This window comes from Mustela putorius, unplaced genomic scaffold, assembly GCF_011764305.1.
Source record: "Mustela putorius furo isolate JIRA1106 unplaced genomic scaffold, ASM1176430v1.1 tig00537248_pilon_pilon_pilon, whole genome shotgun sequence".
NCBI lineage: Eukaryota > Metazoa > Chordata > Mammalia > Carnivora > Mustelidae > Mustela > Mustela putorius.
Genome location: NW_025422387.1, coordinates 6221012 through 6701705, shown reverse-complemented (window position 1 = coordinate 6701705; position 480694 = coordinate 6221012). Strand labels below are relative to the sequence as shown.

The window sequence follows — 480694 nt, the reverse complement described above, 5'->3', positions numbered from 1 at the left end:
TGTGCTGAGACCAAACGAAAGGTAGGTGCTAAGTGATTATTGGTGGATGGTGACTCCAAAGCACACTGTTGTTACGCGAGCCTTGGTTCTGTCACCTTCATGCTGGCTTGATCTAAGTCTCAGTTTCCTCATCTGCAAAATGGGGATGAGAATAATACCTACTGCACAGAGTATTTGTGAAGATTGAATGAAAACATCTGTGTAGCACAGGACACTTGATCAATGATGCTTATGATGAGCTAAACCTGTTCTCGGGTCCCCCCCTTTACACTGAGGGGTAGGGGACTACGAACACCTGAGAATGCGACCCTTCCCTATCTACACTACAAGATGCATCAGAATGTTAGCTACAATACAGCCCCAAAGAACTGGTGACAGGTACTCGAACAGACACTTGTATTTGAATGCCCATTCCGTGTTCACAGAGGCAAAAGGTAGAAACAACCCAGATGTCCATCAGTGGATGAATGGACAACCAAGATGTGATCTATCCTCAACCATAAAAAGGAAATACTGCCATATGATAAAACATGGATGGGCTTCCAAATAATATGCGGAGTGAGGGGCGCCTGGTTGGCTTGGTTGGAGGAACATGCGACTTTTGATCTCGGGGTTGTGAGTTCGAACCCCGGGTTGGACATAGAGATCACTTAAATAAATAAGCTTTAAAAAAGACAAATTCACATGGAATTAAAAAACAAAAAGAAAACAAAACAAAACCCCCTTCCACACACAGAAAAACCCCAATGTGCTGAGTAAAGGAAGCCCCGTACAGAAGGTCCCATAGTGTATAATTCCATTTCCGTGAAATATGCAGAAGGGGTAATTCCACAGAGACAAAACACAGATCGCTGTTTGTTCTGGGTCAGGGGAGGGGGGGTTGAGGATGGGGAGTTCCTGGTTCTAAGTATGGGGTTTCCTTTTATGGGGATGAAAAGGTTTTGGAACTAGGAAGCTGTGGGGGTAGTGCAACATTGTGAATGTGGTAAATGGCACGGAATTGTTCTCTTTAAAAGGATTAATTTTATATTATGTGAATTTCACCTCAATTAAAAAAAAATGTGACCAAAAAAGGGTTAGGTAGAGGACTAAGGTTTGGAGATGTGTCTCCCTTATTCCTCCAGTCCCCCACAGGCTGGTCTTTACCCCAAAATGGGCTGCTGGAGCCTGGTCTCCTACCCCTGGCCAGTCACTCCTCACCTGCAGATCACCCAGGGTGGCTCTGAGACCCCAGGGACCATGCTAGTGGCCACCTGAGCCCCTGGCCAGCCTTTAGGTGACTGAGCATGGCTTCAAAGTGAGCCAAAGCAACCATGGGAAGGTTGTCCAGCAGCAGCTCTATGCTCAAGGATGGCCACCAGGCAATCAGGTCCTTTCTGGGGAGAAAATGGAGCCACAGGGCAGGTGCATATTTGAGGGCAGAGATGACTGGTGTGAGGAGGCTGCAGTGTCCTCTGTGCACTGTCTGGGGCTGAGCTACGGTAGCACCTTGGCCTTGACTTAGTCCTGAGCCCAGAGCAGGACTTTGCCGTCAGCTGCCTGGGACGCTTCCGGACTCTGCCACATGTGCTGGCTGTGTGACCTTGGGCAAGTTACTTCACCTCTCTGAGGCAGCAGGAGCTACGGGACCAAGGAGAGAAGGAGCAGAGAGGAGGCGAGGAGAGAGGGAAATATTCAGCAATACTCTTGGAAACAGAAGTAGGAAGCTGAGGGCATGCACAGAGAGCAGCTGAGCCCCACATTTCCATTTTCCCCAAGCTGGGCTCTCTTCTGTTTTGGGGTGATTGCCCATGACTGGTGGCCATCAGGGTGGCCTGGCTTCCCCTTGCTATGGCAGCAGCACCTGGTTTTCTAGGTAGCCTCAGATCAAGATGTTCTCTGGGGCTGACCTTCCCATCCCTGCTCCAATGACTGGTTCAAGGATGTGCAGGGACCTGTGAGAATCAATTTCGGACTCAGGCAGAACAGCAAGAAAGTGTCCTATTCCACTTGAAAATTTGAGAGCTGGGAAGACATAAGCTTGGAGCTTCTGGAGGGCCACTGTGTCTCAGAATGAATACACTCAGAGCAAAGCAACACTTGGAGATGGAGACACTGAGAACTACTGATGTACTCAGCTAGATCCAGCCATACCTGAAATGCTGTTACTCTTAGACTTCTCAACCAGGTGTGTCAGTTGGTTGGCTCTCATTGGCTGAAGCCCTGTTTGTGGGCAGGCTTTTGGTCACTTAGCAACGGAGAGACTCCCACCCAAGAACAACAGTGGTGCCTCCCAGGAACCATCCCCCATAGAAGGTCCCTTATGGGTTTCTCATGGCTGAAATAGGAGATGAGGACATGGTCTTGGGGTTGGGAGTAAGGAGTAGCAGGTGCCGGGCAGGCTGAGAGAAGCTGGGATGCCATGGGGGGCAGGAAAATACTCCCCTCATCAGGCTGAGATCTTCTGAGCTCCTACTATGTGCCGGACACTGGGGATCCAAAGGTGGACCCTACAGACACCGCAGTCTGTTCTCGTGCTCGGAAACAGATCATTGGTAAGTGACCTCTTAAATAAATGGACAGTAACAAGTTGGCAAGGACCTCAAAGTTCATTGAATTCTTCCAACAACCCTTATCTCTGTTTTCCAGGTGAGGAAACTGAAGCCCAGAGAAGGGAAGGTGACTTCCCTTAAGTCACGTAGCTACTCAGATTCCAAGCCAGGATTCAAACCCAGGTCTGGCATCACAGCTTTTAAGTTCTTGTTAATTTTTAAAAAATCTGTTACTTATTATTTACTTTTAGTTTCAAAGATTTTATTTACTTGAGAGAGAGCACAAGCAGGGGGAGCAGCAGAGGCAGAGGGAGAAGCAGGCTCCCCACTGGGCAGGACGTGGGGCTCGATCCCAGGACTCTTGGATCATGACCTGAGCCGAAGGCAGACGCTTAACTGACTGAGCCACCCAGATGCCCCTGGTTTTTTTATGTTTTCTATTTCTCAAAGGTGTGAACTGCCAACAAAACTTGTGAACAAAAGGTGGTAACACCCCACAGTTACGGAGGATTTACTACCTGCCAACCCTGTTCTGCGGGCTTTTTATTTGTTTTATTTTATTTTAAATTTTATTTTATTTTTAAATTTCCTTAATTTTTAATTTTTTTTTTATTTTTTAAGACTTATTTATTTATTTGACAGACAAAGATCACAAGTAGGCAGAGGAGCAGGCAGAGAGAGAGGCAGAAGCAGGCTCCCTGCTGAGCAGAGAGCCCAATGCGGGGCTTGATCCCAGGACACTGGGATCATGACCTGAACCGAAGGCAGAGGCTTTAACCCACTGAGCCACCCAGGCGCCTTAGGGCTTTTTATTCTTAACCAGATGGGGCAGCAAGATTTAGACTCAAAGTGGGACTGCCTGGATTTGAACTCATTTTGCTCGCTGCATGAGTCCAGGCCATTTCATCTTGGTTTGTTTATCTGTAAAATGAGGATGGAAAAATCACTCCTACTTCTCAGCGTTGTCCTGACAAGTAAAACACACAGCACAGCTCAGTGAACATGAGCCATTTTTCCTGAACCCCCTCCTAACACCTTATGAGACATGGGGGGTGAGGGTAGGAACGGGATGACATGATGCTGTTATTTCTTCTGTTTTACAGATGAGGAAACCAAGGCACAGAGAGGTTTAGTGACCTCCAGCTGGAGGTCACACAGCTTGAAAATGGAAGAGTGGGGATCGGAACTCACTTATACACATTAAGCCCATTAATTTTGTTGGCAAAATTAAGGTGCAGCTCAGGAACCAGGCCAATCTAGCCTAGGAGGAAGAAAAACAAATCACACTTCATATACAGACTAAAGGCAGCCATTCTGTTGTTCTGGGAATGGGAGTGGCTTGTGTCAAGGGAAGGGATTAGTGATTTGCAGGTTTTGCTAGTGCAGGGTCGGAATAAGGGGAATAGCGTTTCTTTGGACTTGAGGTGGAGCCAGCTGCATGGTTAGGCTGTGATATCCAACAGGTCTGGGTAGTAATGCCAGCTCTGCCCCTTCCTGTGTGACCACAGGCGTGTTACTCACCTTCTCTGAGCCTTGCAGATTCTATGTGAGGGACTGGGGAGAAAGAGCTTGGCAGATCAGCAGTACACCTTGCAGGGGGCTGCCTGGCTGGCTCAGTCGGCAGAGCAGGTGACCAGATCTCAGGATCACGAGTGTGCCAAAAGAGCGTCCTTTTAACTAACTAGCTAAGGAGCTGGAGACACTGGGAGGAGGCTTAAGTCCTTGGGAGAAAGAATTCAGTAATTTGGGGGTCAGTGGCAAGGCGAGGCCTTAAGGAGTGGGGAGAGGCCCCGGAAGGGCAGGAGGGGACAAGGAGAGGAGCTGGCAGTGCTATGGAATGAGCTGGCAAGACCTTCCAGGTCTCTGTGCTTTCAGCAAAATTTCGCTCATACCCAGGACGCGGCTTCAGGCCGCTGGCGCGGACACCAGAGGAGGGGCCCTTGAAGTCAGGGACTCTGGCCCTTCCGGTCACTCCCCTTGCCCCATGTGCCTCCCAGCCTGCCGTGTGCCAGGCCCGCGAGTTGTGGTGGAGGACAATTTCAGTTCCTTCTTGGGGTTGGCAGGTCCTGCCCACTGCTGGGGTGGGGTGGCCGCTGTGGAAGGAAACTCTGCCTCAGACGCCAGCTTGGAGCGGGTCTTCCCCTGCTCGTGGCTAAGACAAGGCGCGGGGGCGGTGAGAACTGGAAGTGAGATGGCAGGTCCTGTGGGCACCTTCCCAGGAGGACTGGCTCAGGCCCTGAGTCATGGGCCAGTCACCCAGCCCCGACTATGTGCCCAAAGCTGTGCCAGGCGTGGGGACGCAGGTGCGAGAAAAGCAAACTCCCTGCCCTCGTGGACCTACCATCTAACGGGGGCTGGGGTAGTGACAGGTTCGGCACAGAGTCCTCAGCCCCAAGTACACGGCCTACAGTTGGTTTCTCCTGCGTTTTTTTCTGCCCCCCCCCCCCATCGCATGTGCCCTCTGGCCTCCTGGCGAGTTCCTCCTCATCTCGCCTTCTGAGAAAAGCCCCCGGGGCTCGTCATCTCCTCTCCGCTCTCTTCTTGCTCTTTCTTCTCCAGCCACACTGGCCTCCTTACTATGTTTCTTGCCTCTGAGGCTTTGCATTTGCTGTTCCCTCTGCCAAGAATGCTTTTCCCTCTGGATAGCCGCATGGTTTGTGTCCTTATTTCCTTCAGGCCTTTCCTGAAAAGCGCCTTCTCTGGGAGGTCTTCCTGGCCCCTCCTAGCGACCCAGGAGGGCAAGCTCATTATCACTCACACTTCTTATGTTCTTCCCCTGCTTTATTTCTCTCCTTGACTCCTAACTTCATCTATTGTGCTGTGTAAATGTTGCTTCCTTTTCACCCCCCTCTAATAAGAGAGGGGAGGAGCACTTGTCTTTTTTTCTTTCTTTTTTTTAAACATTGTATTGAAGGGGGCACCTGGCTGGTTTAGTCGGTACAGTGTGAGACTCTTAAGATTTTATTTATTTATTTGACAGACGGAGATCACAAGTAGGCAGAGCAGCAGGCAGAGAGAGAGAGAGAGGCAGAAGCAGGCTTCCCACTGAGCAGAGAGCCCAATGCAGGGCTTGATCCCAGGACCCTGAGATCATGACCTGAGCTGAAGGCAGAGGCTTAACCCACTGAGCCACCCAGGTGCCCCAAGACTCTTGGTCTTGTGCTTGTGAGTTGGAACCCCACGTTGGGTGTACAGCTTATTTTAAATATACCCACCCCTAATTTATTGAGGAGAAATTCACATGGCATAAAATTGACCATTTAATTTATTCTTATTTATTTATTTACTTATTTTTAAAGATTTTATTTATTTATTTGACAGAGAGAAATCACAAGTAGATGGAGAGGCAGGCAGAGAGAGAGAGAGGGAAGCAGGCTCCCTGCTGAGCAGAAAGCCCGACGCAGGACTCGATCCCAGGACCCTGAGATCATGACCTGAGCCGAAGGCAGCGGCTTAACCCACTGAGCCACCCAGGCACCCCTCTTATTTATTTATTTTTTAAAGTTTTTTGCCGGGGAGGGGCAGAAGAAGAGGGAGAGAGAGAGTCCCAGCAGACTCTCTGCTCAGCGCTAAGAAGAGCTCTATGCAGGGCCCAATCTCACAACCCTGAAATCACAACCTGAGCAGAAACTAAGAGTCGGACACTTAACCAACAGTACCACCAGGTGCCCCCTAGACATTTAATTTTTAAGTAATCTCTATACCCAACCTGGGGCTCGAACTTACAACCCCAAGATCAAGGGTCAGGCGACCTACCAACTGAGTCAGCCAGGAGCCCCAGAACTCTATTCCTTAATTATGGCTGAGTAATATTCCATTTAATGGATGCACCGTATTTTATTTATCCATTCATCCGTTGATGGACACTTGGACACTTGGGTTGCTTCCAACTTTTGGTTATTGGGAATATTGCTGCTATGAGCAGGCATGTACTTATTTTTACCTTGTATCTCGATAAATGCTGGTGGAAAGAATGACTGGAGGAAACAAAGAATGACTTGGAGGAAACCAAGGCACTGGACTCAGTGGGGTGGGGCTGGGAAGAGGGGATGGCTGGGTGAGGACTTGAAGGGGGAGCCTGGAAATGGGCCACATGTGCAAAGGCCCTGAGCACGGTGCGTTGCTGGAGCAGAAGGAAGCCAGGTGGCTGAAGCTGAGGGAGTGGGGATAGGACACCAGGCATGAGAAGCATGAGAAGCTGGAGGGGTGGGCAGAGGACCAGTAGGACAAGTAGGACCTTGTCACTCACAGGGTGGAGGTGGACGTGCTTCTGAGGCAGTGGAGAGCCACGGAAAGGCTCTGAGTAAGACAGTGCCGTGCCTTGGTTTGCCTTAAGTTTTACTAGGATTCCCTCAGAGGAAGATGGATGCACCAGGTGCCGGGGTCGGAGGGGCAGCCGGGAGACGGGAGAGGAGGCCATAGCAGCTGTCCTGGTGAGAGCTGAGAGTTGATGGTGGCCTGGGATGGGGAAGTGGTGGCGAGGATGGAGAAGTGACAGACTCAGATACGGTTCGGAGGTAAAATCATCAGGACTGGTAACCGCAGCCACAACTCAGTTCTGGTTCTCAAATTCCCCTTTCCAGGCCGTCTCAATCACAGCCTCTTCTCCAGCCCTCCCCAGTCCCCAGCCACAAAGCTGCTCAGCCATTCATAGCCGCCAAAGGCTGGAATGACAGAATATCCTCAACAGATGAAAGAATAAACAAAATGTAGCATACCCGTACGGTGAGATACGACTTGGCCACAAAGAAAGGAAGTACTGATAAATGCTGTAAGGCTCATGGACATTGAAAACACTATGCTAAGTGAAAGAAGTAAGGCACAAAAGGCCCTATACTATGATTCCACTTACATGAAATATCCAGCATCGATAAATCCACAGCAACAGAAAGTAGAGGCAACCTACTGAATGTGAGAAGATATTCCCAAATGATATATCCAATAAGGGGTTAATATGCAAAATATATAAAGATCTCATGCGACCTAACACCTCAAAACCAAATAATCCAATTAAAATAAGCAGAAGATATAAATTGACATGTTCCCAAGGAAGACATCCAGATGGCCAATAGACCTATGAAGAGATGCTCCACATCACTCATCCTCAGGGAAATGAAAATTAAAACCACAACGGGATAGCACCTCACTCCCATTGGAATAGCCAGAATTAAAACAACCACAACCACAACCAGAAATAACATATGTTGCTGAGGACGTGGAGGAAAAGGGACTCTCCTGATGGTGGAAATGTAAGTTGGTGCAACCACTGCGGAAAACAGTGTGGAGATGCCTCAGAAAATTAAAAATAGTAACACAGTATGGTTCAGTCATCCCACTCCTGGGTATTTATCCAAAGAAAATAAAAACACTAATTTGGAAAGCTATATGAAATCCTGTGTTTAATGCAGCATTACTTATAACAGCCAAGATATGGAAGCAGTCCGTGTCCACCCACAGATGAATGGATAAAGATGTGGGGGAGATACACAAAATGGAATATTAGTCAGCCATAAAAAAGACTGAAATCTTGCCATTTGCAACAACATGGACGACCGAGAGGGTATAGTGCTATGTGAAATAAGCCAGACAGACAAAGACTATCTTCATACAATTGTACTTACATGTGGAATCTAAAAAACAAAAATGAACAAACAAATAACAACAACAACAACAACCAGAAACAGACCCATCAATACAGTGAACAAACTGGGAGTTGCCCTTGGGGAGGGAGGTGGAGATGGGCAAAAGGGGTGAAGGGGAGTGGAAGACACAGGCTTCCGGTTGTGGAAGAGAAGTCACAGGCATGAAAAGGACAGCACAGGGAGGACCATCAATACTGTAATAGCGTTGCACGGTGACAGATGGCCGCTGCGCTTGCGGTGAACAGAGCGTAAGTACATTGTTGAATCACTATATTGTATACCTGAAACTAATGTAGCATTGTGTGTCAAGTACACTTCCATGAAAAAAAAAAAAAAGTAGACTGGGTGTTGCCAGGGGCTGGAGAGAGAAGAGAAAGGGCAGTGACTGCTAAAGGTTGTGGGGTTTTCCTTTGGAGTCACAGGAACGTTCTGAAACTAGATAGTGTTGGTGATTAAACATCATGAATGTATGAAATGTCACTGAATTGTTTCTTTTCTTTTGTGCTGGTGACTTTTCTTAAAGAAGTATTTATTTATTTATTTATTTATTTATTTATGAGCAAGAGAGAGAGAGAGATTGAAAGCATGCATGCCAGGAGGCAGAGACAAAGAATGTGAAGGGGACTCCGTACTCAGCAGGCAGCCTTATGTGGGGCTCGATCCCACGACCCTGAGATCATGACCTGAACCGAAACTAACAGTACGACCCTTAACCAACTGAGCCACCTAGGCGCAGTGTTGATGACTTTTCTTTTTTTTTTTAAGATTTTATTTATTTATTTGACAGACAGAGATCACAAGTAGGCTGAGAAGCAGAGAGAGAGAGAGAGAGGAGGAAGCCGGCTCCCTGCCAAGCAGAGAGCCCGATGCAGGGCTCGATCCCAGGACCCCGGGATCATGACCTGAGCCGAAGGCAGAGGCTTTAACCCACTGAGCCACCCAGGCGCCCCACGTTGGTGACTATTTTTAAAGCTCAAAGCTCTACCTTTTTTCTTTTCTTTCTTTATTTTTAGCTTTATGGAGGTATAATGGACAAATTAAAAGTAAGACATTTAAAGTGTACATTGTGATGACTTGATACATATATATAAACATTGTGAAGATTCCTCTTCCCTAGTTAACACATCATCAATGTGTTTTAGCGTTTCTTTCTTTTTTTTTTTTTAAAGACTTTATTTATTTATTTAACAGAGATCACAAGTAGGCTAAGAGGCAGGCAGAGAGAGAGAGAGAGGAGGAAGCAGGCTCCCTGCTCAGCAGGGAGTGGGGCTCAATCCCAGGACCCTGGGATCATGACCTGAGCTCCATGTGTGAAGGGGCCCCTAGCGTTTCTTTCTTTCTTTTTTTTTCTTCTTTCGATGAGAACATTTAAGCTCTACTCTCTTAGCAAATTTAAATTATACAAACTGTGTTATCAACTGGTCACCGTGCTATATATGTATGTACACACACATACACACACACACACACACACATGCATTTAAAGATTTTATTTATTTGTCAGAGAAAGAAAGAGCACAAGCGGAGGAGTGGCAGGCAAGGGAGAAACAGGCTCCCTGCTGAGCAAAGAGCACAATGTGGGACTCAATCCCATGACCTCGGGATCATGACCTGAGCCAAAGGCAGATGCTTAACAGACTGAGCCACCCAGGTGTCCCTCACCATGCTATATATTATGTTTACTTTAAAATGGTTTATTTTGAGGGCACCTGGCTGGCTTGGCTCAGTTGGTGGAGCATGCAACTCTGGATCTCAGGGTTGTAAGTTCAAGCCCCATGTTGGGTGTAGATATTATGCAAAAAAAAAAAAAAACATTTTTAAATAAATAAAATGATTAATTTTTTGTTACGTGAATTTCACCTCAATGAAAATTACAATAAACATTGAGGAATTTTTTTAAAAAAAGATGCCAGGTGGTTGCTTTCTGCCTCTTTCACCCATGGAAAACCCCAACTGCAGCATGAGGGGCTCTAAGAACCAAGGTTCACAGACTTCTGGGAAAATTTCCCCACATCAAGACCCAGAAATCTTTGTGCCTGGCATTTTCCTAATCTGGTGAGTGTTTACAGTTGCGGAAATTCGGGCTAGGCTTTCCTGGCTGAAGAATTATGGCAGCATCCGGTATAGGTGGATTCAGGGGTTCAGTCACTATCAGATGCATTTAGGTATCTGTCTCGCTCCATGTTGTGGGTCTTGGTCCTACTTTTCCAGTGCTGGCTTCACTATCAGGTAAGCCCTAGAATTCAACTGCTCTTCTCCACCCACCCCTGCTTTTGCTTTGCTCTAAGCGACAAACCATCACTTGCTTAGACTAATATAATAGGATCCTCCTTGGTATCCTGCCTCTACCCTTCTTCTTGTAGTTCATCCTCCTCACACTAGCCAGGACCATGTTGAACCAAGACAGACCATGTTTCTCTCCTGTTCTCAAAACCCTCCCATGGCTCCCCATTCTTCTCAGAGTAAAAGTAAAATCTTATGATCCACAAGGCTCTAAGCCACCTGGTTCAACCAATACTTTCTGACCTCATTTCCAATGATTATTTCACTGGCCTGCTTGGCTGCAGCCCCACTGGGCCTGTTCCCTGTTCTCTAAACATGCTTGGGATGGTCCAACCTCAGGACCTTTGCATGTGCTGTTTCCTCTGCCTGGAACAATTTTCTCCCGGACATCTACATGGCTCTCTCCCTCACGTCATTCAGGTCTCTACTCCTTAGAGAGACTTTCTCTGAGCACCTTGTCTGAAGTTTCACTCACATTCTTTCTACCTCACCATGGCTGACTGTCTTCCTAGCACAGATCACTTCCAGAACTCAGTTGTTGACTGATTAAGGAACAGCACCTGAAACATAGTAGGTGCTTAGTAAGAGGCTGTAGAACGAATACATGATCCTGGTCTGTCCTGGTCCTCTCTTGTCCTCAGGCCAGGACCGGACAATGACTGAGTCCTGGAGGGTGGCAGCAAGAGCCAGAAATTTAAAAAAGGTCCAGGAGGTAGAACAATGGTATTTTGGGTGGAATAAAAAGAACAGCAGTTCCTGTTTGCTGAAAGCACCTACTGTGTGCCATGAACTTTATATTCACTGTCTTTACAGACGAGGAATCAGAGACTTAGAGACCTGAACTGACTTCTCAAGGGCCCACAGCAATCAAACGGCTCTGTGGGACCCGAACCCCATGCCCGCCCAACTCCAGGACTTTCCCTCTTCACTGGGACAAGGGGTAGGGTTGCCAGGCACCCTGTTTATATAATACAGTTCTCGACTGACTTTGTCAAAACGCCCGAAATGTGCTGTATTCAGATTTTTTGTTTTTTGTTTTAATAAATTACAAATTTTTAGCAGCGTTGTTTTTCAAATTTGGCTAGGAGCTAAAATTTCTAAATCTGGCGACGCTAGTCAGGGAAGAGCTCCGACTCCAGGCCTAGGGCTGCAGGACCTGGTCTCGCCCACGACCCCAGATGATTTTTCCCCTGCAAATCCGCCGTCGGTCCTTACCCCTAGAAGGGCGCGGTCTCCCGGGCCTAGGCCTCTTTCCTGGGATAGGGCGCTGGGGGTTGGGAATTAGGCGCGGTCCCTTTAAGAGCGGTTTCAGGAGCCGGCCTGCGGAGGCGTGGCGAACCCAGGGGCGTGCCGAGTCGGGGCAGGCCAATCCGGGGGCCGGACGAAGGCGGGGCGGTCCCGGTGTGGGTGGGTTGCGAAGGGTTAAAGGGGCGCGCCCGGGGGGTCGTGGACCGTCCGGCTGCTCCCGCCTCCTTCCGCCCGAGTGGCGCTCTCCCGCGGCTGCGCCAGCCCCGCCACCCAGGAGACAAAGCGCCACCGCTGCCGCCGCCACCCAGCGGGTCCCGGGCCATGGCCGGGCCGCCCCGGGGCCCCGCGCCTCCCGTCCCGCCGCTGCCGCCACCTCCCTAGGCTGCACGGCGAGGTAAGGCCGGCCTGGCGAGGGGGGACCTGCGGGTGGCCCTGCGAGGGGACGAGACCGGGCTCGGGCCGCCGTGGGCCTCGGGATCCCCGGCTGTCTGGGAGACCTCTGCTGGAGAGAGCTGCCCATCTGCGATAACACGCCACTGGTAATTTACCCTCTGGGGACCCCGGCTGCCGGCCGAGCTTGGCCGCCGACCCCCGCCCCATAGGGGACCTCCACTCGTGGTGGAGCTCTGGTTCCCACGTTCGGCGGTGAACCACCTCATCTGGGCTCTGGCTGTCCTTTAAGGAGCACACCAGACACAAAGAAAGGAGCAGAGAACAGCCAGGAGCAGTGCCAGACCTGGAGAAGCAGCCTCTGCAATGGGCAGTGGGGCTGCTTCGGGCCTGGGCTGGGGCCCTGGGCTCTCTGTGGCCCTTGGTCTTGGAGAGGCCCTCTTCTTCGGGGTTCTCAGCACGTTTTTCTGTCTGTATCTGCCACACCCTCTCCCCCATTTCCACGATTGGGGACACTTGTGCAGCTGGATTCAATCTCAACACCTGCGGTCTGGCTTCTTGAATTGAATGCCAAATGTCATGCCTCAGTTTCCCCAGAGTCCTGGATTCTGGGCCAGCTGTGTCCCTGGAGACCTTGAACTAACTAATTTGCCTTTTGGACAGCTTCTTGGCAGAGTGCTCACTGCCTGGTAAACATTTTGCCGAATGACTTCTTGGGATTTATTCAATCCTTCCCAAAGGGATAGAGATTAATATTCTCACTTTATGATGAGGCTGACCCTGATGCCCAGCGGCAGTGCTTTTGGTTCCTTTCCCAGAGTTTGCCAGTGGGTTTTCCTCTTTCTAGTCCATGCAACCCACTCTGCAGCGAGTTTGGCAGATGGGAAACAGGTTAGGAAAGGTGAAATGAAATGTTTTAGATGGAGGAGAGAACTTGGCCCTGGGACCAGAGAGAGGCCAGGCTCCCTCTAGCTTCCTGCTTGGCCAAAGGCTGTTGAATCAACAGTAGTACCCGGAGTGGACTCTGAACTTGGAAAACAGCATGAGAGTGAGGAGATAAGTGAGTGACCAGGCCCTCCCAGGAGCTGGAGGTTGCATGCCTTCTGTTTCCTGCCCTCTTTTCTCTTTTTTTTTTTCCTGGGCTGGAGGAGGCAAGAGTCATGGGCAGAGTGGGGTTCTGTGCTGGGCCGAGATCGTGGGCCAGGCTGGCCCCATTTGGGCAGCAGCAGGGGGACAGCTGCTGAGCCATGAGGGAAACTGCTCTTCCTTGGGTCTTAATGGGGTGGGGACATCTCAGGATCAGCCCCTTTGTGCTGGTTGCCTGGAGCATGTGACTCTGGGCACAGCACTGTGCCTTTGGACAAGTTACTTAACCTCTCTGTCTCCATTCTCCACATCTATGAATGTGGGTTGGGATGTAGAGAGATTTCAGAAGATAATTGTCTGATTCATTCCACAGGTATCTGACCATCAACTACATGCCAGGCGCTGGAATTCAGGCAGGAAACCCCTGCCCTCCCAGAGCAGGCAGAGATGACTCAGGTAATTTTAGGTTGGGGTGCAGGGGAGTGACTGGGGGTGTGTGTCTCTTGCGTACAGGGTGCTCAGGGACTGCTTCCCTGATGGTCATGCTGACACTGAAGGAAGAGAAGTCAGCCATGTGAAAACAGAGGGCCATTCCAGGCAGAGGGAACAGCCAGGGCAAAGGCTGGTGTGTCTGGGGAACAGCAAGGAGCCTCGGGTGGCTGGAGCTGAAGGAGCAAGGGGGAGAGAGGGAGGGGAAGGCATTTGGAAGCCACGGGTAGGACTGAATTTAATACTGGGACAAGCAGGGAGTCATGGGAGTGTTTAGAGTAGAGGAGGGGCGTGGTTGGACTTTTCTTAACAGGATCCCTCGGTGGGGAATGGATTGAAGTGGGGCCCGGGGAGGGGCCAAGGAGGGAGTTTGGCTCTTACCCTGAAGAGGATAGGGAAGGGGCAAGGGTGGAGGCAGGGAGACAACCAGGAAGCTGCGGCAGCTGTGAGGTAAGTGAGGATAGGGATGGAGGACAGGGAAGGGGTCAAGGGCAGAGATATTAGACCAGTGATTTGGAAGAGGTTGAGATGGGGGGGGCATCACCTGGGCTTGATCAGTGCACAGTGGGGGTGAGGGGGCGGGGCAGAATGCTGAGGGGAGCATTTGGTGAGGCCAAGAAGAGTATCAACACTACCACTGCTGAGGGTGTACTGTGTGTCCAGCACCAGGCTCGGCACCTTCTACAGAGTCACTGTCACATCGCAACACCCTGATGTAGGTGCCGTCATGATCCCATCTTACAGATGTGGAAAAGGAGGCCCAGAGAAGCTTAAAGGTTGCCCGGCTCACACGACCCGAACACTACAGAGCTGACATTTGAACCCAGAGAAGAGCAAGCCAGCACCAGACCGGGCAGAGGGCAGGGAGGCAGGCGCTGGCCTGAGAGGTAGGAGGGCGATGGGGCAAGTAGGGTGGGTGGTTCTTGTGTGAAATGGAGCCAGGGTCTGCATGGAGTTGTTGGGGTGTGAGGAAGGATGCATGAGTCCTGTTTTGCAGAGAGGAACTGAGGCTTAGAGCAGGGCAGCCTGTGTCTACAGTCACTCAGCTCAGGTAGGCAGAGCAGGGATTACATGCCCTGAGCCTTCCGGGCCTCTGTCTGACCTTGGTCCCACTGCTAGGTCAAGACAGGCTGATCGCTACTAAATCACAGCTCGTGTTGTCTCTTCCAGGAAGCCTTCCCTGACTGCTCAGGCAAGTTAGATGACGTGGATTCAGTTGGGAGCAGTCGTTCCGCTGCTCTGGGTCAGGTTGCCTGGCTTGGCAGATGCTCCCAAGAGAGTCACCAGCCGTACCTCATTCCTCCAGCCCCTGAGTAAGGCACCACCCAGGCTGGGGAATAAATGTTAATTGAGTACCTTCTGCAATCCAGGGATTTTACATGCTTTGCCTCTTGAAAAATACAGCTACTGTCCTGTGCAGAGTAGGGCTGTGAATCCCAAACAAACTGTCCATGAAATACTCCAAGGGAAGGTATGGGTATGTTGGGGGCCCAGGTTCCACCTCCCAGTTAATCCCGTCTGGCCAGTGTTGCCCCCATCATGTACTCTTTGGGGGAAAGTGGATAAAAATCACTGGCCAAATGTATAGAGTTGGAGTCCTCTGCTTTAAGGGGATATTAGGTGCGCTCTGCATCCCTTTCCTATAAGTGAGGGCCAAGCCCTGGGCCTTTTATCTGGGTCACTTCATAACAGTGTTTTCTGCCTCTTCCCTTCCCCCTCGGCTCTGGCCTCACCAGCCTCCTGGCTGTTTCTCCAGCATAGTAGCAGGTTCCTACCTCAGGGCCTTTGCACTTGCTCTTCCCTCTGCTTGGTATGTCTCTGGGGCTCCTTCCCTCACCTCTTCAAGTCTTTGCTCAGATGTTACCTTCCCAGTATAGCCTTTCCTGACTCCCACGAAAGTCAAACATTCCTTTGGTCCCTAACACCCTTGGCCCCTTCCCTGTATTTTATTTTCTATAGCACTGAAGACCACCTGGCAGACGTACCTTTACCTGTTTGTTAATGGTCTGCCCTCTTCCCCTGCCACTAGCACGTCAATGCCACCAGGGCAGTGGCCCTCTCTCGTTTATGGCTGTACTCCTCGTGCCTGGAACAGTCCTCGGCACATAGAAGGTCCTTAACAAATCTGATGAGTGAAGTTTGATGAATGAAGGCCCTACAGCCTTCCAAAATAAGTTCTGTTCATATCCCCATTCCAGGGATAGGCAAATCAAAGCCAGTTGTAAAAGCGGTGCTGGGACCTGGAAGGGACCACAAAGAGACAGCCGGCCTGGTTTCTGGGGAGCTGAAAACCTCTGGGCCTGAGATGAGGCCTGGGTTTGAATTTCAGTTCCGCCCAACCTGCTTTGTAACTAGCTCTCTGTCTTTGTCAAATAGGGGTGGTGCGAGCCCTACCAGCGGGGGTTTGCTGCGAGATGAAATGAGTTAATACATACAAAATGCTTGGCCTGCGGGAATTACGCTCCACCTTACCTTGGGGAGACTTCGGGGGCTAGTTAGCCCTGCATTTGGGCCCTGGCTCTGATCCTGAAGAGCTGCGTGAGCGTGGCCAGGCCGCTTCTGCTCCAGGAGCCTCAGTTTCCTCAGCTGTGCGGGGGTGGGGAGGCGTTGAGGGCCGCGGGTGGCCAAGGGTGGCAGTAAGGTCACAGCGAGGCGCGGTGCGGGGAGGGACCTGGTGGCCGTGGCAGTCACGGTGGGCTGTCCTGGGGAGCAGGGACAGGCCCCTGCGTGGCCGCCATGAAGCTGAACGAGCGCAGCCTGGCCTTCTACGCCACGTGCGACGCGCCGGTGGACAACGCGGGCTTCCTGTACAAGAAGGGCGGCCGGCATGCGGCCTACCACCGCCGCTGGTTCGTGCTGCGCGGCAACATGCTCTTCTACTTCGAGGACCCGGCCAGCCGCGAGCCGGTGGGCGTCATCATCCTGGAGGGCTGCACGGTGGAGCTGGTGGAGGCCGCCGAGGAGTTCGCCTTCGCTGTGCGCTTCGCCGGGGCCCGGGCGCGCACCTACGTGCTGGCCGCCGAGAGCCAGGCCGCCATGGAGGGCTGGGTGAAGGCGCTGTCGCGGGCCAGCTTCGACTACCTGCGGCTCGTGGTGCGCGAGCTGGAGCAGCAGCTGGCCGCCATGCGGGCGGGGGACTGTCCGCCGCCGCCGCGCCGGCCGCGCACGCTCCCGCCCAAGGAGAACGGCTGCGCCGTGTGGAGCGCGGAGCCCCCGGCCGCCAGCCCCGCCCCCAACCCCGCCCCCAGCTCCGCCCCCAGCTCCGCGGGCGCCTCGGCTGCGGGCTCCCGGCCCGGCCCCGCGCCGCCGCCCCTCCCTCCCCGGCGGCGGGCCTCGGCGCCCAACGGGCCCCTCTGCGCAGGCTCCTTCGCTCGGCTGCACGAGCTGTACGGGCAGGAGGTCAGGGCGCTGAGGAGCCAGTGGCTCAGGAGCCGGGCCCAACCCTGACGTCACCCCTGGGGTGGGGGAGCTGGTTCCAGCTGGACCCCAGCCCCAGGCCTCAGTTCTGACAGGCCCTGCCCTGGGAGACCAGGGTGGAGGGGGGTTCCTGAGGGAAGTCAGGGTGGCCTCCTTTCCGCGACCCGGCTTCGAGGGGTGCTTTAGGACTGTGGGACTCAAAGGGAGCCCTGTGCCTTCCTCTAGGGAGCCTCCGGGGCCTCGCTGAGCCTCAAGAAGCTGGAGTCCTGGTATCCAGGGAACTCTGGCCCCAAGCCGGCCGGAGTCACCCAGCAAAGGCCTGTTGCTGTTAATAGGCCCCCACTGGGGTGACTGGGACCACGTGAGGATCTGGGGCCTGAAAGGCAATGCCAACTCAGCCCTGGTCCTGGCCGCTGGGACTGGCCCTGGACATGGACAGAGAGAAGCCTTGGCCTGGCGGCACCACACCTGGGTCTGACCTTTTGCTCCAGGGCCTGGCTCCAGGCCACCTTCCTGACTCCCCAGGCAGGTGCAGAAGGCTGCGCAGGCACGGGTTTTCATGCGCGACCGGTGCCCTGAGATGGCCTGCTCCCGAGGCAGGACTTTGCCCTGGGACTCAGCCAGGCCTTGAGAAGGTACTGCTAGCACAGCAGCGGCCCTCTGGTTTGGGCCATGCGTGTGTCCCTGTGGGGGTTCTCACATGCCTTCCCAACACTCCTTAACCACATACTTCAGTCTCCTTCAGAAGTGGGTTTTCTGCCCCAGCCGGGCTGGGCCCTCTCAGGAGCTCCCCTGACCTTGTCCAGCCCTGAGCTGGGCAGGTGTGGCCTGAGCTGACTTTCTAGCCGGGTTCCCCAGGGATGGGTGGCCAGGAGCTGACTCACCACCCAGAAAGGGCCTGGGTGCTGATCTGGTACTGCAAAGAAACAGCTGCCACGCTGTGTTTAGCTTCTGGAAGCCCCTCACTCCACAGTCCCCGCCCACCTCCACCCCCAATATTCTGATGGGGAGACCAGGTCTTGCTTTGCCTCGAGGCTGACTGCTGTTTTACGTACTCACCACAGTGGCCATTCTTCTTCCAGGGAGAATCTTGGGGGGCTGGGACACCCCTGGCCCTCAAGCTGGGTTTTGTTTACAGTCCTCAGTGCCCCACACTGGGGACCACCTGAGGACACATATGACCCAACCTGTATTTCCCCAGAGGATCCCTCTTGGTGACAGTGGGGCTTGGTCCTGAGGCCCCTTCCTGCTGTCTTTGAAGACCCTGGGGCTTGGGGAAGAATGGGGGGGGTGTCTGTGTCTGCAGTCACCAGCTCACTGCTGGCTCAGTTGACTGGGGCTTCAGTTTTAATTTAATTTTTAATACTTTAGGGTGTTTTCCCCCCAGCAACAGAGCCTGGTGTTTTCACTGCTTTTGTTTCTTGTTCGCTCGTGGGAGGGGGTGAGGTGCCCCAGCTCTGGGCTGGCTGAGGGTCGGCGGCGGGCAGTTGGCACGGCTCCCAGGGATCAGGATCAGGAGCCTGGGCTGGAGACCATCACCTCAAGAATCTCACCTGGTTTTCTACCTTCTTCCCAGTCTCTACACGTCCTGTTCCGTTGACAGGTGCCTCTGGGGTGTTCCTACGCTTCCCATGCCCCTCCTTTCCAAGTCCCCAGTGGAGGGGGTAGGGATGGCTGCTGTTGTCTATAGGCTCTGGGTCTCCAGGGATGTTAAGATCTGCCCAGAGCCCAGGTACTGGCCAGACCCAGCTGGTGGGGTCAGGTGTCAGCCCCCATCCTGGTACAGGTTTACAAGCTCTGTAAAGGTACAGTGCCTACCATTGCTCCCCTTTATCACCCCACCCCCACAAAAAAGCACAAGATGGGGTCAGGCTGCCTCTGGAGTTGGGTGGGGACAGAGATATCTGGCAGCCTGGGAGGGGCATGTAAAGGCTAAAATAAAAAAAAAAAAAACTGGTCAAAAAAATGGCTGATTGTCTCATTTTTCCCCATCAAAATCCTTCATTGCAGAGCAGACCCTACAGGAGAAATGACTTACAGGAGAAATGACTTGCAGATGCGAGTGCCCATGGCTGATGTTCTGCCGGGCACATTCTCAACATCTTACAGCAGATAACAGCTCCGTTTTACAGATGAGGGAACTGAGACTTGAGTTGAGAAAGCTAAGTTCACACAGCTGTAAAAGTGTCAGAGTAGGGACATAAACACCTAGAATCCTGTGGAAGAAGGGCAGAGCCTTCCAGAGGAATATGGTGGGGGAGGGGGGGTGGAGTTGCAAAGTTCCTTTTCAGAGGGGAGAGGAAGGAGGGGGAAAGGTGAAGACTTAAAAGTTAACTGTGGCCTAGGGCTTGACAGTTGGGAAGGACGTCATGGATGGCCGATGGAAGAGTCAAAACCTGCCTCTTCTCACAAATCAGTTCGTGGTGGCTGCCTAGGGCCCTGGAAGAGATTTCTGACATCAATGCTGGATCAGAGAGAAAGAGCCTGTGATGAGTGATGTCTTCTGTGATGGATGGATGGTGGTGCTCAAACAAGACTCCTCGAGCTTGTTTGCTGGGCTGCTGGGGGATTCACAGATGGGAAGGGGCTGGCCCAAGGTGGTCCTAATGTGGTTTCAGAACTTGAGTCACGTGTCTCCCTTGCCAGCCTGGAAAAACCGTGCACACTCAGGAAAATGTGGCTTAGGATGAGCAACCTACCATCCTCCGTCCTCTGAATAAGTTCATGAATAAGAAATGAAAATGATCAGGGTCAGGGAATCATGCCACCCTGAGCACCGAGGATGTGCTGAGTAATTACTCCCACCTCTCCCGGGACCACAGCTGACATGGGAGCCAGGGAAGTGGTTCCCCACACAGGCTGAGTCAGGGCGCTCCCTGTGGTGTTTGTGACCACAGTCTCTGCAGGGCCTGGGCTGTAGGATGGGGGAAGTCGCAGGAGAGAGACAGCCCCAAGAGGGAGGGTCACAGGGGTGTCCTCACATGCCAGGCTTTTGAGGGCTGGAATGTTTTCTTGCAACCCGCTGAAAGGGGAAGGGGAGACAAGTCGGTCCATACCAGAGCGTTGGACATCTACCTGCTAGTATGTCAGTGTTTCCGCCAGACCGAGGGGGGATGTTTGGGGCATGTGTCTAAGGGGTGAGTAAAACATCCCCGAAGCAGGACAAAGTAGAGGAAATTGTCCTCACCAGTCTTTTGGGGGATATTGTATATATTCAGAGGGATATTCTGAGAAGCCACTTGGGGTAGGGGTGAGAACCTCAAGGACGGCAACCAGGCCAAAAGCTATGGGCTGGCTGCCCACATCCATCTACCCTAAATGGTTAATTGTGCTGCTCCCTCTTGACTTTCAGGGATCAGCTAGACTTTAGCTGCTAAAGAATGGCTGTGTGACTGAATTTCAGCCAATGAGATGTGAGTAGAAGGGTCTTCTGGCTTCTAAAAAGAGATACAATGAAGAGCTCTTCATTGCTCTCTGGGGATAGGTTACATCTGATGCCTGGAGCTGTGGCAGCCATCTTGTGATCATGAGTAGGCCACGCTAAGGAAAATCTGCCCTGTTGGGTTGTACATATTTGAAGATATCCTTGAACTGACAAATCAGTGGACCAGAAGCCTGCCCTACTCCTGGACATCTAGTAATTTGAGGTATTAAATGTTCTTGTTTAAAGGTTTGAATGGACTTTTATTTTTTTTTTTTTCTTCAGCCAGAGGCTTCCTAACAGGTAAGTTTGAATGAATGTAGCTGTTCCCTCTAAGGAGCATGGCTCTAGGTGACTAAGTATCGGGCTGTTCTCAGCTCAGTGGGGAGAAGGTTAGTGCTGGGTGGTATTTTCTGGGACATCCATCTCCTCTTCGGAGCAAACAAATACTGAAAGAATAGCACTGTACTTATACGTTCTAAGAGGAGCTGTTTTGTCCCAACTGCCCACTCCTCCCCACCCATCCCCAGACACCTTAAACTTGGTTATTGAAAAGTTCCTACTACTTGTCCCAATTTCTGAATTCGCGGCATCTAAAATGAAACTCTTCAAGAGTAGAAAAATGATAAACTCCTTAATTAAGCCCAACTCCAAATTTGCATTTCCTGATGAAGACTTTTTAAAAGGTGGGTCCCATGAACTGTTTTTTCACTTAGGGTTTCAAGACGGTTGCCTGCTCCTGACAGAGGGGTCAGAGCTGGCTTGGTCTGATCACACTTTTGGGGCCACAGCCATGGCTGTTCTTACCAGGAGGGGTTTGGGAAGCACTTGCAGGCTGAGTGCCACTGCACTCCCTTCATTGTTCGGGGGAACTGTTGTTGTTGTTTCTCCGGTTGTGGGGCCGAGATCCAGGGCAGTGCACCCAGGCCTTCCAGAAGGTGCGGATCAGCTCTGCTGTTGGTGTGCACCCACCCAGGGCTTGGCACTGAGATGCCAATCGCTGCCTCCCGTGCCCCGTGAGCTCACGTGATTCTTCTCTCCCCAACTATGGTCACCAGGCAGCAGTTGGTCTCAGACGCAGGCTGAGCCAGGCAGGGTCCTGGGAACTTTGAATTTGGAGGAACAGACTCAGGTGTGAGGGGGCCTGAGAGAGAGACCATCTGGTACCCCAAAGCCTGGCTGAACCTCCTGCCTCTGGATTTCACAGGGTCTTCTCCTGATCTTCCCAAGAAACCGTGCGCACATCTCTAAGAGGATCCATATTGCTCTCAACCCAGCCGTTCCCGATGATGCCAAGACACCCAGCGGATGTTTGTTTCACACACCCATGCTCTCCTGTTGCACCAGCATCTGGGGCCTGGCACACCCAGTGGGGCCAACAAAAAATCAGCTCTTCCTCCCATCTGCTGATACCTGTGATGTCCTAGTCACCTCGGGGTAGCCATGGTTTAAGAATGCAGGTTCCTGGGCCCTGGCTCCCAGAAATCTGGGTCAGGAGGTTGGAGGCAGGGCCCAGGAAGCTGCATTTTGAGTAGGAAACAGGGATTTTTAGGGCCACAGTGTAGGAAATGCTCATTTAATCTTCGAAGAAAACTTCTAAGGTGGTGTGGTAGCCAGACCCCATGATGGGCCCCGATGAGCCATGCCTCCTGGTGTCCGTACCTTTGTGTTGTCCCCTCTCGCACTGAGTCATGGCAGGCCTGTGTGCCAAGGGAATACCGTGGGAGTGACAGTAGGACTTACAAGTCTGGGAAGACACCGCAGGCTCTGCCTTGCTCCCTCTTGGCTGGCGTGCTGTGGGGACACTCAAGCAGCCCTGACAGAGGAACGGAAGCCCTCAGCCAACAAGCCAGCCCCAGCCTGCCAGTCATGGAGGGCGCCATCTTGGGATCAGATTCTCCCGCCCCAGACCGCAGCCCCGGTGGTTGGCAGCTTCCTGGTACCCTCGTGAGGGATCCAGGACCCAGAACCACCCGGTTACACCACTCCTAAATTCCTGACTCAACAGAGACTGAGAGGTAAACATTTACCGTTTTAAGCCACTAAGTTTTGGCATTGTTGTGTGGTAAGAGACAGCAAACACAAGTAGATGCTATTATGATCTGGTCCTATTTACAGATAAGGAAACTGAGTCTCATTGAAGGACCCTAGATTACCTGATAGTGGAGAGTCAAACCCAGGCTAGGCTAAGTCCAAAACCAGTGCTTTTAACAACACCCTGAGGGCCTGGAGAAGGTCATGAAACCCGTGCTTATTCCTTCATTGTGGCAGATGGGAACCCGACCTGGGGTGAGGAGTCACCTTGGCTAAGGTCACTCAAGGTGCTGTTCCCTGCCCCTTCCTTACTGCTCTTGGGTTTACGGGAGTGACGTCAGCCTCCAGGGTGCCCGCAAAAGGTGCCTAGATTCTTTTTTTTGGAAAAGATTTTATTTATTTATTTGACAGACAGAGATCACGAGTAGGCAGAGAAGCCTGCAGAGAGATAGGAGGAAGCAGGCTTCCTGCTGAGCAGAGAGCCCGATGCGGGCCTCGATCCCAGGACCCTGGGATCATGACCTGAGCCAAAGGCAGAGGCTTTAACTCACTGAGCCACCCAGGTGCCTCAAGGGTGCCTAGATTCTAAAGCAGCATATACGCTGTGCCTTTGGCTATGGAGAGCCTGGCCTTAATCTTTATTTATTTATTTATTTTTACAAAATTTTTATTTATTCATTTGAGAGAGAGAGACAGAGAGGAGCAGGGGGAGAGGAGAGAGCAGGGGCAGAGACAGAGGGAGCAGACTCCCTGCGAACCTGGCCTTTGGAATGATCTCTAGAATAGCCAGCCTGGCAGTCCTGGGCTAATCAGCCAGGTGAGGTCTGGTTTCTTCACTCACCAGTAGGTGATGGGAAGTGGGGCTGTTGGCCCAAGGCAGGAGCTTAACTAGGAGCCAAAGGGGGGCAGGAGTGGGAGGCCAAAGAGGCCTGAGGCTCAGGGCCTATGTAGGGGTGGGCCTGCTCCTCTCCTCTGGCTTGCCACTTCCCCAGGCAGATGGAACCTCCTAACCTCCTAAGAATGCAAGTCTGACCACAGCAACGGCCTGCCTCACACCGTCCATGGCTCCCTGTACCCTCAATAGAAAGGCATATTTCCCACCATGGCCCAACGGGCTTCGGGATCTGACCTTCCTCCTTCCTCAATGCACCCCATCTCAAGTTCCAATCTCTTTTGGACCTGTTCCCCCAGGTTCTGGCCCCTGCTTCTCCTCTAACTCCTGTAATATTTCAGGTGTCTGCTGAGATGTCCTCTCCTCCAGGAAGCCTTCCTGGACTTCACTACTCATACTGTCACGGTTCCCATGTTTCTGCCTTTGGATCACTGAGCACATGTAGGCATTTGATAAATTCGATAAAAACCCGGACAGTCACCCAGTTTCCCCCAACTCAGCGCTCTCTGTCTCCCCTGTCCCCTGATTGGAATCTACCACCACCCTCTTCCAAGGCCTTCCCTGCCTTCTCTTATCTTTCTGGTCTCTCCAACCCCCACTCACCTATGCTCCCTAGTTCAGCATTCCATATGTCTGTGTTTTTTTACTGCATTGTCCACTCCAGATGGGCAGCGACTGCAGACAATATCAACACCAAAGATGACGGCCCAGGATGGAGCTTTAGTTCCCAGAGGCCGGGGGCACCTGCTTCTGCAGGTTCTTAGGTGGCTTGTGGATGTCAGATGTGGCTTCTTCTCTACTCCGGTCCCCACCTACACCACCACGGGGCCATATCCTGGGAACTTCTGCCTTCCGTTTTTCCAGAGCTGTGAACCGAGCTTCCAAAGAGTCAGTCCGTGGCGTTGCCTCATTTGAACCCTCACAACCACCTTATAGGGAAGCTGCCATTATTATTCTTTCCACTGTACTGCTTGGGAAGTTGAAACGCAGAGCAGCTTTGGCTATTACCCAAGGTCCTATGGCTCCAATAGACGGAGCCAGGGTTGAACCCAGGTGGTCTGCCCTCCCCTCCCTTCCCTGGAGCTCTTGGCTGACTCATCCTTCTCTCCAACTCTGAACAAAGGCCAGCCCTGCCTGAGATGTCACCCTTAAGGGCTAGCTCAGAACCCCCATGGATGGGGGCCTTGGCCTTACGTGATGCTGCCCTCGCTGCCTTGATGGGGTGCTTAGGCATCCCAGGGGGCAATCCTGCTGGGTTTGGAGTAATTAATTATCCTAATGAAGGTGGTTAATCATTTGATTACCACTTTAAGGACTTGTGGAAAGTTTCCAGAAAGGAGAGGTCTGTCTTGGGACACCATGTGGCCTTGGCTCACGGGTGAGTAATGCCATCTCAGGGACTCTCCTGACATTACTGGTCAAGAAAACCCCTGCAGCTTGAAGCAGAGACTCACCATCACGGGTTGAAAGAACCTGACCTCTGCTCGTGGGAACAGGTCACGTCGAGCCATGATGTGCGGCACTAACATAATTTACACGCGTGGTTTTTCTTCACAACCACCTCCCGAGCTGGCTGGTTGCTGTGATACCCCCATTTTGCAGACAGGGAAATCAAGGTCCGAGTTACACAGCGTGGAAAGGGGCGATGCTCTGTTGGTTACTGGGAAGCCCGTTTTGGCCTTTTCATATCGAGAGGCCGGGGACACCTCCTCACTCCACTGGGTGATCCTGGGGCCATGTCCTGTGGCCACTGATTTGGGGGGGCAAGGCATGATCTCAGGCCCAGAGTCTAACTTGCTTCCACCCTGCTGCACTGAGGACAAACATGGAATCTGATCCTTCCATTTTCCTTTGCTGGAGCCCATAGCACAGTCACCGACAGAGACGTCCACGGGACATAGGCAGGTGGCACAGGCGAGGACTGAGGTGCATCACAGGCAAGTGTCCTGTCTAAAAGGGGGGAACTGCTGTTACCTTAGAACTTGGATCCAGTGTGGCCAGATCTCATGGTTTTCAAGAGAAGTCGGTAATTAATATTTTTATGTGACATGTCCCCATATTTTAATGGTGGCAAACTAATTTAAAAGCCAGTCCCTCCCCTCCAAAAAAATGTCTTGTAAAACACCTCTGAGGGCCAGCTTGGACCTCCAATTTGCATCCCCAGCTCCAGAATAAAGCAAGCAGGACACCCAGACATTATTATACAATTCTGTATTGAGCGACGCGTTTACAGAACGTGTTCTTTTTAAAATTTTAAACAAAGTTCATCAATCTCTCATAGAAACGGTTTTGTGGGTTTTTGTTTTGTTTTTACCGTTATAGGACGCGAACCGGACAAAGTTGTTCATGGGTCTGCTAGCTTTCAGTACAACAGGATTTCCGTGTTCAAAAGACTATATGCTAAGTGCTTAATCAAATCCCGTCACACAAAAGCCAGATTGAGTCCTCTAAGATCTGTAGTCTGCGGGTGAGCCTGGGTTTCAATGTTGTGTGGGTTTCAACAGTAGAAAGTTGTGTGTTTCCTCACGGTCGTCTTCATTGAGACAGGGCGGTGGTGGCTAAAAGGAGATGTTTCGTTTGTTCCAGATTTGATTACTCTGAAAATTGGTCAGTGTTTCCTATTGTCAAAATATAAAAATACCTTCATCTGGATAAAAATGTATACAGTGGAAAACTCTTCAATGCATAGCCTGGGTGTACAGAAAAGGATGTTTTCCTGCAGGGTTTGTGTTCTTTTTCATTGATTGTGGAGTCTGCAGCCTGGCCTGGGTGCATGAGAGTTGAGATTTCTGGAACAGCCCTCAATTGTCCCCTCTGGTTACTGGATTTTGCTGCATCCTTGAAAGCCCTCAGCCATCTCCCCCCAGGGCACTGGGTTGGCACCGATTGTGGCCACGTTTTCATCGTCATTCTGGTTTCAGTTGGGGAGTCACCAATTCAGCCTTCCCACGGAGAGTTTGACAAAGGAAAAGAAATAAAAACGGGAGAGAGAGAGAGAGCGTCGAAAACCAATATGGTGGCCGTTCTATCCACACTGGGAACTCTTCCACCAGAAACCCTGGCGACAAAGGTTCTAGAGGAAGGGCTCCTCTGAGTTTGGGGGGATTGAGTCTCCGCACCCGAGAAGGTCATGTGTCGGAAGGCAGGAGGGTAGACTTAGAGCCTGGGATACAGTGGTCATGCTGTGGTGAACTCAACCTTCTTGCTTTGTTCTGCCTTAACTTGGGAGTTGTGGAGGCCTTCCAGAAACAGCACCTGGGTCAGCTTGAAGTGAAGATGGCAAGAAGGGGAACTGGGGTCTCTAGTTGGAGGAATCTACTTTTTGGTGCTGGGTGCTTGTGGGATGACCAATGCTGTTATTCTCTTAAAACACAGGGAGGGGGAGATGGCAGCCGCAGTCCTGCTCTGGAAAGCCAGTGGGGAAATGTCCTGTGCCAGGGCCACGATTCAGGGGAGCGGGGTCACTCTGGCTCAAGTGCTGCCCTCCAATCACCTGACCCCTTGCCTGGCTTCCCGGAGAATCCAGAAACACATCTTGTCTAGAGATGGACAGGCTGGGTGTCCAAACTTGGCAGCCCCCAGGTTTCTGACGAGAGGGCGAGGAAGCAGTTTTGTACCATGTCACGTCTTGGGGAGGCGGGCTGGCCACGGCCCACGCCTCTACAACATTTACAACAGCACGGGACGCTCCGGGTTACTGAGGCTGCACGACAGACCAGCAGAATGGAACACATCCTCAACGGCATCGAGGTTTTCATTTAGAGTCTTTTGGACTTTCTCTTTTCAACACGGTTTCTGGAAGGGCAGTAGCAATGTGCTGTGTCTCACAGACAGATACGGAAAACAAAAAGCAGTTCAAGGGTTATCTAAATTTTGGTCAGTCTTAGAGTGTTTTGTGATGGCTTTGAACAATTGTCTTCTTTTAATCTCATCTAGTGGCAAAAACGACACAACTTCAGTGTATACTTCGCAACAGTTGTGACAGCATCCTGATTTTATAACTCTCTGTAATATCAAAACAGCATTGGCTGGGAATAAATTCCAAAGGATCCTTTATTAAAATATCTAAAAGAGGTCTATAAATATTTATTTTTCTAAAAGAGTTTGGAGTTTCCAGGTGAACGTGTGGTGCCACATCGCTTCCGCCTCCCGCAGAGAGGCCAGGGTGGAGAAGGGGGTGCTCTGTGGGGCGGGGGTGCCAGAAAGAGGAGGCAGTGGCACTTGTCCCGCCTGCTCACTCACGTCAGAGAACTAGGATTACAACAAAAACCGTAAACTGCATACCACTGCTGTCCCCATTTGGATGGTTGAGTTCCTTCCTTCCTTCCCCCACCCTGTCCGGTCCGGGGGAGTGAGCGAGGGGGGGGCGCTGGCCCCCGGTACGCCCCACGCCCTAGCGCCCCTGCCTTCAGAATTCCCACTCCAGGGCCTCCTCCCGGTTGGCAGCTCTCTCTAGCCGGTAGATGATGCTGTTCAGGTTGGCCATCTTCTCGTGTCGCCGCTGCAGGTTGGGGTTCACCTTGGCGCTGGGGTGCAAAGCCCCGGCCGTGTCGGCGGTGGGGCTGGCACTCGGCACTTTGGCAGGAGGGGCGCCGGGTGGGGACGGGGAGATGGGGGCTGAGGAGGAGGGGACGGGTGACACAGACATCATGAGGCCCGGTGAGGAGGCAGCCGAGGGTGAGTTCAGGGACACCTCCAGGCTACAGCGCGAGGACTCTGAGACAGACTTAAAACTTAGAGGGTCCGGGTGGAGCCGCTCCCCGCCCTCGCTCTCCTGGGGGGGCTGTAGTGAGGGGCAGTCTGGCGTGGTCCCGCCTGGAAGGAGGAGCCCCGGGGCCACTTTAGGGAGTCTGTCGTTACCCGGACGGTCAGGATGCGCCTCTTTGGGGGAACCGTGGCCTTTGTCTGGCTCCCCTGAGTCCTGGAGCTGGTTGCCCGCCTCTTCCTCTGCATCCTCCTCAGTCTGTTCCTGCTTAATCCTCACCTGGGCCTTGTCCTGGGGGGTCGGGGGTGTGATGCTCTCCTCGGAGCCTTCCCGAAGCTCCAGTTCCTTCACGGTAGGCTTCTGGTCCTCAGCCTCAGAGTCGGGGCTCTGCGGGGTAGGGTCTGGGTGGGAGTGGCCTGGCGGTAGGACACCAGGACCCCCACTGGGGTCGAGGTCTGGTTCGTCTTGGGTCCCCTCCACCAACATCTCCCGGCGCATCCGGGACCTGGGGCAGAGATGGTGGTGAGCGAGGGGCCGGATGGGGGACCCAGCTAACCCCTGGACTCCATCCAGTCAAGTGGCCTTGTGACCCCGCCCACTTTCCCCGGGGGTGGGGGGGTCTTCACATGCAGTGTCTTAGTAAGTCCTGTCAACAGCCTTACTCATGGGTGCTGTGCTGTTATTAACCCTCCTTCATATAAGAGGAAGCAAGCCTCACACAGCCAGTAGGTAGGGGAGTCTGGGCTTGAACTCAGGATTGTTAAAGATTCCAAAGTTCTTGATCTAGACCTGTGCTGTCCAGTAGAGGAGCCACTGGCCACACGTGGCTCTTGAGCACTTGAAATGTGGCTAGTCTGAACTGAGGTGTGCTGTACGGGTTAAAATACACACTGGGTTTTGAAGGCTTAATACAAAAAAAAAAAGTAGAAGTTCTCATTAGTAAAGTTTTTATATTGATTACACACTGAAATTGTTACATTAGGCTAAATATACTATTATAATTAATTTTGTCTATTTCTGGTTTTTTTTAACATGGCTACTAGAGAATTTCAAATCACATGTGGCTTGCATGGTTTCTTTTGGACAGCACTAGTCTAGAGCACTTCTTGAAGCCAAACCCAGATGTGGGTTGTGGCAACATCTCTCTGCTTCTTTCCTGTGGGGACTCTTAGACATCAGCCCAGATGGGGAAACTGAGGTGCAAAGAGTGACTTGTACAGGTCACCACGGCCTTTATTTGAAAGTGAGAGAGAGTGAGAGAGATCACAGAACCCGCTCATCCTCTCTTCACTTCTGTGGTTTCCCTGCCACCGGAGGGCAACTCAGTCTCACACTAGTTTTAGAGCAGACAAACCAGGATTGGGACTACCCCCCGTCATTATTTTCTTGACAGCAAAGGAAGTCTAGAGAAGTGAAATGACTCATTCAGGGTCATAGAACAGAAGGGTTTCCTCAGCTACCTGCTGTGGCCCTCTGCCCATCTATATTAATAATAAAGTATATGTGATTGATATGTAATACTGACGATTATAAGTTATAAACATCACGCTAAGAGGTGCTTATCATGCATCAGGCACCATGACAAGCACTTTTTCCAGATTATTTATTTTTCAAAATAACCTTAGGAAAAGGATATGAGTCTCATTCCTTTAGATACAGGAGACAAGACTGAGAGAGGCACAAGGATTGGTAGGATCACAGGGCAAGCAGTTGGGCTGGGGGTCCCATCTCAGTAGCCTTGACCTAGAAGGACTCTGAGGGGTTATTTGGTTCAGTCTCCAGTCCCTCTACATAGGAGGCCTTAGTCCACCAGCAAGGGGACTCCACCTTCACCCTCAGTCTCCTTGTGGGTTCCACTGAGGTGAGCTTGGAGGGGGGTTTAGGATGGATCAGTGTCTGAAGTTCCAGCATTAGACTGTCCAAACTGTAGAACAGATATAAATATGAGGCTAATAGTCATTTACATCATAGTATAAATTAGTCTCTCTCTCTATCTCTCTCTCTCTTTTTTTTAATAAAATTCCTGACTCCTGAATCTATACCAGGGTGTACCTGGTAGTTCTTTTTTATTTTTAAGATTATTTTTATTTATTTGAGAGAGAGACAGAGTATGTATGTGTGTGCACAGGAGCAGGGGAAGGAGCAGAGGGAGAGGAGATAATGTCCAGCCGACTCCACTCTGAGTGCAGAGACTGACACAGGGCTCAATCCCACAACCCTGAGATTATGACCTGAGCCGAAGCCAAGAGTTGGGATGCTTAACTGACTGAGCCACCCAGGCTCCCCTCCCTGATAATTTATTCTCGAAACATCCTGTTGTTCACCTTTCCCAGAGCTCACTGCAATTTGTAATGATGCATTCATACGAGTGCTCGTGTAATAGTGTCCGTCCCTGCGGGTCTGTAGGAGATGATAAGGGCAGGGACTTTGTCTTGTTCTCGTCAGTGCCTGGTACAGACTAGGTGCTCAGTAAACATTTACAAAATGAAATGATATATTCTCCTCTAACTTTTTGAGACCAGTTTCTTTCTTTTGGGAGTGGAGTTCTCTCTGCTCCTCAGTGCAAGTTCCTAGTCATCTTTCCAAACCCAGCTCAAATGCCACCTCTTTTGTGGAGCGTCCCCGGACAGAACTTCCCTTTCCCTCAGCCCCTTATTCCTCCCTCTTGTATAGTAATTAGGCTGTGGTAAAATTATCTGGTTCATAATTTTAAACTCTCTAAGGGCAGGGGTGATGGCTTTTTAAAAGATTTTATTTATTTGAGAGTGAGAGGGAGTGAGAGTGAGAGAGATCATGGGGGGGGGGATCAGGCTCCCTGCTGAGCAGAGAGCCTGATGTGGGGCTTGATCCCAGGTCCCTGGGATTGCGACCTCAGCCAAAAGCAGGTGACGCTTCACTGACTGAGCCACCCAGGCGCTCTGGGATGATGGCTTTGAACCCCTGTATCTCCAGATCCTGGATCAGTGTGCATACATTGTAACTATCTGTTGGAGGAATATGTTGGATAAAAATGGAGTGCTCAGTTCCTACGGGGAACAAGAAGGGAGAGACATCCGCATATCCCCCAGGAAGGGAGGAGAACGTGAGGATTTAGGGACCTATGTCGTTTGCTGTTTGGAAGGCCTGGAGTCAGATCATAAGCAGAAATATTTCACAATATTTTTATGTCTAAAGTTTTTTCATTCACTCCTTGATTCAGCATTGTGGGGTATTAGATTCCTTGTCTGCCTTGTCTGTAAACAGGGATGAGACTCAGAGAAGTACAGTGACTCTCCCAAGAACATACAGCCAAGGTGAGACTGAGCTCAAGTCTTTGAGGTGCCCATGCCTGGGCTGTGGAGAGAGATTTCAAACGTTCCACCTTTCCAGGCTCCTCCTCCTTCCTCTTCTCCCTTGGGGAGCAAGAAACCATTTCCCTGCCCCCTGGAACACATGGAGGGACTCTCTCTGGCACTGCACGGACACCAGAGACCCTTCCTGCTCAGGAAGCTTGGCTGGGGAGGGAGGCTCAGAGATGGAATCCCATCAAGTCTTCCCCGCAGGGCTCTCTGCTGAGCTCAGGAAGCCCCTCTGCCGTCTCCTTGGACACTGCTGAACCAGTCACCGCCCCCAGCCAGCCCCGGGACTGAACTCCCTGGAACCCCAGCCACTAGAGACCAGTGACCCCCAAGACTAGGGAGCGATGAGTGGGAGGTAGCCACAGAAATAGGAATCGCCCACTCCCCTGGGCAGGCGAGACTAAGGAGACTGAGGGTTCTCCTTTGATCTCGGAAGTGGGAGAGGCCAAGAGCCCCAAATCAGGGCTCCCACATGAGGCTCATTGGGTAGTTAGGGCTCCTGGGGCCTGTGCCCCCAACACCATTCCCTGTCTCTTCACAGAGGCAGACGCAAACTGGGTGAAGCAATAATTCAGACAGGTGACACCAATATCATCAGCTACCCCATACTGCGTGGCCAGCATGTCCTGTAAATATGGTAGCCCCCTGAATCAATCCTCAAATCCAGGAAGCAGATCCCACTACGGTTCCCATTTTATAGGTCAGGAGACTACGACTCAGGGAGCTGAGGTGACGCGCTCGGGTGCTCACAGCTGGAAATGCTGGGACTGGGGTTTATACCCGGGTTTGCCTCGACTCTGAATCTAAACACCAGGCTGCAATGGTCTCCCCGCGCCACCCCCACCAACAGACTGAGCTGGGTTCCCCCTGGGCCTGCCATGGGGCAGGGGTCCCGCCGGCACCCGACCCCTCCCAGTGGGCACGCCCCGCGCCGCACCTGTAGTTGTGGAACCAGTTGATGACGGTGTTGGTCTTGAGGTTGAGCTGGAAGGATAGGAGCTCGATGGTCTGCTGGGAGGGGTAGGGCTCCAGCTGGTAAGCCTTCTTCAGCGCCTCCTTCTCCTCGGGCGCCAGCACCACTCGGGGCTTCTTGATTTGCAGGAGGCTCAGGTCCTGGGGCTGCAGGCAGGGGCTGGGGCACTCTGAGCGGGTGGCCGGGGACTCGCTGTCGGAGCCGGTGCTGATGAGGCCGTACCTGCGCTTGAGGTAGGCTGAGGCGGGTTGGGGCGGGGGGAGGAAGCGCTGAGGGGCTGCCGACCAGAGGCCGGGCCCCTAGTGTTGGCAGGAGCAGGGGGCAGGGGCAGCTCCCGGCTCGCGCCCCACACTCAGGGCCACACTGCCAGTCTCATCCTTTCCTCCCTCCGGCCTGGGGTTCCACATCCTCCCAAACCCTGCGCTGAGACGCTGGTCTGCCTGCACCTGCCCCTGACGTCTGGTCTGGTCGTTAGCACGCAGAGAGCGTGGCTGGGCCCTCACAGAGGGGAGTGTTCAACACCGGGGGCTATGCCGTGCTCTCTTGGTTGGCGGAAGGGTCACTGAAGGGCACTACAGTCTTGGGGGCGAGGGCAGGACATTCATGTAATGGACCCTGTAACTGCATGGTGCCTCTCCATCCCAAATCTCCAAAATGGGGGAAGAGAAGCCCACTTCAGAATAGAGGGTGTAATTCAATCCCCCCAGCAATGCCCTGAGGCTCTTCTCTTCAGATGAAGCAGCATGAGGCACAGAGAGAGGGAGCAACTTGCCCAAGGTCAGAGAGCCAGGAAGGGGTAGGTCAGTTCTCAGTTGCAGAGTTGTCTGATGCCAACAGCTCGTGTGCCCTTGGCACCCTGCGCCCTCACCGGGAACTGCCTTGCTGCCCTGGGTGACAGCTTTCCAGCTGGTTTTATCTCACCTCCCAACCTTGAGAGCTTTTTTTAGACTCCCTTTGGTACAGCACGAGACTCGGTGGGCACACAGCAGGCGCTCAATGTCGGCTCAGTTTTTCAGGGATATAACAGTGGATGACGGAAGAATTTGCAATCTTCTCGCCCACCCCCAGGAGGGAGAATTCCTGTCCGCTGGGCCACTTTTGTGCCGTGTTGTGTAGAGTCTGGGTGACAGGCCAAGGGGAATTGGAGAGAGAGCATTCTGGGGAATACACGGTTGGGGCTGACAAAAGACCTCGAAGCAGCCTCGGGTGTAAGGAAGGATGCCGAGAGAGGCGGGGTACGGGCGCTTTCACGGGAGAGACAGTAAATGGTTTGGTTGCTTTCAATTATGGGCTGGGGATGGCTGTGTTTTGCAGGCCCACACCCGGCTGAGATAGGATCCTTGGGGCCCTGGCTTTCCTTGGGTTACAACTAGATACGGTTCCAAAGGAAAAACCTGAAGCCACGCCCAGAGGACCCAGCGCTCACCTTTCTTCTCCAGCTTCTTCATGTCCCTCAGCTTCTCCACGTTCTGGGGGTCGTTGAGCCACAGCCGCATGCGCACAAAGGGCTCCCGTCCCTTCAGGCTCAGCTTGTGCCAGGGCTTGGGGCGGGACAGCAGGTCAGACACGGAGCCCTGTGTCAGCCCCAGGATGCTCTCCCCGAACAGCCGCTGCCCTAGGGACAGGGGAGGGCAACCTGTTATCCCAGGCTAGCCCCAGTGTGCCCAGGAGAGACAAGAAATAGAGGAGAACCCGGGACATCTCCATGAACTCAGAGGGACGGATCATACACCCAGTGGGATGCACACCCAGTAGGAGTTTGGAGGGAACTTTTCTGCAAAACAGGAGGTTGCGGGTAAGGGACCCGACAGTTCCCAACAAAAATGCTTTCATAATTCAGATTCCCTTCACTTCTAGGAGATCCCCGAATAGGTCAGAAAACTTCGTGTGTACAAATTAGTGTCACCTCATTAGAAAGTAATCTGACAGACGGCATCAAAATTTCAATGTGCCTATTCTCTGACCCTGCAATTCCCTCCAGTTGTATTTGCTCAACTGGAGGCACAAAGATACACACTGATGCGGTTTCAGAGGCGGAAGGAAACTGGAAATAAGCAAATGCCCATCAAATGGGTCAGAAATGTGGGGCGTCCCTGGCCTGCAACCCTGGACCACAGGGAAGAAGACTTTCTGGTCATTCTAATGTGGAAGGGTGTCCGCAAAACAGGGTTCACTTTTAAAAAGCAGGTTATAGGACAGTATGCATGTTAATTCATCTACATAGAAAATATGTAAAAAATCAGGTATACCTATATTCTTGCATGTTTTCAGAAAGTATCAAATATATATAAAAATTATGGTGTATGATTGGGGGCTTGGGGAGTTTTACGTACTTTTTAGTTCTTTTTTTTTCTGCACTGTTTGGTATTTTAAAATAAAGAACATGTCTTAATTTTCTAATAGAAATTATAGTGAAGAATCTGGGTTTTGTGTGCATCTCTCTGGGACAGGGGCACGACCCATAGTGGAGACTCAGAGGAGTTCGAGATCCATAGAGTGAAAGAATTCTAGAACAGGGTTCTCCTCTGTGTCCCCTGAGGGTAAGGGGCTCGGCACTGGGTCAGGACTGTGCTAGAGTGTCACTATCACTATGGGCTGAGGATTTCTGGTCACATCAGACCCGTACTCATACTCACCCCGCTCTGTCCTACTCTAGGGTCAGAGTCAGATGCCTTCCAGAGGATCCTGGATACCCGTGGGCTGATGGGCTCCTGCAGGCTGGACCCCGGACCCCAGGATCTCATTGTGGGCACTCAGCTTAAGGCAAGTAAGAGCCAACCCGGGGAGGAGGGCAGCATCCCTGATTCCGACCACCCTGTACCTAGGTTGTTGTCCGTGAGGACCTCTTTGACTCTCTTGGTGATGGAGTATGTGTCCAGCTCAGGGGACATGGCCACAATCTCCTGGATGCCTCCCGTGGTCTGGCTGCCCGAGTACATCTTCCCCCCCAGCGAGGAGCTGGAGCGTCCCTCCGGCTGCTGGTTCTCCTTGCTGCCCTCCAGTGCCAGGATCAAGGGCTCCTGGGAGCTCCTCTCCGGCTCTGTGGGGCTAGGGGGCGGCGACGGCGAGGACCTCGGTTCCGTGGGACTGGCTGTGGGCCACAGAGAGACAGAGAAGGCAGTTACTGCCATTTGGAACAGACACACAGGGTTTGGGTGTTTGTGTGCTGGAGCCAATGTGGGCAACCGTCCTGGATGCAGAAACTAGCAGACGAGAGGCTGATGAAGAGTAGGGTATTTACATGGTCTCAAATTATCTCCCTGTAAGATACTTATTAATTACAAAGGGAAAGACTGTAACTTTCCAGCACAGCTACTTGGCAGACATCCCCTTAACCAAAGGACCAAAGGTAACATCACCAATCGAAGGACAAATCAACAGTTAGTGCCTCCTGATGCAATGGAGTGAGAAGGACACAGTGTCACCTCTGTGACAGTCCTGCTCTGAATGTGGCCTGAACCTAATCACACGGAGGCAACCGACAAAGCCGGACTGAGACAGTTTGTAGAATAATTCAGAAATGTTAAAACTGGAAAACAAACAGAGGCCGAAGACTGTTCAAATTGGGAGACTAAAGAGACAGGACTACAAAATACAAGTGTTCCTGAATCTGATCCTGGACAGGGAGAAACAACATTATATAAAGGATGGGGCGGGTGCCTGGCCGGCTCAGCCTGTGGAGCACGTGACCCTTGATCTGGGGGTTGTGAGTTCAAGCCCGAAGTTGGGCACAGAGTTTACTTAAAAAAATGATATAAAGGTTGTTATTGGGACAACCAAAGAAACCTGAACATAGCTAGTGGGCTACATCAATGGTATCATACAATTGTCAGCTTTCTTGTTCTTGGGCAATGCTTTGTTGAAGTATTTAGGGATAAAGGGACACGAAGTGAACTAACCTCTCCAATGGTCAGGAGCGAAAGGGCACAGACGTGGCAAAATTAGCAACTGATGAGTCTGTGTGGGGGGTACAGGGAATCCGTGGTCCTATTGTTTCAACTTGTCAATTAATTAGAAATTACTTCAAAAATGAAAAGTTCCAAAAAGTAAGTTGGGAACCCTTTATAAGCCCAACCGACAGAGATTAACGGAATAAAATATGGTGATTCCCAGAGCAATGAAAGAGGATGTAATGAAAAGCTGTCCACAGAGTAAGAGTCCGTTCTGGGGATCTAATATGCAGTGTGGTGGCTGTGGGGACCAATTGGGCATTATACACTTGACACTTGGCTATAGGAGAACTTCACTCTTCCCGACAGAACAACAAAATGGTAATTATGTGAGGTGAAGGATGCATTAGCTAATCTTACTGTGGTAAATATTTGCAATATATATGCCTATCAAACCATCACATTTTATGGGCACCCGGGTGGCTCAGTCATTAAGCATATGCCTTCAGCTCAGGTCATGATCCCAGAGTCCCGGGATCGAATCCCATAACAGGCTCCCTGCTCCTCAGGAAGCCTGCTTCTCCCTTTCCCCCTCCCCCTGTTTTTGTTCCCCTCTTGCTGTCTCTCTCTCTGTCAAATAAACAAATAAAATCTTAAAAAAAAAACAAACACAAAAAACCATCACATTGTATACTTTAAACTTATACAATGTTACTATGTCAAATGTATCTTAATAAAGCTGAAAAAAGAAAAAGAAAAGATGTCCATGGTACACTGGCATATTTAAAAATTGTGTTCATAAGCCACAGTTTTCATTTGGCAAAAGCCATTTGGTAGACCTGTTGGGTGGGACGACCTTGCCAACCTCCCAGCCCCTGAATCTGTTACATGGCACCACGGAGCACGTGGCACTATGCCTACAGCAGCCCTCCTCGGGGCCATCAAGAGGCCACCACCTGAGCAGTCAGTCACCCACTGGGCTTTCGGGCATGAACTGAGCCTCCCGTCTATCCCGGGAGTAGGGGAGAGGACTGAGCTGATGCCCTTAAAGGGGTGGGGACCAAGGTGGAGGTTCGAGGAATCCCAGTGCTGGTCCACATGGCACCTTCCAGCAATTTAGAAACAGGTACCTCTTCTTCAAGACATTTGGCTGCTGCCAGCCAGAAATTCACTAAGTATAAACATGTATGATGCCTAGAAAGTCAAAAGTGTCTCACAACCGTCCTGCAGTGGCTTTGATTCTAGAAAGAATATTCTGAGCTTCTGCTCTGGCTGGGTTCTTCCTTCCCTGTGGAGAGCAGGTGGATTACTGCGTTCCAGAATCTGAAACGGCTCCTTATTGATCTTTGCACGAGAAACGTGTTCTCCCTGTTCTAGAGTTTAAGGCTCTGGGCTCTCTTCGAGGACCCACAGCACAGACCTGGAGCTACTCTCACAGCCCCAATTATCCACCCACCACCGCCTGCCCCAAAACTCCTACGCTCTTCTATGCCCCTATGACTTTGCCATCCTGAAGGTCTTCTCCTTACCCTTGACCTCCTATGCATCCTTCAAGACCCAGTCCCAAACACCCCTTCTCTGAGGTACACTTAAAAGGTTTAATAGCACCTTGACTACATTGTTACACTTCACTGTAATTTCCTTCTTGTGCCAGATCTCACCCCTACCTGATGACAGCGATGATGATGATGATAATTAGTAAAACTTCCTTTTATTGGGTACTTATGACATGCCCTGCATAATGCTATGTGATCTCAAGTGACCTTCACAGCATCTCTAGGAGGTAGCTACCATGTCACCCCATTTTGTAGAGGAGGAAACTGAGGCTCAGGGCTGTTAGGCAATGTGTCCAAGGTCACACAGGGACTAGTGGCAAGCTGAGATTTGCTTATATCTGACACTGTCTTCTCGTCCACTATAAGTCCCTGGCAGGCTGGGAACACACATTAGTCATGGGTGAGTTTTAGAGGGTGGGGAGGAAGGAGCCACTGGGCAGGTCTGCTGAGTGAATAAATAAAATAAATAAATTTTGAAACAGGACCCCTGTGTTCCCTCGCAAGGTGCAAGGTGAACCCTTAAAGTTCCGAGCAGTGGCATCGCAGCCCCATGGAACTGGAAGCCCACACTGGGCATCATGAAGACACTGCTGTTCCCCGGCCCCGAATCAGGCTGATTCTGGTCATCCAGGTGGCCTCTGTGTGGTGCTGGAGATGATGTGTCCCCCCGTCACTGTCACCAGCAGAGATACAGAGCTGGTGGGGAAGGGCCAGCCTGGGGAAGCAAGAGGCTGTGTTAAGAGTCCATCTATCACGGTTATGGAAGAGGAGCTGGGCTCAGCTGGAGGAGAATCGGGGGTCTCCAAAGGCATCTGCCTCTTGGAACACCTGCACCCCCTCCTAAAGGGCCAGATTTCCAACTGGAGAGGGAGCGGGATGTGACGGAGGGAGACCCCGATGATAAGCCTGAAATCAGCCGGCCTCCAGGCAGAACGCCAGCCTTTTCTGACTCCAGATTCCAAGGACCACTTCTAATAAAATTATTGAAAGATTCAGAAATCAACGCTATCAGGAGGAACACACTAATCATAAGGGGCCAGGGGTTGAACATCAACAGTCAGGCGGGCTGGGGCTTGAGCAAGGGTGTTGGACAGAGATGTTGGTGGGGCACAGCTGGGACAGCAGGGTAACACCTGTTTGCCCAGGACTGTGCTGGTTGCAGTATAGAAAGTCCAGTGTCCTGGGCAAACAGGACAGTGGTCGTGATGGAGAGAGACAGTGAGGGAGAGATGGAAGGAGAGAGATGGAGAGACAGGGGGACATGGGGGAGGGACAGGCACAGAGTGGGAGAGAGGGGCAGGGAAAGAAGGGGCTGGGGTGCGGAGAGATTGGGACAAAGAGACACATGGGAAAGACAAGGGAGGGGGAGAGAAACGACAATGACCGTAGGGGAGACTCCGGAGGGCGGGGGAGACCACTCTGGGGGAGCTAGAGCATTCTGAGAAGCAAGCCGCAGACACAAGTAGCTGCAGTGCCCATGTTGACCACTGTGGGCAGTGCTGAAGAGCCCATCACTGAACCAGGTTCTGTTGGCGGGCAGCCGGTGTTGGGGAGGCCATGCTTTGGAAGTTTGGAAGCCTCCCCTGGCATCAGGCTCACCCCTGACTCCCGGGCCATGGATGTTATGGCTGGAACAGGTCCATACCCAACCCCGTGGCTAGACTATGCGGGACCTTGTGGGCAATGGATCCTCTCCTGACTCTAGGCTGTGGACAGCTGGTGGCCGTGGGGGCCTTGGTTGGATCAGCCACGCCCCACCGAGCCAGCAGCCAGTGCTCACATCTCTGCCTCCATGAACATGGGCCCTGGCTTCCCGGTCTGTGAGAGAGAGGGGTGGAGGACAAGGTGTCGATGCTCACCGGACCTCACTCCTTTCCTAATCTGTGAAGGATCCTTTTTCCTAGCCTCTGCTTGTGCTGTTTCTTCCACCAGGAACACCACTCTTGACTATCTTAGCCTAACCCTATCCTTACACAACAAAGACGTTTTGAAAAACCCAAACAATCTGACACTGGGCAAACGCAAACCAGAACTGCAACGAGATGCCCACTCAGACCCACAGGGACGGCTTCAGTCAAACACGGAGAATGGCTGGCATTGGAGAGGATGGAAAGAAATAGGACCCCTCCCCCACACTGCTGCCTGGGGTGTAAAATGGTGCAGTCACTATGGGACACCTCAGTAAGTTTGGAAGATCCTCAGTAAGTTTGGAAGGTCCTCAGTAAGTTACAGAATTATCACCCGACCTAGCAATTCCCCTCTGAGGTATGTATCCAAAGGAATCAAAAACAGGTATTCAAAACAGGTACGTGAAGTTCAGAGCAGCATTATTCACAGTAGCCAAAGGGCGGCCTAGCCACATATGGAAATATTATTCGGCCACATACAGGAAGTACTGAGACAGGTTACAACAGGGATGAGCTTGGAGAACATGATGTTCAGTGAAAGAAGCCAGACACAAAAGGCTGCATAGCGTAACAGTTCCACTGATTTGAACGGCCAGCAGAGGCAAATCCACACCGACAGGAAGCAGGCTGGTGGTTCCCGGGCCTGGGGCAGGGCTGGGTGGGCACGACTGATTAATGCACACAGGGTTCCTTTTGGGGGGCTAAGAATGTCCTGGGGTGCTGGAGAGCTGGGGGTTGCACAAAGTTTTGAATGCACTACATGCCACTGAATTGTACACTTTTGAAGCGGTTCAAATGGTAAATTTTACGTGATGTGAGTTTTACAACAATGAACAGATTAATTACAACACAACACAACACAACATGACACAGGGATGAGAACTCTTTCACAGCTATGGGCTCTGGGGTAGGCGCTCCTAGGGACCCTAATGGCTGAAAGTCTTGCGTTCTGATCCTGGCTCTGCCACTAACTGGCCAGTGACCTTGGGCACATCCCTGCACTACTCAGACCGTCCGTTTCTTCTTCTGGACGGCGGGAATGACAAATAATTCCTCCAGTGAAGACTGATGTGAGGATTAAAGAAGCAGCTACTGCAAGTGCCCAGCCTTGGGTGTGACCAACGGCAGCCATCATTAGAACGGCAACATCAGTCCTCACAACTGCCTCATGGAACAGGGTTTTTCAATCAAAAATTTTAAATATAAAGTATTTCAAAGTATAGAAATATGCTGAAAAGAAAACATCAATCACCCTTCCCTTCCTCAGGTCCATGCCCTTAATAGATGTTAATACGCCCTTTTTTGCTTCAAATCTCCCTGTTTCTTTTAAAGACAAAAAGCCACAGAGACAGCCAGAGCCTCTCCTCCCCCACGGAACCCCTCTTCCCAGGCTGGAGAGTGGTGGCTCTTTTTGACTTTTTTTTTTTCCCCCCCAGTAAGCTCTATGCCTAACATGGGGCTTGAACTCATGACCCTGAGATCAAGAGTCACAGGCTCTACTGATGGAATCAGTCAGGTGTCCTTCTTTTTGACATTTTAACGCACAGGTTTGTAGCCAATGCGGCAGCAGTGCGCTGTCTTGTCTTGTGGGCTTGAACTTCTGCAATAAACACCATCCCCTGGGATGCTTTGTTGTCTGACATCATGTTTCTTGTTGACCTCTGCACTTCATCCGGACTCCAACTGACCTGCCCACTGGGCGTTGCAAGGGAGGGAGTGTGGGCTTCCTAGGGTCCCTCCCCGGACTCCATGTTGCCATTTCTGCTCTGTGACATTGGGCAACTCTCTGAGCCTCAGTTTCCTCACCCGGGCAACGTTCAGACCCCACCCTGCCTGTGCATCACGAATGGACGGGTAACAGCCCAAATTTCTGTGCTAAGGTTTCTGAGGCTGCGTGTTGCCTTGCTGGGAAAAAGAGGTCAATCAGTGATTCTGGTCAGGGGATGGGAGGGCGCGGCCCCAGCTCCACACGCTAAGTATTCCCTCCACTTGCTCTAGGCGTAGAGTCTAAACCACCAACAGAGGGCATTCCTCTGGTTGGAGGAAGGATGGCACTGCTGTCTTCCAGAGAGAAGTAATGGCCGCTGGGAATGGCAGCTCTGGGGGGCAGGCAGCATCCTGCGAGAGGGCCCCGACCACACTCACCCTGGGAGGCGCTGGGCTGCTGGCTGACGGCCTGGCCGAGCTGGTCCGAGAGCCACAGCTGCATGCGGATGAAGGGCTCTCGCCCCTTCTGTGTCAGCTTGCTCCAGGGCTTCGGCCGGGACAGCATGTCGCTCACGCTGCCCTGGGACAGGCCCAGCACCTGGGGATGGGTGGGGCAGGAAGGGTAGGGAGGCAGGCTCCTGGGCCATCCCCGGGCCTCCCCTCCCTCCCTCTGTAGAGACCACTGTTCACTCTGATTCTCTGGGAGACCAGGGCTGCCTTGATTGTTCTTCATCTCCTAGGTGCCTGCCGTGGGCCTGGGCCACGCCCCCCATCGGCAGTGCCCTTCCAGATATCCCTGCATGTAAGAATCCTTCCTGACTTTAAGAGCCCGCAAATGCCTCCTCCTCCAGGAAGTCCTCCTGTGCCTTCCACTTAGGTCACTCCTATCTCTCAACTCACCTGACCCTTTGCCTGCTCCTCTGCTGTGGGCAGAGGTGCTATTAAAAACTACTTAACCACTGGCACTGCAGGGCACCCTTTGCTGGGCTGAGCCTTAACCCTTTAGTGGTCAGATCATTGGGAGGGATGGAGGGTTCTGGAAGACGGGAGGTAAGTAGCTATCCCTAACCAGATAGAAACATTTCACTGCTTGAACAACCACAGGACTGAATGTCAGTCCTGCCTATGGCTCTCTTCCCACAGGACCCAGAGACAGGTGGATGCAGGAAAAAGGGTCTGGGTCATGCAGACCTGGGTTCGAATCCTGCTTTTGCCTTGTTCCTATTCATACACACAACCTCTCTTTCCAGACCACAAGCGCTGGGGGCTGGGTCCTCAGGCGGTCCTCCCTCCCCAGGTCCCATGGGCCCCATGGCCCCCTGAGCTCCTTGGGGGTGGGCCCCACTGTCTTCACCTTCTCCCCAAAGATCCTCTGGCAGATTCCGTTCTTGGCTAGCTTCTCCTTGACCTGGCGCGTCAGCTCCAGGGTGTCCACCTCCCGGTACATGTAAAGCTCGTACTGCTCGGGGGTCAGGGGCGGCACGGTGGGCTTCAGTGTGCGGGGCACGTACGCGGGGTAGTAGGCCAGCCGCCCACCGCTGCCTGCCTCGGGGACGCCCCCTTCAGACTTCAGCTCGCCCATCCTGGGGGGCTCCTCCTCACCCCCCGCCGACTCGTCCTCAGGGGCTGTGGGGGCCTCATCCCCACGGGGCCAGGCCCTCCCATTGGGCTGTCCAGAGTAGCTGGAGGAGGAGGAGGACAGGGAGGGCGAGACGGAGGCATAGGGGCGGCTGAGCAGGCCGCGGTCCGAGGCCCAGTGGTGGTCAAAGTAGCCAGCATCTCCGATCTCCGACTTGACCTTCCGGATGATGCTCTGGACGAAGGCCGCGGGGGACAGGACCGTGAGGGACGTCTGTGTGGCACTACTGCTGGTTCCCCCGCCACCGCCGCCACTGCTGTCCTCCTGCTTGACGTAGGTTGGGGCCCCATTCTGGCTCACAGCAGCCAGCGAGGGCCGCTCTGGGGGTGAGGGAGGGACCGAGCGGCCCCGGGGCCCGGCCTCCATCTCCAGCAGCGCCTGCTGTTGCGCCTGCATCTCGCGGCGTGCTTGCTCCAGAATGTTCTTGATGGCATCTTCCGACGTGCTGGCGGGGGCTGTGCCGTTGGTGATGCTGAGTGGGGCTGTCGCGTTCTTGGAATCACCTGTCGGGAGGATGACACAGGGTGGCCAGAGGCCCACGGTCAGGGCAAGGCTTGACAAGCAAAGGTGTTCACAGCATCAGTCAAAGCATGCTTTGGAGATACTGTGAAGATACTGCAACAAAGTGGTTAAATGAAGTTAATCTCTCTGCCACAGGCAATCACACAGAATAGCCTCATGTACTGCCTTCTGCACCGCTTTCTAATCTCACACACGGGGAGACCATGCTTGATGTGGGATTGCAAGCCTGGCGCGTCCCCACTTAGTATCAACGCGAGCATTTTTTTCTCATGACTCAAAGTTCTATGTCTCACGGCTGCCTCTGCCACTTGAAGGGATATTCTCTGCTGTGTTTACCTGATCCCCCACTGCTGGACACTTACGCTGTTTCTAGTTGGTCACTGTTGTGAACACCGATAAAGGAACAGCTTGAATATAAATCTCTGCCCCCATCCTGGGTAGTTCTTCAATTCTGAGAGTGGAGCTCTTGAGTTAGCAGTCAGCATGCTCACGTCCTCCCTGGGGGGCTGCTGGTTGCTCTCTACATAGCATCCACTCTTGTCAAGGGTGTGGAGCAAACACCCGGATGTTTATGTCTTCAGAGACCCTGAATGGAAACCCCCCTGGCTGGCCCACTCTGCTGTGATGTTGCCCAATATTTTTGTCTTATTATTACTAGTTTTTAGAGACAGAGACTGTGCATGGGCGGGGAGGGGCAGAGGGAGAGATATTTTAAGCAGGCTCCATCTCACTACTCTGAGATCATGAGCTGAGCCCAAAATCCAGAGTCGGACGCTTAACCAATTGAGCTACCCAGGCGCCCGCTGATGTTGCCTTTTTTATTTCTCTGCTGTCTTCTTCCTGACACCCCCCCACCACCGCCTGTGGGAGTGCACTGTACAGGGAGTCAGGAGGCCTGGGTTCTCCCTTGGTCTCTGCAAGCATGTCTCCTCCTCTCTGCTCTCAGCTGTCCCGTTTATTTAGTGGGAGAGTTTGATGAATCTGTTTCTCATGGTTCTTTACACTCCAGTGCTGTGTCCTGTCTGCAGCTGTACCTCGTGTCCAGCATGCAGGAGATGCTTAGCCAATGTTTACAGAATGACTGCCTCTCTTGCACAGGAGCTCAAGAAAGAATTCATCTGTACACAGCAGGGCCTCAGAGGATTATTTGGGTGGGGCAGTGTAGGGCCCTGGGGGGGGCTCCTCCGTTCCTCCCAGGGACCCGGCAGGAGGACGGGCCCTTGTGGAACACTTGGCTCCCAGCCACATTCAGACGCTGGGGAAGCGGGACAGTTTGCTCCGATTTGCCACCAAGGGGCAGCAGACACCACAAAGTGGGAACGTGAAAGCCAGCATCAGGTTCAAAGTCAGCAGCAATACAGCGGTGCTGGGTGCAGGGGAGGCCACTCCGCCCCCTGCTGCAAAAAGCCCTCTGACAGATGGGTAGGAGGCACAGACCTATCAGCAGAGGTATTTGTAACTTGAACAAATGTAACAACAGAGACAAAAATGTAACATTACCTGTAATGATAGCTACATTTTCAGGGGCACCCTCTACATGCCAGGCCCCCAGGCTGAGTGCTTGGCAGGACTGATTTCATTTGACCTTATACAACCTTAAGAAAGGAGTACTGATATTGTGCCCATTTTAAATATGAGAAAATTGAGGCACAGAGAGGCTAAGAAACTTGCCCAAGGTCACACAGCTAATAAACAGCAGAGCCAAAATTTGCAGCCCGGCCACTCTGGTTGCACTGCATCAAGCAATGTAGGTGACTATGGGGAATCCAAGGAGGGTCAGTATCCAATCCATCTGGATGGGGGTGGGGTGTTTCCTGGACTAGGTGACTTCTGAGTTGAACTGTTAAGCAGGAGTTGGCCAGGGGTGAGGATGGCATTAGGTGCACAGGGAACAGCACGAGAGTGGATGTGGCTATAAGCAACTCGTTCGAGAGGTATAGGGAGTCAGGAGAAGTCAAGACCTTAGGGTCTGGGGCCTTGTCGAGGAGTTGGCATTTTTATCTTTGGGGAACGGGGAGCTGTGGAAAGGGGAGTAGTGACATGACCATTTGTCTGCTCTAGAAAGATCCCTCTGGCCTCTGTGGAGAATGGGCTACGCTGGGACCTAGAATATCATTGGTAAGACCAGTGAAGAGGCTAGCGGGACAGCTCCAGCAAGTGATGGCAGTCAAGGACGGCCGCTCACCCACCTGGGCGCCAGGCACCTTCTGTGACAGGCTCCCAGCCTTGAGCTGGTGGGTATGGGGAGTGAGTGAGGGGCAAGGGAAGACAGTAAGTTCCATCTCAGACATGCTGAGTCTTAGATGCCAGTGGGGGACTCTGGTGGATACGTCCAGCTAGCAATTGGTGTAGGGCTCTGGAACTCTCGAGAGGTGTGGCCTGGAGAGGGGGTGTTTTGGGTGTTGGTGGAACTTCCAGGAATGGACGAACTCATCTAGGAAGGGTAGCAAAGTCAGAGGGCCTGGTGGGGGGAGCCCTGGGGGACCCTGTGTTTGAGGGGCTGCTGGAGAAAGTACACTCTGTTTGGCTGAATAATGGTGTCCCAATGGTATCCCTGTCCCTGGGCCCAGACTATGCTACTTCACATGACAAAGGGGATTCTGCAGACGGGATCGAGTAAAGGATCTTGAGATGGGAGATGATCCTGGGCTACATGGGCCGGCCACACATCATCACAGGGGTGCTTGTGAGAGGGAAGCAGGAAGATGGGAGAGAGAGCAGAAATTGCTATGCTGCTGGCCTTGAGGATGCAGGAGGGGCCACAGGGGAAGGACTGTGGGCGCCTCTAGAAGCTGGAAAAGGTAAGGAAATGGATCCTCCTCTGGAGCCTCCAGAAGGAACACAGCCCTGCTGCCCCGTGAGGCTGACTGCGGACCTGTGACTTTTGACTGAGTTCCTGTGTGATTACGGATCACTGTGTCTCTTCAAAGTTGAAGACACCAGGACAATCCAGACCGGGGTGTTGGCAGTAGCTTGGCTGTCCCATATGGCTGCCACTCGTCACTGTGCAGAAAACTGAAGCTGTAATTTTAGTTAATTTCCAGTAGTTTGAGTGGATATAGTCACACACGGCTAGTGGCTTCCACACTAACAGGGACCCGGTGCCTTCCAGGCCTCACATGGCTGCAGGCTGGTTGGCGAGGAGGTTCTGACCTGCTTGGAATTCCTGATGTGGTGGATGAAGGCGGACAAGGGCTCACCTCCTGCTCAGGGCAGGTCCTGGAGGCCTCAGGCCTCGCCTGCGGCAGTGACACTCACCCCCCTTCTGGGACTCGATCTCCTTCTTGGCCTGTTCCAGGATGCTCTTGATGGCGTCATCCGAGCCTGTCTCTGGTGTGCGGATTCTTGGGGTGATACTGCCTGGGGGAGGCAAGGGGGCATCTGTCGTGGGGACCTGCCTGCTGTGGGTCAGTTCCTGGAGCTGGGCAGGGTGAAGGGTGGGTCCCTTCCTCTCTCAGGGGCTCCAGGGCCAGACCTCGAGTGTGTGTGGCAAGACCACCACGTGGCCAGTCTGTGTGACAGGCTGGATCTACAAATGATTTTGGCTTGAACTAATATTAATAATACCAATCATAATGGTGACAACAATAATAATAATAATACCAATCATAATGGTGACAACAATAATAATAATAATACCAATCATAATGGTGACAACAACGATGGCCACCACAGCTAACAGTTCTCAAGCGGGTACTAGGTTTTGGGGCCGTGCTGAATGATTTCTACTCATTTAACCCTCAGAGGTGCCTGACAGATGGAGATGGATGGGGAAACTGAGGCACAGAAACTAAAGTCAGCTGTCCCAGGTAACCTAGTGCGTGAATGGCAGAGCTGGAACTCAAACTCAGGTGTGTTTGGGAGGTCAAACCTTAGGCCACTCACATGGGATACCCTAAAAGTCCAGTCTGGCAAGATTGGCAGGAACCCGGGCCATTTCACGGATGGGTGAGCTGAGGCTTGGAGGGCCTCAGGAAGTACCGACCTGCCAGGGCAGCCCCTGGCCCAGCCTTCTCCCACCATGATCAGTCTGAGTTGTCCCACTAGGGCCAAGTGGGGAGCAAGGGGTTGCCACAGGTCCCAGGAAGAAGGGAGAGAGGATATATTTCCTTGTTCTATAGAAGGGGAAACCGAGGCACAGAGCAGTAGAGCTGGGAGGTGGCAGAGTCCAGCTCTGAGGCCGGAGCCTGTGCCCTCAGCCCCTGTGCCCTGGGACGGGCCCTCACCTCGCTGCCGCACCTGGATGGTCCTCAGAGCCAGCACGTTCTGCTCATCTGACAGGAACTGCTTCATCTTGATGAAGGGCTCCTTGCCCTTCACCGTGAGCTTGCGCCAGGGCTTGGGCCGGGCCAGGATCTCGCTGACTGAGCCCTGTGACAGCCCCAGCACATAGTGGCCGAATACCCGCTGCCCGATGTTGTGTTTCAGCAGCTGCTCCTTCACCTGGAACGCGATCTCCGCCGTGTCCAGCTGCTCCTCCTCGGCTCCGGCCCCTGCCCCGGCTGTGCTGCTCCCACCCCCGTCCCCTGGCTCGGGGGCCCCAGGCGGCTCGGGGCCAGGAGCGGGGGTGGCAGGGGCCGTGGGGGGCTTGGCGCCATAGAAGGCCGGGGGGAACACCAGCAGGCCGCCTGCCTCCCCCTTGAAGGTGGCCGGGGGCATCATGTGCTTGGACAGCAGTGCGTCCCCTGCCAGTCTGTCCCCAGAGGCCAAGCTGGGGAAGGGGGACAGTGAGAAAGTCCTTGGGCCATCGGGGCCCAGGCTAGGACCCAGCAGGGGCTGCCCAGGGCTGGGGGATAGGGGGTCTTCGGGCCCTGGTGGTGGAGGGAGCTGTGGAGGGGATGGGTAGGACTGCTCCGTGCCCAGAGAGTCCTTGATGGAATCGTCCTCCGAAGGGTCCTCTTCTATAACGTTGAGAGAGACGGACAGATGGAGGAAGAAAGGAGAGATAGAGAGAGAGAGAGACAGGGAGAGAGATATTGAGAGTGACAGAGAGTGAGAAAGATACCAGAGAAATGGACACAGGGAAACAGAGAGGCAGAGAGAAACAAGAAACCAGGCATACACCAGGCAAACAAGAAACCAGGGAGACACAGACAGAGGCAGAGACAGAATGAGAGGCAGAAAGAGATAGAGGGACAAAGAGACAGGAAGTGGGAGGCAGAGAGACACATACATGAGAGAGCAATTCGGGGAGAGGAGGGGGGAGAGGGCAGGTGGGGAAGGGAGAGAAGTGCTTTGGGCGTCCAGCAGCACTAGGAGCTCCTTTTCTGACCCTCAAATCCCCATCTGTGCAGGCCTGGCCCACATGCCAGTCCCGGGGACCCTTCCCTCCTACATTAACATGCACTGAGCACTTGTTCTGGGCCAGCCCCTGGCCCCCGGGTGGTGCGCTGGGACCAAAGCCCGCCGCGGCAGGATGCGCACTCCCGGCCCCCGGCCACCCTGATGCCCTCCTCTTCCTACACGTCCCCCGTGCTTGCATTACACAGGTGAGTAGCACCCACGGAGTAGGTGCTACTTGCCTTGCAAGTTCTCGGGTAGGTGGCTCTGGAGGGCAAAGAGCCAAGTGTGGTTCAGTTCTGAGACCCAGGCTGCCCTGGGGGAGGGACAGGGGTATCACCAAGTGGGGTGTGGTGGGAGGAAGGGAAGATCATGAACTATGTCCAGGGCCCATTTCACAGATGAGGACACAGAAGCAGCACAGAGACCCTTGGCCGGGGCCACAGAGGTCATGGAGCCACTGCGTGGGGAGGAGGCCCGAGCAGCGAAGGTGATTTGGGGAGAGAGCAATGTCTGCGGGGTTTACGATGGGAACGCCCTGCTTGTGCCCTGTGACCTCTTCCTGCCGCTCATCGAGACTCGGAGATGAATGGAGCCTTTTGTGGAGGGTTCTTGGGAGGGCCTGAGTGAGCTATGTGGGGTAGGTGTGTGTGGACACTCGGGGTTGGGGGCGCTGCCAGCTGGCTTCACCCGGGGGAACCCCCAGCTCAGCACCACCACACAGTAGCTGCCCATCCAGTGTGCACCCCTTTCCTCCATCCCTCTCCTGCCCACACAGGAGGCAGTGGTGTGTGAGCCCAGAGAAGGCCAGAGGCAGCCCCTATCATAGTCCCTATCATAGTCCCTCGGCCCCAAGAGCATCCCGTCTCCCCTACCAGGGCTGGCCAGAAGACCCGGCTTTTCCAGAAGGAATTTCTGCGTGGGGAAGAAGGCCTCCTTTGCCATGAGCAATGAGTCTTCGGGCTTGGCCATGCCCTGAGGAGACAAGAAGCCGGGCTGAGAGGGCACGGGCGGCAGAAGGCCCGAGGGCAGCCTGCACTGCGGCGACAGTGGCGGAAAGCTCACCTGCGGGAGGCTGCAGGTGCTGGAGGCCAGCTTCATGGCTTTCAGGATGCTGCCAGAGAAAGCGCAGAGAGTCCGAGGCCAGTCAAGTTTGCGGGGCTTGAGGGGGAGGTCTGAGAGGTACTTCCTCTCGCTCCTCTTCCCTGACTCAGAACAGCGGCCCCACCCCGGAGACCCCACGGAACACTGCGCCCGGGTCAACCACGGGCTCAGGTAGCAGGCTGTGAGCCGGCTCCAGTGATAGCTGGAGGGGTGCTACCCTAACCAAGCCCCGCGGGCCGGCCTGAGCTCATCCGGTGCAAGCACCATTCCGCCAGTTCCCGCACGGGCCATGAGCCGCCTTGCAAGTTCTCGGGTAGGTGGCTCTGGAGGGCAAAGAGCCAAGTGTGGTTCAGTTCTGAGACCCAGGCTGCCCTGGGGGAGGGACAGGGGTATCACCAAGTGGGGTGTGGTGGGAGGAAGGGAAGATCATGAACTATGTCCAGGGCCCCTCCTCACCCAGGAAGAGGGCTGGGCGTGGTGGGGTCCCACTCCCCATGGTACCTCAGTTCTGTTTTAATTTCTTCATAGTCAGACTGCGCCTGGAGCTTCTCTTCCAGCTTCTAGAGGAGAAAGCAAAGATGGATTCAGGCTGGCCCACATCCTTCTGTCCCGCCCGTCTCCTGTCTGCACACCTCTCCCAAGACCTACTTCTATGGCCTCGGACTTAGCCGTGAGCTGCCGCTCCAGGTCCGCGATCTGGTTGGCCGAGGTCTCCTCCAGTTCCTGCAGAGAGTTCTGGAGGTGCTGCACGTCCTTCAGCAGCCGCAGGATCTCCCGATCCTTGGAGGCCAGCGCTGCTTCAAGCCGGGGGCCCGAGCACAGCGCGAAGTTCACCTTATCCTGAAGAAAAAGTGGGGCTTTGAGGGGCTAAGAGGTGTGGGGCAGGGGGCTGGAGGGCTGGCTTCCCCACCCCCGAACCCCAGACAAAAGGGGAAATCCATCCATGGCATCCTCCAACCCCTGGTGCTGTGCTCCCCGGAGTGACTCAGCCCCTCTTTCCAGGCTCTGGCTTTCCTCCTCCTGTCTCTGAGCCTTTGCTCAGGCCAGTTCTACCAGCCCCGATGCCTTCCCTCTAGTATTCAACCTGGGGTGCGGGAGGAGAGTGGGTAGGGAAGATTTTCTGGAGGCAGATGTGTATAAACTGTGCAGAAGTTCTAGAACAAGTTAGTGACTTGAAAAACTGCTTGGCAGCGTCCGCTAAGGGTGGATATGCGCACTTCTGCCTGGTGCATATGTCGGGGGGAAGCAGGAACCACGCACAAGGCACACATGTGAACACCAAGCTAACGGTCATAGCAGCCCTCTCTGACAGCCCCAAGCTGGAAACCCTCCTCTGGCCACCAGATGCCCTCCAGTGAGAAGGGAGGATCGGGTTGGGGCACACCCACACCATAGAGAACGCTACAGCTCTGAAAACGGATAATCCACAACTACTAACACAGCACGGACTAGGCTCTCAGAATATGAAGGGAAAGGAGCCAGACCGCAAAGCGTGTGTGCGGGATCTGACTCTGACCAGATACAAAAGCAGGCAAAGCCCAGCTGTGCGGTTAAGAGGAGAGTGGCTCCCTTGGGGAGTAGGTCCCGGATGGGGACCCCAGGGGGGCATTCTGAGGGCTGGGGACATTCTACCTGCTCATCTGGATGCTGGTTATGGCATCTCTGAAAAATTCAACATGCTGTACACTTAGGATATGCACATGTGTCCTTACACATATTATATTTCAATAAAACCTCGGTTATGAAAGGACCAAAAAAAGGGAAGTAGTCTAGTGAGGAAAGGGTGGGGATTGGGTGTTCCCGGCAGAGAGAACATCAAGATCAAGGTTTAGGTTTCTAAATCAGGCACAGGTCCTATCCCAGGGAGGCGTTTCCACTCATTCCAGGCAGACCCCTCAGGATTATACCTGAGACCCCACAGCCACAGGCCATGTGAGCGGTGGTTCCTTTCTCTTCCTAATTAGCCCCTAGCCCCAAGCCCCGTGGCTTCTCCAGGTTTTAGGAGATGGTCCCTTTGTCCTGGATGAAGAAGAAGTTTATGTTTGAGAGGACCTGAAGTTGGGCTTGTCCTAAGCAGCTGCAAATGAATCTAAGAAGCCTTACAAAAAACAAAAAACAAAAAAATGGAGCAGAAAACACAGCCTACCACTACCAATACCGGCTATTCTTCCAGGGAGATAAATGCCAATTAAAATAGGAAGCGGATGCCATTAACACATTAAATTAATTAGCATCGAGCGCCACTGTGGTGCTCAGAAAAACTTACCCCCCAAACCAGCAAAATTCCCCGTGGCTGATTAGCACAGGCATTTGCCGGGTTCCACGGGGGTTAATTAAGAACCATCAGTAAATTCCGTCTAAGGCGACCCCAGGAGCCCTCTTGCTCTTGGTCTCTCTCACGCTCGCTCGTTGTGTTGTGCAGATATCCAGGCACACTGACGTCTACACACACTGCCTCCTGGGACACAGACACACATACAGCACACCCCGATACATGTACCTGCGGGAGTACTTGTGCTGACACGCAGATACACAGAAATACCTGGGCACCAAAGAGATGTGTGCACATGGACAGGTCACTGTGACACACAGATCATGTGTGTGCTGAGAGATCACATGCGATGTGGGCAAAACCACCTCAGGCTATAAGCCAAGAACCATTTTAGGTACTTTACATGTAATCCGCTCAACAGCCCTATAAGGTAGGTCTTACTTTTCAGGTGAGGAAACTGAGGCAGAGTTAGATTAAGGATACAGTTATCTGCCCAAAGGCCATATACAGATATACACATTCATGGTGACACACGTCAGGGGAGACACAGTCCGACACTGAAACAGAAAGACCAATACGGGCACAGGGGTCGTGTTTTGGGGAGTCCGGTGGAGTGAAACCTATGCTGGCCACTTCAGGTGTGTGCGGGGAGGCAGCAAATCACTCTGGAGCAGGCCTGTTGATGTAAGGAGTTGGGAATCGAATCCCTTGGTATGCAGAGATCTGGAAAGAAGGTGGACCAGCTGACTAAGGAACCTAAGGCTTCCTGGGAGAGGAGCAATGGCGACTTTTTTTTTTTTTTTAAAGTAGGCTCCACACCCAATGTGGGCCTTGAATTCATGACTGTGTGATCAAGTTGCGTGCTCTACTGACAGCCAGGTGCTCTGCGATGAAGACTCTTAACACAGGGCAGAGGGGTCGGTTGGGGTGACTCTGACTGAAATCCCTCTGACCCCAGGACCCCAGGCGGCCCCAACCATGAGGAAAGAGAAAGGTGCGCTAAGCTGGCTTAACACAGGAACCTCAGGATTGATGACTAAAGACTGGTGCTTTGTAGCATGCGGCTGTTTGGGAAAGCCTACTGGAATCACACTGGCATGTTCTGGGACCCAGCTGGCTGATAGGACTGTTTACCTCAGATCTTGGTTAAGTGGTCCTACTGCGGTTTGGTAGGACTTGAGAACCAGTGGTCAATGGCGACACCTGGTGGCAGCTACCAGAACTGCACCTCTGCTCAAGAGCTCAAACTTACCCTCCCTCCCACCCAGTCTTGTCAGGCATCTGGCCATGGAAATGGTCCTCTTTGGCCTGAGTAAGTTGCTGGCATTCTTGGACAATTTGGGGTAAAGGAGAGCCTCCAAAGGAAGATGCTGGACTTCCTATTAATCACACATGGAAGCTTGAGCTTGCAAAGACCTGTGGCTGTATTTTGACCTTCAGCTGGTGAAGCAAGTCATAGTAATTATAGTTAACTATACACTGATGTTATTAAGATGCTATGCCCACTGTATCCACACACTTTCATGTGCCTAATTTCACACAGAGGTACATGACTGATCCACAAAATGTCATCCACATATTCATACTCACCAACATGGCTTTTCCCAACCTTTCCCTCTGGCTCCCGTATCATCCTTACCCCACTGGGTCCCTGGGGGGAGCAGCAGGCCAGGCGGATAGAGCTGTTAACAGAGGCGAGTTGTTCCCGAAGACTTTCTACCTCCCGCTGGGCAGCCTCAGCTCGCTGGGGGAGGAGAGTGGAGGCGAATGTGGTTAAGAGGGGAGCAGGGTCACACTGGATCCCACCCTGGCCTTCTGCCGTCGCCCAGCACACCTGAGGAGGACTGGTGTTTGTCTCCAGCTCCCCTGGCACCTAGTGCCACCTGGATGGAGTGTCTGCAGAGTGTTTCCCAGCCCATGAGCTGTGGCAGGCCCCTGGGTCTCAGTTTTCCTCTTGTGAAATGCGGGCAATGAAATACATCTAAATTGGGATGCCGGCTTACCAAACTCGGTCTATGGTAGAACTTAACGCCTCAAAAATTTCTAAGAAAAAAGCCTGGAAGGAAGCCTCCAAATGTTCACAATGTAGCCTTGTGGCTTTTGAGAGAAATTTGTACTCTGTCATTCCCTGGTTGTGTGACCTTGGGGAGGAGATGTCATCTGCCCAGCCTGTTTCCCTCTTTATAAAATGGGGATGATAAAAAGAACCACCTCATCGATTTGTTTTGCAAAGTAAGTGATCTGGTAAATTACAACTCATTAGGTATTTCAGGTATCAATAGTTGGTTAACTTAATGAAAAAAGCCATGGCTGTAATTTTTATCCTCAGCTGGTGACACAGGTCATAACGATTATAGCTAACTTTCGTGTGATGTTGGCAATCAAGATGCCACACCTACCACACACATACGGAGACCCACACACATCCACGTTCACATTTTGTTAATTAATTAATTAATTTTTGTTAATTAATTTTTTAAATTGATTTGTTCACTTACTAGTATCCTGCCTTGTTCCAGAAATGGCTCAAGTAAGTTTTGTTTTGGGAAAGGTTTTGGGTGTGCGGGTATAGAGAAATACTTTGATGTTTCTGCACAGCTGGGGCTTCCCAAGCAAATCTGACTAAAACAGGATGGGGCTAAATGACAAGCCCAGAAGTCAGTTTCTGACATCTGCTGGTGAGAACGGCAGATGTTCCTCTCTGAAGATATGTGTTTACATTTCAAAGCGGGAGGAGACCCCGGCCATGGACACAACCCCTGGGTTGGAAAGCTGGGTTTATAGGTACTAGAAAGTTATGAGTCTTATCTCCCCCATGGAGAGAAATATTTGCTAAAAACCTAGGATCCTTGCCCTTCTGTCTGTTAGGACACTAGGGAGCTAGTTTTCTCCCTCTCAAAGAGTTCCCTCTCCTATATAACCACCTGGATTCACGTCTGGGGGTTCCTTGTCCCCAGTAAGAAATCTGGTGCTTGCAGGACGATGACTGATTGTCACCCCCAGGGGAAAGAGCTGGGGCAAACTGGCCGGGTTATTACTATGTAAACAGTAATAATAGTAAATACTATTTACTATGTAAATAGCAATACTGATCTGCTCTGCTCCAGAATCCTCTTGTTCACATTTTGGATAGTCTTAACACAGATTAAAGAAACCCTCATACGATGACATTTATTTTCTTCTCCATACTTTCTATAACGAGGTTTTACTTTTATACTCAGAGAAGATGAACATTAAAAAAATTGTTTCCTGTTCAAACTGCTCTAAGATCTCTTTCCTCAAGCCTATTAAACTGGTGAAGATCCAAAAGTTGGGTGACACATGGTACTAGCGAGGCTGCAGGGGAACAGGCCCTCTCTTCAACTAGCTGCTGGGAGGGTAAACTGAGCAGTTTGGTCACATCTGTCAGATAAAAATGCACAGATCCTCCGCCCAGTAGTTCCACTTCTCAGAATTTATCCTATTTATTGGCTCATGCAGGTCTGAAATAGTGTCTGTGCCAGGGTGTTCCCCGAGGGACTGACGATGATGGTATGTGGCTGGAAATACCATGGTCTTCACCAGTCAGGGACTGGTTAGACCACGGGCGGACAAACTGCAGCCGGATGCCTGGTTTGTGTACCAGGTTTTTCTGGAACACAGCCACATCCATTCGCTTGCATACAGTCTATGCTTTCACGTACGGGAAAGCGGATAAGCTGTGACAGAGACCTACAGAGCTGGGCATAGTTCCTCTCTGCCCCTTCACAGAATGCCCCCCCCCCCGCCCGGTTACATGGCAGTGCGGCCCTGTAGGGCAATACGAACGGCCATGAATAAACTATTTCTATACAGACACGGAACGAGTTCTAAGATACACACATGGAAAAAAGAAGGTTCAGGAGGGTGGGTACAGTATGTTATAGTTTTTTCTTTTAAAAGGGGTAAAAATCCATATTCATGAGCTTGTGGTTGGAGCTCTACAAGGAGACCCTAGAAACCAGAGAGGCTGCCAAAGGGAGGGGAACTGGCAAGCCGAGTTGGGGAAGGAGATGGGAGCTCCCCAAGTATAAACTTTTCTGTGTTTTGAACTATGTAAATGGATTATGTATTCAAAAAATTACCCTGAAAATGCTACCCCTTTCTACGTTTCTCTGCAGGTGGGAGGGTCCTGCCCTTATGCCCGCACAGCCATGCCTCTGGGCCTTTGCTCCTGCGGTGCCTTCTGCCCGGAATGCCCTTCCTCCAGAGAACGGCTCCTGGACTGCTAAGTGTGTTCCTCCAGAGCAATGACCCACTTGTGACCAATGTGACCCACTTGCTGTCACACTGCTTGGCCATGACCCTGGCTGCTGGGTTTGCTGGGAGCCGGGTGCGGGTAGAGACTCCAGACCGGAGCCCATGGCTACATTTCACCTCCATTCAGGCTCTTGCCAGCTTTGCCCACCAGACGGCAACAGGTCTGAGGCCAGAAGAAGGCAGGGTGCGGGACCCCATTCACATATGTGAAAACGGGGACTCGCAGAGTCTCATAGACTTTCCAGGACCTGGGCTCGGACTAGAAGATGGGGAACCCAATGAAGTTTGGGGTCTGCCCAGTGCTTGGCTGGTGGGGCTGGGGTCAAGGGAGAAGGCTGCAGGAGACCTGGTGGTGGGGAGGGAGGGAAAGAAGCAGCAGGGGTTTGTCCCCTGTCACCACCACAGGCTCTGGGGAATACGGTTCCTTACTTGGTCTGCTTGGGAGAGACCCATGTCCCAGCTAGGCCTGCACTCTAGGCTCACCAGTCACTGCTTTGCCGCCTTCCTCCCGTTGGAGAGGCCTCCTGTACAGCCACCAGGGAAGGCACTGCTGTTCTCTGTAGGTGGCCTCCTGGCCTTCGCCCAGGCTGTTCCCTGGCCTGGAATGCTATCCGGGCATCCGTTTTCAATTTGTTCATCAGATCTCAGCATCACGCCCTTTCTCCATGATGTCTCTGACCCTTGAGTCTGGGTCAGGCGTCCCTCCCCGCTGCTGCTTTCTCGTCACCCTATTTCTGAGTGTCCCGTCAGCATCCTTTCCTCCTCCCTCTGGGAGCTCAGGGTCCGGGCACCTCCTGGCCCTAGCACTCAGCATGGCACACGGCACTGATATCAACAGATATCAACTGGGTTCAGTCCCTCCCCCACCCCAGCCCGAGCCCCCAACCCTGGGCAGAGTGAGTGTTAGCATACATCTTCTCACCTGATTAGCTTTCTCCAAGTTGGTCATGATCAGGCCGACTTCATCTGCCCTGAGACAGAAAGAGAAGATCCTGAGAAGGGCTTCTGGCAGCCCCTGGGCCCCTGCCTACCCCGATAACCCCAGCCCCTGCCTGAAACTAAAGGCCCGCCACAGGAGGTCAAGGAGGCTGCCGTCTACACTTCCTGCTGGAGAGAAACGGGGCTGGGCACTAAAGAGCCCAGTATGTCTGGAAATGGGACGGGGGCCTCAGCACAACACCCCTTCCGGGCAACCTGGCCTGCCGCAACCCCAGGTGGGGACAGAGCTACGCCTCCCAGCCTTTGTCCCTGCTGTGCCTTCTGCCTGGAATGCCCTTCCTCAAGAGGACAGGACCCCGAGCTTTAAAAGCCAGCTCCAAAGTGTCCTCCGAGGAGGCCTCCCTCAGCTATCTCCGTGGTGCTCCTTTGTTTATTTGCTGCCCCCCCAACCTCCATGGTCCCAGCACTAAGGGGGCCAGGACAGGCCGTATCCACCTTGGTCGCCCCTCTGCTGAGCATGGGGTTGGGGGGGCACAGGAGGCCTGCGGGGAGCATTTGGTGACTAGAAGCTGTGCGTGTGCTTTAGGTATGTTGGGGCCTTCTTTCATGCAAGCTGTTCCCCCCTGCTCAGAGCACCTGACCTGGCATTCTCCACGTGGCTATCTCCTTCTCATTCTGAAGGTCATCTCCTCAGGTAAGCCCTCTGTGACTATGCTGGATAATAGGACCCAACCCTCCCTGTGATTCTCTCTTGCTGCTCTTGGTTCTTCCTTTCTCAGCATTCACCAGGCACCCAGAACAGTGCCAAGCATACAGTAAGTGCTCAATAGTAATCTGTGAAGGAATGCATTTATCTCTGTACATTATCAGTTATTGTCTGTCTCTTCTCCTCAACTGAGGACAGCATCATGTTCTAGCATTTCTTCCAGGGACCAGCACAGCACTGGGTAAACAGTAGGTGTTTAATAAGTGTCTGTGGAATAAATGATGTCTTTTTTTTTTTTTTTTTTTTTTTTATGATGTCTTAAAGCCATGTTGAGTCCAGAGTAATTTAAGTGAATTGACACTCAGCCCCTGAGGGTTGGACTGTGGAGTTGTGGTGGAGACAGTTCTAGGAATTTGGGGTAAGGTGAAGGCCCCCACTCAGCAAACCTGCTCAGCCACGACCCAGAACGTCATTTATAGTCTGGCACATGAATGGCACAGCAAATGACCAGTGAGCAGCTGTGTGCCTACGGGGCTAGGGAGCACGGGGTGCTTAATGAAATAGGTGTTTCAGGCAGTGAGTTAGAGGGAGGAGTCAGGAAGGAATATTTGAGAGGGCCCGAGGGTGGAGGCAGGCATGGGGGTGTTGGAGGGAGGAGGCATATTTGAGAAGGTCAGAGGGAAGAGACACATCTGGTAAGATAGGAGGGAGGAGGGATGTCTGGGAGGGCCAGAGAGAGAAGACACGCCTCAGCAGGGTTTTCACTTACTTGGATGCTGCCTCCTCATCATATTTTCGCCGTAGTTCCAGCAGCTCTGTCTGTGTGGCCTTTAACGCTGGGAAAAATTAAAGAGCCAGGGTGAAGCGCCCCCCACATTCCCCAGGACCCCATTCCTTCTGCAGGGCTCAGAAGGCAGAATGAGGTTCAAGGTGGTAAGGGAAGACCTTTCTTTTGGTTAGAACCAGTGACAGGTAGAGTTTCCTGCCCATGGAGGGGCTTCAAGCTGGTTGGAGGGTGGACAGGATGATCTTCTAGGGGTCTATGAAGCTTAGAGGACCCATGTAAGCAGTAGGGGTGTTCTGTCCCATGGCCTTGGGTATAAGCTGTCCCACAGGTTACTTCAGGACCTGGGTGGGGCCATCCGTCCATGAGCTCACCTATCCCAAGGTCCAGACTGGCAAGTGAGGGGGACAGAGAGGAGCAATGAAATCAACAGATATGTGTATATTACAATAAATGAGAAATTTCTTATAAAATTCCAGATTTCTGATTTCTCCAAGAAAATCGAAGGCTTGGTGACACTGGGTCATATGGCCATGCCTGGCTGGTGCTCACAGTGGCCATCTCTTTAGCCAAGGCCCAAGTGGTCCAGTTTGCCTCAGACCCCACCCTGCCCTAGTGCCTTCCCTAACTTGGCTGGCTTGGTTGTGAGTCTGGCCCCTGCAGGCACTGTGTTACTCCTGATTTAATTCTATTTCTCAAACCCTCTCTCCACAGCAATGTGGCCTCTGGAGACTGGGCTCAGACCCCCACTGGGTAATGCTGAACTATCCCCTTCCTCCTCAAATCCCCCCATTGCCTTCCTGATTCCAAAATACCTGAGCCTGAGTTTATAGTGTCACTGACTGTCCCCTCCCACGCCCCTTCCTGGTCCTACTGGTCTGGGGAGCTGCACGGGGCCAGGGAATGTGTGCCAGATACATACCTGAATGTAGGACTTTGATCTTTTCCTCTGCCTCCCCCAGTCTGGCTGCCAAAGTGATTTGTACTTCTTGAAGGCCCCTGCGGAGAGACCGGGCCTGTTCACACTGGCTCTGCACACGCCCATGTGCATGGGCCTTGCCTGGGTCCCCGAGTCAGCCCTCCTGGCTTCCTATTCCTCTCACCTGCTCTCTGTAATCACATGTACCACTGCCTTGTTACTCGGTCCTTAAACATGACCTTCAGGCACTTGGCTGCCTTGCTTTTTGCTAACTGTGTGGACCTGTATTAGTCAGTGACTTTGTCTCTCCGGGCATCAATTTCCTCATCTGTAAAATAAGGTTCCTGATGGTCTTTGCCTCCATGGGTGCTGTGAAAATCTCCAGCGTGATGCTGGTTCTCCCTCAGTACCATTACTTACTATTCCTGTACCCAGGGAGGCATTTTTTCCCATTTCTGGGTCAGTTGTTTGGGATAGTCACCCAGCCCACTGCAGCCAAGAGTTTTGGTGTGACGCACGTGTTTCAGCAGAGACAGAGGGGCCGCAGCTGACCTGGGGGAGGGTTTATACAAAGCCTGGGCCTTATGTTGTCTGGCTCAGAGACCCTAGGGAAGGAGCCCCTTTACCTCTGGTCCTATATCCTGTCCCTTCCCCTCTCTTACATTCCTCCAATCACACCACCTCCTTGCTGGTGAAATGCACCAGGCATGTTTCTACCTCCGGGCCTTTGCACTGGCTGTCCCCTCTGTGTGTAACACCCTTCCCCTAAATATCTGTAAGTTCCCCTCCCTCACCTTCGTAGGGCTTTGCTCACCTCCTCAGTGAGGCCTCCCCTCATACACTATTTAAAACTTTGGCTTCAATCTCATCCCCTCCCCCCCTTTATTTTCCTTCACAACCCTTATCATCATGTAGCAGACCATTTATTTATCTGGTTTATTTGTGTCTTCCTCATGAGAAAGTAAACTCCAGGAGAGTAGGAGGTTTGTCTCTTTGTTCACTGCTGTGTCCCTAGGACAGTGCTTGGCACACAGCAGGTGGCTCCATAAATACATGGGACAAACACATGATGAAGTAAGTGAGCAAAAGGATACATGTAATGACCACCATGAAGCTGGTCTAGAAATGCCCCAAGGATCCAGATTTATAACAAGCAGGTATTCAGGTATTATTATTCTCACAACAACTGTAAGGGCAACCATTTACTTGACACACTTCTCCAAGTGAGTGCCGGGCTAAGCACATGCATTCACTCTCACAGCAGACTAGGAGTTGATAGCACCTGTCCACCTGATCAGGCTAGAGTACCCAGTTATTCAACCACACACTAATCTTGGGGTTGCTGTGAAGGTATTCTGTAGTTAGGGCTAACATCTACAGTCAGCTGACATTAAGTAAAGGAGAATAATCTCAATAATGTGGGTGGGCCTTGTCTAATCAGTTGCAGAGCTTAAGAATAAAACTAAGGAAGAAGAAATTCTTCTCAAGATTGCAGCACTGACTCCTGCCTGACAGTTTGCAGCCTGCTGGCTGCCTCTACCGATTCAGACTTTTCAGTCCCACCAGCGTGAACTAAGTCTTTAAAACACATGTCTTAATTAAAATAGAAAAATTTCTTTTTTTTCCTTCCCCCTCTGGGGAATCCTGACTAATACACCACCATTAGCCTCACTTTCCAGCAGGGGAAACTGAAGCTCAGACAGGTGATGTGAGCTGCCCAGGGCTGGCTGTTGAGCTGCTGAAATGGGCCAGGCCTGCATCTCTACCTCCAACCTACATCTGGATTCCCTGACGGTCCCACCTCCCAGCCAGGTGGGGGGCCCACCTGCTCCTCCCCACTCACTTTTGTTTCTCCGCCTCATTTCTCTGCAGCAAAGTTTCTGTCAGGAGGGCTTTGCTGGGAATGCCCGGGAGGCGGCTCCCCTCAGTCAGCGTGGGCCCCGCCGGAGACGTCCCCTCTCTCTGCTCTGGAGGGAAAAAAAGAGGGAAAACCACCCATCGCTGGAAGTGGCACAGCAGCCAGAGCTGTGTTCTGCAAATCGGAGGGTCTGGGAGGGCTGGGACTCAGTTTTCCAAACTCAGGTGATGGAGAGAGTGCAGCTGGAGAGACCTGCCATCACCATGGTCAACTGGGTTGTTGCCCTTGGAGGGCGTGTGTGAATGAATGTCCAGTTCCAGTGTGCCAGCCCCAGCCAGCACGCCCAGAAGCTTCCTCTACCCTCTTGCACCTGTTCCTGCCTCCTCGGCCTTTTTACTTTTTTAAGGGTCATGGTAAAATACACGTAAAAGTATACAATTCAGTGACATTTAGTACATTCACAGTATTGTGCAACCGTGAGCACTAATTCCAGAATGTCATCAAAAGGAAGCCCGTCCCCACTAAGCAGTCACTCCTTTTCCTCTCCCCCCACCCTTGGCAATCACCAATCTGCTTTCTGTCTCTGGGGACTTGCATATCCTGGATATTTCTTATCACCGGAATCACACATAATATATGTCCTTCCGCGTCCGGCTTCTTTTACTTAGCAAAATGTTTTCGAGGTTCATCCAGGTTGTAGCATGGATCAGACCATCACTCATTTTTATGATTCACTAATATTCCATTTCATGGACAGGCCACATTTTGTTTTCCCATTCATCTGCCGATAGACATCTGGCTTGTTTCCACCTTCGGCAGCTGTGAATAGGGCTATTGCAAACATGGGTGTACATGTGTTTGAGCACCTGTTCTCAGTTCTCTGGAGTAGACACCTAGGAGTGAAAGTGCTGGGCCATGGGGTTGCTGTGGGTTTAACTTCCCCTCCCCACAGCTGATGGCGCACACTCAGAGGCTCGGTCACAGCCCACTGCACCTGCAGGAACGCCTGCACAGGGCCCATATCAGGTCTCGCTTCGCAGGCCCGTGGGATTCTCCTTCAGGGAATCAGTGTGTGTGTGCCCCGGGCACTCAATTTATCATGGGGACAAAGGGTGCTCAGCGACCGGCCATCAAGGGTGTCCCAAGAATCCCAAAATCTGGGCTTCTGGCCTTGGGTCCGACGGACTCCTTTAAGCTCTGTCCTAGTTTTAGGCTCCTCTGGTGAGTGCAGAGCTGGGCAGTTTGCAGAGTGGGTCCCTTGAGGGCCCGACAGTTTTCAGGCCCTGGCTTGTTCACAAACACACACACACACACATACATGGGACGTTCCAGGGGCTGAGGACCCAGCAGCGAACAAATAGGGTTTGACCATCGTGAGGCACAGCAACAAGTGCCTCACGTGTGTTTCATGGAGAAACACAGCCCAGGGCCAAGTCAAGAGCCCTTGGTTTGAATCCCCGCTTGGCTGCTTGCTGCCTCTAAGACTGTTACCCCGTTTGTCAAACGGGGCCAGTGACACCCCAGAAAGTTAACAGGAGGAGACAGTGGGAAACCGTGTGACAGGCACATGGCACAGAGTAAATGCTCTCAAGAGGCAGTTCCCACAAGCGTCATTATTCTAATAGAGGGAAATTCAAACCCTAGAGGGACCTCTGAGGCCACACAGAGCCATCGCTGTATGAGCTGGTTTGTCAGGGAGGCTGGAAAGGCATTCTGAGTACAGGAACAGAGCCGGCAAAGTGCTGCATTTTAGTCACCATTAATCTTCCCCAGAGGACCCTGCCAAGGACCAGGCATACAGTAGGTGCTCACTGGCACTGGAAGGAAGGGAGGGGCTGTGAGGCGGCGAGCGCGCCGGAGCAGTCAGACTGACTTGGTGGGCCTCAGCCCATGATCTCCACGACTCTCGGAGGTAGACCAGGGGTCTGCAATGACAGCTCTTGGGCCAAATCCGGCCGGCCTCCTGTTTTGCCTATCGAGTTTTATTGGAACACAGCCAGACCCACTCATTTCCCCAAGTTCTACGGCTTTTTTTCCACACAGTTGAGTAGTTGTGACAGAAAACATGTGGCCTGCCAAGCCTGAAGTCTGTACTCTCTGGCCCTTTACAAAAAAAAGAAAAAAAAAAAAGGTAAATTTGCTGAACTTTGAGGTAAATTCTCCTCATTTATTCCTTAGTCTCGTCCCCTTCTCTCTGCTTCATTTGTCCTCCAAAACATTTCTTACACCGGAAGTACTGTATATTTAACATTTATTGGTTGACAGTCAGCCTTACATTCTAGAAGGTCAGAGCCACGAGGGCAGGGATTTGGGCTTTACTTGTTCCCGACTATGTCGCCAGTGCCTATGACAGTGTCTGGCTTGAAGCTCAACCAACACCCAAGACTCAGATGGTCACCAAGAGCTTTCAGGGCCGCATTTGCGCCTCCCCAGAGACCTCCTCCTTCACCTGCCATGGGTAACCACTATGCTCGCTTCTGTTCATCATTCTCCTGCTTTTAAACATTTTTAATCATCATATATGTATATCTGAACTCTATTTTTAGCTCTCCCAGTTTCTTGACTTGCCTCGCTAGATGCCGGGACAGTGCTGTGTTCCCCACATCCTGTTTCCCTCCCCTGTGGGGGCACACAGTCAGTCTGCCCTTCCTGGTTCCCCTGCAGCTGGGCGGGGCCCCATGACGGAGTTTGGGTCACCGGGATGTGGCTGGGGGTGCTGTGTGCCACGTCTGAGCCTGGACCCATAAACCTCAGTATGATCCTCTGCAGTCTTTCTCTTCCCGTTGGCTGGTTGTAACAGTCACTGTCATGTGTTGAAGACGGCAGGATCTCCACAGCTTGGGTGTGTGAGTGACCACATGGAGTGTCCCCTCCAACCTGCCACCCTTTAAATATATTATGCTTCTGCGATTTGGGATTGGCTTGTTTCAGCAGTGGTGTACCATAACCCACCCTACATGGAAAATGATAAAGTCAAGCTCCTAGGTGTCCCTACCCCCATCCCTCCAAAGATGGCCAAGCCAAGCTGCTGAAGATCCACAGCCCATTTGTTTATTAGGGACATCCCATGAAGGCCTTATCAGTACCTTTGGGGCCCAGGAGCTCGGGGTGCCTCTTCCACGAAGTGTGGAGGTCTCGCCGCGGCTGCCCAGTAGAGTCGAAGCTGGGGGGCTGCAGTCTGTCGTCTAGGCTGCGTGTCGCTTCAAACACAGGCACGGGGTCTGCATACACAGAGAGAAGAGCCCAGGAGTGGGTGTGGGGGAGCCCTGAGGGCTGCCCAGGCTGAGGCTGTAGGGCCTGGTGGGTTCCCCTACAGGGAGTGGAGGGGACCATCCACGAGAGCCTTCTGGAGTTGCTCCGATGGCTTAGGAGAGCAATGTGGAATTTCTGCTCTGTGAGGGAGTAGCCTTTTTCAGGTACCTGCTCAGGGGAGCGTGTGCCAGCCCCATGGGTGTGGGTGTCTTGCCCACCTGGGAATAGTAATAACAATAATTGTCACAGTAACTGCATTTTCTGGATTCTACGGTGCCATCTGTGGTGGCCATGAGACCGTGCCTTGTACACCAACCCCGGGAGGTGTCAGTACGCAAGGACCCCGCTCCTACAACCAGCCTTCCCCTGGCGTGCAGGTAGCTGGCGGGGAGGGGACAGACTCCTGAGGGATACAGGACTGCACTGACGGCCAGCGACTCCTCCAAGGCCTGCCCAGCGCGGACAGATGGTCAAGACCAAACCAACCCGATGCTTCCACCCAGGTCCCCGCCCTTCCCTCCTCTGAGGCCTCCTCTGCCTCGCTCCCTATTTTCCTTCTCCTGCACTTCCTCAATACGATCTATCTAGCTCTTTATCTAATCCGTGGGGTGCCTTTCAATGGACCTGGACCAACACACCATCATTTGTTATATGCAAGTTCTATCTTTTAAGAAAACATTTATTTGAGAGCGAGCGCACATAAGCAGGGGAAGGGGCAGGGAAAAGGAGAGGGGGAAGGAGATTCCCCGCTGAGCAAGGAGTTTGATGCGGGGCTCGATCCCAGACCCTGGGATCATGACCTGAGCCGAAGGCAGAGGCTTTAACCCACTGAGCCACACAGATGCCTCATCTTTTAGCTATTGAGAAGTTGGAAAGTGTCTTACGTCCAGCTTTTCACCCCTACAGAAGCCATTATTTAATTGGCCATACTTGGGGGGGTGACTGGGTGGCTCAGTTGCTTAAGCGGCCTCTTCGGCTCAGGTCATGATCTCAGGGTCCTGGGATCGAGCCCCGCATCGGGCTCTCTGCTCGGCAGGGAGCCTGCTTCCCCCCCTCTCTCTGCCTGCCTCTCTGCCTACTTGTGGTCTCTATCTGTCAAATAAATAAAATCTAAAAAAAAAAAAAAAAAAGATGAGGCATCCGTAGGTCCTTCCGTATGGAATTCTGTCGTCCCCCCACCCCCCATCTAGTAGGCACTTCCTCTTCCTTCAGATCTAGACCCCAGCAGTTCTTCAGGTGACTTTCCCCAGCTGCCCACCGTGGGCAGGTACTAAGAACACCTGGATAATGCCAGAGCTTGGTGTGGCTTCTTCTAGGTTACAAAGCTGTTCACGGGAATGGGTTCCCCTGATGCTCCCAGCATGCCCCGGAGGCTGGTGTGGATTCAGGAAACCAGCTCAGAGAAGCCAGTTGACTTGCTAAAGGGTGGAGTGTGAGGTTCAAGTCTGGGTCTCTTTCTCAGATGCCACAAAGGCTTCCTGTCCCAGAGGTGTGGACATTTCCACCCAAGCAGAGCAGGTGGGTGTTCATGGGGGCCCAGGAGAGCCAGGGCCTCCTTGCTCCAGACCAAGGGGCCTGCGTCTGGTCCACAGTCCTTTCAAAAGCACCAGAGCCCTCTTTCTTGCTGGTCCCTTTCCTGGAGCCTCCTGCCACCATCCACTCGGTGACTGCTCTCTGTTGGGGGCAGAGGCATTTCCAGTGTGGATCCTGGTTACTGGTCTAATCTATACTTGCTTTTCAGGACTGCAATGCGACTCTGGCAAACAAGTCTACCTCTCTGTGCCTCCCCATAAAAGCACCGACCTCACAGGGCTGGGATGAGGATCCACACACACAAAGATTTCAACACAGTGCCTGGCATTTGGTCACCTTGGAATAAACAGAAGCTTTGGCTATTCCTGCCTTTCTGAGCTCCAGTCACAGTGGCTTTCTCTTAGTTCCTCAAATGTACCTTCCTACCCCGGAGCCTTTGTCTGGGCAAGAGCCACTGCCAGGAACACCCCGCCTTCTCCTTTAACCTCTTTCAGCTAGTTAATGCTTAATCACCTTCCATATTGCAACTCAAATGCCACTTCTTCCAGGAAGCCTGCCTTGACCAGCCAGTCATTCCTCCACCTGAGCTCTCCCAGCTCCCCGCACCTTTCCTTTAGAGCACTCACTGTACTTACAATTTTCACTGATTTGCAAGTCTACCTAATTAACACCCACTGGACTGCCAACTCCACAAGGCAGGGCTGGGACTGCGTCTGTTTTCACTCCCCACTGGACCCCTGGTGGGTGAATGAAGTCCAACACACAATCTGACCCAACGAACATCTGCTGAGGGAAGAAATGGGGCAGTGCCTACACACAGGAGCCTTCAGGTCTGGCTGGAACAAGGTCGCCTCTGCATTTTCTCCCTCTCCTCCTGTCTGTTTGTTTAGGTGGCGGGAGGCTCTGACAATGGGCGTTTGTGCCGAGGTAAGCAGGTGCGCGAGAACGCTGCCTTCTTTCCCCTGTCAGCACTCCCCCCACGCCCCGTCATTAGGCAGGGCCTGCTCAGCGGGGTATGCCATTATGTCTCCCCGGGCTGATGTAATTATACATTGACATAATTAACCCAGCAAGCGCATTAGGCAGGCCAGCTAAAAATTCATCTATAATTATTTGTTGTGTGCATGCTAATGAGTCCATCTGCACTGCCTTTGTACAACACGGACAAATTAATTTACAAGTCTGGATTTTTTAATAAGTTCAAGGAAACGCTTCCTATTGTGTCCTGGTTTTTCAGAAAGAAGAGAAAGGCCGTGAGCACTTGCCAGGGTCAGGGAAGTTAGATAAACACGGGAGGGTGCAGCTCCGAGCGGGCCACAGAGGGCTCACTCTGGTTCCAAGGAGGTGGAAAAGATCTAGCTCATGGCTTGGGGGCGGGCTGGCCACGAGCCCGTCGAAGCCAAACGATTACACTTGGGTGATAAAGGGTGTCATCCACCCCATTTCCAGCCATCAGGGATTGACGCTTCCCTCCTTCTCTGCTCGGAGGCCCTGTGGGCCACTCCTTGCTGCCTTGTGCCCTCTGTCCAGGGGGAGCTGCCCTGAGGCGGGCCCCTGGAGAGGCTGGAGGAGCAGGGTTGGCCGGATCCCTGCTTAATAGAGGCTCAGCGATTCTAAGGCTCCTGCTTTTCACCTTCATTTGCTGCTACAGGGTAGAACATAGTGGTTAAGCTCACAGAAGCGGAAGCCCAGCTCTGGATCCAAATCCTCCTTCCAAAGAGCCATGAACCTCATTTTCCCTCTAATACAGTGGGAGAACTACAACAGTTCCTAATTCCCAAGAATTATTACTGGGAAGATAAACAAAGATACCAACAGAAGCAATATGTTCCAAGGGCTGCTGGTGCCAGGTCTGGCTCCAAACTGGCTAATAACTCTGGACAGTTAATTAACCTCCCAGAGCCTCCATTTTCTCATCTGTAAAATGGGGCTACGTGTGTAGGGTGTGTTTATGATGTCTGGATGAGAGAAAAACGGAGATCTGCACAGTGCTAGGTGCCTAGCTGGGCTTGGGAAGGGGGCTAAGGCTGCTATTACATGAGGGGAGGCAGCAAGCCCGGTCTTGAGGTGATCTGGAGGCCAGCTGTCTGCTTGGTGATGCTCTGTGGAGTCTCGGGACCAGGGATGGCCTCATATATTCTCATCAATCCCCAGGAGATCCAGAATCCAACAATCCTGTTTTGAATCTCCTCTGGGGCCCAAAAATTCTAGAGTGGAAAGTCATATTGGGGAGGGACCAAAAGGTTCCCCAGTGCACAGAGGGGTTAAAGTGGGATCCTGTGACTTCCCCGAAGTCCACCAGTGAGTTGGTGGAAGGACCAAGACAGGCTCTTGGGCCTCTTCTTCCCACACTTCCTTCCTAGTTCCCCGATTTGAGGGAGAAAGTGGCAGGGGGATATTCTGATGACTCAGCCAAAGTCAGACTGTGACTGAAATATAACAACGAAAGCACGTGACACGAATTACAATTCCCATGATCTTCACCACAGCACTAAGAGATATGTGCTGTTGTGTTCCCATTTTACAGATGGGGGAACTGAGGCATAAGCAGTAGGGTGAAGTCATGTCCCCAAGGTGAGGCCCAGTAAGGAAGATATTGCTATTCCCCATTTTCTGGACAAGAAAATGAAGGCCCAGAGAAGAGATATCATGTGCTCAAGGTCACCTAGCTCAAAAGTGGCAGAGGTGGGACTTGAACTCAGGGTACCAGGTGATTCTTTGCAGTAGGCCAAGCTGCCTTGAGGCAGGGCATGGGAATTTTTTACTATTAGGCTAGGAGCATTAGACTGATGGTTCTGTTCTTGGCCTTGCCATTGGCCTGCTGTGCGGCCTCGGACAGAGCACCAGACCTCTCTGGGCTCTCCACTTAAATTCCTATTACAAGTATATTAACCCTGGATGTCAATCAAATAGGGGCGGGGTCCTGTCAAAGTGAGTGCTTTTGGCTGTGGAGTATCCCTAGAGCTGGGATGTGTGGCAGAAAGTTTATATTAGACAACTTCACAGGCTAGCCTGACCCAAGAAGTACGAATGTTGTGAATTCCTAAGCCACCCTGAGACAAAGCGGGAGGGGGCCAGGCTGGGACACGGAGAGTGTTTCCTGCTGTGACATCTCCAGAGACAGCTGCTTAGGTTTTGTGTGTCTCAGTTTCCCCAGTGATAAAATGGGGACAGCAGACCTACTGTGTCTGGGCTGTGCGGGGCTCCCAGGAGATGCCGAGCCCCGTAACGGTGCCTGGCACCCAGCAGACTCTGAGTGTTGCCCTTCCGCTTATTATGAAGACTTGTGGCAGCCATGGAGACTCTTCTGATCTACTATAGTGTCAGCTCAGGCCACACCTGCCTGGGGCTGCTCCCAGCCTAACCAAGCATGACAGGGGGTGCAGAGTGAGTCTGCTCCTGATGATGCTGGGATGGGCAAACCTTGTATCATGGACTGAACTGTGTCTCTCCAAATCCATGTAGTAGAACCCTAACCCCCTGATCCAGCCACATCTGGAGAAAAGGGCTTGAATCCTATAGGACCAGTGCCCTTATATGAACAGGAAGACGGCAGAACTCTCTCTGCACGTGAACAGAGGAAAGGCAGCTTTGCTGTGAAGACAGCAAAGGCAGCCACCTGCAAGCTGGGAAGAGAGCTCTCACCAGAAACCAGGCTGCTGGCACCTTGATCTTGGACTTTCAACCTCCAGAACTGTAAGAAATAAATGTCTGTTGCTTAGGCCACCTGGTCTGTGGTCTGGTCAGAGCAGCCTGAGCTAACTGGTACATCTTCTTTGGCGCTGCCTGTCAGCCCAGTCGAGACCTGCCCGGAGCTGCACTGCAGTCCGAGGGTCTTCCCGCCAAGCTTCTTCCCCTCACCCCCAGGTTCAGACCACTTTGCCGTCTAAAGGCTCTCGGCACCTCCTCCTCTCCCTCTCCATCCTACACAGCATCCCCCCCCCGCCCCCCGCAAAAAACCTCTTGCCTATCTAACGCTGTTCTGGTATCTGCCTGCTTCCACAGGACCAAAACCAACATGTGACTTTTTCTCCTCTTGGACTCTTAGTTTTCCCATCTGTAAAATGGGGGTAGCCATGGGGCCTCTCCTGCAGAGCTGCTGCTAGAATCAGAGTCTATGGATGTGAAACCCGTGGTGTGGTGCTGGCACTTTCCAGGGAGGAGTCTGGAGTGGGCGGAGCTCAAAGGGGGACCTAGGGGTCCACGTACAGGCTTCGCTCAGCATAAATTTGTTGAGCTCTTGTCTCTGTGTGACGGTCATCCCAGTCAGGTATTGGGGGGGGGGGGATTGGGTTTACCCTAAGGGCAGTGGGGAGGGAGTGACCGGTTCTATTTCGCCTTTTTCAGTCTCGTCTGAGCTGCTGTGTGAGAAACGAGCTGTAGAGGGAGCCCGAGGGGAAGCTACCAGGACCGTCAGAGCAGTGATGCCGTGATGAGGGAGGCGGCAGAAGTGGAGAGAGTGCTCAGAGGTAGACAGGAAGAACTGATGGGGTGTGGTGTCCTAGGTTGAGTAGTGTTCCCCGAAATTCATGTCCATCCAGAACTTTGGAACTTGACCTTATTTAGAAACAGGGTCTTTGCAGAAGGAATCAAGTTAAGGTGAGGTCATCTGGATTGGGGTTGACTAATGACTGGTGTCCTTTTAAGAAGAGGAGACAGCACAGAGAGACACACAGAGAAGTCCCAGAGAAGACAGAGGCAGAGACTCAAGTGATGCATCTGCCACCAAGGATAGCCGGCCACCACCAGAGGTAGGACAGGGGACTGGAACCGGTTCTCCCTCAGCAACTCCCGAAGGAACCGAGTGATCCTGTCAACACTTTGATTTTTGGCAGCTTTGGATGCCTCCAGAACTGAGAGAATAAATTTTCATGGTTTCCAACAACCTAGTTGGTAGGCAGCTCCAGAAAATGGTCTGGAGGACACAGGTCCAAAGTCTGCTCTCCCCCAGTGCTCCACACCTTTATCCCGGCTCCTGGCAATCCTTGGCGTTCCTTGGCCATTGTTTCTTGGTCTTGGCTCTGTTTTCACAAGACTTTCTCCTCTGTGTCTCTCTCCTCTTCTTATAAGAACCCCAGCATACTGAATTAGGGTCTACCTGATGACCTCTTCCTAAGTTGATTACATCTGTAAAGACCATTTTTCTAAAAGAGGGTACCAGAGGTTAGGACCTCCACGTATCTTTCTGGGGCACATAATTCAAACCATAACATGTGGTAACTGACTGAATACCAACTGTGAGAGAGGCAGGACTGAGGCATTGCCAAGACTCCAAGTCCCATAGGAAGAAAGTCCTCACTTAAAGTCTAATCTACTTCTCTCCTGCTGCACCATGTTACCTGGCATCCAGGGAACAAGCCCATTGTGTAAGAGAAAGTGTCGGGACCTGGTTCTCACTCTATTGCATTTTTATCCTCCAGATCTACTGAGGCATTGGGCCGTGGGTCGAATAGGGTCCCTGCTCTGGAAAATACACAGCAACGATGGTCTCTTACTACCCCGGGTATTTTTTTACCCTTTATTTCCTCCGCACTGGTGCATAGTGGGAATTCTTGGGTTTTACAGTGTGTGAGAAACTCATTTCTTCCCACCTCCCCTATCTGGGAGAAATCCACGGAGCCTGAGCTAAGCTGCCAGGGGCTGAGTTATGGAGGAAAAAAATGACTAGTACCCAGACGACTGGAAGATTTGCCAAATCACACAGAGGTAAAATGCTCAGCCTTGGGGGCTGGCAAATTCAAGGCTTTCCCCCTTCCCTTGTCCAACAGCATTATTCGATCCATCAGCTAAATGTCACTGGTCTGGCCACTCTTACAAACACAAACTGAAAGAGAGAAAAGTGACAACAGATCTTTAAAATGTTTGGAAGAGGTCTTTCAGAGAACCTGACAGCCACAGGGAAGTGGGGAGCGTCTTGCTTTCATTTCTCAGTCTTCCCTTTCCCCTTGGGGCCCTGCCCTGGCATTTCACATAGTAGGTGCTCAATAAATGTGGATTGTGATAAGCTTCTAAGTCTGCGGTCATTGGTTATAACAGCAATAGGAAGTGAATAGTCACTAATGCAGTCACTATTCACCAGTACATTTTTACTGAGCATCTACTATGTGTCAGACACCATTAGTTCAGTTGCCAAATATTTTCTGAGCACCTGCTGTGTGCCAGGGAGGTTTCTGGGCCCCGGAGATAGAGCAGTAGATAAGAGGGAATTTCTGTCTTCCTGGGGTTGACACTCTAGAGAGAAAGATGGATAAAGGGATAAAGGACAAATAAACCAGTGGCAGTAAGGGGACAGAGAAGAAAAAGAAGGCAGGGTCCAGGCAGAGAGAGGCCTGACATGCTTGGTGGGGGGAATGCTGCTAATGGAGTAGGGAAAGCTTCTTGAAGGAGGTAACATTTGAACAGAGCCTTGAAGATGAGGGAGCCAGCAGCGGGGAGAGAGAGAATAATCTAGACACAGGAATCACCACCAGGAGAAACAGCCCCCACCGGACCAAGAGAGGGTGGTGGGCCCTTGTGACCAGCTGCCCACCCCCCGCCCCAGGTATTGTCCCAGAAACACAACTTAGCTTAATCTTCACAACAACTGACCCATTTTAGAGATGAGGATGTGGGGCTGACAGAGACTGGCAATGTCCGGGGACTTCCGGTGCCAGCCTCCCTCCCTTCCTGCAGGCTGCTCTGGGTGCTGCCGCCGAGGGTGGAAGCTGGGTTCAGAGCAGGTTCTGACCCTCCAACCACTAGTTTCTGGTCTTTGTTTCCAAAACCCCAGCTACCATCGATCCTGAAGTAGGTGGGGCACCCACATCTGGGGAGCTAGGTTCTGGGGTAGATATGACCTCCACCCAGTGTCTTGGGCCAAAAGTTCCCTAGCAAAGGGAAGCCATTTGTTCAAGGCCACCAATCCAGAACAAGGCAGAGCTGAATCTGAACCCAGTACAGCCCAAACGCCAGACATTGACATACGCACTTCACGACTTCTGCTGAATCCACCTGCCCCTAAAGGATTACCAACATGACATTTGTCCTTATATGACTCAGTTTTTTTAACTAAAAATATTTTAAATTATCGTAAATAGATCATTGGGATCCTATATCATAAATAGAAGGTGCCTAAAACCATAAAAATAAACACAAAGAGGGGGCACCTGTCTGGCTTGGTCGGGAAAGCATGCAGCTCTGGATCTCAGGGTTGTGAGTTCAAGCCCCACACTGGGTGAAAACTGATGTTATTAAGTTCTAGTTAGACCCTCTTGTTACCTAAGACTGGGTTCCCAAGGTTGGCTCTCCCTTGGCTAAAAAGGGAGATGCACAGGTATTCTATAGGTGTTTAAGATGCTCTAGCACCGGACTGAAGTTTATCTAGAAGGAAGGAGGTGACACCCGGCATGCAATGTGTTCAAAGTTTCACTGCTGTGCCAGGTACACTGAAGCTGTTTCCCGTGCCAGGTGACCCCATAAGGGGAAGTGCTGGGTCCCACCAAGCCCCCAATCTTCAAAGTGACCCATGTCCCCACTTTGGTGTTTGGCAAGCCTCCTATCCTGGTGTCAGGAGAAGTGACCAAACATCCCCGCATCTCCTCGTCTGGAGCAGGGAGCCCAGGTTCTGCCAGGCTCAGCACTTCCTGCGAACCTTTCAGCCAAGACCCACAGCTGCCCAGAGTTGGGCGCGGTATCCCTCACTTCACTCCTGCGACAGACACACAGTCGATACCTGGATGAGGGCAGTGGCAGTGGGAAGCCAAGGGCCTTGGATCCAACCTGGACGAAAAAGCCCCAAACAGGGAGAATCCCAAATCAGAAATGTTTGACTACAACAAATCTTTTGGATTAATCGAGCACGATGGCAGACACGGGAGATCAGACGCGAGCCATCCGAGGTGGCAGGTCCCGACGGGAGCGCAGGGAGGGGGACACTGTCAGGAAGCGGAGGGCCTTTGTCCTACAGTCATCAACCTGCTCTTTATGCATAAACTGCTTAATAAAATGACTAATTCATTTTGGTTACATTGGATCTAACCCCTTAGAGAATATTGCCAGCGGACTTGTAATATTTTAATACCACACCGGGCTTCACGGAGGCACTTCGTCTATTCCCTCTCCCACCGCTAGCTGATGCTGTGGTGTTTCTTCAGAAAGCGTCTATGGGGTTTTTGGTGGGGGGGGAGCCGGGGAGCTAGGAAAAGCTGTCTCATTCCTCCCACTGTGTCCATCTGAAGGAAAGTGGCATTCAGAGCTTTTTTAGGAAAGCTGGAGCCGCGAAGGCTGTCCGAGAGGCTGTTTAGAAACACATATATGCAGAAGTATGCGTGCGCCCCTCCAAAATATCTTGGAGACAGAAGCCTTCTCCCATCTGGGCCCAGGCTCTGGGCGCCTGCATGGGCGGGAGGCTCGGGCTACTGACGGCGGCAGAGAGACTAACTCTGATCCTTTAATCTTAACTTTTCGAGAGCAGATGGGGTGTGGGGCCCGTCCACACAGCCGTGAGCCATGTGTCCGCCCACCTGCTCTTCCATCCACTGCCAGGACCGGCTGCTCCGGGGGGTCTTCTGGCTGAAGGACGGACAGAGGGCCTGGGGAAGGTCTTCCTTCTTGGCACGGGGTGATGGTGGGAATTCAACACCAGCATAGCTGCAGGGACTGTTTACTGAGCACATACTAGGTGCTAGACACCCAGAGGGCCTTCTAGAATCTGCACCACGGTTACTCCTCTCTGAGGTCCCAGGAGGTAGGTGTGCTTTTCCAGACCAAGAAACAGGCTGAGAGGCAGAACCAGCCACTCAGGGTGGCCCAGCCAGGGAGCACCAGAGCCCGATTCAAAGCCAAGTCCATTATAAAACAAATAAAGTTCCCATATACGGAGTTTCACAGAAAGGCAGGCAGCGACAGTGTGTTTTGCTTCACATTGTGCTCCTGGTGGTGAGTGGAGGGTCCAGCAAACAGGAGGCGCTCAATATTTGTCTCATGAATTGCATGGGGCTGCTACTCTGTACCAGGCACCATACTCAATGTTCTTTCTCTCACCAAATCCACCCAATTGGCCTATAAGTAGGTACGATTATTATCCGTGTTTTATAAATGGGGAAACTGAGGAGCAGAAAAGTGAAGAATAACAAGGGGAGCTCAAGGCAGGACAGGGATTGGCCCTGCTCGGTAGGACGGCCCTCTGGCCTGGGGTCCCTGCTAGTGCTTCTCCTGGTGTCACTCGGCTCCCTGAATTTGGAAGCTTGAGCCGGGAGAACGAGGAGTTCTTAGCTGGGGGGGTTAACTTGTTCCTCTTCTGGGTAACACACTTATATTTCAGCAAAGGGCCCATCCTCTCAATCTAGAACCTCTTAACCTACCAGCAACAAAGACCCTCAGCTGTTTGTCACTCTTTTTGGAGGCCAAATGTCCAGTGGTTTTGTTCAAATCCTTTCAATTTTTAAAATGAACCTGCAAGTAGGTTAGGAGTCTGGGTCAAAATTCAGACTCTACTGTCTCTCTGCTGTGTGACCTTGGGCAAATGCCTTGATCTCTCCGAGCCTCCATTTTTTTCAGCGCACAGTAGGACAGCTTAGCTGCTGTCAAGGGGACTAAGGGGATCATGGACTCATTTCTGTGAAGGGCTGTGCTGCATAGCCTGACGCACAGGCACCCCCCAACCATCCCTGCAAGGGTGGCAGCTGATGCTTTAGGACCACGTTCAAAGCCTGCTTTCTCTGAGGTGCCTCCTCCGGCTGTCCAGCCGCGGGGCCCTTTCTCTGGCAGTCTGACTTTGGGTCATGATGGCCCTGCCAGCCTCCGAGTCTCTGAGGGCAGAAGAAAGCTCAGGCTTGAGCTCCCACAGGGTTTAGCTCTAGTAGGTGCCCCAAGTGAACCGATGAAAAGCCACAGCTGATGTGCCTGGCTTCCCTTCTGCAAGGGAACAGCCGTGCATTGAGCACCTACTGGGTACCAGTATCATGCCAGATGCTTTCGTTTAATCTTCCTCCAGTCCTTGGTTACCAAGAATACTTAAAGTTAGACGGGCCGCCATGGTGGAGGAGCACTTCTGGCAGGGGAGAGGGTGGTGTAATGCCTTCTAAAGTCAGCTGCCATCTTCGGGAAACTCTGACCTTGTTTCCTACGGGATCAAGTGAGCAGAGGCATATTCAGGGAGAAGGGGATGGAAGTGAGAGCAAACAGAAACAAGAGTTTCTCGTTGTACTAAAATCTTTATTACCTGTATTTGTGAAGGTGGCTTATCCACTAGATGGCGGTAGAACTAGTCATTTGGGACAAAAGCAAAGCTAAATTCTTAACCTCCCTTGCTACTTCCATCAAAGATTCATTCTCTAAAAATTAAGGTCACAGAAGTACTAAAAAAGAAAAACCCAAAACTTTCAAGCAAGAAGGGGTTTTTAAAAATATGACATGAAATCCAGGAAATATAAAAGCAAAGGTTTGACAAGAATTTCTACGTTTCTGCAAATATTTTTTGAAAGCAAACTAGGGGAGAAGATAGGAGACATGTTTACCAGGACAAAGATTATTATCTGTAATATATAAAGAGTGCCTACAAATCAATAAGAAAGTGATCTCTGACATTAAAATGGGCTGTAGATACATGAACCAGTGATTCACAAAAGAATATGAGAGGCTCATAATATTTGAAAAGATACTTAGTGTAACAAATGCATGAGTTCAGAATAAATTCTGGGTTTGGGGCCAATGCATGGCTACAATCTATTTTCCTTCCCAAGTTCTCTTCCTTGTCCTCAGAACTACAGCACAGTACCAATAAGCTGCTCATTCCTGAGCACCCTAAATGCCCAACATTGGAGAGGGCAGTCCAGAAAATTACAGCACAGCCACACAAGAGACCATTACACACGATGAACCAAAGTTACTCAGGATTTTTAATCACACAGGGAAATACGTATGCTCATATTGGGTAAAAGGAAGGATGATTCAAAATGGTACAAGCAGAATGAACTACTGTTTTGAGGAAGTACATAGGGAAAAGATCAGAAAGAAAAATAATGTTCCCACTGCTTCTCTAGTAGGGAGTTCTGTCTCCTTCTTTCTACTTTTCCGTATTTTTTGAAGTCAAAAGCATGTATATGTGACTTTTATAATTGGAGAGAAAAAAAAATTAAGCCCCAAACACTGTAAAGTATTTTCCTATTCCAGACTCAGTCACCCTGTTGCCTAAACTGCTCACCCCATGTCCTCGATAACTGACAGAACCTTGTGAGATCAGCAGCAAACACTTGTGATCTATGTAGCTTACACTCTGATGTCAGCTTTGCAGTGGGCTGCTGGTTATCAGACCCTGCCAAATACTTTCACACCCAGCACAGTGAACCTTCGTGTCAAATAGTGAGTAGCTGCTATTATTACCCCTCTGCTAAAGACATAGAACTCAGAGCTCAGAGAGGTTCGGGCCCCTGCCCAAGGTCACACAGCTCAAAACTACCGAACTGAGAGTCCTACCCTGCTGTGTCTGACTCTGCAGCTGGAACACCTAAGCTGACCAGCTTTGCCTCCTGAAAGAAGCAGGGAGAGAAACACCTGTCAGGAGTTGCCGTCTCCTGCACTGGATTTTTAAAAAACCAAAGTAAAGCAGAAAAACCCATTTTGGGGGCACTCACCTCTCTCTTCTTATCTCTTCAGCAGTCCTCTTCTGCCTGCTCTCTTACTTGCTCTCTCCTTGTTTCCTTTCTTTTCATTTCTTTCTTTCTTTCTTCCTCCCCTCTTCCCGCCTTGTACTTTTAACTAAGCACTCAGTTAACAAGTTAGCTTTGTGAAGCTCGGGTTGGTACCTGGTGACTGCGAGCGCGATAAAGAAATCAGCCGCCACCGATACAGAAGTCAGAAAGGTTTAAATCAAACCATCCTCCACAACAATGACATTAATTATGCTTTTAACACGTTTTACTGCTTTTTTTCTCACTTCACGCCACATCTGTGTGAACAATATCCAAAAGATTTACGGTTTTCTTTCGTAATTACAGACATACAGGCTGCACACTTATCAAAATACTTGCTGAGCAATCACGCCATATCGCATTCTCTGCCAAAGATTTGTGTTGGCAGCAGTCATTCAAAACAAAAATGTTGAATCAGGACTTGTGTGGCTTTGGAGGGGGGTGGAAAGTATTTCGACAAATAATTTGCCTGTCAAGAAATATAAAAACAGGAGAGTGTGCATCCTGGCAAATTTTCCAGGAGTGTTATTTTTCTGGAGGGGGTTGGAACAGCGTGTGTGTGGGGGGGACAGTGCGCCGGGAAGCTCCAAGCACCAAAAACACATCTGACATTTGGTTCTTGTGTCTGAGGATAAAATTTAATGAGAACAAAAATATGTCTTCCTAATTCCCCTAAGAAATCATTAAAACATTTTGTTATTCTTAAATGTCTCGAAAATGAATTAGAGCCCCTAAAGGGGCCGTTCGAACAGTATGTCTCCATCAGTTAAGGCTCCTTGTTCTCCAACTCAGTGACAGCTAGGGACGTACGTCTCCCCCGCCTCTCCATTTCTGGGGAGCAGAGTCGCGAAATCAGATGAGTGGAGTCAGCACCAGACTTGGAATGACCCCTTTGGGGGGAGGGGCAGGAGGGCACGAGGACCTTCTGGAAAGCTCTGCACTGGTCTTGGGAACTCTCGCAGTCCCTGGGGCTGGCACTCTGGCCCTGTGATTGTGTTAACCGCCCTATCTAGAGAAAGATGAGGGTTTCACAGTGAACCCTGGAATTAATGACTCTTTTCCAAGCAGGGGCCATAGCCTCTCTCACCCTCAAGCGCTAGGCTTGCTGGAGCTCCCCTAGGTTCGCCATAAGCAATGGTTATTCGAGGGATGATCTGGTCACCTGCCAGCGGCATGCAACCTCCCCGAGGCCTGGGCCCCTGTCTGCATTTGCAGGCTCATGATTAGGTTCTCAGTGTCTAGCAAGTGCCAGGCACACAACAGGCACTTAATAAATGCACTTAAATAAATGTAAATAAACACGTGATAGGCAGAGGGCTCTAGGTCAAAGAGCGCCTTGTCATTCAAATAACCCTTCTCCCCATTTCTGCATGTGAGTCTTGTTTCTCATTCATTCAACAACTATTAGGTGCTTACTGTGTACCAGGTTCTGGGTATACAAAACTGATATGACCAGTCAGTACCAGGCTTAGAGAATTTCACTTCTAGGAAAGCCAGACACATACATGATGACAAGTGTAGCCCAGTCACTAACTTATACAAGAGGAGGGAGGGGCTTGCGAAGTCAATTAATTCATCTGCAGTCACCCAGCGAGTGAGTGGTCTGGGTAGGACTCCAGCCTGAGCCCCGAATCACAAGCCCATCTCAGAGCTGCCCCCTGGTGCTACAGGGGAGGTACATGGGGTCTAGGGGAGGAGCCTTGTGTGGAGACTCCTAGGAGACATTTTTGGGGTCTATTGTGGGTCACTTTCCAATGTCACTTGTTGCTGATCTTGTGGGACCGTAAGGACTGAAAAATGATGGTAAATATGAGGGTTTATTTTCCCAATTATTTTTTCCAGATAGCTCTAATGAGGGTAGAGATATAAGCAGAGCATCTGCTACATGCCCAATGTGGTCCTTAGTGAGGGGGGCAATGGCCAGGGCTGTCTTGGCCTCATGGCCCGGGGGCCATGTCTTCATGGTGGGCATAGAACCCCAAGGGCTATGCTGTCCAACTCCAGCCACTCTCACTGCCCAAACATCCTCCTTGAGACACACACAGCATGCTGCCTTCCAGGGAGTGTAGGACCAGGGCAAAGAGGATGGAGTGTGCACATCCCTTTGTGGGGGGCTGAACGGGCCCCTGAACATATACCCATGTCCTAATGCCTGGAGCCGGTGAAGTGACCTTATTTGGGAAAAGGGTCTTTGGCAGATGTAACTCAGCTAAGGTCTCTGGAGGAGATCACCCTGGATTATGGGGTGGGCCCTAAATTCAATGGCTAGTGTTCTTATAAGAGAAAAGAGCTGGAGAGTTGGGACCCAGACATAGGGAGGAGGGAGCCTCGTAAGGACAAGAGGCAAAGACTGGAATGACAGGGCCACAGGCAAAGGGACACCTGGAACCACAAGAAGCTGGAAGAAGGAAGAAGCTTCCCCTAGAATCTTGAGAGGGAGCACGGCCCTGTGGGCACCTTAATTTCGGATTTCTGGCCTCCAGAACTAGGAGACAATAAACATCTGTGGCTTGAAGCCCCCCAGTTTGTGGTGACTTGTTACAGGAGCCCCAGAAAACAAACACAGCCTCCCCCACGCAGCTGAGTTGTGACACGGAGCAGCCACTCTGGACATAGCAGCGTGTGTGCGGAGACCTGAGCCCCACTCTCCTGGCTGTGAGACCTCAGGCGCCAGACTCAACCTCGGGGTACCCCGCGAAGGGGGCTGGTTGGCCTGTTCCCCTGGAGCTGTAACATGCAGACGGTGGAGCGGCCTCAATGCCAGGCGTGTGCCTTCTAAACCCTGAGGCGCTCCCAGAGCTCGGGAGCTTGTTTCATCCTGTTCCTGGCAGCCTCAAGCCCTCCCTGGCTTGTAGCCCCATCACTTCAGCCTGAGCCAGTCTTCACATGGCCTTCCTCCTGGGTCTCTCTGTGTCCTCTCCTCCTCTTACAAGGACACTAGTCACTGGAGGTAGGATCCACCCTGTATCCACATGGTCTCATCTTGAGGTCCTTAACTAGTTACATCTGCAAAGACCCTGCTTCCAAAGAAGATCATGTTCCAAGTTTCAGGGTAGACATGAGTTTTGGGAGGACACCACTCAAGCCACCCTAGTCGCCCAAGACAGACGGAATGAGGGACTTCCCCACCCACAAACACAAAGATCCCACAAACACAAAGATCCCACAAACGATCTCCCCATAGAGTAGAAAGGACTTCGCCTTCTCCATGACTCGGCTTAGCTAGGATTTCATGTTCTTCCTCATAAACCCCCAGCCCTGGTCACCCGATAGCATTGATCCCTGTGGTTGTGTAGAAGGGCCCCAGAAAGGACCAGGAGGCTGTCCGGATGGCGGGAGTTGGCAGAGGGTACCCTCCCAGCACCACCATTGTAAGCGAATCACTTACACCTCCCTGGGCTCCCGTTTCGGAGCCATGAAATGAGAAGGTGGCAGAGGAGGGGCCATTTTGGAAATGGGAGACTTTTTTACAGACGTGTGTCTGCATATCTTAGGCACACACCTAAGTGTGCTCAAACCGCTCACAGCTCTACAATCCACACCAAGATCAAGAAGCAGCATCTTTGGCCCCCAGAGGTCCCTTGTCGGAACTATTGGCTCTCCAACAGAAACCACTCTCTTGACTTCTAACAGCACAGGTTAATTTTTTTTTTTTTTTTTTTAGTTGAGAAGAAATTCTTAGAACATATAATCTACCATTTTAAAGTGAACAGTTCAGTGGGATCTGGCACATTCATGAAGTCACATAGCCATCACCCCTATCTAGCCCCAGGGCATTTCCATCCTTCCAGAAGGAGACCCCACACCCATTAGCGGTCATCAACCCTCTCCCACCAGTCTGGTATCTGTCTCCTTAGATTTGCCCATTTGGGACATTCCATTTAAGTGGAGTCTTGGATTATGTGACCTTGTGTCTCGCTTCTTCCACTCAGCACCGTGATCGTGAGGGCCGTCCCTGCTGCGTGTGAGCGCGTGTGAGCGCGTCTCTCCTTTTTATGGCTGAATCAACCACATTTTATTTATCCATTCATCCATTCATGGACATTTGGGTTGCTTCCCCATTTTGGGCATTGTGGATAGTGCTGACAGATTCATCTTTGCCTGTCTTTATATTGCATGAAAAGAGAGTCACGTAAGTAATGTGTTCTTTGAGCTGAGTTTGGCTGCGCCATGGTGGGGAAACATTGAGGTCTTTCCTCCAGTGCCCTCAGCTGGCAGACAGCCCTGGGCACCATCTGTCCTTTGTGGCAATGGGATGGGGGTTCTGGCAGGTAAGGCACTCGGCTCCCCAAGAAGGTCCAGGTGGGAGATCTTGACAGGAGTCCCCCAAAGCTTTCTAGCTAACATTGGAATGTGGTGGGGGAGGATGGAGGAACTGTGTGGGGACATGTCACACCAGGCTGGGTGTGCACCTCTCACCGCCCCCAACAACCCTCGCTTGCGGAAGGCTCAGCCTTGCCCAGGAGCCTTCGCTTGTCCCTAGATCCCACTGTGGGGAGGCCCCTGTGTAACAACCAATAATGGCTAACTCTTCAATGTCATTAATTATCCAGTTGTGGAACCCAAATGTATCTTACCTGGTGCTTCAATTAACTGCTTGTAAACACTCAGGAAAGCTGCCTCGGCCTCCTGACTTCTCTTACTAAGGGCCACCACCTTTGGAAACAAGAGAGAGAGTCATGTGTAACCATGGCATCCGAGTCTACAAGGAAATATGATCACTTTCCTACATGTGCAAACATGGGATGGGGGGAGGTGAGGGGAAATGAAAGTCAAAAGTATGGAGTTAGAAGGTCCAGGTTCGGGCACCTGGGTGGCTCAGTGGGTTAAGACTCTGCCTTCGGCTCAAGTCATGATCTCAGGGTTCTGGGCTCGAGCACTGCATCAAGCTCTCTGCTCAGCAGGTAGCCTGGTCCCCCCCCCCCCCAACTCTGCCTGCCTCTTGCCTACTTGTGACCTCTCTCTCTCTCTGTCAAATAAATAAATAAAATATTTAAAAAAAAAAAAAAAAGAAAGTCCAGGTTCAAATCCTGGCCCTGCTGCATTTTAGCTGTGTGACCTCGGGCACGTCATTGGCCCTCTCTGATCTAAGGTTTCCTCATCGGAAAAATGGAACCTACCTTCTGGGTCTCTTCTGTGGATGGAATGAAATTGCATGTAAGTGCTTAGCACAGGGCCTGGCACACAGCAGGTTAATAGCCATTATTATTGTTTTTGTTATGCAAGGGTCCTGCTGGAGATCCAGATATGACACGTTCTGGGGGAAAGTGGCACACATCTGGGGAATATTTCTTGCCACTGAAAATTACAGAGAACTCGTTAAAGCTCTCGTGAGATGTCAAACAGCTCAACAAATGCTTCCTGGCTGATGAAGACACAAACGGCTCTGTAACCCCATTGTGAAGACCTACCTTCCTACGTTTGTTCTCTTGCTCACAGACTTTTTTGTTCCGCCAGTGATGTTCCTTAAGATAAGGTGGGCAAGACATTTCTGGGGCTCAGCACCATCTCATCCCTCCCTGTCCTTGGCTAGGAATTCCAAGCTCTGGCCTCACAGCTGCCTTGGTGCTAGTTCTTGGTAGCCAGTTTCCCTGGCATCATCCTGGGCCTCCCTGGCACACGGCTGGTGTGAGCTCCTGGTACCTACAGGTCACTGTCCCTACATCCTCGAGAACACCCTGGGTGGGGTTATCTCCCTTTGCACTGGAACATCTTCATTCTTTCTCCCTGACAATGATATACCTCTCCCTCTGGTGCCATCTTCTTCAATGATGAATCTACGGGGAGGATCTATGTGTCAATCTCCCTTTTTCAGAGGTGGGCTTCTCTTACCAATCCCAGGGACGCCACTTGGGGGAGTGTCTGTTATCAAATTCCTTCCCTTGACATGAGCTCTGTGAATGCACTGTGTGGTGCACAGAAGGTGCTCAAAACAATTTGGGGGATGAGCACATATAAGAGGGTTGGTTGCCCCAACTCTAGGTCCTTTTTGTGACACCATTTTGGAGAAATGACAAGGGCCAATTCTGAGATGGTCTATTCAGAGAAGGGCCAACTAAGGCACAAGCCTTGGATCTAGGCCACCTGGGTTCAAATCCCAGGTCCATCACTTACTATCTTTGTGTCTTTGAGCGGACAGGTCATGGCAATCCCTGTGCCTCTACTTCCCCCTCTGTAAAATGCAAATAATAACACCACACCCTCCCCCTTGCTGGAGGGTCAGATGATTTAACACATACAAAGCCCTTTGTAAATCTTACGGGATACATTAAGCCCCGTATAGGTCACCTCTTGGTATGACCAACCCCTTCCTTCTTGCCTGTTATGGGGACAGGTTCTGTCCAGTGCTGGGTGATAAACCCCAGCTGTGCTTATCTAGCATCCTCCAAAGACCACCTAAGAAAGGCTCCGCCTCCACACCTCGCAGTGCATACTGGGAAGAAGAATGTGAAAACCATAGTGGTTCTTGTAAGGCTTCTAATACGGCAGCCGCAAATCACAGGTGGCTCTTGAGCACTTGAAACGCAGCAAGCACAAATTGAGATGGGCTGGGAGTGCAAAGTGCACACAAGGTTTCAAAGACTTAGCAAGAGAAAAAGAATGGTCAACAGCTCATCATGTATACTGGTTACATATTGAATTGGTAACCTCTTGGATATGCTGGGTCAAATAAAGTCCTTTATTAAAATTCATTTCACCTGTTTCCTTTTACTTGTTTTTCAATGTAGATACTACAACCTGTAAAAATACATCCATGGATCACATTATATTTCTATTGGACAGCATAGCCTGAAGGTTTTATGAAGTCCACAGAGAATTCGTTGTTTAAGAGAGGTGGAGGGAAATGTATGGTGGACGTTGAGCAAATGATTTTAAAAAGGTCAGTTACTAAAACTCCCTAAGCTCTCTTGTTATTCTGTGAACAGTGTCTGGTCTTTTAAATTCCAGAGGGAATGATAGTCTCTCATTCACTCAACAAACATTTCCTGAGCACCTACTATGTGCCCTGTGCTGGGAGCTCATCAATGAATGATGCAGACTGGAGCCCCGCCCTCATGGGACTCAGTCCAGCAGGGAGACTGAGATCAAAGCAGATTCTCCAGGTTACTCATTAATTACAAATGCTAAATGCTTCAAAGGGAACGTACAAGGGGGCCTTGAGAGTATGTTAAGTGGGGAGAATCTGGCCCAGTTTGGTGGAGGGAACATTACGCATTGTCTCCTGGAGAAGAGAAAGACAATGGCAAACATAAAGAATGTTCCAGGGGCACCCGGGTAGCTTAATGGGTTAAAGCCTCTGTTTTCGGCTCAGGTCATGATCCCAGGGTCATGGGGTCGAGCCCCACATTGGGCTCTCTGCTCAGCAGGGAGCCTGCTTCCCTTCCTCTCTCTCTGCCTGATTGTGATCTTTGTCAAATAAATAAAATCTTTAGAAATAAATAAATAAATAAATAAAGTTCCAGGATCTAGGAAAGGGAAAAATCAACTGCAGGTCTATTTTTGATCTTGCTGAGATAGACAAGGCACAGTTCCTGTTCTGGGGACTAGCTACGTCCAAGAGGAACCACAACATGAGAGAAGGTGATGCAAACACTAGGAAGCAATTAATTCTGAGTTTTAGGGGGGCAGCCTTGATGGGTCAATAGTAATTATTATAGTTGTAATATTCAGCATTTACCATGTCCCAGATGCTCTTACTCTCCATGATCATCTCTTTCCATGGACACACCAATCAGTAAAGGTAGCTGCTGTCATTATCCTACTACATAGATGAGAAAACCTCGATGACACTGAATAACTTGCCAAAGGTCACCCAGTAAGTAGACGGCACAGTGGGATTCATACGAGGTCTGGGGGTTCAAATTCCTGCTCTGATCCAGATGCTGGGCCCTTTCTCCTGGAGAGAAAAACCATCCCACTCAGTGGGGATAGTTGCTTGGACCCCATATGTTGCCTCGTGACATCATCTATGGCTGTACCAGGTCATAGGCTGCTGTGTTGCTGATCTGAAGCCCAGAAAAGCCATGAGAAATGAAAGCAATTCATCTTCTGAGCCCTAGATGGGAAATTATCAGAGATGAGCCAGCAAAGTCTGAATGTTTCATTTTATAGCATCTATGCTGAGCATGTGTGGGGCTTGGGAAAAGGCATAAGAACGTTCCATTGACTTGGGGCCCCTGGGTGGTTCAGTTGCTTAAGCGGCCGACTCTTGGGTTTCAGCTCAGGTCATGATCTCAGTGCCGTGGGCCTGAGCCCCGCGTCCAGCTCTGCGCACAGTCTTTGGATTCCCTCTCCTTCCAGCTCATGCACGAGCCCTCTCTCTCTCTCTCTCTCAAATAAATAAATAAAATCTTTAAAAAAAAAAAAAAGAAAAGAAAAAGAATGTTCCATTGACTGCTAAAGAAGAACTGTGAGCAGGGTTGGGGCAAATGCCAGAAGATTCCTTCAATGCTTCCCTGTCCCTGCCTATAGTGCCTTCTGCTTTCTTCTCACGGTGCTTATCAGTTCGTAAGGGCATGTTGTTTACCAGTGTGACAGTCTCCTTCTGATATTGGTCTGCCCACTGGAGCTACACTGTCCAATATAGCAGCCGCTGGCACATGTGGCCACTGAGCACTTGAAATGGGACAATTCCAAATTCAGATGGGCTATGGGTGTAAAATACGGGATTTTTAAGTCTCAGGATGAAAAAAGGGTTGTAAAATACCTCAGTACTTTTTTAAAAAAGATTTTATTTATCTGAGAGAGAGAGAGAATGAGCAGGGGTGGGGGGAGGCAGGACAGAGGGAGAAGCAGTCTCTCTGCTGAGCAGGGAGCCCGACAGGGTGCTCAATTCCAGGACCCTGAGACCATGACCTAAGCCTAGGGCAGATGCTTAACAGACCGAGCCACCCAGGCAACCCATCTCAGTAACTTTTTATATTGATTTTATGTGAAATGATAACACTGTGGAATTACTGGGTTCAGTAAAATATATTATTAAAATTAAATTCACCTATTTCTTTTTACTTTGTAATGTAGCTATTAGAAAAATTTAAATTACATATACGGCTTGTGTTATATTTCTACTGGATAGTGTTGGTCTAAACCAAGGGTTGGGGTTGGCGAACTATGGTCCTTAGGCCAAATGTGGACCTTCATCTGTTTGTGTAAATAAAGTTTTCTTGAAATACAGTTGCAGCCATTCTTTTATTTATTGTCTATGGCTGCTTTCGTGTTACAATGGTCTAGTTGCATAGCTGTGACAAAGACACCGGCTGTAAAATAAAAAATATGCGGGGGCACCTGGTTGGCTCAGTCAATAGAGCATGTGACTCTTGGTCTCGGAGTCGTTGAGTTTGAGCCCCATGTTGGGGGTAGTGATTACTTAAAATAAGATAAAATAGGAGTGGCTGCGTGGCTCAGTCGGTGAAGCGTCTGACTCTTGGTTTTGGCTTGGTCGTGATCTCAGGGTCATGAGATGGGGCTCTATGTTGGGGGGGTCCATGCTCAGCGGGGAGCCTGCTTGGGGGTTCTCTCCCTCTGCCCCTTCCCCCTGCTCACACATGTGTGCTCTCTCTCTCTCGTTGTCTAAAATACATACATACATACATACATACATACATAAGTCTTATAAAATAAAATTAAAAAAATATTTACTATCTGGCCCTTTATAGAAAATGTTTGCCAATCCCTGCTTTCGAGACTCATCTAATGACTGGACAATATTTTCAAAAGCAGAGATCAAAAAACATCTTGGAACGGCTCTCAGTTTTAATCAGTTCAAGTTTAGGGTTTCCCACAGTAAAGATGACTTGCAGATAGGGAGCCATGTGGATGCCCTGCCTTGTTCAGTCTTGGTTTAGAACAATAACCCTGTTTCTAGAAGGCCAGGTCAAAATTTCTAATGGCATTAGAGCCTGATCTGGTGCTGGGCCTAATGTCATTAAGCATTTCTTGGCCTTAGTTTGTTCAGCCATCAAGTGGGAAAGATACTCTCCATCTGCCTAGGAAGCAACTGGGGAGGAATGGGTGAGCATGTGGCAAAGAGTGGCCACAGAAGTTGGCAAAAAGCTTTCTAATAAGGCACTTAATTAATTTTTCTTCTGACCACACAGGATGTCTTTTCCAAAGTCTGCAACTTTAGGGCGTTTCAACCACGTGCCCAGACAGGTGAGCTTGGCACAAATAAAAGGCCATGTGTGTCTTTGCCTCATGGCTGGGCCCGACCACACAGAAGGGCGGGAGAAAGTGTCCAGGATGACAGATTTGGCTTGTGACAGGCAGATCTTTGAAGGCCATCTGGGGAAGGAGGAGGAGGAGGAGGTGGCGGCCAGCTACAGACACCAAGAAGGTCACCATCAGAAATAGCTCAGCGTCTGATGGAGCACGTGGCATTTCCACTACCCGCTATAATACGAGGGGTGAAAACGTGTTTGGTCCCCCAAGTATGAAAATAACAGGTGCAAAGCCAGTTAAGTCAGGGGAGAGGCAAAAGTCTGTTCTGGCTACTTAGCTCTCATCTGTCAAGTGGTTAAAAGTAGCAAATTTGGGGGCCTCCTGAAGCTGAGCTTCCACGAGCTGTCCGAGCTAGTGGTGACAACAGCCGCTGGCTATTGAGAACTTCTCTGGCCAAGCTCTTTACAAAGAATGGTCAGAACTTCTGGGAACTGAACCTTATTCTGCACTCAGTGCTTTATTTTTGGATTCTCCGCCAGTTCTCAGATGCGAGCCTGGTTAAGGCCCCCTGTTCTACAGAGGAAGAAACGGACAGAACTAGTCGGTGGCAGAGGTGGCCCAGTCTTCTCATTCCAGGGCTCAGACTTCAATCAGAAACCAGTGCTTCCTAAAGCATGTTGCACGGTCCCCTGGGCATGGACAGGAGGACTTGTGATCAAGTCCACACACACTTTCTGCGTGGATATGTACAGAATATACCAACAAAATGGACGCTTTGACAAGAGCTGCTGGAAAAAGTCTCCTTTGATTCAGTGTAGCCCAATGTTTTCACAAATGCATTTAAGCCACAGAACTTTTTGTTTCGGAGAGTGAACCTGGAAACTAGGGTTCTGTGGAACATACTTTGAGAAAAGCTTTCCTTTACCACTGGGTCCCGGGCTCTGGGGAGGGTGGGTGTGGTGGTTCTGGGAGACAGGACTGGGTGTGTCTGATGTGGCAGAATTCTGGAAGAAACTGAAGACTTATGGACAATGGAGAGGAGGCGGGGTGATCCGATGATCTCAGGATCAGGACCTTTGAGGAGGATGAAGAGGAACTGAGATCTGGGGAGAAAAGGAATCAGCTCAGGAAAGCAAGGGGTGTGGGGCGTGCCCTTAAATGCTGAGGCCTGGTTCTCCCTCTGGAGGCTGGGGGTGCAGATCTGAGGCGATACACAGGGAGTATGGGGGCATGGAGAACTCTGGTGCTCGTGGGCACTGGGAGGAGCACAGAGAAGGGGGTGTGGAGGGCTGCGGTGTTTGTGGTCACTGTGGGGAGCATGGAGAGGGGGGTGATGGAGAGTCAGGGAGGCACCAACGTGGGAGGCAGCATGGAACAAGAGGGTACGAATGAAGAGGGAGCATCGAGTGGGGGCACAGACCCCAAGGGGAGAAGTATGGGGGTACATGGAGAATGAGGGGGGCAGAGGCATGAAAGACAGGAAGAAACCCAGAAGCTGTGAATGGGGGAAGCAAGTTGTTCACCGTGGGGTCTGCTCAGCGGCTGGGGAGGTTTGGTGCCCAGGTCCGGGGGGGTCCTGGAGAACAAATTCGAAAGATGATCAGGAGATAAATTCCTGATTCAGGACAAGGTGGAGGCAAAAGATGGGGAGGGCTGTGGGGTATAATTAGCCAAGAGAGAGGAGCAGATTCAGGGGGACATACCCAAGAATGGTATGTAATCAGCTAAAGATCTTTCTGGCCATTACGTTGATAGCTGTAAATATTCCAGAGGTGGGGTGGACCAGGGGTGAGAGGATGAAGGAAATTTCAAGGAGGCTCCGTCTTAGAAAGCTCGAAGTTCTCAGAGTGAGCTACCTTATGAGATACTGAGCTCCCCATGAGGTGAGGCATCGAAGTAGACAACTACCCATCTGGGAGGCTGTAAAGGTACTCAGGGAGACCTGCATATGGAGGTCTGACTCGACTATCCAGAAGACTCACATGTGATTCTAAGATGAGTCTTAGAGAAGTCTGATAGATCGATCTCTTTTCTTTATAGTAATATTCTGGTTTTCCACCACCTAGAACAGGATAACATTTATCTTGGGCTGGTATAAGAACTGGTATCATTAATAATAGCAGTGACTACCGAGCACTAACTGTCAGGCACTGTGTTATGTGCTGGGCATGTATTATCTCACTTAATCCTCATAACTGAGGAGGTGGTGTTACTGCCCATTTAATGGATGAGGATATTGAGGCACAGAATGGAGAAGGCCATAGCCTGTGGGAGTTGGGACCCAGATTCAGCTTAGCTGGACTCCAAACCCCATGCTTCCAATCCCTGCTTGGCACTGACTCTAGTGGGAGTTTTGTGGAAGCAGCTAGAATGTCTGAAAGAGTGGGAGGAGCTAGATGGTCAGGGGACTGGGAGGCCAGGAGGAGCCAAGCACCCAGGTCTTCAGCAGAACTTGACTCCCCCTGCCTTATACAGTGTGTTTGCTTGGAGCTCCATTCCTGGGTTGAGTGCTAATGCTCTCTCTGCTATAAGTCACTGATGTGGCTGAGCAAGTGAAAATGACAATTTAATGTTAGGCTTAAATAAGAAATAAGAGTTTGACTCTTATTTTTGTTGGCTATTGTTGATCTGGGCTCTCTTGGCTCCTACCCGCACGAGGCAGAAGCCTGAGACCCTCTCTGGCCTTCTGAGATCATGGGGGGCATTTCCTGGAGGATCATGGGGGTCCGAGAAAGACCTCATTCTAAGGGCTCAGAAGTCAGCATCAGACACTTCCATATCCCGACAGGATGGAGCAGAATTAAGGCATCTGGCCACCTATCACTATTTTGAATCCTCAGGTGTAAACTGCTAATTCAAGTTCCATGCTTGAGCTCTGAGACGCCCCCCTCCTCTAGGGCTGCAGGTCCAGCTTCTAAATACTCCCCTCAATGTCTCAACCTGCAACAGTGATGGACATGGGCAGGAGCTCAGTAACTACAACAATAACAGGTGGTATTTACTGAGCACCTACTATGTGTGTGCCTGAGGGGAACCATCTTGCCCCCTCCCCAGGTCCCTCAAACACATACTCAGCGCTGTACATGCATTAACTCACTTGATTCTTGCAAAACTCCCAGGAGGTGGTGGTGTTCCAAAATGAACTGTGTTCCCCTGAATCTGTATGTTGAAGACCAACCTCCAGTGTGACTATATTTAGTGATAGGGCCTTTAAAGAGGTATTTAAAATTAAATAATGTCAAAATGGCAGGTCCCTGATCCTATAGGTCTAATGTTCTTCTTTTTTTTTAAGATTTTATTTATTTATAAATAAAGATTTTATTTATTTATTTGACAGAGAGAGAGACAGTGAGAGAGGGAACACAAGGAGGGGGAGTGGGGGTGTAAGAAGCAGACTTCTTGCTGAGCAGGGAGCCCAATGCATGGTTCAATCCCAGGACCCTGGGATCATGACCTGACGCAAAGATTTTACCTTTTCAAAATGTAATCTCTACTCCCAATGTGGGGCTCAAATTCACGACCTGGGGACCAACAGTCACATGCTCTATCAACTGAGCCAGGCAGGAGCCTCAAAACTAATGTCCTTATAAGAAGAGGAAGAGCCCCCAGGGATGTAGGAGCAAAGAGGTACATAGTGAGAAGGCAGCTGTCTATAAGCCAAGGAGAGAGCTCTTACCAGAAACCAACCGTGCCAGCACCATGATCTTGGACTTTCTGCCTTCAGAACTGTGAGAGAATAAAATCCTATTGTTTCAGACACCCAGTCTGTGATATTCTGTTAGCCCGATCTAAGGCAGGTGGGCTCTATGGTTATTCCCATTTTAAAGATGAGAAAACTGAGGTACAAAAAGTTTAAAGAGCGACCAAGGATGCAGCAGCTCTTCAGGGAGGCATAGGGTTTGGGCAATCTGCCGTCTTGGGGACTAAAATATTACTTTGATAGGAGGCAGAAAGAAGCCAGCAGGCTGGGGCCCTTTTTACTGAGAGGACGGACAAATGGTTGTTAATGGGACCATATGACACATGCCAAAAGGGAAAACAGCTGTCTGACAGCAGAGGTTTGATATTTTAGAAACCAGGCCTCTTGCAGCAGGTTATACTTTTAGCCCTAGCTGGTTTCCCCTGAATACACTGGTGGGGTGAGTCATGCAGGCACCCCTTCCCTGAGGAGTCATTCCTAGACTCGCCCAGCTCCAGAAGCCATCTTCTCAAGCCGGGATTTGTCAGCTCTTAGGTCTGAGCTCCCCCATGGGAAAGTGGGTTTGTCCATTCATTGCTGTGTTCTCCTTCAGGCAACTCTGTGCACAGCAGGTACTCAATAAACAACTGCTGAATAATGAGCCTCAGTGTTTCTATGTCGTCCTTGGAGGTGATTCTAAGGCTGGAGAGAAACTGGTAGAAGTGGGGGTCCCTCCTTATTGAGCACCTCTTAAAGATGGAGGCTGTTCTAGGCATTGGGCATTAAGCACCACCAGGACTAAATGGAACCCGTACCCTTGTGAACCTGACACTCTATAAAGGCAGAGATGGGCAATAAAATAAATCATTATAGAATGTGTGAACATGATCAAGTGCAGGAGAGGAAAATAAAGCAGAGAAAAGGACACAGGTTTGGGGCAGGGTGTGCACTGCCTAGCAGGGTCAGGGAAGGCCCTGGGACTAAGTTGTGCAGTGATCTGGGGGAAGAGTATTCCAGGAAGTGAGAACAGCAGGTGCAAAGGCCCTGGGGCAGAAGTGAGTTTGGCTTGAGTAACAGCAAAGGGGCCGCTGTAGTGGTAGAAGGTAAGTGGAGGGGGAGAGAAGGAGAAGGGAGGGGTGTAACCTTGCAGGCTACAGTGAAGACTTGGGACTTTTTCCTCTAAGGAGGATGAGAAGTCATGTCAGGGTTTGAGTCCAGGTTTGAGTCCTGTTAAAACATTCGTTTTAACAGGGTGCCTTTGGCTATTGCGTGGAAAATGGACTGAGTCTGGCTCTGATAGAAGACCAGAGAGGTGGCTACTGTAACAGTCTGGGCAAGCAAAAACACCAGCTCAGAGCAGGGTGCTGGCAGCAGAAGTGGGAGAAATGCTCCGGTCTGGATGGATGTGAATTCAAGCCACAGGATTTGTTCCTCAGGTACACAGAGATAATTGGGGGTGGTGGTGGTGACAGGGGAATCGGAGGGGCTCCGCAGTTGGGGGCACGAACAACTGGATGATCTTAAATGGCCACTGCTATGATTTTTCTCCCCCCTTCGCAGCCCAGCACGGGGCAGGTCAGGAGTGGGCACTAACCCAACACTGACTGAATGAACAAATGAATGAATGAGATAAGAGGTTCTCTGAGCTAATCTTACAAATTACAAACTTAAAAACAAAAACAAAAACAAAAAAAAAACCCACCCTCATCAGGAAGGATAATGAATCATGCCCCCAGAGCAGACCAAACTAGGCTGTGGTCTTGGAGGTTCTGCAGGAGGTCTCTTGCGGGCTCTCTGATGGATTAATGGAGGAGCCCAAGGTGGGAGCGGTCAGAGGCCCAGGATGGGCCCCAGAGAACCCCAGTGCTTGTCTCAGGGAAGCCAACAGCTGGGTAGAAAACGGGAGAAGCTAGACCTCGGAGTGAGTAGATGTGGGTTCTGGTTTTGGCTGGGGCCTCGAGACCCTGCTCATCTTTGAGAAAGGCACACCCCCTTTCTGAGCCTCAGTTTCCCCATCTGTAAAGTGAAGGTGCTGGCCTTAAGTTCCCTTCCGACTTTGTTGTGCGATGGTTCTAACTCACCTAGGCAGACAGAAAGACAGACACTCTCCTCCCCACACACTGATCCCCACCCCATCGGTATTTTAATCAAAGGCAGTGCAAGGCTTAGGAGCCCACCCAGGTTCTGACTGAGGGGTGGGTCTGCTAGGAGAGGATGAGGCAGGGGAGAAAAACACTGTGCAATTTTATTCTAATATTTGTAATTATTCCCAGGCTAAAAATAAGGCACAGAGAAAAGTGTTTTCAAATGTCGGCATTAATGAACACTTTTTATCCAACATAATACAGGCCCCCAAATGCATTTGATGTCAGGCTCCCTGAGATCTTGTGAGCAGCGCCCCACGCCGGGCTGGCTTTCATGGCTTGGAAGCGGTGCAAAAATGAAATGTCCCACAAGTGCAGGTTGGCAGGCTTGCTATTAGCAAGAGTATAATCATCAATTACGTCCAATCACAAACTACTGATTTTATAATTATCAAATGAAGTTCTAACTTCTCACCTCTGCTCAGTGGCAACTAATATAATCTCTCAGTTCAAAAAGGAAGCTTTTTTCTTTTTCCTTTTCCTCTCGTGCTCTCTCTTCTGGGGAAAAGAATTTCCAGGCCTCCGCGTAAGACTGCATTTAAATTGCTTGTCACTCAAAACAAAGGCGAACCACTCATTTGTAATTCACCAGCCACCTGAACAGACGGCCTGTTTTCCGTTAAGCATCCATGCACTGAAGCACAAAGATCATTTTTCTATTGTTAAAATTGTATAAGCCAGGGCTTTTTTTAGCAGCGAATACACAATTTCACTTCTCTTCCGAGGGCTCCTGGCATAAAAGGGACAGGAGGCTTTCTTTAGTGCCTTACAAATAAATTTTGCTTTGGGGTATTAAAAAAATAAACTATATGCTCATATAATAAGCCACAAAGCCATATATATATATATATTCAGGACAGGAGTTGTGTTTCTTGTCCTGCCCGCCGGGGTGTGGCCAGTGGATGAAGCTGGATGATTGAGATTCATTCTCATGGGTGCTGGAAGCATCTGTGTCCAATTTCCTCTTTTTGGGAGCTGCCGATACCGCAAACGTGGCTCCGTGCTGATTGGCATTTGGCCGGCAGGCTATGAAAGCAGAAACAACCCAGGGGTGGGTGCCCCCAGCTCAGCCTTGCTGTTCTAGCCAAAGGCAGGCTCCAGCTGTGTGTCTGACTTCCTGGCTACCTCACCCCAGAGGGACGAGCTATGGATGGCTGTCACGCAGCCCCTGCATGCAACTGACTTCTTGTGGCTCAGCCGTTGAGGGCCAGACTTGCTTCGCTAACAGCTCAGTTTTTCTGCCTAACTGATTATAATCATAATACTTCCAATTTTAATCTAGAGCTTTTTATAATGTACAAAGACCTTTCACAGAAATTAGTGCGTCTGAGGCTCCACACACTCCCAGGGGTGTCCCAGGAAAGGGAGTGTGGTTGTTCAAGAGGCCCAAGAGGCCCAGAGTGGCTCCAAGTCACACAGGAAGGGCTAAACTAGGGTGTGAAAGGGGTCTTTGGACTCAGAGCCAGCTGTGGGGCAGGGAATTGGGGGCTGGAATTTGTGTGACTCCCAACCTTAAGTGGGAATGTAGCTTCCATTTTGGGTAAATTAGAACAGACTCGGGTTCACCTCTAAAATGTCCCCTCATGTGCCTGAATGTGCGACACTTCCTGAGTGGGAGAGTAAAAAATGGGGTTCCTGCCAGCCCACCAGAAGTTATTCATAAGCTACAGCCGGTCTTTCTCTGCAGTAGCCGTGGGGACGAACAAAGATTCTTGATTTAAAATAACAGTGGGACTATTCTGTATGATGGTGGACAGACGTTAAGCCATTCCTCAAAACCCACAAAATGTGCAACACAAAGAGTGACCCCTAATGTAAAGGACAGACTTTAGCTGATAACAATGTATCAATGTTGGTTTAGCAATTGTAACAAATGTATCTCATTAAGGGAGGATGTTAGGGGAAACAGGGTGGGGGTGAAGGGAAGAGGGAGTGTATGAAAGCTCTCTTCTGTCTGTTCAAATTCTACCAGCTCTAAAAAAAGTCTATTAACTTAAAAAAAAGTAGTAGTGAACATGTATAAAGCAGTTACTCTGTGCCAGGCACTGCTGAGTGTTTCCCACATTAAGTCATTTAATCCAATAGCTCTATGAGATTAGTTATCATTATCTTTCTCATTTTATCCGTGGGGAAAACAAGCATCAGAGAGGTAAAGTAATTTGCTCGAAGTCACACAGCAAGTGGCAAGGCTATTTCACACCCTGGGCTCCGGAGTCTACGCCTTAGCTGTGAGAGTAATGGGGTTATCACTGAGTCCTCACCCAAAGTCTGTCCCCTTCTCCATGGGATATGGTTGTGTAAGCATCCCACCATGCTCATGGGGGTCACAAAATACATTAGACTAGGGGTCATGAAAGGTGGGGTCCAGGGCCAGATGCACCCCAAGGGCATATTTTCTTGGACCCTCCAGTGTTTTAAAAATATTTGAGGCATCAAAATTCATCAAGTTACACACTTAAGATTTGCGCATTTTACCGTATGTAAATTACACCTCCATAAAATACTGTGAGCATGAAAATATGTGCATATATATTGAGCCAGCATTTAAAAACCAGAAGAGATCCAAATTGCTGGCTTCTCTTGGAAAATCAGAGGATCTGGCTACCCTAGGCCTACGTTTCCACTGACAACCATCGCCTGGAGCCAACTAGCTGTCTCCTGTTGAGACAAGCTGGGGGGTCTCAATCCCCCCAAGCCTCCCGGCCTCCTGCAGTACAGGTGTGGGCCTATCTGGACCCCCAAAGGCATCGGCATTTTCTCTCTGTCCTAGACAGACACTCCTTTCCCCGCTTGCTTTGTCTTCACCACATTCTTCTTGAGTTCTGTCCCCTTCCTACCTCCTTGCCCTCTTCAAATTGTGATTCTGCAGTCTGCTGAAAACCAGGAGTGAGGGGCAGGGTGTCCCATACTGGTCCTACTTCTCGCGCCCATGCAGGCCCATGTGGCAGGCAAACTGCCTTTCCCAAATGCACCAAGATCTTTGTGTGAGCCCTCCATGGAATAAGTACAGAATGGTCAGGTCCTCCCACTCAAGTCCACCCGGGCTCACAGAAAAGAGGCCATTTAGAGCATCTGGATGATTCTGCTTTCCTGATGGTGAGGGACTCATAGGCCAAGTTGAGAAAGAACTAGCAGGGCTTGGCAATCTGTATGTTCTGGTGGGAGTGGTGAAGCCAAGTTGGGCCTGGAGAGGAAGGGGTGAGTTCACAAGTCGGGGGGAGAGAAGAGCAAGGGGGTGCATGCAGCAGAGGCTTAATAAAGGCCTGGGGCTTCAAGGAAGGACCACAGAGCACAAGGCTGAGTGACCGGGGTCTGAAGCCTGCATTCCTGGCTGTGTGACTCTGAGCCAGTCCCTGAACTCTCAGAGTCTCAGCCTTCATAACTGTAAAATGGGTACAATGATATGAAGAGCTACTGGGGCATCCAATCACTCAAGGCAGTGAAAGAGCTGGCATGGTGCTCACCTAGCTCACTCTACGTGAATGTGCAAGGGAGGGATATGAACATCCTTTCTTGACCTCTGTGTGCCTCCTTTCTCCACTTAAGAGACCAGCTTGGGTATGAAGGCACAACAGCTAAAAGAAAAACTTTGTTCACTCTTAATACGGAATGAAGATGGCCAAGTCATAGATGGTTCTGGGGATTTCTGGGCAAAGGGTTCCAACAGTGTTAGAAGTTGATGCTTTCCACAGGGAATGTGGGAGGTGGAAGCTGCTGGAACAACAGGGCCAGAGCCAAACTGTCAGTGTGGGCAGAGGGTCAGGGATGCCAAGAACCACCCCAGGCTGCCCCCCTGAAACAGCCACCAGCACCCTCTGAAATGCAGAGCAGTCCAGGGGTCAGTGCTCCCAGCTCCAATGACAGCTGCTGCCTCCTGAGCCCACTCAATGGCCCTGAGCTGGGCCCTGAGCTCTCTCTGCCCCAGGCTCCATCAGCCATGTGCCGTGGCATCCTTGTACCCAGAGGGAGGACTGCAAGGGTCCCAGGTGGCTGCGAGAGGGGAGATTGTGGAAGTTCTCCAAAATGCCAGCTCCGAAGAGCAGAGTTAAAAGAGCATGCATGCCCTTTATGGAGAGGCGGCCACCCAAATGTCACGAAGCACCACCCTGCCCGGGCTTTTAAATATAGCAATGTCCTTTCTGGATGTCTCTGAGGAGTGTGACTCGAGACAGGCCCATGAGGCCTAAGCTGGACATTCAGGGCACTACTCAGCCGGGGCCACTCTGCCTGTAACTTCCAGCCGTGGTTCTCAGGGGCCGCTCAGCTTCCTGAAGGAGGCTGATGTCATTTCCAGTCCCTCTTACTTCTTTGTGACTCTGGGTGGCTGCTGGCCATCTCTGAGCCTTTGTTTCTATATCTCAGCGATACGGTAAAGATTAAAGGTAATATGCATTAATATTGCTCAGCTCACAGGCTGGCAAACAGACGGTGCTTAATAGAGGTTGATTCTACTGCTATGCATTACGATCTTCAGTGTGCCAAGCACTATGAGGGGATGATGAACCCCAAACCCAGCCGACAAGTCCTACAGTAAGAGAGACCATGGAAAAGGGCAGAGAGCAAGAAGCACTTTGGAGAAAGAGTCAAGGAGGGAGTGGCTTATCTTGCAGGGGCACTGCCTAGAGGAGGGCTTCAAGCAGGAGGCACCGGCTCACAAAGGATGAGCAGGTCACTGATGTGCAGAGGAGGGGGAAGGGGGTGAGTGCCAAGGTGGGAGGTGAGAAACAGCCTAGAGTAATCAGACGATGCTCATCGCCCCTCCCTCCAAGTCTGAAGTAGCTAACAGGGGGTCCGCCCGTGGTCCAAATCCCCTCATGAACTTGGTTTTGTTCAAGTTTAAAAAAAATGTTCATTTTAAGCCAAAATTTAAAAATCAAGAGGTTTTTACATAAAAATTGAGATTTCCAGCTTGTCTGGAAAAATTAGAAAACGTGGCCACAGCAGGCTTACATTCCTGCATAACAAGACTATAAAACAACCCCCCAGAAAGAATAGCGAATACTTACTGAGTACTTAAAGTGTGCCAGGCACTGTTCATGTTTCACACACACACTAAATCTAAAAATGCTCATCATAAAAGCCCTAGCAGTACTAGCAAAGGTTTAACACCTGGTTATGTGGTTGGGGAAAAAAGGCCCTGCTTTGTAGTATTTGCCAGTTTCTGTGGCATAAATAATCCCACTGTGGCAGATTCAAGCTACCTCACTGAGCAAAAGAAGGCACTGTATGAGCCCCTCCAGCACATCAGTGGTAGGTGAAGGTATTGTTTCTAGTCCCCATTAGAGGAAACAGAAGCACAGAGAGGTCAAGACACTTGCTCAACGTCACACAGGCAGAAGAGTGGGCAGAGCAGGGATCTGGAGACAGGCAGTCTGGTTTCCAAGTTTGTGCTCTCAGGCTACATTCTGTGCTGCAAGACCAGACTTCTACAGTCGGCTTGAGCTGGGCAGAGGCCGCTTCTTAGCGCAGGCTTGCCTCTCTCCACACCTGTCATCTTAGCTGTGTCTGCATTGCTCATTCAGCTTACCTGCTGGGCCCCTGTATCCCTGCTTTGGGGTATGAAATGGCACCCTGCCCCCAACGTTTCCCCCTACTATACTGGGAACCTCATCAGGTACCTGGACACAAACAGAAGGCACCCAGGGTGGGGGACAACCAGCTTCTTTTCCTCTATCCCGACCCCGTCCACTAGCACCTGGCACAGGATGCCAGTGCAAATCTTTAGCTCAAATGCTCTCTTCACACTTTCTCTCATTCTCTCTTTGCCAGGGGCACTAACAGAGTCAATTTAATGGAAGCAATTTTTCTCTTCCCCTCTTCGCCTTTCCCCTACCCCATACGACAAAACTTGGGAAAAACCTGATTTATAGGGAGAAAATATAAAAAAAAAACAGTTCACTTTAGGTTAGACATGCAAAGGTTGCTGCATCCTCTGCACTTTGTTGGGGGAAGGCGCTTCGTTTTTCAGGGGGAGGGGGCTCAGATGGGGAACCCCATCTTCTTTGCTCTTTTCTCAAAGACAGGCAACCCCTGCAAAGCCCCCGATAACTCTCATCCTCCCAACTGAGAGCCCAGGATGGCAGCAAATGAAGGAAAGGCATATGTTTGGTGGGAAACGTGGAAATAATCAAGTGAGAGTAGATTCATGTAAATAATTTAATTACCATGCACAGCTATGAAATCTCTTGGTTTCCGCTTCCATTATTAATGATGAATGTTAACTATCAGAGGACATTGGCTGAGGTTTCTTGACATACTGGGGGAAGGGGCTTAGGTGTCCTCAGGCAGCCATACCTGGCTTGTCACTGATCAAACTGCTCCCTGCCTCCAGCTGACCCCCACCCCCATCCAGGGATTGACTGGAAGGTGTGTTGTGTATCTCGGGATGGAAGCACCCAGCACCAGCTATGGATAGACTTACTGAAAACACAGAACCTGAATGTGATCAAGTCTCCAATCCAACTGCCCGTGCATGGCAAACACAGGGGACAGAGAAGCAAATCAGACCATACCATGGGGACACAGTTAGAGCTGAGGGATGTCCTCCAGGTCCCACAGCTAGTGGTGGAACTGGGACTTGAATCCAAGCCCACGAGCACAGCACTCTCCTGAGACCATACGAGGGGCTAGAGAAAGCGCAGCTGGGCTTGCCAGAGGGTGGAACAGGGAACCAGAAGGAATCAGAAGTGAGTTAGGAGCTTTTGCTACAAGGGGCAAGGTCTGTCATCCTGTTCTTTGTCTAGGCCAGTCTCAAATTCAGACTCCTGAGATAATGAGTATCGTTGGCCTTGCTTGAGACCAAGGATGGACAAAGGTTCAATCAGCTGTGATCAGGGGAAAGTCTTGAGGAAAAATGGTCCAGTTACTTCCACACGTAAACTGCCAAAAAAATTAAAAAATAAAAAAAATAAAGCTGGGGCTGGAAAACGAATTTACAGATGAGAGGAAGTAGTGTGGCCAGCCTGTCCCCGGGGCTTTCCCGGTTTTAGGCCAAAGACCTTCCCAGCTTTATAACTGGAAGTTCTTTTTTTTTTTTTTTTTTTAAATAAAGATTTTTATTTATTTGACAGACAGAGATCACAAGTAGGCAGAGAGGCAGGCAGAAAGAGAGAGAGGAGGAAGCAGGCTCTCCGAGGAGCAGACAGCCCGATGCGGGGCTCAATCCCAGGACCCTAGGATCATGACCTGAGCCGAAGGCAGAGGCTTTAACCCACTGAGCCACCCAGGTGCCCCTATAACTGGAAGTTCTGCAGCCCAGTCCAACCAGGACAGCTGGGCCCATCAACCAATCCCAATAGGCCCTGTAGGAGTCGTGATATGGACCAAAAAAAGATTTAAACAACGGAGGAGCCAATCAGGGACACTGCAACATCACCTGGATATTAGGGGATACCGAGAAACTACTGTTAGGAAACAAACAAGTAACCACGTGTGGTAGGCATGTTAACTAGACTTAATTGTGGCAAGAGAGAGACACATAGCGCACCTGAAATTAATATAAGCTATATGTAAATTACATCTCAGTTAAAAAAGAAACTGTTAACAAATTTTAAGTATCTGCAGGACTAGTGACTCTAGTACGGTGAAGGCTGAGGTGAGAGGGAGAGGTGGGCAGTGGGTGTGAGCACAAATGGACCAAACTGCTAAGAGGTCAGAAGAGGCCCGACAGTCAGCTTGCCAGGCTACGATCTTTCTTCCCCGGAGATGGGCCACGATGTTTGTACTGAGACATCTTCCCGTCCGCAGCTGACTGCATTAGGGGCCGACACTGGTCTCAAGCGAGGCTAATGATCTTCATGATCCCAGGGGTCTGAATGTGAGACGGGTTGCTTTTGATTTGTCTGGGTTGTCGGCATCAGTGGTGGGGTGAACCCAGAGGCCGAGATGGTTGTTATGGGGGCCACCTTCCATCTATCATGTGTGAGAAAGCTGGCCTAGGGTGGCAGGGCGAGGGTCCTTGCCCCTTGTGTAGCAGAAGCGCCCTCCTCGTTTCGCAGCCCTTCTGGTTCCTCGTCCACCCTCTTGGAAGCCCTGCTGAACTTTCTCTGGCCCCTCATGTGGTCTCAGGAGAGTGCTGTGCACACGGGCTTGCGTTCAAATCTGAGCTCCACCGCTAACTAGCTGAGGCCTTCTGGCAAATCCCCTCAACTTGATGAGCTACAGTTTCTTCTGTAAAATGGGAAAGAATACCAGTTCTTCCCTCATAGCACTGCTAGGAGGATTCAGTGGCACAAATGTGTGCCTGGTGTACAACAGATGCCCCATAAATATCATCACAATTAACGTAGTAATAAATTCTCTTTGTGAAGGCTAGCTTCAGTGGATGTTTGTTTTTTTTTTCCCCCCCCAATCCAAGGTTTTCTCTTAAAACAGGCCTCCCAGCTCCCCTCCACACGGACACCTCCCACTCCAAAATTTGGGTGGAGCTGGGGTTCTCTTCTCCCCTGCTCAGGCCTGGGACAGAACTTAGGCAGAGACAGAACACAGACGGAGGTACTGGATGGCTCCTGATGGGCCAGGATCCCCGGTGTTGCTGTTCCCCCACCCTACTCATTACAAAAAGCAACAGGCAAGGCAAACAGATGGCTGAGAGATGGCTTTTTTCCTCTCCTCCTAAATAACAAGGTGAAAAAAAAAAAGGGAAAGGAGATGAACAGATTTCTACCATCTAGATCAGAGAGAAATGGCCATTTTCGCTGATAAACTTCACTTAGATGCTGTCCCCGCGCCCAGGCACGTGATCTCCTGGGGCGGGACCGGGAAGGGTCTGGCTTGCTATTGCCTATCGATGTATCATTAATTTCTTTTTGTTTCCCGCTATGGCGTACACCCGACTCAAGGTGAGAGAACGCAACTGGGCTGCGACTTCTCAGATTGATAGATTGCGTTTCTGTGCTGGGTCCGTTTCATGCTTGGTGACTTTGCAGCAAAGCAATTATCACTGTGGAATGCATAATGGCCTAATTAATAACTAATGTCAGGTTGGCCTCTGAGCCATGATTATACCTTGGCAAGCCAACTTTTTTTTTTGTTTAAACATTCCAGGAGAAAAATATTATTATAATTGACTGGTTAAATTGTCAAAGTGTCCCTACCCCGTGGACACAGGGTGTAGTAGGAAGCACGTAAAGCCTGGAATAAAGAGAGGTGTTCTGCTGCCAACTGGCTGTGAGACCTTGCTCAGCATCTCAGCATCTCTGTGCCTGAGTGTCTGTACCTGTAAACAGAGCCACCTTTCTGGAACTGAGAGGGATACCTGTGTATATATATATTTTATAATATATATGTGGGCTATGTACCTCTTATTTATTGCTGTATCCCCATGGCATGGCATATAGTAGATGCTTACTAAATAATGGTTAAAGTAAAGGACTCTGGAGCCAGACTGCCTGAGTGCAAATCTTTCTTCTGTTCCCTCTGAGCTGTGACCTTGGGCAAGTTACTTAACCTCTCTGTACTTCATTTCTCTCATTTGTAAAATTACGATGATAACATCTACCATAAGGTGGTCATAAGGAATAATGAATTGGTATCTGTAAAGTGCTTAGAATGCTGCCTGGGACAGGGAAACCACCATGGTCATGTTTGCCAATCTCTCTATATGTCAACATTCATGGAATAAATATTCGTGTAGCACCCACTTTGTGTCAGGCTCTGTGTGGGACCTGGGAACATAATAGTCTACAAAGTGCTCCCTCTTTCCTTTGGTTAAGTGGGAGGGACAAGCATTATTTGAATAATTAGAAATATATATATTTATAAACCATGCTAAATATTGTGAAGGATGCTGTGAGTGTAAGGAACAGGGAAGTGTGATTAAATTGGGGAGATCATAGAGCCCCTCCCGAGAAAGTGACATCTGGACAGCAATCTGGAAGACGCGTAGGTATTAGGTCAGTGGTTCTCAGCAATTGTGCTGTCTGCAGGCATTTTGGCTGTCCAACTGCAGAGGGAGGTCCTTCTGGCATCTAGTGGGTCCAGGCCAGGGATGCTAGTCCGCATCCCATAATGCACTGAATGGCCCTCACAACACAGAATTACCTGGTCCAAAATGCCCAATGTGCCAAGGTCAAGAATCCCTGCATGAAGTGGACAAAATTGGTGGAGTGAGAGCATCAGGTAGAGGGAAGAGCAGGTGCAAAGTCTCTGGGGTGGGGAGGGCAAGTGTTCAAGAACGTGCATAAAGGATGCAAAGAGGGAAGGGGAACGGGGTGAGAGATAAGGCGGAGGCTGGGGGACCGAGCGCCTCATTGGTCAGAGGTCTGGATTTCATTCCGGGCTCCAGTGGAAGTTACTGGAGGATTACAAGCAGAGAGGCATACCATGTGTTGTCTGCCTTCTTAAGAGCTCACGTGGGCTGCTGGCAGAGAGCACTGGATAAATTAATTTGGAAAACAATGGGGCTGGATTCTGTGATAGCAAATTTTCAGAAGAGGCAGAGATGTCAAAACATCATCCCTGCCCATTAAAAGAACCTCTTCCAGAGGGGATGGCAGAAAGGCCCAGGGGGCACAGGTGAAGATAGGGACCTGGAGGACTAGGACAGCGCAGTCAAGGTCACATTTGAGTGGAGCCTTGAAGGACAAGCAAGGATTTGCTGGGAGCTTATGGAGGAAAAGCATTCTGGGGAAGGGAACAGAATGTGCAAAGGCTCAGAAACCCTGCACAACAGTTCTCTGTCCAGGATAACTCAGAGTCAAGCTATCTGCAGATGGGGATGAATACAGTGACCTTCCTTTGTTTTGGATGCTGGAAGAGTTTTTGCTGCTTTTAGAAGGCAATGTGTTTTTTGGCAATTATTTGGTATTTATCTTTGTAATTATTATAGAAAAGAAAATTAAAGCAGAGAGATTTAAAAAAATCTTTTTATGACTCAAAGATCCTCCACAAGTGACAGATCAGAATTTGAACCCAGGTCCCACACACAAAAAATAAAATGTTCTGGGCTTTTCTCTTGAACCAATGTGAATCAGGCTGTAGCCACTAGTCCTTTGGGTTCTTTGAGACTCTTTCTCCCGTCTCAGGGCATGAGGTTAAGAGCTGGGCCTGGCACTCCTTGGGGCCCAGAGTAGGGCCCATAGTAGACTTATTTACCTCCCAGGCAGAGCTGACCTCCAAAACAGAAGCTCCTGGGCTCTTCACCAAGTCTCCTAGTTGTTTGACCTTCATGCCTCAGTTTGCTCATCTCTATGACAGGCACAGTAACAACCCCTATCCCAGAGGGTTGCAGCGATTCTGTTAAAGGCCAATACTTTTAGAGGTTCTGGAAGAATGCCTGGCATATACACAGCACTCAGGAGGGTTTGGCTGCTACTTTGGTTGCTGATGTTGTTATTAGTATAGTATCCTCACAGCCTGCAGAGTGTCTGAGGAACCCACTGGTTCAGCACCTGCCCTTTCTTAACCTAGTTTTGGTCTGACTCAATAGGAAAAATGATGGTGAGAACAAGGACCATTTCATGAGCACCTACTATGTGCTAGGCATAATCTTACAGATTCCTTCAATAACAACCCTATTAGGGAGGGATAATATTATCCTTGTTTTCCAGATGAAGAAGCTAAGGCTCAGAGAGGGCAGATGACTTGCTCAAGGTCACACAGCTGGTGAAAGGCAGAGCCAGGTTGAGTCCAGGAGTCCCTGGCTGGGTGTTCAAACCAACTGGGATTGTTTTCCCAAAACCAGCTCTGCCTCTGGCTCTTCTGCTATGCTGTCATGTCCTGTTGTCCTCTGGGGCCTGAGACCCAGGCCCTAGATCTCCATCTGCCACGTTAAGTCTGGGCCCCACCTCCAAGCTCTTTCATACCAGCCTTGTCTTTGCCACTCTTCTGCCCCTGCCTCAGGACAGGAAACCACTATTGCTGTAGGTCTCAATTGCTCCAGATTTTGCTTCTTGAGTCAACCCCCTCCATGCCACACACCTCCAGAGGGATCTTTCTAGAAAAGGCTTCTGGTGCTGCTGTCCTCATACACCAAAAGGAACTCTGCAACCCCTCCTCTGCCCAGGAGGTGAAGTGTGGACTAAGCCCAGCACTCAGGGCCCTCTGTCATACTTGAATGTCCTCTCTAGCCTTGTCTTCTTCCCCGATGCCCATGGATCATAGCTCCAGAGAGGTTCAGTGGCACCGTCGCTAAATGACCATCTCATTTCATCCTCATGGCAAACCTCTACAGTGGGCACCAATTTACCGATGAGGAAACTAGAGTTTGGAACGAGAGTAAGTGACTTGCTTGAGATCACCTCTCTAGTGATCCAGCTGGGGCTCGAACCCATGTCTGCTGACGCCAAGGCCTGTGCTCTTCATCGCCACACCTCATTCTCCTCTCCGTGCTCCATCCTATCTGTCTTCCTCACCTGAGCGCAACTTCCCCTCCTCCAGGAAGTCTTCCCTATTGCCTGCCTACAAAGCCATCACTTTCTCCATGGCACACATAGGACATTTTCCTCCTACGTCCTTTCCTAGTGCACTGTGAATGTGGGCTCCTCAGGAGCGGCTTGGCCTTCTTGTTGGACAGAACTCATTTCTTGCCTTTGCCAGTCCAGTGCAGAGCAGGACACATAGTAGGGGCTTTATAACACCTGCCAAATTATTGAACTCATTCCTTGCTCTTGCTTTTCTGCCCCCCACCTCCAGATTTGGAAGACCCTTGAATTCCATTTCCTAATCATCTGTCCCAAATGCACTGATCCTGCTGTGGACAAAACTCTGTGTTCTGGGCCCCATCCTGTTCCCCAGCAGCTAAGGAGGGGGGTACTTTCTCAAGCAGGGAGTCTGTAGGGTAGCAGACAGGGTTATGCGCTCATATAACCCTGAGTTTTTCTCCCCTTCTTGGGCATACCTTGTTAGACTATTGTTTCAGCCTCCCTTGAAATTGGACATGGCCTTGTAATTGAGATTTGGGCAAAGGAATGTGGGCAAAAATGATGTGGCCACTTCCAGGTCTGGGCCTTGAGAACCGCCCAAGAGATCCACCATGTTTTCCTTTTCCCCCCTGTATCAACCAAATGAAGGGGACTCTGGAACACAGTGGAGGACAGAGCTGGAAGATAGGACATGCCTGGGTCCCTGAATGACTACGGTGAGTCACCTTCCCCCTATCAACCAGCACTAGACTAGATCGTGATGTGAGAAATAAACTCCAGTCGTGTTTGATGTTTCCATAGGAATGAGCCTACTAGGACTCATGCTGACACACATGGGTTCAAACCCCAGCTCTTCTCGATGGCTAGATGATCTTGAAGTCTCAACCTCTCTGAGACTGTTTCTTCCTTATAAAGAAAAGCAATAATCTCTACTTTAGAATTTCCTAGACTATTCCACAACATCCCAGATATCAGACAACCAGCATGGAATGTGGTACCCAGAAGAAATGGAAATACCCTCCTGCCCCTTGGCCCCACCTCTGTGTCTCAGGGCAGGGTCTCAGCTTGGTTCTAGGACATAGGATTTGGCTAATCTTAATCTTTGTTGGTCCCCACTAGTATTTGGTTTTATTTATTTTAATTGTTATTATTTTGTGCTTGTGCTGGGAATAATTTTATTATAGGGCAGGAGTTTATAAACCTCAGGGAGAAAATAAATATGAGATCTTTGTCTGCGGCAGTGTGGGCTCTAGGGCCAGGAGGGAAGAGAGTGGAGAGACTTTAGGAAATGGCCTTTGAGGGTGGAGAGGCAATGAGTACCACCATGCCAAGGTGAGCCTGATTTAAGGTGATGCTGTGCTTGGCAGGGTGGATCTGGGGGTGGACAGATGCCAGGGCACAGGTGAGGGCCTGGGGACTCAGGATACCTCTCCTGCCTTTTAGCCCTGAAGGTTTCACTTCCCTCCCACCTCAGGGCATTTGCATATATTGTTCTTTTTACCCAGAATGCCATTCTTCCCTTCCTGGGGTTTTAGCCACACTCTAATGTTCCTACTCTTGCTTTAATTCACAGGGCATTTCCTCCTGGAAGCCCTCCCTGACAACTCAGGAGGCTCTCATAGCCCCATGGAGCTCCCCATCACAGCCCCTGCTGCAGATGTTAATTATATTATATTTACTTGCTTTGTGAGTGTCTGAATTATGACTGTCATCTCCCAGAAGGTCACCTCTGGGAGGGAATGGACTTTGTCTTATTTGAGCCTGTGCCTAGAACAGTGCCTGGCATACAGAAGCATTCTGCAAATATTTGCTGAGTAAACAAATGAATGAATAAGTCGATTCAATCTCTTCTACTCCCTATACACCTAAAAGCAGGGGTCAGCAAACTTCTCCAGTAAAGGGTCAGATAATAAATATCTTTGGTTTTGCAGGCCACAAAGGTTTTGTTGCAGCTCCTGAACTCTGCTCTTGTGATATGAAAGCAGCTATAGATGACACATAAATGAATGAGCAGGGATGTGTCCCTATAAAACTTTATTTATACAAGCAGTCTTTGGCCCAAGGGTCATCGTTTGCTGACCTCCGTCCTAAAGCCTGCCCTGTTCTTACTTAGTACAGGGATTACTTAGGGTCCTGTGCTGGGGGCTGCCCTATAGCAGCGTGCAAAAGCCGAATGTTAAATTTTCAGGAATTTTGCAAGCTGGTTGTTAAACACAGCCATTATTAAAAATTAAATCAAATGAACCTATAATTATAATAAATAATTTATATTAAAAATAACGATACTACAAATGGATGAATCTTGAGGACATTATGCTGAATGAAATTAGCCAGCCACATAAAGACAACAACTGTGTGATTCCACTTATACGAATTACTTAGAGTTGTCAAAGTGAGATCCAGAAACGAGTGTTGGTTGCCAGCCATGGGGAATGGGGAATTTTTGTTTAATGGGTACAAAGTTTTAGTTTGGGAAGATGAACAGAGTTCTGGAAATGGATGTGACTACAGTTGCACAACAGTGTGAATGTATTTAACGTCACTGAACTGTACTTTTAAAAGCAGTAATATGGTCAATTATAAGTTATGTGCATTTTGCCACAAAAATTTGGGAAAAAAAGGAAATACATATTCAGTACTCATTACTTCGTAATTATTTGACTGTATTTCGCTTGTCTCTGTGCTTTGAGGCTACTCACATCTATTACGTCTGCATGGTGAGTGGTGCAGCTCTTCCCAACTCCGTGCTGAGAGGATTTACACCACGGAAAGTGGCAGATGACACAAGTCACTCACCCCGTGCCATTGTTCAGCATTGACAAGCATGCCCTGGTTATTTTCCCTGACAGCCTTCTCCAATAGATGGTGAGCCTCTAAGGCAGAGCTCCTCAAACATTAGAATCACAAGCAGAAGCTTTAAAAACTCTGATTTTCCTAGCAGCAATGTCACAATAGCCAAACTGTGGAAAGAGCCCTGTTATCCTTCAACAAACGAAGGGATAAAGAAGATGTGGTCCATATATACAATGGAACATTACTCAGCCATCAGAAAGGACGAATACCCACCATTTGCATCAACATGGATTGAATTGGAAGAGATTACGCTGAGTGAAATAAGTCAAGCAGGGAAAGAGAACTAACATATGGGTTCACTTACTTGTGGAACATAAGGAATAGCAGGGAGGACATTAAGAGAAGGAAGGGGAAATGAAGGGATGGGAATCACAGGGGGAGATGAACCATGACAGACTGTGGACTCCGAGAAACCGACTGAGGGTCTTAGAGGGGAGGGGTGGAGGATGGGCTGGCCCGGTGATGGGTATTAAGGAGGGCACGTATTGCACGGAGCATTGTGTGTTATATGTAAACAGTGAATCACGGACCCTATATCAACACTGATGATGTACTGTATGGTGACTAACATAACATGATAAAAAAAAAATCCTGATGCCCAAGACTCATACCAGACCAAGAATGCCAGCTACTCTGGGATGACTCCCAGATCTCGTTTTTTTTTTTTTTTTTTTTTTTTTTTTTAAAGCTGTCAGGAGATTCCTTTGGGCAGCCAGGGTTGAAAGCCAGTGGGCTGGTCTAAGGCTGAGCATCTCAAACTCCAGCGTGCCTATGAATCACTCCAGAGGACTTGATTCAAGGGTAGATTCTGAGTCAGGAGATCTGGGGAAGGTGGGAGGCTGAGACTGCCTTTTCACTGAACTCCCAGGGGATGTGGATGCTGCTGGCCCACGGACCACACTTTGAGTGGCAAAGCCTTAGAAGGAAAGATGCTGCTGGTCAGTCAGAGGGAAAGGTTTCCTTTCTGCCTGGTGACCACGTGGCAATCTGTCTGTCTCTCTCCCACCACCCCTCTAGTAAACACAGTGAATGGAGTTACAAGAACCATTTTACAGAGCAGAAGACTGAGGCTGGTGAAGTGATATGCCCAAGACCACAGAGCCAATGAGCACTGGTGGGACTTGGACTTGGTTTTTTTGGAGACCCCAAGTCCAGTGCCCTTGCCTTCATCAACTGCCTGATTGAGGCCACTCTGGGTATGGGGATTAGATGGACTCGAAGCTGCATCCAGGCCTCTCCTTTCCTTGGCTGTGTGACCCTAAGTGGGTTTCTTAACCTCTCTGGGTCTCATTCCTGATGCTCAGGGCACAGGGAGGGGCAGACTGTGATACTGGATGCTTGAGGGCTTCTTGCAGGGCTCGCCTCATGGAGGACACCCACATCCAGGAAGGTTCCTTCTCCAGTACCTAAATCTGGGGATGACACTTTAGGGGCTCCACCTTGGCAACAACCCTAGGGGGTCATGCCTCTCTGCTAGATCAAAGGGAAGGCAGGATTGGGGCCATTCTGGGTGCAATTGTATTTGCCTTGGCAGCTCATCTGTCATTAGTTAATACACTGCTGGAGGATTTCAGATTCAGAATATTGTCATAGCCATGGTCAGCGCTTAGCCTCTGACACGGTTCTCAGTTTTCTTTGCACCAGTCATTGCTTTAAGCCTTTTATCTATAACCTCCTCTGAGCCTCATGCTTACCTTATAAGGTATGTATGAGTCCCATTTACAGATGAAGAAATCAAGGCACATGGAGAGAAAAATAACTTGCTCCAGGTTATTTGCCATGCAAGTAGCATGGCAGGGATTTGAACCCAGGCGTCCGGCTCCAGAGCTGCTCCTAACTGCTGCACATACTGCCTTTCAAATAATTTATGTGCAAGATGTAAATGCGCCATGTCCCCCAAAGTACTCTGAGTGCCCCAGGGCCAGAGGTCCTGTCTCTCTTGTTCCCTGCCCCACAGTAGGGGCCCTCAATAGGGTCTGCACACAGTGGAGGCTCAAGAAATAGTTTTGGAACGAGGGAATGAGTGGTCTGGTTTAATCTCTCCCATCCCACATCCTGGCCACGTGAAACTCAATCATAGCCATGACTGGCAGTGGTACTGAGGGGCGTGTGTCCATCTGTCTCTCCCACTAGGCTCTGAGTGCCATGAAGATAGGAATAGGATCTGGGGTGCTCATTGCCATATCCCTAGAGCCTGGCACTCACTCTGGTAAACAGTAGGGGCCAAATAAATGTCTGCTGGAGAGTGAAGTTCTCAATGGAACTGAAAAGGGAAGCAAGGGTGTGCATATGTGTTCCGGGGTGCTGGATGGAGAGCAGCGATATCAAATAATCATGATTCTACGGTCCCGCCTCTGGGAGGTTCACACATCGAGTTCTTTATCTGCATGGGTCCCTGGGAGGATCCCTATTTTATATTTATTACTACCCCTATTTTGTAGCCAGGGAAACTGAGGTTCACTGAAAACCCTGCCAAAGGACAGAGATTTGAACCTAGGTCTATGCATCTCTCAGCTTATATCCAAGGGCGCCCAATGATTAAGTAAGTGGTGTTCACCCTCTCACTGTCAGTACTTGGCACAGTTCCTGGCACACAGCAAGTGCTCAACTATCTCTTGAACATGAGTGAATACTAATGCTCACCACCTCATGTTGGGACACGTAGTAGGTGCCTGGCACATAGTAGGTGCTCAACAAACATCTACTGGATGGACGCATGAATGACCGTGAGAATGGCCACACGTCCCATGATAGCATTGTGGGCCTTCTGTTGCGGCAGCTTCTGCTTTGCTCCCTGCCATTCCCCAACCCCGGGCAGATCTGAGTGCTAAGAGACACTGGCTGACAGTGCCACAAGATGGATGCGTGCCCGGCGGCCTCATCTCCCCACCGACTGGCCCCGCATGGCCTTCCATAATGCAGTCCATTAAAAGGCTTGTAAATTTTCATACACGAAAGCCTACCATGGCGTCAGCATAGACTAATTGTTGTTAAATGTGCGGGAATGTTACCGCCACGCCGCTGGAGCGATCACTCTTCCCAGCCCAGCCCAGACGCCGACCCATTCCTCTGCAGGCGGAAAGCTTACAACGTTTGCACAAGGCCAAAAAGCAATTCGTGTCAAAAAGATCAATAATATAAAAATAAAGCATGAGAATTCTAGTTAAAGGGAATGTCATATAAATATGTGGTTCACGTCCATGATTCCAAGATTAAAAAAAATCAATCAATATCGTTCTTTAGATGATGTTATTTCTAATGAGAAATACCCGGAACAACTGCAAATAACTGCTTAACTGGGGGGAAAAAAGCATTAATAATTTACTTTATAAGGCATATGATACCGAGTGAAAGAGGATCGCTGCTGGTTCTTAATTTGGTTGTAATGCAGCGTGACAGGTTCAATGACGCTTTGGCGGGTTCTTAATATTAAATTCAGAAAGATGTTTAGTTCATTCTGAGTTTTACCCCAAGCTGGGAAGGGTAAAGCCAAAGGGGCAAGACTCGTTATGGGAGCCAAGCAGGACTGCACCATCAAGGTTATTAAGTCATCAAAGAGGAGATGGTAGGGAATGTGTGTGCATGTGTGCGAGCCAGGGGGCAGTGAGAGGGATAAAGCCCTCACGGCATCTTGTACGTGACACCCTGTTTACTGAGCAATTACTATATGCTACACTCTGGGCTGGGTGTGCAGACCTGGGTTTGAAACCCAGCTTCCGTTATGGGTCAGGCTTCCCTAGTGGATTCTAGCTGAAAAAGCTCAGCAAGGTCACATCTGAAAGGCATGCATCTGGCTGAGCAATGAGGTCCTCCCCGGTCCTAACCACCTGCAAGTGTCCAATTTTAGCCCTCAATCTAGAATTTATATCTTCAGTGCTTCCTGCAGCCCCAGACCTCTGTTCAGCCCTTCAAGCTGAGGTTTGCCTCTCCCATCCTCTGCCCTGCTGGTGAAGAGCTGAGTGAGCTCAGGCCAGCAACCCATGTCTCACCTGGAAGAGAGGCCGATACCAGCAGCGCCTCTCTCACCTGCTGCCAACAGGTAGGGACGCATGAGACACTTTGCTAAGGGCTCAGTAAATCTGCTGGCTGCTGAGCCTCAGTGACCTCATGTGAGGAATGGGTGAGACCAGAAGCCTACTCATGAGGCTTGTGGGAAGAATAAACGTGATGACACAAGTCTCAGCTCACCCAGGTGGAACGCCGACTTATGTTCAAGAAACGCACACTACGTGCTGGGCTTTATTCCCGGGGCTTTTCAAGTATCGGCTCAACCCTCACATCAGTCTCATTATGACTGATGTGAGGGTTATTTCCATGAAAAGCAAGAAAACTGAGGTCCAGAGAGACCGAGTGACTTGCCCAGGGACACACAGCCAGGAAGCAGACAGCTAGGAAGTAAGTTATTGCCAACCTGGCTCCAGAGTCCACGCATGCCCCCAGTGCTTGTCTTTCTCAGTGGGTTCCGGTTAGCGAGGCCATTTCTTCCTGATCTTGCTGGTTGGTCAGGACTACATGCATCTAATGTTAGTTGTGGCCCTAATAAACCTCACTTACAAACGATGGTCATGCCAGTGCTCGGAGCCTCTTGACAAAGGGTAGTTTGGGGAGCAAGGGAATTAGGACAGCAAAGATAGCTGGAAGAGCAAACAATGTAAAAAGGCCAAAAAAGGGGGGGCCCTGTAATTAAATTTCAGCTCAAAGGGAAGGGCAGGAGTCTGGCAGGTACATGCAGAACAAGAGGAGAGCATAGGGACCAAGTTACAACATGGCTTGTAGGGCCGGCTGGCGGACTGTGGCCCCGGGCAGGCAGAGACATGTCTGTCTTAGGTGAGCTGAGCCGTGAGGAACCCCTCCATGCCCTCTCAGGCAGCTCGGCTGCAGGAACACGGATTGACCTCCTTGGAATCTTGTCCTGGGTTAGGACCTCCTTCCCTGCCCCTGAGTGCCTGGGAGGGAAAAAAGATACTCGGTGTTTGGGGCCGGAACAGGTGGTGTTCCTTCAAGCCAACAATGATTTCAGGCTTTGGGCACTGGATGGAGGTGGTGAAGAGGGGGTCAGGTAGAGGGTACAAGGGGCACAGCCACCTCCTCTCAGTCATCTCTGAAAGGCCAAGCACACCCTACCTCATGCCATCTGATTAGCAGTTGGGAAGGATCCTATTGAAACCTGAGTCTGACCTGGTCTGCTCTAAAGTCTCCTATGGCTCCCACCCAATTCTAAGTCAGAGCCAAAGCCCTGGAAGCAGCCCCAAGGCCTGAATGATCCGGCACCTGGAAATATCCTGCTGGGTAAGTGTAAGGGCTGTGCTGTTAAAGGTGGCGGGGGGGGGGGAGCTGGTTAGGGAGGGCTTCCTTACTCCCGGAGGAGGATCTGACACTTGAAAGGAGTGAATCAGGCAAAGAGAACAGCAAATACAAACACTCTGAGGTAGGAACGAGTCAGGCTGTCTGCTTGCTGAGGGGAGAGGCAGGCAGGGGCCGGTCAGTGGTGGGACCCAATGACCTGGGGTTTCTGCCCTAAGGACTTTCATCATCCTACACCACCCTCCTGGGCCTGAATCCATGCTCCCTTGCTTCCCTCCTGGCCGCAGGTGCAGACCGAGGCACTGGATGGGTGCTGGCTACCTCCTCTGTGAGCCCTTGGTTTCCTCAAACGTAAAAGGGGATAATCACAGAACCTCTCCCTGACAGACATATTATGGAAAACAAATGACATAACCATTAGAAAGTGTGCAGCATATAGTCGATGTGCAAGGAAAGTCACGTGGAAAGACTTCTCTAACAAATGCAAGGTTCTCCTTCAGTGCCAAGGCTGGCTGCTTACTAAATGATAACAGTGGACAATGAGGCTTTAGAGTCACCCAGATCAGGAGGGGACACCATGGGCATCGTGGCCCAGGTCTGATCAACCACAAGATCCTGGCAAGCCAATGTGGGCAAAAGAAGGCATTTCTAGCTGTGTGCCCACCTCAAAATGAGAGGGACTCAGGGGAGACAGTGTTGGCACCTTTGGCCTTGGTGAGGCCTGCAGGGAAGATTCTGGAAAGCTTCGAACTACAGCAGGTCATAACATCTTATATCTCTGACCATTGTGGCACCCCTGATCCCATGTGAATCGGGGGACAAGTGTCCCCATCCCACTTCAGAGATGACATAGTAGAGGATACCTGACCGGACTACAGGTAAACATATTTACTTGCTCCTTGATTGACTAAATTGTCCACTCACCCAACAAACATCCACAGAGGCAGAGCCGTCAAGCTGGAGGTCACAGTGCTCTATTTTGCCACCTACATGAGCTGCAGGGGAGGCAGGGAGACTCCATCTTTTGCTTTCTTGCAAATCTCTATTTCAACACCACCTCTCTGCTCCTCCATACACAAACCTTCCACTGGGTCTGCTCTAGACTCCTTTGGCCATTGGGGTTTGTCTCAGAGTTGTACCTCAATCCCATCAGAAGAAATACAAAGGAGAAGAGACAGAATCTTCCAAACTGTTGACCCTCCCCACCTCAGTGTCTGCAGGGCAACATGAGGCACTTTGCTCTGGGAGCAACCGGCCCTCTCCCTCTGGAATTGGAGGGGCGGGGGGCGGGGAGGCTGTGCTCTCCAGAGATGGATGCCAAAGAACTTGGTGCTGGGGGAAATGTTTTGAGAAGGCTGAAATCTGCTAAAAGGCTGAGGGAGGGGAGGAGAAGGTGGAAGAGAGAGGGGAGAGGAGAGAAGCAGAAGACAGCTGAGCATCAGGGGAAAGAGGGGAAAGAATTTGGCGCTCTCGAATCCTGGCTATTCTGGTGATCTACTGCTGTGTAACCAGCCGCCCCAAAATGGAGTGGCCCAGAGCAATTACTTCTTATTATCTCTCATGCTTTTATGGGTTGATGGGGCTCAGCTGGGCAGTTCTCTTGTCATCTCTCAGGCAGTCACAGCCAGGTGGCTGCTACAGCTGCATTGCCTGATGGCTCCACTGAGCTGGATGGCCAACATGGCTCCTTGACTGGTGCTGGGGCCTTGGTGCTCCCAGCTTTTCTCCTGCATATGGAATCTCATCCCCCAGGGCCTACATACAGGTGGGGCTGGAAGACGCAAGAGACAGCACTACCAGTCTGCTGAAGGCCTCCACCTGCTACTGGCAGAGGGTCACCTCCATCAGGCCCAGATTCAAAGAATGGAAACCAAGCTCCATCTCTTGTGGGGGAATGTCGGACAGAATGCAGTTATGCAGGGCCTGGGAGGTAGTGTGTGAGGTTCAGCAAAGAAGCAGAAGCTCTGGGAGGAAATCAAGAGGCCTCCCATGAGCTCTTGACATGACTGGGCATTATTTCGATCACAGGGACTCAATGAACCCCTAGTGACATTCCTTAAGGGCAGCGATGGTGTCTCACCATCTCTGGACCTTCCACAGCTTTCGCTTACAGCCTGGCACATAGTAAATGTTCCAGGAGTATCTGTTAAGTGGACCTGTGAGGCGCCCAGTAGAAAGGCGGCCCTTCTGGAACTGACACAAATACTTGCCCACTTGCCCTCCCCCACATCAAGAAGCATCTAGTTGACTGCCAGGTCATGACCTTCACTGTGTCCAGCACCTAGAACACCACCTGATATGCAATAGGGATAACGTGAAGGTTTGTTGAGTGAATAAGTGATTGCAGGGATTCAACAGATGATGAGTATGTCTCTTATAAGTGGTACCTCGGTCTCATCTCTAAGCTCTGAGAGGGTGGTCATGCTGCACAAACTCCTTGGGTCCTGAGAGGACAGAGAGAGCATATCTTGGCTCCGTGCCACCAAACACACCCCCCCATGATGAGAACCAATGACTCGCCAGCCACCTGACAGAGGATCTCACTGAACTCACGCAATCCTAGGAGCTGTCATGAGGAATCAGTGGCTCAGAGACGTGAAGGCACCTGCCAACGTCACGTGTTTGTCAGTGTTTGATTGGGACTTAGACCCTAGGGGGTCAGAGGAGGCAGCAGTCCCCGTGGGTCCCAAATGGCAGTGTTTCCATCAGGCCCTGGTTAATGTGTCTGCTCTGACTCCGCCAAAGGGTTTTCTATCTCACAGGCCACATCCCCTTCCTGGTGGAAGAAGAAGGAAGCAGAGAGAAAAAAAAAAACCCTTGCAGTGGTCCTGCTGTCTTCCTGGCTGGGCCAGCACACACACTCCTTAGAAAAGTTTCACCTCTGGTTTAGCATAACAAAACTTTTAATTTAGATGTTTTCATCTCGCTCTCCAAGTAAAAATAAGTTTAAAATAATGACTGTAATAAATGAAGGTAATTAATTGTAGTTTGTTCCTTTACTGTCTAGTCAGCTTAATTTTACCTTTTCAACTAATAATGAGAAAATAATTTTTGTGCTCGGAGGGTTAATGATATGTAACTGCGAGAGCTGCTAATTGCATGTTGCAATCCATCCATCAACAACCCCATCTGTGCGACTTGATTATGTTTGCTAAATTATTGCTTTGAATTATCTTTCATAAAGCAACTTTTGTAATTAGCGGGGCTTTCGTCTTGCTCTTTTCTCTGCGCGCAAGGATATTCAAACTTTGGCCATTTCAAGCTGTCTCCATTAAGCCACCTTCTCTGGCTGTCTTTGTTTCCCTGAACAGGGGGAATCAAGACTGTCCTTTAAGCAATCAAGGCGGAGAGAAAAACCTTCCTTGATTCACAGCAGGGCAAATTCACTTCCTCTCCGCACCCCTCCCACCAGTGTGAGTGCGCGGCACACACACGCACATGCACACACATACACACGAGAAAGAAAAAAAAGGCCACACACATACGGAATGAAGAGATAAAGAGGATGCCCAGATTCTTTATACGCCACGGCCGGTGAAGTGAAATTAAGGAATGAACTTGAACATGTTATATTTCAACAAGAGGCTCACACTGGGGAAGAAGGAATGACGGGTACGATATTCAGCCCTGGCGTTTTATGGGCTACTTTATGTGACTTGAGACGGTGTTTGCCTCAGGGAATATTCCTGGGAGGTGATTAATGCCCACTTGGGAATCCTCAGCTCTGAGCCTGGAGCCTGGTGGATCGCGAGAGGGAAGTGGCATAAAGGATGAACCCTCATTAAAAAAATTAAAATGAAAATCAAATTTGGATTATAAACGGCTTGTGCGTGAGCAGTTTGTTCTGGACGAAGAAGATGCTTTTTATTAACACCTTTCTTTGGCGCCGTTTCTCCCCTGAGGCACGGGGAGGGACCTGGCGGCTGCAACGGATTAGTCAATAGATCATCAGGAAAGCAGGGGTTTCAGGAATAAAACTCCAGACAAATGTAGTCTTTTTGGTACATTAAAGGGACGATGGAAAGCCCTCTTAAGAAAATTAACGAAGTTATTTGGAGATCCTCAGCTATTAAAACAGTGAATTCAACATGCTACATAGATTTGGAAATGAGAATTCAGCTTCGTCTTCCCTTTCGGACCCACTAAAACTTGCTCTCTCTCAGTGAGTTACTGAATACCAGCTGTGTGCCAGACACGGTGTCAACTGCCTCTACCCTTAGTTCTTTGAATCCTTACTGCTAACTTCATTGGTGAGAGGAGAAAAGCTGAAGCTCAGAGAGGTTAAGGAACCTCTCCCCAGCCACACAGCTAGGGAAGCAGCAGGACTGAGATTCAGGCTGGGCCTGTCTCAGTCTGATTTGCACGTGCTTTCTGCCACGTGGCACTGGGGTAATCTCTGGATCATTATCCAAACGTTAACACTGAACTCTTTCTCCTATTGAAAAGGTGATGTAAGTCACGGCTGTTTCCTTCAGGGATAGCAAGCCCCCTCTTTTGGAGAAAAGCCTTGAACACATACTCAGAAAGAGGTAGAATCCAGTCCAAGACGAGCAGAGGCACTGGAGGTGATGGATAACAGGAATAATAAAATAACCAGGACCACTAAAATAAAGCAATGTTCTAAGCACTTTGTTCTTCCTCAGTCATGACCCTATGAAGGAGATAGAATGATTACCCAGTTTTACAGATAAGAAGACAAAGTAACAGAGAGGCTAAGGAACTTGTCCAAGGTCAAACAGTGAGGAACCGGCAGAGGCAGGGTTCATCCCAGGTTGGCTCCGAAGTCTGCTCTTTACTGCCTGGCAGCTCTCTGTGTGCCAGGCATTACATTATTTCTCAGTCCTTATACAACACAAAAAAGATCAGGAGTGTCTTTACTCCCATGAACAGATAGGGAAACTGAGGCTTTAAGTGGCTAAGAGAAGCTCTGTCCATACCAGCCGAAGCAAGGGCACAGCTGAGAAAGTGACGCTCAGTGCCTATCTCTGGGCTGCCCTGAGGATCAGCTGCCTGAGAGGGCTTGTGTACTGAGAGCCCCTCATGGGACCAGGGCCTGGCAGATGGGAACCTCTTTTTTAAAAACACAAAGCCATGACAACAAATTCCCAACAATATTGGTCTTTCTGGTATGTTCCCCCAGCTCCCGCCCCAGCCCGCTGCCGTCCTCTTTCAGATCAGGCACCTCACAACCAAATGAATCAATACTGGATGGCCCTATAAATAAATAAGCACATCAGTCAACTGAGTAATAAAATGAAGGGATGAAAAATATGGAAATCAGCGACATTTGTGTAAATCTAGTTATTGTTTACTTTAATATTGCCTTATGCGCTTACGCGGCTCCAAAGAGACAGATTTAAAGTAATGTGGTGCTTGGCGGACGACAGACTTAAACTGCATCTCCACCGGAGAGCTCGGAGAAGGGCCAATCCTTCCCAGGTCCTGCCTGAATCCAGGGAGACTGAGAAGAGCCCCCCTGAAGATGGAACATTTGACAAATGGCTTCCCCTTGCACTACCCTGCCTCAGTGTAACTCCATTCTCTTCCCCGCCTGCCTCCCTTGCCAGCAGGACAAGCGGACATTTTCAGAATCCTGGTCGCAAAGTCAAGCCAAGAGGAGGGGGGGAGGTTCAGCCCCATGACAGAGGTCTAGGAAGGCCAGAGAAATAACCGGCTGAAGACAGCCCAGCTACTGCCGAAGGAAATAGGGACCGATGCGTTGTCAGGAGAGAACGTCAGTAGGGTTGGTTTTATACTCAGATGGTGGGTCAGTAGAGAGGATTTCAGGGTGGGCTGGCGACTACTTGGACTTCTCTGCAAGACCACTTTAGAGAATCAAAGCCAAGCAGAATGCCAGGGGACAGCAAAAGTCACCGATTTCAAACCTCTTGATTTTAAAAATGGGAAACCAAGCCTGGAAGGTGAGGTGGTTTGTTCAAGGTCATAGAAACTGTATATAGCAGAGCTGCTGTAAGGCTGGACAAAGTCTAGGGAGAGGGAGATTTCTTGGGACCAGCACAGAATCCCATCCAATAGAACAGAGAACCCGTTCTCATCATGTCACCACTGGCTGATCTGGAAAGAACGGGGTGGAGTCTGCAGTGGGGATGGGCAGGTTTCTCCTAAGCTTCCAGAGGCTGCTGGCTTCCTCTGCCAACTCCAGGGGGGACAGGAAAGGGAAGCAGGGAATGTTTCTGTGGCATGCCATGGGCCTTGGGTCTTACCTCAGCTTGGAAGCTTTTTAATACAGGAGCCACCATCTCTCTGATTTCCTGAAAAAGAGATCAGCGAAGAGTTCACCACAGTGCCAGGTGGGATACCCCCGTGGCCCCTGCTTGCAATGCACTGTTGTCCCCCAGGCCAGCATTGCCCAAAGGTATCCCGTGGGACGTGTGCTCCATGGGATTTCCTCAGGGGTTCTCATATATACACTTACACACAGACACACGCACGTGTACACACACATAGGGTGCCAAGCCAAATCAGCCTAGGAAATAAAGTCCAACATCAAGTTTCTTCCCTGCAGGACTTTTTGGAGCCTTTAGTATAATGCACATTGGGAACTTCCGGAAGAGGGGGGAAGGAAGGAGTGCTTCCCGAACAGATCTGACCAGAGAACGTTTTTTTACGCAAAGCGCTCATGGGACTAGTGGTGCATTCTACGACTGACACTTGCTGAAGAGGTGGGCTCGACTCTCCACACCCAGCAGCATGTCACCAAAGTCCCTTCATAAAAACTTTCTGTCCTTCAAACATTTGCTCAGGGCTGTCTCCTTCAGGTGGCCATCTCTGTCTGCTTCCCCACCCAACTGCCCTTCTCTGGAAAAGACTCTGTCTGCTTCCCCACCCAACTGCCCTTCTCTGGAAAAGACTCCATATTTTAGCAACATCACTTCTGTACTTGTCTCTCTTTCTTCTCCAGAACGGGCGGTTTCTGGCACCCCCCTGGTGCCCAGCTCAGAGGAGGGGCTCTGTAAATGTCTGATGAACTCTGTGGTAGTGAGCTGTCTTCAGAAGGGAGTCTCCTGTTTCTGGACCCTAACTTCCTGCCTTTCACAAGTGACCATGAGGTTCTCAGCCCCAAGGGCTCCCTTGGTTGGCTCCTGTGAGTTCTCCCCAGCATGCAAGAGGGAAGCCTTTTAGAACCTAGTGTCACCAAGATCCCAACCCTAAATGCTTCAGTTTCCTGAGACCCACGAGTGACTCCATGACTGCTGTCAGTCACGTCCCACAAGAGACCCCTGCGGAAGGAGTTGAGGGGGGCTCCAGAGCGTGGGGAGAGGGGACAGTAGAGAGAAGCAGGGAAGGAAGACGTAGGCACAAGAATACATATGTTCAGGTAAAGAATAAATCTCTTAATTACAAGATAAGGTTGTGTTTCTGTCCCTGAAAATGATCCCGCCTCTGGGTCCTGGGTACCCCTCCTCACTGATTAGTGTCCCCCAGGGCTCCTTGGAGCTGGTGATATACTGATGGTATGTTTGGGATCTTCAGGGGGGACATAGGGAGAGTGTGCGAATCTAGTGGATTTGATCACAAGGAGCTATGAGTGCATGTGCTGAGCCATGGAAAAGGAAATGCATGAAAACCCAGGTCCCAGGTTGTGAACTCAAGTGCCCACAGAGGCCGGGGTGCAGGGAATGGACATGCGGGAGGCAGGCTGGGAGGCAAGGATCGGGAGAGCCCCAAGCACCGTGTAATGGAGGTAGCAGCTGCTCAGCTCTAGCTGGTGACCGCCATGTGGGCATGGAGCCCCTGTGTGACCAGATCCACCAAAGAGTCTCAAAAGATACTAGAAATCTGGGGTTTTGGGTGAAATCTACTGAGATGCCAAATGTTGGTAACTTATTGTAAAACCCAACTGACTTTACAGACCAAATAAAACGTATCAGCAGGTTAAACCTCTGGTCCACGTTCAGGCAATGTTGCAGTTGGAAGGGGCCTCAGAAATCATCTCTCTTGTCCCCTGATTTTCTGAAAGCGGAGACCAAGGTCCTGAGATAGGCTGGCTTTGGATGCAGGTCAACAGGCAACCCAAATAAGCTATCTGCATAACGCCACACTCAAGGGAATTCAAATCTGAGGGCCTGGGGTGGGGGTGGGGGTGGGTTGGCAGGACTTTGGGCCAATGCTGACCATTTCTAGAAGCCCCCTGTCCTGTATGCTTCACCCCTGGGAGGGAAGCTGAGCATAGGCACCAGCAGGAGGTGAGTTGGGCACCAGCCAGATGATGTTCTTAAATAAAGCCTTGGCATGACTCTCCCAATCAGGAGAGACTAGTTCCAAAAAAGAGAATTTTCAGAGGCGCGACTATAATAGGAATGGAAACTTATTCCTCCTAATTACATAATTGCATAATTATGCAGTATTAAAATTATGTAAGCTTAACTCAGAGGCTTAAAACCTGGCCTGGATTTCCCTTATCACCTGGGGGCTCCCATGTGGCCTGGGAGAGGAGGATGAGATGGAGAATCTGTGCTGACCAGAGTGAGGGCACGTAGGTCTGCGAAGATCTAGGGCTGCTTCATCTGTGCATCCCACAGAATGGAGAGTCAGAGGCCAAGCTTCTGGCATCCTCTTTCTGGGCAGAAAATCAGCTTAAATACCAAATTGTTCTCTGTTCCAAGAAGGAAGCAAAGGGTGCTCACCATCAACTATGCCTTCTTAGCTCGAGGAGTCAAGCCCAGGACTTGAATTGGCCTTTTTGAAGGCGTGACATGGGAGACACTTGGACCTGAGACTCTTACTCCTTCTCTCACCTTGCAAACCTAAGATTCCTTCCATACTTGCTCCATGGGCAAGTTCTAGCTATAGTCCACTTCCCTCTCTTGCCTTGAAGAACTGAAGGTCCTTATGACTTGTGAGGAGAATTTCACAGCTAGAAGACTTGACCACTCTGTGCTCATGTAGCCCAATACCTTGCTTGGCCTGCCTCTTCTCCATCTTTCCATGGCCTCCTCCTCTATCAGGAAGAGGGCAGCAGGTCCCCTGGGTGATTCTAACAGGCAGAGTGGAATCAACATCTGATACTTTCAGAATGCCAAATGCTGCCCGCCCCACCCTCCTCCAAGATCCGGGCCTCCCAAGTAGGTTAGGACAGAGAGGTCAACTATTAACCTCTGCTGACCACAGAGAAGCAAAGTTGGTTTTGGGGGCAGTCAGGGTCTCTGTTACCCAGTGGCTCTGATGTGTCACATCTTTGATAACATTACATGGAATCAGAAGGCTTTATTATTCCTCTTTGTGTTTATTTCATCCTTTTTTTTTTTAAAAAAAGATCTGAGCAGCAACAGGGGGCCTGACAGAGAAAGTAAAGGAATTAACACATTCGCTCCTGTAAAGAACAAAAACATGCCCATTCTAGTCTCTTCCATTGGGAGGCCCTTATGCTATGGGGGTAAGGGGACAGGACTGCTCTGTCTGGACCACCCTTAGGGCAGCTGGGAAAGTCAGAGCTGGTGGCTGGAGCTGCAAAGCAAGAAGGGAAGGGGAAGAAGGAGGCCTCTTTATGGCAGCGGGAGGTGTTTTAGAGGAGACTGAGGGAAGGCCCAGAGAGGGTGGAGGAGCCCAGAGCTGTCCTTCCCCGACACCAATGGAAAAGGAAAATAAGATCACGAACCCTAGACAAACTGTCTTTGCTGTCAAGGCCAAGCATTTGACTAGAGATGAATATCGGGGGGTAGTGGATGTTTTAGGGAGCCTGCAGAAACAAAGACTTCAAAGGAGAAGCATCCTGCCCTCACTTTAGATAGCACCACTGAGCGCCACTATACCAAGAAACACCCAAAGGTTGGGGGCTGTAATGTCTCTTTGTGGCTAATTAGCTTCTTTTCTTGCTAGTCACTTATGTCTACAGTTTCCAAAATACAGTTTGAACAGAGAAAAATCTGCATTCCTACTGAGTTAATTCTATAACAGCAAATATACTGTACCTCAGGTACATTTTTCTTAAATTCCCGGCGGAGTTCAATTAAATGTTTATGAGAATGTTCACTCTCCTCCTGCCGTGCAGACAGCTCGGAAGCGACGGAATTAAGCTCCTTCTGAAACAATACAAAAAAAAAAAAAAAAAAAGGGAGAGAGAGAGAGAGAGAGAAAAGAGAAAGATTTTTTTCCCCTCCTTTTCCTTTTTCATCATTGTACAAAACAGCATTCTGAACAAGTTTTCTTAACTTACAAAGCTGAGAGAAAAGACAGGATATTGACTCCTGGCACAAATGAATAATTTACAAAACGGGATGCAACTGAAAAAAATCCAGGACAGCTTTTTTTGCTCATCGGAAGATCAATAATCTCCCATAAAGTTGGGTGGAGGTTTTTTTTTTTTTTTTTTTCACTCTCTCCCCCACCCCTCTGCCCCACCTCTTAAATTTCCAAAGGAGTGATGGCATAAGCTTGTCAGTAACTGTAGAAAACATCTCCAAACCGTGTCAAAATAGTAAAGTGCGGCATATTGTATGGGCATATTATAGTGTAAGAAAGTGCTGTCGACAGCTTTCATATATCAGAGGTGGGAACTGTTCCAACTATGACTTACTTACACTTAAGGGTTCATAAATACGCCTTTTAAGATATAGATGGCTTTTTAATTTCAGTAGATTTTGGAAAAATGAAGGTGCCAATAAGAAGCAAGCTGACCTTTTGTGTATCCTGCAGTAAATCATTTAAGGTTCACTTCAAGTATAAGAAATATTTCACTGAAGACTCCTGGATTCAGAAGAAAGGGATTGGAAGGTGCCTTGCCTGCTTATGTGCAATGAAGGCGCCAGACCAGGTTTTTACAGGACGTACCGTCGAGGGGAAAAAAAAAAGAGTGAGGGATGGAAGGGGGGCCGCTCCAGCTCACACACATCACAGACAGCGTCTGCTGGTTGTACATGTATATTTGATCACCCCTCTCTTGGCTTTCTTCGCTTTAATGGTGGCAGTCTCACAAGGGGAGTACAATTCACCATGAGTTGTCATGGGTTTCATTTGCATAATTCAAGAAATGCTCTGTTTATGTGGTCTGCTGCTTTCTTGCACCATCCCGAGATGGGCTTTTTTTCTGGACCATAACTCGAGGAGCATTTCTGTATATATCACCCGATTATATTTGCAGCAATCAAGCCCCATAATTTCCTAAATCCGGTGATGCAATAAATTTCTGCAATCAGATTTATTAAAAACACACACGCAGATGCAAGAGTGTATTTCTAGGGTGAACTCTTTAATCTAACATATGTATGATGAGGCTCGGCACCGTGTTGAAAGACCCCATTTGTCATCGCTAATACGCATTCATCTTGCACACACAATGAAACACTTTTACCATTAGATAATGAAATAAAAGTACTATTAACCCGCTGCAAATCCTTTTCCCTGTAAGAGACGAAATGCATGGTAATTGTCTTATATCATGTCTGAGTCGGTAAATCTGCTCTATAGCAGTTCACCGTAGCACCATAAACCTCATACCCATCAGAGGCAGAAGAGCCTACCCCAAGCCCAGTAGAAGTGTCTCTGCCTAGGGTGCCTTAGGGAGAAACTGGGAAGGGAATTTCTATTTCTGGAGAAACGTCTAACCTCTTGGAGAACCACGGGACTAGAAGAGAGAAGGCCAAGTCATTAAAGTAGTGAAATAGAGTGGGGCTTCAGAGGTGTGGTGCTCTCCAAGGTGCTGAAGTCAATTCTATGCCACAGCACTAGACACACTGACTTGAAGGTGCAGGCGCTGCTGGTACAAATGCTCAATGGAATTTTAAGCCGGGTAAAGAAGAAGGTATCATTAGAGAGGAGAGACAGAAGCAGTTTCTGACAGTCCACCAGAGTGACAGGAGAAAAAAGGCCACTTTAGATTTATCATTTAAAAATAGTTTCCAATAAAGACACTACAATCGACCACAACCAAAATATTGAGTGACTAGGGAGAAGTCTGCAGCAAAAGGACTGATCAAAGGTAGGTAAAATTCAACCAGGTGGTGCAGCCAGGTGGACAGAACCTCACTTGGCAGGAGAGAAGGAACTGGAGTGTCATGGTCAATGCGAGTTGTGATAAAATGCTCACAGGTTCCCTTAGTTTTTCTCATCTGTCTTGGAGACAAAGATGTGATTTTATGTTGCTGCAGAACAAGCAGAACAGGGACTTGGGCGGACATGATGTGGTTTTGGATTATCAAGTTTCTGACATTATGTTCTAATCTCTGGGACACTGTCCTTCCCCACACCACAGCAAACAATATACCTGGTTGGTATTGGACTTGGACTCCTCAGTTAAACAGCAAACCCAGGCCCTGAGAGGAAATTTCACAGCAGGATAAGTCCAATGACTTGAAGTGTTGTACCAGACAATTATGCTGTGTGACTGAATCCCTTCACCAGAACCTCCCAGGATGCTGGTGGGTATAAATCTGTCTGCTGCATCCACACTGAAGTCACAGCAGAGGCAACACCAGGCTGGGGAATGTTGTCAGAACCCCCAGCCCCAAGCCTGCTTAAGCCCAGCTCATGGTGTCTTTCCTGTTGAGCCAGAGAAGAGCAAACAATGTCTATGTTCTTCTCAACTTTGCCTACTTCTAATGCTCATACTTCAACCCTAAGTTCTTGCCACATTTCTATGGTAAGCTCACTAAAAACAAAATCATCAATAACAGTAATAGTAAATAATAATCATAATTATCATTCTTTGGGTGCTTATATGTATCGGGTACCATGCTAAGCTCCTTACGTACCTCACCTCATGTAATAAGCACATCAGTGTGTCTGTTTGGGATTCACGAAGCAACTAAGAAATAAGTTACAGTCAATTCTAATAATACAGGTGTGGATTATCCCGTTGGTGGATAATAAAGGCAAAATTATAATGCCTGGCTCTTCGTAGGACTTCTGCTCCACTCTTCCACTAGCCGGGGGATATTCAGGGAGCTTGTTTTAAATGGTATAATTGTATAAACCATCAAGCACAGGACCAAGTGTTCAATAAATGTTGGCTGATATTATTCTGTTATTTGGATAAACTGAGAGTTCAGAAAACATCTCAGGTCTCATCACTAGATCAGTGATTCTAAGAGTTCTGGGTTTCACAGGTCCATAAAAATATCACCAAAGAAAGAAAAAGGAAGATCAACAGAGTATAGCCAAGTTTTACTGCATCAAAGAAAAACATTAAAAACCACTCCCACTCATCCTAAAAGATAGGGCATTTGAACACTAACAAAGCAAAGGGCCAACAACAGAATCAATGAGTCTTTTAAAATAAATATGCCTGGGGTGCCTGGGTAGCTCAGTCAGTTGGGTGTCTGACTCGATCTCAGCTCAGGTCTTGATCTCAGGGTTGTGAAACTGAACGCTGGGTGAGGAGCTTATTTAAGATAACAAAATATAGGGTGCCTGGGTGGCTTAATTTTTAAGCATCTGCCTTTGGCTCAGGTCATTTCCCCAGGGTCCTGGGATGGAGCCCTGCATCGGGGCTGCTCACTGGGAGGCCCGCTTCTCCCTATCCCACTCCCCCTGTTTGTGTTCCCTTTCTCATTGTTTCTCTCTCTGTCAAATTAATAAATACAATCTTAAAAAAAATAAGTAAAAACACTTAAAATAAAAAAGATCCCAGCACTGTATTTACTTTAAAGGAATGGAAAAAACTCTCATAAACGTAAACCAGTACGGGTCTGAAGCTGAGATTTAGAAGCAGAGTTTTAGAAATGAATGTCTGAGCCACTACACACATACACGACTAGCAAGGCCCTCCTTTGATGATCAAGCAGAACTCCATTCCTCTCCCACCCTGGCCCTCAGCCCCCAGCCCTAGGGGAGCCATGATTAACACAGCCCCAGACTTTGGACCAGGCCCAGGCCGGGAGGAGACTCATCTGATTAACCTGCCATCAGCAGCAGACAGACAGCCCGGAGCCCAGCGCAGACCATTCAAATAATGATCATCATAAACAGCCCATTTGCAACTAAAAAGAAATAATTTTAATGAGCTTGAAGCAGATGATGGATGCAGCTGAGGCTCGGGCCAATGCACAGAGAAAAAGGAAGCTGGGATTGAGCTGCACCCAGGACCAGGAGCAGCAGGAAGAAGCTGGGGTGGGATGGAAGGGTTCTTCTGTGGGAAGATGGGCTCTACAGTCCTGCTGCTTCCCCACCGTAAGTGCCCACTGCCCAGCAAGTGCCCCGAGCTCTGAGAGGATCTTCCATCAGTGTGCTGGGCAACCTTGAGACTTAGATCTTCAAAGCACTCAGAGTCTCGTAACCTATGAACCAGAAGGAAACTTGGGTCTGCCGGTCCATCATTGTTCAAACTTCAACCACACACACCCCTCTGGCATGCATTTTGCCATATTAATATACCACATGAATTACTATTTAATATTTATCTTCAAATTGACTCCTATTTCTTTCTTTTTAAGACATGTATAGCTTTAAGCTCAATTTTAAGACTGAATTTCTACACGCTTGCAACCATTGCCCAGATCAAGATATAGAATGTTCGTCGTTGTTCCCAGCATCTTAGAGGCTCCCTTGTGCCTCCTTGTGAATACATCCTGAAGGTAGCCATTATTCCGACCCTAGCATCATAGATTAAGTTTGCCTGTTCTTGACCTTCATAATAAACCTCCCCTCTTCTTTTTGACCTAAGTAAGTTCATTTGAAAAGGATACTTTTTTTTTTTTTTAATCACTAGAGAATCCCAGGTCATAAACAGATGGCAGCCATTGAAATAAACTACCAATAAAACAAAGCACTGCTATGTGTCTTTGGTATAAAAGGAGGTTAGTTACCAAATGCTAGAGAGATGTTAAAGGTAGTATAGCACCAGACAGACTTTCTTCTTGTTAGAAGGAATGGAAGAGCACTGAGAAGGAATACATACTCCTGCTGACATGAGTTGATCCCTCTAAAGCCTGGTCTACTGACTGCTTACAATCATCTCATGTCCAGCAGTCAGTCTACGTCCCACACTTCAAAATTACCTGAATCTGATTCTGCCATTTTAAAGATGAAGAAACTGAGAACACAGCCTAGACTACCTGCTCAAGTCACACAGCTGTTTAACAGATTGGATTTGCTCAGGGAGAAGGGTGGGTCTTAGGTGGGGAAGGAGTACTGTGAATTATCTCCAGGGAGGCAGGTGGAACATTCTGAGCTAAATTGTGCCTCCCAAGCAGGAGGGAAGGGGAATCTTACAAGAGTTGCTTTTGAAATTCAACACGTGATCTTAAAGTGTCAACTACATACAAAACTTCGGGCTAGATGCTATGTTCTCACAGAAGAAACACATTAAGACGCAACCCAAGTTATGTATATGTATGTCAGTTCCCCCGTCATATGTCCTGGGGGGACAGCACATACAATGTGTCAGCTTCAAAGACAATCAGCTCCAAAGACAACCACACTTTTGGGGGATTCAGACATGTCCTCCCAAAACCAACTCTAAGAAGACACTTTCTAAAAAGAATGCAGTTATTATTGGGGATCGGGCTTTAGGAAGTGAGGACCTCAGGTGTCACTGGGTCCCTGTCAGCTCCTGCCATCCTCCCCTCTCCTCCTCTCCTTCCCAGCCAGACTGAATTCTTTGCAGGAATCCAAATGCAGCAGGGTCTCCCAACTGTATGGCTCCACAGACTTCATTCCCTCAGCCTGGATGATTTCATTCTTTCTTTGTGAGTGATCTTATTAATCCTTTTGTCTCAATTTAAATGTCCCCTCTTCCAGGAAGCCTGCATAAACTCTCCCTTCCAAGTCCAGGCATCTCTTTTGTATTCCTGCTAGTCCTTTCAAATATATATTTGTCCTATTTGGAAATATATGATAAAACATCAGATTTCATTTTTTAAAGCCCTAGAACCTTGTCTTCAAATGAAATCTTACACAGAAAGAAGTTCCCTATAGAAAATAAGAGCTCATAGCTAACATTTCTGAGTTCCTATTAGTATATTTATGCTAATATTTATGGAGTGTACTAAGTACCTTACCTCCTATAAGGATATGTGGCCAAAGTGATGGTTGAAATTCTAGGTCAGGCCTGGAAAACCAGGATGAGCAGTCACCAACTTCCCCAAACACACACATGGAACTCCGCTTTCTCTTTACTGCAGGGAGATCCGGCCAGAGATGATGGACCCTCTCCATCCATTCAACTGTCCATCCACCCATCCATGGTCTCCAGTGTGCTAGGCATGAGATAAGGGGGAGGGCCATAATGAATCAGATACAGCCTGTATTCTCCAAGAGCTCAGAAACCAAGGTAGATAAGCTAGGGCCTAAAATAATTCTGGTAGAAGGGGACAAAGGCCAACATGTGAAGACAAGATCTCCAGAGCATGCTTGGAAGAATGAAAACCTAATATATCTTCTGTCTTGCCTCTGAGGGGTTATGGAAACTGATGGGGCAAGGGAGAGGTAGAGTTTTACCTACCCCTTCTAATGAATCACTATGTGGTGCCCACCTTGGGCAAGGGCTGCCATTGCCCAGGAAGGTGTTACCTAGGATGGAAGCCCTTTACCCACACCCGTCCAATCACCCATCCACTTATCCACTCATGCATCCATAATCCATCTAATTGATCATCCATCCACCCACCCACCCCCATCCAATCATCCCTCTAATTACTGAGCCACAATTCTGTGCCAGGTACAGGTATGCAGAAACCAGCTAACATGGTCCCTGTCCTTGAAAAGTTCACAGTGCAGTGGAGAAGACAGGTCGATTCCAACACTGTGTGCCTAAATACAGTATAAAAGTGTGAAGAAAGTATAACGGGAAAAGACAGCAAGATGACTTACTGTGACTGGGGGGAAAGGGTCACCAAGATGGGAGTATTTGACCTGGGGCCACAAGGATGTGTGTGTCAGACAGAAGGTAAGCATTCCAGGCAGAGGAATGGGATTATTGCAATAACACTTAACTGGTCTCCCTGTTCCTGTATTTGGTTTTATTCTCCTTAACATGTATCACTATCAAACACACTGTGTATTTCACTTATCTTATTTGAGACAATGAAAACTCCACAAGAACAAGACAGATTTTGGTCCTTTTTACCTTACTATATACTCATTGCCTAGAACAGTTGCCGATACATAGTATGCACTCTAGAAATGATTGTTGGTCCAATGAATGAATGGATGAAAGAATGAATGGATGAATGGATGAATGAATGAATGCTACGTGTCAGAAACTCTGAAAGAGTCTTGTCTGTCTGGGAAACAATGATATAATTTAGAGCCCACAGACCTGTATCCAAATTTTGGCTTTGATACTTCACTAGCAGCATGACCTTGGACAAAAGACTCAACCTTAGTTTCTGTGTCTGTAAAATGGAGGTAAAAATTTGTGCCCATAGATTTATTTTAAAGATCCCTTGAGAACCAGATTGCAAGTAGGTAAAGTGATGGGCATAATGTCTAGGATCTTCAGTGTTCACACTCTCCAATGGAATTTCAGTCCCTTAGGGTGGGGACTGTACCTCTCTCATTCACAGCTGTAGCCAGGGGTTCTAGCTCAGTGCTGAGTGCATAGTAGGCACTCAATAAACATTTGCGAATGAATGATTCTTAGCAGATATAAGCATGAGAAGTCCTTTGTGGCAAAAGCAAGGTAAGACCCTCTCTGTGCATACCAAATGTCTCATTCTGCATCTTTGGTCCATAGAGCCGTTCAGGGCTTGACCATCAGAGTCTCAGCCGAACACCGAGTAGAAAGGTTTCAGGGGATGCTGTGGAGCATGGTGGGAGTGACGCCTGCAGGAGGGCCTCCGAGGCCAGCACCGGGAGGAGGCTGCAGGATGACCTGGGTTGGAGGGCACATGCCGGCCTGCCACGAACAAGGAGACAAGACGGATGGCTCCGCAGCCTGCCGAGATGGATAACTGAGCTGCAGCTGAGAGACAGCCCAGTTACCAGAGCCATCCATCACTCCCTGCACCGTATGTAAATTTCAGATGCCAAGATGTATCGGGCCAATTATCCGAGGCTGGGGCAAGGGGTGGTGCCTAAGAGAAGCAGTTCCCTGCCAAGCTAGCTTTACTGCATTCCATCAGCTGGGCTAGGGGTGACAGACAGTTCACATTCGGGTCAAAGAGCCCATTAAGGGGAATGTGGCCAAACCTCGAGGCCTGGATGTGTGGGTGAGACTGCCAACACTTCTTAGCAAACTCCCAGTGCAGTGATAACAATAATACAATAACTGCCCCATAGAGGGCTTACTATGGAGATACTAGGTCCATGCTAACTGGCACACGAAAGTTCACTTAATTCTCCCAACAGTACCTGGCACACAGTGGATTCTCTAGAAACATCTGTTGGGGGAGCAAACGAATGGTCTGTGATGCAGGTGCCATTTTACACGGAGTATCTACTCATCCAAGGTCACATGGCTGGGAAGTGGCATCATGGGGACTTGAACTTGTCAAGTTCAAGTTTCTGGATTCTTTCCTCCAGATACTGACGGGATAAACTTGCCCTGACCTGTCTGTCCTCCACAAGCACCCACGTGGCCTGAAGACCAGGAGCATGGCTGGGCCTCTGTCCCTCTGTTTGTCTGTTCCTCCATCCATCCATTTATACGCATTTACTCACCTTTTAAGCACCTACAGTGTTGCCTGGAACAAGCCAGACCCAGTTCCTGCCCTTATGGGGTTATGGGTCACAAAGAGAACACAGATAATTACAACTATAGTCCATCAGGCCCTCCTAGAAGCCCTCACGGGTCTGGCTTCCAGAAAATCCCGGTGGCAATTTGCTTCTCATTGGAGGCAGCCCAAGAACTGACATTTGGCAGACAGAGTGGGTTTAAATTCAGACATTCTTGCTCACTGGCTCTGTGAGCTCAGGCAGAGCCCCTGGCCACTCTGCCTCTAGGGTTCACCAGTGTTAAATGGACTCATGGCATCCAATCCCCCTTGGTGGCACAGGCAGGGTGAAAGACTTGTGGCTGGCAGGGGGTCCAGGTTGCAGGAAGTGCCTGTAAGGGCTGGGTGCTCAGGGGCCTCAGGTGTTGCTTGGGTTGGAACCAATGCCAACCTAAAGGCCCCAAGAGAGTAGCAACTTTCTATGTCCTGAGGCCCAGGGCTGTGGTGGGGACACTGTTTTTATCAGCAAATCCTACCAGTCTGATCTAACCACATCTCATCCTGTCTACCTGGCCGCCCTAGGCCAGGCCACTGTCATCGCCTGCCTGGGTAACCCAGGAGCCTCCACACTGGGCTCCCTGCTGCTGCCAGTACCTTCCCCATCCAGCAGCCACAAGGATGCTATTAAACCTAAGCACATCTTGTCCCTCCTCTGCTCAAAACTCTTCCATGGCTCGCACCGACTGGGAGCCAAGACCAAAAGTACTCACCAAAACATCACGGCTCCATGTGATTCATCCCTAGCCCCACTTCCTGCTACTTCTCCTTTGCTCACACTTCTCCAGCCACATGCTGGCTCTTAAACTCATCAAGCACATTCCCACAACAGGGTCTTTGCACTGACTGTTCCTTCTGCCCCAAATGCTATTTTCTCAGAATTCCACATTGATCTTTCTTTTGTTTCCTCTGGTCTGGGCTCTTACATCACCTTCTCACAGAGGCCTGTCTCACCATCCTATTCAAAACAGCAAGCACCTCCTTCCTACTTTACCTGTCTCTCACTCTGCTTACTTTTCTTCATGCCACTTGCTACAGACACATGTATGTAGTTACTTCTCTTGTTTGTTGACTGTTTATTTCCACTGCCTACGCCCCTCCAATGTCAGCTCCAGAAGGACAAGAACCTGATCTGTTTGGATCATATAAGTATCTCCAATGCTCGGCTCATATTTGGTGTTCAATATTTATTGAATAAATGAATGTATAAATAAATGAATGAAAGACAGGCTGGCCAACCCTGGGCCTCAACTCCCTTCCCCCTGTAGTTGCCCCCAACTCAGTGCCTTGCCCCACCTTCAGGGCCCTACCACATCCCTAAACATCAGGTAGGAAAGCACGCCGGCTCTTCCAGCAGGCAGGACCTGGAGGTGGCTGTCCTTAAGAGAGGATGCCAATCAAACACCTAATTATCTCGCCACGAGCCGGGAGCCACATCCGATCACTTCCTCCTGCCCTTGATTGCTGCTTTATATTCTGGAGTTCTCCGAATGTAAAACCTCACAGTGCCAGGAAAGTAAAGTAGTCCTCACCCAGGCGGGTGTCAAGCGAGGAGTCAGGGACACCTCGTACCCCTCTCTTAGGGCTAACACATCTGGTCCAGCTGGGCGAGTTGGTCGGGCAGCTGCTCCATTAAGGAGGGGGAACCACACTAAGTAATCATTCATTCATTCACACATTCATTAACTCAAGCACTTATTGAGCTCCTACAATGTGCCAGGCACTTGCTGGGGCCACAGTGGTAGTGACTCATCACATCCCAGGAACTAAGTGCTTACATACGGTGTCACTTTTCTTGTCTTGGTTCATCTCGTCTCCTGCAGCTGGGGAAAACTAGTCTTAAAGAGATGATGCCTCTCCTCACAGTCAGGCAAAAGCAATGCTGGGCCTTGAACCTGAAATGGTCTTCTCCAAACCAGGGCACCACCTCTAAAGTTCGTGCCGTTTTCAATGTCTTTTCTCAAATTCAAATTTCTGGGCAGCTTCTCTCGAAGTAGGGGTGCACTGGTTGTAAGAAGGTCTGTGGGACACTCAGAAAGCTCTGGAAAAAATTCACTGATGTACAGGGCGAAGATGATGACAGGTATACAGTCTAGGTAGAGAAAAAAGCATTTATGGAGAGCCTACTGTGTGCTTGGAGCCTGGAGTAGCTCAGTGGCAGAAGACGACAGGCACACAAGAACACAGGCGTCCTAAGGGACGTGTGCAGGGAGAAAACCGTGGCTAACAGCTACATGGGTACTGGCATCTGGGGGAAGGCACCTGAGGAGGAAGATGCATGGGCCAGCGTGTGGAGGGTGGAAAACCCAGGCTGTGCTGGGGAGTGGCTGACCCCTTGGAAGCATGTTAGAGACTCATGGGGATTAGGGTCAGAAAGCCATGAGATTAAGGTGAAAGCAACTGGGAGCCAGAGAAAACTGCTCAAGCAGAGAAGGGCATTTGCTTCAGGCAACTCTGGAAGCCACACTGGCAGGAGAAAAAGCCTGGAGGCCAGGAGAGTAGCCCACCAACTCCTGCCACCTGCCAGGTTGGTGAGGGTGAGTGGGGGCAGCAGGTAGGAGAAAGAGGGAATGAGTCTTCAGAACTTACTGGAAAGGAACTGATGCCACTTAGCAACGGCGAGGTTGAAGGGAAGACAGAGGGAGAGGGCCCTCAAATGGGGGCAGCGATTCACACTAGGGATACTCAGGCCCTACAATGGCGCGTCGCTTAATTTGCTATTGACTTTGGCAAGTGCCAGACCTCCCACTGCCCCACTGTTTCGTTGGTTAAATAAAGGCAACATATCTCGAGGGCATACTGGGAGGATCTGAAGAAATTTATAGATGCAATTTCTTCCTAAACAAATGGGAGGAATTCGTGTTAATAAGGGTCTGGTGGAGTCTAATTTTGAAAGTGTGAAGATGGAAACATTTTCAAAGAAAAATATTTTGTAGGGATGTTAAGGGGGAAGAGGGAGCCAGAGTTCAAAGTAAATGCTGCCCCCTTCCATTCTGCGGGTGTAACTGACTCCCAGGGACATCCCTGAAGGCCTGCCCTAATTTGGTTACATTCCATATCCCATGGCTATTCTTTTTACGATTGCAAAATATTTATTTACTTGAGATGCCGCCTCCAGGAAGGCGTTCCTGATTGAAGGGGGGGCTGCCTAGGCAGGGTCACCTGACGGTTCCTGCACCCTTCTGCTATTCAGATGACCCCGCAACTAAATCTCCTGTCTGAGACTTCCCTGACACCTCAATAAACAATCTAATTGGCTATTTCCTGTTCAGGGTTCCAGTCTTATATCAACACCAAGCCCTATTGGGTACTAATATACAATTCTTCCACTTCCAAAATGGAAAGAACAAAAGGGGTTGGAAGAGAAAAAAAAAAAACAACTTTTTTGGGGAATCAACATCATCTCTTTTTATCTACCTATTTTTTATGAAAATGTTTATGAACAACATTAGTGTGAAATTCCCATCAAGCTGATTTTAATTACCCGAAACTGACCGGGGGCCCTCGACTGCCTTCCTGGTGCTCTAAGTAGAGTGATGGACAGGGATGTCCACACGAGGCAGGCACTGATCTGATGGGGAACGTTCTAAGACGAAACTCAGACCCTCACTGCAAGATGGGGTGTCTTGCTCTCTCCCTAAACCATAAAAGCCATTTTCCAAAATGATGCTGCTGTTAAGGCCCTTCTCTTCAATGTTCCCTCCTCATACCAGAGAAGACTTTAATCTCCATACTTTGAGGCATAACAGAATATCTCTCTACCAGAAGACACACAGTCTGTACAGAATTGGGTTTTTACTGTATTCACTGACAAAGAGGAAACTCAAGAGTGACAGAATGGCCTGACCTAGACTAGGGACTGTGGACATCCTTTCCCTTCTTCCTGCTCATCTTGTCCGTTTTCTTTTTCTAGAGCCTAGAGAGGTCCAGCACACGGGACACACATTTTCGAGCAGTGGGCCTAGATGAAGACTTCGACGTAGGCTGGGTTTGAATTCCTGCTTCTGCTGTCTCTAGCTGGGAAAGCCTAATAATGCCTGAGCCTCAACCTCCTGATCTGTAAAATGCGGATGCTGCTGCTTTGTGAGCAACATTTGAGCTGGAGGGATGGGAGATGGACATCAAGCCGAGCTACCTACAAGGAAGTACCAAGGAGCAGGGTGGAGCACGGGGCTTGAGGTATCAGTGCAGCCCTGGGTTTGAATCTTGCCTGCTGCACTTGCTAGCTCTGACCTTGGCAAGTCACTGCCCCTCTCTGAACCTCAGTTTCCCCACCTGTAGCATGAGGATAATAAAAATACTGAATGAATCCCAGCCAAGTATCTTAAATATCTCTAACTTGTCCAGAAATAATAACCGCCCCCCACTGCCGCCTTCGTCCAAGCTGCCACCATCCCTCGCCTGGACTATTTCTGGGGCCTCCTTCCTTCTCGGGCTGCTCTCACCCTTACCTGCTACAGTCCCATTTCCATATAGCAGCTGCACTGAGCTGTTCAAAACGTGAATCAGTTCTTGTCTTTCCCAGGCTTGAAACTGTTCCATAATTTATTTGTGATGGGCTTAGATTAGAATCCAGACTCTCCTCATTGGGGCCAACAGGATCCAGCCAGTGCTCAAGGCTCTGGCTTTATGTGTGTACGTGCGGAGGCATCTCTCCCCAACTCTAGGCACTTTGAGTTTTCCAATGCACCAGCCCCTCCCTCACCTCAAGCATTTGCAAAAGCCTGTTCCCTTTATCTGCAATCCCTTCCCCTTCCCCAACGCCTGTATCTTGTCAGTGGGATCCTCCCTGTCCCCACTCCTCCCAATTTTAAAGTAGATCCACCCCTTCCTTGCTCCTTTCCCACACGATATTCATCATTTTTTGCAAGGATAAGCTTACCTGCATATTTCATCCTCAGCCTCCTCTCCCAGACTAAAAGCTTCAGGAGGGCAGGTACTAGGTCTGACTTCTTCTCTGTATTCCTGGCACCTAGGTCTATGACTGGCATACAGCAAAGCTTAATGGACATTTCTCTTTCTTTCTTTTTAAAAAGATTTTATTTTTAAAGTAATCTCTACACCCGATGTGGTGCTCAAATCCACAACCCCAAGACCAAGAGTTGCATACATGCTCCACTGACCGAGCCAGCCAGGTGCCCCTAGACCGACCAACCTTCCTTCCTTCCTTGTGTCCCTAGACCAACCTACCTACCTTACCTCCTTCCTTCCTCTGTCCTTCCCTGTCTTTTTATTTTTATTTTTTAAAATATTATTTATTTATTTGAGAGAGAGAGTGAGAGAGACAGAGCATGAGAGGGGAGAAGGTCAGAGGGACAAGCAGACTCCCCATGGAGCTGGGAGCCTGATGTGGGACTCGATCCTGGGACTCCGGGATCATGGCCTGAGTCACTTAACCAACTGAGCCACCCAGGTGCCCCTTTCCCTGTCTTTTTAAAAAAGATTTTATTTATTTTACTTGGCGGTGGGGAGAGCGAGAGAGAGAGCGAGCACACCAGCATGAGCGGGGTAGAGGCAGAGCGGGAGGGAGAGGAAGAGGGAAGGAATCCTAAACAGACTCCGCTCTGAGCACAGAGCCCAATGCCGGGCTTGATCTCACCACCCCCAGACCGTGACCTGTGTGACTTGAGCTGAAACCAAGAGTCTGGATGTTTAACCAACTGAGCCACCCAGGTGCCCTTCCCCTAGACATTTCTTGAATGAGCATTTGCCTTGCTGAGTTTCCTTGTGCTTCCAATGATTATAACACAGATGAAAAGACTCTGATAACTACGGAATGTTTCACACAAATAAAAATAACAATTCTATAAGAATGAAAAGAACTCTGGGGGTCAACAGGCAGGAAAGGAAGAGCAAGAAGAATTAGGAGGAAGAGGCGAAGAAAAGCAAGGGTGGGAGAAAATTCAGGATCAATGAGATGCGACTAGTGGGCTTCCCGGGACAAACCTGTGGGGCTGGTGGTAGGAGGGGGTGTCCCTGGCTGACAAGCTCTCTGGGGGCATTCCAGACCAGCTTCCGCTGTAGGGCGTTCCTGCTGAATTGAAGCACTTGTTCCAGAATGGGAAAGCCATCTCTGCCCCACACAAAACAGGCCACTGCTGGGACTGAACCTGTTATTGCTGTCAAGCTAAACTTTCTGAAGGGGCGTGCTGTTTTTTCAGGTTCGGGGGAGCAGATTTTGGCACCCCAAGATATGCCTCTTTGGCTTACTGAGTATTTTAGGTTGATTATTTTTAAGAAACTGAAGACACAAGAGAAACTCTGAAAACCAAGTAGAAGTTACCCTATTGTAAGAGATATTTACACTTTTAAGGGAAATCTCCATTTGTAAAGGTGTGTCCCTTTCAGTACCAGGAAGAGGGGGGAAGACTTTCAATCTCCAGAAACTACTAACAGTGGAAAAGGCAGGAACTTAAATCTGTATTAACAAGCTCACTCTCAGGATGCCTGGGTGGCTCAGTGGGTTGGGCATCTGTCTTTGGCTCAGGTCATGATCCCAGGGCCCTGGGATCGAGTCCCGCATCAGGCTAAAAACAAGCTCACTCTCCTTTACTGAGTCACCTCCCATAACTGACCCCCCCCCCATCCCCACCCCAGACATCTTTTGCCATTAGCTAAAGATGGTTTTTAAGGTGATGGCTTCAGACATTCAGGGAGTTACTCAGTATTCCAGGGTTTTCCATGTATATAGGACACGTACAAGTTATTAAACTTTTGCTTTTCTTCCTGTTAATCTGTCTCATGCCAATTTGATTCTTACAACAGCCAGAAGAATCTTGAAGGGTAAAGAAAAATTTTTTTCTCCTCAACACAAGGAACCCTCATGTTGCTTCCATTCTGCTCATTTGCAAGCCAAAGACATGCTTTCATTCATTCATTTGTTCACTCATTTATCAAACATGCATTTGAGCACCTACTCTGTGCCAGGTACAAGGTCACTCATGGCCTGTGGTACTCACAGTCTAGTACCTTAGGTTTCATGGGTGAGGATGTGAAGTCAGGACTTACATGACATTTATATAGACCTGGGGACCAAATTGAGTAACAAAACAATAAAGACAACAATAACAGAAACTGATATTTTTCTGCATGTACTAAGTGACAAACACTGTGCTAGGGGATCTATAGTCATTGTTCTTTGAGTCTTAAGTAGCCCTTCAAAAGTGATGTTAATACTTCCTCTTTCAGATGAGGGAACTAAAGTTCAGAAAGGATAGGTCACCTGTCCCAGGTCACAGCTTGGTTTAAAGTGACAGGGCTGGGATTTGGATCTGGGTTCTTCTGGCTCCAGAGACCATCCATGTTCTTTTCCTGACCCCACAGCATACCTGGACCTAAATTCCCAGAGCAACTTCTGCTACTTTCCTCCTCATCCTGAGGTACCGCATACTATCTAGACATCATATTGCGGGATACATGCAGACCTACAACTCCTGAGCCCAATCCTTATCCCAGATATCTGTGATTAAAAGATCTGAACTCTGACATTTCTCAGAAAGATTCATCAAGGACCTAAAGCCTACTGAGCAATGATCTTGAACTTCCAGAATTGCACTAACATGGTAGTGATTTGCTTCTTGTGATTATTTAAATTCAGTACATCTAAAGTAATTTATTTATTTTTTAAGATTTTATTTATTTATTTGTCAGAGAGAGAGAGAAGTGAGAGTGAGCACAAGCAGACAGAGTGGCAGGCAGAGGGAGCAGCAGGCTCCCCGCCAAGCAAGCAGCCTGATGTGGGACTCGATCCCAGGATGCTGGGATCATGATCTGAGCCGAAGGCAGCCGCTCAACCAACTGAGCCACCCAGGTGTCCCATCTAAAGTAGTTTAGATGAAATACAATTACGAATTCAATTCCTCAGTTCCACAAATCATATTTCAAGTGCTCAACAACCACCAGTACTAGTGGCTACCATATTGGACAGTTCAGATATACTTTATTTACATTATTGTAGAAAGTTCTGTTGTAAGAGCTGTTTTAGAACATCTAAGACATGTGGTTTTTGTCCCATGCATCCCATGGTCCCTGCCTGCCAGCCATCTCTTCAAATCTCTTCAGGTCACTCAAATTGCTCTCAGAATTTCAAGGTCAAAACCTAACTGAAACCAAGGACCAAAAATACATACTCAAATCTCAAGAAGACACAACTAAGTGCTGGTGAGGATGTGGAGCAACTGGAATGCCCAAATGCTGCTGGTGGGAAAGCATGGTCCAGCCACTTTGGAAGACAGTTTGGCAGTTTCTTAAAGAGTTAAACATAAATTTGTCTTACGACCCAGTAATTCCATTCCTCTACCCAAGAGAATTGAAAATATATGTTCACATAAGACTAGTGCATGCAAACTCACAGCACCGCTACTCACAACAGCTAAAAAGTGGAAACAAAACAGCTGTGCATCACCTGATGCTGAATGGACAAACAAAATGCAGTCTACCTGTACAATGGAATATTATTTACCAATAAAAAGAACAAAATGATCATAACTGTAAAAACATGGATGAATACTAGAAACATAATATTAAGTGAAAGAAACTGACACAAAAGATCACATATTATGTAACCTACTTATATGAAATGGCCAGAAAAGGTAAATCTATAGACAAGGAAAGTAGACTCATGGTGTCCTAGGGCTAGGAGTGGAATCAAGAAGTAATTGCAAGGGCAAAAATTTTGGGGGGCAATGGAAATGTTCCAACACTGGATTGTGGTGATGGTTGCACAACTCTATAAATATTAAAACCACTGAAATGTATACATATAATACGTAAATGTTATTGTGTGTACATCATACCTCAATAAAGGTGTCTTTAAAAACTCAAAAGAGGGGCAACTGGGTGGCTCAGTGGGTTAAAGTCTCTGCCTTTGGCTCAGGTCATGATCCCAGGGTCCTGGGATCGAGTCCTGCATCGGGCTCTCTGCTTAGAAGGAAGCCTGCTTCTTCCCCCCCTACCCCCCACCTGCCTCTCTGCCTACTTGTGATCTCTGTCTGTCAAATAAATAAAATCTTTTTTAAAAAACTCAAAAGAAATCAGAAATAGGTAGGGAAAACTATGTTCAGCTGCCATTTATAATCATAAATCTCATGGAGCTTCCTTTTGGGAGCCCTCTTTATCTTTGTACTGGACCATCATGACAGACATTTATGGACAAGTCACTTGGTGTGAGGCTTCATGGTCAACATTTTACCTGAAGTGATTAATAGTATCCCCATATCATAGACAGCAAAACTGAGGGCTCAGAGAAGATACTACCCTGGCTTAAGGGCACAGGATGTGGCACAACCAGTGTTCAGAAACATGTCTGTCCTGCCTCTCACAGTCCACAGGATGCAGCATCCAGTTCTCCCAGCAATGCTGGTGGGAGCTCAGAAGAACAAATTGCATTCTGTGCCCTTGAAACCTTGAGCAGGTGGCTGGTTTCCCTCCCTTGTGTCACCTGACACCTTGCCAGCCAGGGCCCATGGGGTCAGTTTCAGATGATTTCCATTCTAAAGCAATGTTTTGTGCATTTCTTCTTCTTTTTTTTTTTTCCTTTTTTCCCCCGTAGGGGTTTATAAACTCTGTCTTTTCTGTATCAGGTTGAAACTTAGAATACAGGTTGTCAGCCAACATGCCAGGCATTTTTCTAAAAATAACCCAAATTGGTTAAGCCATTTTTAAGCGATGGAACAGTCAGGAGAGGGGGGAAAAAAAAAGTTGTTGGGCAGGAGGAGGAGGGAGGAATTTTAAAGGTGATTTCAGAGGCTGTTTTGGAATAGTTTCAAATCAAATATAAAAAAAGGTCTTGTCTGAATGAGAGGAATATGGACCAGTGGCCGCAGATGCCCGCCACAGGATGGATGGTATGTGGCCTTCTATGGTGTCCTGGCCATCAGCCTGGTTCCTCAGGGTGGGCATTTCAATACCCCTGTTTATGGGTCTCCAGAACATCCCATGTAGAAGGGTGGGGAGGAGAGGTAGAGGTGGAGAGGGGAAAGGGGCAGAAGAGGACTTTCTTCAGGAGTAAGACATGGGAAGTGGGGGTATTCCAAAGGGCAAACATAATCAAGGCTGGAGATCGCTGTTCTCTCTCAGGCAAGGCCGCCTAGGGGCTGAGGGTGCTGCCCATTGAGTCAAATTCTCATCTGAATGCACATTCATCCAAATGTGCTAGCAATTCCCAGCACAACTCATGGAAGGCAGGGGCCCGGCAGGTGCTATTAAGGAATGAAGGGGTGGGGAGGACATGGCAAACAGGACAAGTGTCCCCGTGCATGAGGGCAGTGACAGCTCTGGCTGGTGCCACGTGGACTGTGATTGGCCCAGTAGGGTGAGAGAGTCTGATTCGACAAAAGAACCCGAATCCAGATTTTTAATTTGTAAATTTCCTGATTTTTAATTGTTGGCAACAAATTCAGAAAAATTTTTTTAACAATGCAGTCAGTGCCAAACAAAACAGATTTACTGGGGGATTTGGACCTTGGCCTGCCAGTTTGCAAACTCTGGTCTAGCCTGTTAATTACATGGGACGGAGAGAATAGTAACAAGGAAGACTGACGTTTAGAGTGTGCTTGGGGTATTCCTGGTCCTGTGCTAAAACAGCCCTGTGGGACAGGCTCTGTTACTTCCCTTTTAAAGAGGAGCACATGGAGGCACAGAAAGGTTAAGTCATTCACTCAAGGTCACTCAACTGAGGTATCAGGGCTGGATTCAAGCCAGGCGTCTGGCTGCAGAGCCCAAGCTACGTGGCCATTGGTGTGACATGGGGGTCCTTAACACTGTCCAGATTCTTCACTCTCAGTTTTTATCGCCCAAAGAGGCCGAGAGTAGCATGCAGAATGTGGGTTTATCTCAGTGTCCACTCCATCCTGGATGACGCAGGCCCAGCTGACCCTAGCAGGTCTTCGGGAGGATCTACACGGCTTTTCAGAGGGGCGTCCCTAGTTCATGCATGCGGCCCAGGGGAGTCAGCTTCCTCTCATCCCAACATTCTACAGGAGTCAGGGGCAGAGGCTAAACCACAGGGTACGGCTGACCACTGACTCTGCCCTCCAGCCAGCGTGAGGTCCCCAGGCCCAGCTGGCTCACCACCCCCATACCTCCAGTTCCTTCCTCCCAGGATCCCAAACAAGGAGCGGGTTTACAGCAAAATGCTCATTACCATTCCCATCCCGCCTTTTTCTAGCAGATGTGCGGCCATTACAATAGCAGGGAGAAAATAGAAAGAAATTTCGGAATTTGTTCTCCAAAGATATTCAAATTAGTTAATCAAGGGGCTTATTATTGCTTCCCCCCCCCCCCAGCTATCCATGAGGATAATTGATCAGCTGCTAATAACTGATTATACTTCACAAGTGTTTTCTTATACCCATTACCAGTGTGTTTTGTAAAGTTCTAATTATTTCAAATTGTTCCACTGTAGAAAACACCTTTGCAACAGTCTGTCATTGGCCTTGTCAGGGATGCCTGTACGGGGTCAAAGCATGTTTGGAGGCAATGACGCGCAGCCTGGAGAATCCCATACCCTTCCTCCTCTCCTGGACTTCGCGTCCCTCCTCACTCCCTGCAATCCATTCTCCACGGAGCCACCAGGATGCTGGCCCCCAACCACCATCCCTAAAAGACAGGCCAGCTCCATACTCCTTCGCACACACTTCTTTCATTCATTCACGCAATCACGGATTCATTCCCTCACTCTTGTCTTCACTCATGTGTTCACTTTTTCATTTAACACCTAGTTCTCAAACTTGTTTTGTGTCAGGACCTGGCCCCGAGTGCTGGAGGGTCATGGGGGTGCCCCAAAGGAAGAGGTGGTGTTGGCCCTGGAGTGCGAAGAGGGAGGGGCCCAGGTGGAGAACAGGGGAAGTACATTAAAGGAACAGCAAGTCCAAAGGCCCAGGGGTGAGGACGGGCACAGCAGATTTCAGCAGGTGAGAAGAGAGACATGGCAGTGAGCGTGCCTGAGCATCGTAATAACAACAGCACTAAGAACAGTAGGTAGCTACACCTATCTGTCCACTATGGACTGGACATCTTCTTAGTGTCCGTGTAGCCTCCCCAATAGCCCCACCAGTGATGCACCACTGTTACCCCTGCTGTGTGGCTGGGGAAACTAGAGCTAAAGGCAAGTCAGCACCTGCCTGGCACTTGCCCAAGGCTAGCGACGTTCATACCTACACGGGCTGGCTTCAGAGGCTGCAGGCCCAGCTTCTCTGCTGTTTGTTTGCCAGCGGTGCTATGCGGCAGGAGAAACAAGGCCCTTGATTCCCAGAAGCGGGATTCCTTCTGGACCTGTGACACCAGACTCTCCCTCACGGCACTGCAGGGGCAGGGAGTGAAGGCAGTGAGAGGTCTGTGAGAGGAGGTGGTAGGGGATATAAGGAACGCTGCGGTCGTAGCGTGGGGAGAGACCCCGGAGGGCATGGGGTCTGGTCACAGGATTCACGCACATGCTGTACTAAAAACCAAGCACCAGGCTGCTGGGGGGGCAGAGCAACGGTGAAGGTTCTAAAGAGGATCATGAGTCAAATCGGGCTCATGAGGACATGCACTTGGAGACATACACAGCCTACCCGCCTCTCTTTTGCTTTGACTCCTCCAGACTGTGGGACTGGGATCTATCACCTTCAGAGGTGTATCTTTGTGAAGACAAAGGGTCAGGGCCTGGCTTACAATGCCAGGCAACTCCCTGGATGTTAAAAAACAAACAAACAAACAAACAAACAAACAAAAAACCTGAGCTAATCTAGTGGACAAAACACCAGAGGCAGAAAGACATCAGATGCCAAAGTATCAAGGTAAAGTGAACCTTGGTTTGAGCAACTTTGGGGAAGTAGGGGTAGCAGAGGAACGTCTACCATGAATGTGGGAAGAGGCCCTCCCTTTGGAAGGCCAGTGACAGGAGTGTGGGTATGTAAATGAGCAGGAAGCTGAAAGGATGATCCTTCGGGGAGCAGGCTCTAACTTGGTTATGTTGGACAAAGTGGGAATCTGTCCCCATTCGCTGCAAGTTCTGAGTGGTAACTATTGAATTAAAAACAACAAGGGGGGAAATAGGACTACAAAGGAAAAGCCACAGAGTGGGGGGAAGGTATATGCAATTCATCTAATAAAGGACTATGTCCAGAATTAAAACCTCCTGAAACCTCATTAAGAAAAATAGAGATGGGCGCCTGGGTGGCTTAGTCGGTTAAGCCTCTGCCTTCAGCTCAGGTCATGATCCCAGGGTCCTGGGATCGTGCCCTGCATTGGGCTCTCTGCTCGGAGCCTGCTTCCTCCTCTCTCTCTTCCTGCCTTCCTTCCTACTTGTGATCTCTGTCTGTCAAATAAACAAATAAAATCTTAAAAAAAGAAAAAAAAAAAAAAGAAAAACAGAGATGATGTAATAGGAAAATGGGCAAGACACTTGAACTAGCACTTCCCCAAAGAGAAGATTCTAATAGCAATAGGCATAGGAGACGTGCTCAGCCTCATTAGTCATCAGGGAAATGCAAATTTAAACCACAACGAGCTACCTCTACCATATTTAACAGAATGGCTAAAATGAAAGACAGATAATACCAAGAGTCGATGAAAATGTGGGGCAACTGGGACTCTCAAACATGGTGGAGATATCAACCGATATCTAGAAAAACAACTTGGCAGTGTCTACTAAAGCTAAACATGCTGCCCTATGACCCAGCAGTTCCACTCCTGGGTACATCCTTCAGAGGAGTATGTTCACCAAAATACAGCCTTGCTATTTGAAATACGGTCATGGGCCAACAACACGGCTTTCATGAGAACTTGTGACAAAAGCAAAAACTCAGGACCCACTTCAGACACTGGGGTCTTTATCTCTGCAAGATCACTAGTTGATTCATGAGTACATTAAAGTTTGAGAAGTGCTGGTCTGGAACATTCATAGAAGCACTATTCATAATAGCCCCAAACTGGAAACAATCCAAATGCCTATTAACAATAGAATGGATAAATAAATTTGAAATATATATTTACCCAGTGGAATACTACAGCCATAAGCATCAATGAACTACAAAGATAAACAACAGTATTGATAAATCTTACAAATGTAAAGCAAAAGAAGCCAGATGCAGAAGATCAGCTACTGATTCCATTCATATAAGGTATGAAAACAGGCACAGTGATTTGTGTAGTCAGAAATCAGGAAAGTAGTTATATTGGCGGGGGCGGGAGCAGAGGGCAATGATTGGAAGTGATACAAGGGATGCTTTTTGGTGGCTGGGAATGTTCTGTTTCTTGATCTTGGTGCTGGTTCCGTGGATGTATTCAGTTGTGGCAATTTCACCTGTATGCTTATGATTTGTACATTTCTCTGAATGATTGTTCTGAGGCATGGGGAATGAGTAGAGGGAGAGTCAAGGGGTGAGAGGATAGGCTCTTTTTTTTTCTTCCTCCCTGTCCAAAATACTCTAGAATCTGTCCACTCTTGACATCTCCACTTCTACCAAGCCTTAATCATCCCTTGCCTAGACTGGTGCAGTAGCTAGTCAGGGACTTCCCAGTGCCTCTCCCTCTCAACAATCGGTTCTGCCATAGTACCCAAGGGTGCATTCACAAACATGAATCAGACCCCACCACTCTATGACTGAAAACTCTGCAGAGATTTCCCACTGCTTCTGAGGCTGATGCCCTAGATTCTGCCCCGGGCCAGCAACCACAGTGTGGTTGGCCCTGCTACCTCTCTGTCTTTATGCCTCCTGCTCTCTATGATCCAGCCACTTCCTAGGCCAAACACTGGACTATCTCAGGGCCTTTGCACTGCTATTCCTCTTGCCTGGACCTCTCTCCCCCTAGATTTTCCTACAACTGCTCTTTCAGGCCTTCCCTGATGATCAGGACTAAATAAGACTCTGTTCTTATTCTCTCTTGGTCTCTGGTGGCTTCCTTCATGGCACTCCTGCTATGCCTCTGTTTCTCCTTCTCAACGTTGATAGCAAAGTCCATGCCTGTCTGATTCAGAGTTGTGTCCTGGCCTGTAATGGCAGCTAGCACACACAATGCTTGCCTCCTTGGGCAAAAGGCAAAGAGCTGGCCCTCCCCATAATCCATACTTTTCCTCTTTCTCCATCACTTCTCACCTGCTCTTTATTTCTGATGTCCTGGATACTTTGTGTTAGTAACTTATTTACAGAGGCAGAACATTCCTTCAGAAAAGTGCATGCAGCAGGTGCTCAATAACTACCTGCCAAAGGAACAGGCAAGAGGGGCTCAAGCTCCAAAAGACATATTTACAAAGCATTCCCAAGCACCTCTTGACATGAGTTGTCAATGATTTTAATGGCTGTGCCAGTTTGGTTGGCCTACCGTTAAAGGTTTTGAAAATATGTCCTTGAGGGACATAAGAAAATGAGACAGAAAGGCCAAGTTTAAAAACAGAGTGACTCAGTGAAAATATATGACTGATGGCTTTTAGGTTGTGGGGTGACTGGCAGCTGTGCCTGCTCAAGGCTCTGTGAGACCTGGCGCCCTTAGCTGACCCAAGCCAGGGGCAGTCCTGCTGTGGGAAGAGCGGGACATATGCCCAAGGCAGGGGGGCGGGTCTCAGTGAAGGTCCTAGGGGGTCACCCGGGCTTCTAGAGAAGGACTAGAAATGGCTTTCAGGAGCTCTAGCCTGAGGGTTCAGCCCTGGGCATGATTAGCTGTCTTAGAGGGTACAATAATAACTTCTATAAATAATTTGTTCTCTTTCTGTGGTTTACAAGTTTCATTAGGAAGTGTGAGTTGGGTAAGATCTTTTAATATGTCCTTTGAGAAATCCTGCCCCAATTTTGAGGGTGAGAAGGTCCCAGAGACCCCTTGAAACTCTTCATCAAAATCGTAGAAAGGAATACTTCTTTCCTGAGCTCTCCCAGCAAACACGGCCTGTGCAAGGTTCAGTGTGTCTTATATATATTGACCACTTACTATGTGCGAAGCCCTGTGGTAAAGGCTTAACATACATGATGCCATTCACTGTTACTAACCTCATTTCAAAGATGCATAAGCAGAGGCTCAGGAAGGCTTGCTGTAGTGCCAGAAATGGGCAGAATCGGAGGTTGAACCCAGACCCGAGTATGCCCGGCTCCACATTGCTAAGGCCTGCCCTGCCTACCTGCCTCATGGGATACTGTGAAAATGGGCTGTGATGTCCTAATGGCAGGCCACTGTCAAGACCACTAGGGCTAATCTGAAGGGGCTCCCATGGGTGAGAGGTAGATTGATTTCAGCATTAAGAAGGAAACTAATTGCAATGGCTCAAATCTATCAAAGAGGTTTAATCTAGGAATTCATAATAATACAAAATGAAAACCTTCCCTGGTCACTTTGGAGGATGCTGGAGAACCAAATTCATTGCTTTGAGTCTGGGAAATGAAAGGAAAGACTCAACTTTACATCTTGTCCTTACTGCGCAAACTACACCCTGGGGTGACCAAACAGCAGAAGAAGAGAAGTTTCTCTCGTTAGATACATTCCAGCTAAATAACAGTAAGGAATAACCGAATTAGACCATTGCCGTTCAGCAGCTCCTGAGGAGCCCTGAGTTACCCCATCGAATCCCACCAATGCTCACTCATTCCATCAAACACACAGCCTATTCGGTGCCAGACACTGTTCCAGGTGCTTTCCACACTGGCTCATTGAATCCTCACAGCTCTGCAAGGTGTTATTATTGTCTATTTCACACACAAGTAAGCTAAAGCAAGAGAGGTCAACTTACTTGCCCAAGAGCACTCAGCAAGCGAGTGCCAGCACTGAGATCTGAAACCCAGGTAGCCTGGCTCCAGCTCCCAGGCATTTAGCGACCACCCTCTACTCCCTCTGAACAGACACAAAGATCAGCAACATTGTGGTTGGAAGCTTGGGCACCAGGGAGGTATGTGGCCAAAGCCCTCAGCCAGGTCTGTGGTGGTAGCTAGCAGGAAGGCTTCCAGAAGGCAGGGCCCCTGAACACCTGCAAGGTGGGTGTGACTCTATCCATTTTATAGTTGCAGCCAGAGAAGTAACAGTGAGGAGTGTGACTTACATAAGGTCTTACCACTCTTGCCACTGTTACCTCCAGCTCCAGGATGCCCAGTGGTGAAGAAGCAGGCCGATCCTCAGTCACTTGAAGAGGGGGCTATGGAAGACATTTCCAGCCAGAACCCAGTGTTGACAGACATTGTATAGAAGACTTGCTGACTGATGCCTCAGACGACCCACCCAGCCAGTCTCACACAGACAGAGCCAACTTTGGGTATCACTGACCTGGGGGATGATCTCCTCTAAGGGCTGGGTGGGGGGCCCAAGGCACCCCAACCCCTACCTAGATTTCTACCTCAAAAGCAATGGGAGCCACTGACATAAAATTTTTTCCCCAAAAGATTTATTTCTTTATTTTAGAGAGAGAGAGAGAGAGCACAAGTGGAAGGGGCAGAGGGGGAAGAAGAGAGACTCTCAAGCAGACTCCATGCTAAGCACAGAGCCTGATGTGGAGCTTGATCTCATGACCCCGGGATCATGACCTGAGCTGAAACCAGAAGCTGGACGCTTAACTGACTTTGCCCACCCAGATGCCCCCACTGAAATGCTTCTTAAGTGTGGAGAAGTAGAAAGAGAAAACAAAGCCGGGAAAGGGGCAAAGAAGGGTGAGGGTCAGGGTGAAGTGTGATTTCACAAAGAACAGCCAGGGGAAGCCTCATGGAAAAGGTGAGTTTTTGGCAAAGACTTAAAGAGGGCGGAGAATCCAACCATGTGGCTGGGGAAGAGCTTTTCACTGAACAGGAACAGCATGTGCAAAGGCCCTGGTCCTGATGCTGGTTTCAGGGAATCCCACTGGCTGTTGCATGATAGAGATTCCGGGCAATGGGCACCACAGAGCAGGAAGCACAGATAATGTTACCAAAAGTATAACACGCATGAATACCTGGATAGCCCGGGCTCTGTGCCTGGTGTGTTTCCAGCATTCGTGCACATTCATGCAGGTATAACTCAGTGACCCCCTCAGGTATACGCGAGCACCATCTCCACATTATAGAGGAGGAAACAGGCCCAGAGAGGGCAAGGTCGCCCAGGATCAGAGGTCTGGCAGAAGCTGGACCTGGGAGACAAATCCAGGGACTTGGTCAAAGTTCCATTCTCCCACCCCTACTCCGCACAGCCAGGAGGCCCAGTCCATGGAGCAGCCCTCCTCTCTCTGAGGGACCGTGTGGGGGTGTGGTTAAAATATGTTCAGTTCACTTTGCACAGGCCCTTCCCTCTGCCTGGAATGCTTCCTTCCCCACTCTCTGCCTCACTAATTCGTGCTTGGGGTCTCAGCCCAAGTGTCACTGCTTCTAGGAAGCGCTGCCCCTGCTCCCGCTTGCTGAAGCTCTGAGACAAGAGCATCTCGTCCTCCCCATCAGGGCCCTCGTGACACTTCCGTTGCATCTGGGTCCCCGACTGGAACGTCCACCCACGGAAGGCAGGGCCTGGGTCTGTCCCCTTCCCTCCTTTTATCCCCAGCAGCTGGCCCAGTGCACACAGTCGGTACCCGAAATTGTCCACCTGCCTTGGCCCTTTGGGGTGACAACCACAGCAACCTTCAGATCGCTGATGTAGCAAGGGGAAGAGCAAAGAGAGGATGAGCGATAAAGGACCGAGAGAGACTGAGAAAGGAGAAGAGGGGAAACACTCACACTAGGGCAGCGGGAGTGAAAAAGAAATTCAGAAAGGGAGAGAGAGAAGGGGAGAACAAGAGAGACCAGGGGGATGGGGAGCGAGACAAGCAAGGGAGAGGGAGATAAAGAGATAGAGGGAGAGCATGAGAGGGTGAGAGAGACAGATCCAGAGGGAGGGGGGGAGAGAGAACCCATGGCCCCTTCATGGCAGGCAGCAGGCACGTGGGCAGCAACCCTGCCCCTGTCAAGCCCCTGCCCGGTCCCTCCTGTCTGGGCAGAGCTGGTGACCAGGCCGCATTACAAGGGCTGTGAGCGTCAGGGGATATCCACGACCAAGCCTTCCAGATGCACGGGTTCAGGGGCTTTGCTCAGCATTGTGTGTAGGGGGTGGGGTCGGGGCGTTCCCCGAGGGGCTCAGGGAGCCGTCTCCATCCTCAGCACCCTCCCCATGAGGCCAGGACTGGTTCTGCCACAGAGGGCTCTGGGCCCAGCACTGCTATCAGTGGCACCTCCTTTCAGCGTCAAAGCTGGTAACAGTACCCACTAATAACTGTGGATGGCACGGACTGGGTTATCGGACTACACGCACAGTCTCCCTTAGACCCGTCACCACCCCCATCGTGTCACCATTTTACAGATGAGAAAATGGAGGCATAGAAAGTCACTACTGCTGGCAGCCAGTAAGTAATGGGGCCAGGCCAGGACTTCCTAAGCCTGATTCCAAGAATCCAGGTTCTTCCGTTACACTAATTTCTTTAAATAGTAAAATTTTTCCCCTGCTGAAGTAATACATGCATATGATACAAATGGCAACAGCACGGCAAGGCTTAACACTCAACAGTCTTCTGTCCCCAGAGGGGCCCACCATTAGTCTGTGTCCTTTCGAAGATACTCCATTCATACTCAAGCACGTGGGTAAGCAACACCTCTCTCTTCTTTTGTCTGACGCAGATACAAACATGCTACGTGCCATTTTCACAAAACTTACCTTGCCTGCTCCTTTTATCAGCACGTGGGGCGCCATCTATCTTTATTTTCACAACCACAGAGTACTCTCCCGCATGGAGAGTAGCCGGGCCCTCACTCATGGACAATTAGGTTATTTCTGAGCTCTGCCATTGCTAACAGATGTCGGACTGCAACAATGTACTGAGATAGTTATCTTGGTGCCCCTGTGTGGTGCGTCAAAGGCTAAGTCCTTAGATAGACAAGGGCCGGGTCACAGGGTAGGCACGTTTGTAAATGTGATCGAGGATGCCAGCTTGCCCTCCAAAGGGACTGGTTCTTGCTCCCACAGTTGCATGAGGGACTGCCTCTCCCCTCGGCTTGCCACACTTTTATCAGAGGGTCGGGACAGCTGACACAGAAAAGGAGGAGGCGCATGCACAATGGGATTTTGTCAGAAGAGGGTGACAATGGGTGACAAGAAGATGTGGAATGTATCAGGGACTAGCTCTGTGATTTCAGAGGTTACTTGACACCTCCATCCCTGACCTCGAATTCTTCCTGATCCAAAAGAGCTCGTTAGTCACATCCGTCCATGGTGGGTGCTGGGTGTTCCTGAATGTCCTAGACCAGCAGTCATCGCCGCCTACGGCATGTGCCAGGCACAGTGTCTGGGCTGACATGGATCACCTCACTTCATCCTCATAGTCACCTTGACAGGGAGGTCATACTATCAGCCCTATTTGCATATTGGGAAAGTGAGACCCAAAGAGGTTCAACTCCTTGCCTAAGGTCACACAGAGCTGAGAATGGGCTTTGAACCAAGATCTACCTGACTTCAGGGTTCAAGTTCTTAACCACTGTGTTATCCTCATCAGAGGCTGTCAGTCTGTCCCAGCCAGATGACCACTGAGCTCCTACCCGATCCTGACATCCCATTGGTGTTCCTTCCCATTGCTGAACCTCAATCCTGAGATTTCTTTGCATGGAAGCTTCCTGGTGACCTCATACCTATTCTTCTAACTGAAGGGACTGGAACTTGGGCACAGCTCTGTGCCAATGAGGAGGAAGCAGAAGCTGTTCCCAGCAGTCTGGGAAGCCCAAATACCAGGCTAGCCCATGGAGGTCACTGAAATTTCTCTATTTCTGGCTTCTGCTTTTCCCCCATGAAAAGTTAGCCTACCATCCTTAGCTATCCAGGAGCCCAACTGAGTCCCCAATGGAGGTATATGCTCCATTCATTCATTCATTCAACAGATATTCATTGAGTATTCTCCATTGGGGTTGAGAGCCCAGACTCCAGAAACCAACCTGAACTTGACTTTCAGCCTCATCACTTCCTAGCCGTGTAATCTTGGGCAAGCGACTCAAGGCCTGTGAACCTCAGTTTCAGCATCCACCAACAAGTGGTGGTTACCAACTTCCTGAGGGAACTGGGCAGCTTGAAGAAAGGTATATCTGGAAATCCTTGGCACAAGATCTGGGGCAGTTGGTGGTGAACAAGGGGCAGGTGTTATTCTGGTTATTACTGAGTAAGAGTAACCTCTTCCCTGCCCTCGGGGAGCTTAGAGTCACCTTTACCACCAGCTCCCTTGAGCATTCTCAAAGGGGCTTTTGAACATCTGCCTCTGGGCAGGCTCAAGGCCTCTCCTTTGCTGACTCTTGCCATGCAGATCAATGCCAGCCTTCTAATTGCTGCAGAAACTCCTCGGCAGACCCTAGAGCTCAAACTGCCACCGCCTCCTTCTCCACCCTCCACTATGAACTTTCTAAAATTAGCTGGCACTTGCCAATTCCAAGCAGAGCTGGCTTCTGGGAGCTGGGAGGCCTTGGCACTGTCACCTGAGCCTTTTCCCCCATCCCACCATGTAATGAATCGTCAGTCTTGGCTACCCCACGACGGTCTCAAGTTTACAGCTGTTTCACCATCAAGGACGCTGGGGCTAATGGCTCTGAGATGAGAGATCAACTGGAGAGCGCCAAGATGATGGATGCAGGTGCCCAACGCCAGGATGCTGGCCGCTGGGCCGCATGTAAAAGGGAATGCCTAATTTGTTCATACCCACAATTACCTGCAGGTATGATTGAGTGCGGAAGGGGTCCCAAGTGCGGTCTCTGTTTGCGGGAATTAATTATTTCAAGTGGCGCCAACCTTTGAGCTCGGTTGCTTGGATAACTTGCCCTCCCTCCCCGCTCATCGATAGGGATGCATCCCTGCTTAGGTCCTGCTTGATGTGGATGGAAACAAGGAGAACTAAAAACACAGGCATTCTAGAGGGCTTTGGAGATTGTTTTTTATACCTCACCGTGCCCTAAAACATTTTTTTTTTTTGCATCAAGCCTGCACACTTTTAAACAGATGTAAAACCCCCCCAGTTAACTCCCCTCCCCCCGAGATTATGTGCACCCCATCAGAGATAATCCAGTGAGCCGGCGGGCCATTGCACCCCTGCTGAATTACAAGGATTTCTCCTGCCAACCAAATATTTCATCCAGCTGTAGATATCATGAGGAAACGGCAAACAAAGAGAGAGATTTAATAACTGGAAATAAGACTAAGGATACAGATAGTTTAATTTTTTTTTGTATTGCATCTAATTGCAATCAACAGTAGACATCTGACACAGTGACAGCCTCAGCAAAATTGCTGCTGAGAGAACAGAATCTTTGTCTAAAAATAATCAGACATTCTGTGCACCACTGTTTGTTATAACGGTAATCGATGCTGGAGGCTTTGAATTCCATCAATTTATAGATCTGCGCCAGCCTGCCTGGCGATGGGGCGCGGTGCACTGGGGCCCTCGCCGGCGCGGGCAGTGCTGGGGCCCGGTGTGTGATTAAGATAAGCCCCGATTCCTTTCATACATTCCTTATCAGGGTCTAATTCTCCAGCAGGTAGAGATGTTCACAACAGTTAAAGATTAGTGCAGCTTCTCAGACGCCAAATTTGAGGGTATTGATCAATAAATCAAATCAGGCCAATCAATGGCCCAATCAGGAGAGTCTAGCCAGTGCATTATTACCGGCGCCTCCAAGCCAAGGCTTTTCATGGGTTTCATCAAAACAGCCTCACCTTGGCTTCCCGCCAGCTGCTGGCTTGCCTAATAGACTCCACAGCCGAGAGGGGCTCCTGCCCAGCGGAAGAGCAATAAATTTCTCATCAAACAGCCGATGGAGAAACAAGATGAACATCTGTTTTGCTGCAATGAAACTCCTGTGTTCTTCAGAATGCGCAAACCGCCTCTGACAGACCACCCCAAAGGCGGCTTCCCTGGCACGCGGCGGCCCCACGGAATATTCCGCCGGTTATTTCAATCAGGTAATTTAAGGAGACTTTTGCAGTCTTCTCTCTGCAGCTACCGGAGCTCTGCAAAGGCTGTTCCGGCACAGTCGATAATAAATGCCATCCTGGGACCCTGCAGTATGAAGGCAATTTTATGATGCCCATTATGTGGCAATGTAACTTCATTAAAAGCTGTTTATTCCCCCTAAGCATTTTAAGCACTTTGCCTCACCCATAAAGGAGGAGCCGGGAGGTTACTTTTACAGAAAGGGTTCTAGGCCGTATTTCTTCCAATAACATGGAGGAGCCTCGCCCACTGGCCTTCTTCTTCAAGGAGAAGAGGCAGCCCCAGGGTCTAGGAAGTCTGGGTGACGACTCAGTTTTCCCCAGGACGCTGGGGCTGAGATATTCAGGAGAGGAGAGGCACGGGAGGCCTCAATCCTCAGACCTTTGTTCTGGGTCCTGCGAGAGAGGGATGAAGAAAGTTCTGGAAGATGCCAGCCAAAGGCAGCATTTCCCAAACTGGGGGTCCCCTGGACCATTCCTTTCGCTCTTTCATGTTGACCCTAATCCAAAGAAATTATTGCTTGGCCTGTTGGGACGGCCCAAATTCTCTTTTGCGGAGATAGCTGGCGGCTGAGAGATCATTTCATAGCCCAAGATTTGAATGTCACATGTCAAGGCTTCTTTGGCAGAGGTCTGCAGACTCCGGGGATGAGGGAATCAATTCTCAAGGGTCCGCAAGATTTGTTTCTCTCCTTTTAAGGAGATCTGTTCTTGTCGTGAGCCAGAGAAGCAATGTAGCGGAGACTGTATTTTGGCCTCTGTGAAAGCAGAGGGGAGGGGAGGAGAGTGCGTGTTTCTGCAACGGTGAGTAGCCTGCAATTATCAGAAAGATCAAAGGCACGGTTGTTCCATTCTGTGCCTCAGTTTCCCCACCTGCCAAGTGGGGCTGATGATACTCACCTTTGGGTTCTGCTGTGGTGCAGAAAAGGCCCCGGGTCAGTGAGTGATCATGAGGCTCCTTTAGTTTTTTTTTTTTTTTAATTTTTTATAAACATATAATATATTTTTATCCCCAGGGGTAGAGGTCTGTGAATCGCCAGGTTTACACACTTCACAGCACTCACCAAAGCACATACGCTCCCCAATGTCCATACCCCCACCCCCTTCTCCCAAACCCCCTCCCCCCAGCAACCCTCAGTTTGTTTTGTGAGATTAAGAGTCACTTATGGTTTGTCTCCCTCCCAATCCCATCTTGTTTCATTTATTCTTCTCCTACCCCTTAACACACCATGTTGCATCTTCACTTCCTCATATCAGGGAGATCATATGATAGTTGTCTTTCTCTGCTTGACTTATTTCGCTAAGCATGATACGCTCTAGTTCCATCCACGTTGTCGCAAATGGCAAGATTTCATTTCTTTTGATGGCTGCATAGTATTCCATTGTGTATATATACCACATCTTCTTTATCCATTCATCTGTTGACGGACATCTAGGTTCTTTCCATAGTTTGGCTATTGTGGACATTGCTGCTATAAACATTCGGGTGCACGTGCCCCTTGGGATCACTACGTTTGTATCTTTAGGGTAAATACCCAGTAGTGCAATTGCTGGGTCATAGGGCAGTTCTATTTTCAACATTTTGAGGAACCTCCATGCTGTTTTCCAGAGTGGTTGCACCAGCTTGCATTCCCACCAACAGTGTAGGAGGGTTCCCCTTTCTCTGCATCCTCACCAGCATATGTCATTTCCTGACTTGTTAATTTTAGCCATTCTGATTGGTGTGAGGTGATATCTCATTGTGGTTTTGATTTGTATTTCCCTGATGCCGAGTGATATGGAGCACTTTTTCATGTGTCTGTTGGCCATCTGGATGTCTTCTTTGCAGAAATGTCTTGTTCATGTCCTCTAACCATTTCTTGATTGGATTATTTGTTCTTTGGGTGTTGAGTTTGCTAAGTTCTTTATAGATTTTGGATCATGAGGCTCCTTTAGAATCCTTAGATGAGCTCAGTGTCTGAGGGGAGGGAGAACACTGACTCAGAAGGTCATGGCCAATGGGTGGCAGGCTGTGGGGCCGGGCTTCTTGTGGGATTCAGTGGAGCACACACGGTGGAGGGGAACAGCTGGGGAGGCATGTCTAACATGGTAGATCCTGAATCTGGATGAAAACTATGAGCCCCTTAACATCAACCACATGATACGCGAAGCTATAAGAAACGGAGGATAACAACAACAATAATAGTAACGGCGGTAACAGCCAATGCGATGAGCCCAAGCTCTGCACCAGCCACTGTTCTAACTCATTTATTCCAGTAGTATAATTATTATCCTCATTTTGCGATTAGGAAACGGGCCCAAAGAGATAAACTTGGTCTTCCCAGGTCACAAGACTGGTAAGCGAAAATTAATCATTAACATTTCTCTGGTACTTACTGAGTGTCAGAAACTGCTCCCTGGTCTGTGTACCTGACAGGCATTCTCTTGATTTACCTTTGTAACACCGCTCCTGGGGAGGGGGGGAGGTTATTGCTATTACCACCATTTTACAGGTGAGCAAACTAAGGCTCAGAAAGAGAGAACGTGAATTAAGCAGTTCATCAAGGGTGGCGCTAGGACTGGAACACATTCCACAGGCCTTGAAGTCTTTTGGGGACTGTTTCCTGGCCTCCCAGGGACCTTGTGAGGCAGGAAAGGGACAAGGGGAGTTCACAAGCCTGCATGAGACTTCCGGGTTCCACTATTAAGAGGCAGCCAGAGAACCGTCTTGCCCGTCTCAGTCTCCCTTGGCCCTGGGCTGTCCACTGACCTCCTTGTGTCCTTCCCTGCCTCAGAGCCGGGGCTCTTCCCTGAGCTTGGTAAGTGACCACCATTTTCCAGGGAGCCTCAAGATGCCACTTCTTCAGGAATGTTCACCTAGGGGCTCCACAGCCCCTGCATTTTCCAATCAGAATCCTCAGCACAGACATAAATAATTCAACTTTGTTACAAGTGACCATATCACAAACACCCATCTCTCCCACTGCACCTCACCTTGTTCACCTCTGTCTATCCTGCCACATAGTAGGTGCTTAAGAAATATTTGTTGAATAATCAAAGTGGGGCTCCCTGCCCTTTCAGTGTCTCCCAAGGCAATGTGGTCCACATGTGACAGAATCATAGGGCGCCTCAACTCCCCATGAAAAGAACCCAGGTGCACTTTGAGTTTCCAGTGGCCTTCCCCCTTCCCAGATGTGTACTGTTCAAATTCAGACCTGGTTCTAAGCCAGGTCTTAAATGTGGGGAGGAGGGTAGCTATATATGTGGTTTTGTAGAAAAGAAAGAGAGGAAGAGATAGAGGGAAAGAAAAAGGAAGGAAGGAAGGGAGAAAGGGAGAGAGGGAGAGAGAGAAGAAGGAAAAGAAAATGTTAAGGACAGGGGACAGGGTCCTGGGTCCATCCTGAAGCCAGGGAAGTTGTGAAACAATGATGACCCAGTCAGAGGGCTGGACTGGTCAAACCAAGAGCAAATTATAATCCTCCAGACCGTGGGGCTGTCCGCCAAAAATACAGATCTGTGAAGGGGTATCTCATACAGAGAGGCCACAGTATATTAGATTTATCATACACTCCAGCCAAGATGTGCTGCTGAGATTTCGGGGCAAGATTTATTACACTGGCTGGTTTTTAAAATGAAAGTGAAAAGAGGATATTCTGGCAAAACCGCGGGCTGTTAATGGGGTGAGAATCACATAAAATGGATCATCTTCAAATCTCCTCGTATGCACAGACAGAACTTTGCAAAAAACCCTGGAGTTTTTGGAAAAAATATGCTCAAACCAGTGTTTTCATACTGACTTCCTGGTTGATCTTAAGTGAATTATTCTCATTCCTTGGAAGTGTATTTCTTATTTGCAAATAATAGCATAATACCACAAAATAGAAGCCCTAATTTATTGCCTGATTATGCAGGTCACTGTGGGTCACTCTGCTGAACTGGCAACAACGCCTCAAGACAGTGCTATTCTTGTCCCCACAACACAGATAAGAAACTGAGGTTCAGAGGGGTGTAGTCAGTCAGTGGCAAAACCAGATCGCTAACCCAGACCTGGAGCCAGCTGCACTCAGAATCCATCGCTGACCTCCTGTTCTGAAAAGTTAGCTCTGCCCGTTCAGATGAAACCTATGGGATAAACTCAGACCTCATCATTCCCGTTCTCAAAATGGAGATTCCAACAAAGAAGGCCCAGATACCTTCTAGTCCTGGTGGTGTCTGCCTTTTGCAGAGAAAGCTGCAGGGGGAAGAAAAAATGGGTGATTTTATTTTGATTTCTCCTGATCTTTGGTTTCTTCTGAGCTCTCTGAACATTGGCAGGTTCAGCTTGTACCAGGTAAAAGTGGGCTCTGCTCCCAGCAGGCACAAAAAACATTTTGGAGCCATAAGCCACAGGAACGCTCACATGCCAGAGGGGACAGAAACGTAAGGATGTAAAAGCCTCCCAGGTGAGGTGTCATGTCTGGCTAAAGGGGTCCAGGATAGGGAGAAGCAGAAACTCTAGAATAATGGTTATCAACTTGGGGGGGGCAGATTTTGCCCTCCAGGCACATTTAGCAAGGTCTGGAGATACCTTCCAATTGTCAGAACTGGGGGGTACTGCTGACATTTAGTGGGTAGAGGCCAGAGATGTTGCTAACCATTGAAAATGCACAGAGCACCCCTATCACAAAGAATTATATGGTCCAAAATGTCCGTAGTGTGTGGGGTTGAGAAACCTGGATCTACAAAGAGCCGGGGGGGACATCTGGCCCGGAGTACAGAAGACTCAGAGAGAGGGGGCATCCTTACATATTTGATAGAAAGGAGAGGAACTCAGATCTGTGTGGGCAGAGGAAGTTACATATAAACAGGTTTCAGTTCACCATAAGGAAGACAGCCTTGATAATGATTAAATGAGTTCTTGGTCCTCAAAGGTTTCCCAGCATAAAGTGGTCAACTCCTGGGCCCAGTAGAAGGGAAAGCAAGCCTGGAACAGGGACTTGGAAGAAATGACCTTTCTTTTTCCATCCAAATCTGACACCAGATAAAGTTCCCAGGAGAATAGCAATGAGATTTGAAGTTCCTTCTGGAACCTTCCATAGATGATCTCATTTAACCCTGACTGAGGCCCAAAGAAGTAAATCACCTGTCGGAGCTCTCTGAGCTCAGGAAAAGCGGGAGTTAGGGTTCAAAACCTGTGTCTGTCTGTCTGTCTATCATTAGGAAGATACTCCTCAAATGCAGTAATTGTCCTTGCACTCTTGAAAGCACAGTCCCTACCCCAGGGCCACGCACCCACCCAACCTGTCACTGCCTTGATTTAGCATCAGTCAGAAAATCTGGACCCAACATTTGAGACCTAAGTTCAACAGTTCAGCCCTCTCCTATGTTAAGGACACAAAAACAAGTTCCCTAAATGGCCCAGCCCCCTGCTTATTTTTTTAAACAAAAACACTGCAACCGGCAATGAAAAGACATTGTCCCAAGCGCACACTTTAATTGATGTCCCCGACCATTCAGGAATATGGATGAAAGAAAACTTGCTTTATTAATACGCCCTCATGCTATAATTAGCACAACTTATTGTCAGGGAGGCTGCCCCTGCCTTCTGCAAACGTTACAAGTGTGGACAAAAAAACTTTTGTCACGAACTCAACACCATACTGCCGCATGGCCAAGACTGCCAAGCCGGCCACAAAGAGAGAGGAAAAGCACAGGGCTTAAAGAGGCCGCTTTGAGGCACTGGATTTTGACCTATACATTTATGACATAACTTGATCATTTCCCACTGATAAGAATGACCCAAATTTAAATGTTGGCCGCTTCCTTACGAATATACATATTTCCTGCCACTTTGAGGAAGTTTCCCTAATAACTGGGAAGCTTTGTGGAAAAGTGGAAAAAGGTGTGGGTGAGGGGGTGGGGGAACCAAGGGGAAAAAAAACCTTAAATGTTTAATATTCAATAAATGTGTCAATTTTACATACAGAGGCAAATGGGTCTTTATTGAGGAATTGGTAAATTTCCTCCGAGAAAAGTAAGTGCATTTTAGCCTTCAAGGAGTCCCAGCTGAATAGAAATGGAATGTGATTTGTGATAAAACTCAGCTGCTCTATAAAAGACGTTAAATAAATGTTGCTGTTTCACCAGGGATATACAAAATTGATTGCATTATAGACTGATTCTAAGATGCTGCATCCCTGTACGGCCCCTCACCAGCTTCCGTATGTGTGGGAAGCTGCTTTCAGAGACAATTTAGACTACGTTGCAACTCCTATTCCTCATGCTGCGGCAGAATTTTCTAGAAATGCAACATTTCCCCTGCATGCTTTGTTTTAGGTTCAACCATAGGAAACTGCTGATATTGAACCATTTTGTATTTCAGAAAAATGACAATTCCTTCTATATCTATTTAATATTTCTGGTGGAATGGCCCTATCATCCTGGGTGAGACCCTTGACTCTACTAAGGGAAATCCGGTCACCATCTAAGGTTCAGGCCAGAGGGCATTCTGGGCCTGGGTGAGACTCTTGCCTTTCTTTCAGGTGGGTGAGCCTGGGAATATCTCCTGCCCTTTCTGAACCTTAACTTGCCCCATCTGCAAAATGGGTTCAATTCTACCTTTTGCTCAGGGTACCTGGAAAATCAAATGAGGTAACAGATATGACCGTAGCTAGTAAACTGTCAATCATTCACGACGTGCTAATTATTTTAAGATTTCTTTATTTATTTGAGAGAGAGTGTGTGTGAGTGCGGGTTGGGGGAGTAGAGGGAGGGGAGATGAAGAATCTCAAGCACTAAGTGTGGAGTCTGACATGGGGCTTATCTTGCGACCCCGAGATCATGACCTGAGCCAAAATTAAGAGTGGGTTGTTTCACTGACTGAGCCACCCAGATGCCCCCACAACCTGCTAAATATTATAAGGTATTTGTTGTATATCCAACCAATGGGCTGCAGGTGGGCTACAGGAGGCAGATATGACACACACAGTCTCTTCCTTAAGGAACTGATAAGGCCAGTGTCAACATATAACTCCTTCAGGTAAGAAATTAGGTTTCAGGGATTGATGGATGAGTCCAAACTGATCAGGAAGACTTTCCAGAAAGGGGGTGCCTAGACTCAAACGCTCTCAGACATGTCCATGCTTTCCATGCTCGCTGACAGCAGAGGGTCTAGCCACCTCCGATTCCTGGCTGGATGCCTACAGAGCTTTCTTGTAAGGATCCCTGGATTAATGCCAGCCACTCTTCTACCATCCCATTCCTGCCTTGGCAGCCAGAGAGAGTATTTCAAGATACAAACTGGATACCGACACTTTTCCTGCTTAAAACCTCTCCAGGTTTCCCATCTAATTTCACATAAAATCCAAAATTTCCAGTCAGCCTGTAGGGCCTCTAGGGGTCCAGGACACTGTGCTCCCTGTGCCACACCTCCCCCACAGTCCTCCTCACTTTGCTGCTACCATTCTGTCCCTTATTCTGTGACTGGAAACTGCCAAGCCAGCCACAGGGCCTTGTAAGGAACTGTATCCACAATTCCCACTACCCGACTGCCCCCTCTTTCCAGTTTTTTGCCCAGCTTGGCGGTTCCCAAAGTGTGGTCCCTAGACCAGAAGCGGCAGTGTTACCTGGGAACGTATTAGAAATGTAAATTCTTAGACCAGCTCCAGACCTGCAAATCAGAAACCCTGGGGTTGATGCCCAGCAATCTTTTTAACCAGTCCTCCTGGTGATTCTGATGCGCACTCAAGTCTGAGCACCGCTGGCCTAGCTCAGTCCACCCCCTGTGTCAAGTTTCAGCGCAGACATTACTTTTGTAAGAACTGCACCCCAGGAGAAGGTCAGGTTCTGACGGTCATGAGCTCTTATTCCCTGCTCCTCATTTCTATGAAGCACTATTGTGATTGTGATGTAATAGTCAATTGCTTTACGACTGCGCCTCTTCATGGCTAGACTAGGAGCTCCTATGAGGGCAGGTACCAATGCGCCCCAACACCTCACTGTGCCTGGCCCAGAGAAGGTGCCCAGTAACTGTGTGTTGGATGAGCAGATAAACGAATGCACAAAGGAACAAATGAAGGGAGCCCTGGAAGAATGACAGATGTTCATAAAGAAAACAAGCCTGGGAATCCTATTGTCCATCCACCCAGCCACAGAACACTCGCATTCCCATCTGATTTTCTAAATATCACCCCAGTCAAATCAGGAGCCAATTATAGTAGTGCCTGGAAGTGACCATCAAATTAGAAAGAAGGAAAAGATGGCAAACCAGCAGAGGGGGGATTATTCCCATCCTGTGGATGAAGAGCACAGTGGCTAAGCTGGGAACCCCCCTCCACCTACCCCCTCAGGGAACCACAGACCTCTCCCTCTTCCCCAACAGTGACGGGCTGTGCAGGAAGCTTCCAAATAAAAACCTGGAGACTGACAACATTGCAAGCGGGAAATCTACCTGTCAGCTCGGAAGATCCAATCCCACAGCTGTCCGAACCTGCCGGCTGAGACAGAGTCCGTCCTAAGCCCTGAGTTTACTGGAAGCTTCTTGATGCTCCATGCCAGTGTGTTCTGCTCTCTTGGAGCTTAAGCTAGAAGGGAAATCACTTCCTTTCCTATAACTCAGAGCAATTATATTCTCTTAACGTGGACAGCTGGCTCGCTGCTGCTCTCCTTACTTATGTTTTCCAAATGCTATCAGTTCTGGGAAGATCAATTATTACTGAAAAGTCGAGAAACGCTCACCGGTTATTTGCATTGATTTGGTTGACAAGACACAGGTTCCTTATGAACTATGGATGTCTGTGGAGGGGACAGGGAGGAGAAAAATGCAAGAATCTGGGACAGCTCTGGCTTCAGTCTCCAGCAACTGCAGGCATCCGAGGAGGAAGAATGCCTTGCCCAGGATGGGGACACCAAAACACCCTCCCTGAGCCCCTAAAACAAAGCCATTTCCGTAAAGACAAATGGGTAGCTGGCGTTGGCCTGCGCTGCAAGCAGCCACGATGATATAATTGGCCTGTTACCGCATCATCTTTAATCAATAGGATCCGGAGTTTCCACAGCTTGTACAGCCCAAATCTCCCTGGCAGCCAAGAACCAGCGGGTTGTTAAAAGGCCCGATAGTTCTGCCTCGCTAATGGGTGGCTTGTTCCCTCAACCCTGCTGATTTTTTAAATAAACCTAAATTCCAATAATTGTTTAATGTTTATTTTTATTTAGTTCTGGTTCAGATGCTCTGCGTCTCTCTGACAGAAATTGATATCTGGCTCATGGTGAGCTTTATTAAAACACACACACAGACACAAACACACATACACTCACGCAGATGCCACACACCCACTGGGAAGTGGTTTACTTATTTGGTTATTTATCTAGCTGCGGTCTAGACCCACGTATCTAGAGAAGAAGATGGACAAGAGGACAAATTTGCCAAGCTACACTTTCTCTCTGGCTCCTTCCCTGCTAATCCTTCACCAAGGAGCCCTATTCTCTACGCGGGCAACCCACAGAGGTGATGTATGGCCTCTAATTGTGGCCTGCATTTCTGGGCACCATCTCCGACTTCTTCTCAGTGTCACTGCGGCCACATGCCACACACCTCTATGTGCTTAAAATAAACAGGACCCACTGCCCCCACCCCCAGCTACCTGTATACAACAGGGACATGGGGACAGAGGCTTCCCTGTACCCCAAGGAAAGCAAGAGGCAAAAGGCTTAAACTGCCTGCCTTGGCTGGAGACGGCCACCCTCACCCTTACACAAGCCCCTCTCGTCTTTCCATCTGGTGCATCTCAGAAAAGCCGAGGTGAGTCTGAGCTAAGGGCAAGTTTTTCAGTGATTTCTCGTCCTTTTGTGGGTGCTTGCATTGCAAGCTTATGCTGTGCCTTTCATCCCAAGGGGCTCATGCCCTCCTTCCCTGAGTCACTGCAAACCAATGACCTGAAAATCAGGCTATCAAACTACAGACGCTCCTTCCCTGCACCCCGTATTCTGTCCATCAAACTGGGGACTTTGTTATCTCCTTCACCGCCAAGTCGAACCAGCCACGGAGACCTGTGATGTCCGCAATGGATGGGGTATCAGCAGCCTCCGGTCCTTCCTCCTGATGCCAACGCCACCTGCCGGTTCAGACCCACGAGGCTCCACCAGGGGTCCTGTGAAACCTCTTGCTGGCCTCTCCCTGCATCTTCCCCTCCTCCACTGTGATTCCCAGATATCCCCTGGCATCACTGATCCCAAACACTAGCCCGATCTCATCACTCCTGATCCCACTCCCTTCCATTCTTGTCCCCCACTCTCCCCGAGCCTTTCCAGCACATCTAGCCATAGGTCAAGGACCCAGACACTAAAGAGGGACAATGTGCAATTTGCAGCTTTCCAACAAACGAAACATAAAAGGAAATAGTGTTAAAGTGCCTCTTTCCATTGGGAAAAGGGAAGGTTGGAATGACCAAGAAGTGAGTACAGAGGAATGTTTTAAAGAACCCAGGTCCAGTGACCAGAAGAGGTGGGTCTGCCACAGCTGAAGCCACTTTCCAACTGTGCGTCCTGGGCAAGTCACCCCATCCCTGTGATCCTGGTGGTGGCTGTCATGTGACTAATTAATAATCTCATCTTGGGAGGTTTGGGCAGGAAGCTCAGGTTCAGTCCGTCACCACTGTGGGGGCTGTTACTGTTGGTTACCCCCCCTCAAAATATTCCTTCCGTTGACGCATTCAAGTGCCCCCCGTCTGTACCTGGAGTTCACGTCCATCCACAGCAAGCCACCACAAACAGTCTCAAGCAGGCCCTCTATCTTCTTTGGAGGGCCCATGGGTCATCTTGCGGCCACCCTGACCCTTGCCCCCCGGATGATGCAGCCCTGTCACTGGCCACAGCAGCAGAATGACGTTTCTGTGCAGTCCCACAACCTAATAATTGTCCCAATACATATGGCGTGTACTCAGGATCTATTATCAGCTAATGAGTAAATAATATTCTGTTCTAAATCCAAAAGCGCTATTAGATACCAGAGGGGGACTAATGGGTGTTTTAAGACCCCTTTAATCACATATTAACGTGCCGCGAAGCAGGCTGCGGAGCCCATATGCCAGTCGCCCTGTGACTGAGGAATCTTCTTCCCTTTAAAGAAAAGAACGAAGCAGGGGAAGAGAGCAAGCCCTTGTCCTTGGGTCTGGTCAAGCAGCCAGGCCAGCCCTGAGGCTGGAGGAACCCCTCAAAGCTGCTTTGCTGTCTCTGAGTTAGGATGTTGCCAAATCTTGGTCTCCTTCTTGGAGGTGTGATGGGTACAGGGGAGAGAGTCAGTGTCCTCAGGCTGTCGTAACAAAGTGCCATCAAATGGGGGATTTAAAACAACAGAAATAGGGGTACCTGGGTGGCTCAGTGGGTTAAGCCGCTGCCTTCGGCTCAGGTCATGATCTCGGGGTCCTGGGATCGAGTCCCGCATCGGGCTCTCTGCTCAGCAGGGAGCCTGCTTCCCTCTCTCTCTCTCTGCCTGCCTCTCTGCCTACTTGTGATCTCTCTCTGTCAAATAAATAAATAAAATCTTAAAAAAAAAAAAAAACAGAAATATATCCTCTCACAGTTTTGAAGGCTGGAAGTCCGAAATCAAGATGTTGGTAGGGCTGTGTTCCCTCTAGGACAGGGAAGGCCTCTAGGAGAGGAGGCCTCCTTGTTCCTTCCGGTGTCTGGTGGCTGTTTGCTGTCCTTGGCTTTGCTTGGCCTGTGGCTATCTCCCTCCCTTCTCTGCCCCCATTGTCACAGAGTCTTCTCCCTGTGTGTCCTCTCCTCATACGCAGGTCATCAGATTCAGGGACCCCTCTAATGCGGTATGATCTCATCTTAATTATATCCGCACAATCTTTCCAAATAAGGTCATATTCTCAGACTGGGGGACACTATTCAACATAGTAAAGGGGTGAGGGACTGGGTGTCGGAAGGGGGAGGAAGAGGCTCAGATGTGGAACCTTAACTCTGAGTGACTGTAACACAGAGTTCCTGACATTTTGCCCTCCCCGGTCCCTGCCCACCACCAAACATTCCAGAAAAGTTCAAGCACCCGACCCAAATTCCTCCCACCGATCCATCGTGTCATATTAGCAACTTAGTTTCTTATTAGCCACTTCCCATCGAATCACATTAATATTTGTTTTCCCTAATACAATGCAGGAGTCTTCTCAGATTAGCAACTTTCTCATCACATTAGTGGAAACAACTACTAATACAATACAATCCGAACATGACACAGTCTGATGGAGAATTGCTAACACAATCCGACTCCCCTCTGCCTTGGTCCAGGAATGTCGTCCTGTTGTTGAGCAATGCGGGGACATGCTGAAACAATCAGTCCCTGGTGAGCAAAGCCACACAGGCCACCCTGGACAGATGGGATGAGATCCAGGTATAGTAGGAGGTCTCCCCTGGAAGGAACCAATTTATGGGTCTCTCCTGTTTCCAAACACCCCCTACTCCCATAAGGAACATTCTCACTCTTCTCCTCAACATCTAAGCAACCTTGGAATCTTCAGGGAAAAAGAGACAGATGGAGAGAGGGGTCCGTTATACTTTCTACAGCCTCGTTCTCTGCAGCACTAACTTTATTGGTGTGACAAGGCAAGGCCAGCATTGCCAAGGTTAATTCATCAAGGATGTGTGGACACAGCAGAGCTAGGGTGAAGTGAGGAGCCAGACTGTTGTGCTGACAAGGCTGCTGGGGGCGGGGGTGACGACACTGAGCTAGTGACAGGTTCTCACAAAGTGGTTTAAGGAAAGCCCCCCTCAAGCTTGCTCAAGCTCTAGACTGGATTTTTTTGTTTGTTTGTTTTTTAAAGATTTTATTTATTTATTTGACAGAAAGAGAGAGATCACAAGTAGACAGGAGGTCGGGGGGAAGCAGGCTCTCCACTGAGCAGAGAGCCTGATGCGGGGCTTGATCCTAGGACCCTGAGACCATGACCTGAGCTGGAGGTAGAGGCTTAACCAACTGAGCCACCCAGGCGCCCCATGGACTGGCTTGGGTTCTTATGTATCACTGCCATGTCCTAGCTAGGTGATCTCAGACATGTAACTTAACATCTCGGTGCCCCAGTTTTCCCCTTTGTAAAATGGTAAGGAAACAAGTTCTACCCATCTAATTGTTAGGAGGCAATGAGATAGGAATAGAAAATAGTTAGAAGCTTGCACAGCATTTGGCATGTGATCAATCAGCCTTAAAGACACAGAAATGGTGATGACTGCAAATCCTAAAGTAAGTCAAGTTCAACCCCATGTTCTGAGTGAGCTCTGGACTAGTCACTGTGGAAAAACAGAAAGTTGAGTCTGTCCTGTGGAGACAGGATGCCAAACCAGGAGACAGGGGTCACAGCCTAAGTTCTCAAGCCAAATCAAGTCATCTGAACTTCATCTTCAGGGAAACTGGGAGCTATGGAAGCAAAAGGCCCCAAGTTTTAGTAGAGTTGAGGGAAGGCAGGCGTGTGGGGACAGGAGACATTGCTTCTCTTGCTGCCAAACCACCTGTCTTCTTACTGGCTCCTTAAGTCCTGGCAGAGAGAGAGGCTAAGAGGTGGCAAGAGATGGAGGCAGACAGAGGCAGGGAGAACAGCAAAGAAGCTGAGTGTAGGCTTCTCTATGGCGGCGCTTGCTTTCTTGGTCTCTCCGCCAGTTTGTCTGAGAGACTGGCAGAGCCCCCAGCCCACTTTAAACTATCCCAGGCAAAGTTGCCGAATAATTCTCACTGCCTCCAAACGGCGCTCCACGTGGTGGCCAAGAGCCTGCTGCCAAGAGGCAAGTGGCCAAGATTCTCTTCCAACAGAGACATCCCCTTGCCAATCAGAACCCAGCCTGCACACATCTAGTAAAATCAGACTATTTGCCATGAGCCAAGCAAATGACTAAGTCAGGACTTCTAGACCCTGCCCACGGCCTTCCCCCATCCCTAAAGCCTCCCAACAAGGAGGAAGGTCTACATCCCAAGGACCTAAGAACCTGCCCTCTCCTCGTTTGACCTTCAGGATCCATCCACTGAAATCACAGCCTCTGGAGTCAAAATGCACAGATTCAAAGACCAGCCCCTCCAACTGAGCTGCTGTGCAATCTGGGGCAAGTGACCTAACCTCTCTGAGTCCCATAAGAGTTTCATAACAGGTTCATAACAGTTTCTGTCTCATAGAGTTGTTAGGAGAATTAAATGAGATCATATATGAAGAGCACTTTCCTAACTCCAGGCATTTAGTCCATGCTCAATAAATGTTCATTTGGGATATCTTTAAGACACTTCATCTATCTGGAACTCAGCTAACTAACAATATCAGCTATCCAGAATGGGACTAAGGGCCAGATGATTTTCAGAAAAAGCCTCCAAGCAGTTAAAATAAATGTCAGAGCCAACACATGGAATGTGTAATCATGAAAACCATTTTTTATATTACTAGGAACATTATGGTCCTATAATTAATACAATAATAAGGTAGTACTCAGTAACCACTACTACCAAGCTTTGGGCATGGCAATTAAATACATCTTGTCATTTAACCAGTGGTATGCCAGTAAATGCTTAACGACCAGTTCACTGGAAGGAAAGGGGGAGCTCTGATGTGTACCATTTCTGTGGCGTAGACTTTCCCCACTGTGGTCAACTTCTAGCTCCCACTGTTGTCACTACACCTGGGAGTGGGAAGGGAAGCTAACAGCAGGTTCTTGTCAGCCAGCTTGGGTAACCGCTGCATTAACCGACCCAGGTCCCTATGAGGTCAGTGCTATTTTAGGCCCATTTTCTAGACAAGGCAAGCAAGGCTCAGGGACACAAACCTCCTTGCCTGAGATTATACGGTGAGCAAGCTGCGGCAGCACGGGAATTCAAACACAGGTCTGTGTGGATTTTTAAACTCCTGCTCTCCGCATTAGGCCTAGCCCCCAGCCTTGTTAGCACAATAATACTGATTACTTGGTAAAGAGGGATGATAGTGAGTGTCCTCCCTCCCAAACTCATGCCCACCTCTGTTCAATCTGGAGGCCACTTTCCTGGTGAGGTCTCTCTGGTTTGGTTCTGCAGACCCTCCTGCTGTCCCCACCCGCCATGCCACAAACCCCTCCGCAGCCATGACCTTCCCCTGTGCCGGACAGCCAGACACCTTTATAAGATTTTTTAAAAGTCATCTACATGTTGACGTTCTATAAAGAGCCCCACACTGGGCTCCCTGCTCAGTGGAGAGCCTGATTCTCCCTCTCTCTCTGCTTGCCTCTCTGCCTACTTGTGCGTGCGTGTGCGCACTCTCTGTCAAATAAATAAATAAAATCGTTTAAAAAAAAAAGTCATCTACATTTCATCAGAATTTCAGTTGATAAAAGAGGATGGGGAAAAAGAAATCATATCATATATGATATTGCCAGCTACATACCACTGATCTGCTATTAATGTTTGCACAGAGTTAGCAAGCCTATGAAGAAGGGACTGAGGGAGAGAGGGACAGGGAAACGCAAAATATCGCCTTATTTTCATTTTAGTTTTACTAAGTGAAGCTGGGCACCCTTCTCACGGTGGCAGTCTTTTCAACCATTGTGTGGCAATGTCAGATTCCACTTACTGGAAAAGTGGTGGGTCTGAGCATTTGTGACCACCCACTGTGCCAAAGGGTGGAGGCCAGCATGCTTCCTAATGACCGAGATGACAGGCCCACGTCTCCCACATCCTCACCTCCACCAACAGTCCCTCAAGACACAGGGGTCATGTCTGCAGCAGCTGCCTGTCGTCTCCACTTCTCAGATTTTCATGGGTTCAAGAATCACCCAAGCGGAGATTCTGACTCCAGAGGTCCAGTGTGGGTCTGAGTCCCTGCATTTCTAAATAGGCCTTCAGGTATAGGAATGTCACCAGTCCATGCTGGACCACCCTTCAGGTAGCTAAGGTCTAAATCCCAAACACTCAAACTGCTTAACTGCTTGTGGGCCCCCAACATTCCTCTGTGACTCAAGGTCTTAGAAACCCCTGAAGCAATTATAGCTTGACTCCTAAGCGCAAATACCTCAGAGTTTGCCCCAATCCACGTGGGTCTCTCATGGTCACTCTCTGTGACAAGCCCCATCTTGTACTAACTCCTCTTCAACAAATACCAAGCTCCTACCCAATACTGGGCATGCGCAGGTGCTGGGAATATGGAAAGACCCAATGCCTGCCTGATAGTCTCCTTCACTTGTCAGGAAAATGCCTAAAGGCTATGGGCTCAGTTTCCAGGTAGTAAGAACAACAGACACGTAGGTAGTACTTAGCATGTGCAAGGGACTGTTCCAAGCACTTTATAAATATTAACCCTTTTAACCCACCCTAAGCAGTAGGTCCAGTGATTAACTTCATTTTACAGGGGAGACCAAGATTCATGAAAATGAAGTCACATATCTGCAAATGAAACGATTTAACTAACACCTCACCCCAGCCCAACTCCAGAAAAGAAAGTTATATACTTGGGACTAAAGGATACTCTTGGGTAGTACCATGAACTTGATACTACCGGCAGGCAAGTTAAGTAGTTATTACCTGAGTGGGACAGAGAGGCATGAGCAGGGAGAAGGCTTATATAATTCAGGACTCTTGGTTGTAAACAACAGAATCCCAACTCAAAGTAGCTTAAACACAAAGGGGAAACTGTTGCTTACATATCTGAACAATGCAAGAGCAGCTTCAGGCATGACTAGATCCAACAGCTCAAACAAGACTGGCAGAGTTTGATTTCTCTCTCTTGGCTCTGCTTCCCTCTGTCCTCCGTTTCCCTTACCATGGCTGGCTTCCCCAGTAATTTGGGGAACATAGCTGCTGGCAGCCCCAGAGTCACATTCTCCCAGAGGAAAGAGGACTTTGCTCCCTGTCATGTTCATATATAAGTCACAGGAAAGTTTTGTTGGAATACATCCACACCCAAGCATGTACATACTGTCCACGGCTGCTTTCCTGTTACAATGGCAGAGAGGAGTAGTTGGAACAGAAACCATGTGGCCCATAAAGCATAAATGTTTACTCTCTGCCCATTTCCAGAAAAACCTGTTTTAGACGGCAATAGTGACAACAATAACACTTAGCTAACACAAACTGAGTACACAGCATATACCAGATACACTTCGAGGCACTTGTTTTTCTCTTAAAACAATGCACCGAGGTGGAGAAACTAAAAACCTGAAGAGGGTAAGAGCAGTCAAGCTCAAGGTTAGTCAGCCAGCAAGCAGGAGAGCTGGGTTTTGGATTCAGCAGCATGACTCCAAATCCCATAGTCTTAACAGCTCCGCTAATCAAATAAGGGTCTTCCGGAAGCTTCAGTAGATAGGTTTTTCTAAATCAGGGTGTGATTTTCCAACTACTGGTTCAAGAAACACACACATACATGAACATGTATTTTCTAAAGTCTAAATGCTAAAGCAAACGGTGAATCCCACACAGAGCGCACACTGTTCTTGAGCTGTTTGGTGCTGCCCCATCAATGCTCCGATGGACACAACTGTCCCAATGAACCACTGGGGTCTTCCAGTGGGCAGAGGGGCCCCAAGCCCCATGAGCTGGCTGAGACTTCATGTCCCAGAAGTTGCAGCTTTAGTGCTACTTGAGTCCAACATGAATGCCAGCCCTTGCCCACTGAGGACCCCAGGCAGGAACTCCAGAGATAAACCTACCTCTTTTGAGATGGGATCTCAGCAGGTCCCAAGAATTCTGAAGAGCCCATGAACTTTTGCTTTTTCTCATTAATTTGTAAAGCCCTGCTTAGGAAGTTGCTGGGGCAATCCCAAAGATCGAGTCTTGTCTCTTGCCCTCAGTGGGTCATTGGGACACTTTGGGCTGGGGGGATAGGGGGACCCTCACTGCCAGTAGAGGGAGGCAGGAGCTGGTGTTCAGAAGCATGTCCCATGTCCAAAAGAAAGTTCACAGCTTCTTAGTCTTGGATTCAAATTCTGATGTTGCCACTTAACAGCTCTGTGACCATGAGCTAGGTGTTTCCTCTCTCTGAGCCTCAGTTACCCCTCTGTAAAATGGGTGTGATGGTCATCCCTGCCCCCTTGAAGGGTACATGTGACTTTAAGAGACATTTTAGAGCAAGCATTTGGCACAGCATATGAAAGTGAAGAGATCAGGCTTTGCAGCCAGACTGGCTTAGTTTCAAATCCTGTCTATACCACACTGCTGTGCAACCACTGCTTTGCTGAACCTCAGCTTCCTGATCTGTATAATGGGAGTCAGTGCAGAACTTGCCTCTTGAGGTTGTTGTGAGGATTAACTCAGTTTATGGGTGGTTAGGACTGACACAGTAAAATGCTCAGCAGCTTTAGCTTTTTTTTTTTTTTTTTTAAACTATCAGATGGGTAATTGCTGAGGTTGTAATAACGTCTGAGGGGGGCACATGTCACACAACAGTGTGAACACCCAGTCATCACACTTATGAAAAGGATCAGCTTTAGCTTTTAAAGATTACCTTCAACCAAGGCACCCAAGAGATGATCATCTTAGCAATGCAGTGTATCTTTACTTTCTGAGCTAAAAGTAACACCAACTGGCCTCTAGAAAGACTGTCCCAGCCCCTGGGGGAGCCAGCCCTGCGAATAACCCAGCTTCACACAGCACCCAGCTACTGAGGTTTGGGACTAGGTCCCCAGAGCAGACATCCTTCTAATGGGTTTCCTGCATCAGTGCCCCCAGGGCTGTGCAGAGATAACGGGCAGGATGCTCTGCACGGCGCCCCAGAGCCAGGGACAGGTGGTCTGCCCTGTCCCTGGACACAGTCGGGTCCTCTAAGGGCCCCGCCCAGGTTTCTCACCTCATCCCAATGGCACACCCCCTGCAGAGCCCCCCACTCTTTCTTCCAGTGTCTTCCCATCTCAAGAAAAGGTGGCACACCCATTCCAGGTGTTCAGGCCAGGAGCCTGGGAAGCATTTCCATTCACTCCATTCTGCCACATTAAATCACCCACGCATGAACCCCATTAGCTCCACTTTTCTTGAAGCCCCAACCGAGCCTCCTCCTGGCCACCTGCTTGCCCCCGTAATGCTGTTTCAGAGGTATCCCCAATAACACTGTCAGATGGCATGACTTCTCTTTGTACCCTTCCGTCAGCTCTGTGGGCACTAAGTCAAAAACCCAGACCTCCTGTGTGGCTAAGGAGGCCTGTACATCTGGGTGTAGCCTAGCTCTCCTCCTGCACCTCCAACCCCAACGGCTCTGGTCACATAAGCCCTCTATCCTGCGGCAGCCTTCCCTGATACAAGCCACACACACCTGCACATGCACACACATACACACAAACCCAGACACGCAGATATTCACAGAGGTCAAGAAGCACACGCCCAGACACAGAGATAAAAACACACACGCACCCAGACACATCCCACACTACCCAGGCCCCCATGCTTCTTCCCATGGCAGACGCCTTATATTTCATAATCCGGTTAGGAACCTCCTTGCCGTGCTGCTCTATCACCGCACATTCTTGATCTGCTTTGCAGGATCGCAATTTGTGATTCTTTTATCCTGTCTGTTGACATGCTTCTTATTGGTGCCCCAGCCCTCTGCTACACTGTTCATGCCACGACAGACCATTTTTCTTTTGTTCGTCGCTGTATTCTCAGTACCCAGCACACAGTAGGAATTTTTTTTCATCTCTTTTCTATTTTAGTAAGGGGGCTGCACTTGCATGCTTGTCTATGGGTTAAAGTGTCTTGGAAAAAACAAATAAATGTGGAGTAACCAAAAGGGGGTTAGAAGTTCAGGACACTTACCATTCATTCTATGCTTATCTTTAATTTCTCAGTTTAAAAGATTACATGTATGCTGCTTATAGAAAAATGTATCTTTGAAAATTAATCTTTTAAAATAGGATACTCTCTAGTGGTTCTCCAAGCTGGCCCAGCATCCCAGCTGGAAAGGCCAGGCTGGGTTCCCAGGTGGGTGCTGTCGACATCTTTTTGGGCAGGAGTGAGAGGTCCAAACACCAGCTGGGTTTGAGAGCTGGGGGTCTGCATGGCTCTCCCCAGGCCTGAGGGGAAGCGGCTGGGGTGGAGGCCTCACGTGGGTCCCATTTCCTGTGCCCTCTATCTTCCTGGCCTGTGCGCCAGTGAAGGAAATTAAGTTTGCCTAGGGCTGGATGTTCCCGAAGCCACAGGGCCAGCTGTGGGAACCGAGACCACAAGGACAGGGATTGCAGTTTGACAGTTTTCCCTCAACTCCTTGCAGGAATGGATGCTGAAGAGACTGGTGTATAACCACAAAGTCTGTCCTTACACCATTTCTTTTAAATAGGAAGTTACACATTACACGTAGAGCCCTGTTCAATATCGTTATCTCAAGAATTTCCCTTATCCTGAAAGATTTAAAAATATTTTGCAATGAGATTCACAGGTCCCCCAGAACTCAGTCTTGCCACATTCTCATGTGGGTGTCCCAAGCTTTTAAAATGGCTTTTGCCTCCCAAAGTCCAGTTCACTGCCCAATCCCAAGCTAACTTTTTACCCTGCCCAATCACATGACGACTGACTTTCTCCAAGCGTCTCGTCTTATAGAAGACAGAGGTTTATAGAAGAAGAAGGAGGAGGTGGGGGAGAAGGGTGAGCAGGGGGAGGAAAGGGAGGGAGGGGGAGGAGGAGAAGAAAAAGAAGGAAAAGAAGGAAAAAAAAGGGGGGAGCTTCCAGTTGGTCATTTGCTATTAATCTCCCTGCCCCCGACCAAGACTGCTGAGTCCTTCCTATTTATAGGGTGGAGAGAAGAAGGAAAAGCCTCTGATCCTGTTTTCGCCCGAGATAATTAAAAACTGTTTTCCTATTAACCTGTTCCACTGATGTCTGTCTGCTTAGCCTCTTTTCTTTGAACCTCCCTGATTGTTTCTCTGTGGAACCATGTTGGTCCTTTGCACAGGACAGATGGATCTGACTTCTGAAGGTCCCATTTGCTTACCGATCCCTGGACAATCTCAGGCTGAGACAATGTGGCAGTGTCTGCATGGACAGCCAATGAATACTCCCCTTCAAATGCACCTCCTGGAACATGTGTTAGTTGTTAGCTGTTACTAAAGCCACAAATTACTATCCCTGAGTGACCCTTTCATCCTCTCCAACTCTCTTGACCAGCTAAAACTGATTTATAGGGTAGAAATGGAAAATACGTAGCATTCAATTGGCCACTGTCACCTCGTAGGCCAGTGGCAGACATTACTAATAGATTGCCTACTCCTACCCTGCAATCCAGCCGCTGATGAATCGGGTCAGATGGATCTCTACAGTAGAGCTCAAGTCAAATCAATTGCTGCCTATGCTCCATCCTCCACCATTCCTTGCTCAGATGCCTAAAAACACCTTGAACCTTTCTAGCTTCTCCCTCTGTTCCTGTTCCCAGAGTGACTATAAAAAAAAAAGCTTTGATTTTTAAACACAAACCAGATACTGGCACTTCCCTACTGAGAATCCTCCAAAGGCTTCCCATTGCAATTAGAATAGGATGCCAACTCTCTCTTGTGCTCAAGCCCTGCATGACCTGGTCTTATCGGTATCGACGATCAGCTTCTCCTAACTGGAATGTGAATTCATTTTGGGGAGGGATTTTAGCTGTCCAGTTTGAGGCAGTGGCCTTGTGCCTTCAGCAGTGCCTGGCACACATCAAATGTTTACAGACTGAATCCAGAATGTGGTCCAAGAATCCTTCTCACTGTGACATTCCAGAAAGCTACTGCTGAACTGTCAAAAGTTTGCATGCAAGATGCTACCTACATTCAAAGCTTATCTGAGCAAGTCAACCTACCTCCAGTTATCTGGGAATGAGGTAATGTAGAAATAAATAAATAAATCATTTTAAATAACACTTTTGACCAGCTTACTTGCTTTCATTATACGTACAGAAAAATTTAATGCTTTATTCTTTGCAGTGGAAAAGGTCTGGTGAGGCTAAGCTTTTGGTCCAACAGGCCTGTTGACGGGATGCCTTAGGTTGGGTGTCTGATGACAGGTACCCTGCTGAATCTGTGAGGAACTTCATCATCTTTGTTGGGACCAATGCATTAATGAGGCTGCACTGCAGAGAAAGATGCTCAGGAAAGACCTCCTTAGAACATGACCTTCACAAAAGGTTGAGTCACCATGATGGCTCGAAACAGGTTTTAGAAAATCTAAACTTCTGGAAGGCCCGGGAGTCCCAGAACTAAAGGAACTATGGGAGGCAGAGGAAAAACAATCCAAGAGAGGGAGCCATGATTGGGGTGAGCTCTGGTTTCCCTCTGGTTTTCCAGGGACATTCTGGAACAAAAGGTGAACATTTCTGATGATTCTGCCAGGTTTCTTGGGGAACAGGGATGCTGGCAGGAGGAAAAGTGGATGGAGGAGAGAAGAGTAATTAGTGCTATTAATTACATCTCAACCACAGCCTGTGTTTCTGCCCCGGGATTAAAGAAACATTCATTTGGAACGACTATTAAGGTCTTAAATTCAATGCTTCACAAATCAGGGCGGTGGAATGAAAATTCTTTCTCTGTAGGGACCAGGAGGCAGAGAGTAGAGAATTTCCTATGCAGGTTGCTGCAGCCCGGCTGGAAAAGTCCAGGCTTGTGAGCCAGGGTGGTAGACGGTTTGCTGGTTATTGTTGTTGGCGGTTTTGTTTTTTTTTCCCCTAAAGCTGCTTCAGGCGGGGATGTGTTCCAAATGTATAATCTAATATGCTATAAAAGTCACTAATGTGATTATACTTTTATATCATATTAGAGAAAATGAATACTAATTCAATATCAAACGCTAATTCGGTAGAACCCCAAATTGTTGAGAGGCTGCAAAACATTTACTGGGCTGAACTTCCCACGGCTGATGCCTGAGAGTCGTGGTGCTTTTAGGACTTGCTACTTCCAGTTTGTGAGCTGGGCAGTCAGCGATTCCGGGGTCTGCCGGGGTCTGCCATCTCCCCTGCAGCGGACAGAAGCCAGGGTAGTTTCCCGGAGAATACATATTCTGCCCCCTTATGGGGCACTTCTCAATGCTCTGAAGAATTTTTCAAATCATAAGGAATGCAAATCCATTTAGATTTTTAAATTAAGCATGTTGTTCGACAGGACAGCATTGGCAGATGGGAGACAGCCTGCCTCTAAATCCGAGTCAAGGTTGGGAACAGCTTCTCAGAAGGAAGACTGCCAAGAACTGTGTCCTAGGAACTTATATTAATGGCCAACATTTCCTGAGCATTTACTGGGAGACAGGCACTGTTAAATGCTTTCCTTCCATTCATTCATTCAAGGCTCAAGAGGACCGTATGAAATGGCATCTTTTTTATGCCCATTTGACAGATGAGGAAAATGGAGGTTCAAAGAGATGAAGTGACTGGTCTAAGGCCTAAGAGCTGGGACGCCAGGCCAGGCTATCTGGCTCCAGAGCTGCGTTCTTAGTCACGCAACTTAACTGCTTCTAGGTAAAGAGCCAGGCCCACTGAAGAGACAGTTACACTGCACATTGATTTATTATTAATCCTTTTGTACAGATGAGCAAACCAAGGTTCAGAAAAGTGACCTAACCTGCACAATGTCACAAATTACAGAGGAAGTTTCAGAGCCAGGACTCAAACTCAAGGCTGGCCTGATCCAAAGCCAGAGTTCATGACCACTTTACTACAAACCTCCCAAGTTCCCAAAACCAAGGCAACAATCCTCGCAAGACCCGCATCCCTTCCCCTGCCCGAAGTACTGTTCAGTGGCCCCTCTCACACCAGCCTCTCTATACCCTGGAAACTTCTCTCCTCCCACTTCTGACCTGGGAGTCCGGGAAAGGGCAGTTTGGGGCAGCTTCTGGGACAACTCTCGTTCCCTGAAATCTCTCCTGTGGGATGTCGCACTCCTTGTTCTTCCCACACCTCCATCTCATGGGTACACGGTCCCATTTTATTATCAAACATCACCCACGTTTCCCCATCCTGGCCAGCCACATCCAGAAACGCAGGGCCAGAATTACGACGTGTCGGCTCACCTTCATAAATAATATTTTGCAATTTCCTCGTCTGGGGGCATGGATAAATTATTCTTCTGCGTCAAGGTTACGATGATCAAAAAGGTGGCCCGGCTGGCCTTCCTCGAGAGTGGGGATAAAAAGGAGGCTCTGATTACATCGAGGCGCCAGGCTGAGGGGGGAGCCCCAGGCCCTGGGCTTCTGCTTTGTGGCTGCACAGCAATCAGATATCTGAAAATGCATGAACTCTGATTTTAAGGTCCTGCTGGAGAAGGAATTGACGTGACAAGCAAGTCTGACTTTCACATCATTCATAGGGGTTGACAGAAAGAGCCTTCTGATTAGAGCGCAGTTAGCACTGTTTCCTTGTTCCCTTCACTGAGAGCCTCCATCCACCCTGCCACAGTCTCTCTCTCTCTCTCTCTCTCTCTCTCTCACACACACACACACACGGGTGCTCTCTCTACACAGGGTGTTATGGACTGAATTGTGTCTTCCAAAATTCCCACTTTAGAGTCCTAAGGGTCATTACCTCAGAATGGGACCTTATCTGGATATTTGGAGATAGGGTCTTACAGAGATGAGCACGTTAAAATGAGGTCCCTAGTCCACTATGACGGCTGTCCTTATAAAAAGGGGAAATCTGGACATAGACATGCATAGAGGGAGAACTGCCTGGTGAACATGAAGATGGCCATCCGCAAGCCAAGGAGAGAGCCCTCAGAAGAACCCAATGCTGCTGACACCTTGAGCTCAACCTCCAGAACTGCAAGAAAATAAATTTCTGTTGTTGAAGCCAGCCAGTCTGTGGTACTTTGTTGTGGTCGCCTAGGCAAATAGGCCACTGGGACATACTTAAAAAAAAAAAAAATCCAGAACCAAGGTACCAAGTGGATCCTGTCATCAACACTATCTGAGACTGATTGGTGTTCTTAATTATATACCTGCTTATGGTCCATCTGTCCCTACTAGAATAGAAGCGTCATGAGGGCAGGCATATCTGTCCACCCCTACACCCGCAGAAGCTAGAAGAGTACCTGGCTGAATGAGTTCACTGAATGAGTGAGTCAGAGAATAAATGAACAAATTCCAGAAAGAAGGAGCTTTGCTTTCCCACACTGCAATCTGGAAGACTGCATCCCTCTACCTGGAAGGGCAGCAGGCAGAGTTGCCTCTTAAAACAGAATTCAGGGGCCTACGCCAGCAAGAATATCCCTATACCCTGAGCTGCTTCATGCGCTGCAGAGAATAAAAAGCACAGGTGGGTTTTGCCCCCAGCTCTAAGAGCCACCCGCTGCCCACTCCTCCACTGCATTTCTTTAGGTGCTCAATAAATATTCCATGAAAAACTAAACAGATGGCAACAGAAAGCCCAGTTCTTGATAACCACTTAGAAATGGCCAAGAAGATGGCCAGGCGAAATCCATGAGCATCGGACGGTGGGAGAGGGCCTGGTCAGACTTCTGTGACTTCTCGGCCAGCCAAGAGATCTCCCTGCTCTCCCAGGGAAGGCCTACAGCACCCGGCCCCTCTCGGGCTGGCCGTCAGCACTGAGGGCTGGCGACAGCATGCCCACCCCTCCCCGCGCCCACTTATGACAGCCCCCCACACAGTCTCAGCAAGATGGCACCAGGCTACAGCCTCCCCCTCCGCCGCCTGCTCTTCATGCATCCAGTAGGCGCCCAATTCTCACTGCCCTCCCAAATCCGGACGCAACTGCGAATTCTCCCTGTCAGTGCTGTATATCACTTTGAGATATATACCATATTAGCAGAAAGAACTGAATTATATTGCATTCATGATGCAATTAAACACTTCACTAGGAATCAATGTAAAACTGATGAGGCCTGAAAGTAGTGCATATGGCTTAGAACATTATAAAACACTACCTTCACTCAAATCCTTTTCAGTAGCAATTTAAATCTTCTTACAGTTACTGCTGCCAATGGTAAACCATCTACTGATTCATAACAGTGCATGGTAACGAATGAATTTTTTTAAAAATTTATTCAACTACTAAATTACCCATGAAACCGGAATAGCTGACAGGAGTAATCTGAATTATTATTAGCTCTGCAAGTATTCTGCATTAGCCAATTTAAAACCACGGTTCTCAGGCAGGAACCAGTTAGTACAGCCAGAGTGTTAAATGACGGCAATAGTTCTTCATTTTACTGCTGCTTACATTTAAAGGTCAAGAGATAAAAATTACATATGACTCCAAACATGGGAAGGGTGTTTATCTTCTTCTACGAATCGGGTCAGTTGTAAACTTTAAGAAACATCTGAGATGCTATTGGAGAAACTCAAAGGCCTTTGGAATATTCAGAGATCGGGAGGCTGGGGGTGGGGGTGTGTTTCTTCTCCCTCTTGTATCACTGCAAAAAAAAGATGACATGCCCGTCTTCTTTGTGGTCCTGAAACTTGTTTCCCCCCAAAATCTAGTTCCTGTTTTTCTTCTCCGACTTCCACATGCCCCCAAGCTTCTCCCAGTGCCTAGGCAGCTCTGGAAGGACTCTCACAGGCAAGGAGAGAGGAAGTGACCGGAGTAGAAGCTCCCTCTCTACCAAGGGGTCACCCGGTCCAGCCCTCTACCTCCTGCCTAGGATAGCAGCAAGACTGAACTTTCCAGGGCCCAATCCCCTCTCTGACTGCCTTCCTGTCCATGCCCACTGCCTGTTGGTCTCCCCCACTCCACTTCAAATGCCCAGGGGAAAAACCAAAGTGAGAGAAATAAATATAAAGAAGCAACTTTCTTTGGGAGTCCAATGTTATCAATGCATGACTGAACAAGGACCATAAAGCACAAGCCTTGCTTCTTTCCCCGGCTCAGGCAAGATGGGCGCGTGAGTTCTGAGCTCTGTAGAAGGAAGAGAAGAGCTAAGCAAATTCAAGGCATCTTTTTTTTTTTTTTTTTTTTAAATTTCCTTTCTTTGGGGACTCAGGGGGAAGTTTTTTCCCCCTTTAGCCACAAAATTAATATATGCTCATTACTAAAAAATTCGAATGACTGGGTGCCTGGGTGGCTCAGTGGGTTAAGCCGCTGCCTTCAGCTCAGGTCATGATCTCAGGGTCCTGGGATCAAGTCCTGCATGGGGCTCTCTGCTCAGCAGGGAGCCTGCTTCCCTCTCACTCTCTCTGCCTGTCTCTCTGCCTACTTGTGATCTCTCTCTGTCAAATAAATAAATAAAATCTTTAAAAAAAAATTCAAATGACAGAGAAGCACACAAAGAAGAAAGTTTGACAACCCAGTCTTTCAAACCCGACTCAGTTATTGAGAATGATTTAGTACCTACCGTATGCCAGGGCACTGAGGATACAGATGTGAACAAAACTACTGGAACATTCTGGCATCTACCCTTCCGGGCTTTTCATTACACATGAACTAACAGGTACATTCATAAGTAGAATTTTTCCCCCAAATTGGATCCTATTCTACCACTTTCTTTATTCATCCAGCAAAGTGTCCCAATATCTTTAATTGAAAGGCTACAATGCCACTATGTGTGTAGACCATCTACATACACATACCTGCACGGACATTTTTTTGCTAACTTGAGCCATTTTACAAATGAGCACTGTTGAAGCTACAAGTAAGGGTGGGCCCAGCTTCATGCCAAAAGGGATGTTCAAGCTGTCTGGACATTTTGAGCATGAGGGGGTCTAGGCAGTACGGACTCTCCTGTGAAAAAATCTTTTCCATAGGGAAGAAAGCATTTGTGCCCCCTACCCACCCCAGTGACCTTTTGTGAACATGCTGATTTCCATCCATTGATGTGGCTTTAAAATGTGGGTTCTCATGAGCTTGAGAGCAAGCAGTCACTTACAGGCCAGTGAATCTACCTTGGTGACAGCGACAGCAACTGTCTGATATTCTCTGGGTTGCCAGGAGGCCCCTGTTAAGCCAGTGGGTCTAACTGGGGGTGATTTTGCCCCCTTGGGGATATTTGGTAATGTCTAGAGACATTTTCGGCCATCTCACTTTAACGGGTGGGAAGTGTGTGCTATTGGCATCTAGTGGAAGAAGTCCAGGAACGTTGCTACACATGCAACAATGCTTAGGATGCCTCCCACCCACAACACAGGATTATCCAACCCAAAACGTCAATAGTGTCAAGTTCAGCCTTGCTTTAATCAAAATCTGGGGCAGACTAGGGTGGTATGGTTGAAAGACTGCATTTTGCACACACAGACATGTGTCCCAAGCCCAGTTCAGCCATTTGCTAGCGGTGTGACCTTGGACAAATGTATTAACCTCTCTGAACCTCAGTACTGTTCGTGTCCGTAACTACTTATTAACGGTGTCCACTTAGGGTTATTGGGAGGATCCCATGTGATAATTTGTGTCAAGTATGCAGTGCAGCATCATTTATTATCACTGGTATTACCAGTAGTAGCAGCAGTAACAAAAGCAGTATTTTTTATTGTGGTAAAATATACATAACATAAAATTCACCATTTTCAACTATTTTTAAGTGTACAATTGAACAGGATTAGTTGTGGACCCATCACCACCATCTACTTTGAGGACTTTTTCATCTTGCAAGTGAAAATCGGTACGCATAAAACACTAACTCCCCAGCCCCTGGCAGCCACCATTCTACTATCTCTATGAACTTGACTCCTCTGGGTGTCAGTCACATAGTATGATACAGCAGAATCATATAGTATCCGTCTTTTTCTGACTGGCTTATTCACTTAGCTTAATGTCCTGAAGATTCCTCCATATAACAGCACAGGTCACAACTGCCTTCCTTTTCATAAAACTAATTAATTTATTTTTATGAGAGAGAGAGAGAGAGAAGACATGAGAAGGGGTAGGGGACAGGCAAAGGGAGAGACAGACTCCCTGCTGAGCAGAGAGCCCAATGTGGTTCTCAATCCCAGGACACTGGAATCATGACCAAGCTGAACAACTGCCTTCCTTCTGAAGGCTAAATAATACTCCATTGTATGACTAGACCATATTTGTTTATCCACTCATCTGGCGATGGGCACTTGGCTTGCTTCTATCTTTTGGCTATTATAATTAATGCTGCTGTGAACATGGATATAGAAATATCTGTTCAAGTTCTTGTTTCTAATTCTTTTGGGGATATGCCCAGAAGGGGAACTGCTGGACTACATGGTAATTCTGAGTGTTCTGGGGGGGCTGCCATACTGTTTTCTACCACAGCGGCACCACTGTATTAGAGGAAGTATTTTCAGGGACAGGCCAAGGACCATGGTCCTTGACCACGTGTCCGGGGATCTGGACCACCCAAAAGTTCTCACTTACCGAGCCCTCCTGGATACATCACCTTCCAGGACATGTCTACCTGGGTCTTTTCCACATTTGGCTATAGGATCTCAGGGTCTGCTATAGGCCAGCAGCTGTGCCTTCCTCCTCCTCTGCCAGGTGATCCCCAACGACAGCCTTATAGGCGCTCGGCTCCGAGGGGGCACACCATCCACTTTCATATGGTCTCCTCTCAATACCAGAGTCTGTTATCCAACTTGGCCCCATGTGATCTCACCATCGGGGTCCCCAACCTCCAAGAGCTGGATCCTGGAGCTGGGAGAGTGAGAGGGCCCCAGGCTTCTGCTCAGCCCCTCACTCCACCCCCTCACTCCAGGGGGCTTCCCTGGGCAGACAGTGCACAGTGGATGCCCTTTGGGCTGTGGGAACAGAGACAGAATGGATCATGGGGACAGAAATCCCAGCCATTTCTGTGCTGCTCTGACCTGGCTACCCTCCCATGGGAGCAGAATGCCAGGCCTGGGAATCACACAGATCTGGGTTCCAATTTCAGCTCTGTGAGCACCTACGAAACGGTGTTACACCCTGGGTACTCTATATAATTCCCCAATAGTCCCTCTCATTTATAACTCTCATATCAGCTCTGGGAGATCAGAGCTACTGTCACCTCCATTTTACAGAGGAGGAAACTGAGGCTCGGGGGAATGAAGCAATTCAATCACAGCTGCACAGAAGTGTGAGTGGTGGAGTTGGGATTCAAACCCAGGGGGTCTCTGTCAAAACTCTGACCATTATACTAGACTGCGATTGTAGCACCAGGCTTGTCACTGACCCTGACTCTCTTTACTCTTCTGTAAAACAGGATAACCAGAAAACCCACCTGTGGCACGGACAATACATTGGCTCCCCAAAAGCTCTTCCAATCCCTTTCTCTTTTATCATCTGCATTTGTTTGCTAGGGCTGCCACAACAAAAGTACCACAGACTGGTTAGCTTTAAATAACAGAAAATTCTTTTCTCACAATTCTGGAGGACAGAAGTTTTAGATCGAGGTGTTGGCAGAGTTGGCTTCTTCCGAGGCCTCTCTTCTTGGCTTGTAGATGGTTGTCTGTCCTGTGTCTTCACATGGTCTTTCTTCTGTACATGTACATCTCATCCGAACTGCCTCTTCTTATAAGGACACCATTCATACTGGATTAGGGCTCACCCCAATGATCTTATTTTAACTTGACTACCTTTTAAGGTCAAGGTAATTACCTATCTCCAAATAGAGCCACATTCTGAGGTCCTGGGGGCTAGGACTTCAAACTGTGAATTTTAAGGAGGACATAATTCAAGCATTATACCACCTTCTACCAGAGGACGGAAAGCTACAAGGATTGGTTTCCCAGCCTCCTACGTAGCTACAAGTGACCAGTGAGAGTCCTGGACAATGAGATGAAGATTAGATGTCCCCGAAGGGGGCTTCACTTCCTGACCTAAAAGGTAAAATCCTCACTGGAAGAAAACCTTTGCCCTCTGTCCCTTTGGCCTTCCCTTCTTTTCCTTCCTGGCCTGCAAACATGAGACCGGAAGAAGAAGCTGCCATCTTGCAGCTATGAAGATGGAGGCCGTTATGGCAGAATGGAAAGACAGAGGGTCACCTACCTGTGAACTTTGTCATTTGAGAAAAACAAACGCTCAAGATGTCCTTTGGTTGGTAAGTGGATAAACTGTGGTGTACCCAGACAATGGAGTATTATTCAGTGCTGAAAAGAAATGAGCCATGAAGCCATGTTAAAAGACATGGAGGAACCTTAATGACATATTATTAAGTGAAGGAAGCCAATCTGAAAAGGCTACATACTATGATGTCAACTCTAGGGCTTTCTGGAAAAGGCAAAACCAGGGAGACAGTAAAAACACTAGGGGTTGCTGGGGGTTAGCAGGAGGGAAGGATGAACAGGCAGAGCACAGAAGATTTTTAGGGCAGTGAAAATACTCCATATAATATTCTAACGGTAGATACATGTCGTTGTACATTTCTCCAAATACACAGAACCTACAGCACGAATACTGAACCCTGACGGAAACTATACAGATTTTGGGTGATGACATGCCGGTGTAGGTTCATCAACTGTAACAAATGTACCCCTCTGGCGAGGAATGCTGATGTGGGGGACTACACATATGTGGGGGCAAAGGTTGTATGGGAACTCTCTGTACTTCCTGCTCAATTTTTCTGTGAACCTAAAACTGCTCCAAAAATAAAGGTCTAACAACAACAAAAAAATACACCCATAAATTTAAGGCATCACTGGCCAAGTTTCCAGTTGTTTGCAGCTGAGTGCATTACTAACAGGAATAGTCCTTCTAGAACCCCATGATCTGATGACAGGGATAAGGCAGTACAGGTACCAGGCGGTGGCAGGTTCACTGTGGGTCACACAGGCCTGAGAGGCGTGCACTCAGGGAAGGTGGGCTGGTCCGGGAAGACCTCTCGGGAGCAACAGCGGTGCCAGAGCAGAGCCTTGAATGCCAAGTCAATTTGGACCAACAGCCTCCATTAGGGATGCCAGGCAGGCACCAAGGAAACTCAACAAGGTTTTGAGCAATAACTAGTCAGTCAGTCCTGAGCCGCACTGGATGAAACCCCCAAGAAGAGGAATTGTAAAAAAAAGAGAGAGAGAGAGAGAGAGAAATTATGGGAGGTGCTGACAGAGGGAAACTAAGAGAGTATGTCTGCACACACACCCCACACTACACATGCTGGGACGGCGGGTGCCGGACAGCTGCTTAGCACATGTGTGCACATCGATGGAGAAGGCATTAGGCACTGAGGTTTCTGGAAGAAGTGGGCTCCAACTTGGAAAGGAGGCATTGTCTCTTTAAGTGAGCATAACACTGTATCATCCTTTCTCTTCCTATTTTGGGTTTTATTAGCAAAGCAGTACAATGTTTATACTAGTGGGTATTACATTTGCCAGAACAATTACAGTATGACAAATGGTACATCAATGTAATCCATCAACCTCGCCAAGACAGGAATCCTTTACTCGGGACTGCCATTAATTCTGCGCTCCTGTCTCTGGGGTCCTGGGCCCGTGTAGCCATAACAACGCGGATGACGCCTGGTGTGAATGCTAGGCCTCAGAGAAGGATGGGCACCTTCTTGGTGCACTGGAATTTAACCTCCGACACCCGCATATTAGTCTACTCGGAGCAAGAAATTAGAGTTTGGGCCTGGAACAATGCACAGCACTTGGGGGGGGTGTGTTTCTCTCCATCACAGCACAGTATCTCAGAAGTGGAGAGGGACACACATCTATGGGTAGTGTGGCCTGCCTGTCACTGGTTGCTGGACACCAGTTCCAAAGCCAGGAGCGAATTCAAGAAGGGATATGTCAAGTCTCACTAGCAATGGCAGCTTTTAAGGAAAGGGAACTGGGTCTCATGGTACAAAGACAATGAGCATTTGGAGAGTGGGAGAAGGGAAAGTCATTTTCTGATTTATATTTATATACATTTATATTTATATAAGTCAGAAAAGGAAAGTCATTTTCTGATTTCTGATTTATATTTTCCAAGATCTGGAAAAGCAAACACCTATCTAGGCCCATGGAGGAAAGAATGATTTGATGCACAAAAGGCCCAGATCTCCTCTGACTGGTCAGCTCTAGTTCCAAATGGTTGATGTATAATTTCTTGTCCCTCTACTTCCCCCAGCTGTGGCTTCTCGGGGCAGCTAAATCCCAATGGTTACACATGCCCTCAGATAAGACTGCAGCCGTCAGCTGCAAATTCACCAGGAGTTTCAGAGTTCCCCGATTCATCCCAACCGGCAAATTATAAGCCGGGAGCGGCTTTATAAAATATGAAACGGCTGCTGTCAGTTTTTCCATCAGTTCTACATATTTTGCTGTTAACAAAAGGAACCGATAACCACTTCTCATAAGGAAAAACAAGAATAAAATCAAAGGCCCCTAATGGAGACAATCTCCAAAGTGCAACAACACAAGCCCATTTCTTTTCTTTCTTTTTTTTTTCTTTCTTCCCTGACAAATCAATCTGGCCATGGTCCAAGGATACAGGCAGACAGACGGAGCTACCTCACCTGTTTTATTAAGCCATTACCAGAATCATTTTATTCCCATTTATAATGTTCAATACATGGTCTGAAGACTTTTCTAATATAGTAATTAGATGGAACACTAGATAGATGGATTAAATTGGGACGATATTTTATGCCATTGTACACTGCTTTACAATATTCTGCCTGGCTTCTGAGATACCAAAGTGTGAGCATGTATATATAAATACATCCCTTTTATTCTAGTTGGGAAGGCCGTACTTTGCATGTGGCTCATCTCAGCATGAGACTTCCCATTTGGAAATCTGATGGAAATTTATGAATCCATGATAGAACTCACCAGGAAACCCATCCTACATTCTGTCCCCTGCCCCCAAGCAAAGGTTGCCCAAGCATTACCACTGTTGTCATGGTCACCGCAGCCGATATTTAGTGGGTGCTTACTACATACCAGGCACAGAGCTGCGACCTTGACATTTATCAGGAGGTCACATAACTTGGGGCTCAGGAGCCCAGGTTTTGAAACTGCCCACAGCTGAGACTTAAACTCTGCTACTTACCTGCTGTGTGACTTGGGGAAAGTTACTTTACCTCTATGAGCCTCAGTTTTCCCTACCTGAAACATGGGGATAATGTAGGTACCCACCTCACGGGACTGTTCATAGATGCTTCGATACTTAGATGATGCTTAGCACAAGGCTAGACAGAGAACAAGTCCTCAGCAAACACCATTTTTATTATCATCTCACTTAGCCCAAGGAGATGGTATCATGCCTCTCTTACAGATGGGGAAATTGAGGCATAGAAAAGGAGAACACGTAACCCTAGTTACCAAACAAGTGGCAGGCACAGGTATCTGTGTCCAGAGCCTGCTCACTTAATAATCGCAAAACACTGTCTCTGTTGTGGGGTGCCTGGCTGGCTCAGCTGGCATAGCACAGGACTCTTGATCTCGGGGTCATGAGTTTAAGCCCCACATTGGGTGTGGAGTCAACTTAAGAAAAAAAAAATTGCCTCCTTTGAAGAGAGGAGGGACACTTCTGCCAAGAACCGTGTGTCATAGTGTGCTGGGGAGGGCAGATATTAAACTAGGTCCCTGAATCACTAATTTGTGCCTAAGCCACAGGTTTAATTATAATTTTAATTCTAAGGGTCTAAGGAATCGAGGCTTGGTGACCAACAAAGTAGATCTCCCTTCATATGCCGTCTCCTCTCATCTCTTGAGATGATTAAAAATAATAATAATAAAATGAAACTGGAGACATGTGTCCCATAGATGTCACCTGGTCTCCCTTACTTCTCAGGCACTGTACGTAGGTGGGAAAACTGAGCCACAGGAGAGGCCAACTTGGAACATCAGAAAAGATATGATGCCACTTTATAGAGAAGAATACTGACGCTCAGAGAGGTGGTATAACCTACCCAAGGTCACACAGCTTTTGAGGTCACATCAGAGATCTCCGCAGCCTTGGAGCCCCAGTCAAGGTATGACAAGGGGTGCAGATCCTTGCAATTCCTATCATGCAAAACAAAACAAAACAAAACCCTAAACAAACAAACAAACAAAACCCAACCTACCCCAATCCTGCCCTCCTCAGCCTGCCTACGCAGGGACCGTATTTAGCTGTGGCGTTTTTTCTGGTTTTGTGGGTAAATAGAAAACATCAACTAAATGAAACCGATTAACATGAAAGATGAGGACACACCCAGCCAAAGCTGGTAGCTGATTACTTCTGAAGACCTGCCTTCACCATGGCCAGGAGAATAAAATTACCCTCTGTATACATTTTTCTGTATCAAGAAGGAGTTCTCAATTTGACAGGCTGTATTATAACTCTTTGTTTAAAAAAAGAAAGACCTCAATTAAACGCCAAAAATCTCTTTGCTGCCAGCTCAATTTACAATACTGATGGAAAAGTGAAACTTGCTTCCAGAACAATTGTCCCCCATCAGCAGAATCCTGGACTGGCTGTTCCCACCCCTCTGCTCAGGAAATCTGGCCCCTCTAAAGCCCTACATGGGTGCTTGGAAAGTTGTTAACTGGGTTTCCAGCTCACCCTAACTCTTCTACTGCTTTTGCAAGTATAGTTGACAAAGAACATCTCAACAATGGAAAATTTTTGGTCAGGAGCAAAGTGAAGGAGGGGGAGCTGAACCAGAATAGGATGTAAAGAAGAGAAGTTACCTGGAAATGCCAAATACTGACAGTTATTCTGGACTTGGCCCCATGACCACCTCACTCCTCCCAACTGCTCTGTTCATAGCTCCATTTTACATATAAGAAGATGGAGGCTCAGAGAGGTCAAGTGACAACTAAGGTCACACAGCTAATTCAAGGCAGAGTCCATCCAAGTGTGTCTGATTTTAACACCCAGGACCTGTAACTACGAACAACCCTTCGGCAGATTGAAGGTGGGCCCACGCTTTTGACACAACAGGCAGTTTCTTAGAGGAAACCTTTCTTTTGAAATCTTATCCTATTTGAAATGACCTTGGGAAGTAGAGCACTGTGCAAGGAATGGATGAGCCTGTGTAATGCATATACAGTCATCCCTTTGTTCATCCACTTTGTATAGTAGATTTTCTTCTATCAGGTTTTCTTTGCCACAATACAAAGCCTCCCAAGGAAGGAGAAGCAATTGGCTGGTCTGACATGTGGTGGGGAAATAGATCAGATAAAGCCAGGAACTCCCACTGCCATAGGACAAGCACCCTGTGAGCATCCAGGAAGCTTTGCCCCAGTGCAGAGCTTGAACAGCAACCATTTCGTTAACCATGACCTCAAAAGCCAGTATTTCTGAACATAAGCCTGTTCCTGAACCAGCTGTCCAGGGGCTCCTTCCTGGATCACTGGGTCTCCCATGGAGGGGAATTTAACAACTGCCCAGAGACCCACTACACAGGCTGTTCTTCTGAAGTCTGACTTTGGTGTTTCTTGCTGCCTCACTTCTTTAGAGAAATATCTGTGGTGATGACAATATTACTTTATTGAGCCCACAGTGTAGACCCTTTGACTGTCAGTGGCAGGAGAGATGTTATGATTGTTCAGATGAGCCAACTAAGGACCAGAGTGACTTGCCCAGAATCACACAGCAAGTAAAGGCTATTCTTCTCCCCAACACGAGCACTGACCTCTTCACCGGGAAGGCTCCCAGGGGTATGAGGAGATTCCTGCATCCCAGGAGGGGCTCCATCCCCCACCTAGCCCTCCAGCCCTAGAAGTCGTCCTTGAGTGAGTATCCCTCTCTCCTCTCTAGATCTACTTCTAAAACCCCAACATTCTGTTTCCTAGATGCCTCTTGAATCTACCCCTCTGCCCCCCCACCCCCACACCTCTCTCTTTTCTCTCCCCAAACCCTCTCCACTCTCCTTCTACCAAGCACACTTGGACCACTCACACCAACAGAGCCTCTAATTGGCAAGAAGGAAAGTCATACCCACAATTCTCCCCGCTTCTAGCAGACAAACAAAGAAGTGGGGCCTATCTTATCCCGTGTGCCCCATGCGGCTCAGGGAGGCTGAAAACTGGCAGATCACACAGTACTGAAGACGGGACTTGAGTCTGGATTGGGTTCTGTCCTGGGCTGGGTGCTCTCCCAGCAGAACCTGAGGTGGGGATTCTCGTGCAGGTGACTCACAGAGGGAAGGCACTCAGAAGGAACCTGGAGGGAGTGAGGGAAGCAGGTGGGGGCAGGGGCAGAAGTTGGGCAGACAGCTGGGCTCAGCAGGAGTCGAGTCCCAACCTGATCCCAGGGGGAGCTCTGGAGGGTGAATGGTACCAAAGGGAGGTCCTGCCTTAAAGGAAGGAACCAAGCTGTTGGTCCCCTGAATCAGTCAGGAGTGAGGTGGGATGGGCCATCTTCCGGGCAGGCAGGCTGAGAGGTTGAGAGGTTGAGAATTCCCTGGAAAGGGGAACAGTGGGAGCTGCTACTTGCCAGCTCACAACAGCTGGCAGCACTAGCTGGCGAAGGGAGTTGGAGGGGTGGGGCAGGGGGCACCACCAGCATCCCCGACGGATCCACGGCCTTCCTGCTTCCAGCCGTGAAGGGTGGCAGGGTTGGGGATTCCTTGCCTAACCCAAAGCCAAATGGTAGCAGTCCGTCTCCTTGGAAGGAGTCCCTGGGGGCTGCTGTGGGGAACCGAGGTTCAGAAAGGTTGAGCAGTCTGATGAAGGCCACACAGTGTTTCATCCCATTTACACTGAGCCATGACCCTCTGTAATAATGAAGGGCTGGCAGGCAGCCTCTCTGCTGTCCTCTCCACTCCCCTACCCCTACCCGTCACTCCCTCCCTATCCCCACGTAGCTGCACCTCCCCTTGCCCACTCCCCAGTCTCCCCAGCGCCTGCCCGGGTGCTGGATGGGAACAGTGACACCTTGTCAAACAGGCTTTTGATAAATGCAAATCTCTCTTAATTTGAATTTAATTATCAATGAAGTGAGTGACTCCCAGATCGCTTCTCCCCATCAGAAACTGGCAGATACATCTGTGCGCAGAGCGAGACTGGCATCTGCTGGTCCTCATGCCAAGCCCCTCCCGCCGGCCGGCCTGCCTGGCTGTGGCCACTGTTTGGGGGACTGGGTGGGAGGGGGGTGAAGAAGGGTAGGGGTGTGGGAGTCCCGACAGCTGGAGCCCCAACCTCTGCATCTTTCTCGACAGCCCAGGCTAGAACTGTTTATATGGCTGCTGAGGGAGGTTAAGGCACTTGTCTAAAACCTCACAGCAGGGCTGAACCCATCTGACCTGACTACTGGATTGCATGGTGGCCAAAGCTTGTTCCACTGGCTGGTGGCTCCACACCTCATTCCTGTCCCAGCCCCATGCCCATCCCCGAACACGGGAGAGAGGATGCCAACCCAGCACCATATTGCACCTTAATTCACACTAGTTCATTCCATTCAGGCAAAGCAGCCCTCTGGGGCAGCCCTATGGCTGCTGTGACAATCTCGACAAACAGATGTGGAAACAGAGAAGCTGGGAGCCAGCACAGGGTCTCCCAGCCAGTGGGAGAATGTAGGCTCTCACCATGTCATGTGTATGTACCTGCCAGGTGAGGGAGGCCGAGAGAGCAAGGAGATGGTGGTTTCGAACAGAGCAGCTCCTGTTCTGGCAAAGAGCCGGAAAACAGAATCTACAACTTAAAAATTATACCTCACTCAAAATAATAGTACAAACAGCAGGCCCTATGCTGTGGCCTGTGTCAGCAGGTTACAGAGATGAGCTCCCTGACTCCTGTGAGCAGCCCCATTTTACAGATGAGGAAACAGAGGTGCCCAAAAGTTCAGCAATTTTTGAAGCCAGACAAAAAATATACATCTCGTGCGACAACATGGATGGAACTAGAGCGTATCATGCTTAGCGAAATAAGTCAAGCAGAGAAAGACAACTATCATATGATCTCCCTGATATGAGGAAGTGGTGATGCAACATGGCGGCTTAAGTGGGTAGGGGAAGAATAAATGAAACAAGATGGGATTGGGAGGGAGACAAACCATAAGTGACTCTTAATCTCACAAAACAAACTGAGGGTTGCTGGGGGGAGGGGGCTTGGGAGAAGGGGTTGGGATTATGGACATTGGGGAGCGTATGTGCTTTGGTGAGTGCTGTGAAGTGTGTAAACCTGGTGATTCACAGACCTGTACCCCTGGGGATAAAAATATATGTTTATAAAAAATAAAAAATTAAAAAAAAAAGAAAAAAAATATACATCTCTGTACACAAATTAGGAAATCCAGATGAATCAAAAATAATTATCACTCAAAATCCCACCACCTCCACCTATGAGTGCAACAATCTGAGGTTTTCAGAATATTCTAGGAAAAAAAGGTGGAGGGGGTCGGTTGGATAAATGAGACCAGAACAGCAGGCTGCTGACAACAGTTGGTGTTGGGTGATCAGGACAAAGGGGTTCATCGTCTTTTCCTGTTACTGTGGATGTCTACAATTTTCCATAATAAAATCTTTTGAAAACTCTCACCACCTTGGAAAAACCTCTAGTAAACTCTTGGTGATTTTCCTTCCAGAAATTTCCCTCCTCCAAAGGGACTGACTTTAATCTAATTTGACAATAACAATAATTATAATATCAGCAGAATAAGAAGGAGGGCGATGAGACTGCCTTGGACCAAAGTCTCTCATCTCTGGCCCCGAGCTGCCCTGCCCCTACTGCCCTTTCCACGGAGTATTCTTAGGCCAAATCCTGACCCCTCCCTACCCACCTGCGACTTTGGACAGCAAGAACCTGCAAATTCCAGCATTGCCTTCAAAGACACTGGCTCTTGCCCTAAAAAACATTCCCTGAAAAACAAGTGATGGGTCCTGGAGCCACGTTCCCGGAGGTTAAATACTGGCCAGCCGCTTACTTGCTGGGTGACCTCGGGCAAGTCTCTTAACTTCTCTGAGCCTTCCATGCCCACCTATAAAATGGGTTAACAACTGTTCCAACCTCAGAGGGAGCTGTGTCCCTTAAATGAAATGACACAGGCCAAGAGTTCAGCGTCTGGCTCCCAATGAGGGCTTGGTAGAGTCCCATCACTTTATTTTCGGACACAAAACTCCCTGACCCTGCTACCCTTGCAGCTTTTCCTGAGACTGCTCAACTGCAGGCCTGACCCCCTCCCCACCAGACCTTGCCTACCATCTGCCCTGGCGAGGTCAGGGCAGAGGCCTACTTGCCCGGAAGTCCACAGCCCCAGAGCTGAGCTGCTGCTCTCCTCCATACAGCCACTCCTCAGTGATGGCAGCGCCATCCTTCACTCGGGTCTGGCTAAAACCTCAGTTATCCCGGATGCCCCTCACTCTCTCACACCTTACATATGACCCATCAGCAAACCCTGCAGGTCTGACTTTTAAATTATAGCCAGAAATTACATCCCTTCTCACCCCCTCCCCTGCCTTCTCATCCCCCCATCGCGACATGTGTGGATGGCTATGGTGGCCTCCCCATGGGTGTCCTGGCTCCTGGGCACAGTCCCTTGAGTTTAGCCTCCAGTGGCTGCCAGAGCCAGCACCTAAGTCCATGACCTCACTCTTCTGCTGCAGACCTTCCCTGGCTCCTACCTTATTGGCAGTAAAGACCAAAGTCTCCACCCAGGACCTATGTACATCAGCTTCCTCGCTCTCCCTTCAATCAAGAGGCACTAATTGTGGTAGAGTACATATAACAAAAATTTAACATTTGAACCACTTTATGTATGTATGCGTTAGAAAGATAGTGGGAGAGCACAAGGGGAAAGAGAGGGACAAGCAGATTCGGGGCTGAGTGCAATGTGCCGAGTACAACTCGGGGCTGGATCTCACCACCCTGAGATCACAGTCTGAGCTGAAATCAAGAATCAGAGGCTTAACGGACCGAGCCACCCAGGTGCCCTGCATTTGAACCATTTTGTGTTTGGTTCTATATCATTTAGTACGTTAAGACTGTTTTGCAACAGTCACCTCTATCTAGTTCCAGATCATTCTCATCACCCCCCAAAACCAGTAAGCACTCATTTCCCATTTCCTCTCCCCCCAGCCCCTGGCAACCCTATGTTCTGTCCCAGTGGATTTGCCTGGACATTTTGTGGAAATGAAATTATATACTCTGTGGCCTTTTGTGACCGGCTTCTTTCATCTGGCACACTACTTTCAAGGTTTATTCATGTTGTAGCATGTATCGGTGCTTTATTCCCTTTTATGGCTGAATCATATATTCCATTGTATGGATAGACTGTGTTTCGTTGATCTGTTTGTCTGTTAATGGACACTGTTGTTTCCACCTTTCGGCTATTGTGAATAATGCTGCTATGAACATTCATGTGCATGTTTTTGTTTGAACAGCTGTTTCAATTCTTTTGGGAACATTCTTGGGAGTGGAATTGCTGGGCTATATGGTAATTCTATGTTTAATTCTATGAGAAACCACCAAACTGTTTCCCATAGTGGCTATGCCATTTTGCACAGTGCCTTGGTGGCTCTCTCAGCTAGGAATGCTTTCTCCAAGCTCTCCTCATGGCTGCTGTATTCATATCCGTCAAGTGCCCCAAAGTCACCTTCTCAGTGAGCCACTATTTAAAACCGCATTAGCTCTACCCTGACTCTGTTCCCCCAACACACACACTTGGCCCCCGCTCTTCCTTCTCATATCACTTATTGCCAAAGAATGACCACACATTTCACTTTTCTATCGCTTATGGTTCTATTCTCCCTGTAGAATGTCAGCTCCAGGAGGGTAGGGACCTCCTCTGTTCTCACCACTGAAACCACAGGACCTGGCACACAGTAGGTGCTCAGTAAACAACTCCCAGAGCAGTTCCTAGTATACACTGCCACTCCCCTGCTTGAAGCGCTGGATAACTCCTATGGCCCTTGGGGTGGCCTGTCTACCTCACTCCCCACTTGTGTCCCTGTCATGTCCCCACACTTATCTTGGTTTAGGTCACACTGAACTAGATATAGGAATCCAAGCACTCGTGGTCTTTACGCCAGGAGTTCCCATTCCCACCCAGTTTTCCTGGCAAACCCTTCCTCATCCTTCACAACACAGTTCAAGTGTCACTTCCTCCAAGGAGCCCTTCCTGACTCCTCCGAGCAGATTTCAGTTGCTCTCCCTGGACATTTCCTTCACATCTCTATCAGAGCCTGCATTACTCTGAATGTATTTGGTTCAACTACACATTCAGCTCTCCTGGGTCTCTAGCTTGTGGGACCTCTCAGCCTCTATAATTGCATGAGCCAATTCCTTATAATAAATCTCTTTGTGTGTACACACACACACACACACACACACACTTCTTGTTGCTGGATCTATTTCTCTGGAGAACTCAAATGCAGATTTTGGTCCTGAGAATGTTTCTAAAGGAACAGAATTGTAAGGATGCGTTTTCTGAATTGATACAAGGCTTCTTGGAACTGGCTCACTAATCTGATTAGATTTAAGGGCTCTAATGAGTCTATTTCCAGAAGTTAAGAGAGCACGGATAGTCCACAGTGCAATATGGCAATACAGACATGCAAAATATCACCACTGGGTATTCCTCACCAACCACGTTATAAGGAGCAGGGGTCTGAGTGACTGTGTATATGATACTTTCAGTATTTTTGGCAAAATAATGAATTATAATGAGATTAGCTGGTTATTCCAATGTAGCTGGACAAAGTAAGGAAAGAAAAGGATGAGCTCGGGGATTTGAATTCCCAGCTCAAGCACCACATAAATGATCTGAAAGCTTCTCTGTGCCCCCAGAAAGAGACCCTTATAGCCTGTGGCTGCAGGGCTGAGACTGCTGAAAATCAACAATGAAATTTCATCCGGCAACTTGCTGAATTACAATGCAAGATGAAGTCTCAGCCTTGTAGTATGGCTACTGTTTTCTTTTTGTTTTTAGGAGAAAGGGAATTCAGTTAAAGAATATATTAGGTGGGGGCGCCTGCATGGCTCAGTGGGTTAAAGCCTCTGCCTTCGGCCCGGGTCATGATCCCAGGGTCCTGGGATTGAGCCCCACATCAGGCTCTCTGCTCAGCGGGGAGCCTGCTTCCCTTCCTCTCTCTCTGCCTGCCTCTCTGCCTACTTGTGATTTCTGTCTGTTAAATAAATTAATTAATTAAATTTTTTTTTTAAAGAAAGAATATATTAGGTGGATCGTAAGATCCCATAAGGATTAGAGAGCTTTGTTTATAATGTGTCTGCTGTTGAAGTGAGGGCCTCAATGGGGAATAAATGAGATCCTTGAAGTCGGAATGGGGACATACAAGAAGACCCTGATGAAATCCGGGACACTGAACTCCTAAATTCTGATGAGGCTTCTTTACTAGTGAAAGAAGTCCTCCTTGCCCATAGTGGGAATGGCTTCTCCATCCTCTTTATGTGAGGATATCAACTCTGCATTGCCTAAGAAACCTGTAATGGTCTTCCCTGAAGGAGTTGCCATTTGAGGCAAAGCCAATTCTCCCCAGGACCCACATCCACCAACCCTCTTTGCTCCTAGACGTATAACTAGGCTCAAGTCCCAGCAGGCCACTACAGGTAAGGTACAAAGTACAACCCATGAAGAGTGCTACACCCTAAAAGAACTACTTGACTTTTCTAAGTTATGCAGACAGGAATCTTACAAATATATGTGGGAGTGGATATTAAGAATGTGGTATAATGGTGGAAGGAACATAAAGTTGGATTATTGATAGGAGCTCACTAAGCAGATTCTAGATCTCCTGTTGCAGCCTGGGACGTCAGAAAGGGCTCTAACTGGCTAGTTGGTTGGCTGAAAAGTGGACCCAAAAGTGGCCCACAGAGAGTGAACTGGAAATGCCAGGCTTGCCTCAGTTTAATGTAGGGAAAGAGAGGCAAGGATATTGGAATGTTAGAGTGGATTTATCATTTAAAACCTACACAACTGGGGCGCCTGGGTGGCTCAGTGGGTTAAAGCCTCTGCCTTTGGCTTAGGTCATGATTCCTGGGTCCTGGGAGAGCCCCACATCAGGCTCTCTGCTCAGCAGGGAGCCTGCTTCCCTTCCTCTCTCTCTCTGCCTGCCTTTCGGCCTACTTGTGATCTCTGTCTGTCAAATAAATGAATAAAATCTTTTAAAAAATTAAAAAAAAAAAAAAAAAAAAACCAACCCAAACTTACATAACCATCCTGGGAGGGTTCAGAAGACACACTTTTCACCACACCTATGAGAAATAAATATGCAAGAGGAGTCTTGGCAATCTTTTTTTTTTTTTTTTAAATTTAAGATTTTGTTTGTTTGTTTGTTTGTTTGTTTTTTGACAGAGATCACAAGCAGGCAGAGAGGCAGGCAGAAAGAGAGGGGGAAGCAGGCTCCCCACTGAACAGAGAGCCCGATGCAGGACTCAATCCCAGGACCCTAGGATCATGACCCGAGACGAAGGCAGAGGCTTTAACCCACTGAGCCAACCAGGCACCCCTTGTCTTGGCAATCTTGAAGAGCTCTGTGATTGCTGTTCTCTGTAGGCCAGACCTCACAGTAGTAACTGAAGTCACTGAATTAGGAATCATAAATGCAAGATTATTAATGGATCCCGGTGCAGCAAGGGCCAAATGATGGCACTCAACTGCCAAAGCAAAGATGAGCATGGTTACTGTAATGGACAGCAGAGTCAAAGCCACAATTAGAAGTCTCACCCAGACCTATGGTGTTGGCTAGTTGGTAAAGATGTTCCTAGAAGTGAAATAGATAAGACACTTAACTAAATTCTAACTTGATCTGTGTAAGCAGAAAGTTCTAGGTCAAGTAAACATAAGTCTAAATCATAAAAACAGAGAAAGTTATAGCATCCCCTGAATGAAAGGGAGGCCGAGTCTCCTTGAGAAAGGACTCTGGTATACTATGGAAAATGTATACTGTGAAATCTTTCTTTGGCCTTTTGACCAGCGTGACTATACACTAGGGAAAAGCAAATAATCAGACCTTTTAGGAACTACCGGTTACTGGCTCTGAACTGACACTGAACTGAAATGTCACTATGGTTCACCCAGAGCAGGGGCTTCTGGAGGTCTGGTGATCGATGGAATTTTAGCTCACGCCTGCCTCACAGTGAGCCCAGTTGTGGTTATTTCCCCAGTCTTGGAACAAAGAGTTGGAACAGATATACTCAGCAGCTGTCAGAATCCCCACCCTGGCTCCCTGACCTATGGACTGAGGGCAATGATGGTGGCGAAGGCCAAGTGGAAGCCACAAGAACTGTTCCTACCTAGGAAAATCTCAAATCCAAAGCAATACAGCTTTCCTGGCGGGACTGCCAAGATTAGTGCCATCATCCAGGACTTGAAAGATGCAAGGTGATGATTCCCACCACATTCCCGTTCGATTTGCCTATCTGGCCTGTGCAGAAGGCAGATGGATCTTGGAGAAGGATGGTGGATTATTGTAAGCTTAATCAAGCAGTGACTCCCAATTGTAGCTGCTGTACCAGATGTGGTTTCATTGTTTGAGTAAATTAACACATCCCCTGGTACCTGGTATGCAACTATTGATCTGGGAAACGCTTTTTTCTCCATACCTATTAATAAGGTCCACCAGAAGCAGTTAGCTTTCAGCCGGAAAGGCAAGCAATACAACTTCACTGTCCTACCTCAGGGGCATATCAACTCTCCAGGCCTATGTCATAATTTAGTTAGCAGAAGATGTCACTCTGGTCCATTACATTGATGGCATTACGCTGACCGGACCTAGTGAGCAAGAAGGAGCAATACTCAGATTTATTGGCAAGACTTCTATGTCAGAGGGTAGAAAATAAATCTGACAAAAATCCAGGGTCTTCTTACTCAGTGAAATTTCTAGAAGTCCAGAAATGTGGGGCATGTTGACATATCTTTTCTAAGATGAAGGATAATTATTGCATTTGGCCCCTTTCTTATGGTTAAGTAAAAGGGGACAACGCCTAGTGGACCTCTTTAGATTCTGGAGGCAACATATTCCTCATTTGGGCATGTTACTCAGGCCAATTTACCAAGTGACCTGAAAAGCTGCTGGTTTTGAGTGGGGCCCATTCCTCGCCCAGAGAGGAGCGAATCTTATCTAGGACATTATCTCCTCTTTTGGGGAAGGGATTAATGCATTTTTGGTTGTACATAGGATAGCTGTGTCTTGTTATGTGGGAGTATGACCTTGTTATTGTCTCTATTTGGAGATTAAATGTGGTTTAAGGAGATGTATATGGTGCCAAGTTGACAAGAGGTAGACTTATGATGGTTAATTTTATGTGTCAGTTTGACCAGATATTCAGTAAAACACTATTCTGGGTATGTTTGTGAGGGTGTTTCTAGATAAGATCAACATTTGAATTGAGAGAGGCAGACTGCCTTCCCAGGATGGGTGGGCCCTGTCTAACCAGTAGAAAGGCTGAAGAGAACCAAAGGCTGAACTTCTGGCTAGTAAGGGGGAATTCCCCCTGCCTGACCATTGAACTAGAACACTAGCTTTTTTCCTCTTGCCTTCAGATTCAGCCTGAAACACTGGTTCTTCTGGATCTTGAGCCTGCTGGCTTACAGACTAAAACTTAAGCCACTCACTCTTCTGGTTCTCAGGCCTTTGGATTTCAATTGGATTTAAACCAGTGGGTCTCCCAGGTCTCCTGTTTGCCATCTGCTGATCTTGGACTTCTCAGCCTTCATCTTGGTATGAGCCAATTCTTTATAATAAAGGTCTTTATACACACACACACACACACACACACACATTCTGTTTCTTTGGAGAACCCTGACTAATACAGTTTATAACCTGGTGGCCCATTTGGCCTTTGTAAATGTGTTTTGTTTAGTTTCTGCTGTATCTTAAATGTCAAGGATTTTATACAAAGATCCAGATTTCCAGTTCCTTTTTAAAAAATGGGGTGATCTGACCATACTGTGCTTGCATTCCCACCTGACAATCATTAGTTAGAGCCACTGGCCTGGGCACCCACTCTCTAATTAATTAGCTACAGTCTCTACCACTCCTTATAATCTCACATCTGCTCCTCCTCCCTCATTAAGCCTACCTACTGGACACCTGCAGGAGTTTGAACTTGCAGTTTCTGCCTCACATGTCCCCTACATCTCTAGACTATGAGGCTTAAAATGCAGGGGCCATGAGTGTGTTCATCAATGTGCTTCCTGTGTCTGCCATAAAGCTCATACTCAAAATATATTTGCTGAATGAATGAATGAATTTGTTGAAGTAATGAATGGATGGATCGGTGTCTCCTACATCCAGGACTAAAAGCTAGAAGTGCTCCAACATACGGCAACATAGCTCCCATCCAAAACAACTGGAAGGAGGGGCTACTGGAGTGTGAGGCTGTGAGGCTGTGATGGCTGTGAGGTTTCCTTTTGTGGGGGATAAAAAGGTTTTGGAACTAGATGGAAATGGTGGTTGTACATTATGAAAGTACTAAATGCCATTGAACTGTTCACCTCAAAATCATTAATTTTTATTTATATGAATGTCGCCTCAATTAAAAAGTGTCAACAGGAGCCAGACTGCCAAGGTTCAAATCCCAGTTCTGAATTTGCTGGCTGTGAGCTTCACCCCCCTGAGCCTCAGTTTCCTTATGTATAAAATGGGACCAAAAATAGCACCACCCTCCATAGGTTTTATAAGTTAAGGGAGTTAATGTATACATAGCGCATGAGATCTGGCACATTCTATGTGGTGAATGAACATTAATTCTTCCCATTGTTGCTCTGAGGTTAACTTTTCCTCAGTTCCTCCAGGACTGGGTCAGCCAGAGACACAGAAGGTTCCTGGGAGCCCAGGAGGGACTGTCAGGACTCCCAGACCCTTTGGCTGCGTCTGACATCTAAGGAAGGGATCAAACATTTCCTGCCCATTAAATTAAAGCAAAGGCCATCCATCTAGGAAGAAATAAAAACTGTAAATATCAAAGCCGATGCCTAAATTTCCCGGGCTTCTGTTGCAACTTCCTTTCTTTAATAATTATTGTTTTAGAGGAGTCTGGGACAGAAGGGGGTGGGAGTGGGTAGATGGGTCCTCAACTCCATTTAAAGTTTACTGCTTGCACGACTTGGGTCTCCCTATCAAATATCTGCAGTCACAAGGAACTAGCCAGTGGCTGTTTGCTCTTCGGACATTATTTATGGCTGGTGTAAATTGGCAAGAGCTCCCCCGGTACATAACTTTTTTTTTTTCCCTGACTTGTTTCTTTCCAGAAGATCCCAGACTGGGGGGCCAGCCTCACAGACGCCAACAGAACAATCTTCTTTCAACAGCATTAATTATCTGTATGGCTTTCCATAACAACAAAAGAAAAAATCTTGACCCTACTGCCTGCCAATATTTAAGGCACTTGGAGAGGGAAATCCATTTTATCTTTGCATCTCCCAGAGCAGTTCATTTTGATGAAACATCCTTCCTACCATCCCATTCCCTCCTTTTTTATATTCTGAACTTTCTGGCCTGATTAATTCTCCCCATCTCTGCAAAGGGCTGTGTGTACTCTTGAGTGTTGACTTGATTTTCTTCTATAAAAACATCCTTGCAAGAAATTAAAACAGTTTAGCCCACCCTTGCTCCAGAAGCTACTATATTCGTAGAGTCTCATTCCTCACTAACGGGAGGGGCAAAGAAATGAACAGATCTGTAGGGGAGGAAAAGGGTGGGGGCGGCGAGAGAAGGTGGAAAATGGAATATGAGTTGAGATTTCTTTAAATTAAAGTTAAGGATTAAAGGCATCAGGCTTTCAAGAGTTATCGTGAAAGGCTTTTTAGCAGTCCCAAGTGGACGGGCCATAATCTTCTTTTTAAATGGCTATATTTAGAGCACAGAGCACTCGGGCGGTCCAACCAGAAACTTCCAGCAGGGGACTGCATGCAGGATGGAGGGCAGTGTTTTGATAGTAGCTGCAGAAATGTGATTTACTCACCTAGGAGTGATTTGTTTTCGAGGAACATATAGCACCTGGAAAGAGCACATATATTTTAAATATTGGTGGAAGGGGTTCACTGCCAGAGCTATGTAAAGAGTAAACCCAAGAATTTGGGAAGGCAAGGCCTCGCCTCAAATGCTCCACCATTCAAGGGGTGTCTGATTCATACCTGTAACGATAACCTCTCATTAAAGCAACCATGGGTTATAACTTACACCGGCGTTTTTCAATTGGAAAAGTTTTCTTAAAACCATGCCTCTCTTAACAGACCGATTAGTTGATAAGGAAAATAAGATGAAATTATATATAGGAAATATATTTATTTCATTCTTTGCTTTCCATTTCAAGCTCTCTGATCATGTTTACTAAATCTGAAATCTGACCAAGTTCATGGCTACCCTGGTTGAGAACTACTGGGTGATTTACAGTGGTTACTTGAACACAGCCTGTAGTCCACATTAAATCAATATGGTAAAGAACAATTCACCCCAAAACATAAGGTACTAAGTTAGGGATTTTAAAATTTTTAAAAATTATTTATTTATATATTTTTAAAGCTATTATTCATTTGAAAGAGACTGAGAGAGAGAGAGAGCACGAGGGGGGAGTGGGGTAAAGGGGCAGAGGGAGAAGCAGACTCCCCACTGAGCAAGGAGCCTGATGTGGGGCTCCATCCCGGGACCCTGAGATCATGACCTGAGCTGAAGTCAGACGCTTAACCAACTTAACACTTAACCAGGTGCCCCCCCCCGTTTAAAGATTTTATCCATTTATTTGACAGACGGAGATCACAAGTAGGCAGAGAGAGAGAGAGGAGGAAGCAGGCTCCCTGCTGAGCAGAGAGCCTGATGCGGGGCTTGATCCCAGGACCCCAAGTTCATGACCTGAGCCGAAGGCAGAGGCTTTAACCCACGGAGCCACTCAGGCGCTCCCCCCTCCCCGCTTTTTAAAACAATTTTAACAGGGTTTGTTTATGTCTAAAATAAACCATCAGTGTTGATGCAACCCAAAGCGGAGCCCTTAAAAGTCTGGTGGGCAACAGGCGGGAACCCAGACATAGGAGTTCAGTGGAAACAAGAATACTTTGGGCTTCTGAGACAGCAGGACCTCCTGGGCTGGTCTCAGTGGGGTTTGGTCTTTGCTCATTACTGGAAGCACGAGAAAGTGTTCTAAAATCAAAAGTGACAAAGACCCAACTTGCAAAGCAACATAATCCTCTCCTAGGAAGCAAGAACACGTTTCCCACATTTATCTCAAATTGCAAATCAAAGTGGACCACTGACATACTTTCTCCAAGCTAATCTCCAGAAGCCGGGTAACTTTTAAAGGGGTTTAAATTAGATGTGATTTTTTTTTGTGGTCACTCCCTTCCTCACAAGAACATGAGAGATAAAGCGTCAAAGCAGCACTGGGCAGTGCTGGGGTGGGAGGAAGCTAGATTCTTCTTCACGTGACAGATGCCACCAGGCTTCCCCCATATACCCGTCTCATTAACAACCCAACACCTAGCAGTGGAGCCAGAGAGCCAACAGGGTTAAAAAGATCTCCAGGGATTTTGATATCCCCTGCAGATGCTGAACCATGACAACTTGTGGTTTTAAGTGGAAAGAATCATGATTTAACCCACAATATTATCAAGTCTATGTAATTGCTAGTGAACCTGCTAGAAGTCTATAAATCACATCTAAATGCACGAGCTGGTCATTCATTCTTTCATTTATCCAACAATGTTCACTGAGAGCACCTACTACATACCCAGCCCTGCTCAAGCACCAGGGAAACCCTGTACAGGCTAATGGAGATGGTCCCAGTCCTTATGGAGTTTAGAGAAACACAACCAAGCAACTTCATTGCAGTGTTGGACCTGAGAGGTATAGAATGGAGATTTTCCATACTATTTTCTCTTTTTGTTGACATTTGAAATTTTCTATAAGGTTTTTATAAAAAAAAAAAAGTAAACATTATTTCTTGGACCAATGTGTTCATCCAACAAGAATTTGTTAAATGGGGTCCAAGGGTCAAGCACTAGGCCAGGAGAACAGGACAGAGGGATCCTCACCTTAAAAGAACTGTCTGGCAATGGTAGATTTTTGCATATTAGAAAGTGAAAACAGCCAAAACTGTTTAAAGTATTTTTAGGGAACTGGAGGAGTATTCAACCTGTCAACTTAATGGGATGAACATTCAAGGTGATTTTATGTATAGATTTTAAGAACACTTTGCACAGGCATAGCCACCATTCAAAGTAACACCATAGATAGTGGCTGGCAAACTATGGACCGTGGGCCAAATCTGGCTAACCTCATTTGTAAATAAAGTTTTATTGGCACACAGTCATGTTCATTCTTTAACATCTTATCTACGGCTGCTTTCACACTACTGAAGAGTTGAATTCTGTGACACAGCCCATATAGCCCACAAAGTGAAAAATATTTACTATCTGGCTTTCTAAAGACAAAAGTTTGCCATCTCCTGTCCTGTAGTGTTCTTTACAGAATATTGTTGGGAAAATCAAGAAAGCTTTCTAGAATTAAATCATCAACCCCCCAGGTTTTTCTGTGGTGGCCCAGGTTTTTCACACATTGGGTTTGCTTAGAGCTATAAATCTCTGGCTGTAGCTGGAAAGCTTTTAAAAATCCTTATGCCCATGGGCGCCTGGGTGGCTCAGTGGGTTAAGCCGCTGCCTTCGACTCAGGTCATGATCTCAGGGTCCTGGGATCGAGTCCCGCATCGGGCTCTCTGCTCAGCAGGGAGCCTGCTCCCTTCTCTCTCTCTCTCTCTCTCTGCCTGCCTCTCAGTGTACTTGTGATTTCTCTCTGTCAAATAAATAAATAAAATCTTTAAAAAAAAAAAAAAATCCTTATGCCCAGGCCACACACCAGCCTAATTAAATCAGATGACCTGGTGGTGTGACTTGTAGAAAATCTATGTTTTCTGTTTGTTTGTTTTTAAGAATTTTATTTATTTTTTAATTTAATTATTTGAGAGAGAAAGAGAGGGAGTGCATGAGCTGGGGGAGAGAGAGGGTCAAGCAGACACTGCACCAAGCACAGAGCCAGATGCAGGGCCCGATCCCAGGTCCCTGAGATCATGACCTGAGCTGAAACCAAGAGTCAGATGCTTAACTGACTGAGCACCCAGATGCCTCCCAAATCTGTATTTTTTAATGTTCTCTTAGGTAATTCCAATGGAGAGCCAAAGTTGAAAACCAGCAACCTGAACAGAGAGGCATCAGCCTTGTATTAAATTTTCAAGGGTAAATGCAGACTGTTAGTCCAATGCAGTGGCCTTGTGGAAGCTGGCCCGACCCAGGACCCAGGGCCACTAGGAGGGCAAGCAGGTCCTAGACTGACACTGATGGTATTGCCCACTGGTAAAAGCAGGCAGGCTGCAGGCAGTGGTATGCTAGCAACTGGAGAGAAAAAAAAAAAAAAGAGAAGCCCTGATTGCTAGTGCCTGCTCATTTCTGTGGTATAAATACTCCCACTACAGCCAACTTCAATCTACCAACTGGACATCAGTGACTGCAGGGCAAGGCAGAGATGTACAGTAGCATATCATTATATAGTATCTCCTTTATACTGATGTGATAGGTGTAATTAAACTTAAGAGCATATAATAGGAAAGTAATTAGCCAGTGAGGAGTTTTGATATTTATCATCTTGGTTTGAAATAAATATAATTCATTAAACTGTAGTAAGTTCGTGTAACTTTCCTTTTAATATGTCTTGCAAAAGTCCTGGAAATTTAACATTTGGCTCTCGTGGGCTAGCACAATACTCACTTCAGGGACTCACAAGGTCAAGAGAGAGTTTGGAGTTGTCCATACAGGAAAGCAATGAGGGGAGAGATAGCTAGTAGTTACTAAAAGAATTTACATGGCAAACAGAGTAAAGTAAAGGAACTGGGGTTGCTTCCTGGTAGGATGCCCTTGGCAGGTTGGTTCATTTCCTGAACCTCAGATTTCTCACATTTTAAATGGGGTTATGATAATATGGGCTCTGCGCCCAAGACAGCTTGGGTTCAAATACTGGCTCCACCACTTCCTACTGTGTGACCCTGAACAAGTAACTCACCTCTCTGAACTTCTGTTTCCTCATCTGTAAAATGGAGATAATTATAGTGTCTACCTGAAGCAGGGGCTAAATATTCTTATCTAGATAAACAGTATCTGGTACATGGTAAATAATCAATAAACTTCAGCTCCCATGGTTATCTTACATGTTTGTGTAGGATTAAATGAACTACTTCTTCACTGAGTGCTATGGCAGTCATTAATGCTATTTGCCAGATACTTCTGTGCACAAGGTAGTATTGCACTTCTTGACTACGTGTGACCGAGTGGGGTCATGTGACTAGTTTTGGCAGTGTGTTGAAAGTAGAGGTGATGGATGTGTCACTTCCAGGATGGAGTTTTATTTTTGCCACAGGAAGCTCTATAGCAGTCCATTGGCCTGAGTCCTTGAATAATTGTGATGAGTAGAGCCCCCTGCCCTACCCACAATGGGTATGAAACCACTGGACATGTCAGGTAAGCAAGAAATATGCCTTTGCTGTGTTACGTCATGGAAATTTGTGAGTCTTTTGTTACTGCAATATAATATAGCCTATACTGACTGATAGCTAAATAAATAGCATTCATTACTATTAGAACACCTCCAGAGTCTCCAAAACCACAAATGTCACCCCAAAACTCTTACCCTATCCTCAACATGGATCAAATGCCTTTAACAGGAAACTTAAACTAGCACTGGATCACTGGCAAGATACAGAGAATAAGGTCTGGTATTAACTGTCCAAAACCTACATCTGAATCTGTCACTTGCTAGATCTGTAATCTCAAACCAATCACATCAGTTCTCTGAAACTCAGTTTGCTCATCTGTGATATGGGAATAATAACAATGATCATGTTTACTGTTATGTTTCCATATGTACAACTAAAATGAGAGAGAGTGCTTTATCTAAAACACAAGCTATTACCACTGGAGGAAATTATGATCTCTGATTATGATAAAGTTGGATTATTTCCACTGCACTTCGTCATCAAGCCCCCAAAAAATTCCAATCAAGTTTTTGTTTTGTTTGAATTAATTATCTCTAGATCTAATTCAGAGTAAACTGTATCTCTGATCTCTTGCTGCAGAGAAATCTACATTCTTGTATCTCTCTCTCTCTCTCATCTTGCTCTAAATCACTGACATTCTACAATATGCCTTGGCCACTTGTCTGAACAATTTCCCTCCTTCTCAGAAAGTTCTTCCTAAAGTCTTCCTTAGAAATGCTTACCCTGGGGATTTAATTAACATCAGGGCCTACATATTGACTTACAATCAAAATGCAGAATGAAATCTATATATCCAAGTGATGTCCATAAACCAATTAGTTAACAACACAATGCCCCTCAGCTGCCAACTTCTTAAACATTACAAAAAAAAAAAAAGCTTCTTAATTTCATCACTTTGTTCTCACCACTTCTCAACATTGTGCAGGCCTTGGCATTTCCTAATTATGAGCACAGCCTAATTCAATCAAGATTCTGCCACCAGTTTTTCAAATGCTCCAACTAATGCAGTGAAAGCAACACCTTTTTTCCCCCAAACAAATTAATCCTCTGTATAATAATCATGATCTGAAATTTTCATTTTAAAAAAAATCATAACTACACACATCTACCTGTCAAGTTCTCAACACACACTGCATGTCAACAGAAACTAAAAGTTAGGCAGAAGGTCTAGAAAGGGTTTGGATGGTTAGACCTTGGTTTCTTCATTAGCAAGCAGAGACTAAGGTGTGCTCAGATTGTGAATGACAACAGTCAGTGACCTGTAGATGTGTGTCCTAACAGCAGGAAGGCATTTGTTCCTTTGTAAACCTTTATTGAAAACTTACTGTGTGCCAGTCTGTGAACAAGACAGACCTGATCCCTGCCCTTATGGAGCTTATCATCTAGAGAAGGGAGACAGACATAAAACAGATTATCATGCAGATCATTATTACCATTGTGATCAGTGCCAAGGAGAAAGAGAGGAGGCACCAGAGTGTACAACAGGAGCTATATCATCTAATCGGGGGCAACAATGACCTCCTTCAGGAGATGGCACCTGAAAAAGGAATAGAAGTAAGCCAGAGGAAGAGCAGGAGAAAGAAAATGGAGACATACCATGTTCATGGATTGGAAGACTCAACAGTGTTTAGAAATCTTATTCTCTCTAAATTGAGCTACAGATTCAATGCTGTCCCAACCCAAATCCTAAGATATTTTTGTGTCTATTTTTGTAAACACTGACAAGCCGATTCTAAAATGTATATGAAAATTCAAAGGACAAAGAATATCCAAAGAAATCTTGAAACAGGAAAACAAGGGTGGAGGACAAGCTATCTGACTTCAAAACTTACTGTAAAGATATAATCAATAAAGTATAGTATTGCTGTACTATACTAAATCAATAAAGTATAGTATTGCTGTACTATACTATAGTATTGCTAGACATATTGATCAATTTAACAGAATAAGGAACCCAGAAACAGACCCACACATAGACGCTCATTTGATTTTTGAAAAAAGGCACCAAAGCAATCTAAAGGGAAAGGAAATTCTTTTAAACAAGTGGTGTTAGAACAACAGGTTATTCACATGGGGGAAAAATGACTGTCAAATCTCTACCTCACACCATACAAAAAAATTAATTAGAGATGAATCAGAGACAAACGTGAATACTAAAACAACAAAGATTTTAAAAGAAAATATACACGAACAGATTCACGATTTCGTAGGACACAGGGGAAGGAATATTCCAGAGAGAACACAGAGCAAGGGCACTTCTCCAGACACTGGAGAAGAAAGAGTCTGAGTATCTTGGGGGTAGAGGGGATCAAAAGAAGGCCAGCCAGGCTGACATGTGGTAAGTGAGGAAGAGGGGCACAGTTAGAAACACCACTTGCTATAGTGATCTTTATAAAAAACCTACACTTCTACAGATGAAAAGACAAGGTGCAGGCTGGGAGGAAATACCAGCAAATCATGTATCTGACAAAGGACTTACCTCCAGAAAATATAAAGAACTCTCAAAACTCAACCATAAGGAAAACAACTCAAGAAATGGGCAAAATATCTGACTGGACATGTGACCAAAACAGATGCACACATAGCAAATTAGACATGAAAAGATGCTCAACACCATTAGCCATCAGAGAAATGCAAATTAAAACCACAATGAAATACCATGACACACCTAATTGAATGGCTAAAATTGGAAAACAACAATGACAAAAACCTGATATACCCAATGTTGGTGAGCATGTGGAAAAACTGGAACTCCTACCCATTGCTGGTAGGAATACAAAATGGTACAGCCACTTAAGAAAAAATGTTGGCAGCTTCTTAAAAAGTTAAATATAGACTTATCAAATCAGCCAGCAATCCCCACCCCCCACGTATTTACCCTGGAGAGATATAAACTATAATCACACAAAAAGCTGTAAGCAAATGTTTATAGCAGCTTTACTCATAACTGCCAGAAACGACAAACAACTCAAACATCCTCCAACAGGTGAATGAATAAAAACTCTGATAGAACCATACAATAGGGTACGACTCAGCAATGGAAAGGAACAAAGTTCTGAGGCACACAACTACATGGAGAAATCTCAAATACAATGCACTAAACAAAAGAATGTCAATTTAAAAGAATGTGTGTGGTTTTATGTCTGTATCTGTATCTGTATCTATATCTATGTGTCCTGCATTATTCCATTTATACGACATTCTGAAAAGGGCAAAGCTATAGAGACAGAGAACAGAACAGTGCTGCCAAGTGTAGAGGGTTGGTAAAGAGTTTGAATATAAGGGAGCGGCATAAGGGAATTGTGGGGAGTGATGAAACAGTTCCATATTCTGATTATGGTCAGAGCTCAGAGGACTATATACTACAACAACAAAAAAATACTGTTTGTAAATTAAAAATAAAACTGCACTGGTCATCTCATCTCCTACTTAAGCATTTTGCCATCTTCTCCATTACTACTAGAGGGAATTAAAAGTTCTTAGCCAGATGTTCAAGGCCTCAAAATACCTTCCCAGGCACCCTCCCAGCCCTTCTCTACCCATCCATGCTCCCTGGCTTCTTCCTCCACTCCAGCTAGCAGGAGCTTCAGGGCTCTAGCCCAGGGCCTTTGTGCATGCTGTTCCCCCTGCCTGGACTGTCCTCACATCTGTCCCCACCCCTCCCTGACAACCTACTATTTGTTCCTTCCAACCATGGCTCAGATGCCACCTCCTCGGGTAGTCTGCCCAAAGCAGTGCCCAAACTACATCTTGGGTCAAGGTGTGCACATTCCAAAAGGGTTAATATGTGGGAAAAGCAAGAGAGCCAAGGGACATTTGTCCAGCTGAAAAACACACACTTTCTTAATAAACCTCATTTAACCTAAAGAAAATGACGAGCTGGAAACTCTCAGGAGACGGAAGGCTGGACAGGGTCCAGCTATTCAAGAGGGAAGTGGTCCTTAAGTTCTGCCCTTTTGGAGCCTCCAAAGCACACAGCTTGTCCTGTTTCCCATGTCCCTACATCTTCCCGTGTTACGATCCACAGTGAAGCAGCAGTTCCTTCCCCATGCCCAGACGGATAAAGGCAACAGCACAGCCCCAGAACACCACTTAAGAGAGATTTCTTAGGCCGCGGCTCTGCGAGTCAGAAATAAAAAGTGGGGTTTCAGCATCGTGCAATTAATGCAGCAAACATTGATTTCTGTACTGTAAGAGGCTGGTTCATTAATTCCAGATGCTCCCACCAGTCAAACCGAGGCTCGGCTTCTTTGCAAGATGAGGCAAATGAGAATACTGAATTTTAAAATTCCTTTCTGCAGCAACCTTTATTACCAAACAGAGCATAAAACCCACCCACCCAGACTGCTTAATTCTTCCTAAATAATTAACAGCACCTGCTCACCTCCCCATTTACATGGGCAAAAACTCATCGTGCTGCTTGATGCCCAAGCGGACACTTTCCGATGAGAGGAGAGATCAATTGGCCACTGACCTCGGCTACCCCCACCCAATCCTCAACAATCACTGTATTGCCCAGTGGAATATTCTTCCATGCTTCCCAGCACAAGGACCTCTTTGCTGGTTTTAGATTTTTCTCTGAATCACCTTGGGAAGGTAAACGCCCAAAAGGGACTTCCTAGGAAAGATGTCTGAGGGTCCTTCGAGGGGGAAAAAGAAAAAAGGAAGCCCCCTTGGGAGAGCCATTTTCCTTTGGAAGAAGCTTCAGCAAGTTGAAAACTTTTTTTTTTTTTTTTAAGGGAAATTCTCTTTTAAAATCCTTGGCAGGGCTACCTGAGTGACTCAGTCGGTTGGGCATCTGACTCTTGGTTTCAGCTGGGGTCATGATCTTCTTGGGATCATGGGATCGAGCCCCCTGGGACTTGGTGCTCTGCACTTGTTGCTCAGCTGGGAGTCTGTTTGTGCTTCTTCCCCTCCCTCCGCAACTCCCTGCCCCCCCCCACCTGTCTGTGTGCCCCACGAACCTGCTCTCTCTTTCAAATAAATAAAAATCTTAAATAAAAATATATAAAAATTAAAATCCTTGGCAGATTTAACAAGGCTCAGACTCTGTAATTCAAGTCCAAGAAGGCACAGGAACTGGCCAACCATATCACTGCGTTTGCTTGCTATTCAATGGAGCCTTGATCTCCAAAGTGTGGTCCAGGAAGGTAGCTCACTATCACCCGGGAGTCTGCTGGAAATGCAGACTCTCAGACCCCACCCAGTCCTGGTGAATTAGAATCTGTATTTACACAAGATCTGGAGGTGATCCATGTTCATATTAAAGTTTGAGAAGCACTGGCGCAAGTTGTCTGTTTCAGAGAAGTAATTCAGGAAAGACCACTGTCATCTCTGTTGGAAGAGTAAGAATGCTTTTTGCTTGCTTCCTGTAAGCTAAGATATCCAGCTCTGGCATTCCAAGAGTTGCCATAGACCTCAGACAAAACCTTCCTATGAGGCGACCAGCTAAGGTCATCAGGTCACTGACCCCATGATGATATCTTAGCATGGTTCAGAAAACCCCAAGAGATGAAGCCCTCAGTGCTATTCAAAGGGTGGTCCCCAGACCAATGGCATCCACATCACCAGGGAACTTTGTAGACCTGCTAAATCCCAGGGCACTCCAGGCCTATGATTCCCCAGGAATCAGAGAAGCTCTCCAGGACAGTCTTGTGCACACTAAAGTTTGAGGACTCCTGACTGAGATCTCTTGCCAAAAGGATTCCAGTGAAGTGGACATCTGAAGTCCATACTGACATCCGAAGGCTGTATTGTTTCAATGGACTCCCTCAACTGGACTGCAACTCATTGTGGGCCTTGGAGTTGTGGGGAGACCCACCCTTGTTCTCTTTCAAATGAAGAAGAAGTTGGGAGAGCAGTGTCAAAGTGAATAAACAGTTCCCACGAGGTCATTAACCTGGGACAGGGCTGGGAAAGTGATGAGGTGTCTGGGATCCACGTTCAAAGCCACTGCCCTGGACCAACGATGAGTTCCTTGGTGAGGGGCATCAACAGGCCCAAACCCTCTCCTCGCCTGTAGCCCTCCCCAGTCACATGAACAGTTTCTTCATCCAAGAGGAACTCACGGATGAAACACTCAGTCTTTTGAATGTGTGGGTTCCCCCCTTTGCACCTCCCCAGGCTTCTCAGTCATCCTGGGGAACGCAACGAAGATTTCATGCACCAAATACCATCCAGCTCCAATTGTCATTTCAGGATTCGCACCGTTTTAATGAATGCCAAAACTGTTTTTTCACTTGATAGAGCCTGACAAGACCAACAATCACAGATTAGAGAGAAACTTCTTGCTTTTCAACAAAGGTTAATAAATAGTGACAGCATTAAGTCTATTCTGATTAACTATGCTGAAAGATATTATTGCTGTTTGTAACATGAAATCATTATTGGATTAAGCACAGCATATAAAAATGAAATGTGAGTTTTAATCTCAAACACAGACATTCAGGCTGCTCAGATAAAGGCGGGGATAACACTCAGAGGCCCATATTAATTTTTAAGTTGTTCTGGTGAAGGGATATTATCTGTCGTTTGTCTGGTCTGTATTTGATGGTCCCTCAGTGAACTCTTCTTGCCCGCCCACCCCCCGCCCCCCCCAAAGATGCAAAGAGCAGTGACAATCCTCCTCTGCTAAATCATATCACATTGAGTGTTAAACAAAGCATGGCAGGATGCAAACAGGCATCCGGGGACAAGTGGCCTCAGCCTTCTAAGGGTTCTCTGACTTCAAAGACCTTCCCCAAGAAAATTCCAATCCCAAGGAGGGGATGCATTACAGGCTGGCAAGACCCACCCACATTTTCTAAATGAAGACATTGGGGGAAAGGAGTAAAAGGAAGGGGCTCCTAGTGAGTCATTCCCCTGGGATAGGGCTGAGAAAGGGATGGCCATCCCATCTACTGTGGATGAAAAGGCCCCTCATTCATTCATGCAGCACCTAGAATGTAATCTCTAAATACCATTTCCCAGTGAAAGGATCCAGGGCTCCTATAGCTGAGTCCACAGCTGAAGTGGGAAATATCCAAGGAAATGTTTCCTTCCTGGAAAGCAAGGAGGCTGTCCAAGACCACTAGAGGAGTCCAAAGGATTCAGAAGCTGACTTGCAGAGGCCCCATGCACCCGCATCCCATCAGAGAGCATGAATAAGGATAAGAACTTAGATGAAGACCCTTCAATTATGCTTGCACCCATGGGCTTATATTTTAAAAATAAACGAAAAAACCCTTCTAATTGGTCCCTTTTGGAGGATGCCAGGGAGCCAACTCTTTATTTTGAAAACTGGCAAATAAAGGGAAAGAATTAAACATTTATTTTCCCTTTCCTGGGCACACTTTCATTCAGCAAATAATTGATGAGGGGTGGTTTCTCTGCAGAGACATCTTCCAGCTAAGAAAGAGGGAAAGAGTCAGTGTATGAACATTTTACAACCTTTAATGAATTAATGGACCTAGGCAATGATTATTGGTGGGCATGAAACCCAGTGGATGAAGAGCTGATAGGGAACTTGACAATGGATGGATTAGGCTGACAGCTCCTGAACCCACGGATCAATCTCATTGTCAAAGAAAGGGAGACAGCCAGACCTCGTGTGCCTCCTGACGACAGGGCACACTGCCACCTGTGATGTGGTCTTGCCAAAAACATTGAACCGGTATCTGATCAAGCCTCGGGGCTACTGCCAGTTCACAGGAGACCCAGGCAATGGAGGAGAGCGTTAAATGACACCATAGGTACATGTTCGGCCAGAGCCAGTGGAAGGAAACTGTGAGACAAACAGCCTGACTTCTTTAATAGGAAAAAAAGGGGAAAACAAAGCGGGAGAGCAGGAAGCTGGGACAGAAAGCCTGGAGAGATGCAGGGGAGGAGAGAGAGGGGACAGAGTGGGAGGAGGACACAGAATAAACTATGAATCCAGGAGTCCCTAGTGACATAAATAAATAAGTGGCTAAACAAAAGAGCGAGAAGGTAAAGCTCTTCAACTAATAAATGCAGAAGTAATGATGGAAAGAGAAAAATCACCATTTGGCAAACACCACGGCAGTAATTGTTTCAGGCGAGAAGCATCAACATATGCTAAAATTAGTGGGCAAAAGAACGATGAGTAACCGAGTATTTACATTGCCTCAAAGTGTTTCCCCACAAGATACTTATTAATAATGAAAAGGTAATAATAACTTCACAGTGGAGATTCCCAGCCCACCTCACCTTAAGTAAGCGACCAAGTTAACCTCACTGGTAACGGGACAAATGGACATCATGTGCCTCCTGATCTGATGCACTGAGAAGGACACAGTAACACTCTGTAGGCATTTCTGCCAAAAATGCAGAACCTGAGGCAAACATGAGTAACCATCCTACATTTATAAATTAAAGGACATTCTACAAATGTTATAAATGGCCAGTCCTCATCAAAAAGTGTCAAGGTCATGCAACCACAAGAGTGCTGCCCTTTTGAGAGTGGCCTCAGATTTGCCCTCACTGGGACACAGTCCCTGAAGAGTCCATTTGAGATTCACATATCAAACAGTTCTCCTTTTCACGTGGCCCCACAAGGCATCTACCTGCATCCCAGCACTGAGTGTAGAGATAGTCACTGAATAAATAATTCAATGAATAATAACAATTGAAACAAAAAAAGGATTTTTACTGGCTCACATGACCTGAAAGTTCCAGATCAGATAGCTTCAGGTATGGCTTTATCCAGCTGCTCAAATGATGTTATCTCAATGTTATCTCACCCTGCTCATCTCCTGGCTTAGCTTTCCTGTGTATGGGTAGCTTTGTTCTCAGCCAGGGTTTTCCTCTGGCAGCTCTGTTTCACCAGCTTGGGAACTGCCAGGGAAAGAAAGTACCTCTTTCCCAGTAGTTTTAAGCAAAAGTTACAGGATTCACTCAGATTGGATCGATTTAGATACATACGCTTTAACCTGTTCTAGATTATAGGAGGCTAAAGGGACATGATAACTAATGCAATGCATGATCCAGAACTGGACCCTGGACCACATCAGTGGGTAACTGACAAAATTTGGGTAAAATCAATATACAAGATTATAGTATTGTGTCAGTGTGAATTTCCTGATTTCATAATTGTCCTGTGGTCATGCTGAATATTAACATTCAGAGAATCTGGGTAAAGAGAATATGGGGAATTCTTTGTACTATTTTTGGAACTTTTTGTAAATACTTTTGAAACTATTTCAAAATGCAAAGTTAAAAAATAAAATGTTTGAATAAATTAGGTATGAAGCCTTCCCTAACTGCCTTACCTCAAGAGGTTTCCTCAAGACATTTCACAACACTCTTATCTTGCAACACTCAGAATTATAAATTCACTCTGGCTTCTTTGCTGAATGTAGTCTCTCTCCCTGGCCTGTGGGCCCTCTGCACCCAGGGCACTTTCTTATCAGAGGAGATCATTGTATTTCCTTCACCACCCCCTTCTTTTCCCATGCAGTTTGTATCACATGTTCCTCTTCTGAATCACATGTTCCTCTGCATTTGGCTCAGTCATTCATTTGTCCGGTCGATAAATATCTGAGGGCACAGGTGTGCTAGGTAAACAATAAATGTTGAGAACCCAGTAGTGACCCGAACACACCCGTTGTTCTATGTCTATCAGACTGTAATCTCCACGGGGTACAGCCCACGTCTGCTTTGTTTCCTGCTCTGCCTCTGGTGCCTGTCACCCAGCTGGCTTTCAGAAAGCGCCTACTGAATGAATAAATGGCTGCATGGTGTTCGCGCCGCCGCTACCTCCAGCACCGCAGCAAGCATACCGAGTGATCCCAGAACTCTTTCCCTTTGAGCTTGGCCAAACAGGCATGCAATGCCTTTGCCCAAATGCACAGAAACAGCCTTGGTAATCATCCATTTTAGAGAAGGAATGAGAGTCAAAAGGTAGGAGAAAGAGACTGGCCTTCGAGCACTGACAGAGCCCCGGCCCCTGATATCCAGCCCTGTGCAAGTCCTGCTGTCCCATGAGGTAGGAGACAGTTCTACAACAGCTGCCAAGTTAGAGATAATTGCTGGGCCTCCTCCGACCTCACACCAACCTCCTTCCCGGCCCCTCCAGTACACTGCCCTCCCCTGGTTTACTCCAGCTCAGGGGAGCAGGCAAGGAAACATTTCCCCACAAAAAGTGTTACTGTGTTCATGTTTCAAAGAGCAAAGAAACTGACATGAATATGACGTCATAAGCTGAGGACTGCCAGCTCCTGATGCTCAAACATGTCCTGAAATGGGGACCAAGAACAGATTGCCCATTGGCTGTGCCACTGCATGGCACTTAATCACACTTTATTTTCTATTTGCCTCCATTTGTTTCCTGGGTTTACAACCAGGAACCCTCTCCCTCCCCAAGCCATGAGGTAACCCATGGTTGCAGGTATGGATTAAGTTCTACCTCTGAAAAGCAAGCAAGTCCCTCTCCTTTTCTGGGCCTGTTTCCCCGTTTGTCAATGAAAGAGGGTGGTTTGAAGTGAGAGAGCCCTGGGTTCAGGTCCCAGCTTGGCCACTTCCTCAGAGACTACGTGAGCAAGTACTGAACTGAACCCTGCCTCAGTTTCCCCATATGTGAAATGGGTCTATGCTGTGAGGCTCATGGGTGATGGTGGCTGGAAAGTGTCAAGCTCACAGAGCAGGTGTGTGACAGATGGAAGATGCTCCTTCCATCTAAATTCTCATTTCCCACCTTGTGGGGCCTCTGGAATCACTGGCTTCTCCATTACGCTGAGTGCATCTGGCAGGAGGGGGTTATCTGACAAAGATCCTTGGAGTTGAATTTAGCCTTGAAGTGGGTGGACCATGTGCTGCCCAGATGACCTCCCCAAGGATGGAGACATCCCTGCACCGTCACTGTCTTGGGCACTGCTTGGCACAAAGGGATTTGGGGCACAATATCATTTGTTTGCTTTCCATCGCTGTGTATCTTTTTAATTTCAGGCATCACAGGCTCCCTCCCTGACCTTTCTGCTCCCTGCACCCTCTGGCCCCACCTAGACAGTGAGCATTCCACTTGCCAGGGCAGATGCCGCCATCCTCCCAAGTGCCTAAGCCAGGTCACATCTAGTAAATACGGTGGCAGCTGCATCATGAGGCTCTGCCCAGGTGAAGCACGTGGCTCCCCCAGAACTCCCGGAGGCAACAGAAGAACTCAGCGGGGAACACAGAGAGAAGAATTGTAAGTGACGTCTACATGACATCTTTGCCTGACTGAATTAGGGAGGGAATCTGGAGGAAGGATGTACGTGCCCCAGTCAAATGTCAAAAAAAAATTCCCACAGAGAAGAAACTTGGGTGGCCCAAGGACTCAACAACCCACATCTGGTGGGTGGGCTGTGTGAAGGGTCTGCAGGCTGGCCATGGAGCTGGAACACTGCCTGGTCGCACCAGGCCAGAAGCTATACGTTTGAATGCACCAGTAGATGTTACGAAGGGCCTCAGTTTCCTGCTCTGTAAAATGAAGATACAGTGCAGAGTCAATGAGATGCTGGAAGTCAACACTTAGCACAACGCCTGGCATGTAATTAGTGCTTGGCCAAAGGACGGGGAATCACATGTTATCGCTGCTTCTGAATTTCAAAAGGAACAAAAGTGATACGTTGAGCTCACCCATCACCCATTTCATCTCACCTGCTGGAACAACTTTGCTACCACATCCCTGCCCTTCCCTGTCCGCCTCCCCTCTCTGGGACACACTGGACAACAGCTAGTCCCCATCTCACCAGATGCTCCACACCTCCCCCATCTTTGGGCCTAAAAATTCCTGATACAGAAGAGTTGTTCAGCCCCTCCCCTTTCTCTCGCATCAGAAGTGTCGTCATTCAAGGCCCTTCTCTTGGAAGGCTTCCAGGGTTCGCTCCATCAAAATCCATCACCCCCTCCCTGGTGCCTCTCAGGCTTCTGAACAACTCCCCATAGCAGGGATTGTTCTCTCCACTTTACAGACAAGAAAACTGAGTCAACAAAGAGGGGAAGCCAGTTGTGCAAGGTCCCCTAGCCAGGAGGCAACAGAGGCAGACTTCAGCCTCGGGGCTGTCTACATGGCTCCAAAGCCCGTCCTTTCTTCCATGCAGGTGAGAGGCTGCATGCCCCATTTCTTGGAGGTCCTGAGTAACGGGCCACGGAGGGAGAAACAGAGCCGCACACAAGAGAGCGTACACACACAGACACACAGCTTTCTGGCTTCCCATAGCAGCTCTCCCCTGAATTTCAAAACATTTCCCCTTCACTGAGTCACCTTCCTGGGAAGAGGGGGAGAGAAATCAATACTTGTTGCCTATCAATTCAGTTATCAAATCAACCAACATTGGCCCCCAAGGCCACAGCCGATTATTCCAAAACCCCCAAACCCCATTTCATTATAGTTAAAAGAACATTTCCTTTTAATCACCCCCAAATATTTCTGAGGCAGCGGAAAGAAATAAGAGTGCCGGGGGAGAAGAGCAGACGATGCATCTTTACACAGACGGGCACGGCGCCACGTGGGGGGGCAGCAGGCCCTTCTCCGTGCAGGGACCGCTCAGTCCTCGGTCTGTTTCCCTGGTCTGTTCTGGGGCAGTGATGAGATGCTGACAGGGCTGATTGGTCAAAGGCAGCTGCTTAGAGGACAGTCGGCCATAGGACATGGCAGTGGACACCTGGCCAGGAGAAACAGTGCTTCAAGAGAAGCCACCAAGGCTGAGGTCCCATTCACCCTCTGCATGAGCCACAAGGCCCCCACACTCCAGTCCTTCCTTGTGAAGAAGCACTGACATGCTCTGAAGGCCACGGTGGCTCCCAAAAAGACAGTCTGGGTAAAGAGCTAGGGCTGAAGCAGAAGTTAGGGTCGTAAGTGGGGCAGGGGCCCACTTGGTGCTCTGTAATCTTGGGGTGTTTCTGAAGCTCCCTGGGCAGCTGTTTCCTCCTGTTAAATCTATCTATTGAGTTCATAATCCCCCTTTCTATTGTGACTCTGAAAACAGTACAGCAGTAACAGTACGGATAACGCTGGAATCAACAAGCACCAGCATGCACTGTGGGCTGGGTCCTTCCCTTACATGTGCTGTGTGAATTATCTTATTTTACAAAGGAGGAACTCGTAGCAAAGAGAGGTGAAGCAACTTGCCCCACAACACACAGCCAGAGGGCACAAAGCCAGGATTTGAACCTGGGAGAGCCTGGCCTCTGAATCGGACACCTTCCCCCATTCCCACCTCCCCAACTGGCCTGGGTGAGGTCAAGGCTTTGGGACTCAACCAAAAATGGCTGGGTTCAGCTAGACAATTCCTGGGGTTCCCTTTGGACCCTGCTGACCCACCCCCCATGAGTCATCCTGGGATTTGGCTTCTAAATTCAATACCCCAGGTCCATCAGTAGGCATTATTAGGCACCCTTCCTATCTTTTATATCGGGCATGGGGTGGGGGAGAGGAAAGAAAGGCAAGAAATGAAACTCTGGTCTGCTAGGGACCCTGGCCTGATATGAACACAGTGCGGGTAGAACATAGCTGAATTAGATACAAAGCAAAAAAAAAAAAAAAAAAGGTGTCCTAAGAGAGAGAAAAAATACAAAAGACAACAAAGGCAAAAAGAAAAGGTGGCAGCTATGGACCTCAAGCAGGATTTCAAGGGCGCGCAGGTTTGAGATAGGTGGAAGAGAGGAGGAGGACACTCCTGGTGGTCAGAATAGCACGGGCAAGTGCATGGTCTCTAAGGTGGTCCAAATACAATGGATTGTGGGGCTTTTGTTAGACAGAACTACTGGGAAGGAGGTACTTTCTTTCCCTGGCAGTTGCTACGCTGGTGCAACACAGCTGCTAGGAGAAAACCCTGGCCGAGAACAAACTGCACCTACACAGAGGAAAGCCGAACCAGGAGACGAACAGGATGACAGAACATTGTTTGAGCAGCTGGATACAGCCATGCCTGAAGTTAGTGACTTGAAACTTTCACGTCATGTGAGGCAATAAAAATCCTTTTCTGTTTTAAGCTGTTTCCAGGTGAGTTTCTCTCACACACAACCACAAGAATCCTACCCATGATAGTAGAGAGTGCCCCTGATTCTCCCTCACTGTGACACTGTCCCTGAAAAGTCTATTTGAGATTCATGCCATCAGTTCTTCCCTTTCACTTGGTCCCACAAAGTGTCTCCAGGCATCCCAGCACTGAGCACAGAAATATTCATAGGAAGAATGAATGACGTTCCTCCTCCCCCAAAGTCACTGCACCGCCTGTCTGTTGAGGTCATGTTCATTGCCTCAAACCCATCCCCTGGTCTTGGAGTTATGTGTTAATGTCTCAATTTTCTGCCAGCTCCTCTACCTCTGGCCATCACAATCATAGTTAGGTGATTAACTCTAGGAGATGTTCCAGGCACCCACAGCTCTGCAAAGTGTTCATTGCTGGAGGACAGATGTCCAGATCAGGCCCCCACCTTCTGTGGGAAGCTACCAGATTGTGCCTGAATCCAATCTTCCCTTTCGCCGCAGTAAGCTCAGGAACACAATCCGTCCACTCATCTAACAAGCATGTACTCAACAACTACTACACAGCAGACCTTTTGATCCAAGTGTCTGAATGAGTTTGGTTATAGGACTGGGCACTGGGGCAAAAACCCGGCAGAGCTCCTTCTCAATGAGATAGAAGAGGTTCGATCCCCACAAGCCAATCAAACCTTTATGATAGGAATATTATCTCCTCTAGGCAGGAAACTCACAAACTTATCTAGTGATATAATAAAATGTTTTGAACTAAAACAAAAATAATCCCCCCCCCCATCCAGTCCCATAGACATCAAGGCATCAGAGTTGAATCTCGTCAATATTTCTATTATACTGGCAAGGACTGCCTTGCAAAAAGGTAAAACAGTAATAATTACAATAGTCTTTTAAAAGAAATCATTACCATGCCAGATGCCAGGCTAAATGTTTTATCTATACTGTTTCATTGAATCCTTGCTGCAACCCTAAGCAATGGGAACTGGAGGCTCAGAGAGGTTAAGGAAGTGGCCCAAAGTCACCCAGAAACTGGAGGAAGCAGGATTTCTACCCAGATCTGAAAGATTCCAAAACATCTCCAAACCTCAGCTTTCTCCTTTGTTAATGTAGAGAGAAGCAGGACGGACTTCAAGGGGTCTTCTACAAATGCTAGATGAGCTAACTCGTACAAAGTGTTGTAGCACATGGCCTTGTCCATGTGAAGGGCTCCGCCCCTCTACACCAGGTAATTCATCCTCAGCGTGTCTGACATGGTATAAGGCAGGTGGGCTCCGGGTACCATGTGGGGCCCGGCTCAGTGGAAATTCCCTTCCATACGCGGCTCTCCCTCTGCTGTCTGACACGGATGCTCAAATGCCAGTCGCCTTTTGACAAGTGCACAAAACAGTTTTGGGTGCCTACAGCCTGCTGGATTCACCCTGGCAGGGAGAACTGCCAGGTGGCTCTCTTGCCGGCTGGCTCCTGCCCCTGGCTACTACCCAGAGTGGGTTCACCCAAGACTGTACCTGCTTGCCAAATCGTCGGAGGAAAGATGAGCAGTAGCATGTGGCCCAGCTCCCCTCCCCCATGGGACAAGCACCCTAGAAGCCATGCCACGTGCCCCCTGGCACTCCTAGCCCGGTGCCTGGCACATAGCAGCCGCCTGACAACACAGAGGGGGCAAGACTGCAGAAAGAGCAGGTTACAAGTTGGGTTAAAAAAAAATGATGATGATATCGTGTGCCGATGGAATGTTTTAATCTGGATTCAGGCATTCCAGAAATAACAACAGCACTCATGCTAACCTTTTATGTAAGGTAAGGACTTTAACCCTCACAACATCCCATGCAGTAGGCACTATTATTAGCCCAATTTTACAGATAAGCAAACTGAGGCACAGAAAAAATGACCTGTCTACGATCACACACAGGTAAGATACACCAAACTGAAGCTGTTCAGCCCACACAAATCAGCCATGTTCACGAAAGCACCTGAGGTAACCAGTCAGAGACAGCCTTGAGGCTGCCACTATCATGCTTCCTGTTTCACAGACAAGAAGACTGAAGCTCAGAGAAGCTGAGCAACATGCTCAAGGCCACACAGCCTTTGAAGCCAGGCTTCAGATCTGCATTCAAAACTGGTTTCCGATTGCATTAAATTTTGCACAGCACCTGGTTTCTACTCCATAAAATCTGACTCCTCCACACCAGCCACTTCACCTTGCAGAGGTGTTACCACAAAAGACAAATCCCAATGATGAGGAGGTGAACCAGATGGGGACAGGGACTGAAAAGAGGTTCCTCTGGCCCCATGGAAAAGCCCCACAGCCACCAGGTTCCCTGCAGGGCATGGGTTTTCTGCCCTAGAGAAATGACTGTGGCTGGCTGTGCCATGTTGGGGGGAAGTTTCAGGGCTCCTCTTGGGGAGCCCTGGCCATCTCTAGGGCTGTGGCCAGAGCCCCCACCACCCGGCACAGAGAAACCAGCCCAAGGCACCAGCCTGCCCCGGGCCAGACCTGCAACCGTCTAGCAGGGGCTCCCATTGTTGGGTGCAGGTATGCCTTGAAAAGCACATTCTGTACCATAACTTTATATTGAGAAAGCAGCATCCCTTCCACAAACAAAACACCCATTGCTGTATGGCCCAGAGGTAAAGCTTGTCAAACATTTCCGCTGGAGCAGGGTGGGTTAAAAATGCTACAAACCCCAGAGGCATCTGGAGGTTCCCTGAGTCTCTGACCCAAGCCGGAGCCAGCGGGGAGGCTGGTTGCCTGTCGCCAGTGCTGCAGTGCTGTGTTCCCAAACCGGGGAGGATCCCGCCAGGCTCTGACCCAAGGATGGCTTTTCTGGAGGCTCCATAGGCCAGAGGACAGGACAGCGCCATCCACGCTCTCACGTGCAAGTGGTCACCACACACACGCTCGTACATTCTCTCACACGTGTGCACACACGGCAACACAGTTCAGGCTCACACAGTGTGCGCTCACACACGACACACTCCCACATGCAACATGGTCACGACACATGCTGTCATGTATTCTCTCCCAGTGTATACCCACGCATAGCCTGGCTCACACTCTCACATGCCATGTATGCTCACACACGACATGCTCTCACATGCAGTGTGCCTGTGCACAGCACACGCTCCCCATGTGATGCACTCTCCCACGCATTCCCACATGTTCAAATGCATTCTCACATTATCACATGTACACACACCTTCCCTCACACTCATGTGCACACCCATACACACACACATGGGCATATAGACCCATGGTCACACACGCATGTGCTTCCCCAAGATGCCCACACACACTCACACACAGAAAAAGCCATGTAGAGTCCCGAGAAACACGCCCAGACCCGTACCCAGCCACACCCAGTCACACCCATGGCCACCTCCCAAACACACACACACAACTCAAGAACATAGACCCACAAAGATCCACACTTGGTCTTGCGCGTGGACAACCCCCCAGAGACACGATGCACACAGAGAAAAACGCCCAGGGAGCCACCCGTGTCCACACACCGGGCTGGACGCACACACAGACACATGGACACACACACACAAAGTCACAGCCTCCTGCTCTCACACCCCCAAGATCTCCCAACCGAAGGCAGGCCCTGGCACTCACCCCGGGCAGGACGGTCCAGACACAGGCGGCGGTGCTGTCCTCCCAGCCCCGGCCTGGCAGCCAAGCCCACTCTAAGGGCCTGTCAAGCAGCACCACCAGCAAATAAAAAGCGAATGTGCAAAAATAAAACCGAAAGGCTGCGATAAAGCAGTCCCCTTCCCACAGGACTCCGCGCTGACGCAGGTTCTGCTCTCTGCAATAAACATTTTCATTCTAATTTTAAAAGACATTAGCATTACCTCTTTGGCTCTCCATCCAGCCAGACGGTACCTCGCCTGCTGGGCCAGGCCAGCCTGGGTGGTGAGGGGATGCAGGGTCCCAGGCCTTACACCCCAAGCCTGCAGCTCACCCTGCATGAGGGGTGACGACCTAGGGACCTGCCAGCCAGCTGGGTTTTATTTATGCCAGGGATGACATATTGGATCAAGCAAAGCGATAGCCCCAAACCTCCCCTGAAGAGCGCTCTCCCACTCCAGTCAGGATCCAACCCTGACCTCCGATATGAGCACCCCACACAAGAACAGCAGCTTTCAAATGGCGGGCCTACCCCCCAACGACCGAGGGGCTGGGTGTGAACTGGGGCGCTGTTCCCCCCCCCACCCACCCCACAGCTGGCCCTGCCTGCAAACTCGCCTGTAAACTCGAATCTCAGCTCACACACCCCTGGTAGTGACCCAATCTGATTTCTAGGCTTGGTGAGGACTTAAGGGAGAAGGGAAACCACATGCTAGTCTGGAGAGGGAAGTGAGCTATTTTTATGAGCTTAGAGGGCCAGACCCCAAAATGTATAATCTAGCCTCCCGCCTCAGCTCTTCCCTCACCATGCTCACGCCAGAGGCCCGAGGCACTCTACACAGGTGACTTCTGCAGAGCCCACCTCTGAGCCTTTGCCCTCGCTGTTCCCTCCTCCCACAACCCATGTTCCCATCTCTCCCTCAAAGCTGTGCCTGATTTCTCCTTCAGGTCTCAGCTTCCAGTTGCTTCACCCCAGATTGTTGGGGTCTGGGGATCCCATACTGAAGGGGGCAGCCCAGTTCCTGCTTTCATGGAGCTATAATGCAGGCAGCCTCCTCGGGCAGCATCCTCAGCCTCCCAGATTTTGTTGAGCACCACTCCTCAGCACCCACAGGCCCCTGGGCTCCCTGCTTAGGGGACAGCTCTGCACCAGCTGCTTCCACCTGCCTGTCTGCAGTCTGGCTCTGGCAGCTATGACTGGCGGCTCCCCAAGGGCAGGGAGCAGTACGCCGTGCTCACCAGGTCTCCCTGTGCTGGCCACAGCATAGTAAGCCCGAGAGGTGGATGCTGCGAACATAAATGAACAAACAGCTTCTGCGGGCGAGGGCACGGCTCACCGTCTTCCTTCTTTGCAGTCAGTCGCACAGAGAAACCAGGAAAGGAACCCAAGTCCTTGCTAGGGAGAGGACAAAACATTGGCTCCCAGCTCTTCTAAACCCTGCCCTGGGGCTGGGGCTGCAACCCCCTCCAGCCATTTCCAACTGTTTACACATCACTCTCTTACCAACTGAGGCTCCATAGATCCCAAGCGTAAAACTGTGGGGTGGGAAAGAGAAATGTCAGCAGATGGCTCGCAACAGCCTCCCTCCAGGGCTTCCTGAATCTCCCTCTGAAACGTCCCTACACTGGCCTTCTCCTGGGCGGCCTAGTGCCACCACCGGGCCCAGGCCCCCTTGACGCAGACCTAGATGGCAGCAGAAGCCCCTCCCCAGCTTCCTGATGGTTTTTACCTGAGGATCCCTCCTCCCCACAGCAGCCTGACATCTCTGCAAAAGTCAATGGGTCTTGTTACTGCCACTCCCAGCTCAAACCCCTACACGGCTTCTGTAGCTCTTAGTACTGATATCCGCCTCTGCTGCCCCCCGACGCCCCGCCCCGCAGTCCTCACCCTGAGCCATCAGGAAAAGCCCAAACCTGACTGAGTGGCCTGAGAGGCCTGATCTGAAACCCACCACCTGCTCCAAGCTTATCTTGATCCCCAATTAAATGATCCACCAGTCCTCAATGCCCCTGGTTCTCAACCTCTTTGCGAGTGCCCAGGCTGTTCCCTATGTCGGATACTGTTCCTTGGTGTAGAATGGCCACGCTAATTCCCTGCCTGGCAAACTCATTTTTCCAGCCCGCTGCAAACAGTTCCTTTGCCACTCCTTCTCAGCTCCTGCCTCTCCATGAACCCATACAGTGTGTAACCTATGCCACAGAAAACCTCCATCTTGGGCTGTGGGGGGGGGTCTTTGTTGGGGGGGGGGTCTTCTCTCCCTGGTGACCCTCTTGAGAGTAGGAGTCCCATCTTATTTAACTAGGGGTTCTGCAGATCTGGCCCAGAGTAGACACATTAATATGTATTAGTGATTACTGCTGTGATGAATATAATTTTTAAGCTCCCCTTGCGGCCTGGTGCCTTGCTATAAGCGCTCATATTAGTTTGTTTCTCATAAATCAAGCCAAAACGAAAGATCCAGATGCCTCTGCTTCATCCCCAACTCTTCGTGCTCCAGTCTGGAAGTAGAGGGCTTAGGGATCAGCATGTGAGCGGTGGGGGGAAGGGTCCCTCAGAGAACACAGAGATGGGGGAGGGGTGTGGGGTGGGTGGGGAGATGATGGGGCTCATCCCCACGACACAGGCATGTGAGTATCTGAGCTGCTCACACTCAGCCCGGAACAACACGGGTCCGAGTTCCATGCTGCATGCCCCCGTGACCCCCACTACTATCCTGCTCTGTCAGCAGTAGTCAGGACAGGGTTAGCATGAGGCTAACCTCATGTGTAGGTTTGTTTTTTTTGTTTGGTTGGTTTTTTAAAAAAGATTTTATTTATTTTATTTGACAGAGAGAGATCACAAGTAGGCAGAGAGGCAGGCAGAGACAGAGGGGGAAGCAGGCTCCCTGCTGAGCAGAGGGCCCGATGCGGGGCTTGATCCCAGGACCCTGAGATCATGACCTGAGCCGAAGGCAGCGGCTTAATCCACTGAGCCACCCAGGCGCCCCTCATGTGTAGGTTTTTAAAGACAGGTGGGACCCTGAAAAGGCGACAGGAAAGACACCCAGGGGTACTATGCTCTGTCCACTGGGTTGGCAAAACCCTACTTTCAGGACTTGATACTTTATCTTGAGGAAAGAAACTCACCCTCTGAAGGCAAGACCTTTGCTGCGCTCCCACCCTGCCTCCTCTGGCTGGGTCTCCCGGACAATTCCAGCTCCACTCACAAAACGGAGTGCCTTCCAAAGGGAAGAAGGAAGCTGGAGATGGGCTGAGAAGTGGAGACTTAAGACATCAGAGAAGGACAAACGATTGGAATGCCATGAGGCCTGGGGCAAGGGACTTCACCCCTCTGAGCCTCAATTCTCTCACCTGGAAAATGGGTGTAAATACTAATTCCTGAGATCCCACACAGAGAACACCCAGCATGGGGCCTGGCCTCCTGCTCTGCTCCGCTCTATGTGTGGGGAGCCTTACGACAATAATTTAGGTAAACCTAACTAGCTTCTGGAGAGCAGGAAGAAAGGCCAGAGGGGAAGACAGCAGCTCAGGATGGACAAAGAGACTTGGCCTGGGCAGTTAGGAAACTTGAGACCATGGTCCCAGCCCCATACCCACCCAGAAAGGCTCCGCTTTGCACCCTCTGAGTAGCCACAGGAGTGCTAACCGGCCTCTGGTGATAATGTTCAGCGTGCCAGGCAGCTCCTGAGTCTCCACACTGGGGAGTTAGGGTGTGGGGTGGAGGGTGGGGGGCACATTGTGGGGAGCATGCCCAGTGGCTAAGCCAGGAGCTGGCACTCATCCATGAGCAGCTCTCATCGTGCCTCCTGTCCCCGGATTTGCTACCAGCTCTATCTTGTTCTGGGGGACATGAAAACTCCCAGCCCCTGTGCCCTTCCTGGAGGAAAGGGTGGGGGTTGGGGGCTCAGGGCCTGAGCTCTGGAGGCAGATCACAACTCCAGCAAAGAGCGTTTTGTGAAGCAGAGAGCTGCCACAGTTTATGGGCCCGGGGTGGGGGGTGGTGGGGTGGGTGAGGGTGGGTGGCAGGGGAAGTGGGGGGTTGGCGGGGAGGCGGTGGCTCATTCCAGGGCACTTCCAGGGCCAATCACTTTAGACCAGCGTTTCCTGACTCTGTACAGGTCTCAGCATGCCCCCCATTATGGTTTTCAGACCTTGAAAGACAGCAACAGTGCTCAAAGCAGACAAAATGGACAGAGGCTATGAGTGCCCTCGGGTCATGAAGAGCAAAAGTAGTGACGACTGTAACAATAGTGATATTAATCAAACACTCATAATAGTGACAGCCATAAATACTGAACACCATCTTTATACTGGACCTTATGCTGGCTCCTCCACCAACATTCTCTCATTTACTCTTCAGTAGAACTTTCAAGAAGTTAGCATTGTTAAACTTATTCTACAAACAGGAAACTGAGATTGAAAAAGGTAAAGTCATCTCCCTCCTTATCCCTTCTTACAGACAGGGAAACAAAGACACAGAGAGGGCAACCACTTGGCTGAAAACACACAGCAGGTAACAGACCAGAATTTGATCCCAAAGTCTGACCTTCATGCTCTTAACCACAATTCTTTCCTCCTCAGCAAAAGCCACGCCAATCATTCAACTCAAGGTAGTGTTTGTTCAGGGCTGGGGACACTGTGGTGAACATGAGGAGTCCCTGCGCTCTTGCAGCTGGCCAGCTAAAAACAGAAAACTGAAAAACAGAAACTGAAGGCTCCATCACTCCTGAGGGGGTCCTGAGTCCCCAGGTAGGGGACCAGGAGGGGACTTTATAATAAAAAGAGTTCACCACCTCCCAGAGATCAAGAAAGCCCTCCTGGTTAAACAAGATGCATTCCAGGCTGCAACAAAATTTCTGTACAGAGGGGCAAAAGAGGCCTATCGGACAATGAAGTAAATCCCTTCGATTGCTTAAAATGATGTGTGCCACCGAACAGCTGAGCACTGTTCTAACCGGGGCCCAGTGGGAAGACACACACCTCCATTCCCTGACCCCACAGACCCTTCAACGTGGAGGCGACCGAAGGTACTTACTTGGCAGGAAAGCCAGGCTCTTGGCATGACCCTTGCCTCCCCCTGCTAGCTCCAGGCCCCTGTAAACTTCTCCTGACCTTCCAGCTACAACGGGATGGCCGGAGCTGCTTACTCGTGGCCCAGCTGCAGCCTCTGCTTCCCCTCTTCCATGAGGCTCTCGGAATTATCGATTCTGCCACTGGAACGGCCAGGATAATTTTGCTTAGCTTCAAATACCTGGTCCTCATGAATTCCTTGGCCAGAAGGTTATAAAGCTTCTTCTAAAACATGGGGGAAAGATTAAGCCTGCTTATGGTTAATAATACGCTGTACCCTGTCCATCAAGCTGCCTGTCTGCTATTGAAAGTTCACTATTAGATACTTATTTAAACAGCCTCGCAAGACCTCCGAGGAAAGTGCAGTTATGCATTTTTCCCCTCCTTGCTGGCGCGAACGACTATAGATAAACATCAATTCGCTCCTGCGGATCACAGTCACAGTAAATAAATTTTTCAGGAAGCTCGAGATCCGCACAAAGGCTCCACCAAGCTCCCATTTCACACAACATCAATGTTTGGCCTCCAAGAAATAAAAGCTGTAAGGTGCCCAGCACTAGGGCAAAATTATCAATTGTCAAGTCATTTTTAAAAGAGAAAGATGATGCAGCATCTCAGGGAGACATTTCCCTAATGCTTGGGGGTAGAAAAGGTAGACGGACAGTCATCTCACCTGCAAACTAACCACTGGGACTTCTCCCCCTAAAACCTCAGGGGGCCGTCCCCAAATTTCTGGGCCCAACTACTGCCCCTTGGCGTGCCCAAGCAGCCACAGCCAGGGCAGCCGGTTCCGGCTGAGTTCAGTGACTTCAGTGACTCAGCCTCCAGGTTATTTTTACTTACTCAAAGTGGGTTTTTTTTTTTTTTCACTACTTTTAGAAGTGGCAGACGAGGCTTGTCTATTATAAAGTATTTGTTGCAAACACACACACACACACACACACAGGCACACATATACACACGCTTGTTCTCCACACACACTTCCCGTCTGTGTAAAAATCTCAAGTTGCTGTGGTGTGAGGGACAGGAGATGGGGAAGCTGAGATACCTGTCTGGGCAAATGAGGATTTATGTAACCCTTTGGGCCTCAGACTCAGCACAGTTCTGCCAGAGCTGGGGTCCTCTAAGCGGGGAACCTGAAGGAGACACCATTTTGGAGATGGGGAAACTGAGGCATGGAGGAACTTAAGTCAGGGAAAGGGAAGCATAGAAGTGAACTTGAATGTACCTGTATTTGAATTTCAACTCTACCACCTTCTAGCTGTGCAGCCTTGGGCTGGTAACTTAAATTTGCCCAAGCCTCACTTTCCTTTCCTGTGAAAGGGGACTTGCGGCAGTCTCTGCCTCACAGGGTCACTGAGAAGATTCGCTTCTAGATTCATACTCGTTAATTCTACTTAAAGGGCTTAGCCCCTCCTTGCCAAGGGCTGGCAGAGACTAGGGCTAGATCTGATAGGAGGGAGCACTGCTCTTAGAGCAGTACAGCCAACCCGGTTCTAGGCACACCACTTCAGGTCACGGCCTTTGCCCCAGTTCCAGATTCTCTTTCCAAACAGTAAGACCTGGGACTCGGCAGTCTCTAGCATTAAAGTCATATGTGATGTCTTCACAACCACCTAGAAGGGAAGGTGCTGTTATTATCCCCAATTCTCAGAGTGGAAAATTGAGGTTCGGGTCAGAACCGAGTTGTCAAAGACCAAGGAAGGATGAACGGCCCCAGGCCTCAGTGCAGCCCCACTGAGAAGCCTCTTCTGCTCCTCTTCCTGACTGACCAGGCCAACTGCACTGAAGACTTCAGGTCTCAGCTTTGCTGTCAGCTTCATATTTAGGACTGACACTTCCTGGCTGTGGGGAAGCGGGGGTGGGCACCATCCCCATACCTCTTCCTCACTTCTCCACAGAACTCCATACAAAGCTCAGAGCAAGTAAGATCCTCACGACATTTTCTAAAGAAGTTTGTACTGGGAAGAGTAGCGTCCCCCCAGAATTTACATCTACCTGGAACCTCACACTGTGACCTCACTGGGAAAAAGGGTCTTTGCAGACACAATTAGTAAAGATGAGCTCATACTCGATTAGGTTGAGCCCTAAATCCAATGACAAAGAGAATAGACACACAGAGAAGACAGCCACGTGACAACGGAGGCAGAAACTGGAGCGGTGCAGCCACAAGCCAAGGAATGCCAAGGATGGCCGGCGGCCACCAGGAGCTAGAAGGGGCAAGGAGGGATCCTCCCCTACAGCCTTGAGAAGGATTCCAGACTTCTGACCTCCAGAACTATGACAGAATACATTCCTGTTGTTTTAAGCCCCCCAGTTGATGGTATTTTGCCGTGGCAGCCCTCGGAAGCTAATACAGTGCTATTCTATAAAATGTGCACAGAACCACGGTGACAATTGTCTAGACTTTTGGTTCCAGACTAGCTGGGATGAAAATAAAAATGGGCCCTCTTGGCTGGAGAACCAGGACGAGGTTCTGGGGCCGCACAGGCCATCCAGTCTGCCATGACCCCTGCTGTGTCTCCTCCAGGCCTTCCTGGAAAGGGCACGGCTGAGTCAGGATATCCACTATAGCAGCTTTGGGGCTATAAATCTCAATTTCCTCCTGTGAACAGGAACAACAAGGCTAGCCTCACCGGTTATTTATTGTCAGTTGCCTCTTACAGAAGCCATTCTCTGTCCCAGGCACTGTGCCCAGTCACCTGGTTCCTGTCAGAAGCAGGAGCACTATCTTCTTCAGCCACCTTCTGAGGTGAGACTAGAGGGACCCCTTACACAGATGGGCAAATTAAGGCTGGGAGTAGCTGGAGTTAGCTAGGGCATGGCACAGATAGACACAAAGCCCAGTCTGTTGGACTCCATCACTTCTTAATCTAGAAGAAAGAGAAGCAGGTATCACAAAGAAAGGCCTTGGCACACAGTAGGTGCTTCATAAATGCTGGTTTGGGGGCACCTGGGTGGCTCAGTGGGTTAAGCCTCTGCCTTCAGCTCGGATCGTGATCTCAGGGTCCTGGGATCGAGCCCTGCATCAGGCTCTCTCTTGGCAGGAGTCTGCTTCACCCTCTCTTTCTGCCTACTTGTGATCTCTCTCTGTGTCGAATCAATCAATAAATAAAATCTTTAAAAAAAAAAAATAAATGCCGGTTTGCACTTGCTGCGGAACCTGCTATTTGATGAGGGTACTATTTCTCAATAAGCAGGAAAAGGGAGGAGAGCCCAAAGCCAGTCTTCACCATTAAAAGAAAGAAAAGAAGCGATAGTTGGTATTATCTGTATTATGCTGGTCAGGTTGCGGCACATTTGGAAAACCACCGGACAAAATAAGAGAATTGTGTCTTCAGCATCAAGGACCTTGTTCCCCTGGGGACAGTCAAGGCCTCTGGGTGGGGTCTGGGATTTGGGGTTTTTGTTGCTCCCTGTGGGGCAACAGCTCCAGGAGCATTTCATTTGACCCTCACAGAGACCAAACATGCCAAGAGATGGGGAGATGGGAACTACCCCTATTTTACAGATGAGATCATGGAACAGAAAGGTAAGAGGGGCCTCCTGTAAGTGACCTCGCCTAGAATGCAAGTCAAAAATCTGGTTCACCCAAGATGCTCCTTCTTCTGGTCCCTCGCAGAGCTCTGTCAATTCCACAGACTTTGACCCAAGTTTCCTCCCACAATACTGCTCCAGACCCCTGTGGCTGCTTGCCAAGACACGGCAGCAGCCCCCACCCTGGCCTCCTAGCCTCCACTGGAGGCTTGCCTCTGCTCCTCTCCACTCCACAGGACAGCCAGCGTCACTTTTCTCAAGTGTAGGTCTAGCTGTTATCACTCTTCTTTCAAGCCCTCAAGATGAAGTCTAAATTCCTTACCTGGCCACAAGCACCCTGGGATCCCTCCAGAAGAGACTGAGGGCCAGGGTGACTGAGTTAGGCTTTGGGCCTATTTACTGTTCAAGCATTAATGCCCTGGTGTCAGTTTCCCAAAGCACCTGAAACTTCTGACCTCTGAGCCTTTGTATCTGCTGTTCCCTTTCCCTGGAATTCCTTTCCCTCTCCTTCCTCTCACTCACCTGGCAACACCCAGTCATCTTCCAGCTTGCGGCTTAAATGTTGCCTCCTACAGGAAGCCTCCCAGATTCTCTGGGTGGCCCCTTTGACAGCATGTGCCTCCTACTCAGGAAACCAACAGCTAAGGAGAACTCAGGTGAGGGGAACACGGGCCCCAAGGAGCCATGCCAGGGAAGATTATCCCGGGAAGGAGCACAGATTATCTGGAGAGGAGCAAAGCTCCTCTCAGCATACTCTGTTCAGAGCTCTGCGCCCCAGGGCAGACAGATCAGAGCTCCCAATTAGACCACAGACACTGCCAGGGACTGCTGTTCCCTACAAAATGTTCTCTGTTTTCTTATTTAATCTTCATTATTACCCCCATTCCCAGATGATAAAAGAGAGCCTTGGAGAAAAAAAGGCACTTGTCCTAGGCTTTGCAAAGTCTGGTGATGTGCAGGACAAACACTTGATCTCAGCAATGCCAGACTTTGCCTGTGGCTCTGGCCACCACACCACGGGGCAGATGTGCTGGAAACAGCAACGGTACAGCACAGATAAAAGGAACTATGATCAGCACCCATGTGCTAGAGCTGGAGAGGACCATACTTGTTCCACTTGAAATAACCCCCAGTTCTTCTTCTTTCCTGTGCCTTCGTCTCCCCAGCTGTAAAATGGGCACAAAACACCAACACTGTACACCTGACATCCTCGCATAAGGCAGGGAAGGTCTGGAAGGGGATCAGGACTCCTGAGTCAGCAGGTCATTTAGGAGCAGTCAGGCTTCTGGGGAAACCCAGGCCGACTCTCAGCTATCTCTTTCCTATAGAGCTGTCAGTCATTTAAGAGACCAGCTATGGTACCCAGCTCCGTGGTCAGACATCATATGATGATGCACGAAGGAGGTAAGCTTCTTGGCTCTGCTTGGCATCCAAACCACACAGACTCAGAGCTGCAGATCTAGAGGAAAGAACTCAGGGTTTTGGGCCAGACACTCCTAGGTCTGAGTCCCATCTCCACCATTTGCCAGCTGTGTATCTTCAGACAAGTCCCTTAACCTCTCTAAGCCTGTTTCCTTCCCTACCTACTTTGTGCAGCTGCTGGAAAGATCTGAGTTAATGTTAAGGGGTTAAGTCCATTGCATTTCCAATATTTGATGAAATGCTTTTACTCCTTTACTTTTAAAAAAAATTGAACATTTTGGGGCACCTGGGTGGCTCAACTGGTTGAGCATCTGCCTTCAGCCCAGGTCATGATCTCAGGGTCCTGGGATTGAGCCCCACGTCGGGCTCCCTGCTCAGTGAGGAGTCTGCTTCTCCCTCTCCCACTCCCCCTACTTGTGTTCCCTCTCTCTCTGTCACCCTCTGTCAAATAAATATATAAAATCTTTAAAAAAAAAATTGAACATTTTATTGTGAGATCATTGTCAACTCATACATAGTCATAGCAACAAATGCAGAGCTCTCCTGTACCTTTTATCCACTTCCGCCCACGGTAATAACTTGCAAAAACGGTGGTACACAGTCAGTTACAATCAGGATACTGACATTGATACAGTCGAGATACAGAATATTTCCATCACCACAAGGGTCCCCCACATGTCGTCCTTTTATAACCATACCTGCTTCCCTCCCTGTTCCCATCCCATTCTCTATTTCTATAACCACTAATCTGTTCTCCATTTTTCTGGGTCTTAAGAATGCTATATAACTGGAATCATCCAGTATGTCATCTTTTTGGGGACTGGCTTTTTTTCACACCATAGAATTCCTTCAAGATTCATTCAAGTTGTTAGCTTATCAATAGTTCGTTCCTTTTAATTGCTGAGTAGTGTTCCATGGTATGGATGTACCACAGTGTGTTCAACCACTGACATGCTGAAGAACATCTGGGCTGCTGTTTTAGGACTATTATGAATAATGCTGCTGTGAACACACATGCGCAGGTGTTGGGGTGAGATTAAGTTTCCACTTCTCTGGAATATTGTCTTTCAGTTTTAAATCCTACAGGCATACGATCTCATTCCTTTGACAAATATTTACTGAGCACTTACTATGTGTAGGTACTGTTCTGACATTAAGGATAGAACAGTAAATGAAGGAAAGACCCCTGCCCTCCCCAGTAATGCAAAACTGAATAACTGAGCAGATGATTTCTAGCGAAGTCTACTCTCCAGCAATACACAGAAATGGATAAAGTTCACTGATTAGTGATAAATTTAGTAACTGCTCCTACGAGGAGGGTCAAGTGATAATCATTTGAGTCCATTACCTTCTTGTTAAACCTGTACTGCCTCAAGATGAAGAGCCAGAAAATTCTGTAGCAACTTTTCATTCAGGGCGTCTTCTTTAGGAAGGTCCTTGTTATACTGGAACAAGCCTACAATGTTCCCATTTCATAGGTTTTGGAAGCACCAACGCCATCTCCTGACAGCTCAAATAACAGCAACATTTCTTGAGTGTTGACCAGGTTCTGAATTGTTCTGAGATGTGTCATATACAGCACTTTGAATCCTCTTAAGGATTTAACTTTTAACTATAAACTACTCCCTGAGACAACTACACTATTAGTTCATTTTACAGAGGTAAAACTGAGTCATAAGAGGCTAAACAATTTGACAAAGAGCATATAGCTGGGAAGAGCAGGGACAGGATTTGAACCCTCAAAGACAGAGGGTAGTGATTTCATGGCCTCAACAAGGAGTCATCTTCCTCTTTGGTCTACACACACTTCTGCGATGTTAACAGTCTTCTCCTCCTGTTACCACACACCTCATTAAGGGTCCCGGACAGTGACTGTTTCCAATATAAAGTGGACAGTTCCTCATTAACTATGAAAGACCTAAGTGCTGATCACCTCACTCAATGTTCTAAGCTCTCGTCATTATAAAACGAAATAATCAGGTCAGTCAACCCTATTGCCTGGGATCAAAACGTTTTTCTCTCCTCAATGTGCCTTTGGCCAAATGGTCCCAGATGCCAATAGGCTGGGTCCTTTCTCCATCATGAAATAAACTTCCTTTTATGTCTTAAACTCCTGACATCCACTGCTCTCATGACAATGAAGATGCCAGTCATGATGTAATAGGAATATTTAACCTCCAATGTTTCCAAAGTCTTCAACAGGAGCAGAAAGCTTGTTCTTTCTCACTGACAGGGGTTGACAGCTGGGGGACATGATTATTGTGCCCATTATTAGAGAAGTCTCAACTTGCTTCCACGTTGCTTCCAGGTTAAGTACAAGGTACCTAAGAATTATGCAACCAGAATTGGGCTGGACCCTTACTGGAAGGTAAGAAGACAGCAGGGAGCAAGAAAATTTCTCAGAGCTTACACTTCAATAGGGGACACAGACTCTAACTTAATAAATAACCCAATATCCAATTACAAATTGAAACAACTACTAGGAAGGGCACCAGAGGGTGCTGATAAAAGAATAAAGAGGGGAAAATGTGCTTTAGCAAAAAAAAAAAAAAAAAAAAAAAAAAAAAATCAGAGAGGGCCTCTCTGGGAGGAGATGGGAATTGAATTAACCAGCAATTGAAGAGCATCCGGGCAGAGAATACCATGTGCAAAGGTCCAGGGCCACAAACAAGCTTTTCAGAAACCAAAAACATTTAAGGAACTCTCTGGCTTTGTCCCCTTTCACATTCCCTATTACTCACTTAGTCCCATTCATGATGTGCCTCAAGTCTTCCAAACACATTCCCCCATAGGGAATGCCTGGAACATCTCCCAGGCTTTCTGCATGACCTGTTCCACATGTGTGCTGGTAAATGCTTCATAAGCAGCTCTCTGGGAAAAAAAAGTCCTCACTTGTAGCATCTGCCATTTCCATGGTGTAAATACTCCCACCACGGCGGAAGCCAAGCAACCAGCCAGATGTCACTGAACAAGAAGCCGGGAAGAGTTGAGGGTAATTGGCTCTCATGACCCTGCACAAGCCAACTCTAGCACATCACCGGCTTGCTCTCTCGCATCAATTCAAGCCTTTAAATGTTGTCTCTTGGAGCGCCTGGTGGCTCAGTCATTAAGCATCTGCCCTCAACTCAGGTCATGATCCCAGGGTCCTGGGATCAAGCCCCACATCAGGCTCCCTGCTCAGCAGGAAGCCTGCTTCTCCCTCTCCCACTCCCCCTGCTTGTGTTTCCTCTCTCGCTGTGTCTCTCTTTGCCAAATAAATAAATAAAATCTTTAAAAATAACTAACTAAATAAATAAATAAATGTCGCCTCTTAATCCTGTCCTAATACCCTCCCCCCATCAAACCAGCACCCCTCCCCACCCTCTCACACCCAGTGTTCATCTGTTTCCTTGCCACCCCTCTCTCTTGAGCAGCAGGGCAGCTCCGCGAGGACAGGGAATTCTGCGGGCTGGCCCCGCTCACTGTTACATCACCGGGGTCCAGAAAAGGATTAGCACATAGGAGAGGCTCCCTAACATTCAGAGCATAAAAGGACGACGAGAAGGCCTGTGTGGCTGGGCTGCAGTGACATGAGGGACACCAGGGCTAGGTCAACAGGGCCAACTGCCCATGGCCTGGAGCCTCTGATGTGAGCTTTGACTTTCCTCTGAAAGTTTCTCAGCAACTGAGTGACAAAACTGCTTTGTGTTTTAAGAAGCCTCCTTTGGATGCTGGGTGGGGAGCGGTCACCCCAAGGGGCAGAGAGGGGGGGCGCTGAGGGACACTCTTGAGATGCATTCTGGGGACAGAGATCCTAAGGACAGAGATCCTAAGGCTTCCACAAATCCCCTGTACCCAGCAGGAGCCTCTCCAGAAGGGGGTCGCCAGGAAGCCTGGATGACGGCGGGCCGTCTGCCAACCCCCCAGCACGTGGCTCCTCATTATACAGTGTAGTTGCTGCTGCCAAGCCTCCACAGCCACTTGCATACCGTTTTGCTTTTAAAATAGAAGTTTCCTGTGAAATTGCAAATAATTCATCGCCAAGAGTCCTTAAAACGTTCACAGGTATTTAAAATGCTATATAATCAAGTTCGCAAAAATATAAAGTGTAAGCGTTAAAATACTTTAATGTTCTAATTAAAACCGACCACTTATGCCCTGGCGCTGACTCCTGTTTACTATTTCTGAAATAGCCGGTGGCCTGCTCTGGGGAAAAAAATTTTTTTTAAATTGGTCTTATTAAAAAAAAAAAAAAAAGCAGGGGGCGGGAGTTAAGTTTTCTCTCTCCAGCAGTACACTGAAGCAACTAAAAACCACGCTCTCTAAAATATCCACAGGTTGCCAACTGCTAAGGTGTAAGGGGGCAGGGGGTCTGTGGGCCCCTCCACCTGCTCCCTTGAAAACACAGACTGGGTAGAGATGGGAGAAAAGGAGAGGAGAAAATCAGCATTCTGAGAACACCCACCGCCCCAGATACAACCAACCACACCAAACCACCAATTAGGTCCTCAATGTTGGAAGCCCGGAGGGAAATCACATTTATTTATAAGGTTTAAGGAGATGGGTCAAGGCTCTATTTCCTCATAAGCCCTGGTCTCTGCCAAGCACAGCTATGATACCTTTGCATTTGTTGTTCCCTCACACTTACCCCTGCAAACTTCTACTCCGCTTTCTGCTCTCGGCTCCTCGAAGCCTTCCCTGGTTATGCCCAGTACTCATCCTGTTGTCTGCTCTGCTCCCACCGTTCTCCTGTGCCACGGGTGGCTTGTCACTCTGCTCCCACCAAAGCGACCTTGAATGAGCAGGTTCTTGAGCCAAATGTGGGCCACCCCATTAATGGCAGCCCCTGACCAGCTGCTGGGCTGGTCCCGACCTTGGCTCCCATCACATAAGCTCCTTCGTGCTTCCCTTCCTTGGCACTGAGTGCCATCCATTACCACGGATTTATTATAATCTAGGCGTTTGCTTGTTCAGCGCCCGCTCCTCAACTGGGCAATAATTTCAGGAGATCAGAGGCCACACAGGTCCCCAGGGTCCATCTACGTGCATCCAGTAGGTATGCACTAATGGCATAGAAAACAGTCTTTAAGTTTCCTCCTGGATTTCAGTCCTTTTAATAAAATGCTTCATTCATTCCTTCATTCAACAATACCACCCTCCCCCCTTAGCAAGAATCCACTTTGTATCAAGGCCCAGAGATACCCCAAGATGCATGGGTTCTGGGTTCCCCAAGCCCTCTGCACCCCAAAGGTTCTTCTTCCTTTTCCATTTACCCCTAGCTCCTTGGACCCATGGGGCTCTGGACCTTGGATCCTGGACCCTGGAACACCAGACTCCAACATTCTTCTTCTCCATGGTCTCCCTGACCTTTTCATCACTGGCCCTCTAGTCCTGTTCTCAAAGGCCTTGAGCACCTGCGTCCTCCCTCTCCATTCCTGCCCTACTTCTGGGCTCTATCACCGTTCACCAGCATGCTGGCTGCTCCCTGGCTGGACTCCCTGCTCCCCCTCAATCTGACACAGTGGTTCTCAGGTGGGGGCTACTGTGCCCGCCAAGGGACACTTGGCAATATCTGGAGATATTTTTGGTTGTCTCATTTAGGAGGAAGACAGTAGGTAGAAATCAGGGATGCTGCTAAACATCCTACAATGCACAGGACATCCCCCACAACCAAATGGTCCAAAATGTCGCCAAGAGTGTGGAGGTTGAGAAATTTTGTGATCAAAAGAACCTTTTAAGCAAAGCTCCAAACATTTCACTTTATTGCTCAAACACCTTCTAGGGCTACCTATGGCCCACAAAGCTACTTAGCATCTCCTCTTGACATTCAGGACCCTCCCTTCCCACAGCCTAACCCCCATCTCCCTTACATGCATGAGCCAAGCTGGCCTGTTTAGCGCTTCCCAGGCTTGGTCCTGACCTTCCTACCTCCAGGCCCTCACCCATGCTGTACACTCCTCCGTCTGTCAGCCTGTCAAGCCTTCCAGCTTTCAAGGTTTGTATGAGGGCCCTATCCTTTCTCCCAGGCCCCCCAGCTGATCTAATCTGTCTTTCCTCTGCTCCTGTGCCCTTGGCTTCAATTTCCCCTAGACCACATGCCCTGTCCACTCTGCTCACTGCTGCTTATGGGTTCTCTCAGACTCTGGAAAACCTGGCTGGTCTCGGTCATCTCTCCCCGCAAAATACCCAGCACAATATTTGTCATACAGTAGATGTCCAAGAGATAATGAACTAATTCAAACACCTTTTTTCACTGAAGTTTCGAATCCAGAAAATCCCCTAAAGGCAAACCCAAGTCAGGCCATCAGTCTTTTGTTGGACTGATTCCAATCCTTTAGTTTTGCCTTAAATGATCCGTTGCGATTTCCACTTTTCCCCTTCTCCTGAACTCAGTGCAGAAGCCTGAACTGCTCTGTGCACAGCGTGAGCAAAAACAGAGATGCTACCAAGCTCCACGTTAGCCCCACCGGCAACCGCCCCAGCCTTTCCAGGGATACTGCTGCTCTCTGCAGCAGGTCAGCTTCAACATACAAAAGAACACATTCCCAGGGCTGAAAACCTAAAAACCTCCTTAAGAAAGCCAAACACAAAAATCACTTATAATCTCCACCACCTTAAAAAAAAAAAAAAAAAAAGCACAAAAGAGACCTAGGAGCTATTCCACTCAGGGGTGAGGGAGCTGGGGTATTTATTCACCAATTCCTGGACTGAGAACTACTCCCAGGGGTTATGTCCCAGCACTTCTGGCCAACCCCACTCTCAGGCAAAGTGGTCTTTGTGGTTTTAGACAAAACCCCCAGGGCACAGAGATGAATCATCAGCAGGTGGAAGCTTGACAGAAGACACTGAAAAGTCCCAGGGGACTGGTGACAGCATCTGCTAATCTGCTTTTACCTCTGCCTCAGGCTACATAGTGGATGACCAATGTCCCAGCACCAATTCTCAATACATCTAGCAACCACCCCTTTTTTTCAGCCGGGGATCCCCAGCCCAGTCCATCCTACTCCCTTCCGACTGTTATGAACATCTGTCATGCTCTTTTGGCTTGCCAGTGTCAGAAGCTTCTTATGGTTGGAGAAGTCCCACCTTATATAAGTCTTGGTGGAAGGCTGTGTCCATTTCTGCTTCTTGCAATTAAGAGTCCTGGATGCTGGTTCCTCCTCCATTCTTGGGGTGAAGCTCAAACCTGGGACCAGGCCAATGAACAAATCTTATTCCCCTGGCCAGAGTGGGCTCTGCTCTTTTGGATTTACAAAACTTACACATTACGTGCTGCTCAGGGCTGGCTTTTATCCACATAGCAATACACAGAAGACGGTTCCTTGGAACCTTAAATAGTAATTGGTCTTTGCCTTCTTAAAAGACAATTTCCACACTTTCAAAAAAAAAAAAAAAACGAAAACAAAATCCAATGCATTTTGCTTGGAATAATACTCCTTGAGAAAGCTGGAATCAGGGGGTATTTGCAAACATTGAGTGGGCACTAAGTAGACAGCAGCTAAAGGCAAACCAGAGGAGACTCCCTCCCCACCCCCAACACTGTAGTAGCTACTCAGGCCAGCGATGGGGTGGTGAGGGCTGATCTCTGGATCCCAGGCACTGACTGCACTTCTCGGAAATGCAGCCATAACCAGGGGGCCTTCATTACTCATTTTGTACTTATAACTATAATAGCTTCTATTTATTAAAGAATTACTATGTTGGGAATTCATATTAAGCTTAAACTCAATAACCACATCATTGCAAGTTCACAACAACTCTACGATAGCTATCATCAACAGCACATCCATTTTATGGGTAGGAAACTGAGGCTCAGGAAAGCTCAGTGGTAAGAGTAGTAATAATAACTCAGATTTATTGAGTCTTACTATATACCAGGTTCTGTTCTAAGTGCCTTCCATTGATTTACTTCGCTCATTTTTTTCAACAGTTATTTGCTGAGCACCTATATGTACCAAGCCCTATTCTAGATGGAAGTCAGAAGAAAGCAGGACAAACAAAAATTTTTGTCCTGCTGGACCTGATATTTTAATGGGAGAAATCAGTGAACAAGATAAATGGTTAAAAGATATACAATGATCAATCACGTTAAGTGGTGAGGAAGAAAAATAGCAGGGAAAAGAATAGAGAGAAGGAATGGTATGTGTTTAAGAGTGTGTGTGTGTGTGTGTGTGTGTGTGTGTGTGTATTTGTGTGTGTTGTGAAATTTTGGTTAAGGTGGGCAGAGAAGGCATCCCCAAGAAGATAACTTTTTTTTTTTAAGATTTTATTTATTTGACAGAGAGAGATCACAAGTAGGCAGAGAGGCAAGCAGAGAGAGAGAGAGAGAGAGAGAGAGGAGGAAGCAGGCTCCCTGCCTAGCAGAGAGCCCGATGCAGGACTTGATCCCAGGATCCTGAGATCATGATCTGAGCTGAAGGCAGAGGCTTAACCCACTGAGCCACCTAGGCAGCCCAAGAAGATAACTTTTGAGTAATGATGAAATAAGTGAAGGAGGAAGCTATGATGATGACAAGTAAGAAAAGAGGGAACAGTACATGCAAAGGTCCTGGGGTGGAGTGTGCCCCACCTGTTCAAAGCAATAAAGCGATGATATTAACATCATTTCCAGATGAGGAACTGAGTTGTTGCTCAAGGTCACAGGCAAGCAAGTAGATGTGTCAGAACTAGACTCCAGGACTTCTGGCACTAGATCAGATGGCTCTTTCTACTAAGATCCCTAGCAAGCAATTACTCTGTGCAATGCCTGAATTAAAATGTTTGTAAAACTCCGCTTGTCACAAAGGCAGCTGGGAAGTGAGGTGTCCTCCCCCAAGTCCCAAAACCACATGGACACTCCCAGTCCTGCAGATACACACATAGGTGTACAAGCAGGCCCTTCTGCCCTACCCCAAAAGACAGATAGTGCAGGTACAAGAACAGCGGCACTGAGGGATGTACAAAGATTAAACTAATAAATAAACCTGCCTAATCGATGGTTCTTGGAGCAGAGCACTAGGGAATGAGAAATCGCTACTCCTGCTGGGAAAGTCTAGCTCCTCCATGTCCTACCAAATCCACAACCTCAACCAGCAGCAATAAGAAAGACAAGCTGAGCTGGGAAGAGAGAAGGGTCAGAGCCCACCAGGTATAACTGTGTGAATGTAAGCAAGCGACTGCCCCTCTCTGAGCCTCATCTGTAAATCAAGGATGCTAATACCAGTCGTTGGCTCTAAAGACCACTGCAGGCCTATCCTGGTGAATGTCGCAGCGTATCTATCACAAATGTTACAGAGAATTTTGACCAGATAATACTTGCCTATGGTAAAAGTTCAGAGGCTACAAGGGGGTATAGAGGAGAAAGTCAATCTCCCACCCACACCAAGTCCCCTTGCCAAGGACGATCACTATTGGCAGTTTCTTATGAGTCCTTCTGGAAAGTTCTATATCAAAAATTATTCTTACTTGCTTATATGTGCAAAGAGCAGCCTGTCTGAAGTCACGAGCTTATGAAAGGCAGTGCTGAGACTGTAAGCCCTCATATCTACCTGACTCCATAGTCCGTCTCCAACCTCTGTACCACCCTATTCCTAGCTCTTCTTTTGAAGAAAAGTCTGGAGGACCAGTCCACAGATGGGCCATGTTCTGCCACAAAGGATCCCTCCACTCTCACGGGACCAGGCCACCACAGGCCTAGGGCTATAGGCCTCATCAGGCTGGGCCAGGGCCCCACCCGGCCAAAGCACCACCTCCTGTTCCTGAGCCACCTGGCCACGGACCAGATTTGGAGAACCCATCCCTTCGCCCTACTCCATGCTGTGTCCCTGGTCCACATCCCCATCACTGCTCACTGCATGGCTGCAGTAGGCCCTGCAGTGGTCTGCCAGTCCTACAGCCCCCTTTCCTCAGAGCGACCTTTTCTAAGGCAAAACTTGAACAAATCACACCTTTGCTCAAAACCTCCCCAGGGCTCCCCATGGCACTACAGATAAAACCTAAAGTCCTTCCCTACGTCCCCCAGCCCCTGTTCACCTTTCCAGCCTCCCTTCCATCTCTCTCTCTCTCCCTTTGTCACCCACTCACCTGCCCCCTGGCCTCCCTTGCCACCCCCCCCCCCAGCATGCCCACCTCTAGGCCTTCACCCCTGCTCTCCTGCCTGCCTGATGCTCGCTTTTCATTTCTCTTTACTCACAGAGACCTTCCTGGACCACAGTGGAAACTATGTATTCTTGTTATTCTTCCTCAGAGCTTCCTCACAGTACTTCATCACTTTGTAGTTATACGCCTTGTTTCTCCTCCACCCCCTGCCTCAGCCGCTCTCCAGAACATACGCTCTGGGTGGGCAGCAACGGTGTCTTTCTCAATGACGTCTTCAGCCCTGACGCCCGAACACAGAGCTCGGTACTCACTGTCGGCTCGACTGTCTGTTGAATGGATACATAAAATGATCAGAAGAACTCCCTTCCACCACGAACCTGTACGCATCCAGTTTACTCATCTGCCCGCTTCCACAGATTTTCAGTTCTGAAAATTTGAGTGCGGGTCTGGAAACCCAGCTACCTCCGGAGCTAAAACGCCGTTGCCACCTTTGGCTGTTGCCCAGACTCCCTTTGTCTCCTCCCTTGCTGTTACATTAAGCAAAACTTCTCCATTGGCAAATAAATGCTTTTTCCATCAATAACCACGGATGACTAAATCAAACCTTTAGCTGCTGTTCTTATCTCTTAAACAGACCCATGGATTTCCCAACTAATCAGAAGGTGAATCAAATGCTGCCATTTGAGGTGGGAGATAATCCGGTCAATTTCTTCCAGGAGGAGGGATCTGGGTGGGAATTTGCGTATGGCCCCCAAAAAACAAACACTCTTGTAAATAAAGCCGCCCTCCATCCTGTCTCCACAATGCAACTCTTATTGAGTGAGTCAGGTGTTTGGCTGATTAAAAATTGATCCATTTCAAAATCTAATCAACAGAATAGGATTCTTTCATACGTTATCAAGAGAGCTGCTGACATCGAAAACCAAACCTGTTATTAACCCATGAACTCCAGTGACCCGCCGCTCGCCGCTCTGCGGGACCGTAAATTATTCAGTGGTCCAAGACTGGGGCTAGCAAGCCTGATGGATTTAGACAGGGGCGCAGTCCAGGGAGTTCAGGTCGATGGCGTGGCCCCACTGGTCCCCAGAGGCTAGGGTTCCAGACACTTGGGGTCTTCGTATCATGACTGCGAATACATTAGCCCCATCCGGCTGGGTCTTACCACGGCTGTGCCTTTGACGGAAAAGCCTCTCTCAACTCTCCATGCAGAGTAGGCAGGTTGGCCGGGGCCTCGGGTGGCTGTGGGGCTGGGGTACGATATTATCCCTAATTCCCAAGTTAATAAATTATTTTCCTTGAACTACAGAAAGGGAAAAAATAAACAAAGATGAGGGGTGCTGGCTGCATTTGCAAACAGTTAGGAACAGGCAATACAGTCAGTTTAAATATTTTACCTCCTCGTGCAAGGAAGAGCTCTGTTGCAATGGGACTGTTTAAAAGAGGAGATGAAAAAAGCCAGCCATTGGCTGTTTATGTGTCTGGTAGGGCCCAGAGGGGCGACGGGCTTTCTTGCCAACTTCTAGACTCTTTGACCTTGAATTAAAGCCTCGTTAAGAGTCATATCTTAGAAAAACAAGAGCAGAGTAAATAAAGGGTTTTTTAAAGGAAACATACATACCCACGCCAAAGTTTCCATCCTGCTAAGCAAGCAGGAAATCCAGCAGTTGCACTGGCATTATTATTTTGGGGCCCATATTCCACAGCTGACCTGATTAGAGAGGATGATTTAAGAGGGGAAAATATTAAGTCTCAGGCAGGGCTGGAAGGAGACTGGAAAGTGGAAGGAACTGGACCACCAGCAAGGGCTCTCCCAGAGCCACCTGTGGCAGAGCCAGGAAGGTTCTGGGAGCTGGGCAGGCAAGCTACAGTCGAATCCCAGCTCTAACACTTCATGGCTGTGATCACGGGCATGTGAATCAGTCCCTCTCAGCCTCAGCTTTCTCATCTGTTAAATGGGAATAATAAAGACACTATGTATTTTAATTTCTCCAGGTTCTCCCTGTACCTGTATGAGAGGTACACTGGAATTACTCAACAGATGGGATCTGTTGTTATTGTTAATATTATGGCTATTATGATGCATTATTATGTTTTGCATTCCTTAGGAGAATATATGATAAAGTCAGCAGTGGATTAACATCCTTCTCAACTGCGTATTTCCCAACCAAATGCTTGACCTTCCAACCTGCCTCTTTAGTGCATGAGGCTTTAGCAGGAACCCAGAAAGAACCTATATAATATGTGCTTGAGCCTGAAAGCCAAAGTCTTGGGTTCAAATCCAGTCCTGCCGATTGATAGCTGTGTGATTTTGGGAAAGTGAATTCATTTTTCTGAACCTTAGCTTTCACAACTTTAAAAAAAATGGGGTGATTATACCAACTTCCTGGAACTCACTTAGCATGGTGCCTGGCACATAGTAAGCCCTCAATTAATACTAGCTGTTATCACTGTCATTATTATTCAGACTCAGTTTCCCATTTGGTCAAATGGAGACTCTTTTTTCCACTTGCTAGCCACAGCTGAACCTGGCCAGAGCCTCCTACTGAGTGACTTGGGCAAGTTACTCCATCTCTCTGATCCCTGGGTTCCTCTCCAATAGGGGTAAATAATGAAGACTACAAACTCTGAAGGGCAAGCCCCCATCTGGCGTGGCCACAACACTACTCCCTCACTCGACAACCATGCCGAGCCTACAACAAACAAAAGAAGAAAGAAAGATAGCACTATAATTAAAATATTTGCTTGACGAGTTCTTCCCCCCAAAACGTCTGGGCCCAGCACAAGCTCTCAGCCACAAATCAATGTAGAAAGAAGGCGAGTATTTCCTCCTTACACCCAAACCCTGAGAAGCCCTCACTGCAGGGGCAGAAAGCACCCAACCCACTCCAGCCTAAACAGCTTTCACATGTTGGCTCTGCCCCAGAGAGTATCCAAGAGGCTAGAGAGAGGCTAACTCCCCAGCTAACAGACTCGTATAGATCACCAGGAATCCTCTCTTAAATAATAATATATTTATAAGTCTGAGGCCCCTATGACCTCTCCTCCAAGCAAAATCATCTCTGAAGGCTCCTCGACCTGATCATATTGATCCCGTCTGAGCTGTGTAATTTTGTGGCTTTGAGTTGAGGAGACAAGGACGGCCTGCCCAGCTGGCTGTGGCCTGGCGGCTCCAGGGGTGCCTGGCAATGGCTGAGATGAAGAAGAAATCAGATCTGTCCTCCAAAGTCAGAGGAGCGACTGCTCCTGCAGACAGGTCTCAGGGAGGGGATAGGAGCTCGCAGTGAGCATCGCCTCTGTCGACCCCTGTCCTCAGGCCCAGCCTGCCCCAATCCAGACCACAGAAGACCCATGGGGACTGAATGAATGGACCATAAGTCCCTGAGGCTCCGGCCAGGCAGTGATTCCGCCCAGGCCCTGCCCCACGGCCAGGCCCAACCTTACCTGACCAGACAGCGGACTCTCCAGAGGCCTCAGGTTTGGGCCCAAGGGGCACCCTGCCACCCACAGTAGCCGCCAGAACCTGGTGGGCACCTTGAGCTGAGACAGGCTCCCAGGACCACCAAGTCCTCTCTGCTGCTGATGCCGCCTTTCCTGTTTATCCACTGTCTGTTTTCCTCATGACAGGCCTTCCAAGAACTGCAGACAGAAATCAATGCAGCTGGTCCTAGTGCCCACACTCCCGCCCCTATCTAACCCTCCTGCTGCCAAAGTTCAGTGTCACTTCCTACAGAGCTGGGGCAGGCTCTGAGCTGAGCTTGAGGGGCAGCCCGAGGTAGGGATACCCCCTCAACCCCTGAGCCAGACTGGAGGCCTTGAGCAGAGGAGTCCCAGGAAAGCCGAGGCCAGGCCAGGCCAGGCCCTTTATCTTGACCCAGTGGGGAGAGCTAACCGGGGAGGGAGCAGCAAGGAAGAGTTTTTCCGGCCCAACTGGCCACTTAGCACATCAGAAACATGGGTAACAGGGGTTTGCCCTAAAGTTTTGGTTCTTAGTTACCCGGAGCCTCTCATCCCAGCCTTGGAAATTCAATTTCAAGAGATCTGGGGTAGGGCCGGGATTCCGCACTTTAACAAGCCTCCTAGGTGATTCAAATGGGAAAGTTAGGCTGGGAAACACAATGTGCGTGCCGCTTCCAGGATGCTAACCCCTGCAATGCTCAGCAGAGAAAGAAACTGTAATTAAGAGGATAACTAGATAATGGGGCACCTGGGTGGCTCAGCTGGTTAAGCGTAGGACTCTTGATTTCTGCTCAGGTCGTGATCTCGGGTTTGTGAGATGGAGCCCCGAGTCAGGTTCCACGATGGGCACCTGCTTGAGATTCTCTCTCTCCCTCTCCCTCTGTCCCTTCCCACCACACTCTTACACTTCCCACTTACACCACATGTAAGCGTGTGCACACGCTCTCTCTCAAATTAAGAAAAAAAGAAAAAGGACAGTTCGATAAAATAAAGGACTCCTGGATAAATGTGAATTCAGATAAACAATGTATATTATTTAGTATAAATACATCCCAAATATCATATAGGCTATACTTGATTATTATTTGTTGTTTATCTGAAATTCAAATTTAGGCATCTGATATTATTTTTATTTTTTGCAAAATCTGGCAGCCCCTGCACATGCTGGCTCTGCCCCAGAAGAGCATCCAAGAGGCCAGAGAGAGGCTGATTCCCCAGCTAACAAACTCTAAAAACACTTACCATCCCACACCCAAGGCTTACTGACATAAACTGAGAGAATGTCATATAGCCTCTAAAATGGACAGGAGCAGTCCACACAGCATTCGCCATGCCAAGCCCTGTTCCACACACCTCACACATACTACTCAAATCGTGTAAAAATCCAAGTATTTATCATCCAAATATTACCCTTCAAATAACAAGAGGCAGGCATTATTGTCCTTTTTGACAGAAGAGGAAACTGAGGCACAGAGTGACAAAGTGACTTGGCTAAAGACACACAGCTGGAAAGGCAGACCTGGATAACAAACGAAAGGAAGTCAGACTGCAGAGTTAAGGCCCACCACTTTACTCTCTCTAATGGGAGAATAAATGATAAAAGACATAAAAGACAAGATCGCAGGATCTAGCATGGGGTAGAACAATAGTTACAGCATGGTCTCATTCCATAAAATGTGTATATGAATTACATATAAAGGCATTAGAGGAGTTATCAGAAGGTCACCCATGGCTGGCAGAAGGGTAAACTGGTACAAGCACGTTGGAGAACCATCAAAGTTATGCCCATCCCTTCCTGTAACCCAGCCATTCCATTCCTTGACACACAGCTTTGAGTCTCAACCAGAGGGGATGTCTGCCCACCTCCTCTGGGACACTAGCAATTCTTGGAGACACTTTTGACTGTCACGAGCTGCGCGATGCTACTGTATTCCAGTGGGTAGAGGGCAGGGATGTTGCTGAACACCCTACAATACCCAGGGCAGTTACCACAACAAAGAATCATCCAGCCCCAAATGTCAAAAGTGGCAAGAAAGAGAAAACCTGATATGTTCCCAAGAAAAATGTCTGCACCTCTACCCTGAGGGATAATCGTGCATCAATATTCCTAACAGTGCTCTCATAGGAGCCCCGAACTGGAAGACACCCAAATGCCCATCAACAGGAGAACGGATGAATAAATTGTGGGCTACTCACACAAAAGAATGCTAGATGGCAATGAGAATGAATGAACTACAACTGCACACGACAACCTGGGTGGTAATCTTGAGAACACAATGTTGGTGGAAGAAGCCAGACACAAAACAGCACGTGCTGGCTGATTCCCTTTACATAAAATTCACAAACAGGCAGAACTGATGTGTGCTGTTAGAAGTCAGAATGGGTCACATCAGGGCACCTGGGTGTCTCAATGGGTTAAAGCCTCTGCTTGCAGCTCAAGTCATGATTCCAGAGTCCTGGGACTTTTTGCTCAGCGGGACGCCTGCTTCCCCCACTCTCTCTGCCTGTCTCTCTGCCTACTAGTGATTTCTCTCTCTGTGTCAAATAAATAAATAAATAAAATCTTAAAAAAAAAAAAAAGAATGGGTCACATTTGGGGGGCAGGTTGACAGGGACAGGAGGGAGCATGATATGGCTTCTGCAGTGGGAGCAGGGACGTTCTATTTGTTAATCTGAGTGGTTTTTTAAAAGATGTTATTACTTTATTTATTTGAGAGTGTGTGTGTGCACGCACGAGAGAGGGAAGGGGGAGAACACGCGTGCGTGCAGGAGCTGGGCGAGGGGAAGAGGGAGAAAGAGGATCCCAAGCAGACTCCCTACTGAGTGCAGAGCCTGACTCGGGGCTTGATCTCACAACCCTGATATTACGACGTAAATTGAAACCAAGAGTCGCACACTTAACCAACTGAGCCACCCAGGTGCCCCGATCTATGTTCTTTTCTGTGTATTTGTTACATTTGGATAAAATGTCTAATGAAACAGTGATAAAGATTTATCTCAGAAGCAGGTGATTTTTATTTTCTTATTTTTGCTTATTTGTTTTTCCCAGAATTGCCACATTGAACATGTCTTACTTTTTTAATGACTGAGTAGGCCCACAGCAAGTGCATTCATTCATTCATCAAAAATGTGCTGACCCCTACAATGTGTCACTGGCCCCCAGCACGGGGCACCGGAGGTGGTAAGGGAAGAGCTCATGGTCTTGGTGGGGGCGAGGAGAGGACGGAACTACTACCTGGGTCTGAGCCAGAAGCAGCCAGCAGCCAGGGATTTCGGCCGCCCAGCCCAGTGTTTAAATCAATTTATTTCCTCAGGGTAGGGTCACGTCTCCCCAGCCGTCTGGCACCCCCACTTCCCCACCAAACTTCATCTTGCTTACCAGGGCTGAATCCATCATTAATGTTACTGTCTGCCCCTCCACTCATCGGAGTTAGCTGTTCCCTGAATTAGATATTACAGTCAGCACTGTACTCTGACAGCGAGAAGGAGAAGGGACGATAGAAACAGAGGAAGCAAAAAAATGTATGGCGGTGAGGAAGCCCAAGGGTCAGGTAATTTGTTCTTGATGGGAACACAAACACATGGACAAAATACCACTATATAATTAAAGCAGGGCTTTATTTGTGGTCAACCCTGGGGCAGAGGTGTTGCCAAGAGTGAACACTTAAAAGAGAGGCAGGTGTTGACAGACGAATAAGAATCCACTGCGTAGACCAGGTATGGAAAACTACTATGACAGGGAAAAAGCATGGAAGGGAAATAATGTTGCTCTCATTTTATTTTTTTAAAATTTTATTTATTTATTTGAGAGAGAAAGAGCGCACAAGCAGGGGGAGGGGCAAAGGGAGAAGCAGACTCCCCGCTCCCTGGGATCGAGACCTGAGCCAAAGGCAGATGCTAAATGACTGAGCCATCCAGGCGCCCCCACACTCACTTTTTTTTTTTTTAAGATTTTTATGTATTTATTTGACAGACAGAGATCACAAGTAGGGAGAGAGGCAAGCAGAGAGAGAGGGGTTAGCAGGCTCCCCGCTGAGCAGAGAGCCCGATGTGGGGCTTGATCCCAGGACCCTGGGATCATGACCTGAGCCAAAGGCAGAGGCTTAACCCACTGAGCCACCCAGGTGCCCCTCACACTCACTTTAATATGGGCCATAACGGAGGGTCAGCCAGGGTGTCCAGGAAGCGAGCATCAGCTATAACTTAGTAAGCACTATATGCCAGGCACTATGCTAAGTGAGTTTTGCCTTATTATCTTCACTAAACCAAATGACCCTATTCTACAGATGGGAAAACTGAGGCTCAGAGAAACAACAGGACTGGCTCAGTGAGGATGGCAGACCTGGGATCCAGAACGATCCACATTCATAACCCCGAGATCGTCCCCCACCCCTCACATAGGAGAGCCATAGGGGCACTGTCAGCACCCCTTCTCCTCTCCTCTCAGGGATCTGCCTGGAGCTACTAGACCCCCTGAGGCAGCACACAAGTCAGCAAAGAAGGGAACAGAGTCGAACCGGGAAAGGCAGAGCAGGTGAGCTACAAAGCACTGCTGCAGGGCCCTGCTGGGAACATAGTAGAAAATACCAGCTGCTCCAACCAGCATCGCCTTTAATCTCTTCAGAAAATGGATGCTGCTCCTGGGTCCCTGGAGAGCCTAAAGTTTGGGCTGAAGGCTTTCTGGAAAAAAAGCTCACTGTTGCCAGCGTCTCCACAGTCACCCCGGGTGACGTCTGACACTCCGGCACCAACTCGCTGACAAGCATCTTCAAAGGACAGAAATCGGCCAGCTTTGCCATCTTTTCATACAGATGTCATTCACCCACAGGAAGCGCCATGCATTGTGAGAGTTATTTTGGTTGGAGGAAACCAACCCCAGAGCAAATCCAAGAAAGAAATAAAAGGAAGGGGAGGGGGGAGAACAACTCGGGCAAAAATGTGAAAAAGTGGCATTTGGCTAAACTGCACACAAAATAATCTTTTTCAAGATGATCTTTTTTGAGATCAAAGATGAGCGGGGAGAACTGTGCTGAACGTCAGCAGGTGCGGCGGGCTGAGAAGACGTTGTGGGACTTTGCAGGTATGTACGGGCTGTACTTAAACAGGCAAAATACAGGCCCAATGAGTCACCTGCTTGGCTCAAATATGATCAGGGAGGAGCTACAGGACTCCAGCTAGGGGATCCCAACAAGCTCCTCTGAAATGAATTGGGAGACCCGAGGACAGGAACAGCCCACATCTGCTGACACTCTTGCAGGACCTTATTTCTCTGGGATATTTACTGATATGACTATGGCCAAGTCACTGCCCAGCCCCTCTCCAAAAATTCTTGTGGAGAAAGAGTATTCAAAATCCCACAGACTGTGGAGTGCTGCCCAGGGCTTTGTCCTGGCACATCGTGTAGCCTCCCTCTGTCCCCTTGTCCTCCACATGATGTTCTTCAAACAACAGGGCACATCCTGTACCATGTGGCAGGTCAATACCAGGCCATTGGCAGACACGACGTGTGTCTGCTTCACCTTTGTAGAAATTTGGTCTTGCAGAATGAAATGGACAAAAGTTTCCAGAACCTTCCATAGGTAGATGTTTTAGGGGGTATTTCTCATTGCAGGTGGTGGGAAGTTAAACTAAGTGAGCCTAAATAAAACAACAAAAAACAACAGGGTGGGCACCCATGATCAAAAGATAAAAAGAGAGGAGAAGGCAGCCTCCACAATGATTCAGCCAGGGTTCTGTCTTTCTTCTTATCTTGACTCAGCATCTCTGCAGGCTGCTTGCACTCTGTCCCCATGTGGCTGTCTACAACCGTAGCTACAGGCAACTCTAGGCTTCTATCCTTTCAGCATCTCAGCTAGAGACAAAACAGACTCCTCTCTCTCTTCTAATTGAAAAATCCCAGAGAAGCTCTCTGACTGGCGCAGACTGAGCCATGCAACTTCCCTCTGGACTCATCACCATAGACAGGGGTGGGAGTACTATGAGTGACCGCACCCCCTCTTCCTGGGTTGGGTGAGGTGACTGAGGGGAAGAGGTAGAAAGCATGAGGAAGGCCGCTCCAGGAATGATAAGGAAGAGAGTGCTACAATACGGTGACCAACGGTCTCTGTCCCACTGCCTGATTTTACTATTCCATGCGCACTTGAGGACTTTGCCACCTCCCCAGCCCAATTTCTCCAAGTCCATTATCATGAGAAGCAGACTCATAATGACCATGTGGGTCACAGAGAGGAATATTCATTGAGCATTCCCCAGGTGCCAGGCATTCTGCCAAATGCCTTCCACAAATGATCTCACTGGATCCTTTTGGCAACCCTTCGTCATCCCATCTTATAGTTGGAAAAGTTGATGTTCAGAAAAGGTCAGGGGCTCACCGAAGATCACACAGCTTGTAAGAGGCAAAGCTGGGACTTGAGCCTGATTTTAGTGGACTCATAGCCAGTGCTCTTAATTGTGACCCCATTCTGACACCTAGAATAAAACACTTTAAGGAATTAAGCTCCCCTAGAGTGGCACAAAGGGAATTGCATGCTGGGATAGAGGAAGGTCCCCAAGTATGACCATGGGTGGCATTCCTTAACACTGATGCTTGTCACCTGTACACAGCTGAATCCCCTTCATCCCACATCCAGGGCCTAGCACCAGTAGACGCAACAATGTTGGCCAAACTGGATGCAAGCCCTGGACACAGGCTAAGATGGAGAGATTCCCCAGGAGATACCTAGTCTCTGGTCCCTGGGAGTGACAATGTGGGCCCTGGCCTCAAGGGCAAGTGACAGGTATCAGTTCACCTGAAAAGCATGGTGCAACCAGACATTCTAAAGAAGATTCTAATGAAGAAACTCAACTTTTCATTGCACTGAAAGAACTTCTGTGTCTAATAATATAGGAGACAAGACAACCTAAAAATGTTCCCCACCACGAAGCACCCAGAAATGCTGGATAAAATATACCAGCATCCCTTTAAATATATAGGTCAGTTCAGTAAGAAAGTAAGAAAAATTCCCAAGGGCCAAAACTGAAAAGGAAACTCAAAATCAAACTGCTAAGTATGTGAACTGATACTTCAGTGCCCTTGGCAATAAGGGGGTGGGGACAGGTGCCCACGGCGGTAGTCCAGAGACCTTCACCCTCAGTCAGAGTGGATTAGAACACTTCTGTCCACTAATACAGGAAGGAGAGGAGACAATTTGATCTGTTTTAGCCTTGCCTCTAGACTGGAAAATCAGAAAGTAGCCTCCCTTGAGAATTTGTAACCATAGGTCTGTCTTCATGTGAGTTTGAAGTCCGATATTATATTACCCTTGGAATTCTCAGATTTATGTGCATCAGAATCACCTGGCTGGCTTGTTATAACACAGATTGATGGGTTTCACCCCCCAAGATTCCTGATTCAGAAGATCTGGGATGAGGCCCAAGAATTTTTCATGTCTAAGTTCCCAGACGCTGTTGGTCTAGGGAGCACACTTGGGAGAACTAATACTCTCAGTCAAGCAGTTAACATTTAAAAAAAACAAAAACCATTCTTCTCTGGTAATATCCCTGGACATTATGCAAAAGCAAATACAAAATCTCTCTAGAGCATGAGTGAGTGAACTGTGACCTGTGGGCCAAATCCTACCTGCCCACAGGCCAAATTGAGCCAAACCCACTCGTCAATGTATTTATGGATGTTTTCGTTGCACAACAGCAGAGCTGAGCAGATGTATTAGGAACTATAAACTGCAGAGCCAAAAATACTTATTATGAGGTCCTTCACAGAAAAAGTTGGCCAAATTCTACTATGGGAGTAACTCAGGCCACTCCAAATCTCCAAAGATTTAATCCTACCGAAGATGAGCTCTCAATCTAAAATTACAAAATACACAGGGAAACATTGTACTGTGTGTGTGTGAGAATTAACGGACGGGACAACTAGCAGGATCAGATTCAAGAACTTCAGGTAGTGGAATTATATACAGATCTATAAACATAATAGAAGGGAAGAGCCTACATCTAGCAGCTCTCAGATCCTCAATCAAGGGGAACATTGGTCTTGAAGATGAGGATATTTACTGAAGGGCTGCTATGTGCCAGGCTTTGGATCAAGGGCCTTTATATGGTCCAAATCCTTTTCAGGTAAAGAATTCCACATCGTGTATGAGACCAAAGCTCAGAGATGTTTCTTCACTTGCCTAACTTTACATAGCAAATATGAAGCAGAGCCAAGATGGAAACCCAAGTCTTGGCTAAAACTGAGTTCTAGAAGATTTTGAAGCCTATAACTCACTTCCACTCCACAAGGTGGTACATGACAGAGATCAAGAGTGCTTAACTTGGAGTAAATGGCCCCAAGTTTGGAGGACTCAATAACTCCCTGAAACTATATGCAAAATGCTGTGTGTCTCTATCAGATTCGGGAAGAGAAGATCCACAGCTGTCACCAGATTCTCAAAGTCAAAGAACCCCTGAGACCGTCCTATCCAAATGGGTATCTTTTCTCCACACCACACCAGAATCATATTACTAGCAGACATTTCTTACACACAATGCCAGATACCATTTGAACCTTATAAGTATATGCTTGTATAAATCCCACACAACCCTATAGGAAGTACTTTTATCATCCCCATTTTACAGATGAGAAAACTGAGGCCACAGAGGAGTCAAGTAACTTGCCTGGGGTCCCATAATTAGCAAGTGGCAGAACAGGGACCCCAGAATGGAACACACTCACCTGCACATTTAATCTCTACCAAACTGCCTCCTGACGCCCACAGTAGCCAGCTCTCCAGTTCTGAATTCAATCATTTGTCTATACATGCATGGAGGGCTCAGGGTCTTTCTTGTCTACCCTGGAACCACTTCCACATGCACAAGAAACATGAGTGTCCTACCTGCACTTCAGGGCAATGCCCCATGCCTAATCCTAATCTCTAGGTCCAGAGCAACGTTTCCAAGGCCAGCCAGACATGAACTGGATATTTCTTGGGAGTGTAAGTATGCCCCCGTCCCCCACCACCCCGCCTGGCACCAACCCAGACACCAACTACCTCCTTGGCTGGTGCCTTGCTCATCGCCAGCATAAACACACATTTACCCAATTTCTCAGAATGAGCAATATTTACTCAACAGCCCAGAATGGCTCATATGGAACTATTAAACCCCATTGCCTCAGTCTGCAGCTCAGAGCATGATAATGAATCAGTATTTTGGAGTGATTACGATGCTAATAAGAATGTGTGAGGCACAGAATATCACTATGTAGGGGCAGCCGCCAAATCCCCCGGACTCCCTGCCTCATTCGGGAATTCCGCCATTCCAGAAACCAGCCTGCCTGAGAAACTCCAGCCCCCAAGGCAGGCCACGCTTGAGTTACTGGAACACAAAGCAGATGAGAAATAGAGCCCACCATTTTGCAGAGGGCGGGTCCCACTATGCTAGCCCTCCCTGGGGATGTGGAGAGAGACAGTGCCCCCTCTTGACAGCTCTGAAAGGCCCCGGAGCCCCCTATGCTGGTGGGGCTTAGAGTTTTAGCATGGCATTTCACACACTCAGACATGTACAAACATTGGAGAAAAAAAGACTTATTCCCTCAGGCTGCATGCCTGGAGCAATGTTAGATTTGGTGGGGTTTTTTTTGGTGTTTTTGTTTTTTTCTTGGATCTTTCTTTCACTTGCCCCTAGGTAAATAATAAATGGCAGAAAGGAAGCATATATTTGAGGTCTTTCCTACCCCCTCCCCATTTGCCTAGGGAAACTGTCCCTTGCTTGACCTGCTCCATCTTGTACAATGCTGAATTTTATGAATGCCTGGAGAGGCCCGGCGTACAGTCTTTGGTTAGGAGACGGGGTGATGGGAGCAGCTGGGCCTCCTTATCTCGCCACTTCTCCCCCACCAGTCTTTACACCCTAAGACCCCCTCCAATTCTCCTCCTCTTTCATCCCTCCAATCCCCCCTCCCCAGGCACTGTTTCCCTCTGTTCAGGATAAAAGCCTCAGTAGGACCGTAAGCCCTATTTAAGCCAACCCTGTCTATCCTCCCCAGCCACACCCCACTTCTCTGCCCCTCACCTCCTGCTCCAGCAACACTGACCATCTTTCACTTCCTAGAGCCAAAAATGTGTCCTTCCACCCCAGGACATTTGCATGCGCCACTCCTATCCTCTACCTGGACAACCACAGTCCCTCTTCTCCTAGCCAGCTCAGGAGTCCTTCCCTAACTTCCTAACTAAATCTGTTATACAATCTCATCATTCCTGACTCATTTCCTCCACAGCCCACAGCAAGGTTTGCAATTTCAAATATGTGTGATTATTTGATTAATGTCAGTCTCTTAAGGGATTTTACTTCCACATACCATGGAGACCAACAGTGCCACGAGGGCAGAGAATACATTCGTGTTGATCACCAGGGCGTCTCCAGCACATGGCCCAGGACCTGGCACATAGCAGGTGCCAAAGAAATATGGATGAGTGACTGACTGACTGGATGAATCAATGAATCCCTGAGCCCCAGCCCCCTCCCCACTCTGCTCTCTCAACTGGTTGCCCCTTCACTGAGTTGAGCCCCATAGCTTTTCATGGCTTTGCTACATGGCCCCGTCTTATCTACTGCAAGGACCAGGTTCACATTACAAGCACCTGAGAAATATCTGATCACAATGAAATGTTCACGGACCCCCCAGTCAGAATAGCGCTTTGCCCTCCCCCTGGTGAGGAGGGAGAGGGCGCTCTGTGGGTTTATGTGTGTCCATGTGTGTGTGCACACATCTGTCTATTTCCACGCGAGATTCCCCAACAGACATGTACACAGGCAGAAAAGCACCTATGTGTGCTATACTTATTCGACAGGGGCTAAGTGAGCACCCACTCCATGCCAAGCACGACTGCTGGAGAAGAATAGCAAATAAGACAGACCCATTCCTGGCTACAAAAGAGGTGTAATCCTTACCAGGTATTACTATATGCCAGTCCCCAGTTAAACACTTCAGGTAAGCTTACTCATCTAATACTAGTAATATTCTTGTGAGACAGCATACCCATTTCACAGACATGGAAACTGAGGCACAGATGGAATAGCACTGGCCAGAAGTCTCACTGAACCCCACCTCTCCAACTCTGGAGACAGGTTCTTGGCCACAAGGTCCTCCCTCCCTCATTGCCAACCAAGAACAGGGCCAAGAACATAAACCCAGAAACACAAATGTTTTTCATCACTGGTGTCTTTTCGAAGCAAGAAGAACCAAAAACCAACCTGGAGATGCCCAGGGACAAGGTCTGGCTGAGCGGAGAGTGATCTATTTGCTTCCTAACATACCAGGCTGGAAAAATACTTGTTCTACAGACAGCAAAATGCTGTGCAAAAGTCTCCTGCCAACGTTCAGTGAAGAGACCAGGAAACAGGCTCAGACATCCCTGATGGGAAACCAGGGAGACAGAGGAGCTAGAAGCACACCGGAGTGTTAACAGGGGCTGCATTCTTGCCATCTTCCCCACCCCCAGCTTCTTTTCTATTTCCCTCCAATAATGTGGCAACACGGCTTTCATTAGACAAAATTAATTTTTTAAATCCCTTCTTTCCCTTCCAGTCATGGGATTCCATGCCTGTGCCTCCCTGCCCACCCTGCAACCCAAAATGCCTTCTTTGGTTCCTCCGGGTCCTCTAACAACTCAGTAAAAAAGGCAGAGTAAAGGCAGCCATGGTGCTGTTGTGTGTCAGGATCCTGGGGATGGCAGGACTGGGAAAACCTGCCTCCCCTCCCTCCTCCGTGTGTATGTGTGTGTGTGTATGTGCACGAGGGTGTGAGCGCACGTGTGCATGTGGCTGAGGATGCCCGGAGCCTGTGGCTCACCAAGCAGAGTCTCCCCAAACAGAGCCTGGTGCCCACACGGCCACAGCGGAGAAACTTCCTGGGGCCCTCCCTGGGGAGGGGGCAGCAGGGCAGGCCGAAGGCCCCTGTATCCCAGTGCCAAGAAGTGGCAGGTGTCACCATTCGCTTTCTTTTAAAACATCGAGCCCTTCGTGGAGGAAGATAACTGTGTCATTCCCCTTCATCTTTATCACTGGCACCTGGCCATCCACAGGATTAAGCGGATAATGAGGAGGAAGCGGGGAGGAGGCAGCAAGCCTTCCTTCTCTTTGCTTCTGAGCACCGCAGTCTTTCTTTGGCTCTCAGAGAAGCAGCCTTGTCTCGTCCTCTTCATGGAGGTCACTGGCTCCCAGAGACCTTCCCAGAGCTGCCGGCTGGGATGGGCCGGGTGGGGCTGTGTCTGGGGCAAGTACAATTTGCTCCTCTTAGCCTCTCCAAACCAAATTAAGCTGATGCTTCCTGTTGGGGTCCAGAAAGTTTAGAAGTGAGATCCATGCTCCCAAAACTTTCTGGGAGCAGCAGAACTGTGGTGTCAACACCAAGCCTGTGCTGTGACAAGAGTCAACAACACAGACAAAAATACTGTCCTCAGGGGTCTTGAAACAAAAAAGACAAGCCCAACAACCCAATGAACTATGATGCATTTGTGGGGGAGCCCCCCTAATCCTGCCAGGAGGTTCTGAAAAGCCTCCCAGATTAGAGATGTGAGAGAAGCTTGCCTGGCAGAGCGAGGACCAATGAGTTCCTGGCAGGGGGACTAGCAGAATCAAAGGTCTGAGGTAAGAAAGCATAAAGCAGGGGTGCCTGGGTGGCTCAGTGGGTTAAGTCGCTGCCTTCAGCTCAGGTCATGATCTCAGGGTCCTGGGATCGGGCTCTCTGCTCAGCAGGGAGCCTGCTTCCCCACCCCCGCCCCCACCTGCCTCTCTGCCTACTTGTGATCTATCTCTGTCAAATAAATAAATAAAATCTTAAAAGAAAAAGAAAACATAAAGCATCTGTGGGTCAAATAGCAATTTAAGTCTGCCTGGGGGAGCTGGGAACAAGGATATCTCGTAAGAGATAAGATGGTGGAGCAGACCAGGGTGGAGAATGTGATCACAACAGGCCTTGTAAAAGCCAAGGTAAAAGCTCAGACTTCATCCCACAAGCCATAGGGAGCCATTGAAAGTTTTCAACTGGAGGAGTAAGTGTGGTGATCTGATTTTGTTTTTTTATAAAGATCACTCAAGGTGGAGCTCAGGGTTTGTGACTCCGGATTTTAATCTCAGAATCAAGCAAGGGCATGCCACTGCTACCTCCCTGCGATGATTTCGTGGGGCTCCTTCTACGCAGAGTCTTATGACCTGCCAAAAAGACCACATGAGTTGGGAATCTGAGGCCTACGGTTCACATCCCAGGCATCGCTCTCTGACCCTCGGTCTTGCCCATCTGAGAAATGGAGATAAGACTCCACCTGCCTCTTCAAGTTGTGAGGATTAAATGAATTTGTACCTATCAGGAGCTCAGCACGGTGTTGGTGCTAGGAAAACAGTTGCTAAATAATCAATATTGAGATGATTCTTTTCACCAACTTAAGGCCCCCTTAAGCAGATGTGGAGACCCAGAGACCACAGGTCCTGCCTGGCATTTACAAATAAGTTTGATCCATTTGCCCAGAATTTAATTATTTTCCATTTCTTTCCTATATTTACATCATAAAAGAATGTTCATAAAACCCAGGTTTCTGGCTTCTCTTGAAAATCACAACCATCTGCTTAAACCCACTGCTGTGCTGCCCCTCGAGCACCCCCTGAAGGCGTGAGCCATGTCTTCTCCCCCAGCTCCAACTGTCAGACCAGCTGGGGGTTGACCCCAAAGTAGGGAGCTTCCTAGAGCTCAGGGCTGAAGATGCTAAATCTGGGTAGAGGAGAGTTGAGGGAGGGAGGGGCTGCTTGGCAGAACCCACCCTCTGGCACAAATATCCCCTCCTTCTTATCCCCAGCAGCCCCTCCAACCACCTTCCCTTTGGTAACATCCCTTCCAAGTCATCCCTCCTTTACTCCAATATCTGAGGAGGTTTTGCCCTTAAAAAAAAAACAAAACAAACAAAAAACCCCAGCTCCATGCTGTGGCCCTCAAGGCCCTGTGTGATCTGCCCTGGCCACCCTCTCCCATCTTTAGCTCTTACCTCCCCACCTCTAGATACAGAAAGTTAAGGTTAGGGGGTGAGGGGAACCAGGAAAGTAAGAAGAGGTTGGAAGTAAGTTGCCATTTTGCAGATGGGGAAAGAGGAGGCATAAATGAGGCCCTTCCTGGAAACAAAAAGGTCCAGGAATCAGCCTGGGGTCATACTCCCCTCACTGGGAGACGCCAGCTCTAACTAGAACCCCCCTGACAGGGATCTCTGTCCTAATCAGGACGTTTGGGGGGCATGGTCCTCTCTACCCACCACCCAATACGCTCAGTGTGGCTCTGCACATTTTTTCAGAGACCAAGCCCAACTCCAGAAATGGAAAAGTAACCCTCCGGACCCAGAAACCCTGCAAAGAGGGGCCTCCTCAGTTTATGAGCCAGCTCTCCAGTCAGCCCAGCACGGCAGGTGCCATGATCTGCGAGGACGCAGTGACACATCCCCTTGGGCCTCAGCCTCTCGGGAGCTCTCCTCCTGCTCTTGCACCTCCTGTTTGAGAATTGCTCTGTCTCTGTCTCTGTGTCTCTGTTCCTCTCCTATGTTCCAGGGAAATGAGGGTGGGGGGAACCTCCCAAGATCCCCAATTTAAAATAAAGTCAGATCTTTTTCTCTCCCCTTCCTCACTACCTAATAACCACACTTGTGTGAAGTTGATGCTCTACATAACGAAAAGAGAGGCCTCCTTGGAGAGGGTACAATCAGACAATTTTTAAGATCATGGAGCATTAGACCATTCCCAACTGGGTTTACTAATCAAACAGCCAAATCCTTCATAACCAGCCAATCCCTACAGGGCAATTAAATCCTTCCCCTTTAAAACACTTGCCACACTGTCTGGGGACAGAAAGAAAAATTTGCAAAATTCATTTGATAAATTAGCCAGGGAAAAGAAAGGAGTGAATCAAGCTTTGTTCTTTTCATTTTTTTTAATTATGGAATTCACAATGCCTGAATAATGTTTAATAAGAACTATGAAAATTCCTAACAGTATTACAACACAACACAAAAGAATTAACCTGGTTACCGTGAAAAATTGCATATTTAATTAAGAACAGAGAGTTCAAAACTATCCAGAGATTTCAAAAGTGCTGTTGCCTGAGGGGCCAAATTACATGCTTCCAGGGCTGCTAACGGAGTTAGCGCGTTCAGTCATTACCCAGGCGTTCCCATTAAGTGACTCTGGGCAGATGACATCAAATTCATTTCAAAAGCACCAGGAACTGAAGCATTCACTTGGGTAGTTTAAGGGAAAGCAACTATCCTGCTGGTACAAATCAGACCCCTTGTTGATAAAGGCAATAATTAAAGAATAATGTTAATTAGCTGCTTTTATTTGAAGAAAAGTACGGTAGTTGGAGCGCTTCCAGGCTGCTGAGGTGGGAGCCGCTCTTTCTGGAAGAATGGGGGTCTGCTGGTTGGAGTGGGGAGCTTGGGGGTCTACAGGAAGAGAGGGTGACGGTGGAGGCTGAGGCAGGGAGCAAGAAAGATCCAGTTAAAGAGGACACTGGCCTGGCCTGCCTGATGCCCGAGTCCCCATCTTAGAATCAGCCTGGTCAGTCCAAGGTCTTCAAGGGGACAACCTGGCAAGTGAGAAAAGATGGTGCAGTCGCTATCAGGCCTGCTTCCATCCTGGTAGACTTGGGCCAACCCAGATCGCCCTGTTCGGCTCTTCCTGTCATGCCCAGTCCCCTCATATGGCCCTATTTGTCACACCTACCCCCCCTTACACAACCTCCTGTCACACCTACTCCCTATTTGGCCATTTCCTGTCTCACCCACTCTTGTCATACAATCTCCCGTCTCTTCACGGTCTGTCACACTTGGCCCTGAATCACCATTACTGCTCTTACCGTAGCAGTTTCCCCCAAAGATGGCCACCACAATCTCTCTCATCACACATGCTCTTCTTGCCCTGTGACCTTGACATCTTTTCCATTGAGTGCCAGTGTCAACAGCCTTTCCCTCTGGACCCAGGTGGTCCTTTTTAACTGCCTTGACCAGCAGGACCAGCAGAAAAAACGGAAGTGAAGCTGTGCGACTTCCAAGGCTAGATCAGGAAAACACCTTTCCTCCCCTGCCTTGCTCCCTTGGAACACTCACCCTTAGAGCCCAACCACCTTATTATGAGGAAACCCAAAGCGATGTGGAAAGGCCACACGCCGGTGTCCTGGCTGGGAGCTGAAGGCCCCAGCTGACAACCAGCATCAACCACTAGATGTGTGACTTCTCAAGTTTCCCCCAAACTGAATCTTCCCAGCTGAAGTCCCAGATGCCACAGAGTACAGATAAGCTGATGCAGTCGGGCTCCATCTTCATTCCTGACTTGCAGATTCTGTGAGGAGAAACAGCTGTTTACCCCCACTAAGTTCTGGAGTGGTTTGTTACGTAGCAATAAATGCCTGATACGTTACCATAGACCTAAACAGTCACACATTTGAACAACTGTCTTCATCCTCAACATCTCCCCTTCCTTGCAGACTCACCGAAGAGACCCAGCATAAGAAACGGGTCGATGGATATGACGACCAGTGACAAAAACTTCAAAAGGAAACCATAATTAGCTTCTGCCTTCTGCCTCTTTAGTCAGGTCTCGACAGCCCCTGTGCTCTCCAAGCGCATGCTGTGTGGGGCAGGAAGGACACAGCAAGCAGCAGGGTCTCGTGTGGAGGAGGGAGAACGGAGGAAGCCCCACACGGCGGAGGACAAACTGAGGCCCCCGTGCCGCTGCATGGTCTGCGCAGGACCCATGGCTGGTTCACCGCAGAGCCAAGCTCAAGCTCAGATCCACCTAACTCCCAGTGAAGTGGTTTGATTCTCATTAGCAAGGTGCTTAATTAGGGCAGCTCATCAATACGTCCCAGAGAAACAAATTACATTCTGGCCCCAGCCCACTCACTGTTGGCTGCCGGTCCAGCCCCAACCCACTAAAGGGGCCATCCCAGGCAGGCACAAGGTAATGTGCACCGAAGGGGCTGCCGAGGCATCCAGGCAGCTCTGGGGGTTAGGGGGCTGAGGAGTGCCTCCCCCAGAGTGCCCCACAGTGGCAGCCAAGTGGGAAGCCCGAGCTGGGCCTGGGTTTCTCTCCTCCCACTCTGGGGATGCAGAAGGCCTCAGAAGACCTCATCTACCACAAGATGCCAAGATGCTCTGCTCTCCTCAGAAATAATTTCTTCCGGAGATGAATTTCACAAAGTAGGCCATGGGCCGTGGGACCAACCCCCTCATTCACAGAGGCTGAGGAGGATGCCCTCTGAGGGATGGCACTGTCTCTGAGAGGCTTCCGGGCTGCTGGCCCGAGAGGCCCAAGGTCTAGCTACTCCTGGAAGTGAAGGGCAGGAAGTAGGCCTGGCTCCTTCCAGAGTCCCTGGCATGGTCACCAGCTCTGACCTTGGCCCTTGGGACCTTGCATCCCAACTGCCTGTCAGTGCCCACTCCCAAGAATTCAGGCCCAGGCTCCTCCTGCCAGCCAGTGCGGCCCATCACGAACAAAACGCGGTCACATACGGAGGCAAACCTGCACATACCCAACTATGCATAATCTGCTCTGAGTCTTCTCAGAAGTAACAAGAGGCAGGACAGCCTATGAACTCAGGCGCTGGAGTCAGAATGCCTGACTCTGCTGAGTGACTGGGCACATTGCTTAACCTTTCTATGCCTTAGCTTCCTCCTCTGCAAAATGGGAACCTTAATAGTATCTACATCATAGGGTTGTTATGGTAATTAAGTCATTTAAATGAGGAAGTACTAAGAGTTGTGCCTGGCACACAGCCACCCTGATAAGTGTCCATTAAGTTAAAAATAAATAAAATAAAAATTAATAATAATTTAAAAAACCTCACAGCTCCTCTCATTCCTGAATGGTCATGTAAACTCTGCCTATTCTCTGGAATGGCTACAGTGAGGCCAGAAAAGCAGAATCACCTCCACACCATTCACAAAGATGGCCTGGCTGGTCCTGACAAGCCTACAGGGGCCACACATGGAGCATCGATGGAATAATTGGGCTCAACCCCCGCTCACCTCACCACCTTTATCCAGCTCAACTAACTGCTGCCCTGCAGGAAATGCAGGCCCAGGGATGCCAGCTCTTCTCTGAACAGAGGCCAGGAATGTGAGGTTTTAATAGGTGGCCTCTATTACAGCACGAGGCACAGCTGCCGCAGCTGTGATACAGAGAAATGAGCTCACCATCTGATGGGGGAGACCAACAAGGAACCAGGGAATCACCTGGCAGCCCAGCAGGGGAGAGAGGATGTGTTCCACCTAGCAGAAGAGCGGGAACAGCAAGGGGAACAGTGTTCCAAGCAGAGGGAACAGCAAATGCAGAGTCTGGGAAGTGTGAAGAACACAGCAGTTTGGGGACAGGGAGGATGACAGTGTGTAGGGCGCAAGACAGAGAGCTGAGGTTCGAGACTAATGGAAAAAGCTGGGAGATTTCTAGAAGCCAGAAACTCCTGGGGCAAAACCCCATCCTCTACTGGGGAAAACAGATGTCTAGAAGCCTCTGAACCCTGAGCACCTGTGGATTAGCATGTTGTTCTCACTGAAGAGGGTTATGTAGCCCTTGGATAGCTCCAGAGAAGTCACTTGGAAGGGGACCAGACCCTGGAAGAGAGTTTTTTCGTTATTTGCCTTTATGCCACAGCCTGAAATCATCTCTCTCACTGCCAAGGCAAGAGCTGACAGGGAGCAAGCAGGACCCCAGATGACAGAACATTTACGGAGGGCCTCAAACATACCAGACTCCATGCTGGGCCTTTCCTTTGTGTTATCTTACTTCCTCCACACTATGACCCCAGGAGGGGTCACACTGTTATTGCTGCCACCATTTCACAGATAAGGAAACTGAGGCATGGAAAGGGGCAATCCTCTGGCTGTATCACACGGTGCTGAGAGGTGAGCCAGTCTGTCTGGCAGGGGCTCCACTCTGCCCCTGCACCAACCTGCCAACCAGGGTTTTTTCCCTTTAAGGGATCGAGCTGGGGCTGGGAGGGGCATAGCAGGAGCCGGCAGCCAATTCTGAGGAGGCAGCGCCCACCAGCTGGCCCCACATTACCCCGAGTAACCTCCACTGCAGGAGGATCAATACCTGGGGGGCCATGCTTAGCTTTGGGGAAATCATTAAATGTTACATCAAACTAGTCAAAAAATAGTTGCGTGGCAAGGAGATGTTGAAAGGAGCTTTTGCCCAAGAGCATGAGCACACAAATGTATGCACATACACAATAAGGTGTATTTGTGGACATAGATACACACTGATACACCCATGAGCACACTCACAGAGACACCTACATGCGGATGCAGACACACAGACACACACACTAAAAGACACACACTCACACGCACACATACAGAAACATGCTAAGATACATACACAGACACATACAGATGTGCAAAGACCCACACATGTACTCAAAGATATGCACATGTAAAGATGCAGTTGTACATGTCAATGCAGAAATATCAGTGCGCTGTACTCACATCCGTCTCTATTCATCTGACTGATACTTTTTGTGAGTCTACTATGTGCTCGCCCCTCTGCTGCCCAGTTCTGGAGACAAGCTGCTCCATACCTTCATAGAGCCTAGAGTTCACACAAGGAGGAAGGCATAACTAATAATCCACAGGCCTATGTCTGATACCTGCCATGGTTAAGTATAATAGAAGGCTGAACTACCATCTCAGGGGGTGGGGTGTGGGAGGAGGGAAGTGCCCCAGGAAATGACATTGAGTAGGTTCCCAGGGTGGAGAAGGAGTTAATGGGGAAAGGGGAGAGAGGGAAGACAGAGAGGTATGTGGGAAGAGTGTCCCAAGCAGAGGAGACCAGGTCATATACAAGGGGATGTGACGCACAGAAAAATGAAGGAAGACATGTCTGGAACATGGAAAGCACTGGGAATGTGACTCAAGATCAAGGTCAAGAACAGAGGACATACTAAATAAAAATTAAAACTTAAAAAAAAAGAACACACTAGAATTAAGCTAGTATAAATCTGAAGCTGATTCTGATGCGATGTACATGGTAAACCCTTGAGCAACTGCTAAAAAAAAATCTCAAGAGAATAGTTTAAAAATAATTTAAAAATCATTAACTAAATTAAAGGTGCTACAAGAGAAAAAAATCACTCAAAACCAGAAAAGGTAGAAAGGATGAATAGAAGAACAAAAAAGACACGAGACATATAAAAAACAAAAAGCAAAATGGTAGACATGTCTAATTTCTATCAATAATAATATTAAATATGAGTGGATTAAAAATCCAATCAAAAAACAGACTTTTCAGACTGGAATATAAAAAAAAAGAAAAACAAGATCCAACTATTTGCTGCCTACAGAAGACACTTTAAATTCAGAGACACATTGAAAGTTAAAGGATGAAAAATGATGCATCGTGCAAACAGCATCATTAGAAAGTAGGAGTGGCTATACAGATATTAGACAAAATAGACTTTAAAACAACAAAAAATGTTACAAGAGATAAAGAGAGATTTATAATGACAAAAGGGGTCAATTTGTCAGGAAGATATAATAATTTAAAACATACATACACTAATTAAAGCACCAAAACACATGAAGCAAAATTGATGGAAATGAAGGGGAAAATAAATAATTCAACAATAATAGAAACTTCAATATCTCACTTTCAACAGCAGTTAGAACAACTAGCCAAAAGATCAACAATCAACAAGAAAGGAGAAGACTTGTAATACTATAAACCAAAAATGGTGGGCAGGGTCAGCAGGGCTAAGCCTGTAAGGTTATATTGGGGCCTTTGCCCCAAAGGCAATGGGGAGCCGCTGTACCGTCTTAACAGGTTTTTAATAATTTCACTAAGCTGCCATGTGCCAAAAAAGAATGGGAGAGGCCGGAGTGGGTACCGGGAAGCAAACTGGAGACCAAAATCCAGGGGAGAAGTGATTGGGGCATGATGGGTAGCTGGGTGGTTGAGTGGATGAATGCATAGATGGGTGCATGGGTTGATGTGGACAAACGGATGGATGGAAAGATGGAAGGATGGATGGATGGATGGATGGATGGGGTCAGTAGGAAGAAAAAGTAGACAGGTGGATAGGTGGATGAACTGCTGAGTGGATGGATAAAAATGGGTGAGCGGGTTTATGAAGAGATGCAAGAATGTTGGATGGATGGTAGACGGGTAATCACTCAGTCCCTGCTAGACTTAAGAGTACGTGGGTGCTCACAGATTGGACAAAACTAGAGTGAGAAAAGTCCTCTTTATTCTGTATTCCAGACCATATCGTCTATAATCCCCCATGAAGACATCTAACCCCTCTTCCGCTCAATAGCATCTCCATATAGGAAGCCTAAGACATGGATAGAGCACCCTCATATGGTCTGGGTCACCTCACCTGTTCATTGTCCTTCCTCATGAGCAACACTTGGGAAACACTAGGAACCAGATCCACAAGGCCAGGGTGCAAAGAGCCCTTCTCAGACCGTAACTCAAGCCCTGGCCCCCCTGCACCAACTCTATTTCTGAGGAGGGGGACACAGCACCCCTGGTCCACTGCATAGCTGTCACTTAGAGGTCTCCAAAACCCACACCAGCTGGCCACTTGCACAGGGGAAAGAGCACCTGCCACCTTGCTGGGAGGCATCAGGCATGTCCCATGCAACCCTCTCCCCTCTGCCACCAATGAATGGTGTTGATCTTCTAAATACTTGTGTGCCCAAAGCATCCCCATAGCTAAGACCCTCTCTGGGCAGAGATAACCCATCAGTTTGTCACAGACACTCCTCTATCTGTTTCCCAAACAGCCCTTCCCTAAGCCCTTATCAGGCTAAACCCAGTAGGAACCAAATATACCTTGGATCCAGGGAATGGACTCTCAGCCTGCACTGGGCAGCAAACAGAAAAGTGAGGGCAGATCTGTCCCCCAGGGGCCATTCCAGACCCAGCCATGGCCTTGAGTCTTAGCTTCCAAAAACCACAGTGACAGGGGAAAGCTCCACCAGGAAAAGAGAGAGCTTACGGAGCCAAATACAAAATGTAGAATATGGCTGGTATAGCCACAGAAATGCGGGCTGGACTTAGCTTCTAAAAGAAAAAAAAAATCTAAAAAACTTTTTTAATAAAGCCTACAAGTCTATACCCTTCCTTCTTTATCAACGACACAATTTATTGACCAGGGAGGCCATATTGACTAAATAAATCTTGATAATGACCAAGGCAGCAATCAATACCTGCTTATTATCAGCCCAGGCCGAGAATTCCATCTTGCGGAACGCAGGCCCGACGACAGGGAGCGCCACGCGGCTCTGCACTCCAGCGCGCAGGCTGGGGATGGATGGCCAAGTGGCCCTCATTTTCCAGGCGAGGAGAAGGGAATCCTTCTTGTGTTATTAATAAATCCCACACCCCAACCCCACCCATGCCTCTCAGGCTCGTGAACCTGGATTCATTGCCATGAATTGACAGTGGTAAGGTGTTTTAAGAGGTTTAAAAAAAAAAATAAAGGAAAAAAGACAAGCATAGTGACTATAGATGGGGAATGCCAGGTTGGGGGTGGGGGGCAAGACTGAGGGGATGGGCTCTGGGAGAGGTACGCCGGGTCAGGGGCAGATCAAGAGCTGGGACATGTGTGGCCAAAGACCTGGGAGCTGGATTTGAGTCCAGGCTCTGCTACTTCCTGGCAATGAGGCCTTGGACTGAGCCCTCTGTGCCTCAGTCTGCCCAGCTGTAAGATGGGACAGTAGTAGTTTTCCCTCCCTGGATTATTGTGAAAATTAAATGAGATATTGTTCGTTAAGGGCTCTGACTACTGTCTTAGCACGCAATAAGGGTTCAACAGATACCTGTTAAAGAACTGCCAGGCTTCCCTTCTTATGCTCCAAAGCTTGCAAAAGCCAAGCCTGGCCTCGCTAAGGCTAGCCGGGGAGTGTCTGGAGGGGTCTGACCTCCTATTCAGTGCTTCTCTGCAAGGAGCTACTCCACCTAGCTGCTGGCCAGTGAGGCCCACCAGGAGGTCCCACTGCCCCATACCCATGCTCAAACCCTTTCAGGGGTTGCTCTCAAGGCACCTGCATAATTATTATGCACCTGCATAATTATTGTTGTTGTTAATAAATATACTAATTAATAACAGTCACTACTTCAGAAAGGCTTACAGCATGCTCAGCCCTAAGCTAAGTGTCTGTATTGGGTTGTTTCTCTTTACTTCTTAGACCCTTAAAGAACTTCTCTCTCCAAACAATTATAAAGTAGGAGCTTTATGATGCCACACCCCCAGCACCTCGTACTGCTCCTAACACACAGTGCAATTAATGAATAAATGAACAAATGACCTGTCTCAACAACCCAGGGAAGCTCCATTCTGGACAGAGAAACTGAGGCCCAGACATGGTCCTTTGGTCATGGAAGGGAAGCGGAGACTTCAATCCTGGGCCGATAAGGGAAACATCATGAACCAGGCACTGGGAGAGTAACATCTTCTAGGTTAAAACATTAACTGGCTGTTCTGTGTCCCCCATAACAGTTGTCCCATAGGCCACAAGGACCTGCTTTGAGTTGTCTGTGACTGAGGCCACCAAACCACTGCTAATGGTCCACAGCCTGCTGGCAATTAATTAATGGATTTATTAATTAGGATGGGAGCCGCCTCCCAGGCTGGAATTGGGGTCACCAGTTTCTAAAGCGAGACTGACGGAGCTAAAGATAAACCCTCATTCACTGCCGGCCTGAGGCCTGTGCTCAATTCCCAGGCGAGGAGTGGGCGACTTTCAAGAGCCAGTGATGGGTGAAGCAGCTGGGGTTCTAGGAGGGGCTGGTGCCCCCAGGGCCACTCCCCAAGGTAGAGTCAAGGCAGCTGCCCCACATCACCCTTCCTGTGGCATTCATCCACTCGATCATTCAAACACTGACTGAGAACTTATTATGTCCCTACCCTCCCCAGGGAGGAAGGCAGACAGTAAAGGAACAAATAAATACACATTATCACATTAGATAAAGCAGGTGGGGTTAAGGAGACGGGAGAAGGCTATTTTGGAAAGAGACGTTAGGGAGGACCCCTCTGAAAAGGTGATATTTAAGCTGAGGGCTCAGCTTAAAAGAGCTAGAACTACAGAAAACCTGGGAAGAGGGAAGAACAAGTGCAAAGGCTCTGCGGCTGGAATGGGCTTGACATGTTCACAGAACAGAGAGAGGTCAGAGGGGCTTGAACAGAGTGGGAGAGTAGCAGGAGATGAGAGGGACAGACAATGGCAGGACAACAGCAGGTAAAGGGGGACCGAATCACGCAGGGCCTGTGGACCAAGCCAGAACAAGCAACCAGGAAGAGGCAATGCTCAGAGTGATAGCTCCCCCGGCTCCCAAGACACAGCAGGTACCTCGAGTGCACGCCTCTTGTGCACTGGGTGCCTTAGGTAGACGTCCGAATCTCACTTCCTTCCTGCTGGAGACTGTGGTCCTCCAGGAAGCAGATGTAAAGCCAGGGCTAACGGGTAAAGAGATTTATCAGATCAATGCCTATGCCTGTGGGAAGGAGCCAGAAGGAAGAAGAGAGGGAAGGAAGGAAGAAGAGCCAGAAGCAAGATAGGAACGAAGGGAGGGAGGAAGGAAGGTTGGTCGGTTGGTGGTTGGTTGGTGGAAGTGTCCTAGATTGCTGAGGAGTCTTGAGCCAGCAGAGGAATCCTTGTGTCCCCGGAACAGGTCTGCGTGAGACCTGCGCTCACTCCCTGGCTGGGGCTGGATCTCTAAGAACAGCATCTGGGGCACCAACCGATCATGTTTCCTATGGTCAGGGATCTGCACGGTGCACTCTCACGGCGCTGTTGGAAAGTCACCGTTACCACATACATCTTAGAGGGAAGCAAGTCTCAGGGGAAGTAACTTGCTCCGGGACACACAGCTAGGAAGGACCAGAGCTGGGATTTGAACCCTGGCTGCCCTGTGAATAATCACAAGATAGAAACAAGAGATGGGGGTTGGGAGGAGGCATTCTGCAACAGAGCAAAGAATTGGGCTGAATATCTAGTTAAAAAAATAAAAGCATTACCCAAAGCTTTTACAGTGTTTGCTTACATGGTGTCCAGTGACAGAGCATTCACTCTGAGCCACATGTGTGCTCAGCAACATCTTATTTCATTCTCCATCCTCACCCTCCAATTGACCTATGACAAGAGTAAGGATGGGGCTGGGTCCACCGGCCTGCTCAGGACTTGCATGCAGCCTGGCCTCGAGGCCTTCCCACAGCTCCTCACACGCACTCATCTTCCGCCTACCTCATGGTCTTAGCACATGTTATTCCCTCTACTGAGATGCTTTTCCCTGACCTCATCCTTGAGATCTCAGCTGAAGGGTCACTTCTCCCAGCAAGAATCTCAGGACCTCAGAATTTAATCCTAGTGCATGACTACATACCCGTCTGTCCTATGCATCCACAGTGAGAGCTGTCACTTTGCCTTCTTTGTTCCGTGACATCTCCAGTATATAATTGTTGGTTATAATATTCATGCTATTTATTGTTAATTATTGTTATTTATATAATTATTAGTTTTAATTCTTAATTATGCCACAAAGTAAAGGGTAGAGGATGACAGCAATGATTAACATTATATGGAACGTCTACATGCTGGGCACAGATATCACAGCATTTGCCATGTATCTACCCACTTAATCCTCACAACAATCCTTACGGAAGTCATGCTACTACTATCCCCATTTGACATATGAGAGAACCAAGGCTCAGAGAAGTTAAGTGACTTGCCCATTGTTACACAGCTGGTAAGTGGGAGAGCTGAGACTTGAGCCCAGGCCACCCGGTTCCAGAGCACTCACTATGTCTTTGGGAGGCGGAGGGTACCAGGCTGGATTCTGCAGCCCATGCCACACCCCCTCAGATACCTGGACCCACAGGCGTTCATAACAGACAACAGGTACCCCAAATATGTGCTCTCAGCAGAGTGGCCTCTGAGTGGCTGCCCTGCCCGGGGAAATCTGCTCCCGACCGAGCCACCTTGGCGACCCCTGTGGTCTCCCTGCCCGCAGCACCCACGCTCCAAACAGGTGGCTGAACAAGTCAATCGACCCTAATGGTTCCCGGGGAGCCATTCACCCTATCCAGTTTGAGCGACGGCGGCTCGGAGAGTCTTAAGCACAGCTCGGCTCCGGGCGTCTCGGGCAGACGACCAGCTCAGGCCAAAGAGGCCAAAGGATTGATTTTCTCTCTCTTTCTTTCTCTTTAATGACAAACGCACATCCTGGAATTGCTGTTTCATTTGGCTGAACTGGAGGATGGCAGAGGCGGGGGTGGGGGGGTTAGTAAAGGAACTGGAAAGGAAGGAGGGGCCGCCACAGGCCCCCTCTGGGGGGTGTCTGAGCTGCTAAGAAGCAGAGACAGCAGGCTCTGTGCTCTCCTAATCCTGTATCTTCATGGAGCTGGTCAAGGGCCTTTCATTTTTTCTGGAGGTACAGACTCTTCTGACACTAGGCACTTAGGAAAAGGCAGCCAGTGGCCCTGACATCTCACCTTCCTCATGACCTGCCTCATGACCCCTACAGCTGGTCTGATCTATTGGAGACCTTCAACCCAGGCCCTTGGCACTGGCTGTTCCCTCTGCTTGGCATGCCCTCCCCAGGTCTTCACTCCCTGCCCAGTGTGGCCAGAGCTCTTCATTCGTAAGGGACCCTGGACATCCGGATTTCATAGATAACATCTCCTGGGTTGTAAATGCTGACAACTTACACGACAGTGTTTTTAAATATTGCACTAATTTAAACAGACACATCTGTGGACCATAAACAGCTCCTAGTCTGCAACCTCTGTGATCACAGCTCCCAAAATATAAGACATTACATACAATATTAGTAATGTATTAATCTAGTGAGTCCCCAATGCAGAAAGAAAGAAAACTTACCCAGAAATCTCTGAAAGAGCTTGCAAGTCCAGCAAGTTCTAGGAACTGCTGTTTATTTGGTTTTCCACCCTGTCTTACAAGCAAAATAACCACCGAAAATAAGCCGTTAGGCACTTGCAGAACGGTAGGTAACTGTGTGCCCAGTATGTGTTTAACACCTTCGTGTTCAAAGTGCTTTAATCTTCAACAACAACCTAGAAGGTGGAGACTATTAGTAGTCCCATTTAAAAACAAGGACAGCAAAGCTCAGAGAGGTTAACTGACCCATCCAGTGTCACACAGCTAGTAGATGACACAGTAGCAGGATTAGAAGCCAGGCAGGGGCCCCTCACCATCCTGGCTCCTTGTACTTTCCTCTTGAGGTAAAGACTAAAGAACAAATTCCTGTAATTAGCTTTGATCCACCTTAATATTCTTAACTGGCAAGTGAAAAACTTCAGCCATGCCACAGCCTGTATGACAGCCATCCCATAAAACCAGAGGACCAGGATCAGCAAACTCTGGCCCACGGGGCAGATCTAGGCCTCTGCGTGTTTTTTGTGAAGTCTGATGGGAAGACAGCCATGCCTGTTCATTCTCACTGTGTACGACTATTTTCATGTTACAGTGGCAGAATGGAGAACTTACAGAAACCAAACGGCCCACAAAGCCTCAAGTATGTCATTATCTGTCTTTTCATAGAACATTTGCTACCTCTGAGGGCCATCTAGATGGTTTCCTAGAGTGTCTAGAGATGCCACACCAGGAGAAGGTTCCTAGGTCAAAACCCTTGGGGAAACATTTTCCTTAGAGACACAGAAGCACATTTGCATATTAAAGAATACAAAAGGTTGTAGAAGCTTCTTTAGCTCTCTTTAGGCTGAGTGGTCTTAATATTTGGGCTGAGATTAAATGAAATGAAGAAGCCAGCCAGAGAAGGATCTGGGGGAAAAGAGCCTCACTTGGGTGGAGGGAATTGTAAGTCCAAAGGCCCTGAGGTAGGAAAGTGCTCAATGCCAATGAGGGACAAAAAGAAGGCCAATGTGACTGGAGCAGAGTGAGGAGGGGGAGAGAGGCTGGAGATGAAGCCAGAGAGATAACAGGGGGGCAGGTGATGTGGAGACTTGCAATCAGGGGAGAAGACTTGGGATGATCGTTGTATAATGGGAATATTGTCCTGGTCCTACAAAACACTACAAGCCATTTCTGTGAATGGTTCTTCAAGGCTTAGAAACCAAGAACTCCATCCTGAACATAATTTCTTGTCTCCTAAACTGCTTAGAAAGTCAAACCCTCCCACGCATCACCACACAGTGGGCCCCAAGGTCATTAGAAGACAATGCGTTTAACCGTCAACACAAAGTGTGTCCGCTTCCTTCACCTTTACAACAACCTGATATGGCAGACCAGATGGGTACAACCGGCCTATGTGATGGGTTAAGAAACAGGACATTTGGGATATTGGATGATTCATCCAGGAGTGCCAGAGGCTGCACAGACAAGAGCTCTTGGGGCATTTCCCCTCTGCCAACTACCTCCACCTTCCCTGACACCTGCAATATAAACCACGGTCATAAGTAAAGAGCACACCCCAGTGAGAAAAATCAAACAGGAGAGTGTATCCTGAATTCCCAAACCAGGAACAAAGGCAAGCTACCACCTGAGTCCCCTTCCCACACTCAACCTCTGCCAGACTTGGCCTGTGAATTAGATAACTGGAAGCCACCAGAAATTGAGCCCTTTCAGGAACCAGTAGAGAAAACCAGTCTCTGGACAGCCATGTCCACCAATATAATATCCAGGACCAAAATCAGCACCAGGCAAGGTGTTCATGCTTACTATCCCATTCACCAGAAGAAAGGTTATTATGACACAAGTCCAAAGACAGAATCCTCTTTTTAACAGGAGAGAAGAAGGGGGAGGAGAAGAGGAAGGAAGGAAGGAGAAACCACCACCACCACAACTAGAAAAGCTAAATAGCACCATGTTCATCTGAAATAACCCACCGAGAAGCTTATTTACTTCTTTAGGCTTGTCTGTGGTTTCGCAATTTTCTACAGTGAACCCAGGTATTTACAAAAGAAACTTCAAGATCTCCAATAGCAAAGGTGGTCAGAGATGAGACAGTGCTTGTTTTTCTTCTAGCAAAGACAGAGCCCATCTTGGGGAAGCAATTTCTGTCGAGATGAGAAATCAGAATTTTGGGATGCCCAGAAAAGACTGCTGGGTTCTTTAAATAAATTCTCTAACACCTGTTTCTAGCTCCTTCTGCAAAAAAAGGCCCACAGGGTATGGGTTCCAACGAATGGGAGAGGAAGAGAGAATGGGCTCCCCCACTGGTTGGATTTGTAAGGGTCCAGGGGGCCATCCGATTGTTTGGTCTTATTCACAGAGCTGCTATTAGAAATCTCCCCTCACCCCCTGTGCCTCCCACCTCCCCTCGTCCTCCTCCCTCGGACCTACCCACAGCCCTTGCCTAATGCCAACCTATCTCATGGCCCCCGGCTATGGCAAGCCCAGTCTGCTCACGCTCCCCACCCCGGCAGCAATTCTATTACTGCGAAGTTTCCAAAGTTAGGATTCCGCCAACAGGGCTGATAGCTTATTTACTGCTGTCATCTATAGAAAGAGGAATTTTGACACATTGTTAAATGATAGCACATTTAGATAAGTCAAGCTGTCAGAGGCTCTAATGGATGTCTAAACTCTCTGTGGCTGATATGTAAAATTTATGCACTTCAGAATATCATAAGGTTATAATATTTTAATCACATCCACGCTCTTTCTAAACTTTGAGCAGGCAAAAACATTCCATCAAGCACCATCTCCCATGTGCACCTTCCCAAACGTTCCTCTAAACTCCTTTTAAAAGCCTAGCCTCTCTTGCTTTCCCTGTTGCTCTTCCTCCCTGAACACCCAAACCCTAAGCAGAATTTGCCTCTTCCTCCAAAACTTGTCCTATCTGGTCCTTCCAGCCAAACTCTTTCCTCCTAAGAAACACAGATGTGAATTGGGAGTGGGAGCCCTCATTTCGCCTGGACACTGTCAACTCTCATCAGCTTGATTAGCTCTCTTAAAGGAAAAAAAAAAAAACAAAACAAAAAGATAGCACAGGAGACTGGACCTGGATCATCATAAAAAAAAAGTGGCAAAGTAAAGCAGAAAAAGAAAATCATAAAGGTATGAATCCGGTTACAATGATTATACACAGAAAAGCCATAAAAAAATACTGCATTAGTAATGTTCACCATAAAGCAATCTTATAACCAAATGAAATATGCCTAGCATTATCTTTGGGATGGAATTTTATTTCTTGTCTCTGGGACTGCTAGCAGCAGAGGGAAAAAAAGGAGAAAAGAGAGGGGGAAGCAGTTTCGGGGGTCCTGGAATAGGGTACCACATGTCAGAGCATCTTTACCATCAGCCGTAAGTCATTAAGACTCGCTGACTGACTTCCATCCTAGGAAAACGGCCCTGCTGTGTTCAGAGACGGCGCTGGAAGGAATAACTGGACTGCTTCCATATTTGAAAAAATATATACTTCCGGAGGGCTGTATGCTGGGCTGGTACAAGGTCACCTTTCTTGCCAGGATTGGGGTGGCGTCAGCAGCATGGTCTGGCCTGGGGACACAGGCCGCCTTTGCTGCCTCGGCCACTTTAACATTCGGCAACCAGGCTTCGAGAAACCACTGAACCTGAACAACCAAGAATTGAAGCCACACACCTCCTCACACTCACAGGCAGCTGGGCCGCGTGACGAGTGGGCTCAAAGCTGTCGGCCTGCACAGGGCCTGGGGTGGGGGCCCGCCTCTCCTACCGGGATCTCAGAACAAGCCAGCAGAAGTTTTCCTTTCTGGTTATCTCCCCTATAAGAGGAAAGTGGGAAGGGAAAAAAATGAAAATAAAAGTGTGGCGTAGGAGTCATTAGCATTATGCACAAGAGATGATCCCGGGCAAAAGTGCTTAGGCTCATAATCTGTTTCCAACAAAAATGCCATCAGTGAGAATGCAGGTTGAAGCCGCAGGCCTGTCGGGCAGGGGAGCCACTGAACACTTCAGGCCGAGGGTGGGGACCGTGGCAGATGTGAAGGTCTCAATGTTTGCATGCAGCTAAGGCTGCCACGTTTATTTCTCTGCTCTCTAGAAGTGTGCAGCCTTTCAGACTCCCTCAGGGACACCCCCCCACACTTAATATCCATGTAAATGAGCTTACCCCCTTCCCTGAGAGCCTGCTCCTTTTGTGCCAGACACACCAGCCATTTTCTTAATAAACACCACCACCGTCCTCCTGTGGGGGTGGGGGTGTTGGTCCCATTTCCCCTTCACCTGAACAAGACTCTCCACCCCTCCACCTTCATCGTTTCCAGTTCAAATTTGCTTTCCTACCTCAGCATCTTCTAAAACCCTAACAAAGGGTTCCTAGATCAGTGGGAGTCCAAACGGAGTCCAAATGGAATCAAGATTTGGGTGACCTCAACAGCTCCACAAAAGACCCAGGAGCTGGAGAAGGAAGCGAGTGAGGTTCAAACCCCCTCCCCCCAGCTCAGAAATCGGCCCCCTGGGAGCCGCACCCACCCCTCAGCACCCAGCCCCAGCTCTAGCCACCCCTCCTGGCTGCAGCCGGAGCTCCCTGGATTGAAAACGAGTTATCTAATGAAAATTGTGTTAACTGACATTCTGGCCAACCGGGAGCAAATACCAGCGCTGTAAATCTCGACGCGGAAATTTTCTCCAGCCCAGAATAACAATAGGACCCTGCAAAGGGCTTTCGCCAGCCCTTCTGGTTCCTCTCCTCTTGTCTGCCACGTTCTTGTCATTCCTTATGTTACAGAACATCAATCATAAATAAAGACGCTGTCCCCCAGCCGTGCCCCGGTCTCATTTACAAACATTAGCAGGGAATACGATTACCATTGGCCTTCGTGCCAAGCCCAATGTGGCTGCCCAACTCCCTCTCTCCCTCTTTCTCTATTTCTCTCTCTCTCCCCCCTCCCTCCCTCCCACACCCCCCCCCCACTCTTCCAGAAAGGCCACTTTAGCATCATTTAAACGGGCAAGCACAGCTCACAGCCTGGCCCGCCTCAGCTGGTCACCAAACTGTAGCCCCAACTCGAGAGAGGACCTGGAATTGCAAGGCACTTGCAGTTATTAACTGCATGCCTGAGTGCCCCGATTTTCTCTCAGCTCAATGGCTGGGGGAGGGGACGAGTGGGGGGTTAGAAAGGAGGGGGCTGGGAAGTGGCTAGGAGGAGGAGGGTATAGGAACCACTTATCAGAAGAAACTTAAGAAGATCTGCAGGCGGATTTTCAAAAAAGAAATAAGTGTGTCCCTTTTTATCTCCAGACTGATGCTCTCACTTCTTCTGCGAATGTCAAGGCCAAGGCAGGATGTTCTAATCGCCTGGTTCTCAGCAACACTTCCCCGCCCCTTGTTCCCACTGCATGCCGAGACTTTGCAAGACTCCAGGGTTTGGGAGGACTTGGCAGGAGCGTCCTGGGGCACCCCAGAAAGTACAGAGCCTAGAGCAGTACCTTCCGCGGGTGTTCTCTGAGATTCCACCCCCAGTCCCACCTCCTAGGGGATTAGCACAGAACACCCCCAAATCTAGGAGAGACATACAGACTTCCAGAGAAAGGTGGAGTGGAGAATAAAGCGCTGGTGTTTGGGAGGGAGTAGCCCTGGGGAAAGAGAGGGAAAGAGAAGAGAGAAAGAAGAAAAGAGGGGAGTGGCGGGAGGGAAAGCAGGAGGAAGAAGACTGCAGGGGAATCTCCCATTTAAAAGTTCCCATGGGCCCGAGAGCCGGGAGTCACCTGCTCTGCGCAGCTCCAGGCTCTCCACGGCCCCGGAGGCGGCAGCGCAAACTTGCGCGCGCCCCGGGCCCATCTCCACCGCCCGCCCCATTTGCACTTAAAAAGAGGGTGGAATGGGGGTAAAGGCAAGAAGCAAAGACGAACCCCGAGAACCCGGCCCGAGGAGAGGTCTGCCGGCGCAGGCGGCCAGTCCGGTGACGGTGGCAGCTGCGGCTGGGGCGGCAGCAGCGACGGCCCTTGGGTGGCGGCGCGTCTGGGCTGCGCAGCCAGGCAGGCGGCGGCGGCCGAGGTGCCGGCGGCCGGCGGGGCGCGGAGCCGCCTCCACGCCAACCCCAGCAGCCTCCTCCTCCTCCCTTCTCCTTCTCCTCCTCCTCCTCCACCTCCCTACCCACCAGCTCCCTCCCTCCCTCGCCTAAGCCCCAGCCGGCCGCGGACAGGCACGCGGCGCGCTCCGCGGCCTCCCCGGGCGCCGCGAAGTTGGGAGGCGCGCAAAGTGCAGCGCAAGGGGGGCTGCCGGGGGTCCCGCCGGCAGCCCCCTGCCCGGGACCGCAGCCTCTGCTTTCCCCGTGCCTCGCTCGGCCGTTCTCCCGCCGGCTTGCTCCCCGGGCCGAGGGCTCACTAGCGCTTCTCCATGGTCGCGGCGGCTAATCGATGATTGAACCGAACAAAGAGCAGCGGCGAGATCAATTCCTAATACCTATCGATGGGCAGCGGGCAGCCGAGCCCCAGCGAGCCCCAGCAGCCGCCGCCCGCCGCCCCGGGGCGCCCGCCCACCCTCCCGGGGACCTCCCCAATGCGCCCAGGGCGCGCCCTAGGGCTCCCCACGGCCGCGCGGCCGGCGCTGCCCGCACTAACCTGGAGTCGCCGTAGATCAAATCGCTTCCAATATTGAAACATCGATCCCACATTGGCGGCCATCTTGGGGGCTATTCGAGACGCACACACACAAGAGTTTGGCTTTTCTCAATGGCTGCACTCAATATCCGGGCTGGACTCCCCCCAGCCCCGGGGCCGCCGCCGGCCGCCCGGGCCCTGAGCGCCGCCGCCCGGGGCCCCTTGGGCGTCCCCCGGCCTCCTTCCACCCGCTGCCCCTCGGCGCCGCCGCGCCGCCGCCGCCGCCGGGCCCGGGAGTCGTGCGCCCCCCCGACCCCCGGAGGGCGCGGGCGGAGCGCGCCGGGCGGGGAGCTCGGCGCCCGCCCGGGGGAGGCGGCCGAGGATGGGGCGGGAGGGGAGGGTGGGGGGGAGGCAGCCTCTTCGAGAGGCGACGGCGCCGCCGCTGCCCTGCCTGCAGCCGGCTCCCGGGCCCGCGGAGCGCTCGCTGCATCTCCCCCCCAAGTCCGGGGTCGGTGTGCCGCGCGATTGCACTTGACTTTGGCTTTTTGCAAACTTATCAATACTGACGTAACGTGCTGATCAATGCAAAGGGAAGTTTGGGAGGGGGGGCTGCGGGAGGCCGGCAAGCGGAACGCCAACACCCCCCACTTCGCACCTGTCTACCCCCCCACCCCCTGCATTGCATACTTAAAAAAAAGTTAATAGTTTGCGATGATTTTTTTTTTTTCTTTTGCAATCAGAGGACACACAACACGTGCCTCGGGCTGCTACCGCTCCTCCGCCAGCTAAGCTTCGGATCGGAGGGTTGCAGCTCGCAGGTAGGGCCGCGTAGACTCGCGGGCCGGCGGGCGTGTGGGAGCCTGCCAGCGGGCCGGTGGAAGCCGCCCGGGGGCGCCACTGAGTCGTGGGAAATAGCACCACTGCCGCGCGCAGTTTCCAAGCCATTATATTGTTTTGCTTATTATTGGGGAGCGGCGCCTTAGTCAGAGATCAGGGTTCCTTGCAGGGCGAGGGGATGGGGGCGGGCTTCAGATCCTTCGCAATAGGAGTTCTTATAACTGTTATTATTTGGGGGTCTAGAGATAAAAGGCTCCTCATAACTTTAGAATGGGAGGCCCTTTTACTGTTTCGATGATTATTGGAAGGGATCCTTAGCCAAATCTCTGGAGCACTTTAACCCCCTCAGTGAGTTGGCTTTTATAATTTGCGTAGAATGGGTTAGCTTTTATTGTTATGATCTGTTGAGAGGGCCGTAGCCCTGCTATGGGGTCTTTAGGATTCTCAACAACTACAGAAATTTCTGCTATTGTTATCATCATTATTATCCGAGGGGCCTTCTAGCTGGGGACCTCAGGTCCTTTGCAGTATGAGGCTCCTTTATTACGACTGTCTTTTGGGAGAAAGTCTTTAGCCCAGCTCGAGGGAAGTTACCTCTTCTGCAATTTCTGACCTTGGACAATAGGGATGAGAGATAAATTTCTTCCTTTACATTTTTCCCTCTTTTTGCCTCTGTGCAAGCCAGAGGTTCCCAGTCCCCTCCCAACATCCCACCCCCAAGAGGATCTCAGACCCCCTAAATCCCTCCATCACTAACCCACTTATCCCACCCCCACTCTTGACCCTGGGGTCACGCTCCCTCTCTGGCAAGTCCCCTGCCAAATCCCACCCCACCCTCCTCCCTACTCCCCCCAAAAGAACGCTTCCTCCCTCTTTATCTGGTCAAAAGATTTGCTTTTATAGACAGCAAATGGAAATTATATTCTCTTTTTATGACCCAGCTTGGACTTCTGACATCACTCTTGGTCTGGGACAATAGATCAATACAGAAGGTTGTAAAAAAGATAAAGTTTAGAAGAGTTGTAAAGGAGAGAGAATCGTGATGGATATTTTTGATGATTTTCCAATATTTGTGTCTTGGAGCACGTGCTTCGAGGCAATTAAAGTTTTTAATGTAATGTAAATAATTGTTTCATAAATGCTTCAGAAGAAGGTGTGATCTTTCTGAGCAATCACTTGAGCTGTTTAAAAAATGTAATGTGATTTAAACAAGGATACAGTATTTCTGTTACCATCCCCATACATTTTCCATGAGGCCTGGGTAAATATATTAATGTACAATTTGAAAGACTCGTAAGACCAAAAGTACAGCATTCACCAAGATGTAATGAATTAGGCCTAGTTAGCAATTCCGAGTGGCCTGTTTCCTTGCCAGATTAAATTGCACGTGATGTGTGGTTTATCTCAGCTCTCGATAACTTCACGTTTAAATTACAGCTCTCATTCTGCAAAATGAATTTAGAGAAATTTCATAACTATCACATTGCAATTTTTTTTAAATGGCTACATTTTCTCCTGAGCATCTGTAAAGCTTGCAGTTTCCTTGTCTTTGAGTCTGTTTTTTAAAGACCTGTAATAGAAAATCTGGAGTGAGTGTGAAACCCTTCAAAGCAATTTTTAACAAACCAAGGTTTTGATGAAAGATAATTTTAAATTTATGTCTGACTTTGCAGTCATGGAATAAATTGACATTGTGTACCTCCTGATATGATGTACTGAGAAGGACACAGCATCATTTCTGTGATATTCCTGCCAAAAGTATATAACCTGAATCTAATTGTGAAGAAATATTAGACAAACCCAAGTGAAGGGGGAATTCTACAAAATAGCCTGTTTTCTTTAAAAATGTTGATGTCACATGAAACACATAGAAAGATGAAGGAACTATTCCAGATTAAAGAAGCAAAAGAGACTTGACAACCAATTAAAACATATGACCCAGGATTTTCTTTTACTGTATAGTGCATTAATTAGAGCCAATGAGAAATTTAGGATAAAGTCAATAGATTGCATAATGGCATTGTATCAATGTTAATTTCCTGGTTTTGATTATTGTATTGTGGCTATATAACAAAAGAGGCTTGTTTTTTAGAGAACAGAGTGAGATATTTAGGGGTAAAGGAACAGACCTCATCATGTCTGCAACTAACTCTCAAATAGTTCAGGCAAAAATAATATGCATGTATTTGTTTATATCTATCTACTAGAATGATACAGCAAATGTTGCAAAATGGTACACCTGAGGACTCTAGATGATGTGTACACAGCAATTTGTACCCTCCTTGCAGCATTTCTGGGAATTTAATATTATGTCAAAAGAAAAAGTTAAAAGAAAAAAATAAATTTATGTCTGACTTTTTTTCAGTTGTTAGGACTATTGGGCTTCAGAATAAAAATTCTGCATGGAACTTTTCTACTTTCCTGACTGACATAGGCTGCACCTTTGACCGAGCAGGAAATTGCCACAGCAAACATGCTTACTGAAGAGCAGCAAGAAAATCCAATAATTCAGATTGTTTTAAGTCTGTGATATTTTTAAATGACTTAATGCAGTGGGTCTCTGAAGAATTCTGACAATTTTAATGGTAGAAACTTGCAGTCCCACTGAGGAACGGGTTGCTACATAAATACTGAATGATCGTGTCTTTCTGCCTGGGCCGAAACATATTAGCTTTGCTTAGTGGCTTATTGCTTTATTCACAAAATAAATTTCAGCCATCTCTCCCCACCATATTCCAAGCGCATCGTGAGCCAGTGCCTTATTAGATGTGAGGGCTTATATTCCAAAGGCATCTGTTACCGTCTCAAGCTCAGCAATAATGAATTAAGCAGTTAAGTGTTTACCCCCAAACAGAGTTAGCTGGGGAAATGATATTATTATGGGTGGTCCTTAATGAAAGACGGTAAACCAGGAAACACTCTTTTTGTAATCAGCCTCAGATTTAAAAACTAAAGTACTAAAATATTAAATATTTTTGCGAAAATCTGTTTTTCATGTTCTTCATGCACACTCCCTGCCCAAACACAAACACACACGTGCAGATATAAAAATACTTAAGCAGGTTCCTTGTTGATTCCTGATTCTCAAAGACCAACTTATCAAGGTAAGTATTTTAAAAATTACAATGGAAAAGATGACACCCTCTCCCTGCCCCAGAGGAAGAAGAGTGTGGCTTGGAATAGACTACCCTGAAAGCAGAAGCAGACAGAGAGCTGAATCCTTTAGGAAATTCATAAACTGTGTAAGAATCCCAGGGAAGATAATGGCAGGTCCTTAGCCATGAACATAATGATATGCGAAATCCCCAGCATCAAAGCTGAAACAAAAGAAAATGTCCTTCGGTAGCTCTGTACTGCCCACCGCAGCTGCCAGGCAGGGAGAAAGACAGCTAGAGACCCCCAAATTTATCTGGAAGCATTAGACAGCCCTCCGAGTGGAGTAGGGGATATGGTACTGCCTGGCTGACACCTGCAGGGGTGTGGACTCCTGGACGTGGGCCCATGGTTAGGTCCCAGATCCAGAGGTTGGAGTGACCAACTCTGAAGACCAAACCACCAACTCCTTATGTGCAAACACAATGCTGTCAACCTCTACTATTACTAAGCACCTACTGGTTTTTGGATGCTTATAAGTAAATCTTTAGCATAATATATTGTTAGAAGCAAGACTCTGGAGTCAGACTGTCTGGATATGAATTCCAGCTCTGCCACTTACAAGCTCTGTGGCCTCGAGCAAGTGACTTTACCTCTTTGTGCCTCATTTTGCCAGGTGTACAATGGTGCTAATAATCGTACAAAAATGTTGAGGATTAAAAGAGTTAATTTCTGTGAAGCACTATGTAAATGTGCCATATCTAGTAGCTATCGTTGTTTGTGGTCTCACGATGCATGGGATAGCAATCTGCATTCCCAAACTGCAGGTGAAAAGAATAAGGTCCTGAGAGAGAAATGGTCAAATGATTGTGAAAGAGCAGAGCCAGGCCTGACACCTAGTTCACTCACATCAGGCCTGGGGCTCTTGAGCTTGCCCTGTCTCTTATGGGGAGGAAAAATGGGTGAAAAAGCGGATGGCCAGAAAGCAGAGCTGCAGTGTTACCCAAGTCCAATTCTCATTGACCAATCAGACTGGAGAGGACAACACAAGAGGGTCAGTCTCCCTTTGCCTGACTCCTGTTGGAGACTAGTTAAACCAGTGTATTTGTAATGTGCTGATTATGCTCCTTTTGTCCCTCCTTCCCCATTCACTCTACCCCTGCCCGGGGGCCCCAGGAAGCCAGCCTCTGTGGACTCTATCTCCCAGGCTCCCTTGTTCTCTGGCATCCAGATGGATTTGGCCAATGGGGGACCTGTTTGGTAGTAAGAAGGTGGGAAGAGGGAAAGGTTAGGGTATTTATTTCCCAGCTCCTTCCCTACCTCACTGCAGTTCTGACAGTGATGGGGTTCTCTTACAGACACAGTCCTGGTCAAGTTGTCTTTCTGCTCTCACTAGGCTCTCTCCCTCCCCACACCCTTTGAGATCTGAGGTGGAAATGTCTTCCTCCTCTTGTAAGCATCTGGGTGCTTCAACATTCTCCTGCCCACAATTCTGTAAATGGTCTCATTTACAAATCCTGGCTGAGTGTACCTTCTGGGACCCTGACCTACCACACAACACTATTCAATTATTAAGAAATGTTAATGTTATTTATATGTGTTGAAGTGATATCTAGGATATAAGACAAAATAAACATATCTAGGCTATAGGATATTAAGAAATAATCCCGGGGCGCCTGGGTGGCTCAGTGGGTTAAGCCTCTGCCTTCGGCTCAGGTCGTGATCTCAGGGTCCTGGGATCGAGTCCCGCATCGGGCTCTCTGCTCGGCAGGGAGCCTGCTTCCCTCCCTCTCTCTCTCTGCCTGCCTCTCCATCTACTTGTGATTTCTCTCTGTCAAATAAATAAATAAAATCTAAAAAAAAAAAAAAAAAAAAGAAATAATCCCATCTCTGCTTAAAGTGTGGTACTTAGGAAAAAGTTAAAGAAAACTCGATATCATATAGTTAACAGAATTAGTTCTAGAAAATGGGTTTAGAGGCCACTAATAATTTTCACATTATTATCTAAAATTTCTTATGATCACAAATACTTTATCATCAGAAATCTTTATTCTTTTGGGGTGGGAGGGAATCTGTTTTCTCCTGAGACCCTGACAGATAAACATACCACAGAATGCCATATCCATCTGAGATGTCCATGAAAGAAGAATGGACTAAATAGAGAGGCAGTCCATGAACATGGACTGTTCATGGGCTGAAAGACTTAATATGGTGAAGATGTCATTTCTGTCCGAATTAATCAATAAACTTAAGACCATTCCAATAAAAATCCCAATAAAGTGTTTCACAGAACAGGCCAAGCCCATCTTGAAATTCTTATGGAGATGCAAGGGCCAAGGTCAGGGCATTTAAAGAATAATAAAGTATAGGAACTTTTCCTATCAGATATTAAGACTAATTATAAAGCTATAATAATAAAAACAGTGAGGCAGAAGGACAAATAGACTCAGGGAACAAAATTAAAAGCCTAGGATAGGGGCGCCTGGGTGGCTCAGTGGGTTAAAGCCTCTGCCTTCGGCTTGGGTCATGATCCCAGGGTCCTGGGATCGAGCCCAACGTTGGGCTCTCTGCTCAGCGGGGAGCCTGCTTCTTCCTCTCTCTCTGCCTGCCTCTCTGCCTACTTGTGATCTTTCTCTGTCAAATAAATAAATAAAATATTTTTTAAAAAAATAAAAAATAAAAGCCTAGGATAGATTCATACAAGTACAGAATGGACTTACATCGCAGAGCTTGCCTTATAAACTAGTGGTGAAAAGACAACTTCATTTTCAATATGGTGCTGAACCAACTGACTACCCATATGGGAAAAAGAAAATAGAATCAGATCCCTACCTCACACCCTACACAAAAATCAAGCCCCAGGTAGAGGTGTCTGCATGCTACAGATTTAAGGAAACAAACCAAAAAAATGTTCCTTTTTTACCAACAGCACAAAACATTTTAACTGAAAACTATATCCTTATTAAAATGACTTGACTCTGCCATGTCTGGTTGTTTGTTCAAGCATCCTAACAGCTCTGCTCATGTAATAGCCCAGGGTCCCTTTCAGAGCTGTAGCTATAGCAGAACCAAGACTGATTTTCTTTGAGCATCCCCGGAATGAAACACCACTTGGCACTTGGCAGCTTCCAGGAGATTTAGAAACATTAGCTAATTAGAGTTTCTAGGACTCTGCTCTTCACTGGCACAGGCTCCTCTTCATGCACACAGCTTTGCTGAGCCCCTGAGAAGCTGGTCCCTGGGCAGGAACCTGCCTTCCAATTCTGCATCCCATTTTAGCAGTGGAGTGTGCAAACCAGACAGTGACCTAAGACCTCCCAAACAACCACCGCGGAACTGAGGGAACCCATTTGGCTCTCCATCTCTCCTAGGTCCCACATCTCTGGCACGAGTGTCCCCATTTGGCTTCATGCCCACTAGGGCACTGATTCCTCCATCGGCTCCCAAGACTGTGAGCTCCCAAGGACAGCCATGGGTCTTTCCTGTGCCCTGAGAAGAACTGAGCACCCCCACCAGCACTCCCACCCACCCACTTAAATAAAACTCCACAAATTGTACCCCTAAAACCTGATGAAGAGTGTAGACTGTTATTGCAGCTTTTCTTAAGGGGCAAGGTATGAAGCACTTAACATCTTAACAATCCTTTTTGCTTCTTCCCTGAAGTTCCCTTCATTAAAACAGCCACTCTAGTCTCTATTTGTAATTCCTCTCCCCTCAAATGTCTCGCCCACCTTCTCCCGCTCATCACTCATTCTTACTTGCTCAGTCTTCCCTGGTGCCTCCTCCCTTGTCCTCCATGTCTGCCCCTTCCCTCTCTCATTGCTCCTTCTTCACATCTGAGGTTCTCACATTTCATTTAGTCAGCAAAATAGGAAGCCAAACCAAAAAAAAAAAAAAAAAGAAAAAGAAAGAAAGAAAGAGAGATAGAGAGATGTGAATCGTTACAATTTTCATTTTGTCCCTGTGTTACTGCTGCACTGTCATCATCACGGTCATATTGATGCCTACTATGCACCAGGGACCTTTCTAACGTTCTCCCCAAATCTCACATCTATCATGGCTGTATCCATTCTGCCAGTGAGAACACTGAGCGTCAGGAAGACAGAATATCTTGTCCAAGTTCACTCAACAGGACAGTGGCTGAGCATGGTTTAGAAGCGCAGTGAGAAACTATGCACTTTTACAGTCCTGCTACAGAAGCCCTGACCCTAGCTTTAGCTTTTTCTGCTGGCCCTGCTCAGGGCAGGAGGGAGAGCAATGTAGGTACTTCTGGAAGATGCCATTCAGACAAAGCGTAGCTAATAGGGGTTGTTTCTGTCACCCCAGGAGCCAGTCCCTAAATTACCACTCTCTCAGCCTCCTTAAGCCTTCTGATTTCTCGGCTCTTAGGTTCCCCAAAACAAAAGAAGATCCACTGGTCCCCAAAGGACAGGAAAATAATAATGCTGCCATTTATGGCCTGCTTTCCCCAAGCTGGGCTCGCTCTGCCCATTATCTAATTTCCTCTTTGTAACAGCACTTGGAGGTAAGTATTGTCATTTCCTCCCCTTAATAGCTGAGGAAACAAAGGTTCAGAGATGGTAAGTGACTTGCCCAAGGTCATCCAGCCTGTAAGCAACTGAGCTGGGGGTCAAATCCTGTTCTGTTTGATGTCAAGGTTGAGGTTCTCAACCCTGAATACCACCCCCTTCCCTTTCTCAGCTGCCTGTAAATCTCTGTGGGGCTTTGAACTCACTTTGAATTTTTTTTTTTTTTAAGATTTTATTTATTTATTTGACAGACAGAGATCACAAGTAGGCAGAGAGGCAGGCAGAGAGAGAGGAGGAAGCAGGCTCCCTGCTGAGCAGAGAGCCCGATGTGGGACTCGATCCCAGGACCCTGAGATCATGACCTGAGCCGAAGGCAGCGGCTTAACCCACTGAGCCACCCTCACTTTGAATTTTTTAATTCAATTCCCAGCTGGCGAGGGGCTCAGCCTGGGTTGAAATTCAGAGCCTTCCCTTAAACTCACAGTCTCCAGCCTCTCTCCAGAGCTCAGGGGGCCCAGGATGAAGATTCTGGAAGCTCTCCTTTGAGGTTGGGTCCCCATCCCTTCAACCCCAGAAACCTCTGTGAACCCCTCAGTGCCTGGGGGAGCAAAGCCTCCCCTCCACTTCAAATGCTCCATGATCCAGGAAGCAAATCTAACCCTCCTGCATGAGCCCTTCTGCTCCAAACCCTTGGGGTCCATCAGGATCTTTGGCAAATGTGCCAGGCATCGGGGGCCCTGTCCCAGACCCTGCCTGTGAAAACAGCATACGAGAGAGACTTTTAAATGATCCTCAGTACCTCAGGCCAGGGTCTAACCTGCCACCCATGTACCATCCCCCCTTTTGTGCACACACATATACACACCTGCTCTCACAGACATAGTTTGTATACACCCCTATGCACGCTCTCATGCATACACCTTTACATACACATGCGCACACACACCTGCATGCACACCACACATTCATTCGTGCACATTTGAACACAAGCCAGAAACATATTCTCTGGGACACACCTGTGTGCTCACACACAGACTTACACAGCCTGTGTGTGCCTGTGAATGAGCATACAGCGGTGATACATGCGCTTGTGTGCGCCCAGTGCTACCTTCCAGGGTGGGGCAGCAACGCCTCTGCTGGGGCCTCCTGGAGCCCGGCCTTTGGCAAAAGCCCCACCTGGTGGACACTTGGTGTATACGCCAACCCCACCTCCAAGCCAAGTGCCCTGGGACCACTGAGGCTCTGGTGAGTACCCAGGCTGGCTAGCAGGAAGAGATTGAACCCAAAGCTAGACTTCGGAGCACCCCTATTCCTTTAGAGTTGCCTTCTCTCCTCCTATTCCCTTCCCTGGGCAACAATTTCCCTGGCCAAAGTCAGGGAAAAGAACACTGGGTCCAGGAGAAGGAGCTTAAATCACTGCTCTGCCATGTGCTAGTTTCTCTCCCATGCCTCAGTATGCTCAATTATAAAATGAGGGTCCTCAAACAGGCATTTGGAAGAACTAAATGACATCATGGACACAAAATCAACTGCCGTGTATCTCAGCATTGGACAGCCTAGAATGAGTCTGAAGTCAGACCTGTTTTTTTTTGTTGTTTTTTTTTTTTTTAAAGATTTTATTTCTTTATTTGAGAGAGAGTGAGCTAGAGAGAACAAGTGGGGGAAGGAGCAGAGGGAAAGGGACAAGCAGACACCCCACCAAGCAGAGAACCTAAAACGAGGATCGATCCCAGGAGCCTGGGATCATGACCTGAGCCAAAAGCAGCCACTTACCCGACTAAATCATCCAGGAGTCCCTTGTTTTTTTTTTGTTTTTTTTTGTTTTTTAAGATTTTATTTATTTACCTGAGACAGGAAGAGAGAGAGAGTGAGCATGCACACAAGCACAGAAGCAGGGAAAGAAGGAGAGGGAGAAGCAGACTCCCCACTGAGCTGGGAGCCCCATGTGCGTCTTTATCCCAGCACCCCAGGATCATGACCCAAACGAAGGCAGATGGTTAACCAACTGAGCCACCCAGATGCCCCGGACCTGTGTTTAAATGGAGACCAGGGCTTAAACTTTCTTGGGTGTGGGCCCTTGGGCAAGTCACTCCATCCCTTGAGTGGGCTTCATTAACTGTGAGGTGGGGGAAAGTCCCCAACAAGTGGTTGAAAGAAGGAAACAACGTCATGGACGCAAAACCCATTACTCTCTCCATTTCTCTCAGACCAAAGACAGGAATAGTTCAGCAGGGCTGGAATCGGAAGGACCCCGGTCCAAATTCTTTTTTTTTTTTTTTTAAGATTTTTAATTTTTATTTATTTGACAGAGAGAGATCACAAGTAGGCAGAGAGGCAGGCAGAGAGAGAAGAGGAAGCAGGCTCCCCGCTGAGCAGAAAGCCTGACACGGGACTCCATCCCAGGACAGTGAGACCATGACCTGAGCTGAAGGCAGAGGCTCAACCCACTGAGCCACCCAGGCGCCCCTTGGTTCAAATTCTTTTTTTTTTTTTTTTTTTTAAAGATTTTATTTATTTATTTGACAGAGAGAGTTCACAGTAGACAGATAGGCAGGCAGAGAGAGAGAGAGGGAAGCAGGCTCCCTGCTGAGCAGAGATCCCGATGCGGGACTCGATCCCAGGATCCTGAGATCATGACCTGAGCCGAAGGCAGCGGCTTAACCCACTGAGCCACCCAGGCGCCCCTTGGTTCAAATTCTTAATCAAATCGTGATTCTGCCACTTTTGAGATGTGACCTTGAGCAAGTCACTCCCCTTGTCCAACCTGTTTCCCCATATGCACAGTGGTACCTCTTAATGTTGTGGTGAGAATTAACCAGATAATGCATGCAAAGAGCCTGACATCAGTAAGCATTCCATAAATGCAGACTGCCACTGTCCGCAGTGAGGTTTGGGGGAAACAAGTGATATCTGGAGGCCTGGGTGATAGATGACCCTCAGGAGCTCCATATAATATCTGTATGTTTAGAACTAACTATAATTTAATCACCATGTGCCAGGTGCTGTACTAAGCCTTTTCTAGGAATTAAATGATTTAATGTCACAACAACTCCATTAAGTAGGCATTATTATGCTTCTCATTTTACAGATGAGGACAGTGAGGCACAAAACTTGCCCAGGGCCACAGAGTCAGAGAGCGGATTAAGATCCAAGCAGAGTCCTCTGGATTTCTCCTGTTCCCTAATCCTACAGAGCTGTCCTATCAGCTCTGACCTCCCAGCCTCTCCTAAGAGAGGGAAACTTCCCCAGAGGCTGAAGTCTGCTTTTCGAGGGCAGGTGCTCCCCAGCAAGTCCCCCAGAGTCCCACTCTTCCTCCCAATCCCAAGGGAGGAAAATGTCCGTGTTCGAGATGTGTATCCTGGAGGGCTATGGAATTACGATAATCTTGGGGAGGCGATAAATGCAATGGAAATAAAGCTAACTAAAGAGACTGTGCTAATCATGGGAGCCTGTGTCAGAAAACTTGCATCTGCTGGAGGTTGCTAAGAGGCATGAAGGTGGAAGGAACCTGGCTGGCGAGGCTTCGTCCCATTGCTGAAGCATCACCACAGAGTGGAGGGACAGATGGTGGCTCAGACAAGAGACGAATGTAGAAGAGAGATTAGGTACAGGAAACTGGGTGCTCCACATTTTATTTAAAAGTCAGTTGCTGGGCACTGGCTGCCTGATGATGCCAGCTCAAGGGAGACACTTTCGGATGTGGCATGGCGTTCGGCAGAAGCCTTGACTCCAGGCTTTTTTGTCTGAACCCTGAACCTCTGGCTCCCTGGCTGTGTGGCTTACATCCAGGAGCTTTGCCTCTCAGGAGCTTGAGTCCGGCCACATGACCTGCTTCAGCTAACAGAACGAGGTGAAGCGTTGCTGTGCCAGTTTGAGCCTCCATCTCAAGATATGTTGTATGTTTATACCTGTCCTCTTGCATGGTTGCCTTTTACCATGGAAAGAATATGCCTGGGCTGGCCCAGGAGGATGCAAGAGTCAAGGGTAGGGAGGACCCTGATTTCCTGGATGACACATGGAAGACAGAAACCCTCACTCAGGAAAACCTGCTAAGGATTATCCCATGACTTCGAAACACACCTCTCATGCTGGACCACTGGGGCCTACTTATCACTGCAGCAAGTGGTCCTAGTGCTGTCCCACTGACAGGCCAGACCCTGCACCCCTTCCTGAGCCAGTTCTGTGGTTTCACCCAACCTGGATGCCATGTGGCTTTGTGCTCTCAGCCTGACCTAAGACTCTGAGCTCCCTGAAATCTGATGAGCCCCGCTATTAGGCCATCCAACTGCCCTGACAGGATCCACCTTGGCCCGCAAGTGAGGTTCCCTGGTGCTCTCTTCAGTGTTCTTGGTGGTCTCCACCCCTGGTTCTAGGTTCTGGGATCCTAGCAGGTTTTATACCTGAGCCACTCAGTCCCCATGCCATGTGGCCTTGGGCAACCCACCTAGATCCTCCCAAACCTCATTTTTCACATGTGAGAAAGGGGAGTGCTGCTTCCTTCCTGACTCCAGAGTGGGAGCATGAAGATCCCAACCGAAACATGTGAATCCTGTAAAAATAGCTAGAATGAGGTCCATCATTCAATGCTGACTCTTAAGGGGCATCACTGAGAGAAACAGAGAAGAATCCCACTTCTTTTGCCTCAACTTCCCCTTAGCCCTCACCCTATTTCTCTTCTTTGTTAAGTTTTAAATGTCAACTGTTTTTGGCAAGTTGGTGCTTCAAAAGGGACGACCAAGACGACCTCGTGTAAAGAGATTTCTTTCTAGAGCTCCATGTGACAGCCCCAGACATGTATTTCACAGAAGAGGATACTCAAATTGCCAACAAATACCCCAAAAGCTCAGCCTCCCTAGTTGTTAGGAAAAGCTCAGATTAATACCAAAATGTGATACCATTTTGCACTCATCAGATTGACCAAAATTTTAAAGCCAGATAATACTAAGTTATATCAAAAATGTTTGGGGCACCTGGGTGGCTCAGTGAGTTAAAGCCTCTGCCTTCGACTCAGGTCATGATCCCAGGGTCCTGGGATCAAGCCCCACATCGGGCTCTCTGCTCAGAGGGGAACCTGCTTCCCCCTCTCCCTCTGCCTGCCTCCCTGCCTGCTTGTGATCTCTGTCTGTCAAATAAATAAAATCTTAAAAAAAAAATGTAGAGCAACTGGAACCCTCATGTACTGCTGCTGGTGGGGGTGTAACTGGTACAACTACTTAGAAAAGAATCAGGCAGGCAGAATCTAGCGAAGTAGAAACCACGCATGCCGATTGCCCCAGCAATCGATTTCTAAGGATAAATTCACCAGGAATTCTTGTCCAAGTGTATCCAGCAGGATATAAATGATTTGTATCTTTCCATAAGATTGTTTACAAAAGATTGCCCATAATAGCAAAAGAACAAAACAAATAAACAAAAACAAAGGGGAAAAAAAGTAACAACCCAAATGCCCATCAATAGTAGGCTGGATAGAATAAATCGTACTGAATTCACACAATGGAAATCTATAAACGGAGGGAATAATGATTCAGAACCACACTATTCAACATGGACAATTCTCACAAATAGTGTGCTTAGCAAAGAAAACAGGTTACAGATTACAAACAGTACAATATTATCTATGTAAAATTTAAAAGCAGGTGACCCTATACTGTATATTGTTTAAGGATGCATTGTTTGACTTCATGACAAAAACCAGGGCTAAACCTGTTGTGTGCCACTTAGCATGTGGCCCTGGGAACATTTCATTTTTCTGAACTTGGGTTTCTTTGCAGGGCCACTGTGAGGGTCTTGAAATCATGTAGTGAATATACCTGGTGCGCAGTGAGTACACAGTAACTGTTGAAGATGACGGTTTGATTATTTGGGTAGGTTTCAATTTCCAAATGTCAGTTTTCTTAAGGCAAGGTGCCTTGGGGTTCCCAAAAATATGAGCATTGAGGAGGGCAAGAAAGAAGTGGCTACTGTCTTGGTGAGCGCTCCGTTTTGTAGTCAGTCCACACGCAAGAGGTAGTACCTGTGCTGAAAAAAGGTTCAGTCCCTGCCCACAGCACGCTCTAGACTAAGGCCTTTGATAACCCTCTACAGTCTCCCCCTCTCCCTTCTTCTTCCACAACAGACTAGGATGGTCAAATGCACTGAAATTAGTTGTTTTTCCTTGAGGGCAGGAAAGGCTTAACTATTAAACCCTGCTAGTGTGGTAAAGAATGAATGAAATATAAAACAGTTACATTTATTTATTAAAATGGTCTAAACATGCATAGTCTTCCATGTAAGTTCTCCTTTGCTACTGTATCAGGCACGGCTCTCCAGACACTGAACCAGTAGGAGATACACATAGTAAGAGATTTATTGCAAGGAACTGATTTATGCAGTTGTGGGGCTCAATAGCCAAGTCTGAAATCCTTGGGATTTCCATGACGAAGAACAGACTGGAAGTCTATGGTGAAGCTGCTGTCCATAGGAGGAAGTTTCTTTTCTTCAGGGAAATTTCAGTTCTGCTCCTAGGACCGCTTCAACTAATTGAATCGCCAGAGAAAAATCTCCCTTAAAGTCAACTGATTATAAACTTCAATCACATCTAGGACATACCCTTACAGCAACACCCAGACTAGTGGTGTGAGTAATGGGCACCCTCATTCAGCCGGGCTGACCCATCAAACTGACCTCACCTGAAAGCTTCTCAGCAGCGCCCTCAAGTTTGGTGCAGCTTAATGATCAGCTCATGTCAATGCGCTCATGTCAATTTCAGCTGAGCTGCCTCCCGTCTGCTTTTGTCTAGATGTCAGCTTGATCTTGCTCTTTCTACTCTGTCCATGAGTCTGACATCAAGGCCTCTAGAAGCTCTGGATCCACATCCTTACAGGGTCATGGCCAAAAATGAAAGGGAAGGGGCTGATCAGTCAAGGTTGGATCGTGGACGATAGGGTCTGTCGTCCAAGGGCAGTAGGTGGACAGCAAATGCACAGACACCATGCGGTGGCTGCGAGCTGGCAGCTGCTCAAGTGTGCAGGGCTCTGTATTTCCCGAAGTGTGGTCTATGACCTTCAGATATTTCTAGAGCATGCACAGGACATTCTATAACCTCAAATCCCACGGGGAGGAAGATGGCTATCTTTCAAGTGTCTCTCAGCCTTTCTGATCACTCCGAAGCCCACAGTTCACTGAGGGGCTAGAATGTCTATAATACCTCTGTCTCTGGAAAAAGAATCTCCCTTTTAAACAGAGAACATGTCTCTGGTTCAGCTCTTCTGGCAGCCAAGGCTTTAATTCATTACTTTACGTAATCTCAATGTATTTATTTACATGTAGCTATTTTCTATTTATGGCAGGAGATGCCAGATTTCCATTTAGAATGGTGATAGGAAGTTTCCTTTTACAAAGACATTTATTTAAGCAAAAAGTGAGCCAGGTTAGAGAAAAATATTAAGTAAATAATAATATAAGGCACATAGGTCCAGGAAAAATGGTGCATGTGGATGTGAAAGATTAAAGCGTTGTATTGGGTGATGGTCTTGGCTTTGACATTAGACATCCCAAGTCTAAATCTAGGCCATACTCACTATGTAAACTTGGGCAAGATGCTGAACTTAGCTGCGTCTCAGTTCTTCATCTGTAAAATGGCAATGATGATACTCATCGTCAAACTTCATAACCAGCTTTATCCAAACCCTGCGGGACCAGATGTATTTTGGAATTCAAATTCCCTCAGGTTTTCAGAATACCATATACTGTATATTATATGCAAGGTCTGGGAAACCCTATGTGGCCCAGTACATCAATATTTCTGCAGCAAAATGTATGATTGTCCACAGTAAGTGGGTTGTTGCTGTTGTTGTTGTTTTTTAACTCTACACATTGTACCAATCCTGGGCAGATTTTTGTCGCCAAATGCTTGCCACAAACTTGAAAATAAAAACTTTCCATATTCCAGAGTTTGGGGGCTTATTGATTATACATAAGGGCTATAAGCACGGACCAGCTTCATATAAAGTGGGCAGGGAGTCGACAAGACTAGTGAAATTTGAAATTGCCTTAGTCAAGCCCATGCAGGGAGGTGGCAGAAGGATCAGGGGGCAGCCAGGGGCCAGGAGGGAGCATTTAGGAAGAGAAGAGAGGCAATCAGCAAAATGTGCACCCGTCTCAGGAGAGATTATAAAGAGAAAATTACACAAGCTCTCCAAGACCTCTCTGATTTCTCCTTCCCCGTGGCCCAAATTCCTCCATTCCTTCTCCTCTTCCTCCTCCTTCTCTGCCTGGTGTTGCTCCTCTTCCTCCTCCTTCTCTGCCTGGTGTTGCTCCACTCATTTCCCTTGCTGGCGTCTGGCCTCAGAGTGGATATGTAATGAAGTTATAGTCAAGAGATGTGAGGTAAGGGCTGCTGAAGTGCTTCTAGGAAAAGTTCGTATGGACATTTCTGTCCCTAGATGTGATGTCTGGCGCAGGGGTAGCCATATTGGGGCCGTGATGGAAAGCAGGCTGAGGGTAGAGGCCACACAGAGGATGGCAGGGTAGAAAATTGATATCATGTAGCCACCGATCACACCAAAATTGGACCTAGCTACCTCTGTACTTCTTGTATGAGATAAAGAATGCCTATTATAATTTTAAACAGAGTTGCAGTTATCTGTTATTTATAGTGGAAGGGTATTATTTTGGTTATTAAAAGAAAGTCTAAATCTGGAAGATGAGAAAATGTGGGGAGTCTTAAGTTATAAGATTGTAATATAAACAAGATCGATTTTTTTTTAAAAGATTTTATTTATTTTTTTGACAGAGAGAGATCACAAGTAGGCAGAGGCAGGCAGAGAAAGAGAGAGGAGGAAGCAGGCTCCCTGCTGAGCAGAGAGCCCGATGCGGGACTCGATCCCAGGACCCCGAGATCATGACCTGAGCCGAAGGCAGTGGCTCAACCCACTGAGCCACCCAGGCGCCCCAACAAGATCGAATTTTAAAGACTTTAATACCAAATAGCATGATAGACAGGCAGGCAGGCAGACAGGCAGACAGGGGGTGTTCAGAAAGCTGGTGTGGGCTGGACTGGTAAGAAAATGGCTTTCATTAAGGAGGCTGGAAACTTCCTCAAACTTCACTAAAAATCTTCCTGGTTCCATTTCTGTATTCTCAGTGGGGGGGCAAATGATTCAGCTCAAGTCTAAGAGCACTTAAATTCCTTCCCGGGATCATAGATGTTCCTCTACCAGGAAAGAAAGCAAGGCTGTGTGGTTTGGGAAGATTCTGGGTAGACGCACAGCCTTAGCAGTGTTCTGAGCTTGTCTGGCCTTCAACGTGTGATTTTGAGAGTTGGAAACGAGAAGATTATAACTCAGAATGGCACGCGGGTGTGAAGCCGACTGCCTTGCCAGCTATTTGCCTGTATTTAAAACACATATGGGTGATATTTTTAAATATCTTTGCTGTGTGATTGAAAAACATTGCAGTTGCTACTTCGTGGACGTGGGTTTTTATGCAAACCCAGGGATGGAATGATGAGTGTATGTTGTACCTACGTGGGCTTTGCTGGAGAGAATGTAAGGACAGAATGGCACAGCCTGCATAAATGTCGGGCCGAGAATTGCGGCTGGGCCATTCAACATTTAACTTGGGTGTAGGGGCTCCTGGCAAAGCTCCTTGGTTTTCTTTGAGATCCTTCCCTCTGCACTCTTTCCAAGGGGTCTCAGTGGAAGTATTCACCCCAGCTCTGGGAATACACATATAACCCAGAGCTGGCCAGTGGAGTACTCCAGGCCCAGTGGTTGGGTGAGGGGCAAGCTCATGTCCCAAGGCAAGCCAATGAGACCAGTGGGAAAGAAGCACTTCCCTCCTTCTTATGTTGCTAAGCTGAGAGGAAGTATATTGGGAACTTCCCAAGGCCATCTCTGTCATCATCTGAGGAGAGCCTCCTGGGAATAAAATCAAGGCAGTGGAAAAGAAAGCCTGAGAGATGGAGAGAATCCTGGATCCAGCCATGCCTGAAATCTATGCCTGGGTCCTTTTTTTTAATTTTTATTTTCTTCACTTTAAAAAAAAAATTGTAGTGATTGTCAGAGGGGGAAGGAAGAGCAGAGAGGAGAAAAAGATGAAGAGGATTAAGAGAAACAAACTTTCGATTATAAAATAAGTCATGGGGATGAAAATACAGCATAGGCAGGGCGCCTGGGTGGCTTAGTGGGTTAAAGCATCTGCCCTCGGCTCAGGTCATGATCTCAGGGTCCTGGGATCGAGCCCCGCACTGGGCTCTCTGCTCTGCAGGGAGCCTGCTTCCTCCCCTCTCTCTCTTCCTGCCTTTCTGCCTACTTGTGATCTCTGTCAAATAAATAAATAAAATCTTTAAAAAGAAAAAAAAGTACAGCACAGGCAATATAGTCAATAACAACTCTGTGTGGTGAGAGATGGTAACTATACTTGCCGTGGTGAGCATTTTGTAACGTATATAAATTGCATACCTGAAACTAATATAATAATATAATATAATATAATATTATGTCAACTATACAGAAAATATTTGTGGTAAAATATATTTAACATGGGGCGCCTGGGTGGCTCAGTGGGTTAAAGCCTCTGCCTTCAGCTCGGGTAGTGATCCCGGGGTCCTGGGATCGAGCACGGTATTGGGCTCTCTGTTCGGCAGGGAGCCTGCTTCCTCCTCTCTCTCTCTATTTGTGGTCTCTGTCTGTCAAATAAAATAAATAAAATCTTTAAAATATATATATATATATATTTAACATAAAATGCCATTTTATTTTTTTAAAGGTTTTTATTTATTTGTCATAGAGAGAGAGCACAAGCTACAAGCAGGCAGAGGCAGAGAGAGAAGCAGACTTCTGCTGAGTGGAGGGTCCGATGCGGGACTCAATCCCAGGACACTGGGATCATGACCCGAGCCGAAGGCAGTGGCCCAACCAACTGAGCCACCCAGGCGTCCCATAAAATGCCATTTTAGGGGAGCCTGCGTGTCTCAGTCAATTTAGCGTCTACCTTCAGGTCAGATATGATCCAGGGTCCTGGGAGCAAATCCCAGTTGGGGCTCCCTCCTCAGCAGGGAAGTCTGCTTCTCCCTCTCCCTCCCTCTGCTTGTGATCTCTCACTCTCTCAAATAAATAAATATCTTTAAAAAAAAAAAGAATAACAACAAACCATAAAAAAGCCATTTTAACTGTTTCTAAGCATACAATTCAGTGGCATTAATTATATTCACAATGTTATGCAACTATCATCACTATCTATTTCCAAAAACTGTCACCCCCCCCAAACAGAAACTCTGTACCCATTAAGTAGGTACTCTCCATCTGACCCCAGGACTTTTAATTTAATGTTTTTAGAGTATAATATGCATACAGCAAAATTCTCCCTTTTCACTGTGGTTCTATGAGTACTGACAAACAAATACATTTAACTAGCACCATAATGGAGATGTAGTACAGTTCTAACCTCAGCTCCCAAATCCCACATTCTCCTGGTCATCTCCTCTCTGCTCTCCCCACAACTCAACCACCTGGCAACCACTGAAGTGCTTTCTGTGCCTAAAGTTTTGTCTTTTCCAGAATGGCATATAAATGAAATCGCACAGTCTGTGGCCTTGTGAGTTTGACTTCCTTCACTTAGCATAACGCATTTGAAGTTCTTCCATGTCATTGGTGTATCAGTAATCTGTTCCTTTATATTGCTAAGCAATAATAAAACATTGCATGACTGTACCTCAGTTTACCCTTTCACCAGTTGCAGGACGTTGGTTTACTCCTGTACTCTGAACTTCCCTTTCTCTTAAGCAGCTGGAGTTGGGTTTCTGTCACCTGCACCCAGCCAAAATGACCTAGACAATAAAAGGGGAGAAAGCAACTTCCCCTCTCAGAAATTACCTCTGTCATCTATAAAATGGGAGTGCATTGCTCACAATGGTTCTGAGTGTAACAGAAATCTTGACTCCAAATTGGTTGAAAGAGATGACTGTTATCTCCCATTCTGGGGAGTCTTGACATAGAACATATCACAAGGTGGCTAATTTAATGGCTCAACCCCAGAGGTTGGCACTTTCCAACTTTTTGTTCTGCAGTGAGTGCCTCAGGATTTCCTTCTCACCACGAAGCAAGTTCGCGGGAAGTTTTCTTCGAGGACCCCAGACGTGGCGCTCGGGAGCCCCACCCAGCAGGTTTCTCCTCACGTCTGAGTGGTCAGGACTGGGTCACGTGCCTGCCCTGATTCAGTACTTTAGGAAGGGATGGGACCACCTGACTTGCAGATGTGGGTGGGGGGGCACCCATAGTGCCTACCATCCCCAAGAACAGTGGCTCTGCTATCTTACCGGGTGTTGTGAGGGTCAAGGAGGGTATTAGTTCCTGACACCTATGAGATTTTGGACACATTACAATTCTCTTCTGCACTGAAAGGCAGTGTGGCGCTTCCAAACCTGAGACAATAAGGTGACATGGGCACAGGTGAGAAACACCAAAAATAACTTATTAGTTTGTTTAACTGGAAAGTTTAACAGTGCAGTGGACTCCTGGCACAGCCTAGAGGTTCAGTTTCAGACACTGTCATTCTCCTTCTCTGGGCTCTGATTTCTTCTGTGTTGGCCTCATCCTCAGGCAGACTATTCCCTCGGGTGGCAAAGATAGCTGCCCAGGGGTCCAACCTCCCAGGTCCTTATCCCCAGGGGAAAGAGAAAGTCTCCTCCCAAAGGTTCTGATGGAACCCAAAGTTTCCATCAGATATCCTGGGGAAGACTCTCATTAGTCTAGGTGAGATCACATGCTTATGTCTGAGCCAATCACCCCACTCTCCTAGATTGGGCCCAGATGACACACCCCATTTCTAAGCTGGGGCAGGGTGGTGGTGGAGGGTAAAGCCACAAGGACATAAGCTGATCAAAGGAAAACCAAAAGACTGCTTGCACAAGAAAGGGGAATGGCTTGTGGGCATAAGCAGCACTATTTTCTACAGTCGGAATTTTACTGATAGAGAAACTTACACCCAGAGAAGGTAAGACACTCAGTTTCACAACAGTGAATCCTAGCCATGAATTCTAGCTCCTGAAGGTCTAGCCATTACACCAACGGTCAGGGCATGCCACGAGGGTAGGTGGGCCTGTGGTTTCCTAATAGTGCCCACTCCAAGCTCTTTCACTCCCCATCCTCCTTCTCCAATGAGTCTCAACCACTTTTCTCACTTTGAGATTTGGTCTACTTTGCACCTGAACTGCAAATTGATTGCTGTGGGCTGAATTCTGTCCTCCACCATTCAATGTGGACGCCTTAACTCCTAATATCATGGTATTTGAAATGGTGTCTTTGGGAGATAATTAGGTTTAAATGAAGTCATGAGGGTAGGGCCCCCATGATGGAATTAATGCCCCCATAAGAAGAGAAGCCAGTGCTCTCTTTCTTTCTCTTTCCCTCTCTGTCATGTGAGGACATAGCAAGAAGGCAGCTGTCTTTAAATCAGGAAGAGGGTTTTCACCAGTTGACCATGATAGCTAGCACCCTGATCTTGGGACATCCAGCCTCTGAACTGTGAGAAAATAAATGCCTGGTTTTAATGTACGGTATTTTATTATGGCAGCCCAAGCTAACCAAAACAGGGATGAATTTAGAGCAATAAGCGCTGATTCGGTGCCTGCTGAGTGCCAGACCCTGTGTGGGATACTAAGGTTCATTAGCTGGGTCTTCACCAACAAAGAATTTGGAATCTAAAAACAATGTTAAAATATTAATAATAGATCTCCTCTATCTTTTCTGTAAACTTTGAGATCACTTTTATTTAAGAAAAGAAATTTCCAACACAACCAATAACCTCCTTGCACTTTCTTCCTCTCCATCTGTCTCTAGAGACAGAATAGCACGTAGACCACAAAACTTTGCATCCTTCTCTACATACTTATTTCCGTGCATGCCAAGAGGGGAAAAAAAAAAAAAATGACAGCTATAAAGAGATGGCAGATGCTCTTAAGTGCCCTGTGTTCAGAGTTTTCCATGTATAACCTCATTTAATCTTCAAGTTAGTTGATGAGGCAGCCATTATTTCCCAGATGAGGAAGCGGAGAGGCTCAGAGACGCAAGTGTCTTGTCCAAGATCACACAGCTGGGAAGCAGAGGTAGGATTTGAACCTAGATCTGATTTTAATGTCCAAACGTTTAACTCCCATTGAATCTCCTTGGCTAATCAGTCCTGTGGATGGATTCACAAAAGAGATACTCATCTAAAGCTGAGAGATTATGATGACCTAGATTTCTCCATGGTAAGGGCAGCTACCACCGAGGAAGCTAGCTGTGATATGAATGGATATATTAAGACTTTTTATTGACTCTCAAAGAGTTAGTAATGATATCACTTTTGTTATTCATATGAGCTTACAGTTATTGAGTTTCACTCTGTGCCAGTCATTCCACATGTTTTAACTTTCTTCCCCTCACAATCCTGTGAGCTAAGTCCTACCATCATCCCCTGCCTTTTCCAGGTGAGAGATTTGAGGCTCAGCGGAGCTAAAGCAATGAATGAGTGAATGAAATTAGAGAATCTCACAAATCTTTGCGGAATTAGTAAATTTTCCAAAGTGGAAGGTTTTCTCCAAAACCCTTGAGGTGCTAGAATCTTCTGAGTCTGTATTCAGAGAGAAAGGGGCTAGAGGGAAATTTAGAACAAAACTCTCCTCTCATAGGAGGAAAATGCTGAGTGTCAGCTGAGAGTTCTTGGGAAATGTCATTCCCCACCAACCCCTGCCATACCCACAGGGACTGTGGTTGGACCTGAAAATTCTGGAAGTTTCTCTGAACTGAGAGCTGGTGGAGGTGGAAGAGAGTTGGCTTTTAATGGAGTCTCACAGAAAATGCAACAATAGCAGTGCTATGCCCTGTGTGAGCTGCAAATGAGGTCCTCAGCAAGAGGGAATACAGAAATGCATATGCTTGAGCTGTTCTGCCATCTAAATGTGCATAATGAAAAAAACTTGTATAAAATGTAATAAAACAGGTCTGTGAATTCAGCCTTTAAAAAATCATGTGCATCTGGGTTTTGTCCTGAAGAAGACCAAGGGGAAAAAAAAAAAAATCCAAAATTCCACCAGTTTGGTGAAGTTGGATGAGAGGAGTGATTAAACAGTTATTATTTGATTTTGTGTTTTTCACAAAGATAATACATATTTGTTATTATAAATTCAAGTAATGTATAAGTAATGGTGTATCATTTAGGACAAGTAACAGTAAACTTAGTAAGCTTGGCCCAAAAGATGAAAGTATATGGTTAATTAGCAGGAAGCCTGAAGGTAGATGATTCTGGACTTGGTTTAGGGAGTCAACAATATTAACAAGAACCTAGATTCCTTTGTTCTCTCTGCACTGCCGTATTCAGTGTGATGAATGTGGTGATGTCTCCCTTCTGGTCACAAGATGGCTGCCATAGCTCCAGACATCAGGTTCTCATGTCACAGTCTCAAGCAGTAAGGGAAGGGGTATGATGGGGCTAAAAAAAAAAAATCTTGTCTTCTTTAATTAAATTTCATTTTCTTTCCCAGAAACTGCATTCACAAAGTTGTGTGGACTTCGGTTCAAACCCTAGCTCTCCCACTCAATCTCTGAGCTTCAATTTCTCCATCCTGGAAAAGGGAATAATCGTAGTTTCCTTATAGGGTGTTGTGAGAATTAAACGAGAAAGCAAGCCGTGTATAATAAACACTCAGTAGCTATCTGGGTATCTTCTTTTTGTCTGTCCAGATTCACTCTCCTTTACCTCTCTCCTAATTCTGTGCTGCCGTGGAACTGCAACAGCAGTCTCCCTTATCTTCCGGCTTCCGGTTGAGTTGGTCAATGGAAAGTATCAACAGGAGACAAGGGGGGAGTAGATAGGTCAGCTATTTATTTTTATAGCTTCCTCTCTGTGGGATGCCAAAGGAGGCTGAGTTTCTCTACTGAAAGCTATAGCTTCTCTCTCTCTCTCTCTCTCTCTCTCTGCCAGCTGCTCCCTCCAGGTCCCAGTAATGCCCAGATGATAACAGCTCCCCAGGTTACTAGTCCCAGGGGGTTGTACCATTACTTTTCTTAAACCTGCTCTCACCTTACTTAATAGTCTCTTTATTAAACTTTTCTCAAAAATACCAGTTTGAGTGTATCATATTTGCCTGCTAGTACCCAGACTGATTCAAAATATTCGCTTTTCTTCCAAAGTAAACTGTTTGCAAACTTCAGGATTTTATTAGTAGTGACAAGTAGTGACTTATGTCACACCTCATGATTGAGAATCACCAGTTCACTTGGTCAAAAGGTCGGTCAAGTGGAATGTTCAATTGAGATGGTGGTTAGAATTGTGAATTAATTCTAAATCCGTGGGTCTCTGGACATATCCAAGGCACAGTATCTTTTAAGTGATAATGATTTTGAAAAAAAAAGAAAGGAAAAGACATAATTTCACATTCACATGCCCTGAACTCAAGGCTACATATTCTTGACATCTTTCAGTTAAATGGAAAACACCAGGTTTTGAAACTGTATTGATTTCAGTGGGCATATATTATTTTACTGTAAGTACCAATGTCTGTTGTACTTAATATACAATGGATTAATTTAAAATGCATTAGTTTAATAAAAATGCATAAAATAGAATAGAATTGCATTAGCTTCAATAAAAAATTCAATTTCATAAATATTATCTCGTGTTAAAATGCATTGATTTCCAGGAAAATATATTGGTCAAAGGTAATTTACATTGGTTTGAATGGAAATGCACCAGTCTCCATACATATGTATTAGTTTAGTCAAACGTATCCAATTGTGTAAAATATCGGTTAGGCTGAAATGGATTCTGACCCTGTTGTTGTCGTTGTTGTTGTTGTTTTATTCTCTTTCACTGCATATCTATCTCCCACGCTGGCTTTACTGTGGTTCAGTTCACTTGAAGGAATGCAGGTGGCTGAGCCTGAGGAACATTCTGGTAACTCATGGGTTTGCAAATGGATGTGCTGACTTCCACAGCTGTTAAAACTCCCTTGGTGGCAGGTGAGGTGCACTCATCATCCCCACTGAGGCTGGGTGTGGGAAATGAGCTGGAGATCCAAGCAAAGGCCCAGAAGTAATATGTCCTGTCCTCATAAGGACTGACTGGAGCCACCCTAGGCCAGGAAAATGGTTGTTGGCCTTGACTAGGGCAAGAGGAGCTGGAAAGGAGACTGTGACTTGGAAGCAAATGGAAGCCAGAACCAGAAGGTGAGCTAGCTCAGGGTCAGCAGGACACAGGATCATAGTCTCTTTGTTAAACTTTTTTCAAAAATATCAGTTTGAGGGCGGCTGGGCGGCTCAGTGGGTTAAGCCTCTGCCTTCAGCTCAGGTCATGATCTCGGGGTTCTGAGATCAAGTCCCGCATCGGGCTCTCTGCTTGGCAGGGAGCCTGCTTCCTCCTTTCTCTCTCTCTCTCTCTCTGCTTGCCTCTCTGCCTACTTGTGATCTCTGTCAAATAAATAGAATCTTTAAAAAAAAAAAAAAAAGGAGGGGAGGAGAAACCAAGAACTTCCAATGTCTAATGTTAGTACTTTGGGAAAATAATTTAACTTTTTTCTAAATATTAAAAAAAAAAAAAAATACCAGTTTGAGCGTATCATATTTGCCTGCTAGGACCCAGACCAGGGTCTACCAGGCCTGGGTTCAAACCCTGAGCCTGATACTTCCTCTGTTGCTTTGGCCAAGTGACTTAACCTTTCTCCATTGCTCCCAGGCCTTGTGTCAGCCACTGCTGTAAGTAAGGTCTGTCTAGGTACTGATTCTCACCACAGCCCTATGGTACAGATGAGTAACTTGTTCCAGATTATGCAACTAGCAAGTAGCAGAGATTTGACTCCAGAGTCCCTGTTCTCAGCCACTAGATTTTCTCCACTGTTTTGTGGCTCCCAAAGCAGGCGTATCATGGCAATTAAGGAAGGTATCCCTACCCCTGCTCTGTAGCTTCCTAGGAACCTTTGGATAAGTGACTTTGCCTCTTTGAGCCTAAGTTCCTTCATCTGTAAAATGGGTAGAACGAACACCATCCATCTCCTAGGGCTGCCAGGTATACAAGGGACATAGTAAGGCTCAAGGAACAGTAGTCCTTCACCCCAATGAAAGCATTCCACACACACACAAAAAAGCATTCCACACATTTTTGTGGCTGCAGGACTCATCAGAGCCTTTGAGATGCTAACATAGGCACTAAATCTCTCTGAGGAGAATGAAGAGGCAGAACCTACTAGGAAGAAGGTAAGAACTACAAAAGGCAAAAGAGAATTAGAGATGGAGAAACCGCACACCAACTGAGTAATGTTTCCTAAAGTATGGAAACCTCCTCCCTTGTGATGTGTGAGCTCCTTTTGCTCTCCTCAAGCAGACATTTTTCACAACTTTTATTTGGAAAAAGAATTATAATGGAAGAGTTGCAAGAAAAATAAAATGAACTCTTTGAACTTTTCCAGATTTACAAATGCTGACATTTTGCCACATTTGCTGTATTTCTGTGTGTGTGTGTGTGTGTACACTTTCTCCCCTGAACCATTTGTGAGTTAATGTAATCACTACCCAATACTTTACACACACAGTTCAGTATGTATCTCCTAAGAACAAGGTCATCCTCTTATATAATTACTATATAAGTATCATATTCAGGGAACTTAACATTAATATGGTTCTAGAACCTGAATTTTAGGTTCCATATTCAAATTTCATCAACTGACCTAAAACTGAACTGTATTTTGTAGCAATTATTTTTCTAGTCTAGGATCTAATCCTAGATGATTTGTCCTGTTTCTTTAATCTTCTTTAATCTAGAACAGTGCCTCAGCCTTCCCCTTTGTCTTTCTTGACCTTGACATTTTTGAAGAGTCCGTTTGGAACCTGCCCCTCAGTTTAGGTTTGTCTGATGCTTCCTTGTAATTAGATTCAAGTTGTGCACTTTCGGCAAGAATGCCATCAAAGTGATGCCAGGTTCCATGGGTGCATTGTTTCAGGAGGTAGCTCATGGGAATGTGTCCCATTTCTAGTGTTGCAATCTCTAACCTCTTGGAATGGGGGGGGGTGTCTGCCAGGTTTCTCCACTATAATGTTTTTCCCTTTGTAATTAGTAAGAAATCTGTGGGGGAGAAACTATAGATAAGACTGTGCCAAGTTGGACATTAAAACATTTTAAAATTTAATATTTATATATTTATTTTCATGTTACCTTCTGTTCCTGCAAAGGAAAATTACTGCTTTATTTACAGTAGCGACATAATTTCCCTCTCCAAAACACAAACTGAAAGTGGGGGGGGGGGTAGGGAAGAAAAAGTGAGTCAATCTGAAGAAAAATATAGGTGGTTCGTGGATATGGCAAAATACAGCGAAGTATGGTACCCAAATAGCTATTGTAGTGACGCTGGACCAGTGTGGAGACTGCCACTGTAGGGTGCTGGAGCTAAGCTGCTGGGGCAGAGAGGGTTCGTTCCCAGGGTCTTGAGAGCCTCGGGGTGTTTTCTGTGGTGTGTGATGTTCCCCCAGGCCCACGGACCCTGTGCCTGGCCTCTGTTTGGCCCTGAAGGCCTGGTGGGCATGGTTATTTCAGTCCCCAGCGGGCAATCCAGGGAAGCCACCAGCAAGTCTGGAAGCTTTCAGAAATTCAGTGTGAATCCTGGTTCATGGAAACCCACCCAGCAGTCTATATAAACTGGGGCCCTGCAGAAAGAGTCCCTCCCAACCCCTTCTAGAACCAGATGCATGGGCAACAAGGAAGGCAGACCAGTTTGGGTGTTGCTCTTCTGAGCGCAAACTGGAAGGTGGAGTCTGGCAGAGAAGGAGGAATGCACGAAGAGGCAGGGCCACCAAGAAGGTGGCTGGTGGCTGGTGAGGGTATGGGGGGCTGAGGAGGGAAAGTCCTGCAGCCCGAGAGGAAGAATCAAATGCAATTTAGCACCTCTTCTTTGGGTATTTGAGGCCCAGACACTTCCTGAATTCAGGTCTAATAAGTGGCCCCTTGAACTCAACGAAGACTGAGCCTTCAGAGCCTGGCCCTGGCTTGACAATGGTGCCAGAAGTTGCCCACGGGATGCCTCTGTCACGCTGAAATCTACAGCTAGAATCCATGTGTGTCTACGCAGAGCCCCAAATTCAGTTAACCTCACGATCTGGGAAGAATCAAGAGTAAACAGACCCACTCTTTATTTCCAGAGAGGGCAGCTGGTGAGGCACTGACCTCCTGTCAAACCCCAGCTCCATGCCAGCCGTGAGGCTCGGGCACACTCACCCCACTGGTGAGTATTATTATTATTCTCATCATTGTTGTTTTTGTTCATCAAACCAGTTTCTTGGAATAGCCCAAAGAGAAGTCATTCAGGTGAATGGGAGCTCCTTGAAAGGAACAATTTTGTCCTCATCTTGGTTCCCCCATGCCTGCCAGGGCCTGGCCTGGAGAGGGGCACAGTAATAACTGTTCACTAGAATAATCACAATTGCTCATACTTTTGGAGTGCTTCCTGTGTTTCAAGTCCTCGCTAGGCCCTCCACATGTATTACTGCATCAAAACCTAAGAGCCAACCCAGGCCCTCCTACACGGCTGGTAAAATGGTGCATTTTACATTTCCAGTGTGGAAACCAGTGGCAGTTCTCAAATTTAAACATAAGGTCACCTGTATGACCAGCCAGCCACTCCATTCCTACCTACCTCCCCCAGAGAACTGGAAAACAGATATCCAAACAAATACATGTATGTAAATGTTCACAGTAGCCCTATTCACAATAGCAAAAAGGTGGGAACAGTTTAAATGTCCATCATTTGATGAATGAGTAAATAAAATGTGGCCTGTCCGGACAACGGACTAGTACTATTCAGCTGTAAAAAAGATCGAAGCACTGATTCATACTACAACATTGGATCAACCTTGAACACATTACACTCAGTCAAAGAATCCAGACATGAAAGATCACATGTTGTGATTCTACTTATATGAAATGTCCAGAACATGCAAATCCATAGACAGAAAGGAGATTAGTGGTCATCAGGGTAGGAGGGAGCAGGGAAGGAGAGTGACTGCTCAGTGGGTATAGACTTTCCTTTTGGGGTGATGGAAATGGAGAAAATGTGATAAAATAGTAAATTTTATATATATTTCGCCACAGTAAAAACAAAATTTTCCTGAGAGTTTTGCACGCACAGGCGTGCGCATGTGCGCACGCACACACACACACACACACACACACAACCACTTAAAAATGAGCATCAGTCTCATTTAGTAGTTTCACAATGTTGTGTGACCACTTCTATCCAGTTCCAGAACATTTTCACCACCTCAGATGGAAACCCCACACCCATTAGTCACTCCCCATTTCTTCTTCTCCCCAAGTCCCTGGCACCCAACAATCTAATTTCTGCCTCTGTGCGTTCATCTATTCCAGATATCTTGTACACAGGGAATCATACAATATGGGACCTTTTGTGTCTGGCTTCTGTCACTCAACATCATGCCAACATTCATCCATTGTGTAGCCTCTCTCGCTCTTTCTTATGGCTGAATCGTGTTCTGTGGTGTGGATAGACTACAACTGGTTTCTTCAGTCATGTGTTGATGGGCATTTGGGTTGCTTCCACCTTTTGGCTAGTGCTCATAGTGTGCAAATAGTGGTTTGAGTCCCTGTTCTGTTTTTCGGTTCTCTTGGGTCTATGTGGTACCAATGGGTTTTAAGCAGAGCTCAGGGTGGCTGCCAGGGGAGAAAGGACTCTGTGTCCACAGGATGGGGGAAGGAGGCATCACAGCAGGATGCCTGAGAGGTGCCACCCAGGACTGTGATCATGTCAGCAAAATGAAAAGCAGAGGATGGAAAGGGACATGTTTTGGAAGGGTAGACAGGGTCAAGGAGCTTTCTTCTCCCAGGCCTGCCAGCTGCAGCCACCAGATGTGGAGCCCTGAACCTGACTAGGGTCCCAGAGGCTTTGCTGGCAGCCACAGCCACACCTTGCCGCACGGAAGTGCATTCAGTGCGGGCCGTGCACGGGGAATCAGCTTCCCATGAATGGACAATGGCCTTGAGACCAAAGGGGTGGGCACCAGCAAACAGATGATTTGCAGTAGCTGTAGTGTTGGAAGTGCATTTGGGGTTGGAGAACACAGCACATGGCTGGTGGGGCCAGGGGGAGGCGAGTGGAGAGGAGGGACAGAGAGGCTCTGGACCTAGCTGAGTCCAGTGAAGCTCTCTGGGAAAACCGGGGGCTGGGGTCTGTAGTCTGTCCAGGTCCGGAGGCTGCTGGTCTGACTAAATGCAACTGAGGTGTGCTAGAAGGAGGGCACTGCGGCCAACCAGCTGTGAGGCCTTGGGCAAATTAATTAGCCTCTCAGCCTCAGTTTCCTTGTCTTTAAAATGACACTGACAACCCACCAGCTATTTCATAAGGCTGTGGTGAGAACAGAAGAAGGAGGGTGTGAGAGCCAGCTGTGCATTCCAGCACAATCATTTATCAACTGTTTCATGGCTTGTGTGTGCCCAGATCATGAAGTGGCCACACAGAGCTGGAGCCGAATCCCAGCAGGGCCGCTTGCTAGTTATGCAGTTCAGGCAAGTCTCATAGTCACTCTGACCCTCAGTTTTTTCATCTGTAAAATGAAGTAAATATTCTGATCTACCCCATGGGGTTGCATGAGGGCTGAGGGAGGAGGTGATGCATGGAAAGTTCCATCACCAGCCCAGTTCCCAGCACGAGGTAATTGCTCCATCCATCCACTTGAGCCACAAGGGTTATGAATTTCCTCGCTGTTTGATTTTACTAAACCCTGAGCTGGCAATAAAGAAGAGAGGTTCAGAATCCAGAGTCAGACCTGGATTCAAATTCTGGCTTTGGTTTTAATTTCTGTGTGGTCTTAGAAAGTTATAGTTGGGACACCTGGGTGGCTCAGTCAGTTAAGTGTGGACTCTTGGTTTCAGCTCAGGTCATGATGCCAGGTTCGTGGGACTGAGTCCTGTGTTGGGGTTGGGCTCTGTGTGGAATCTGTGTGTCCCTCTCCCCACTTGCCCCTGCCTCAAATAAATAAATAAAATCTTAAAAAAAGAAAGTTACTATATTTCTCTAAGTCCCAATTTCATTCTTTGATGTCTCCATTCATTCATTCAACACTTACTGAACAATGACTACATGCGGCAGTGTTTTAAGCTCTTCGCTTGTAGCAATTGATAGGACTCTGACAACAATCCTAAACAGGGAAGGTGCTGTTATTATCTCTCCATTGTACATATGGGGAACCCCAGGCCCAGGAGAAGTCGCTGTCCCTAGTGACACAGCTGGTAAGTGTCAGGGTCAGTATTCAGATCTGGGCCACTTGGCTTCGGTGTCCATGTCCTGTACTCTTTTGGAACCAGACTTCCTCTCTGCAAGTTGGAGGTTATAATAGCTCTTTCCTCCTATGATTGTGTGAAGGATTAAATGAGATCTGGCCTTTATATACCTAGCACTAGCACAGTGTCTAGCCCCCAGGAAGGGCACAAGAAAAGGGAGCTATTATTTTAATGTGTTATTTCTTTTAGCTTTTTTTTTTTTTTTTTTTTGGAAGTAAGCTCTAAAATCAGTGTGGGGCTTGAACTTGTAACTGTGAGTTCCAGAGTCTCATGCTCTACCAACTGAGCCAGACAGGCACTCCTAATTTGTTATTTCTTATTTTTCTTCTTGATACACCTTTTGCCTTTGCACTTGACTCCACTCCCTGCCTGGCTCACTTCAGATTGTTTTTCAAGCCTCTAATTCAAGGGTCACCTGTTCCAGTAAGCCTTCCCTGACCTTGCAAATGGGCTAAATGGCCCTCTATGGAGTTCTCATAGCCATGGGTCCACCAAACTGCAGCAGTCTTGACCACACCACTCTACAGTTTCTCACTTCCATCGACAAGAGGGTAGAGACTGTGCTGTCTCCTTTGTACTCCTGGCTTCTAGCATGGTCCTGAACTAGCATGGATGCTCCTTTAGGGAATGGGTACTCATTCATTCAGCGTAATGTTTGAGGAAGGATGTATATCAGGCTCTAGGGCAATAGCACATGAGTTTGTTGAATGACTAAAGGGACCCTCCCTACGTTCTGTGCTCACTTGGCCATCTCGTTGTTACTCCCTGTGTATACCTTTTAAGGTGGTACTTTCTGGAGGACCTCCATACCCTCCTGGGAGTGCACCAGGGAAAGTTCCAGGCCCAGGCCCATTTAGTGTGAAGTTCCCAGTTCCAGATACCCAGCAGCCTGGCTTCTCTCCTTGTGTCTCCCTGAACCTGCCAGGCCTCCCCTGAAATACAGTTTCTTATGACTTCACATTTCATCTCCCCAGACCAGTCTTGTTTCTCTAGTCCACCACCGGACTTACCAACTCTAGGGGCTAAAAATACCCCTGACATTTTTGAAGGCCTGTTAAGGCTGGAGCTGCTCTCCTGAAGAGAATGGGTTTCTCTAAAAATCGAAATAGGGAGTGCAGCAGTCACAAGCTACCACAATCACACTTGGTCACATCAGTGGGCCAGGCTGCCAGCTTTCCTGATGTCCCTCCTGGACACTGAGATCCTGGAGACTAGGGATCAGGGCTGAATCATCTCCATGCCTCCACACAGCCTGGCACATAGTACATGTCTGTGGAGTGTTGCCTAGTAGTTAAGAACACACACCTGGGCCCAGATTACTTGGGTTCAAATTCTGGCTCTACCACTTTCTGAGTGACCTGACCTGTGAAATGGAAGTGATAAAAGTGCCTATCTCCTAGAGTTGTTAGAAGGACCAAATGGATTACAACAGGTGCAGTTTCTAGAGAAGAGCTCCACGATGGTAAGCGCAGCGCTGAAGTCAGCCGTTACTATTAGTAGGATTACGGTCATCATCTTTATCATCACTAGGAATCTGGCTTTCCACCACTCCGCTCTGTTTTCCTCTCTGGTCTTTATTCTCAGGCAGGTTCTCCCACGTGGTGGCAAAACGGCTGCCAGGCTCTCAAGGTTATATCCAGCCCCCAAGAGTCCCAGCCTAAGAGTCCCCAAGAGTTTGTTTTTTTCTTCCCTAACAATCCGGCAGAAATTCTGGAGTGGCTTTGTTCAACCTGGCTTTAAACTCTGCCCTCTCTTGTGCCAAACTCTGGGGCTAGGTACCTGAGCTGTTCTTATTAGCCAGTCCTGGGTCATGTATCTCTCCTGGAAGCAACTGCAATAGCCAGAAGGAATGCACACTCTGGTTGGTCAGGTCTAAGTCACATGCCCATCCTTGGCACCAAAGGTTGAGGTGGGCTTTAACCAAGTGCTGGGACTGCATGAGGGAGGGGTGAGGGGTGCTGTTCTCAGATACAGGAATGTATGGAAGGCAGGCAGAAACAGCTGCAGCAGACTACAGCAACCCCAAAGTGGAACAAAGCTGTTTGTCCCTTTCCCCCAAAATATCACCCACTGGAGATTGTCCTGGATGCTGGCTTTTACTGGACACGACAGCTGCAATGATGTGTGTGTGCATGTGTGTGTGTACATCATCTATTCTTAAAAACCCTTGAGTCTTTCTCTCCTAGTGTTAGAGAACAGCCCCCTGTTCCTCTCTTTCTCTGATTTGTCCTTAGGGGCAGGCGGTTTACATTTTTTCCTATCTGAGTCCATACCCATACTCACCTACATCTGGCCACAAGAGATGGATTTACTGGACAAACTGGCTACCATATTATCCCACTTCAGGTCTCCTCTCTCCCTATGGTTTCTCCTTCTGTGCGTTAAGCAACAATTTACTGGCAGGATTTATAAGTCAAACCTCTTTTCTCTATGAAGGTCTCCCTAGCATGAAAAAGTCACATCACATCTTGGCTGGGGGGGAGGAGGGAGTCATGAGATTTGGAATAAGAAAGTTCCAAGAGAAATACTCCCATAGACCCTGGGCATGGCCTCTCAGCTTCTCAAATCAGGCAAACAGTTGTCTTATTTGATTAGAATTAACAGATTTTCCAAAGATAACCTATTTTGGTTTTATGATTTTATCTCTCCAGGCAGTGTTTACAATATGTATTTGCAGAAACAGAGAATGTATGCCAGGAACGAGGAAAGGGCCCTTGCCGGAGCTCACACAGTCTGTCATAAATATAATATTAGTATGACGCCTGAAATTAATGTGAATCATTTCCCAATAAATATAGTCAGTTAGTGAGGTGTTCCAGGACTGCTGATGGGAGATATATTTTGGTAAAATATGGTTTTTTTATCAGTTGGGAACTGGGGGTGGGGGTGCGTGGAGGGCATAAATCTCCATGGAAGAAGTATCTTTTATGATTATTCAATTCCACAGTAGCTCTAAAAGCCCAAAGTAGATTCATATTTACAGTTCCTGGAAGCACCTGGTTTTATATATTGGGGGAAGAATTAGCATCAGGGCCTCCTCACGGAAATCACTGACTTCCGTCCTTGGATGGGCGAAGGGGAGAGCACCTCCAGCTGGGCTACTCCGTGGGGCTGAATTAATTTCATCTGCATTCGGGTGTGGAGCTAAGGAGACTGCCTGCAGCAGTCACACAAAAGAAGGGGCTGCTGGGAAGGTGGGCCCAGCTGGGCTGGGCACAGGAGGCAGACCTGAGGGATATGGGATGCGGGGGGGGGGGCTTAGGGCCACCAAGCTGGAAAAAGAAAGTGCAAGGGAGAAGGCAGAGGCTAGCTAGAAAAAGTTGCCAGTGACAGGGACATAGGGGCTCCTGCCCCTATGACTCAGGTTAAGTGTAAACATCCGCGCCTCGACCCACCTCCCCAGATCCTCTCAAAGCCTGCAGATGGGAGAAGGAATTCTGATCTTGTCCCTTGCCATGAATTTCCCTGCATGAGCCTTTATTTATTTAATTTAAAAGTAATCTTTACTATTTTTTCCTGCCAAAAGGAAAAAAAAAAAAAAGTGATAGAAACAGGTCCACAGTCTGTTAGCCAAAATTCTAAAGTCCAAAAAACTCTGAAAACTGTGAGTTTTTATTGCTAACACATTTGGTGGCAAAACCTGAATTGAAAGGATGTGAGGCTATTTATATTCCTTATTCATCCCACTTTGTGGGAATGTTTATACTTTTCACTGCAGAAATATTAATGTGTTTCAGTAGAAGAGGGCTGCCCCAGACTTCCTGGGAGTGTTAGATAAGCCACATGGAGCCCGATGCCTTTCCAAGAGCCAAACAGATTCTGAATTCTGAAACACATCTTCTCCAAGGGTTTTAGATAAGGGATTGTAGATTTGAACTAGCTAGTTGTAATAAAAAAAATCAAATGACATCATGTAGAAAGGGAAAGCCTTAAGGAAACAGAAGAGCCTCCCCCTTAAACAAAAAATAGGCAAAGCATAGAAATAGTCACAGAAGAAAAACCACTGGTCAGTAAACTTAAAAAGAATTCGACTGCTCTTACAATGGAAGACAGCAGACTGAAACTGTAATAAGCTTCATTTTTATGAAATTAAAATTTGGGAGATTATCTGGCGTTGGTTGAGAATGCGTGGAAAGTTATTTCCCATCCACACTGATGATGGGGGTAAATCAGAATAAACTCTTTTGGAAGACAAGTGAGCAATACCTATCCAGATTTTGAGAGTGTATGCCCTTTGGAGCAACAATTCTGCTTCTGGGCGCTTGTCTTGCAACACTTATACACCCCTGTGCAAAGATAACTGTTCAAGGATATTCACGACAACATGGCTTATAACACCAAAAAACTGGGAACAACCTAAATGTTAACTTTACACAATAAAGGACTGATTAAATATACTTGAAGCATGTAAGTAATAGACTATTAAGAAGCAGTTGAACAGAATGAAGTAAATCCACATGAACTGACTTGGAAAGATGCCCACGATACGATGTCCATGGACAGACTGAGTAATTTTACAGTTGGGTTTTCCCTTTCTGAAAGTATTTATATGCATATTATTATGTTCACATGTGCAAAGAAAAACACGTGAAAGCATATCTCCCAAACTGAGGCTATACTTCTATAAGATGTTTGTGGGGGTCAGGGCTGTCTCTAGATTTTAGATGTTTTTGTACATTTGGTAATTAAATTATTTGCAGTGAGGGAAAGGAAGTAAAATTTCCTCATAATTCTATCCTCCTACCTAAGGATTAGTTTTTGTTAAAATTTGGTGTTCTCCCGTTTCGACAGCTAAAATGCAGAAGTGACGCGGATGCCATTAGCAGCTGAAAGAATAAGAAAATGGAGGAAGTCCATATAACGGAACATTATTCAGCCTTTAAAAAGGAAGAAAACTCTGACACTTGCCATAACATGTGATGAGCCTTGATGACATTACACCAAATTAACTAAGCCAGACACAAAAATATATACTGTATCATTCTACTTAGACGAGGTGCTCGAGTAGTCACTATCATAGAGACAGAAAATAGAATGGTGGATGGCAGGCAGTAGGGGAGGTAATGGGGTATTAGTGTATAAAAGGGACAGGATTTCAGTTCTACAGATGAAGAGTTTGAGGACGGATAGTGGTGATGGTTGTGCAACATTGTGAATGTATTTAATACCACTGAGTTGCATACTTAAAAACGGTCAAGATGGCAACTGTATATGTATTTTACCACAATTAAAATATGGTGTTCTTGGGGCACCTAGGTAGCTCAGTTGGTCGAGCATCCGACTCTTGGTTTCAGCTTAGATCGTGATCTTGGCGTCATGAGATCAAGACCCACACTGGGCTCTGTGCTTGTCGGGGAGTCGGCTTGAGATTTTCTCTCTCCCTCTGCCCCTTCCCCTACTCACACACATGTGCTCTCTCTGTCTCAGATGAATAAATGTTTTTTTAAAAAATGGTGTTCTTTTAGAATTGTTTCCGTGAACACATCTATATCTACATTCTCACACGTTTATTTCTCTTCTATGAGAATGAGTTTGTTCTGTCCAAATTCTTCTGCAATTTTCTTTTCCAACACCACATCCTGGCCATGTTTCCCTGTCCGTGCCCGTCGGTCTCCCTCCCTGGCATGCTACCAGGCCATCACCTACTTCACCAGCCACCCGCTGATGGACATCTGGGCTGGCTCCAACTTGGGAGCCTTATGTTTTGAAAGATTTTTGTCAACCAAACTGAATTTATTAAGCAATAATTAATTCGTGTCTCCATTTTTTATTCATCAAAGACACACAAACTGCAGACCAGGGCTTCCGATGAGCAGGAGGCTCCTGTCAGCCAAAAGCAGAGGAGCTGGGGTCCGAAGGAGCCTGGGTAGCCTTATAAGAAAATGAATGTGAGAATTTCCTTTGTGAGTTGTGTTTCTGCTTTTTAAATTTATTTTTATTTTTAAAAAGATTTTATTTACTTATTTGAGAGACAGAGATCACAAGTAGGCAGAAAGGCAGGCGGTGGGGTGGGGGAAGCAGGCTCCCTGCTGAGCAGAGAGCCCGATGCGGGACTCGAAACCAGGACCCTGGGATCACGACCTGAGCCGAAGGCAGAGGCTTTAACCCAAACAAACAGGGAAGAGAAGGCAAGAACACTGGGAGCAGAAAATTCTGGTGGAAGGGTTTTCAAGGCAAGGGAAACAACAGTTACAAAGGCACAGAAGAAAGATTAAAAAATGGTTTTAACTTTCTGAGCCTTTGTTTCTTCATCTGTATGACGGGGTAATCTTTCCCGTGTCTTCATACAGGTATTCTGAGTTTTTACTCAGTGGCACATAGTAGGACCTTGATAAATTCAATTGGTGGCAAAGAACAACTGGAAAGGGGTGAGACTCCCAGCTTGTGTTGTCTCAACAAGCATTGTGCTCAGGGCTGAGCACTCAGGATACAGGAGTAAGCAACACCCGGCCTCTGTCCCACAGGAACCCAGGTCCTGGCTGTTTTGTGTGTGAACAAAGAATGATTTCCCTACAGGGAAGTGAGGCATTGACCCATAGAGGGGGAACTGGAGGCTTAACAGGACAGGCAAAATAACTAGGAAAATGCAGGCAGGTGGATGCCAGGGGCAGGGGGAGGGTAGGGCGGGGAGTGACTGGGTACAGGTTACAGGGGTTCCTTTTGGGGTCCTGAGAACGTCCTGGAACTAGACAGAGGTGGTGGCTGCATGACACTGTGAATGTGTTCATGGCCACTGAATCATGTATTTCATATGGTTGATTTTATGCTGTTTGAATTTCACCTCAATAAAAACAAAAATCAACTGGGAACATGTAGGGGCAAATGTAGGGAATCTGGGCCCCAACTTCTTGGGTTCAAATCCCAGTTCTACTCCTGCCAAGCTGTGTGAAGAGGGGCGTGTTATGTAGCTCTTGATGCCACAGTTTCCCCAGTTTCCAATTTGAGGTCCTAAAGTTCCATTAAATCAGGTCACATTTGTAGAGCTCTTGGCAGAGGCTGGCCAACAGTAGGCGATAAACGTATGGTGGTAGTTTTTATTGCTGGTGAGGGGAAAGGTGTTCAAGGCAAGGGGAAGAGTCACGGCAAGGGCAGAGAGTTAGGTGGAGATACAGCATAGGCTGGGAACTGAAAAGTGCTTGGTTGGGCTGTAGATACCTGTGAGTGTGTGGAGGGGGAGGAGGGAGAAATGAGCCTCTCTCTTGATCTAGCTTAACATGCTAGGGGGGAATTCTGGGAGTCCTCAGATCTCACTTGACCATAATATTTACATTTTTTAAAAGATTTTATTTATTTATTTGAAAAAGAGAGAGAGAGAGAGAAAATCAGTAGGGGGGAGGGCAGAGGGAGAGAGAGAGAAGCAGGCTCCCTGTTGAGCAGGGCATCTGATGTGCGGCTTGATCCCAGGACCCAGGGATCATGACATGAGCAGAAGGCAGAGGCTCAACCCACTGAGCCACCCAGGCGCCCCTTGACCATAATATTTATTGCAAAGAATAACTATGTAGTTTCCATGTCATATTTCTTACCAGACAAGAAAAACAGCCATTCTGCCAGGAACTTGAATGTGTGTGACGTTTTTAAAGGGACCTTGACAAGAGCAAGTTTTCAGGTCACTTGCAAACGTCCCACTGTTCCAAGTGACCTCTGGTAAGTACCCATGAACTATCTCCATTCTGTCTTTATAGAAAACTAATTATGCCTTGTGGTCTGTACAATAGATGGAGGATTTTTAAAAAATACACATTGGTGACTACTCTATTTTTAAAACAGAAGTCACAGAGCCTTTGGTTTTCCCATAGATTCCTGGCTTCATGAGAGATGCTGGCAGAGCTTTTTGTAGTAGTGCTCCATGAAGGATGTATCAAATGTGAACTTAGCCCCTAAAAATATTCCTAAAGGCAATCAGATTGGTGCTATAACCCTCCAGGGTGGTAGCTAAAGGATGGGACTCAGGAATGGTGTGCATCAGGGGCTTGGCTGAAAATAGATGCTTTGTGAGGAAAGAGTTTCTCAGTCAATTAAGTTTAGGTGACAGGAGGATCAACAAAGTTCCACAGTTTTCTTTCATGCAGGAATTGTCAGAACCTTTAAAATCCTAAGGTTTGTTTGACTTTTCCAGAAAGAGACAGATGGGTCAGTGTTTCCCAGATTGAGTTGTACAAGGAATCGTTTTCTCCCAGAGCAATCTACAGAACTGGGGCTTCAAGGATCTCACTTTGGGAACTGCTAGGTTACAACTTCCTTTTCAAGTTTACTTTCTTACAATAGAGAGTATAGTCTGATAACCTTGATTGGACTTAAATATGCCAATTAAAACATTGGTTGAACTGTTTATCAGTGACTTACTTTGTTAGTGCTGGGGAGGCAGCCCAGGAAAGACATAGTCCCTGCCCTTTAAGAGAACACAGTCTAGGGCTCAGTGGGTTAAGCCTCTGCCTGTGGCTTGAGCTCAGGGTCCTGGGATCAGCCCTGCATGGGCTCTCTGCTCAGCAGGGGGTCTGCTTCCCCGCCCACTACTCCCCCCACCAACCGACCCCGCCTGCCTCTCTGCCTACTTGTGATCTTTGTCAAATAAATAAATAAAATCTTTTTTAAAAAAGAGAACACAGTCTAACTGGGGGAACACTTGCAACAATAACAATACCCATAATAGTAGATATTATTTATTGAGCCCCAACTGTATGCCAGATACTGTGCTAAATGGCTTATTTAAATGAGCTAATTTAAACATCGCAATAGGGACACGAGTGTTATTATTCGCATCTTACAAGTGAAGATAGGAGGTTCAGAGACAGCAAGCAACATGGCTAAGGGCACACAGCAAAGAGGTGGTACAGCAGTGCTTTGAGTCAGATTCTCTGGATCCTGAAGCCACAGACTTCATGTTGTGCATGCTAAAGACTCCCTAGTCAAAGCAGAAAAGCAAAGGAGTTAAGCCACCAAGTTGGGAGGGGATAGCAGAGATTTATGGACACCCTCTCTAACAGTAGAACAAGATGTTTATGGCCTGGAAGGTGCTCTAGGGTAAGGAAGACCAGGGACTGGATGAGAGCTGGGGAGAGCACGATCTCCACACAGAAATATCTCTGAGGAAGGGAGCAGTGGCTATGGGTTATCCTGGCAGCAGGAAAGCTGGGGGGAAAACTTGGGAAAGGAGGAGCCCGGGAGGCACAGTGGCAGGAATGTGCACTAGAGAACCAGGAGAACCAGCCTCTTCTCTGGATCTTGCTCTGATTTACTGTGCAGCCTTGCAGAGGTCAGCAAACCTCTCTGGTTTATATAGGTCTCACACACCACTCTGGGACTAATGCTCCAGTTGTGAATCTGCTCCCTCCAAAAGACAGTCCCTTTCAAGAGTAAGGTGAAGCTGCAATTCACCTTCTATTCCCAGTGCATGGCATAGTACCCCCACAAATTTTAAGTATTCTATGAACGTTTGTTGATCGAATGAGTGAGTGAGTAGAAAAAGTAGGTGGAACTGTAAAAGGAAGAGGTTTGGTGTCATTGATTTAAATTGGCACCAGAGTAGCAGCCCCTGAGACATATTTTCCCAGCTTTCTACTAAAATACCTAAGAAGACAGCAAGAATTGAAAGCTCACAGTGCTGACACCCAAGACTGACAGGCGCCTGTTGCCAGAATCTGGGAGGAATTTCCATAAATATAAGGCAGATGGAGCTGGGTTGAGATAAACAATCGGGAACCTATTCAAGTTTTATCGTCTGAAACAGGGCACCCCTCCAGGACAAAAGGAGGGAGGAAAACACTCAACTCCTTTCCCACTTGCAACCCCAGACTCTGAGAGCCAAAGTCTGTGCCAACCAGAAAATCAGGGTAGCGAGGAGGAGAGGGAGTTTTCTCCACTGTATGAGGGACAATTCTGTATGGAAAGTACTCTCCCTTCTTGCTGACCTGTGCTGCCACCATTTAGAGACTGTAATTTCCAGAAGACAAAAATTCAGGGGGTACGGGTAGGAATGGAGGGAAGAATGTCAAAAGTATTTTATTTCCTGAGAGGAACGGCTTCCAGGAATGTTACAGGTGAGGGAGGCGCAGAGACAGAGTGTCTGGGGGTTGCCATTTTTAATGTTCTCCCATAGTTCTTTATGGCACGGAACAGATTTGACCCATTGCTGGACTTCTCACATAGTTGCTGGCTTCTTCCAGAGGGAACATTATAAAAGGATCCAACTAAGCTTCAGGACTTCTTATGACCTAACCTCAAATGTCACCACTTTGTTCTATTGGCCATATCAAAGGAGAGGAGGAAGAAAGATTCCACTTCTCAATCTGGAAAGATGTATGTACAAGGAAGGAAGGAATTGATATTGCCCATCTTAAAAACAAGCTCCCACACACACTGACATACACTTGACAATATCTGAAGGAAAACCCTACAAGGATCCAGATTGCGAGGTACAGGTTACCTGAGAAAAATAAAAATCAGATTCCTCATATGCAACCCTAAATGCTAAAACAACATTCTCAAAATCATGGAGGAAATAGCATGTGTGTGACCCAGTAATTTTATACTCAAATGATGATTTGTGTGAAAAGGCAACAAAAAGACATTCTAAGAGAATGAAAGCTTCAAAGTATATAATGCTCATGTAATCTTTTTGAGAAAGCTACCTGAAGATATACTCCAGTCAACCACGAAGTGAATCCCAATCAAAGGTGCCTGAACTAGAATTGTTCTCTGTTTTGTGGCAATATCTCCAAATAATATATTAATATTTGCTGTTGATCTAATAAAAGGGGACTAAGAAAATTCTAAAGGATCTGCAGGACTGCTCCTTCTATTTGCATGCATCTCAAGATACCGTCTGGATGCATTTGCATGCATCTCATGATACCATAGAGATATGGGACTCAGAAATAATACCTGACCCTTAGGAGAGAATGAAAACAGTACAAAGTCTCTGGATCAGGGGTCCCAAACCAGAATGCTTTAGGGGCCAACAGAATTAATACAGGATAAAGTGGGTCAAGTGCAAGATAGGGAGTTGAGGAGAATTGGGGGACTGGGCCCTTCAATGTCCATTTTACAGAGGAGGAAACAAAGGATTAGAGAGGAGACTGGCCTGTCCCAGGTCTCAAAGTAGTTTGGATCAGGGAAGCTTCTTCATTCTGGAAGCTTCCTCAAAGGAAACTGACAGAGTTGCCAGCCCTGTCAGAAGGCAGGAGAGGTCTATGGTTCTGAGAAGTAGAGGTGGGAGCAGCCATTGGCCTGGGGCTCACAACTCTGTCGCTGGGCTCACTGATCTGCTGTCATTCACCCCAGGCAAGGAGAGATCCCTGTTCCTCTTGGAGCCAAGCAACCTTCTCTGCCTCACTTCTTCCTTGTTGTCTGTCCTTCCATATTCTCTTCCTCTCTCATTTCCATGTCTCTCTCTCCCCAACCTGGTCTTTGAAATTTTGTCCTGCCTCAGAAATTTCTATTCTGAAATACTGTCATTAACACTTGAGAAAGAGCTGGTTAGCAAGAGTCACAGCCTTTCAATGAGCCTGCAAGTAGGTGGCCTCAGAGGAGGCAGGGCTGGGCGTTGCTTTGCAAGGCTTGCTCATTTTGGCCCTGGTGCTAACAGGGATCATACCTTTGATGTTTCTTTCTTCCACTGATGCTCACAAGCTGGGGGCTTAGGTAAAGGAAGAGTTCCATTCCAGGACCTTGAGTCAGGCTCAAATTTATGCCTTATATAAGACTACAAACTCCTCTGTGATGGTTAATTTTATGTGTCAACCGAACTGGGCTGAGGGCCTCTCTGAGAGCTGGGGAAGCATGACTTCGAGGTAAATCTGTAAGGATGTTTCCTGATGAGATTATCACCTGACTCGGGGAGCTCAGTAAAAGCAGATGGTCCTCCCCCAAGTGGGTGAACGCCATTCCATCCACTGAGGGCCCAAACAGAGCAAAAGGCAGAGGGAGGAGGAATTCACTCCCTTTATTTGCTTCCTGCATGGCTCTAAGAGTTGGGACATCTTGTCTATCTTCTCAGGCATTCCAGCTGGGACTTAAATCATCAGCTCCCTGGGTTCTCAGGCCTTGGGACTTGGGCCGAGTGATACCACCAGTCTTCCTGGGGTTTGCCGATGGCAGATCTGCATTATTTTGTGAGCCAATGTGTCATGACATATCTCCTGTTATGTATCTACCAGTGCTGTTGCTCTGCAGAACCCTGACTAATCCACCCCTCTTCCTCTACCTCCTTTCTTCCTTCTCCCCTTTTCCCATCCTTAGCCCCCTCTGGCAAGGTCTTGATGTGTTATTTGCTCTGGGATTAAATTAGGCGCACACTTCTGGTTCCCTCCATCACTGCATCCAAATGATGCACTACGGAGAAGGCACCAAGTGTCCCAGCTTGTTTCAGTTATTGCTTGGCAGAGGGGACTTGCGGATTACAGGCCTCCCTTTCCAGTCCATGCCTCCTGTCCACCTCCTTCACTGGGCCCAGCTGCCACGCCCGCAAATTGCCTGTTCAGTGTACGGCATGAAGAGTAGCCGCTGTCGGGTACTGACCTTCAACTGCATGACAGGACCTTGGCTAAATGCATTAGTAGCAAGTTCTCTCGTGAGCCACAAGGCAAACACGTGAGGCAGGTGCTGGTGTGTTCCCATTTTCCTGACGGAGCAGACGCCATCAGGGCTCCAGCTGTCTACCTTCATAGCCCTTCTCCATTCTAATGCATAGTCTCAGTCAGTCTGCATCTGTTCTCCTGGTCCAAGCACTGCCCTCAGGCTTCCAGAAATCACTCAGCTTGAGTACCTGAAGAGCCTCAAGTGCTTGGGAATTTATTACATGGCCTCTCCTCTCTCCTCCACATCCCATCCCAAATCCAGCTCTTAACCGATTGCTGATGACATGGGTACAAATACTCGGGCTCCTCCCTCTGGGGCCATGTGCTAGGGAGGGTGCTGTGAAAGTGGGGGAGATTTTCCACATCCCCAGGAAGCTTGTTGGCCCCTTCTCCAGCCCATCTCCCCTGGCTGTCCAGGTTGGTGGCAGTGGTCAGGAGGCCAATCCTAGATCCCTCCAACACCCTGGCAACTTGACTTATACAAGTGTTGACCCCCTAGAGCCAGGGAGAAAAGTCAGAGGTCTATAGTGTTTAAAAGACCCCAAACATGCATATTTTACACAAAACCACAAACCTCTCCTTCTTCTGTCCCCTTTCTTCCTTCCACCCAGTTCCCACCCTTAACCTCTTGAGAAGTTTTAATGTGGGAATGTGCACTTTGCTCTGGGGTTAAATTAGTACCAAACTTCTGGTTCCTTCCATCATTGCATCATCTTGCTACAGAGGTGGGATTCATTGTCCTAAACTGGTTTGGGTTCTCCATGTCCTTTCTTGGTGAAAACCATTATTTTAATGTTAACTTTTTCTCTTAAGTTTGTGCAAATCACTTTGTGCTTTATGCAGTAATCAAAACCATGAGAGACAGAAATTATGTTGAGTGAAAGAAGCCAGAAACTGTATGAATTCATTTATGCAAAGGATAAGAACAGGCAAAATGAATCAAGGTTAAAATAATGATTCCCTCTAGTGAGGTAGGGATGGGTATTAACGGGCAAGTGAGGTGAGGGAAACTTATGAGATGCTGGCACATTCTATACCTTGAGCTGAGGGGTGGTTATAGAGGGTACAGATTTGCCAACATTCATTGAACTGGGCACTCAAGATATGTTCTCTTTATACGATTATACCTTAATTTTAAAAATATATGATGTCTAGTCTCTTTCTAATGCAAGTTAGTATAAAACCTCTCTATTTTCTGCTGTCTTTTGTCCTATTGGGTTTGCTTTATTGGCAGAGAAGTGTTGTTTTTTACTTCTGTCAGCTTATTTTTATGGAACACGATGTTAAGTTACTTTTATAGCTTGCCCTTCCCCAGCATGACATGATTCCCCATAGAGTTCACCATCCAGAAGGGAAGCTGAGATTCGCATTCAAGTAATAGTAATAGAAAATTTCAGTGGGAATTAGGGAGTGGTGGTGGTGAGAATCTCTAAGAATGAATGTAAGAGTGCAAATAATGTTCTCAGCACAATTAATCCAATCTAGCTGGAACAGAAGAAGAATAAGCTGGGATTCCACAAGGCTGAAGTCAGACATGGAGGGCTTGGATGCCAAGCTATAGCTTATTTTAGCAGACAGTGGGGAGCCACTAGGATTTTTGAGCAGGAGAGGAGCATTACCAAACCCACGCTTCCCTAAGAGAAATATGGCAGTGTGACCAAGATGAGGCAAAGCCTTAAGGCTGAGAAAGCAGTTTAGAAGACACTGCAATAGTCTGGGCAACAAGTACCAGGGCATGCAACAGTAAAGAAATTAGGTGATAGAAGCCTTAAATAATATGACCAATGGTGTAGAGGTCAAGGAGGAGAGAGGAGTTGAAAGGAGGAAGCAAAGGCAAGGCGACTGGAAACACGGGCTCTGGAGTGAGATCGCCGGGGCTTGAATCCACTCTCCTGACATACTAGCTGTTGATTTTATTTTTTTATTTTATTGTATTTATTTATTTGAGAGGCAGAGAGCATGAGTGGGGGGAGGGGCAGAGGAAGAGGGAGAAGCAGACTCCCTGCTGAGTGCAGAGCCTGCCAGCAGGGCTCAGTCCCAGGACCCTGAAATCCATGATTTGAGTAGAAATCAAGAGTCAGCTGCTTAACCAACTGAGCCACCCAGGCGCCCCTCTAGCTGTTGATTTTAGAAAGTCTCTCAACTTCACAAAGCTTTCTGTCTTCTGTCTTTGAATTGCTGATAATAAGAGCACCTGTTGCACAGGCCCAGAAGGCACTATCACAATGTCTGGGACTCATTAGGTCCTCAGTAAATGAGACTTAGTCTAATTATTTTCATTATCATTATAATTATTCAGGATAATATTAACAATGGCTAAAAGACAGCCAATGGAGGGAGGAGCATGAAAGGATGGGGTGATGATGAATTCACGTTTCTTTTCAACAGAAGCTTTAAGAGCAAACAGGGCTCGCCATGTTATTTTCTTCTTCTGCCACGAGCCCAGTGATGCCCCAGAGAGAGGCCACTCCATCGGCCTGGATCCCAACAAGGAGACAAGGAACAGAGACACAACTTGCCCATGACCAACATATAACATGAGCTAGAGATAAACCTGTGTTGCTGTAAGCTGTGAAGGCAGGAGATGTTTGTTACCGCAGCATACCCAGTCTCTCCTGCTACAGGGGGCCTATGAATCACCAGCGACCCCAGGCTGAGATATCAACAAAGTTACAGCAGGAAATTCCCACAAGTTCCTCCAGAAAAGCTTACAAATAAGACAGGGCTCCAATCTTTTCCATCGTAACAACTATCATAGCATCAGACTGTTAGCGCACGCCAAGGGGGATAATTTGGGTGGAGTGGGAAGATGCTCTATACCCAGTATTTTACTGTTAAGGGCAAATTTGCAGAGATTTGGAAAATTGGGTGGTGTGTGGAGTAAACATACCGAACAAGTTTTCAGCTACAACACAGCTGAGCTCAAGGGAATGGGGTTTGATAGTTAGTGTCAGCATAATGAATTAAAAAAAAGAAAAAAACCCTTTCCAGAATGTCTATGAAACACTGTCAAGTTAAAATTGTGCCTGCAGGGTTTTTTGTTTTTGTTTTTTTTTTTAAAGCAATTTCTCTAACCACTACGGCTAATAATATCTCATTTTGTTAACTTTGAAAGAAGATCTTTTTAAAAACACTGCGCCATGTCATTTCCCAGCTTAACCTCAGTGACTTCCCATGGCCCTGAAGATCAAGTTGAAATTCTTCAAATGACCTGCAAGGAAACTTCAGGCCTGGGCCCTATCTTCCTGTCCAGTTCCACACTTGGCTGCTTTCCTCTCCCATGCTATGATCCCACCACTCAAGGACTAAAAAATTCCAGGAAAAGCCTGCCCATTCTGCCTCTGAGCTTTTGCACTTACTCTTCCCTCTGTCTGGAATATTTTTCTGATTGTCGTGAAAAGATTCAGTTCATGCATAGAACACCAGCAAAGCAAATGTTCCGAGTGTTTGAAATAATTTAAATGTTTATCTTTCTCTGGAAAAGCATGGAACACAGAGGAAATAACATTTTTTAGTGTTCCCTTGTACCTATTTTGCTGTTTAGTATTATTTTTCTTTTGAGCCCTACATACAGCCCTCTCATAATCTCTTCCATGCTCAGGTCTGAGGTAAAGTTCTTAACCTGACCTGGTTTCTGGCTCTGGTTAGTTTTCTTTATTTTTCAGGTTTTAGAGTAAATGCAACTTTCCACAGGAAACCTCCTGGGACTACATCCTGTATCCATCAAGGTTAGTAACTTTTTTCTAGGTTACCAGAGCTCTTGATACTTCCTCTAAGCCCAAAGTGATAATGCAGTAATTTTTTAAAAGATTTTATTTATTTATTTGAGAGAGAGAGACAGAGACAGAGCACAAACAGGGGGAGGGGCAGAGAGAGAGAGAGAGAGAGAAGCAGGCTCTCCACTAAGCAGGGAGTCCAAAGCAAGACTCAATCCTAGGACTCCAGGATCATGACCTGAACCAAAGGCAGACACTTAACTGACTAAGCCACCCAGGCACCCCTATGCGGTAGTTTTCACCTAGTACATAAATTCCAGGAGGGCAGAAATGGTGTGAGTCACTGCATTTCCACCAACTGGCTCAGCGCTTGGCATACAGTAGAGGTTCAACAAACACTGCCCTGAATAGAGAGACTGAAACATGCATTTCTACCCCATTCCAACCCTAGACAGGGCCCTAGCTCCCAATTTGGAGGTAAATTAATGTGGCTGATTGCATTTGGCAATCCGTGTTTATATGGTCACCAAATGGGATGTTGAATTCGAAGAGGAGAGGTGAGTTGTTTGAAGCAGGCATTCCGCAATCAGTACTCACCCTCACCCCATGTTTTTTGAAAAAATATTTTATTGTGAGAGTGCCTGCATGGCTCAGTTGGTCAGGTGTCTGACTCTTGATTTCCGTTCAGGTTGTGATCTCAGGGTTGTGAGATCAAGCCCCATATGGGGCTCCCTGCTCAATGGGGAGTCTGCTGGAGATACTCTCCCTCTCCCTCTGCCCCCCCTTTCTCTATTTATTAAAATAAATAAATAAATCTTAAAAAAAATAAAAAGAAAGGAATATACTTTATTGCAGTAAATATATATAACATGAAATTTGCTATTTTAGCCCTTTTTTTTAAGATTTTATTTATTTATTTGACAGACAGAGATCACAAGTAGGCAGAGAGGCAGGCAGAAAGAGAGAGGAAGGGAAGCAGGCTCTCTGCCGAGCAGAGAGCCCGATGCGGGGCTTGATCCCAGGACCCTGAGACCATGACCTGAGCCGAAGGCAGAGGCTTAACCCACTGAGCCACCCAGGTGCCCCTGTTTTAGCCATTTTTAAGGAATATACTTCAAAAGCAGTAAGTTTATTCACAATGTGATACAACTATCGTCATTATCAATTTCCAAAACTTTTTCATCACCCATGAAGCCATAATTCCTCCCTCCCGCTCCCCCCAACCCTTGATCACCTCTAACCTGCTTTCTGTTTCTACGGATTTACCTGTTTTGGACATTTCATGGAAGTGGAATCCCACAGCATGGGGCCTTTCGTGTCTGGCTTCTTTCATGGAGCATCACATTTTCAGGGTTTAGCCCCATTGTAGCAAGTATCAGTGCTTTCATTCCTTATTATGAATGAAGAGTATTCCATCGTATGGCTATGCCACGTTTTGTGTATCAGTTCATCAGCTTATGGCCATCTGAGTTGTTTCCGCCCTTTGGCTACAGTGAATAATGAATGCTGCAGTGAACACCGGCAAACAAGTATTTTTTGTCCATTTTCAATTCTTTTGGGGTCTCTATCTTGGGATTGCCGATCACCTGGGAATTCTCGTTTCCATCTCCCGACTGTCAGGTGAGAGAAGTATTGGTCATGGAGCCCTGGCTCGGGGCTGGGACATTTATCTGCATCACCTCCTCAGAGCCTTTGGCAACCATCCGCTATATATATATTGTACCCATTTTCCACATGGGGAAACTGAGGTCTAGGTAGGTTCTGCAACTTGCCCCAAATTACAAACCCATGGGATAGTGGACGGGTTTGAACTCCAGAGTCTCTGCTCCTGACCACCACCAGAGGCAGCCTTCCTCCCAAATCTCACAGTATGGTGGCGGGAAGGGGACACAGGAGGCAGCTGGGCGAGACCCTCTTTCTCATGGTGCTGTTCACCCAGTTATTATCGAGAGCAGGTACGAATCCTTGGTTGGTAGTCCAGAACTTAAATTCATTCGAAGGCTTACTACTGTTTTGATAGAAATTTTACCATTTGAATATTTTATATAAGAGAGGAGAAGGCTCGTACTATCATGCAGTGAGACCAACACTTGTTATCAAAAATCAACATGAAAATGAAGCAAACAACCAAGAATACATTGGAACCAATGAAAACAAAAACTACTTGGGGCATCTGGGTGGCTCAGTGGGTTAAAGCCTCTGCCTTCAGCTCAGGTCGTGGTCCTAACATCCTGGAATGGAGCCCAGCATCAGGCTCTCTGCTCAGCGGGAAGCCTGCTTCCCCCCTCTCTGCCTGCTTCTCTGCCTACTTGTGATCTCTGTCAAATAAATAAATAAAATCTTTAAAAAAAAAAACCTACTGTTGCACCTACTCAGAAGCTATCGCTATTCACACCTTGGTGCCAACGATTCTTCCAAACATTCTTCTGTGCGTATGCAAACATATGGTGATTTTCTTTTTTAATGAGATCATACAGAATATATGTAACATTTCCTAACCTTTTTCATTTACTGTATCACAACTATATTCCACATTAAGCAGCCTCTCTCTCCAACAGAAATTTATGGTTACCTAGTATTTCTTTTTCTGTGTGTGTGTGTGTTTACCTAGTATTTCATTCGTTCCCTCGGCGAGTATTTATTGAGTGCCTAAAATTTTGTCTCAGAAAGCATTTAGCTGAGCCTCTGTTATTGTAAATAGGTTCTTCCCAGCTTCTTGATAGGATGAAGAGCACTGCCCTCAATATCCTCATAGCTAAATCTTTGGACATATACTTTGGCTCCTTCTGGAAATAAATTCCTAGAAGTGGAATTGCTTGGTCCAAAAATAACACCTTTCAAGTTTTTATATTCTCTTAGCCAGGCATATTTGGTTGTTGGGAACAGACACCTTCTTTAACTAGCTCAAGTTCAAGGTAGGTTACAAAAAGGGCACACGTGCCTCAGGCACAGGGGAGAACAGAGTTTCCAAAGGCTTCCAGCAGCCAAAGTGTGAAGTATGTGGTCATTCAGTCTAGTACTCCCACTGACATGGCCCCACCACCAACTCAGTCAGTCTTGATTTCAACCTTATCCAAATTCTTAAGAAAGAGGGAATCCGGTTGGTGTTGCCTCAGGCTAAGGCACTGGCTTCCCTGGGTCAGGGAGTTTCATGATGGAACTAGGGCCCACCTGAAACCAGGGAGGTGCAGGGAGACCCATCTGATGAAAAGGATCTTAAAAATAGCTTGAGACTAGAAATGTGTCAGTAGAGGAAAAAAAATAACCTCCTTTTCCTTTGTAAATGGATTTGCATTCTCAGAGCATTGATTAGCCAGAATTCTTTCGGTTGTGAGTGACAGAAACCCGGTTTAAACAGGCTGAAGCACGAGGATGTGGAAGAGGATTTGGGAGAATCGGTAGCCCCAAGGTATTAATGGTGACAGCTTCATCAGAGCTAGATCTGCTACCAAATACAGCTGGATCTAAAGGTGTCACCAAGACTCTTTCCCTGTCTTTCTCTGCTCTGTCTTCTTCTGCAGAGAAGTCCCTTGTGGGCTGACTCTCCAGGATAAGCTATGACGGCCACCTGTATTTCCTGGCTTATATCCCACCACTTTGGCAATCCCAACAGAAAGAGCGTACCCTTGCCCACTGATTCCTGCCAAAGTCCCAGAGTTGACGCCTAACTGGCCAATAGGATTCAACTGATGACCAAGGACAAGGGAAAGGAATATTTCAGTTGTTCAGGCTTATGTCCTTCCACTGAAGGTAGGCAGGGAGGTCAGCCCCACCTGAACCACACAAGAGTGGGTGAGTAGCAGGTAGGAGAGGGGTGTCTCCCAGAAAAAAAATCAGGATGCTTTTACCAAAAGAAGGGGAATAGTGCTGGGCAGGAAGCACCAACAAGTGTGACTGCAGAAATATAGTAGGGTCCTGTCTTTTTTCAGGAGAGATGGCTCATATTAAGCCATCCTGACATCCTTTTCTTATTGCTCCCAAATGACAAACAGGAGGTTTTGTGAACTCATTGAAAGAAATGGTGCTGTCCAATAGAGCTTTCTGTAATGACGGGAATATTCGCCATCTGTGCTGTCCAGTACAGGAGCCACTAGCCACCACAATGTGGCTACTGAGCACTTGAAATGAGAGCAGATTTTAAATTTTAATTAATTTAAATTTAAAGAGCCACACGAGGCTAGTGGCTACCGTAAAAGCCTGCTACATTTTCCTGTTAGCACTGTATAGAAATGCTTCCTGACTTCAGGAACAGAAACTCTTGCCCTTGTCTGCTGGCAGGGAAACTTTCTGAGTCTCAGGGAGTGTTTCCAGGAGAGCCATGGGAGGCCCGCGCCGTGTCCGTGGGGCCGGCAGTGAATGAGGCATCTTGTAATGAAATAACTAAAACGTCATTGTGACTGTAGAATCAAGGGTCTTCCCTCCTTATCTCCAAAGTGCCCGTGTTTTACATGAAAAAGCGTTTCTAATTAATAGGCCAGCCCCTCTTGAGTTTGATAAAAACAGAAGAGAAAAGGATTTGATTAACCCACAATCTTTTCAATTTGGCGTGTTCTGCATGAGTGAAGTGTGTTTTCTGCAACGGAGCCAAGCCGGGCCCATCCTGGTTTACCGTGATAACATTCTTCCCTTTGTGCAGCCCTGATTTACCCCCAGCCTGCCAGGAGAGGTTGGTATGAAGAGATTCTCAGAGGTAATCGCCAGCGCGGGCTGCAAGGGTAATCTGGATTCTCATACAGATGGTGGCCCACCCGAGGAAGGGAAGGATGATGTAGGCTTCCATTGTTCCCAAGTAAGAGAGTCTATTCGGGCTGGAGACTGAGGGCAGGAGGTTTGCAGGAAGCAGGGAGGGAAGGAACCGAACAGAAGGATGGGTGGCGCACTCAAAGTCAACATGTCAGGGACTGAGATGGGGCAGAAGGGGGAAAATCAGCTGTTGCCATGTCCAGTGCTGTGATCGGGTGTCCGCTGGCTCTCCCAGCAGCAGCATGGCCAAAAGAAGCCCTCACTGCCCGAGTAAAAGCAGGTCACAGCAATGTGTTTACTGAGTAACGGCCCAATTTCATTTTTCTCTTTGCAGAGATGAGAAGCTTCTTTTCTCCTCTCTCCTTCTCCTGAGGAAAATGGGCTAGATAATGTCTCTCTGGATGGGTGGTGGTTTTAAAATGTGACCTCAGATTCTTAGATGGTTCTCCCATTGAGATGTGGTGTTCCTCTGTCCTCTCCACTGAAATCTGGATGGGCTTGTGACAGCTTTGCCCAGTGGAGTCTGGAGAAAGTGATGTGTCTGTGACTTCTGAGGCTAGCTCATGAAGGTTCATCACCTTATTCCCTGGGATCCTCATGCTTGGAGGCCTGAGCTACCTCGCAAGAGCGCCCCCAGTTTGAGATATTTTGTCATGGCAGCCCTAACAAACTGAGCACCCTACTTCAATCTTATTTTGGTGTTGTCACATGTTTTTTTGGTCTTTTTCCCTCCAATATTTTATTATGAAAAACTCTAAACATACAGAAAAGTAGAAGGCGTTGTGAACACCCAGGTACCTACCTCCCACATTCTACAATTAACATAAGGTTATGTTTGTTGCATTACATGACTATCAACTTCTCCATCCTTCTATCCAACTAGCCATTCATCTTTTTTTCTCCTTCCCTTTGAAATAAGTTGCAAGCAGCATACACATCCTTTTTCAACATTTCAACCTGTGCTTCAGGTTGTAGAGTTCAATATTTGTTTTCCATTTTTTTTATTGAAATACAGAGAAAGGTACAAATCTTTTGTATGTCATTTTTCATGAGTCTTGGTAAACGTCTAAACCACATAACCTTAACCCCTATAAGATACAGACCATCACCACGACCAGAAAGTTCCCTCCTGTTCTTCCCAGTCAATACTGGCTCCTGCTTGCCCAAGAGGACACTGCTCTTCTGGCTTTTCTCAATACGGTTAGTTTAGCCTGTTCTAGAACTTCAGATATATGGAATCGTATGATATATACTTCTTTTGTATAAGCCTTCCTTCACTTGATACAATATTTTTGATTGATTTTTATTTTAAGAAAGCCATAAGACTTGGTTCAAAGTGTTTTAGCACCCTGCTGAGAATGAGGAATAATAAATAAAAAATACATGAAACAATGACTAGGAATATGTGTTCCACCTGCTCCATGCCAGGCAATGGGCTAGGTGCTTGGGATATAATGCTGAATAAAACCCAGCCCTGCCCTCAAGGAGACCACAAGTACCAGAGCCAGAAGGAAAGGAAAGAGGCTAACCAAGGTATAATTCTGAGTAATAAAGATAAGTACAGAGGAATGGGGCAAAGGGACTGGATGTCTCTTAAACTTGGTTCCAGCAGTATTCTTGTCTATTTAATATTTGTCTTTAAATCTACTCCTTTTATTTCACTAAGTTATTTCTGAAGTCTAACCAAATTTGTCAGGCAAGCAGTATGCCTGGTTAAAAATGCCTTGCCAGACTCCCTTGTAGCTAGGAGTGGTCAAAGAACTTAATTCTAGCCAATAAAATGTAGGCAGAAGTCCACTGGGTGGAGCTCCTAGAAAACTCTTTGCTTTCCTAATTAAAAAAACTGATGATGAAAGGGGTGCCTGGGTGACTCAGTAGGTTAAGCATCTGCCTTCGGCTCAGATTGTGATCCCAGGTCCTGGGATGTAGCCCCACATTGTGCTCCCTGTTAGCAGGGAGCTTACTTCTCCCTCTTCCTTCTGCTCATGCTCCCTCCCTCTGTCTCTCTCTCTGTCTCAAATAAATAAATAAAATCTTCTTTAAAAACCTGATGATGATGATGATAATGGTGGTGGTGGTTATGGTAGATACACTCAGCTGGTACAGCCTTTTCCCTTCCCCCTTTTTCTCTTCTTCCTGCCTGGAATGAGGGTGCAATGCTTGGAGGAGAGCAACCAACTTGAGGCCATGAGGATAAAAGCCTCATGCCAAGGATGAAAGCAGGAAATTAGAAAGAGCCTGGATCTTTCACAACATATTTGGATAGCTGCACCTGCCTTGGACTGTTGATGTCCAAAAATCCTGGTAATTGAAAAAAATTTAACTCCTTACTTGTTTACACCACTGTTGGTTGAGTTTTCAGTTCTTTGAAACCAAATGCATCCCCAATTAACACATTTAAGTTTGATGGGCTACTTTTTTTTCTAATTTAATTCAAACGAATATGCAATTGTTCAAATAAAATTGCTTTTGAGTACCATCTGAAACTGACCCTATAAACCAGAGGAGGGTCACACTTTTAGAAATTGCAACCTGGTAGGTCATAGCTTTGATTATTTCAGAATTCACTATAATTTCTCCATGATCCTTTATTTTGATCTTCACTACAACTCCATGAAGTAGATGAGACAGATACTGTCCACTTGTTACAAATGAGGGAATGGATGGGGCTGAGAGGTGTTAGGTGATTTGCTAAGGATCTCATAGCTGGTGAGCAGGGAAGCCAGGAGAAGTTCACAGTGTTACTGTCACAAAGGTTCATTAAGCACCTACTAGGTGCCAGGCACTGTGGATACAATGGAGAATAAGATACAGAACCAGTCTCTGCTCCCCTGGCATAAGAGGGAGGATGGACATTTAACCAGGTGTTGGCAACCAAATATGAACAAGAGTATGACAGAGGAAATCTAGAAGTCTGAGGAAACACGAAAGAGGGTTGCTGTCTTAATTTCTGTTCCCCAAAAGCAGACCCTGAGGCGAGAATTTGAGACCCGATAGACTGGAGGGAGGTGAATCCAGGAAGTGCAGGTAGAGAAGAGAAGATAAAGCAAGAAGAGGATATGTGCTGGGGCGCCTGGGTGGCTCAGTGTGTTAAGCCGCTGCCTTCGGCTCAGGTCATGATCTCAGGGTCCTGGGATCGAGTCCCGAGTCGGGCTCTCTGCTCAGCAGGGAGCCTGCTTCCCTTCCTCTCTCTCTGCCTGCCTCTCTGCCTACTTGTGATCGCTCTCTGTCAAATAAATAAATAAAATCTTTAAAAAAAAAAAAAAAGAAAAGAAAAGAAGAGGATATGTGCTAACAAAGTTATGGTAATAAGCAAGTTCTACCCAGAGGGCAGCCAGGGCTCACCTCCCCCCTCCACTGGGACGCAGGGCCCTCTGCAGAACTGTGTAGAAGACAGCTCAGAGCTGCCTTAGGCGGGTGAAAAGCTGGACTATTTATTCAGCACCACTCCTCCCAGGTCGGTTGAGAGCAGCTCCTGGGGGCGTTACCTCCCGGGCGCTCTGGCCTGTCCTACCCAAGGGCCAAGCATCCGGCGTCCCAAAATAAAGTCCCCAGACAAGAAACCCCTATCCTGCGCCAAATCTGGGTGCAGGGGACCCCAGGGTGGGGTGGAGGAGTCAGGCATCAGCAAAGGCTGCCACAGGGACCTCCTCTAGCGAAGAAGGGCTCAAGAGGCTTGGGAAGGAAGTGACGCGCAATCAGTCCTCCTTTCGCAACGCTGCGATCTGACAACCCGAGGCAGCGTCTAAGAAGGGCTGCCTGGAGGGAATTAAACGCCTCCCTATCGTGACATTTGACCCGCTGGCTCGCCCACGAGGCCAAGCCAGGTGGAACCCAAACCCCACAGCGAGGCTCCAGGATAGAGACAAGACCAAAACATACCTCCTTCCAGAAATCTCCTCAAGAGCCTGGCCTCCCGTGAGGGACGAGGGAACCGGCAGCCGGTTTCCAACTTCGCCTGGGCTTCCTGCGGTGCGTGCTTCTGTCCTCGCTGACACGCCGAATGTTCTCCCCCAAATTATTTCTGAGTTCTCCTGGCAGCGGCTCTGCCTCCCCCGCCTCCCCTCCCCGCTCCCTTTGGCAGATCTGTGTTATAAAATAAGAGGCTCGGGATTATGTCTGTCTGACAACTGAAGAATGAGCAACGGAGCAGATGCAGAGTCTTACAAATCCCGTGAATTATACATGGCCATCTGCAGCCTCGAGCCGTCCAGGATTTCCACCCCACACCACGGCGTTCCATATGGAGTCATATGTTTTTAGTATCCGAGCCATGCTGTCAACGTCCAGCAATCCGTCATGTGGCACATGTGTGATGCAAGCGCCCAAATAAATGTTATCTCGGGCCCAGGAGCGCTGCGCAGAGGAGCGCGGTGGCTCCCGCAGCCTTGTCTTCGCGGAAGGGCGGTTGCCCGTAGAGGGTTTTGGGGGGGGAAATTTGGACGATGTTCTTAAATCTCTTTTCTATGACCAGCAAGGCAAACCGCACACCCTCCACCTCACGAATACCCTCAGGAAGGCTTGCTTTTCAAATAAAACGTAAAAAGTCACCAGCTTTAAGTCTCAGGCTGGCGGATTTTAATGGATACTCTGGAGACGGCTTCCTGGTTGCCGCCACTTTGTTTTAAGAGTCCGTGTGGTCTCTCTCACGCTGGGGCCTGAGATCACATGACCTGACCCTTCCGGAGCTGATTGGCTCAGGCTGGGGCTTCCTGGCCGTGGCTGGGCCAATCAGATTCTCTCGTCCAAAATTCAGAGTTAGGGGAGCTACTCAGGCTGTGCTAAGACGTAAATAGAGGAAACAGGGCAGTGGGGAACCCTGGTAGGGCCGTGTGCGTGGGGAGAGAGAATCGGGTGCAAAGGATAGTGAGAGAAATGGAGATGGAGAATAGGAAGGAGGAGGGGGAAGGAGGATCTCCATTTCTTTCACAATCCCTTCTGCTTATTCTCATTCTGACCTCAGCTACCCTCTGGCCTCCGTCTAAATTCTTCTTGCCCAAAGGCTGTTTATTGGCTAAAGGTTTGTGGTGAGAGAGAAGCAACCTGTTCAAGATGTCTGGGTTAATCAATTAAAAGGCGGTGTATCTAGGGGCGCCTGGGTGGCTCAGAGGGTTAAGCCTCTGCCTTTGGCTTGGGTCATGATCTCGGGGTCCTGGGATCGAATCCCACATCAGCGGGGAGCCTGCTTCCCCCCCCCCTCTCTGCCTACTTGTGATCTCTGTCTGTCAAATAAATAAATAAATAAATAAATAAAATCTTAAAAAAAAATAAAATAAAAGGCGGTGTATCTAGACAGAACATCGCCGCCTCCCAGTTGGGAGAGGCAAGGGATGGAGAGGATAGAGGTCAACGTTCTCAAGCAACCGGGAAGAGGCGCTGATTTCACAGTTACTGGGCCCTGGTAACCTCCCCTCAGAAACACTATGGGATCACTGAGGTGATCCAGCTCTTTGTTGCTCCAATAATAGGAATATCCGGGTCTTGCTGCTGTTTTGCAAATACCAGTTTTATGTCCAGAGGGGATATCTGTTGTCTAGCCTCCTGGACATCTCCTTGCCCTCCTCTGGTAAAAGTGATGAAATTCTAGAATATAGGTGAGGTGAGGTGGGGAGAGGTCCGGAGCCAACAGCTAAGAAAGCATTCGTAAGACGTCTCTGGTGCAAACAGGTCATTTATTAAAGCACGGGGACAGGACCCGTGGGCAGGAAGAGATGCTGTCCTGGGGTTGTGAGGGGTGGCAGTTTATGTACCATGGGGTTGGGGGAAGGTAGGGGAAAGGGAGGATTCAACAGAACTTTGATATGCTAAAGAGGATCTACAAGGTACCAGGATACAGGAGGTCTTGCTGGTGTCAAGGTTGTTTTTCCCTTTTAGCAAGCCTTCAACATTAAGATAGTTGGGAGATTCTTAAAGAATGTCACTTATGTCCCACCCAGGAGTGGATGTGAGGGGGAGATTGCAAGGTGTCTAATGGGTCACTGAGATTTGGCCTGGGACTTTTTCCAGATCTATTAGGAAAAAAGTGCTCTCTTTCTATAGGAGTGATTGAGCTGATTAAGTTGTAGGCATGGAGCTGTTGATGGACACTTTTGCCATTGCAAGAGAATAAGTCAATACAGAAGAGAGGAAGGAGGAGATCTGGGAAGCAGGTGGAGAGAAGAGTGAATGACAGCAGGAGAGAGAGAGTCCAGATGACATAGTGTAATGCCTGGATCCAGCTATGCCTGAAGTCCTTTACACCAGGACCTCTCAGTTACATGAGTAACTCTTACGCATGTAAGCCATTGCGTGTCACTTGGAATAATGGAGTCACGAATGATGCAGCATTTTATACACCCCAAACCAGTACCACCTCCTTGAAGCTAAAGAAGAAAAAGGCTTTTGAGATAATCAGAGGATAGAGGATTCTCTGGAGAGACCAGTGCAGTTGGTGGTTGGGGGTAGGGGGGTGGTTGGGTGGAGAACCAGGCTGGATCATGTGATGTGAGACTGAATCTTAGGGCTCTCCCACATCATCAGGAAGCTCTCTCAGTGATCTCTGCCTCTTACATGTGTGGATAAATGCCTGAAGGGTGTAAAAGTAGATTTCATGGTTCTGAAGAAGTTCAGTTCCTATGACAGTGACAGCCAAGAAAACAGAAATAGACTCGAGTAGGCATCTCAAGAACCAGGACTGGGCCTTGGACCCCAAGCGTTATGGTTAAGACCTGGATTTGAATTTCAGTCCTACGACTTCCCAGCCCTCTTTCCTAGGCAAGTCCTTTACTCTGTGAGCCTCAATTTCACCTCTCTAGAATGGGGATGATGATGGAACCCACCCTGTGGGGGCATGGTGAGGTATAAAGGAGATAAAATCCTACCCTGGCTAGGTACATGATTGGCAGGTATTAGAGGTAATTATGAGTTGGACAGACATTGAAAGTTCTTATTTTATGTTTTAAAGATATATTTTTATTTTAGAGAAAGAGAGTGAGCCTGAGTGGGACGGGCAGAGGGAGAGAGAATCTCAAGAAGACCGTGCTGAGTATGGAGCCTGATGCGGGGCTCAATCTTGGGACCTGTAGATTGTGACCTGAGCTGAAACCAAGGGTCAGATGTTCAATCAAAGGTATTACCCAAGCATCCCAACAGTTTTTATTTTCATAGTTGTTTTTATTTTTAAGGTTACTGTCTGCTTTTAGCAACTGACACTGGTTTTTCAGTGATGGCAACGGTGTTAAGTTCCTTTTCAAATACAATTTATTGAAATAAAAAGGAGGTCAGTTAGGGGGCACCTGGGTGGCTCAGTGGGTTAAAGCCTCTGCCTTCTGCTCAGGTCATGATCCCAGGGTACTGGGATCAAACCCCACATCAGGATCTATGCTCAGCGGGGAGCCTGCTTCCCTTCCTCTCTCCCTGCCTGCCTCTCTGCCTACTTGTGATCTCTGTCAAATAAATAAATAATTTTTTAAAAGGAGGGGTCAATTTAAAGAAAATACTAAGTCAAAAATAGTACAGCTAGAACTTACAGAAACTCTGAAGGGGAATTTCAATGACTGAAGTTGGCTAAACACCACAATAATGCCTGATGCCTGGCACATAGTAGGTGCTCACTAAAGGTGGATAGATTGAGATGAGATGGCATTTGGCCCTGGCCACAGGAGCAGGAACTTAACTGGATAGAAACCCATGAGAGGGAAGATTCCAGAGGCACATGACCTTAAGGGGTAGATGCTTTGATGTCTGACAAAGTGCCAGATTCACAGTAGGTGACCCAAGTGGTTCTTAAAGGGAATCATGAATCTCAAAGTAAATGATTACAAGAGAAATCAGCCCCAAGGCAAGCCCTGAAACTTGCAGCCAGCAAGTACTAATCCCCTCTTTGGGTCTGGAAAACTTCCCACTTCGAATGCCTGACCCCTCTTGACAGCTGTCATCACACCCAGTATGCAGGAGGGGAAAGAAGCCGAGGGCAGAGTCCTACAAGATGAGCGAGTGTGTTAGCAGCTGCAGGAGGCCACATGTCATCTCTCCCTTGGAACATGGAGACAGAGTCTTACCTAGAGTTGGGAGTCTATGGGATCCCAAATTTAGAGGACTTTTAGGAAGCCAGACAGGGAATTAAATGAATAAAGTTACCACATGTGAAACAAGAATCCTGGGGGTAATGCCTCACTGGAGGGGACATGTGCCCCACCCAAGGTAACAACTTCACTGACTTGCTTTCCAGATCACATTAGATCCTGTATGTAAATGCTTGGCACAGTGCCTGGTTCCCAGACCTTGCTCAACAAATGGAAGCTATGATTATTGTTGTTGTTCCTCAGTCTAAAGGAGAGTTCTGGGGGCACCTGGCTGGCTCAGTCCATAGAGCATGGGACTCTTAATCTCGGGGTTTTGAGTTCAAGCTTCATGTTGGGTATAACAATTACTTAAAAAATAAATAAACATAAAAAAAAAAAAAAGACAAGTCCTGAACCAAAGACTGCCAAGTCCCAAGGAAGCCCAATGCCCCATCAATTTCCCAACTTCAGCCACAAAGGAACCTACAGAGAAGAGCCAGGTGTTGGAAAGAAAGGACTGTCCAGCAGATACAGGGGAATCCAATTTCTTTTCCCTCTCTAATGAATTCTATGAGTCATTCTTCAGCAGTAAAATAGAGATTAAAAAATAAAAAAACCTGCTATCTTCTGACAAAGGGAGAATTAAAAGGACAATCCAGTAGTGCTTGGAGCTGAAAAATAACCAATGAATTACTTGAAGTGCTTGATTGTATTGAGAGATTTGTACTAATAGTAGAGTCTGTGGTAAGTTATTGATAAAAACAGAAAAAGACCCCCTCCCAAGAAAAAAGAGAAAAATTAAAAAAAAGAGAGAGGCAGGGAAAACAAAATGTTGTAGTCTTAGTACATAAGGACTTGTTGTGAACAATACAAGCAATCATCATAATATAAACATTGAATATTAATTCAATATTTTAATAGAATTTCTTCTTAGAAAAGTCTTAGATTTACAGGAAAATTGATAGTATAGAGAGTTTAGAGAACTCCCATATACCTTATACCCAGTTGCCCCTATCACTAGCATCTTCTATTAGGCTGGTAAATTTGTTACAATTAATTGACCAATATTGATACATTGTTATTAACTAAAGCCTATAGTTTATTCCGATTTCCTTGTTTTTACCTAATGTCTTTTTCTGTTCTAGGAAATCAACATTGCTTTAGGTAGTTTTATCTCCTTAAGCTCCTCCTGGCTGTGAAAATTTCTCAGACTGTCCTTGTTCTTGATAACTTTAACTGTTTCGAGCAGTCCTGATCAAGTATCTTGTAGAATGTCCCCCAGCTGGGGTTTCTCTGATACTTCCTTCATGAGTAGCCTGAGTTGTAGACGTTGAGAGGGAGACCTACAGGGGTGAAGTGCTATTTTCGTCATATCATGTCAAGAGTACATACTACCACCGTGATTTTTCACTGCTCATATTGACCTTGATCATATGATAAAAATAACATCTGTTGATTATTTTTTAAATGTTAAATTTAATATAAAAATAAAATATCATTTGAAAAATAAAGTAGTACCATAACTATACTCAGAATATGAAGTGGGGGGGGGCGCCTGGTTGGCTGAGTGGGTTAAAGCCTCTGCCTTCGGCTCAGGTCGTGATCCTAGGGTCCTGGGATCAAGCCCTGCATCAGGCTCTCTGCTCAGCGGGGAGCCTGCTTCCCTTCCTCTCTCTCTGCCTGCCTCTCTGCCTACTTATGATCTCTCTCTGTCAAATAAATAAATAAAATCTTAAAAAAATATATTAAGTGGGGAAGTCTGTGTGTGTCTTTGGCATGTGGAGTAATGGGGGAGGGCTGAAGACAAAGAAATCTTTACCTTCTATAGTTGAGAGTCAATAGAGGTCTGTCTGGAAAAAGAATCAAAAAATAATAGAGTAAACATTGCATTTAGGAAAATGCAGATAAAACACAGAGGAAGAAGATACCATTAAAAGAGTTGAAAATAGTTGCTTCAGAGAGCTGAGAGTTCAGCGTGAGAAAATATGGGACAGGGATGATAGCAGAAGACACTGAGGGTTGACCTGCCTGACACCCATCCCAACCTCCTTCTCTTTGCCTTTCTTCTGTAGAGGCTAAAAAACTAAAAAAGAAAAACTCTCATCTCCTAGACTCCTTTGCAGCTAAGAGGGATCAAAATACCCAGTTTTGACTGATGACATAATCTGAAACCTGTGGGGGATCTCTGGGAAAGACTTCTACCACCTTCCTTCTGCCTGGAACACAGATGTGATTGATGACTTGAGGAGCTCCCACAACAATTTTGTGGTCATGAGGAAAGACCAAGAAAGGAAAGACACATCTGACCTAATGCCATTGAGAGGTGAGCTTAACCAACTGCTCACCTCTGGACATCTATTTGTGAACAACTAAAATATTTAAATCAACTCTTCCAGTTTATGTTACCAGCATTTGGGTTTTCTGTTATTTGCAGTCATGTGCAAACCATGGCAGGTATAAGGGCTATTTATCAACATGTTTGCAATATTTTGATAAACATTAAAATTAAATTTAAAAATAGGTAGCGTGTTTGGATCTGGCTGCAGAGATTGCCTGGCACACACATGGTTCCTGTCACTTTTCCATCCCCTTATAGTTCCCCACAGCTCCTGGGCCAAGCCCTCCCAGAGTCTTTAGTCAAACACGTCTCTGATGGGTGGTGGAGAATACTGCAGATGTAATAGCCCCTTTGACAATCCCCACTAGGTTCCTGTGCTGCACATCTTGACATGTATAGATTTTACCTAATGCTGTAAATTAAGATAATTGTGCTGAAGTCCAATTAATTCAGTTAACTTCCCAGGACAAACACAAGCCAAGGCTTGATTATAGAGCAGAATCCTGAGTTCTTCTCCATTGCTTGCTTCTTTCTTTCTGATAAAGTCATTGCATAAAGTCTCCAAAACACTTTCCTGAATTCCCCTCTGCCCTAGCACTACTTCTTGGAGGTGAGACCGAATAGTCAAGAATCAGAGCCTGGCCTGTCATTTTTGACGCCTCCCTCATCTACTCTCTAAAGTCTCATCTCCTCAGATCTCTCAGCACCATCTCCTTTCCACCTCCCCTGCTAGCTCTCTGGTTTAAGCTGCCATCAATCAATAAGTTGATGTCCTTCTGTATTCAAAAGCCTGCAGGAGCTCCATCACACTCAGTATGAAAGCTGGTAGGCCTGCAGACCCATGTGATCTGGCCCCACATAACCCCTCTAGGCTCTTCTCCACTCTCCTTTCCTCTCCCCATTCCAACCATGTGTTGTCAGGTCTCCTCCTACCCTAGGACTTTGCCTGGAATGTTCTTCTACCTACCCAACCTGCATGCTCTCTTTGCCTTTCACCTTTTCAATTCCTACTCATTCCTTGGAGCTAATTTAGCACCCCCGCCCCAGGAAGCCTTTCTGGACTCCCTTTGTTATAGAATGAGAGCTCCCCAAGGGCAGGATCCAGCATTGCCTATTGTGGCCCTAGCATTTGAACAGTTTTTGATACATAGCAAGTGCTTAACAGATGTTAAGGAAGGAGGGAAGGAATATTGGTAGAAGAAAATGATATACATAAGTTTATTAGTGCTAATAGCAATGAGGGCTTGTGAACAAAGCTGCATTTAGAATGAGAGACTGCCCTCCAAGGCAGCCCATATATACTGTTAGAAATAAATGCTTTGGGTTCGGGGTGCCTGGGTGGCTCAGTGGGTTAAGCCTCTGCCTTCAGCTCAGTTCATGATCTCAGGGTCCTGGGATCGGGCCCCACATTGGGCTCTCTGTTCAGCAGGAAGCCTGCTTCCCCCTCTCTCTCTGCTTTCCTCTCTGCCTACATGTGACCTCTCTCTCTCTCTCTCTAATAAAAATAAATTTAAAAAGAAAAAGAAAAAATATTAAAAAAATAAAAAAAGAAATGCTTTGGGTTCAAGGAATGGTAAATTCAGGAAATATGGCCAAAAATAAGGGTTGGCCCACAGGGCAAATTTGTGGCACCCATGAAATTTCGAAAACAAAGTTTTATTGGCACACAACAACATCCCTTTATTAACATATTGCCTATGGCTGATTTCATGATTCAACAGACTTGAATCATTGCAATGGAGACCATAGGGCCCACAAATTCATATCTGAAATATCTACTATGTTTGGGGTGCCTGGGTGGCTCAGTTGATTAAATTTCTGACTATTGATCTCAGCTCAGGTCTTGATCTCACGGTCAGGAGTTTGAGCCCTGTGTTGGGCTCCACACTGGTCACGGAGCTCACTTAAAAAATGAAAACAAAAAACAAAAACAAAACTACTATGTGGTTCTTTATAGAAAAAGATTTGCCAGACCTTGGCCTAAATGAACAGGGGTTGATTTTTCTCATATAACAAGAAATCCGGGGAAGAAGGCTCCCAGGGTTGGTTTGAAGAATGGCACATACTCAGGGCCCTGGGCTAGTGTCTGTGTCATTTTCTTGGTCTTTCCCTTATGGTCACAAAATAGCTGCCACAGCTCCAGGCATCACATCTTCACACAACTACATTCAGAGGAGGAAATAACCAAAGTCTTAGAACAGAGAGATTCTTCTATAACTTACTTTCCCCTTATTAAGAAAGATAAACTTCCCAGAATCCCCCCAAGGTTGCCTCTTGCAAGGAAGAAAAGAGGGGTGTGCTGTCAGTGGGCAACTGCCGTACTTGCCATAACTCTCCTTCCCACTACATTTCTCTTATTAGTGGCACCTGATACTGCCACCACCACCACCCACTGGCATTCGGACCAAATGTGGAATCCATGGTAAACTGAGGCACCTTTCTTCTCCTCCTCAGCACCAAGACCCCATTCTTTATTAATAAATAGTAACTATCAGTTGTTGAATGCATACTATGCATCTGGCGTCATTTCAAGCACTTATAGGAAGGTACTATTATTACCATTTCACAGGGGAGGCTATGGAGGCACAGAGAGGTCAACTCACTCACTTGAGGTCACACAGCAGGTACCAACAACAATCAAGATTGGAACCAACAGTGTGGCTCCAGAGCAGCCCACCATGACCACTCTGCATGGCCAAGGCTGCTCCCTGGAATCCCGGGAGGGAGTTCTTTCAATTATAAGCCAGGATGGGGCACATTCCACTTTGCCTAGGAGGCCGCATTTGCTTGTCGGGAGGCGATGGACCGAGGTACTATTCTCTTTAGGCAACCTGAACTGCCACCAGAAATGCGACCCATAAATTCAAGACGGAGCGCTGGCTTCCTCTGTGGATTCCGTCCTACTTTACATCCCTCCCTTAATTAATTAATAAAGCCCCGCGCCTCTCTCTGCCTCGCCGCTTCCAGCCCTCCCCACCTCCGCCGAGACTCGCCTTTCCTCCCTGTGGCCCAGCCCTGCTGTTCTCTGCCTCTGTTGTCGCTCCTTGCGTGGAAGCAGTTGGAGGCAGGGACAGTGGACAGAAGGGCCCAGCTGGATTTGTGCAGCCCTTCAAATGCCGTATCTGTATTGCTGAATCTCAGTTTTGGGAAGTCCTGTGCTAAGCTTGGCCTCTGCTCCAGATTTAACCCAACAAGCAGACTTACCAAAAAGAAGAACGGTCCCCAAACGGGGTCAGGTTGAAATGGGGTTCTGAGTTCTCTCAGAGGATCCATTACCTTCAGCTTCCTACATGGGAGGTGTATCATTTTTGGATAGCCTGAGTCCCGGTTGAGAATGTGGTTACAGAGCCCAGGCCCTTCATACAGACAGATCCATGGTTCCAGTCCCAGCCCACCAATTCCTGGTCAAGTGACCTTAATCTCTGTGTCTCGGTTTCCTCCCTTATGAAATGGGGATGAGAGCAGAAATCAGATGATGTTTGGGAATTAACACGCCAAGATGTGGAAATCACTTAGCACAGAGCCTGGTACAAAGTAAGTATTTGATTTTGTAGAAGTCTACTGTTGTTATTGGAATCATTACAATTTTTTAACGACTCTCCAGGACACTTAGCACCCTGCCCCTGGGGAGGAAGCAAAGAGGTAAAACTAAGAACACGGGCTCTGGATCCAGTCTCCACGGCTTTAAGTCCTGGCTCTGTCATTTCTCAGCTGTGTGACCTTGGGCAAATCACTCTACTTCTCTCTGCCTTAGTTGTTTGATCTTGAAAATGGTATCCACCTAACGGGGGTTTGTGAGAAAGATATGAAAGAAGGTACATGAAGGACTGAGACTAGCACCTGCATGGAGCTAGCATCCAAAGAGCATTAGCTATTACTCTTTCTGACCCCCACTAACTTCCCCGTTACTTACTCTTCCGGTGTTAGGATTTGATCAGTGGTGGATGGTAACAACTGGTTCTCCTCAAAAAATGTAGGCAGGCATGTACGTACATGCATTTTTAAAAACATATTTTACTTATTTATTTGACAGACAGAGATCACAAGTAGGCAGAGAGGCAGGCAGAGAGAGAGGAAAGGAAGCAGGCTCCCTGCTGAGCAGAGAGCCCGATGCAGGGCTCGATTCCAGGACCCTGGGATTAGGACCTGAGCGGAAGGCAGAGACTTTAACCCACTGAGCCATCCAGGCACCCCCGTACATGCATTTTTTAATCATAAACTTAAAGAATAAAAGGATGTAAAACACAAAAGTTACTGATAACATTCATAATACATATTAAATGTTGTCATAAATGATAACATTTCATCTATTTTTGCCAAACTCTGTTTCCATTGTCCACCTGAGGCTGCAAGTCCATCGTGATCTGACCATCGGGGTGGGAGGTACTCCAGCCACGAGCGGAGTTCTGAGATGAATGTTCCTTGATTTTCCACTTACATAATGGAGAAAATGACAGTGGAACGAGGAACACGAATAGAACTTCACTCATCCATCAATGACTTGAGCGACTACAGTAGATAATAGTTTTTGAATACCGGGAGACTATTTTTGGTGGGATGCCTGGGTGGCTCAGTCGGTTAAGCGACTGCCTTCACCTCAGGTCATGATCCCAGCGTCCTGGGATCGAGTCCCATATCAGGCTCCTTGCTCTGCGGGGAGCCTGCTTCTCCCTCCGCCTCTGCCTGCTACTCTACCTGCCTGTATTCTCTCTATCTCTCTGACAAATAAATCAATAAAATCTTTTTTTAAAAAAAGAATATTTTTGGTGTGTACAACACCTGCATTGTTAACACATTCTCTGTGTCTTTTCTTAGCACTAGGCAAGCAAACTCACGAAGTCCTGATTTGCAGCAAGTACCAGTTTCTGTGGTGGGAATGTTCCCACTGTGGCCAGAGGCAAGCTACCAGAGCAGAGTCATTGAATGTGGACTTGGGAAGGGGCGCGCAGGGATGTACCATTGAACAGAGGTTCCACCACATCGACACGACAAACTACTTAACCTCAAGAGCCTCGGTAAGAGCAAAATTTATAAAATAATTATAAAGTAATGAGTGTTGCATATTTTTTACCTGTTTTTAATTTAATCTATTCCAGTGTGAGATTATATAATGTAATTTAAAATAATTGCTGTGTTTAACAACTAGCATGCAGAATTCCTGAAAATTTTACAATCAGATTTCAGGAGCCAGTGTGAGCTACTTCCAACATCCCACTGATTTTGATACCTAAATCCCTAGAGGAAGTTGCAAGAAAGACAAAAGGAGGAAAGGCACAAAATAATTATCAAATACGGGAGGGTTTTTTCCTTTAATTTTCATAAGTGAGGAATTTTCATCAGTGAGGTGTTTCCTTACTATGTCAGATTGTATTTTTGCAAAGATGGCCACAAAAATATCTCTTGTTGCCGATGCTTTCCTAGAAGCTTGCCGCTGCCCCACCAAAACATGGAGTCAATGTCCTCTTGCCTTGAATTTGGGTGAGCTTATGATTGTTTGGATCCATATAGCATGCTGGAAGTAGCTTCTATCCACACGTCATTTCCAAGGTCATAAAGATGGCGCAGTCCCTTCCTTGTGAGCTGGAACCCTCACACTTGAACATTCAGCTCCCGGCCAGGCTGTCTGGCTGCTCTGAGACAGCCATGCGGGGAGGAAGTCCCAACTAGCCTATGTGGGGAGCCCCCACGGAGAGGTCCTGGGACTCTGTGATGAGGGAGAGAGATGTCCCCTGCCGGTCCATCTCCAGCTCCATCTGTCTTCAACTGCACAAGAGACCCTGAGCCCAAACAAACATCTGAGATCTTTCCAGGGCCTTGGAGATACTAAAAGTCTATGAAGCTTTGTGGAGGACATCAGTGAGGACCTAAGAAAAATGCTGTTTGAAACTGAAAGAAGGGGAAACCTTCTGGTTAGCAGCAAGATTGTCACCGGCCGTAATGTGGAAAAGAGAAAACCTATGTAATGAATTCCATGATAGAGCAGAATACTGAAAATGTCGTCAGGCTCTTTCTTGCTACCTATGATAAATGCTAAAGGGGAAAGATGTCCAAAGAACAATATATTAAATATAAAGGAGCCAGGGCCTGCTGGCCCCCAAACAAAAGCGTTGCCCCCCACCCCCCAAAAAAATTCTCCAACTGAGAAAAGACCTCAGGCTTTTATTACTTGATTTTAAGACTTACTATAAAGCTATAGTAATCAAGACAGTGTGGTACTGGTGAAAGGCCAGACACATAGATCAATGGAGCAGAATAGAGAGCCAGGAAAAATAGACCCACTCATATGCGGTCAATTGATTTTCAACCGATGTGCAAAGGCAATTCAATAGAGAAAGTGTAGTTTTTCCAACAAATAGTGCTAGAACAACTGGATGTCCATCTGCAAAGGAAAAAATAAAAGCACATCTCTATACAAAAATTAACTCGACCTAAATGTAAAATCTCAAGGTATAGAACTTCAAGGGGAGGACATCAGAGAAAATCTTTGTGGCTGAAGACTTCTTGTATAGGACACAAATCATAAAGAGAAAACTGGTAAAGTGGACTTCATCAAAATTTCAAACTTTCTGCTCTTTCAAAGTCACCGTCAGGAAAATGAAAAGCCAAGGAGCTACACACAGGGAGAAAGTACTTGCAAAACACATTTTTTTTTAAAGATTTTATTTATTTACTTATTTGACACACAGAGAGAGATCACAAGTAAACAGAGAGACAGGCAGAGAGAGACGGGGAAGCAGGCTCCCCACCCAGCAGAGAGCCCGATGCAGGGCTCGATCCTAGGACCCTGAGATCATGACTTGAGCTAAAGGTAGAGGCTTAACCCACTGAGCCACCCAGGACCCCCTCAAAACACATATCTTTTTTTTTTAATATTTTATTCATTTATTTGACAGAGAGAGATCACAGTAGACAGAGAGGCAGGTAGAGAGAGAGAGAGAGAGGGAAGCAGGCTCCCTGCCGAGCAGAGAGCCTAATTCGGGACTCGATCCCAAGACCCTGAGATCATGACCTGGGCCGAAGGCAGCGGCTTAAACCACTGAGCCACCCAGGCGCCCTCAAAACACATATCTTAAGAAGGATTGGTAACTAGGATAAATAGATTTAAAAAATTCTCAAAACTCAATTTTTTAAAAATTGTTTTATTATGAAACAAACAAAGCGATTTAGAATGGGCAAAAGACTATCTGTTCTCTATTGAATTGCTTTTGCACTTTTATTAAAAATCATCTGTCCGTTTATATGGGGGTCTATTTCTGACTCTATCCTGTTTCATTGATCTATATGTCTATCTTTGCACCAATATGACACTGTCTTCAATACTGTAGTTTTATAAGTCTTGAAATCAGTAATGTTAGTTCTCCAACTTTGTTACTACTTTTCAACCTTATTTTGACTATACTAGGTCCTTTGCATTTCCATATGAATTTTAGAATCTGCTTGTCAGTTTCTACAAAAAGCCTTCTAGGATTTTTTTTTAAGCCTGCTAGGATTTTGATCAGGATTGTATTAAATTTATAGTTCGATTTGAGAATTGACATCTCAATTGAGTCTTCTGACCCATGAACAAGGCTGTATCTCTCCATTTATTTACGTCTCTTAAAATTTTTCTTGATAATATTTTGCAGTTTCAGTCTGAGTCTTATGCATCTTTTGTCAGATTTATCCCTAAATATTTCTTACTTTTGATGTTATTGTAAATGGTATTGTTTTTTAAAACTCCAATTTCCAACTGTTTATTTCCTGTATAAAGAAATGCAATTGAGTTTTGTATAATGATCTTGTATCCTGCAACCTTGCTAAACTTACTAGTTTTGGTAGCTTTTTTGGTTGCTTCCATCAGGCCTTTCTTTGTGGGTTGATGTCATCTGCAAATTTTACTTCTTCACCAATATAATGTCTTATTTCTCATGTTTGCCTTATCAAACTATGACCTCCAGTACAAAGTTGAATAGAAATGGTGAGGTGATAGAAGACATTCTACAACTAATCCATATATGTTTATCATATATATATGTGGATATATAAAAGTGTATATAGTGTGTATATATACACACACATAAAATGGTTCCTAGGCCTAAATATAAAACTACAAAACTTTCTGAAGAAAGAAATACTTTTGAGACCTTGGATTATTAAGCAAAGATTCCTTAAATATAACACCAAAATCATGAACCATTAAAAACCTGGTAAATTAGATTTTATGAAATTTTTATATTTCTTCTCTTTAAATAACACTATTGAAAAAATGAAAACAGGGGTGCCTGGGTGGCTCAATCATTAAATGTCTGCCTTCAGCTCATGTCATGATCCCAGAGCCCTCATTGGGCTCCCTGCTTGGCAGGAAGCCTGCTTCCCCCCTCCCACTCCCCCTGCTTGTATTCCTCTCCCAATGTGTCTCTCTGCCCAATAAATAAATGTTTAAAATCTTAAAATAAAAACACTTCAAGGCATAGACTAGGAGAAAATATTTGGAAGTCACATATCTGAAAAATAACTTGTATACACAATATATAAAGAACTTTCAAAATTAAATAACAAGAAAATAAGCCATGCAATTTTTTAACTGGGCAAAAGATTTGAACAGACATTTCACCAAAGATATGTACAGATGGCAAATAAACACACGGACAGATGCTTAGTATCATTAGATTCCTGGGGGAAATGCAGATTACAAATGCAGTGAGATGGGGCACCTGGGTGGCTCAGTGGGTTAAAGCCTCTGTCCTAATCTCAGGGTCCTGGGATCGAGCCCCACATTGGGCTATCTGCTCAGCAGGGAGCCTGCTTTTCCCTCTCTCTCTGCCTGCCTCTCTGCCTACTTGTGATCTCTGTCTGCCAAATAAATAAATAAATGAAATCCTTAAAAAAACAAACAATCAAATGCAGTGAGAAACTACCAGCCACCTACTAGAATGGCTAAATTCAAAAGACTAGTGGGTTGAGTAGTGTCCTTCTAAAATGCATGTCCACTGAAACCTCAGAATGTGACCTTATTTGGGAACAGAGTCTTCGCAGATATAATTAGTTATAGCAAGGTCCTACTGGATTAGGGTAGTCCCTAATCCAAGGAGTGGTGTCCTTAAGAAATGTGAAGACACCTTGATTCCAGACTTCTAGCTTCCAGGTCTTTGAGAGAACACATTTCTGTTGTTTTAAGCTCCCCAGTTTGTGGCAGCCTGTTACAGAGACCCTTGGAATCTAATTTATAGACCAGTCCACATGTTGGCAAGGATGTGGAGGAAACTGAAACTCTCACACAGTGCTGATAGGAATGGACGATAGTACAACCACTTTGGAAAACAGTTGGGCAAGTTTCTTAAAAAGTTAAATATATGCCTGCCATATAATCTAGCCATTCTGCTCCTAGGTGTTTAACCCGAGAGAGAGAGAGAGAAAAGTTGTGGGAGGCAAAATAATGCTCTTCCCAAAGATGCCCATGTCCAAAGCCTCAGAATCTATAAATATGTTATGTTACATATCAAAAGGGACTTTGTAGGTCTGATCAAGTTAAGGACCTTGAGACAGGGAGATGGGCGTGGGTGATTCAGGTGGGCCCAGTGTAATCACAAGGGTCACTGTAAGTGAAAGGGCAGAGCAGAAGAGTAAGTATCAGAGTGAGGCCTGGTGAGAAGCCTTGACTGCCCATGACTACCTTTGAAGGTGGAGGAATGACCAATAAGTTTTATTTATTTTTTTTTAATTTTATTTATTTATTTGTCAGAGAGAGAGAGAGGGGAGTGAGAGCGAGCACAGGCAGACAGAGTGGCAGGCAGAGACAGAGGGAGAAGCAGGCTCCCTGCAGAGCAAGGAGCCCAATGTGGGACTTGATCCCAGGACGCTGGGATCATGACCTGAGCTGAAGGCAGTCGATTAACCAACTGAGCCACCCAGGTGTCCCTGGACCAGTACGTTTTTTTTTTTTTAAAGATTTTATTTATTTATTTGACAGAGAGAGATCACAAGTAGGCAGAGAGGCAGGCAGAGAGAGAGAGAGGAGGAAGCAGGCTCCCTGCTGAGCAGAGAGCTCGATGCGGGACTCGATCCCAGGACCCTCAGATCATGACCTGAGCTGAAGGCAGCGGCTTAACCTACTGAGCCACCCAGGTGCCCCTGGACCAGTAAGTTTTAAAAAGAAATTTCTGGTGGCTTCTAGAAGCTAGAAAAAGCAAGGGAACAGATTTTACCCCAGAGCCTCTAGAAGGAATGCACATTTGCTGACACCTTGATTTTCACCTAGTGAAACCCATTTCAGACCTCTGACCCTCCCCCCGAAATATAAAATAATAAATATGTGTTGTTTTAAGTCACTGAATTTGTGGTACTTTGTCATGGCAACTATAGGAAACCAACATGAAGACACGTATCCATACAAAGCCTTGTGTACCAATACCATACAGCTTTATTTGTAATAGCCAATTACCCATCAACAGGTGAATGAATAAAAGAATCATGGAATATCCATGCAATAGAATTAGCCATATACCATATAATTCTTTCTGTATGGCATTCTGGAAAAGGCAGAACTAGAAGGACAGAAAACAAAAGAGGGATGGGGTGTCTGGCTGACTTGGTTGGTAGAGCATGTGACCCTTGATCTCGGGGTCATGAGAGCCCTAGTTTGGATGTAGAGATTACCTAAAAATAAAAACCTTAAAAGAAATACAAAGCAAAGAGGGCTTCCAGGGCTGGGGTGGGTAATGGAAGTGATTCCAGAGGTGTAACAGAACAATTTAGGGTGATAGAAATGCCCTATACTGAAATTGTAATGGTAGTTATACACTTTTATGCATTTGTTAGAATTTACACAACTGTACCCCCCAAAAAGGTGGGTTTTACTGTATGTAAAGTCTGCCTCAATAAATCTGACTTAGTAAAAGGAGAGGGAAGAGGGGCGCCTGGGTGGCTCAGTGGGTTAAGCCGCTGCCTTTAGCTCAGGTCATGATCTCAGGGTCCTGGGATCGAGCCCCGCATCGGGCTCTCTGCTCAGCAGGGAGCCTGCTTCCTCCTCTCTCTCTGCCTGCCTCTCTGCCTACTTGTGATCTCTCTGTGTCAAATAAATAAATAAAATCTTTAAAAAAAATAAAAAGGAGAGGGAAGAGATGTAGTAAAGGTGGTGGTGGGGGACGACTGAAGAAAACAATGGAAGGAAGGAGAGGGGAGGAAAAGAAGAAGAGTCTTGGGCCAAATATCAAATCCAGGTTGGAACTATGAGTTCCTTGGTTAAGGCACCGGAAATATACAACACAGTGCCTTATTGAACCTTTTAAGTAGACAAAAGCCCCTTTAGAGATAAAGGCCATGCCTCACAGATACTCTCCTCTGTACAAACAGGCTTCTAAGAATCTTAAAGGTAGTTGCCTCAATGAGAGCCCGAGGTAGAGAAGGGTTTATCTTAAGGTGTTGTTATTTTGGCTTTTCTTGCATGGTATGAGCCTCAGTAAGATTTGTAGAAAACTCACAACATTTTTAATAGAACTGCACTAGTAGAAGCAGCGCCAGCTGGGACTAAAAGGAACAGAAACACTGCAAAATGAAATGAGGTCTTTGGATTCCAAACCTTCTATGGGTAGGAAGTAAGCTGAGAAAACCACTCAGCTGCAAACACAGGCTATATTTTATGGAAAAAGAAGGACGGCTCAGAGTCCTACCCAGGAAGCAATACTGGGTCCTAACCCAGGAACGGGCAACATCTGCCCAGCTGGATTCAGAAGTGCTATGGACCAGTGACTGCGGTATACCTCCCATTTCCTCCCTCTTTGAATGGATATGTCCATATCAATTATCCTATGCAAGTCCCCCAATTGTATGTTGGGTGCGGGAGGCCGATGACGTGCTCTTTAGTTCACATATCTTCAGGTCAAAAGAAGCTTTCTAGGAGCCATACCCAAGGCATTATGTTTGGAAATTTTCATCTGTACATGGACTTGAGATCCTGCATCTTGGCTCTGCGCCTGAATCCTAATGGGTTAAAACTTCAGGGAAATCTTGGAGGGATGTATTTTGCATTTGAGAGGGGTGTGAATTATTTGAACCAGAGAGAAAACTTGGAAGATTATATTTTCAAAAAATGGCTGCAATAATATTTCCCATTCCATGTGCTCTTCTAGCATGTTGCCACTCCCCCATCAACAGGTGGAATCTATGCCCTATCCCCTTGAACTTGGGTTGGCCTTTATGACTGCCCAGACAAATGAAGTACAGCAAAAGTGACTGTGTGACTTCTGAAGCTCAGTCCCAGAAATACCATACCCTTTCACCTTTATCTCTTGGGATACTCCCTCTTGAAACCCATCCACCATGATGGGAGGAAGTCCAAGTGGCCCTAGCAGAGGTTCCCATGGAGAGGACCTAACATTGTCAGTCTAGCGCCTGGTCGAGTGGCTAGCTAACAGCACCAAGATACCAGCCACATGCATGAGCTGTCTTAGAAGGATTCTAACACTGAGCTACCTCACCTGAAGCCCCTTGGAGCAAACATAAGCCAACCCCACTGGTTCCTGTCCAAATTGCTGATTCATGAGTGATAGAAATGAGGACTGTTTTTTTCAAGCCCTTAAAGTATGGGGTGGTTTGTTACATAGTAATAAATAAATAGAGTCCTTACCTAGAGGTATTGAAAACAGTATAGAGCCAATGCAATAAGAAAAGATTAATAGATGAATACCTCAAAATGTAAAACATCTGCATATGAAAGAAGAAGTCATAAAGTTAAGAGGCAAAGTTAAAAGTTAAGGACATTCACTTCGGGGGACATACCCCAAAGAACTGAAAGCAGGGATGCAGGCACAGGTTTCTACGTCATGTTCATATTAGCATTATAGACAACAGCCGAAGTTCACTGAGGCCTGACTAGATAAACTAAATCTGGTCTAGCCATACAGGGGAATATCATCTAGCCTTTATAAAGAAGGAGATTGGGGCACCTGGCTGGCTCAGTGGGTTAAAGCCTCTGCCTTTGGCTCAGGTCATGGTCTCGGGGTCCTGGGATCGAGCCCCACATCGGGCTCTCTGCTCAGCGGAGAGCCTGCTCCCCCCCCCCACTCCTCTCTCTGTCTGCTGCCTGCCTGCCTGTGATCTCTGTCAAACAAATAGATGAAATCTTAAAATAAAGAAATAAATAAAATTATTTAAAAAGAAAAAAAGGAAGGAAACTCTAACCTATGCTACAGCATCTATAAGCCATGAAGTCATTATGCTAAGTGAAAGAACCCAGTCACCAAGGGACAATTATGGTATGACTCCTACCTACTTGAGGTTTCTGGAATAGTCAAAGTCAAAGAGGCAGAAAGAAGAGTAGAAGTTACCAGGGGCCGAGGGAAGGGAAGATTGGGAAGTCGGTGTTTAGTGGGTACAAAGTTTACTTTGGGAAGATTAAAAATTTCTGGAGACAGATGGGTGTGGTGGCCACTGAGCCCTCTGCGTGCGCCTAAGGCCCCTGAACGGTACACTAAAAATGGTTACAACGATATATTTAATACACAAATGTTTTACCGCAATAAAAATGAAATAAAGACACGGAAAACTGGAAAAATACTTGCAATGTATTTGCAAAAAGAAAAAAATAACTGTAATACAGTCCTTTTTTTTTTTAAAAAAAATGTGAGATGTGACAGAATGCTGCAATGCAATACAAGAAGAATGAGGACGTAGAGGAGGGGAAATCAAGATGGCTAAAAAGCACTTTGGAAATATATTCAAGCTCTCAAGTAAGCGGTTTTAGTGAGGGTGTGGGAGAATGTAGAGCTGGTGTGTAAATGAGCATCTTTTCTGGAAGGCAGTTTGGTTCCATGCATCAGATCTCTTTAGAAAGTGCCATTACCCTCACAATTGCACTACTAGGAATTAATTCCAAAGAAGTAGTCAGATAAGATACAAGGGTAGCGATGGAGAGTGGCTTATAATCGGGCAAAAATTTGACTCAGCCTAGAGGTCCAGGCAGAGGGGGCTTGCGAAGAAATGCCGGCACATCGGATCACAGTGCAACCTTTCGAAAGGATACATTTAAAAAGGATACATTCTGCTCTATTTATTGACATGCAGAGGTGTTCATGACATATTTTAAGTGTAAAAAAATGCAGAATAAGAAGCAATATGTACAGTACGGGGGCGGGGGAGGGCATGAGTCTGAATACATTAGAAGTCTAGAAGAAATGCTCTTTTCTGGGTGGGGGAGCTCGAGACAGTTTTTTTTTTCTTCTTCTTCTTTAGACTCATCTGCATTTTCTAACCTTTATTTGGCTATGAGCATATATTACTTCTATCAGAAAATTTTAGGCAGACCTTTTTTCTTTCTTTCTTTTTTTTTTTTTTTTTTACAACTAAAGAAAAGCACAGATGTGGTTCTGGCTGGAAACTGAAAACACTCCTATGAATCCCACGGCTGTTCTCATCTGTGGATCTCAAAACACGTCCTGAAACATCTGCTGAAGTCTTGGCAGACCCTAAAGTTGTCTTGGGCAAAGTCGTCTTGCCTGGGAGTGTCCTTGAAGGAGAGCCCCTGATCTCAGGTCTGTCCCCACAGCTCACTTACGGACCTTCCTGGAGTCTTCCAGCGACCGGGGGCCGGTGCAGTCAGGTTCCTGAGGATCCACGGTCTCATTCACTGCCCCTTCCCGGTGCTGTGCTCACTGCTTGCTGTTGCTTCTTCGTGCCTCAAGTTGGTGGCACATAGCTGCCCTGAGCAGAGATGGTCAAACCACACCTCCAGATGCCAACCTTCTCCAAGCAGCCCATTTCTTTGTTCTCTGGATACCGGATGCTGGCTCCCTGGGAATGCTGGGAGTTCCCATCCTGGACATCTGGGGGAGCTCATCAAGGCAGGGAAGGATGCTGTGGGAGAAGCTGAAGGAGTCTGGGAATGTAGTGCATCTCTGAATGAGTTCTTCTTTGCCACGTGTGCGTTCTGGGTTATGTGACCCTGCTGGTGGCCTTTTGCTTTAACCTCTTTATCTATAGAATGTGCATACTGGACTTCTCTCTAGCGGCTCATCAAGGTAGAATAGCAACGCTGCTAGAAATACCACCAGCACGAATATTAACTCCTACTTCCTGAAAGCCTGCTATGTGCCCAGCCCTGGACCATACACTTGCAGAAACTGCTCACTTAATCTTCATGATGCCGTGAGGTGGGGACTGTGATTGCACCTGTCTGACAGATGGGGAAACTAAGGCTCCAAGAGGCTAGGTGTGCTGCCCAGAGTCTCACATGGAGGAGGGAGTACAGAGTGGGCTCAAGCCCTGTTGCCTGTCTCCCACCCCCACGCTGGGACCATGTTCTGCTCTCTCCTTCCTCTCCCCCCACCAACCCCCCTCACCCGGCTCCCATCTCATGCCTTCCTCTGGTTTGTTTCTTCCTTTTGCCCCTCCTTCCTGAACAAGCTCGAAAGTGACGGCCTCTGCTAGGAGTGCGGAGCCCACAGAGAAGGGAGCTGCTGAAGTCTGTCTCCCTGCCCAGCCCCGCTCAGTCTGATCCTGCCCTCGACGAAACGCTCCATGCAGCGTTGTTTATAGTGGTCGAACCCCCAGCTGTCCATCCGCAAGGGATCGAATAAATAACTCGAGACTTCTGCACCATGGAAATCTCTGCAGCCGTTGCAAAGAGCAAAGTAGCCCCTTAGAGAACAATATCGAAGATATATTAAGTGAAGAAAGCAAGAACAGAAGACATGTTTTAAACTAGCCCTTTTGATTTTTTTTAAATGTGTAACATGATCTTAATTTGATTGATTGATTGATTATTGTTATGACAGTATTCTTTTTTTAATGAGGTAAAATTCACATAATATAAAATTAACCCGTCTTAAAGTAGAAAACTCGGTAGCATTTAGTACATTCATGATGTTGTACCACCATTGCCTCTAATTCCAAAACATTTTCATCATCCCAAAGGAAACCCCATACCCATTATATAGTCCCCTCCCCCAGCCCCTTGCAACCACCAATCTGCTTTCTGTCCCTATGGCTTTTCCCAGTCTGGGTATTTCATATAAAGAGAATTATATAGCATGTGACCTCTTGGGTCTGGCTTCTTTCACAAAGCATCCTGTTTTCAGGGTTCACCCACGTTGTAGCAGGCGTCAGCGCTTCCTTCTTCTTGAAAGCTGACTAATATGCCATTGTCTGGGTAGAGCACATTTCGTTTGTCCATTTCTCAGTCGCTGGACCTTGGGTTGTTTCCACCTTTTGGCTATTGTGAATAGTGCTCCTATGAACGTTTGTGAACAAGATTTTAATCAAGGACCTGCTTTCAGTTCTTTTGGGTCTACGTCTAGGAGTGGGACTGCTGGGCCATATAGTAATTCTGTTTAACTTTTTGAGGAAATGCCAAACTGTCTTCTGCAGCAATTGTGCCATTTTACATTCCCACTAGCAATTTGCAAGGGTTTCAAGTTCTCCACATCCTCATCAACACTTTCTTTTCTGGGTTCTTTTTTTTTTTTTTTTTTTTTTTAAACAGCCATCCTGATGGGTGTAACGTGGCATTTCATTATGGTTTTGATTGCATTTCCCTAATAGCTAATGATGTTGGTATCTTTTCATGTGCTTCTTGGCCATGTCTATTCAAGTCTTTGGCCCATTTTTAAAATTGGGTTATTTATCACTTTGTTGTCGATTTGTGAGAGTTCTTCATTTAGTCTTCAACCATATGCATGTTTATGTATGTCCATTTAGGGAACAGCACTCATAAATGTTTAATGAGCACCTTCTATGTGCTAGCACCCGGACAGTGGTAGACAAGACAGACAAAAATCCTTGCCTATAAGGAACTTCAAGTCTAATAGGGGAGACCGAAAATAAGGAAGCAAATAAATAAGACAAGACCTGTTTGGATTGCCCTATGTGCTAAGAAGGAAGTAAGCAAGACAATGTGATTGAGTCAGAGGAGGACTTCTTTACTCTGGGGGTCGGAGGGAGGGGCTCTCTCTCAGGAGGGGTCCTTTGGGCTCAGACACACAGAGGACAAAGAACCAACTGAGTGAAGATCTGAGAGAAGGGCTCCAGGCCCCAAGGACAGCTGGTGCAAAGGCACTGAGGCCAAATGAGCCTGGTGTTCTTGAGGACAAGCAAGAAGGCCAGTGTGACTAGAGCAGAGTGAGCACAGGGGAGAGAGATGTGTCACTAAAAGTAGAAATGTGGACAGGAGCTGGACCATGTCTAAAACCTGGACCCCCATAATCGATTATGGCAACTTCTGCAGAGATAGGACCCTTCCGTTTCTACTTTCCACACTTCTCTTGTGTTTGGTTTTTATAAGAAGCAAATATTGCTTTGGTGAGAAAAATTAATATAAAAAGCAATCCATGCCCAATATAGAAAAAATTAATATAGAAATGTGTAAAGAAGAAAATTAAAATAAAAATTACCCATATGGCCAGCCCCTGGAGACAAACCCTCCTACAGGATATTTATTTTTCTTCAGAAAAGGCAATTTCACACGAAGGATCACATCTTCAGGCCACCAGAGGGTCCCCCTGAAGCCGGCCCAAATGTCTTCGTGACAAACACATAGATCTCACATATAAAAGCCTTCAAAGGGTGCACGAACTTCGGGCCAACATTTTGTAGAAGTGCTTCCTAAGGAAATAATCAGATACTTGGACAATGAAAAAATGTTACATCACCATTTTATAAAGAAAGATGGAAAACAGTCAAAATGCTATTACAGGGGAAAAATGAATGAGTAAAATATGGGGTATCCATAAATGGGACATTTTAAAGCTGATATGTGGATCAATATTTATTGACACAGAACAAACTTCTGGTTACATAAGTAAACAGACAAGTGGCTGTGAAACGAACTGTATGAATGAAATGCCTCCCCCCGTTTCGTTAAAAAAAAAAAAAAAGAACATATATGGACATCTGTATAACCGTGTGCTTAAAAATAGACCACAAAAATATACACCAACAAGTTATTTCTGAGAAGAGAGATTACAGATGATAATTTTCTTCTTCAACATCTGATTTTCCCACAGTAGGTAAATATCACTTTTTGCACTTCTTGAAACTGTAAACTAGATTATGCCAGCATGACCTTGGTCCTCGCCGTTAGGTCCCTCTGACTAGAATGTTCTCCGTCAGCTGTTCTCCACTTCCTCCAAGTCTTAGCTCAAATGTCATTTTCTCCAGGAACCTTCCTGACCACTTTATTTAAAATCATGCACACGCACCTCTCTCACTTCCCTCTTGCTATATAGTATTTCCTTCTTTTATTCCACAGAAGAACATAAACATTTCTAACCTAATATGCAATTCGCTTATTATGTTCAGCACCTCTGATCTCCTCCCCACTTCTTCCTACCTAGATCAGATCCAGAGGGATAGGTATCTTTGTCTATTTTGCTCCCTCTTGATTCAGAGATTGTAAAGCAGGGCTTGGAGCATAGTAGGAGCTCAATAAATACTGGAGGGATGAGTGAATGAATGAAAGACAGAGAGACAAACAAGCAAATGGTTTTTTCTTTACAAGAACTTTCATCCTCGCCCTTCTGATTTTCAAAAGTGGTGGAATGAGACGGGTCTGGCTGGCCTGCGAGGGACAGGGGGAGAAAAGATGTCCCTCACATCTTTCCATATTCCTTCTCCCTGAATTTGCCTGTGAGCAGACCCAGCTGGGCTGAGCCCTAAAGTTGCACCGCCCCCTGCTGGGAAATATGAAGAACTGCAGTGCTCAGCTGATGGCCCAGATGCATTTCAAATAATTAAGCCTGAGAATTTGGAAAGGAACCAGGTGGAGGAGGCTCCTGGGTTCTCCTCTGGACCATTAGATAAGTCTGTGGGGGACTTTCCAGGCTGGAAGAGGGGCTAAGAAGGAATTGGGGCCCAGTTGCACGGCTCTGAGTCCTAATTCAGGCCAAGTCCATCCCTCACAATGGATGGATTTCTCCTGTTGAAAAATTTGGTCTGGCCTGACCTTGATGGAAATCAGCCATAATTCTCAGTCAATCAAGCCTCCAGTGATCTTTTCTTAAACTTCTGGTTTCTCTAGAGTCAGTTCAAGTCCAGAGTTTTTCCCCGGTTTTGCGTTTAGCATGTATTCTTCTATCCAACCCACGCCACAAAACAATAATTTTAAACCCAATTTTTACCCAGACTTGTAAATGGATGTGCAAGTCCAGTTACAGAAGAGGAAGTGGATTGGCCAGATTTGTTCACTGACTTGGCATTTGTACGGGGCAGTCACTGTGGGCGAGACATGGTGCTCCGAGCTGGGAACACCGCGAGAAAAAGACAAAAATCTCAGCCTCCATGAAGTTGATATTCTAGTGGGGAGACAGAGGCTTCTTCCATAAATAAATTCCAATATCTAATTTAACTCTGTAGTAAGGGGTCTGAAAGGGAAAAGCAGGATGTTGTGAAAAAGAGAAGCAGAGGTAGACTTTGATTTGGGTGGGGTCCACATGAGGACATGATATTTAAATCTGAATTCTTTTCCTAGTAGCCAGAAGCAGTCTTGGTGGAGGAAATTTCCAGGATTTCAGCCTCAGCAAAGCATCCCCTCAGAGAGGAATAATTTGTCCATTTTAGTAAATGTTTGCTCTGTGGGATACGGTTTAGCAGAGTGGTCTAGAATCGGGATCTTGGGTTCATGTTCTGGCTTTGCCGGCTTCTTTAATTTCCACATCCTTTGTCCCATAGACTTATGAAGGATTTAATGAGATAATAGAAATAAGGCAACTAATACAGTGCCTGACAAGTAGTCAGTACTCGGTACATATTAATTGTTATTCTAAAAAGGCTCTGAGAACTTTTTTAAAAAGATTTTATTTATTTATTTGACACAGAGAGAGAGATCACAAGTAGGCAGAGAGGCAGGCAGAGGGAGATGGGGAAGCAGGCTCCCCGCTGAGCAGAGAGTCCCATTCGGGCCTCGATCCCAGGACCCTGAGATCATGACCTGAGCCGAAGGCAGAGGCTTTAACCCACTGAGCCACCCAGGCACCCCTGAGAACTTCTATAATGGAGGAACTTATTTAACTACACGCTTTGGCTAGAGAAACTTCTGGTTACAGAACATCTTATATTCCACCATATATTTCTGGGAAAAATTACTTCAGCTGTTTTGTAGGGGATGGGGTGAGCTGTGCCTACCCCAAATCCATTTGCCACCCTTTTTCTTGCTAACAGAACTCTGTCTCCATTCAGGTTTTGGCCAAAGAGCCTTTGATCTCAAGGAAAGTAGGCCAGGCTTGGTCTATACATGGGCACCTCACCTTGTTTTGGTGGATGAAATGTATGGAGACTCTCCTGGAGGGCTTCTAAAAAAGATATTTCCCTCGGGCGCCTGGGTGGCTCAGTGGGTTAAGCCGCTGCCTTCGGCTCAGGTCATGATCTCAGGGTCCTGGGATCGAGTGCCGCATCGGGCTCTCTGCTCAGCAGGGAGTCTGCTTCCTCCTCTCTCTCTCTCTGCCTGCCTCTCTGCCTACTTGTGATCTCTCTCTGTCAAATAAATAAATAAAATCTTTTTAAAAAAAAAAAGATATTTCCTTCCTTGACCGGAAGTAGACAGGCTACTTGGATCCGTGGCCACTGTCTTGGTAGCGTTAAGGGAAAGCCAATAGAATCACAGAAACACCACCAGGATCTCTGATCCCATCCAGGTACCAAATGGCCATGGAACTCCCTATTCCCAAACTCCTTGTTATAAGTGAAAAATAACTGTCTGTTGGTTTAAGCTGCTGTTAATGGTCTTCTGTCTCCTGTAGCCCAAAGCATCCCTTACTCATCCAGGGGTCCTAGCTCTATGTTCAGAACTAAGTTTTCAGCCTGTTCTCTCCATTTGTATTAACACTCACTCACTCACCTTGAGGACAGTCTCCGGGCAATGTACCAGGCAGAACCTTTGCCTTCCCTGGGGCCTGTTCCCCTGGTACGACCAGGATTCACCTCAGAGGCCCTAATTGGCCTCACACCTTCATTCCACAGCAGATTCTGTGATCTGTCCCTCTTTGTCTTTCTTGTCTCTCCTGTCTATTTTTGTCTTTTGTAAAATGCCCCGGACCCTGGCTGGGATACAGGAATATTAGCATGTACTCCTCCTTAATCCCTCAGGCTCCTGTTTGCTTGTCCAAAGTCACCTAAGAGAACAGGGCAAACCTAGCTTTTCTGTTCGGCTTTTCCTGGGGAAATAACATGGCTCCGTTATGTGTCCCAACCCCCAAATTCTCTCCTGTTCTCCTCAACACGCATAGCCCTAGAATTTCTCTTTCTGTCTCAGGTCTCAGAGGATACCTACAAAGGAGGAATAGCAAATACAGGAGCATGTGGCATGCGCCACCACTTTCTCATCCAGCGCCCACGGCAGACATTGCTAATCAATCACAGCACTCTCTCTTCCTGAGCCAGGATGGCCATGCTAAGTTGGAGTTGAGCTGGGAAGATAAGCTGACATCTTTGGTGGTCTAGTTAATTTATTCATTCTTACCCAGTTCCCCAGATAAAGGTCTCCAGCACCAGGCCCCTCTCTCCCTCGCTTAGCACAGTTGGATTTCACATTTATTTGTCTGATTATCTGATGAGCATCTGACTGTTTGCTTGGACTACAGGACAGAGATGGTGCCTATCTTGTTTATCATTTTCCCCCAGCACCCAACACAGTCCCTGGCACATAGTAGCCCCTCAGTAAGTACTTGTTAATTGACTGAATGCCCTGTTGCTACATTTATTGCATCCTGCCTTATCATCTTGCTAGTCTGTCTCTTTCTCTAGAACTTTCCAGGACAGAGACCAGGATTCATTCATCTTTCCAGAGCCCTTCATCCTGGCACATTATAGGTATGCCTATAGACTTGTTCCATAAAACTGAATATGAGGGGCCCCTGGGTGGCTCAATCAAGCATTTGCCTGCCTTTGGCTCAGGTCATGATCCCACGGTCCTGGGATCGAGCCCCACATGGGGCTCCCTACTTGGCTGAAAGTTTGCTTCTCCCTCTCCTACTCCCCCTGCTTGTGTGCCCTCTCTTGCTGTGTGTGTCTCTCTCTCTGTCAAATAAATAAATAAAATAAAATTTTAAAAAACTGAATATGAAAGGGACTGAAGACAGTCCTAGAGTGATTCCAGAACATTTGTGGGAAAGGCCTGAGCACTCTTTTATCTCAGAGTGAGCAGAAAAGCCATGAGCAGACATGTGGCAATGTCTAGAGACATCCTGGACTGTCACAACTGGGTGGCATCTAGTGGGGAAAGGCCAGGAACACTACTCAACATCTTCCAGTGCACAAGTCAGCTCCCCACAACAAAAAATTAGCTAGTCCCAAATGTCAATAGTGCTGATGACCTCACTCTATCCCCCACGTCCAACCATGTTGGAGGGGTCAAGGATGTCAGCTCATCTCCCTTGCCAACTCCAATTTAGCATGGTCATCCTGGCTCAATTAGAGAGGGTGCTGTGATTGGCTAGTGATGTCTGCCATGGGCACTGAATGAGATAGGGGTGTGCATTTACTATTCCTCCTTTGTCGGTACCCTCAGAGACCTGAAAGAAAGTTCTAGGGCCATGCATGGTGACACTGAGAAACCTTGATCTAGATAGAGAGAGAAGGGAAGAAAGGTCTAGACGAATGGAAGAGTCTTTATCTTAAGAGCGTTGGCAGTCATTTAAAAGTATGGGTGGTGACAACCAGCTTTGATTAGGTCCCTCTGGCTGCCATGTGGCAATGGTCTGCAGAGGGCCAAAGGCTGAAAGCAAGGAGACACTTGGGGAAGTTTTTGGAGTCACCCAAGTCGTGGTGGCAGAGATTTGATCGGGATAGCTGTGCAGTCTCTGCAGGCCTGAGCTGAGGGACATGAAATCAAGGGAGAAGTTTTGAGCTGGGCTCCCATTTGGGGCTGAACATTCTAAGTACTGAAGTAAGACTGCTGGGGATTAAATGACCATAGGGCCGTCCTTTACCTAAGAGTGAACAGAAAAGCCATGAGCAGAAAAGTCTTGCCTTTTCATCTAAGGGCAGGCTAGAATACCACGGGAAATAGGAAGGCAAAAACAAAGTAGCCTTTTGTTCAACATGATCTCAATGCAGCCTCACAGCATTGACCCCATGGGGTCAGTAATCTTACCAACCCATTTTACAGATGAGAAAAGAGAGGTTGTACAAGGAATACTTGCCATCCCTCATCCAGCTAGCAACTGGCAGAGGGAGCATTCTACCCCAGATCTCTTCCTTAGCCCTAGATGACAAGACACCAGGAAGAAGGGCCAAGTGGGGGGGGTTGGTGGACTTCAGTACCCCAAACCACCCTCAAACTCTCTACTGTCAGGGAATCCTCTCTCGCATAGTAATAATTCTCTAGGTGGTTCTCGACCACCAATTCTCAGTGGTTCTCGACCCAGATCATTTCCCCTCTAAGGGGAACAGCTGGCAGTGTCTGGAGACATTGTGGATTGTCCCAAGGCAGGGCAAGGGGCGGGGGTGTTGTTACATGCTAGCCTCTACTGGGTGCAGGTCGGGGATGCTGCTCCGTGTCCTGCAATGCCCAGGACAGCCTCCCTGCCCTTATTAAAGAATGACCTGACCCCAAATATCAGTAGAGCTGAGGCAGAGGCTCCTTCACCAGAATCAAAGCCCCATGAACACCTATGTCCGTGCAGGGAAGGGACAGGGGCCCCGGGCCTGCAAAGCTGTGTGTTGGCTGAAGGTCCTTCACCTGAGAACCTCAGGTCGGATGACGAATGAGCCAGGAGTGCGACCTTTATATAGCTCCAGAGTGGGGCCATGGTGACAGGTTTGGCTGTCACGATGCCATGGCCTCAGCAAAGGGGCTCTGACAGGCGGGCTGTGGAGGGTGCAGAAAAGCTGGTGGGGGGAGGCTGGGGCAGCAGCTGCTGCTGGAATTTGGGCCTCACCGAGAGGAACAATGCCCCCGGAATGCCAGGCATGCCACTAAGACAGCTGAGCCCGTGGGGCGGGCGGGTGTGGGGAGGCGGGCATCTGAAGGGCACCAGTAAAAATGGAATTGTCTGGGTGCTTCTGTCCCCTACACAGGCAAGGCAGGTGACCTAGAGCTAAAAATACCAGGAAAGAAAAAGCCACCAAAGGGCTGTCTGGCTGCCTGGGGCCAGATCCGACCTCTGGGTTCCCTGTTGAGTGGTGAGAGCTGGGGCCCAGATCCCCAAGCCCAAAAATCAGAATATCAGGGTGGGGAAAGGCACAAGGGTAGGGTCTGACATTCTCTTTTGAAACCTGGCAGGCACTTGAAGTGGGCCCTAAAGACTGACCGCTCCTATCTGAGCCTTTGTTTCCTCACCTGGAAAATGGGTCGAATATTAGTACCTTCCTCAAACCTTATTTGAAGATGAACTAAGATGATGGGTAGAGCACTGAGCACAATTCCTGTCACACAGAAAACTCTAGATAAGGGAGAGTCTGGATTCGTTGCGGACCTCAGATTGGCAAGCTCAAGGGGCAGTGACTGGGGACCTGCTCAGACCTCCTATCCCCAGTCTTTACTGCCTATCCCTAAGGATCCACCACCAGATTTTACAGCCCCTCCAGGAGCCAACACATGCCTGCTGTACTCAGCCAGTTCAAGGGTGTCCTTTCTCCGTCATGAAGCTGTCACGGAAGGAGGAACAACTCAAAAAACAAGCACATTTTCCAGGCATCACAGAGTATCTTCCTGCAAGAGCTCTGTGTGAGGAGCCTAGCAGGTGTGTGTGTGGGATGGGGGTTGCTGGAACAGTAAATGAGCCTGGAAAGGTAAACCATAATAACCACACACACACATGCACGTGCATAGGCATACAGGAACCCACACTCACCGTGTGTGTACTCGATGCCCAGCATTATGTAAAGCCTCTCACACACACAGCAGGAGTTGCCATGTGGACGGCACTTGGAACAGTGCCCAGCACAGAGTCAACACATAATAAATGTTAGCTGCTATCATTAGTATCACAATTTTCTAGTTTTACTTTAAAAACCATCTTCCGAGGTCAGCATCACTGTTTCTCCTGTTTATCAAGTAAGGAATCTGAGGTTTGGGGTGATTAAGTCATTGGCGCAGGGCGCTCACAGTTAAGGAAGTAGAGGAGCTGACCTGGAACCCAGCTTTCAATCATTGCACTATTCTGGTAGAGCAGGGTCAAGTGGTAAAAGATCTCCACTGTTGAGCCAAGGAGGGGAGATTTCTTCCCGATGTGGTGGGGAGCCATTGAGGGTTCTGGAACATGTATGGGTCATCATCAGAGTGAGGCATGGAGGAAAGTATTTAGACTGGGGGTGTGTGAAAGATAGGGGTAGAAAGTCATTAGAGGACAGGCCTCAAACCAAAAGAGATCTATTAACATAGTCCAGACCTGGGACAGGACTGGGGGAAGTGAATTTGCAAGACATTTTACATGCAGGGCACCTGAGTGGCTCAAGAGGGAGTCTGCTTCTCTCCCTCTGCACAGCCCCACCACTCATGCGCACTCTCTCTAAAATAAATACATCTTAAAAAAAAAAAAAAAAAAGACATTCTAGAGGCAAAATAGATAGACTTTGTCACCGGTGGGGCAGAATGAAATTGGCTGAGGATTTTGGTCTGGGTGCCTAAAAGAGCAGTAGTCGTTAATAGAAAAAGGGTTTAGGAGAGGAAGGGGAGAAAAAATAAACTCGTATTTGATCATGTTATCTCTTTGACTCCCATCTCCCCGGATCCAGGTGACAGCCTAGAGTAAGAGCTGACAGTTTCTTGAACACTCCCTGTATGCCCAGCACTGTCCTAGCACTTTCCAAATATCAGCTAACGATACTCATACTCATTCAAACCTCCTCAGAACGTTGAAGGGAAGGACCACTATTTTCCCCACTTCACAGATGAGGAAACTGAGGCAGGCTGAACTGATGTCGCTTGCCCAAACTGCAGTCTGCACACAGCGAGTGTCCCGGTTAATGTGGCTGACCCGTCTCTACTGGGCACGAGGCCTGGTCCCCCCGCGTCCAACTTGCTGGAGAAGCTGCCTTCCCCACTTGGTGGCTCCCGCTGACGCCTGCGGGGCCTTGACACAGGGAGATAGGTGCTATCACTTGATGACAGAGTCTATCAGCCACCAGGCTTGGGGCTGGCAGGGCCTGGTATGCCTTTGTTCTATCTGGAGATGGTTGACTTCACCACCCCCCTTAAAGGCACATGACGCCCCAAGGCATGTTGACCCGCTAAGCCAGTTACTTCCAGTGGTAACATAGTGAGCGTGTATCTGGCACTTTTCTGAGCTAGGTTCTGTCCTAAATTTTAATGTGTTACTAGATTAACTCTTTAACTCACTGATATTAATATATGAACTCATTTGGTTTGTCAAAGAATTTTACAAAACAACCATATGGAGAAGGCTTTCCTGTTTACCTTACAAGGTGGGGCATAACGGCTTGGATCTGAAATCCAGGAGCTAGAGAGGAGAAAGCACCCTACAAAAGAAATTAATTTTAAAATACCCCCAGCTGGGGCTGGATGAAAACTTCTGAAAAACCTAAAAACAGAAAAGACGCTGACTCCCACGGCCTCATATAAAATGAAAGATAAAAACAGTGCGTAATGGTCAAACTAGCGTAAGAACATCCCACGATGTTCTGATTTTCCCCCACAATGACTGTTTTAAACCTTTTTAAAAATACAGCTAATCCTTTCCCAAAAAAGTTTGTGGAGTTTTTGTTTTGTTTTTGGCGCCCCGCTCAGCTGGCGTTCGAAAGAGCACGTACTAAGTGGGCTGGCTGCGCCACCCGGCCCTGTCGCCAGCCCCTCAGTGGGGCACAGAGGGGAAGACACGCATCCCATTTCATTAGTGAGGTGAGGGCCAGGATTCCTCTCAAGGTCTCCAAGGTTTGTCCTGGAGAGGAAAGGCCCAAGTGGCGTGTGCGTGTGTGTGTGTTTTACCATTTGTGTGAAAAAGTGTATTTGTATGTTATGCATGTGTGTGGCATGATATCAATGTGAACAAATGTCTGTTTGCATGTACAAAAGAGCGTGGACATAGGCAAAAAAAGCTCGTTGCCCTAGACACTTAAGAGACACGCAGTTTCCCACAGGGGCCACTCAGGTTAAAAAAGCAAATGATTAAAAATATATCTGGAAAACATAAGTATTGGTGAGGATGTGGAGAAAAAGGACCCCTCATGCCTTGTTGGTGGAAATGCAAACTGGTGTGGCCACTGCAGGAGACAGTATGGAGGTTCCTCAAAAAATCAAAAATAGAACTGTCCTATGATCTAGCGATCAATTACACTACTGGGTATTTCCCTAAAGAATACAAAAACTTTAATTTGAAGGGATACACGCACCCCTAAGCTTTGTTGCAGCATTATTCACAAGAGCCAAATTATGGAAGCAACCTAAGTGACGACTGACAAATGAATGGATAAGGAAGATGTGGTTTACATATGTGTGTATATACCTCTCTACACTGGAATATTATGCAGCCATAAAAAAAGAATGAAATCTTGCCCTTTGTAAAAGCACAGATGGATCTAGAGAGTATAGCAAAATAGACCAGAGAAAGGCAAATACCATGTGATTTCACTCACATGTAGAATTTAAGAAACAAAAAAAGTGAACAAAGGAGAAAAAAGAGACAAAACAAAAGACAGACTGTTAACTATGTATAGAGAGCAAACTGGTGGCTGCCGGGGAGGGGTGGAGAGGAGAAGGGGCTTGAGACCACACCTATCACAATGGGCACTGAGTAATACACAGAATTGTTAGATCACTATATTGCACTCCTGAAATTAACAGAACACTGTATGTTCACTACACTGGAATTAAAATAAAATAAAAAAATTATAAAAACACAAAAACAAAAACATATAGCCTGGAAGATTTTATACCAAACAAAGACATTCATTCCCTCCAGGGAGGATTTGGCCACAGTGATAGAAAGGAAGCTTTGTAGTCGATATATTTCTGTGGTACTTTCAAATTGTTTTATATTAAGAATGCAGTCATTCAGGGGCACCTGGGTGGCTCAGTGGTTTAAAGCCTCTGCCTCTGGCTCGGGTCATGGTCTCAGGGTCCTGGGATGGAGTCCCATATTGGGCTCTCTGCTCAGCAGGGAGCCTGCTTCCTCCTCTCTCTCTCTCTGCCTGCCTCTCTGCCTACTTGTGATCTTTGTCTCTCAAATAAATAAATAAAATCTTTAAAAAAAAAAGAATACACTCATTCACATAGCACTGATTTAACTTTTTGTGGACATGAAACATGGACATAGAGAAGGTCACTGACAGAGAAGCCCAACTCCACAAATCCTCCCAAACACAGTACATCTGTGGAACCAGCACCCAGATCAAGATACAGAACATCCCCAGCAACCCCCCAAACCCCCCAATTACTCATTGCTTATCTCAAATTCTGATTTAACTGGACTTTCTATGTATATATATTTTTGCTAAATCCAGAAACTCTGTAGATTCATTTTGCCTATTTGACCGTGCATCGTTTTGAAATTTAAATTTTGTTAAGATTTATTTTTAAGATTTTATTTATTTATTTATTTATTTGAGAGAGAGAGAGAACACAAGCAGGGAGGAGGGGCAGAGGGAGAGAGAGAGAGAGAGAGAAGCAGACTCCCTGCAGAGCAGGGGTCTGGACGCAGGACTCCATCCTAGGGCCCCAAGAACATGACCTGAGCTGAATAAAGTCAGATGATGCTTAACCAACTGAGCCACCCAGGTGGCCCTGACACTTAAAATGTTAATGTTTACTTTAGGAGAACATCAGGAAAGCCCTGCTTCAACTCCCTGTTCAGCGGCTCTCCCTCTGCCCCTCTGCCTCTCCCCCTGCTCATTCTCTCGCTCTCAAATCAATAAAAAATAAAACCCTTAGCCTCCCTTCTACCCACTGAAAACACAGTCAACAAGGCAAAGGCATTAAATCCAAGTTCACATGGAGACATGGACCCTGAGACACTCCATGGTGCTCCATGACGAGGCTCCAAATGGTCAATGGAAAAAAGACTGTCTCCCTTTCAAAGATTCCTGCCCCCTAGGCCTGGGAAAAGGCTAGAAACTTCCTGGACCCAAGTGGCGGTCTAAAAACCAGTCAAACAGCTAGCATTTATGGAGTGCTCACAATGGCCCATTGATTCAAACCTCATCAAAACCCTACGAGGTGAATGCTGTTATCATCCCCATTTTACAGATGGGGAAACTGAGACTCGGGAGAAACTGCAGAAGATCACACAGGCAAGCTGGCCTGAACTCAAACCTCATATTTGGATCGAAGTAGGGACCACCCAATTTTTGCCATTCATCCACTTAAATTTTAGCTTAGAAATCAGGTCTTAAAGCTCTAGGAAGTCACTTTATAGAGTTTCACTTGAATTTCCCTTGGTGTTTTGTTTTATTTTGTTTTAGTTTTAGGGAGTAAACCACATACGCGATTTAAAAAAATAATAATCAAATGAATACACTACTACATTTTTAAAAGAGAATATTGTGCCATATTACAGTTGAAGATAACTACCCACTCTTCTCAGACTTATTATATATGTGTCTCTGCTTACCTGAATGAACTTTTACTGATATCAGACCCTGGAAACAGGACCCGGCACATAGTAAGGCTTCAATAAATATTTAAGTAATTAATATCCTTCAAATTGGGGATCAAAATCATTCTTGCTTTAAAACAGAGTCCATCCACAAGCACTACTTACATTTTTTCCCCTCTCCTCTACCTCTTCTCTTGAAATTGTCAATGGGTAATTTTTTTAAATTACCATTCAATAAAATTGATCTTTTTCTGGTGTATAGTTGCATGAATTTTAACTTAACTTTCATCGTTGTAATTAATATTACTCAGCGGTTGATCTGTTTTTCTCCAGCTGCTCTGTTTCTCCAGATGCGGTATGTGGGTGGCATCAAAGTTTCCCAAAGGCATCCACATCCTAATCCTTGGAACCTGTGACTATGTTAGCCTACATGACTTCTGCCGATGTGGTTACTGAGGGTGCAATCAGGGAAGTGTCTTGGATTACCCAAGTGGACCCAGTAGAGTCTCAGGGGATCCTTAGAAGACAGGACAGAGGCAGGAGGATCAGAGAGTTTGGAGTCAGACACTGGAGGGATGCGGCCCCCAAATGAGCCAAGGGACGTGGGCAGCCTCTGAAAAAGGCAAAGAAAGGATTCTCCACCCCTGCCAACCCAGTTTCCATTTCTGACCTCAAGAATGGTGAGATAGTAAACTGGTGTTGTTTGAAGCCACCAAATTTATGATAATATTTTTATAGCAGCAATAGGAAACTAACACACTGGGTTTGTTTTCTGATTGTTTTAAAAGTTGCTATTCTTTTTTTTTTTTTTAAAGATTACATTGTGAAATGAAATCTTTTTTTTTTTTTTTAAAGATTTCATTTGTTTATTTGACAGATATCACAAGTAGGCAGAGAGGTGGGGGAGGGAGCAGACTCCCCGCTGAGCAGAGAGCCTGAGGTGGGGCTCCATTCCAGGACCCTGAGATCATGACCTGAGCCAAAGGCAAAAGCCCAACCCACTGAGCCACCCAGGTGCTCCCAGAAGTTGCTATTCTGATTCACCTGCCCAGCCTTCTTCTCGGGCTTCTGGGTACCTCAGGTGGGCTAGTTATTTTTCTCTTTGGCTCCATGGGATTTGCCTGATGGGGGAACACTTCTCAGCTATAGGAATCCTACAGGCAGTAGAAAGGTAGAGGGTCTCCAGGGGGTCTTGGGTCTTGTGAGCCTATGGCTCATGGGTAAGATACAGCCCTCTCAGCCCTGAGGACAGAAAGGTTCCAGCCCACCCACTCTCTCCAATGCACTCTCTCTTTTTTTATATATATAAAATATGTTATTTATTTATTAAAGATTTAATTTATTTGTCAGAGAGCAAGCACAGCATGGGGAGCATCAGGGAGAGGAAGAAGCAGGCTCTCCGATGAGCAAGGAGCCTGATGGGGGACTCCATCCCAGGGTTCTGGGACTGTGACCAAAGCCGAAGGGAGACACCTAACCGACAGAGCCCCCCAAGCATCCCTCTCCAATGCACTCTTGAGGTTGATGCTGAAATGCCTGAGAGTCTACATAGACCCAAACCCCAAGTCTTCCCAGATTCTCCACTCCTAGGACTTTGTCTCAGGGCTCCGGGGGGCAGGGGGGTCTCCTCAGTGGTGACCAACCCACGGGCGGGGGGGCACCTCTGGGTCTCCAGTTCTCTCAACAGATCCCAAGGCCTGACACACGACCTATGGGCCGTAAGTCCCAGCAGCCCCCGGGGCTCTGTGCTATTCAGGCCGCCATGTTCCCAGAATCCACCTGACATACATAATCTCACTCACCCCCCAGTAGCCTCATGGGGTGTGCACTATTATGGTCTCCATTTTCCTGAGGAGGAAACTGAGGTCCCAGGAAGTTTACAGCCCTGTTTGAGACCCTGCATCTCTAGCTACTGAACCAGAACTCTCCCCCAGCAACGCCTCCCAAAGATCCAGCTGAATACAACATGTCCACTGAGGACTAGCTGTGTGGGTGCCCTTCGGGGGCACACTGACACACCCACCTACCTCTGGAGGGCCTGAGCCCATCCGAACCCCTGAACTAGGGGCCCCCCAGCCCCTGCCACATTCTGCACAGCCACAGCGGCTGCAACAACCATGTTGCTTGGCTATTTATCGCCCCTGACTGCTCACACAAGGGTTTTAACGAAAATCCATGGTATGCCTATTAGCTAAGGAAACATTTATTCTGGGGTTGTCAGAGAATCTTGGACAGAAAAGCTCTTCTTGACTGAGCTGTGTACACAGGCATGGGTGTGGGAGCGTGTGTGGGGGTGTGTGTGCACCCGTGTGCGCATGAGTGTGCGTGTGTATTATGTGCTGCGTGTGTCTGCACACGGATACGTGTACACACACCTGCACACGCACAGAAAAACATACCTTCTGTTATCAAAGATTCTGTTGGAAGATGCTCCTGGGTAATTCTGACGCACGTGTGACTGGAAAGAGGGAAAAGAAAATTTACATCTTTTTTTGTCACGGCAATAAACGGTTCCTGGGTTCGTGCCCTTAAAACCGAATTTTGTTTTCAGCTGAGAGGGGTGGTGGGTGATGCCTGCCTGGGCCTCATCTCTTTCCACCCTGCCCGAAGCCTCATAAGGGAGGTCTTTTTGTCATTCCCACTTTATGCACTGAGAGAGGTGAAGTCACTTGTCCAAGGTCACACAGAGCTCAGGTTCAAATGCAATTGTGTCTGCTTTCCCAGCCTGCGGCGGGATACATCACTCCACTCTTCCTGCTTCAAACCTTCTCAGGTTGGAGACATTCTAACAGCCGCCCCCCCACCCCCCCCGTCAGGCCAGAAGGGCAGAATTTGCCTTACTCCTTTATTAACTAGATTGTTCATTCCTGGGAGTCAAGGGTCTTTTGTCAGTTTTCTCCCTTCATCACCCATGGAAGGTTCCAGAACATCAGAGCAGCTGAGAAGGTATCTGTAGATTCATTTGCTTGATAGGGTCTCTCCTTCCATGGTGGTGCTTGTTGGCCTTGTTCCCAAATCAGTATGTTCCGGGGCACTGGCAGCCCCCAGGACAGGTTAGACAAAGGGCCTCCTGCTCTGAACTCCCTTAGGGCTCTCCTTGCATCTGGAATGAAATCCCAAGCCTGTGATCAGCCCGCCTGCCTCGCTGGCTTCACCTGGTCCCCCGGACTCCCTCACTCCCTCAGCTCCAGCCACACAGGTCCTTCTGCTCCTCAAAGAAGCCAATCAATTCACCTTCTGCTCCGAGGCTTTTGCTGTCCCCACTGCTAGGAGCTTCCTCTTCCAGTCTCTGCTCAGAGAGGACCCTTGAGCCAACGAGAGGCAGCTCCTGCATGTTACTTTCACATCTATCTCATTCCTATGTAGGATGAGTTACTACCTGAAACTACCTGGGTTATGCATGTCTTAGTATCTCTGTCCATCTACTCCTTACTCACAGTGTCACCACGGCAGGGAGTTGGTCACTGGGCAGCAGTCTCCCCCTCACTAGCACGGTGCCTGGCACACAGTGGGGGGGATGAAAGCTGGGGACACAGACAATAAGGTGGTCTCTACCCACAGCGTGTCTGGAAAATGAACCATGAGCATGAGACGTGTGTGCATGGTTCCTGGCACAGAGCAAGCACTCGGTAAGTGAAAGATGTTATTTCCTCAATCAACAAGTATTCATTGAGCAGCTGCTGTGCAACTATCATGAGCGAGGAGCCAGGGAGGGAGCAGTTGGGAAAACTGAAAAGGACCCTGCTCTCCTGACCTGACTGTTCACTGACACTGAACAAAATAAATAAGTGAATTCCATAGTATGTCAGGAAGGGATAAGTGTTCTGCAGAAAAACAAAGCAGAGAAGGGGTTCAGGAAGGCAGAGGGTGAGTGGCTATTTTAAACAGGGTGATGGGAGAGGTCTCTCTGAGGAGGGAATACCTGAGCGAAGATCTGAGGGAGGCAAGAGACAGAGCCTCGCAGAGGTCTGATGGGAAAACACTCCAGGCGGAGGGAAGTGCAGGTGCAAAGGCCCTGGGGTGGGACCCTGATCACGTCAGAGAATTGTAGCAGTCTCCTCTCTGCAGTTTTCTTTCTCAAAATTGACAAGCACAAGTGCCTGCCGCCCAAGTGTTGCGGAGAGCGTGCTGCATCTTTCCCTGTGACCCAGCCGCCTGTCTCTTTAACCTTGAGTGCCTTTTTGGGTCTCATGTGTCACTGGGTGGAGAATGAGCTCCCCTTACTTCAGAAGAACGGCATGGGCTGGGGGGGCCTTAGGTGGTGTCCGCCTCACCTATTACTGCCAAAAGTGGTCATGGGGCTATTTTTAAACATGGAGAGGAAGTATTTATTGTTCCCCAGCTGAGGAGAGCTAGGCAGCCCGAGGGATTCTTCTTGGGAAGCAGTGCAGTGTCCTTTCCAAAATGGTGAGTAGTGAGGGCTCTGAGGTGTGATGCCGCGGGGTGGGGGTGGGGGTGAGGTGAGGGGGTGGGGGGGTTAGGAAACAGCACCTGTGAGTAGAGGACAAGAGGGGAGGGGGCGAAAGGTGGCTTTTGAGGGCTCCAGACCCTGGGGAAAAAAGCAGTGCTTGGTATGTGCGCACAGAGGAACCCCAATCAATGCCCCGATAAGCCACAAATAACAGCAGCTCCCAGGGACTCGCAAAAACAAAATAAGAGAGTTGGCTTTTTTATGGCTTGTCTACTGACCTCTCGAGGAATCAATAACTCCCAGGGCTTGCAAAATGGGATTGAACGCTTTTAAGGATCAAATTGTAATTCTTTTCTCTTGTTCAGGCAGCTGGGGAAAAGAATCTTTTTGTTTTCACCTTTTGAACTTGCAAATTTAAAACCTGTCTCCCTGGGTTGTTTGGTTAGGTGTCCCCCCCTCCCAAAGCAAGGAGCTGCCAAATCAGGGCCAGCCTGGGGGAATGGTTAGGAGCACAGACTCCAGAGTGCAATTCCGCTCTGCCTTTCTGTGACTGTGTGACCTTGGGCAAGTGACCCAACCTCTCTGAGCCCAGGCTGACTCTCCAGTAAAATGGCTATGGTAGTAGTAGCAGGGCGCCTGGGTGGCTCAGTCAGTTAAGCGTCTGCCTTTGGCTCAGGTCATGATCCCAGGGGTCCAGGGATCAAGGTCCGAGTAGGACTCCCTGCTCAGTGGGGAACCTGTTTCTCCCTCTCTTCCCCTCTCAGTCTCTCTCTCTCAAATAAATAAATAAAATCTTTACCAAAAAATCGCATCTAGTTGACTGGGGGATTAAATTAAATCACGTATGGATGGTGTTCAAGCATTTGCTCTATTTCACATGGGGTAGGGTAGGGACAAAAGTTACTCCGCTCTTCTCTGCACTGTTTGCCTATGCAAGGACAGAACATTTAGAGCGGAGATCTGGAGATTTCGCTGCCGCCCGGATCAAAGGAGAATGGGGGAGGAGGGAGCAGTGGGTTTTAACACCCTGAAAAAGTGTCATTTCATAAGGGTGTCCCTCATGGTTTAGCGAGCATGATGTTCCCCGCCCCCTCCAATCAATCCTCCTTCTGTGCATTACGGAAATTTTGTGACATGCACAGAAACAAAGGCGGCTGGATCTTGCTGGGGCTGGTCCGAAAGTGTTGCCTCCTTCCCCGGAGACCGAGACGCTTCCCCCCCTCCCCTAGTTTGCAAAGGAGGTTCTGCAAGGCTTACAGCTCCAGCAGAACCAGCGTGCTTAGGGACACATTATTCCGTGTCCTCTGATCCCTCCAATATCGCCGTTTGGAGATGAGTGTGGGCCTCATACCCCCATTTCACAGATGAGCAGCCGAGGCCCGCTCAGAGCTAAGACCACCTGACCTAGTTCTCTAACTCCCCAGCTTCTGATTCCTTTCACTGATGCTCCCTCGCAACCCCCTCCTCCAGGCACCAAAGAAAGCCAAGAAGAGAGCAGAAGGCGCCAATTCCAACGTGTTCTCCATGTTCGAACAGACCCAGATCCAGGAATTTAAGGAGGTGGGTGCAGCTGTTGAAAACTCCGCCCAGAGGGAGATTCCCACCTGTTAGAGAGAACGCTCGGGGCTAGATGTTTTTAATCCTCCAAACGACGCCAGATCCCACCTCAACATGTGCGTGGACTATTTAAAGAAATTATTTTTAATATTTTTTTCGATCATCAAAGCAAAGCACGTTTCTTGTTGAAAATATTGGCGGGGGGGTGTGTGTGTGGGGGATTCAGAAAAGCACAAAGAACATAAAACGACCTACAGTTCCACCACGCAGACATCATCAGTTAACATTCTGATATTGTCATTTTTGTATTGCGCGTATATACTTTTAAACTGTTTTGCTATTTTTCTTTGGGCAATTCCTCAGCAACATTTTCTATCATGTATTGAAACCACTCCCTACGGTTGCAGGTTACCTTTGTTTAGACTGTTTTACGATTATGAATAACACATCTTTGCTTGTTTCCTTGGGGTAAATTCCTAAAAGCAGAACTGCTGGGTCAAGGAACTAAAAACCAGACCCAACAGCCCTCTAGAAATGCTATACTAATCCCCGCCCCCATCAGCCTTTTCAAAAGGAAAAAGTGCCATTTGCCCCCATACCTCCGTCAACATTGGATATTAATAGCCTAAAATATGATTTCTGCCAAACTGAGAGATGATAAAGAGTATCTCTTGGATTTTAAATTATATAGTCCCCCATTGTTGAACACTAGCCAGGTGGAAACGCCATCACATTCTATGGGAGTGAGCCTTATTAAGTAAACCTAAGTACCAATTAGGCCAAATTAAGCCACTGCCCGCAGGCTTAGAAGGATAGACTCTGAATTAATTTTCCTGCAGTCGTGATGGCTCACACTGAGTCATCCACACTCCCACCTGGGCCTTTAGAGGAAAATACACCGCAGAGCCAGGTGGGTTCTGTATCAAAAGGGAAACAATTTGGGGCTCCAAGTGGGCCGTGAACACTTGTACCCTTTTGTCCTCACTAATGTTCAGATCACAGGAATGTTGTGTCCCATAGGCCACCAGGGAGAGAATCCCCAGGACGAAATATTCATACCTGAACTTGAAATTGTCACCGTGCAGGGAGAAGACGCCACGCCCCTTCCCCCTCACCCTGTCTCAATCTCTGAATGAGATCAGCTGCTGGGGGGCGTGGGGAGGGGGTGCAAATACTTTCAGAAACAGCTGCAAAGAACTCAAAAAACCATGTAAAGGATAAGTCGTTTGTAAATTGAGCTGGGCATTTAAAAGGCTCTTGGGAGTGTTCCTGGGTGCTCCCTGGGAAAGATTACCAGCCCCGTTTTATAGCTAACTGGGCTCTGGTGGTAGGGGTCCGGGTGGGCGAGGAGACCCAGGTATTAACTTGATTTTTTAAATAACAATTTCGTGGAGATGTAATTAACACAATCCCAAATTCACCTTTGTATGCTACGAGCACAATTCGGTGGTTATTTACTGAAGTCAAAGAGCTGTGACTTCCAAACAGTTTCCTCACCCCAGAAAGAAACCACATACCCATTAGCAGTCACTCCCCTTGCCCCCCTCCCCCAGTCTCTGGCCACCACCCATCTGTTTTCTGTCCCCATGAATTTGCCCAGTCTCTGGCCACCGCCCATCTGTTTTCTGTCCCCATGAATTTGCCTGTTCTGGGCATTTCGTGGAAATGCATCGTACAGCACGTGGCCTTTCGCCGTGGCTTCTCTCACTCAGTGTCCTGAGCCAGGCCTCCTCCGTGTCCTGTGTCCCAGCAGGTGTCAGGCTCTCCTTCCTTCTTCTCGCTCAGGAGGAGTCCATCACGGGGCTGGACCACGGTGGATCCATCCATCAGTTGATGGTCACGTGGGCGGTTTCCAGGTTGGGGCTATTGTAAATAAAGCTGCTAGGACGTTCAGACACAGGTTTCCATGGGGACAGATGTTTTCAGTTCTCTTGGGTAAACGCCTAGCCCTGGAGTTACTGAATCCTATGGTAACTCTATGCCTAACATTTTAAGGAACGGCCAGGCAGTTTCCAGTTTTTGATTCTCGATCTCATGGCCTTCATGCTCCCTGAATCCCAGAATCTCCTTTCCCCCAGTCTATAGCCCAATCTCTTGGGCTCCTCCATTCAACTACTCCTGGGCTGACCAACCAACCTCCCCCCTTCCACAGGCCTTCACCATCATGGACCAGAACAGGGATGGCTTCATTGACAAGAATGATTTGAGGGACACCTTTGCTGCTCTCGGTATGTCCCCCTGCCAGGCCTGCAGGAGGGTCTCCTTAGCCCACCCTCCCGAGGTCAAGAGCTGTCATTTTTCAGGAAACTGTAAAGGTCAAGAGCTTGTCATTTTTCAAAGAAACAGCTCAATCATGGCTGGCCTTTAAGACAAGCTTCGGAAGACAGCAAAGTGTTGAGGCTTTTAAGTGTCTTGACATATTTTTCATTTTTCTTTTAAAATGGTTTTTTTGTGTGTGTGTGATTTTGAATGCAATGCCAGCTCGCTGTAGAAAATTTGCAAAATTCAGAAAAGTATAAAGAAGAAAACCATTAGGTCACATTCCACTGTCACATTTCAGCCTCTAAGTCTTTTCTAGGTACATCTGGTTTTTTGTGGGTTTTTTTGTTGTGGTTGTTTGAAGATTAGAATCATTCTATTTTGGATTCACCTCTTCAACATCTCAACAGTGTGAGCATGAGTATATGGAGCTTTTTCAAACTATATGTGTCCAACCTGCAACCACTCACCCCTCTCCACTCCCACTCCCAGAACTCAGCGCCACCATGAACAGCTGTGCAGGTTGTGCACTACACCATTCTACAGATTACTATTCATGTCTGAAGCCACTGCAGATTTTTATATTTAAAACATAAATTATCTTAAGAAGGAGTGGCTTTTAAAAATTTGCACAAAGGCACTATATGGGCTTGTGGCCAATGCTAATATCAGAATCTCTAAGGCTGTGTGGGTTACAGCAGTTATAATCAGAAAAAGTTCCCTCAGGTGATTCTGATCTGTCTTTCTCACCTCCAACTGAGAGGGATAATTTATAATATGAGCATTTCCCATTTAAGTAAAAAGTTAAAATATCTGTTTAAAATGTTCTGGGTTCTGAAGACACTATTATAAAAATAGCTAGCCCCTCCTCTCATTTGGATGTTTGGGTTGTTTCCAGCTGTCTGGCTATTATAAATGACACTGTGGAGAACATCTTTTCCAGTGAATCTGATCATGCCCACTCCATCTCTGATTGTCCCTATTCTAGATTCCCTCCAGTGTAATTACGAGGGCAGATGCCAGGGTCCTCAGAGCTAGTTCTGACCCAGCCTGGGGGGCTCTGCTCTGACTGTGTGTTTCCTGATGTAGGGCGTATGAACGTGAAAAATGAGGAAATTGATGAAATGCTCAAGGAAGCTCCAGGTCCAATTAACTTTACGGTGTTCCTAACAATGTTTGGGGAGAAACTTAAGGGTAAGTTCATGTGTAAGTCCATATATGTATATTCGTGTGTGTCTGCATTTGTGCATCTGTGTGTGTGTGTGTGTGTGTGTGTGTGTGTATTTTCATCTTTGGGCATGAAGGGCACCAGGAGGGCAGACAAGGGTTGGCAGGAGATGAAGACAGAGTAACCCTGGGGGGAGAAAAAATAAAAGCAGCAGTTCCCATTGCTCCAAGTCTTACCCTGAGCTAGACCAGACCTCATGCCACGCACGTTGGATGCATTCCCTCGTTTAGCCTCTAGGAGGAAGGTTCTCTTCTTACCTCTGGTCTAAGGCTCAGAGATGGAAAGCCACTTGCCTATGGCCACACAGCTAGCAAATGCTGGAGTTATGAATCAAATCCCAGTCTTTCTAAATCTAGATTCACGTTTCAGCACGAGTTTGCTCAGAAGTGACTGGATTCCCAGCCCACTCTTTCTCATTACCAAGGTTCAGTGCTCAGAGGAAGGCAGGGCCTTTCCTCCAAGCAAAACAGCCTGGGTTTGGCCCCTCCATCTTTGGAGGGAGCTGGGCCCTGCCTCCTGGGGTACCGTGGGTCCTCAGCCACCCACGGCATGTTCAACCCTGTTCTCTCTTTCAGGGGCAGACCCTGAAGAGACCATTCTCAACGCATTCAAAGTGTTTGACCCTGAAGGCAAAGGAGTGCTCAAGGCTGATTAGTGAGTAGGATGTGTAGCGGGGGACGTGGGGGTTCCCTGCTTCCCACAACTGCTGGTGCCAACAACTGCTGTTTTCTCTTGGCAGCATTCGGGAGATGCTGACCACACAGGCAGAGAGATTTTCCAAAGAGGAGGTAATGGCATCTTGAACACACAATCACCTTAGCTCCTGTGTGACCCTCTTTCTTAAAACACCCCTGACCCCACACTGACAGAGACCCTGCTTCTGGGCCCCTTACCTCATATCATTCTCTCAACCACCCTATGAAGTAGGGACTACTAGTATTGTCCCTTTATAGGTGGGGAAACTGAGGCCCAGGGAAGTTAGTCACTTGCCTGAAAGGACATCACCAGTGCTAAATGCGGGGGCCTAGATTCAAACCTAGGTCTGACTTTAGGTCCACCTTCTTCACAGTGCTCGGAGCCCTGGTTTGAGCACCAATTTCCTGATGGAGTGAGGGTCATTTGCAGGGGGCCACATACTGTCATGTAGGTTCCACACTGTGCAATTCTTCTGGCTGTTATGCTCGTAAAATACACTACCCAGTTATCTGCTGGTTTCAATTGTGTTCCAGCAGATGGCAGTAAAGTGTCTGTTTTATACACACACACACACACACACACACACACACACACACACACACACACATATTAAGCCGTATATATGACTTTTTCTGGTAGGGGCAGTAATATGCCTGGAAGAAGGGGCACTTTTGCTAATTTGCCCAAAGTCCTGTTAATAATATCAACGGCTCTGTTGATATTATTAGTGAAGTATTTAAAATAACCCCTTCTCAGGCTTGAAGCCATCAGTTTCCACATTTCACTAAACACTGTATTTAGGTTTCCCCCGGAAACTCAAGCACTTGAAAGAGCCTGCCTTCACCTCCTACCAGCCTGGTGACTTGGGTCAAGCTCTTTAACCTCCCTGTGCCTCAGTTCCCTCATCTATAAAGCAGGAAGGGTAATAAAACATTCCTGGTAGTACGCTGTGAGGATTAAACCAGTTAAGATGTATAAAGTGTTGAAGTATATGACAAGGACAGTGTTAATAAGCGTTAGCTAGTATTGGCTGAGAGGTATTTTTTTTTTAAGATTTTATTTATTTATTTGACAGAGAGAGTGAGATCACAAGTAGGCATAGAGGCAGGCAGAGAGGGGGTGGGGAAGTAGGCCTCCTGCCTCCTGCCGAGCAGAGAGCCCGATGCGGGGCTCGATCCCAGGACCCTGAGACCATGACCTGAGCCAAAGGCAGAGGCTTAACCCACTGAGCCACCCAGGCACCCCAGCTGAGAGATATTTTAAAAAATAACTAGTCCATACTTTTTTTTTTTTTTAAAGATTTTATTTATTTATTTGACAGACAGAGATCACAAGTAGGCAGAGTCAGGCAGAGAGAGAGGGGGAAGCAGGCTCCCTGCTGTGCAGAGAGCCCAATGTGGGACTCGATCCCAGGATCCTGGGATCATGACCTGAGCCGAAGGCAGAGGCTTAACCCACTGAGCCACCCAGACGCCTGTCCATACTTTTTAAATGTGGAAATTGCACGTTGAAAAAAAAATCTAGATTTCTCGTTTCCCTCCAAGAATCAGATTCCCTCAAAAAGTCTGACCTCCTAGCGCATTTGGCTGCCTTTGGCTGGCTCTGTCTGGATGGGTTGTACGACTGTTTTTAGCCACAGTCCCCAGCAGGCCCGCTTGCTCCCTTACACAACCTGCTCAGCCCCTTTGTGTACATGCATTTGTCATCCTCGCTTTACCTGCTATGGGCTGGGTTCCCAAGAACATCCCCGCAGGACAGCCCGTGGGGTCAGCACCTGCAGACAAGCAAGGGCGGGCAAGGAAGGAGGGAGGCTCGGAGGGAGCTGCTGACCCCAGCTCAGGCCCAAAGAGTGTCTTGGCTGCACCCCACCTCCCAGGGAGCCATGGAGCGAGGCCCCCAGGTTGGATCCCATCCTGATCAGTTGGCTGTGGGCTGCCCCGCCCAGGAAGGCCATGACCTTGGGGCTGACAGCTCTCTGCAGCAGTGGGGTAACAAGGCCTTCCTGGAGGGGGAACGGAGCGTCGTGTCCCCCCACCCACCCCCACCCTGCTGCCTCTGGCTCGGCACGGGGACCCGCACACGGTGGTCCCTCTTGCTTTCCCTCCCGTCACATTGAGCACGTGCTGCTGCCTCATTACAGATTGACCAGATGTTCGCCGCCTTCCCCCCCGATGTGACTGGCAACTTGGACTATAAGAACCTGGTGCACATCATCACCCATGGGGAAGAGAAGGACTGAGAGGGGCTCGCCAGCCAACCCTGGGCTTGTCTTCGGTGGGGAGGTGGTGCCTGCTGTCCTCTCACTCTGCCCGGTGATGCTGCCGTCCCTACTACTGGCCTGTCAGCTGTGTGGCTGCCTTGTTACCCATTTCCATCTTCTTTGCAGCCTCAGTGGCCTATCGATACCACGCGGCCACACATCCCGCAGCTAGAAATCCATCCCGAAGCTGTGTTCAAATAAACAGGATGTTGTGTATTTGTTCCTGGTGTTTCTCTGACAGAAGTGCCTTGAATAAAGAGGATCCTTTGCTAGTTCCCATGAAGGCAGAGTATGAGCGAGTGATGCCCCTGCTGTCATTATTATTGAATCCTTGTAACTCTTTATTTGAAATAGATCTTCCACAGCCACTCAGGACTATTTCTATCAAGGGCCACGATTTATTGGAGTGTTAACTAGAGGACCACAGCCCTTTTCTGCAGAGCCTAGCTTCCATGACATCCTCTCCTTTAGGATGCCATTGGAATGTTTCTCCCATAGATGTGCTTAGACAGGCCCCGCGAGAAATGAAGAGGAAGAGGCCTCACATTCATTCTAAGAATATGGCTCATTTGGCAAAAAAATCACATCCGTTAATTATCAGAGGTTAATTTCTAATTTCAGAAGTACTAGCTGTTTGTTCTGGTCCCAATCTCAGGGTGTTTCAGGAGTCATGGTGACCTCATACAAGTCTTGCTTTCTGTCTCAGCTCTTCTGTCCTAATTCCTCTACCCCATGCCAGGGTGGCTCCCAGAAGCCTAGTCCAGTCTCTTTGTAATGAGTGTGAGGAGGCACAAGGATTATGGAAGAAAACATTTATTCTCTCTGGTTAAGGTACAAATGTAGCCCCGTCTGTCTCAACCCGTTAACTTCTTCCTGAGCCTTGGATCATCTCCCTTCTCGGGTGTGCTCTCTGAATGTAAGTCCCTGCTTCGAAACTCTCTTGCGATGTAGTTGCTGAACACGAGCTGCTGAAGGCTGCTGTGGTCCAGGGGCTGCTCGACTGCATCAAAGACAGGACTTGTGTGAGGAGTTTGGAAATGAGTCCCAGCGTGGGGTGGGTGTAGATAGCTTCCCTCCCAGGGACGGTGCTTCTCTGCCCCATTCATGGACGCCCAAGGCAAGGATGTCCAGGTGTGGTTTGGGGACTGTCCACACTGCTGGGAGTGGTGTGTGTGCATTCTTGAGGTTCAGGGAGAAAAAGCATCAGGGCACAGGGATGCACAAGACAGTGATTGTTTTTTTCCCAGAAGAGGATGTGACGGTGAGTTTAGTTTAATGTCAAAGAGACAGGGCCACCATGTGCAGTTGTTCAGGATGTAGACTGCACAGACATCTGGTGGAGACAAGTGAATGGATGGGCTGAAATCCAACCCCCACTCAATTGCCAAACCATGTCCACACAGAAGGGGCCCCTTTTCACAATCTGTTCAGAGGGGGTATCCCTTTGAATTCACACGTATGGGCCATAGAGACTAGTGTTAAGAGAACCCACTGATTATCAACATTCCCTTGAGCAGAAGTGAAGGCATCATCTGCAAGTTCCTGACCTTGTGAGGGCAGCATTACGAGCAGCTGGGTCCTGCCACCCTCCTCTTAAGAACTCAAAGGCCCAAGGGAAGCGGTGTTAGGGTGGCTAATGCCAGACCCAGCTTTTACTCCTGCTAAGTTTTGGTTGCCTCGACTAAATCAAACAGGAGGGTGTGTGTGTGCATGTGCGCACACACATCTGTGTGTTGGCACTCTTCCCCTACTCCCCCACCCCATCACTGACACACCCGCACGCCTGAAGGGCTACTTAGAGAAGTGGGACAACTTTTTTTTTTTTTAAATCCAGTTTCCTCTGATTACTAAAGATGTTCAAGATCATTGTAAAAAAATTTTTTTTTAAACAATACAGAATTGTTTAACTTAGAAATGCAAAGTTCTCTGTAAATCACAAGAACCCACTGTACGTCAGCCTATAAATCCTTTGTTTTCACATGTGTTATCAGATATGATAACATATCATACCTTCCCTTCTTCCTTCCCTCACTCCCCCTCCCCCTCCTCCTCCTCTCTGTCTCTCTCTCTCCCATTATATACATCTCTCGCCCTATTATCCATCAGGGCTGTCAAGGGCTGTCTTGTACACTGTAGGATTTTTACCAGCATTCCTGGACACTAGATGCCCACAGCACCCCCCACCTCCCAGCTGCGCCAAACAAAAATATCTCCGGACATTGCCAGAAGTCCTCTGAGGGGTAAATCACTCCTGGTTGAGGACTACTGAATATATATATATATATATATATATATATATATATATATCCTATAATCCATATATATCACAATTATATCTATAACTTATATACCCTGTGTGTGTAAGAAAGGGAATGTATAGGGTCCCACTGCATTCTTTTCTGTGTCAGCATAGCATTCCCATGCATGGATCGGTGAACAGTAATTCCAGAAACATTTACTCAAGTAGGACGATGGGCTGCAGTGAACATCGTCCTACTTTGAGTAAATGTTTCTTGAAGGACCAGTTTGCATGGGTGAGATTAAGGGCCTAATGGGTGTATCCAGGTCTCAGGCTTGTCACCCCTGGGGCCACACTGCCCCCCCCCAAACCCAGATGGGGCTGATTTTCTCTCCACCTCCAGAAAGAAGGGCTGCCTCCGGCAGTGAGGGGAGCGTCATGAACTTCTGCCTGGGAAGAAGCCTGGCCTTGGGGGCCACTTAGGCATCTGGGTCCAGTCACTAGCCAAGTCACAGCTGCTTCAGCTAGGAGGTTGGGGGACACGGTGGGGGCGGCCCAAGGGTGGTCACAGGAGGAGTAAGACTCAGGGGCATGGGTGAAAGGCGGGATCAGGGATTCTCGTGTGCTGCCAGTTTGTAGACTGTGGACATTTTAAGGTTCATTTTAAATGGTCACAAAGTAGTGATTTAAAATACGTATATATCCAGGATCTCTAAAGTCCGGGGTCTTCATTGGGCTGTAGGGAGAAGCATCCCCCCGGCGAAACAGGTCCAGGGCCACAGCCACAGTGGAACCCAATGAGGCTCAAAAAGGGAAACTGAGGCTCTACACTGCAGACTCTCCCCAGCACAGGTCTCCTAGCAACCTGCGCAGGTCGTGGGAGGACAAGGACTCACCTTCATCCAACCTTTCGCCCAAGGGGTCAGCCCCGAACACTGGGGGGATGACCTTGATGGGTTCTGCAGGCTTAAGGAGGGCCGAGCCGCCCCAGAAGGGGTTGACGAAGGGCGGCTGGGTCTCGGTTTCTGCCCCTTCCATTTCCAGGATCCGCTTGTAGGACTCCAGCAGCAGCAGGTCATTGGTCTTCTTTTCGATGATGGCTGGGGAAAAAAACTGATCAGAACCAAGATGGCAGCCCAGAGACCTGGGTCGGGGGTGGGGGTGGGGGTGGGGGTGGGGTGGGGTGGTGGGGTGGTGGGGTGGTGGGATTGGGGGTGACGCCCCCTGCTGGAGAGGAAGGGAAGGGACAGGACGAGGCGTCTCTCACCGGCTACGCCTTGCATTCTGGGGGCGGGGTGGGGGGGGTGGATCTCATCCCAAGAGGAAAACTTGTTTCGAGACAAACAAAACAAAACAAAAAACCCCACCTGACTTTATAACACAAAACAGATACACATACAGAACATAAACGACTATATAGTGTACCAAGAGTGTTAAAACTGCCTGAGGACCACAACTGGGGAAAGCATGTCTAAAAAGATTCCTAAAGAGGCAATAGTGAGGGAGGTTGAGAAACACTGGGTTACGCCGAAAACTAGGAGCCCCGGGCAGCCCCTTAAATGCCTGATTTTTCTCTCTTTTAAAAAAGATTTTATTTATTTATTTGACAGAGATCACAAGTAGGCAGAGAGGCAGGCAGAGAGAGAGGGGGAAGCAGGCTCCCCGCCCAGCAGAGAGCCCAACGTGGGGCTCAATCCTAGGACTCTGAGATCATGACCTGAGCCGAAGGCAGAGACTTAACCCACTGAGCCACCCAGGCGCCCCTATAACTGATTTTTCTCCTGTACACACTCTGTCTCAGGCTTCCCCACCTTTGCTCATGCAGGCTGTTCCTTCTGCCCAGAAGGCCTTTCCCTATACCCCTCCCCCAATAATGCCTGCTGGCATTTTAAGACTTGGATCAGGGCTCTGGTCCCTGCAGGAACGTTTCTCTGAGCAGCCTACTCCGGGGACCTGCCCCTCCTCTGTGTTTCAGTCACCAGAGTGGTGCGCTCATTCACCTATTCAACAAATGATTATCAGACACCTGCCGTGCCAGGCGCAGTGCTGGAAGTTCCCCAGGCATGAGGAGAACCAAAAGGACAAGAACAGTAACTGGGAAGATGCAGGTCCTGACCTGATGAAGCCCATAAGCTTCAGTGTGTGTGAAGAAGACGGAGAGAAAGACAAATTTACCAAGGAACCTTGTTATCCTGATGATCATTATCTAGATTGTGTAACCACTGGATTTGGATACAATGTGGTTTTTTAAAAAGATTTTATTTATTTATTTGACAGAGAGAGTCACAGCGAGAGAGGAACACAAGCAGAGGGAGTGGGAGAGGGAGAAACAAGCTCCCCACTGAGCAAGGAGCCCGATGTGGGACTTGATCCCAGGAATCGGGGATCATGACCTGAGCTGAAGGCAGCAGCTTAACCAACTGAGCCACCCAGGCATCTCTGCAGAAAGGACATTTAAACTGAGATCTGAGAATTCTAAGACAAGGATACCAGGAACAGCTTGTGCAAAGGCCCTGGGGTGGGAATGCGTTGAGCGGAGGGTTGCAGGAATACGCAGGAGAGTGTGCCATGAGGTGGTAAGCAGGGACGGAAGTAGGATGAGAGGGAGGTGAGAAATGGAAGCAAGGGCCAGGCTGTGCAGACCCGGATAGGCAGTGGGCAGGAAAGAGTTAACACAGCAGTCCTGACTGCTGGCCTTTGAAGGGCCTGCTTCCCTGGTTGGCTCCAGGCTAGCATCAGGGAGCTTGGGTTTCAGGAAGGTTCCTATCATCATTAACTGATAATAGCAGCTCCATGTGCCTAAACTGTGTATACAAAACATGTTTCTGCTAAACACCTGTTGTTGTTGTTGTTTTCCCCACACTGTGAGCTTCTCTAGTGAGCCTCCCTGGTGGACAACATTTCACCCACATTGTCACAACACAGTGCTGGGGGGATTAGCACATCCTGTGTGACCCCGCTGGGAGAGGATCCTTGGAAGCTGGCCCCTGGCTTCCTCCAGACTTCACCCCGGGCCCCTCTTGCCTTTTGCTGATGTTGCTTTTTATCCTTTTGCTCTAACAAATCATAGCCATGAGTACCACTATATGCTAAGTTTATAAGGCTCCTAGCAAATCACTGAACCTGGCAGGAGGTTCATGTGGGAGGGGGCATGATGGGAAACTCCCAAACACAGACTGTATTAAGAACCGTAGGTTTTATTCGAAGAGCAGGGTAAGCCATTCATTTCAAATTGTCACGATCTGTGGGAGGTGCCTCCCTCCTCCTCCACTCTGAGCTCAGGCCTATGGCTAGAAATGTGTGTTCTAGTTCATAGGTATCTGCTACATCCCAGGCACTGCTCTGAGCACTTTATTTCTTCCTTTCCAACCTGTATGCTTTCCATTTCTTTTTCTTGCCTTATTGCATGGCTTAGGACCGCCACTGTGATACTGAGTAGGAGCAGCGAGAGCAGACATTCTCGCCTTGTTCCTGATCTTAGAGGGAAAACACTCAAATTATCACCCTTAAGGGTGAGGTGAGCTGTAGGCTTTTTTGTTGTCGTTGTGTTTTCTTAAGAGAAAGAGAGAGCACAAATGGGTAGGAAGGGCAGAGGGAGAGGAGATAGCTGACACCCCGCTGAGCAGGGAGCCCCATGTGGGGCTTGATCCCAGGACCCTGGGATCATGACCTGAGCTGAAGGCAGACACTTAACTACCTGAGCCCTCCAGGTGCCCCCAACTATTGGTGTTTTGTAGACGCCCTTCAAGGTTAAGACAGTTTCCTTCTAGTTTCAGTTTGTCGAAAATCTTGACCATGAACGGATGTTGAATTTGTCAAACGCTTCTTCTGTCTCTACTGACATGATCATATAGTTTTTCTACAATTAAATTTTATTTAATCTTCCCAACAAACATTGAGGTGTGTATTGGGCTTACTCCTCATTAATTTTTTTTTTTAGATGAAAAAATTAAAACGCAGATTCAAAAAGTTGCCAGTGGCAACAGAGCTAGTAAGAGTAGAACCAGGATTTGAACCCAGGCGGGCTGGCATTATGGCCCATGTGCTTCGCACCAGGCTCGCCGCCACCCAAGAATAAGCCCTCATGCCTGCTCATAGAAAGCTCTGGAAATGGATCCTAACGGTCCAGTGGGCCCCAGCTTGACTCACCAAAGTACTGTGGAAGGTTGTTGTCGGTGATTTTCCCTGTCTCCCCTAAGTGCCCCAGGATGGTAGTGGCATCACAATTAATCTTTTTAAACAGATTCTCCACCGAGGTCTTGAGATACTCCAAGGTCTTGCTGATTTCGTTGTAGCTGTTTTCATACACGTCTGCCTCCTCCGTGGTCTTCTTCAGTTTCTCCTGGTGACAGACCCCCAATTCCCAGCCCACATTAGCCAGACTGCTGCCCTGGACTCAGTGGCCCCATGAGGACTTTCAGTGCAGATGGGAGTTTGGGGTCCTCTGGAAATGGGGTCTCTGAACTACAGGATTTCAAACCACTCAGGAGGTACAAAATCAATCTACTAAGCATTTTAATTAATAAATGCTCAATTAGCATTTAAAGAAAGAAAGTAAATAGAACAGAAGAGAAAGGAAGAGAAAATACTAGTATGCATTTTAGGTAAAGAGGAGAAATACTGTTAAATGCACATTTTGTTTCACTTACATGTACATGTGTCAACATGTGTACTGGATTACTACGTCTTTTCATTTTTTTTTTTAAATAGGCTACACACCCAGCATGGAGGCCAAAGTGGGGCTTGAATTCACAACCCTGAGATTAAGACCTGAGCTGAGACCAAGAGTCGGATGCTCAACGGATTAGCCACACAGGTGCCCCAGGATTACAGTATCTTCTAGAAACTGATGATTCACTTTTTTTAATTGTGACCCCCAGGAAGGAATAACATTTTACATCACAGCCCAATGCATGCAACATACATACATATGTCCGTACACGTGCGTATGGGTGTATGTTTATATGTATTATCTAATCAAATGAAGTAAAAGTTTCACTAATCAATGCTCTATGGCGTGTTTTAATATTTTCTGTTCTGTTTCATTACTTTTGGATGATTTGGTTTAAAAAACTGATTTTACCACTTGCAGTTTAAAACATTATCACTCTAACCCAGTGGTTCTCAAAGTGGGGTCCCAGGACCAGGAGCATTCGCTTTACCAGGGAACTAGTTAGAAATGCAAATTCTTGGGCTCCAGCCCAGACCCTGACCCAGAGGGTCTGGGGATGGGCCTGGCAACGTGTGTTTTAAAGAACGTCCAGGTGACTCTCACGCACGATGAAGTTTGAGAAACCCTGCAAGTCCATTGGCTCACAATCTTGGCTTCTCACTGGTATCACCTGGGAGCTTCAAAACACCTGCTGCCCTGACCAACACCACCCCAACCCCCCGCCCCAGAGATTCCGACGGTTTGGTCTGGGGCACAGCCTGGGCCTTAGGAATTTTAAACCCTCCGAAGTGAACCTGATTGGCAGCCCCGGGCTGACAATCCCTGCTCTGGGGTGAGAGCTTCTGGTGCCTTCCTGTCTCTCCCTCTGAGTTCCTGGCTTGCTGAGGTGAACTAGGCCGTGTGAGGAACCATTCCCCGTGACTCCGTATGCCTCACCCCAAATAACAGTCCTAAGGGGCAGCCCTAGCCACACACTGCATTTTCCAGGTGCCGAAACGAAGTTTCCAACCCACACGGCCAGGAGAGGGAGGCCAAGCTCTGAACTGTCACTCCACCACCACCACACCAGGCAGCTTCCTGTCCCCAGTTCCCAGGGCTGCGGGTCCTCGGGGACAGCAAGAGCTGCCCTCTCCTTCTTAAAGGTGGGTTAAGGAATCCCATGGTTAACAGCCTGATGTGATGGTGACGGCACCTCACAGTCACGGTCACGGTCACACACGTTACCTCAACACCTCCTTACGACTGCTTCAGTGTCCAGATGAGGAAAATTGAGGTTGGAGAAGAAAAGCGACCTTGTGTTTAGCTTCCTTCTACTGAGTGGCCTAAGTATCTGACCTTTAGTCAAGTGACTAAAAATACCTAAAGTGACCTTCAGGTTTTATCTCTTGAGAAGTCATTTTGAACCAAGGCGATGGTGACTTGGAGTTTTCGCTCACAGGACTACCACAATGAAAGCCACGTTTAGGATTCTCTACCCTACAGCGTGCCTAGTGTGTGCACTCGTGACTTGATGTTACCTTTGTGGCCCACTGCAGCGAGGATGGTCATTATCTCCATTTTACAAGTGAGAAAACAGAGGCTCAGAGAGGTGAAGTCACTTTCTCAAAGTCACGCAGCTAGGAAGTGACTTTTGGAGAGTCATACCCAAGCATTTGTTCCCAGGGCCCAAGGAAGCATCTGGACGCTGGGTGGCCCTGAGCCAAGGACATGGGACCCCCAAGCACGTGCTCAGCTTGAGGAGGGTCTCCTTGGACTTGGGCCCTGACTGGAAGGTTTTTTGTTTGTTAGTTTTGAAAAAAAATTTTTTCTGCTTGGAAGTTTAAATCCTCTTATCTAGGTTCCTGGGAGAGGCCGCTTGCAATATAGGTGCCTTATGCTTTGCTGCTCCCCGGTGGCCAACCAGAGAATGGCACTGCCATCCCTGTAATCAGGGGCTTATCAACAAAGAACAAAATAGGTCACAGAGAAGGAAAGAGAAATGACAATGACCCTGGACCTCAGTTCCTGAGCCAGGAACTGCTGCATTAGAGCAGGGCTATGCGGCCACACACTCTGGGTTCATATCTTTGTCAGACGTTTGCTATCCATTCTCCCCTTACACCTTAGTAACAAACTCCTGATCGTATTGGGGGTGGCAATATGCCCAGCTCAAGCTCTACTTCCAATCCTCCTCTGCAATAGAGACGGTCAGTGAGATGTAAATGCAGAAGGCATTGGCTGAGTCTTCACAGAAAGAAACATTTAAGCTGCCTAACCTTCAGCAAAGTTGTTTTTGCCTTCCTGACTTTCTTCCTGCCTGGAACATATATGTGATGGCTGGATCTTTGGCAGCTATATTACAACCATGAGGCATCCTTGGGAATGTAAGCCACATACTAAAGATGGCAAACAGGAGCAGCCTGGGTCACTGATGACATCATGACCCTCCCTAAAGGACCTATCTCCAAACTTATTTCTTAACAAAGTAAATAATGCTACCTTGCTTAGGCCGTTGTTACTTTGGTTTCTTGTGATTAGCAACTAAATACAATGTTAAGCTCTTATACAGCATCCCAGCTCCATAACGTTGGTCAAGTGACTTTACCTCTCTGAACCTCTTTCTTCATCTGTACAATGTAGAGATCCTAGCAACTACCTCATGGGACTGTTGTGAAGATTAAATGAGATAGTACAAGCAATGCACTTAGCCCAGTGTCTGGTATGAAGTAATTGCTCAAAAAATGTTCCTAATAATTGTTATTGATTGAAAGTAGGCCACAGCCAAGACAAAGGGGAGAGAAAAAAAATTACTGAGTCAGAGCTCTGTCTGGGATTTGCCAGTCTGGGATGAAATTAGAGACACAAGTGCCTGGGCTAGGCTCCCTGAAGTCAGGGAGTCTTTAAAATGGACAAAGAGGCTTTAGGGACAAAATTCTGCAGCAATATCTATAGCAGAGGTGGCTCGAGACAAAGGCTCAGGACATGTCCAGACATGAGCCAGGCCGATAGTCTCATGGGGAGATAAGGTACTCCTCCCGAGAACCACCGAACAGACCGCCTGACAGACAGACAGACAACAGAGACTCCCACGTTCCTCCCTCCCCACCCTTGTCTTACCTCCAACTCTCTCAGGATGGAGCGGTTGTCATCATGGGATGATTTCTGCTGGGATCTCAAGAAGATGATCTCATCCTGCTCACAAGAGAACCAAACCATAAGGAGGAGTGGGTGCCCCCCTCCCCACCACACCTGCAGCTAAGCCTGTGCCTTGAGGCGATGAGGGGGATTTAAATTGTGTTTCCAGGAGCCCCCAAACCCCTGAGCCCCTCTTATGCCCATGGAGGTTCTTTCTCATGTTTCTTTTTTAAGATTTATTTTTATTTTAGAAAGAGAGAGAGAATCGCAAGCAGACTCCACACTGAGCGTGGAGTCCAACGCGATGCGGGGCTCAATTCCGGGCCTCTGAGATCATGACCTGAGCCAAAATCAAGAGTCTAGCATAAATCAGAACCATCTGGAGGTTTGTGAAAACACAGACTGCTGGGCCCCTCTCCCAGAGGTTCTAGGCCAGTAGGTCTGAGTGGGGTCCACGAATGTGTGTTTCTCAAAAGTTTTCAGGAGCTGCTGCTACTGTTGATCCAGGGACCAGATTCGAGAACCCCTAGGGCTAGAACAGTGTGTCCAAATGCAAAAGGCTACCTTTTGAGTTAATTTCATCTCTAGGACTCCCATGGAAATAGTAGGACATGTGGGCTAAGTGGCTGCTCAGGGCTGTCTGTCATGTTATTACTTATTATGGCCCCCAGTTAGAGACTTAATGTGTACGGATAGTGGATCAGTTAAATCAATGATGGTACATTCATGTCATGAGGGGAATGGGTCTTAAATAAAAATATGGTTCAAAATGCAGATTCCTAGACAATTCTTAGGGAATCTGGGTTTGTAGGTATGGGATAGAACTTGGGGAATCTGCATTTTTAAGAAATAGCTTATGATTCTACTACAGAGCATTCAGGGTCTCCAGAAGCCACTAAAAAGAACCTAGAAGGGCGCCTGGGTGGCTCAGTGGGTTAAGCTGCTGCCTTTGGCTCAGGTCATGATCTCAGGGTCCTGGGATCGAGTCCCGCATTGGGCTCTCTGCTTGGTGGGGAGCCTGCTTCCCCTTCTCTCTCTCTGCCTGCTTGTGATCTCTCTCTCTGTCAAATAAATAAATAAAATCTTGAAATTTAAAAAAAGAACATAGAAGATGTTGGGATATATCTATGATGAATTTCAGGGGAAAAAATTTCAAAACAGCATGAACGGTCTAGAATGATCCAGTACTATAAACAGGCACTTTTCTGCCTCAGGGTCTTTGCACTTGCTGTTTCTTCTCCCTGGAACATTCATTCCCCAGGGATCTGCATAGCTATTCCCTCACCTACAAGTCTGCTCAAATCTTAGCTTCTCAACTTCCCATGCCCTCACTTAGCTCCAGAACCCCTCTTTACCTGTTACACTTTATCTCTTTTTCCACATCATTTCCAATTTCTTTTTTTTTTATTAAAAGATTTTATTTATTTATTTGACAGAGGGAGATCACAAGTAGACAGAGAGAGAGAGAGGAGGAAGCAGGCTCCCTGCCGAGCAGAGAGCCCGATGCGGGACTCCATTCCAGGACCCTGAGATCACGACCTGAGCCGAAGGCAGCGGCTCAACCCACTGAGCCACCCAGGCGCCCCTCATTTCCAATTTCTAATGCACTCTATAATTTATGTATTTATTAGGCTTGCCACTTATTGTTTGTTTCTCTCTGTCAGAACAGAAACTGCTGGAGGGCAGACCTTTCTGTCATTTTGTTCACTGTGCCATACTAAGTGTCTAGAATAGTGCCTGGCACATAGTAGTTGCTCAGTAAATACTTGCTAGATAAACAAAACCAAAAGAATATTTTTTGCAATCAGAATATATAAATCTCAGAGCACCTGGGTGGTTCGGTCAGACCTGCCTTTGGCTCAGGTCATAACCCAGGGGTCTTGAGATTGAGCCCCACATTGGGCTCCTTGCTCAGTGGGAAGCCTGCTTCTCCCTCTCCCTCTGTCTCTACCCCCTGGTTTGTGCTCTCTCTCTCTCTCACTCAAATAAATCAATAAAATCTTTTTTAAAAGAATATGTAATTCTCTTTATACTATATATAATCACTATGTTAAGTTTTAAAAGCATCACCCCCCCCCCAAAAAAAAGAAGTAAGAAGGAAATAGATCAAAATGTTAACAATGATTATCTCTAGGGAATGGGATAATGGATGATTTAAAAAATACAATCCTTAGGTATTTTCCAAATTTTCTATAATGAACATACCCATCTAAGGTTTTTAAAACAAAGCATTTTCATTAAAAACAAGCATTTTCAGGAATTGTTCAGCAGGTAGTCCATTAAGTCCCAAAAGCCACCGTTCTAGAACTTCAAAGAAAAGCTCAGAAGCTACTGTTCTGGTCCAAACATCATTCTATAAATGAGGATCCTGAAGCCCAGGGAGATCACGGACTTGTCTGTCCTTCATCAGACACACACGTGTTAAGGCCAGACACAGGCTGTGTAGCTTAGAGAGGGGGTACTATCAGGGTGAATGGGAAAGATCAAGGTCAATTTTGTTTAGTAACCATTTCTTGATCGAGTCAGTTTCTGACTAGCGTTCTCACATCCCTCTCCTATGGTCTGTCCTTGTCATCCCACTGGGACTAGTAAGACGCTGTCTCCCAGAAAATGAGATTCAGTGTCCTGTCCACTTCCCAGGTCCCAAATGGACCCATCATCCATCCTTTCATCCTTGAAATCTCTGTGCCCGAAGACTTTCCATGCAATACTGCGCGTGGCCACCTGAGGGCAGTGGCGAAGCGTCTACCCCGGAGGCAGAAGGTTCAAAGGCCCTCAGGGCAGCGGGCCTGAGGCTCCAGAGCAGATGGGATCCAGCTGGTGTGGGTGGATGAGTGCCAGCTGCCTTCAGCTCCCGGGGTGGGGTGGGGGGGCCGCGGAGCTGGAGCTGTCAGATCCGATTTTCCAAGAGAAACCAGAAATCCAGGTTTTCATGTGGAATACCCGGATTTTTAAATGTTGGCAACTAATAATTTTTAAATTTGGGGGGTAGGGGAGACCAAGCAAAAGAAGAATGAGAGTGGGGTTCAACCAGTTCAACCACCTCTGACCCTGGTGCTCTCTCCAGAAGGGGTGAAGTCGGTTGGTAGAATCCTAGTTGTTTGGGGTTTATATATTTTTCCTATCTGAGCCCTAGTTTGAGCAGAGGTGCCACAAGAAAACAGGGAGGTAAGGGTCCAGGCAACCCCTCCAGCCACCCCTCCCGCACCCCAACCCCTTCATCCCAAACTGCTCCATTTTACCTGTTTTCTATACCATGTTTCCTCACAGCCTGGGTTTAAATGAAAATGTTCTGAAGCTTTATTTATTTATTTATTTATTATAAAAGTTTGGAAAGTACTGCTCTAGTCCAAAGAGATCATTCTATAGATGTGGAGACTGAGGCCGGGACAGGGCAGGAGTAGCCACCTGTCATCAGACACACTGGTCCTGACAGAGTCTGAGTGGCTGAAGGAGAAAAGGGTACTATCCTCATGGTGAGTGGCAAGGTCAAGGTCAGTTACTGTTTTGGAGCTACTTCCTGGTGCCTCCCCCTGTGTGCAGGGCTATCCTGGGCATTGGGAAAGCAGAGGGAACACACGTTTGTGCCTAGAAGACACAACTAGGGGATGTTTGTCCCCTAGAAGATCGCCTTCCAGAAGGGAGACATGGGGCTCTTCAAGCTCATCTCCCCCAGCCCTGCCCCCTCTCCTTTTTCCCCCAAATCCATCTGCCTTGCTTCCTCACCCTCTGCTGCAGACCCAAAGGCTATGGCTCTGGACTCCCTTGTCCCCTGCCTTGGGTTGCACCCAGCCCCTGGGAGGCGCCAGCTGGAGATTAGTAGGTGGAAAGAGGTTGGGGGTACTTGCCCCCTCCCCACTGTCCTCCAGCCTTTGCAGATCACTAGCTTGGCCACAGTCCCTCTAGGATAGACACAGAGACACCCTCCTCCACACACCTCATTCCTGATTCCAGAAACAGCTCTTTCCTCTCACCTATTCTAGAGCCCTTTCTCGCCGGTCCTGCACTTTCCATTGTGATTTCCTTAAACCTTTGAAATAGTCCCTCTTTAAAAAATCCTGCCTCCATGTACCCATTTGGGGCATGCCCTCTGTTTCCCATGACCACACTGGTACCACCACCTTCCATCTCATCATGTTCGCATGCCACCTGTACGATTATTACCTATCCCAATCTATTATTGTCTATTAATAGTTTTCTTTCAATCAGTCAAATTGTGTTCATTTTATTATGCTCATCATTATTTTTTTTACTGTTATTACTACTTCTCATCCTAAATAATAATACCCATTAAATCACAAGGTTGCAAGCTATGTTTGTCCTACTCTTCATAAAAATTAATTCACCACTAGTAAATTAAAATGTCTTCACCTGTATTCGGGCTACTAGCTATCTGTACATGACCAGTGCACCTGCACCATATTCAGGAGACACTGACACTGCAAAAGGCTCCCTTCACCATACAAACAGCACAGGGACCCCCAATGGGAGGAGTTATGAATTCCCAGTGGTGGTGACATTTGTGCGGGTCAGGACTAATGAGCAGTATTTGGTCAGAAGAAAAGCAGGAGTCGGGGAGGAAATGGCATGAAGAAAGCCTCAGAAGAGGGAAGTGCACAGGACAGCGGAGACTGGCAGCCATGGAGGGTACCTTTGGGGTCGTGAGAGGAGGTGAACCTGCCAAGGCAGTTTGAAGCCCAATTTTGAAGGGCCCAAGTGTCACACTAAGGAGTTTAGATTCTATGCTATACAGACAGTTCCAAAGGCTGTTTATGTGTGTTCTGGAGAGTAAGCAGCCCAAGGAGCCAGTAAAGTTTGGGAAACTATGGTCTCAACAAAGGTAAATAGGTTTCTTTACTACAGGACTTGTCAGAGCCTTTACTATGCTCAAGTACATCAGTTCTCTTCAAGATGGATTGACCATCTCTCCTCAATTCTGTGAAGCTGTTGATTAATAGGGTTCAGCACACTCTTAAGGCAAAGGGCCAGATAGTAGATATTTTAGGCATTTCAGGCCACATATGATCTCTCCTGTGTATATCCTCTTTTTATTTCTCCTTTTAACTGTAAAAACGTAAAAGCCGTTCTTAGCTCATGGCCTGTACAAAAACCGACCACAGGCTGTATCCAGCCATGGCTCTAGTTTAGGGAACCCTGGATTATAGAACATGCCACGGATTATAAGTGTCACTATTGGGGGTGTGGGGGCAGGACCACATTGTGTGTGTGCGTCAACTGGAAGACAAAAACCAATTTCAGAAAGGTTAAAATGTAGGGAGGATCCCTGGAGGAATATAGTGTTTCCCAAACCGACTAGACCTCAAGGCCCTCTTTATAGGGCATCTCGAGGAGTGTTTCAAGGAAGCTGCTTTGAGAAAGGCTGTGGTGAGGATGTGCAGGTCCCAGGCCTAGGAAAGAAAAGCCACCTGACCTGGATTCTCTGGGTCTTCTTGTGCATCATCTCCATGTCATTGTTGAGCTCTGTGACGTATGTGAACCTGGCGAAGTTCTTCTCCTCCTTGGCCAGAAAGTCCTCGACAAGCTGATTTAGGTTCCCATCCTCGGTCAGCTTGAGCAGCCGGAGGTGGGCCACCTCATAGCTCTCGAAACTCTCACCCTTGGTCTTCTTCCTGTGCTTCTTTCTCTTGAGAGCTAGAAAGGAGAAGCCGGCAACCGTGAATCTGAAGGGAAGTCTCTCAGAGCAGTGCTGGGCAGGGAGACGTGCTCTGTAATATTGTCACTGTGCCCTGGGGAGGAGACTAGACTTCTCCAGGAGAGGGGGCAAGCGCTTTACTCCTTAGTCATGCCACAGATGTTTAACTGAGCATCTACTATGTGCAGACATTGTGCTGGGCTCTGCAGACACAAAATCCCTGTCCCATGGAGCATGCAGTGGAGGAATCAGACAAAACGAGGAAAGAAAAGGAGATACCCATGTAAACAGAAGAAACACATCACCATACTGTGGCTCCGGTCACAGAAGAGCAGTATCAGGGGCTGTGACGGGGGAGCTGTGTGGCGCGGCAAGGCCTCTCAAAGGAGGTGACATCTGAGCAGCGTGAAGATCAAGGAAATCCTGTTGGCAGGCTCAGACCTTGGCAAATTTAAGGAACTAAAGCCAAGAAAGTATTCCAAGCTCTGCTCTCTCCCGCCTAATGCCTGTCACAGCCCCACCTTTCCTGAACTCAGTCTTGTCTCTGATTTAGCCTCCAAAGGGCCATCACAAAGATCTTTCTAGATCTTCCTAGGCACAACTGGCCCTGCGACTCCTTTACCTGTTGTTATTTAGAGAGTGAGAGGTGGGGTTTCTCAGAAACACACTTTTTGCAACGCCACAGTCCCAAATGAAAAGGCAGGAGGAGGCAGGAGATGTGAAAAGAACGAAACACAAATACAGCTTCCACGGGGTGTGGTGGGGGGCTCTCTGAAGAGCTGACTTTTCAGTCTGTTCAGGAGAGAGTAAAAACAACAGCCGTGAGACTGCTGGCCTCAGAAAGGGCTCTTCTTGCAAGGCTGGCCCCTGGCCGTATCTGGGCACTTAAATGGTAAATGGTCCCGTGGATTGTTATCAGACATTCCCTCAATGCTAGGAGTGCCTCACTGTGGTTACACCGTGCAGACGGTGTGTATGGTTTATGCTGAACACGTGCTTTCCTTCCGGAGGCTGAACTGGGGCACACAAGGGAGAGGACCCCTACATGGCCAGCCCCTAGTGAGATCTTAGGGATGGAGGCTCTAATGAGCTCCCCTAGTAGATACCTCTTCATAAATGTCACAGGGGGATGCCGGAGCAATTAAGCATGTCCTATGTGACTGCCCTGGGAGAAGATTCTGGAAGCTTGTGCCTGATTTCCTCCAGACTTTGCCCCATGTGGCTTTCCTCTTTGCTTGCGTGCGCTTTGGGTCCCTACCGCATAGCCATGCATGTCACTGCATCCTGACTCTTGTGAATCTTCCTAGCCAATCACCAAAGCTGGGGACCCAACACCCAAGTCTGCTCCCCCAGACAATGGAAGGGGAGCCTCAGAGTAAGGACACAGCCTGTGGGTTAGGGTTGGTGGATAAAATACAGGACACCCAGTTAAATTTGAATTTCAGACAAACCGTACATTTTGATCAAGTATAATTATGACTTAATTGTAGATATGCAACAAATAACTTTTTACTTAATCTTAAAAATGTATTCACTGTTTATCTAAAATTTAACTTTAACTAGACATAATGTTATTTGCTAAATTTGACAACCCTACTCAGAAGGGCCCCCTCAGTTGAGAGTGAGCGACAAAGAACGCCCGGAGAGTGTACCTTCTTCCTTTTTGGCTTGCTCCTCAAACTCCAGACGGTCATTCAGCTTGATAAGCAAGAAAGACTTGAGCTTGGTCTCATGGGCATAGATGCGCTCCAGCTCTCGGATCTCCAGATTGTACTGAGAAATGTCCTTCTGCTGGCGGTCCTTCATGGCGGCCATCCGAGCCATGGCTTCCAGCCTGTGAGAGGTGGGGCCCAGTCTGGGTGTCCAGAGGCTCCCTTTCCCCTCCCTTCTCCCTACCAGAGTGGAGGGAATTGCTGCCGATGACCATCACTTCTTTTACTCATGGAGGCTCTGGGGATGGAGGCTCCTTACCTGAGTCACTGGAGCTGCCAGCTCTAGACCATAACCAGGAAATGATCTATCATCATCATCATCACCACCACTATGACCACCACCGCCACCATGATCATTATCACCACCACCACCACCATCACCGCCACTGTCACCATCATCACCACCACCACGACCATCACTACCACCACCATCACCATTATCACCACCGCAACAACAATCACCGCCACCATCATCGCCACCATCATCGCCACCAACATCACCATCACCACCACGACAACCATCATCACCACCACCACCACCACCACCACCACCACCACAACCATCGCTACCACAACCATAACCTCCACCACGACCACCATGATCATCACAACCACCACCACCACCACTACAACCACAACCATCACCACCTCATCATTATCAGCACTTGTCAATTACTGTAGCCCAGCCAACCCTTATATACATATACTATTTAATCCTCACTAACCCCCAAAGCGTCCTACAATAATATAGTAGCGACAGAACCAGAATTCAAATCCTGATCTCTCCAACTCCAAAACCTATGCTCTTCACAGCCCAACTAATATTCCTCTTACCCCTACAAGTATGAAGCCAGGAGATAACCCAGGACTCAAAGCAGGGGCATCTGGAGGAGAGGGCCCAGAAGAAAGGTTTGAATCTCAACCCTCCACTGTTTACCTAGCTCTCGGGTTCAGTATTTTGGCAGCTCAAAGCCTTCATATCCTGGTCTATAGTAAAAGATGGCTATAACCACCCAGGCAGCTGTGAGGGTTGAATGATCCCCAGAGCATCAAGCACTGTGCCTGGCACACAGTCAGCGCTCAGAGTTATGATGAAGAGGTAAGATCTCTCAAGACACAAGCCCACGGGCAGAGGTGCTTAGCAGGGGGCTAAGAGGCATCTCTGCCCCTACGGTCTCCCCCCAGCCCACCTCTGCTCATAGGCCTGGGAAGACTGCTCAATAGCCATATTCATGGTTTTCTTCTGCATCAGCAAGCGTCGCTGGAGGTGCTGGTACACATTGTCGTAAGCAGCCTTCTCATACCGCAGATCCTCGATCTCCTTCCGGAGCTTGGCATTGGTGGTCAGCATCTTGTCAAAGTGCACGGTGACCTGTGGGCAGGGCTGTGCTTCAAAACTGAGCTCCCTCCTGGGGCACGAGACAGGCTTCCAGGAGGCAGCCAAAGGGTGGGAAGGTCTCCCCGCCACCTCCCGCCGGAGGTCCAGAGCACAGAGGCTGGAGTGCTAGGTGAGAGGCTGAAGTTGGCCCCCAAATGGCTAAGTGGTCTTTTTTTTTTTTTTTAAGATTTTATTTATTTATTTGACAGACAGAGATCACAAGCAGGCAGAGAGGCAGGTAGAGAGAGAGGGGGGAAGCAGGTTCCCCACTGAGCAGAGCGCCCGATGCGGGGCTTAATCCCAAGACCTTGAGATCATGACCTGAGCGGAAGGCAGAGGCTTAACCTACACTGAGCCACCCAGGCGCCATGGCTAAGTGGTCTTAGGCAAGTTTCTTGCTCCCCCTTCCCCAACTCCCTAGATTTTAAGTTTCTTGATGACATGTATACTTAACTTCCAGTTTTTAGCAATGGCAGGGGAGAGGGGAAAAGGTAAATGACACCACAAGGAAACAATCAGCCGAATCCAGAACTTTCTATATCACAGAGGACCCAGACTCTTCAACTGGTTGATGGCTGGGAAAAGCTGTTGGGGGCCGGATGGTTCTTTATGGTGGGGAGTTATCCTGTGCTTGGAGTGTTAAAGAAGCAATCTCTATGTTCTACCCACTGAATGCCAGCAGCACAGCCCCCAACCCAGCTGTGACAAGCAAAAATGTCTCTTTGGATACAATGTCCCTTTAGGGGCAAAATAATCTCTGCTTGGGAACCACTGCTGTCAACCAGATAAATTTAAGAGATCTAATGATCACGTGAAACTTGACTGGCTCCAACTTTAAAAGACATTTTGGGGCCAGCCAGAGAAATTTTAAGGTGGGCAATATTAAGGAAATAGCATTAATTTTGTAAGGTGTGATATGGTTTCATGGCTATGAAAGAAAATGCTTGATCTTTAGAGATGCAAACAGAAGTATTTAGGGGTGCAATAGCACGATGTCTATAATTTACCTTAAAATACTTCAGGGGAAAGAACAGTGAAACAAATATAGTAAAATGTTACCGATTATTAAATCTAAGTGATAGGCATGTGGGTGTTCATTATTTCATTCCCTCCACTTTTCTGTACATCTTATTAAATTTATCTTAAAAAAAGTTTTTTATGCAAAGTGCTCACGTAGACACGGAAAAGAAACAAAGGCAGAAAATATTCCTAATGGATATAAAGTAGCTTCGAGCAGAGTTTTCCAACGCATGTTCTGAGAAACTTTGGGTTTCTGCAAGAAGGGGGAAGGCGAGGTACGCCACCAGAATGCAAAATTTGAGAAGGTACTCGCTCTCCCAGTGTCAGCCCTGCATTTCCATGAGCCTAAGAAGGAGTGCCTCAAATTTTGCATCCTGGGCTCTTTACCTGCCTAGCCCTAGTTCTGGCCCTGTGTTTCTCTGTAGGATGTTTCTGTGGCCACCACACAATGGAAGGGAATCCAGGAACAGAATCATTCTTGTTCTTTCTCTGTCTTCTACTTATCATTAAGAAGATATTGGTCAGTAGTCCTTCACACTTTAGTGTGAATTTTACTCTAGGACTGTTGATATGCTACCTATCCTCCGATTGTGGGATAAAAATGGGAGGGCTCTCAGACCCCACTGAGTAAGTGGAGGAGGCTTTAAGTCCTGTGGTATTCTGGGACCCTGAAATAACCTTTAGAGATGGCTACCTAATTTACCAAAAGGCACAGCCAGACCTGGTCAGGGAAGGGGGTAAAGTGGATCCGTTTGAGAAGTAAAATAGCAGCACTCCTCTCAGAAATGGAAGAAGGGACATTACTATAGACCTTACAGAAATAAAAAGAATTATAAGGCAATGTACTAAGAACAACTGTAAAACAACAAATTAGGATAACTGAGATGAAATGGACAAATTTCTAGAAAGAAACAAACTACTTAATTGACTCAGGAAGAAACAGAAACTCTAAATAGATCTATTACAAAAAAGCACAGCTCTGTAGACAAGTCATCATTAAATCATGAATGCAAAAAAGAAAATCATGCATGCATTTGTTCATTCATTCATTTGTTCATTCCATCAATAGATGTTTGCTAAGTACCTACTCTAAGCTTCACACTGTACTGGGCATTAATGATTCTTAACCAAGGGGACCTTCAGTTTCACTGAGGTTGTTTAATAGTACAGAAACCTGGGTCTAAGCCTTACAGGTTCTGATTCAAAACCAGTGAATCTAGAGAATTACTGACTCAAAACCAGGAATCTACTTTTTAACACACATCCTAGGCCCTCTGAGGCATGGGTGCAAATCACTGGGCATGGATATTAAAAAGACACTGCCTTGTGTTCAGTCCACTTCCAGGTAACTGGGAGACAGAAATCAGATCCAATTAACTTCAGCCATCCCTGGCTAAAGCCTAGTGGTCAGAGTTTGGGGGAAGGTAAGTGCTTTGTATAGTGAGGCACTGACCGGCTTCCCTCCAAATCAATTCACTTGTCCTCTCTCCTGGATTATGTTGTGGGAACTATTATTTCACTAGTCAGACTGGAACGTGTTTGTATGTGCTCAGCATTCTTTCTTCCCTTCTTTTTGCTTTTTTACCACTTCTTCTCAGCTCTCAGTCCCCATTCTTGGATAGAGCTGTCCTCTCTTGACTTGGGGGAGGGGGAGTGATCCAAAGGTAGTCATGTGACTCAGGTCCATGTATTCTTCTGAGCACAGTGATTGGCTGAGGGATGAACACTTGATCCAAGATAGCTCAATGGGAACCCTCCCTGGAACTTGTGATTGAACTCTTAGGAAAGAGATGGTCCTTTTCTGCTGGTGTTTGTTCACATTGGGGGCTGCCCAAGAATTAAGTCATCTCCATCCAAAGGAGAGATGGACAGAAAAAGTATCCTGAAGACACGTTTGGAGCACCTGGATCCAGCTATGCCTGAAGGCCCCACTTTGCCCCTAAATTTTTCTGCTCTATGGGCAATTCATTTTTTATGTGTGTGTGTGTGTGTGTGTGTGTGTGTGTGTGTTTGTGTGTGTGTGTGTAAGCCAGTTCATAATTCAGAGACCCCTGCTTAATGCACAAAGTCACTATAAATTGAAGTGATCAGGAAACATCACTTTTCTCTTTACTAAGTTATGCATGTCTATGCTGAATATTTCCTAGAGACAATATCAACAACAACCAAAAAGCACTAGGTCTAATAGAGGCATGAGCAGATTGCAATGGGGGAAGAAAGTCTTACTAATTCTCTTGCTGAAGGGTAATATTTGAGCTGCTTTTTTAAAATGAGCAAGTTTTTAAGTCAAGGCACTAAAAATAGTCATCCCGGGAGAGGTGGGGGATTAGAATAGAGGACGTGGGGGCAACAGCATGGTGCATAAAGTGCGGAGAGCAAGAAGGAGAAAGGCACCTTGGGTAACAATGGGCCGAGTGGGTGGAACAGAGTGGGTGGCACAGAGTGGGTGATGAGTCTAAAAGGCTGCCTGGCTTGTATGAACGCCATTAGTTCACCTTCTCCTGACTCAACCAACAGGATGGGTAGGTTCTGCTAATGGCTCCACAGACATCATTCTCTACTCTGAGCAAGAGAAGGCAGAGCTGTTTGCAAAGCTGCAGAGAACACCTTACGTACAAGATTCAAACGGGTTTCCAGAGCGTGGATCTGCTTCTGCAGTTTCCGGGGGTCATTGGCTTCCTGTATCTTTGCGAAGATCTGTTTTTGGTTTGTAATTTTTTTTTCCATCTGAACAATCTGGAAAAAAAAAAAATGAAGAGAGAGAAAGAAAACCCCCAGCTGTGTTAAATTAACATCTGTATGGGTACAAATTATACAGTTCACTAATGTAAGCATGCTAAAATAAAAACTGCAATGTTCCTTCTTTTCCTACAAATAGAATTTTAATTTCTTTCTTGAATGCATGTTCAACTCAACTACACTTAGCCAGTTTGGGTAAAATGAGGCAATTTAGAGGTTTTGCTTTTACCTGCGCACATGAATTTCACTCACCTTTTGGTCCAAGCTTCTTTTGGTTGGGTTTCATATCACCTGTGGCCAAAAGGATTCCTCACACACCAGGCCCTTAGGATCATTGATTCTGACTTCAAGGAAGTGACATACACTCTTGCCATAGCTGGCAGGAAAGAATTTGGGTCTACCCCAAACCAACGATAAGAATTTCATTTCCCTTTGCCAGTGATTGATCTAGAAGTAGATATATACTCTAGCCCTGGCCAATGAAGGAAAATCAGCTGGAAAGATTTTGTGAAATATTCTTTTCCTCATTAGAGTGTAAGAACCTGCCCCTCAGCCCTTCTTCACATCACTGAATGTGATGATATGAGAAGCCACACCAGCTACACCTTGGCATCCATCTTGAGACCAAGAGGATCAGAGAGAAAAAGACCAACCCTCCTTACAGAGCTACTAAAAAAATTCCTGGAATGACCTTTGTCCAGACAGACTTATTATGTGAGAAAAACAAACTTCTATTCTTCCAGCCACTTCCAGTCAAGAACTACATTGCTTGTAGTCCAATCTGTTCTCACCAGTACATCAAACAAGATGGCTGCTCAGATGATCAGGCATCAAGGGAACCAATGGGACTCAATCTCATAAGGCATGTAAAGGCTGTTTAGGAGTGATAATAGCAGCCAGGGTTTGGTTCAAGTCAGTCAGAAGTCTGTTCTGTTTGGTTATCTTCTCCTGGGCTCTGCACAGGCGGCACCCAGCACCTTCAACACAACGTTGGCTCAGTAGATGGGGGGGCAGCCTCCCGGGCCTACAGCGTTGCCTGTCCTGAAGGCATACCCGCCCCTGCCTGAGCTGACCCAGAGACCTCAGGCTCCAGCTCCTCTTCAAAGGAAGGTGTAGGTCAGCATGTCCCATTCAGCCTCCTATTCCCTTCGGTGCCTTTATGTCAGATGTTGCTTTTGTGATGCTGAGAGTAATTAGGCCTCTAATTTGTCTTTGGGAGGACAAAGACAAGGCCACCAACAGGAATATGTTGCCTATGTGAGGTGCTCTCTTCAGCATAAAGGCACAGGCTTATTTGCTTTTTGAGGCCAGGTAGGGCCCCAGGAGGTCCCTGCCTCCAGTGACCTCTAGCAAGGAAGTAGCTCTGGAAATTGTGAGGTGGGCACAGCAGCAGGGGGTTCTGGGACCTGCCCACCCTGAGATGGAACTCAGCAGAGAGGGTTTTTGTACAGGTCAGTGAGAACCATATTCTCTTGAGGATCCCAACATAGTTGCGATGCCTGGGTGGCTCAGTCAGTTAAGCATCAGTCTTCAGCTCAGGTCGTGATCCCAGGGTCCTAGGATCAAGTCCTGCCTCGGGCTCCTTGCTCAGTAGGGGGCCTGCTTCTCCCTCTGCCTGCTGCTCTCCCTGCTTGTGCTCACTCTCTCTGACAAATAATAATCTTTTTAAAAAGTAGCTTGCCTACTGTTTCTGAGGACCCACATCCCCATCTTTTCTTCAATTTTCCACTTTCTTCACTGTTATTGCCTTTCTCTTTCATTCATATAATCATTCATTCATTCATTCATTCACTCATCATTGATTATTAAACACCTGCTCTGTGCCAGACAACAAAGGGTATGATGGCAATCAAGACAGTATGATGGTTTCTGCCCTCACAGAAACTTACAACCTAGGGCTAGAAACAAGCTATAAAGCAGAGTTAGTCCTGGGAAAAGGGAGATAAATAAAGTATTTTGGACACGGACAGCAGGGGCATCAGGAGAGGAAATGAAGGAACAACCCTCTGGCAGAAAGAGCATTTGGGCTGAGACCTGAAGGATGAAGAGGACCTCCCCAAGCAGAGAAGATGGGGAAGGGCAATCCAGGCAGAAGGAACAGCAGGTGCAAAGGCCTGCAACTGAGAGAAAGCACTATGGGCTCATGAAAGTGGCCAGTGTGGAAAGAACACGGGGGCGGGGGTGGGGAGGGCAGGAGTGAAGGTGGGAGGGGCAGGAGGGACCCAAGGCAGCCGAGCCAACAAACCAAACCATTGGAGTTTGGCTCTGAGCTCACGAACAATAGGAAATTACTGAAGGGTTGGAAGCAGAGGAAATATGGGATGATAGTTCCAGATTCTCTGTCAGTAAATACTTATTGAGGACCTACTACGTGCCCGGCAAAGGGATAGGCGCAGGATGGGTAGAGAGAGGAACAAAACAGACATGGTCCTCGCCATTCCTGGAGGTGACAGGTTAGAGACAGATGACTCCTGTGTTAAAGTCTAATTACCACTGGGAGAAGGGCTATGAGGGACGTGACATGGGATGTCATGAGCGGAGGTAGGGGAGTTGGGGGAGATCTTCTGTGTGCCCCCACAAGGCTCATTCTCCACTCTATCCCACCCACCCGGTTCTGGGCCCCAGGAGGCTGATCCAGAAGGAGCCCATGATGACTCCCTTGCACTGGGCGAGAAGAAAGAGGCTGGGGTATTTATTGCCCCGGCTTGCTCTCTGTCTTCAGGTTCCAGAGTGTTTGCCTTGCCCACTGCGGCTAACCCTACAGGGTTTTCAGTGTCCCTACTCTGGGCTCACACCCTTGTAAATAGAGCCTTATAAAACTCTTCTCAAAGTACTATTGAGCATACTTTATTTATTTGTTTGTTTGTTTGTTTATTTTGGCCAGGAACCTAACTAATGCAAGGGGGATACACTTTAATCAGGAGAAAGGGTACAGAAAAGGCGCTCCTGAGAAAGTCACATTTAGGCTGAGCCATAAAGGACAAGAAGCAGGGATCAGGGTAACATGTGCAAAGGCCCCGAGATATGAACAGTTTTTGCATATTTGGAAAAAGACAAGTGTTCTGCAGCTGAGGGAGATGAGTTGAGAAAGGAAGGACATGGGATGAGAACAGAGGGGCAGGCTGGGGCTAGACCACACATAGTAAGGGATAGGACCATTAACACGGCCCAGCAAATGTCTCCAGCTCTTTGCCTTCTGGATACATGCACTTCCATTTGTGGATGGGTGGAGTTGACCATTTAGCGGATGGGCTGTTGGAGTATATATGGATTTGGTAGACAATTTTGAGCCTCTGGGTCATGGGCAGAAGTGACGTGCCACTCCCAGGATGCCGTATTCAATTGCCAGTATGAGACTCTCCAGAACTCTCTTTGTCACAGCATCTAGCGATATTCAAGATGGTGGATACCCCATCTGCCTGGTCCCAAATGAGAAGATACAAGAGCCCATAGCCAATCCATGAGAGACACAGCATGAACAGGGAAGAACCCTCTATTGTTTTAAACCACTGAGTTGAGGGTGGGGGTGTTAATTGCTGCATAACTTAACCTCTCCTGATCGGCACAGTAGGGTTGGGAATTTACTCTGAGTGGAGAGGGAAGGTGCTGGAAAACATAGTGGAGGAATGGACTGGGAGAGTAGAGGTCACAAGGCTGGGGAGGAAGCTCGGTCACTTTTAGAACATGGGGCATGAAATCTGGCCAAAGGCATCATGGGTACTCCCCCCCCATTCCAGCCCCCTCCTCCCCACACTCCAGTTAACCCTCCAAGGGAAAGACCACACCTTCTCATCCAGTTCTGCCAACAACACTTTCATTGATTTAATCAGGGTCTCATAGTCGTCCTTGGTCTGCAGCAGGAAACACAGCTCCATGTAGTTTTTCTCATTCAGATCCAAGTTCTTTGAGGACTTGATGAGACCCAAAAGCAGAGTGATCTCATCCTGCTCTTCCTGCAGGGCCTTGATTTCCTTGCTGTTGGGAAAGCAGCACGTCATTAACCCTGCAGGCCGGGAGTTCACACCCTGCGCCCCAGAGTTCACCTCACTCTGCGGCTCCAGGCTCCTTAGCGCTGCAAGCACAGGCAGACAAATCACCTTCCTCCCTGGAGGGTGGCAGGGGGCTTACTGCAGGTCTCAGGTCTGGGTCTAGAGCTCTGGCCATCTTCAACCCCAAAGCTCTGCCCCCTCGCTAGGGGCCTTTTCTTCCTAGGGAACAATTTGCAGCTGTGCCTGTCAAAACCCATTACCTACGGGGGTGGGGGGAAGTGTTCTTTCTTTTGCCAGCAGCTCACAGGCATCTGTCTGATTTTGCTGACTTTCTTTCTAGACTTCACAGCCAATTATCTCTGGTAATGAGAGGCAAGCCCATCAGGCAGGCATTTTCAATTTCGCATCAACACAGAGGTGCGCAGTAACCTCCAACCTCCCCCAGTTTCTCTACGCAGGGTGCTAATGATTTATGAAATCGGCTGACATGAGTCTCCTCCTCTCTCTCCCTCTCCCTCCTCTGGAGAGGACAGCGGTAGGACTGTGGACAAACAGGGATTTTTGAATGAAAAAAAGGCTCGGGCGATGGCAAATGAACAATGGGAAATGGCGCTGAGGCCAAGTTTCTGGCAAAGTCTGAGCACCTGACACAGCAGACAGCATGGTCCACAGCCTAGCCGCCTCGATGTCCTTTGGGAGCTTGGAAAAATGCAGAAGTTCAGGCCCCAACCCAGGACCTATTGAATCAGAATCTGCTTTGTAACAAGATCCTCAATCAGGCATATGCACATTTTAAAAAAGATTTTATGTATTTGAGAGAGAGCAAGAGCAAGGAAGAGGGGGAGAGAGAGAGCGAGCGAGCACAGAAGAAGGAGAACCAGGTTCCCCGCTGAACAGGGAGACCCATTCTGGGCTGGATCCCAGGACCCTGAAATCATGACCTGAGCCGAAGGCAGACGCTTAACTGCCACCCAGGTGCCAATGTTCAGTAGAATTTCTATAATGACAGGAATGTTCTCTATCTACTGTCCAACAGCATCCAACAGGCACCATCAAGTGCTGTTGGGCACTTGAAATGTGGCTAGTGAACTTGCAATGTGGCTAGAGAACTTGAAATGTGGCTAGTGCAAGTGAAGAACTGAATTTTTAATCTTCTTTCATCAACTACAAATGTACATAGTCACATGTGGGGGCGTACCCCTAATTCTAGAGCTGCTTGTCTTCTAAACCAGCTGGGACCTTTCTCTCCCTCTTAAGCCCTTCTTGGGAGGGGGTCTTTGTTAAGATGGAAGAGAAAAAAAGAACAGGAGAGTCCACCAGAGTTGGGAGTTCGGAGGGCACAGTAAAAGCAAAAGGAAGGTTTGTCTGTCTCATCAGCAGGGCTGGGACTGGGGGTGAGGTGCCCCTAAGTTTAAGGAAGCCTTCACTCTTGGGGGGTACAGGTGCAGGACGAGCACTGAGGAAAAAGCACCTCCTTAAATACTGCAACCTCACTGAGCTCTTCTGAGTCCTGGCCCCTTTACAGGTGTTGCACTAGAAGAATCTAAGATCTCTACTTTTCCACCCACTTCCTTTCAGGTCCATCACAGTGAAACCAGATCAAATGGACTGTGGTAAAAGTAGAACTAAGGGTAAGATTTAAGAAAAACTGTCAGAGACCCACCAGGGAGGAGGCTTTTCCTGATGCTCACCAGGGGTAGGCTGTGAATCAGGCCTACCAGGCACAGAAGTGCAGGTTGTGGACTGCACCATCCAAAGGGAGTTCTATCTGCTTGAAAAACAATCATTGATTCCTTGACTTATTCTACTTTCCTGGGGGATGCTTCATCTTGTTCGAAAAAAATCCCTACGTAATGACAGTGTTTCCAACAGATGGCAGTTAAAGTGTCTTAAGAAAGGGCACATTTTTATAATTTACATGAATCTCCCCTATGGACTAGCTCTGTGTGAATTAAATCTACTGAAAATCTGAACCACCCCACTTCCCCTACCCTCTGAACTTCACACAACATCCAAGATTTGTTTTTAATAATTTTCTTTCTAATAATGGGAAGTTTCCGTCTGTATAAACGTTACGGCTGTAGCTAAGGAATTACATTCCTTTGAAGGGAATCTGAAGATATTTGTTTATTCAACCCCAGGGAACACTTTTCTATTGTCTAAAAAAGCTATCCACATCATAATTTCTAGGACAACCCAATTTCAAATATTTGTTCTTGCAGATTCCATAACGACGCACAGCAGGAAACATCTTTTGGGATAGCCGCAGCCTGGCGATTTCCTCCTCTCTGGTAACCCCTCACTCCAGTTGCTAGAACCATGGTAGCAAACCTCAAGAGCCATTTTTGTATACTAAGTCCCAGTTCCCGCCCCCTGGCCACAGCTGATTGGGCCAGGCGTAGACACCTGACCAAAGCTAAGCAAATCAGATTCCCCCCTTCCTGGGAGCGTGGGATTCGAATTGAGTCACGGCAGCCGTGGCCTCTGGGTGTTGTCCTGGGTAGCTCAGGAGTTGGGGCAGCCATCCTCCACCAGCCAACGCTGAGATGAAGACGCGGAACAACAAAATCCACGTGTAGAAAGAAACAGGAACCGGAAGTTTTCATTTGGGTCCTTCCCTGAGACATGGGCGTCCTGCTCCCCCTTGGGGCCCTGCTGACAGGCTGGCTTCTGAGAATAAATCCCCCCTGCCACTGAAGCTGGCCCACCTAGGTACCCAGGAGGGCTTCAGAATCAGATCCCCGCCCAGAGGCGACATGAGAAGGCAAACTGCATGAAACCAAATCCAAAGTTTTCTCCAAGTTCACTCAGTATGAAACTCTGAACATCACTTACCGCTGGTTCGAGATCTTCTGCTGGGAACGGAAGTTAAAGGACTTCCGACTTTCCACCATCTTCCTGAACTGCTGCTTCAGCTTCCGAAGCTCAGCCTCAGCCAGCTGCTCTTTGACCTTCTCCGAAGGTTCCGGGATGGTTTCGGAGCTTTTTCTCCTGTGCTTCTTTGGCTGGGTGAGATGGGGAGAGGCATTGAGCAACTGGTTAGGTGATCAGAGAAGCCTACATGTCAGCTCAAGGGCAGAGGGCAGGAGAGCATCTGGGGGCAGGACTAGAGGTGGAAGATCACCCTTGGGTGATGTCAACTGCTTATCTGTTACACGGAAAACCTGCTCTGGGTTGCCAGGGTAGAGAGGAGGCTGGGCCTCATTATTGCATACTGAAGAGGCGGCCTTGCTGTGTGACCTTGGGTCAATCACTTAACGTCTCTGAGCCTTCAGTCTCTCATCTATAAAATGGGTGCATATAGATTTGTTTTCAGGATTAGATGAGCTAATATGTGTATTTAGCGGCTATCACAGTGCCTGACCCACAGGAAGCGCTCCATACACAAGAGCTGATACCTACCATCGGCATCTTGAAGGACTTGTGCTTTCGCTATGCTTAGACACCGGGTAGATCAAAGCCAGTGAGTGCTCCTCTCTCTCTGTCTCTGCAATGTCCTGTCCACATCGGCAAAAGGAAGACAATGTGTGAGCTACCCGGCTGGCAGTGTGGGACCCAGTGGCCCCTTTTCCCGTCCCCACCCCCTGCAGTTCTTTCCTCCTCCCACTACTTTGGCACATGTGGAGGACACGGCAGATGGCGGCCCGGGTGTGAGAAGAGCCTTCTTCTTCTTCTTCTTCTTCTCTCTTTTTTTTAATAAGCAATGCAAGCCTGAAACCCGTTCCTCTCACAATTTATTATTAGGAGCCAGGCAGATGGTTCTGGCATATTGGTTACCCTCCTGCTCCCTGTGTTCCAGAAGAAGAGGGGGCAAATGGCATCAGGGCAATGTGACCTCTGATGAGTTAGTCCATGCAATTAGTCCAGCATCAGCTTCAGCTAAGGATAGAATGCACACTTATATACACCTGCCTTTTAAAGCAGGATCCAGAGGTACCAAGAGGCACTTTTATCAAGTCATAACTTGAACTTCATCTGGGCCATGAATTCAGAGGAGGGGAAGACAATGTTAACCCTACAAGACCCGGAGGGCTGTGAGATCCACGGCACCCCGACTCCCAGACTTGAAGGGCTAGATTTCTAAAGCAGAAACTTCTAGCTTTGCCACCCACTGAGGGTGGGTGGGCAGTTCAGTGGGTTAAAGTATTAGTTGTGTCAATCATCAGATCTCGGCAAAAATTCCTCCTCCTCCACTTACTAACCTTGGGCAAGTCATTTCCGTCCTCTGGGCCTCATTTCCTCCTCTGGAAAATAAGAGAAGTTCTAGAAGGCACCTCATAGGTTGGGAAGCCTTAAGGCACCTCACTGAGCCTGGCACATAGTAAGTGCTCAGCAAACAGGCTGGAATGATAATGGTATTGTATGGAGTGTTTCATCTGGTGAAGGTCCAGTGTAGTAACTGTTTATGAGGGCTGAGGAGAGTGCGGTATTCCTCTAGCTTCTGGTGACAACACCTGGATTTGTTCTGGGAAACCATCCTCACCTTCACTCGCCGTCATTTTTTGACCCTGGGACTGACCCCACCCCTTCCTATCAGATTGGAATATGTGACTCTGGAAGGGCCAATCAGAATGCCAGATCCCTAGCTTATCTGCATAATCCCCACCCCCCCCCCAACCCCGTCAGCGTGATCATTATAGGGTTGGGAACTTGACACAGACTCATCCCAGCAGAACGAATAGTGGGGTTTAAGCTTGAACACTCAGAAGAGAAGGATTTTGTTTCCTGCTGCTCTTGAACCTATTGAATGAGGTAGAGAGTGGCTGGCAACGTTCTTGCCTCTGCAGGGAGCCTGAAAATAAAGCTAACATGGAGAAGACAAAAATGGTGAGAGATTGAAACTTGGGGACATCATTCAAACCCCTGGACTTAACCAAGCCTGAGAGATGCCTCTGGGTCATATCCAGTTACACAAATAACATACTCTCTTAAAACAATCTGAGAGGAGTTTTCTATTGCTTGTAACCAAATGAGTTCTCCTGCCCAAAGTGCTTAATTCCATTAGCACACAGACTAAACCCCTACCGTGTGCTAAACATTTTAGGGAATCCAGTGGTAAGTCGGCCTTCAAGGTGGTATGAATTTTGTCTAGGGTAATACAGTGGAAAGGGCTCTACAAAGGAAATAAATTTTAATTTGGGTTTTGAAGGATGAATAGGAGTTCAACAAGAGGAGAGGAAAAGTGGGGAAGGAATTCTGGGTAGAAATTACTGGCTGGCCCAAGGTTGAGAGGCAAGTGGATGAAAGGAATATTCAGAGTGGTGTGTGATCTAATATAAGTGGTGACATCCAGGGAGAAGTGATTGGCGAAGTCTGGAAAAGTCTGGAGGTTCCTTAAAAGCAAATCTTTTGAATGGGGATACTCATACCGAACTCTCAGCATAAACTAATGTGTATAAAGCTCTTAGCACAGTGCCTAGCACATAACAGGTGTTTGATGAATGTACCTTGTTTGTGAATCAGGACTGTCAAGTATCAGTTTATCTTGCCCTTGAGTTATTTGGTTGTGTTGTGTGTTTTTCCCGGGGAACTGGAGGCACCATCCACTTCCCACCTTTTTGCTGATACCCACTCCACACACCCAGAGCCAGGCTCCCCTAGAGAGCTAGGCTCTCCCTAGCTTCCAGACACCAACATAGGTCTTTCTCTGTCTGTGCCCCCTGGGCTGGGCCCACTGTGTTCCCTACAGAGAGCTTCATCCCCATTCTCACAGCTGAGCCTTCAGAGCCCCACCAGTATTCCAGCCCCTGGCTCACCTCTCTCTCATTCCAGGGTCTCAAACTGCAGGCCTATGGGTGGGTTCAACCTTCTTTCCACCCTGTTTAGCAAGCAGTGTTTTTTTTTTTTAATTTTTTAAAAGATTTTATTTATTTATTTGACAGCGAGAGATCACAAGTAGGCAGAGAATTAGGCAGAGAGAGAAGGGGAAGCAGGCTCCCCACTGAGCAGAGAGCCCGATGCAGGGCTCGATCCCAGGACACTGGGATCATGACCCGAGCAGAAGGCAGCAGCCCAATCCACTGAGCCACCCAGGCGCCCCTTAGCAAGCAGTGTTTTAAAATACGAATGTGGGTATTGTACTCACTCTCCTGGCTGCAGACTTCACTGCTCCCTAGTGCCTGCCTACCTAACTCCTCTCTCCAATTCCCACATTCTCTGCAACTGCCCAGAGCTAGCAGGAATTTGACTTTGCGATTCCAGAGAGGAAGCTCAAAGCCTGCCCTCAAGCACATGCCCTCCGCTTCCCTGGGCTTCAGTCCAGCCACTACAGCATCCATAGTCTGGGGCACAGGATAAGCTCTTAGCAAATAGTGTTTGAATGAATGAAGAGATCACCTTTCCCAACTAACATTTAATTAGCAGGGGCAGGGAAGGCAGGCTCCTCCTCTGCTGCTGAATTTTTACAACTGTCACTAAAGGAAAAGCCAGACCCATGACTGCATGGGTTATAAAATGCCAGGTCTGAGAGAGGAGCTTATAAAACCTGAACAAAGGCCGCCCAACCTGGTGGTAAGTTAAAGATGTACTTGGGGCATTAGCCAAGTAGGGGTACAGAAATACAGTTTTTTTAAATGGGATATTTATAGGGTGAAATGGGAGTTTGTTGAACTTTCTTGAAGTTATTTTACGCATTGTAGTTTATGTTTAATTGAGGGAGCTTACGATATTTTCCAGCTTTAGGGCAGCTTAAAGGAAATGGGCTGGGGGCCGTCACCAGCAGGGGGAGCTGTGGAGCAGCAAGTGGTGAAACTTACCCGGGGCCGCCAGCCCCAGCTGCGTGTCAGATGGCGGGGGCAGTTCCGAGGGCACCGAGACCAATGCTCGCTGCGCGGCCCCGCTGCACCCACCCCCAGCCCCGCGTCTGGAAGTTCTCGGAGCCCTGGAACTGGCGCCTTTGTGACCCGCACAGACAGGCGTTCTTCCCTGGAAGGCTCTGGAAGAGAACCCAAGCGAATGGCGAGAAGGTGGACGGTGGAGGACTGACATACCTCTCAGCGACCCCTTTCCAGAGTAGCTACCTTCACGATAGTCAGTAACAGCCACTCCCACCGCCACTCAGTCGCCATCTCAGGGGCTCCCTCATCGCTGGCACCTGCATTCACACTCTCCCCACAGCCTTACCGCAGCTGCGATGGGTACACCCTCCACACGCACCAAAACGGACCCATTTCTTCCTGCTCTGCAAAAACAAGAGAGAAACAATTTAAGACAACACGAACTTCACCAGCAGTGGGGACATTGCCTGTCATTTTCTTCAGGAGGACCCACACCCACCCTCTGTGAGCATGACACAGGGAACCCTAGTCTGACCCAGGTCACTCCTGGCAGGAGCATTTTTCACAGGCCAAATGGAGTAGTTTAAAGATAAACATTTTCCATACAAATGGCCCCAAAACACCAACTGACCACTTCTTTCTGGGCTAACTTCAAGAAGCAGCCACATTGCTCAAGGCAAATGATGGGGGTATTGGTTTTCTAGGGTGATCATGATTCAATGTGATTTTTACCTTACCCACTAGGCCCTGGAATAACTATATGTAGCTCAGTCACACTAAGATCTCCATTGTCTTATCCCTAAACTCTCGGGACAAGATGTGTTTTAGAACTTACTGTATTTTTGGCTTCAGAAAGTTAATGTGGTGCACAAGGAAACATGTTGTCCCTGATGTTGCTGGCAGCCACGTTGTAACCATGAGGAAAGTTAGTGTAATGGTATATAATGTATGGGGTTTGGGCAACATGTCATAACCAGGGACATTAATGTTTCTTCAAGGAAACGTGAATATTCATGCCAAGTAGAATGAAGATTTGGGGCAGCCTCCTGTCAGGCCTTGATGACTCACATGAAATGTTTTGGGGCAAGTGTTCCCAACCTTATTTTACAGATGAGGGAACAGGCTTGAAGAAATAGCGACTGCTGCAGTAAGTGGATAAGCCAGGACTGGAATGCAGGGCTGTCTGTCTCAGGGGCAACTCTGAGTGAAGCCATAGCCCCAGACCCTAGCAGCTCTTCTGGAAGCTGATAGCTACCATCTCTCTGCTATTTAAAGGGCCACCATAGCCCTCAGCTCCATACATAGCCTAGTGACTCACACATTTCAAGTGTCAGCGACTGAAAAACGATTAAGTTCAATTAGGTCCAGGACTTGTTAAAAATAGGTTCTCCTCTGAAGAATTTACTCTCCCTGCCTTTATGGATGCAGATCTCAGCAGCCCCCATGCAGAGAAGTGTGCGGCTTTTTAAATTAGAACCTGCCAGAACTGATTCTGCTAAAGGGATCTTCAGCTCCATCGGCGGGGCTTGGAGCAGAGTGAGATACCAGCTTGCCAAAGCAATGAGCCAGCGGTGAGAAATGTTGGCGATAACAGAGTCCACAGAACGGAGGAGGAAATTAGAATCAGGCTACAGAGGAGCTGGGCAAAGGCAATTGGCCAGAGACCAGGAAGCTGATTGTCCAAATGACTCTTTGGCTACAAGGATCAGACATCCACTCAAAATAGTTCAAAATGATTTTTTTTTTCCTTCTCCAGCATCTGTTCCCCCTTCTTCCTTCCTGGCAGATCCCAATTTGTTCAGGTAACCAGCCCTCTCCCATTCAGCCGATGGAAATTGATTTGTACGTGTATCTCCAGGGTAGATCTCAATTAATTACCCTTAGCCAATCCTTTCCATCCTCCTCGCCAATGATTGGACCAGGAACACAAATGCAAGCCAATCATGGCACAGCATTCTCCTGGAGACTGCAAAGCGTCAAGAATAGGTATATAACTGACAGTGACCTAATCAGACAGAAAGGAAGTATTTATAGTCTGGGGTTGGAGGGGAAATGCTTTTTCTAGCTGCATGGATGGGAACAGGAGGCGTGTTGTCCCTGTTGTTGATGGTCCCTCTTCTAACCATGAGATAAGCCAGTGTGAGATCAAAGCCAACACTTGATGGAGAAAAAGGGCCTAAAAAGAGTTGCAGAGCAATATAGCAGGAACTCTGATTATACCATGCCTGAAATCCATGTTGGCTCTGTAATTCCGGTTACAAGAATCTGTAAATTTTCTTACTGCAGCCAAAATCATGCTAAATTATATGAATACCAAGGTTATCATGTGTAAACTGGAGACACATTCCTATGAAGAACAAAAACTAAGAACTAGAAAGCTATCAGAAACCAAATCAGCTCTTCTCTCCAACTCTGTCTTTCAAACTACCTGGTCTCCCAACCTGACCTCTTGTTTTTATTTTTATTTTTTTAAAGTAAACGTTACCTCCGATGTGGTACTTGAACTTACAACCCTAAGGATCAAGGGTTCCATGCTCTGCTGACTGAGCCAGTCAGCTGTCCCTGACCTCTTATTTTTGAAGACTATTTTCTTTGTTCTCTTCTCCTGCCAGCTTGCTTCTTTTGAGTTCCCACTTTGGAACCCAGTTTAAAAACAAAATAAAACAGAGGAACCTGGGTGGCTAAGAGGGTTAAGCCTCTGCCTTCGGCTCAGGTCATGATCTCAGGGTCCTGGGATCGAGCCCCGCATTGGGCTCTCTGCTCAGCGGGCAGCCTACTTCTCCCTCTCTCTCTGCCTGCTGCTCTGCCTACTTATGATCTCTGTCAAACAAATAAAATAAAATCTTTAAAAAACAAAACAAAAATAACAACAAAAACACATTGATGTTTTAATCTCAACTGAGGAAAGAGAATCCAGTTGGCCCGGTCTAGATTTAATGTCCACTGTCGGCCCAATCACATGGGGTCTGGGAAAGATGATGAGAGAACACAATCACCACTTTCGAAGAACGGTGAAAGTAATCTCATAAATGGGAGGACAGGCAGGGAGGGCACAGTGTTACAGGGGAGAGAACATTGGACAAATTGTTCAGAAATCCTGGTTCTAGTCCTGGCTCTGCCACTGATTTGCTGTGTGCCCTTAGGAGAGTCAGTTGACTTTTCTGAGCCTTAATTTCTTGAGACTGCCAGGGTCGAACTGCAAACTTAAAAACCTAAATGGATTGCTAAATATTTCACTCCATCTATGTGTTCAAAATAAAAACAGTAGTAATCCATAAGATAAGGGTCAGGCAGTCTGATGGGATTCTGACTTCTGCCAGAATGTTTTTTGTTTTTTAAAGATTTCATTTATTTATTTATTTGACAGACAGAGATCACAAGTAGGCAGAGAGGCAGGCAGTGAGAAAGGAGGAAGCAGGCTCCCTGCTGAGCAGAGAGCCCAATACAGGGCTCGATCCCAGGATCCCGGGACCATGACCTGAGCCAAAGGCAGAGGCTTAACCCACTGAGCCACTCAGGTGCCCCAGAATTTTTTTTTTAACAAAATAACAAATAATTTTGGAAAAAGTACATATGGCTTGGGTGTCCCTAATTCATATTTACAGCTTCAGAATCCTCCCCAGCAGGATTCAAAACTGACTCCCTCTTGCCCTTCCTTTCAGCCCAAAACATTGACTGTAATCTCAGTGGTAGGCTTCTAACATAGGGAGTGATGAGAACCGCACATCCTTCAGAAGGTAATGTGGCCTCCCACAGCATGAGTTCTAAAAATGTTTATACCCTTCAACCCAGGAAACCTAAATCTGGGGGTTCTTCCTAAGAAAATAAATCAAAGGGGCCCCTCGGTGACTCAGTTGTTTGAGTATCTGGCTCTTAATTTTGGCTCAGGGCCTGATCTCAAGGTCCCAGGACTGACCCCAGCAATAGGCACGCCGCTCAGCAGGAAGTCTTCATTTCTCCCTCCCCTCCGCCCCTCCCCCTGCTTGTGTTCTCTCTCTCTTTCCCAAATAAATAAATCTTAAAAAAAAAAAAAGTCACAGACAAAAACAAACAAACAAACCATAGACACAAAGATGTCCCTTGTAATAATATCTCTGCAGTGACAAGTGGAAATAAGTTAAAAGCAACAACAACAAAAAAATATGTAGAGTGAAAGAAGCCAGACTCCAAGAAGCTCATGCTGAAGGATGCCCTTTATATAAAATACAAAATTGGGGCGTGCACCTGTACAATTAGAAGTCAGAATACAGGTTATCTGCTCAGAGGGAGTTAAAGCAGACATACTGACAGGCAGTCGAGGGACTTCAAATGTTCTATTTCTTTTTTTTTTTTTCTTCTAAGATTTTATTTATTTGTCAGATAGAGAGAGAGCACAAGCTGGCAAAGTGGCAGGCAGAGGCAGAGAGAGAAGCAGGTTCCCTGTTGAGCAAGGAACCCGATGTGGGACTCAATCCCAGGACCCTGGGATCATGACCTGAGCCCAAGGCAGTGGCTTAACCCACTGAGCCACCCAGGTATCCCCAAATGTTCTATTTCTTGACCTGATTACATGGATAAGCTCACTGGTGACAACTCATCAAACTGCATTTCTGATAGGTATCTCCTCTATACATATATTGTGCTTCAATCAAAAAGTTTTCTTTCTACAGAGATGAACGAGAGAGGGATTTTTAAAAATTTTTTATATTGTGGCATATCTATTAATGGGACATTCTGAAATATTGAAAAATAATTACAAATATAACCACCTCTCTTGGGCCTGCGCATAACACCCCTGTATGGCTTGCCCACCCTACCCATTCTTTCTCTACCCTTCTCCGCCTGCCCTGAGTCCACATCACCCACGGGCTCCCTTGTCTTCCGGCTTCCGGGTGGGTGTAGCCAATGGGAGGGACCCGCAGGAGATCAGCAGGCTGCGGGAGACGGAGGTGGGGCATTTCTTGCAGACTCCTTTGTTGGAGCACCGTGTCTCTGCAGCTGTCTGGATGGCTATCCCCGCAGCCCCAGCCCTCTCTGGGCTTCCGTCACTCTGGTCTCTTCCTATCTTCCTGTCAACTGTTGAGTTGATAAGCCAAAGCTGGGGCTTCCACCTCAAGACTTCTGTTAGGTCAGACTGAATTAAGCATCAATCATATTTCTTAAGCCTTTATTAAGGGTAGCAATGACTTCCCTGTGTCGCCACAGTCTGTGCATCCACCTCCCTTCCCTCGCCCCGAACCCTGTCCACACTCTGAAAGAAGAAGTCTCTTCTTTAAAGTCCCTTGACCCACTTGAGTGGGAGTCAGTTCTCTACTGGGGCTCTATGTCATGGCCCCTCCCCCACCTCCTCCTGTGACTAGCAAGTGACCTTCCCAGACTTGGTTGCTGCAGAGAGTCTGCCCTCTGGAGGGGATGGGAACCAGCCTGGGAGTGAAGCCAGCATTGATTTCAATTTGGCACCAGGAGCCGTGCCAGATCCTTCCATCTTTTTTAACTACCTGAGCCCTCCCCCTCCCATATGTGTAACCAGCCTCTCCCCCTCATGGTCCTGCTCCCCCACCCACGGGAGGTTATGGACAGGTAGAGCACGCTGAGCTAGCGGGAGAGAGAGGGAGAGAGAAGACTCTGGGTGCCTTATGTTAGCCTGGTGCTCCACGAAGTATGAATACCCACCATGCCACCCCGTTGCTCTAACAAAAGACCGGCTCTGTCTGGCCTCCTCTTCATGGGACACTGAAGCTTGCGTGAGGCCAATACCACCAGTTGTCTCACCACCTCCCCTCTCTACTTTCCCTTCCTTCTTTTTCCTGCTTTTACTGAGAGTGACCAACTCCAAAAACTCCCCTGGAATTGGAGCTGGCCTTGTGACTGGCTTTGACCTAAAGAATGCACTAGAAGTGAGGCCTTAAGAAAGCCCTGGCACACACAAACCCCCCACCCCCACCCTTTTACCCTGGATGCCCTGGGAGGGGCATCTGATCACTCCAAGACCACCATGTGATGCGGAAGCCCAAGCTAGCCATGGGACGCGGGACCACCCAGAGGAGCATCCAAGCCCTAGACACGTGAACACAGCCTCCTTGGCCCTTCCAGCCTAGCCCCGCTGCCAGCTGAAGACAGTTCAGTGGATGGCCCCACTGCCATCCTGTCCCTACACCACGTGGGACAGAAACACCGTCCCGCTGTAGTCACCTCCACCCGCTGGGTGCAAGAAATAATTGCATTGTTTTCCACTGCGAAGTTCTGGCATGGTTCCATGGCAACCGTCCCCGAAACCTCTTTCCTTCTTGGGACCACAGGGAGAGAGACATCACCAACACGCTGGGCAGGGAAAAAGGCAAAGGAGAGAAACGGTGTGTGTCCTGGATGATACTGTGGACTTGACAAGCTAAAGCTGGAAGCTTCCACCTCAAGCCCTCTTGGTATGTCACATTGAATTAAGCATCTTATTTCTTAAGCCTCTCTCAATCAGTTCTTCTGGTACTAATGGCCGAAGTCACTCCAACCGGTCCAGCAGATCGGTTACAGAGTCGGAGTGAACTGATGCTTGTAGGCGCTGCAAGAGGAAAGGACTGCCTCTCCCAAGGTTAGCTCCTTCCAGGGAGAACCAACAACCCACCTGCCAGCGCACCTTTCACATGCAAACCAGCCAGTCACAACACCTACCTTATCAAGCTCTTAGCTCCCAGCTGTTATCCCCCTGCCCTAATCACCCCAGGCGACAACTGGGGACAGAGCCTGCACCCCTGGGCCTGCTGTAATTATTCAACTGAGCCAATCTTCATCCTTCCCAGCTTGCTGACCCTGGCTTGCCCATTCCTTCCTGCAGAAATTACAATAATGTCTCTTGCCTGAGCCTGGTGGCTTCCCCATGTGGCCCCCTGTGAAATCATAGAAAATATACACAACACACAGTGGACCCTTGGACCACACGAGTTCGAGCTGCATGGGTCCACATATATGTGATTTTTTTCAATAAATCACAGTACAGTGCTATAAATGTACTTATGATTTTTAACATTTTTCCCTCTAGCTTACTTTATTGTAAGACTATAGTATATAATATGTATAATATATGAAATTATATTAATCAACTATATTATCAGCAAGGCTTCTGCCCTACAGTAGACAATTAGGAGTTAAGTTTTGCAGAAGTTAAAAGTTATACGGGGATTTTTGACTGGGGGGGGCAGTGCCCCAACCCCTACATTGTGCAGGGGGCAGTCAACGGTATTGGTCTCTGGCCCCAATTTCTGACACAGAACTCCTAAAACCCCTGGAATTTCCTAAGTGACAAGAGCACCAGAAGCATCTTTTGGTCTTTGAAATCCTGGTTCCTAACACAGTTCCTAAAGCCTTTGGAACTGACATATTTGCATTGATATGTAGTGCTTTTCACTACAAGGCTGACACTGTGCTGGGCATTTGCAAACATTCATTTAAACATCTCTCTGAGGTGGGTACCATTATTATTCAATTTTACAGATGAGGAAACTGGGGTCCAGGGAGGGAAAGTGACCTGCCCAAGGTCACACAGCAAAGAAGTGGAGGCAGGACCCAAATCCAGCTTGTCTGGCTCTATTCAGTGACAATCAGCTAGCATTGGTCATAACTGACCCCTTGAGAAATGCATGAACTCCCAGCTCACTCCAGCGGCAGCCCCCCAGCAATTTTCGATTTCTGTTCCTCCCAGACCCCTCTGAGCTTTTTTCCTACCCCCCCCCACCCTGAGGTGTCTCAACCACAATGGCAGTTTTCCTAAATGACCCCAGTAAGCAAGCCTCAGGCCACTATGTCCAACTTCCGTTTTCTGGGTCCCAGGATTTCTCGAAAATCGTCCTCTGCTCTGAGAGGTTTAGATTAATCCCCTTATTTAATGGCTCAGGATCAGGCTGACAGTCAGGTCACCTGCTTCAGCCTAGCCGGACTGGATTACCTGCCATGACCCCAAAATTCACTCAGGCACACCTGCTACTGAGCTGTTGGCTGATTAATAACAGCAGGGAGTTTGGGGAGGGAGTGTTTTTTGCCTTCTGGGAACGTCTATGGCTTGAACACAGAGGCCACCCGATGTAGGGCTGTAGTTAAACGTGCATCTCTTCACTCCTCATCCCCAGCCCCTCAGCTGCCCACCCTGAATTGGCATCACTTGGAAATGCCACCAAATTCGACATCATTTAAAAACCCAGAAAATAAAAGCTGGTTGAGTCAATAGTTGTCAAACTAAAAAATTTGAGAGTGACCAGAATGTTTTCAAATCATGCATGTGATGAACATATTTGAGCCTTCCCTACCTTCTTCTGGTAAGAGCACCCCAAGTTCCCTTTTCCCACCCTGAACCTGCCAGCTTTTTGGGGGGGGGTGCCCCCTGCTGTCTGAATGTAGGTGGTTTGGTTCAGGAGGCTGCGTTCCTCCACCTTCAGCTCAGCTCCTGTCCCCTGTGATACCCTAACTCCTACACCAGTGGCCCTTTTGAAATCTGCTCTCATCCTCAAATCTCTCTCTCTTTTTTTTTTTTTTTTTGGCTTCCTTTACCTCTTTGCCTCAAGCCCAAGGACTTATCTGCTTCCCGTTCATTGAAAAAGCTGCTCTAACCCTCTTCCTTTCCAGTTGCCCTCGGACACTTAGCTGCAAGGGGGGATTCAATTTCCCAGCAGTCCTCTTGTTCACCACTCTGAGTTACTTTTCCTTCCTTCCTTCCTTTCTTTTTTTTTAAGTTGGCTCCACGTCCAATGCAGGGCTTGAACTCATGACCCTGAGATCAAGACCTGAGATCAAGAGTTGGACACTCCACCGACTGAGCCACCCAGGCACCTCACTATGAGTTACTTTCCACTGCATACCAGGCACTGTGCTCAGGATTTCTGCAGCCATGAGCTCATTTGTTATGTGAGAAAATCACGTGGGGAAGGTACACAGCTCATGCAATCTCCCGAAGTTCCAACGGTCACGGACACTGAACCGCATCCCCGATTTGATAAACCAGTGGTGGGCAGGAGGGAATGGTGCTTATAGGCTTGGGCTATGGAATCAGACTTGAGCTCAAATCCTACCACCGCCAGGTGCTAGCTGTGCGACTTGGGCGAGTGACAGAACCTCTCCGGGCCTCTCGGCCATGTCGCCTAACTCCAGGAGCTATCATTCACGTTGGTGCACCAGGGGGCGCTATTTACACGGACAACAGTGAATGACACCCCTGGAGTCCTGCAGGGAGTGGCGCCCACCCCACCCCTCTGATCATTGTTGTCCAGGTTCGCCCAGCAAGAATGAGCACTCAGCAATCATCCCAATCACCTACTTCCCCACCCCCAATTTACAGAACAAGAAACTGAGGTTCAGAGAGGTTAAATGATACCTCGCAGGTTAAACAAGGGACTGAGGTAGGATTTGAATTCAGTTTCTTTTCCCAGAGCCTGGGAGCTCTCTAGGCTGCTGTCCTGTCTCTGTGAATATCTCCAGTTTGGAAAGCTGCTACACTGCGTGTCTTCACAGCCACGTCTAAGTCTTTCCCCTCACCTCTCATCATCTCCAGAGGTTTTGGATTTTTTTTTTTAAATAGTTTTCCCTGAAGTGCAAACTCCTTCCTCCCCTCCCACCTCTGTAGAGCTTCATACAGACCCTCACTTGCTTTTGAGCGATCTCATTCCAAACTCTACCCGGGCTGTCTCTAACTCCAGACAAGGCTGGTACTTGGTCCCTGAATGCCGCTCCATGGCAGACATTACTAATCAATCCCGGCACCTTTCTCTACAGATCTGCCATGCAGTAGTCCAGGTGGGCAGGCATTACTGATTCAGGCAATAGGTCAAGGAAAAAAACAAAACAAAACACACTTGCCATTTTTTCTTCTCAAGACTGTAATCTCATTGAGAGCAGAAGTGGAGTTTTAATCAGCTCTGCCTACTCTCTGCCCCAAAAATAGTAGTAAGTTTCCATAGATCAGCAATTTTGGGTGGATGGAGAAACCTGGCTTTCCTTCTTACTAGCAAGTGACTCTGAATGAATCCCTTTTTCTTGCTAATGTCAAACAGAATTGGAAGCTCAGAAAATGAAGGGACTTGCCCAAGGTCACATAGCTGGAAAGAAAGGGAACAAAATTATGTCAAATAGAAACAGTAAGTTCTCCTTCACTATATGCTATTGGAGGCGGGGATCCATGTGAAATTCTTGGTACAAGGCTTGACACATGGTCCAAACTCAGTAACATCAGACTTTTTTTTTGTATAAACAGGGACTGGCTCTGTTCCCTGGCCCCAGCCTTATATAAAACTGTTCTCTGTCTCTCTGGCCAGAATCCTTCCTTAATATAAGACCATAGAAGGCCCCCAGAAAACCCAGGTTATTGGCTCGTAGATATTGAGAATTTGCCCTCTAGAAAACTGGGGCAGAGTAACTGAGTACTTTCCAGAATCCTGGGCCAGATTCAGGAGCTGTGAGATTGTACTCCTGACACGCTAGTTTGCCCAGCTAAAAAGCACAGGTTGGAATGCAGATCCCAAAAGGTTCCTCTGACATTCAAAACTGTCTTCTCCGGCTCCCTCCCCGTGGCCCAAAGCATGCTGGTGGGTGGCATGTTATGTAAGGAGCTTCCCAGCCCGTTGTGCAACCCTGGGCTGCCACACAGCTGCTGGGAAAGCTGGGACCCAGGAGGCTGGGCCTGGCTCTGAAACAGATCACTTCCTGCAGGGTCTCGCTGGCCACGGAATGCACAACCACGGATGAGGGCTTTCTTCCTTCCCTTCTGCCCACCTCTTTCCTCCCTCCGCATAGCCCATCCCTCCCTCCCTCCCTTTTCTCTCCCTTCCTTCCTTCCTTCCTTCCTTCCTAGTCCTCTTTCTCTCTTTCTTTCTTTCTCATAGCCTACTGATAGAAAACCTGGATCATGGAGCCATGGGTTCAAATCCCAGCTCCACCACTTATCAGCTGTGGGACTTTGGGCACGATGCTTAAGCTCTCTGTGCCTTACTTTCCTCAACTATTAAATGGGGATAATAATAATACTGACCCTTACAATACAGCCTCACAGTCCCTGGCCTCACAGAACCTAGAGCCTAGGAAGGGAGAACCAGCATTGAATAAATAATTCTGCAATTAACTGATAATTAATGATTATTGTCATGGGTCTGGGGAGTCAGGGAATGTCTCCCATGCAGTTGTGACTTGTCCATTAATTGTCTCTTCTACGAGTTTATAAGCTTTGAGAGGGCTCGGATCGTGTATGTTTTATTCGCTAATGTTTGCCTGGCATCAGGAGGCACTCAGTAATTATGTTTGGATCAATGGATGAATGAATGTGTTCCACTGGAGACCAGACGCGTGGGTAGGAGTAAACCAAGGGACAAGAGTAGATGGAAGAACATCCCAGGAACAAGGAACAGCAAGTGCAAAGGTCCTGTGGCTGGACGGGGGTTGGAGTGTTGGAGGAAATGAAGCAAGGACGATATATCCAGAACAAGCAGAGGGACAGGGAGAGTAGAGCAGGCCACATGGGTTCTTGGAAGCCACATAGTGGATTTTCTCCAGCAAGTTCCAGCTAGGGCTGTAATTGGGGCCGAGCTGGGTGTCAGTGAGGCCTGGGTGCAGATCCCAGCTTCCCCACTGTCTGGCTGCATGACAAGCTGATTAGCCTCTGTGGGCCCCAGATCCTCATTTGCAAAAAGTTCATAAGAATAGTAATCTACTGCTTGGTACTGGGGGAGGCCTGTGGATAGTGCCTGCTACAAAGGTAGTGCTCAAGAAATGGAGTTGTGTTTATAATAATATTGCTACAATTGACTCAAGTATCCTCCTTCTCTCTCACTGCCCCCTGCAGCTGGGTCTGCCCCTTAAGGAGTGTCTCCTCCTCTAGGTCCTCCCAGGGACATAGCTGTCCTTGTCCTCCCCACTCCTTCCTGGGTCCCTCAGCCCCCCCCGCCCCCCCGGGGCTGTTCTCCCTGAAGTTCCCACAGCCAAGAATGAGGAGATGGTTCCCTTGGCTCAGGGCAGAATCTGTATCCATGTTGCTAAGCAACCAACCCTCATCCAGATGCCAGCTGCAGCATGGGCAGAGGAAGGAGGAGAAAAGAGAATCGTCAGCACTCCGGGGGAGCCTCCTGGGGTGCCCCCAAAACCTCAGCCTCCAACCAAGGCTGTGACATGAGATGCAGATGACCCACGTGCCACCCCCTGGATCACTGCCCTCCCTGAGAGTCAGCACACAACAGTGGAAAGTCCCTGGGGTCAAGAGCAAATCCAAATGCATCCAGACCCCAGCTCTACAATCTACCAGCTGTGCAGTCTCAGTCAAGCCAGTGAGCCTCTCCTAGCCTCAGCCTGCTCATCTCTACAATGGGAGCAGACCTAACTACACATTCATCATAAAGATTACAGGGGGTGATGTACAGGAAAATGCCCCACAGAGTAGATACTCAAAGAATCCTAAAATACGGTTGTATAGTCGGGGATGAGTCCACTAATCTTGTCACCCATCAGGACAATAAAGTTCGAACTCCTTAGCCTGCCTTTCACGGTCCCCTCATTGATCTCCAACTTTCTTCTGTCAGCCTGATTACCTATAAGTTTAGGGTCTGTCAGTCTCGTCTACTGATCTAAAAAAAAAAAAAAAAACCTCTATTGGTATATAATTCTCATATCTTCCATTCACCCATATAAATGCAGAAGCCAGTGCTAATTGGTATATGCGGAGTTGTGAAACTATGATCACAATTTTAGAACATTTTCATCACCCAAAAAGAAACCTCACATCCCTTAGCAGTCACTTCCCATCCCCCTGGGGTTGCTGCTGGCAACCACTATCTACTTTCTGTCCCTGTGGGCCTGCCTATTCTGGGTACATCACATCAATGGAATCCTATAGCATGTGGTTTTTGTATCTGATTTCTTTCACTTAACATAATGTTTTCAAGGTTCATTCATTTGGTAGCATGGGTCAATACCTCATTCTTTCTGATGGCTGAACCACAGTCTACGGTAGAGATAGAGCACATTTTCTTTGTCCATTCATTGCTTGAGGGACATTTGGGTTGTTTCTATGTTTTGAATCATGAATAATGCTGCCACGAACATTCACAAGTTTTTGTGGGGGCGAATGACATTTTGAACCCGATAAGTCTTAGTCTGGCAGGGAAAGGGTGGGGGGTTGTCCTGTGGGTGGAAGATGTTTAACAGCATCCCTGCTCACGCCCACTCCTCCTGCCGTAATGATGACCCAGAATGTCTCCAGACATTGCCCATTGTCCCACAGGGGGCACCATCACGTGGCGGGGAACCACTACACTCATCGGCTCTTAGCAGTTCCCAAAGCCTGTTCCCTGAGCAGAAGTACCAGAAGATGCTCTGAGGAAAATAACCTTCTGTGGACAAGTCAGTTTAGGGAAGACATACAGCCTGCCTATTTCACTCCTGTCCCTGAAAATTAGTGGTAGCCTATTTGCATTTTTGAGGTTCCCAGAAGGCCTGCGACAGTGACAGTAACACAAACAGTGGGTTGTGCAGCTCAGCCCCTTTCTTAAACTCTCCTGACCAAAGAACCCTGTTTTTAATCATCCTGGGACACCCATGACAGTGACCCTGGGAAACATTTTCCAGGCCCAGCTTCTCCTCTCTGACCACACTGGTCTGCTTGCCACTTTCTTGGATACGTGTTGTACATTTCAGCCATGGAAACCCTGTTCATATCATGTCCCCAGTGTGGCAGGAACTGTCCACAATAGCCACTCCCCACAACTCGCTTGCTAGAGGAAACTTGGTTTTATTTAGGCAGCAGTACACCCAACCTCAGGGGACAAATCACGATTAGTCAAAGCCGAATGTGCCAATCTTACTTCTCTTTGCCGATGATTGGTCTAGGGGCAGACACACGTCTTAGCCAATGAACTAAAGATGGAAACTTCTAGAAAATATTTTTATACCTGATAAAGAGCTGTACAAAATGAAGGCTCTCACCTGCTGAGTCACAACTTCATGCTTGGGATGCTGCCTTGTGAGGACATCATGTGTGGAGCATAGGGCAGCCACCTCGACAACAGGAGGGGACAAGGGTAGGGAATAAAGCAATACACTGAAGATGGCGGGCCAGACAGAGAAAACCTGGGCCCTTTATGGCATCACTGAATGGCAGTATCAGCACTGCCCAGCCCACCTCCAACTCCTTGATCTGTGAGATGAGGAATGCTATCATAACTTGTAGCCAGAGCGTATGCCCACGGATACCCCTTGAGCCAGTCAATTTTTGCTCAATAACAAAACACCAAAAGACTTAGTGGCTTAAACAACAAACATTTACTATTTCTCATGACTCTGGGTCATTGTGTCCTGGAGCGGCTTATATGGGACTGAAAGATCTAGAAATTCTTCACTCACATGCTCAGTGGGCTCAATGAGCACCGCATCCCTCATCCAGCAGACTGGCCGTAGCTCAGCTCCCTCAGACGGTGATTACAGGGTTCGCAGCAGGAACAGACACTCCCCAATGCACAATGGCTTCCAGGCCTTTGCATGCATCATGTTTGTTATGCCCTAATGGGCCAAAGCAACCCACATGGCCAAGTCCAGAGTGCAGGGCTGGAGAAACGGACTCCACTTCTTGATGGGAGGGACAGCAATGCCACAATGCCAAGGATAAAGGAATGGGAAGGCCTGGGGGCCCCACTGCAATTCAAGGCCCTTACCCGGAAGGCCCAGCAGTGAACACAGGGCTGGCCCACACTGTGCTCATAAACATCTGTGGAATAAAGGAATGGATTCCCTCAGCCTCCACTGCCTGTGGCCTCAGATCGTCCCCCAGATTCAACATCGGATGGGTCAGGCTGAGGACCTCTAAGGCATGACATAGAATTTGGCTCCCGAGTTCCCCATACCAAGGTGGTACCTGTTCCACAGGGTTATGGGATATAACCCCACAACTGCAGTTAGGTTAGCCAGACCAGTACAGATAGAGGCTCAAATCCCAGCTCTGTCACTGTGTTTGATACTGAGGTTGGCTCAATTAAAAAAAAAAAAGTTTAAAGAAGAAAGGAGCTTATTTCTCTCTGATGAAAAAGTCCAGGCCAGGCCAACTGAGGAGACCCCCAGGGCAGGATTGGATTCCCCAGCCTTTTCAAGGGTGCAGGGAGTGACATGTCAGTGTTTGGGCCCTGAACTTGGACAGGAAATCCTCTTCTCAGGAACACGGCACGTTTTTCTTGGAGGGGGCAATGGTTATTCTTTTCTGATCTCAAAATGACCCAATTGTCTTAGATGCCCACAAACTAGCAAGTATCCAACAGGACCCAGGAGGAACCTGGAATTCTGCTGGGGGGCTCTCATATTTAGAATCCCCCAGAGACTTGTTAAAAATGCAGGTGGCAGAGCCCTGACCCAGGAAATTCTGAATCCGTAGGTCCAAGTACAAATTTTTTTTAGTGTCCACTTGTTTCTATACCTTCAGAGAGAAAACGCTTATATGGGATTTATTACATGCTAGACTTAATGTAAGTGCTTAATAAACAGTAGCTGATGTCATCTCTTCCTTGAGATTATTACTCCCACTTTACAGATGAGGGAACCGAGGCCCAGAGAGGTGAGTAATTTGCACCCAGCCTTGTAGCTAGCAAGCAACAACAGTAGGATTTGAACCCAAGCAGCCAGGCTCAGAAACCAGGCCCCACTTCCTACCTCCTCTGCTTCTTATGGTTCTAGAAGCAACTTCTGTTGGCATTTCTGTTCTGCTCCTTTCAGATAGCTAGAAACTATCCAGCTTTCAGATTCGCCTTATCAGCATGCGGATGTTGAGGAGGACAGATAGACATTCAGAACAGGGTTACCTGGGTTGGGAAGTAGGGCAAAAGGATGGAAATTGGGCAGCTGGGAGACAGAGAATGGAGGGAAATTTTCCACAACACCTTTTCAAAGAGTTTGGTTTTTTTTTTTTTTTTAATCATGTGAATGCATTTCCTACTCAAAAAAAATAAATATACTGATTTTTGCTTGAATGGGATAATAGCACTTAAAGAGTATATTTTAACCCTACATGGGGTCAAACATATGCTTCTATGTTTCCCACATATCTAGCCAGTCTGCATAGTGTATCTGGAATCAGATACATCTGGGTTCAAACCCGTTTTGCCACTAACCAGCAACAGGCCGTGGGCTAGGGATGTTGCCTGTCCGAGCCTCATTTTCGCACCTGAAGATGAGGATTATAACAGTTCCTACTTCCTAGGTGAGCTATTGCCTAGAAAGCCTAGCAAAGGACTGGCCTATGTGAAGTTCAATCAAAATGTGCCACACACATGTATATTAACAGACGGACACTTGATTCTCCACTTGATGGTAGGTCTTGAGCCACTTCTCATGTCAATGTCAACAGCTCAGGCTTGGGCTGCTATCTCTCCACATCACATCCTCTAGCATGCTTATTTATTTATTTATTTTTAAAGATTTTATTTATTTGACAGAGAGAGATCACAAGTAGGCAGAGAGGCAGGCAGAGAGAGATGGGGAAGCAGGCTCCCCACTGAGCAAAGAGCCTGATGCGGGACTTGATCCCAGGACCGAAGGCAAAGGCTTTAACCCACTGAGCCATCCAGGCACCCCATAGCATGCTCATTTAAAATGCAGGTTCCTAGGCTCCACCCAAAACTACTGCATCAGACCTGGGTGGGAGGAGGGAGAAGAAATCTGCATTTTACAAGTATCTGCAGGTAAAGCTTGTATATGCTAAAATTTGAGAATTGTGAAAATACGTCTACTTTGGTGTTTTGGGGGGGCAGATACACCCTTATTAACCAGGTCTTATTGATGGAGAGCTGTTTCCACTTGTTCATAAAGAGTGCCACAGTGATGATCTCTTCCCCCCACCCCGCAGTGACCACCTTTATGCACATGTCTCTATCTCCTCGTGTGAGTGTTTCTAGAGGGGTGGGTACAGAGTATAGTTGCCTCCTCATCCTTATGCATGTTGCCATTTCATTTCCAGCTGAGGTCCTACTGTCTTTGATCAGGGCCCTGGCACCTTTCAATAAAAAGATAAAAGAAAGATGAGTGGGCACGAGAATGGGCAGACATCTCCCAGCAGCCAAGGCAAAAAGGGAAACAGGATGAATCACATGATACCTATGGTATGCTCAGTGCTTTCCTCTGCCCAACAGACACTGATACATCTCCTGGATCCATACTCAGCACATGGCATCCCTAGCTTTATTATCATACTTATCAGATGGTACACGAACTATTCCCTTCTCTCCCCGCCCCCCCGTTTGCTGGTGATTGCTTGATGGCTCCTTGATTCCCCTTTATAGCTCCAGTCATTCATTCAGAAACATTTATAAGGCTCCTACTAAAAAGTCAGGCACTGTTCTAGGTGCTGGGGAAATACCTGCAAATAAGACAGACCAGCTCCCTATCCTCAAAGGGTTTATACTTTAATGGGAAGTCAGACATTCATAAAATAAGCATACAGATAAATAATTACCAACTGTGGTGAGCTCTATGTAGGAAAATCCTAGGAGGTGGTGGCAGTTCATAACTGGCGGGGAGGAGGGGGTCGGATGTAGTTATGGAAGGCTTCCTGGAGGAAGAGACATTTGAGATAGAGAAGTGAGTGTTACAAAGGCAAGCGGAGGAAAGGGTATTCAGGCAGGTAGCAGTCAGACAGCCCAAATCACTGGGCCCCACCATGGGAGAGGACATGATCAAAGTTGAAGCTGGAGGGAGAAAAGACTAGACAAGGCAAGTCTGATGGCCTGGGCTGAAGTGGGGATTTGAGTCCTCCTAGTCATACTAAGAAGCAAGCGGGTGATGTGGTCAAATTTGGAAAGAGCACATTGGCTGTATTGTGGAGGATGGATGGGAAGGGAGGGGTAAGAGTCACTGGCAGGAGACGCCTTAGGAATGATGGCAGTGTCCACAACAAATTCCCAGGGGAACTTGGACTTTGCAGGTGTCCCAGAATATACTCCAGGGTATCCTGGGAAGGACCCTTCCCTGAGCCTAAAATACTCATAAGCCACTTCTCCCGCCCCCTCTCAACCAATTTCTAGTGCCTTGCTCTATTTTGCTTTTGTTTTAATTTTCATTGCCATTATTTCTTTCTATTATATATTTCTCATTTACTTCCCTGCTGTCACCCCCTCCAGCATGTCAGCTTCCCAAGAATGGGAACCTTGTCTATTTTACTTGCTACAGTCCTGCCCCTGAACCTTTCAAAGTACTGCACACACAGTACGTGCTCAGTAAAGGCACTGCATGAATGTGCAAGGGAAGAAGTTGGGATGTTAGGACTGCTTATGGCAGTGAGCTGGATCCTCTGCCCTCCTGGCAATGATGGTGATTAATAGTAACTCTCACTTCATGGGGCTCCTGGGTGGCTCAGTGGCTTACGCTGCTGCCTTTGTCTCAGGTCATGATCCCAGGGTCCTGGGATGGAGCCCCGCATCAGGCTCTCTGCTCAGCGGGGAGCCTGCTTCCCCCCCCCTCTCTCTCTCTGCCTACTTATGATCTCTGTCTGTCAAATAAATAAATAAAATCTTAAAAAAAAAAAAAAAAGATCTCTCGCTTCAATCCTGAAATATAAGAACTCAGAATTCTCAAGGCTAGTTAGGGTTAACCTCCTTCTGAGAAGGTCTGATTAGCCAGAGAGTTGGAGAAAGGTATCCATTTGGCAGAGGAAGCCGGGCAAGTAAAATGACTTGTCAGAGAATAGCTCAGACCCAAGGAGCAGGGGGAGGAGTAAATTTGCCAAAAGTGCTCAATTCTTTCAGCTCTACACACCCACGGGTTTGCCATAGATAATGAGATGGTGATGGTAACGATGTTGACGGTGATAGCAAACATGGCGTAATTCACATGGCTTACCAGATGCTGTTGTGGGTGCTTTTGCTACATTAACACATTTAATCTTTACAATAATCCTACGAGATAGGTAATGTGTTTATCTCCATTTTACAGGAGGGAAAATCAAGGCCCAGAGAGGTTAGGCAATGTGCCAAGGTCATAAGGCTCAGAAGTGCTTGAGCAAAGGTTGGAACAGGTGATCCTGGACACTGTGTCAGAGCAAAACATCTTGTTATCATCCTACCACCCAGCCAGCCAAAGTGCCCCAAAGGCTTCTCGTCAGATCAGGATTGGGTGGACCCATTCCTGCCCGCCTATTTCATAAATTCCCATTCAGACTACAAATTTGTCTTCATGTCCCAGAGACAGGATAGTGGCTATGGCCTGGGTGCCAGTGTCACTGTCTCTCCAGCTATGTAACATGTTGCTTGAGCTCTCTGTACCTCAGTTTCCTCATTTGTAGAATGGGGGTGAATGTATCAGCCTCATAAGAGTGTTAGGAGGAGATGACACATGCAAAGGTTGAGCTCATAGTAAGCACTCAATGAAAGTAGACTGTAGAATGAGAGCGGCTTTGCACATGCTGTTCCCTCTCCCTAGAATGCCTTTCCCCCTTCTTTGCCAGTCTTAAGCCTGCTCATCTTTCCAGGATCTGGTCAGAAGCACCTCCTCAGGGAAGTCCTTCCCTGCCTTCCTCCTCTTCCTCCTAGAGGAATTAGTGAAATGGAAGAGTTTATTAAGTGGTCTGTTGGCACAGGTGTGGACAGCTTTGGGATGCCTATAAGAGCAGCGCAGGGGCGTCTGGGTGGCTCAGTGGGTAAAAGCCTCTGTCTTCGGCTTGGGTCATGATCTCAGGGTCCTGGGATCAAGCCCTGCATCCGGCTCTCTGCTCAGCCAGGAGCCTGCTCCCCCCTCCTTCTCTGCCCACCTCTCTGTCTACTTGTGATCTCTGTCTGTCAAATAAATAAAATCTTTAAAAAAAAAAAAAAAGAGCAGTGCAATAACCCGGAGATAGCAAGAGCAAGGAGCCGTCCCACACTAGCCCTGAGCCAAGAGGGGAGGAGAGGCTACCAGAACAAGGATGTGGCAGCTACCCTGGTGGTGAAAGAGGCCTGGCTGAAACAGGGGCCTTTAGTAGAAGAATGCAAGGGGTCCCCTGGAAGGAATAGAGAAAATAAATACCATCTCCTCCCAGGCTCCCATTGGCCAAACAACAAGAAGCAGAGGGCAAGGGAGCCTGCTGCCTCCTGGGTGCAGAAAGCCGGTGAGGGGAGGGAGAAATGGGTCCAGATGGGGCAGCCAAGAGAAAATCATCACTGCCCGAGGGCGCACTACAGGGTAACTGCATTCAGAACGGGGACTCAGGCTTTCTGGCTCCCGGCATGCATCCAGACATTTGCTGATGGTGAGGTTGAAAGACCACCCAACAAACACGGAACAGACCCAGCATGGACCCGGCATAGCCTCCGTTATGCCAGCGGCTGGGTCAAATCGCACTCTCCTCAGTGTTAGACTAGAGGTTTTTTTCTGGAGTTCTCCTGATCTTATTTGCAGTTCCCTGGGAGCCTTATTGGCTAAGCACCCAGTACACACCGGTCAGATTTGGGTTCAAATCCCAGCTCAGCCACTCCCTAAGAATCCAGGGATAAGTGAAGTCGTGCATCTGCAAAATGGAGCAAATGGAGTTTCACCCGATGTGGGTTGGGAGGACGGGTTGAGGAAACCCTGCCAAGGCAGCGCCTGCAGGTTGAGGCACGTCTGTGCTTGGCGCCAAGGGGTGTGGTTTTTCTTCCCTTCAATCTTGACCCATCTGTCTTCTTGCTACTTCCTACCAGCCAGCCTACCTCCACCCCAAACCTGCAGCCTGCTTGCTGACCTTGCCAGAACCCTCCTGCCTTCTAGCGGATCAAAGTCGAAGATATTAAAGGCCCAGCGGGATCCCTCCAGACTCCCCCAGCTTAGCAATGCAGGCAATTAAAGAAATCTCTCGGATTTGAGTTCTGAGCAAATCGGATCTTTAAAAAAAAAAAAAAAAAGTCCCAAACTCAAAACCCCACGGAGGAGATAAATCTGGTGTCCCATAAAGCTATTGTTTCAAAATCCTCTGGACATCAGCATTATTGGGAGGTAAGAGTTTTGAGCATCTGAGTCCCAGACGGGGCTGCCCAATCTTTTTCAAAGGGCTCAAGGTCAATGGAGGTGTTAGCAATACAGCTAACCAGACAAATGCAAACCAAGAGACCTTCTACCTAACAACTGGTGTAGATGCTTGGAAAATGTCAAGGTCATGAATGACCCCAAAAAAGAAAGGGGGCTGAGAAACTCTCAGATTAAAAGCGGCGCCTGGGTGGCTCAGTAGTTTAAAGCCTCTGCAGGTCATGATCTCAGGGTCCTGGAATCGAGGCGGTGGGGGCGTGGGGTCCGCTGCTCAGCAGGGAGCCTGCTTCCTCCTCTCTCTCTGCCTGCCTCTCTGCCTGCTTGTGATCTCAGTCCGTCAAATAAAAACTCTTTAAAAAATTAAATAAAAGGGACAAAAATAAATGACAGCTAAAAGTACTCTGTGATTCTCAATTATTAAAAAAGGGGGGACAAGTCGAGAAATTTGCTGTTTACTGTAGATTAGATAAGAGTATTGTATCAATACTAAATAACCCGAATTTGATAATTATGCTATAGTTACTAAGACAATTTCATTGTCCTTAGGAGATAAGCAAAGGTAAAAGGCATCACATTAGCAACTTCTTAAATGGTCCAGAAGGAAATAGTGTGGATACTTATCTATGGAAAAAGAGGGATGATAGAGGAAAGGGGATGTGAATCCTTTGTAATAGTTTTGTAACTTTTCTGTAAGAGTGGAAGGGTTTCAAAGTGAGAAGTCTTGTAAAATGCAGATTTTGGAGAGGCACCTGGGTGACTCAGTCTGTCAAGCACCTTCTCTTGGTTTCTGGGGGGGGGGGTCCAGGGATGGAGCCTGACTTGGGCTCCACACTCAACATGGAGGCTGCTTGAGGTTATCTCCCTGTCCCCCTGCCTTCTCCCTCTGTTCCTCCACCTGCTCTCACACACGCTCTCTCTCTAAAATAAAGTCTTTAAAAATAAATAAATAAACAAACAAACAAATAAATATATTTAAAATGTAGATTTCTGAGTCATCTCCTCCTGGAGAGCCCAACTGTTGGATCTTCAGAAGGGCCCAGAATCTGCATTTTTTGCAGCCTTCACCCCCACCCCCACCCCTGGGATTCTGGCACACAGAAAGCCTGACTGTAATTCCAGCTCTGCAGAAAGCTGGAGGCTTCTTTGCCAATCAGAGGGCAGAAGCACAGCCCCGTATGGTTTTTGCTCTCCTTTCCCCGTTTCCAGCAACAACCAGAGCCGATAATGGAGGGGTTTGCAAACCAACAGCATGAGAGGTTCCTCCAGACTTTTGCCAAGAGCAGCGCTCACTCGGAGCTCTAACCCACTTATAATTACACGACTTAAAATACAATTTGCTAAAGACAATCTGCTGGAGAAGGGAGATAGAAATGAACTAAGGGGAAAGGAGCCTGCCTAGACAGGATAAAGGGCGTGGGGGGGCGCGGAGGCTGGAGGAGCAGAGGTCTCCTGTGTGTGCGCGCTTCATCGGGGATAATGACATTGCTTGGCTTTAATCCTCCTTAGTCGTTTTCATTTGGGGACATTGGCAGCAGCTGCCATTCCTTAATGCATGGGGGGCCCCAGCAGCTTGGCTCGGCTTTGGTGTTCAAATGGGCCAGGCGGCTGTCTCACCAAGACAGGGCTGCCTCTCACAGACGGAGCCTTGGGAAAAGTGACTACACCCCAAAAGGTAATTAGGAGGAAAACAACTCAGGTGGATGTGCAACCCAGCCCAGCCAGAGGCCTCCAAACCACTCTAACTAGGACCCACGGTAAGGAATGCATTTGTAAGACAGCCTGATTTAGCTTACACACACACACACACACAAACAATGATGGACAGGAAATGGTCCAGTCTCCTCCAAGGAGGGCTTTGTTAACTTCTGGGAATGCTGTTTGCAGAAAGCCCCCAGCTGTCAGACCCTTGGGCTGAGTCCCTGCTCACCTGACAAGACCCACCTTGCCCAAGGTCACACCCTTTTCTAGGCAGTGCTCAGGTCCAGTGATTTTCTGGGGGGTGGTGGGGGGATAAAGGCCTGGCTGTCTTGGCCCAACGCAGCACAATTCTGAAGAGCCATTTTAACTCCCACGTTCCCTGTGGGGTTAGTCAAGGTCATTGCGGGACCTCTGTCCCAGCTTGACCTCTCCCCACTGCCCACTCCTGCTTCCTTCCTCTCCCTTCCACAGGCGTTGATCTCAACAATACTCCCTAATAAACCTCCTAAACACTAAATCCTGTCTCAGGACCTGCTTCCTTGAAGAACCCAACCTGGCACGCACATAATTAAAAGCGAGAGTTCTACGAAAACAATATTTATCCTGTGTGCCATGCATTCTCATATTATCTATTCTGTTTCATTTTTTAAAATGTTGGTCATGACCCACTAAATGGATTTCATGAGTCAGCCATGAAAATTCTAGCCTGGACTACACCCAGTTTGCTAACACTAGCCTGAACGACGCCCATGAAGCATGGACATGGTCAGTATGTCCTTTGAGCTGTCTTTGGCTGAAAGTAAAAGAATGCCTGAGTAAACATGAATAAAATAATAGATGTTTTCTTTTTTACATAAAAGACATGGCAACGAGTTTGTTCATAACTTAACAACCTTATAAAAACGCAGATTTCTTCTATTTTTTTTTTGTCCCACCATCCTTAACATGTTGGCCATATCTCCTCATAGTCACAAGGTGGTTGCCACTGCTCCAGGCATCATGTCCTCATACAACCACCTCCAAGGGAAGTTGGGGTGGGAAGTATCTCTTCATACATTTCTTTTTAATTCAGGAAGAAAAAAAAAATCTACCGAGGTCCAAGGATCAGATGTCCCCTTGTTTCTCACCAGCCAGATCATTGTTTATGTTTTAATTGGTCTCTGATATCCAATACCTAATTTTCTATTAAAAAGACAAAAAGGTGGATGAAGGTTGGTCAGCAACCAACAAAGTCTACTACAAGTTATCAGGTATTCCATTTAGCCCTTACTTTTTTTTAGGGTCCAATGTCAAAGACCCTGGAATGAGGGCAGAGTCATTGATCTTAGGCAGATCCACACCAATCATACCACCACTTAGCATCCCATACCAGTGATAGATGACAGTAGCCAACCACAGCAATTTTTTCCATGAAGTAGGAATGTGATATCACAATGTGTTGCCACAAAGTACTCTGTGCACCTGTTACCAATTTATTAGAATTTAGCTGAGATAAAATCTGGTTCCTACTTAGGCCTCTAGACCAGAGGATAACAGTGGAAGCTAATATGAGGAAGATTAACCAGTTTTTGCTCTACATTTTCAGAACACCCTCTGGCTCATGCTATCCACCCTTCCATCCTCACTCAGAATATTTCCAACTTCTGCTGACCTGTCTAAATCTCACTCGTCCTTCAAAGGTGTCCAACTCAAGCCTGACTCCTCCAGGAAGTCTCCCAGGGTATCTCAACCTTGTCTAAAATTATTCATTGAACCCACTGATCGATCTTAACATTACTCAAAGCGGGATGACCAGACAGTGTGTGTCCACTGGTATAATGCAGTGGCCATATCCCTAGGAAGTATTCTTACCCAAAACCAACCTGAATTACATCCATCCTCAAGATTAACTGCCCGTTTCCAAGAAATATAGAGACTAACATTAAATGACACATGGGATGCAATTAGAAGAAGGCTTAGAATGACAAAAACCAAAGAACCAAAGACCTCGCGTCTTAAGCAAGTAAATGACATTTTTTAAAGGAGGAGAAATTTGGTAGATTTGGATCAGTTGTTTGCCACAATCATGCTAAATAATACACCACGCTAGAATATAGCGATTTAAAATAACAACTGATTCTTTCTCATGAGCCTGTGGTCAGCTGGGTAGCTCTTGGGGTCGGGGCCAGGCTGCGCAGCTCTAGGCCGGGCTTGTGCGTGTATCGAAGGTCTGCGGGCAGGTCAGATGAGGACCAGCTGGTCTGGAACGGCCTCATCCGGGAAAGTCCTTCTGCACAAGTTCTCTTACCTCACGGCAAGCTTCCTGAGCTGGTTCTTCCGCGGAGGCTGGGGTCCAAAAGAAGAAGCGGGCTTTTGCGGGATAACTCACCGCCTGGGCCCGGAAGTCACGCAGCATCACTTCTGCATCCCATTGGCCAAAGCGAGTCCCGTGATCAAGCCCAGGCTCCAAGGGCGGGAAATAGACTCCACCTCTCGATAGGAGAAGCCCGGAAATCGCATCGCTAAGGCGGTGGCTGTGGAGTGAGGACATTTAGCTCCATCAGTCCAACAGTGGGGTTCATAAGACTACGTGCCTGTCAGCCAAATGCAGTGTGTGCTGGGTTCGGATCCAGCTTTCGGCCCATCAGGTGTAAGTAAACCTCACTTTGGTGATCATTAGGGAAAATGGAACACAGACGGAGTTTTAAGTACAACGTGGTATTTGCTTTTTAAATACATTTTCTTTTTAATGTCCTTATTGTTAGAACTATGGACTAAAGTATTTGTAAGTGAAATTATATGGTGTTTGGGTTTTATTTTTAAATATATCAGGGAGGGGCGCCTGGGTGGCTCAGTGGGTTAAAGCCTCTGCCTTCGGCTCGGGTCATGGTCCCGGGGTCCTGGGATCGAGCCCCGCGTCGGGGCTCAGCAGGGAGCCTGCTTCCTCCTTCTCTCTCTCTGCCTGTCTCTCAGCCTACTTGTGATCTCTGCCTGTCAAATAAATAAACAAATAAATCTTTAAAAATAAATATATATATATATATATATATATATATATATATATATATCAGGGGAAAAAAATAAACACGTGTATGGGAAGGTGGTTAGTGGATGTATAAGGATGGCCAAAGGTTGTAGCTGTTGAAGTTGAGAAATCCACACGCAGGGGTTATATTATTATTCTCACTGCATTTATGTGTGTGTGTGTTTGCAGTTTTCCATAATAAGAAATGTTTTTAAATTGTTCAGCTCTCTTTTGTTCTGGTAGTTTCATAGCGTGTGATGTGATTATCCCTGGTGTTTCCGGAACATCAAAGAGCAAGTCTGAGTTTGGTACTAGCCTGTCTTTAGCATCTATCAAACCCACGTTAATCTCTCCTTATGACAGAGTGAGAGCTGGTCTCAGGTTCCAGAGCCCTCGGTGGGAACAGGATCCAGCAAAAATTTCATATCATTGGTTGATTTTCAGTGCATTTATTTTTTACCATTACCTTCTCTCTACCACGAGTGATGCTGCTTTTCTGTTCGCAGATACTCTTTTTAAATACATTTTTAAATACATTTAAAGCTATAGGGATGCCTGGGTGTCTCAGTTGGTTGAGCAGCTGCCTTCGGCTCGGGTCGTGATCCCAGCATCCTGGGATCGAGTCCCACATCGGGCTCCTTGCTCGGTGGGGAGCCTGATTCTCCCTCTGCCTCTGCTGCCACTCTGCCTGCCTGTGCTCGCTCTCTCTCTCTGGCAAACAAATGGATAAAATCTTAAATAAATAAATAAATAAATTTAAGGCTATAAAGAGCGAATTGGATTTCTTTTAAGTAGTTAAAGCCACAGTGGTACAGATGGTAAAGGTTATGGCTAGGATGATGAAGATGATTGCTTTTGTTAAGGTCGGATACCGGCTTCAGCGAACGATTCCAAGTCTTAACCAGCTTTACCCAGCAGAGTTCTATTTCTTAAGTCACAGCCCGATGCAGGGCAGTCTGGGGGCAGAGGGAATCTCTGCTTCATGGAATCATTCAAGGACCCGTGCTCCCTACGGCTCTGAAACCCTCCAGGCCTTGGAGTCCACTTGGACTTCTGTATTCAGCTTGCAGGCTAGAGAAGTGAAAACAAATCCAGTGTCACGTGGAAGGATTTGGGGACCAGGCCTGAACATGTACACTTCCTTCAGCCCACATTCTGTCAGCTAGAACATCATCACATGGCCACATGGGCTGCAAAAGAGGCTAGAGATGTAGCCACATGCTCGGGAAGAAGGGAGTTTGGGTAGCAGCACTACCTGTGTCACGGTGGCCCTCAAATGTAATTTGAGAAGAAGAAGAAAAAAAAAAAACAACAGGCTAAAAGATGGAGCCCAAACTCCTCAGCATGGCTCACAATGGTCTATATGATCCTGGCTGTATTAGTTACCAGAGAATCACTATGAATGACACAGAAAAAAGGATTACAAGGGTGAGACTGCACACAATTATGGAAGCTGGTAGAGGAACCTAGGCAATGACCTTGTCTCTGCATCACTTAGATCAGCTGTCAAGGAGGAAGGCTGGGCATGAATGGGACCAAGGCCAAAATGGAGCCTGGGCAGATGAACTTGGAGCCATGAGAACAATTGAGAGAACCAACTGGAATCTGTGTCCACAGTCCCTGGGGTCCTGCACCAACCTTCTGAGCATAAAAAATCATGGCTTCATTTCCACCTTCCACATCTCACATAGATCTCTCTGTGGCCAGCCCAGAACCATATAGGGAAGGTAATCCTGGAAAATGACTTCTAGCCTAGCTGAACACAGTAGAAGCTGTACTGTTCACGGACCTGTGGAACACTCTGGCTTCATCCTACACAACTCCTTGCACTCCAGACCATACCTTCCGTGTTAGCCATGCCAGCTACTTCCATTTTTTCAACTCTACCAGGTGTTTCCTCACTTTATCTAATCTGTTCCCTCTCCCTGGAATGTTCTTTCCTGTCCTTGTCTTGTGCCTAAAACCTTCTCAACCTTTAAGATCAGGTCCAACATCACCTCCTCCAGGAAGTCTTCCTTGTACTCCCAAGTAGAGATGGGAGAGTTGTACAGCCATGAATACAGAGAATTTTGTGCATTGTGCCATGTGATCCTTCTCCATAAGCCTTAAAATCTGCAGCAAAGTTCTGAAAAGCACTAAATGTGACCATGATTGAGTTTCTTCTCAAAATTAGCGACAAGGCTTGACTTCTCACCTCTGTTTGGCTCAGGATGGAGGCAAGAGAGCTCAGACAGGCTCAAGAACTCTGAGACAGGGAGACACATGGGGAAAGAGAGAAGCAGGAATAAATAAAATATAGGAACAGATAGAAATTGTAGGGAGTCCTTCCCAGACCTGGAAGTTGGGTCTATAACATATTTAACGAAATCTCTAAAGGGGCAAGAGCAGCCCATTACACACGTGGTAGATTGGATTATCCCTCTCAATTCTTCACTCTCTTCCCCCATATAGACTTGAAGTACACAAGAGTGAGGCAAATATATTTCCCTGTCCTGTTGATGTTGGACTTGGACACGTGATTTTTTTCCCAGGCAACGGAATGTGGGTACAAGGGACTAGTTCGAGTGCTAGTTCTGAGCCAAAGTGTTAAGAAACTTGACATGCATCTACTCGCCCCCTTGCACTTCTCCTGTTCCCCACGAAAGGAACGTGCCTAAGCAGTTGCTGATCCAGACAAGATGAAAACATGTAGCTAAAACATGTGAACTCAGCTGCAGCCAGGATCCAAGCCCAGGTGATTTTGCAGGGCTGCGGTTCACCTGTAGACCAAATGAGCAAGAAAATCAATGTGCATGGTGTTGTTGTTGAACAGCTGAATTGAGACATAATTAACATTCAAGATAATTCACCCATTTAAATAGAATAGTGTTTTTTCTTTTTTTTAGTATATGCACAGTTGTGCAACCATCTTTATGATCAGTCTTAGAACATTTTCATCCTCCCAAAAAGGAAACTCCCATCCATAGCATTAGTGGTGTTTTCCCATTTCCCTGTTTTCTGTTACACAGTGTTATCGGGGCAATAGCAGACACATACACGGGTATCAGAAATGCGTCCAGTGCAAACAAGTCCACATTTTTTTAATTAAAAAAAAGTTTTTTTAAGTAACTTCTGTGTTCAATGTGGGGCTCGAACTCATCACCCAGAGATCAAGAGTCGCATGCTCGACTGACTGAGCCAGCTGGGCACCCCAAGAAGTCCACAATTTTGTATTCTTGTAGGAGTTCAGGGTAGGAAAGCTTTACATGCACACATCCATGCAGACCTCCGGACACATGTCCACACAACATAGGCTCAGACACACTTATGCTTTCACACATTTAAATGTATCACACTCCTATACTCAAAGACTCACACTCATCTTCACTGATGCAAAGATTCATATACAAGACTCATTTGTACACACTCACAATTACACACTTGTAGACACACACACCTGGACTGCACTTGCCTGAGCTCCAGTTATTTAGACAATTTTTTCCATATCCACATGTAACACATTTTTTTCCTTAATTGTTTTCTTTAAATGACTAACATTTTTATTTAAGTAAATTTGTTTTTAAAGGAAAGTGCTGTAAATAGACGGTCTTCATCTTTCCCATTGGCTCTTGCCTCTGCTTTTGGTCACACCCAATCCCACCCATTATATGTGGGGGTGGGGATCCTGGGCCACCACCTCCAGGAAGCTGCCTGACCAGTGACTTGCAACAGGCAGCTGCACAGGACCCAGCACTTAGATGGACCTCTTGCTTACATTAACTCTACGCTAGCTCTACTGTAAGCATTTGGAAACTCTTAATAATTTATTAATTAGAATGACAATGTATTTTCATTTTGGAGGGGGCCCCATAAATTCTGTAGTCTCTCCTGCCCACGACCACTGAATATTCCAGCTTCTGGGGGGCTTCCTGAGGTAGCAGCTCCTCCCGTGCACTGAGTCAGGGAAGGTCACAGCTTACACAGCCCAGGCCTCGGAGTCTAGGCAGATAGGAGTTTGAATCTTGGCTCCATTTACTGGCTGAGGAAGCTTGGGACAGCCTGACCTGACACCCACAGGAACCAGGACAAGAGTACCCAGGAAGGCCTGCAGGCCATGTGTCTAAAATTCTTCAGGGTATAAATCAAGCTTCCAAACTGTCAAATAAAATATGTTCTAACGTCCTATTTGAACAAATATGCCTTCCTTATAAGAAAGGGAAAGATTATGTGTAAACCTATGGCTTATGTCCTCAAATTGGCAAAATATCCATGATGAGTGGATTAAATATCAATGATGAGTGGACTGTGCATGCCTGGATATTATATTGATGTGCCAGTGTTGTCTAAATTAATGATTTTAAAAGACGTACATAACTGGGGCACCTGGGTGGCTCAGTTGGGTAAGCGCCTGCCTTCAGCTCAGGTCATGATCCTGGGGTCCAGGGATCGAGCCCCACATCGGGCTCCTTGCTCAGCAGGTAGCCTGCTTTTCCTGCTTGCTGCTTCCCCACTTGTGCACTCTCTCTCTCTTTCACACACACACACGTGCACACACACTGACAAATAAATAAATAAAAATCTTAAAAAAAAAAAAAAAGGCAAACAGGTGTGGGTCAAGGGTGGAATCTCACCAGACATTCAGCTAGGGAACGACCTGTTTCCAGGTGGTAAGCTAGGATTCAATTCTTCATGGGCTGGCCGACCCCAGAGCCTCAGTTCCTTGCTGGGTGCTGTCTAGAGGTTGCCCTCAGCTTTTTTTTTTTTTTAACCATGTGGGCCTCTCCATATTGTGGCTTACTTCATCAAAGCTAGCAAAGGAGAGCATCAATATAGGAGAATCTGCAAGAAAGACAGTGGTTACAGCTGATGCAAGGTAATCACAGATGTGAAATCCCATCACAGGTGCTATATTCTCCTGGTTAAAAAAGCAAGTCACAGGTCCCATCCCCACTCCAGGGGAGAAGACGACACAGGAGTATGAATTCCAGAAGCTGAGAATTATGTGAGACATTTTAGAATCTGCTCCCTACAGAGGCCGTGTGCAGTTTTTACAGAAATGGCTCTCGTGTGTATACCTCCAGAACCACAAAATGGAACGCAAAAAGCAGCCCAAGTTCCTTCTGCATTCCTCCTGTCGGAGAGGAGAGATCTTGCAAGTTAATTCATTTGTCTTTGCTCTTATCTAAGTGCTTGCAACTCTCCATTATCCCTGTGCTGGAGGCAAAACTGGAAAGCCCATCTCCAATTTGGCAACCACATAACCCATGACCCCGAATTCGGACACGACTGTTATTTTGAGGTCATGACCTAAGAGATGTAGAAAAGCTTTTCCCCGGGCCCCAAAGGGTGTTCTTCGGGAGAGTGGATGTTTAGGATCACAAAGTGGTTCTGGAAGAGCTCTGCATGCCAGAGTTTGAGTGACAGAAGCCCCATGGATTTTTAGTAAATTCTTCCTTTGCATGTGTATGTTTGTAAGACTCACGGCTTCTTAAGCATCCTCACAACATGGCGGCTATTTCCCCCAGGAGGGGTGATCCGAGAGAGAGAGAGAGAGAGAGCGCAAGCGTCCAAGAACAGGAAGCCACAATGCCTTTTATGATGAGTCTTGGAGTTCACACACCATCGTGTCTGCAATATCATTCTGGTTCAGACCCAGGTCAATCCTACTCAAGTGGGAGCATCCCACACAAAGGTATTGTAGTAACAGAGTTCTAAAATCGTCCCCATGTTTACTATTCCCTCGTGTACATGCGCTGTGGAATCTCCTCCCCTTGAGTGTGAGTGGGACCTGTGAATACATGGATGTCACTCGTGATTATGTCGGGTTACAGGGTAGAAGAGTTTTCTGCATATGTAATTAAGGTCCCTAATCAGTGGATTTTGAGTTCCTCAAAGGGCAAATACTCTGCGGGTGGTGCTGACCTGATCAGGTGAGGCCTTTGAAGAGATCAGACTGATTCTGGAGGAAGCAAATAGCTATGTTTGAACTGCCTCTGAGGGAGGCCATGAGGCCAGGCTTCGAGAAGAGCCACCGGGAGCTGAAGGTGTTGCCCTGTGGATAACTAGAAGGAGAACAGAGCCCTCCATCCCATAGCCAGAAGGAAAAGAGCTCTGTCAACCACCCATGTGCTTTGAAGAGATCTCTGAGACTCAGGGGAGATCACAATCCCCACCAACACCTTGATTTCGGCCTTGGGAGACCCTGAGAATAAGCAAGTATTGTTTTAAGTTGCTCAATTTATGTCAATCTGTTACACAGCAGTAGAAAACTAGTATCAGTGTGACTATTAGAAGGCAACAATTATTGGGGGCTGTCCTAAGGACCAACTGCCAAAGCTCGATATTGTCAGACCTTTGAATTTTTGTCTGTCTTGCTGGTGTCCATGCACTTTTCTTCCCTCTCTTTCCTATGCACAACCTTCTTTACACTTCACTCAGTCACTCCTATCTTGATTCATTCATTCCACAAACAATTCTGGGTCCCCCACTCTGTTCACACCCAGAACAGATTGATGGGGACATAGAAGTGAGTCGTGTGTGTTCCCTGACCTCTAGGACCTCCAGTGTGGAGCAGGAAGCATTCTGTGGTCTTCCTCAGCCCCCTTAGGATTCCTCCCAGCATAACTCACATATGGTTCAGACCCCAGAACCTTCCAGAGACCCGTTTGGGTACATTGTTCCACACCCAAACCATAAATTCAGCCCCAAAGCATTAGGTACAACAGATTTTTCTCGAATTCCAAGTTGAGACCAAGGACAGGATTATATTACATATTAGAAGCCAAATGTTACCAAACTTCTATATTAAACTTCTCCCTCCCCAAGCTCTATTATTCAGGAAATCGTCTCCCACTCACCGCAGCTAAACATCTTTCCTATTTGGGCAAGTTCTGTTTTATTTTCCTATCCCCCTTGGCAAAACAGAAGTCTTGCGAGAAACCAAACCAATGCGGAGGTGGGTGGATAAGGGGGTTTGCCTCCATAGTTCTGCAGACAGCTCCACCCCTGTGACCTTGAAGGAGGTACCCGCTGTCCCAGTTTCCTGGCCTGCATTCTGCCAAAGGCCCTAAGGGAGGAAGAGCAACTCCCTGGGGACCCCAGCTAAGCTTTTGAAGTTCTTGGAAGAAGGCGTTAGGTAAACAGCAAATCCGGGTAATGCTGTCTGAGGGCCTTCAGAGTGAGGACATTGGAGCATAAGGTCTAAGGCTCTGTGGACGGTGTCGAACATCTACTTCCAGAAACCACTGCAGCCACCCGAGCCAGAGCCCCTCAGGGCCCTTCTGGGTTTGAGACGGAGCGGCTTGCTGGGTGTCCCACCACCATTCTAGAAGCCAGTCCCCGCCTCGCCTGGTGACAAGCATCATCACCCTCTTGTCTCTTGAAGAGATATCTGTCTTCACTCACTCCCACACAATCTCATCCAGTCTTGTGGCTTTTAATACCGTCAACGGGATGATTCATCAGTCTCCTGCCCTGCCTTCTCCCCTGAGTCCCAAGCTCATTATCCAGCCACTAACCAATATGTCCACTGGGATGTCTAATGGGCAGAGCACACTTCCTGGGTCCAAAGTGGAACTGCATTTCCTCCTCCTCTCTCCCCAACCACCCCCACTTGAACCTGTCCCCGTCCTCCCATCTCAGTAAATGACTCCATCACATGCACCCAGCTGCTGGATTCAGAAACCAAGGAGTTGTCTTTGATTCTTCTTTTTCTCCCATCACCAACCATAATTCATCAGCAAGTTTTATCAGCTCTCCTTTCAAAATGCTTCCCCATTCTGTTTGTTTCCAGGTCACCACCCTCTCAGGCCTCCTCAGGGTGCCACCTTCTTCCTCTCTGGCAACCCCAAGATCTATTCTCCACATAGCAACGTGAGAAAATATTATTCCCCTACTTAAACCCTCCAAGACGTTACTCGGCTGGCAGGACCAAGTGTGATCTGGCACCCGTCTTCATCTTGAACTTCATCTCTGACCAATCTCCTTTGTATTCTGCTCTAGCCACACCACGCTAGCCATTCTCTCTGTTCCCTAAACAAACTTGACCCAACCTCAGGGCCTTTGCATATACTGTTCCCTCTGCCTGGAATCCTCTCCTCTCTACCATGTGTTTGTGTACCTCACTCCCTGCCATTCAGATTTAGTCCAAAGGTCAGCTCCTTATAGACCCTGTCTCCGTCTGAAGTTGACCCACCCACCTTCACTCTTCTCCAGCCACTGCCTAGTAGCTCATATTTCTTCCACAATTCCTAATACTATCTAATTATATTATCTTTGTTTGCCTACTTATTTGTTTAGACTGTCTTCCTCACTAGAGTTTCAGCTCTGAGGAGGCTGTCTGGTTCACTGTTCAATCCTCAGCCCTCAACCAATGCCTGACATACAGGACCTGCTCAGGAAACAGCTCTCAAGTTCACTCATTCATTCAGTCAGCATATATACTTTGAGTGCTTACAGCTTAATGCATAACCACAGATAACCAAGGATAACCAAGATGTCTGGCATCAGTGGTTTCAAAATCAGGCTGTACCATTACCCAGCTCTGGCCTTCCCAATCAGAGACTGTTTCCTCATCCATAAGATGGGAATGACAGTGCCTATTTGGCATGATTGCAATGAGAATTAACTTGTAAAAGGCTACCGGGCAGCCTGACACATAGTAGGGACTCATCGCATAATGAGTATTTTTCATCAATGACCAAGGGTGAACTTGTCTGCTAGAGTAGTGACCTGGTGGTGACCAGGCCTGGAGGCTCTGAGGCCCCCATGGAACAACTGATTGCTCACATGGGAGGGAGATCAATGTGGGTGAGGGGACACTAAGATCTACCAGTCACCCCCTTGGACACAGGAACAAGGGGGAAAGGACTGTAAGCGATCCAGAGCACCTTCTTGAAATAACAGAGTGGCAACATCTTCCAGGACACTGAACGTCTCCCAGAGATCCTGGCACCGACCTCCTTGACTCCCCAGTCAAGCCAAGAAATATTTCCGTTCTTAGAGCCCTGCTTCCCACCCAGCCCACCTAAGGGTGGGCCAGCTGGGGCAGAGAGATGTCTGGAGGGAGTAAAAGATACCAGACTTCTGGGCAAGGTTTGAAAATAGAAGTTGTTCTTCCACTCAGTAGAAAGCTGAGCAACCACCAAAAGCATAAGGATGCTTTTTTTTTTAAGCTTTTTTTTTAAAGCTTTTTTTTTTTTTTTTAAGTAATCTCTATACCCAACCTAGGGCTTGAACCCAGAACCCGAGATCGAGAGTCAGATACTCTACTGACTGAGCCAGCCTGGCACCCTAGGAGGGCACTCTTTATGCACTGATGTGAGTGATCACTCAAAATTTTAAAAGGACTATGAAATATAACATATGTACATGTGCTATATTCTCTGGAAGAACACATAAGAAAGTTAGTGGTGTGGGGCGCCTGGGTGGCTCAGTTGGTTAGGAGGCCACCTTTGGCTCGGGTCATGATCCTGGGGTCATGGGATTGAGCCCCGCATCGGGCTCTCTGCTCAGCGGGAAGCCTGTTTCTCCCTCTCCCACTCCCCATGCTCGTGTTCCCTCTCTCACTGTGTCTCTCTCTGTCAAATGAATAAATAAAATCTTTAAAAAATAAAAAAAAAATTAAAAAAGTTAGTGGTAGCAGCTCTCTCTTGGAGCAGAAATGAATGGTTGGGGCATAGGAAGGAAGGTAGACTTCACACTAAATGCCCCTTCATGGGCATTTTGAAGGTCGAATCCCTTGAATGTAATACTTATTCAAAAATACTTAAAATTTGACAAGAAAAATGCAATTGCTACCCATGTTGGGGAATTGCTTTAGCCCTCCTCTCTCACCCAAGGGATTAAAGGAGAGCATATGTCCAGAATGATCTATCTAAAAAGTAAAACTGTTTCTATTCCTCTTTCTGTCACTTCTCTGGTTAAAGTCCTTTAATGACACATCACTGAACATGTTGTATAACCTCAAAAAAAAAAGTATTTGTTGGATGAGTGAGTAAATAAGTGAACCAATCACCTTTCATCTCTTAATTTTTATGTACTGATATGGAAAAAATTCATGTTAAGTGAAAAAAGAAAATTGCAAAATATTAAGTCAAGGCTGATACCATTTTTGAAAAATAAGATAATTACATATACATAAAATTATATTGCATATTAGTATACTCATGTATATATTCACATATTAGCATAAACATGTATATGATTATTGGTGTAGAAAAAGAAAAAAATCTAGAAAGATCCCAAACTTGCTGGTTCTGTATATTGATCTTAGTAATAATTATATGAGTATAAATGTAGGTAAAATTCATCCATCTGCACCTAACAATTGGAGATATATATATATATATATATATATATATATATATATATATATATAATTATAGCTTAGTTTTTAAAAGGAAAAAAGATATACCCCAAATATTATTAGATGCCATCTTCTGGGCCAGTTGGGATGATAGGGGGCTTCGGATCTCCAATGTATAGCTGAGTATTTTACAACAAGCACACAAGTATGAATCCTTTTAAAATACATACCTTTTAATTCATATTTTATGTCAGATTCTTTAGCTTAGCATGCAAAGCCTTCTATTTCTTCCACTGCCTTCATGCTTCATTAAAACCACATCAAACTATTCATCTTCCCAATTTCTTACCTGCAGGCCTTTACTTTGCTGCTCTCTTTTCCTGAGATACCTTCTCCCACCTCAATGTCTCCCCCGACCTACTAAACTTTTCTAGCCATTTAAGTCTCAACTGAAATGTCCTCTCCACCAGGAAGCCTCCCTTGACCTCCCTACACTGAGTCAAATGCTCTAGAAACACCTTAGAGTTGATTCTATCACAACACCTGACTCACTTGTCCATCTCACCATTCACCTGTGAACCTCTGCTGACAGAGTAGAGTAATAGGGCCACATAAGTCACAGACTGTCTGGAGCCACCAGAAGCTGGAAGAGGTAGGGAAGGATCCTGCAGTCCCCCCTCCCACCTTGGTTTCAGCCACATGACACTGATCTCAGACTTCTGGCTTCCAGAAGAATAAGAGAGTAAATTTCTGTTGTTTTAAGCCACCAAGGCTGTAGAAATTTGTTACAACAGCCTGAGGAAACAAACATGATTGATATCTCCTTTCTAGAAAACAGTTTGGCAAAACCAAATTATAAAGTTGGTTATGTGCATAATGATGAGCCAGCAACTTTACTTGGGATAAACCCTGAAGAAACACTTGTTCACATCCACCAGAAGACATGTGTAAGCACGTTCCTTGCAGCATTGTTTATACTGACAAAACCTGGGGACAGGTTACATGCTCACACCCAGAAGAATGGATCACCGTGGCATACCCACATCATGGAAGAAAGAGTACACAGCTGGGAAATGAACACACTGCAGATGTTTGTGACAACAAGCAAAAATTTCACATACCTAAAGCTAAGTGAAAGAAGCAAGTCACACACAAAAAATATGAACGGTATGACTTTGTTTACATAAAGCTCAAAAACAGGTTAGAACTAAACAATACATTGTTTTGGTGTTTGAACTATAAAGAAAGGAGAGGACTAATTAAAACAAATTTCCAGGGTCACCTGGGTGGCTCAGTGGGTTAAAGCCTCTGCCTTTGGCTCAGGTCATGTCCCAGGGTCCTGGAATCAAGCCCCGCATTGGGCTCTCTGCTCAGCAGGGAGCCTGCTTCCTCCTCTCTCTCTCTCTCTCTGCCTGCCTTTCTGCCTACTTATGATCTCTGTCTGTCAAATAAATAAATAAAATCTTAAAAACAACAACAACAACAACACATTTCCAGACAGTGGTTATTAGAGGGAAGGAAAGGTCTGCGGTGGGGGTGGGGGAACACAACGGAGGCTTCTGGGTAAGTTGACCATGTATTTTGTTGCCTACCTAGCATCCCCCTTTGGGGGATGAAAAGGAGGGTGCTAGTTACAATTATGGCAGAAAACAGGTACAAATCTAAACTGTCCCAAACAACCCAGAACATACGATCACCCTACTTCTGGGACACATAAGATTTTCTTGCATTGCCTGGTTGGTGTGGATATGGGTATTTGTTTTATTAGTGCTTTTCAGCCTACACAAATTCATTATATGACAAATTTCAGAATCTTTTTTTTATAACCAAATGAATGAATAAGGTGGGTTCCAGAATCAGTTCAGTTTTTAGTCACAACTCCAGATACAGAAGCCGACTCTTGACTAAATTCAGCAGAAAGGGAATTTATTACAGGGAGAGCGCTGAGCTCACACAATTGCCAGGAAGGCTGGAGAAAGAGGTCAGAAAATAGGCACAAACAGAAGGCAGGCTCACAGCAGGGCCCACGGCCAGAATCTTGCCCGCACCAGGCTCCAGAGGACACAGGGCTCCTCCCACTGCGGCTGGGGCTCCTCACCCAGCCCGGCCAGGCCAAGGGACACTCCTGCCAACCTCCCTGCTACTGCGGTCCCTGGAGTCCATATGGCGTTTCCACTTCTACATACACTCTAAATTTCGCCTTGTCCCTGTTGCTTTGCTGACTCCACGGTCAAATCCCTCAGTGGTGCATCAGACTGGTCGAGCCAACTGCCAGGGATGCTGAGACAGTGAGTACTGGCCAACTTCTTTGGGAGCGGGCCCTGCCTGCCCCCAGGAGAGCCAGTATCTGGGGAAGTCCCCGATTCAGGATGAGAGTGCAGAGAAAGGCTCAGCAGCTGTAAAATGGAAAGCCCACGATGTTTGGGGGGTGCGTCAGAGACTAGGGACAGAAGCCAAGATGGAGCCCAGTGGATCGAGAGGGTCTTAAAGGTGGCCAAATTCTAGAATTTTAGAATTCCTCTCACAAGCAGGGCTCAGATTAAGACTTAGAGTGAGGTTACTGCAGTTAACACTTGAGTCGGTGTTAGGGTTACTGTTAAGAGAAGTGACCAGACATTGAAAACAAACCACTATTAAGCAACCTGCCCCCCTCCCACTTCTCTGGACCCTGTGTCTAGACCAACTGGGTCACTGATTGGATCAGACCTGGTCACCTGACCCAAATCTAGTCAACCCATTGGCTGGCCAGTAACCAATTAGAGACACTGTCTCCCCCAGGTGCTCCCTAAGTTCCACAATGGGTGTTAAGCCTGCTGTCTCTGTTGTTTTGTTTTGTTTTTATATGACAACCTTAGGTGAAAAAAAATACCATTCATTAAGTAGCTAGTGCCAGACAACGTAGTAAGTCTCTATGGCCCAATAACTTAGACTTTGAAAAGATAAATTGAAAGAAAAAAATTTTATTTCCTTCTTAAATAGCCACAATTTGTGTCTACTGGGATGGATGTGCCTGTTGGGGCACTGCACGAATTCTCAAATCTTGGAAGTAGATTGGGCTACACCTTCTTTCCTGTTCCAGGTTGATTTTCAAGTAGTAATTGCTTTTTATTACAACAGTCATAGAAAATCCACCTTGCAAAGATATGACATCATGGAAAGGAATGTCTTGCGATCTAACACCGAAACTCGCTTGAGCTACCTGGAGCTACTAGTTCAAGAGGCATCAGAGAGGTGTCAACTATCCCTGGTTTTGCCTTAAAAATGCAAAATACGACGCGGTGCCCCCGTGAGCTTGCTGCGGAGCCCCTGGTGTGTTGGCACACAATTTAAAAATTGCTGCTTTAAAGCATAAACTAAGAAAGGGCTGGTCAAATCAGAGTAAGGTCAGATGTTTTCATGCTGACAAATAATCAGAGACGACTTATTTGCAAAGAGGAGAGGAGAATCAAACTACAGACAAGCCAATAGGCCACAGAAGAGGCAAAAAAGAGAGGGCAGTCACCTGAGGGCAGCACTGCCTGCTATTGGATTCCATGATCTCACCCTAGCATCCATGTCTGACCTTGAGCTCCTGATCTGTTGCCCTAAACGAGTGCCTCCCGCCATCTTTCTCAGACTCAGGGAGTGGTGGCAGCTCCATTCTTTCATTGCTCAGGCCAAAATTTTGGCTCATCCTGATTCCTTGTCCTTTTGGGATCATCCTTAACTTGCTTATTCTCTCTCACATCCCACACCCAATCCAACCTTTAGCAAATCCTGTTGTCATTTGCCTTCGACATCTATCCAGAATCTGACCACTTCTATCTCTGTGTGATTGATCTAGCCACCATCACCTCTCATTTGGAAACGCTGTGACTGCCTCACTGCTTCTACCTGGTCTATTCTCAGTGCAGCAGCCAGAGGGGTTTTATTTATTTATTTATTTTTTTGTATCACACATGATTTTTTTATTTCCTGCTTCATCATAGTCATATAGGTTAATTTTACATTCTATTTTGTAATAATACATATATACCTTTATTTTACTATTAAAGTAATACTTTGTAAAAGTTAACAATAGAAAACTTATATGTATAAAGTATATAGATATAATACATATGCATATATATATATCAGTAGAAAGTTTATATATATTACCTATAATCAATATTGCTTACTTGATATTTGGGAGGTTTTTTTTGTTTTCTTAGTTTTTTTTTTAATTTAAATTCAATTAATCAACATATAATGTATTATTAGTTTCAGAAATAGAGTTTAGTGATTCATCAGTCTTATATAACACTTATATAATTCCAGTGTTCATTACTTTGCATGCCTTCCTTAATGCCCATCACCAAGTTACCCCCTCCCCTTCAGCAACCCTCAGTTTGTTTCTTATGACTGAATCTCTTATGGTTTGACTCCCTCTCTGAAATAAAACTGCTTGCTTTATTTTTTCCTCCCTTCCCCTATGATCCTTTGCTTTGTTTCTTCGACACATCAGTGAGATCATATGATATTTGTCTTTCTCTGATTGATTTATCTCATTTAGCATAATACCCTCTAGTTCCATCCACATCATTGCAAATGACAAGATATCATTTTCTTGATGGCTACATAGTATTCCATTGTGCATATATACCATATCTTCTTTATCCATTCAGTGGATAAAGAGCCCAGTGGACATCTGGGCTCTTCTCTAGTTTGGCTATTGTGGACTTGGCTGCTATAAACACTGGGGTGCATGTGCCCTTTTAGATCACTACATTGTATCTTTGGGGTAAATTCCTAGTAGCACAATTGCTTGGTTGTCGGGTAGCTCTATTTTCAAATTTTTGAGGAACTTCCATGGTAGTTTCCAGAGTGGCTACACCAGCTTGCATTCCCACCAACAGTGTAGGAGGATCCCCCTTTCTCCAAATCCTCACCAACATCTGTCATTTCCTGACTTGTTAACTTTAGCCATTCTGACTGGTGTGAGGTGGTATATCATTGTGGTTTTGATTTGTATTTCCCTGGTGCTGAGTGATGTGGAGCAATTTTTCATGTGTCTATTGGCCATTTGTATGTCTTTGGAGAAATATCCATTCGCATCCTCTAACCATTTCTTGATTGGATTATTTTTTCCTTGGGTGTTGAGTTTGATAAATTCTTTATACATTTTGGATACTAGCCCTTTATCTGATAAGACTTCTTTTTTTTTTTTTAAGATTTTATTTATTTATTTGACAGAGGTCACAAGTAAGCAGAGAGTCAGGCAGAGAGAGAGGAAGGGAAGCAGGTTCCCTGCTGAGCAGAGAGCCCGATGCGGGGCTCAATCCCAGGACCCTGGGATCATGACCTGAGCTGAAAGCAGAGGCTTTAACGCACTGAGCCACCCAGGCACCCCTATCTGATAAGACTTTTGCAAATGTCTTCTCTCATCCTATTGGTTGTCTTTTGGTTTTGTCGACTGTTTCCTTTGCTTTGTAAAAGCTTTTTATCTTGAAGTTGTAATAGTTCATTTTTTGCCTTTGTTTCCCTTTCCTTTGGAAACATGTCTAGCAAGAAGTTGCTGTGGCCAAGGTCACAGAGGTTGCTCCCTGTGTTCTCTAGAATTTTGATGGATTCCTGTCTCACATTTTGGTCTTTCACCCATTTTGAGTATCTATTGTTGTGTATGGTATAAAAAAATGATCCAGTTTCATTCTTCTGCATGTGGCTGTCCAATTTTCCCAACATCATTTTGTTGAAGAGACTGTCATTTTTCCATTGGATATTCTTTACTGCTTTTTCGAAGATTAGTTGACCATAGAGTTGAGGGTTCATTTCTGGGTTCTCTATTCTGTTCCATTGATCTGTGTGTGTTTTTGTGCCAGTACCATGCTGTTTTGATGATTATAGCTTTGTGATTGACCTTGAAGTCCAGAATTGTGATTCCACCAGATTTGGTTTTCTTTTACAAGCCTTTGGCTATTCTTTTCTGGTTCCATACAAATTTTAGTATTACTTGTTCCCTCTGTGAAAAAAGCTGCTTGTGTTTTGATAGGGATTGCATTGAATGTATAGATTGCTCTAGGTAGCATCAACATTTTAACAATATTTGTTCTTCCAGTCCATGAGCATGGAATGTTTTTCTTTTTCTTTGTGTCTTCCTCAATTTCTTTCATGAGTGTTCTATAGTTTTCTGAGTAGAGATCCTTTGCCTCTTTGTTTAGGTTTAGGTTTATTCCTAGGTATCTTCTGTTTTTTTGGTGCAATTGTAAATAGGATCAACTTCTTAATTTCTCTTTTTTCTGTCTCATTGTTAGTGTACAGAAATGTAACTGATTTCTGTGCTTTGATTATATCCTCCCACTTAGCTGAATTTCTGTATGATTTCTAACAATTTTGTGGTAGAGTCTTTTGGATTTTCCACACAGAGTATCATGCCATCTGTGAAGAGTAAGAGTTTGACTTCTTTAACAATTTGGATGCCTTTTATTTCTTTTTGTTGTCTTATTGCTGAGGCTAAGACTTCTAGTACTATGTTGAACAGCAGTGGTGATAGTGGACATCCCTGCTGTGTTCCTGAGCTTAGGGGAAAAGCTCTCAGTTCTTCCCCATTGAGAATGATATTCACCATGGGCTTTTTGTATATAGCTTTTATGGTATTGATGTATGTTCCCTTTATCCCTACACTGTGAAGAGTTTTAACAAAGAAATGGTGTTGCACTTTGTCAAATGTTTTTTCTGCATCTATTGAGAGGATCATACCCTTTCTTTTATTAATATAGTATATCACATTGATTGAACCACACTTGCAGCCCAGGAATAAATCCCACTTGGTCGTGGTAAATAATCCTTTTAAAGTACTGCTAGATCCTGTTGGCTACTATCTTGGTGAGTAGTATTTTGGCATCCATGTTCATCAGGAATATTGGTCTGTAATTCTCCTTTTTGGGGGGTCTTTTCTGGTTTGGGGTTCAAGGTAATTCTGGTCTCATAGAAAGAGTTTGGAAGTTTTCTTTCCATTTCAATTTTTTGAAACAGCTTCAAGTATAAGTATTAATTCTTCTTTAAATGTTCGGTACAGGGGCACCTGGGTGGCTCAGTCATTAAGCATCTGCCTTCAGATCAGGTCCCAGGATCCTGGGAACGAGTGCTGCATCAGGCTCCCTGCTCAGTGGGGAGACTGCTTCTCCCTCTCCTGCTTCCCCTGTTTGTGTTTGTTCTCTTGCTGTCTTTCTCTGTCAAATAAATAAATAAAATCTTAAAATAATAATAAAATGTGAAAAAAGTCTTCATTTTTTTAAAGTAAATTTTCAATAGACTTCCCCTGGGAAGTCACCTGGCCCTGGATTCTTGTTTGTTGGGAGATTTTTGATTACTGCTTCAAATTCCTTGCTGGTTGTGGATCTGTTCTGGTTTTCTATTTCTTCCTGGTTCAGTTTTAGTAGCTTATACATCCCTAGGAATGAATCTGTTTTTCCAGCTTTCTAATTTGATGGCATATAGTTGCTCATAGTATGTTCTTATAATTGCTTGTATTTCTTTGGTGTTGGTTGTGATCTCTCCTCTTTCATTCATGATTTTATTTATTTGGGTCCTTCAACTTTTCTTTTTGGTAAGTCTGGCCAGGGGGTTATTGATCTTATTAATTCTTTCAGAGAACCTACTTTCATTGATCTGTTCTACTGTTCTTTTGGTTTCTAGTTCATTGATTTCTGTTCTAATCTTTATTAATTCTCTTCTCATGTTGGGTTTAGGCATTATTTGCTGTTCTTTCTCCAGATCCCTCCAGGTATAGGGTTAGGTTGTGTATTTGAGACCCTTTCTTGTTTCCTGAGAAAGACTTGTTTTACTATATATGTCCCTCTTAGGACCACCTTGCTGTACCTCAAAGGTTTTGAATGGTTGTATTTTCATTTTCATTTGTTTCCATGAATTTTAAAATTTCTTCTTTAATTTCCTGGTGGACCCATTCATTCTTTAGTAGGATGCTCTTCAACATCCATGTATTTGAGTTCTTTCCAAATTTCCTCTTGTGATTGAGTTCAAGTTTCAAAACAAAATTGTGGTCTGGAATGTGCAGGGAATGATCCTAATCTTTTGGTATCAGTTGAGACCTGATTTGTGACCCTGCATGTGATCTATTCTGGAGAATGTTCCATGTGCCCTTGGGAAGAATATGTATTCCATTGCTTTAGGATGGAATGCTCTGAATATACCTGTGAAGTCCATTTGGTGTGTCATTCAGAGCCCTTGTTTCCTTGTTGATCTTCTGCTTTGATAATCTGTCCATTGCAGTGAGGGGGGCATTTAAAGTACCCTATGTATTATTATTGATGTATCTCTTTAATTTTGTTATATTTATATTAGGGGCATGTTAGAGGCATAAATATTTACAGTTGTTACATCTTTTTGTTGGATAGACCTTTTAATTATGATCTAGTGTCCTTCCTCATCTCTTATTACAGTCTTTGGTTTAAAAACTAATTTGTTTGATATAAGGGTTGCTACCTCAGCTTTCTTTTGATGTCCATTAGCATAATGAATGGCTTTCTACCCCCTCACTTTCAATCTGGAGGTTTCTTTGAATCTAAAATAAGTTTCTTGCAGACAGCATATGAATGGGTCTTGCCTTTTGACAGAAAGAGAGAGAACACAAACAGTAGGCATAAGAGTGGGAGAAACAGGCTCCCCGCTGAGCAGGGAGCCTGATTCAGGACTTGATTCCAGGACTGGGATCATGACCTGAGCCAAAGGCAGACGCTTAACGACTAGCCATCCAGGCGCTAGGGTCTTGCTTTTTTATCCAATATGATACCCTGTGTCTTTTAACTGGGGACATTTAACCCACTTACATTTAGAGTAACTATTGAAAGTTATGAATTTAGTGCCATTGTATTACCTGTAAAGTCACTGTTTCTGCATATTGTCTTTTTTCCTTTCTGGTCCATGTCACTTTTAGGATCTCTCTTCACTTAAAGGATCCCCTTTAATATTTCTTACAGGGCTAGTTTGGTAATCACAATTTCTTTTAGTTTGTGTTTGTCCTGGAAGCTTTTTAATCTCCCGTTGTATTTTGAATGACAGCCTTGCTGGATAAAGTATTCTTGGCTGTCTATTTCTCTCATTTAATGCCCTGAATATACCATGTCCATACTTTCTGGTCTGCTAGGTCTCTGTGGATATGTCTGCTGCCAGTCTAATGTTTCTACCCTTGTAGGTTACGGACCTCTTGTCCTGAACTGCTTTCAGGACTTTTTCTTTGTTTCTGAGATTTGGTCAAGGTGTTAATGTTTTTATTGATTTTTATTTATTGATTTATTGATTGATTTATTGATTTTATCTATTTTTATTCATCGGAGGGATCCTCTGTGCCTCCTGGACTTGAATGCCTGTTTCCTTCCCCAGATTAGGAAAGTTCTCTGTTATAATTTTCTCCAATATACCTTTTGCCAAAGGGATCCTCTTAAAATATAAGTCAGATCTAGGCTCTGAACCTTTTGATGGCCCCCATCTCACTCAGAGTCAAAGCCGAAGCCTTTAACATGCCATGCAAACCTATAGGAGTTAGTCTCAGGCACCTCTCACAATAGTACCTGCTACTCTGGCTCTCACACACTTCATTCCAGCCACCCCCGCCTCCTCACTGTTCTTCAAACACATCAGGCACAAACCTGCCTCAGGGCCTTGGCACTGGCTGTTTTCACTGGCCAGATATCCTCATGGTATGCTCCCTCACTTCCCTCAGTCTTGGCTCAAATGTCACTTCGCCAGTGAATCCTTTGCTGACTTTGTGTATAAAACAGAAACAATTCCCCCCTCCCCACTCACTATTAGGATGGATCACTGAGTTATAGGACCTGACAGACTCAAATGAACTCATGTAGAAAAAAGTGTATTTTAATAATTCATTTTTTAAAACAAATACTCAGTGTGCAATCTATGTGCCAGACATCAAGCCAGGCATTGAGGATAAAATCACTGCTTCAGTTCAAAGGTGACCATCTCAAGTCACCCACAGTCAGTGTCTTGGACCATGTTCCCCAGGTAATTATGCTTCTCTATTCAGGAAATACACTAGGAGGTGCTTAGAACTGCCTGGGAAGCCTGAGTTAGATTGTCTGGGTGAGGCCCCATCCCAATCACCATTGCAGGCCTGGAACCCTGCCCTGCCCTGCCCGTCCAGCTGCCATTCAGGACTGTAGTGGTGAGGCTGGGCCAGGGAAGTGCTCAGCTCCATTAGTCTATGGGCTGACAGGGAAATCCCAGGGGTGGGCCACCAGGGACACGAGTAGGAACATAGTCCAGGCCATGGGTGCAACTTGATTTCAACTTGTAATATATTTAGACATATGGTATGTGGCCTCCATTTGAACTCCTAGTCCAATATTTCACACAGGATCTAGATTCGGTATAAGAATAGCAAATAATGGCCACAATGACTGTCCCCTTCCAGACCGTGACAGACATCAAAAATGGATCATAACATTCCTGCTCCCTGAGGTGTGGTCTCAGTACTCCTTCGCACACAGTACTCTGGGAAGCCACTACTAATCGTCCATCAGCATGAGAGGGGCAAGGGAAGTTCGTTCCCTGTTCTAGCACTTTCTACATGGCAGTCCACTTTGTGCCTTCCAGTGTTAATCAAGAGGCCTCATTCTTGTCCAGAAACTTTTTTTCTCCTCCAAAAAGGAAGCTGCTGCTGCTACATGTTTGTGGAAAGTAGATAAACTCTCGAATGCTGTCTTTGGTAGCTCCTCAGAATGTCCTGATGTTCTATGGAGAAAAGAAAAAAATGAATAAAATAATTTCCCATTTGGGAAGCAATTACTTACATCAAGGCCATTTTTTAAAGCCCACTCTTTCCTCTGGAGGGACTAATGTTTTGCATTAAGGCCTAACACAACACATTCTGACTCCCAAGATATTTTGGCAGAACAGAAAATCCTGACGGCTCTTTTTGTTTGAATGGTTTATTTTCCTCTCCTCGTGGATCTGTTTCTTTGCCTTTTTTTCTCTGTTTGTCTCATTCTCTGTCTCTTTCTAGTCTCTGCTCTGTATGTGTATTTGTCTCTGCCTGTCCCAGTCTCTCTGTCCCTTTCCACCTCTGTCCCTCTCTTCCTCAGTGGATGGGGAGCCCATCTCTCCATGTGAATCTGTCACTTGGAGTATGTCTGAGTGTCTGTTTGTCTGGGTTTCTTTGGTTCCATCTCTGCACGTGGGCCTCTCTGCTCCCAATCTGTGTCTCTTTCTCTCTCTCCACTCTGTCCATTCGTGTCTTACTTTTGTTGCACGAGTCTTTCTATCTCATCTTTCTATCTCTTCCTGTTTATGTCTCTGTCTCTATGTGAATTTCTGTATCTCTGTCAATGTTTATCTCTCTCCATTGCCCTGCTTGGGTCTCCTCCCCCTCACTCTCTTTCTCTCTCCTTCCCCCACCCCCATCCGTTCCCTCCCTTTGTCTTTCTGTCCATCTCTGTATGCTTGTGTCTGTCTCTCTCTGAGTATATCCATCTGTCGGTCTCTCTCTCTGCCTTTCAATCTCTCTCTCGCTGCCTCCCCCTCGCACCCCTTGCTACCCATCTACCCATGTTTCTCTTTTTATTTTTCCCTTTCTCCTCCTCTAGAGCACTAAGGTTGAGTCCAAATGACTAAACTGTGACTATAAAGTGAAAAGTCACCCAGAGGTTTCCAGGCCACCAGATATGCAGCATATTTAGACAGAACAGCTGGGTAATTTAACAACTTCCTTGTTTCCCTTCTCCCTGGAATGCTGGCCACCAGGACATCTCAGACAATGTGTCTATGTGGGGACATACGTGTGTCTGCATCGGAGTATTCCCTCCTGAGATTCTGTGCAAAAGTCACCGTTCTCTCGAAAACCCCATGTGTATCCTTTACTGTGATCTGATTCAGATTTCCTTCCCTACAACTGCCTTCTTTTTCTTTCTCCCGGAGAGTCTGGCTTTAGAAGGCTGGTGCCGTTCCTGTGATCTTCACCATGATCTCACGAGCGAGGTGTTCGGGACAGTAAAATCAAAAGAGGTAGTAAGGGTCTAAAGGAAGCCCTGGAGAAAGCTGGCAAGAAAACCGTTAAAGGCAGGGCACTGTGTTCTTCTTGGCCCTATTTTACTGCTGACGGGACTGACAGGCCAACTCTGGGGTCCAGAATCTCAACAGAACTAGTGCTCAAAGCCAGAACGCTCAGCTCCCAGCATGCAACTCACCTCCCAGCACCATAGAGCAGCAAAGCTGGGCAAGACCCACGGATGCGGCTGTGTGATACAGTGGACATCACCTCAGTCCTTTGCATGTGGCAGATGGCTCTGAGCTCAAATCCCAGCTCTGGGACTTAGAAGCTGTGTGGCTTTGGGCAAGCCTCTGTTTCCTCATTTGTAGAAGGGAAATGATAATAGCATCTGCCTCAGAGGGATATTGTGAAGATCCAGTGAACTAAAACATAGGCAGTTTCAGGATGATGACAAGTACCCAAATATGTATGTTGCTGCTGTTAATATTAGAATTGGTGTTTGTATAAAACTGAGGCCCAAGTTCATACAAACTAGTTACCCGCAGATCCAGACTCCACATTTGGGTTCCCCAGCTCTCACATCAGTGTATCTGCCCCAGGAGTTTCCTGCTACCTTCTCCCAACCAAATAACAGAACATTTTTTGAGCACTTTCTCTGTCCCAGGCATGATCACAGCACCTTACACATGTTCACGTCATTTAATCCTCCAAACATCCCAGTGATCTAAGTCCCCTTATCATCCCCACTTTATTAAGAAACTGAAGCTCAGAGAGCCTAAGAAGCTTGTTCCAGGACACACAGCTGGTGGGTGACAGGGCCGACTGGCACCAGAGTCCACCTTGTACTTCCCACACCTGTCCTATTTTCCATTCAAATTCTTACAGATTTACCCCAAATCATGGTTACGTTCCTTTCTCTCTCACGTTTTGCTTATATAAGTAACACGTGAATACATTCTCAATGGAAAAAAATCGGGAGCATAACTATAAATTCTGCGTTGATATTACCCCTAAGTTCCACTCTTAACCATTTGGTAAGAATCCTTCCAGACTTTTTCCTGTATATTTGCATATGCACTTACTGCTGCTTGTCAGATCCCTTTTGCTGAGCCTCTAGAAAACAGTAGTTGAAGCAGGGACCCTGAGACTGAAGGAAGGTGCTGGGGCCTGGAGATGATCTCACTTTCTGTTTTCCAAAAGTCGGTTACTTTCAAATATTCTGAAAGCTACCGGCAGGTTGACTTGGCAAGATCGCAATGATTTGGATGCATAGTAACATTTCTTTGGTTCTACACAGAGACAGTACCAGAGGAGGATGGGTTTATCTTGTTCAAACAGCAGCTACTCCCCACAAAAATTCTGAGCCCTTGGATGTGGCTGGTCCAAACTGAGACTTGCTGTCAGTGTAACATACCCACCAGCTTTTGAAGCCTCATGCATTAAAAAAGAGGGTAAAATATTTCATGAATACTTTTCTTAATACTGTTTACATGTTGAAATATTTTGGATATATTAGGTTAAATAAAATATATTAAAACTAATTTCACTTGTTCTTGGGGCACATGACTGGCTCATTCAGAAGAGCATGAAACTCTTGATCTCAGGGTTGTGAGTTCAAGCCCCATATTGGGTGTAGAGATTACTTAAGTGAATAAATAAATAATTTTAAAATAATTTTAAAAATTAATTTCACTTGCTATTTCCACCTTTTCAGTGTAGCTACTGGAAAAATTTAAATTCCATCTATGGCTCATATTCTATTTCTAATGGGTTGTACTTTTCTAAACAGTTGCTCAAAGAGATGCTCTATTTAAAAAAAAAAAAAAGATTTATTTGTTTACTCCAGGGTGGGGGGAGAGAGGCAGAGGGAGACGAAGAGAGAGTCTCAGGACCCTGAGATTGCAACCCGAGCTGAAACCAAGAGTCAGATGCTCAATCCACTGCACTGGCCCTGAGATACTCTGCTTCTTTTAAATTACTGAAAAAAAGTCATAATAGGGGCGCCTGGGTGGCTCAGTGGTTAGGCCGCTGCCTTCGGCTCAGGTCATGGTCTCAGGGTCCTGGGATCGAGTCCCGCGTCGGGCTCTCTGCTCAGCAGGGAGCCTGCTTCCTCCTCTCTCTCTCTCTCTGCCTGCCTCTCTGCCTACTTGTGATTTCTCTCTGTCAAATAAATAAATAAAATCTTTAAAAAAAAAAAAAAAAAAAAAAAAAAAAAAGTCATAATAGTTAAATTGTGTTGAGTGCTCAAGACCAAGCAGCAGGCTAATCTGTCATCTCATCCATCCCCTCATGTAGCTGTATAAGATAAGCACTACTGTGACCTTCATTTTACAGAGGAAAGAACTGGCGCTGAAAGAACCCAAGAAATAAGGTGGCATTTTAATTAATGATAGGAGAGAGTTTAGTATTTGTGACCAAGAGGGCAGCCATAGTAGATTGTATTATTTCCTCAATTTTTCACTCCTTCCTCCTTCCCCTGTAAAAGGATTGCAAGTCACCACCCCCACTTGGCCATACGACGTGCTTTGGTCAACAGAATTTGAGGGGAAGGGCGCCTGGGTGGCTCAGTGGGTTAAGCCTCTGCCTTCATGAAGCTCAGGTCATGATCTCAGGGTCCTGGGATCGAGCTCCGTTCTGCTCAGCAGGGAACCTGCTTCTCCCTCTCCCTCTCTCTGACTGCCTCTCTGCCTACTTGTGATCTCTCTCTCTGTGTCAAATAAATAAATAAAATCTTTTTAAAAAAAAAGAATTTGAGGGGAAGTGATGCACATCACCTCCAAGAGAGAGTTTTAAGGGGTATTGCTAGAGTTTTCTCCTTCTTTCTTGTATGTTCCATCTGCCACAAGAATGAGAAGGTGCTCTGAGCAGAGCCCAGCAGAAGCACAGACATTAACAAGACAAGAAATGTGTGCATGTGGAAAACCACTGAAATCTTAGGGCTATTCGTTATGCAGCAAAACTGACTTACACATTCACCCCCAGCTTCTGAGACGGGTTGAGTCCTTTGGAGGAAGGCAGGCCTTGGTTCAAACTCCAACTCTGCCGAGTATCCGATGTTTGGTGCCATTGAGCAAATAAGTCACTTCACATCTTGAGGCCCCATTTTCCTCATTCATGGTATGGAAATAACAAGAGTGCTTCTACTTCATAGGTTATGGTGAGGATTAGATAATGTACACAAGGGGCTTGGTGTTGAGAAAGGGCTCTGGTTCAGAGGAGAGAGAAAATTCTGAGGCACGGTCTTCTCTCTTAGGTGCAAGGACCAGTTCAGCTGACATTTCAGATCCCAGGCCTGACTGATGCCTGATCCTGAGCTTCAGACTGGGACTGTCACCTCTCTGAATCAGACTCTGACTGGAAATAACCTGGGAAAAAATTATGTAAAATTTAGGTTGACAAGAACCCCACAACAGCATCTAGCTTAAGCTACATCGGCTTCCTTCCTCCAACCTCTTCTTCCCAGCCTTGGGTCTCTGAAAGAAGCCCTCACCGCTCAAAACCCACAAAAACAGAAAACCCACAACTGAAGGTGCTCTGGGTTGAACTCTGAAAACTCACAACAAATGGCAAATTCGTTTATGCTGATTTTATCAATAGATGCCCTTCCTGTTAGGCTGTTTGAAAAGAGAAACTGGTCCCTAGTCAAGTTTGCCTGCTCTCAGCTGGACTGGATGACCTTGAAGTTTCAGGCAAGTTTTTATGGTGTGGAAATGGCCCATCTAAGAGGTCTGAGAAGACAGAACGTCACACTTGTGTGAACATTCTCACACATATACACATATGCAGGATAACATATACACTTGGACTTGAGAACTTTCCTTGGGAACCGGCAGATAACATAGTTCTTCCCCCACATCAGGCCCAGAGCATAAAAAATAATTTTAAAAATACACAGTAGGTTGAATACCATAGAACTGATTTTGATTTAACCAGTCCAGTGTTTTTTCCTACGTTGCTTGTTTTGTTTGCACTTACAAATGACATTGATACATACAGGCAGAGTATAGCGGTTAGGACTTTAGATGCTACTTAGTTTGAGTTTCCTCTAAAGAGACTCAGAGACAAGGATTCTACTGCAAGTTATTTAAGAGGTGATTCCAGGAAATATCAGAAGGGGAGTAGGTAAGGAAGCAAGTTAATAAAATGTGCACTTCACCAAGCAAATTACCATTGTGGGCGCTGGGACTCATTCTTGCTGGGAGCACTGGGAACCATAGAACATGCCTCAGAGCTCTCCCAGAAGTGAGGAGGAGGAGTACACAACCTCCAGAGCAAGGGCTTCTGTCAGTCATTGGCTGAGGGAGGTTCCCATGCTTAACCCCCTGGCACTTCTCATTGGCCCCCACACTTGCTGAGCTGGCCCTGGTGGACAGAGCCAAGTCTGAGGGCTGACAGGAGGTCTGGGACCTGAGGGAGCCAGGTAAGGTGCCTAGGTTGCAAAATCTAAGGAGGTACTCACTTTTGGGGTTGTGCAAGCATGGGGTGGGAGGTTTGAAGCATCAGATGGGCTTGCACAGAAAGGTGATTGCTTGAAAGAGGTCAGGGAGGCGCTGACAGCATCTGCTCCAGGCTCTGCAGCCATGCTGCCTGAGTCTGAATCCTAGCTGAGCCACTCAAGAGCTACATACTTTACTCCCCTGTGACTCAGCTTCCACATCTGTAAACTGGGATAATTATAGTCCTTACCTCATAGGACTCTTTGGGAGGGTTACAATGGAGTCGTTCACATAAAACTCTTAGAACAGAGCTGGACATAAAGTAAGCTCAGAGTGTTAGCTCTGATGACATTACCATGAATATTGCAGCACATATTTCCTGATATAGATCTTGAGAATCAAGGAAGCAAAATCACCTAATGGTCAAGAAAAGGACCTTTCGAATCAGTCAAATGAGAGTCCAAGTCTCTGATCCAGCATTTACTGTGTGACATTAGATAAGTCACTTAACATCTCTGGGCCTCAGATCCCTGATGTTTAAAATCATTACTAAGTAATAATATACTTCACCACAACTAAAAAGATTTTTCCCTAGTAAATAAAAAGATGAATGCAAGATGCTTCTGAGATGCTTCTGTAAGCATTGTGACTGACTTGAAGTAAAATGTGCGATAAGTCTTAGCTATGAGGGGAGCCTGGGTGCCTCAGTGGGCTAAAGACTTTGCATTTGGCTCAGGTCATCATCCCATTGTCCTGGGATTGAGCCCCCGCATTGGGCTCTCTGCTCAGCAGCAAGTCTGCTTCCCCCTCCCGCCACCTACCTCTCTGCCTACTTGTGATCTCTGCCTGACAAATAAATAAATAAAACCTTAAAAAAAAAGATATTAGTTATGACTATTGCGTGTTCAATTTTCCATACAAGCAGGAAGCTGCTGCTGTGTTGGAGGAGCCAGGAAAATATAATTCACTCAGCAATATTTACTGCACACCTGCAAGTTGTAAGATGCTAAGATGGCAAGTGAGGGCTATTAGAAAGAAGTGTTAACACTCCATCTTGGCCCTTTTGGAGTACTGGAGTATTTTCGTTCCTACTTTAATAAAATCATACATTCATGCCCTTTGCTTTGTTCCTCACTCCAGTGGGCAGAGTAAACTTACCAGTGGTCCTGAGATCATAAGCCAGTCCAAAAGAGGGCAAAGAGAAAAGCTAGCAAACCTTGGTCTCTTGGTCTCTTGATCCACTTCGTGAATCCCCCCGAAAGCCCTGAGCTGCCCACCCATGAACCTGTTTTCATATGAAAGAAAGAGTAATATGTGCTTGAGTGTCTGTTACATGCAGCCAAAATTAATCCTATGGTATACAACTCTCTTTGTTTTTTATCTTCTTATTTTTAGGCTCTTTTAGGGTAGGGCATGGGGGAACGGTGTTACCTGAAGGTTATCAGGGAACGTCCTCAAGCCTGGCAAGGAGGAAACCGTTTCCAGGCTGACTCCTGCAGAGTTTCCTGCCCTGCCTGGCCTCTGCAGTCCAGCCCCTCCTCTTAATCTCTTATCCCCGTCAGAGGCCTCCAACCCCTGTTCTGCTACAACCTGGTGCCTCCTCCTTTCTCTAAAGACATGCAGCAGACTCATCCATCTTTTCAGATCACGCCTGAGGCTGGAGAGGGCGAACAGCGGTTCGAGCTACCCCCACACCAGCTCGGCCGTCTTCCCTCTCCTCTCGTTCTGTCCTCACCGGGCATCGGTTCTACTCAGAACACACCCGTCCATCTTCCTGCCAGGTCCATTAGTAGAGCACCTGGGCCTTTAGATCCTGACTGATACTTTTTTTTTTTTTTTTTTTGGCAGGAGATGTCAGAACTGCTGGACAATTTTCAGAAATAATTTTCTGGTTCAGCCAAGGACAGCCAGGTTAGAAATTTGGAGAAAGGAAGGCAACCACCATCTTCAAACTCAGCAGCCATTTACTGTTCACCTATTCTGTTTCTCTACCCACCCACGCCTCATCTTTTCACCCTTCTTCAAGGAACAACACCTTGATTGTCTGAGAGACATTCCCCTCCCCGGAACAATGGTTCTCTTTTCCTGCATGACAGCAATGCCACTTCCTATGCCCACGAGGGTCATGTGACCCGGTCCTGGCCAATCAAAGCCTCACATGCTCTCAGCACAGTGATTGCCGCCCCAGGTTGGACCACTAAAGAGTCAGACAAGGACTTTTGTTCCATCTATTAGTCAAGAGTTGGCTCCCTTTTCAGCTAGTCTTGGAGTTCTGAGATGGGAGAGCTGCTAGCAGCCATCTTTCCACCCACAGGGCAGCATCTGATGAGGAGAGTGGAGTTAGCACAAAAGGAAGCTAAAACTGAGTGGAGACACAGGAAGCCTGCCCTGTTAGCATCATTTGAGCTCCTAGATCAAGCCGCACCTGAATGTTTTCTTAATTATTATGCACTCTTCATTCAGATAAACAATTAACTTCTTTGCTTAAGTCACTTGGATTTCAGTTTTCTGATTCTTGCAAATAAAATTCACAATTTTCTATCCCCTTTCCCTCACTACGTCACCCTACAATATTCTATATAGTTTACTTATTTATCCTGTCTATTGTCCCCAACCTTCCCCCCAAGTGCTGCATAAAGGCAGTAATATTTATCTTTTTGGAATGAAGGAGTGGGGTTCTGTTTTGCTGACTTACATAGTCTAGATCACAAAATGGTGCTTGGCACATAGCAGATGCTCAATGAATATTTTTCAGTAGAAAAAAATGAAGAGTCCTGCATTGTCCTGATAGGAGCTATCTATATATAACTTCATTTGGACCTTGTTCCCATTTTGCAGATAAGGAAAACTGAGGCTGTGAAGTTTAATGTGTCCAGAGTGACTGGCCTAATAGTGGGCAATCTAACATTTACACCAAATCTTTCTGGCTCAAAGTCCACTGCTCTTACATTATATTGCACTGAAGTTCCCTTTATCATTCTGAAACAACACAGTCACCATGTCACCATGACAACTACCATTTACTGAACTCTTGCTGCTGCCAAGCAGACTCAGCTCTCTGCATGAATTGTCTTATGGACTTAACTCTCCACTCCCCACCCAAGGAGATGCCACTAATTATCCCAGTTTACAGAGAAAGAAATCGAGTTTCATAAATGGTATCAGTGCCTTTATAAGAGACCCCACAGGGAAAAAAAATAAGAGACCCCACAGAGCTCTGTCAACCCTTCTGCTAGGTGAGGACACAGCAAAGAAATAGCCATCTGTGAACCAGGAAGTAGGCTCCCACCAGACGTCCATTCTGCTGACGCCTTTCTCTTGGACTTCCGGCCTCCAGATCTGTTCGAAATATGTATTTGTTTTCTATAAATCCCTCAGTCTATGATGGCTTTGTTATAGGAGCCCAAAGGGACTAAGACATATATTATATGGTCAGAATATTAAAGCAAAAGACAGAAATTTAAAAGTAAAAAATAAAATAAAAGTACCAGGTATTCCAAAGGCCAGTGTTTTCCAAATTTCCTCATAACATTTGCCATATCTTTATGCCCTCTATATTATTACACACTGAACATATTTAATCAACTTATAATTCTTGTATTTAAAATCTATTTTACAAAGAAAATTTTCATAAGTGAAAATCTAGTGTCACTTACCACAAGTAGAGTATAATTGTATATATGAGTATATATGTATATATATATATATATATATATATATACTTTGAAGATAAAACAATGTCCTTAAATTCTAACTGGATGTTTTCTCACCTAACAACTGGACCTGAGGTCTAATTGCTCTTTATTATCAGGGTTAGGACACTGTTAAGGACTTGGCAACACCAACTGACACTTTCTCTTTAAGTTCGCCTTTCCTAATTAAAATATTAAATTAAGGGCGCCTGGGTGGCTCAGTGGGTTAAGCCGCTGCCTTCAGCTCAGGTCATGATCTCGCGTCCTGGGATCGAGTCCCACGTGGGGCTCTCTGCTCAGCAGGGAGCCTGCTTCCTCCTCTCTCTCTCTCTCTGCCTGCCTCTCTGCCTACTTGTGATTTCTCTCTGTCAAATAAATAAATAAAATATTTTTTAAAAAAATATTAAATTAAAATTTAAAAGTAACCCACCGCTCCAAACGAGGATTGTCAGCATAGGCCCATGGGGCTGGCAAATGTTTTTGTAAATAAAGTTTTATTGGCACACCACCACACTCATTCATTTACATATTGTCTCCGACTGCTTTCATTACAGTGGCAGGGTTGAGTAATTGCAACAGAGACTGGCCCGTAAAGTAAAAAATATTTACTATCTAGCCCTTTATAGAGAAAGTTTGCCAATCCCCTACTCTAAATCAGGTCACATTCAAATTCTGTGGTGTGGATTTTTACCACTTTCTAGGAGAAGCACCTCCTTTTAACCAAAAACCCATTGCAACCTGAAAATGTCAAATACCAACATCAGATGCCATCCTGTTTGTGTTGAAAGAAGCTCTTTTTTTTTTTATTTTTTTTAAGATTTTACTTATTTATTTGAGAGACTGTGCAAGAGAGAGAGAGAGAGAGAGCACAAGGTGGGGAGCAAGGAGACCAACATGGGGCTTGATCCAAGGACCCTGGGATCATGACCTGATCTGAAGCAGCAACTTCACTGATTGAGCCACCCAGGTGCTTTATTTATTTATTTTAAGATTTTATTTATTTATTTGACAGAGAGAGACACAGCAAAAGAGGGAACACAAGCAGGGGGAGTGGGAGAAGGAGAAGCAGGCCTCCTGCAGAGCAAGGAGCCCAATGTGGGGCTCCATCACAAGACTCTGGGATCATGACCTGAGCCGAAGGCAGACACTTAACAACTGAGCAACCCACGGCGGCTCTTGAAATGCAAAATCCCTCCCAGCTTTCTGAAGGCAACAGGCCAAAAATGCCTCCCTGATCCTGAGTGGGGAGGTAAGAAGAGCCGTCAGAACCCCTCGTTTCCAGTGAATGGGTTCGTTGGGTGGTAGAATTGGGTGTGACTTTATTCTTTCCACTTCTCTATATTTTCCAAATATTTTACATGTTGAATTACTTGCTTAGGCTGCCATAACAAAGTACCACAGACTGGGTGTCTTAAGCAATAGGTGTTCATTTTCTCACAGTTCAAGGCTAAAAAATTAAGATCAAGGTGTCAGTGGGTTGGTTTCTTCTGAGATTTCTCCCCTTGGCTTATACATGGATGTCTTCTCCTCATGTCTTTCAAAGTCTTCCTTCTCTACCCATCTGTGTCCAAATCTCCTCTTTTTTTTTTTTTCCAAATTTCCTCTTTCTTTAGGACCCCAGTCATGTTAGATTAGGTCTTGCCATAATTACATCATTTTTACCTTAACTACCTCTTTAAAGACCCTATTTCCAAATGCAACCACACTGAGGTAATTGGGGTTAGGACTTTAAAATATGAATTTTACAGAGGCACAATTCAGCCCAGAGTGCACATATTATTTGCATTCTTTAAGAATGGACAGTAAGGGAAGCCTGGGTGGCTCAGTGGTTTGGGCCTCTGCCTTCAGCTCAGGTCATAATCTCGGGGTCCTAGGATCGAGCCCCACGTTGGGCTCTCTGCTCAGCAAGGAGCCTGCTTCCCCCTCCCCCTCTGCCTGCTTCTCTGCCTACTTGTAATCTCTCTCTCTCTCTGGGTCAAATAATAAATAAAAAGCAATTAAAAAATGGACAGTACATTGCAAAATATTTTTAAAAGGCACACTAACAATTGTAGCAAACATTTTAATCTGAAATTTTTATTATGTAAGTAATGTGGGTCTAACACTTTAAAAACTCAAAATCACGCAGAAAGGTGGTGAAAGGAATATAGACACTCACCCACACTCAATCCCAATCCTCCCAGTTGGCATTTTCCTGATATCTTCCAGAAATTTTCTCTACCTAAACAAGGATATACAATATTT

The 480694-nt window shown here is 47.5% G+C and overlaps 4 protein-coding genes and 1 pseudogene across 11 annotated transcripts; 2 read left to right on the top strand and 3 right to left on the bottom strand.

Moving 5' to 3' along the window:
- The first annotated feature begins 11868 nt into the window (after positions 1–11868).
- PHETA1 (PH domain containing endocytic trafficking adaptor 1) lies at positions 11869–19052 on the top strand. Of its 7 annotated transcripts, none has more exons than XM_045073635.1 (4): positions 11869–12098; positions 13554–13636; positions 14389–14556; positions 16383–19052. In XM_045073635.1, exon 4 carries the CDS (start codon positions 16406–16408, stop codon positions 17114–17116), a length of 711 nt encoding a protein of 236 aa, XP_044929570.1. In that variant the 5' UTR covers positions 11869–12098; positions 13554–13636; positions 14389–14556; positions 16383–16405; the 3' UTR covers positions 17117–19052. The 7 variants fall into 7 exon arrangements, 6 of the variants coding, with proteins under 6 accessions (XP_044929570.1, XP_044929571.1, XP_044929568.1 ...); XM_045073636.1 differs by having other exon boundaries at positions 14333–14556; XM_045073633.1 differs by having other exon boundaries at positions 11869–12243.
- A 6576-nt stretch (positions 19053–25628) lies between these two features.
- CUX2 (cut like homeobox 2) lies at positions 25629–284371 on the bottom strand. Of its 2 annotated transcripts, none has more exons than XM_045073569.1 (22): positions 284095–284371; positions 124697–124807; positions 120989–121036; positions 82842–82920; positions 64897–65031; positions 61796–61919; positions 59956–60032; positions 59019–59085; positions 57527–57575; positions 53966–54070; positions 50703–50894; positions 50556–50614; positions 50016–50064; positions 49826–49925; positions 47897–48571; positions 46929–47030; positions 42864–43651; positions 41948–42107; positions 35271–35540; positions 33876–34064; positions 32414–32687; positions 25629–28643 (listed from the first exon to the last, which is right to left on the bottom strand). In XM_045073569.1, exons 1-22 carry the CDS (start codon positions 284155–284157, stop codon positions 27842–27844), a joined length of 4518 nt encoding a protein of 1505 aa, XP_044929504.1. In that variant the 5' UTR covers positions 284158–284371; the 3' UTR covers positions 25629–27841. The 2 variants fall into 2 exon arrangements, with proteins under 2 accessions (XP_044929504.1, XP_044929505.1); XM_045073570.1 differs by lacking the exon at positions 284095–284371 and adding an exon at positions 227000–227197.
- Positions 174562–174658, bottom strand: LOC123390170 (annotated as a pseudogene).
- Positions 284372–381002: 96631 nt separating the features above from the next.
- On the top strand, positions 381003–389330 carry MYL2 (myosin light chain 2). The gene is made up of 7 exons (XM_004753241.3): positions 381003–381110; positions 382585–382674; positions 384824–384899; positions 386020–386124; positions 386734–386812; positions 386898–386946; positions 388995–389330. Exons 1-7 carry the CDS (start codon positions 381108–381110, stop codon positions 389091–389093), a joined length of 501 nt encoding a protein of 166 aa, XP_004753298.2. The 5' UTR covers positions 381003–381107; the 3' UTR covers positions 389094–389330.
- A 580-nt stretch (positions 389331–389910) lies between these two features.
- Positions 389911–422515, bottom strand: CCDC63 (coiled-coil domain containing 63). Its single transcript, XM_004753240.3, has 12 exons — positions 422386–422515; positions 419033–419127; positions 418466–418635; positions 415427–415616; positions 411519–411638; positions 407695–407876; positions 406445–406626; positions 404571–404791; positions 399122–399196; positions 395503–395695; positions 392250–392453; positions 389911–390114 (listed from the first exon to the last, which is right to left on the bottom strand). The coding sequence occupies exons 2-12, from the start codon at positions 419039–419041 to the stop codon at positions 389969–389971; spliced, it is 1692 nt and encodes a 563-aa protein (XP_004753297.1). The 5' UTR covers positions 419042–419127; positions 422386–422515; the 3' UTR covers positions 389911–389968.
- Positions 422516–480694: the final 58179 nt, after the last annotated feature.

Excerpts from the sequence above, each read along its gene's own strand:
- PHETA1 (XM_045073635.1), top strand. The coding sequence starts at position 16,406 with ATGAAGCTGAACGAGCGCAGCCTGGCCTTCTACGCCACGTGCGACGCG.
- CUX2 (XM_045073569.1), bottom strand. The coding sequence starts at position 284,157 with ATGGCCGCCAATGTGGGATCGATGTTTCAATATTGGAAGCGATTTGAT. Across the intron at positions 65,032-82,841 it reads GCAGTTAATTGAAGCACCAG|ACCCCGTGCCTGTGTTTGAA; the intron begins GTAAGATACATT and ends CTGTGTATGCAG. Across the intron at positions 54,071-57,526 it reads ACTTGGAGAAAGCTAATCAG|CGAGCTGAGGCTGCCCAGCG; the intron begins GTGAGAAGATGT and ends CTCCTCCCCCAG.
- MYL2 (XM_004753241.3), top strand. Across the intron at positions 384,900-386,019 it reads GGACACCTTTGCTGCTCTCG|GGCGTATGAACGTGAAAAAT; the intron begins GTATGTCCCCCT and ends TTCCTGATGTAG. Across the intron at positions 386,125-386,733 it reads GTTTGGGGAGAAACTTAAGG|GGGCAGACCCTGAAGAGACC; the intron begins GTAAGTTCATGT and ends TCTCTCTTTCAG.
- CCDC63 (XM_004753240.3), bottom strand. Across the intron at positions 404,792-406,444 it reads GCAAGCCAAAAAGGAAGAAG|CTCTCAAGAGAAAGAAGCAC; the intron begins GTACACTCTCCG and ends TCTCCTTTCTAG. Across the intron at positions 390,115-392,249 it reads GGGCGAAAGGTTGGATGAAG|TCGAGCAGCCCCTGGACCAC; the intron begins GTGAGTCCTTGT and ends TCTTTGATGCAG.